This window comes from Penicillium arizonense (genome assembly GCF_001773325.1).
Source record: "Penicillium arizonense strain CBS 141311 chromosome Unknown PENARI_contig007, whole genome shotgun sequence".
Lineage (NCBI taxonomy): Eukaryota > Fungi > Ascomycota > Eurotiomycetes > Eurotiales > Aspergillaceae > Penicillium > Penicillium arizonense.
The window spans coordinates 1-449,856 of NW_019173284.1; the positions used below are offsets into that span (position 1 = coordinate 1).

Sequence of the window (449,856 nt, forward strand, 5' to 3'; positions counted from 1 at the left end):
CAGGTATATTGGACGGCTCGGTGGAGCTTCGGACGTGGTGTAAGCTTGCTGTCTCCATCTTTGAAGGAGGAGAACCGACGGAGGAGACATTCAAGATCCATTGCTTATCGACCTTGCGTCCCGTACCAAGTATGCTGCCATCTTTGCGCCTCAATAGCAGCTGGTTCGGACGGTAGATCGCCGTGACACCTTTCCTAGCAAGTCTTGCACCGCTAATGAGGTTGGCGCTAGCTGCTGGCGTCTAGAGAACGTCGGTGAGGAGGATGCTAGAATCGGGTCTTCTCCTAGATCCAGTGAGTTTCATGCAGATTTCTCCACGTAGACCTTCTTCAATTGTGATGCCGGAGACTGTCTGTATACGAATTGAGATTGGCTTTGCCGTACCAGGCATGAAATTGCTAGGTGAAGCCGTAAAATGGACGTCGGCACCTGTGTCGCAAATCCATCGATCAGAGGGCATATCGGAAGCTATGGAGAGGACATTGTGAGGTAGGTCAATTTCAATGGTATTTGCAGTATATGCCTCCATTTTTTCAGCAGGTTTTTCGGCCGAAAAACCATCTCCTTTCATCTCTTTTTCCGACTTCCTACCACGGCGGAGCTTCCAGCAATTCGACTTCACGTGGCCCTTCCTATTACAATGCTCGCAATAAGGTTTTGGACCTAAAGCTGCTGGTGCTGGTGTTGCTGAGCGTACGGCATACGTATTTCGGGTCTTGGTCTCACGATCTAGTGATCTCTCGAAGTCTTCAAGCTCGGCAATGAGCTCGTCGAACCGGTAGATCCTATCGGAGTCGGATGACCTGCTTACCCGCGACATAAGGCTGGTCTTCCACGCGTCCCATTTTGGACTGTCTAGCTTCTCGAGGAAGAAGAGACATTTGACGCGCTCGCTTTCAATACTTCCGGTAAACGTCTTCGTCCATGCGGTCTAAAAGCGGAATTTATACTGATCGAGAGACGTGCAGTTACTCTCGAGAATCTCATTGAGTTCGCTAACACCACTAGCTGCTATAGATGCATCGGTAGGCGCGTACGCACTCTCAATTACTTTCCACATTGCAGCCGGATCTCGAAGCTTTCTATCTTGCAAATACTGCTGAATTTGCTTCGACACATGGCTATTGATAGCTCTTCTCGCGAATGAGACGAATTGAGCTTGCGCCAGGAAATGGCGATGCTCACGGGGTAGGATCATGACTTCGCCGTATACAATGGGAGTGACGGCATTGTCATCGAACAATTGCTCCATGTTATCAGCCCAATGACGGTAATTGGACTTGCCCTTCAAGGCTTCGAATTTGGAGTCATCCCGAAGTTTTCTAACTGCTTCTTTGGCCCTTTTTAGGTGCGCAATAGCCTTTTCTTGCTCGGGGGATTCTCTCGGTCTGAATTGACGAGGAGGGTAGTTGCCGACGGTATTGGTAGCATCATACGGCATTTCACTCTCAGTGGTCTGGAGAGGCACAGAATCACGAATCGGCGACAGATTGAATACGTCGCTACGATTGCTCCTATCTATATTGAGGATAGGGCGTCGATTCGCATAAGGATTGTCAGCGCCAGTGACCTCTGGCGCCGGGAAATGCAGCGGATCTTCACGCTGACGAGGAGGAGGTACTTGACGAAGCGTACGGTCGACGTCTTGGAGGTTATCGTCGCTATAATGGACGGACTCGGCATCGCTGGGCGGCTCGCCTTGATCAGGGGCTTGCCGTCTCGGGCGGAGACGTCGAGAATCAGACATCGTTTCGGAGGAAAGGGCTCAGGGGAGGCAGGTTGCGAAGATGAAGCTATTCCCGGCTGTCGAGGCAAGCCGGGCTCATAACCTGTTGAAATTTGAATGGAGAATACGATGAATGATGCTAGGAAGCTATTGCCAAGAGCCAACGAGGTGGTTTAAGTCTGATCTCTCTCTCCATGAGAGAGAGATCCTATTTAATGAGAAGCATTTCTCCTGAACTATACTCTACATGGTAGGTCAATGCTGATCATGAGCTTCATGCTTGGCGAAGCAGGCATTTCATGCCTGGAGATGCCTGGAGAGGCCATGAATCTCAACAAAGTATAGTAGAACGGCTAATATCTATAGTCGTAAGAGTGAAATTAAGAAGAAAGTTATAGTTTATGTCTCTACCACCTATACACAAAGTTTTGTGTGATGCAAGCCCAGTATCGTGAAACCGAGGTAATATCCAAACAGATCGATTGATCATCGCTGCATGCAACAAACTTTTGTACAACGTGAGATTACTTATGTAGAGCAATTATATGAAAACCAATCTTGAATATCTCTTCCAACTTCAACTTCACTCTTAACACTATGCCTTCCGTGGCTCCATACACGATCGCCGTCCCAAACGAGCAACTTGAGCAGCTCAACCGGAAGCTGGAACACGCAACATTCCCCGATGAGCTCGATGCCTCGGGCTGGGATATGGGTGTTCCCCTCGATGAAATCAAGAGACTTGTCACCGTTTGGCGTGACAGCTTTGACTGGCGTGCGCAAGAACACAGATTGAACGAGCAATTCAAGCATGTCAGTATCAAAGTGGGTGTAGATGGGTTCGGTGAGCTGGATATACATGCCGTGCATCACCGCAGCGAGAACCCCAAAGCCATTCCACTGCTGTTTATCCATGGATGTATGAGCCTTATGACCTTTTCAACCCTTTCTCAGCATCGCATTTACTAATTTACTCCACTTATAATAGGGCCGGGCAGCTTCCTCGAGGCGACCAAGCTGATCCCACTGCTCGCGAAGGACGACGAGGATGGCCCAGTATTCGACATTGTGGTACCCTCGTTGCCCAATTTTGGATTCTCACAGGGTGTCAACAAGGTACATTACATGATGTAAATCTGTTTTCGTATCATAATACTGACCATCCGTCCAGAGAGGCTTCGGACTAGCTCAGTACGCCGAAACCCTCCACAAAGTAATGACAACCCTAGGCTACGAAGAATACGGCAAGCCCTAACCCCCATCCCCCAGAAAACTTCCCCCTCAACTAACCCCGACCCAGCAATCCAAGGCGGCGACTGGGGCAGCATGATCGCACGCAGCATATCACAATACTACCCAGAACACACGCAAGCCATTCACCTAAACTTCGTGCCCGTCATCCCGCCCTACCCATGGCGAAGCCCCTACCAATTCATAAAGTCTCTCCTATCAGTGCCCTTCTCAGCGAAAGACCGCGGCTTCATCGCCCGGTCATTGGGTTATTTCACCCGCGACAATGCATACATGAAAGTACAAGAGACTCGGCCCCAGACACTGGGTTATGGGCTTCATGATAGTCCTGTTGGATTGCTCGCTTGGATCTATGATAAGATGCATTCGTGGTCGGATGAGTATCCCTGGACTGATGAGGAAATTTTGACTTGGGTGAGTGTGTATTACTTTTCTACGGCTGGGCCGATGGCGTCGACGAGGATTTATTATGAGGCTTCGGCACCGAAGCGGTATGATGGTGAATGTAACAGTGAAGGTGAGAAGCTGCAAAAGGTGGATTCCAGGTATATTTCGCTTCAACAGGTTCTTGGGGCGAGGGCTCCGCAGAATGTGCGCTTTGCTGTGGCGCAGTTTGCGGAGGAACTTGTTATGTTTCCTATGGCTTGGTATCGGTCTATTGGAAATGTGGTTAGGGAAACGGAGTATGATCATGGTGGTCATTTTGCGGCTTGGGAGGTGCCGGAGTTGCTGGCGGCTGATTTGAAGGCGTTCCTGGGTAAAGATGGACCGGCCTACGGAGCTGTAGGTGACAGGGATGGATATTGATGGCGGAAATTCTGACTGATATCATGTTAAAATATTCAAACGATGACGCAGAATGGGACACTATCGTGACGTGACAACGGGGTTTTGAATTATCATGATAGGAGTATGAGAAACATGGAGTCGAAGAACATATGCGCCCTTCGGCTCAGATATCGACCGCTCTCACGTCGCTGTTGTGCTATCCCGTTCTTGATGACCGTACACGGCAAATATCATCCAGTGAAGACCGCAGACGCCGGGATTTGCCCTCGAACTAACGGAAAGCCCAAAATAACCACTTCCCCAAATCTAATCCTGTCGTCCCTTCAATAGCCGCTGGGTAACCTTGTCCTTCTCTATGATATAAACCTGAGCACCCCAACCGGAGAGAGCGTCTCGGTCGACGGCACTAAGCAGCGCTTGTGAGATTGTCTCGAAGAGGTCCTCGGGGGCCTAGAGTAATGCAGATTATATTAGCACCGGGCGATCAAACGCAAACAGCGACAGTACGCACCAGATCGGGCTCCCAAAGACCCTCGCAAGTACCGAACAGCTGATCGCTCGCCGTTCCGCTGACAATGAAGTCCTTGGCGAAATCGATACAGCCAATGCTGTCAAATCCACAGATGAATGGCTTCCCCGTTGTAGGGTTGATACCAGCCAGAACAGGGCTGACGAAGAAAGGACCGAAACGCTTCTCATAAAGCGATGAGCTCACTAGGTTGGCCAGGGTCTGCGGTGCGATATCGCGCTCCTCGCGCAGGCGGTACATGTTGACCTTGTAGCGGAAAAGATCGGAAACTGTGTTGACATCGGTGGCCAGACCAGTCAGACCAAGATAGGTGGACGGGGCGTAGTTGAAGATCTTGGGGAAGTTATTGGAGATAGTCAGGGATTGCATGCCCAGACGGAGGTCGCAGGCAATGGCGACGCAGTCCTTGCCCACCATGGCGACACAGGCACCGCCATCTGAAAAAGGGTTAGTATATTATCGACTTTCCACGGGATTCGAGGTTCCGACGTACTGATATCGAAGGGGTTGGACTGTGATGAGAGAAGTCGGTCAGCTGAAGTCCAGAAGTTCAATGGGAGAAAGGGCGCCTATCACTCACCATTATTGCGGTATTTCAAAGCAATCCAGAGAGACAGAGAGGTTCCAGAGCTAACTGACAAGATAAAGGGCAGAAAATGGGGTTGAGAAGGGGGCGAGATGGGGGAAGTGATGGGGGGAGTTGGTGACGGGGAAGCTCTGAGGTACGCGAGAGCTCGGATGACGCCCGCACCGCTGCCTGTTTCGTATGTGACCTTCGACTACTTTCTTCGCCCTCTTTCTCCCCGCATTTCGCTTTCTCACTCACTTTGTTTACTGTCAGCTTCCAGCTATTCCTCATACCGCATCTGCCTCTTTATCTCCACCGTATTCGGCATCTTCTATATACCGTCACGATGAGCGCCCACGTCGTGGTGATCGACGCGACGGCCAGGCGGGCAACGATTAAGACGACCCCTACCAAACCTATGACCGATGTTCTGCAAGAAGCTTGCTCGAAGCTTGGATACAATGCTAGCCAATACGGATTGAAGTGAGTATATGCTCATTACGTTCAAAAAGCGAGAGGCATTAACATAGTTCTGCGTCGCATCAGGCACAATCGCAAACAACTAGACCTCTCTCTCTCCTTCCGTCTTACTGGCCTCAGCTCTGGGGCGAAGCTTGAGCTTGTGCAGTTCTCTCGCTCTCCTTCCGTTGTTACTGTCGGCCTCCAACTCCCCGAATCCGAAGCTCGAGGTGCCCCAAATGGCCGTATACTTGACAAGTTCCCAAGCACAACCACACTTTGGCTAGTACTGCGCAAGTTTGAGGCTGGTGTTGCAGGAAGTGGCCCGGTACGGAATCTCACTTCCCGTGCAGTGCCCGCTACCGATGGCGGGGATGGTGCGGGACGTCTATACTATGAGATGCCCGTGCTTCAGATCTTGGAACGTGAAGTATCGACCTTTACAGATCTCCAGAAAACTCTGGCCCAGCTCGGATTCAACAGTGGAAATGTGCTCATGCGGCTCAGCTTCCGACGAACAGAAGAGCCGATTGAAGAAGCGATGGTGCAGATCGGCGAGTTCTTCAAATCATCAGAGGATGAGGCTCGTTCATCACAGGATAAAACGGTGGCCCCCGCAGCGGCTTCCATGGGAAGTATAAGCGAAGAACCTGCCCAGCAGCCATCCAGCTCATTGCAGTCTGAGACCTCCAGCGCACCCACTCCATCCAGACCGGATGCCAACCCTACAGCTACCTCCGAAGTAGCTACCTCAACGACCGACTCATCTGGCCGAACTATCACCGTCTTCTCTCCCCCCTCGGACAACACACCTTCATCGGCACAAATAGCGTATAACGAGAATGATTACATACCCTCTATCGAGCACGCAAAACTGCACCAGCGACTACTCAACCAGTCTTCTCGCAACCAACGCTTACCAACGGACGCCGAGATTGCCGCCAAAGCAGAAGCAGAAGAGGCGAGGCGAGCAGCAATCCGCGAGGTGGATGTGAAGGTCCGCTTCCCCGACCAGAGCCAAGTAGTCGCTAAGTTCGGACCGGAGGACACAGGATACTCGCTGTATGAATTTGTGCGCGGGTGTCTTGCTCCACCATTCACCAGCGAGAAGTTCCACCTCACAGTCCACGCCATCTCTCGATCCCACAATGCAACCACTATCCCCGAGTCAGATAAAACACAACTGATCAAGGGCCTCGGACTGGCTGGCCGGGTATTGGTCAATTTCTCCTGGGCTGATAATGTTGCTCAATCTGTCCACGAGCGCCGTGCGGAGGTCCTCCGCCCTGAGCTCCGAAGCCAGGCTCAGCAGCTTAAGGTAGAGCAACCACCGGAGCCCAAGGAAGAAGAGGAGCCATCAGCTCCCTCGAAAGCTGGTCCGAGCACTACGGGTGATAAGCCCAGCGGGCCACGAAAGAGTGGTGCTATGCCCAAGTGGTTGAAGCTACCAGGGAAGAAATAAAGGGCATAATGGATTGCATTTGCTTCATAGAAGCGAGATGTGCTACTCTTGTTTGATGTTGGTGACTGGGATATGTAGCGCGTCGTTTCGGAGGGGATATCAGACTAGCAAATAGACGCACCCTTCCAACAAACAATAAACAAGTGACTCTACAGCAATGAGATGTGGAAAAGTACCAGATAGACTATCAAGCTTCTAACCTCGCCCATTGGTCAATCCTACCAGTCAATTCTTCTACGCCGTATCCTCTCAAAAGATCAAAAAGTATGGTATCATAAAATGTTTGAAAATTTGTTTTCATTATGGTTTCACTTCCATACAACTAAGAAGGAATACCATGTTTGCCACCCCTTTCATGCACAACCAATAGTCAAAACCCCATCATTTCGATCCGCGAGCCGCTTTTTTTGCGTCGAGTCGTTATAACGAAAGAAAAACAGAAACGGGTCGAGCGATTTAGTGAGCAGCCTGGGTGCGGCGAGACTCAGCAATGACCTTCTGCATAGCCTCAACCTTAGCCTTGCCACGGCCGAAAGTACCGAGCTGGAAAAAAATAATGTTAGCGTGATGTTTCGTAGATATCGTGGCAACTTGTCTAGACTCAATTCGGGTGTTCGGATGATCTTGTAAGCAGCTTCGGCAACCGAGACAGAATGGTGATAGCATGGAGCGTTCGCAGGATTGGTTCCCACGATCCATGCTGTACCATTCTGGCCCAATGACCTCGACTTCAAACAAAACAAACAACCTCCACCACGAATGTAAAACTAGTGTAGACAAATCTGCGTAGGGATTTGGAGACATACGCGCTTCTTAGCGAGCTTGCGGGCACGCTTGTCCTGGGCGTTGCGCAGGAGTTCGATGATGCGGCGCTCGTAGGGAGCGAGGCCGACAACCTCCTGGGCGATCTCGCGGACGAAAGCGGTGCGGCGGGAAGACTTGCCAACGGAGCGGCTGATGCGAGTCTTGGGGGTGTTCAGGGCGGTGGTTTTCTATTGAGCATGAAGTCAGTATTATTGTTTCATGAAGGACGCATTGCAGCAGCTACAGGTCCAAATCTCTGTTCGTGTTTCGCGTCTGTCGGTCTTCAGTGCGTCATCCAGAGTCAGGCTTCGTTTGCGTTTGAGGTCGTGTGATTGTTGTGTCGAATTCGAGTCCCAGAAAAATTTCCGTCACATCTTCAATTTTTCTCCAGCGAGTCTGGCTTGTTTTCGATCCAGTGTTTGTTCATAATCGTTCATTGCGTGATGATTCCCAGTGTTTTCGTGATATACCCTGACCCGACTGGCTTCGAAGACTGACAGACCGAAGGAAAGAGATTTGGAGACCTTCAAATGACCGGGTAATATGGGAGAAAGAGATAGGATTAACGTACCCGACCGCTGTTGAGGCCGACCACAATTCCGGAGCGTTCTTGCACCATCTCGACGGTTGTTGACTGAAGGGTTTGGCGGGGGTTGTCGAAGAGGATGTGAGGAAGCCGTGTGAAAATCACCTGGTCTTTTGCCTGGAACCGCAAAATGGGGTCTTGGCGCTGGTTGGTGCGGTAGGCGAGTGCTTAGGGCTAGGGCTGTGAGCTAATTTGGACTAGCGTGTAATTGACCCCTAAGGCAGGAATTGTTGCTTGGTTCCATCACGTGATTTCTCTTGCCCTTCTTATTGATTTGTGAGACTGTTGTCTACAGATGGGCATTTGGCTGAAACTTGACGTCTGAAGTTATTCATTTGAATGTACTCTATGTTCATAATGGACACATAAGTCACATTTCACATCGCTTGATATGTAGTATCAAAGCTTGGCCGCCATCACTCCATCAAGTGCCTCTTCCCAGCTCTCCCTCAACTCTCCACAGAACACCTCTACTGCGGATGCGTCCATCATTCTGTTGAGAACATCCTGAAGGGGCTTCTCGTATTTATCATCTGCATCACCTTGCATAACAAGGTCGATGACTGTGCTGAGGTTGGCTGATTCGGAAAGGCCCCGTTTCAGAGCCCGGGTGTTTGAACGGACATCCTCGAAAACACCGCAAACAAGAGCAGTCACCCGCTTTAAATGGTCAGCTGGAAGCTTGGTGGTTTTCAGAGCCTTCCGAGAATCCAGGTCAATGATGTTCGACAAAGCCTTGAGGCTCTCCACAAGAGACCAGATGGCATGGAAGTATCTCCAAGTCGGGGCAGCAGGAGTTCCGTCAAATTCAACAGTCGTGTTCTCGATAAGAGGAGACTTCTTGTCGTCTTGGAGAACCAGATCCTGCTTCTTATCATTCAACCAGACCTCTACCTGACCAAGAGTCTTCGCAATTTGGTCCGAAGTATGAGTCTTAGATCCGGCCATGAAATTAGCCACCTTGAGCAATTCAAGGTTGATTTTGCTTGCATCCACTTCGGTGGGCGTTAGGTCACTCTCGGTCTCAGAAAGCGTCAAGTCGCTAATGTCAAGCAGCTCTTCTTTAATTGGGTTCGGCTTTTGCATAGCGATACCCTTGAGAACACTGAATAGTTGATCAGTGACTCGGGCGAAGGCCAGCCAGTTTACCTACATTGGCATTAGTTGTTATCACTACCTAATTAGTCAGATAAACTTACCTTAGGAACCGGGCCTGCGCGCAGTCGCGTCTCGAATGTCGGCTGGCTATGGTGTTCCAAGTTCATATACGCATCGTACGACCGTTGGTCATAAACCGGCGAAGTAGACTGGGCTGTAAGGTAATTAGTAACAAGTTGCTTCATACAGGCAGCGAGATGATGATGACTTACCAGTTTCCTCATGGAAGCTCAAGTGCTCCCCCTTTCTTAGTCTTTGCACCCGTCGGGTCTCCAGCGCCAAGATTCTCCGGCAAATACTGTCATTGAGGCGGTTCCGCAGCTCAATTGTTTCCTCTAGGTTTGCATAAGAACCTTCGCGAAGTCCATTCATTAAGGATCTCGATACGGTGAGGTTTGCAGAGCGGTAAAAGTCCAGGCCCTGAACAAAGGCAGCCTGTGGATCAAAGTCCTTATACTCTGCGCCTTCAAAGGGAGGCGCAGAGTAAGGGTGGATGGTGGCAAAACGGGTGAAGAGGTTATGGCCAACAGTTTCATACTGCACGTGTTTGAGCGATAGCTTACTGAACGCTTTCAAAGCGAGCGAACCAGCGCCGAGAAGGATGTAAATCCGAATCAAAATCAAAATTGCCTCATAGTTGTGAGGGGAATCAACGAGCAGGCGCTCTAGGATGCCAGCAGCACGAATCAAAGATTTGTCGCTGACTTGGTCAGATATCTTATTCAGCCGAAGAAGAGCCATGGCGGCAATAAGGCAGAAGTCATCTGTGGGCCGACTTTCCATTACGGAAGCTTCTTGGTTGTCCCTCTTGTTCTGGGTCTTTGCAAGAAGAGTAAAGCTCTCATAAAAGTCAAGACAATTGCGGACAAGATTCTCAATAGTGGACTTTGACGGGTCTCTGCCAGACAGTCGTGCATAATACTGCATCTTGTATGCATTGATCAATGGAATAGCATCATCCTTGAGAAATGGTTAGCTCGTACATATAGAGAACAAGCAATCGTTCACTTACAGCTTTGTCTTCAACGCTGTCCATGCAATATTCACACACTTGGCGGACCAAGCTATCTTCGCGAGTCTCCAGAATACCTCGGAAGTCGCCGAAGAGATAAAGTTTGTGCTTGTGCTGGTCCCAGTATTTTTGACAAGCAGAAACCAGATCATCCGATGTGTTCTGACCCCGTCTGATGCTGACCAGGGTCAAATCCAATCTAGCGAGATGTGCGTTGCGAGACTTGGGGCTGAATTCAATGAATTTTTCGATAATTTCCTGTGTTTCGGCGAGCAATCTATAGGAATCTTGTAAGTCCGGTTACTTTTAAAGATATTGAAAAACTTACCCTGGGGTTTCTTCCAAATGACGAGTGCTTGCAATGAGCATATTCCAGAACTTCCACTCGTCACGCTCCTTGAGGGCTTTGCGCCCTTCTTCGTCTTCGGGTACGGTCAGAAGGCTTTTCGCACATGCGTGTCCCTCTTCCCAGCGCTCAGTAATTCCCAAGCTGTGCAGTTTGTTCGTCACAAATATCCGGTCATTATTAACTATCCGAGAGTTGAGACCAGCACTCTCGCTGTCGAGAATCTTGAGGATCTCATCATGCTTATCTTGTTTTTCAAAGATTTTGATGAGCAACAAAAGTTCCTCGGCATTTTGAATAGCTCTTGGGGGGCTCAGTAGCTCGGTCTGTGGGTCATAATTTCATGCTCGGTCAGTCACTGGTCAATATTAAGGCACAGGCATCAGGTTCCTTTGGCCGAAGATTCCATAGTAGTGACCACATACCGGATTGGTGGGAACATCGGCTACCGCCTTCGAAATCATGCGATATGCCAACGTCCCAAACAACTTACGGTCCATGTCCGAGGAGGCCGAGTCAACTGAAACAATATGACAAAAGAAGATGGCCCAGAAATAGTACTTTCGCTCGCGGGGGAAGTTCTTTTGGAGACTCATGGCGGCCTGTTTGTGTCAGCTACCCATAGAAATGCGGTGTTTGTTTACCATGTTACCTTCTGTGCAGATTTCCAGTCACGGCCGTCAAATCCGTCCGTAAACCATCTCATCTGAAGGTCGTGATCCTGCGGTTTTGCCTTGGCTGCTCTTTCCCACAATGCGCTCCGAAGGTCGGTCTGGTCATCCATCTTTTGCAGGGTTCGGCGAAGTGTGTCCAGGGTATCCAGATCGGTGACCGGTGGCTCGGATTTACACAGCTCGAGGGTCTCGGCAATGCCTCGCTTCTTATGGGCTTCGTCCGTGTGGTTGAAGAGGACGTTCGCTTTCCAGGCCTGTTTCCGTCGAGTTCATGTGTTAATGGGACCAACAAGCTCGGCCGCGAGGTAGGATTCGGGAGCTGGTGAGGGTAGCCTTACCTTCAGAAAAGGCGTGTTCTCGCCTTTCTTCATGCGTTTTTCAATCAGCTGCAAGGCCTGCTTCATGTTCTGGCTGTCAATGGCATCTTGGATCTGGTTGTTGCGGCGCAAGAAGACCGCATCATTGCCGGAGCTCATTGTGAAGAATTGGCTCAATTTGAACTTTCAAACTCGAATCCAGGTAGGCCAACTTATTTTGATCCGCCGTGCCAGGCACAGCACGCGCCGAAGGTTTTCGAGGAGCTGGTTTGCAATAGGGACTGATCGAATGCCGCATTTTTATTTGGCGGGGAAGGATGTCAAGAGGAAGGCGGTATGTGCCTCCCCGCACTATACTGCCGGCAGTAAACCCAACTGCAAACGATGTCCCTTGGTGACGTATGAACCAAGTATAGTTGCCCGGCGCAAGCTTAATCAGTAATCGTAATTGTAACAACGCCAGCGATATGTACCTGAATTGGTGGCATGCAGGTATAAATTGCGTATACATGAAAGAAAAAAAAGCATGTCTTTCCTCGCGGGTATACACATATATTAGAGGCAACCGACAAGCCTCAGATATGATGAGGATAGATTTTGCAAACGAAGAGGCCTCATCACTCCAACACGATAGATAAGACCTCAAGACAAAGATGCTAATATACAAACTTAAACCAAAGGGCTGATACGCCAAGAAGAACATAATACAAAAAGCAGGAAACAAAAATGCGAAACATAAGACCCGTTAATCTTGCAAATCGCCAACTGGAGTTTCTTTACCTCTCGGAAGATTCTCAATTTTCGTCGGCGTTTCATGTCTTATTTGGACGAAAGTCCGGAAACCTTCTTCTGGGTTAACTATTTTGCCCCCATTAGCAATCGAAGACACAACGTGCCGAATCACGGCCAACGGGGCCCGGGGATCGCGGATACCACGCAAGACATGAGACTGAGACGATAAAAAGTATCTCTTCATTCGACTTACCCAGTTCTTTTTGCAATCGCGATATGCTCTAGGCAAGTAAAGCAGTTAGTATAAAGCCTTGGAGCTGGGATGTCTGACGACCATAGAGCACGAGTTAACCATGAGCAGGTCAATCCCCGGAAGCCGATTTGAGCATCATACACGAGCGACCAGATGCATTAAAGGGTCATGAACATACTGGAAGTAATCATGGCACATCTCGCGATCAAAGCCATTCCGCTTCATGCACTTAAGACTCCGATCCGCGAAGTCCTGGCATGGATCGTAATATTGGCTGGCATGTTTGCTATGACATGTTAGCTATCAGTTGTGTAAGTTTGTACATATGATCTCGATTGATATGCTTAGGCCAGACCGATGTTTCCGTGTAGGGTCCAAAGAGAGGCTCCTCACGGAACTCGCCTCCACGGATAACTATCGAAACGCGATCACATATCGCGAGAATCAAAGACCAGGGGATCGAGAAAATGAAGAAACATCAAAACATACTGTGCAAACTTCTTCTCAGCTTTCTCCCACGCCTTGTCGTGCGTGTCACCTTGTGTTGAGTCGGCCATGAGTACGGAGCTTTCGTATGTCTTTTGTATTGGTAATAGATGAGCAAGGCAATAGACCAAAATCAAGGGCAAATACCAAAGTGTTGGTTGGAACTGAGTTGGAGGTTAGCTTGATTGGAGGAGAAGTTAGCGCTGAGGGTAGGAAGAGTTGGGGATCCGCGGTCTTGGCGCGGGCATAGGCCGTAACGCGTTTGCGATCACTACTGATTCTTATGCTTCAATAAAATATTCTTTATTTATACTTGCATACTAATTATTAGTCAATTTGTTTGCCAGTAGGTCATAATTAAATTTCCAAATAATGGGGTAAAATGGTGTATCAAAACCTTCCGAAAATACAGTAGTGTCTCACAAGGACCTTATCTGCAGCAGTATGCATAAGTGCAGTTTGCACGACTCATGTAAGCACTCATGCAAGTACTCGAATTGATAGGCCTAATTGGAATCTCAAGCTGACAGAAAGAGAGGGTAGTGAACTTGAAACATCACGGATGTGAAGTGTAAATAATGCGGGGATATAAAGGATAAAAACGGGGGCGTCAACCAACGCTGTGAGCCTAGGATAGGATTAATTGAGAACCGGTATAGAACGGACAGTATGAGATTGAACATGTCCGCTTTTAGGTCAGTAGCGAGGCAGAGAAAGCAGAGAGAGATTAACTACAAAACCACGACAGCCATATCGTGATTACTACACTGGTGCTATCCCTTGGTGTGCCTTGCCATGATTTCCGACTATGCGGACAGAGTTGGGGGCGAGACTGCTCTCAGTAACGAGAATGGTGAGACTATAAAAGCCCGTGGACCGCAAATGGCGCCAACAGCATCTACAACATTCAAGACTTACAATTGCGTACAGGTATCAGTCGTGATTCTGCAGGGTCTGTACATCTAACACCAAGGTCTTCAGCTATTAAGGACAATAACATCACTACTCTGTGATTTGTATCATCAACTTGCCGAGTATCACTTCAAGTTGCTTCAGGACCAGTTCCGTGATGCAAACCGATTGATGTGGGACCAGAAGCAAGCAAGGCATCAGTTCGATAAGACTTGCCTCTAAGAATTTATTTGTTGAGCAGATTGAATCCTTGAAACATATGAACGAGGAGATTGCTGACGATGACAATGTCCAAAGGTGTCTTCGACGACAGTCATCTTTTCGTGACCAAGAGCAAGCTCGTACTTCTGGGGAGCATATCAGGGAGCAAAAGAATAAGGTGTTTAAATGCGATGAATGCTCACTTTGGATTTGAAGAGCGATCTGTTGGCTTGTAAGGAGACGGAGGCTAAGTGGAACCCATAGGATAGTAGGCTATACTTCGGCTTTGATACACAAAGACACACATAGAGCACCCAGAGTACGCCCCTTACTCGAGGAGTCAACAATCATACATAGCACAAAGAGGTGGTCAATGTGACGAGTCAAGCGAAGTTGTTTGCTCAAGGGCTCCTGATTATGTGATCGGTGCCTGAGGCCACGAACGAAGTGTCTACCCTGGCTTCCTCACTTCTGAATCAGAATCACATTGCCTTATTTTCTTTTCTTTTCTTTTCTCTTCTTTCGAAGCCCAGATCTCACTCTTAGCGCAATATTTATTTCTCTTTAGCCTCTGCGCAAGCTTCTGCACCTGCTTTGCCACACGAAACTTTTCCTCTCGACCCCACCGCATCGTGTCGGAAATCGCGCCGTCACTCCACCGACTCGCCGAACGCGCCTGTTGATGATAAAGCTGCTCTTGCAGTGATACCAGCTCCCGACAAGCTTCGGAAGGGAAAAAATGGCAACTAAATGCTGTTCTGCGGCCGAAACATCCGGAGTGAGTCGAGTGCCGTAATTACACAACGTGACTGAGACTGACGCGCGCTTTTTAGCTGGCCAATACTCTCCAAGGACATGTGGATGACATTCGCACTCTGATACAGTGCGGTATTTGCATTCGACCTCTCTACGAACCTTTCACTCTTGCGTGTGGACACACTTTCTGCTATTCCGTGAGTTGCTCGATATCAATTTGATCCCCGTTCCTCGATCTAACGCGGATCTTTACAGTGTCTATCGTCATGGTTCTCCGGAGGGAGATCAAAGCGAACATGTCCCGATTGTCGAGCACCCGTCAAATCCCAACCGGCACCAGCGTATCTGGTAAGTACAACACAAATCTTAATCAAGTTCATTACATCTAACAATTCTGGTGGTTTAAAGGTCCGGGCGGTCGTGCAGATGTTTACAGCTCGCGCTGAGCTTCTAGACAAGGGCGAAACGACCATGGAGCATACGAAAAATCGACAAGAGGAAGCTGGGAAACTTGACCAAGACAAGTCGAATAACCATCCAACACAAGGGGGTCTATTCGGCGGACTTTTCAGACCCAAAGCCCCCCCTCTAAAGCCCGTCATTGACATTGATGATGGGGTTATGCGATGTCCGTATTGTTCATGGGAACTCGAGGAAGGAGAGCATTGTGCTGGCTGTGGCTATCGATACCGCCCTGGGTCCGAAACAGACGAGACCGAATCAAGCGACGAGAGCGAAAGTGGTAGCGACCTCGATTCACTAGATGACATGGACGACGAGGAGCCCGAGGAGCCCGAAGACGATTTTGGAGACATTGATGATGGCGTGTGGGGCGAGTTCGCAAGTCGATATCCTACCAATGGTCCCACCTTTGGGATGCCCTCTTTGCCAGGCTTTATGGGTAGCTATCAGACAATGGCTCGCCTAGGGTATCATGGATCCGCAATGCCACCTGAACTCGTTTCACGATTCACGGGAAACTACGGCCAGGACGAGTTTGATTATGAAGAAGACATCGAGGATGAGAACGAGTACGATCATGAAGACTCCTTCATTAATGATGGAACCCAGCTTACGAATGACGACTACGAATCGGACTCGGATCATTCTACTGTTGTAAGCGGTTCTCAGCCTAATGGCCCTCCCAGACCGAATGTATCTCGTCATCAAATACCACCACGCATTGATACAGATACTGATGGTGAAGATGACGCCGAGGAAGATTCGGAGGAGGTAAGTGACTCAGACTCATCCGATGAAGATGATATCCGGGCTGCGCCTCCTCGACAGCCGTTTGGCAACGCACCTCGGCCTGTCTGGCGAGAGCCCGGCACCTCTCCATGGGCGCAAAGGATAGAAGACCATCCTACTTCTTCTGCTGAGACTGTTGAATCGAGCGAGAGATCCGAAGATTCGGAAGCTGCGAGCTCATCGCCTCCTCGTCCTCCAGCAACCACAAGACCTAATACGGGTCGTGGGCTCTCCCCTCGCAATGCGATTACCCTTGATGATTCCGACGACGATCAACCTGTTGGCCCAGTGAGAAGAAATACTCACAGACGGCGCAACAGATACTCCCCATACTAAGACAATTTTTGAACACAACATCTACCATCCCCCTATGCCGCCTACTTGTTCTTCAGCATGGCGTTTAGGGAATAGGTAGAAAGCATGCTTGGCGCTTTGTTTGCATTTTTTCTATACCTTGATATCCAAAAGGGGTTCTGTCATCTTTGGTGGTTTCAGCGACTAGGTGTTAGATCTTCATGTCCCCTCTCTCATCCTTCTTACCTCGGTCCTATCCCTCTTTAACGTATGCCCCAGTTGTTTCTTTCTCGGCTCGAATGACCCTTTGTCGCCTCATACCACCAAGAATAGACACCAAACCTAATATTTGATAAACAGCTGTTGAACCTGCAAAGGATGCTACTTCATAATATCAAATCCGAATATTTCTTACAGCAGCTCTTTTCAACAAGAGAGACTGGTTTAGCTTGTCATGGAGTCTTCAGTATTGTAGAGTGCCATGGAGCCGGTGGCGTCCAACCAAACGTAGTTTGATCAACCAGCCCTAACTAAATGTGCCTGTATTACAATAATGGCGTTGTCTCACAACAATGAGATCAATTTCTTACCAGGCCGTCTTTGCCATAAATTATAGTATCCTTTGTCCATATCTAGCAGTTCCTGATGAGTTCCCCTCTCGACTATTGTTCCCTTATGTAGCACCAGAGTCTGGTTCGCTCTAACAACCGTGGACAATCGATGAGCGATAATGGCCAGGGACCCTCGGGGACCAAAACAGGTTAAAGTATGCTTGAGAGTAAACACAATAATATACGTGATCTCCCTCATCTGCTGTATAACAAGGGTCATCACTGTCTATACCCATGAAGTATTCGTACGGCCTCTACACAGTTGAGCTGCGGTCATTCCGACGTCTTTTCATGAGCGTTTATTTGAATTTCGAAAGAATGCTATGGCACCTACGCATATACTGATGGCTTATGACAGGTCCTTGTTTTACACCGAATGTGCTTGCAATAGGGATATGATTGAATACTCAATGCACCAAAAAAATCCGGTACATATGCAAAAATGGTAGAAATACATACACAGATCTGACTCCAAAGACACCGGACCCCAAGCAACGCTCCCCATTTTATCCTCGACTGGTGAGCAAGGCCGAGACAGAACAATTATGAACAAGATTTATACATCAGCCCTCACGGTTTCATTAGTGGTAAGCGGAACCTCGAACACGACAGCTCCGTTACGGCCCTCGGCAGTAGTGCCTTCGTAGTAGTTGTTGGCAAAGCATTTCCAGCGAGCCAAGCGGTGCTCCTTGCCGACAGCAGCAACGATTGATACACCGCGAGGTTCGTTTTGGGTCTCCGACTTGGATTTTGATTCACCAGGAAGATCGGATTCGGGACGGCGTTCAAAGACAGCAATGTCGTTGATGACACCCTTGATCATAGGCTCCGGTTCTTGGGTTTCGGGTTGAGGCTTCTCATCTTCAACCATGCGGTCTGGGGTAGCGTCGAAAGCAAGGGTCTGGTTGAGTTGTTGCGAAGGTGTGTCGGGCGTCGCGCTGCCAAGGGAGCCCTGGCCGATGGGGCCTAGAGGAATAATAGTCCTTTTATCATCCGAGATGCGCCATGCCCGAATCCAACCGTCCCAGCTGCCGCTGAGTACAATGTCGGTACCAGGGAGGGTGGCTAGAGCGGTAATCCAGCGAGGCATGGGGCGCATGTGCCGCATGTTGTGGGCGGCAGTCTCTTCGTTGACTTCGGGTGATAATTCTTCCAGAGGTGGGATTGGATCCAGGCCATGGGCAAGACGGATGGTGAAGAGCGGCTTCTTCTTGTGTACGGACCAGAGACAGAGAGAGCCAGAGTCTGAGCCGGTGACAAAGTGGGTTGGTGGTAGAGGAGCAATACAGTCAATGTTGCTCTCGTGGTAAGGGGCACTTTTCGCGGCACCACCACGGAACACCAGCTGCGTTTCGTCGACAACCTTCCACAAACGGGCTGTGCGGTCACGAGCACCAACACTAACACATTCGTCGATGGTCATGGCGGCAACTCCAGTAACATGGTCCTGGTGACCGAAGAGTGTTTCGACATAGGCGTGGCCAGCTCCACTAATGGACCATGTCTTAATAGTACGATCGTAAGAACCCGAGAACAGCTGCTCTCCGGAACTCATCGTTGAGATATGGCGCGCAAAGGACAATGAGCAAACAGAGTCTCTGTGTTGTAAGAACGTCTTGGTGGGCGTCAAAGTCTCCGCATCCCAGATGATCAGTTTGTTGTCCGCTCCACCAGTGGCCACGAACCGTCCAGAGGGGGACACGGCAACGGATAAGATGTTTCCTGTATGACCATGCTCCTCGCCGGTTTCAGGGTTCTTGCGCATACCCCGAGCATATCTGACACGCTTAGGCTTCTTGCGCTGGGGACGTGGAGGCCGTTTGGAAATATCAGCATCACCGTTCGATGCGGTAGAGGCGGGTACACTCGGTGTAACCAACTCCCACTTGGTCAAAGTCTTATCCTTTGAAACAGCGTAGACATATGGCGGGTGAACAGCAATAGCAGTTGTCGACTGGGTATCTGAGCGGAAAAACGAATGGGGTGCGTTAGGGAAGGAGAGTTTCGCAGCGATTTGACGGAACGTCCGTCCTTTGAATTCATCAACGTCCTTCTTCAATCGTTCCGCGATCAAGTCTCGATCAATGTCTGCCGCATCGAATCCGGCTTCGTCAACCTCGTCTTTAATGTTTTCCAGGTAGCGTTCAGCGAGTTTCAATCTTCGATCTCCCGCCGTTTCGCCGTCTTCCGAATCTGATCCGCTCTCGTCGCCTGATTCCGATGCAATTTCGTCCTCGTCGATATCACTACCAGAGATCGATTCTTCTCTCTCTCTGGCCTGACGACCGGCGCCGTCGGTTTTGGCATCTCCGCCTCGCTTCTTTGATCCTGGGGCTGAGGCGCGGTCGTCTCTCTTCCGCTTGCGCTGGGCAGCAGGGACAGTGAAAAAGGAAGACATAACGACCTTGTGTCAAGCCAGGTTGTCACTTCCTAATTTCCGTAGAAAACAAAAAGAATTGAAGGAATGGCGTTCTCGAAAGACTCGGGCTGCGGAGATCAAAACTTCAACTTTTTTTTGGCAGAAAAAAAAGCGCTAAGCGGCGGCTGAGTCAGCAGTAGCTGACGCCGGGAGCTCCAGGCGTCAAGCTCACCGCGCGGTCCTCCTCACTTGACCACTTCTCCCCATCGTCTTCAATCATCTACTTGCTTGTTTCTTTTTTGATTCTCACTCACCGCAAACATGTGAGATTATTGCTAATTACTCCTGTTATTTTACAAATGGTTACTGACCGCTGCTAGGGAGGTTCTCTTGGGTATCGCCGGCAAGGACTTCGTCATTCTTGCAGCATCCAAGGCCGCAATGAGAGGCCCGACAGTTCTCAAGGCCGAAGATGATAAGACACGACAGCTGAACAAGAACACACTCATGGCTTTCTCTGGAGAGTCCGGAGATACTGGTATGCCAACTCCTACGACGCCCCCAATACGACGAACATGCTAACGAGATGGGTCGTTATAGTTCAATTTGCCGAATATATCCAAGCCAATGCTGCGCTCTACAGCATGCGTAACGACACCGAACTCAGCCCCTCCGCCGTTGCCAATTTCGTTCGAGGAGAATTGGCGCGCAGTCTGCGGTCACGGAGTCCTTACACCGTCAACCTGCTGCTCGGTGGCATAGATCCGGTCACTGAGGCGCCCCATCTCTACTGGATTGACTACCTTGCGTCATTGGCACCCCTACCATATGCTGCCCACGGCTATGCCCAGTATGTTGAAACCGAGCTTTGGGACGATGTGTCAATGCTAACTTGAATAGATACTACTGCCTATCCATCCTTGACAAACACCACAATCCTAACATCAATCTTGATGAGGGACTCAAGCTCCTCACTTTGTGCACAGATGAGCTGAAGCGCAGACTACCTATTGACTACAAGGGAGTAAGTAAAATGCCACCTTTTCCGCATACCAACATACTGACTCTCTCTACAGGTCTTGGTGAAAGTGGTGACGAAGGATGGTGTGAGGGAAATAGAGGTTGATAACGATAAGGTGGTCAAGAGTGCTTAAAGGTCGACATGAGGCGTTTGTTGAATCACATCCTATGACGTTTTCTTTGGTTACGGCTTCATCTTGAGATGATATGACTTAGGCTGTAAGAAATAAGTGGATTTCTAAATGGTCTTGACACTATAAAAGACCAGTTTAACAAAGATCGCGTCTTTTGAAAGAGTACAATAAACAGTGGCTGGTGTAGTGTATACTTGTGGAGCTTTATTTGATCTTGGTTGTTTGACTTGTTTGCATCGAAATCGCATTCCGTCCGTCAGAACTGCGCGATCAACCTTCACTACAACCATATCGCAATGTCGAAAAGGCACGCAGAGCTCCCTTTGGAACAAGACTTCTCGGGCTCGCCCGCCTCGAAAAAAGCCCGTGTCGAGGACCAGTCCGGGGGTGATTCTCCGAATGGCGCAGGACTTTCAAGCGGCAAGCTGGAACAGGGTGGTCGCAATGGAGCGGATATCGAAGGTGCAGCCGAAATAGAGAGAGAGGAGCTGGAGGAAGGTGAAAAGGATCCTTCAGGTCTCTCGGATATCGACGAAGATGCGCCTGCGCTTAGTGCTCCAAAGCGACAAAGCGCTCCCATGGAAGGCTACGGCGACCTCTACCTGGACACGATCAACCGGGAGATTCTCGATTTCGATTTTGAGAAGCTGTGCTCCGTCAGTCTGTCGAATATCAATGTGTACGCCTGTCTCGTCTGCGGCAAATACTTCCAAGGTCGCGGTCCCAAATCACACGCATATTTCCATGCACTCGAAGTCGGACACCACGTCTTCATCAATATCGGTACAAGGAAGGTCTACGTTCTGCCAGAGGGATATGAGGTCAAAAACAAGAGTTTGGACGACATCAAATACGTGGTGGATCCCCACTATACAAAGAACGAGGTGGTCAAGCTCGACAGAGAAGTCCATGATGCCTGGGACCTCTCTGGAGCTCGATACAGACCAGGTAAGTGCGTCAAATACACCGGGAACTGGATACTTGGGACTGACTGTCTGTCTTACAGGATTCGTCGGCATGAACAACATCAAAGCCAATGACTACGTCAATGTAGTAGCTCAACTGATGGCGCACGTTCTACCAATCCGCAATTTCTTCCTCCTCCACGATTTCCCCACGCCTGGCACACCGGAGATGGTCCTTCGGTTCAGAACCCTTGTGCGCAAGCTATGGAATCCAAAAGCGTTCCGGTCACATGTATCGCCGCACGAGTTGCTACAGGAGATTGCCCTGCGATCCTCAAAACGTTTCACACTCACAAACCAGTCAGACCCGGTGGAATTCCTGTCCTGGTTCCTAAACGCCCTTCACCTATCTCTGGGCGGATCCAAAAAGCCATCACCAACACCTACGAGTGTCATCCACGCAGCGTTCCAGGGCCATCTCCGAATTGAAAGCCAAGCTATTACCGCCCACTCTGATACCCAGAATGCCCGCCTGGTATTCACCGAGTCTGGCACCATCAATAGCCAGGTCACACCTTTCCTCATCTTGACATTGGATCTGCCTCCTACACCTCTTTTCCAATCGGCCAACCGGGAGTCCATCATCCCCCAGATTCCCCTGACCACCCTCCTGAACAAATATAACGGCTACACGGCGTCAGAGAAGCTGGCCCACCGTGTCCGACACCGTCTTCTTCACCCTCTCCCACCATATCTTTTCTTCCACATCAAACGTTTCAGCAAGAACCGGTTCGTCTCCGAGCGCAACCCAACCATCGTGACCTTCCCCTCTCCCCGTTCTCTGGACATGTCACCATACGTTGAGCCTAACCCCGACATCTGGCCACCTGGCGAGCCAATCCTCTACGACCTCGTAGCAAACATCATCCTCGACCCAACCGTAGCCGCACCAGGTGCAACCGATGACGCCGTCGACAAGGGCGTCAATGCTGCATCGGGTGCCGGTGGTTCTTCCAGCGGTGCCGGCGGCGGCAGCGAGAAAGTCTCGTGGATGGTCCAGCTCCACGACAAGGCCATGTCGGCCGAGAACGCGCGCACCCAAAACGGCGGTGCCACGGAGCAACAGCAGCGTGGACCGGAATGGCTCGAGATCCAGGACCTGTTTGTTAAGCGTGCAGAGACCGAGACGCTGTTTACACGAGAGGGTTACCTGATGGTCTGGGAGCGACGCAAGGTCCCTGGGAAGAAGGGAAAGGGCCGAGCATAATCTGAACCTGAAAGAGTAAAGACTTAGGGTGTTGATTGGGATGTCTGTATTGCCTTTTCTTCATACATGCTATGCTTTCCAGTTTCTCGTTGCTTCCTCGAGAGCAAGCCTGGTGTATTATTGAATAATGACAAACTTATGTACCTTGGAGTTACTTTTTTGGTGTCCTATTTCGGTATTTGAGAAGCAGTATGAGAGGAGTTAAAACCGTGCAACTGCTGCACTGATTAGTGTAAGGTGACTCGTAAAACATAGCCTAGGTGTTGACAACGCCAACAGAAATAGCACATCATAAGCTCCCCCAACCACAAAACTTCCTACCAATCCTCATCGTCGAACCGACCATGAATCCCCATATCCCGGCTCTCATTGCAATATGCATTCCCCTCATGAGTACCAATCGGCACGTATACTCGCCGATATCTGGCCAGGTTCTTCCGCCAAACCACAGACCCAAAGGATGGACATCCGAAAGTCGGCCAACAGACGAAGGATGTGTGGTCAGCCATGACTGGGCTAATGAGCGGAAGAAGAGTGCTTCAAGGGGCGCAAGAATAATGCCGCTGATTGCAGCTGCGAGATTGGATGCAAGTGAGTCGACCGGGTATGCCGAGAGAAGGGTCACGCGGTGAACACCTGATGAACGGTCGGTAATATGTCCAGGAATGCGAGAGGTGGGTGGAAGTGGCTGGTGAAGGGTATCGTACTGCGTGTCTACGTTGTGGTCTGCGACAGCGACGGGGATTGGCTGGTTGGTGGGTTCTTCGTCGATTGGTTCTTCCACGCCGTCCGGAAGGATGTTTGGAACGCTGGGCTCTGGTGCTTCCTCGATGGATTCTAGCGCCGGAGGCTCACCCTCGGGCTCATTAGCTTGGGTCCGACGCTGGGTTTCCGGCTGCGGGACGCCTAGATCTTGATGGGTTATGATGGGTTGACCAGCGGTGACACTGGAGAGGCCGTCGGTATCTCCTTGCGCTGGTGGATGCAATCCCTGGCGCTGGGCCTGGCTTAAAATTAGAGCCTCGAGGAATTCAGCTATTGATCGTCTATCCATGGCGTCTGCATGTCTATTAAGACCTGAGACATCATTGCCTGCGAGGGCATTTAGGTTGGCAAGATTTGAAGCTTGGTTCTGCGGGTTCCGATTCCGGTTGCCCAATAGTTCAAGCTGCATTGTGATAATGTCAGAGCTCTGATGGATCAAGGATGCTCTGACACGAGGTGATGTAGGAGGAGACGTCTCTGGTGAAGACGGACGAGAGAAAAGCGTATTTGATCGTGAGCTATTTCGGTCCATTGTTGAGCTCTCGCCATTTTGTGAACCGCCTGGTTGGTCTTGCTGGTTTGAAGTGGTCGACGGACCACTTGTTCGCCCAACTGTGGCTATCTCGGAGAAATAATCGTTGCTCATTTCACCGGGCGACTGAGACATGCGGTTTTCATTTGTGAGCACCTGGTGCAAGCCCATAGCCGAATCTAATTGACTCAAATGTGTAGACGCGGTTGTATCTTGTAGTGGAGGCGGTGCAGCGGCGGCAATCTGGGCATCGGGTGTGATTCCCGGGGGTCTGCGTAGCGGGTCACTTGATTCATTCTCATTAGAAGAGTTGAGCTGTGTTCCTTCGAGTTCATTTTGTAACATCTCAATCGAATTTCTGAGAGATTCAATCCTCTCGTCTCTGAAGGACGCGAAAGCTTGCTGGTCTAATGACTTGCTCGATCGCAGTCCAAAGAACGAAAATACCCATTTTCGCAAAGCACCTAGCTCGTACTTGATATCTTCAAACAGCGTGAGATTGCCGCGGTACATTTCTTCGTCTGATTTGCGTCCCAGGGTCGGCACCACCCACTCAATCAGATTTTCTTCAAACGCCACTCGAACTGAGAGCTCATCTGCAATAGTTGCTTTCGGCAGACGCCGACGAATCAACCTATAGATACGCTCTTCAAGATCCGGACGCAAATAATAGCCATAGACGAAGGCTAAGACGCCGGGATGGGTCAATAGACCCACTAGTGAAATGCCCAGGGAGCCAGGGGAGAGATCAGTAGGAAGTGCCGGCAGCTGCAGTAAGGACCCCTTGCCAAACGGAATGAGAAGTTGAGCGCTGGGAATTGAGTAGGGCGACACAAGAGAGAGGGTTTGGAGTATGGAATACATGTAGAACTCCACAGAGAGCATGAGCACCGAGTTCTTCGCCCTGGATTCATCATCAGTCTCAGTCTTGCTCACTGTCGTGGTGGATAAAGGATCTACTTACACTGTGTAGATGAGTCCAAAAAGAGATCGAACACCAAGGGACTCGCCTGTAAGAGACTGGGCATACTCCCGTAGAGAGGCAAAAATGCGTTTGAGCGGATTCTCGCGAGCAATGGCCAATCCACTTGACATTGCCCATGCAGGAATTCCTGCAAAATAGAACCCGAGGATCCCTGTTGATCCTCGCTCGGATTTAATGACATCAAACAAGGCAGCGTGGGCATAATGTTTGTAAGTCTGGATAATAACAGCCAGGTGTTAGTCTAACCCCTAAAGCGATGGGAGTGCATTCACCTGTACTCGACCAGTAAATGAAGAGGTCCACCAGGTACCGAAAAAGACGAATAATTGGTCAAGGGTCGTTATAACAAGTCCAAAATCATTTTCACTCGCAATTTGGTTGATCTTCTGTTGTTCGTTTGGAATACTCGTGTTTCGGTCTTCTCCGCTGACAACAATTCCCATTGTTGAAAGGATATCATTCTTTGCCCTTCGAAACTCCCGCCCAAGAGACCTGGATTCGGGATTTACAGGGTGGCCACGAGCATCATACTGTTGCATGTAGCTATCAGCGTGGACACTCGAAACCCGTCGGACAGGATTAGAAGGGTCAACCGCCGCATTGTCCGGTGCTTCATATGGTGACCGGCCCTTGAGAATAGTCAGTATGATTGGTCTGCCGAGCTGTAGTTTGTTTTAAGCGAGGACATCATAACAAGATGATATGTTGTGCTCGCGGAGCAATAAGATGGCTTAACATGGTATATTCAGAAGATCTCGCTTCCAGAAAGCAAGCCGGGATCATCTTGCCATAGACCACATATATATTATTGCATCTGAAGCAAAGAGAGGATATTCGCAAGTCAAGAGAGGGCGCTTACCAAAGCGAGCCGGTTCAAGTAGGCCTGTCGACCCATATCGTGAAATTTAGCTGGGCCAGTATCGCAGCTACATCGCCTTCTAGTGCAAGCAAGCGAGATGTATCCCGATTATATAGACGCGCATTTAAAGAAAGATGCGAAGGAAGCGCAGTCGAAGGTGGAAGTGACGCGGGTTGGGCGCCTGAGGCACCAGCCATATCTTATCACAGAGCAAACAGAGCAAACAAAAAAAGTTGCCCGCTCGAGCTGCCGTTTTTTGCGACTGAACTTCTCTCCATGGCTGAATTCTGATTTAATATCCTACAGTCATGTCGAAAGCTATTGTCAAAACTACTTTCGAGGCGTCTCGCACGCTCCGCCCTATTTACACTGGCGGTAGCACGGCGCTGGACGCCAGTGGGCGCATCTTGCTGAGCTGCGTCGGCGAGGATGCTTTGATCGTCGATCTGGAGACCGGTAATCAGCTTGCCAGTCTTGAAGGAGTAGGTTTTGTCGCTTTTGTTCTTTTGGTGTCAATTGCAAAGTGCTAACCGCAAGCCACGCAGGATGGAGAGATTGTTACCGGTTTGGCCAGTAAGTAACAATTGCTCTCGTTGAGATTCAAGCCTAACATATTTTCTAGTCACGCCATCTGCTTCACACGCCATTGTCTGCTCGCGCTCAATGTCCATGCGCATATACTCCCTCTCACCTTTCGACGAGTCTTCTCAAACCATTGAAACAGAACTTCTCCGAACCCTTAAGCCCCACACTGCGCCAGTCGTGACTATTGCTGTTGATCCTACTGGTACTTTGCTTTCCACTGGTGGCGCCGACGGCTCGATCAAGGTCTGGGATATTAGAGGTGGCTTCGTCACGCACACTTTCCACGGCCATGGTGGTGTTATTTCTGCGCTTTGCTTCTTCGAGGTTCCTACTGCCGACGAGAAATCTTCCAAAAAGAACAAGCGCAAGTCTACGGATGACGATGAAGATATGGACGAGGGTGCTGTTTCTGCAGGCTCTACTGCAGGGTTCCGCCTAGCTTCCGGCAGCGAAGACGGCAAATTGCGCGTGTGGGATCTGCACAAGAGAAAGTCCATTGCGTCCCTCGAGTCGCATGTCTCTCTTGTTCGCAGCTTGTCGTTCTCTCCTTCAGAAAACGCTTTGATCTCAGCCAGCCGAGACAAGACGGTCATCGTTTGGGATGCGCGCACTTGGAAGACCCGTAGAATCATCCCTGTTTTGGAGAGTGTGGAAGCCGCTGCTTTCATTGCTGATAGTGGGCTCTGTGTTATTGGCGGAGAGAATGGCAAATTGCGTGTTTGGGACTGCAATCGTGGCAGCGAGGTCACAGAGGAACAAGAGGCCGGAGAGGAGTTCGAGAGCGTTGTCGCTATCCAGTATTCGGCTGGTTTGCCTTTTGTCTTGACTGTTCACGCAGACCAGACACTTCGCCTCCACTCGCTCGAGTCCCTGTCTGATTACAAGCCCGGGTCAACGTTGGAGCCCTTGAAAATCATCCGTCGCATCTCTGGAAACGACGATGAGATTATTGATTTGGCCTATGTTGGACCTGACCGATCAATGCTTGCATTGGCCACCAACACTGAGAGTATCCGTGTCGTGTCGGTTGCCCCGTCGGAAGACCGACCCTCGGACAAGGGAGTGGAGGAGTACTTCGGTGCTGATGTCACACACCTTGAAGGTCACGACGATATCATTATTTGCATTGATGTGGACTGGTCAGGACACTGGCTAGCAACCGGCGCTAAGGATAACACAGCACGTCTTTGGCGTATTGACCCAAAAACATCCTCTTATACCTGCTTTGCTATTTTCACTGGTCACGCCGAGTCTTTGGGAGCCATCGCCCTTCCACGGGTACCACCGCCAGTTGGCAGTGCCGCATACAATGACCCCGTCAACCACCCGCCATCATTTCTGATTACTGGTTCGCAAGATCGCACAATCAAGCGGTGGGACACAAGCAAGCTCGCCCCTCTGAAGGAAGACAAGCCGCACTCCCCCAAGGCTATCTATACCCGCAAGGCTCACGAGAAGGATATCAACGCAATTGATATCGATTCCACATCTGAGTTGTTTGCTTCGGCGTCACAAGATCGCACGGTGAAGATCTGGGCCGCCGAGGAAGGTTCCCCAGTTGGTGTCCTTCGCGGCCACAAGAGAGGTGTTTGGTCTGTGCGATTCGCCCCCCAAGGCACACCAATTATCAATACCGATGCACGTACCAGCACAAGTCGAGGACTGGCCGTCACAGGCTCCGGTGACAAGACCGTCAAGCTCTGGAGTCTGTCTGACTACAGCTGTCTCCTGACCTTCGAGGGCCACACCAACAGTGTCCTCAAGGTTCTCTGGCTTCCACCTCCCCAGGTCTCCAACGAGCACGGCGACGACGAAGATGAAGAATCCGCAGCAGCACGCCATAACGCCATCCAGGCCCGTCCCCTTGTCGCCTCCGCCGCTGCAGACGGTCTGGTCAAGATCTGGTCCCCTTACACAGGCGAGCTCGAAACAACCCTGGACAACCACGAAGACCGAGTCTGGGCCCTCGCCAGCCCGACCCCATCCGGCTCCCGTTCAGACGTGAAGCAAATCTCCTCCAAACTCAACTCCACCCCCTACGCCATCGCCTCCGGCTCCGCAGACGCAACAGTCACCTTCTGGACAGACACCACCTCGGCCACATACACCGCCGCTGTGCACGCCAATTCCGAACGCATTGAGCAGGACCAGGAGTTGCAGAACCACATCCGGGCCGGTAACTACCGCGAAGCCATCGTTTTGGCCTTGCAACTCAACCACCCGGGTAGACTTCTATCCCTCTTTACAGCCGCCATCAACGCCGCAGATGACCCAACCCTCCCAGCCGAGGAACGCAAGCGTGCCGCAGCCAGTCTGACCGGTAACCCCTCCATCGACGAGGTTCTGCAGTCTCTGGATCCTGCCAACCTGCGCACTCTCCTCCTCCGTCTCCGTGACTGGAACACCAATGCCCGCACCGCGCGCGTTTCACAGCGTATCCTCTACGCCCTGTTCCGCTCGTACCCTGCATCCACATTCGTGGAGCTTGCGACCCAGTCCGTCCGCGGAAAGAACGGCCGCGCTGCTGCTGGCCTGAAGGATATCCTGCAGGCCCTGTCTGCGTATACGGAGAGACACTACCGCCGGGTTGAGGAGCTGGTTGATGACAGCTACCTGGTTGAGTGGGTGCTTGGTGAGATGGATGGTGGTGTTGGACTTGGTGGTCTCAGTGCTTTGACTGTGGACGATGCCAATGGGAACGGGGATGAGCATGAGAAGGATGTTGTTATGTTGGAAGCATAACTGGCTTGATCTTCTGCCATGTTTGTACATTGAATTTGGCGCTTTCTTTCTTGGAGTACCACGGGTGGGAAGGATAAAAGCCATCTACTTTTATAGAATTGAACAGTGTTTTACGGCTCTTCGACCTCGGTCTCTAGAAAAAATGATTACATACAAAGTACATGTAGCTGGCCATCTTCACGTCGACATAGGATTTCTTGTCTATAAGATTTCTTGTCGCTACTTTGTCACTCTTCACTTTTATTGTCCAGGGTATCTCTATTTTTGTAACACTTTTTAATGGCCGAATGGTGATCAGGCGCATCTCGTGTAATGCAAGTTCTGATATACAACATCCTCCCAATTTCCCGTTCAAGTAATTGATATTTTTAATCGTCGCGACGGCTGCGCCGAGAGTCACGATCGCGGTCTCGGTCTCGATCATGTCGAGATGAGTGGGACGAGCGTGAACTGCTGTACTTATCGTCTCTGTGCCGATCACTACGGTCTCTGTCATGATCTCGATCGCGGTCTCTCCGTCGGTCTTTATCATCATGGCGGTCGCGGCGACGATCCCGGTCATAATCACGATCGCGATGGGAACGATCGTCCCGTCTGCTTCTGTCGTCGTCATCATACCGGGATCGCCTGGAGGATTGGCGGCCACTGGATAGACTGCGATCACGGCGTGAAGACCCATTTCTCCGGTGGGAGCGACCCTCGTCATCATAATCACGCTTGCGATATTCTCGGTCCTTGTCCCGTCCGCTCTTTTCGAGGTTGTGGTCTCGTCTCTCACGCCAGTCGTCCTCCTTGGGGGCAGCTTTTGCCTCTTTTTTCAGGGCCTCGAGCTCTTCTTCGGTAAGGTGCTCACCCGTCTTCTTGTTGCGCATCGTGACGGGCATATATACACCCACTGCCTTTCCGTTCTCTTCGCCTGCCTTCCTGGACGCCTTGCGCATGGCTGATTTACCCCAAGCGCCAAGCTCCGCTTCGGCACCTTTGCCGCCAGATGCATCCTTTGCGCCAATACCGAGGAATCCAGGTCGTCGTTCGGGGACACGGGCATTCTTCGCCTTCTCAGCAGCCGCGGCGCCACCATAATTGCCCTTTCCGATAGATTGGCCGTCCTTCCAGCCCATTCCTCGTAGCAACGCAGCACCAAACTCCTCTACCGGAATGGCGTTGTAGGCATCCAAAGTAGCAGGATCTGGTCGCGAAGCCACATCTGTCCGGAAAGAGCTGGTCTCGCTGTAGTGAACCGGGGCTTCATCTTCGTCCTTTGTAGTTGACTCAATCACAAGATCAGTTCTCCGCTCTACGTCGCCCTTGGTCTCGCGAATGAGCGCCTGCATGGCAATTTCGTCGTCGGTAAGAGGCTTGGTCGCAACAGGATTCGCATCGGGCATGGCTCGATCTTCGTTCGCTGCACCCTTGTCTTCCTGGGCTTCGGACTGCTGTGCAAAACTCAGACCGTATGCCATGCTCGGCGCATCTGTCTGGACCGTGGGATCTCCACCGGGTGCTTGTCCATTCTTTTCCGCCTCTTGCATAGCTTGCACTTCACGGGGAAGCAGATTCTTGCCCTTCTTCACATTGACACCTGCTCGGTCGCGCCAGTTGTTCTTGCTTGTAACTGGAATTACCAGTGGCTGGTTTTTATCGTGGACCGCTTGTCCGTCAACGGTAATCGCGCCACCAGTATGCGTGTCGAAGCCTGAGACTTCTTCGTGAACCGGGGCAGCTTCTTCTTCGTCAGAATCATCGCCGTGCGCTAGTTGGTGAGGCCGCCGAGGGAGAGACCGGCCTTTGGCTGCTGGGGAGTCGGTGGCACGGCCGCGATTCGAGGATTGGAGGTTGAAACCGGTCTTTTTCGAGGGAGCATTTGAGCCGGAAAGAGAGAGGGAGATGGGCTTGGACGAGGGTTGCCCGTCTCCATTGGGGTCGCGTGAAGACATCACGACGGTCCCAAGTGTTTTTCAAGAAACTAAGAATGCTTGAAAAGAGATACCAGAGGAAGGCAGAGCTGATAATCTCAAGAGCTTAAACCGGGCGGTGGCAAAAACGGTTGCGCCTAACACCGAAGTATAACTTCCAAGTTCACAACTGATGATCCGAAGAATTTCTAGCTGACTTCAATGTTTGACCTATTGCTATACGTATTGTACAAGCTGCTCCATCTTCCAGCATATACAAAATTAAACCCGACACAGCAGACCACTGTTCAGATCATGGGTCCACTCATCACATCCAACTCCGCTCCAGACAAACAGACTCCCAGTGGGGTCATACTTGTGTTTAATCTCCAGAAGACGGCCATAGTTCTCTCCATAGAAGCCATGTTTCCAGTTACTGGCAAAAGGATTGCCTTCATTCATATAAGAGCCGCTCTCAGGTGCCCATTCCTTCCAGAAGCGAGATAATAGGAAGATGAAGGAACCGCAGCATGTCGAATGTACAATGCTTCAGTATCAAACAAGTAATACATAATTAATAGATTAATAGTTCTTGCACCCAAAAAGAAGAGTGCAAAAGCCGACAACAAAACGAATACGATGATCTTTTGGTCTCCACTAAAAATGTACCAGAGACAGATTTGAATGCTGAAGATCTTCAGCAGGCAACAAGCAATTGTTTAGGTTAGGTTGAAGATAAGTCGGGGGGACGACGGTGGGTGCCATACTAGAAATAGGGCAATGTTAAAAGGATCCCCCTCTTGTTGATATTCGGACCCCCTCTCCACCTGTCTAAGCGTAATTAGGGAAGGCTTAGTATGTGTATTTCATAGTGTATTTTCTTAGTAAAAATGAACAAAATGGCGTAGAGGAAGACAATAGGCCTCGTAGGGTGTGTGAAGACTTGCACCTAGGTCAATACATGTATACCAACTAGGCCAAAAAGACCACTATGTCAGCCTGACGGCTAACATGCCTAGGACCGATACATATACTACTCAGTACGCACAGTTGTACGCGTGCGCACCCCAGACGCCACGCCGTGACAGTTGAATCTTATCTTCCATAAAAAGCACTCACTAAAGCAAAAACGTTTAGTAAGTAAGATAATATAGACTTGCTCTTCGGTTTACAATAGGGGTCTAAAAAACGGTCTAAAAAACGGTCTGTCCAATAGTGTTAAAATATTTGCTATGTCACTGAAAAGACACCGTGAAATACACATACTACGCCTTCCCTAATTAGACTTAGACAGGTCGAGAGGGGGTCCGAATATCAACAAGACGGGGTCCTTTTAACATTGCCCTAGAAATAAACTTAGATGTCTGAAACTGAGATCGGAGCCTAATCGGGAAGTTTTTGCGTATTCGCATCTAGATTTCCGTTTCTGTCCGCCAGCCCTAACCTCATCGTCAACATGTTCGAGAAGATATCTGGAATATTGTGTCCTAGGATGTTATATGCTACATGTAGTCAATTATGCCAGACTATACCACACATTCTAGAGCGACCGACAGGAAAACAAGCTCAGCAACTACTCCACGCTCTACGCTTGCCGACGAGCCATATTGACCCAAGACCCGCACCACCGCGCCATTTTTTTCTGCTTAAAAGCTTTATTTGCTCCTACCAAGTTATAAAATTGCTAGCCTGCCCCGTCCATATGGCGGCGTTTCCAAAAATACATCGAGGATGAACCTCTACGCGGCAAAAAAGAAGCATAAACCGCAAAGTCTGATCCAAGTGGACCACGATGCCCCACATCCGGGCGTATTCGTTCGCAAATTGCCCGATTGGGAATTTAGAAATAGCTTATGCTGTTTGACCTAAAGACCCTTCAATCTATAAAGATAGGCCACTCCTCAGTAGTAAAACTGAAGGATATACACCATACTCTTTCTCCAAGATCCCAACATGGATATCGTTTACCACCCCGGCGTAAATGGATCCGATCCCTGGGTCGAGTTCTATCCCTATACACCGTCTGCCTCAGCCGGCTATGCCTTCGTGGCAATCTTCGGAATCTCAACCATCGTCCATTTAGTGCTGATGTTCCCCTTCCGTGCTGCATATTTTATACCCCTAATGCTGGGTGGAATATGTATGAACACCACTCAATCCCCTTGAGAAGAAAAGAAGCTTTAGGGCTAACCAACACACCAGGTGAGGCATTCGGTTACTACGGCAGAGCATGGTCACACGAATCTCGAACGGAAATCAAGTCATGGGCATTACAGGAAATGCTCATCATGTGCTCTCCGCCACTCATCGCCGCTACAGTCTACATGGTCCTCGGTCGTGTAATCCGCTCCTTCGACGCCGAACATCTGTCAAGCATGCGAGTCAAATGGCTCACGTTTGTCTTTGTCATGAACGATGTTCTCACATTCTGTACACAACTTGGCGGTGCTGGTGTCCAAGTCACCGGGGATGCCAAGGTCATGGATATCGGCAAAAAGGTTGTTCTGGCCGGACTGATCTTCTCTCTGGTCGTGTTCGCCCTCTTCATCTACATCACGGCGAAGTTCCATCGACGACTCCAGCAAATGCCTACGCCTCTGATTAATCATAACCCTGGTCTTCATTGGCAGCGGTATATGGTGGCGATCTATGTCTCTTGTTTTGCGTTGATGCTTCGAAACTTGGTGCGGACTATACAGTTTGGTGCTGGTCGAACGGCTGATGTCAATACTAAGGAGGCTTATATCTATGTCTTTGATGCCTTTTTGATGTTTTTGACTATGCTTGTGCTGATGGTTTATCATCCTGGTCGACTTATTAAGAAGGCTCGCTACCTCACCAAGATGGGTATGTTCGATGAGCGTATGGGGGAGCGCAATTCTGCTCATATACTGTTGGCGGACACTGAAATGGGTCAGCGCTGAAGCTTCGGTATTGGTATCGTTTTATTTCTTTCTTCGCTGTTTTTATTCTACATTGCAAATAGATTTCATGATTTTAAGAGCAGGACACCTTCCAACAAAGCCTAACGTCGGGGTTCGTACGCCTTTGATCATATCACGACACATCTATCGTACATCGGGTTCCACAGTGACCAAGGGGGTTACTTACTCGTACTTCATACCCGTAGAGACAAATACAAAACCTTACAGAGGAAAAGGCAAGTTCAAAACTAATCATACAATTCATTTCAATTCCAAGAATCCGTCCATCCCAGAGGTTTCGCCTAATCCTATCAATAATACAAGCCCAGACCCAGAAAAACAAAGAGAAGCACTGGTAAGAAAAAAGGAGCCAGTGCATATCGAGTCCGCTATATTGAGGGAACATCGAGGTTTTCGAACGGTAAAGAAATAAGAGCACGCAAACGGGAGTCAAAGGGGGGAGGGATAGGATAGATAAAGGGTAGCGCGAGGTGTAGTGCGATAATCCGAATCAACGGAGGTAGGAGAAAGAAAGGATAGAGGACAAAGAGGGGGTAATAAATCAAAGTAAGATGTGGTGTAAGTATGTACAGTTGAAGGTATAATAGGAGGGAGGAGGTTGTGACAGATGCGTCAGTGCGCCACGAAGACTGCTTTAGCTGGTCCTTCAACTGGTTGCTGTCTGGGCTGCTGGGGCGTGCGGGCTCTTGCTGGAGCCTTGAACACCGGCTTGAGCACTGCCACTGCGTTGGGTTTGAGGGGTGGCGCTACGGCTAGGCTGGGCGACAGCTCCGTTCATGGCGGGCGAGCTAGTTGGGCCAGCGCGGTTCTGTTGGCCAGGCTGAGGAACCCGCATCATCGGGGAAAATCCCTGATTTTGAGGGACCTGCATCCCGGAATTACCGTTCGCCATGTTGGGCGCCGAAGGAGACTGGAAATTGCCATCGTGGGGAACTTGGAAATTAGCCTGCACAGAATTCGCGTTCATGGCATTCGCATTGATGCTACCCGCAGCAGCATTGATCGCGGCCTGTTGGGACAAGCGCTGCTGTTGCGACTGTTGGTACTGATTGAGTCGATCAGTAGCCAACTTAGTTATCTGCTCAGGGGGCATATTCGGGTTGCTGCGCTGGATCTGGCTTTGGATCGTACTGATTTGTGGCACCATGCCGCTCGAAAGAGGATTCGGCTGACCCATACGAGGCGACGGGGTTGATACGCCTTGAGGCGTGCCACCGTGGAACGATGGGCTCTGCATTCCTCCTTGGGCCTGCATGGCAGCGATCATGGCAGGATTGTTGGGGGTGCCATTTGACATGTTCAGATTCGGCGATCCCTGCGATGAAAATTGCTGGTTGTGGAATTGCTGCTGACCTTGCGGTTGTTGCCGAGATTGGAGAAGGCGCTGCTGCTCCTGCAATCGATTCGCTTCTCGAATGACGCGAGTGTTATCGGGGGATGTTTGCATCGCCATACCAGGTCTCGCGCCTGTTCCTTGCATTTGATTGGGCATCATCTTCATAGCCATACCGTTGGGAATCTGGCCGTTTGACTGTGCGCCCGCCGGCATGTTTTGCATTGGCAGAGGGCGGCCTTGATTGACACCGGCACTAGGCTGCATGCCATTAGGCACTCCATTCGGAGTACCACCTGGCAGGCTGGGGTTGGAGGTGGAAGGCATGTTCGTGTTGCTGCGCCCTGGGGCATTTGCCGCTGGCTGGTTAGGCGCTTGACCGGAACGCTGAGCTGCAAGACTAGCCTATATGAGAGATTAGTAAAAGAAAAAGTTCTCTTGTGGAAATCAAGGGTTACTCACTCTCTGTTGCGCAATCATTTGCTGCCGGTATTGCTCTTGCCTTTCCTGCAACTTCATCTCTCTGTCGTACTTCAGCCGACTGAATTCAGCTGGCGATGAGATCGGGGGCTTGGGTTGATTAGCCTCATTGGCCTTGCGTAATGAAGCGAGATGAGAAGCTAGATAGAATGTCAGTGTTGGTGTGTTTGAAAATCTCAGCTAAAACTGACCATGCTGCTGCTTTTGAAGCATAGTCTCCCTCTTCTTAGCCAGCTTACGCATGGCATCAAGCAAAGCAAGATGCTTCGATGACCGCCTCCTGTCAACACGAATAGGCTGTGTGGACCTCCGGCGGATAGGTGGCTGAGGCGGACCGCTGTTGCCCTGTTGCTGTTGCTGTTGTTGCTGCTGTTGTTGAGCAGCCGCCTGCTGAGCAAGCACGGTACGTTGAGCGGTTTCAAGCCTCTGGTGGTAGGCCCGGAAGTATTGTGTCTTGGACATATCAGCCGGAAGACCTTCCAGTCCCACCCATCGCTCGAAACATTCCCAGGGAGTCCGTCTCTCAGCGCCAGAAGTAAAAATAGACGATGGAGTCAGGCAGCTGGAAATTAGAGACCAGTTGTAGGAATACTCCTTAACCAAGCGTCGGAGTTCATCATCCTCAGCAAAAGTCCACTGTGATGACTGACGTGATTCAAAGAACCCAACAGATGGCATTGGGTGTTCGGTTGGAGGCCGGAATGAATGCCCGGGATGAATGCGATCCCGGATGGGTTTGTTCTCGGGGCGGAAAAGGGCGACATTAGTTTGCTCCGGAGGAAGATCAGTAATGCGATGCTCTGAATCATTGTTATACTGGGAGAAGTCATATCTGCTCCGCTTGCGAGGACGTTCGTCATCATGGAAGGTGATCTTGGTCGACGCGAATTTGGAGACAGGCAGAAGCTCTGTCTTCCAGACTGAATCAGGGGGTGCTTTGAAGTCCAGTACATTCGTCCCAGGGGTCATTTGCAATGGCCCATATATCGGCAATTCGTCTAGCAGCTTCTCAGCAGCAGGCGTCATGTTAATTGAGAAGTTGAACTCATCCGAGCCTAGGGAGAAGATAGCGGCGGGAGTCACAGTGTCTTGGAGGTCGTGTCTGGGCTCATCGTTGAATCCATCACTGACGGACTCCTCCTCGGCAGATGGAATAAGGTCCGGAGTGGGATGAGAGCCACCAAATGCTTCATCGCCAGTATCCTCAGAAGGCGGACTGGGACCGGCCTTTGGTGCATCCTTCTCGGCCAAGGTTGGCGAAGGAATCTTCGTTTGAACACGCAGTAGAGCCCGGTGTTCCTCGTCGCTGTTGACATATTCGGCACACCAATCGGCACAGCTCTTTGCGGCAGCAAGCTTCCACTTGCGCTCCTCTCGGAAGTCAGTTCGCATCCACTTCATGTGATCCAGCACTACATCCCAATGTGATCCTTGGCGGGGAGGTTCGACAGAACGCTTCATTTGCCGCAAGGGCCACCGGTTGGCGTTTTGAAGTGCGTAAATGCGCCGTAAAGTACGACAATCCATGGACTCTTGGTATTCAAGCAAATGGTTGTTGGTACTCAATGTCTTGTGTGCGGACGCCAATAGAGTATTGAGGTTCGTTCCTCGTGGGGGAGCGTAGGCTCGGTTCAAGAATAGTGTGAACAGATAGTCTTGTTCCTCGTTCAACTTGGCAACAGCATCCATGTCTCTGTGCAGCAAGTCTGTAGACTCAGGCTGAGAGGGCTGCTGCTTAGGGAAAACCACTGTTGAAAGTCGACTTCTCTCCTTCTCTCGGTCTTTTCGGTCCTTGAAGCGCATTCTGGCAACAGAATCGGGGGAGCCTTGCTCAGAGGGTGTGAGTGGGACTCTCTCATGGTGACTCCTCGGAGTCTCTCCGAGAATCTCAGAAACAGACTTATGGCGGATAGCTCCGGACGAAACTCGGGTAGTCATGCGCTCTGGTTGTGACGATCCAGGCTGAGAAGGAGGGATAGACAATGACGGTTTCTTGACAGGTGTAACAGAATCAGCAGTAACGTCCATTGTGGATGGCGACACAGATTTTGATGCTGATAGCTTCACTTCAGACTCGGGAGCGGGTCGGTCGATATCCATTTCATCTTGCGCGTCTTCAGCTCCTGCGCTCTCCTTGATTACCTCGTTCGAGGAAGGCTGACCGGCATTCACATCTGCGGGCCTCTCTTGTATCGAGCTGGCTTGTTCGAGGCGCAATTGCTCATCGGGGGTTGACGGGACCAAGCTTAATCGTGATCGGTCATGTTTGTGTGGACGACTGATTGTTTCGGCATCCTCGGCCACTTCTTCTGCGGGGCTTGTGTCGGGTGATGCGGCGGCGGGTACGGGTGTATTATTAGAGTAAGGGTCGATAGAGGAGGCGGGTGAAAGAGGTTGTTCGGTATTAGAGGGCCCTAGAGTCAGAGACGGCCGTGCCTCTTTCCTTCGGTGGGTGTCGGAGGGGATCTCCAGTGAGGGAGCACTTGTCGCTGCAATCTTTGTGCGAGAAACCTTGGCTTCGTTTCCATCTTGATTAGCATCGAAGACTGGTGCGCTGCCTTTCTGATCGCGCGAGAATTGGGGGACTGGCGCAGCCGTCGGTAGCAGCTCGAGATCCTTTGGCGGTTTGGAGATGGTTGGCACAGATGGCCGACGTGCTCCATCTGGAGTAGGCGCGACATTGGGAACTGCAGTTCCAGGTTGCGCCGGTGCGGGTGTTTCGCTTTGGATCGGTTCGGTCACCTGCGGAACACCGCCATCGAAGGTTGATGCGGGGGTAATGTCGGTAATAGGTTTGGCCTTGGTACCAGAAGCTGCTGTCGGGGAGACTGAGCTTCTGGTTGGAGAACGCGCACGCGCATGGGCAGGCAGTGGAAGCGTAGCTTCATCGAAGTATCGACCTCTGTATAGGGTATCAGCATTGCGGCATTAAATCATCAAATTAAATAATTGCAATTGGGAATAGAGGAGTAGAGTAATGCAGACAAGGTACTCACTTGGAGAGGTCGTTGGCGTCGAGAAATGCTCGTTCCTTTTGCTGGTAATGCGAGTCCTCGGTCGCGCCAAACCCGACCGTGGCTAGATACAATGCGCTGAGCTTGCGCTTTCGGCGCGACAAACAGTTTCTAGCCACCAAGTCAGTAAAAAGTTCATTTTCCAGCCTTCACAACATCAAAAATACGCGACAGATAATTAATACTTACGCGATCTCATCGTTTTTAGACCGAAGGAGCTCGTCGCGGAGCATGGAGTCTAGCTTGGGAACACAGCATCCGATTAACGCGGGAACAAGGGAAACGGATTGAGCGAGGTCATCCAGATGGAAAAAATCGCTCGAACAAGATAAAAATGATGGAGAAAGGGAGTGAAGTGATGGGGAGCAAAGTCTTCTTTTGAAGGGGGTGAAAATGAGGTTACGGTATGGAAAAAATGTTTGGGAAAAAGGACGGGTGGGTGGTTTGGGTACAGTACTCGCTCCCTCACAAAAATTACACGGGTCTGCCAAGTACCTGGTACTTCGTCCCTTAGGTCTAAGGAAGTCAATAAGGGCGACTACCACTAGAAATGTAATATTCGATGAGCTATCAGATGTTTATGGGAGTTGGAACTGGCTTCTCTCACCAAGTAACATCGCATGTAATGCGTAATCGTCTCATTCCTCCGTTTGCGGTAACTTTGACACCTGAGGCAGTATATTACTGGCCTGGTGTATCGGGCAGTAAAAGACACCTCATACATATGGCATTAAGGCTCCAAGGCTGCAAGGCTCCAAGGCTTCACATGTTATCGGGCGGCGATAAACCACCGGCAGAAAAGCAAAAGAAAAAAAGTTATCCACCCCAAGCTTCGACATCAAACAAGCATTGCTATACAGTCATGGTTAAACGCAAGAGAACCGATGCCCCCAAGGAGGACAAGCCTGCTGTTCCTTCGCCCAAGACTACCAAATCCGCCCCAACGCCATCAGAGTCCCCCGATGCGGCTCTCACTGTTCAAGTCATTACTGGCTCCTACGAGCGGGTCCTGCATGGCTTCACAGCAGGAATCCCAGCTGCCAGCCTGAAAGCCAAGACTGAGGCTGACTCTCCCAAGTTCCAATGCGTGGACACCTTCTTGTTCGAGGCCCATGGATCTGCAATCCGTTGTCTTGCATTGTCACCACTGCCCAAGGTCACCGACTCTGCCGAGTCTCAGAAAGTGATGCTAGCTAGCGGTAGTACCGATGAACGTATCAACTTGTACTCCATCTCCGCTGCTCCTCCTGCTGTGAATGACGACTATCCCTCCGTGCCCACCCTCGCCGGAAACAAAATCCTCGAAAATCCCCGGAATCGCGAACTAGGGTCCTTGCTGCATCACACTGCCAGCCTAACTTCCTTGAGTTTCCCTTCGCGAAGCAAACTACTTGCTGCTGGTGAAGACAACACTATCTCTATCTCCAGGACCCGTGATTGGTCCGTCGTTTCAACTATTAAAGCGCCAAACCCCAAAGTTCAAGGACGGCCAAGTGGTGATACCGCACCACTCGGCGGTGCTCCGTCTGGAGTGAACCACTTTGCAGTGCACCCCAGTATGAAGCTCATGCTGACTCTTGGCAAGGGTGAGAGGTGTATGAGATTGTGGAACCTGGTGACCGGCAGAAAGGCCGGAGTGTTGAACTTTACCAGGGAGGTGCTGATGGGTGTTAACGAGTCGAGATTTAGCAGCGGCGAAGGCCGCCGCATTGTTTGGGACTCACCAGGAGAGGAGTTTGCTGTTGCATTTGAATGGGGTGCAGTAGTTTTTGGAATTGTAAGTTTCTTGCTTAGTATTTTGTCGAATCAGCTTCTGACTATTAGCCACAGGACTCAACTCCCAAGTGCAGAGTTGTCCCGGGACCTCGGAGCAAACTTCATCAGATGAAATATGTCTCTCTGCCCGTGGAGGGTGATGAGAAGAAGGACTTCCTGGTCGTTTCCACGGAAGATGGCCGGGTGATTTTCTACTCAACCAAGGATCTGAAAGAAGCAGAGAATGATCCCGACTGCTCAATCCCCCATGCCACCCCCGTTGCTCAGCTTGGTGGAAAGCAGGCTGGCTATGCTGGCCGCATCAAGGATTTCGAGATCCTCAGCTTGGAAGAGCAAGCAAAGGAATACCGCAATGACTTCCTGCTTGTGACCGGCGGCAGCGATGGAGTGGTCCGTGTATGGAAGGCCGCCGGAAAGGACCTTGCAAAGGCAAAGGATACGACTGCTCAGATTGGAAGGGTTTTGACTACCTATGAGACTGGTAACCGCATCACCTGCTTAGCATCTTTTGTCATGTTGCCTGCAGAGGACCCATCTACACTGTTTGACTCTGAGGAGGAGAGTTCGGAGAACGAGGAGGAGGACTCTAGTGACAGCGACGACGAGTAATACGTGGCTCTCACCTGTTATACCCTTTGTACCATTGATAAAACAACGGCAATGTATTCATGAGCAAAAGTTTTGACGCATTAGAAACATAGAAATAAGTTCTCTACTGTAACCTTTCCCTGCACCACCTTATTTTGGAATTTCTCCAAGTCCACAATTAATTTAGCAAACTACAAACTACATACCATATAAAATAAAAACAGAAATACAATCAAACATTGATGCTATACAAGTGTAGAATATCTTGCCATCTAGACACCGCCCGAGTGGCTCTCCACTACACACAATCCCCCCCACCTACATTCTTTCATCAGTATCGGAAGCAATTTTCACCCGACCACCTTCCACCCTCCACCTTTTCCTCTCCCTTTCGCGAATCGATTTTTTTCTCTTTCGCAATCATGGCTACCAACGGCGATTTCTCCGACGAGGGGTCCCAGCCCGGCTCGCCTTTGCTCGACGCCCACAACGCCCGCGGCGAGGTCGAGGACCAAGAACCTCTTGAGGAGAAGCCCGTCAAGTCCGCGATGAAGAAGCCCTCTGCTCCTGCTCCCCAGCATGTGCGCCCAGAACTCCCCGAGCAGCCCGAGCCCTCGACCCTCGATCTGTCCAAGTTGACTCCTTTGTCGCCTGAGATCATTTGCAGACAAGCCACTCAGAACATCGGTATGTGATCGCTGGATTGTGACTGCGTTTCGACCTTCTTTGTTGGAAGGCATTTTTGCGGGCAACGGATGACTCCCAGCGGAACTGGTTCTGCGCTCCAAAATGCATACTCTGTGAATTTGTTTTTTTCCGGGCACCAGATTGACTAACCGGATTTTTATAGGTACTATCGGTCACGTCGCTCAGTTAGATCCCTTCTTCCGACCTTTTCTTCCTCCGAGTTACTAATATTTTTCTAGCGGTAAATCGACTGTCGTCAAGGCTATTTCGGAGGTGCAAACTGTTCGTTTCAAGAACGAGCTTGAGCGCAATATTACGATTAAGCTCGGTTACGCCAACGCGAAGATTTACAAGTGTGACAGCCCCGAATGCCCCCGGCCGACATGCTACAAGAGTTTCAAGAGTGAGAAGGAGGTCGATCCTCCTTGTGAGCGCGATGGATGTACAGGTCGTTATCGTTTGTTGGTACGTTTCTCGTCCCTTTGCCCGATTTCAGGGCTTTCTCTGCTGATAGCAAGCTAACATTCGATATAGCGTCATCTCAGGTACATTGAACTCCCGATCCGCCCATCAGGCTCGATTTAGGGTCCTTCTGCGTCGAACATAAGCTAACATTTGGTTCCCCATAGTTTCGTGGATTGCCCCGGTCACGATATTCTCGTTAGTCTCCACCTTTTATGGATTCCCTGTTCTTTGAGATTTGAGTCTAACCCAATCTTTGCAGATGAGCACTATGCTTTCCGGTGCCGCCGTTATGGACGCCGCTCTCCTCCTGATCGCCGGAAACGAAACTTGCCCTCAACCCCAGACTTCGGAGCACTTGGCTGCTATTGAGATCATGAAACTCAGCCACATCGTTATTCTCCAGAACAAGGGTATCTATCCCATCTCAATCTCGATTTATGCCTCTATTCATTTTCTAACGCATTCTTCTAGTCGATCTTATGCGCGAAGAAGGTGCGCTCGAGCACTACCAGTCGATCCTCAAGTTCATTCGTGGTACCGTCGCCGATGGCTCCCCCATTATTCCCATCTCCGCTCAGTTGAAGTACAACATCGATGCCGTCAACGAGGCCCTTGTCAACACCATCCCCATTCCTCCCCGTAACTTCGAGGCTTCTCCCCACATGATGATCATTCGTTCCTTCGATGTCAACAAGCCCGGTGCCGAGATCGACGAGCTGAAGGGTGGTGTTGCTGGTGGTTCCATCCTGACCGGTGTCGTAAAGCTGAACGACGAGATTGAGATCCGTCCCGGTCTTGTCACCAAGGACGAGCAGGGCAAGATCCAGTGCCGTCCCATCTTCTCCCGCATTGTCTCCCTCTTCGCCGAGCACAACGACCTCAAGTTCGCCGTTCCCGGTGGTCTTATCGGTGTCGGTACCCGTGTCGACCCCACGCTTTGCCGTGCCGATCGTCTCGTCGGTTTCGTTTTGGGTCACCGTGGCCGTCTCCCTGCTATCTACACTGAGATCGAGGTCAACTACTTCCTGCTCCGCCGCCTTCTCGGTGTCAAGACTGCCGACGGCAAGCAGGCCAAGGTTGCCAAGCTCGCCAAGAACGAGGTTCTCATGGTCAACATTGGCTCTACTGCCACCGGTGCTAAGGTGCTCGGTGTCAAGGCTGATGCCGCTAAGCTCAGCTTGACCAGCCCCGCTTGCACGGAAGTTGGCGAGAAGATCGCCATCTCTCGCAGAATTGAGAAGCACTGGCGTCTCATTGGATGGGCCAACATTGTTGCGTAAGTTCTACAGGCCTGATAATACTTGGATGACATATGCTGACTATCTATTTCTCTGCAGTGGTAACACCCTTGAGCCCGTTCAGCAGTAAAGCAATTCTTTGAATGATGTCCCAGTTCGAAATGGGGAGGTTCAGGGAAAGAGGTCTGTTACGTCGAGGAAAATACGCAAATCAAAATCCTGCTACATCTTCGACCGACGGTCTCTCCGCCCGCCAACCCTCGAACACGAGTCTTGCGATTTACGATCATAGATCGCAGAAAATTTTACGGTCATGACGAATCGGAAAAAGTAAACACATGATATACCTGATTCCCCTGGCAGATAGAGAGAGGACGGGAGAGGAGACATGCATCCCTGCATTGTCGCCACCTTATCAGATTGCCTGCTTCACGCATGTCTGCTGCCATGTTTAAATGACGACAGCATGACAGAGGGCTGGTCTGCAGGATGGAAGACTACCAGGATGCAGGTGAAGTCAGCGAATGAGAGATGTGTTTTGTTTTGTTTTCGAGGGAGTTGTTTTCAAGAGGTTTCCTGTTCATTGCTCTTTTTGTGGCTGCATCGTCGGATCTTGTGTAGATAAGGACCTATATAGGTCTGTGATCAAAAATGTAGGAGGAAGTCATGATTATGACAATTAAGGAGCTTTGCATGTTCAATGTGTTCTTGTTCTCCTGTTCGAGATATAAAAGTAGGGCTAGGTCTTGATCGATGTGGTGTAGATTGAAAGCGGGCTGTATATATATAATTGCGTCCAACAAGCCACCAACGTTCATGACCAATAAGTCGATTTTGAAATACAATCTAAACAAATTGGAACAAAGGCACATAGCAATAGTCTCAGAGTTATGCAAGAACGAAATGAGAAGCATAAAAGCGAGAGCATTCGGATATACATATAGTGAACAAGAGCAAACACCTGTCTACTTGGAGATAGTATATTTCACTTGAAACAAAAAGCCCTTGTAAGATATCACATAATTACTCTTTACAAGACACTCGAATAGTCTACCCAACTAGTTAGTATACGTGGTAGGACTCTCCAGGGCCGGGGGCCTGCAGGACGAGATCTGACTAAGGCCCGCAACAACAAAGTAACTTCTGTCCTTTTAAGACAAAGCAACTTCCTCTTTTCGCCTTGCGCGACTTCAATCATGTATATTCTCGAGGTGAGTTGACTACAGAATGTCATATATCTCCTGACATTGCCCTTCATCGCGTGAAATGTTCTTCAATATGTTTCTCGAACTACTTTCGTAGTGCACTATGACCTTGCTAATCACTTGCTTCCAGCAACTGGCGCGCCTTCTCGATCGCCCGCTCTTTCCATGGAAGAACGTGCTTGTGGGCTTCTCCCTAGGCCAGTTCGTCCTGGAGGGCCTTCTTTCGCTCCGTCAATACAAGATTCTGCAACGAACTAAGCCTCCCCAGGTTCTCGCAGGGGAGGTCACCCAAAAGGTCTATGACCAAAGTCAGGTATGAATGTGACAACCACTGATTATAGACAAAAGCTCATTGGAATATCAAAATAGGCATACGGTCGCGCAAAGGCCAAGTTCGGTCTATTCTCCGGTCTCTACGGTCAAATCCAAAACCTCGCATTCATCTACGGCGATGTCCTCCCCAAGCTCTGGGGCGTTAGCGGCCTGCTGCTGGCGCGGTACCTCCCCGATCGGTTTCAAGGCGAAATCTGTCAAACTCTGGTCTTCTTCTTCGGTTTCAACATTCTAAGCACTGTCCTCTCGCTGCCCGTCTCGTACTACAACACCTTTGTGCTCGAGGAGAAGTTCGGCTTCAACAAGCAGACACTCAAGCTTTGGATCACGGATATGCTTAAGGGTCAGATGCTCGGAGTTGTTCTTGGAGCTCCCATCATCACCGGTGTGCTCAAGATCGTCCAGAAATTCGATACCTCGTTCTACTACTACCTCTGGCTGTTTGGAGTCTTCCTCCAGGTGTTCGCCATTACCATCTACCCGATTGCAATTTTGCCTCTGTTTAACAAGCTCTCGCCTCTTCAGCCTGGTGAACTCAAGACTGGTGTCGAGAAGCTGGCTGAGAAGCTCAACTTCCCTCTTTCCGAGCTCCATGTTATTGACGGTAGCAAGCGCAGTGCCCACAGCAACGCCTACTTCTACGGTCTGCCATGGAAGAAGCACATTGTCATCTACGATACCCTGATTGAGAAGACTGAGGCCGAGGAAGTCGTTGCTGTTCTCGGCCACGAGCTTGGTCACTGGAGTCTGAGCCACACTACTAAGCTCTTCGGTATTGCCCAGTTCCACATGTTCTACATCTTCGCTCTGTTCTCCGTCTTTGTCAACAACAAGTCACTCTACCAGTCCTTTGGGTTTGTCAACCAGCAGCCCATCATGATTGGCTTCCTGCTGTTCTCCGATGCCCTGGCCCCCATGGACGCCGTCGTCAAGCTCCTTATGAACATTCTCAGCCGGAAGTTCGAGTTCGAAGCCGATGAGTTTGCTCAGAAGCTTGGATACTCTGACAAGCTCGCTTCTTCGCTTCTCAAGCTCCAGATCCAGAATCTGAGCACCATGGACGCTGACCCGCTCTATGCCAGCTACCACTACTCGCACCCCATCCTCACTGAGCGGCTCGCTGCGCTTGGCTGGAAGGGCGGCAAGGTCACTAGCAGCAAGGAGGAGGACAGTGAGACGCCCGTCAAGGCAGCTGACCGCGAGCTGTAAAGCAGGCGTGTGAGATCTCTATTTCTTTTCTTCCGGTCTACAGTGTCAGTTGAAGCAGTTATTTCTAGTCTCAACAAGTCAAAATCGAGGCTTGGAATATCCCATCTATTGAATTGAAGCAATCCCTCTAAACTCTCCATAAAATTTTGTCCAGACATGAGATGCAAGATACTTTTGTACTTTTAAATCCAAGCCCAGCCCAGAATGATAAATATAACAAAAAAAAAAAAAGAAAAGTACTCCGACCCAATGCATCAACGCCCACAACCAAACAGGTATATACCCACTCACTCAGAATCCTCCTCGACCTCAACCTCAACATTAGCCTTAGCCTTAGCCTTATTCTTCTTCTCAGCCATCCGTCTCTCCTTCTTCTTCCTCTTGCGCTCCTCCTTATCAATCCCAGCCTCCTGTTCCGCAAATGCCTCAGCCTCAGTTTCAAACTGGGCATCGTTCATCTCAAGATCATTGCCCTCATCCTGCTCCTGCTCCTGCTTGTTCGGCACAACACCAGCCGCAACATCCAGATATTCCTCGCCGGGGTTCTGCTTGGCAACAGTCAAATCGCGACCCAGGTGTTCGCCAGATAGACCTGCTTGCACGCGCTTCAGGTTGTGCAGGATCAGGTTTGGTGCTGCAGCTGTCGTGCGCGAGACGGGGCCGTGCTCGCTGATGCTAGCGTTCGGTTGCAGTGATGGGTCTGTGGCTGCGCGGTCCAGGTAAGCCGCTAGGAAATCATGCGCGGCTGACTGGCTGATTGTTGTGGTGCTTTGCACTGTTGTTGGGGGGAGGGTGGAGGGGCCGTTGGTTGCCATTACGGAGTGGTTTGTTCGCCGACAGGTGGGTTGGTGGCGGTTATAGAGGGGGTTTGCCCAGCGGTTGTTTGGAGGGAGCTGGAAGTCGGTGTTTCTGCCGAGTTGAGGGTGGTTTGCTCGCAGCGCAGGGAGTGGAATGGGCGACGGCGAGCAGTTCGCATCTTGAGATCAAAAAGTTTCGGAGAACGCTAGGCCCGATTAGGTAAGTATTCTTAAAGGGCATGCGATGCTTCAATTGCTTCAGTTCTTTGTGAAATTGCGTAGAAGAAAAAATTTAGCAAAAGAATACAATCAAATTTATAACTAAAATAACCCCCATATCAATATCGAGCCCAATAGCCCGGTACTGCAGACATACATCTCCAGGCGGGTCCGTGCCTCGGCGGCTCCGCGCTTAATTTTCTGTCCAACTTCCGACACCGCGTCTTGAAGGCCTCACATCCCCCAGCTCAAGCCCTCCCAACCCGCCTCAACCGCCTACCCCAAATCGGGCATTCAAATGTTCAGCCTCCGCACCGGGGCCCTGCCCCAGGCCATCCGGGCCTCCACGTCGACCATGCGAGCCCCAATGACCAGGTACGCAAAAGCAAACCCCAAACCGAACCATATAAACCCTCAATCATCCCAGACCAAGAAACCAAGAGACCGCATATAACTAACCCTCTCTTTCCCCCTCGGACACAGGTTCTCCCAAATCCCACAACAACCAACCACATCCGCCATCCTCACCTCCAGACCCTTCTCCCTCCTCTCAACCCCAACCCGCTTCCAACCATCAACACTCGGCTCCCGCCTTCCCTCGACACTCACAACATCCTTCTCGCCAATGTCATCACTCCGCGCTGGGACTGGCCAGGTCCCACAGCAGACTCGGTCGTTCTCGGCTAGTGCGTCGCTGGGCGTGCGCCGTGTTACTTTCCGGCCGTCGCGGCGGGTGCAGAAGCGTCGCCATGGGTATCTGGCGCGGAAGAAGGATCGGAATGGAAGGAAGACTCTTACGAGGAGGCTTATGAAGGGGCGGAAGGAGTTGAGTTGGTAATTTGGTAGTTTGTTTGGGTGGGGAAGGTTTATACCAATGTGTGCTGTGACGGATAGATTGGGATTCATTGTATCATTGTGTTAAGTTATTGGCCCGGGTTCATGGCCACGATGGAAGGGACATATAGAGGATTTACTGAATCCGGATTCTCGGGACTAATGGTTTTCATTGATGTCTTTTGAGATGGGGTTGGGGTTCAGACAGGACGACGTCGCGGGTCTTGTCTGGCGTGTACCATATTACCTCTGCAATATGAGTGTGAAACTTCCATATAGTTTGAATTTTCAGCTTTGTCTTTGTTTTGTTTTGCTTCTGGAGGTTACATGTACTTGGAAATGGGTCATGTTCTTGAGTATGAGAGTAGATTCGTCATGCCTTGTTTATCTAGAGTCTCTCGACACTCTGGTATATACGTGATCTACCCTCTAACTTTACCTGTAATGCATGGAATTCATGATGCATATCACTCCTCATCCTCACTGCCTTCCTCGCTGTCTTCATCATCTTCGTCATCTTCGTCTTCCTCTTCCTCATCGCCAGCCTTCAGACCATAGTCATCCTCGAATTCCTTCAGAGGTTGAACAGTAGGAGTGAAGCCTGAGGTTTCGAAGCCCTGCTTGATAGTCTAAGAATATATGTTAGCATATATAAGGCACAAATATAGAAGATATTACTCACCTCTTCCAAGACAGTCGCGCAGGTGACAACCAAGTTGGCCGTCTTAGGAGCAAACAGTGGCAGAATGATCTCACGAAGAGCACCCTTGATCTCATCGAGGGTGATACCGCGCACATTCTTAAGCATCTTCTCCTTGTAGTCACTAGGCAAGTTACGCACGACCTGGCGAATGAAACTGCCCTGAGCAGCACTAGCAGCAGTCATCTGCTCATTGGCAAAGTTAACCACAATGCTGCTAATGGCACCCTCGAGCATAAGCGGATCGAAAGGCGTAGCACCAGAAAGATGGTCTTCGACAATCTGCTTGCTGGACTCGAAGGCCTTGTGGGCATTGGGAGACCGGTACACATCAAAGTTGACAAAGCCAGTATCGATGTTGTAGCTGAAGTTGGTGCCGTATGCCAGACCAGTGCCACGAACTGCAACCCACAGGGGACCTTCGACGGCGTTCATGTACGAGATTGCAACCAACAGGGCGGGCAGCTTCGGGTGGTCGTACGAGTCCAGACCACGGCCGGTGGCGTAGGCAAAGGACGAGTCGACCGTTGGCATGGGGACGATGTAGGACTTGCCACCGATGTTCTTGCCTGCGTCGCTCAACCGCTCGCGTCGGACGGTGATGGGTCGCAGGTCAGTGCTGGTGCCCAGGGTTTCGGCAAAGGACTTCCAGGCCGAAACGGGGTTCTTGAGCTTCTCGAGGTCGGCAATGACAATGACACGGACGTTGTCGGGCTGGAAGAGAGAAGTGCGGATCTCCTCCATGCGGGCTACGACCTCTTCGGGATTTTCAGCGAGCAGGCGCTTGATGCGCTTGAGGTAGCGAGCCTTGACGAGAGTGGAACGAGCGCGGACAATTGATTCCTGGGCGTAGTGAACCATCACATGGGCTGCGGCGAGCATGTCATCGCCGCTGCGCTTGGAGTCGGGCACGTCGGCCAACAGGCGGGTGTTGATGGCACGAAGTCTCTCCACGTCGAAGATAGACTTCCAGGACAGCTCCTTCAGCCAGGCAATGGCGTTCTCGTACTTCTCCAGCTCGACTTGGAAGGACACGCGGAGCATCTCTGAGTTTCCAAGACCGCGGGCATTTTCCATCGAGTATCCAACAGTGTCTCTCTCCAGCTGGACCACGACTTGCTCAAAGTCGATTGTCTTGCCATCACGCTGGACGGGAACGTTGAAGAACGCTTCGGTGTAGATGGATAGCAAGGGACGCAGTTGAACGGGCACGGAGTCAGCAGAGATAAGGACCGCCAGCTGAACGAAGCTGCTGGGGGTGTGCTCGAAGTGGATGAAGAGGGATTGGTCAGACTTGTCGGCATCGACGACCTGTTGGATCTTGTTGTCAGGACGTCCAGCCTTCAAGGCAGCACCCGAGCGAGCTGTTGTCGTATCCATGAAGTGGATAGACTCAGTTCCAGGGATAGCAAACTTCTCCAAGAGCTCCTGAGGAATCTCCTTGTCGTTCTCTGCCTTGGCCTTTTCGAGCTTATCAGCAAGCTCCTTGAGGCCCTTCTCGCCAAGACGCTCCTTCTGCGCTGCGACTCGGGCCTCCTCGTCCTTCTTCAATGTCTCGGACATCTTGTGGGACGGCACACCTAAGATGGTAACATGGGCCGCATCGGAGATCCATTTCTTGATGAAATCACGCCACTGGTCCTGAGACCAGGTCTCCAGAGTGTCATACTCCTTGAGGGATGCAACATCCATCATGGTCGAGCCATCTCGCTTTCCAAACAGGAAGTCAGAGATGACGTACTCTGCGAACGAGGAGGCAGAGGTCTCTGTTGAGAACTTCCAGGTCCGGCGCTGACGATCAATGCACTCTTTGAGATATTTCATATCCAAATCTTTGCTCATGGCATCTTGGAGAATCTCAAAGAATCTCTTCTCAACCTTTTCTAGTTTTGCTGTCTCGACACTGGTCAGAGTGAAACGAATCTCCATGCTGGGATGGTCCTCAGTCGCATAGTACACGGCACTAGCGAGCTGCTCTTTCTCAACAATGATGTTCTCCAAAAGAGCAGCGGATGAGCCGGCGAGATACAAGAGAGATACATTGAGAGCTCCGGCTGTGCATTGTTAGTTTTGTCCAAGGGAAGCCATAAGGTAGAGCTTTGAAAAACATACATTGAATAGGGTCGGTGCAATCAGGTCCCATGAATCGGATCTCGATTTCACCAAAGTCTTCATCCTCCTCGGGGAATTCAACTTTCTTGATAACTGACTTCTCCAGATAAGGAGCCTGTACGGAGTCCACCCAAGGTCTCTTGAAAGGCGCCTCTGGGCTAGGAATAACATCCAAGATTGTGTCTTCGAATTTGTCCAGAATATCGAGCATGTTCTTCTGATCGACTTCTCCGGTAATGATCAGGCATAGGTTCTTGGGCTGATACATCTCGCGATGGAACTCGCGAATCCGCTCCGCAGACAAGACACGCAGCTGTTCCATCATGCCTCCAGTCTCGTAACGGAAGCCATTACCCTCCGGATAAGTCAACCGCCGGGCCGCCAGGTCAATTAATTCAGCTGCATTGTTCTGCACGCCCTGCATCTCGGAGTACACAACACCGGCATCATTTCCAGTGCCATCGACATGGAAAACTTCGGTATAGCAACCTTCGTCGGTCAAAGTGGGAGCAATGACATGCTCAAGGTAGACTGGCAGGATACGCGCAAAGCCTTCCCAGCCTGCGGTATCCAGCGTATAGGCCGTGTGATCCGTAGCTGTCCAGGCGTTGGTACTGGAGTATACACGGGTAGCCAACTTGTCCAGGAATCCCTTGTAGCGGTAGTTACGGGATCCCATGAAGCACAGGTGCTCCAGGGTGTGAGGGGCACCGGAGTCATCGTGGATCTCAGTGGCAAGCACAAAGTAGCCATTCACCTTAGGACCGGGCTGGTCGATGACGACCACCCTCATGCCGGTGCGCTGTGATTCATACTGGGTGAACTCGCTCGGCGAGTAGTCTGGTTTGAACTGCTGGAGCAGTTTGAAGTGACTGTTTTGCACCGACGGCGACATATTGATCAATGGGGCAGGCCCAGTGAAGATATTTCGCCGGAAGCTTGACAGTCTAAAGGATTTCGTCAGCAAGTTTCATCTCAAGGAGGATTGGGTCTCATCGCCAGCGCATCCACAGCGAGGAACATTCTGATACCGAGCCCGAAACTCAAAGGCCAGAAAGGGTTTGAGCAGATTGAGATGATGAGAACGAAAGTAACCGTATACATCCTCTTCATAGCAACCTCTTATACCGTGAAAGGTCATGCCCACCTGGTCAGGGTTTCTACTATCACATCCCGCCGAGGAGAGACATAAAATGGAGGGGCAGATAGAAAATTGGGGTATCAGATGGCCCCTCCATGAACAACAAAGAGACAGCAAAGACTAAGACTCACAGAAACCAAGTATTTGCCCGACGCAGGCGTAAAAATCGAGACACGATGAGTGTGTTCAGAATGTGTGCTGGACCCAGGCGGAGTTTGCGTCCCGTTCCTTACAAAGCGAGCTCGGTGTTGGAGATTTATGGAACAGTCACTCGGAGTATCAAAATTAGGAATTATATGTCATATCCAGATAGTATCTTGAATCTCTTCTCTTCTTTCCGAACGCGAATATACAGAATGTAATCAAACGTGGGGCGGTGACGCCCAAGGTCACGGGTTGTTGACAGCTAAGCTCTTTGCCTCTACACTTCATTCCAACCAGCACCTTTTCCTCGATTCGCTCGTATCCAAACTCAAACCATTGGCGCCATGACCGGGAATGCCGGAGATGAGGAGATGTGCCAGGCGGTGCTGGGCTTCGTCGCCGAGGGCACGTACCCCGAGGAGAAGGTGGTTGCTGGCAAGTTCCCGGCAGCTGCCCTCGCCAGAGAGCTGGAGCTTATATCCAAGGCTCGTGAGCAGGTAGAAGTACGAAGCTCCAGTTATTCTTTTGCTGATCACGGTTACTGACCTGCTCTGTTGTACCCGGTTAGAACGAGATCAGCTCCCTGAGTCGCGAGAACACCTTTGACGCCGACGACTGGATTATCCAAGCGAAACAACTTCATGCAGACATAGAACGATCCAGATTAACTGCGCGCGAGATTGTCGCCCAGCATGAGCATACCAATCCCCTACAAGCCAAGGTTGAAGACGCAAAGGCGAAGGTCGCATTGGTAGAGACGGAGATAGCCTTCAACGAGGCCGTCGCAGGCACTCTGGAGGAGGTACAGCGGCTGTGTCAGCGGTTGGAAAGTGGCCGTGCTGCCCTCGGAAATGGCCAGATCACGACCGCCATTGAGCAACTGGAGTCTACCGACGCGGCTGTTGGGAATGATTCTTTCTTTACCAATACAAATGTGATGGGCATACTCACCGGAGAGATGGCACAGCTGCGATCCGAGATTATCGAAGCGCTTTATATGCGCTGGGCAGACCAGCTGAAAATCGACCGACAGAACCGCGAATTCCAGGTCTCCAAGGCGGATGCAACTGCTCTTGAGGACACTATCGCGTCACTTGCCCGGATGGATATCCTTACATCTGCCAACCAGAAGTTCCAGAAGGACTTTTTCTCTGCAATTCTCAATCCAATCTTGCTGCCTCGCCCTGATGGTACCAGCCATGGAGTTATGGTGACGGAGACTAGCATTCGCATTGATCCCAAGGCCGCAAAAGCAACCGTGTCAGAGACGTTGGATCGTCTTTCCAGCGTTTTGGGTCATTTGCGACAGAACCTACCTACTGTGGTATCTGCGGCTCTCCCGGAGTCTTTTATTCCAAGCATCGCTTCAAAGGCGATCTCGGAGTGGCTATCTTCTGCCATCCCCACCGAACTAGGTGGTCTTGCAGATTTCGAGAAACTTCTGGACGATGTCCTGCAATTCACCCAGACCATTGAGTCTTGGGGTTGGACTGGCCAGGAAGAACTGGTCTCATGGGTTAACCAGGCCCCACGCTTGTGGTTGACTCGGCGTCGGGTCGACTCACTCGATAGTGTCCGGAAAGTCCTCGCTGCTAGCCAGGGCACAACCAAACAGGTCGAACGTGTCGAAAAAGAAAAAGTTTCTCAGACTGATGGGGCCCTCCTGGAAAATGCCGTCAATGATGACTGGGATGCGGACTGGGATGATGATAAAGATGACACCTCTGTGAAAGCAGATGCATCAAAATCCCAAGAAGTAGAGGAAGACGTTAGTGCGTGGGGCCTTGATGATGACGAGACTCAAGATGAGCCCAACCCAGAGGCAGCTGTATCCACAGAAGATGATGACGCGGATGATGCCTGGGGCTGGGCTGATGAGGATGAAGATGCCCAGAAAGCTGACACTGAGCCTTCTAAACCACATAATACCTCCGCAACGAAAGAAGCAGACGCAAGGAACATAGCCGGGTCTTCGTCGCCTAAGGAAGTTACCCTGAAGGAAGTGTTTACCATTACCGATATTCCAGAGTCGGTTCTCAGGGTGGTTCAGCAGCAAATCACTGATTCAAAGGATATCTCGCAGCCCGCGTAAGTCATGCCTGAAAATTACTACACCTCCGCCTAAGCTAATGGGATATCAGACATGCCAATTCCCGCGTTGCCTCTTCTGGGAATGGTCTCTTGGCTCTTCCGACCCTCATCCTCGCCATGTTCAAAGCTACATCATCGACATTCTACTCGATGAAACTTAGTTCAGGACAGATGTATCTTTACAACGACAGTCTGTACCTTGCAGATGCGATCCGGAGGTTGGTCGAGGAGCATGATCTCTCCAGGCTTCAGTCCGATGTTGAGGCTTTGGAGAAATTCGGAAAGCTTGCTTATAGCAAAGAGATGCAGACCCAGCGCACGATTGTTACCGATCTGCTGGATGGAGCTCAAGGATTTGGACAATGCTCCGAACAACCATTCCAGTCAAACTGTGAGAACTCTGTTAGTGCTACCGTTGACCGAATTCGCGATGTCTATAAGGAATGGCAGCCCATTCTGTCACACTCTGCTCTGCTCCAGTCTGTTGGATCACTCTTGTCTACAGTGATAAACAAGGTTGTCATAGATATCGAGGATCTGGGCGATATCTCAGAGGATCAGTCTCGGCAACTGGTCTCTTTCTGCAACCAAATCTCGAAGCTTGAAGACTTGTTTAGGCCCGAGACTGGTGATGCTGAGGCTTTGCCTGTCACAGCAATCTACGTCCCAAGCTGGCTTCGCTTCCAATATCTGGTCAACATCCTGGAGAGCTCGCTTGCCGACATCAAGTTCCTCTGGATTGAAGGAGAGCTGGGCCTGGAATTCTCCGCCGAGGAGGTGATTGACCTGATTGAGGCATTGTTTGCTGAATCTGACTACCGGCGACGAGCTATCGCGGAGATTCGAAGAGCTCCCAGAGGATAGATGTCAAATGTATAGACAAGCAATTTATTCTTTAGAATCTATCTATATGAATTTATTCACAGAAACTATGTTAGTACTGTATTGCATCTAGTAAACGAGGCCTATCTCCGCGCTCTGCGCAAGTGTGCCGCACGGGTCACCGTATTTTTTCTTCGCCCGTCGAAAATGCGACTGCCACCAGAAAAGATTCCATCTCCAACAACAGCACCAATTAGGACTCGATTTCACCATGAGTGAAGATCAAATCATGTCAGGAGCCTCTGAGGCTGCGCAAAGACAAGTTCGAGTGCAGCTCACCAGTCAGCAGGAGGATATTGCTCTGCCTGAGAGCACCGGCCCAATTCTCGTTCCTACAGGTAAGTTGATGTCGACCAAAAAGTAACAGCCACAGTACTGACTTTCCTTCTGTACAGGTCTTCGCCGTTATGCGCTGTCGACATTGGTAAACAACCTTCTCTCGAGCGAGAAGCCGATCCCATTTGAGTTTTTGATCAACGGAACTTTTCTGCGGACCTCGATTGACGAATATCTGGTCGACAATGGTATCTCTGCTGAGACAACCCTCGAGATTGAATACGTTAGGGCTTTGATCCCTCCCCTGCACATCGCCTCTTTCCAGCACGACGACTGGGTCAGCTCCACTGACGTCCTTTCCACCACTTCACCTGCTGCATCATGGGCATCAGGCGCAACGGTCAAGAAGGGCCAAGAGAGAATTCTTTCCGGAAGTTACGACGGTCTCCTTCGCATCTGGAACATGTCATCCGAGACCATTGCGACATCCCCTGCTGCCACCGAGGGCGGCCACACTGCCTCCATCAAAGCCGCCAAGTTCGTTTCCCCGAACCAGATTGCTTCGGCAGGTCTTGATCGCACGGTCCGATTGTGGAAGTATACCGAGGATGAGGGTGGCTTCGCTGGAAAGATCGCTCCCCAGCTGGAGCTGTACGGTCACAAGTCTGGGATCGAGTCACTAGCTGTACATGCGCAGTCCAACCGCCTGTTGACGGGCTCGTCAGACCACACTGTCGGATTCTGGTCAACCAAGAAGGCCGACGCACCTGCCGCACCAGAGAACTTGCTTCCCTCTAACGCTCGCAACTCGAAGCGCCGCAAGCTGAACTCGTCTGTTAGCACCGCCCAGCGCGGCCCTCTGAATCTGTTGTCGGGACACACAGCACCCGTCTCTGCCGCCATATTTGACGCAAAGGATGCCACAGTTGGTTACTCTGCCTCCTGGGACCACTCTCTGCGCACCTGGGATTTGGTCACTGGCGGTCTAGTTGACACCCGTACCACTTCACACTCGCTTCTCTCGCTCGAGCACCTCCCCGAACTCAACCTCCTGGCTGCAGGTACTGCCGCCCGTCATATTACCCTGATTGATCCTCGCGCATCTGCCACAACTGTGGCAGCTATGACTCTCCGTGGCCACACCAACGCCGTTGTGAGCTTGGCTCGTGACCCCCACAGCACATATGGTCTCATTAGTGGCAGCCACGACGGCACATGTCGCATCTGGGATATCAGGTCTACCAAGACTGACAAGGAAGGTGTTGTTGGTGAGAGTGTCTACTCTATTACGCGGAAGAGCCTCGAGGAGGAGGGCAAGGCCGACAGCAAGCGTGTTGGTGGTGAAGGTGTCAAGGTGTTCAGCGTGTGCTGGGACAAGACGATTGGAATTGTCAGCGCTGGTGAGGACAAGCGGATCCAGATCAACCGCGGAGAGGGTGTCTTGTCTTCAAAGGCATGAAGTTGCACATATGGGCCTGGCGTTTAACACTTGGTTGAGGGCAAAAGTTGAGAATCTACCTAGATACATATTACTTTTTTTACTGTTCCGTCTTCACGTTGATTCTAGCTCGAAACCGGATGTATATCTACTTGCAAAAATACAGTTTCTACGATCCTAAGTATTGTCGAGCATTTCTTTTGTTCACACTAGGTTCATTTCTAGCCTATAATACATCCAGAGAGGTGTGCCATTCACATACAATTCAACCTGGCAAAAACCAAGTGCCAGGTATCAAGAAAACGCCAGTTCCATGCCCCTCACACAAAAGAGCGTGAGACTATTCTAAAAGCACACAAGTGAACGAGCTACCGTCCAATTTATAGCCTCCGCTCCATGCGGTTCAACCGGACAGGAGTTTTGATCTGTTAAAAATCCATTAGCCACAATCCACCTTCAAAGCAAGCCAATAGACAATGCAACGAGAGATAACTCACTTGAGTCCGTGTCCGCTGTCCCCTCACAGGCAAGCCCAGTGCGTGACGTCGGCCGCGGTATGTTCCAGTCTCTTTCAGACGCTTAATATCATTGAGGACCTCTCTGCGCAAGTCATTCTCAATCTTCATTTCCGATAGCACGGCGGTCAAATCAAGGACCTGCTTGTTGGCCAGCTCGCCGACGCGGCAGGTTGGGTGGATGTTGAAGCGGGACAGGAGGCGGGAGGAGCTGTTGTTGCCGATTCCGAAGAATGTCTCGAGGGATTTCTGTTTTGTGCAAGCATTGAATGTTAGTCGAGGCTCCATTGGGTCGAGATCGTGGTGACGCTGCGGGCGCATGAGGGTTGTCTTGCCTTGAGGAGGTTCCGCTCGGGGAAGTTAACGCCCAGGATGAAGACCTGGAGAGATTGTTAGTGAGACATCCATGTGTGCTGTCGATGTCCCCGACTTACCATCTTGACGTATTTTGGCTGGCTGCTGTCTTGACTTTGGGATGGAGTCCGTTTGCTCGTTGCTCTCGAACTTCCGGGAGAAATCATCCGGCATCAATGTTTTTCCGGGGACAATTCGCAAGTCAGGCTGTGTATTTGCATTGCATAATTCTGTATTTAATGTAATAAACTCTATCCCACCAGCTATTTATTAACGGCTGAATTGAAAATTACATGTTTGGAAGTGGAGTTCTCCGCACGCCATTGCAAGCTGGCCTCCTCTACTTCTCCCTTCTTCAGTCCCCCAAAGCAGTGACAATTAGCAATCATGTATTTCCGGAACTTATTCCTGTCTCTTTTTGTCGTCTTCGCTGTCGGCTTCGCGCTGGTCCAGGCTGAGGAGTCCAAGGAGCCCCGTGGCCCCAAGGTCACTAGCAAGGTGATTACTTTACCCTTATGCATTTGACCGGCTCGATGAAACAATCTGACTGGTGGTTTAGGTCTACTTTGACATCCAGCATGGAGAGGAGCCTCTTGGCCGCATTGTGTTCGGCTTGTACGGCAAGACCGTCCCCGAGGTTCGTTAAGCTACATCCCATGAAACTGGCAATTGAGGATTTATCGCTGACGTCGTTCTTGATATAGACCGCTGAGAACTTCCGGTATGGATTGCTGGTTGCGCCAACGCTTTCAATGTTCCTGTTTAAGCTGACCACGCTTTTAGCGCTCTGGCTACCGGCGAGAAGGGCTTTGGTTACCAGGATTCTACCTTCCACCGTGTTATCAAGGACTTCATGATTCAGGGTGGTGACTTCACCAAGGGCGATGGTATGTTATCTCTAACCTGGGCTGAGGCGCATGATGCTAAGTGCATACAGGCACTGGTGGCAAGTCGATCTACGGCAACAAGTTCAAGGATGAGAACTTCAAACTCCGCCACACCAAGAAAGGTCTCCTGAGTAAGCATTATATTCAATCATTTCATCAATCAGTGAATGTTTCGGATATCTGACCGTTCCTAGGCATGGCCAACGCCGGCAAGGACACCAATGGCTCCCAGTTCTTCATCACCACCGCCATCACCTCGTTCGTATCCCGTTATTACTACCCATTATGTGATCCGTGGCTGACAAGTTACTAGTTGGCTCGATGGACGTCACGTCGTCTTCGGAGAGGTCCTTGAGGGCTACGAGATCGTTGACAAGATCCAGAACGTTCCCAAGCTCCCCGGTGACAAGCCCAAGGAAGCTGTCAAGATCGTCAAGAGCGGTGAGCTCCCCGTGGAGCAAGAGACTGAGGACAAAGGTAGCCGTGATGAGCTGTAGATAGGTGACTGTCTGCGCTGTTTCCTCCGCTGCTGGTTGGTGGCTGATGATGCTGGATTTTAAGAAATCGACCAAGAGCCGGTCACCGAGCCGGTCACCGAGGCTCCCGAGATCGTCAAGACATCTTATTCACTTCAGCCGCTGGTGATTTTCTTCGTTCTGGTTGCTATTGTGGGTGTCTGGATTGCCCGCCGGCGCAGCCAGCAGCAACAGCAGGAGAAAGAGCACTATGATGCGTAAGAGTTGAATGTATACTTTCCCCAAATGGGCTGTTGAGTATCTCATGTTACATCTTTCATTAAGTTACAAAAATAACCAGAAGTAGAGGAACTAGAGTTGTTATACTTCTTGCACTCTTAAATGACCAGTCAGCTCCGTTTTCTTAGTCAGACACGCCCGGACCCAACCAACTGGCAAGTAAAAAATAAGAAATTTTTTTCGTGGCGGTCAGTACTTGGTCAGTACCTGGGCGGTACAGCGGTTGTCAGCCAAAACTGAGGTTCCTCATGGGTACCAACGCCTCCCGTTTCGTCTCATTACCTCACAGTACGGTACTGCGACACTCTCCAACTGACGATTTGCCTCCTTCCCACACACTTCAGTTCTCTCTATCCCTTTTTTTCCACTCTCCTCTCTTTTCTTCTAGAGTTCTTTAGATTTGGGAGATTTGCATTTATCAGTTTCTTGATTCCTTGTTTGCCCACTCCATCTTTTTTTTTAGGTGGAACACGCAAACCCCGATCTTTTCACCGTCCTTCTCGCAGTGAAGGTATCTTTGAACGTGATCCTTTTTTTCTGCAAGTATCTTTCTGAGATTGCTTGCGTCCTGTCATCTTCTCGGTGAACCAGAAAAAAAAACTGTTCGCATCTCTTCTTCCCTCTTTGCACTCCACCTTCTGACCTGAGTCCTTGCCACAGACATTTTCAACCGCAAAAATGGCCGACGGTCTGCAGATGGGAAACCTTTCCCTCAACGAGTCCCAGCACGCCCCCGCCGGTAACGCTCCTGGCGCTGGCCGTGCCGCCTACATTCCTCCACACCTCCGCCAGCGTGGTCCCGGTCCTGCTCCTGCCAACGTGGATCCCGCTGCTGCTCCCGCCGGCGGCTTTGGTGGCCCTCGGTACAGTCTCCCAAATCAAACCCCCATGAATTGTCGCTAATATGAGTGGCTTCTCTAGTGGTCCCCCCGGTGGAAAATGGGCTAATGCTAACGCCCCCGACTTCAGCCCTCGCGGTCCCGCTAATGGTAAATCACCCAACATGCCGAACCCAATCGGTCAACTTCAACCCTTCGATCCCCAAGCTTACGGACATCCAGGATCCTCTTATGGTGGCGGCAACTACAGTGGTGGTGGTGCTCCGCAAGTCCGTGGCTCTGGCGATGGCCAGTGGCGCGACGGCAAGCACATTCCCGGTCCCGCCAACGCCCGCGTGGAGCGTGAGCTGTTCGGTGTTCCCAACGACCCCTCCAAGCAGCAGACTGGTATCAACTTTGCCAACTACGATGACATTCCCGTTGAGGCCTCCGGTAACGACGTCCCCGAGCCCGTTACTCAGTTCACCAACCCCCCTCTGGACGACCACCTGATCTCCAACATTAAGCTCGCCAGCTATGTTATCCCCACCCCTGTCCAGAAGTACTCTGTCCCCATTGTCATGGGTGGCCGTGATCTCATGGCTTGTGCCCAGACCGGTTCCGGAAAGACTGGTGGTTTCCTTTTCCCTATCCTCTCTCAGGCTTTCAAGAACGGTCCCTCCGCTACCCCTACTTCTGCGGGTGGTCAGTACAGCTACGGCCGTCAGCGCAAGGCTTACCCTACTTCCCTCATTCTTGCTCCTACTCGTGAGCTTGTCTCCCAGATCTTCGATGAGGCCCGCAAGTTTGCTTACCGCTCTTGGGTCCGCCCCTGTGTCGTGTACGGTGGTGCCGACATCGGTTCCCAGCTTCGCCAGATTGAGCGTGGCTGCGATCTTCTCGTTGCTACTCCCGGTCGTCTCGTCGATTTGATTGAGCGTGGCCGTATCTCCCTCGCTAACATCAAGTACCTTGTTCTTGACGAGGCTGACCGTATGTTGGACATGGGTTTCGAGCCCCAGATTCGCCGTATCGTTGAGGGTGAGGATATGCCTCTGGTCCAGGACCGCCAGACTCTCATGTTCTCGGCCACCTTCCCCCGCGACATCCAGATGCTTGCTCGCGACTTCCTCAAGGACTACATTTTCTTGTCCGTCGGTCGTGTCGGATCTACCTCTGAGAACATTACCCAGAAGGTCGAGTACGTCGAGGACGCTGACAAGCGCTCCGTCCTCCTGGACATCCTCCACACTCACGGCAGCACTGGTCTGACCCTCATCTTCGTGGAGACTAAGCGTATGGCCGACTCCCTCTCCGACTTCCTCATCAACCAGCGTTTCCCCGCTACCGCCATTCACGGCGACCGCACCCAGCGCGAGCGTGAGCGTGCTCTGGAGCTCTTCCGTAACGGCCGTTGCCCCATCCTGGTTGCCACTGCTGTTGCTGCCCGTGGTCTCGATATCCCCAACGTGACCCACGTCATCAACTACGATCTGCCCACCGACATTGATGACTACGTCCACCGTATCGGTCGTACCGGTCGTGCTGGTAACACCGGTATCGCCACTGCCTTCTTCAACCGTGGCAACCGCGGTGTTGTCCGTGACCTACTCGAGCTCCTCAAGGAGGCCCATCAGGAGGTTCCCTCTTTCCTGGAGAGCATTGCTCGCGAGGGCAGCGGCTTCAGTGGCCGTGGTGGACGCGGTGGTGGCCGTGGCCGTGGCTCCAACGCCACTCGTGACGTGCGTCGCGTTCCCGGTGGTATGGGTATGGGCGGTGGCTTCGGCGGCGGCTCTGGTTACGGCGGTGCTGCCGGTGGTTCTACTCCCTCCTACGGTGGTAGCTATGGCGGTGCTGCTCCCTCCTACGGCGGCGGCGGCGGCTACGGCGGTGGTGGTAGCTACGGCAACCCCTCCGGCTCCTCCGGCCCCTCTTCCTGGTGGTAAATCGGTCGTGGTCTTTTGACGAGGCCGCCGGGTCTGATTGGCTCCATTGCTTTATTTTCTTTTGTCTCTCGTTGACGGATACGATCAGAACGAGTCCCTGAGTATCTCTTTTTTCCTCTCTTGCTATCTCTCAGGGACGGCTTTGTCATGACCGCTACGACTTTCCTATGCTTGTTTTAGAGTCATTTTCTCCATGTTTGCGCATGTTTCTTTAATCCTGTTACCTCTGTTGTGTTCCTTATGCCCATCTTACTTGTTCTATACCAGGCTATAAAAAAGCCTGGTCTAGAGGTGGGGCATTGGCGCAGTCGGATTGCCTGTTGCTTTCGAGCAAACCGTGATCGGCACTGCATGAACATCATAGATCGCGTTGTCTCTTTATCTTTTCCCATGTCCGCTCTCGTCAGATACCCCTTATGTTCGAGCGTTCCCAGCAGGGGACACGTTCGAGTGACGCGCGTGCGCCGAGCGGAGAATGCCGGCTTTTCACCCTCTCGAAAAGTTCTCTCTTTCTCTTTGCATCCTTCTCGGTGTTTGTTATGGCTGCATTATGTGCAGCATAGACTTTTTACAGCGTCGGTATCTCATGGCGGACATTTCTTTCCAGTTGCTGCCTTCGTGCGTTCTGCGGTTTCCTTTTTCCAAAAAAATATGTTCTTTCTCCGGGCTTCTGCTGGTGGGCGAAACAAAAAAATGGTTTTACTATGCATTCTGTATGGCGTTGGCTTGACCTGCATCCACAATATCCTCTGCTTTCTGGTCCTGGAGGCTGATTGTTTCCGAGTGGGAACACATCACATTATTTCCTTGTCTGTTCTGATCATTTTCTCGGACCTTGGGAGGATGGGACGCTGTCGCCGCCGCTGGATGAATGTGCAGGTTCGGAGGAACCTGAGGCCCTGGGCCATGAGAAGGAATTCTCCAATGCAATTTTGAAAAGTGTTTCCAAATCTGTATGACGTAGCCTAGTGAATTGCAGCCCGTGAAGATCAATTGTGTGTGTAAAGTGTAGATGTAGATGTAGATATATAGAGCTTTGACAGTGCGTGGCAGTACTGCCCAATACGGGTAGATATCACAGCTATACCTTCATGGGCACTCGGCACTGCTTTCTTCCTCGATTTTCCGGAACTTTGACCTCATTTTTCATTTTCCCTTAACCTCACTCTTTTCCACTTCCCCCCTTCTAACCTTTTTTATCCTCACATTGTTGTTTTTGCTGGTACTTCTGCCTTTTTCATCGGCCGCCCTACTAGGGGGCATCTCCACTGCCCCAACCCGCGATTTCTCCGGTTTTCAGTCTGTCGCAAACGTGTCCACCTTTCCCCCATACCCACCGTCCAATATGGCCGACATGGACCAAAGCATGATGGACGAGTCCTTTGCGATGTCCGAGGCTGCGGATGACCAGAGCAACGGCGGCTTAACCGCCAGCGCGACGGTCGGTACAAGACGACAAGCGAATGGCACCATTGGCTCTGTCTACTCGGGCAACAAGATTCGGCACCTCAAGAAAGAAGACGGTATCCCTCTGTGGCGCAAAGATATCCAATACCAGTTTTTGAAACTGGTGTTTGAAGACAAAACACCAGTCTTTACGCGGTACCCCGACGGACAAAAGGGAATGGACTTCGCGGATGTCTACATCGATGCGATGGCCCGGAGCAGCAAGACTAGCAAAATCCTCAAGGATAAGTTGCAGAATGACAAGCCGGCAGCTATCAGTATGGCCATGGTCTGTCTGCTGGTCAACTTCGGTCGCATGAATACCACTCTGAACTGTACGTGGAAGCTCATACATTCTCTGTCTACAATGCTAACAACAATTGCTTTTGTTTTCTAGTCTTCCCCGAAATGCGTGCTCAACTCCGAACCTACCACTCGATTCCTTCATTACAAGCGCACCAGGACTCCAATGCCTACAAGCAGCTGCAAGATGCCCCGCGTCTCAAATCTATCCTCAAGGGCGCCTCTGAGGACGCTGAGCAACCGAACACACTGGATAAGATCAAGCGGCTAAATGTGCCTCGGACAAACCCGGTGAATCTGATATTCGTTCTGGCGCAGTACGCCCCCAAAGTGTCGGAAACACACTTCTTCCCTCCACGAGACTTCTTCGATTTGGTCATGAGGTCTACGCTTAGTAGTCAAAGTCGCGCCAGAGCGTTCCTGTGGTTGATGTGGTGGTATCTGGAGAGTGACTTTAGCCGTGAAGCGGCCCTAAACAATCCGTTTGGTGCTGGTATGGAAGGCGAGGGCTCTGAGGGACTACCTCTCAAGGTGCCAGCCTTTGATATCTTGACCGAGGAGCAGTCGAATGAGGAGAATGTAGATACACCCGAAGAGCAGGAATATGGAGAGTCGAAGAGACTGGAACGCAAGCGTACGTGTGCTTGCCATTGAAACTCGGAGTTGTTGACTGACTCGGTGCAGGCATTCTAGAGGAAGAAGAACCATTACCACGCGTCCCCAAGCGACCCAAGAAAGGTAAGCTCAATCTGAGATAACTGAGACATCTTTCTGGTCTAACTTCCATCCACAGAATTCGGGTTTGACGAAGAATCATTTGCTGGAGACTACTCTGGCTTCGGAGGTCGCGGCTCTGCCATGTCCACCCCTCTCCACCCCTCTGCTAAACGAAGCTTGGACGACGAGGAAGATGATATGACTCCTGGTTACTCTCGTCCGCGCCCCAAACAAGCCAAGCGGGAATCATCACTCAACCGAGCTATGGGCCAGCAGAGGCTCGTTTTGAAGACGAGGATGGATCACACTCCGGATGTTTCTCCTGCGCCTCCGGGCTCCAATCATCCAGTTCTCAACCGTTTCATCGCCGAGCCTTCATTGTCTACAGCGCCTGGACGCCGACCACGCCCATTAACACAACACCAGATTGCTGTGGAACAAAATCGTCGCCAAAGGATCGACTATCTCCTTGCCAAGCGCAGGTCTAATGCATACCGTGTCCTTCGTGCCAAGCGGGAGAGTGAGATTCCTTTCGGCCGCTACGGTCGCTTGCTCCAGAGTCTTCCCGAAGGCTACAATACAGACGATGAAGAAAACTCATGGGGCAAGGGTGGCCTTTTCCCAAACCCAGACGAAGAAGACGACTTTGGAGAATGTGCCAGTGTCTTCCTGTCCGTAGTACGGAAAGCCGCGCGACGACTGGACCGCTGGGATTGCGACGAAGCCAACGGGCCCAAGAAAGATCGCAAGCAGGAACGCGAGGAGAGATACAAGGCCCGAGCAGCCCTGGAGGCTGACGTGCGCAACTCCAACAATCGCTCGCGCCCGCGTGCCTCGCGCCCTAGTGCTGCCGCCAAGCGCAAGTCGGGTGTAACAGCTACCCCTGGCACAGCAAAGAAAGCCCAAGCGTCTCGTGCCAAGGGCCACCCTGGCTACCCCGACGGTCCGGGCGTTGCCTCATCAGCCATGGGCACTCCCAACTGGGACCCGGAACATGGACACGACGACTACATGGAAGGGGAGCTGGACGATCTCGATCGCGAACTGCTCGGTGAAGGATCCGATGGCGATTCAACGGATGACCAGGACGATGATGACGATGACGAGAATTCATCTACGTACGATGGTGCCAACGGCTATGCACGACATGAGGCCTCATCCCCGCCCCCGGGGGGTCTTGGTGATCACCGCGAAGGTGATGGCGACGAAGTGATGGAAGACTAGGTAATTGGGATGGCGTTTGAACTCTGTGTATCATGATCTACATTTTGTGCTTTTCGGCTTAAGGGTCTTGTTTAGGCGTGAATTGACTGTTTCGAATCACTCTGTGTAGGCTAAGCTCGTACTGATATGGCTATAAGACTTTACACAATCTACATTATTAACCCTTATGTGTAGATGCATTCGAAAATGGGCAAACAAAGAGGCTGAAGAGAGCCCAAAGTAGGGCGAAAATAATGTACGGAGCCGTGTACTCGCTTTGAGGCTTTTGTGTAGAGACAGTCCAATACTTCATGGCACTGTATACACATTGATGGGGCCCCCCAGTTGTAAGTGGCGAAATCTCCGAGGCTTCATGCAGTGCATAAGCATCGTGGAGACTTGACATCAGTGGACAACATGTGATATTCCCCTCTTTCTCTATGCCTCTGCAATGTCAGACTCATTATCTTCTCTTCTATACTTCTCCTGCTCATTCTACGCTCGAAGATCAATAGATCAGACCATCGTCATACTGTAGAGCGGGACAGACGTTGTGGATGCTGCAGCAACCAACAGCACAGAGTGGATTCCTAAACAACTATTGAGACCTATCTGTTTCTGTCGCCCCCTGCATCTTCACAATTGACACATTTTTGTTGGGTAGCGTCATCTTCCGCATCCGACCAAACCCCAAATTTGACATCGGACACTTCATTCCCTTCACAACTCCCCGGAGAATCGTCTGACGCCCTCGTACGATTTGCAACGCGTGATACGGAACGGGACTCGGTCGAATTTCGCCGTGCCGACCACTGGAGACACATTTCCACAAGCTCAGCTTTCTTCAACCTCAACAACCCCCCGAACCTAGCCACCATGACAGAACAACCACGCATCCTGCGCCCACGCCCAAGACGGCCCTTCGACCTAGCACCAGCATCAGCCGAATCCTCCGGGCCTCCAACCCCTGCCGAATCGACCAGCACGGAGTACCTAAACCCCAGCAAGGAGTACCTAAACCCCAGCGCAGCGCCAGGGACAGGGCCCAACTCAACAAGCGTCAGCCGCACCGGCTCAATCATGAACCTAACCTCCTCAACCCTGTACGGTATCTACTCGCCCACAGCATTCGACAGCCTGCGCGACGAATCCAGCCCCTGGGGCACGGAAGCCAATTCCCCGGCGTCAGAGTACCCGCCTGAGCCGTCGCAGCTTGCAGCAGAGAAGTCGGCCATTGAACCGCGGCGGCTGGCGCTGCGGCGCACACGCTCGCGGTTGAGTCAGGGGCTGTTCCGGGGCGTGATCTTGCCGCAGGTTTTGAGCAGCGCGCTGCTATTTGGGTTCGGTATTGTTTACGGGGTGATTACGGTGCATCTTCATGAGAATCATTGGATTACCCCTGTGAAGCTGGAGAATGTTCATTACTACGATTCATGGCAGTACCTCGGGATTTGGGGGTTGGCTGGAATTGCGCTGGGCAATTTGCTTCCTTGTTTGGATGGCTGGCGTGAGGGTGAGCTTGAGAAGGCTGATTCCAAGCACGCGAGTAATGAGGAAGAGCGCGACGACCGGACTCCGTCTTGGGTTACTGTTGCTCGGAGTGTTGGTGCTTTTGTTGGGATTGCTTTTGCTATGGTGTGTGCTTATTTTTTTTCCCCCTCTGTTCTTTTCCGTGTGGGACAAAGCTGACATGGCGATTTTTTTTTTCTGCAGCGGAGACTCCCTTGGCAATCCACCACGCAAGCCTCTCTTACTCTCGCCCTCGCCAATCCCGTTCTCTGGTACCTCATTGACCGTACCACGACCGGCTTCGTTCTCTCGACTGCCGTTGGCCTGGCCGGCATGGGAGTGGTTCTCGGCCTCAAGCCAGAGCTGGTACCTGCGTCTACTGGCCCTTCATTAGGTGCTAGCATCCTGAATGGTACTGGGCTGGAGAACGCGCTTGGAGCAGGCATTACGCAGGAGAGCCTTGCGGTCCGCACTTGGGTCGCGAGTGTCATTTTCTGCGCGTGCGTGTGCTTTGGAAACGTCGGCCGTCAGCTGGCCATCGGAGCTGGCAGCAGAGATACCCTGAAGCCATGATAGGCTCAAAAGTACCTGAGTGTACTTCAGCTTGATAACTTGAAGGATTCGCGTCAACGCTATATGAGGGCGTGAAGACTGATACAGAAATAATTTATGCGATAGATATATGTACGTTGTAATAGAAACTGGCTCTGCTCCAACCTGTCTACTCTTAAGACTGTGTATACGTGTAGCATCATAGATGAAAACATAAATAATATAATATTGATATTGAGATTCGCGATGTGGAATCAATCATTGCAATCCCCACTACATGACACAAGGTCAAGCAGGCACTGCACCCAAGATCGACACCTTTAGCCATTTGGCACTCGGTCTCCATTCTCTTTACGATTTCCGTACTTCATCAGACAAGTCCTCGTAGGAACGCTTTTTGGAATGTTATTTTTTGCGTTGTTCATGAAGAAAAAAGAAGAAAAGAGGAAATGCGCCCAGTGGAAAAAAGCTTTTGAATGTTCGAGTCACGTGTCACGCTAGGGAGTTCTGCCGAGAGAGATTGCTGACTGGCTGATATCGAAGGCGGAGGTAGTAATGGCCAATGGTATCTATGGTAATATAACCCGCCCAATACAGCCCCTCCGATTACGGTGTGACCCCGCGGGTCATTTCTCTTTTTTTCCTCTTGTTCGTCATTGCTATATACCCTGTTGTCATTTGGATTCAGGTATGCTCGTTGCTTTTTGGTGCAGATCAATTGCATAATGCAATTGAAATTTGATTGACTGTGCTAACAGATCTAGGTTCGACTCCATCATGTCTCAACAGAAGTCTGGTATGTGACTCTTGGCTTCATAGATCGGGCATTACCCAGACTATGAATTGCTTCCTCCGAACTGGTCAAAGCCAATGCTAACCTCTTCTTTGTTTCGAATAGCTATCATCTCCGTCTATGACAAGACTGGTCTCCTTGACCTGGCCAAGGGCCTCGTCAAGCAGGATGTCCGTCTTCTCGCGTCTGGCGGTACTGCTAAGATGATCCGTGAGGCTGGTTTCCCCGTCGAGTAAGTTGCCTCGTGCAAGTATACTGGAAGCTTAGGGTTATATACAGCTCAGGCGCTGATAAAATGGCAGGGATGTCTCCGCCATCACCCGCGCCCCTGAGATGCTCGGTGGCCGTGTCAAGACCCTCCACCCCGCCGTCCACGGTGGTATCCTCGCCCGTGACATCGAGTCCGACGAGAAGGACCTTGCCGAGCAGAATATTGCCAAGGTTGACTACGTCGTCTGCAACCTGTACCCCTTCAAGGAGACCGTCGCCAAGGTCAACGTCACCATCGACGAGGCCGTCGAGGAGGTCGATATCGGTGGTGTGACTCTGCTCCGCGCTGCGGCCAAGAACCACAAGCGTGTTACCATCCTGTCCGACCCCGCTGACTACCCCGAGTTCCTCAAGGAGCTCGAGGCTGGTGAGATCACCGATGCCAGCCGCAAGCAGTACGCCCTCAAGGCCTTCGAGCAGACTGCCGACTACGACTCCGCCATCTCTGGCTTCTTCCGCAAGGAGTACGCTGGCAACGGCGTGAAGCAGCTCTCTCTGCGTTACGGTACCAACCCCCACCAGAAGCCTGCCTCCGCCTACTCTGTCCAGGGTAACTTGCCCTTCAAGGTCCTCAACGGATCCCCTGGCTACGTTAACCTGCTCGATGCCCTGAACGCCTGGCCTCTGGTCAAGGAGCTCAAGCAGGCTCTCGGCTTCCCCGCCGCTGCTAGCTTCAAGCACGTTTCTCCCGCTGGTGCCGCCATCGGTGTGCCCCTCAACGAGAAGGAGCGCAAGGTGTACATGGTCGACGACATCAAGGGCATCGAATCCTCCGGTCTCGCTCAGGCCTACGCTCGTGCCCGTGGTGCCGACCGCATGTCCAGCTTCGGTGACATCCTCGCCCTCAGCGACATTGTCGACGTGCCCACCGCCAAGATCATCTCCCGCGAGGTTTCCGATGGTGTCATCGCCGCCGGCTACCAACCCGAGGCTTTGGAGATCCTCTCCAAGAAGAAGGGCGGCAAGTACCTCGTCCTCCAGATGGACGAGGACTACACCCCCGCCCCCGAGGAGACCCGCACCCTCTACGGCGTGCAGCTGACCCAGCATCGCAACGACGTCGTCATCTCCCCCAGCAAGACCTTCAACACCGTCATCACCCCCAAGAACAGCGCCGCCCTCCCCGAGGCTGCTCTCCGTGACTTGACCGTCGCCACCATCGCCCTCAAGTACACCCAGTCTAACTCGGTCTGCTACGCCCTGAACGGCCAGGTCATCGGCCTCGGCGCCGGCCAGCAGAGCCGTATCCACTGCACCCGTCTGGCCGGTGACAAGGCTGACAACTGGTGGATGCGCTTCCACGAGCGTGTTATCAACATCAAGTGGAAGCAGGGCACCAAGCGTGCCGACAAGTCCAACGCCATTGACCTGCTCTGCTCAGGCCAGACTCCCCGCAACGACGCTGAGACCGCCGAGTACGTCCGCGTCTTCGAGGAGGTCCCCGCTCCTTTCACCGCTGAGGAGCGTGAGGCCTGGCTCGAGAAGCTCAGCGAGGTTGCCGTCTCGTCCGATGCCTTCGTAAGTTCCTTCACAATTTACCATCATCATGTTTAATCAATACTAACATCAAATTAGTTCCCCTTCATCGACAACGTCTTCCGCGCCGCCCGCTCAGGCGTCAAGTACATTGCCGCCCCTACTGGCAGCCAGAACGACACTCCTGTCTTCGAGACCGCCGAGAAGCTGGGTATCACCTTTGTCGAGCAGGGTATCCGTCTTTTCCACCACTAGTTTGAGTTTCTTCTGCTAGTAGCCATCTTTCGGTCTCTTTCTCTTTCTTCTATTTCTCTTTCTCTCCCTTTTTCTCTCGTCTCCTTTAACACACCTATTTTCTCCCTTCTCGTAAAAAAGTACCACCCTAGTGTGGTTTCCACTGTGATGGATATTCGATATGATGATGATGTCAGCTTTTCCTTGTTTGTGATTTAGAAATATAACATATTTTCTTCGTGTTATTTGTCTGAGGTAATAGTCTCTCTTGAAGGTAAGTTATATAGAACAGGAACATTTTCTTAACCCATGTTTCCTATTCTATTCGCCTTTAGAACTAAGTCTCTGCCCTATAACGTTTATAAAAGCCTTAAACCCTAAGCCCTGATCGTAATTCTGATTCTCACTTCAAGCTGGTTGGACACTGTACTGTCGAATGAAGGTGCTGTCGCAAACATCGCGGATTCGATCTTGCCGTGGAGGAAAAGAAGAAATACAAACTGAAGCTGTTTGGAATAACACCTCAGGGCAGATCCTTTAATCCCGATTAGAGTCGAATCTATCTGGCTGCTATATGGGGGTTCTGCGTCGGTCCTGATCACAGCCCTTTTGACATGATTCGGCCAAGAAAAGAACATAATTGAAGCCAAATGATACGCTGTTAAACACTGACAATGAAAGCGACCCAGCGTTTACGGAGGACATAGGGAAGATCCTATTGTGAGCTTCATTTGCCTGCTAGCTTCGTGCCATCGTGGGAGACACAGCTTCCGTCACAGGACTTGTCGCACATTGATCCCTGGAATATACACCTAATCTGAGCATAAAACAGCTAATATGGAAACTTCTAGAGGAAATGCAGTTGAGCTATCTGATTCCGAGGAACAGATCATGGCCTCATGCTCTTGAAGCTCAACATCCCCTGACTTGACAGCTTACGTCGGGCGCACTGTGTGACGATCAATTTGATCCTCACATATCGCCTTCAACTTTCCATCTCCAGTAGCTGACCAAACTTAGTTGCTGCTCCCCGCACTCTAACTCGATATTGTCACATCGTGCAATTTGCAAAAGAGTCTTCCGTCGGAACTCCGCAGCCAACGGGCGGCCTAATCGGAGCACCGGACCTGAGATAACCAACCCGCTAAGGCAAATCCCGCAGAAATGCCAGAGAACAATATTGAAAAGACAAGATAAGGACATAATAACCGTGCGGAAATTGCCCTCATATCTGCAAGATTCAATTGATCAGGATCTGTTGAGAAATGCCGAGATTAGCCTTTCCAAGGATGCTTAGCCCTAAAGCCGTGCGTTGGCTTGCAGCTTGTCTCGGGCATCGTGCATATTAGCCCGCAGAACACCCAATCAGACTCATCGTGGTGAATTGGTACCTGTCGCTATCTCAGATGGGGAAAGCAGGGTTGCAATCACAACAAGCCCGTTGTTAGTCCCTAGTATTTTAAGGGGCCCATCTCCTCTCCCCTGATGTTGTCGTATATACCCCTTTCTCTTTTTCTCCGAGATGTTGGTACGTCAAGTGTGTCTCGCATTGGCGATTGCTGCCCTTTCGGGTGCTGTTCCTGCGCCAATTAAGCATGTCTTGCATGAAAAGCGAGGCCAGCATGCCGACTGGGTGAAGGGTGATCGCATCAAACGTGACTCTGTTTTGCCTGTGCGAATTGGTCTGACCCAGAATAATTTGGACAAGGGTGATGCCTTACTCATGGCGGTGTAAGTCGTCGGACTTTGTAACTGTCTGCATTCCAATCACTAAGACCTGCATAGCTCCGACCCTACCTCGGCCAAATATGGAAAGTACTGGACCGCAGAGGAGGTGCATGATATGTTTGCCCCTTCCAAGGAAGCTGTCGAATCAGTCCGGAGATGGCTCCAGGCTTCGGGGATTGACGAGTCCCGGGTCGTACACTCGGACAATAAAGGATGGCTGGCTTTCGATGCCCATGCCCACGAAGTGGAAAAGCTGTTCCTGGCTGAATTCTATGAGCATGAGCACGCTGGTACCAATAGTATCAAGATTGGTTGCGATGAGTAAGGCATTATACATTCACTTGACTTTTGGATCTGAATGATTGACGAAAATTAGATACCATGTCCCAGAGCACATTCAAAAGCACATTGACTACATTACCCCTGGAGTCAAGCTCAGCCCGGTCGTCAAGAAGAGCTCAAAGGTGAAGCGTATGTCACACTTGGCTCACTCCAAGGGCAGCGTGGAAGTCAGCGACTCCAAAGGAGCGGCATCGGTCCCTGCCAAGGCGTTGTCACTTGCGAAGAACCTCCAGACTTGCGGATCAGAAATGACTCCTGACTGCATCAGGGCTTTATACCATATTCCAGTGGCCAAGAAGGCAGCCGCGGGCAACTCGCTTGGTCTGTACGAGCAGGGTGACTACTTTGCCAAGTCTGACCTTGATCTGTTCTACAAGGAGTACTCTCCAAATGTGCCACAGGGTACCTATCCTATTCCGGCTTTGATTGATGGGGCGAACTACTCTGTACCTGCATCTAGCTCGCTGAATGGTGGCGAGTCTGACATCGACATTGACATGGCGTAAGTACAGCACACTCGGTTTGATTAATTCTGGTATATTGCTAACCATTCCTAAGATATGCTCTCATCTACCCTCAGACCGTCACCCTCTATCAGGTTGACGACCAGCTCTACGAGCCAGAGGAGGTTGCAACCACTAACCTGTTCAACACTTTCCTCGATGCACTCGACGGCGTATGTGCTGCCCTCCTGCTGAGATGGTTTTTTGCTAACATGACCAGTCATACTGCACATACAGTGCCTACGGCGAGACGGGTAACAACCCAAAAATTGACCCGATCTATCCCAACCCCCGCCCTGGTGGTTACAAAGGTACCTCCCACCGTCCACTTAGCATCTCAAGTACTCACATATCCATTAGGCCAACTCCAATGTGGCGTCTACAAGCCCACAAACGTAATCAGCGCCTCCTACGGCCAAGCCGAAGCCGATCTCCCGATGCCCTACACAAAGCGCCAATGCAACGAGTTCCTGAAGCTCGGCCTACAAGGCCACTCAATTCTCTTTGCGTCTGGCGACTACGGCGTAGCCTCATTCCCTGGCGATGGCTCCACCAACGGCTGCCTGGGCCCCGACTCAAAGATCTTCAACCCGCAATACCCATCCAACTGCCCATACGTCACATCCGTCGGCGGCACAATGCTCTACGCCGACCAAACTTACAAGGACGACGAGAGCGTCATGCACGCCAATCTGGGCGGAAAAGCAGCGAACTTTAGCAGCTCGGGTGGTTTCTCGAATTACTTCCCTCAACCTGATTACCAGAAGGCTACTATCAAGAAATACTTTGAGAAGGCTGGGCTGAAGTACCCCTATTACTCGGAGATGAATGTTGATCTTAATAAGACAACTGGTCTTTATAACCGGATTGGTCGTGCTTATCCTGATGTTGCGGCTAATGGAGCTCTGTTCCCTGCTTATGCTGGTGGCACGAAGCATCATTTCTATGGTGCTAGTTTGTCGTCGCCGTTGTTTGCTTCTGTGTTGAGCTTGGTAAGTCGAGTCTGGAAATTCTCTTTTGTGATGAAGCTAAAGTTTCTTGTTTCTTAGATCAACGAGGAGCGTATTCACAACGGCAAGAGTCCTGTTGGTTTCGTGAACCCCGTGCTTTATGCTCACCCACATGTTCTCAATGATATTACTAACGGTACCAATGTTGGTTGCGGCTCAGATGGCTTCAGTGCTATCGAAGGGTATGTCTATTTCTCTGGTATATGTTTGTGGATGTTGCTGACAGATTGTGTAGATGGGATCCGGCTACTGGGCTGGGTACACCCAACTTCCCCGAGTTAAAGAAGCTGTTCCTCTCTCTGCCTTAGGAAATATAAGTAGCATTTGGTATAAATTTTTGGAGATACGAAGCCATGAGTAGCCGCCAGCTTGGGGGCTCGTTTTACGTCATGACCATCTTACAGCATTGCCTGTTACGATCCCTGTTTATAGTCTTGATAAAAATCAATATTTCTATTCGAGCTTCTGCACATATTATTCTAGAGTAATCCATGTTCCGCATTGTCTAAATGCCAGTTTCATGCCCTAAGTCATAATGTACAGAGTAGGATGAATTAAGCTTTTAAGCTCTGAGCTTAATGCACGCGGTACATGAATTCAGGGCATGCTTGTTGGGACTCTTGCTTTGTGCAGCAGCAGGCTGTATATCATTAATCTGAACCCAGAATAGACACATACAGATACAGCCGCGTTAGAATGGCCTCGGTTAATCAAGAACAATCGCCCATGGAGGGTCATTGAACAGCCTTACCACCCACCCACAACGAAACTACCGCAATAGAAAGCCAACTCAAGGCCATCTAACAAAAGTAATCTGAGAACGCCCATCTTACAACTCCAACTCCAACTCCCACTCCCTCTCCCACTCCCACTCCAACCCAGGCGATGCATCAAGCAAGGCATCCTCCCCCAGAGCACTAACAGCCAGCCATGGGCTACTCAGTAAGAGTCTCCCATCCAGCATCCAAGCAACCCACCAGTCCCATAACCCAATTTAAAGACCACGAGCCTAACCAAAACTAGGCCAACCCCCCACCAAACCCCCCAACCCTAACACCAGACCATCAAGTCTTCATCTCAATCCACCACCGCGGCGAGCTCTCCCTCGACGAAAGCAGGCGCGACCTCGGGTATAGTGCCTACCACTGGGGCGTACTCCTCGCGCCCCGAAGCCCCAAAGGTGCCTGCTGCCACGCCTTTGACGTGACCGATGGCTCATCGCCAGATCGACTGCTGCGAATGGACCATAACCCCAACTTTGAATGGCTGTTTCGTGTGCGCTACTATGTCAACCCGGATCATAGTGGGTCGTTGTTGCTGAGGATCAAGGTTGGGAAGGTCAGAATTGGCAATGGGAATGGGAATGGAAATGGAAATGGGTACGGATCTGGCCATGCATTCGAGAACATTCATGCGATTTTGCGGTCCATTCCGTTGCCGGTTAAGGGTGCTGGGCCGAGTCAGAATTGTGTGGGGTGGATTCGGGCTGCTATTCGGAAATTGCAGGCCAATGGTCTTGCGGAGGACTTTGATGTTGATGCTTTCATGGCTAATGCGCTGACTTTTGTTGATCGGCGCTTGGCTGATGTTGATCGTGTTCCTGATGTTATCAGTCACTTGGGGAAGAGGATTTGATGGAGTAGTTATTGGAGTTGATAGGGTGGCTGTTTTTGTTTTCGTTGGCTTTGATTGATTGAGACTTGTGGATTTTGTTGCAAGATACCCATTGATTTGAACGTTGATAACTTGGGCCTGTGGGAGATGATATCCTCCTTTGTCTCTGTGTTTGTGGTCCTCTGCATAGGGATGCTGATGCTCATACTGTGGAGGTTGGAGTTGAGTCTTGAGCTTGGTATGGAACTTTACATAGAAATGCAACGGCTGAAGTTGTGCCTACGTGTGTGAGAAGACATGGACGTTATTGGTAGTTTTAATGCTTGAGCATAGGCTTGGTCATCATAACTATATTGAACCTGATGTGGTGAACTAAAACCTCGCTGTCACTTCAATATGGAACATTGAAAGTTTTCAAAGCTTCCTTAGCTTTATTCAAGTGCACAACATCCATCAGGGGGCATTCATCAACATGGAGAGATCAAGGCAGGGTGACCCACGGCAGAGGAGCGCCAGGATAACCAGCTCCACGACCACTGGCCAGTCTGTTAATGAGTAGGCCGAACATATTCCAACTCCCGACAGCATGTACACCCCTTTCCGTGCTCCGTGCCTGGACAGAAATGTGGAAAATACAGGCAAAATTGAGCCGGTGCTGTAACATCCCGGACCCAATGGAGACTATACTCTAGACATTTGTCTTGGTTGGAATACCACCATTGCTTTGGCACTCAAGGAAACCAGTTACGGTTCTTGGAGTAATCCCATTTGCATCATGGATCTGTCGGTCTTCTCTGAGGCGGCGCCGCTTGTCCATTCGATTCTTTTGTAGAGAACTTCACTCTCATGTTGTATGATCAGATGCTCATATCACCACCAGCATATCGTCAATTGAATCCCTTCAATGGTCCGTGTTCTCAGTGCCATGGCGTGGACCGCCTGTAGTGTCACATTGACAAGCCAACAGCCTCGATCTGAGTCCGTCATGGCTGTGGATCACTCTTGTGAACATTCTTTGCGGTCAGTTGTCCTCACTGGTTCAATATCATGGGTTTGTGAGGACATGGGGCCACACGCTCGCGGTTCCAGAATGATGTATGCCGAAAACTCAAATAGCAATGACTTGACACGAACCGAGAACGATCATTGTTTTCATTCTACGTGAACGCCACGCAAAAGCGATGTTCAAATCAGATCGAGTATTGACGAACGAGGGGACATTTGCTTGGGTTTCCTGTAGAGAGCATGGTAGAGACACTGAGGCATTTGGGTCTTGGACCAAGGACAAGCTTTGGTTCTTGCGATCTCCATTTCGGCAATAACCTTGTTACCCTGTTTTAGTCCATTCCAAATACTGTCCGGTTTGGGAATGACAAGATCGATAAGAAGAAAATCAGAACGAGATATGACTTCGATTCCCCAAAAGGCGGGGAGATCGACACTTCTTCGTATAGCCAACAGGTTGTGCACCGCCAATTTCGTTCAGTCAAAGAGTACTCCCAAAAGGCTGATATTGAGGCACATTCGTACGTCGATATAGATTTCACTGTCGAGTCATTCGATCACTTTTGGCCTTCATCCCACACACTTGATGCAAGGCTCGATGCTGGCCATACAGGAGTGGATATGAATCACAGACTGTGTCATATAATCCAGTTTATTTTCAGGTGTGACCCCAGGGTGCTATCCCCTGCGCCGATTGCCAAGTAAAGCCTGTCTGGACAGCTTCCAGATCTTCGGCTTCCCAGCCGGGTTTCTTCGGGCAAAGCCAACAGCAAGTGGACGCCAATATGAAATGGGCATGGCACTATGGCAGTCTAGCATAGCGGACGGGTCGATATCAATGGAGAGAGAATACAACCAACCACTCCCACGCATCGGTTCGGACGTAGAGAGCGGTTTCTGTAGGTGGTGGTCGTACTGGATTTGATACTATATCATGAATGAAGAACCTGGTGAAAACCTGTAGTTATATTGGGATGATGATGAATGATCCTCATCTCTCTTGAGAGAAGACTGCATATCTCCTAAGGCATTCGTGACACCTTAGGCCACTAATGTGCTACTGTCACTTTCCACCACTACATACTACCCCCTGATGAATCAGCCGTCCCTTGATTGATCAGTGGCGGGTCTATGTCTCATTCTTAGTCTCATCCTCTTCCTCGTTATCATTGGCCTGGCTAGGGCGGTAGGTCCAGGCGGAGATATCGAAGTGGTCGAAGTGGTCGCAGTGGTCGCAGGTTCCGAAACGGGTAGTGGGGCAGCATTCTATACTAGTTAGACAGTAGTAGAAGTAGTATAGTAGACTTACCTTTAGTCATACCAGCGTCACGGCATGGGACACAAGGAACTGCCTTTCCTAGCTCCTGACGTAGCTGGCGGATCATTTCGGTCACAGCAATCTATCTCGATATGTTAGCTCACTAGTATAGCACTGCTATAGTAATAGTACTCACACCACCATCACGGCTATCTAATAGGATATCTCGAATACATGACCGTCCAACACTCCTCCCAAGTATCATGACTCGCCGGCGCTAGCATTCAGCGAAGGCGGGTCGGTGGGGGGGCCTAGTTCCTTGCGCCTGAAGAAGGAATCCTTACCGAAAGCCCGTTTCTCCACTTCTATCATCTCACAGAAAAGACGAGCATAGGTTTGCTAGGCCTTAGCTCTCCATGGTATGATGTAGTCAGTGGCGGCATGCTCATCTTCTCCGAACAAGGTGTCCAATTCTGTAGAAACAGAAGGTTCTGTCCAACGAGCACGACCAACTAAGCAATCAGAGATCAAACCCTCTCCTTGGAATCGCAGCGCTGCAGGAAAAGCGTATGGCAGACGACCGTACTTGCTGCTAGTGAACCCTGAAGGTGTTCTAGCTGCCTGCACGAGATCTATATGGGCCGCTAAGACTTCTTCCCAAATGCCAGCTTCTGTGGCGTCTAGGGCAGAAGCGGCGGCACCTGAGAAGATGCAAGTCGTGCAACTGCCTTTGGCAATAACCTGTGGATTGTCGTTAACATGCACGGTCATTCGGTGCTGATGAGTTTTCACAAATGAAAACAAGTGAGTGCATTTCAGAGCTCCGAAGCGAAAACCTTGATCAATGGGTTTTTTCGAGGTCAGCTCGACAATGCCTTGCCGTCGTTCATCTCTGGATCTTGGCTTTCTTCTTAACCCTTTAGTCCAGGCCGACCACGGGAAATGTGCTCAGCTTTTCCCTTTCCAAAATATGTGCTCCTTTAGTATGTTTTCTTCGAAGCAGAAAAAGGTAGTCTGTGTCGTGTCCTTCTTTTCGTGGGTAGCCAGATTAACCACTCATCACCCACGCAACATGATCGGAGAATTCATCTCGCGTAATTTTAAACTGCAGCCTATGGCCACTCGTTGAGCCAGTAAACAGGGAATTCCGGATCAGCGGAATCTGGTCATCTCACTCCCAGTGTGTGCCATCGACGCTAGCTCTAGGCAACCAGCAAATGCAGCCGCCTTGCAGGACCCCAAGCGAAGCAACCCATAAAGAATTTCCACCCCAGGACAGATGATATTGGTGGCCGATTGCCGGAATGCGGGGCTAGGTCCGTGGTTGCGGCTCTGTCACAGGTTTTGATGAGAACTGGTCAATATGTAGCCTTTCGTGACTATCTGCACATCTAGAGTTCTTTCGGAAACAAAGCAACCTCCCAGGCCATGTGTTGTCATGTCGGTGATGGCCCCTTTCTGCGAACACTCATAGCCATGATGTTTGGTTGTTTTCAGAATTGATTCCGTGCTCATCACTCTAGTGTGGTATGTGGTATCACAAGCTATATAGTTTCCATGTCAAACAGCGTTGCGGTGGTGTTGAATGGAACAGCGCTTACTTGGTCACGTTTCTCCCGCCGGCCCGGACGAATAAAAGCGGTCGGGAATAGAAACGGATGGAGGGTATTGATCAATTCCAGCGACCCTCAGAGTCTCAGATTGTGTTCCCTTTGTTTCAGGTGGAAGAGCGTAGGAATTTCTGCTCCTCTTATTGCCACGGATAGATAGTTCCGGGACATTTCCATCTTGGTATCGACGTGAGTTAGCTAATGAAATCTGTTGATTGACTAGACTCATGCTCACTGGTGGTCAATCAAGAACCTCAATTCTGTTCGAAGAGACTGGTGGAGGCATTGCTCAAGAGAAGATGAGTAAGGTGAGATATATTTTGATGAGAGATGGGAGATGAAAGAAAGTAAACATAGAATATATATGTATTTGTGATGTGAGGGTAAGGAGGAGAGAGAGGTGTCGTAAGGAGAGAGATATATATATGAAGAATATGAAGAAGAAGAGGAAAAAGAGAAAGAAATATGACACATAAGAAAAAGAATTAACGTTATACAAGAACAAAGAGAAGTATACTGAGAGAAAGAAAGTGACAGAAGTTGCAAAATACAGAATTTGCAAAAGCACCAAATAACATCGAAGCTCAACCCGTTCAACTTCAGATATACTTCACTTCATTCCTAGGCCATCACTTCCCCCAGAACTACATACCACATTCGACTATCATGTGAAGTCACATGACAGGACCACCCCCAGCCCCCAGGTACAAATCTCAAACCTGAGCATCAGCTGCAAGACCAGATACCAAGCATCCGCACCAACCCGTGGAATACCGGCATCAACCTATCGACATGAGCGATGAGCATTGAGGTATGCGCTAGGACCAGCTAGGAGGTCGGAGGCTCAAACGTGAGTCACAAGGACAATAGTGGAGATAACGGACAAGTCCATCCGCACGGATGCCGCAATACCCAGAGAGCGATTAACGGTGATTAAAATTCCCGAGAGCGAGTCACAAGGCGCGTGTCGATCATCCGGACGCAAGTGGACATAGAAGGACATAAGGACATAGCATAAACGAACCCTGTGGAGTTCATAAGCTTGGGAAGTTGTGCGAGCGGAACTCGGAGATGCGAAGTCCGTGTCCGAGTTGATTTTTCATCCGCGGCTCGGGGTTTATGAGTAAGCGGATAGTTGAATTCCATGGGATTATGCAGACTGGCAGAATTAGGATAATGGTTGTTTATTGATGATTAGCAAGATTGGCGAATTCGTCATGACTTCATATAGTAAGGTATTACTCATGTCAACTATAACCAAACACCGAACACCATCCCCAAATCACATCACCAATATACACAAGTTAACTCATGAACTACTAGACCCACTAAAGCTAGTCAATTCTAGGAAAATGCCAATCTCACAACACAAATCCAAACCGCCGACCCATCCCGGCGAACGGTACCAAATAGCCGAACCGCAGAGGCCACATCTTGATGTCATCGATCTGTCAAACTCGGATCTTTCGGCCTCTGGCGGTGATCCACCGATCTCTGCCATGGGGCGCCATTGGGCGTTCATTAATCTAAAGCAGCTCAAGCCATGGCTTTGTGCCCAAGAGATTGTGTTTTCACTATCTCCGTGAATTGAATTGTTCTAGGCTACGGCCTGATCTCGACTTGCCTATTGACCTCATCTATAGTCGATAGTTCTCGTACTGGGCTTTTGTTGATGTTGGTGTCATTAAATACAGGGTCCATGGATTATATTGGGTCGAATAAGATTTCAATGGAACGGTGTGGAATGCTCGAGCCGTTTCTTGCAACAGCATCGTACTCGTTTATGGTAGGGCTGGCATAGGTGGGGATGCACTGAAAAGGGAAAACTCAGCGAGTCCACTCTCCACCTTGGGCCTTGGGCTGCCTGGCTTGGCTCGGTGATATCCGCCTACACGCCGAGCGCCAGGTATGGATGTATTTACACTCTTAGCTAATCCCTGACTTCATCCACCTGGGCATGTATACCGCCAAGATATGGACTGAAAAGCAGGGCAATGTACAGTGACAATTTGTGACATACGCCAAACACGCTATCGCTTAGGTAGCCTCTTCTTTTTCGCATGGTACGTACATATATGCCGGGCGCAAGGGAGATGAAGACGCATTTACATGGACATGGACATTACATTCCACAAGTGAAACATGGGGCCTAACTACTATTGGTCCCCACAGTTGCAAAGACGAAAAGAGTGCCCGAAACACAGGCAAGGAGTGAGGCGGTCATACATGTACATGTACTTGTACAGACGGTAATCTCGATTCCCCAGGCAACGCTTTAACACGTATACGTATAACTCATGATAAGGATATCCTTGTAGTTATAGGCCGACGTATTTCAATTGGGTTGCCTTGAGGCTGCCAATTCTTGGTAGTAGGGATTCTCCACCAGCTGCACAGCCTGCACATAATTCATTCATCTGGGGAATGCTAAATCCTTTGCCAAGACTCGTACTCGTTACAGTATGCGGATAGATTGTGCCGTGCTACCAAGGTCTTGAGCCTCTTTGCTGACATGCCAGGTCATACATGTGCTTTAATCTGCAAGGCGTGTATTTGAAATGCAATATGGTATAGAGTTAAAAAAACACGGGGATTGGAAATCAATGATTGGAAATCGCGACAAGAAAGTCTGTTGGTTTATATCCGTGGTGTATCCGTGGACTTATCGATGGATTACTCAGGTTTGTAAGGGAAATGTTGAATAATCGGGAGAAGGTGCGACCGATGGTCCGTCCCGGGCTACGGCACGGATTGGTCATCCGAGTCCCGGTGACTCACTATGAGAGAACTTGCACACACAGTTACTATGAATTAGAGTATTATCACTGTAGATTGTAGAGTACAGTACATGTGTAGTATGTGCAGTATGTGTAGTATGTATTTTGTCAATGATCTAGACCCTTGCATGTAGCGGTGAGGCTACCAGGTGTGTATCAAAAGCTCGGAATTACATGGAAATACCAGATCGGGAACCTAATTTTTATTTTTTAATTCCGGTGGGTCAGTCATCCGTAAACTCCGTCCAGGTCGGACAAAAAAAATAAGAAAGCCCGATGCCTCAGATATTAAATAAACCTGGATCGCCAGGGTTCTTCTATTTTAATTTATACCTTATAACATTGACTTATAACGTTAACACTGACATCTCTTTTACACACCAACACTAACGTGTATCGGAACATCAAACTTGATCTGTCTCATCCCTAGCTCACACCGCCCCCACTGTGACTGGATGACGCCTAATTGAGTCAAACAAGAGTCATACTGGAAAACATTCAAAACGCAGCCGTGCCCACCATGGCTACTACTTCTTCTACTCTCGCCTCCGCCAGCCCCTACTTTGACTCCCTCGCCAAACGCCGCCAACAAAAGAAGATGAGCATCACACAAACATACTACCTCGCTCATACTGCCCGGAAGAAGCTCACCCGTGAAGCTTCTCGGGCAGACCACGATCTCCGCCTGCTAGTCGGCCACGCCAACCTCCTCGACTCCCTTATGTTCGACCTAGCCGATGCAGAGCGCGAACAAGAACGCTGGTTCAACCAAACCGTCAGCGGCGCCACCAAGGCCTCCTCCAACGACCGTCACATCCAATGGGCCTCGGCCTCAACGGTAGCGGAAGAGCCCGAAGATTGGGAAGAGGACACCTCCGACCTCGACTCAGACGTCAGCGACAGTGACGACTCAGACTACGATGAATCAGACTTCGTCATCAACACCCCTGTCCGCCGCCGGGCTCCTTCACCCGTGGCTCCCTTCCACGAGGACCTTCTGGAAGAGGACGACGCCGACGACACAGACTCAGACTTTGAATACGACGACGCAGAGGACCTGGACGAGCTCAGCTTGACCCGGTCGCCGTCTCGCCAGTCTCCACCCGAGCTCCTCGCTGACTCGGATGGTGAGTCCGAGGACGAGGCTACACCGCCATCCCCGCCTCAGCCTGCGCTTGAATCCTTCAATGAGAAGGAACCCGCTACCACGGCCATTGCGCTGGCGGGTTCCGAGCAGGCTCATCTTTTTGAACAAGGGTATTTCGGTGCACAAGAGCAGAGTACCATTATCGAGGCTTACTAGACACTTGATTTGTCTATTTGCCTTCTTTTTGATAACTCCATTTTACGATTCTTGCTCTTGTGTACTATACAGCGATGATACCCGATCTTCTTATTTATTATTCCACCTCTCACATCTTCATTTTCAACGGCGTTTTTTGGTCGGTCGCTTGGAGCGCACCTGTTGCACAATTTGAACTACTGCATACCCCTCTCATCTCTGCGCTATCTGTGATAGCGGCCCAACAGCTCTCCCTGCGTGGTCGAGACTGCATTGGAACATTCAATTTTGATCCCAACCGGGACTGGAATGTATATACAGACAAGACACATGTCTTCTAACGAAACAAAATATATAATAAAAATATTAAACAAACCAAACCATCTTCTCCAGTAACAGTAAGAGTAACAATACCTTGTCAATTTCTATCTACATCTACAGCACGTCACATCTCATCTCATCTCCCCTATCAATCCCGGCAGATTAACCCATGTGACCCGTCGATCCTTGTAAGTCAGCGCCCCGAGCGCGGATAACGACCAAGTAGATCACCGCCAACCCAGCACGCCATACGCCGTCCTTCACCGCTGGTGGATACGTCAGAGAGATCAGAGAGATTTGCGCGACTAGGTTAGCATGCTAAACAGGTAGTGTTAAGACTAATTTATAACTAGCTATATTGTAGTAGTGATAGTGGCTATAGTGTCGTGAAGGGTTTTACTAGTGTCGTTGTATTATTAGCTTTTAGCGTTCTTGGTGGGTTTTCAGCAGGCTTGATGGGTTTGATAGGGGTTTTCGGACGCTCCGTTGTGGATTGTGGGCCAGTTTGCAAGGCTTTAAGTTGTAGCTGGTTTGGGACTACGGACAATGAGGCGCTAACTCATTATATGGTACCTAGTCGAGGCTTGACCGCTGAAAAAGAAAAAAGGCGCCATGCTCACTGCGCGAATTCTTCGAGTTGATACCTCACAGTAGCTTCCAAAATCGAAGATCCCGTTGGAAACTCACGCCTTACTTCTCGGGGTGTAAAAATCTCTTCTCTAACCAACGTAGTTCTATCGGACAATCAATAATGAATCAACGGGTAATCTGCTAACTGCGAAGGGCACCCCCTTTACGTTTCCTCCAGGCCAGCTAGTTTGACCTGGTGATTGGAAGGACCACTGCCAAGGATCAGCGACCATTGAGCCAGTTTAGGTCGTTGATGCCTGCTAAGCTCGGATCCTCCTATCGCCGCCGATCTCGGTGGTTCATATCCGGAAACCGCATTTATTGCTTTGACGCAAACGAGATGTCAATACAGCCTGGCTGCGAGTCCAGTTTACATATCACATGATCCAGGGTTCCAGCTCAGCGGGACCCTTGAAAAGTTCAACGGGACCCTTGACAATGATGACTAATGATGGGTCCCGCTCAGCTTTTATGTCCCAATTTTATCTATTTATGTTGATTTTTATACAATATTCTAAAGGTTTCGACCCACTTAATTCTATACCCTACTAAAACGTACTATCTCCTAATATATCTCTCTATATATATTGTATATTTGTTGCTTTTGTATCTACTTATAAAGAGGGTGTAAAAGGATTCGATCAAAATAGCCTTCTATATTATAAATTATAAATAAACGAGTAATATTAGGTGATCGAAGGGTGTCGAGATCACATAACCTGGGTGGTCATGTGACCCTGGATGGTCCTGAGAGTAGTTAAATAGTTCTTCCAGGGTCGGAGCTTCTCTCCTTCCCCGTCAGTCTCTCTCAACTAATAAACTACCGTTATTGCTTGATTCTTTTCCCCTGTCAAGAAAGGGTTATACGGATCAACAAAGAAAGTGAGAGATATATAATTTATTAATAATAACAAACCACCACTTCTCTCCTTCTTCACCACCCAAATTTCTTTCCTAGGTATAAACATCTGTTTACAATCCTCTCTAACGCTTTTTTATAGATATTAACTGTATCTAGGACACTAGTATAGCGAACCTAGCACTCCAGCCCGGCCTAGGTCTAACCTAGGACGATTTTACTAACGAGACGGTTTTGACCGCTACCAACCCGGACGGTTTCGCGGGTTACGCACACAGTATGTGGACACAGGACGCGTTGTTTATATATACTAAACATATCTAGGCCCAATCCCAGACAACAACCTAGGTTAGAAGCCCATTGCATACCACACAGCGATTGCAGGTGGTGCACGCAAGTACGATATCAAGGCGGCTGATATCGCGCGGAACCCTCCCCCAAACCCGGCCCTTATCCTCAACAAGGAGAACATTGGCGTGTATATTGATTATACAAGGCAGGATTTGGGACCCGGTGAGGTGCTGGAGCTGAACGAGACCCATCATTAGTCACTATTTTCATGGGTCCCGTTGAACTTTTCAAGGGTCCAGCTGAGCTGGGTGTCCTTCCCTAACTGCGGACGGTTAGGCATATCCAGAAACCGCACTTAGTTAACTGCGGGCAGACCGCGATTTAGCAAACAGGCCAAATAGCTGAGCCCATGATTTACATCTTTTATGCAGACTTTGACACTTGGATAGTAGAGAAGCTGATAAATACGCAATCATAGATCTAAATCCTACATAATACAATCAAGTTATAAGTTCTAATATTTCCTTAACCTGATATATGAAATCTCGCCAGGAACTGCCATGCTAGATTTTGCAATCCAGTGTTTGAATTGATATCAGTCAGCACTTTTATGCGTCTCAGCATAGCCTAATTAGGTTAGTTATTTATTTGCGGTTTCTCTGCGGTTGACTGCGAGCGGCAACCCCTCATCTGGAACGTACTTGCTCGAAATCAAGTCTCCCCCCGCATTGCCAGGATTTCCCTTTGTAATTGGCACGATGAACGTCGATGTTCGGAGAAAGTATGGATGGGGAGATGTCTGACTCAGTCATGAGAGTGCAAGAAGCTGTTACATCTACGCGCTCTCTACAATAAGTGTGTTCGTGAGAATTACGTATAGTCGCTTAGATTGGGATCCGCATGCATCCTGCTACGTTGTCAGTACCCCCAATAACAAGGTTGGTAAACTGTAGGCATACAAGATTGTACGGTGAAATTTGTGTAGTAACGAAAAGCCTTGGGACAATTTCAATGACCCCCTGAAATGTACACCATTTGTTACCGAGTCCTATTCAATCTTCCAATGCCCACACGAGGTGAGAGGTGATTCAAGAACTCTGTTTAGTGTCTTTACAGGTCCGCTCGGAATCAGTTTCACCACTTTATTCTCTTCGGTTCTTCTTAGACCTTGACTAGATCCACTTCAGTCTACATCTGGTCTAGATCATCTCGCTCTGTCGAATAGAAAATGGACGTGAGCAAGTGTCTCTCATAGACTGACCACATTAGGCCTGGCGTCGCTAAAAATAGACATTCGAGAAACGTTCAAAGAGAACAAAATGGTGAAGCTGATTTTGATCCGCCCTGTACATCGTGCTGATGATTATAATCTATTCGCTTTCGCCCATTTGATATACTGCTAAGTTGGATGGAACCTAAATGGATATTGCATGTTGTGAACCTGGGTCCTGGAGGGACTGTCAAGAAGCCATAAGGGAGAAAATTTAGATTGCTAGACAAGAAATTGCTAGGATAAAGAAGAGCAAGCAGAGAACAAATAGAGAAATAGAGAGAGAGAAAGAGAAAAAAGAACGATCTAAGTCCTATGTAATGGAGAGGTTACCTGTCTCTCTGATCGGAAATGGTGATCTCGACGATGATTGTCGAGTCATCTGAGCTCCAGCATGCACAGTGATGAGATAAATTAACTCGGGCAATGTATCTGTATTGACCCATCAGAAACAGCTGAGGAGCACGCCAAGTCAATAGATGCAGCCCACCAAATGCAAGGGCTGGGTTTGACTTTGCCTTCCAACCCTGAATAGAAGAGGGGCAGGGATTTGAACTGATGCAATGTGATACCGATTTACTAGTGTGTCAGGGAGAAGTACACGTGTAGGCAAGGTTTTATACCTACAAGACCTGCGTGATTCAAAACCTCCCCTCTCCCCTCGAACTCGTACTTATATATCAAATAAGCGATGTCTTCATCTCTACGCCAGAACGTCATCATTGTCGGAGCTGCTGGCAACCTGGGTCCCCATCTGGTCTCAATTTTTGACGCCGACCCTCAATTTCATGTTTCTATCCTGAGTCGCACTTCATCCGACTGCAGTCAATTCCCACCACACATTCCAGTCCACCGCGTCGACGACTACAACACAAACGAATCTAAGCTTGTTGAAATACTCAGGGGCCAGGATGTAATCATCAGTGCTATCGCTGCCCAAGCCGTGCTGCATCAGAAAGCGATCATCGACGCCGCCCTCAAGGCCGGCGTGAAACATTTCGTCCCATCGGAGTATGGTCATGATACACGCAATGAGCAGGCCGCGAGATTGCTTCCACCTTTTTTCGTCACACATAAACGACTGGTTGTGGAGTATCTACAAAGCAAGGAGGCTGAAGGATTAAAGTGGACGGCCTTTGTGACTGGGCCTTTTTTCGAGATGCAAGTAATATTCCGGAAACATTGTAATAAGGGATGAAGAGCTTACACCGCACGCTTTCAGCGCACTTCCCCATATCCTGGGATTCAATTTTCAGGAAAGGCGTGCCATGATCTTGAAAGATTATGGTGATCACCATTGGTCCACGACAACTTTCAACACCGTTGCTTTGGCTGTCAAGAATGCTATCTTAGCCACCGAAAAGACTGCCAACAAGTACCTCTTTATCGAGTCTTTCAACGTGTCGCAGAAGGGAATCTTGTCCACACTCGAAACTCTGACAATGACCAAGTGGAATGTCAGTTATCATGATGCCGAAGAGGAGAAAGCACTGGCGTTAGGGAAACTGTCTCAGGGGAACTACAGTGCGCTGCCGACGCTCATGTGGTACGTTACGTGTGTCGAAGGGTATGGCGGGGATTATATGAAACACGAAGAGAGAGCGAATGACTTGCTATCACTGCCAGAGGAAAGTTTGGAAATTGCTTTGGCGAAAATAGTAGTATAGGTCTGAAAGAAAGACAGTCCGAAAGCCGCCAATCACAATTGTGTCGAAATATGGTCGACTGAGCAAATCTATACTTGGACAAGCGCCAGTACAACTCCCACTAACACGTAGAGAAGGCTGCCCAATAGCCAAACAATCCCAGCTCCTATTCCACTCATCTTCAGACCCACGTTGAAGGCATTCGTGAAACAGAGGCTTCCCAATATACTCCCCGCTGTCTGCATCAATTCAATCCCGGAGTATAATCTCGCAGTCTGTTCTCGTTTGACCAGAGCAGTGACAAGAGATCGTGCGACTATAGAAAACCCTGCTCCAGTAGCGTGGAGGCATATGCTTGGAATCAGCAATATGGTCGAGGTAGAGAGGCCAATGCCCAGTGATCCCAAGATGAGAGCAATATCACTCAAGCGTGCGACTTGAAGGTCTCTCCTTGGTAGGGACAGTGAATACAGAACTTTTTTCGAAAGGTATGGCAGTAGAAAAAGGAACACGGGGATCGTTATAGCCATGTGAAGGGAAGTAAGTAGATGAGCTCGTGCTAGAGTCCAAGCGAAGCGTGTCGAGATGTACTGGGTGAGGAATGAGGAGGAGCCCTGCGCCAGCTGCACCGTAGAGAAGGAGAATAGAAGTAGAAGTAGACGGCGATTGAAAAGAAAGAGGTAAGGCTCAATAAAAATTGTAATCCTCTCCAATAGTAAACGATGTATAGGCCCTGGTTTCGAAGATGTTTCGCAAATTGATGATGACTCGTCCGAGCATGGTGGTGCTGATTCCGACGACTTTGGTACCATGTTCATTGTCTCAGGGAGGGAAAGTGCACAGCCTAGCCCAATCATAACAGTCCCACAGCCGAGTAGCAGTGGTATCCAAGGGTTCAGAGTCATCAACCCGGAGCTGATGGCACTTGCAAGAAAGCTCCCAACCTGACTGGCGAGTCCGACTCGGAAGAACAATGTTGCTCGTTGCGCATCTGTTGAGAGATCAGCCAGCATGGACCAGATCACGATCAGTGCTACCATTGGTCCTCCACCTACGATCCAACTGAAAGAGGCAAGCCAGATAGCCCGGAGAGGCAGCGCATCAGAGAACCACAAGACGGAGTTGGTGATTAGTGCGTTGAGTACAAATCCAGGAATAGTGAGGCGGATAGCTCGCCGGCGACCATATCTATCTGCCAGGATTCCATATGGGATGGAGCAGATAGCACCTGTGAGTAATGTTAGCACGAACGGTTTCAAAGGTTGTCTTTACTCCGAAGTTGACGAACATAATAAGCCCTCGAACAGGTCGGAATATCCTTTGACAGTGGCAACTTCTGTCTGCACTGCTGTTATTTTACACAAGTGTTCAGGAAGATGACCTGTCAATGGCAGCCGAGCTGGGTTGTGGCGACGCCAGTATTTATCGCAAGCGATGGTCTCGATCACCCGCACCATAGGACCGGGAATCATCTGGCCACCAATCTCAAAAGATAACAATATCACGATCAATGTGATCAACAGCCGAAGACGAGTGCCTTTCGACCATTCCGAGTCTGAACCTTCGCTATACTCGGATTGATCCGGTGCGAGCGGGTCACTTGTCTGCGTTGGGAGGAACGGGGCATTCTCGCCATCGCGGTGATGACCGAGATCCGGCGACGAGCTAGACATGCTCATGGAGGATCATACGAAGGGATGGGCCGATGAGAATGGAAATTCTTGAAGTGACGAGCTTCCCAGGATGCAAAGCTAGTGTGGGGTTGTCATACACAAAGGGTTCAGATCGGCCTTTGAGTTTGACGATCACAGAAGCCGGAATGGCGGTGATTGTCGTGCATATTCAAATGTGACGGACGAATCATGTCGGCGACGAGACCTCCTTGCTCCCTGCATTAGATATGTGGCGTGGAGCGTTGCTGATTTTCTGCCCGGGTCGATCCGTTCCGAGGCCGTATTTGAGAAGGCAAGATCTACACGTGCACGCTCAGAAGGCACGGATATCAAAAATACGAGAGATGTGAAGGGAGCCATCTCCTGAGATATCTGGAGATGGCTCCGATGACGGTTGAACCAACCAGAAGACCTGACACAAGTCATGAATTGTACTAGGTAGCACTCCCCGGGGCCAGGGCTCTTAGTTAGGTGAACGTTTTCTTTGAAAAGAAACAGCACTGATTCATTGATTTTATTTACTTTGCTCTAGTGTGTTCATACAAGAACGGCCGTCTATCGAATCCCGAGGACCGGACTGAGCTTGGCTGAAGCCTCAGTGTCTAAGATTGTTATCCATTATATTAGAAACCCGAGATAGATAAGGCTGCCTGAACTGAGTTCAATTTGATTACGACCCGAAAGTAAAGCAATATTGGAAATCAAAGTGGGCTAGAGACTGCACAAATTATAGAATGCACACCGATGAACAGGAAAACTAACACTAGCCACAAATCGTACTCAATTCGGGAACTCGTGCAAGATCATCACACACTCTCTGAACGAACAAAAGCAAGGCGCTTAACTCTCTCTCGCAAGGAGCGTGTAGGTTGTTTGATGTTCGCAAAGGCTTCGTGAACGATCCCATCACTATGGCCGTCGATGACAAGGCCATTAGACGCTGGTGGTGGCTTCCTCGTCACGCTTCTCTGGTGCCACGTAATGGGTATAGTAGAAACGCTTCTCAAGGGCCTCGCCAGAATGCTCGGAAGCCTCGTCACGCTTCTCGGGTGCCACGTAATTGGTGTAGTAGAAACGCTTCTCAAGGGCCTCGCCAGACTGCTCGGAAGCCTCGTCACGCTTCTCGGGTGCCACGTAATTGGTGTAGTAGAAACGCTTCTCAAGGGCCTCGCCAGACTGCTCGGAAGCCCCATCGCGCTTCTCGGGTGCCACGTAATGGGTATAGTAGAAACGCTTCTCAAGGGCCTCGCCAGACTGCTCGGAAGCCTCATCGCGCTTCTCGGGTGCTTCGTAATTGGTATAGTAGAAACGCTTCTCAAGGGCCTCGCCAGACTGCTCGGAAGCCTCATCGCGCTTCTCGGGTGCTTCGTAATTGGTATAGTAGAAACGCTTCTCAAGGGCCTCGCCAGACTGCTCGGAAGCCTCATCGCGCTTCTCGGGTGCCACGTAATGGGTATAGTAGAAACGCTTCTCAAGGGCCTGAGAAGCGGACTCTAGCTGGTCATTGTTGGAGACAGGAAGTCCTAGGGTGGGCCCTATGGCTCCGAGGAAAGCAACAAGATAAGAGACGTGCATCTTGAGTCGAAAGAGATTCTTGAAAGAGTAGAAAATTGTTGACGAGGTGATTCCAAAAGATGAGAGTTGTATTCCTCAGTAGAGCTAGGGCATTTTATAAGTAATCAACTGTCCGCAATCCCATCATCTGTTCGTCTCCTAGACATCCAAAACCACCACGGTCTCTGCTACTGTAGATCATGCTAATAGCGGTCATATACTCAAGCCTGTATTACATAGTTCATGCACCTAGGTTGGCCATTATCCTGGCTACGTTTGAGCATTCCAGTGGCGCCCAGCTGCTTGAGGATGTGGCCGACTCATCACATGAAATGAGTGTCCTGGCTGGCAGATATCATGCTAGTGGTGGTCAGCTGCTTGACACTATACCCAATGGTTACTTGTGAATTATCTCTATCACACTATCTTCCTTCAGGTGGCAAGCTGGACACCCCGCTTTGTTGATACTACAAGACGCAAGTACCGCATATGCACGATCATATCGCATATGCATGCTCATGCATCTTCATTCTTCGATTATGGCGAATGTGATCAGGCTGTATGCCCCTGATATCGTATTTGAATGTCGTGATCGAGTGAATAGGTGTCCATCTGACGAAACGCTACGAGCCAATGGATTTATATTTGGTTCTACCGTTTGGCCTCTAAGTGACAAACTCTTCTTCAGGCGTTTTCTGTTATAATGTTGACAACTATGTAATGGAAACTCTGAAGTCGCTCCAAAAGCCTATTGTAGTATTCAAACTGGTTATGCACGCAACAGTAGCAAAGGTCTTGAGTAAAACATATATCCAAAGATTTTACTCAGGAAATTGAGACTAGAATGGTCGGTTTTACCCGCATGCACGCTCAATGTAATGCTAGAACTAGCTATGAGGGTATAATTACCCGTCTACGGTCAAGCCAATAGATTCCAGCTTTTGATCAAACATCTCCGTCAGTTCCCTCACTGGATTTTGGGCAAAACAGGGTCAATGCCAAGAAGTACTTCCCAGTGATCAGCGCTTATCATGAGGTCAACCCACCAATCTGCTCTCAAGAGTAAGCTCACTGGACTTTTCATGTAGGTTTTGAATAGTTTATGCACCAGAGTAGGTTCTCTGCACCTGTTTCAATCAGTTCAGCTCAGCCTATGGCCCCTGCAAGGGGCTCAGAACGCCACAGATCATTTCCGAAATAGTGCTAGGGCTGTTCCTCCTACTATACATTGAAAGCATCTGAATCCAAATCTATAGTAATTCATACGGTACCTTGTACCAGCTTCAGTGGATAGCTGCTTGCCTTAGATCTGATTTAATCTTCCTTTCCACGTCTAACCTTTCACAACACCCCTGTCAAACACAATGGGGTTCTCACAACTTTGGAAACTTTTCCACCGAGAGCCCAAGTTTCATTCACTCAAAACGGAGGCTGAGTATGAAGAAGAGGGTGACATTGAGTCCGAAGAGCTTCTTAGAAAGAGGAGCCTTGCACAAAAGCCGGCTCATTCAACCGCCTGGATCTTCTTGACGATTGCAAACATGGTCATAATGAGCATTACCATCGCTGTGGTGTTCAGTGGTAAGAGAGTTTTCGAGAAGAATGCTAGTCTCAGACCAGTGTCATGGTGGTGTAAGTCTCCATGCATTAATCAAACTACTCCATGATTTTGACAACGGTGATTCACACTGTAGCACCCATCCTCGATGATATACAGATTCCACAATATGAAACAATGCTGAACGGAACACTTTTCCCTTTGCAAGAGGTATCAATTGCCCGTGAGGAACCCAGTGCCGCGAACGACCAAGCTTGGCATCAATATGAGAAGGTCTTGACCCATGTCGTCACCCGCGATCAGATCATAAAGCTAGGCAAAGATCCCGAGACAGTCGCTCGCTTTGATGATGAATACTGGGGCATGGGAGATGATGCCTACATGGTCCAGCTCGATGTGATGCATGTAAGATGTTTCTCGCCCCTCACGCAATTGAGATAGGAACAGGAGTAAACATGATAGTGACTGACACGAGAGATCCACAGCAAATCCATTGCCTGAACATGCTCCGCAAAGCCGCTTTTGAAGACTATCCGGGCTATGAACCAGACTTGGACGCCAAAGACAAGATGTGGTGGATTCATCTTGGCCATTGCACCGATATATTACTCCAGAACCTCCAATGCAATGCAAATACGGAGGTCTTAACCCTGGATTGGGTGGAAGATCGCCAGGCACCTTGGCCAGACTTCAGTGTGAACCGAAAATGTCGCGACTTTGATGCGCTAGTTGACTGGCAACACAACAATGCTGTTGACGCCGACAAGTTCGATGCAATGTCGGCCCCTAAAAATGCTTTCGTGTGGCCGGCTCCATGGAAGAAGCAGGACTACGAACTTGGTATCAAGTTGGGCGACCATCATCTGCAGGAAGGGGAAGCTCTCAGTGATCCCCACGAACATCACACTCATCCGGCCGCAGGACATTAGTTTTCTAAGTGAAAATGTGATTTGGGTAGAATACTTTTGGTTAGTCTACGATAAGCAAGGGAATGTTCCTATAGGAATGTAGTTTTCAAGCCCGTAAATAATTACTGTCGGTAACCTGAGGCATTGCCTGTGTGTAGATCCTTCTTTGTCTTGCAGATCTAGTTTTCTCCCTCGGCCTCTCTCTCAATGTCAGGCCACGATCAAAATGATGGGTCGTTGCTCTCATTCAATTGGGAAGGAACGTTGGGCACAAACGCCTATAAGGCTACAGAGATTGAGCGAGTAATACGCCCATTGACTTTGTATTTTATATTGGTAACCTTTATCATGTAAAATAATGCAATATAGTCATGCACGAAATAAGGTGAGCTTACAAAATAGACTAAAATGCCTAACGTATAGGAGTTGATGGATCTTTTCCAACTCTCAAGAGAGCGGAGAGCCCAACAATGCACTATTTGGTGATACAAGGATTGTCATTGTCATGCGTGTGTCGTACAACTACAGATACCACTCTAAAGGAACTTGCCGGGCGTTGTACAGAAATATTGTGTGATCGCCGTTGCATGCAGTAGACTCCACTTATTATTGGCTTGGCGAGCAGCTCAGCTACATGCACGTACATGTAGGTTCATGTTGTGTTAAGTTACCCTCAAGGCATGTACGATGCAGGACAAGCTCCAGCGTCAATGTTCTTCGCGTAGGATGAAGTAGTCGAACAAATCAACACTCACCGCTCCGTAATGATAAGAGGTCAGGAGAAAACAAAGTCAATCTATCGTATTGACGAGACTAGAAATCACCTGGGAAAAGAAAAGAGGAACAGAGAAAGTGTATACTATACGGAGTAGCTGAGTCCTGGACAAACAAGGGGGTCACCTGACCCTCCAACACGTAGCACTCTCACATGTTGCCTTGTACTGTTTACTTCCCAGCAAGTGTCTAATCAGCGCAAGAGACCGAGTTATTGGTCTGGACCGCTTGTTTGGCGATGATTGAACATTTCAGCAAATCCAAATGTCTACCGGATAGCGACAAGATATTCGGTCCACGTGTGGCTATTGATTGTCGAGACTTTGACTTCACATTCTTGTTTGAAGATGCAATTCTGATACTTCTACCTGCTTTGATATTCTTACTGCTCATCCCGGTTCGGATTCGACAAGTTATCCAACACCCGGTCCAGCGGCTCTTCCATAGGTTGGGAGTCTGCAAGATTGTGAGCATCAACCACAAGGCAGCATTCCAATTGCTGATACCCCGTCGCTAGGTGTTTTTGGTTACCTTGTGCATTTTACAAATCGTGTATACTATTTTCGGAAATCGGAATGAACTGTTGCACACCTCAATATCCACCGCTGCAGGAGTCACCAGTACAATCGCCATAGCTGGAGCTGCGCTGGTGTCGTTTCTAGACGCGCAACGCTCCATCAAACCTTCTTCGCTTCTTGAACTTTACTATGCCGCTCTTGTGATTACCTATCTTCCGCGATTACGTTCACTCTGGCTTAGTCCCAGTCCTGACTTTGACTTTCTACGAAATCTGTGGACAGCAAGCTACATTCTGACTGTCTTGCTTGCCATTCTGGAATCATGTGGAGGGCAAATTCACTTCTCTGGGTCGCTAGAGTCAAAAGGCCCCAGGGAAGAAATCCTTGGATTCTGGGCCCGAAGTCTCTTTGTCTGGATCTTGCCTACTTTGAGACGGGGTTACTCCAACACACTTGACGTTCCAGGTCTCCCCCAACTAGACCCTTCTCTCGGAGGCGAAAAAGCTCACATTCACCTTCAAAAGGCTTGGAGTGATTGCAGACTCCGCTATCGACTTTTGAAAGCCATATTCGTTGCCTATGCTCGGGATATCCTCATATGTATCCCGCCACGTTTAGTTCTCGGTGGCTTTACATTCTGCCAACCGTTTCTCATACAGGCCGCTATTAAATTGTCAGAGCAACGGGCTTCGCCACCCATCAAGGATTATGGCAGAGCGCTTGTGGGAGCGTTCGTGTTGGTATATCTCGGGATGGCTGCAAGTTCTGCCAAAATCCGATTGCCAAAAGATCTGGGCTTTTGCTAATCTGTTGAAATTAGGTATCAAAGGCAGTATACGCACGATTGGTCAATCGTGTCATGGGTATGACACGAGCTGGCCTCATGTCCATGATTTACCATTGCACTTTAAAACTGAACAAGAACAAGCTTGGTGACTCGCAGGCCGTCACGCTGATCGGAACCGATGTGGAGCGCATATGTAACAGCTTACAAGCCTTCCATGAATGCTGGGTCTCTGTCATCGAAGTTACCTTGGCTGTTTATCTTTTGGAGCGACAGGTTGGCCTGACTTGTGTGGTGCCCACAGTTGTCTCTCTAAGTTCGTGCACGATATTAAAACGAGTCGTCACAAATTGCACGCTAACCGGTTTCACAAAATAAATAGTTTGCGTGCTGGGTACTATGCCTATTTCTAAACACATCGTTCCCGCACAGAAGCAATGGGTCGTTCGAGTCCAACGGCGAATAACGACCACTCTAACGATGCTCGCCAACATGAAGTCGATTAAAATGCTTGGACTGACAGGGACTCTCGATACGATAGTTTCCCATCTTCGAGAAGTGGAGTTGAAGACATCGGAGGTCTTCCGAAAGCTGCTGATATGCACTGTCACACTTTGTAAGTCCACACCACCGAGCAAGATATAAGACGATTTTAACAGTTGGGGGAGTATAGCAAACCTGCCGGCAGATTTTGCTCCATACGCGACATTCCTGGTATACACAATTGTCTCCGTCAAAACGCATGACAGCTCGCTACTCGTTGCCCGAGCTTTCACATCATTATCTTTAATATCTATCCTGACCAGCCATCTACTTACGTTCATCCAATCTTTGCCCCAGTTTGCGCAATGCTTGGGATGTCTGAGCAGAATTGAAACCTACCTTTGCCAAGTCGATCGAAACCCAGAAGCAGACAATGAGACAACCGAGAAAATTATGAGCCATTTACACCAAGTGGTTTCGCCGAAAGCATTCGATCCTTCAGTTGCACCAGAAGAAACCCAATCTGACAACAGCGTTCTCCTGTCAATGGAAAACGTCGACATTGCTTGGTCGCTGGAGTCTGACTCCATCTTACGGGACCTCAACCTGACCATTACCAAGGGAATCACGGTTATAGTTGGCCCGTCCGGCTCTGGCAAGTCCGCACTTATTGAAAGCATCATGGGTGGCACTGCGGTTCTGAAGGGTGTCATCAACATGCCACTTTGCGCTGTGGGATACTGTGCAGAAACGCCCTGGATCCTTAACGACACTATCAGGCACAATATCATCGGCGTAAAAGGCCAAATTGACCAGAAATGGTATACAAGATGTCTTGAAATGGCTGCGCTCACGCACGATCTCGAAGCATTGCCTGCAGGCGATTTGCACCTGGCGGGTAGCAACGGTAATTCCCTAAGTGGTGGGCAGAAAAAGCGAGTGGTAAGCAGATTGATAGAGAGCTCAAGAGTGAAGTCATCTAACTGTTCTCCGTCACCTAGGCCCTTGCTCGAGCTCTTTATTCCTGGTCACCGCTGCTAATCCTAGATGATGCCTGGAGTGGCTTGGATTCGAAGAATGCAAGACTTGTTGAAGACAGCCTGTTTGGAGTGAATGGCTATTGTCGACAAGCAGGCGTTTCTGTCATACTGACTGCTCATACTGGTATGATTCTCTTTTCTCGAATGGGAGCGTTTCCTCCGTGCAGCCCATGTTAATAATGTTCAGTGCCTCCATTTGCCGAACAGGTGATTGTTCTCCAAGGAGGGACAGTTTTCGACTCGGGATTCTACACGGATGTGATATCGCAAGCCCCGGAACTTGCTAGCAGGCTGCCTTCAGACATGGCTGAGGGCATGGAGCTTATAAGAGATGGCGGTGGGGCGGCGATGAAAAATATACCGCTAACAGCTGACGCTAAGCCCAACCAGCCTGCGTTGGCATGCCGAGCGGTTGACCGAGAAGATATTTCCTGGCGCAGTGGTACCTGGAGCACGCATCGGTACTATATCAGCCGAGCAGGCCGATGGAAAATCGCTTTTTTTCTGTTTTCCTGTCTAGCCAGCGCTCTCTTCGCTAACATTGTTAGTAAGTCAAGTGTTTTTCCTCTGCTGAAGTTGAAGTGAGCTTACATCCTTTAGTGCTTTGGATCCAGTGGTGGTCTGAAGCGAATGCCAAGAGCCCGAATTCAAGACCAGGGTATTATCTAGGAGTTTACACTGTTTTCGTTCTTTTGAACATAGGATTCTACATCGCCAGTTGCCAGTAGGTATTGCCGTTGAACGACTGGATGTCTAACACTGATACCAAACAGTTTACTCATCATCGGGATCATAAACAATACGGCCTCCGCATTGCACTCGGACCTTTTAAACACCACCCTGAACGCCCCATACGGCTTCTTTTCGATGACGGAAAGTGGCACAATAGTCAATCGATTCAGTCAGGACATGGATCTCATTGATATGAAACTCCCAATGTGTGCAATTGGTTTCACTGGAGGTATGTGACCTATTGAATCCCTTCGTCGTCAGCACTGCCTTCCTCTTAACTGCGATCTAACTCCTTATTAGCGGCCTCGCTCTGCCTAATCAAAGCGATACTCCTGTGTGTGGTTGGCAAATACTTTGCTGCCACAATACCTTTCCTCTTACTCGCCATTTGGCTCATCCAGCGGTACTACCTAAGAACATCAAGGCAGGTACGGCTTCTTGATATAGAAGCAAAATCACCCCTCTACACGCATTTCTCCGAAACGATCGCAGGGATCTCTACGATCAAGGCATATCGTTGGCAAAACCGGTTCCAGCAAACATGCGACGAACATATCAACAACGCCCAACGACCGTATTACACGCTCTTGTCAATTCAAGAGTGGCTGGCATGCATTCTCGATCTGGTGGTCGCTGTCATGGCCGTGATTCTAGTATCCATCACCACATTCTTCAGTGAAAAATTTACTCCCGCAGAGATCGGCGTCGGTTTGAATCTGGTTCTCACTTTCAATAGCGCGTTAGCACAGGCCATAACCTCATGGACACAACTCGAGACCTCCATGGGCGCAGTCGACCGCGTGCAGCAATTTCGGGACACAACTCCATCTGAGCACCGTCCATGGGGGAGACCAGCACCTCCACATGACTGGCCGAATCAGGGAGTCATTTTTTTTGATCGAGTCACTGCTTGTCACGGGTTCGCAAGCCTCTTTCCAGCCTCTTTCCAATCCAGGCACGGCGTCTTTTTGGTTGGCAGTACTGACCACATCACCTACAGTTCGAACATGCCCGCCGCCCTAAAAAATGTCAACCTTACGATCAAGTCGAATGAAAAGTTTGCGATCTGCGGTCCATCGGGGAGCGGCAAGACATCCCTGATTCTGACACTGCTTCAAATGATAGATGTCCAATCAGGGAGTATCTCTATCGATGGAATTGACCTGCTGAGCTTACAGCCCGGTGATGTGCGCTCGAGGATCAATGTCATTCCACAAGATCCGTTCTTCTTCCCAGGCACCGTAAGACATAACCTGAGTCCCACCGCAACCACCCCAGATACGATGATCGAGTCCGCCCTGCAAAGAGTCGGCCTCTGGGAGAAAATTTCCCATAATGGCGGCTTGGGAGCAAATCTCCAGCCCACGAGTTGGTCAGCTGGAGAAAAGCAGTTATTGGCACTGGCACGATCGTTGGCATCAGACAGTCAGATTGTCGTTCTGGATGAAGCGACAAGTTCGTAAGTTCTCTCCTTTCCATATTTTCTTATTCGGTGCGTTTGGCTTTGGCCTACTGTAGCTAATAGTTGGGCATATTCAGTGTCGATGCAGCCACCGAAAAGGCGATGCAGGAAGTAATAGATCAGGAGCTTTCCAATCGGACTATCATCACTATTGTACATCGGTTCGGCTATGTCCATCGTTTTGACCGCGTCGCTGTGCTCCAGGGGGGCGAGCTTGTTGAATGCGATACTCCAAAAGCTCTACTTTCCAAGGATTCAATATTCAGAGGTCTCTATACTGCCTCGCTGGAGCAGCCTCCATAATGGGCACCTTCTGTTTAAGTATGAGCATCTCTTTGAGTGTCAAGAAAATCTTCAGGATAATTTACCATCGACGTCGGGAATCTCAGTTTGTCGTGTGACCGTCCCGAGGAGAGCGGCAAGCGGGTGGGCCCGGGGCTCTTATAGCTGCATTGACGAATAACAAGAGGGGGAAAGAAAAACAGTACCAAGAATAACAATTTACAGCATGTTTCTTACATTGCAACTACACGCCTAGAAGTTTGGCGGTGCTAGACGGTTCACCGTTTTCCCGTTCATGATAACCAGACCCTATCTTGGCACTTCGTTGCTTGCGGCTGAGATATACCTTGTCACACGTATGGATTCGTATGACATTTAACTTAATTGTTGTTTCGAATAAAGACTATAGGTTATATTTTCCCCCCTGTCATTATCAGTAGCTTTAATCTGACATCCAGTTTCTCGGAATAGAACGCCTTATCTGTAAGTTGGTGTCAATTGCTAACCTAATAGACATTCAAAAATGTCCGAAGCTCCCTACTTCTCAAAGCCCCCCGTCTAACCATTGTGTCAAGGACATGGCAAATAGAGATGAATTGTCTTTATCTCCGAGCCTGGCGTCGACTTTAAAGGTCCACATACCGCTCTTCAAAAACATTGAAGGAATCTGGAAATCTAGCAATATATCCCCGCGGCCGCTACTAGGTAGGTAGTCAACCTGAGCGCCCGTGGAATCGCGAATGATAAAATGGGCTAACTCATTAATGAGAACAGTTTTTAACGGCATTGTAAGGGACTCTGGTTCTACGTAGCTACCGTCTCGGTAGACAGCAGAGCTGCTCACAGAGAGGGTTGCATCAATAAGGCCCTTATCAGAGTCCTAGTCCCTTCGTTTTGGATTCATATAGATGGCCACGTAGGTAGACAAAAAAGACACGGTCGCTTTAGGATGTCAGGACGTTTAAGGGGGCATATTAAGGAGGGGATCTTACGCAAGAATAGGCGTCGGGGCAATCTCAAGGAACTCGATGTTAAATAGCTGGTCTTCTTTTGGCACGGTATCATATATAGCATCGTTGTGGCCGAAGACCTTGTCTTCTTTGACCATGACGTTCACGCCGATGGGAGGCTTTTGCTGTACGGGTTTGGCGATGCTAAGAACAGCTAGGTGTGGCAACACAAAGAGACAGCTAGCGTGAGATATTCCACTTTCATCATCTATCGGTGTTGTGGATGGGATTGAAGATGAATTTGTGTGAGAGTGGGAAAGTAATCAGGCAGGTGCTGGCGTTATGTCAAGTGACTGCTTACGATGCTCCCAAGGTTGTCAACAATTGAACCATTGGAGGCATCCATACTATAATCACGTGACATCTCGTGATCTAATGGCTTGTATAATAAGCCATTACCTCAGCTAACTAGTTAACTAAGCTTATTGCCTATCGATAAGCGGTCACCGCCCTGACCCCTCGCTGCATCGGGATGCGTCACTGCTACCTCGTGACCAATACCCTATATACCATTCCCCAACCAAAACATGACCGGGCGACCTGTGGAATCTTGAACTACATGCCCGAGATGCTTCGCTAAACCCTACACTCCCACCCTCACCACCCACGGGAGAACAACCAACACACCCTCTCCGGATCATTCGCAGTTACCTCAATCAACATGTCTGCACCAGCTTCCCCCGAACTCTCCTTCGACTCTGATGACCGCCCAGAATCCAGGGATCATACGACAAAAACCACATCTTCCGGCCACACCCGCAATGCCAGTGACAAATCCCGAGACTACAGTCCCCGGCGACGATCGATCCAGTTTAGCGTCGGAGCCGCGGAAGCTCAGCTGCCGGCTCGGAAGTCGAGTTTAAGGGAAAAGCGACTGTCTTATGGTGATACCCCGACTAGGGAGAGGGAGTTGGAAGAGAAGGACAGGGAATGCAAGGCCGCTCTTGCAAATCGCGGGCCGTCCCCGCCTCCGCCAAAGTATGTGTTTTCCAACCACATTCTCTAAATTACGCATACTGATCCACGGCAGGACATACGAGCGAGGCGTTTCGTTTGATACTTTTGATAATTTCGACGCGACCGACTTCTCCCTTACCTTGAACTACAAACACAAAGGCTACCAGAGCACGCGACGCAGCAGGACGTTTTTGTGTGGAACGGACCAGAATGATTACTCAGAGTTTGCGCTCGAATGGCTTATCGACGAGCTAGTGGATGATGGAGATGAGATTGTTTGTCTCCGGGCCGTGGAGAAAGATTCGCGCATAGCCAGTGACGTCGGCATCGAAGAGGGCAAATACCGACAGGAAGCAGAGAAGCTGTTTGAGCAGGTTATCCAGAAGAACAGCCAGGATGAGAAGGCCATCAGTCTGGTGCTGGAGCTTGCAGTCGGCAAGGTCGAAAGCATAATTCAGCGCATGGTAAGCTCCCCGAGAAGCTTGTTGAAACCTCAATCTGACGTGCTCTTTCCTAGATTCGCATATATGAACCTGCAATGCTCGTTGTTGGCACGCGCGGCCGCAATTTGAAAGGAGTGCACAGTCTCCTACCCGGTTCAGTCTCAAAATACTGTCTTCAACAATCGCCCATCCCCGTTATCGTCGTGCGTCCATCTCCGAAGCGCCAAAAGAAGAAACTCAAGCGCCGGGCAGACCCGACTCGCCGGAGTTATAACCATATCCTTGAATTGAGCGAGCAGCGCGGCAGTCGCATTTTTGACGCTAGCTCTAGCACCGAAAGCAGTACCTCGAAATTACCAGGCGAGGAGGCTGCCGTCGCCGAGGCTCTGGGTCTCCCCGCCTCTTACTCAAATGCGAATTCGCGGAGCTCACTGTCAGTCTCAGACCAGAGTAGTCTCAGCGTTGATGACTCGGACTCAGCTTATCCGGCACGAAATTCACTGGATGCCGTTGTCATGGGGAGTCCGGCAGAGAGCTCCCAGGAGAGCGTTGTTGCTGGTGATGAAGGCGGACAGAGCAACTCTTCTCCAGATGGAGCTGCGGATTTTTCTTTGCCTGTCGAGCAAGACGATTCAAATGATGATTCCTCGGCGGCCGAGACTGCAAAACCCAACGAGGTAGACGAGACCTCTGAGAGCAAGAACCCAGTATCCATTCCTGTCATTGAAGTGTCAAATGACAACGACAGAGACGCCGCGAAGGAATCTTGAAAACATGCATAGCCTGGCCTTTCCTTTATTATCCTTGTCCCCGTTCTGCTTATGCACCGGGAACCCTTTCATATATCACGATGCATACGAAACCCTACACGATAACTTTATGTAGTCTAGGTCTAGGTTTAGGTCTAGTCTATGGTCTGTGGTGGGAGAGATTGCTCTGGCTCTACTCTACTCTACCACCAATACAATGCACTCATTCTTAATGGCTGCCATGGCTGCACACTTTCTGTAATCTACAACTTCACTTACCTCTTTTGTCTCTATCTTCTATCTTTACCTGTCTCCCACGGAGAAAGTAACACAGTAGACATTACGGACGCAAAGAAACATTGTAGAACTGATAAAGGCCGAAGCATCCATTCAATCGCATCGTAGCTTTAGCTTAAGGCTCCGGGTATTGAGAAAGACAAGAGAAGAAAAGGAGAAGAAGAGGGTATGCAAAGAAAGGAGAGGGAAAAAAGAGACAAGGAAGTTCAAATATTGGCAATTCCTTCTCGTCTGATCATCACCACCACCACCACCACCACACCATCATCACATCTCCTATCTGTCCATCCTCACCAAGATATTTCATTTCTCCCCTCCTCAAGCAAAGCAAAGCACCCCCGAGACAATCGACAACCCCATTCAACCGGTCATGGCCATAGAACATGGAAAATCAACAGATATCAATCGACACGGTATAGATATAGAACGTTGTGTGTGCCCATTTGTGCCTACTTTTCAACATTCGACGTTCAGCATCAACATTCGTATTTCATCTTTCCCTCTCCTCTAACCTCCACTCCAGTCTTTTTATCTCGGGCCACTCTGTAAAGCGAAGCGAAGGAGAACAATAGAATAAAAGAGGAGACAAGAAACGAAGAAGGAAAAAAGAAGAGAACAGAGAAGGATAATAAAAAAGATGTCAAGATTGTACACTATGAAGAGGATTCGAATTGGGGGGAAACAGTCATAAGAAGGGGTTTAGTAAAAGAGAAACGATTCCCCGTTCGAAACCGACCAGTCGGGGAAAATGCAAATGGGGGCGACACTGTGTGTGGGAAGAGAGCACAGATTAAAACACAAAGAAGCGCAAGGGTGGATTTGGAAGCAAGATGGAATCACAAGAAAATGAGGAAATCTTTTGAGAAGAACCAAAATAATGGAAACGTTGATCATTACTCCTAAGGAAAACTTTCTATGCTGCGGACTCGCCATCCTTTGACGGGGTTTTTGAGGGGCGACGCTCAGCGGCCGCGGGCTGCGACTTGGTGAGCATGGGAGAGGTGGGGTTTGACGGCGGCGAGGTCGCCATGTTATCCCGGTCTTCGAGAGCGGCGAGAGCGCTAAGAGCTGGATATTAGCATGGGGTTGTTCCATAGGAGTTTGAGGGAAGGGGATAAGTTGCGTACCTGAAAGCGTTCATAGACGCGGTGTCCTTGTCTTCCTTCTTGCCGGCAGGAGGAGTGCCAGTGCGGCTGCTGGCGGCGCTGTCGTCGCTGCCGCGAACCAGATTGCCTCCGGGACCCAGGTTCTTGCGGCCGCTGTTGGTGCGCGAGCCTCCTGCTAGCAGGCTAGACGGACCGAATGACATTGGCTGGTTGGTGTTGCGAGTCGCGCGCAGACGGCGGAGATCATCGCTGCCGACCTTGCTGGAAGCGTAGTCGGGGGGAGGGGCTTGGTTGTTGTAGCTGAAGCCGCGGGCATCACCACGGCCCATTTGCATGCGGCCACCACCTCCACGGTTGCTGTTCTGGCGCTGGCGCTCAGCTTCGGCGGCTTGAGCGGCACGGGCAGCCTGTTTTGGTTAGATGTGGATACTATGGAAATGAAGTAGCGGATACTTACAGCCTCGCGAATCTCTTGAATGGTCTGGGGACCCTTGTCAGCCTCCTTGGAGTTCCAGCGCGCAGCACGGAGATCAATGATATCCTAGAAAGTGAATTAGTTTCTGAACGACACCATAGCTGGGAAGATACTTACCAGTAGCATGAATCTGAGACGGCTGGGCAGGTTAGGAGTCTCAACCATGAGGTTGATGCGAGCAAAGTAAGCATCCATCATGGCTGGGCCCTTCTCGGAAGCATCGAGACTGGCACCAATGGTGCGGAGCAGACTGGTCAAACTCTCAACCTCCGCCTCATCGGGAATACCTTCGTAGTCGACAAGCTTCTTAACACACTCGTGCATAATACGCTCTGTCAACATGCCGAGCTTGTAAAGCTCACCAATGAACTTGACGAGACCAAGACCACGACGCTTGGCGGCAGCGGCCACGTAGTACTCGTCAGACATCATAGCAATCTCCTCAGTAACACCCTCGGGCTTGGGGGGCAGGTTGATCTTCCAACCACGCTCGAACTCCTCTTGACAACGGTTGAGCAGGTACTTGCGGAAGAGACTGCCACCAGCAACGACGTTGCCGGCCTTGTCGCGAATGTTCTCATCCTTGATCTCGGCGCTCATACTCTCGAGCATGCTCTTACAGAACTTGGCGTACATCGGGGCCCAGTGGGCCTCGTCAGTAGCCTTCTCGAAGGTGAGCTGAATGACCTGGCGCAAAGTGCGGCCATCAGACTCGTCCTTGGACTGTGAAACAATTTCGAGGATCTGGCCGGCGATACGATCGAACTTCTCGGGGGTCATCTTGTTGAGAGCAGCCTTGACCTTACGCTGCACAACGTCGGGAGCCAAGTAGCCCTCGCCACCAGGGGCAGGACCAGCAGCAGACTGTCCGACACTGCGAGGCTTCCAACCGGACGCGGAAGTAGTGATGGCCTTGAGGTCCATACCAGCGGTAAGAGGCATGGTCTTGTTCTGTTCGTGTTCACTCTTGCCACCGTGCTTGGGGCCGGCCTTGCTGCCTTGGCGAGGACCCTTGCTGTTGTTGCTACCACGAGGAGGCACACCACTGCCAGTGCGAATGCTTCCGGGGCCGTTGAGGCCAGGACGAGAGCCAGGGAAGGGACCGAAGTTTGATGATCCGCGGCCACCCATTCCGGAGCCGCCCATGGGGGGCATACCACCAGGTCTGGGGACAGTTCCGAAGGTACCCATAGGGAAGTTACCAAGGCCGCCGCGCGAGTTAGCACGGCTACCGCCCATGCTGGGAGTGCGAGCGGACTGAGGCCGGGAAGAGGCATCATTGTCACCGACTGTTTCACGAATGCGCAAGTCCCAGTCGACGGAGATCTTGTCCTTGAAGATAGCCTGGAACTGAATCAAGAAGTCCCGGTCGTAGTGGAAGCGACGGCCAGCGGGAGAAGCAGCATTCAGAGCAGGGTTTGGAGGAGTAATGGATGGAGGGTAGGTAACCTTGCTGAGGTCATCCAGGAACTTGGCGTTCTGCAGAGACTTCATACCAGGGGTGGGCTGCAGGGGCTCAGTGGGCTTTGGGGTATCAAGCTTGAGACCAGCAGGCTTCTTAGCACCGGTAGGCTTAGCCGGGGGACCCATGTCAGAGACAGGGGTGACAGCACCGCTGTCGGCAGGAGTGGATGACTCGGTAGCACCATATCCACCCTTCTTGAGCGATGCGAACGCGTCCTTGTCACCAGATTCGCTTTCTCCCTGGGCGCGAGCGTTTTCACGGGCAATCTCACGAGCCTCGGCCTCAGCCTCAGCCTTCTTCATGTTAGCCTCGTAGTTCTCACGCTCTTCACGCTCCTTGCGCTCAGCTTCGTCCTTCTTGGCCTGCTTGGCACGGTAGTATTCTTCCTCAGCAGCACGCTCCTTGGCCTCGATTTCAGCCATCTCGCGCTCAATAGCATCGAAGTCGATTTCGTCGTCATCGGCGGGAGCGGGAACAGGGGCAGGGGCAGAGGTAGGAGCGGGGGTCTCCTTGGGCTCTTCAGGAGCAGCCTTGTCCTTGATGCTGAGGTCCTCGACGGCGGCGCGAACAGCCTCGGTCTCGTCCTCCTTCTTGGGCTTGGACTCGGCTTCGGTGGTCTTGCGGGCAGCCTCGTCGGCCAGACGCTTCTGATCAGCCTCATCCTGCTGGATCTTCAGACGAACGGCATTCTTCAACTCCTGCTTCTTCTCCTCATCGGTCTTGGCGGCGTTGGCCTTGCTGTCGGAACGGTTGTGCTCAGTGGCGCTGGCAGTTCGCGGGGGAGGAGTAGCTGTGGGAGGGGGAGTGAATTTCACAGGAGAAGGAGTGGCACGTGCGGGGGATGCAGGGTTCTTTTCGAAGGTCTTGACAACACCACTGCCAGGGTCTTTAATGACAATGGGGCTCTTCTTGGCGGGAATAATGAAGTGAGGCTTGGGAGCGGGGCTGTTCGAGGTACGGCTGGCGTTATGGGAGTGGCCAGAAGCAGCGGGACCGGTGGGTGCCGAGTTGTGGCCGCTGAGACTCGATCCTGGACGGTCAGTAGACATAGATGGCTCACGCGAGAGAGCAGGCGCCTGGGGACCCCCAGGGAATTGGGAGCCCATCGGGTTCGGGAACTGTGCTTGAGGGTTGAAGGGCATGCCGGGACGAGGTTGCGGCGATGGGGGCATGTAGAATCCCTGGCTATAGTAAAAGTTGGGGTCGTACGAGCCTGGGTAAGTCTTCATCATTGTTAGAATCTGTTCAAACTGGCCGCTTTCTGGTGCAAGATCCACGGGGAAATCCGGGGTGAAGGGTTTGTTTTGTTTCTTTTTTTGGTGATTGCCACGCCGGGCGGGAGGTTGGGAGGAATTGAAAGCAGAATAAGAAGGGGGTCTCACAGCTTGAGGGCCAATGTGTTGGCCGTAACCGTAGGCGCCGGGAGGCATCTGGCCATGGGCCATGGGGACCTGGTTCATTTGGGGAGTGGTAGGGTTGACGTTGGCCAGGGCAGGGCTGCGGTTGGCTTGGTGCGGTGAGTTGGGATAACCCATAGGGCGACCTTGGTTGGGGCCATGGAACTGAGGGCCCATGTTAGGACCGCCGCGAGGCTGATTGGGAGTCTGGCGGAAACCGGGGTTAGGCGAGTAGGGAATCTGTGGTCCCTGGTAGCCAGACTGGGAGTATCCACGACCGCGGCCGCCTTGGTGGGGATAGCCAGAGCGTCCAGGGGCGTTGCCCATGTTGCTCATATCGCTGTGGGTGGATTGAGACGACTCGCGACGCAGGTGTTGGGGACCGTGAGCGAGGGATGTCTGTCAAAATTGGAAATGTGAGCAAACGGATCGGACCTTAGGTTTAGAAAAGTGGCGCACGTATAATACGCCACATATCATGTGCGAGGTCAGAAAAAAAAATACAGCAATACTTACGTTGGCATCGCCCGATTCTCCAAAGCTACCGAAATTAGGTACGTTTCCTTGCGCCTGGTATGTCGATGGGGGAGGACGGCCTCCGCTGGATGCAGGCTGGGGAATGGGAGATGGCGAAGTCTGAGGAGAGGTCACACGAGGGTTCGCAGAGGGAGCACTCAGGCCAGCCTGGGCCGGGTTGGATGCAGGCACGGCGGGAGCGCCCATGTTGGGGGAGCTCTGCTGGTTTGCGAATCCGAACTGAAGGCTGTTGGGACGACTAGCGGCGCCGTTGGGCATGTATCCGGAGGTACCGGCGGATGAGATGGTCACAGAGGGCTTGCGAGAGTGATCGCCCTGGGAAGCCGGAGCAGTCGGGGCGCCATTGACAATGGTCACGCCCGAAGCCTGTTGGTTTTGCATGGGTTTGCCGTTCACAGGAGAGACGGAAGTCGACTTCCCATGTTGCGCGGAACCGCCCACGGTGGCTGGAGCGGCGGATGAATCCGTCGCGGACTTCTTCGTTGCGTTGGCGTAGGACTTGGGCGCCTGGGTGGACGCAGGGGTTGCGGGCTGGGTCGAAGCGGAGGTCGCGGTGCTCTGTGCTTGTCCCGACTGAGGAGGGTTCGAGGTCATTAGACAGGTGGTGTCCTTAACGCGCGAAGGGAGCGAGGTATTTTCGAGGGAGGAGACGAGGTGATGTCAAGGCGCGGAACGTGACAAGGCCACATCCAAACCTGGAATGTCTGCACACACAGTCAAAGGGATGAAATCGTAAAAAAAATAGGGATGAAAGATCCCAGATGCAATGAAGACCAGGTACGCAGCAAATGAAGCAGCGTTTTGGTCGACAAGGCGGGTAGTTGATGATTTGATTTTTCTCAAATGGGTGGGTGAAGGGAAAAAGTCGTTTCGGTGGAAAAAAAAATTCGGGGTTTGTGGAGGAAAACGAAAGGGTAGAGATCGCGTCTACGAACGAGTCAGGCTCAACTCACCTCAAAGTAACGTTCTTAATCTATGATTCTCGAGAGAATCAATACGTAGTATTGTAGTTAAAAAGTATTGTTGAATTCAGAGAGTCGAGGGGAGGATTCTGGGTATCTAGTTCCGCCACCATGACATCGCCTATACAAAGAGATCAAGTCGCGAGGAAATGACGGAACAATATGACTCAGGGGGAACCTGAATGTGCAGAGCAATACTAGTCTCGAATGTTCAAGGTTCTATTGTACTATTTTGTTCAATACACATACTTAAGACTCCTTTATACGTTCACATTGGTACTTTTGTCCTTATGGTTTCTATTGTGGGATGTGCTTTCAATAGCATTTCGTAACCTCACTTCCATAACATCTTTATAGACTGTTCTATACTCGAATCCCACGGGAGTATTCATACTCATTTAGCGGAGCAGTGAATGGCCAGAACCTGCCACATTTTAAGCATCACGCCCAACCATGTCTTGGCGGCACGTGATCCATACATCTCGACCTCTTTAAGTTGATGCGAGGGACGTGACTCACTGCGTTAATTAGTGCTTATTCTCCGATGAGATCATGAGGCTCATCCTGGCAGCATCATCCAGTGGGCACTGATGATCAGTGTGGTACAGTATCTCTCTACTCTTCATATAGTGCCACATGAGGATATCCATCAAGAATGGAACCATGGTAATAAACAGCTGAAGTATGTCACGGTGGCACTATTCTCTTGTTCATATAATGATAGTTTCAAAACAGACGGCCTGGAGACATATGAATGGTCATTAGCTAGCAACGCTTATTACTCATACGGAAAAGTAGCTCTTGGTAGTAGTATCGAAACAGTCACAGCTCTCTGCGTTTAAAAATACCCCTGGAACTTGTCATCCCCTTCGCATTGCCTCCGTGGCAGAGGCAAGGATAACTAGTATCATGTGACGATCGGTTGATACTAGAGACCAGAAACTTGCAGTCCTCGTTGGGACTAAATTAGGAGGTCTCTGGTTATCTTAGAGAGCAGAAAGTGGAAACCACATTTTGGGCCCGAATATGACGCAGGGGCACAGCAAAATGAATTCAGGCCCGAGAAACCTGGCAATGACATCGATAGGTTAGTCCAGTACAGTAGGACTAAAATGCATGGCGAGTGCAGCTGTCTCATACATTGGAGTACTCTTGAAAAACTCTACAGAAGAGCTATAGCTCAGATGTGTAGGACAACATGGAATCCGGATTCAGATCAAGTTCGATTCAATAACCGATATAGCAAGGTAAGCCATACAGGTCCTCCATTTTCCAGCTCAGCAAAAGCAAAATTTCAGGTTCTATTTTTGGTTTGCGGGGATCTACTCTATCCCTTAGAAAGGGCGAAACATCCCCAGAAGGCACATCAGGATCGATCATAGCCCGTTGCGCGCGAGCGAGCAATCTCGTCGATAGCCCGCGCGGCGAAATCACTACCGGAGGAGCCAGCGGAGTCCTGCTCGTTGCCGAACCAGCCCGATGTCCATCCGCCGCTGGTCTTTCGGGCCGTGCGACTACCCAGGTCCTCGTTTTCGACCACCTCGAAGGAGTTGTCGCTGCGGTTCTTACGTAGCGGCACGCCGTAGGCAAGGTCATCTGTCTCGGGAACATCCAGGTTGATGCTCTGCTCCTCACGGGTCAGGGTTGACCGGAGGTGATCCAACAGCTCGCGCTGCGAGGAAATGAAGTGCGCCTTCTCGGCTCCAGACATGGAAGACATCTGTCGCTGAAGCAGATTGCCGCTGGCGGACAGCTCCTCTTCCCGCGCTTCGCGAGTCTTGCCGGATGTTACCGAGCCCACGGCGGAGCTGAGAACTGAGTACCAGTCATTGTTGGCGGAAGCTCCGGCAGTGGGGATGTTGAAGCGCGACAAGAGGGACTGCGCGTAGGAAGCAGCATTTGGCTGGGGCGGTGTGGATGGACGCTGCGGGGGAAGACCGAGGACCTTCTCTCGGATCACATCGATCGCTTGGTAGAAGTACTGGAGTCCCAGGGCCTTGGCGCGCTCATGGGTGCGGCCGATGATGTCTTCGATCTCCCGCTCGTGGTGTGTCAAGAAGGGGTCCACGTAATCCTGGTATAGCAAGCGAGCCCCTTGCGTCTGGGGGAGAACGAGATAAGACAGGAAACATAGGCGAATCCAACTATAGAATGGGAACCTGGGGGTTATCCATAATCAGCTTGCGATCTCGGGATGGCTTGAAGTGGGGAATGTACCATCCGATGATAAATACTGTCCAGGATTCTGCTAGAAGAATGACGGAGAGCACCACCCAGTACATCAGCCATGGTGCGAGTTGTGAGGGGTCTGAGGTTCGGAGGGCTTTGTAGGAAGCAAAGACGGGGAAGAGGATCGTGATGACCGAGCTAGACGATAGATCTGCGTTAGCTTGCTGTCGGACCCATGTTTTTCGATGTGGACTTTTGAGGCATGCACTCACGACATCAAGTCCGCGAAAATTCCAAACATGGTGGGCGATGTATGAGGAACTGATGTGAGAGAAACTCCAGGAGAGAAATCACAGCTTTAATGGAGAAGCTGCACTATCGTTTTCAGCTCCACTGTCTCAGAGAACAGAGGACACAATAAAAACCGGGACTAGGAGAACAGGCAACAACAAAGACAGCGGCCGGCCGCTGAAAGATGGTGAGAGCCAAGGTGAAAAGCGCAAGAAGTGCAGGTGGAAACATTAAATGGATCACACTATGACGACTGCATGTCAGCTGGATAGACCCGGCACCACACATACATATTCGGCATTTCTTCTAGATCGGTATTTGCATTTGTCCTCCTATCCATGATTTATAAGTTCAACAATCTTTCATATCTATACTTTAATCCCAAAGGCCATCTCGAACTGTTGTGGTCCTAGTCCCCGTTCCCCGCTCTCCAGTCTCATTCTCTCCTCGCATTTGCAACAATGTGCATCGCATTAATCTCAACGGCGCATCCTGCATACTCATTGATTGTGATCAATAACAGAGATGTAATATCCCTTGCTAGAAACCTCGAGCCAAGCTGACTGATCTAGGAATTCCTGCATCGCCCTACGTCATCTCCGGACTGGTGGCCGGAACCCTCCTCGCATGTCCTCGGCTCACGCGACCTAGCCAGATCTACAAATGGAACCTGGATGGGCGTCACAAAGTATGGCAAAATTGCTATACTCACCAACTACCGCGAAGACAAGGCTAGCGAAGCCATCGGAGTCTACAGCCGTGGATTGATCGTCAACAGCTGGCTGACCGGACCAATACACAAGCAAGAAGCCACTCGGGAATTTGTTCGAGCCATCGCCGCCAGCTCCGAAGCCAAGCAAGTGGGTGGATTCAGCCTTGTATGTGGACACATTAACGAGCCGTTGGCTATCGTCTCCAACCGTTCGTCCGGCATGGATCATATCACATGGGTTGCCACAGAGAAGGACCAAACTCGTGGGCTCAGCAATACCAGTGTTGATGATAGGACCTGGCCAAAGATTCTAGATGGAGAGAGACTCATGGAGGCTGCAATTCAGGACCATGTGTCAAATCAAACAGAGGACGAGGATGCTTTGATTGAGCAATTACTACAGGTTCTCAGCACCGATACGTTGCCACGACTTTCACAGGGCGCAACTCTCGATACATATATTCAGCATCTGCGTGAGAGCATCTTCATCCCCGTCATCGGAGACACAAACCAGCGTGAGCAAGCTGCAGACACTCCAGCCAACGGATCTCTGGACCAGAATTATACGTCTGGGATATATGGAACACAGAAGCAGACTGTCCTCCTGGCACGACCAGACGGGCGAGTGCGATACTTTGAAAGGACGCTGTATGACAACGACGCTAAGGCTGTACCACTCGGACAAGGCGATAATTCATTTGAATTTATCATTCAGTAGCACTTAGAACTCAATATGATACCAGAAATGCACTTGGCAATATCCTGCCCCTTCACTTTTCAACTGAGAGCCAATCCTCTGTATAACACAAACACACGTGACATATGTTGCCCGTGACCTGGGTCATCACGTGTGCTGACAAAAAGAGCAAAACGCCCGTACGGCGGTCTGATTCAGTGAAGGCGGTCTAATACTGCCAGAAAAGGGGGGATATAATCCCGTTAAGAGATACTCTTTTCGCCCTACGGGGCATTTGGTCAAATGAAAATATACAGAGAAGATTAGCATGGCCCCTGCACTAAGGATGACACGCTCAATCAAAGAGAAGCTACCAATTTTTTTTTTTCCTTACGAAAGCTTTTTCGAGGTTATACACAACACGATACAGGAAGGCCGCCAGTGTCGAGGGCGCGGCCCGTGTTCGAATTCGACCGTGGCCAATTATTTTGCATATGCTTGCAGCTTTTATGGACTGCTAATCATTTTATGGACGGCTAATCATTTAAAACCGATGGATGGATGCTGGAATAATTGCTACAAACACAACTTTCTTTTTCTTTAATAGACAAGAAAATAAATATCTACCAAGAAGTGTGGTGGCTGTGGGGGTGACCTGCCTGCCTAGCCCTGGAGGTGCTTGTTTATCATCTCGTCCAACTTCGACCTCTCTCTTCCTCTCCGACAAGTCTCACTAGGCTGATGCGTTAATGTTAATGTATCTCAATTTGCCTCTCTTACCTGTTCGAAGAGGAACCTCCGAGTCTCTTTGGGCAAATTATGCCGGAGATCGCAACGGCCATATTAACCGCCCCGTCGTGTTTCACCTTGAGCAATCGCTCATTTACCCAGCGCCTCGATCTCGGCTGTCACCCCAAATCGGTATAGCCGATTCTAGAATGTATCAGATTAATATCGGTTTGATTACTTTTCTTTGACGGTGAGAGTGGTGCAAATTAACGTTCTGGAAACTAACCCTGACTGACTGCAGCCATTCATCTCCACCCCCGTTCCCATCATCGTATTAACGGCCAAGTCAGCATGCCAATTTCCGTTATACTGGATCTATCCTGAGCTAGATTGACCTATGCACTAGTCTAAACCGCTTCTGGCCGTTCGTGCTGGGACCTATGACCCCTGGGTAATGTGAACCATCGTCTTGTTTCTCCGGTGGCGGAGAAACCCTTCCTCATTCGGGTTATTCAGTATGGAGCTCAAGATTAGCCTCGACCGGGATACCGGTCATCACCAAGTCGAGGACCATCTGAGTGGCTGCATTGGAGGCCACAAACGGTGAGCCCACATTCATGCGTGAGATCCTATTAGTCTGCGCTAAGCGCAGTTTGACAACGCCGAGTACACATATGGGACCACAGGGCTATATAACAGACGGCCTCCGGGTTCTTGTCTGATGTTCATCCAAATTCCTCAAGACTGGTTTCTTGACATTCATTCTTTATTTCGCAATTTTACATTCTTTTTCGTCAAACTCGACAGTCATTCCCTTTTACATTCAAAATGAAGTTCACCAACCTTGTTCTGGCTGCCAGCGCCGCAAGTCTGGCCGCTGCCTATCCCCGTGCACGGGATGTTGTTCCTGCAAAGCAAAGTATCAAGAAGCGCAGCTCCGGCTTCACCTGGGTCGGTGTGAGCGAGTCTGGTGCTGAGTTCGGCCAGGGTAATGTCCCCGGTACCCTTGGCTCAGACTATACCTGGCCCGAGACCTCTCAGATCAAGATCCTGAGAGATGCCGGCATGAACATCTTCCGTGTCCCTTTCTTGATGGAGCGTCTTATCCCCTCCAGCATGACCAGCACTCCCGATTCGACTTACCTGGCTGCCTTGAAGACTGTAAGTTATACACGTTTGACGGGTCCGTTTGGTAAAGAGACAAGAGGAAACTCTAACAACTACGATCTATAGACTGTCAAGTTCATCACTGACAGCGGTGCCTATGCGGTCCTTGACCCCCACAACTACGGAAGATAGTGAGTTGCATCAGACTTGAAAGATGCTATATACTGACATTCAATTTCCAGCTCTGGCAGTGTCATTTCATCTACCGACAACTTCAAGGCTTTCTGGAAGACCGTCGCTACCGAGTTCGCTGACAACGAGAAGGTCATCTTCGACACCAGTAAGGAAATTAACTCTTTACAGACTTAGTGAATATACTAACGATCTTCTCGTATAGACAATGAGTACCACGACATGGACCAGACCCTCGTTCTGAACCTGAACCAGGCTGCCATCAACGGTATCCGTGCTGCCGGTGCCACCACACAGTACATCTTCGTCGAGGGTAACGCCTGGACTGGCGCCTGGTCGTGGACCAACAACAACGACAATCTGAGCGGCCTCACCGACCCTCAAGACAAGATCGTTTACGAGATGCACCAGTACCTTGACTCCGATAGCTCCGGTACCTCCGAGACCTGCGTCAGCAGCACTATCGGAAAGGAGCGCATCCAGGCTGCCACCGAGTGGCTGCAGACCAACAAGAAGAAGGGCTTCATCGGTGAGTTCGCCGGTGGCGTGAACAAGGACTGTGAGGCCGCTGTCGAGGGCATGCTCTCCTACATGTCCGAGAACAGCGACGTCTGGATGGGCGCCGAGTGGTGGTCTGCTGGTCCCTGGTGGCACAGCTACATGTACAGCTTGGAGCCTTCTGATGGCCCTGCTTACTCGACCTACCTGCCCATCCTCGAGAAGTACTTCGTATCCTCCGACTCTGGTTCTACCGCTTCTTCTTCTTCTTCTTCTTCTTCTTCTTCCTCCACCAAGACCGCCGCCCAGACCTCCACCACTACCGCCGCTGCCATCGAGGTCACCAACACCCCCAACGGCCAGGTCCAGGTCATCTCCAGCTCTGCTACCCCAGTCGAGTCCGTCTCCGCTCCCCCTACCACCGCTCCCGCTCCCACCACGATCACTTCCATCACCGTTGACCTTCCCGTACCCACCTCCGCCCCTACCACTCTTGTCAGCGTTACCTCCGCCGCCCAGACCACCTCTAGCGCCGCCTCATCCGCTTCTTCCTCTACCAGCGGAGGTGTCGTCAAGCAATACTACCAGTGCGGTGGCATCAACTACAGTGGCGCCACTACCTGCGAGAGCGGCTTCACCTGCGTCAAGCAGAACCCTTACTACCACCAGTGCGTTTAACGGGGATGACTCTTATATGAGCGTATAAGCGTACAGTCTAAAATCGGGGATGGCTTTTCGAATGGCGGCTTGGCAGATCTTCTTCTGGGTTGATCTTTATTTACTTTTATACTTTCTCTTCACTTCTTTTCTTCGATTCTACTATATAAATTCATTTGGACATTCACTTTATATATCATATCTTTAGTTCCCTGTATTCAGACGAACTTATTTAGCCAAGACGCCTCATGGGAACCCGGCGGGTATCTGGTGGGAGGTTGTTTGGGAAATTTGGGGTATAACGTTAGTTAGTGATAGGAAGTAAAACGCAGAGGCTGGAAGCCAAGATGTACCTCGGCCCATTGTGGGTGGGCAATCGCTAGGTGTCTATACTCGGCCATGATCAGGGGGTCATATAATCTGCGTTTAGAAGTTGAGGGAGTAAAGAGATGCAAGGATGCAAGGTTGATTTAAGAGTTCGGGAATGACAACCAGATCTAATCAGATGAAGATTGCGAGGTCGGCATAGCACCACTTTCCTAATCGGGACCACGGGGCGCCAAGAATTCCGTACATGAAACATAGCAAAGACGCGAGTTCAACCAGAGGCAGGGAGGGTCCTTGGCGAACCTGCCGAATTGATATAATGATCCACGGTGCCCTGGTAGGAGGACTGAAGAAGAAAGGACCGATCGCGACTATTCAACCAATGTGGAAAGAGCCAAATAACCACAGGCATTTGCAGTAAACAGCAATTTTGAGTAGAGATCTGACACATGTATACCTCGATAAATACTATGGCAACAAAGAAAAGTCATGGTCATGCGCACCCTGCAAATAATCGTAATCATCATCAACCCACTGCACGGCAGGCACCACACGCCCCCAATCAACCTTCCCCTCCAAACTCCGCGGCAATACAAACTTAAGCTCACTCCGATACCAGCTCGCAAACTGAATAGAAACAAGCATAACTCTCGGATCATCGGTCCGATTGGGCATCCCAGCATGCCACAACCTGAAATCCCGAATCATCAATGAACCCTTCGGCAACCCAGGCTGAATACCAGGACTAGTCCGCCTCCTCTCCTCTAACAAATTGGCCTTGATCTGCTTATGCTCAGTGGTTTGATCCAGCACAGATTGATCTGTGTCAGTATGACTACCCAGCCACACCTCGGTCGCTCCATTCTCAGGCGAGGTCTCGACAAGATTAACATTGACACAGTAGGCGAATGGCATACGCGGCATGTCAAAGTCAATATCGATATGTACTGGCTGTCTCTCTGTTGCTTTGAATGCCGTGTTGGCGCTGTAGAAGCGCATTGTTGGGTGTGGGCCGATCATGCTTTCGATTACGGATGTTGCGAAGGGGTTTGCGATTATATCCTCGAAGACGTAGTCTGGTGAGCAGACGGGCTCCTGTTGAATGTTGCCTGTTCCTTTGCCGAAATTTCTATGGGTCTCTGTGCGTGCGTAGAGGGTTTTTGCTTCGTCGACCATTCGCTCATTGAGCTTGTCTAGATGGGATGGGTTGATTGCGTTCTTGAGGACGACTATTCCATCGCGGTGGAGGGCTTCCAGGCATTTCTGCAGGTTGTGTGATCCGATCTTTCGAGTTACAAGCTCTTCGTCGGTTAACTCGATGAGCTTGATCTGGGGTTCTTGGGAAGCCATGACCTGAGGCTGATGAATCGATAGATAATGTATCTTCCTTCATAATATATGGACACATTTTTATATATATCCAAGCCCCTCTGGTGGTAGGAATGCAACGTTGCTTTCGGGACGACGTAGCACGTTTCCCCTCATCCAGTTACGACCCGACTGTTGAAGTTGCCTGTTTGGGTTAGTGTGGGGGGCATGGCCCAGACGATACAGGAGATCTTGGATATTTTGAGCATCTAGGTACCTTTCATATATGAAATCGCAATTTTTACCAGTATTAGCTGTGTCTTGTGTTACGATACTAGTTAGGCTCCAACAGGCTAATAGAACTTTGATTGATTGATTGATTGATTGATTGATTGATTGATAATGTGAAGGTGTTGTAGCAGACTGCGATGAGTTAGATGATGATTTTTATTTTGATAATATATCATTCGACTCACCATATGAGAAAGCAATGTTGCAAGTTGCCATAAACCCAGTCACGAGGTTGGTCTCAACAAATGGCTTGACAGGGACACCGTTGTCTTGTATGCCGAGGGCGATCATAGTTACCATAACAGCGGAGAGTATACTGATAAGGCTAGTAACCATTAGCTTGGGCAAGCACAAAAATGAAAAACTAACTCTTATATAATAGAGAGTAACTTATAACTTAGGGAGATTTGGTAATCATATACACTAGCAACAGAAATGTCCTACTAAACTAGTAAACATAAACTATAGAAAGGTGGTAGACGAAAGACCTCAAAAATGGCAATCACATTCTCCCCTTATATAAAACTTGAAACCCTGATTCTTTATTGCTAGCTATGAAGCATTGATGCATGCTACATATAGGAATCAAATTGACTGGAGTAAACCGAGTCATGAAACTTCAGGTATGATTCTTGACATCCACTTAAAGGCACGAGTCGGACTTGTTGTCACCACCGTCATGACATCCCTTAGAACATGTGTCTTTCACGTGAATAGACCCGTTGCTGCCGCCGTCGCAGTGGTAGAGGAAGTAATCATAGTTAACCGTCTTAGGATCGGTACCATATTCGTCGATAGCCTTCAGAATCTGCTGGTGGTAGTCGCCTATCTTAGGTTAACATGATTCAAGTAGAATGATTAAGGCATTAAATTTCACCTTTACCCATGAGGGTGAAAGAACAGTAGTCAAGGCCCTCTTGACAATTCTTTGCAACGGCCAGAGAGGCGAAAATGGTAAGGGCTGGGAGAATGAACTTCATATTGAAATTGCTGGTTTGGGTAAAAAACTGGATCTTTCGGGTAATTTGGATGATGAGGAGGCTGCTAGATGATAGAGAATAGCGAAGGGATTACTGCCCTCTTTATACCTTTTTCCGATGCTCTGGCGCAAAGTAGTGATGCGTCTTTTGATAGCTTCGGCACTCGTAATGACAACTATTTTCAGGCCCCCGGTCTGAAGTATGCGAAACCAATGGCAAATGTTTGGGTCTGTGAATTCTGGCCCACATTGATGCCGGATAGCATCATACAACTTGGGGGTTTTGCACTAAACTTGCCTGCGCCCCAATCCAACTAACCCCCTTTGACATCATGTTACTATGTTTGATACCGATGTTGGGTCTAAGAATCCTTATTGATCTGCAAATTGGAGATACAAAATGATCGTCGAAGTGGCGGAGACCCTAGAGCTCCACCAACGACCCAACAAGCTAGGCAGAATTCTTCGCCCCCGGACTTCACAGCCCCTAGGAATGGGTGGATCGATATGAAACCCCGAGCAGAAAGTACGTACGCTCTATGAAAAAAGCAAGATTTGATAAACAGACCCTGGTCGACCCATCCATCAGGCGGGCCGTAAAGGAACGGGTCCGACCGGCCCCCACGACCCTTACACGTAGGGGGCCGCGAAGGAATGCATTGCCCAAAGAAAGACACGAGGGATTCAAGGAAAGAAAGCCGAAGAGAAACTGACGGTCGTCATTTAAGCAGCCCTTCAAGTAAGACCCGTGTATGAATCGATACACACTGGTCGTCCACCTGGTGATATGGATTCCAGTTCAAATCCCATATCGCCTTGATCTTTATATAAACATTCCGAGTCAATGATTCTATTAGGATGGACTCCCTTTTTGTATCCTACATATTACGAGTAAAATACCTTGCGTTAGGACAACACCAGTCGCGCTACAATCGAGATGTTGCGGTCGAGAATCCGCAGAGTACGATATTATAGAAACTCACAGACAAGTGAGAGCCAAGACATCTTCTCAAGAGTTCGAGGCAGAGATAGAATCAAAGACAGAATCAGCCCAACAACATCAAAAACAATCGAGCAAGTAGCATGTCCAGTGATAGTATTGAGAGCCCCAGTAAATGCCAAGATGTGACTTGCCATAAGAAAAATGAGGAAGAGCAGCTGGCCTGTTCAGAACGACTCACGACAAAAATGCCAAGGTGGAGAGTGTTGATATGAACCAATTGGTTCTTTCTATAATTTGTAAACTAAATGCAGGATATGCAGATAATGGACGAATTTCTGTTGCTTTTATGGGGAGACGCAAACCCTATTTTTATAGCTTGATATATTGAATCTTTATGTTATCTATTTAGTATTAATTTACTAGTAAGGAATGAGCCAATTCAATGCTTGTTCTATCATTTCCCAGGCCGATGACCGATATGTTGGGCACACTCTGAGATCACAATTATAGGCGAGGCCGGGCGGAAACTATGAAGATTGGCACCTGTAAATGCCAATGCCAATCTAGTACATGAATGTAGGACTATCTCGAGGATTGAGGCGTAAAGGTTGTACGATATATACATGCTTGACTGCATTGAAACTGTCTCTATTAACACCGGTACATGGCCTCATTCTATCGTGCTATCCACATAATAAATCACATCAGTTTCATAATCTCGTACCCATGTTCACATGAACAGCCTTGACCTGGCTATAAGCCTCAAGACCAGCCTCGCCCAACTCTCGTCCAATACCACTCTGCTTCACACCACCGAATGGAATACGCGGGTCACAGTCCTGGCTACTGTTAATCCACACCATCCCAGACTCAATCTCTGCAGCGACGCGGTGAGCTCGCTCCAGATCGCGGGTGAAGACAGATGCGCCGAGGCCATAGGTGGTATCGTTAGCGCGGCGAATGACTTCTTCCTCGTCATCGAAGGGGAAGATAACCACAACAGGGCCGAAGACTTCTTCTTGGGCAATGCGCATCGAATCAGTGGCATTGACGACAACGGTGGGCTGGACGAAGTATCCATTCGCATTCTTTGCATCTGTAGGCTTATAGGAGGCACCGCCGGTGAGAATTGTGGCGCCCTCGCTCTTGGCAATTTCGAAGTAGGAGAGAATGCGGTCATACTGAGCACGTGTGACTTGGGGGCCTTGGAAGACGGACTCGTCCCACTGGTCACCGATCTTGACACTTCCAACTGCAGCTTTGTAGGCAGCAGTGAAGGTATCGAGGATATCACGGTGAACGAAGATGCGCGATGTGGCTGTGCAAATCTCACCCTTGTTGGACATGATACCGGCGTGCGACCACTTGACTGCTTGGTCCATGTCTGCGTCGGGGAAAACGAGCAGAGGGGACTTGCCACCGGTCTCGAGGGTGATGTTCTTAAGAGTGCCAGCAGCCATCTTCATAATTTCCCGAGCAGTCCCAGTTGATCCTGTGAATGCAACCTTGTCGACCAGTGGGTGCGATGCCAATGATGCGCCGGCTTCACGGCCGTATCCGTTGACGATGTTTACCACACCTGGAGGGAACCCAGCCTTCTTGATTAAGGTACCGAGAATCAGGGCGCTTAGGGGGGTTTGCTCGGCAGGTTTAAGAACAACTGTGTTTCCGCAAGCCAAAGCAGGGCCTAGCTTCCAGGTTGCCATCGACAAGGGGTAGTTCCAGGGGATGATTTGGCCGACAACGCCAATGGGCTGGCGGATTGTATAGGCGAACTTTTGTGGAGTTGTGTTGATGGTTTGGCCAAAAGTCTTATCGGCCCAGCCACTGTAGTAGCGGATTGTGGTAATTGCCTCTGTGAGGTCTTCATCGACAGCGACATGGTATGGTTTTCCTGAGTGGGAGTTAGCAAATTGCCAGGCTTATTCATATAATGCATACCATTATCCCATGCGTCAATAGAAGCCAACAATTCACGGTTTTCCTCCATAAGATCGGCCAATCGGCCCATGAGCTGACCCCGTTCTGTAGCGGGGAGCTGTTTCCACGAGGGGTGAACTAGGGCCGCTTTGGCTGCTTCCACGGCGCGGTTAACATCTGCGGCACTGGCAGCTTGGACAGTAGCAATAGGCTTGTCGGTGCTGGCGAGTCGATTAGTAAGGGGTTACCGTTGATGCATGGTATGACATACGCGGGATCAAGAGAGGTGATGGTTTGTCCTCCCGTTGCAGGGACAATTTCGTTGTTAATGAAGAGTCCAGTGGGCTGCTTGTAGCTGTGCCCATTGGGGGTGACAATATCGACAAAGAGATCCATTTTTACTCAAGGAACTGATCTCAAGGCGCGAAGTGTTTGATATAAGATCATTTGGGTCAGGCTATACCCGTTCTGGCATGTCCTTCCGACAGATCTCCGACTAATTAGGCAAGTGTTTCCTTATATAATCATTTTTATGCACTGACTTAGTTAACCAAGATGGTAGTAACGACAAGGTTGGAAAGGCTATAAAGAACCCTTGACAGTTTCACATTGTTGTTGCCAAATCGAAGGGAGCTTCCAACGTTGCAATAAACGAGAAATTGCCGAGATGTCATCTATGAAATTCTACCTGGGTTGGAAAGCTATATTCTCCTAGTTGACAGATGCGCTACCTGGCCAACGGAATGACTTCTAGTCCTATATCATGTATTAAGATCACAGTTCAATTCATTTGTTTTTGCTGTCTTGAGTAAATAAACGCTTAGTATAGTTCAAAGCGCAGTGATTGGCTCTTCATGATAACAGGCAGTAAGCTATTGATAGCAATTGTTTTGCCTGCCATTGCATACAGACTGATGGATGCTAACAACGGTCATGTGATGACAGGTGACTTACAATGCTCTATAAGGAGAGCCATCAAACAAAGAGATACTAACCTAGGAGGATATCTATAGAGGTTTCCTCGGAGTGGGGCTGTGGGCCCACAGCCGTCGCTTTAGGACCATTTGGTCGCGTCAATCGCGGGTTGTATGGAATTTATCCCAAATTATTGAAATGAGAGTAGGAAATATAGTGTGTGGTGTTCAATCAAGGCAAGTATTGAAGAAGATTACATTGCCAACACGAAAAAGAAGGTGGGATGAAATTGATAATGGTGGGTAACCCAAAAGGAAAGTGATTCCGACCGCCAAACCCTAATATCCGAGTATACATCCAAGGTAGATGGAAAGAGATTCCAACATCCCAACTATATCTAGATCACTACGTCTTCATCTAAACTCCTCTATCAAAATACCCCTCCCACCTCCAGACAAATAACCTTCCCCATTCCTGAACACCCCCTCTACACAACCTTCAAAATGGCATCCCTCGGCGGCATCATGGTGGCCCTTATCACCCCCTTCACAGACGATCGTACCAAAATCGACGAAGCCCGCCTCCAAACCCACATTGAGCACCTCGTCAACGCAGGTTGCCACGGCCTCGTACCAGGCGGCAGCACAGGCGAATTCACAACCCTAAGCCTAGCCGAGCGCAAGCAGTTAACAGAGCTGTGCGTAAAGTTCGCCGCAGGCCGCGTTCCTGTCATTGCCGGCACTGGTAGCACCTCGACTGATGAAGCCGTCGAGCTCTCCGTACACGCCGCCAAAGCCGGTGCCGCTGCTACAATGGTCGTCCCTCCCTTCTATGACCCCGTCAACCTGGAGCAGTTGCACGAGATGCTCAATGAGATCTACACTTCCTCCGGGCTGCCAATTGTCTTCTATAATATTCCCTCCGCCAGTGGCTTGACGCTTTCGCCTGCTGAGATCGCGGGGCTTTCTAAGGTTGGCGTGAAGTATCTGAAGGATACCTCTGGTAATGCGCCTGCGCTTACGGAGCTTATCTTTGGTCTTTCAGATCAGATTACTGCGTTCAACGGTTGGGATACATTGACATTCTATGGCCTTGCTGCTGGTGCGCCTGGTGGTGTTTGGGGTGCTGCGAACATTATTCCTGAGTTAGCGGTTGAGCTTTGGGATGCTGTTTCTGTTAAGGGGGATCTCAAGCGTGGACGCGAGATTTGGGCCAAGGCTTGGCCTATTTGCAAATTCTTGGAGTCGCATAACTATGCTGCTGCTGTTAAGACTGGTTGTGAGTTGATTGGGCAGCCTACTGGTGGTTTGCGCAAGCCTTTTTCTTTGCTTAGCCCTGATTTGACGGCTGAGCTTAAGCAATTGTTGCAAAATGCTGGTGTTAAGACTATTTAGGTTGGATTTGATGTTTAACTGTTTGGACGTTTAGATACGAATAACTTATGTGGCTTTCAGTGAACATTCGAGATCATCAATTCATGAATCCATAGTAATGTGATTTATTGAACAATTTCCAATTCCTATCTACTTGATCTATGCTCGTCATTCTAATTTCCGTTACCGTTGACATGCAGAGATGGAGCGTGCACACCAGGCCCAAACAAACCATTCCACTTCCTTGTACGGGTAACCTTGAAGGTCCCCGAGAGTGAGTTCAGATCGCCAGTCCCAACAACAATTACTGTATACGTTCCAGCTTCGCTAAGCCATGCAGAGTGACTCTCATCCCAGAAACTCGTGGCAAGAGCAAGTGGGATTGAGATTAAGATCTCTTGTTTCTCCCCATTTTCCAGTCTAATCTTCTTGAACCCTTTGAGCTCTCTGATTGGGCGTGCAACGCTGCTGTTGGAGGGAGGTGAGATATAGACCAGGGCAGTTTCCGCGCCACCGCATGCTCCAGTATTTTCTACTGAAACGGAAACTTCCAGCACTTCCTCCTTAACCTTGTTCAGGCTTTCCAGGGGTTGCGAGATGGAAATATCCGACAGACGGAAATTCGTGTACGAAAGACCGTACCCGAAGGGGAATAGGGGCTTCACTTTGGTCTTTTCGTAATACCGATAACCGACGTAGATATCCTCGCCGTACAATACTCGTCCTCTCTCTGAGCGGTAGGACAAGTAGCTTGGGTTCTGCTCGATAAACTCTGGGAAGGTGAGAGGTAACTTTCCAGACTGCAAGATGAAGTCAGTAAGTAGGAGCTTAAGACCCCAAGGCTTTGAATACTGACCGGGTTCACATCTCCAAAGATAACGTCCGCAATACCATTGCCTGTTTCATTTCCGCCATACCAAGCATGAAGTAATGCCTTGGTATCCCGAGCCCAGGGCATGCTTACAGGCGTACCGCTTTGCACGACTACCACAGCATTTGGCTGGACAGCGAGGACCTTTTCGACCAGCTCATCGGACAGTGGTGGAAGTCCCATGTGTGGACGGTCGAACCCTTCGCTTTCCCATTCCCCACTCAGTCCAACAAAGACTATGACCTGCTCAGCCGTCTTTGCCAGACTGACAGCCTCTTGGATAGAACGCTCTGCATCAATGCGTCGACATCCTCCAACTCTCACTCCTCCAGGTCCAAACGAGACGACTCCGTGCAATTTCAGATTAGAAGTTGGGGCAGTACCATAGTCGACAAGAATCTTGTATTGATGGTTTGCTTCAAGATATTTGGAGCCGCGCTCCTCTGGAGTGCCGATACCAAAGAATGACGTTCCCTGGCGCTGGGTGGTCTTGTTGTCAACTACCAACTCTCCGTCGATAAAGAGCTCTCCGGTGCCGGCGACCGTAAGACCGAAGTCATACATTCCACTTTCAGACGGTTCGAAGATACCTTCCATTGTAACGTAATAAAGATCCGAGTGGATCTCTGGGTGCTTGTAATCCATCAAAAATGCAGAACTGCTGGTCATGTGCAACTTGTCGACCGGATTTCTATCCTTTTTGGTGGAGGGATCAGTAAACACGCTGAATGTATACCCGGTGCGACCGTCTTCGGTCTTCAACTGAGAGCCAAGGAGGGGCAATTCCTTGTGACCGTAGACTCCCTGTGTGAAAGTAACACCTCCGGTGCAGCTGCTAGATATTCCTTCCAAGGGAGTGACTGCATAGTACCCTGGCAAGGCGGCAGAGCCCCCACCACAGTATGCCGCAATATTGGCATTTGGTCCGATCACAAGAGTCTTTTTAGCTGGGTCAAGAGGAAGGATGTGACCATCGTTCTTGAGCAAGACAATGGATTCGGAAGCTGCTCGGCGAAGCAGTGCTTGATCTTCAGGCAAATTACGTTGGACTTCGAGTGCGTTCTCGGGAATTCTTGAGCTAGCAGTTAGCTTTATCATCTCCAGCATCGAGCGGACCCGGTCATTGATAGTCCTCTCGGACACTTTATTTGATGTGATAGCATGGACTAAGCCCGGCCCCCGGAATCGAGTTGGGCCAGGCATCTCAAGATCCAGTCCGGCATTGACGGCTTCGGACACGCTGTAGGTTCCAAACCTGTTTCGGTCAGCGTTGAAAGCAATATAAAGTCTGGACGATGACACACCAATCGCTCATGATGAGACCTTTATAGTTCCATTCCTTTCGAACAACATTTTGCAGCAAATCCGGGCTTTCACTCGCATGGCATCCGTTGACCTTATTGTATGAAGTCATCAAAGCACCAGGATTGGCACCGATAATCGCTAGTTGGAAAGGGAGCAGATAGATCTCCCTCAATGCTCGCTCGGTCACGAGCGCGCTAACCGCAACTCGTTCGTGCTCCTGGTCATTGCAGACGAGGTGCTTTGGTGTCGGAATAATATTCTCAGTCTGGACTCCCAAGCAGTAACTGGCCGCCAAGGAGCCAGAAAGGACAGGATCCTCCGAGAAAGACTCAAAACCACGTCCCCCTAGTGGCCCTCGTTGGATATTTATAGTCGGACCCAAAAGGACGTGTGCCCCCTTCGCCTTGCATTCGGCACCAAGAAGCTTTCCAAGAGAAAATATAAGGTCTGTGTCAAATGAAGCACCTAGCGCGGTGGCACAAGGAAGACAAGCCGCTGGAACACCATTAAAAAAGCGAGTCCCTCGAACACCGTTTGGTCCATCTGACATTCGAATTTGAGGGATCCCCAGTCGCGGGATTGCTGCTGTGTGCCAGCCATCGACCCCTGCTCTTGAGGTTAGCAGTGCAATGCTCTCGAAGTGAAAGTCACAAACCTGATAGAAGGGAGACTTTTTCGTTTAGGGAAAGCTCCTCGAGCGCATATTCAATGTCAATGTCTGACATCTTGGCGAAAGTGATAAATTGTATAGAGATATTTCGAACACGAAAGCAATTGGACTTTTTTGCGAGCGGAACTCATTCTTATGTTAAAAAGGAATGTCAGTTCAAGCAGAGATCGTATGTAGGATTCGATAAATTTGTAATCGGATAATCTCCGGAACACAAGTAAGCCGCCAAGGTCGTCCACGGGTGCATCGCGGAGTATCGGGCTTGGACACTTGAGTGGAGACTCCATCGGGCTAATTGGTTTTGCTTGCCACTCACGAGACATTTGAGTGCCGACGTGAGACACCTCTGCGCTTTAATGATTGTACAGATCAGCCTAAAGCTATGAGCTCTGTTAGGCCGCGCGTTTTGTGGAACTGCTCCGTACGCTTTGAGCAGGCTACTGGTTCAAATAGAGTTATGAAGACTTTATACCACAATTAGCTGGTTTAGTAGCACTACGAGGCTCTAGCATTCATGAGCGTTTGCAAAATGTCCAACATCTCATGTACGTCACTCGACTCGTCCTTCCAAAACTTCAGCATCTTAGCCACATCAAAAATTGTCTCTTCCCAGCCTAGAGGCAACAGATGCACAAGATTTGTACACCGCTCAGCAGCAAGGAGAACTAGTGCGCTTCGTGTACACGACCGGAGCATAAGCCATGTTCCATGGTGACGGTGATAAAAGCCTGACTGATTCTGCTGGATTCTGTCCACGCAGACCTTCAGCCCCTTTCGAAGAAAAACATCACTGCTTGCATGAACACGGCCATAGATTGCCTCCACTAGGAAGTGCCAGTACATTGTCTCTTGACAGTCCAGGAAGTGTCCACGGAGGATAAATCGAAAAGGCTCGTATTGGTCTGTGTTTGGAGTTTCAACATCGAGAGCTAAGGCTTCAGGCAGAGAGCGGAACCTGGAAGTTCGAAGGCATTAGTAAATCTTGACATTTTCTTTCTTGTCGAGGATTTGTGCGTACCATGCATCTTTCTGCTCCTCAAAATCAAGGATTGCATATACCATGGTCGATTCTGAGATTGCCGTGTCGGGTCGATAGAGGTATCCCAAGATGCGATTTTCCAATCTGCGCAAGGCAATCTCAGCCAGGTAGAAGTACCATGCTGCCTCGTCTTTAGTTTTCAGTCCGTCTGGTGGCGAAGGAAAGAATGTTGGGTAGCTGAGATCCAAGACGTTCTTTTGAAGGTTTAGCTCTAGTCGAAGTTCTCTATTGGAAAAGTCAAAAGGTCAGATCAACCGGTCTGCAGCGAGGTAACTTACAACTCAGACTTGAAGCAAGTCCAGTAAATTCTCTGCTTAGTGTTCCATTCATCTTCGTAGCGGCTGTCGTTTGTGCTTTGGGTGGAAAACCCCTGGCAGCAGGCTAATGCCTGTACAAACATCCTCCAGGCACCGACCGGTCGCAATGTCGCCATTAGATAGACACCGGCCAAGAAAAAGCACTGTGCTTCTATCGCGCCATTTCTGCAAAGGAGCATGCCCATTCGCTTTTGTGCAGCGAGGAAGTACGCCTCAGCCTGTAGGAACCCCTTCGACTGACGAAAAGAACTGGAGGACACACCCGGCTCAGTTTTGACAAATGGACTTACAATCGAGCCATGGGCATATAAAAGAAGCTTTTGTTCAGTAAGCTAAATGTGGGACCGAACTTTTGAGAGGCCGAAGGGAACTTACTAGTAGACAAGATGTGGCATCCCAGCCGATACCATTGAACCTAACCATCTTGACGTATTCTCTTACATCTTCCTCTTTTAGAGTTGGATTGAAGATGTGCACATCGTCGAAGAATCTTCGAAGAAGGCTATCAGCCGCTTGAAGATCGAGATCAACAGATATTGGTAGTTCCGGCTGAGCTTTGTCTTCGTCAGGCCGAGATAGCAAACAAATTCGCTGGTCAATTTGATTGTCGAACACAGGCCATTTCAAAACCTCCTCTATATTAATAAAGGATGGTTTCCACTCAGTTTGCTGGTCAATGACAGACGATCCGATGCTGAAAGAGATAGGCGACGTGGAAGAAATGCTGTTAGACGGAGCCACCGGTGGTTCATTGGATTTGGATTGGATCAGAGATTCTAGATCATCTATGCGCTTCAAAATCGCTAGACTCGCGGAATCAAATCTGTGGCCTCGGTCAGGTCCGAATCTCTGCCAGCTTTTTCGAGACACTCACGTCGAAGGATCTATCTGCTGATAGCTACATTCCGCCCCAAGACGGACACACGATGCGCACGCGGGTCGGGTATTGTCGCATTTAGTCCGTCGAAGGCGACATGTATGACATGCCTGTGTAGCTCGTTTTCGCGGATATGTCCCGGCAGCACGAGGATGTTTTCTCTTTTGACTCGCCTTGCCAGGAGGGGATTCTCCTTCGGAAGGGGACTCCGATTGGTTCTTGGACAGATAAACCGTCCCCATCAGGTTGAAGAGCAGTCTCTTGACTGGCAGATTGAGGCCTAGAGAAGAGACGAGCTGAATTAAGTATTGCGCGGAGTTTCGGAAACCCAGGGGTTTTTCTACGCTGGTTCGGTTGTAGTGCGCAACTGAGTTTTCCGCTCTCCAAAGCCCCAGTCAACATGGGGACATTCGATTCGCCATGGTGCGCTTTGTCCCTTCCCCGGACTACAGACTCTGGGGATACCACTGCGGGGGTTTCTCTCGCTTGGGGGATGAGGCTAAGCCTGACATGTTCGATCCGAAGCGGTTAGCCGGTCTGTGCAATAACGCCACACTGCGTGAGATTTGGGTTGCCCCCCCCCCTTAGGCAGTGGAAAATGAAGGACTATTCGGGCTGGAGCTTCCTCGCCTCGTCAAGTCTTTATTGCGGAATCACGGAGGTCTCTGATGGAAAAAAAATAATATATCAGGGACTTGACCACGACAATTCCAGACCTCTGCGGCATTCAAATCAGCTTTCTGTCTGACGCATCTGACAACCAACATAGCCATCAGAATAGGAACGAGTCAGGATGAGCGACAAAGACAACAAGACAACCGCCGAGGTTCATGATGTTCACAACAACCCTGGAGAGTGGAGCCTTGCAAGCGTTCTACCCGATACCGGCACGCCCTGGTATAAGCAGCGTCATCTTCTGCTTCTCAATCTCGGGATGATTATTCCCTACCTATCCTCGACCACCAACGGCTATGATGGATCCATGCTCAATGGCCTTCAGTCAATGAGTCAGTGGCAGCACTTCTTCGGCTCGCCGACCGGAACCCGTTTGGGCTCACTTTCCAATGGTGTCATCTTTGGTCAGATTCTCGCTTTCCCCGTTGCTCCTTGGTTATGTGACCACACAGGTCGCCGCTTCCCGATTTTCATCGGATCGGCTCTCCTGGTCGTTGGTGCTGTTCTTCAGTGTGCCGCCCAGAACTATGCCATGTTCTTGGCCTCCCGCATGGTTATTGGCTTCGGAGGCCTGATTGCAGTTGAAGCATCCCCGATGTTGGTCAGCGAACTGGCATATCCGACCCACCGGTCTGTTCTAGTTGGGTATTATAACAACTTGTGGTACCTCGGGGCCTTGCTTGCTGCATGGGTCACATATGGAACCTATTTCATGGGACCCGATGCTTCCTGGGCCTGGCGCATTCCCTCGCTGCTGCAAGGACTTTTTCCTTTGGTGCAAGTGATTTTCATCTATCTGCTTCCAGAATCGCCGCGGTATCTTGTGCAGAAAGACCGATATGATGAAGCCCGAAAGGTACTCACTAAGTACCACGCCGGCGGAGATGAGAACTCTTCGCTTGTCGACTTCGAGATGAAGGAAATCATCTTGCAGATCCAGACCGCCAAAAGTGTGTCGTCAACCGGATATCGCGAGTTCCTTAGCACTCGAGGTAACATGCACCGCCTGTTTATCATCATCGCAGTACCGTGCATGATGCAGCTTTCCGGTAATGGCCTCATCGCCTACTACCTTCATCTCATTTTGAACTCGATCGGCTTCACCTCGGACCCACAGCAGCTCCGTATCAATGGTGGCCTGACAGTTTTCAACTTGGGAGTTTCCGTCATCCTAGCTTCATTTATGGAAATTGTTGGTCGGCGACGCCTGTTCCTATTCTCGACAGTAGGCATGTTATGCTGTTATGTGATCTGGACAATCCTCTCTGCAGTAAACGAACAGAGGGGCTTCCACGATACCTCCCTTGGTACCGGAGTCATCGTTATGATTTTCATGTATCAGCTGTTCTACAACGCCGGTCTCAATGGGCCACCATGGGTCTATGTTACCGAAGTCCTTCCCACCCACCTCCGTGCCAAGGGCACGAACATCATGCAGATTGCATCGACGTGTGTTATTCTGTTCAATGGATACGCCAACCCCGTGGCTATGGATGCAATCAGCTGGAAATACTACATCGTTTACTGCTGTGTGATTGCTGTTGAAATTGCTCTCGTCTACTTTGGATTCCCCGAAACCAAGGGGCACAGTTTGGAAGAAGTTGCGTTGATCTTTGATGGAGAAGAAGCATTCGGTGAGGTCTCTGAGAAACAGACCCCAGCTGAAGTTTAGGCTGCGTGATAGTACCTGAGATGGCAGTCTGCTTATTGCAAATCAGTGGTTACGGATGTGGACCTTGATCACAACTTGATACTCCGGACCTCCAAATTAGGTTGACTCTACCAATATCCAATCAGAGTTGTATAATCTTTCCACAACATTGCTTAGCGATGTAGAGCTGTGACCGACAACTGCAAAGGTCTGTACCTAGAAGACATAGGATGGAATTCTGCTAGTGCGTGCATAGTCTCTCCCTTTATGAAGGTACTCCACTTATGTACTAATTAAGAAAGCAGGGTAAATGTAATGATTGTTAGAGCCGGATTCGGGAAATATAAAGCGAGCATAAGAGCGGAATTCGGCCCCGATTTTGATTATTTCCCGGGGCTAGTGGGCAAGCCCATCCTTGAAACAGAAAATAAACCACTCTACCTGAAAATGGGTCTAGGAGCTTAAGCCTTTGAGAAAATCAACCAAAAAGCATAAATTCCGCGACACTGACTACATCTGGCTACTATTCTTCCCCTATATACCCCTCTCCTGGAAATAACCACATATGCAGCCCCCTAGTGAGGAACCACGGGGTATTGCAAATTCTGACAGTTGCCCGTGCATTGCTGGTAAAGTCCGATGAAGCCATAACCCCCGCAGTTTTGACTAGGGTTGCCGCTGCAGGGATAAAGACAATTTCCCATAGGCGTAACAGAAGGCTTCTTGGCAGGGTCAATGCTATTGCCACAGTAGCACTCCCGAGAGTTCTCAAGGCCGGCAATTGTATACCCTGCAACTTTGCAATTCGAAATGCACTTTTCGACCGTCATGTCGGCGCCCGCCGAGCTGGAGCCACTAAGGATCCTTACGCCCCCTGCATTGTCGACCGCGCAGCCAATCCATTCCCAGCCCAGCTCACCGGTAACATCGGTATAGTAATGCTGCGGCGACCCAATTTGTGTGGGTGCTCCACAGCCAGTCCTGACTGTCGCGTCATTGGGACCTGGTTGGATAGGATTGCAGCCCGGTAGAGCAGTCAGCCATCCACCAACTTGTTCATCGATCGATGGTTCCAACAGGCATCCATCCGCGACAGTGTCCGGATAGAGATGGATTGGCGAGCATTCAGTGATATCTCCACCGCCATCGTTGCATGTGTCAATAGCTTCTTGGAGGACTGAAATATCCCACCCGTTGACAAAGTCGCCATGGAGCCCGTATCCGGTGGGGTCACCGAAAGAAAAGACGAACGGTTGGCTGTTGCCATACCACATGTCTGCAAAGTGCTCGGTATGCCATGTAATTTCGTAGAAAATAGAGACAATACGCACTGGGTGCGACGCCGGACATGGGCCATTGTCATATGTTTGATTAGGATAAGCCACATGGGACTTGTGGTCCGGGCTGTCCAAATTCACTCCATCCCAGCAGGATGGGAAGTAGACCTGGGCGCGAAGGCCGTTGGGGCAGTTAGTCTTTGGAAATCCGTTTGTTTGGGGGGTCGCTGGACCGTCATAATTGAGACAGGCGAAACTTCTCGCGTCGGCTTCGATGGTGTCCTTGTACTGGCGGTCGAATGGGCTGCCTGCAATCATGCGAAACCCGGCTGGCGGTGCCACAATTTTCCCGTCCGTAGTTGGATCAGGGCGTTGCCTAAATTTGCAAGTGTGAGTGGCTATGGCTGTTGACTAACGATGACCTAGAAACCCTTACTCGTAGTATATTAAAGCTCCACCGTTCTGCGGGACTTGGATGAAGCTTCCATTCTGAGCATGGTAGTAGAGGGCAGCGACCCAGTAGTTGGATTTGTCCTCAATTGCAGAGCAAGAGTTGCACTGCGATTTCTGGGTCATTTCGTAGTTCATGGTAAACCCAAAGCCAGATCCACCCATGATGGTATGAACATGATTGGAGGCTACCCCAGGTGAGATGAGTGGATCTGCTCTCTCAATTACCAGAGGTGTACTGCATGGCACCTTGAAGAATGCAAGTGTGGGACTGAGATATATCAGCAAGGATGGGATATAACTCGTATAAGCTCGCATTTTCATCATTGCTCTGGTGGCTCTCTTTCCTTAACATAAACTTCGGACAGTCTTCTCTCATCGTGGCAGCTTGAACTCCTTTTATTCCCAATATTCTTGGCTGTGAGTTGTTCGTTCCGTTAGCACAAATCTAGGTCAGGGTCTCTCTACGCTTCGGCATACAAGAACGTATGCACGGTGAAGCGAGACCTAGTTACTATCTCCGAGACTCCGCATAATACATAGAATTCAGGGGGCAAGTTTCAAAAGATTGCTCAGTTGACAGGCTCGGGCATTAGTTGAGATTCCTGCCTTGTTACATTGCGTAGCACACGGTGCGAGAACCCTTGCCAAGACTAGTATAGTGCTGAAGAACCCCGCATAAATACGGCAGTAGATTGAATAGTTATATTAAACATGCATACTTTGCGGGGTCAGCCTGCAGTATTTTCGCTAAGATTAAAGGGTCTATAGTAGAAGGGAGGGGTCCGTTGCCACAATTGTCGGGCCACATACGGTTCTCAGAGAAGAATCTAGGACTGTGGGCTACATTTTAATGACAGCATGAAACGAAAAAACAGGATACCTCAAAGTATTAGCGTAGTTACTGGATAATGACATTGGTATATTCCAGCTGGTTTCAGCTGACTATTGTAAAGACTTGGTCAAAGTCAACGCTGAGCTGCCCATACTGAATGTAGTTCAATTCAATCTGACACACCCTAGTAGATATGTCTACTTTGCCTCCTAGTCATATGTAACATGATAGAAGACTCAGATACTTGCGTAGCTGCTTCCCAAATCTGACAGTGCAGTTCCATCCGCATTGATGAGATATTGAGGGAAGGCACCGAAATAAGCATACCTCTCCACGTAGCCCTGCGAGTCCAGCCAAGGAAGAGCCTGCTCCAAAAATGCGATCTGCTGCTGCTCGCTTCCATAGCACTCAAACTCCGTAATCCAGATCGGGAGACCCAAAACATCATGCGCGTTTGTCACATTACCTTCGAACCAGACAGCACCGTTCTGGCCATCAGGAGTAACACAATCCTGGTAATAATGAATAGCTGCAAAGTCCAAGTGACAACCGGTGCAATTTCCCAAGAAGTATTCAGTCCATGTAGCGGTATTATAAGAGCCGCCAGACGATGAGCCAACGTTATTCCACAGCACACTGGGAGATCCGATTCGCACGGTGCCAGCAAAGGGCTGCATGTACGTGAGATACCCAGCAGCGGCCTTCTCGGGAATGATATTGGATGAAGCATCATAAGTCAAATCAGGCTCGTTGAATCCAAGGATGTTGACTGTTCCAGGAGTTTGCACAGCAGCCGTCCAGTCTGGATCGGCACCGCTGGGCAATCCCCATAACATAGGAACACTGATGAATGGGTCAATAAAACATAGCTTTTAACTTGATGGGTTCGACTCACAACTCGAATGATGAGTCCAGGTTCCAGGATGGATATCCCCAGTCATAGGCCCATGATACCTTCGTGTGTCCCTTAAAAAGGTTGGCATACACGGCGTTTCCAGAAGGGTTATTGTTGTTGTACGCAATGCCTCTCTTTGCAGCAAGACCGTTTGCTTCAGGGAGAAGGAAAATAGCCAGGAGAAGATAGGTATAAGTCATTGCTATTAATTGAGGCGGAGATTATCGTGGTAGGACTTGCGACCTGTCCTGAACATAGGCAATGCAATATTTTGGCAATTGCATGTAAGGACAGAGGAGAGTCCCCCTAGGTCATATAGAGGTCTTTGTTTGTCTACAATACGCTCTACTACGAGCCTCGCAATCTTTCCTTGTGCTACCCAATTATTGCCAATAGCCGTAATCATGCTCCGGCTATTTGATTGCTTTTCACCGATGGTTTCATTTACATTAGTTCCCCTTGTACGACTGAAATTAGGCATGATACTACGCTATAATCCCAGTTCAAAGGAGACGTCAGGGTATAAGACGCGGAATTTCGGATTTTATTCGAAGCTCAATTAAGACCAAATCCCAAATTTCTCCAAACATCTGCTTGTTTGAACTCGATGAGCTGACTTCCGGGAGAACGAGGTTTACAATTGGATAAACTTCCTTCACGGATCACTTGCATTAGCTTCACGTCTTGCCCGGCTGTCAGAATCGATCCTGCGGAATCTCGGGCCCAGCTTGCCATGTATATTTGCTCGGATGGATTTTGCACCGGCTTAACGTAGCGCCACATGCAGCTAATTTTGAGGGGAAGCTGGGTTCCAAGTTTTTCTTGCCTAGTCTAGGCCAAAAATCAATTCTACGGTGATGATGGTGTTCAAGATACTTTTGATACTAGTTCCTAACAGAAATTTATATCTTTCCCATGATATATCCACGCATATAAATAGGATTGAGCGCCGTGGTCTCTCAGATCCAGTCTTCACTTCAACCAACTCACCAAAGCAAAAATGGTTCGCTTCAATATATTGGCTATCTTGCCATTGGTACTTAATGCAAGTGCCGCCCAGATAGATATTCCGTCCGTCGATGCCGCTGTCTCTGCGGCGCTCAAAGATTATGGGAACTATGGAGCATACACCGGCCCTCAAAAGAAGCCCCCGGCTAAGGCAAAAATCGCGCAAGAAAACGCATTGCTCGCCGATGGTTCAAAGTTTTGGTTGGAATCAATAGGCCATCAAGGTGTGTCTGCCTTTGGAGCTTCTGGATATCAAGTCTTTCGCAACGTCAAAGACTTTGGGGCGAAAGGTAACGTGCTTTCTTGATCGAAAAATAGTGGGATCAATATATTGACATGAATCCTAGGTGACGGCGTTACCGATGATACTGCAGCAATCAACGCAGCAATTAGCAGCGGCAGCCGATGTGGGCAGGGCTGTGCGTCAGATACAACAACTCCAGCACTGGTTTACTTCCCTGCCGGTACCTATATGATTTCGTATCCGATCTTCGACTACTATTACACGCAAATTATTGGAGATCCCAAAAACATGCCAGTAATCAAAGCAACATCAGGATTCCAGGGAGGATACCTCATCGACGCCGACCCTTATTTCACTTCGGAACTTAATTGGGGATCTACCGTCGTATTCTTCCGGCAAATCAGGAATCTTGTTCTGGATCTCCGCAATATTCCCACAGGTAACACCGTAAGTGGCATCCACTGGCCAACCGCACAGGCAACCAGTCTTCAGAACATGGTATTTCAAATGAGCTCAGCCTCTGGCACGAAACACCAGGGTGTCTTCTGTGAAAGCGGTCAGTTGCGATCCCTCTGATAGTAAACCGTGATCTGAGACTAATACTTCAAAGGCTCTGCTGGATATATGGGTGATCTTGTTTTCAATGGCGGAAACATCGGTGCAGCACTAGGCAACCAGCAATTCACCATGAGGAATTTGACGTTCAACAATGCAATCACCGCTATCAGCCACTACTGGGACTGGGGATGGACTTATAAAAACATCAATATCAACAACTGTCAGGTCGGCATCGATATTACCTCTGGAGGCCATGACCAGCAGAGTGTCAGCTCCCTTACCTTGTTGGACAGCTTCATCACTAATACCCCAGTGGGTATCCGTACTGCCCGAGACTCCACCTCTAAGCCTCCAACGGCTGGTAGTGTTGTTCTTGAGAACGTCTCCGTTCAAAATGTCCCTGTAATTGTTCAAGGCCCCAGCCAGACAACTGTTCTCGCTGGTGGAAACGTCCATATCGATGCTTGGGGACAAGGTCACAGCTACACCCCCAATGGCCCTCAGACCTTCCAGGGTACCTTCGCGCCAAACTCTCGCCCGGCATCCCTCCTTCAGGGACAGCAGTTCTATGAACGCTCCAAGCCTCAATACAGCACCGTGAGCGCATCCTCTTTCAGCAGCACTCGAAGTGGTGGTGCAAAGGGTGATGGAAAGACAGACGACACAGCCGCTTTACAAAAGGTTATCAATGATGCTGCATCCTCTGGCAAGATTGTATACTTCGATGCTGGTACGTACCTTGTAACCAGCACTCTCAAGATTCCGGCAGGCTCCAAAATCGTTGGCGAAGCCTACCCCGTGATTATGTCTAGTGGCAGTTTCTTCAACAATATGGGTAGTCCCCAGCCTGTTGTTCGAGTTGGGGCTTCCGGTGACAGTGGTCAGGTTGAATGGTCGGACATGATTGTTAGCACAAAAGGTGCACAGGCGGGGGCTGTTCTCATTGAGTGGAATCTTGCTTCTCCCTCTGGTAGCCCCTCTGGGATGTGGGATGTACACGTGAGGGTTGGAGGTTTCGCAGGTTCCCAGCTCCAGGCTGCACAGTGTATTGCGACGCCAGGCACAGCTACTTCGACGCCGAACGCAAACTGCATTGCTGCCTTCATGCTCATGCACATCACATCATCTGCAACTGGTCTGTATATGGAAAACAATTGGCTCTGGGTTGCGGATCAGTATGTTTTCCTTTATTTCCCCTCTTAGGACTCCTGCTAACCTACGTGTATTAGTGACCTTGACGGAAATGGTCAGCTCACCATCTATAGCGGTCGTGGCATGAACATTGAGAGTACCCAGGGAAATATTTGGCTGTAAGTCGCGCGTTGAGGTCCGAAGAAAATATCAAGATGAACTAACTGAACATCCAGCTCGGGCACCTCGGTGGAACACAACGTGTTGTACCAATATCAGCTCGCTTCGACCAAGAACATTTACATGGGGCAGATACAAACAGAGTCAGCGTGAGTATTGCATTTCCGTCACATAACCGGAGTCCTTTTACTAATATTCCCAGATACTACCAACCAAACCCTCTCGCCACAACTCCATTCCCGGTCGTCTCATCTATCCATGATCCCAACTTTACAACCTCCTGCGCTGGCAAAGGCAAGTACTGCGCTGAGGGCTGGGGTCTGCGTGTCTTAGATTCAACAGGTATCTTCGTCTATGGGGCGGGATTGTACTCTTTCTTCGATAACAATGATGCCTGTAAGCAAATCAGTCTGATACCATCCTACCTATGTCGAAACTGACATTTTCTAGCATGCTCGGCTCAAGACTCGGGAAGAAGCTGCCAGAACTCAATCTTTAGTCTTGAGGGGTCATCGTCGGTCTCCATCTATAATCTCAATACGGTAGGATCGGCCAGTATGGTTGATATTGACGGCACTAGCGTTGCCAACCAGGCTGATAACTTGAATGTGTTCAATGAGAATATCGCACTGTTCAGAAAGTGATTTGGGCGACTTGGTTGGTCGGGATGTTTGGTTGTCGAATATTTAAATTGAGAAGTATTCTTAGTACAGCGAGGTCCTAGCTAACTTGTTAACAATTCCGTTAATAAGAATCCTACCTTCCTATGCGGCGTAACCTAGTCCATATTGAAAACGTAAGAGGACTTCTAAATTGCCTTTTCCAGTTATTTTCGCCTGTTTGGATTTAGATCGCACTACCCTAGCGCCCGCCGCAGAGAAACTGATTCGAGCAAGTTGCATTAGTACGAGTCCAGTCCATATCAAATCATGGATCCACCTAAAAATGACAGTGAATACCAACGACTTTCTATCGTCTCAAGTTCAATTGCAACAATTGGACCATTTCCGACATCACGGGGCTCGTGTACCTCCCTTGTACTGTCCAAGGAGATAAAGAGTGTCAAGGGCTACCTGGTCCCCTCAAAGACGGTGACTTATCGAAGCAAAATCCTCAAGAAACGACGTCTTCTGCGCACCAAAGTGAACCACCCGCTCATTCAGAGATAAAAGCAGCACCGGTTATACTTCTTCATAGCACGGAGACCGCGGAGTGCTTTATGTCATTTCAGACATGCTCGCGTGGTCATTGGGACTCACGAATAGCTAATCGGTTTTGAAGCGTTATAGCGTTGGGCCTACAGTAACACAATATATATATACAATAGTTACCAAAATCGCTTGACACTCTGCTAGCTCTACTTATTATGTTCCCACAGTTGGGGCTTAATCATTTACTAGAGGAGTTGCATCAAATAGAAGTGATAAAAGAGTCAATCTGGTGTCTATACTAACGCTTTCTTACGCCTTCCTACACGTTTAAGCTACGGCCTATGTAGCTTGGTCGACGGGCGAGACATTCCTTACATACTTAACCCATCGGTCAATATCTCTCACGAAATGGCGTGCGATACCTACCATAATCCCTTTGTCGATAAAGAATGACGGATCTTGGTCCTCATAGATCAGTTTTAGGTCTAAACCATTGGCTAACGCCATATTGTATGTCTGCCGGAATTGAGGTTTTAAGTGATTTCTGACATTCGCTTATGCTATACGCTATAACTTCTAACAGCTTCATCGCTTCATCTCATAGTCTAGGAATATTCGATGCAAGCGCGGAAGTGGCTTTGTAGCCCTTGATGATCTAAGAGTTTCCAACTCCCCAAATGAACGGGCTCGATGTAGATGCAGGACGAGTGATTCTGAGTGATCATTAGAAGACACCTAACTACGCAGTTGGATTTGTTAAATATTCAAGTAGCCAATGGAGGAGGCTTGTAGCAACTATAATTGCGGTGGGGCGCTGCTGCGGACCAATGATGCGCCTTGAGCCATCATGGCACCGCACACTCGATTCACTTGCGCTAAGCCCAAAACGGTTCGGCTCTGTTTGGGGAGGGATCAATTTTATGGTCCACTCAGTATATACTGGTGACGCGCGCTGCCGCACGCTGACGCCTCTGGAACGAAGTGAAGAAAGCGGAACTAGCGGCAAAATATGCACATGGAAGTGATAGTAGACGAGATGGCGAGGTAAAGATATAAAAGTTTGAAGAGCTATTTTCTGATCGGCCGTAGATGTGCAGGAAATGTACCCGAGATAGTTTATATGTATAGCACGATACGAAATGGGTATTTTCGATTATGTGAAATTCAGTGTGGAATACGAGTATTATTAGTAGCACTATAGGCAACATGGCGTACTAGTCCTAAGAGACCCGACAGCCGTAGAGCTGAAAGTACCTTCTGGGTTATAACGTTATAATCAAAAATTTCATCACGAGTTAAATCCCAGCCGAGGTTCAACTTCAATCTCGCTTCTACCTAGGTATGATGCGTACTATTCTTACTTAATAATGAGACTATCTATGGATCGGTCCAAGCATTGATTAAGTTACATAATCTTCCATTGAGTAATCTGTCTGCCGAATAAATCAAATAATATAGCACGTTGTAATATATCGCATTTACTATGGTACGTTGGGGTGCGCAGCTAGGTTTCATGCGCAGCTCATTTACCGATGTTAACTAGTCAACTGACTAGTGTTATACACCTTCACAGTCGGTTGTAGAATACGAAAGAACCTAACTCCGGGCCCGTCTACAGAAACCTCTACTCCGTTTCACTCACAGAGACCTCGCAAGCTCATGGTTATTGATCAAGCTGCGGAATAAACACCCTTCCTTACCGTTGGTTAAATGCAGAAATTCCAGAGGCTACTTCAATTGTGGTTACTAACCCGGGCACGGTACAATAGTTGCGCCGCTTGCTCCACAATAACTGCTTACGAGATGCGTATGATATCTAGAACTCTCGATATACGAGGCATAATTGACGCATTGGAAATCTACCGATAGGTTTCCAATGCGGCAGCGCTTCGCGTGATCTTCTCGCTGAAATCAGTCGAGATTAGATGGCTTGACATTACCAAGACGCAAGAAATGATGTAGAGCATCAGTCTAATTTGCAGGTCCAGTCTCTCTTGGCGGTTCGTCAATCAATCATGCCAATTGGTTCCCTCAGTGCTAGTCTATACAGGCATCCCACGGTCTGATTCTTCACTTCTGAAGCCTCAACTTTATGTGTTGTATTTCAGAGGAAGATTGCGTGATTCCATCAAGTTTGGTAAGTATACGTCGTGACGGTAATTATGAAGCCCGAAAATCGATCAGTGTCCCTATGCTTTTGGTAATTGACCTAATTGACCCACGCACAGTCAAGCTTTCTTATAGTTGTGGTACTAAGTCTCTCTGACTCGATTTTGATTCATCTCACTTTGTATATAATACAACGCTAGACTAAGCTGGAAAAGCTACTACTAACTTGCCCCCGGCTACAGCGCCTGCACGTAGTTTGTTCAATCCATCGAAAATACCCTCAAACCCTTCCTTTTGCTTGACAGTAGGGATCGGTTTCAAGACATGTGTGATTGTTGGAAGGACCTTGTAAAAGCGGACAAGAGCTTCGCGGTCTGCTGGCCTGGTCTCGAACTTTGGGCCAACTGGTGGTAGCCACTGAAAAGGGCGACCAAACACCGTATATGCCACTACCATGTCGTACGTCACGCCCGGAACGCTTGACTTGCCATTGGGCAATAGCGTTATCACCGTACCACCATTATTTCTTAGTACTTCTGCACATACAGAAGTAGATTTCCCTTCGGAGAAACAATCGACGGCCTTCGAAATCTTAGGATATGCCTTGATGACATCTGCTGCGACGGTTGCTGATTTGTAGTTAAACACTGCAGAGGCGCCGTACGCCTTGACAAGGTCGAATGAACGCGGCGAGGCCGTCGTAACAACTCTATACCCTGCTGCCTTTGCAAGCTGGATGTGAAACAGTCCAGCGCTAGTGGCTCCGGCATAGATGAAGATCGCCTCATCTCCAAGGGCCGCATCATCACCTTGGACGAAGGGGAGGCCATGACGGACATTGAGGGTCAACATGGCAGTCACGGCTGAGACGCCGTAAGTGGTGGCGTCCGTGTCGCTCATTTCATCAGGAATCCTCCAAGCCAAATCCGAGTCAACAACCAAGTACTCGGCAAAAGCGCCCTTGTTGGGAAAAAGGCCGCCGTGCACGGCGCCCGCCACGCGATCGCCGGGTTTCCATCCTGACTTGACGGCGCTGCCGACCTGTTCGACCACGCCGGCATAGTCGCAGCCTATTATGGAGTGAGGAGGAGAAATGGCATCTAGGTGCTTGAAATCCGTCGGATTCAACGCGACCGCCTTGACTTTGACCAGAATATCGTCTGGCGAGATTGTAGGAATGGGAACATCCTTGACATGTCCTCCCTGGCCACCGACTGATTTGCTACAGACGAGGTTGACAAGCCTGGTGACAATGCTGCGATTAGAAACAAGAGCCTTCATGATGTGCCGATGTGCAACGGACGAATAAAAGGATATGGTGAAGAGTACTTATAGAAGGGGTCAACTATCAACGTGACATGCTTCCGATTGCGTTAGGGGCGGAAAACTTTAAGTATGCCGCCACTGTAATCTGCGGTGTGAATGGGGCAACTATCTTGCCGACTTATAAAGTTAATTCGAGTCGCTACGGAATGGTTAATAATCCACCCGAATATGACGGACGCAGAGGAGTGCGGAGTTGAGACAAATCGGCTGGGTCACTGATAGTAAGGTACTGTTGCTGGGTAATGTGTTTAATAATCAGTCCGTCATTTGTTCCTATATCTAGATTATACCTTGAGGTCCCCCTCGTGCTTGATACTAGTCAAAACATATAAGCAGGCGGTGCTGTGCGGTGAATATATCCTTCATAATTGGCCTCATTTCACCTCAATATGTCAGACTCAAAGCAAAGGTCAATCCTGATCACCGGGTGCGCTGAGAACGTCCACTCCCTCCATACTCCCTGACCTAACCGTCCACTCACTAGATGTTCCCAAGGGGGTGCCGGTAACGCCCTAGCCCTACAGTTTGCCTCTAAGGGCTTCCGTGTCTTTGCGACCGCCAGGTCGCTGAAGACTTTGGCCAGCCTACAGGAAAAAAATATCGAGACTCTTACTCTCGATGTCACGGACGCGAGAAGTATCGAGACTCTAGCGACAGAAATTTCTCGTCGTACAGGAGGTTCCTTGGACATACTTTTCAACAATGCGGGCACTCGTAGGTTATCTCCAGATTAATCGACTACAGGTTTTCGCACGGGAATTAACGCTGCTCGCACCCTAGTTTACGAAGCTCCCGCCGTCGAGGCAGATCCCGCCCGCGTGCGTGCGCTCTTCAACACGAATGTTTTTGGCCTCATGGAAGTTACTACTGCCTTCACCCCTCTCCTGCTCGCCGGAGTGACTGCAGACTTTTCGCCGATAATAGTTAATGTCGCCTCTGTCCTAGCACGCGTCCCGAATCCATTCGCTTCCGCTTACAACGCTAGCAAAGCGGCTGTAGCTTCCTACTCGGACACTCTTCGACTCGAGCTGCAGCCGCTTGGCCTCAAAGTCAAAACCTTGTATATGGGAGAGGTATCTACTCCATTGATGGCGGCGGACAATATCAATTTTGGACCCGAGAGTATTTACCGCGTGGTGGAGGATTCTGTAAAGGCACGAACAGCTACTCACCTTGCAAAGACGATGGGCCCGGCCCAGTTCGCCCGGGAAGTTGTAGACGAAGTTATCAGTGGAAAGAGTGCCTCGATTTGGAAAGGTACTAATGCCTTTACGGTTTGGTTTTTGAACGCTGTGGGACCAAGGAATGTATTCGATAGTACCTTGTTGAAGGGGGCTGGACTAGACAAGGAAGAGGCCAGGTCGAGTATTTTCAAGCTTGGCCAAGCAAAGGCCAAGAAGAACGTTTGAGGAAAGGGTTAAAGTAGCCAGATATAACTAGGTAGGCTCACAAGCCTTAGTGCTATTGACGTATTCGGCATCCATATAGTAATAGAAATGCTTGGTGTTTGCCTTTCCCACCTTGACCATGTACTAATACCAATTCTAATAAAAGGTAAACTGAGCATAATTTGGTAAATAATTACGTAGATGTTCGAATATTTATCCCGGTGTAGGTTATATAATCCTTATAAAGGTAGGCCCACGGGTGCTAACTAAAAATATATGCCAGCCTCCCTTAAATCGTATATATTCCGGGTATGCATCTTTAACTAGTCACCACCTACCTTTCACGGATTATATAACCAACAAGATGAGGATAAAATGTCAATAAAGAGGGGCCCTTACATTACTAGCTTGCCGAGTTTTACAGCACTCATTTGCTACGTTATAGATGGCTTCTTGCCAAGCCTTTTACGCTTGGTCAGCACGCATTTGGGTCAAATATTCGCTGCGCAAAGTTAGTCCTAGGTATTACACTTATTCTATGCTATAAGGCCGATATTGGTCTATTGTAGAACTAGCGCGTACCGTTTCTCTTGCAATCGACATAAAATTCTCAGTGCAGGCTCCGCCGAGGCGAGGAGCGTGGTTTCCGCGGAGCACATTCCAGACTTCTGAGATGCATATACAACTACGCGATCACCAGGACTTTCTACGTGATTAGATGTTCCTGTTTACAGATAGAATGTGGAAAAAGACATCTGAAATTTGCTCGAGAATGACTCGACTCCTGATCCCACCTGGGTAGGGATTAAGAGATAGGGGTTCCTTGGCAGTAGCAAACAATGCAAGCGCGGAAGTGGCTTTGTAGCCCTTGATGATCTAACCGTTTCTAACTCCTCAAATGAACAAAGTCGATGTAGATGTAGGATGAGTGATTATGAGTGATCATTAGTAGACACTTACTACGCAGTCGTATCTATTAAATCTTCAAGTAGCCACTGAAGGAGGCTTGTAGCAACTATGATTGCGGTGGGGCGCTGCTGCGGACCAATGATGCGCCTTGAGCCATCATGACTCACCTTGATTCACTTGCGCTAAGCCTAGAACGGTTTGGCTTTGTTTGGAGTGGGTGGTCAACTATATGGTTCACTCAGTATATAATGTTGTCGTCTCCATTTGTTGATGTCTTCCAATTCAACCATATAGCCATCTTAAAAATCAGACTAAATGGCTGAGAAAGATCCCATCGAGGGTCTACGCCTCCCCGAGGAGAACAGCCTGTCGACCGGCAACAGCGACTCTGGCGCAGACGATGCGAGCGCCTACGAGCTGACCGGAATTCCACTATTTCTGGTCATCACTGGACTTGGTCTTTCTATTTTCCTCATGTCACTGGATTCTTCAATTATCGCCACTGCTATACCTCGGATCACGTCACAATTCAACAGCACCGGCGATATTGGCTGGTATGGAAGTGCATACTCCTTTGCGATGTGTGCTTTGCAGCCTATCGCGGGTAAACTGTTTGCGAACTTTGCGATGAAGGTGAGATAATCCCAATCCTCTAATTGTAGATAAAAAGCTCATTAACAATATTAGGGCATGTTTCTCGGATGTCTTGCCGTTTTCGAGCTCGGCTCATTGCTCTGTGCCCTTGCTGTCAATAGTCCTATGCTCATCATCGGGCGTGCTATAGCCGGAATTGGAGCAGCAGGTTGCTTTACAGGAGCCTTCTGTATTGTCGCGGTTTCCATCCCGCTGGTCAAGCGACCCTTCTATATCGGAATCCTTCAGTCAACCTTCGGCATCGCTACCATAATTGGACCCGTGTTAGGTGGTGCATTCACAGAGCATGTGACGTGGCGGTGGTGCTTCTGGATCAATCTCCCCATCGGTGCTGTCACTATCTTATCACTGGTTTTCTTTTTCAAACCACCTCCGCGCAACTCAACGAAAGCTCCGTCGGCTCTTAGTAGACTGGAAAACTTGGACTTTCTCGGCGCTTTCCTTTTCGCTCCCGCCATCATCATGATCTTTTTGGCTCTTCAATGGGGAGGAACCGAACACGCTTGGAAGAGCGCCACCATCATTGGCCTCTTCATTGGAGGCGCGGGTCTCGGCGTTGTCTTTGCTTTCTGGCAAATACGACGGGGTGACAATGCCATGATTCCACCGCGTCTGATCACTGAGCGTACGATGTTCTTCTCCTGTTTCAGCGAGTTCTTCGCTATGGGTGCTGTTTACATTTCGATCTATTACCTTCCAGAATGGTTCCAGGTCATCAAAGGCGCCTCGCCCACGAAATCCGGAGTCATGTACCTCCCTTTAGCACTGTCAGATGTCCTCTCTGCAACCCTGACAGGTGCCTCGCTCAAGTATCTTGGATACCCAAATCCCTACATGTTCCTTGGAACGGGCCTGATGAGCATAGCAACGGGACTCTTCTCAACCTTCTCCCAAAGCACTCCCCACCAGCAGTGGATCCCATTCCAAGTCCTCCAAGGTCTTGGTGTGGGGATGACTCTCTCAATGCCTTATGTTGCGACACAAACAGTCCTCAAGCCAGAAGATATTCCTGTCGGTACCTCATTACTGCAATGCTTCCAATTCTTTGGCGCTTCCGTGAACCTCGCCATTGCTGAGGCTATCTTTGAGAACAAACTTGTCTCGCGACTGGACAGTTGGGGATTTGAGGGCCATGAGATAGAGAAAATTCTCAGTGCAGGCTCCGCCGAAGCGAGGGGCGTGGTTTCCGCAGAGCACATTCCAGGCGTCTTAGATGCATATAACTACGCAATAACCAGGACGTTCTACGTCGCAACCAGTGTTGCGGCCGTTGCATTCCTCCTCTCTCTCGGGATTCGCTGGAGGAGTATCAAGCCGAAACCCCAGCCTGCTGTCTCTGATGAGGAGGCTAGGTCTTCAAGTCAATAGGCTCCAGTGGCACTGATAAGTCAAAGCAAACATGGAAAACGGAGGATTATTGAATGTGAGCCCCGAGCGTATCACAAACCATCACGACTTGCTTCGGGATTTGCTATATATATACTTTTAGAATAATGATGCATAGCCAGCGATTTTTCAAAACGTGAATGAAAGCGTTCTTCATTGCATACTCTCTGTCTTTCTATATGAATAAATATTTGTCAAACATTGTTTTGTTGCCGTAAATCATTATCAAATGTAACGTTAGAGATATATACATAGTCAAGAAAAATATAAATCGCTAGTAAAATTAACAAAATAAGGGCCATATCTGTCCTTCCTTCACAGTATCAACCCACGATGGCATTATATCACCTCGGTTGGCAGTAAGATGCTCATCTTGCCTGCGCCATAATTCAGAAATGATGTTTCTAGCGCTGGAAAAGGCAGCAAATCCGCAAACAGAACTTGCCCTGTCCAACAAGCTTGTTATAGCATCTCGTCTTGACGAAGACATGGCCTCGCATCCTGCAATAAACAGTGGCCAAGCCGTCCCCGGACCAGTGGGATCATCTGGTGCAAGGGCCGCACTGCATGACTCCAGCGCAGCAATGACGTTGTCAACATGACCTTGAAGAGCAGCTGGATGGGTTTGTCTGATCCTTCGGTAGAAGAAGATCACCAGGGCTGCATTCAATGCTTCCACCATATGACTGTGCGGCTTGGAGTCGGCATGAAGTTCCAAGACTCCACCCCTCGTGCGACCCAGACTGAAAGAGCAGATCATGTTTTCCAAGCGCATGCTGCGTCGCTGTAGAGCGTCCCATGTTTCGAAGTTGAAATCCTTGCCTGACTCACGTGCTGTACGGAATGTCTCTAACACATTCGCGAGTCTGGTAGTCTGTGATACCAGGCTAAGCCATGTTTCCGGAATACCATAGATCTGTTTGTATAATGTCTCAGGGTAGCTTCGTGAATCTTGGAGATGAATGTCGTGAAGTCCAGAGGTTTGATCTTTCGGTTCATCGATGTTAAGATCATTATCTGAGTTTTGTGTTTCAAGTCGAAGAAAGTCATCGAGGCGAGGGGTTGGTTCCTTGGTAATCGTTGTATCGGAGGGCCGTGTAGCGCTTGACCGATATGATTTAAATCGAGAGCCAAGAGCTTCGAGGGAGGAGGAGGATATATTGTAGTCGTGTAGAACGAAGGTGCTTTCGCCGACGATTCGTAGCCATGTATAGACATGATGTAGAAGTCGGGCCTTCTTTGATATTCGCGTCTTTGATAGCCCCCGAAGCCGTAATAACCGCTCTGCATCAATCATGAAACATCGAGCATGCTGTTGCTGACCGGACATTATCTAAACAAGTTAGTGCTATTCAGAGAGTCTCGAAAAGGTCACTCACTGTGAACTGAATAAGAATACAGGCAGCCATTAGCTGATCTTTGTATTTTGCCTTTTTTAGACCGTGGGTTTCAGATTGTAGCGAAATTTGCATATGGTCCTTGGCTTGTTGGTACGCCTGATTGGCAACCAGCCACCAATACTCGGGTGGTTTGGTTGATATTGTCGAGGGATTGAGAACAACATGAATGGCCGAGCATGCAAGCAAGCCATACAAGTTCGCAAGCCTAGCATGGCTAATCTTCTCCGTCCCGAGGAAGGTTGAGTCACCATAAGTGACGACAGCCGCTGGAACATTCAGAATCTTCCAAGGTGATTTCTGCAGACATGGGATTGCCATTATCTGTGGGATGACGATATCTTGGAAGTGTTTTAAAAGACACGGGGTATCATTCAAAGCATCAATCTCCATCGGTATAGGATCTGCCGGTGTCTGCTGGGGTGTGAACATCCGGAGCAGCTCGTCATTCATGGTCGAGTCCGCCGGGAGCAATCCCATTTCTTGGCTCATATCGAAAGTTAGATCATTTGATATAGTCGATGCACCATTCATAGCGATTCCGTTCTGATCTGGACTGAAGCTCAATAGATCGGACCAGTGGAGGAAGTCATCGATATAGGATAGGGAATCTAGGATTGAGGAAGGACTGGGACCTTGTACGTCTTCTGACACCACGGTCTCAACTTGTTCAGGTACAATTCCAGGTGATACTTCGGACTCAACCTGGTTAGGTTCGACTTCATGTAATTCTTGCAGTGGCTGTGGTTTTCCTGGCGCAGTAGAGAAGTCGAGGACTGCAAAAGGTCCGATCACAATATCCCCATCAAGTGAACGTTCCGGGTCTCTGAGTCTCGAGTCGACCTCGGCCAAAGATGCATCAATAGATCCATATAGTAGATCAGCTCCGAGAGCAGCGCTCATAGACAGTCTGGATTGTTCTATAGCATGATTTAATATCAGAAGAAAATCCTTGATCGGATAATTTACCTGTGTATAGATGCCGCCTAGTACCCCGACGAGGTCCCTCAGCCCCCTCGCTACTATCAGTGCGCATCCAAAGCACTTGATCGGAGAATCCCTCGCATGTCACTCCGAGGGCCCGACAAGTCCGACAAACGGGCCGTTTCTGGTCACATTTGACATGCCGGCGCCTGCACGTGCTGCAACCTCCGAGCACATGCGACCGACGAGGACGTTGTCTCTTTGTTACCATGACTAGAATAGATATATTGCAATAGATGTTATTTCCGCATATTGATAGAAAACATGGCGATGGGCCAACCCCGCAAAGCTCGGAAATGCCTTCCTAACCTGTGAATTGTTATCTTATCTACCGCCAAGGAACCGATTGCCTCATCCTTTAGTGTGTCGGAATCTCCTCCTGCAATGAGAGACCGCCGGGTGTCCGTCCAAGTACTTGTGAGGCACGTTGTGAGTGTTGCAGTGCATTGGTACCCCACAACACGTTCGCGTGACCGATAATTCATTGCCCTCGTTCGGGCTCGGGCTTTGAACGATCGTGGAATCTATCAGCGGAAGCCTGTATGCGATATCCGCGATGATATGCGAGATTTTGCTGAAATTCTGTTCATTTTAGCATTAATTTTGCTATGTAAACCAAAGGTGTTGAATGAAGACATATCAGTCTGCCACTTCCGACAAAATACAGACTCTCCTTGTTCCACATCTTGCCGTTGCCATTTTCGCCCTTGACAGCGTTCTCGATTAGTTATAAGAGAATTTGAACATTGCGTTGCTTGAGGGGTACCTCTTCCTTGACCGTAGATGATAGGTGGGAATATTAGCGCGGTCTTCGGCCCCGGTCAAGTTGGGAATGAAGTCGTCAACAACCCGCCTGGATGAGTTTTGGTGGATGATCTCGCGGACCTCATCGGCGCCATCGACATCACTAAACGCCTGGTCAGATACCTCGCCGAAGCGACCGTTGACGATGTCTGAAATTGACATTACGCTCGCTCCAGATATCTGGATCCAGTATCCTACTAGTTGTCAGTGGCCATCATCTACCAGGTTCTCTGTTGGCTTAATCTCACTAGGCTTCGACCCTGCTCGCTTAGCTAGGCCACTTGCGATAGCCTCGACGCTCCTGATATGACTTGAACTTGCAGCGTCTTTGTATATTAGTAACGCTCGATGTTGTTACTGGGGATGGCTTAAGAATAACTATATCCGTCTGGCTAACCTCCTCGAGAGACCAGGAGCCAAGACGCCCGACACGATGCGGACTTCTGGATAAGCCCGTGTAAGGGTAGTGACTTTGGCCGCATCTCGCATCAAAACCCGACACTCATATTTGGGGTGTGTCATCCTAAGAAGATGCAAGACATCACCACCAATGTAGCCCGAGGCGCCAGTACTATAAAAACAATTAGCAGGGCGACTCAAACAAATATCGGGCCACCTACAGAAAAATGCCCGCCATATCATATGATTTCAAACCGAGGTTCCTTTCGGACAAGTGCTTTCTAAAAGTCGTGTGCCACTAGAAAATCTTCAAAGAGTTTCACTCTGTCGACCAGGCAGGCGGTTCCGACGATCGGCCGTGGGGGAATACAAAATAGGAAAACGACATCCAATCTATAGCAAAAGGGCAAGGTAATGGTGCGTAGCTGTATTTGGTAAAAATAAAAGGTGTCTCGCCTTGAGGCTAGCTTGGGTTGCTGCGAATCTTATTTGAGTCGTGCTGCCGTCATCTTTCTAGCTCCAAGTTCATTTCATCCACACCCTACACCCTGCGCAACAATGGCGCACCGCGGAGAGTCTTTTCACAAAGATGTTTGCTGCATTGCTGACCTGAAGAGATTAGGGAGTAGTCGGCTGGCTCCGATGGTTAGAGGTGAGTGACTACGACGATTGTGATTGCTATGGACAACGCTGACTCCGATAGACTATTACAATGAAGGATCTATGGATTTGATCACGTATGGAAACTTACAAGAGAATCACCAGTATCAATTCCTAACATTTCTTCCCATATAGTCTCAACGAGAATGAAACCGCCTATGATCGATACAAGATCCGCCCCCGAATCCTAAAAAATGTCGACAAAATCGACACCAGCACAGAGATTCTCGGTAGCAAGGTACGTCCACTTTCCTCACGAATTAACAATGCAATCCAACCTCGATCACGATCACATCTGACAATCCATTCACCAGGTCTCCCTCCCATTCGGCTTCAGTCCCGCCGCATCAATGAAACTAGCCCACTCAGACGGCGAACTCGCAACCTCACGCGCAGCTGCAAAATACGGCCTCGTCATGGGTCTATCCTCGTACTCAAATTATCCTCTCGAAGATGTTGCCGCGCAGGGAACGGGGAATCCATATGTGATGCAGATGTGCGTGCTCCGGGATCGGTCACTTACGATTCAGCTTTTGGAGCGGGCTGAGAGTATGTTTTTCTGTTGAGGCTGACCTTTAACGGTCAACCTCAATCATGCGTCGTTGTATACTGGACTGACATGATTTGGTATTGCAGAGGCTGGATACAAGGCACTCTTTCTGTCAGTTGATGTACCCGTTTTGGGAAAACGGTTGAATGAATACCGCCATGAGTATCGCATTCCGGAAGATATGTCTTGGCCGAATATTCTGAGTCACGGCGGCGATACTTCTGACCGCACTGATTATGGTATGTTTGATTGCGACGGATGAAGAGGTGTATGTGTCATATTTGCAGGACAGATGGCTGACGTTTAGTAGATCCCAGTCTGGACTGGGAAAGCACGATTCCTTGGTTGAGACAGCATACTCCTCTGAAGATCTGGCTCAAGGGTGGTATGTTCTATCTTTCTTCTCCTTTCTCTGTGGTCAGATGGATGATCCACTAACGCTTTGCTATGACAGTAACCTCCCCCGAAGATGTAGAGCTAGCTATCAAATATGGTGTCGACGGAATTGTCGTCTCAAACCACGGAGGCCGCCAGCTAGATGGCATGCCTTCGACATTGGATGCCCTCCGTGCCTGCGCGCCGGTAGCCAAAGACCGGATCCCTATTGCAGTTGATGGTGGAATCCGTCGAGGTTCAGATATCTTCAAAGCTCTAGCTCTGGGAGCGGACTTCTGTTTTATAGGAAGGATCCCCTCCTGGGGTTTGGCTGTACGGTTTTCCCCTGTTTTGGTGGTATTGATCATAACTAACTTTGACAGTATAACGGACAAGAAGGAGTTGAACTTGCGATCCGAATTCTGCGCCAGGAGTTGCGTATCACTATGGCACTGGCCGGGTAAGTGGAATGCTCGTATGATGATCATTGAATTTTTCTTTACTGATCGGAAGCAGGTGCCGAACGATCGGCGAGATTCAGAAACGTTATCTTTCGGTTTTGCAGCCAGATGGCGTCCTCTCGAAGCTGTAGGAAGATAAGGAGAAGCAACACATATTTTCTTTCTCTACGTACATATGCACAACCAAACAGCCTTGGTATTAATGCATACAATCTTTTATGCCAACCTTTGAACTACTGTGATCTCCCTCGTTACATCGTCGATACAAGTGTTTTGCCAAGTCTCTTGGCAGCCCCGCCCTCGCGCGGCAGGGCTGAAGAACTTAGGGCTGGGCTATTTTCATGATGCTTGACTATGGATGGACTAGTGTACGTGAAAGAGGCTGTGCGTTCTGCTTCTGTATGCAAAAAGTCCTGGTTTAATAAATATAGAACATCAACAAGTCTAAAGTGGACTACGTATGTGTGCAAAGCCTCACTGCGTGGTCCATAGCTCAGCCGCAGTCAGCAGGCAGCATCATTCTGATTAGTGCACTGAAATTAGTGTACGAGCATAGCGCATACGTACAGCGCTGGTGTGTAGGAATGTGTGACAAAGTCCCATGCACACGGGTCCCGAATGAGTGTCGGGCGCTAATTGTAAAATAGTTGTTTCATTGTATTTTAGGAGCTGATCCTCCACATTTTTAGGGAGGGGAAAAAAAAGTACATATAGTCTCCCTCTCTCCTGTTTTTGACTTTTCCTGGCTCATATTATCTGTCGCATACACTCATCTCAAATTATACTACAACTCTACAACACTCTCTGTCACCATGTTCAACTTCAACTTCTTCAAGTCTACCCCGGTCAACGATCAGACCCCTACTGAGGGTACCTGGAACCCCAACACCGTCACCATGCAGCCCATCAGCCCCGCTGCCCCTTCAAGCAACCAGGCCGTTGTTTCTGAGCAGCCCGTATGTGCAATATCTTTTCTGATACAGCCCCAAGAACCAAAATTAACATTTGTCGCATCTAGACTAGCCAAGAGCAAATGCAGCTGCGCGGAGGTGGCGCCGGTGGTTGTTGCTGCGGAATGTAAGATATTTATCACACCCGGTTATACCGTATAACGAAGTCGCATTTCGGGTTTGCGCAAACAGAGAAAAAAAAATAAGAAACTAACTCGTTAAATAGTTGCGCCGGTCTTGCCTGCTGCGAGTGCATGGAGATTTGCTGTTAAACAGTTCACGACTTGACGGCTTCTATCTGATTTGATCTACTATACGTGACCACCGATACCGACGTGCGCATACTGAGAATATGATGAGGTTGCTGGGATCATGATCAGATGCAATGTGACTGTCGGGCTTCTTTATGCATTTTTTTTGTTGCCTTTTTACACCGCTTTTCCGGATTTACACTATACCCAGAACAATGCCAGTTATGGAGTTCAACTTTCTAATTTATTCTTGGCATTCAAAAATGCTTTGATCAATGCTGCGGCGTGATATAGTTGCAGGTTATACGCTGTTCTCCATACGCCTTTGCTAGCTGAAGGGGCGTCGGTATATGGCGGCTCGCAATGCAGCGTCAACATCCCATACTCGGAAGCCTGGAGCGCGACCAAGGATTCGTAGGTTGGCCAGGAGGACTGCTGATGTGTGAGTATATGTTGACGAAAGGAAAAGAATATAGACGGTGACTCACGATCAAAGAAACACTCCATGTCCAGCATGTAAGGAGACGGGCTTGACACTGATGTGGCCCGGTCAACTGGAACCTCTTCGGGAGAAGTGTATAAACTCGACACAGACCGATCTGGCGAGAACCCATGCAAATGCCCAACCAGAGCAGCGGGTACTTCTAACCTCAGCGCTGATCCATCAAGCGCAACACCCCGGTGCTCCAGATAACCCTGTATATCATGACAATCAAACCACTCACCATCCAGATCCAACGAACGGATCCTCTCTTCCCGATCCATCTCCACCTTCCCGTGGCCCAGTCCTGCAACCCCGGGCTCCCGGTCCCCACTCCAATCCTCATCCCAATCCTGAATCCCACCACGCTGCAGAATCCTCACCATCCTCCGCAGAATCTTGCCAGGTCTTCGACTATTCTCCGGGTAAATTGGCATTCCATTCCTCCCCTTCCGGGGGAAATGCTTTCCTGCTCCGCCGAGCGTGTAGAAAGGGAGCTTGTTAGACTCCAGCGTACTTCCAATCTCGGACTGCAGCATACGCCGGAAACTGCGTCTTATGCCCGGCATGTCTTGGATGCAAGGTACCAGTCCGAAGACGCGACCCAATAGTACTGGGTCGGTGCGAGCATCTGTAAGCCAGCGGTAGATATGCTCGAGACAGAACCTGTGCAGGCGTCGCGAGAGGTTGGATTCTTGGTTGCTGTATGTGTATATTGTTGTTATCGGGAGGATACGGTTAATCAGTGGAGAGGGAGATCTGGCGCGGTTGGAGTATGAAGGGTAGTCCTTCTTTTGAAGATGTGCCTCCGTGTTGTTCGACGCATATGAGACTTGGTATCCGAAGATATCACTCGAAGATTTCCGTGTTTGCTGAATCTTTTCATCTTCATCTGGGGTAGAAGGGGCGTTTTGGATTTCTGCTAGAACCAACTCCCGTGCGCGAGCCAGATAGTCGATACCCGCCTGTGTTGTGAGTGCGCCGTCCTGGTGACTAGCTGCATCTTGATGGGCCGCGCTGAGTAGATCAGACACATTCTCCAAGGTCCGTTCTAGTCCATCGACGCGAGATTTGAGAGACTGGATAGTTGACTCCTTTTTTAGTCGGTAAGTGCGCTGGGCACGCCGGATCTGTAGACGACGTTCCTGCTGGAGTCAGCGAGGTGGACCTTTAAAGAGATTATATCGCAACCTACTTCAATGGCAGCCGCATCCTTGACCGTCTCCAGTCTTGGCCGACCTCGTTTCCGAGCGGGACGGTCCGGAGCTGCGGACTCCCTGTTGATGGCTAGTTGATCGGCCATCTCCGGTGCTTTAGGGGCTCGCTTGTTCCGCGGCCTTAGAATGCGCTCGGGTTCATGTTTAATTTCGGGGCCTAGTTCCCGTCTGGGGAGATCCTGTGGCCGCTCAGGGGACAAGTCCAGGTAGGATCTCGATGAGAGCATGTCTGATAGCATGTCCGAGGAATTCTCATGTTTCTGCATCGGATTGAGCTGAGATGGTCAGAGTTAGAAAGTTGACAAGTAATCAAAGAACTCCTCATCTTGTGATTTTTTTGATCACTCATCACCTCGGCAGTGGCCAAGCCGCAACTACACTAATGCAAACATCGACAGGGGTGGCCTGCATGACATATCAACGCCCATGACTTCATCTATACTTCTTTGCAGAGTAACTGTAAAGTTATCCTGATTTGTGCACAATGTACGGAGTACATGCAGTTTGTGAATTCCGAATCCCGCTTCGTGTTCTTACACCACACAGACCTCCCCTTGAGTGCGACCGAGGCCAAAGGGCGTAAACCCATTGACTGTGGCACGAACATCAAGATTATTTTGTGGGTACGAACTACAGATCTTTGTGGATACAAAGACTTGCAACCTGGCGGTGTCTCCGAAGGTGAAACCTGTGGATTCCGAGATCTTTTCTGTCTTAGACTCACCAAGTAAGGGGTCCGAGATCTATCGATCGGCCCAGTGACAGAAATCAGTGCGAACTCCGACCGCTCATCGACTATGACCTCCGTTGTGCATTTCATTGGCTCCCGACATTGACGATCTTGACTGAATCTTACTGTGTTCCGGATGTGTCCCCACTCTGCCTGTAATGCTGCATTCATCCATATAACCCACCTCTTGCCCTCGCAAAACCTCGGGTCTCTCCTTGAACAAAATCACACACCAATATGGCCCTGACGTTCATCGTGGGTTTTGCGGCCGCGGCCATCGTGCTGCAGGTTATCCGCATGGTGATCAACTCATGGCAACACTCGCGCAATGCCAAAAAGCTGGGCTGTGGCAGTCTGCCCGTGTATCCTTGCAAGGATCCTATTGGAATCGACACTCTGAAACAGTCTCTGGCAGCAGCTAAGGAAAACACCGTGCCAGATTTGGCTGAGAAGCGCTTTGAAGTTATGGCCGAGCAGGAGAACCGCTTCGTCACTACCTTTATGCTCCGCAATCTCGGTCGTGATGGCATTTTAACTATCGACCCGAAAAATATTCAGGCCGTGCTAGCAACACAATTCAAGGAGTTCGAACTCGGTGATTCTCGTCGGAGAGCCTTGCACCCTTTGCTCGGCACTGGTATTGTAAGTCACATGATAACTTTCTCCCGCTCGGTGTGGGTACTAACCGAATGTAGTTCACTGCCGATGGTGAGGATTGGTCTCGGTCCCGAGGTCTGCTACGACCTCAGTTCACCCGGGAGCAAATCAGTCAGTTGGATTTGGAGGAAGAACATGTGCAAAAGGCCATGCAGGCGCTGCCTGTCGCAGCCAACGGCTGGACCGCTCCCACCGACATTCAGACTATCTTCTTCCGCCTCACTATCGATTCTGCCACAGAGTTCCTGTTCGGTGAAAGTGTAGAGAGCCAACTTGGTGCCCTGAACGGTTTGAACAGACCCGAGGATTCTTTCGCTGGCCACTTTGACTACTCGCAATTCATCTGCGCGCAGCGCGGCCGCTTTGAGAAACTTCCCTTCCTCGCTGAGACCAAACAAAGCAAGATTTCAGACAAGCAAGTCCAAGCCTTTGTTGACAAGGTTGTTGCAACCGCGCTGCAAGCTGCCGACAATGAAAAGAAGGACACCGAAAAGGGAAAGACCCCCTATGTGTTCCTCGACGCCCTTCTGGAAGTAACCCGGGACCCAATCGAGCTGCGCTCCCAACTTCTGAACATCCTCCTGGCTGGCCGCGATACTACTGCCTCCCTCCTCAGCTGGACCACCCTCCTACTTGCCCGCAACCCCGAAGTTTTCACCAAGCTTCGCGAAACCATCATCTCTACGTTCGGCACCTACTCTAACCCGCAAAACGTTACATTTGCAGCCCTCAAGTCTTGCCAGTACCTGCAGTATGTCATGAACGAGGTCCTCCGTCTCTACCCTGTCGTTCCATTCAACCGCCGCAGTGCCACCCGCGATACTACCATCCCTCGCGGTGGTGGTCCTGACGGTCAAGACCCCGTCTACGTTCGCAAGGGCCAGTCCGTTATCTACACCACCCATGTCATGCAACGCCGTAAGGATCTTTGGGGCCCCGATGCCCGCGAATTCAAGCCTGATCGCTGGGCCAACCGCAAGGCCGGCTGGGAATACATCCCCTTCAACGGGGGTCCTCGTATCTGCATTGGTCAACAATTTGCTCTCACCGAAGCTGGCTATGTCATTGTTCGACTTTTGCAGCGCTTCGATAAGATCGAGGATGTGAACCCTGACCAGCAGATTCGTTACGGCTTGACTTTGACCAGCTCGCCTGCTGACCTGGTCACTGTCCGCATGCACGAGGCGGCTGAATAAATGCTCCGGCAATGCCGTTTTCCTTTTCTTTTTGTTTGATGGAAACCATTTGAGTCGTTTATATCCCCTTCCTCCTATGGTCCCTAGCCAACTTGACTGGGTCACTTGGACGTGCGCAGTATATGTATCCAGCGTATTTATTTGCATCGGTCTGTTTTAGACCATAACTTACGGCTTGGGGCACGTTGCCCATTATGATAACAAGAATGATACATTTGTTATGGAATCAGACACATGTACTTTGCTTCCATGCCACCATATCGTCCGGCTAATTGGAAATCTCATCTATCTAAAAGAAACAACAACTGCCGTCGATTTATTAGCATAATAGCACATCGACGTAAACTCAATTATAATGCTACAAAAGGGGTCGTAAATGTGTATACAGTACCATAAAGTAATGGACAGTCCCGACACGATAGCCTCGAAGCAAGTGTACTGTTTCGGTGTTCCCCTGGGGGCTTTGGCCTCCCATTTTTCACAACTTTTTACCCATTTTAGAGAGCGTCGGGTTGTAGTAATTTGAAATGGTAGGTTGGTCATGTCGACTACATAAAGGTAGAGGTGTGAAAGGACTTACGGCCCATGACTGTTGACGACAGAGATTTGTGTAAAGACATTTATGCGTGTAGTAACAGTACAGTATAAGGCCCTAAAGCATTGTAGAAAAGTACATGAATACCGACAGTCACCTCGATCAACACCTCCTTTAGTGCTACACTCCCAATTTTTGAAGCTGTGTGCACGAACCATACTCGTAAAGCATCTGCCCAACCACAACGAAATGACCGATTGCCGGAGTGGTTATCACGCACAAAAGTAGAATCAGAAGGAAAAAGAGACCAAAATCCAAATAGAAATACTTCTCTTCTCGCGGGTCGGCCAAGTTCAGTCCACGAAGTTTTGCCAGAGCAGGATTATCGATGGTGGTGTGAATGATCCAGTCCGCGAACATTGGGTTGGTGACATTAACCATTCTCAAGACGATGGATCCCAAGATCCAAATCCTTTGGGCCACAGTGCTTGAGCCAGCCTTAAAATGCGAGAGTACACCGATAGCTATCAGGGGCAAAGATGAAATGAACATGGCCGCAGGAGAGATCATGGGTGGAAGCGATCTTGTGAAGCTGACTTTGAAGTTGTAACAGGTTGGACAGACGATGATGAGTCGAGATTTGGCTTCTTCATCCTTCGATGAAAGTGATTCGTTCGATGATGGGGCGACAGCGTCAGAAATACCATTGTCGGTTGCGCGTATTGGATAGGAAAAATTCCTAGGTCTCCCTTCCATTGGACCGTCCGGTTCGATTTCGCCAGGGCGATACAACTTTCCCACTTCAAACTCCCACAGGTACCCTTGGCGACGTTGGCATAAGCCCGAGAAAACGAACTTGTTGTTTACTGAAAGTGGCTCGCTTTTGAGGGTTGCAACAGCGCCAGCGAAAATACCTCCGCGGTGACTTGCTTCATCCATCAGTTCGGTATGAACAAGGTAGATTGATGGGTAACTGTGAGTGACCATATTGCCGAGCAGGTTGACGGTTGACATGATTAAATACGGTATAACAGTAAATCCAAATGCAGCGTACCCATATGTGTCCACTTGATTACCACGAGACTGGTATATAGTGACCGAGGCATAAACTATTTGAATTAGTGCAATCAACGGCGGCCCAAAGCTATATATCGACGATAGATTTTGTGGATCTTGGCCATTGAAGCGAAGTCGTTCTGCGATTGAGAGAGGCTCTACGACGGCGGTCGATGGAACATAAGCCAATTCGTAACCAGGAGGAAGGTCACAAGTTCCGGAGATTGTGTAGCGTGGGGGCACGACATGGAATGGGGTACCTTCCTGTACAAGCCAGGGAGGGATGCAGACATTGAATTCAAACAAGCCGGTATATGCCTCCCTGGAAGACCAATGTGAGCAGAAATACTAGTTTAAAATGACTGCTTCAGCTCACAGCTTCCTGATATCTTCCTCAAAGTTGTCTTTATTCCGGGCTATTCAATCTTAGCAGGAAACTCTCGTGAATAAAATGACCAAAACATACCAATTTTCGCATATGGGAATGGGTCGAGTTCGTTCACATTGGATGACATAGGCATTATCGATAATGAGCGCACAGACTGCGAAGGTATTGGATTCCATTCTCGAGATCGCACCACCATGCATAATGCTCTAGATTGAAGCGCCCGCTTGAGTGGATCTTTGTGTAGAGCTCCCCTCCGAATGATGGCCAGCACTCCCCGACTAGCGCCCATGCACGGGAAAAGAATGGCTAAGATCATGTTCACTGTGGTGATGACCGCTGGCTCTCCAGGAAAATTGATGACTGTCGCCGCGTGGGCTACGTAGTTGCCCAGGAAAAAGGACACGATATCAGTCCATGAGGTTGGTGTACAAATAACGTTATTGGAATAAGTTACACCATCTGGGACAATGATGGTATTGTTCCGTTTTGGAAGAACTGCCGCTAATGATTCACTGACTAGGGCGAAAGAAAAAGGTGACATGAGCCCAATTTGAGTCATGATGGTCATCACAGATGTCGAAGCCACTTCCGGTGATCCTCAATTAAACCCAAATTTGTTGTTTTTGCAACCTTTTGACAAGAAGATGCATAATAATATGACGTGGGCTGCTTTGAAGAGGGCAAGAGGAATATTAGAGTGTTATTTGGCTAGATGCTTTGGGAGCCTGACGATTGGAACTAATAACAGTGAGCTGTAAGCCCTAATTATTCGATACTTGCGCGTTCTATTTTAAGTATCCTACTTATGTACCTGGGCAAAAGAGGCACGCGATTTGGTCGAGACTAAGCGCCGCTAAACCGCAGGGGTTCTTGCGCATAGCCCAACGACGATCCCTTCAAATATATATCAATCATTTCTAGTCCCCCACAGCTTAGACAGCTTCTTTTACTGAAAGTATCCTACAATCAATACCGTCATCCACCATCCCACATCGTACATCAAAGGAGTTATTTTCAATCGGACGATACGAAAGAGGCAGTCGGATACCCTTATTTCAATGCAAGCCTTCTGAGATTGCAGTCCGCGTAAGCCTCCATCTTGCGGATCTGAGCCTCGAATTTGATGTGCTTCCAATAAGTCTCTTTTTGAAACGTGCCCTTCCTGCATACTAGAAAACTGCGAGTTACGCGCCCGGGGTCGGCACTACCTATGCACGTGTGGGGCAACTGAAGTAGCGGGCCAATGGCAAGTCTTATATTGCCCAATTGTATGAGGTTGGGGGCCATGATCTTTTTGTGTCGTCATTTGTGAGTACATATGTCAGGACAATCTACCTACGGGCTCAGGAATCAGGTCCTTGTATCTCATACTTGGTTCTCCGTGTAGAGAATCCCCTATCATCTCTCGCTCTGATCTCGTCCTATCAGCGTCGCTTTGACAGCGGCATTGCTAGCACTTATACTTATGGCGCCCCATGCGGAGCCATCTCCACCTTCCTTTTCCCTCTGATATCTGCGCCCTTCTCCTGAAGTAGCGAGACGACGGCCTACTGTTCCTGAGGGTTAACCCACGATGGCACCTCCTCTGTAGCCAAAAGATGGCGGCATGCGGCCATGATCATCTTTCGATTCGAAATCAGCATTCTTCTCAAGAAGTAGCCGAACGACAGCCTTGTGTCCATATGCTGCAGCCCACGATAGCGGCGTACGGCTATCCTTATCGCTTGACTCGATATAAGCGCTTTTCTCAAGAAGTAACGTCTGTTCGATAGGGTTTCCCTTTACTTCGTCGCCCAGGCGAATATCATACTTCTGACTTGGTGCATCACCGCCGATGCCAACCATGAGGCCTATTGTCACATTGGGAAAGCTACTCAGAATGTTTGTTGGTACGTTTGCGGCGGAAGCTGTCCCATATTCACCATCAGGCAAGACGGCGACAACAACATTATGCTCCCCAATTCTGCCTGGTGCATAGTCGTTGGTATCCTGCTGGGATACAAAACCTGCGGATCATGCTCTTCATCGAGGAATTCTTGTGCGGCAACATATTCCACACGTAACGAGCAGATCCATTTTACGGTACAGTTCGAAGGGTCTGACATGCTGATTTGAAGAGGATCGAGAAAAAGGAACAGAAAGCCAACAGGGAACTCACGTATCAGTTTGCAGGGGCTGCCATCTATAGTATTAGGAATATACACGTGTCTATGGGTTATTTGAACCATTTTGTGCGTTTTCCATAAGCGCTCAGCCTCGCATGCTCTTACATGTTATTGGATGGTCATTTTCTGGAACATACGTATGTCTTTGTAACGCGCAAATGGTAAAAATATTTGGGGACAGACGTATGAAGTGTGTGTAGACAGTACAAAACCGGGCAATTATTCGTTTCTGTTCTTGGACTAGCTTAGGTGTGCCATCAGCTTGACTTCGCATAATTTTACCCCAAATCCGCGGACGATCAAGTATTCTTTGCTTTTTCTCTCTAGGGGAGAGGGGCATCAAATCACGTTGACTCAAGTAACTGACACATTATGGCAAGTATAAGGTATCTTTTTTCTGAAGATGCAGTGAAAAGTTGAAAAGACAGAATATCTGCTATAGTGGAGTGGCGAGTTGAGTGAAATGTCGGGGGCTTGGATGTAGGGGCAAATCTTTTGTGTTTCGCACTCTAATTTTCAATGGAACTCTAATGTTCTATCTCTTGTCTACTTTTTGCCTCTTCGCAGTATGCTGGTGGCACCACTACTGCTAAGAGTGCAGACAGTGCAGGTATCCAGGAACTTGCTGTAGCCGCACTTCCGTGTGGATCCACTGTAGCTTTCTGAGATTTGTTATAATCAATCATCAATTTATTTAGTGATCGGGATTCAAGATCCAATCTTATGAAGTTCAGGCCCTCAAACTATTGAATGCCGAGCTGTCAATAACACAGTTGACATGACCGTGAGACTCATCAAAATTATACGTTAAGCCCCATTGGACTAGATAAAACAGTTGAGCCTAGGTGCATGTTTATCTGCAGATTTTTTCAGGCTGGAGAGCCCCTGATTCCCCCTTACTGGGGCGTCTCCAGGATCGATCTATCAGGTTATAGTTCCAACATAGTGCCCCACCGATCTACCGCATGCGTGACGTTCATGAACTACAGTATAACCCTAGCGATCATTATGGAGAATTGTGGGTTTTTATTTGGTTGTTTTTGACAGGTTTATTTTTGGGAATATTCCATGCAGATCCTGTCTTTTACCTGTGTGTCTCAGCCGAACTGATTACTACATATAGCTAAGATGAACGTTCGAGTTGTCAGGATCAAGCATTGGAGCTCCTTCTATTCTGAAATATTATTCTCTGTAATATACGGGCCTTGACGGCCTAAGAGAGAATGGTCGGATCGCTATAATCTGACAAAAGGGGTTATCAGTCCCACATGACTACTCCGGGTGGGTCCGAAGCATTTCAATAGACAAGCTGGAGCATACAAAACATGTCCACACCCGCGTAGCTTTCTAGCTTTCACTCATTAAATTTTTTGTTTCTATACCAGCACCATGCAAGTTGACCTGTCACCCCAAAATCATCATCAAGAGCAAGGCTTGTATCCAAGCGTTTTCCCTCCGCTGCCGAATGAACCTTACGATGCGTGCAGAACCGAAAAGCACAGTTCAGTGATCCGAATCAAAACAGCAGAAGAGACTGCAAACATATCTTCTATTCTGCAGCTTGCTTGGGCAATTGTAATTGCGGCTTACACAGACTCGAACGATGTCGTCTTCGGTTTCTGTGGCGGGAAACCAACAGGCTCGTCCAACCCGGTCTCTGCTGCTCACCTGAATATCCAACCAGAGCAGACAGTAGGAAAAGTACTGAAATCACTGAATACACAAGACGATGCTATGTCTCCACTTTCTGGATCAGATCTGCCAGCATCTTCTGTGTTTCCAAATATCTTGGTCGTAAAGAATGACATTGAAGATTGGACAAGCACCAGCCCACCGATGGTATTAACCGGTGGTCATTTCGATACTTGTCCTTTTTTGTTGACGGGTGTGGACCAACAGACAGAGGTTCATGTGCATTTCCACTTTGACCCAGAGATCCTTTCATCAACACTGTCGCAGATAGTGATGGATCAATTGGTCCATGTTGTGAATTGCATCCAGACCAATCCGGAGGTGCAACTAAAAGATCTTCTTGATATGTCTCCCGATGGACTGCAGCAAACCCAAACTTGGAACTCTCGTCTCCAGCTGCGCAGACAGGAACTGGGCGTACATAATGTGATTACAAACAGCGAGGAAAACACAAACACCCAGCCTGTATGCGATTGGGACGGAAAGTCAGACCAGTCGCAACTATCGGCAGCAGCATGGACAGAACGCAATGAAGAGAACGCTTCAAAAGGGGAGGGCACTCCTCTTACAAGTCGAAGTTCATCAATTTCTCCTTCTGAGACGAACTTCAAGCAAGACTTCGCCGTGCTAGCTCCCGAGACCATGTCAGAGACTTTTCCATGCACCCAGACACAACAATGGTTACTCAACAACCACGAAGGAGGTTGCTTCGTGCTCAGCTTCTCGGGGCTCTTGGACCATTTCAAGCTCGAATCTGCCTGTCGACTTCTCATGGAATCTCACACTGCACTCCGGTCTGTTTTTACACGTGTCGACGGAGCATTGGTACAAACTGTACTGAAACAAGTCGATCTCCCCTTCACCGTACACTCCGATGCGTCTCAAGATCCGATATCAATTGCACGAAATTTGTGCGCAGTCAATCCCGAGAACACCTTCCCTTTGGCTACTCTTCCTCTGTGCTTCACTCTCATCACTAAATCTAGAGATCAGCATGCTCTGATGATTCAACTGTCACACGCCCAATATGACAGCGTCTGTCAAGAGACTCTCGTTTCCGATCTGTGCCAGTTCTACCGAGACCCAACAACCCCTATCAACGCAACGAACTATGCTCTATTCGCGCACGAAGTCAGCAAGCAACAAACTCCAGAGGCATTTGATTTCTGGAGCAATCTTCTTTTAGGCTCAAGCATCACCGAGATACCGAACACCGCGCCGCAGATGCAGTCGAAGAACACCATCTTGCGATGCTCGACTAAGGTCACAATTCAATCCTTGCCCAGTGGTATCACCATGGCGAGCATGGTCAAAGCCGCCTGGTCAAATGTTCTCCGGCAAGAGACAGGGGACGATGATATTGTCTTCGCCCAGCTTGTCAATCTGCGCAGTATGGACGTGCCAGATGTACATCGTACTGTTGGTCTGTGCTCTAACCGAGTGCCTGTTCGAGTGCAGTATGGGCGATGCAAAACAGCGCTAGACCTCCTCCACGCTGTTGAGGATCAACACACGCAGACCATTCCCTTCAAAGCTGCCGAATGGGAGAACATTGTAACCTACAGTACTGACTGGGCCGCCGGATCTAAACCCCAGAGTCTAGTCATACATCAGGACCTTCTTCCTAAGACTGATGTACAGATGGAAGATAATCTGCGCTGTCAATTCGCTGATTGTATCCATATTGAACCCACGGATGATTTTTTGAAGCTTTATTCGGAGGAACTGCGGGGCGGGATGCTTAAGTTGACATTAGCATATTCCAGCCATTTTGTGCCGAAAAGTGGGATCAACGGCTTGTTGGGGAAGCTTCGCAACACTTTGATGCATTTCACTGATGCCCCAGAAAGTGTGTTGGATTTATGAGCCAACAACCCTTCTTTCTTTCCTTTACTTGTACGGGTTCGCCTACCTGAGCGTCAATTTCTGTAAATATATCCAACAAGACATCCTGAGCTGTCCTTCGCAGGGATCTTCGGCTCGGCCTCTACAAATAATAATACAGTCATAGGTCACGAGTCTTCACAGCCCCCACCTTTATATTTCAACGGCATCATGCTGTGCATTATTCAAGTTTAAGACAAACTAAATTCTGTTCTGTTTTACAGAGCGTTTCCTTATCACTAAACACGTCGAATGAGCGAAATTTGGCCTTGAAATCTGAAGATTAAATTGCCCAGTGTAAACTCCCCTAACTTAGATAGCTGGTTGTTTGAGGTCATTCCTCGTGGCTACAGAGTTGGTTGGTAAAGGTGTTTGAGATTATTTCCGATTATTCATTCTGATGTTTGCAGGCATATTGAATATAATCACAACTTTTCCGATCGTATACGCTAATAGCACTGTATATAAAGTGCTATCCAAATCACCCATCACAATTCGGTTAAAGCGGGGGCTTCTTTTGCTGCAGGGCCAGAGTATTTGGTCTGCACGAAGACCTTTTGAATCCCACCCTCTCGCTTGTCGAACATTTCATATACATTCGCCATATCCTCAAGACGGAACCTATGGGACACCATAACGAGCGGATTAATCTCGTTCGTCTGTATAAGATGCATGAGGTGTTTCCAGTACTTCTGTACGGGTGCCTGGCCGTTGCCCATAAGATGAACACCAGTCTGCATCAAAGCGCCAATATTGAAATGATTAGTCTGCCAATTATACCTGTTAGTTCTGCTAAGCACCTAATCAAGCACAACTCACGTATCCAGCATAGACCCCCGTCACGCCCACCCGTCCAAATGGGCGAACAGCAGTAATCATCTCGTTCAGCAGCTCGGAAGTGTCTGTCTCCATTCCAAGCATCTGCTCGAAGTAATGCACCCATCCTTTCGCATACTCTCCCGCAGCACACTCAAGAGCGACATCAGGGCCTCCGGTGACCATCTTCTTCAGCTGCGACGTTACCGACTCGCCCCTGGGTAGATCGGTAAAGTTGATTGTCTCGAGCTTCGGCAATTTTTGCTTGACAAAATCCAACCGCCATGCAGCATTACCTCCATCAATCAGAATGACACGGCTGGCTCCATGATAGAAGCTGAAATGCGCACACATCTGTCCGATTGGCCCACCGCCCCAGATAGCAACAACATCACCCTTTTCGACTCCAGTATCGACCACACAGTGCCAAGATGTTGCTATGACATCCGACACATAGAGCGCTTTCTCATCTGGAACATCGTCCGGGATAGGAAGCAAATTGACATCCCCATATGGAACTCGAAGGTACTCAGCCTGGCCACCAGCAAAGCCACCGGTGAAATGAGAATATCCAAATATGCCTGTCTTTGATTTAGTACCAGTATCAGTCCGTGGTATTAGTCGTTTTAGTCTGCTTACCAGCAGTTCGCTTGCCATACATGGCATTCGTGAGGGTGTTCTGATTAGTCTCGCTGCACTGGGAGAAGAACTCCCTCTGGCAGTTCCTGCACTTTCCGCAGGCAATAGGAAAGGAAACGACCACCCGTTGCCCTTGTTTGATCTTTTTGGGCCCTGGGCCTACACTTTCCACCACTCCACAGCATTCATGACCGAGCACATCGCCCTTCTGAAGTTGCGGGATGACGCCTAAAAGCAATGCAATTTAGCACAGTGACTCACTGGTGGGAAGTTTACCATACCATGATATAGGTGGAGGTCGCTTCCGCAGATAGTGCTTCCTGTCACCCGGACAATCACATCATCCTGGTCGATGACTCTTGGCTTGGGCATTTCCACTGGGTTTGTTAGTAGAACAGAATGTCTTCAAGATCAATGTATCACTAACCAACTTTCACTTGGTTCTTGCCTTGCCAGGTACTTGCCTGGATCCTCTCACCACTCTCCTCTCCAAACTCGTTGTCATATTTGCTCACATCAGTGGTTATGTTCGCATCATCTCCATGACCGACAATCTTTTCCACGATATTCGCTCCTTGAGATACAGCCATTACGGATCGCTTGGGGGCACAGTTTTATTTGTGAGCGACGATGTATGTGTCTCAATTCAACGGGATTCGAAGAATATAACTATCATGATCAATTACCTCATTGCTTGGTTTCTAATCATGCTTCTCTTCGCGCTGACATCATAATGAGCAACGGGGCGAGTAACCCCCAAGCAGGGTATGAGAGAATACGTGAAAGGACGGGGAATTAGTCATGACGTTGCATTCGGCATAATTTAATTTTGAGCTTATGTTCGTTTATTGGATCTTGGCTACGGCTACCTCCTTCATGTTATGGCTCTGTCTGTTTACTTAATTGAACTATAGCTCGAGCTTTAACATGATTAATGAGTAAGGTTTTCGTTGCACATTTATTTTAAAACCATGCTCAGACTATTGACTCCATAGCTATCACTGTCTAGGCTGAGGTCGGAGAGTTATATTTCGCACGGTCCGGATGTCTTCTTTGCCACGCAAACCACAACAAATTACCTAAAAAGATATCCCATCAATTGCCAAAAAAAATTATCTGAAAATATGGCAAAACAATCAATCAAATTGGGACGAGCCGGAGTCGAACCGGCGATCTCGCCGTGAGGAGTACCTAGCAAGAATTGTTGGGGCTACTACATACGAGCGGCGCGCCTTAACCACTTGGCCACCGTCCCAGGGAATAGCACAAACATTCTCACCTGAATCGCGATCAGGCAGCAGAGCTTCATCGAGCATGATAATCGAAACAAATCAATTGCATAATGTACAAGGTAGCCTGGGACTACATGGTGATGCCATCTACTGATCCAAACAGACATCTAGATCTATCTACTTACGCTACCCGTCTCCTTCCACGGATAGCTCACGCCGTCATCCTTGCGTGTCCAGATCTTCGTCTTTCTCTTGTTAACGACATGCTCGACGAATACCTCACGCGTATACTGCGCCTTGAACTTGCGGATCCAGCGCGGGTCCCAGAGTTCGCTTGCAATACCGAGGTCCTTGCAGCAGCGCACGAGTGCGTTAGAGCGGCAGCCTTCTGTTGCGGTTGGGATGCCGTCGGGGGAAAAGTAGTCTTGTTCGCCGCGGGCGACGGATACCAGGCTGGAAAACATGGTCAGCTCTGTATTCGAATGTAGCCACGCATCGGAGCAATGCATGGTTGATTGGACGTGGGAATGGGGAAACAAGAAGAAATTCTTACCGTCCGTTACAAACGAGAGCATACTCCCTCGTCACAGTCTTAGGCGTAACGATACTCTCACTGCGGGGCACAAGACCCCAGCCACCTGGGCCAAAAGCGCGGTTCAAGATCCGACGGTACTTGATCTCGGGCAGATACAGAATACCATCGGGCTTGATCTCGACCTCTTGGGGGTCGGTCTCGGCCAACAGGATATCGGCTGCTTCCTTGGGGAACGGAGCAGCAGAGAGACCGTGGAAAGATCGTGTCCAATCAATCTTCTCTTCGGGGGCAGTCTCCAGCAGGAGGGGTTTGTCGGCTAGGCCGCTTTGGGAGATGTTTTCTGTTGTTGGGCGGTTTGGGGTTGGGGCCGATACGCGGGTCGTGGAGCTTGTTGGTGCGGGATAGGAGGGCTTCTGGGCTGGGGTCGTGGTAGATGGCTTGGAGGAGGGGACAGTGGGCTTTTCGTTCTGTTTTTGGGAGTTGCTGTAGCTGATTGCTCTTTTGGTCATTGGGTTGGAGAGCTGTCTGAGTCGGAGGTGGGTGACTCCTCGAGAGCCGGAGACTGGTATGGCATTTTGAAGGGACTCGATTGCCCGCCAGGTGCGGATGCGCAAAGCTGAAGACATGGTGGGTTGATTTGTTGAAGCTGGAGAGATGAGCTGAGAGGTCAGCCTTGAGAACGATCACGTGATATCAGTTTAAATCGGACATTTCCTAAAGCTTGAATTTCGAGGCATAAAGGTAATTATGTCAGTGGAGTTAATTGGAGAGACTAGTTGAACAAGTTTTAATGGCTGTATAAAGTACATCATGCATTAAGCATCTTTGGTCTGTGTTCGCTGGTCATTGCCCTGACGTTTCCAGCATTCACGGAACGCTTCCATCTGTATATTGCAGTCAATATATGTCCAAGAGAATTGGATTATGGCCGTGCTTGGGGTCATCGAAGCTGGGTTGCTTGTTGAGAGCATTGAAGGGTGTAGATAGCTTCCAATAACTTCCAGCATGATATCAGACCATAAGGGTTCACCTCACCTCGTTTTTACATTCGCGCCAGTCCTTCTTGGCAAAGTAGCAGTCATTCATCTTGTCTTGCTCGGCTGCTTTGCGTCAGAATTGCATTCCAATGGACATCGAGTTAACTCACTGTGGCAGCCAGTGCTGAAGATGCGCTTATCCCTGTGCCCATAGTTAGCGCTCCGAACAAAGACAATTACAGACCAGCTAACCAATCATCCGGCTCATCATCATCCTCCGGGACAACAGTAGTCTTTTCCGCGTTGTTCGACATGACCGTGGTTAGGAAAACGGCGAGATCAGGCGGTTGGCATCGGAACTACGGAGGGCGATCTTATCGATGACTGATTTCCTCCCCAACAACAATGTCCACGCCAACAGGCAACAATGCCAATTTCACTGGCAAAAGACTCAATGTGCTAGTCTACTCCGGTTCGCTCACCTACTCCGCATGGCAACTCAGCCGTTTTCTGACCGACGACTTTTCGACAGGAAACGGAACCACTGTTGACTCAGTCCGCCATTGCCTCTACACCCTCCGCCGCCTCCTCGCTCCCCACTATGCCGTGATCCCCGTGACGGCGGACATGCTCCTGAAAGAGCCATGGATGGCCACCTGTGCGCTGCTGGTATTCCCCGGCGGTGCGGATCTGGGATACTGTCGCACGTTCAATGGCGCGGGGAACCGGCGCATTGCGCAATTCGTCCGCAACGGCGGCAGATACTTGGGTCTGTGTGCTGGGGGCTATTATGGATGCAAGAGCTGTGAGTTCGAGGTTGGTGATAAGACTATGGAGGTTATTGGGGACCGCGAATTGGCTTTCTTCCCTGGTATCTGTCGAGGCGGGGCGTTCCCGGGCTTCGTTTATCACAGCGAAGAGGGTGCGCGTGCTGCGGAAATTACAGTGTCCAAGGATGCTTTGAGCATTGGTACTGTGCCGGAGCATTTCAAGTCTTACTATAATGGTGGCGGAGTGTTTGTTGACGCGCCATTGTATGCGGACAAGGAGGTTGAGGTTCTTGCAAGCTATACCGAGAAACTTAATGTCGATGCAGGGGAGGATGCAGCTGCTGTTGTCTACTGTAAAGTCGGCGAAGGAGCTGCGGTTTTGACAGGACCTCATCCTGAGTACGTTTGGACTTCAATTGGGAAGATCAGTCGCTGACCTCGACTAGATTCGCGGCTGTTAATCTCGACCCAAAGGCCGGCGGGCCTGAATACGCGGAGATGGTTGCTGCTCTCGCTGCAGATGACAAGGCACGGACAGACTTCCTGAAGGCCTGTCTGTCTAAACTTGGACTTGAGGTTACGCAGGAGACAACGGCAGTGCCTTCACTGTCGTCCTTGCATATGTCTGGTATCGATGCTGATGGGCCTATGGATATCCTGTCATGCCTTGGCAAGGATTTTATCAACGAGGGTCAAACCGAGTACCTCAAGGACGAACACGATAAGTTCCGTATTGAGCGGCCTGGAACGTGGAATTTCGGTGATCTCGAGGAATCGCTTCCTACCGAGTCCTCCACGCCCACTGATGGTATCATCGATTACCAGGCAATCGTCAAGCGTCTGGTCTTCCATGATGATATCCCATCTTCAAAGCTTACGCCATACTTCAACCACCATGCATTCTATTCCAACCTCCGTCAATACCAGTCCGAGTCCAAAGGAGACGCCTCGTGCTTCGGCTCCAACCTTCTATACGGCGAAGTCGTGACCAGCACAAACACAATTCTTGAAAAGTGAGCATTGCCTTTACAATCCCAGGTCAATCCCATCTAACAAGCAACAGAAACACAGCGCTGCTCCGCCAGCTACCCCAGGGCTTCACAGCAACAGCCACAAACCAAATCGCCGGCCGTGGCCGCGGCTCAAACGTCTGGGTCTCACCAGCAGGCTCACTAATCTTCTCAACGGTCGTCCGCCACCCAATGGACAAGATGCAATCGGCACCAGTAGTATTTCTACAATACCTCTCAGCAATGGCCGTAGTACGAGGCATCAAAAGCTACGCCAAGGGCTACGAGAACATCCCCGTGAAACTAAAATGGCCAAACGACGTCTGTACGTATACCCAAACACCACCCAAACACCACCCCTCCAACCGCAACCCCAACCATATATAACAACCAAACTAACCACCTCCTTAGACGCCCTCGACCCAGAAGACCCAACCCAAAAACGCTACACAAAAATCTGCGGCATCCTAATAAACAGCCACTTCATGTCAAACGAGTACATCTCAGTCGTAGGAATAGGCCTAAACGCCACAAATGCCTCGCCAACAACAGCCCTAACAACCCTGGCCCACAAATACGCAACGCCAGGAAGCGCACTAGCCAACCCGGTAACGCTGGAAAAGCTCCTCGCGCGCATCCTAACCACCTTCGAGTGCCTATATACGCGGTTCCTGCGCACGGGCTTTGATCGCGGGTTCGAGGCGCTTTATTATGAAGATTGGTTGCATATGCATCAGATCGTTACGCTTGAAGAGGAGGGCGGGGCGAAGGCGCGTATTCAAGGAATTACCCGGGATTATGGATTGCTACTTGCTGAGGAATTGGGGTGGGGGGACCGGCCTACTGGGAGGGTTTGGCAGTTGCAGAGTGATTCTAATAGTTTTGATTTCTTTAGGGGGTTGGTTCGGAGGAAGGTGTGATTTGGTTGGGTTTGGATTTGTTTGTGGGAGCTGTTGTATAACGTTAGGATATATATCTATATATCTCTGGGGACTTAGTTAGGAGCAGATCTCCTAGCTATACGTTTGAAGATGATGAAGGTGATGAAAATATTGTATATTGTATCGGCATAGACCAGAGGCAAACATATCTCATACTCGTACAGCACGAAACAACCAAGGAAAGTTTTTATGCAACGGCTCCAAACCCAAAAAAAAGGAAAAAAAGGGAATATCTACCCACATGGCACACATGAAAGTATTAACAACCCAATAAGTTGAACAGAAATGAGAGAAAAAAGATTTTTTTTTAGAAAAAGGAGAGTATGCAAAGAAGATCAAAAGAAAAATCAAGCATCATGCTCAGCATAAGGCGACTTATCCTTCCTCCTCAAAGCCTTATCCAGGAACGAAGGCCGTCTACCCTGGGCATCTGAATCCCCCGATGCACCGGGGTAACCCTGAGGCGGGGAGTAAATAGACGGCGGCGAGACAGGATCATAACGGTCCGTAAGCTCGTAATTGCTGCTAGCCGTCACGCCGGAGATGGGGTCATTGCGGTGGGAAGCGTTCTCAGCGCTGAAGTTGCGAACGGGGACCTGGCTGTATCCCGTGTCGTGGGAGTAGTGGCCCTGGAAAGCGTTGGGGTCAGGCGAGCCGACGGTCTGGACGGTGAACATCTGGCTGTGACCCTGGCCCCGGTTCTGGTTCTGGTTCTCGGTTTGGGTTTGGGTTTGGGAGGCGTGGCCGGAGGAGTGAGGGCGGGGCTCGTAGCGAGCGCTGCCGCGGGAGCCTGGCTTGGGTGTTTCCAGGATGGGCACTTGGCTTGAGGAGGGGGTTAGGCCTGCTGGTACTGGGGAGAGCGGTGCGTGGGGGACGGCGGGGATTTCTCGGTTGTTGTAGGAGACGTGGTCGCCTGCTTTTCTGTGGCCGGTTGAGAGGCCGCGGGAGATGCCTGCGCCGTTGTTCACGCTGAGGGTATTGGAGGCGTTGGTTGCTGTGCGGTGGAGGGCGTGGCTGTCGTCTGCGTCAAGACCCGGGTTGATGGCTGATGGGGAGCGGGCGTTGAGCATTTCGACGATGGCGGCTTCACGCTCGGCGTTGGTTTGGGTTGAGCCGCGGTGAGTGATGGTTCCTGATCGGCCTTGGTCGAAGCCTGTCGATTGGGCTGAGTTTTCGTAGTTCAGGATACCTCCGGCGGCGGCTGCTACACCGGCGTCGGGCTTGTCGGTGCCACCACCTTGGTGAGAGCTGCGCTTGCCGGTGTCGGCATCATCACCGTTGTCGTCGCCCTCTGAGGCCTCGGGCTCAGGAGGGGCGACACCTGGGGCGCGGACTTGTACCTTGCGGATGGCCAGGACGAGGGCGCAGAGGAATTTGGATCGGCGGGCGGCGCGGATAGTCTCGTTGGACCAGTTGGATTTGTGGCGGATATCAACACAGAGCTGGAGCTTGTCCATGTCGCCGACGCCACCGAGCTCAATGTCAACGTCAGGCTGGAAGTCACGGCAGTTCTCCTTGTCGCGGACGAAGTTCTCCATCTCCTGGCGGAGAAGCTGGACCTCGGCGAAGGAAGTGTCGAATGCAACGGGGACGGTGAGCTGTTCGTGCATAGCATTGGCGCGAGTGAAGTTGTCAACCCAGAGACTGTTCAGGATGTTGTTGGGCACCTGAGTGATGCGGTGGTCGGTTACGTTGCGGAATACAGTGAAGAGCAGCGAGATACGCTCAACCACAAATGGCTTGTCGCTGACCTCGACACGGTCACCAATATCGAAGGGATGCTTGACGAAGAGGAAGATACAAGAACCGAGAACTTCCTGAGCGGTAACGGAGAAGACGAAACTGAGGGAGAGCAGAGACGTGGCACCAGCAGCGATGACGGTACCGAATCCAGTGGTAACAAAAGAAATGAAGACCAAAACACCGACAAGACCAGCAACACACATGAGCAAGTTGTCAAGCACACGGATAGCCTGGTCGACATCGTGCATGCTGTTGTTGAGAGACTTGCGAAGGCGACCGAACTCGGTGATGGTGAGAACCATCTCGTCAAGACTAATATCACCGTTGCCATCCTTGTCCAGGGCATGGAAGCACTCCTCGGCCTCGGCTTCGTGTTCGGCACCAAGCACCTCGACAATATCATCCATGTAAAGAGACTCGCGGCCCTCAACAACGAAAGACATCCAAATACGGCGGGCCAGAGCAGCAGCGCAACGCTTACGCTCAAGGGCTTGAATGACCATGGTGTGGGTGGCAGTTGGGTTGAACACTTGCTTTCCAGTAAGCTCGGAAGCAACGTTTCCGAAAGCAGCAGTGACCTTGTCACCGACACGACCGACATTCTTGCCGACCTGACGGAGCATGCGAAGAGGCATGGCGGAGGAACGTTTGCCATTCTTGTTGCCAGCCTGGGCCAGAATGGAGTCGAAAATGAGAGAATCCTCCTCCTTGAACTCCTGGCAGTACACGGGGAACATGTTGCGGGAGGCCTCGAAGAGCAGACCGACCAAGTACACATTGCGCTTGGAGACCCTGATCTTAGCATCGAACTGCTTGCGGTGGTAACTGATGGAGATAAGCTGAACTAGCGCCTTCTCGGAGAGGTAGATGAGAGTGCAAATAAGCACAGCAAAGAGAATATTCTTGACACTCTTCTCCCAAGCGTTCGGAGACGTATCACCAGTATCCTGCTTACCAGGAGTCAAAGTCATAACAGGGAGGAAAGTAACGAGAGAAATGACAGCCCAAAGGACAAGCGCAATAGGCGTCTCAAGCGCACGCAGAATAAGCGCATACTTGCGAGTTCCAGAGCTAACAATGCCACAAAGGAACTGGAAAACGTAAGGAATGTACCGAGCAAAGATCTTCGACGTCCACAGACTAAACCAGACAATCTCAATCCAAGTAAAGAACCAGTAAAGGTGAACACCACCAATCTTCGCATAGGGCGCAACAGTAGCACCAACAATGATAGGAATGGCAATCAAAATCGCAATGGGCAGAACATAAATCAAGTAACGAGTGATAAGCGAGTAATTCAAAACAGCCTGGTAGACGCGGCCCATGCGGTTCAGCGTGCCATCCTCTGGCGACTCAGCTGCCTTCCCAGTCAATTCATTGATATCCGTATCGGTGCGACGCCTACGACCAGGACCGCGGTGTGTAGCAATAGGCTCCTTTTCCGTAGCCGTGGCCTCGCTGACCTCTGGCGAGGTATTGGAGGTCCATTTGCGCGCACCGGTCTGACCGCGACTCGCGGTCGCGGTCAGTGGGATGTCAATGGTCACGTCGTGGGGATTCCCCAGGCTGTATTCGGGCATATCTGGTAGCTGCTCGAATCGATGTGCGGTCAATCGCTTTTGCGAGAGGCTCGGTCTTCCCATCGCAGAGGGTTAACAGGGCCCTTTTATCGGCTTGGTGTAGATCGTCCCTGGAGTTCGGAGACTTCAATTGGGCTGGGTTTTGTGGGGACCGAGGAAAAAACCCAACGGTTCGGGTGCTATTTTTCGCCTCCCCCTCTTGGACCGGTTATTTCGCTTGCTTGATAGTTGCGAGCTAGCTTGCTGGCTACTGCTCTCGGGCCAGTCTGTATGTAAGTGGGAGTCGATCGTTCGAGCTCAATGGCTGTACGAGGTGGAGATGTGGATCGGCGTGTAGACTTTCCGTGTCTAAGAAATCCAGCAAACGAGTGACAGGAGCTCAAGGAGCGAGGAGCGAGGAGTAGGAGTAGGAGGAGGAAGAGAAGATCGAAGCAAAGTCAGAATTCCAGAAATCCAAACCACACGTCCATTCAGCCACTTGTTTCATCAGTTCCCGTTGAGGGGGGAGCAACAAAAATGTGAGACCGCCATTTTTGGCAATGTGGAATGCGCAGGTTTGTCTCTGATTGATTGGATATGGGTCCATCGGAGCTGAGATCGACTCTACAATCTCGACCCTCTATCTTGCCACTATACGCGGCGATGACCGTGAAATATCGAGACACATGGATGCAGGACCACTACCTCCCCACATCGCGATGTGTCTGATCGCCCAATTATATTAGCAGAAAAGCGGGTGGCTTACGATCCAGGGGCACAAGGCACAATTCCGGAAAAGAGAACATTTGCATATGTTAGACGCATCAGATGCACACGTCTCGCTTTTTGGCATTTGCGCCTAAGTGTCCTGTTGAAATGACCTCTGTACGAGTAACAGTAGGCCTGTCGATCACTCTGGCTGTTATGCCTGTTGTACGGTAAAGAGGAGAAACCCACAATGCATATCACGTGAGTCTCGGTCCGGAATCGGTTTATCGATACTCCGTACATCTATATATAGCGTTACTCGCAGCTGGGTGGCTCTGGCTACATTATTATAGTCTTAGCTACTTGCCTAAGTACTTGGAAGGGATTGATACAGACGCCACCGTTTGGATGCTAACACCACCCCCTGCCTGAAAAGCCAACCATGACATTACCCAATGTATATAGTTGCATATAATATACATGGAAACACAAACTAAGCCCTCGAATCAACCCTCATCCCCTCCAAGACCCCAACAACCCTCCCACGATCCCACCCCTCAACCAACCCCCTCACAATCACATCCTGCTCACTCTCCGGCGCCATCCCCCCAGGCTGCGGCGGCCTCCGATCCAAATTAGTAGGGAAAGGATACCCCTCGGCAACAGCCTGCACAAGCGCCCTCACCCCCCTCTGCTCAACCGACCAAGCACCAGGATCAAGCTCACTGCCCGCAATAACCTCCCCAGCAGCCTTATACCTCTCTTTTAACTCATCCCAAACAGCGCGCACAACAACCAAAGAATCCACACTCTCCATGGGTTTCCCGAACGCAGAACTAACCTGCAGTAGATTCGCCACGCGTCTGAATCCAGTTTCAGGATTCATAATATTAGAACCAGCAGCATGAAACAGCGCCGGGTTAAAGAAGACTCCATCGCCAACCTCCAACGGCGCGGATACATATTTCTCCTGGAAAAAGGCCCTGAATTCATCGCGCCGCCATGCCATGAATCCGGGTTTGAATGTCTGACTATACGGCAAGAACCGAGTCGGCCCACTTTCAATTGGCATATCAGAATGCGCAACTGCACCCTGCAACGTAAGGAACTGACTCGCAACCTGCATAACAGCCGGGTAGCGCGCCGTGGCGTCCACTTCCTGGAATCCGAGGTGGTAATCGCGGTGGGAGTCCTGTGCTGCGCCGCCTGGGTGGACGGCGTTTAGTTGGGCTGTTATGCGGTAGGACGGGCCAAGCCAGGATTCGGATACGTGGGCTAGCCAGGGGTTTGAGTAGTAGTCCGTGAAGGAAGTGGGATCCGTGACGGCGTGTTTTTGGAAGGAGTTCCAGATTCGGTCGTTTGTGCCGCCTGCGGCGAAGTGGTCACCTTTTGCCATCGAGGTGTTTACTTTTTCCGTTGCAATTATTTGGTTGAAGGCGTTGTTTGTGGCGTTTATTGTTTCGGCGTATTTTTCGGTCGGGTACATTGCTTTCAGGATGTACACGCCTGGTCCGGTGTGTAGGCATTTGTGCCATTCATCTTGGAGGGCGGTTATTAGGGTTGAAGTTAGGCCGTTGGATTCTAGGGCGGCCAGGTCGTAGATTGGGATGTTGGAGGTGATTTTGCTGGCCAGTGGGTAGGTTGCTGGGTTTGTGGTTTGGGAGCAGATTTCTTTGAATTCGGTGAGGTTGGGGGTGGAGGGGGTGTAGAGACGAGAGGACACGGTTTGTTCGGCCATGACAGCTATATTTGCTATATTTTGCTATAGACTCAGAATCGAAGCATCTTATGTATTTTTCCGGCGGAAACCAATGTCCTTCGGCTCCCCGCATTTTCGGTGCAGACCCGCTTTGACAATACTTAGTGGGATACTTCGTGGCTACGGAATCGGGTTTCCGAAGGCAGTACTGCAGAAGGTCGCAGAATCAAATTATGTAGACCTGGATGGGTATCACAGCTATCAAGCAGCATAAGTACAGGTCTACCGCAGTTGAAGCTTAAACATAAATAACCAGGTCTGTAAAGCAAAGCGCTAGAAAACGCCACTGGTCTGGATAAAATGCATAAATATGAACGATGCGCTAAGAAAATCCAATATCCCCACGCAAATCTATGCTCGGTCAAGTCAACCGTCTTTTAGAACAAAAAGTAGAACGTAATGAAAGAATGATTTCGTAACGGTGCGTGACTGGGCACTGGGCGCCCGTAATTTATGCATTCATCATGACCGCTCCGAGGTCCGTCATAACCGGTTCGGAGGGCGTGCGTTGGTCCGTGGACTCGTTGAGGACAAGTTGGTGCTCGGACATCGTCTCGACCAGTGCGCTGGGTCGGCCCGTAACGGTAAATAGGACTTTCAATAGGAGGGTTGGACCTCCGTTGAGACCGCCTTGGGGCTGGCGACGGGTGTGTGTAAGTAATACGCGGACGAGGTCGCGGATGGCGCCGTCAGTGGCCGCATCATGGATAGCGTCCAGGCCATCGATGATAAAGACGAGGAGTGGTGGGGCGGATTGGAGGAGGGTGTCGACTAGCGACAGAGCTGCTTTCCAGCTGGTGAGGGTTCCGTCTAACTGGCGGAACCGCTCTGCACTGAGATCGAGCACGGCATCGCTATCTACCACTGGGGGAAGCCAGTCGATCAACTGCCGGATCAAGCTGTAGGTGAGGGCCACCAGCCCCTGCTCCTGGAGACTAAGTCCTTTAACCTCTTGGGTGGGCAAAGCACAGAAGTGAGAGACCACCGGTAATCGAGCTTGACGGGCGAACGAGGCATAGCAGGCCGAAATCAGAGCGACCGGGTTGTCGGACGAGGGAGGCTGGGTTCCACCCACTGCCAGAGCTTGAGACCGTGGACTAGTAGCCCATTGCTGAAGAGAAGCAACGACACTTCCCTCGGCGACTACTTTAACATCCGGCTCATAGTCGCAAATCTGATCATCGCTGTCGAAGAAATCCTGGAGGTGCTTGGAGGAACTTTGAATCTCGAGGCGTGCTAGACGACGCTTGGATCCTCTGGACCATTCAAAGGATGAGGTATCTGGATATGTCAGCATAGATCGGCCCATAGAGTGCATAATTCCTACCAATATTAGGCGCAGGGGGTGTGGTCATGCAGACAATCCCAGTGCTCTGCTCGCTAACGGGCTCCAGTTGCTCGCGCACCGAGCTCAGCGTCTCTGCCAATAACCGATCCCGACCCTCCCGATACCGGGCACGCTCCTCTGCATCTTGTTGGATTTCCCAGAGGAGTCGACGGGTGATGGTGTTCTGGGCAGCAATCCGACGCTCCGTTCCTCGGCGCCCGACTTGGCTCAGTCGGGCTTCCTCCCACAGCGCCCGGGCACTATATGGATCCGAATCCTCCTCTTCCATATTGGTGTCCTCGTGTTGCCAGGGAAGGCTCTGGGCCTGGCGTTGTGTGAAGATGACCAAGTGGTGGAACTCGGAGTAGACATCTTGGCTATGGATGTTCAGCAGTTGGCACGTAGACCGCCGGACATACCAGTCCATGAACTCGGTCAGGAAAAAAAATATTAGCGCGTAGGTTTTCGCAATCGGTTGAACGGCATTCTGAAGGGAGTTGGGGTCGGGTTGGCCCATTGCGTCGTGGATGTTCAGCAGGGCGGTGGCTAGGCCCTCCATCACTCGGGGGTAGTGTGACGAGGCCTAGCTGGATGTTAGCCATGCGACGGTCTCTGGGAAGCGCTATCTACGCACCTTGATCGCTGACTGGAGCACGCCATATAACAGGGGGGTATAGTAGGACTGGGAGTCGGGGAGGCTGGCAAGGAGGGTCGCGTGGGTGTCTATGGTCGGCAGGAGTCGATCGCACAAGTCCATGGAGTCGCAGAAGACTCTATTTCGTGGTCGCGACCTCCAGAAAGCCTTGATATTTCCAAGTAGAGTCTGCACATCGTGTCCGGTCTGTGGTCGCTCCTCGAACTCGACTTGATCCTGCGGGACGAGTAGGCTGATGAAGCGTTTCCAGGTATGAGCTAACTCGTTCCTTTCAATATCTAGTTCTGCGATCGCAGGAATCCTGGAGAGTCAGCAAAGTACAGGGGGGGAGGAATAGGGGGTCTTACGAAGAGACAGATTTCGCATCATAACGCTGGGGCCAGTTCATGGCGGACATTTCAACATGAAAGGAGTGGAGAGAGGAAGAAGGGGAAGCTAGAAAGAATCTATTAATACCGTGGAGTTACACTGTTTGGTCCGGTTTTTTTTCCTCTCTTTTTCTGAAGGCCGAGGCCTGGCCTTTTGGCACCTATTTAGGAATATGACCTGGTATAACAGTGTATATATAGTATAGTATTATATAAGTTAGTGGAATAAGACATAACTTAGTATAAGTTCCCTTAGTAGATAGTTAGCATAGACAAGATCTGGGGGCGGGTCACAGGTGTTCGTTTCCTAGTCTAATTAAGTTTTAGTTCTGTTCCTTTGCAGTTCCTTTGCATCTATTTATTTATTTATTTCTTCTTCTTTTCATTTTTCCGTTTCTCTTTCTTTCTTTCTGAGGGGGTTATGAAGTGTCAGATTAAATGTCTCGGGGGAACAGATTAGCGGCTAAACGGGCAAATCTCGCGGAGAATACGAGAGCGACGTACCAGATGTCATTAACCCCAGGTCGATCACATCGGGATCATTGCTCCTTAGGACCATTTTTGAGGGACATGGACGGTTTGGCGACGATCGTGATTACATATGCCTGATCGACAAATTCTACAGTACTGGAGTACATGTACAGAGTATCCAAAAGAAGTAAATGATGGGAGATCAACTAAATTAGCTCCGTATAGAAATCAACTTAGTTTGTAAGTTCGTAAAGAAAAGACTCTTATCGTCATCTCCACCGATCGGCCCTAGTCCCCTCATTTTCCGGTTTTCCTTTATGCACCTTGGAGGCCTCCACTCTTCTCTTCCTTAAACCCCCACACATTACAATGGGGCTGGTTTTCCTCTTTCTCCTGTTCATCTCCGTGCAGGCCGATGTTGTGGTTCTACCTTCCAACATCACTGATTTGAGCCCTACTCACTCTAGCGGATTTCGCATTCAGGGTTCCAATCTCACCGGTCAAAGAGTTGCCCCGTTAACCGAGGCCCTCTCTGGAGCGACCAGCGCCCACCTCCAGGTCGGTCCAATGGGCTCCAAGGCTATCTTTGCAATGCTGACATATTCCAGTCCTTCAATCAGTCTGGCACTGCCACGCAAGTCAAACCGGGCAATTCCATCTCGCTGACTGATTCGGATATCGCCTGTATCTCTTGTGATCCGGACGACTACCCCGGCTTTTACACCTTGGACGAGACAGTTCAGACTGTCCTCTCTGCTTCTGCCCTTCCTGCAGCCGTGCTGTTGTACACTCGATATTCATCGCATTGTAACTTTACAGCCGATGACCAGACTACCGCCCGGTACAATAACATCTTTACCCTTACAGGCCCAGGTGCCTGGTCGGCGCTGCAGCGTACTTTCACAGAAGCCTCTCCTACCATTGCCGTCGTCTCAATGTCGTTGATGACCAATGTCCCGACCGATACCGGGGATTCCGGGGGGTCCGGCAACAGTCCTAACACTGGTATGTGCGAGACGATGGAGCGTTGATGGAGCGATCAATTGTTAACATGTTTCAGCTATGATCATCCTGTACAGCATTACTGGTATCATCACGGCACTGTTCCTGGGAATTATCATCACTGGTGCCGTCCGGGCCCATCGGCATCCAGAACGCTATGGACCTCGTCGTATCGCCGGACGAGTACGGCAAAGTCGAGCTCGAGGTATAGCCCGAGCCATGTTGGACACTATCCCAGTGGTCAAGTTCGACGAGAACAATGACGAAATCGATGCCGCTAAGCGGGACGTTGAGATGTCCGCCGGTCCCGATGATCCCGCCCGCGAGCACTCCCCATCGCGCGACGGTGTCACTGGACACTCGACGCCGACCGAGTCCGAACTTCCCACTCCTGTCGAGGACACACCAATTGCTGCCCCAGAGAAGACCGAGACACCTGAAACCGGCAACTTTTCGTGCCCGATCTGCACGGACGACTTCGTCAAGGGCCAAGATCTACGTGTCTTACCCTGCAACCACCAATTCCACATGGAATGCATTGACCCCTGGCTGATGAATGTCTCCGGCACCTGTCCCCTCTGGTAAGCCATACATCCATACATCCCTTTCATTTCACAGTATAAACTGACCAACCCAGCCGTATCGATCTCAACCCGCCACAGGAAGAGACCGAACAAACCGAAACAACAGGTGAACACCAAGAACCAGCAACCCCCGCCAACCAAGAAACTCAAGCGTCCCGCCACACACACCGTCGCCTCACCAACTACCTGCACGGCCCCCTCAACGCCCGACGCATGCGCGACGCCACGGTGGAAGAGCGCCTCGCCGCTCTCCGCCGCGTCCGCGAAGCAAACCAAGGCCAAGACCAAGCTGAACCCACCCCAGAAGGCACCCGCCGCCGCCTCACCACCCGCCTGCGCGATCGCTTCCGCATCCGCACGCGCGCCCACGGCGTCGAGCCTGAAGCCGAGACTCATACCCCGGCCAGCGAGGCTGAGGCTGAGAGTGGGCCTTCTTCGATGCCTGCAGCCCCTGCGCCTGCTCATACGACATCTTGATCTGTTCTGATTTGATTTGATTTCTTACATATCACTCCTTTACGTTTGCACATATTTATGTTATGATGAGGACCTCGGTTTGGAGGCTACATGGCGTTTTTTCATGTTCATGTTTATGTTTATTTTCAAGTTTGAGGAATCTGCGCGGCGTTCTTGAGGAAAAGAGGATCTTGTGATTTATTTTGTCTTCTCTTTCTCTGCATATACATGCATGTTTGGTATATTTGGGATTTAGCTGTAGATCACATATATTTCAATTTGACACGTGGATATACGGCTACAAAGTCAATGTGTATCGATCAGAAGTCATTAGGTTTAGTCTAGACAGAGCAGGCATCATCGATCACGGGCCATTTCCATTCACATGTACATTTATCATTTACCGTTTATCCTGTACACGCGTTATCCAGCACTATAGAGATGGGCTGTGCAAGGTCAGCAGACTGACACGAACTAGAACCATGGACCTGATATAGATGAACAATAGACTGTACCAGACCATGGAGAGTGAAAGAGAACAGAAGGATCGTTAATATGACTGAAATACGAACAGAGATATTACTAACAAAAACCCAAACGATTAAATCATCGACTATACGACATGGTAAGATCGCCAGGAACTCCGAGTTCGGTTGGGGTAATCCTCTCGACACTCGGACATCTGCCAATTGCCCGATTGCATCAGCGGCTGTCACCGTGATACGCATGTATTGTGTATTATGTATTATGCAGTCCCGGTCTGATTTGGATAGCCCTAAGTATGAGGGATATATGCACTTCCGATGTGGTTTCAAATATCCTTGCTTCACTTGACATAGGTGTATTAGATAGGATGTTTGTGATTAACGTTATATGTAGTTATGGGTTATGTATTATGGTAGTTGCTCATATTATTCCCAGTAACATCATAATAGCCTCTATCGTCCCATATACCATACATCATACCATATACCTTAAAAAGTTACTGGCCATCTCCAACATCCGGAAAATCCCTCCCGGTGTGGGGAACGGTTGGAGACGGACTCCAGTCCGCCTTAATCGTTACTCCGTTTCCCTTCTCCGTTTTCCTTCTCCGGTCTGAATTCTCAAGGTCCCGGTCTTGGTCTTGGTCTCGTCTTGGTTACTCCTCACAAAGTGTGGGGTTCTTAAAAATTACTATTCGGGAGATAAGTAGGGTGGTCACTCCGCATGTAACATTACTAACAACTAACTTGACATTAGTACTTAACTTACTATCTAAGTGACTTAAAATACTATGTAAGTTAACTTATGATGGAATCGAGAAGAAAATATACGTAAACATGTATAGGATAACCCCTGACCCGGAGACCAAAGACTCATGCGATGTGTTCCTGGTCTCCACAGTGCGTTCTTTTTCGGCGTATGACACAACGGTCGGCGTGTGTGGCCTGTCGCAGAGTTTTTATCACGTACATGTAGACAATTCTATTCAATGTACAGTGTGTGTACAGTATGGGTGTGTATGTATATGGGTAAGGCTTTATACTTGACGGCTACACTTGCTTAGCATGTGAACTCGGGACGAGGATATTGCGGGTTCCTCGGTATGTTGAGACCGAGGATAGAGAGAGATATAGAGTATATAAGAGAGATCTTGTATATTCACGTACTTAGTATATTTTTGAACTTGATGACAATCACTTTGAACCTGATTCCCCACCCCCTCATTCGGTGACCGCAAACAGGCAAATTCCGTTTCGGTGTCAGATTCCGGGGAAATTACAGTATTGACCCTCTTATATAACTGAAAACACTCGCAACATGTCTTCTTCTTCCCCTCACGACCGTCTTTCCTCCATCACATCACACATCATGGGCTCTTCCAATCCTTCAGTATTCACCGCAGCCACTGTGGCTGCTGCGCCCGAAGATCCTCTGTTTGGTCTGATGAAGGCCTATCGTGAGGACCCCTCTGATAAGAAGGTCGATCTGGGTATTGGTGCCTACCGCGACAATAACGCAAAGCCCTGGATTCTCCCTGTTGTGAAGAAGGCCGACAACGCCATCCACAATGATCCCAATCTCAACCACGAATACCTCTCCATCGGCGGCCTGGCTGATTTCACCTCCGCCGCCCAGAAACTCATTGTAGGCGCCGACAGCGCCGCAATCAAAGACAAGCGAGTATGTACCTATAACCCCTCCAACCAAACCAAACCCTCGAAGACACCCAAACTAACTAACACCCCCAGATCTGCTCCCTCCAAACAATCTCCGGAACAGGCGCCGTCCACCTAGGAGGCCTCTTCCTCTCGAAATTCCACCCCCAAAAACCAACAATCTACCTCTCAAACCCAACATGGGCAAACCACAACCAAATCTTCACCAACGTCAACCTCCCAATCGCAAAATACCCCTACTTCCACGCTAGCACCAAGGGCCTCGACTTCGAAGGCATGATGCAAACCCTCACGACTGCCCCCGAGGGCTCAATCATCCTCCTCCACGCCTGCGCCCACAACCCAACAGGCGTCGACCCAACCCAGGACCAATGGAAACAAATCGCAGCCGTCATGCGCGCACGCTCCCACTTCCCCTTCTTCGACACCGCCTACCAAGGCTTCGCATCAGGCGATCTTGCCCGCGACGCCTGGGCAATCCGCTACTTCGTCGAGCAAGGCTTCGAACTGTGCGTCGCGCAGTCCTTCGCCAAGAACTTCGGCCTGTACGGCGAGCGCACGGGCGCCTTCCATTTCGTTTCCGCGCCGGGTCCCGATGCTGCTGCTTCCTCGGCGAATATCGCTTCGCAGTTGGCTATCCTGCAGCGGTCGGAGATCTCGAACCCGCCTGCGTATGGTGCGCGCATTGCCAGTCGCGTGCTTAATGATCCCGTTCTGTTTGCGGAGTGGGAGGATGACCTGCGCACTATGAGTGGGCGGATTCTGGAGATGAGGGCTGGTCTGCGGGAGCGCCTTGAGAAGAGGGGCACGCCTGGTGATTGGAGTCATATTACTTCGCAGATTGGCATGTTTAGTTTTACGGGGCTTACTGAGGCGCAGGTCTTGACGCTGCGCGAGAAGTGGCATGTCTATATGACGAAGAATGGGCGCATTTCGATGGCTGGTCTCAATACTCATAATATCGATTACTTTGCCGAGGCTGTCGATAGTGTTGTGAGGGGTTCGGCTTAGATGATATTCATATTGATACTGGTACTGATACTGATACCTTTTTGGCTGGGTTCAATGGTTAGACCGCGAGCTTGGTTTGGCGTTTACTTTTTATTACTTGCTTTTGCTGCTATTGACGTCTTTTGATTCTTGATTATGGATCTGTGGGTCCGGTTATGTATCGTATAAGTTATGGCATGCATGTGTCACATGTTAAGTTAAGATAGATATTGAGACATGATTGCAGACTATTTCTTCCAGTGTAGTCAATTGGCATACTGTAGTCAGTAAAGTAGATCAAGATCCTGATCTTGGCCAAGAAATATGTACTCCATAATTGACATGATATGCCTCCAATGCTATTGCTATGCTATTGCTTTTGCTGTATTGCTCAATGGTATCAAAACTAATCAGATCGAGATCAAAAAACCAAATCCCAAACAACAAGCCAAGTACACAACCCAACAGTCCCCCAAAACACAGCCTGCGCCGTACTCCGCCGCTCAGTAGCCCGCTTCAGCTCACGATTGCCCTGGCCCACATTCGTCTGCGTCGTATCAACATCCGAAACAAGCTGTGTAATGTATTCCTCCTGCGTAGCAAGATGCGTAACGAGCGTCTCTTGCAGAGATGAGATTTCGAGGAGTGATTTCTCCGCATTTCTATGCAGAACAACGTTAGCACCGAAAACACCAGAAGAAGAGAAATGGGAAAATAGGAAAGTGGTAAAAAACATACTGCACCTTCCCCAACGTATCCTCATAATGCCTCAACATAGTATCATTCTCCTCAGCAAAAAGCTGCAACTGCTCCGGCGAAAGCTGGGCCTCGATGCGCGCCGTATCCGCTTCACTGAGTGTACTCGCATCAGGCGCCGAGAAAGAAGGATCAAACGATGTCCCAGAGCCATATCCGCCCGTCTTCTCACTCCCCCTCCTCCCGGCATCTCTCCCACCGGCATTGGCACTCCCACCAACATCCCTCCCAGCAGCAACCTTGTAAAGAACACTCTTCTCCTTCTCCCTAACCCTTTCAATCCTCTTCTCAACAAGACCTCTCTGGACACCAACAACACCCTCCAATCCACGTCTCAAAAACCAAAGCACGCCCTCGCGCACCGTCTTCAGCGCGCGCGCTCTCTCCTCGGCCGTCACCTGTTCCACGGATTTACCCTCGTTCCCCGTTTCATCGGTGACGCCTTTTCCGCCCGCCCAGCGGAAGAGGAGCGCGCTGGCCGCGCTGTGTCCGTATTTCTTGCGGAGGAGGGTTTGTTCTGTTTCTTGGCGCAGGGTTTCGGCGCTTGAAAGGTTTGTTAGGGATGTTGCTAGGTCGCGGAGGAGGAGGGAGGTTTGTGTGTCTATTGTGTCGCGTTCTGGGTCTGTGAGGGTTTGAGATGTTGGTGGGAGGGTTGGGTTGGTTGGTTGTGATGTGGGTGCGTTGGCATTGCGGCGTTGGGGTGTTGTTGAGAGGTATGCATGTCGGATTGTTTGGAGGTAGTGGAGGAGGGAGGTTATGTGGTAGTTCTGAATGGTTTTGTTAGGGTATATGTTTCGTGGACTGGGGGTTCTGGCTTCGGCGTTGCGCTGACTTACGATTCGGTATGCCTCTTTTAGGAATTCATCTGCTGTTTTGGTAGTGGGCCTTGCGCAGGTGGAGGTGCCATGCTTGGATAGGAGGCTGTTTAGGGTGGGCGTTAGGTCGGTCATTGTTGGTGATGTGGTCTGTAGGTGAAGCTCGTCAACATTCAACGTCACTGTGCGTGGTTGGTCCGTGCCGCGTCCTGCATTTTATAGAGGGCATGTTTGCATATCTCTATTGATCTTTGAACTGCTACTCGAATAGGTTTCTTTTTATTTCGCTGCTTTGAATTCTTTTTTCTTTTTAACTATTATCATAAATTCCTCGAATATGGCTATAAAATCCCACTCACTACGAGTCTTCTCCGCAGGTCCAAACGGCGGCAATCCCCTTCGAGTCATACTAGATGCCCAAGTCATGACCGACAATGACATGCAAGTACTAGCCAAAAGCCACGGCCACGAGTGCTGTTTCATATTCCCTGCGCCATTGGACTCAAAATACGACTACGAGTTCCGCTTCTGGGTCCCAGATCATGAAATGGAGATGTGTGGCCACGCAACCGTGGGAGCTGTTTGGTTACTGTCGAAGCTTGGAATGTTAGCGAAAGACAACCTCCGGATTGCAACTAAGAGTGGTATCGTCGAGGCCACAATCTCAGTGACATCTGGAGATGAAGATGGATGTGACGGCGAAGAGGAAGGGATATGGGTTGAAGTATCCCAACCACCAGCGAAGATGTTGGAAAACGTGCAACGACAAGACCATATCGATGAGATACTGTCCGTCTTGCGAATCTTGAAGGATGACCTTGTTCCGGGTTTATCGATTCAAAATGCAGCAACGAGTAGAGTGAAGACGCTCATTCCGATCAAGTCTGTTGCGGCATTGAACGGTCTTTCACCGCAATTTGATCGTCTTCCATCCCTCTGTGACGTAATTGGCAGCACAGGTCTCTATCCATATGCAGTGTCCGACCTAGCAAATCAGGTATTCGAGGCGAGGCAGTTCCCTAGGGGAGCTGGGTATGAAGAGGATGCAGCGACGGGGATTGCGGCGTCGGCTTTGGCTTTTGGGTTGTTGGAAAATGGGCTGGTGTTTGACTCCGAAGAGAGTGTTGAGGTGAAGCAGGGGTTCGCCATGGGATGTCCTTCTAAGATTAGCGTTCGGTTTAGGGAAACTGGTGGTGATGTTGTTGGTTGTTGGATTGGAGGTTCTGCTGGTTGGGATTTCTGAGATGACGTATAGACAGGCTGGTTTGTAATATGGCGCTGATTCAATCTTCTCTCATTCTGAACAGCTTTTGCACATTTAATCAGTCTTTTCATCGATTCAGAGGTACTTCTGTGATATTCCATGGCCATGACAAGCAATGTCCATTGAAATGATGTATAAATGAGACTCAGGCCATAGCAAAAAATGACTTAAGACATGAGACGGATAATGACATCAAAGGCTTATCCAGTATTGCCTTGGATTCTAGATGTACCTTCAGCTATACTTATAGCTGAGATAGTTCATATCCCTGTAATGTGGCGGTTTACTTGCCACCCTGATGGATCACAAGGTGGATCACCTCACCCTTGAAAGTATCAACTCTAGATAACAAGTAACGTCAGCTTCCAATTGGCAGTTACCCAAAATATAAACCTTTATCCATGACAGGACTAGGGTTCCAGCCAAGTCCCAATAACTGCAAGTATTGGGTCGCGCACACGTCACATCGATGACATGGCCAAGCCTACCCCTTATATCGGACAATATCTAACCACAGTTCTTATAAAAGAGACAATCAATTCTCCCTGGAGTCAACATCAATCCAGAATCCATCACACATTCATACAACCATGGCTCATCAATCTCGAACTATGCACCCCGCAGCATCGTCTAACAGCGTGCCTACTATAAACTCCACCCGAGACATGAAGCGATCAATCACTTCATACTCCACGCGAGACGATCCCACAGGCACGAATCCAAATACCCCAAGCCACACCTCAGTCACACTTCTGAGTGACCGGCAGCAAGTCAAAGCAACCCTCACAAACATCCTCAATGATGATCGCGTTAAGCACAATCCAAACGGCAGTCGCTGTGTCCAAAATATACTCCTAGAAAACGAGCACGACATGAGAAAACAACGGAAACGATCGCTCGGCGCGTATGATGCCAAATGAACAATTCGATTCAACTGTACAATAGTTATACAAAATTGCCATCCAACTTTAGCTTTATACTGCGTCCCTTTCTATTTTTACAAGATGCTCCCATCACTCTTCAGTCTCTCGAACAGATCTCTCCAGATCTCCAATCCTCCTCTTTCCAAGACCTAGCTTCTTCCGCAGATTCAATGATCTAGCGCGAACGGCGCGCTTGCGTCGCCGTGGTGGGTAGTTGACGGGACTTTCACCACCTGTGAAGATAGCAATGTCGTAGATTAATGCTCCGAATAATGCACCACTGATATCGGCACACCATGGTCCCCATACCCACCAAGCATGGTATTCACGGAAGAGATGGCCACCCCATCCAGCCATAAGAGCAACGAGTCTAGGGCCGAAATCGCGCGCACAGTTAAAGCACCTACCAAGCAGAAACAGTTAGCCAACACATCCCATCTAAGATAACTATAGCCATAATGATAACCAAAAACTGGAAATACATACCCGCCAGTATTATACCCCAACGCAAGAATAATAACCGTAATCAAAATCCCCAGAACAAATGCCTGCATACCAGCCCCAGGCGGCGCATTAGTATCATCACCCAGCGCCAAGATAGCACCAATAAGAATAGCACTCCCAACAAACTCGGTAAAAAACGCCGTAGCCGGATGCACAAAGGACTTCGGCATAGTAATAAGCGCAGACATCGCCGCACTAGCATTCTGCGGGACCTTCGATGCGGCAGCAATCTCCACAATCGCATCATGGTACAGCGCATACGCGAACCCGCCAGCGGTAATAGCACCAAGAAGCTGTGCCGCGATGTAGATGAGGCATTTTCGCGCGGGGAATCCTCTGAATACGGATAGCGAGATTGATATGGCTGGGTTCATGTGGCCTCCGGATATACCACCTGTTGTATAGATCGCGACCATGAAACCAAAGCCCCAGGCTGCGCTTTGGGCCGGGTAGGAGCCCGCTTGGCCGTTTGAGGTGAAGTTTGAGAGAGTTGCGCAGAGGCCGATTGTCATTGCTACTGTTGTCTGAGAGAATCGTTAGCAAGGTTTCTTTTTGCTAAATGGAAATGCCATCATTTGCCCATATATCTGTTGAATACTATACTTACTCCGAGCCATTCAGCCATCGGCTCCCTCAAATAATGCCGAATCTTAGTCCAAGTATTAAAAAAGCCCTCCTGATCTGTATCCTTGTTCTGCTTAACGCGCGTATCAGCCACCTGCTGTTTCTGCGCAGCGCTTTTCTGACTTGGGTCTTCGCTCCGTCGTTTCAGATCTTCTGCGTTCTCTTTTCGGTCTTCTGGTAACGCGCCGTGGCGCATACCTGGTCGCACGATGTGAGGGAGTGGCTGCGCCAGACTCCATGTTGGACCGTCGTTCCCTTGTCCGTATTGCGGGTTGTAGTCTTGGTATTCATCGTCCAGGTATGTGTCGTTTTGGTTTTTGTTGGGGTTGCCGTTTTGTGCGCTGGAGTTTGCCAGGCTGAATGATAGGTTGTTTCCTAGGCCTTCATTTCTGCTGCCTGCTTCTTCGGTGCCGTTTGGGGCTTCTTTTTCGGGTATTTGGACTGTGTCTGGTAAGTTGTTAGTTGTCGGGTTTCTTTCTCTTACGTGGGTGGTTTGACATGATCGCACTTGGGTATCTATAGGATACATGTACTTACCTTTGACACCACGATTTCCATTCTGCTGGCCCTCCGAGAACGCCATTTCTGCAGATCAATGCCAGATATAAACCGATATAAACCCGAAAGAGAAAGAAAGCCAAACAAAGACAACGCCGCATTTCAGAAATGTCGAGCTGTCAAAGCTTGTCGTAAATCTTGGAAAGGAAGCTCCACTCTTTCGTCACCGTCGATCTTGAAAATCCTTTCAGGGTTCTTGTGTCAGTGCGAATTCTGGAGTTTGACAGGGTACTTGATTGGCGGCAGCTCATCCGGGAAGCCAAGAATTGTGGAATATGCCAGGGTGTCGATCTATGATGTCGAACACAACGTTATTCTGGCGCGGTTATACCCGTGATGGTGAAACCCAGTTCTCTAAATGTAAATAATTTGGGACCATGCTCTGTTTCAGACTATGTATCTACAATTATACTCGTATTTAGCGTGCTAATCTAGTGTATTAAATGGACTAATCTGCTAGCATTCCAGCTATTCGAGCTAAGGGGCTTGTCTTCCTTTTTACTGCTCTCGTTGCATTTTGACACAAACTAGCTTCTGAATTGTAATTTTCTATCCACCAAAAGTACGGCCAATCCATTTAGCAGTCTGCAAGTGCAGGAAAATCTCCTCGCAATATATCAGAAGACGATATCGATTTCGTCATACACATACCGGCCATATGATTGGTCAAGCCTATCTACTGACCCACTCCCATCTATGAACTCATGAATGTCACCAAGCCTGAACGCCAAAGGTCCTCTTTAATCTATACGACCTGGCTTGTTATGGTAGTTTGAATCTACAGCATACTTACAATACCAAGTTTAAGTCTAGTATTCAAATATTTCTCATTCGTATCTCCATGCCAAACACGCAAAACAGGGTATAGACAAAATCAGTATGCTAATAAAAACAGCATCAAGAACCAATGGCCAGTCCCATTTCCAAAACCAATTCCAATCGCCATGCATCAAATCATCGAGCGCTCTTCAACCCAGATCTAAAAGAAAGTCAGTAACCCATACCTAAAAGACCAAACCAAACTAGGAAAAGCAAGAACGTACCTCCATCTTCCCCATCTCACTCCCCTCCCTCCTCGCAACCTCCCTCGCAGAAGTAAACAACAAATCCAAATCCTCCTGATCAACCATCGTAATCATATCCCCATCATCCTGCACCTTCATCTTAAGCGGACATTTAAAGCCAAACTTCTCCCGAATGCGATTCTCAAACTCCGCAAACTCAATCGACGGCCCAATCATGATGTACCGCGTATCATCAGGGGCATGGACCTTCGTGCGGAATTTCTGGATCTCCGGTCTGCGGGGATTGGCATGGCGAGAGAAGCGGGTTGGCGAGCGCGTGCGTCGTTGTTGGGATGAGCCGCCGGGGGCTGTGGCTGTGTTGACCAGCTCGAAGGATCCGTCATTAAGCGTGGCTGCGTCGCATGCGTCGCTGCCGTATTCTTCTTCTTCGTCAATGTATTGGGGTGGTTGGTGGCGGGAGCCGCGGCCCCAGCCTGTGTTTGCTAGGTTGCGTTGTTGGCTTGTGTAGGGGTCGTACGGGTCGTAGTGCCCGTATTCCTGGTCCGATGGGAGGGTTGTGCTTGTGTTTGTGTCGCTGAAGTTTCGTCTGTGGCTGGGTTGTTGAGTCCATTGGCGGCTGGGTTCTTGGCCGAAGCCGCGCATGTTGCTTTGCTTGGAGGAGGGCCCGCGAGGCTCGGATGCTGTGCGTGTTGTGCCTATTCGGGGTTTCTCGGTGGGCGGTTGCTCTTGGCGTCGGTCTAGGCTGGCACCTGTTCGGTCTAGGTCTAGGCGTGGTGGGCGCACGTTTCGGAGGGAAGATGATCGATGGTGGCCTGATACTGACTGGCTTCCTGAGCCCGAGGCCGTGCTGACGGATCGGTCATCTGGTGGTGGTGTTGGTGGGAATACGTTACGGTTTAGAGGGGGTTCGGAGTGCTGACGGGTGCGGCTGCTGAGGTTTTTGTGTACCAGGTTGGTTGCAGCGTAAGATACTCCTTCGCGATCTTGCAGTGCTGCTTTATCAATGACCATTGGCTTCCATTGGTGATCTGATGATTGGTTACGGTCAGACGCGGCGACCAGTCGAGCCTTGCCGAGGTAATCCTTTGTCTTGAGGTTCTTGACTTTTGCTGCATTAGGACGATAGAGAATCCCGACTGGGATTGAGAATACCGTGTAGCCCTGTATTTGGTTAGCTGCGTAGACAGGGGACAGGAGATTCACGTACATCTGCGTTCTCACGGATCGCATCGTCAATCACATCATGATCTGTCGTGACTTTCTCCTTCGACGCATATTCAAGATCTTGAATGCCTGGGTTCATCTGGCGGAGGTAGATATAGCAGAGCCCTCGATTGAACAAGACCTCGCACGAGAAGAGACGGAACTTCAAGCCCAACTGCTCATAGTCAATTGAAGTGTTCCCTCGCAGGTACAGCAGTGTATCATTGAAGTTGGCCAATGCTTCTTCAAAGTCCCCGAGCAAGAAGTTGGACACGCCTTGCTGGAAGTAAGCAATCGCTAGATACCGGTCTAAGCCGACAGCACGTTGATAGCATTCTACCTGCATCACCGATGTCAGTGTGATCTGGCCAGGCATCTCCTTGTGCACTTACCGCTTTATAGTGCTCGCCTAACGTCGCATAAATCACCCCGCAATTGAACAAGATCTTTGATGTATCGGCGATCTGGTCAAAGAACCGCAAGGACTCCTCAAATTCTTGGTTGTCGTAGGCATCTAGGGCCTGTACCCAAGTCTCGATTTCCTATTCCGACGTCAGCCCACATATTCCGACACATCAACAATATCCATACTTGTTTGAGCGACATCGTCTCGAGTTAAGAGCACATTTGCTTTTCCTCCCGTGCCTAGGTTGGTATAGACGGCGAGAAGACCTTGCACTTCTCATCCGACTCTCTAGGACACAAGGAGAATTGATCAGGTACCGAGCTGTTCCGGGGGTCACCGTCCGGAGGAAATCAGGAGAATCCCAGTATTATAACCGCTGGCACCAATGGCCAAGGGGTTAGTCAGTGTGACCAAAAACCTTCAAGATAAAGGGGCAAGCCAAGAACACTCTGAGCGGAAGAGAGGAGCTGCGGGGAGACGAGTTGGCGGGGTGCGGATTGGCCGTGATACGAGGCGATATCAGAGCGGGCCTCCGAGATTGCGAAGTGAAGCCTTGGATGTTGGAAAAAGGTATTAATAGAAGGCGAAATACCAAGCGAACAAGCGACTAGGGCGACCAGAGCGACCAGGGTGAGAGCGAGTGGCTGGTGTGATTAAAACCGCCAGTCTGGACAAGTTTGGATTAACCTCCGATCACGGTGTGGATGTGGAGGACCCAGCACATTGGATCCCAGAAGCGGATAGGCGGGTATGCAAATGAGAGAGAAATGAGAGAGCATCAGGGAAGCAAATCCCAAATCTCAGAGCCTGCAGAGAGGGGCTGGAGAGGCTAGCCAAACCGAGGGAAGAGCGACAAAAATAACCCGTTCACCTGCAGCATTTATGCACGATTGGAGCAATGAGAGTGCGGGACGAGGCATTTCTTGATACTGCACTGTGAGTGGAGGTTGACGTGCATATCCAGTGGACTGATCGGTGCTCTCAAGTTGAGCCATTGGATTGGGCTTTGACTCTCTCACAGTTGGACCCTGAAGCCAACAAAATAGTTGAAATAGAGTGCGGGGATACACAATCATGGAATCTGGTCTGTCGCATCCCGGGTGTTGTGATCATTGGTGCGTGGCCCATGTCACTTGGTCTTCATTCCCCGCCACGGCGCTTGTGGTGCTTTATTTAGAGACGGGGGTCCGAGGGTATCTCCCAACGTTTCGCTTGCGATGCCTGAAAAGGAAGATGTAAGTATCAAATGGTGGACAGTGGAGAGAGATGATGAGGGGAGGTTGGAACTGGAGACGATCCAGGTCCACAAGGCTACATATCTCCTGCTGGTAACAGTAGATGCATGCGCCTTTTTTCTAGTCTCGGGTTATTTTAGGATTCGATTTTGTTTTATCAATGATGAATGACGCAGACTGGGGTATATTAAAGACTCAGAGTATGTGTGAAGTGAGTATCGCTATTGATTCTCATGGTATACATGTAGTATGGGTGCAGGCTCAGTGGACGAGGAGAGCGAACTTGATGTGATGCACCATTTACATACGGGAAACAAAGCCATCAAAAACATGGACAGGAATCTATTTATATCGAGTAGCCCTTAGCTAAACTCGAAGGTGATCTTGATGTGAACATATGCTTGATAGTCCAAGCTTGGCCCACTCAGGCGCTTATACCCCTTGTCGGCCCACGTGTGCCAGAAATAGCAACGACATGCTTGACATGTTGACATGTCCCGCATGGCTTCTCGAAATAGTCGGAATGACAAAGCTACACGGTATTCAAGTCCAGTCCAAAAGTGAGCCGGGAAAACTGACCGGATTTGATTCAACGCTGAGAATGACTATGTAGATCAAAATACGGGGAATTCTTTATTTACAGCTTAGCAACCATCTTGTTACCCTTTTGGAGCAGAGCAGCGGCATCCGTGACGAGTTCATCGACGATGGCCTTGGCGGACTTCTTCTCGTTGACAACGGCAGCAACCTTGCCCATCAGGTAAGGGCGGGCGTTGTCAAGTGTGTCGTCGTCGACGTCATCGGGCAGGTTCTCCATGTCGTGCTCGACGGGGATAATACCCTTGGAAGTGAGCTCCTTGATCTCCTCGTGACGGTTCTCCTCCCAGTTGAGGATGTAAGGGTTCTTGCGAACACGGAGGGGACGACCCTATAATATCGGTTAGTGATCACCCAAATACACAGACAAACAAGGCAAACCTACAGTGAAGATGATAGTACGGATGTTGTCCTCGAAGCCAGAGGTGCGGACAGCCTCCTGGTGAGCCTTGGGGGCACCGGCCTCGTCAGACAGGATGAAGCGAGTACCGATCCAGACAGCAGAAGCACCCAGCATGAGAGCAGCAGCAACAGAGTTACCGTTGAACAGACCACCAGCCGCGATAACCTGCACGGGCTGGCCGGTCAGAGGGCTCTTCTTGCCCTGGACCAACTTGGCAACGGTGGGGATGAGGACGGTGGTCGGGACATCACCAGTGTGGCCACCACCTTCACCACCCTGAGCACAGATAATATCGACGCCAACATCCAAGCACTTGGCAACGTGCTTGGGGTGACCGATCATGTTCATGCAGAGGATACCGGCACTGTGGAGCTTCTCGACAACGGCCTTGGGGGGAACACCGACAGCAGAGACGAACAAGCTAGCCTTCTCGGCGATGATGATATCGACGAGCTCGCCGAGCTTGCCCTTGGTGTAGTCGTAGCTGTTAAAAAACATGTGGTTAGCCTTATGTTGATACCAAAGGGCCGTGGTAGCGCGATCGGGCAATCTTCTTACTTGGTCTTACGGGCACTGCCGCCGACTTGGGGAAGGAGGAGGTCGACACCGAAGGGAGCGTTCTTGTCGGTCAGGTAGCTCTTCAGCTCAGTGATCTGCTCGCGAAGCATGTCGGGGGTGTAGCCAACGCCACCGATCACACCTAAACCACCGGCGTTTGTGACCGCGGCGGCCAGCTTAGGCCCCGCTGCCACATTCATGCCTGCCAGCAGGATGGGGTGGTTGATCTTGAGAAGATCGGTGATCGGGGTACGGATTTGCTCTGTTTGGTAGACATGTTAGCACCTGTCAACAGTGTGGGCCGTAACAGCGGTAACATCGGTGATAAAAAGGTCACATGTGAGGATGCGATCAAGGTCAAGGTGATTCAAACGGTCACTTACGAGGAGAAGCCATGATGTCAAATGTGTCAAAGAGATAATGAAAAGATAAAATCTGGGGAAGAGGAGGAGCAGGCAGCCACCCTATAAACCAAAGCAGCCTCGGCGCTTCACAGACTCGCGATGAGCCTCGGTCCATGACTTGACCGAGATTAGTCACGATGCTACCCCGGCAGCGGGGTTGGGATCACGTGCATCTGTTTTATACTTGACATGTTCAAGCTGTGTTCTCTGCTAATTACATGGATATATGCTGAGAGGATAAATGTTCTCTCTTTACCCTTGATCTCATTTTCAGAACTTGAATTTACACCATCAAAATTTGTAGAGGGTATGTATGTACAACCAAGATCGTTTGCCGATTCGTATCGGACCGAAGAGTATTTCTAACATCCGTTACGAGATTTAAATAATTTAAGCTCTCAAGGGGCCTTGAAAGTTTTAACAATATTCCAGGATATAACAAGACGCCATCAGTCGTCACCCGATATACAGACTACAATCTACTTTCTAATCTATATCTCCAATGTTGGTCTGTCACGAGCATAGAATGCTTTAGGTTTTAGGGCTTTTGTCCGATTACCAACTAAATGTCAAGTTGGATAAAATTCATATTATCAAAAAAGGATATATTGACATTCTTCACAAAACTAGTCTATATCTATGTCTATATCCAAATGAAATGTAGCGAAACGCTGTTCAACACAATCAATTCATATATATTGTTCTGCAAGAAATAGAATACCCAAAATTTCCACCGGCCTGCCGTTGTTTAAAAGAACAAAAAGGACGAAATTTTTAGCCCAGAGTGAGAGTGAAGCCTGCATCAAGAGAGCAGGAGTTGGTGTTCACATCATCGGGCTTCTGGTAAGCCTCCTTGCAGTTTGCGTCGCCAGCGGCGCAGCTCACGGAGGTGCAGCTCGAATCACTGGGCTGCACGGTGAAGCCAGACTTGACAAAGTCAGAAGTGGAGTCGAGATCAATGGAGGACATATCCCAGTAGATAGTGCTGCCGTCCTGGGTGTACTCGAACTGGAGGACGCTGCTCTCGCTCTCGGTGGTGGACATCTTGATGGAGATACCGCCACCGTTGGAGTTGGTGTTCCACTTCTCGCTGTAGTCGCCGCCTCCAGAGCTGATGGTTTGCATGGAGCCGGGGCCGGAGTCGGTGCTCCACAGGTACACGTTGGTGTCCATGTTGTTGACGATCTGGACGCCGCCGCCGGAGCTGCGGGCCTCGACGTTGGATTCGGTATCACGGGTCCAGTGGGGCTGGGGAAGGGCGACGGCAGTAGCTGCCAGGAGGCCGGTCATGAAGACGTTGAAAGTCATATTGCAGGATTGCAAAAGTGAATGGAATTGGTGGAAAAGAATAGTGATTCTGATAGAAACAGTCGTCAGGAATGACAGTGATGAGGATCTACCTCGAAAGAGAATGGAATGACTTCAAGAAGAGAGTGACTTGAAGGATCAAAAGATTGTGCTGATGGAGAGAAAAGAAAAAGAGTACCTGAGCAGCGGACTCTGGCTCTTTTTATACTACATGGTGGAGAATGGAATCGAAAAAGTTTCCAACAACCAAGCCCAAACCCCAAAGTGAACCATAGCCAGCAAAGAATGGATAGACTACAATTATGGTACAATTAGAGATGCGGAGGCGCGCAATAAGGTTACGTTCCTTAGATCCACCACCAATGAACTGCGGCTAATGTTTCCACTCTGGTCTCGAACACCTCGTCATCGCCTTACGCAGCGGTTTTAACCTTCTAGAACATCCTTTCGAAAACTTCGATCCATTCGTCTACCCAACCTGGTCCTCAAATAAGACCGCTTTTCTCCTCGCTTGAGAAAATATTGAATTGGAGAGCCTTACATCAGTCCTTTGTGGCGTTTACTGAAACAGAATTTACGTCAGCCTAGAGTGGCAACTTGACGGCAGGCAGCCTCTAAGGTGCAATGGAAAAAGGAAGAAGCTGAGTAACCACATGGAAGAATGGATGGCATGATCGGGTTTGGCGTTGAGAAGCATGGTTACTACCGACCCTTGGTCCGCCATGTTCCGAGATGTCTTCAATTCTTTGTTCACCCGAGAATTGTCCTTTCAACATCCCGAATTTTGCCCATTGCCACTATAACCTGCCAAGTCCATTATTAAATTCTTGTCGTCTTCTCCAACTCAGATTCTTTCACCGTGGCAAGTGCAGACAGATCGGCTATTATCTGTATTCCCATAACCGACCATCCAGATATGTGTAATTGCTCTGAATATGCCTTGCCACACCCCAGAATGATCGACACTATGGCAGGATAAAAATAAAATATTTTCCCCCACCGTTAAAATTTCAGAGTCGTCAAATAAGGGCCAGGCATTAACAATATTGACTGAGGTTATCATGCCACCATCCGAATATATATACCTGGTAAACTGGGTCTTAATTATTGTTCGAATGGGTAGTAAGGGTCTGGCAACAGACATTTTCCAATTCTTCAGCAGAGATAACAACTGGGTCAGAAGAGACGGGGGAGAACAATCCCTCCACAGAAGAAATGGCATGATCGCACCCGGGTACTTGAATTTCCAAGGATGTCTTGTTAAAATTAAATTTACACATAGCGCTGTCAGGCCAAAAGTAATCTATTGTGATATTGAAGATGGCAGACCTCATTGTGTTCAATAGGACTGGAGACTTAAGTTCCATGCAAACCTGGCATCAGTGAAATGTCGAATAGGCTTCTAAGCAGAAGATAAGCGGTCCCAAATTCAAAAACCGAGCCAGTGATTTTTGTTTCGAGTGCACAATGTCATGGAGTGGGCGACCGGATCCGGCTTCTATTGCACCGAGTAACGAGGATGCTCGAAAAGTAGAAATTCACTGATACATACCCAATTGTAAAGGGCTGCAGATGTATCTTGGACTGCCAAGCTAGCCCCGAGCTGGAAGTAGGGGTTGGCGGCTGGAAACCGTATCAATTAGCAGGTCTCAGCGAACCTACTGACTCGCACCGTCGCCAAATCGCACACTGCATTAGTTAAACATCTAGTTGACGTCCAATGATGGACTGAACGGCATGATTACACATTTTCAATTTCATCAATTGCATGACGGAAGAGTAAATGAGACGTAAATAATCATTCGTAGTTCCATACACTCAACTCATACTTGAAACCAATCTCCATATCGTCTTCCACGAAGCGCCCACATACATCTTTTCAAGGAGAGAAATAGAAATGTAGGTATTTTGAGCAATTCAGTGAATGAGCTGGCACTGAGATAGGCATAATATCATTCTCATTGCAGGTTGGATCACACTGAGCAGCTTAGTGTCTCCCATGGCTTTACGAACCAAGACAATATCTTCTAGTTGTATGGTCGATATTATTCGAGATCAAGGTGAGCCCTTTAAGAAAAGGGGACAAGGTGTGGGAGTTACTGTACTCGAACAACACTTTCTATGGTGCTGTACTATACTGAAGTTCATTTATTAATAAAGCAATTCATAGAGACATAGTGCGGTGAATGCCGAGGCCCATGATTCTCACACCCGACCCAACCGCCGTCATTAATCCACGAATCTTTATGATCCTTCGAACTACAGCCTTTCAGATTGTATGTATAGCACCACCCATTCTTGATAACCCACGACTCAACTGCAGTGAAATTACCATTGTCGCAATTAGTCGAATGCAAACCTCCTTCGGTGTAGAACTTGCAGAATGTTTCGGTGCCCATGGAGTCACTGTTGAGGCCACCGTTGAGATTCAGACATCTTGTCGGGTTCATTTGTTCCCATTTTGAGTTGTATCCTTCTAGGAGATAGTAGTTTCCTACGCAGTCCTTCTGTTCGAAAAGTGTGACTGACCATGGCTCCTTGTATGTTGCAGTAGCAGCGGCGGCTTTTGTCGTCTTGTCTGCTTTTTTTGTTGTTGATGCTGTCTTTGTACTGGTTGATTTGGAAGTAGTGGTTGCCTTTATGGTGCTGGTCTTTTTCGTGGTGCTTGTAGATTTTCTCGTAGTGGCTTGTGTTATTTTAGCGGCTTGAGTAACTGTCTTGCCAGTTGCGTGACTCGGTGTGGATGTGGTGTGTGATGTATAGTCCGAGGGACTACAAAATTCCGGCGTAGTACCGCATATTCCCCATGGAGCACACTGTGATTGAGATTAGATGCATACTGAACATATTTCTTCATGAATTCACTTACACATTCCTTGTTCGGGCATGGATTAAGAGTGCCAACTAGATCAAAGTTGCTCGGGCGTGTTGTTCCAGGCACCTGGGGACCACAAGTGGCCTGTGGAAGTGCAACTGGCATCGGAGCAGCGCCAGCGCTGAGACAGATGAATGCACCTTGGTACAATGGCTTGTCGCAACCGAGCCATGCCCATGAGTTCTTGTTGAAGGCTTCGATGTCGGCCACAGAAATACTGTGTTGTTTGCCAATGGAGGTACACGTATCATGGCCTTGAACGATATATGTGTAACAAATTCCGTCAGTGCCTGGTAGTGGTGCAGGTGCAACGGCGCCTAATACCGTGCTGACGTGGATCAGTAGCAGCCCACATAGAGAAAAAAGGGTGAGGTTAAAAACATGCATGTTGTGTGAACGGCTTCGAGGGCAAGATCATCTTACAAGCAAAGGATATTAATACTTATATCATATCCATTCGTGAGTGTTTCGAGACCTTAAAAAGCCGGGAAGTCCAAGAACGTAAAGCAATAGAGCTACAATGGGCGACACTACATGAAACAAGAACAATACTATCTATCACATTGTACATTTAAGAGCGCTACCACTCTGCTAGGGTGATATTTATTTTTGGCAGCCCTAACTATTACTTCATCTAGTAAGTAAATGGCTTCTTGCAGTTTGAGAGCCAGCACAATGGATGCGCCGAGCATTGACAGCCTACAAGTTTCTTTGTCTTCTCCTACATTATCTGCATGACCACCCACCCTGATGTGTCAAGTCAAACATAGCCAAGCCTATGTTCAATGCAGTTTGCCTGGCGGTTTTTATAAAAAAGCATTTTCTTTCGTTGGGACAAGCCACCTGGGGCCCGAGTCTGAAGGTGCATACATAGGGTTGCATCGTACTTGTTGATCCTTGAGCATATCCACGCATGATTATTTTATCGGGAAAATTGGATAAGTAGAAGGGAGCTAGCTGGCAGTTAGTACATGTCATTCTGTGGCTGCTTCGTACCTGCTGAGGCATCAAACAGTAGCATCAACCAGGCAGCTGGCCCCTTCTGTATACCGGGGATTTCGGGCTGGGGTTGAAAGAAACCTAAACTCACCTCACTAAATTTCTGGAGACAACTCAATGTCATAGTAAGGCTAGACTATCGTCTACACCGAGAGTACATAATCTAAAGCCTTGATCCCGAAAAGATCCGAAATGGTTGCATCTTCCCTTTCTAAAAGAGAGGATCTACGCTTTGTAGGACATAAAAGACGGACATATGAAAAGTAAAGACCCGAGCACACCACAATGAGTAGAATAGGAAATCAATAGCCATGTTGTTCCTGTAGTTTGACGGCAGACACCTGAGGCACTAAACACTAATCTAACCGTGTCATCTCACGTGCCCGGGTCTATCATTTCATCCTCCGTGATCTTTTCCTTTGTACATTTGTCTGTCAATTCTGCCAGCATGAGTGTACAGATGAGTTGGAGAGCTCATGCATTGCCATACATTCGCGGAGGCTCTTTCTCTCGGCAATCTGCGAGGTCGCCGGGAACCCCTGTATTGCCGGGAACCCCGGGTTCACTGAGGCAGTATTATCGACCAGCGAGGTGAGAGTAAACAGATCTTAATCGATTGGACTGTCTCTAACAGATATAGACTGGGAATATCCTCAAGCTTGAGTATGCGCCACCTTATCGGCCTATCACCCCAAAAGGGAAAGATAACTGTCCCGCATTTTTTTTTTCTTTTCTTACATCCAACCTACATTTGATCCGCAAAACTAAAAGTTTTAGTAGGCCAACATTGCTCAACATCAACAGCGGCACCAGGTTTCTTGACTAGAAATGGCCGCTCGCAGCTCTTGATCAACTCGCCACATTTGACCCCGCCTGCGAGGAATTTCTCCAGTGGACCCGCCACCCGTTCAGACCCCAAGATGAACTTGAGATATCTGACCCCAGACGTGCACCGGGCTTTTATTGCCTTGGGGAGCAATGTTGGAGATCGTGTAGAGATGATCGAACAGGCTTGTCACGAAATGGATAAAGTCGGCATCAAAGTGAAACGGACAAGCTCACTGTTTGAGACTGCGCCAATGTATGTCCTTGACCAGGACACATTTATCAATGGTGTGTGCGAGGTATGTAGTTCAACGATACGACAAATCCCCATGCTTCAGTTCTAGAAGCTGACAACCCCAGGTTGAAACAACTCTTGAACCTCTGGAGCTTCTGGACGCCATCCAAGCCATTGAAGTCGCAATGGGCAGAAAGAAGTTGATCGACAAAGGCCCGCGGTCAATCGATTTGGACATTTTGCTCTATGATCAAAAAGTCGTGTCTCATGAGCGTCTCAACATCCCACACAATCTGATGCTAGAGCGAGACTTCGTTTTACGACCTCTCAGCCAGTACGCCCCCAACGCGTCCTATACCAACACCCAAGCAGACTAACCCTCCACCCCAGATTAATCCCCAACGAGTACCCACCACTCAATGGAAAAGAAACCAAAACATACAGCGCTCATCTAGCAGCCCTCACTCCACCAGACCCAACACCAGTATCAACAACCCCAATCTCACCAAACTTCCAATCCCTACACGCCACCGACCCAAAGCGCAGCACACACATAATGGCAATCCTAAACCTAACCCCGGACTCCTTCTCAGACGGCGGCAAACACTCCCCAACAGACCTCACCTACATAACAGAGACAGTGCATAAAATGATCGCCGCCGGCGCCACAATCATCGACATAGGTGGCGAAAGCACCCGCCCCGGCTCAACACCAGTAGGCGCAGACGAAGAAATCGCCCGCGTCGTCCCAGCAATCCAACACATCCGCACCAACATCCCGGAAGCAGCAAATATAGCCATAAGCATCGACACGTACCGCGCCCGCGTAGCGGAAGCAGCCTGCGCCGCCGGCGCGGACATCATCAACGATGTCTCCGCCGGCCTCCTGGATGCAGAGATGCTGCCCACAGTCGCGCGCATCGGCAAATCAATCATCCTTATGCACATGCGCGGCACGCCCCAGACAATGAACCAGCTACACGATTACCCGAACGGCGTGATCACTGAAGTAGCAGCCGAACTGCGTGGCCGTATCGCCGCTGCCGAGGAAGCGGGTATCCGGCGCTGGCGGATGATCCTCGATCCCGGGCTTGGCTTTGCGAAGGTCCAGCCTCAGGATCTGGAGATCTTGCGCGAGTTGCCGAAACTGCGTGGTATGCCTGGGCTTGAGTGCCTCCCATGGTTGATGGGACCCAGTCGGAAACGATTTATTGGGACTTTGACTGGGGTGACGACGCCCCGGGATCGGGTTTGGGGGACTGCGGCGACGGTCTCGGCTAGTGTTGCGGGTGGTGCGGATATTGTCCGTGTTCATGATGTTCATGAGATGTGGCAGGTTGCTAAGGTTGCTGATGCGATTTATCGTGTTGAATGAGAGTGCTTTTCTGTCGCTTGTCTGTTTATACCCATCGGCTGTACAGTGGCCGGTTTTTGTTTCAACATTGGGTTAGGTTTGTACTTTGATGTACTTGTACTGCGTTTTTCGCTCTTCATTCATCATGGGAGTTTTATAGAGCGGTATAGGACTTCAAAATTGGGAGTCGTTTTGTTCTTTTTACTGGTTGTCAATACTTTCATTTCTCTATGAATAATATCAAATAACGAATTTCTCGATTATCTTTAACCATACCAACGAAACGAAAAAAATAGAATAAAAGATTCCTTCGTGCATCCGGTGTTGCTGTGAAGGGATGCGAAGAAACACGAAGAAGCCAAGGTGCCACCATGAACACGCCAAATTGAATATCATAATAGAAAGATAAATTTTGAACGGCTTCTGATCGCGATGGTTTCAGGTGAAGAATATTTCAGAGGGTGGAGAGGGCAAAGGGAGACACAATATACGTCGCGGATCAGGTGAACAGGGGAACAATGAGGCTTGCTAAGAACTTGGAGCGATAGAAGGCGGGAGTATCTGATGAAAATGGGTATTGACTTAGTTGTTCAGATAGTTGCGAATAGCGCCTAGTCAAGCGTGATTAGCAAAATTTACATGATCATAGAGGGATATTTACATACCTTGTAGCTTGGTAGCGCCTTCGCCGACAATGTGCGACAGGTTCTCGATATCATCTCCAGCGGTGATACCGAAGCGGCGGATGAAATCCTTGGCAGCAACCTCGAGATCACCGTAGCCATCATCAATGGCAGGAATCTCATCCTCGGACCGGCCGAAGTAGTTGTTGCTGGAGATGGATGTAGCGCTGTCGAATTGGCGGAGGCGCTCCTTGGCCTCCGACTGAGCGGCCGGATCGAAGCGGTCCCGTCCGAAGAATTCATCGGAGGAGATACCCTTCTGGGTACCGAAACGGGTCCTGGTCTGAGCGAGTTCTTCGTCTATATATGAAGGTCAGCACATCGCTCAAGCGCAAATATCAATGGGAATATTACCATCAGCAGGGTTGGGCTTGGCAGGGCCAACGGAGCCAAAAGTAGGCTTCTTAGGGGCAACAGGCTTCGAGACCTGACCAAAGCCAAGTCTGCCCATACCCATGCCTAGCCGCTCGACATCGCTCGAGTTTCGCTCATGGGACTTGCCAGCAGGGCTGATTGGGGTTGGAGCAGGGAGCGGTGTAGCGGCAGCAGCAGTGGCAGCCTTCTTGGCCTCGGCTTCGGCCTGCTCAGCTTCGGCGTCGTAGCCAAGCTTTTCGATGCGCTCGGCTTCTTCCTTGGCCTTGCGCTCGGCCTCATCGAAATCGATAATATCAGCAGCGGCGACCTTCTTAGCTCCAAGCTTGGGCACCTTCTTGGCACCAAGGACACTGCCCTTCTTCGCGGTACTGGTTGTAGTGGTCTTGCGGGCAGCAGGGTTTGACCGAATGGCAGTCGGCGCGGGAGATGCGCTCTTCTCTTCGGAAGCAGACAGGGGGGACTTTGAGCGGGATCCGTTTGCATTCGCGCCGGCGTTCAGGAAAGGAGAACCGGTTCGGCTGACAACGGGTGGTGTGCCGGTGCGCGACGGGGGGTTGCTCGGACGCTTGATGGAGGGCTTGTCCCACGAGGAAAAGAAGTCGTCATCTGGATCACCAGCAGGAGTGTTCGATCCATCGGAGGGAGTGCCAGCGGGGAGATCTGTGATGATGACTTCCTCGGGATACCTAAACAAAATAACAACACTGGTCAGTACCTAGTCGTGGCAGTTCCACCAAAGAAATTGGGGCCCACTAACTGTTGCGCATCGAGCGCAGCGCGCTTCTTGAGTTCCTCCTTATACTTGACAGCTGCATTGCACGTGTACTTGACTTTGGTGTCCTTGCTTGCGAGCGCAGCGGAGCCTCCGTGCGATTGGAAGTACTTGGTCGCAGACTCGTTGCCACCAACCTTCATCACCCGCAGCTGTTCCCATTGCCACTCTGTACAGAAAAGAAAATCAGCGTTGGTCTACCGACAAGCATAGAGAACGGAGGAATTGTGTCGTAGGTACATACGGTCGAGGTTTGTTGATCGCACGAAGGAGATGTGCACACCGAGGTTACGGTGGTGTGCCGAACAATCAAGGCACAGGTAGATACCGAATGGCACGGAGGACCATGTCGGGTTTTTGGTACCGCAATCGAAGCATACCTAGCGAAGCAAGAGACATTAGAATCGAGTGCCACCATGCAGCGTACGGGGGTGGGGTTCTGCGCACCTTGTTCGCGGGCTTCAGCTTGATCTTCTCAAAGATCTTTTGAGACTGCGCCTTGGAGGCACTCATGTTGGCACAGAGGAGAGGTCAGGAAGAGAACACAAGGAAAAAGGGTGGTTGTGAAATGTGCCCTAGAGACAAAAAGCGTCGGAAACGGAGAGGTGGTCGGACTTGGACTGAGACCGTTCAAAGTTCCTGGTATTCTCGTTACGTCGCCCCCCGGTTTGCCGCCTGCAACGCCTCCACTCGCTGTATGTAATTACGTATTTTACTTCCCCATCGAGCCTCGTCGCACGTGATGCCGATGAAGATAGCGACGGCGATAACGCCAACCTTGCCTCAACTTCCATGGGCTGAGTCTTTCACAATGAATAACCTCCAGGTCCGCGCTCTTCCTCGAATCTCTCCTGCGTACTTCCTCCGCCAGTCTCCCCGCACACAGATCGCTCGGCACTATGCTACCCAGAGCGACCTAGGTCGCGGGCCTCGACCTACAGGAACATCAAGAAAGAAGAGTATTACAGTTTTGTCAGACGATGGACGGGTGCAGTGGGGTGATCTGAGCGGAGGAGAGAAGGTTGCGCGCGCAACACAACAGTCCTTCAACTTCGTCATTGTGCTGGCCGGAGCAGTCCTGACGGTATGAATCTCAACCAGTTGAGCGCCAAATTCCAGGTGCTGACTATATTACCAGGGTGGAGTGTTCACACTTCTCTATCTCGAACTATTCTCACCAAACAGCAAGACATGGCAGTTTGAGAAAGCAGTTGAACGCATCAAGGATGACCCCGAGTGTATAAAGCTGCTTGGTGATCGCAGAGAGATCAAAGCATATGGTGAAAACACCTGGAGTCGGTGGGCGCGGAACAGGCCTATTGCGTGAGTGTATGATTTGTGCAACTAGGCCGGAGGTATTAACGATGATTAGGACAACCGTCGAAAAAGATCGATTAGGCCGTGAGCATCTGCGGATGAATTTCCACGTATGACGCTCTCCCCGCAAATGAGAAAGACAAAAATTCTGACTATGAATTTAGGTCGAGGGCCCTCTTAACTCCGGTGTGGTGATCGTGCACATGATGAAACCTTTGGACAAGAGCAATCTCGAGTACCAGCTTCTCGCGCTCGATGTGAAGGGACACTCTCGTGTTGTCCTTGAAAAGGCCTCGGAGAAACCCAATGTGGCTAGTACCCTGAAGCTCTTTGGTATGCAGTGGCGCTGAACATCACCTTCACCTCCAAATTTGTCATCATACCCTCCTCCCACCGTCACCACAAGATCTATGGCCTCTCATTGATGAAATGTGACTTATGGTGAACTTCGAACTATATTCCTGGTTCCTATCCCAAGACTGATCTGCCCATACCAGTCTGGATAAGGTACCTTTTTGTAACTTCTAGGAATCGGCCGCTGGCCATGCACTCAGGCTCCGATGACCTGTGCGATGTATTATAGTCTTAACGGACCGCAGCAGCGATCCAAATATTTACAAGTCCGGCAGCCCGGCACAATGCATTTCAAAAAAATCACAATATGCAAGACAATTTTTATAAAATTATTAACAAGAAACCACATAACGACATCACAAAATGCACGCTGATTTATCACCAAATCTATACAACCCGAGGCCCATCAATAATCGCCTTAGCCTCCTCAGACCTCCACCAACTCTTCCCCTCCTGCCCAGGGAACTCAAAGGCATCCATACTATCAGCCTTCATCTCAACACTATACCCAGGCTCCATAGGAGTAACATAGTATCCATCCAGCACACTAGACGGGTGCACGAAGTGCTCATGCAAGTGATCAACATACTCAAGCACACTCTTCTTGCCCGTAACAACAACATAGTCGATCGTGCTCAAGTGCTGAGTGTACTCAGGCAGACCAACACCACCAGAGTGCGGCACAATAGGCACGCCGAACTTGCGCGCCAGCAGCAAGATGGCGAGCACCTCATTCACGCCGCCGACGCGGCAGGCATCTGGCTGCAGCACTGTCAAGGCGCCGGCTTGCAGAAGTTGCTTGAAGATCACGCGGTTCTGGCACATCTCGCCTGTGGCGACGCCGACGGGGCCGTGGGGGGTGTTGGAGAGGGCTTTGCGGATTGCGGCGTGGCCGAGGATGTCGTCGGGGGAGGTGGGCTCTTCGATGAACCAGGGTTTGAATTCGGCTAGTTCTTGCATCCAGGTGATTGCCTCGGGGACGGACCAGACCTGTTGGTTATATGTTAGCTCGGATGCAATGGACATGGAGGTGATGGGGATGGAATGGAATGAAAAGAACATACCTGGTTAGCATCAACCATAAGAATATTCCCCTTGTCATACCCAATAGCCTCACGGGCAATAGCCAAGCGCATCTTATCATCCTCCAAATCACCCCCAACCTTCAATTTGAAATGCTTGTACCCCTGCTCAACACTCTGATCCAACAACAACTTAAGCTTCTCCTTACTATACCCCAACCAACCCGCACTAGTAGTATAAGCCGGAACAGCCTTACTGGCCTCAGCCTCCTTAATGCGCTCCTGCTTACCAGGCTCGACCTCCTGCAGCAAACGGACAGCCTCCTCAGGCGTGATAGCATCAGTGATGTAGCGGAAGTCAATGCAGCGCACGAACTCTTCGGGCGTCATGTCCGCGACGATGCGCCACACGGGCTTGCCCAGGGTCTTGGCCCAGAGATCCCAGAGAGCGTTGACGACGGCGCCGAGCGCCAGGTGGATCACACCCTTTTCGGGTCCGATCCAGCGCAGTTGGCTGTCTGATACTAGGTACCGCCAGGTCTTGCCCCAGTCGGCTGTTAGGTCGTCTAGTTCTTTGCCGACGACCATTGGGGCGAGGAGGGAGATGGCTGCGCAGACGATTTCGTTGCCGCGGCCGATTGTGAAGGTCTGTTTTGGGGTTGGGGGTTAGCTCATTGTTGATTGAATTGGTACGTGGATGGTGGATGGGTTTAACGTACCATGCCGTGTCCGGAGTGCTCTGAATCTGTGGTGATGATGCAGTAGGCGGAGGAGTAGTCACCTGCTGCGTTCATGGCATCTGAGCCGGTCTTGTCGAGGGAGGTCTATTACTTTGTTAGGTTCCGCGCTGCGGTTGGTAATGGCATGGCAAGATGGACGTACCGGAAACCTCACGTCCCGCGTGCTGAAGCCGGTGATCTTGACCATTGTGAATAGTAGTGGAATGAGACGTTAACAATGAGGTCTAATTCTAGCAATGGCGACAAGAAATGCTGGCGCAATGTCAAATCCAGAGAGTCACGATGGTTAATCTAGAAATGCGGGGAGTATATGTCCGGGGTAGACTCGGAGGTTGAATCCTCACTTTCTGGTCAAAAAGCCCACGATTTGAAGAAATGAGGATAGAAGAGACGAGGAAGAAAAAGAATTGAGAGCTCCCAGAGAAAACAGGCCGTATATACAGCAAATATAATCCCCCGCGCCATCGCCAGTTTATCCCGCGCCCCTCAACCCATCTGGGGGGTTAACGCGACCTGATTGGTGGATAATTGCGGACGGCGGGAAAATGCGAAATCCCGCCTATCACAGGGAAGGAAGTATACTCGGAGCACCTCCGCGTTTTAATCCAAGCGTGGGGTCACATCTAAACAAGTACAGGTAAGGAAAGAAGGATTGTGACTTCATGTAAACTGCTAAACTCGTGTTTTGTATGTATCTGGGGATATATGACCATGACCGAGATGTCATCTACGCAGACAAACCGCGCTTTTCGCTCTCCGAGAAAAAGATAATCATCCGCCACAACTTGCGAACAAGAACTTCGGCCTCCTCGTCCAATGCCTGTGAATTGTGTGGTCAGTAACAGATTCAAGAATGAAAATGGATCAATACTCACTTCTGCCAGCTGCTCGACCAGTTCCTGAGGAGGCGCATGCTTGCGCACATGCTCCTCCACGACATCCACCAGCATCTGCTCCTGCACACCAAGGTACTCGACGATCTTCTTCTCCACAAATGGCTTGAGCTGGTCGCTGAGAATAGTCTCGTCCACAAACTCCCACTTGACCTCCCATTTCCAAAGACCCTCCTTGTCCGTCGGGATCTCTGCAGCGAGTTGGCGAGCTGCCTGGGCACGTTCTTCGTCGGTGAGACCAGCAGCCTCGGCGGCGGAGTCGAACTTGATCGGGACAAGTTGGCGGCGGGTGGTGGTGGCGGGCTCTTCCTCGTCTTCGAGTAGACCTTCGACCTCGGCCACCGTGCGGCGGCTGGTAGCAGCCTGGGCCTTCTGGGCGGCGGCTCCGAGGGACAGCTTGAAGCGCTGGGGTTCGCGGGGTGCCTCCTGGGTACGGGCCTCGAGCTCCTCAGCCTGGCGGGCGAGGAAGTCATCCGCCATCCCGCGAGCCTGCTCCTGTTGCTGGGCGGTGCGAACGCGTTCGCGGTCCTCGGCAGCGCGGTCGGCATCGTCGATGTTAATCTCGCGAGCGCGTTGCGCGGCGCGGCTGCGAAGCCATGCGCCACGGTCTGCGTAATAATCGGTTGTTTTGCGGCTGGCTTCGATATCATCATTCCAGGCCTTGAGGCGTGCTTCCATCTCGTCGTGCGCAGCTTGTAGCTTTCCGTCCTCTTCCTTCTCTCGCTTCTTCTCACGCTCGAGGGCGGCTGTTCGGCTGCGCTCACGGTTGAGCCAGCGGCGCTCTTGGTCTAAGAACTGCTTCTCTTGGTCATCGTTATACTTTGCCTGTCGGCGGCGTTCGATTTCCTCATCGCTAGCATCAGAATCCTCGGCGTCGCGGTCAATGGAGAAACCGTTGAGTGATCCGCCATTCACAAAGGCCACACCCTTCTGATAGTCCTTGGGGATTTGCACACCAAATGTCTTAGCGTTGGGTCCGCTGCGATCCCGAGGACCCAACGGAATATTGTTGGAACCACCAGCAGGGCCACTCGGAGCCGATGCCGGGGGTGAAGAAAGGCGGCTGATCCTCGAGCCAGAATTCCGGGCACGTTCCATAGACTCAATCTCCTCCTCACGCCTCAGACGCTCAATGTCTCGGCGATTGCTTCGTTCACGGAATGCTGCAATCTCTTTGGCAACATTTGCGCGCATCTCGGGTGGAATATCGGCCAACTCGTCTTCAATTGTAATCGGAATGGTAACGACCTCCCCATCCTTCGTAACGGTGTCCTTCATCTCAGTGTCTCCCTCACGATCAAGGGCCGACGCATCCTCCTTTTGTGTAGGGGTAGTAGGGTTGCAAAGGTCAGACAAAACACTGTTCAGGTTATTGCGGGCGGCGCTGAAGCGTGCCTGACGTTCCTCGGGGTCTTGTTCTGCCCGCGTAGCCTCAAACTGCTCGAGGTAGGTGAGCGTGCTCTCATCCACGACGACCTATCGCATGTGTTAGTAGTATTCCATTGCGATTAGACAACAATGCATACGCACCAGAAGTGTGCTCTTTTCGACCTCCTGTTCCTCAGCACCTTCAGCGCGAGGCGTCTGTCTCTTCACAGGCACTTGCACATCCTTGAGAATCTCCACCGCAATTTCCAGGCTCGCGGGATCCTCGAATTCGGCAAAGCCAAACCGGCAGGGCTTCTCATCGGCGTCCGTGGCGCGAATCCACCGTCGCAGACCACCCACAGACCCTAGGATACGCTCAATTCCATCATCACCTCCCGCACCCTCCGTAATTCCGCCAACGAAAAGCGTGCGCACGACCTCGTCGCGTGTAGGAGGCTGAAGTGGCATCATCGCATCACGGGGGTGGTGGCGCTGGGTATCCATGCCCCCAGCTCCGAGGCCAGCACGGCGGCCAGGACCATCCGATCCCCGCTCCCGGCCCATCTCTGGGGCTGCGCCTGCAGGCTTTGCGGGACCCGAGGTTCCCAGACGAATCACGGGCGCGGAAAAATTGATGTTGGGCATATTCGCGGGCGGTTGGAAGTTGGGCGGGAAGCCTCCTGGTCGGCCAGGCTGCTGGCTGTTTGCTTGCTGCAGACCCGGGGGAGCAGCAGTTCCTGGGGCGGCCATCCCTGGAGGAGGCGCTGGAGCTGGTTAGCCTATTTGAAAAAGAGGGTTCTGTCGGTGGCGATGAGACTCACCCATTCCTGGGGGCGCACCGTAGGCACCATAATCAGGAGCTTGGCCGTAGAGACCCGGTGCTGTATATTGATTAGCTTCTGTGTCGCGAAGTCTCGAGACATTTTCGAGGATCGGGGAGGACACCACTCACGTTGGTAAGGATTGTACATATTGAAGAGACTGGACCAGTGCACGATTCACTGTGCAATTTTGGTCAAGGCTCAGTTCCAAATTGTAATGAAATGGAAGTACACAGACGCAGGTGAAATGTCACGTTTGAAGCCAGCGAAAGAAGTGCAATTGATGTGGTCTGTGCACCACCGATCTTGGCAACGGCTCCAGTTCGACAGTTCTGTAGGTGATTTACCCGGGGCATTCTGCATAGGGTCAGTTCTTTATTTGTAGAATACTAACTTTCCCCAGAGTCTGCTCAAATTTAACCGAAGTTTTCCATTCTACAAAATATTCAGAAATCTCGTGGTAGCGTACTGTGCAAGCTATGTCATTTTTCTCGTCCCAATCATAATGGGCAACGAGGTGTTTAGACCGGACAATTGAAGGAGCACTATTCATGAAAGCTCCGGGAAGACAATACTCGTATATGCCGAAGCGATGGACATATGGCTTCGGGGGAAATTGCTATGTGGGCTGTTGATCTCATGGAACCAAGTCTTCACAGAGTAAGAAACCAGATTGTTCGAGCTCAGTATTACCAGATGGATGCTAACTTCTGTCGCAGGAGTCGGACTGTTGCCGCTGAGCAGCGGGCGAACGATGCGAGAGAGCGCGCAGAACGGCTTATCCAGTCAACGAAAGTAGAAGCTCAGAAAAGCATTGATGAATCTGAGGAGCGTGCACGGAAGCTTGTAGAAGATGCTGAACTGTGCAGCGATACCTGGAGAACACAAGTTGAGCGTTTAGTGCGCCTCAACCAAGCCAACAGCTCTATGAATGTTCATAACTGCGGAGGTGGACATGCAGAGCACCAACAGATCGATGAATCAGAGTCAGATTTGCATTTACTTACTGCGATCTTTGTTCTCCGGTGGGGTTTCCGGACACGGCAGATGTTTCCGAAACAGGGAGTATTTCTTGATCAGGTTGTTCATGAGTGAAACAGTGTTTTCGGCTGTGGATATGAGACTTCCGCTCTGCAACGCACAGATATACTGGGCCAGCTGCGATATCTTGATACTCGCACCTCATATGACAGCGGCCAACAAATGAGCGCACAAGATGAGCAACGACTCATTCCACTATTTTGTGCAGCTACCCGCAGAGCTACGCCGTATGATCTGGATGCACTGCCTACCGTATCGTATAGCAGAAGAAGACACCCCTGACGGCTTTTTCGATGGCTACGAATCCAAACATGTCTGCTGGAACCTACGCATGACACTCCAAAACGCTCAGATACCGGCCATTGCATACGTCAACAGTGAGTCTCGGCAAGTCGCACTGGAGCAAGGACGCCTATTGGAGCCGGCTGATGTGAGAACCATGGAGTCGCTATGGGTGCAGCCGCATCGAGATGTGCTGCATCTTAACTGGACGCGATTGCGCTATGCTTCCTGGGGAGTTGATTCAGACGCTCCAGGCTGGGTCGACGAGTTTCTATTGCAGGCGAAGGATCTTGGGATGCGGCCTTCTGTCGCGGCAGATCTTATTCACACTTTTAGCTTGAAGGCAGTGATGGATTGCGCTGGCGATGCTGATGCGCTTGGCAGCCATAACTCTTTTCATTTCGGCATATGGGATACACCGAAAGTTCGTTATCACTGCAGAGGAGGAGGAGCCGATGACGTGCGCGAGATTGTTGATATCCTACCTTGGGCGAAAGGTCAACGCAGCAGGCTAGACATAGCCATGGCGGGGGTTTCTCTGCATATCACCAGGGAAGTTGCTCTGAGGTCTGGTCTATTCGGATTGCTGGGCGATGCGCCTGTTCAGATGGTTGATGTTGACGATGAGGCTCGGTTAAGGGAATTCCAGGCACTATACCGGGAACACGCATTGGAAAAGGAACCGGTCGTGCAAACGCTTTTCGAAACATTTACCAGTTCTCTATTCAAAATGGCTGTGGAAACATGGAAAAGGAAAGCTGAATGGACTATCCTCGCGTACATGTGGCAGTCGGCTCGAGACAGAAATCTCGACATTCTTGGGACGAACCCGGGCTCCGCTTGGCTTCCTCACCTGTCGGAGCGAAAGTACATCTATATGGACCAGTATTTGCCCAATGAGCCGCACCCGTGGGTGAAGCATGCTAGGCAGATTGCGCCCAAGCTGCGACTGCGGGTCATGGTGCGATATTGTACTAATGAGTGTTATATAAAGGAGCGACTTCCTAAGGGCTTCGCGTTTGAATAAAGAATAGTAGATACCAATGCAGATTCTTTTTTTTTAAAAAAATAACACAACTGTGTATCATGCGTTGCAAGCCTTAGCAATATGTTATGTACATCGTCCGCCTTGTAAATAGCCTGGATATGGCTTGGTGATTGTTTCGCGATGAGCCAGCCAATGAAATCAACGCTGCTTGCATGCGTCGCCAAGTATTATGGTGCCCAGTATATCATTCATCGGCCTCATTCTCCACCGCGCACTGCACTACGGTGCTGGTGTCGGCCTAGGCGATCATGCCTCAATGGAGTCGTCTACTCGCTGCTGCTAAGGCCAGAACCGTTGCACTAGAACAGTGTGCAAGAACACAAATCTCCTCTACCGCCCCCACTGAGACCGTCGAAGGCGAGGGCCACGCTCCCGCCGAGACGCAGGTTGACGAAGTCTCACATGCTTATGGCAAGGAGAGCTTGGAAGCGAGTATACCATTTCATGCATTGTTTTTGCCCTACTTGGGCCTCTCTTTTACACCTCTTTTCTACCCGTTTCCGAGTGCCTCAAGTTGTAATTGTTTAAGAATGGTGACCCCCAGCCATATATCATATACTTCCACGGAGCCAGAAGAGTTTCCCGTTGCTTGTCAACCATTTTCGCATAGTGAGACGTAAGGTGTACAAGATGTAATTCGAGAACTGCCGGTTTGGAGCATCTAGGCACGTGACACGGTAATAGGTAGCTGGGAATATGATCAGCTTCCCCTTGTTACGCCGAGGCCAAGGATGAGCAGTCATATTGATGATACTAGTGTTATGGTTTTAGTATATCCTCTATGTTGAGAACGCGGCTGAGGTTGAAGAACAAAAGTTGACGTTATTGACGTTATTGCCGTTCAGTTGCCAATGCCCCGCTATAGACGTCAGACACATCAAGTACGGTTTGGTTTGCGGGTATTCTGGAACAGCCGAATTGGTAAGACTGGGCCTAGAAGAGTAAAATCATTAGCCTGAGTACGAATTGGTAAGTTCGGTCTACGGAGCAAGTTACTGCGGATAAATCGGAGAATTAATAGGGGAATAAATAGCAAAAACATGAATGCGGCAATGATGATGTTCGCCGGATGCCCCACGACCGGACCCCAACGCGCCGGACTCGTTTGACCTCATTTACTTTTCTTGTTCCTCTCCCACTTTTAGTTTCTTCCTCCATATACCCCCTTCAAAACTGTTAGGTGTGTACCTCTACTCTCTGCATACTCTTATACCTATCTCCATTGCTTGTGCTTGCCCCGCACTAACGCTCTGCCTATAGACCCATAATCGTCATCATGCCTGGTTTCTCACAAGCTTGCGACCTCCCCGCCTGGAAGGAGCTCCAGGACCACCACAATGCTCTTGGACGCAACATTGTCTTGAAGGAGTACTTCCAGAAGGACCCTAAGCGCTTCGAGAAGTTCAGCCACACCTTTACCAACACCGTTGACAACCAGGACATCCTCTTCGATTTCTCCAAGAACTTCCTCACCGAGGAGACCGTGTCTCTTCTGGTGAAGTTGGCCAAGGAGGCCAATGTTGAGGAGCTCCGTGATGCCATGTTCCGTGGCGAGCACATCAACTTCACCGAGGACCGTGCTGTCTACCACGCTGCTCTGCGCAATGTCTCTAAGGAGCCCATGCAAGTCGACGGCAAGAGTGTGGTTGAGGATGTCCACTCCGTGCTTGAGCACATGAAGGAGTTCTCCGAGCAGGTGCGCAGCGGCGAGTGGAAGGGTTACACTGGCAAGAAGATCAACACCATCGTCAACATTGGTATCGGTGGTTCCGATCTGTGAGCATTCCTTCCCGTGTGATCAATGACTGTTAGCTAATCCCTTAACAGCGGTCCTGTCATGGTCACCGAGGCCCTTAAGCCTTACGGCCACCCCGACATGACCCTCCACTTCGTCTCCAACATTGACGGTACTCACATTGCCGAGGCCCTTAAGCACTCTGACCCCGAGACCACCCTCTTCCTGATTGCCTCCAAGACCTTCACCACTGCCGAGACCACCACCAACGCCAACTCTGCCAAGTCATGGTTCCTCCAGTCCGCCAAGGATGAGGCTCACATTGCTAAGCACTTCGTGGCCCTTTCCACCAACGAGCCCGAGGTCACAAAGTTCGGTATTGACAGCAAGAACATGTTCGGTTTCGAGTCCTGGGTGGGTGGCCGCTACTCCGTGTGGAGTGCCATTGGCCTGTCTGTAGCTCTGTACATTGGTTACGACAACTTCCACCAGTTCCTGGCTGGTGCCCAGGCCATGGACAAGCACTTCCGCGAGACTCCCCTCGAGAAGAACATTCCCGCTCTTGGTGGTCTCCTGAGTGTCTGGTACAGCGACTTCTTCGGCGCCCAGACTCACCTGGTCGCTCCTTTCGACCAGTACCTCCACCGTTTCCCCGCTTACCTGCAGCAGCTGTCCATGGAGAGCAACGGCAAAGCCATTACCCGCTCTGGCGAGTACGTCAAGTACACCACCGGACCCATCCTGTTCGGTGAGCCTGCCACCAACGCCCAGCACAGTTTCTTCCAGCTGCTGCACCAGGGTACCAAGCTCATCCCGGCCGACTTCTTGATGGCCGCCGAGTCTCACAACCCCGTTGAGGGTGGCAAGCACCAGCGCATGCTGGCTTCCAACTTCCTCGCCCAGTCCGAGGCCCTGATGGTCGGCAAGACCCCCGACCAGGTCAAGGCCGAGGGTGCCCCCGAGGAGCTTGTTGCCCACAAGACCTTCCTAGGCAACCGCCCTACCACCTCCATCTTGGCCCAGAAGATCACCCCCGCCACCCTGGGTGCTCTGATCACCTACTACGAGCACCTCACCTTCACCGAAGGTGCCGTCTGGAACATCAATTCCTTTGACCAGTGGGGTGTCGAGCTGGGCAAGGTCCTCGCCAAGAACATCCAGAAGGAGCTGGAGACCGCCGGCGAGGGTGCCAACCATGACAGCTCGACCAGCGGTCTGCTGCTCGCCTTCAAGGCGAAGGCTAACCTGGCATAGATTTGAGTCTTTTGGAAATGCAGTGATGACGAGCAACGAATGATACTTTGTCACATATTTTTGGTTTGAAAAAGAAATGAGCAGCTATCGATATTCTTCAGTTTTGGACACGATTAGATGCAAGTATCCAATGTAGAGACGTTCCCGTTGGCGCAATCAAGGTAGTAACAGTAAGGGGAGGGTCGCTCTTGTTCGCCGCCACTCGTCTCCGCAACACGGCAGAACACTGTGTTGGTCCCCTGCGCCATCCTTCTACACAAACTCGCCGACGCGGGGCGAGTTCTTCACAGTCCTTACAATAACAATAATGTTTCCTACACTTCAATTGAGCCGATCCTCGGCAGCAGTGGCTCTGCTTTCTTTGAGCGCGTTGTGGCCATCCGGAGCATTTGCGGGGAGCAGCAGTGGCAACAACGACGGATACAAGCTGAGAGAAGACATTCCAGTATCATGTCTGAACCGCACAGTGTAAGTTCTCTTGACGCCGAGCATATAACCACATCCCTAACCAAGACTCGCCTTCTAGTGAAGGAGAACATGTAAGCGACAGCGCCCTTCCTGCCACCTCCTGACACGCATTCAACAACCCGCAAACGCAAACGCGAACCCAATGAATCAAACAGCTAACAAATCAGATCACCGACGACCTCGGCAAACTACAATATGTCCCCTTCGTAACCTGCAACGAAACCGCACGCCCTCTCTCCCTCCACTACGGCATCTCCGAAACAATAACCTGCACCATCGCCTCCCTCTCCGATGACATGTACCATCTCCTCGAGTTCTACGTGCACTCCGACGTCCCAATGACCTGCCGCGTACCAACAGCACCCCTAACCCAATCCACCAACAGCGCAGACCACACCGAGAAGAAAGACAAAAACGCCGAGACATCGTCCGGCGAGGTCGACTCGCTCTCCGCGCTGGCTGATAACGGGCCACCCTTTACACCCCTCACAATTGCTCTTCAGGGTACACTGCAACGCAGCCACCTGCATATCTGGACAGATATGAACGTCGTCATGCATAACATGGCCTCAGACGCCGCGGCCGAGCAGAAAACCATGAACGGCGCGCAATCCGGCCAGCCTGGGTTCGCTGTTGCTGGAACCGCGTACTCGACCCCCGAGTTTGATAATACTGGTAAGAACCCTCAGCTTGACGAGGACGAGGAGCCTGTTGCTCTTGCGCAGGCAGCGCGTGAGCCGTGGACGGCTGGGCATGGGACGAAGGTTGTGCGCGGCGAGCCGCTTACTTTCTCGTTCCATGTTGCTTGGCTGGAGGGTGGTGATAGTATTGGATGGCCAGTTCGTCCTAGTTCTGCGTCTTGGTTGTCTCTGGCGACTGGGTCTGGGAAGGGATCTGGGTCGTTCTTTTCGAAGCTGTTTTTCTTTGTGATGGCTGCTTCTGTTGGTGCGCTGGTTGCCATTTACTGGGAGAGGAATGGCGGCCGCGGTCGTCCTGCTTGGCATGGTGATGGGCTTTTGGGTGGTACTCCTGCTAGAGGCGCGAGGAGTCCTGGTGTTACTTTTGGGAATGGTGGGAGGATTAATGGGTATGGTGGTTATTCTAGTCCTGCTAATGGTAATGGGGCTGCTGGTGGTGGTGCGTATGGAATTCCTACTGGGAAGAGGGATTGATTTGATGTTTGAGGGGAGAGAGAGGTCTGTATAGTCTGGTATAGTGACGTTCTATGGGCGTGTACAGTGTACCCTATAAGATGGAGGAAAGATACAATTGACTGCGAGGACGAGAGCTGTGCTCTACATGACACGACCATAGTGGATAATTCAAGTGCAATGCATTCCATGTCTAATGCAAGAGCCAGATTCAAAACAAATCCAGGTACCAAGGTAATAATTGTACACAGATAACAAGTAAATCAAAAACACCCATTTTCAGGCCACTCCCACACATCAAAGCCTACTCAAATCACCCCCACACTGGGAGACAGCCTCTTCAGTATATACATACATACATCCAGAAAAGCAGACAAAACCAAGAACGAGAAAACAGAGGGGGAGATCAACAAATCACCAACCCTGAGTCTGCATCCGCTGAATCTTCTGCACAGTACTCTGGAACGAGACCTTAAACAGCCTCCTCCACCGCATCATCTTCTTCTGCTTAGCAACCATACCCTTCCGCGTATGGAAACGTTGCGCATTGAACGACTGACGAAGCTTATTCTGCGTAATGGTAGTGTTAAGCTTGCGCAGCGCAGTAGCAAGGTCCTGGCCACGCTCAGGCTCGACAAATGCCTGTCGACCAAGCGATGGGCCGAGCTTCAGGTCGATTGTGCGTTGGGGAGGTGGGCCGCCGGCGCGTCTCCCCCTGCCGATGGCGCCCTGGCCCACGGCGCGGGAGAGGCTGTCTGTGAAGATGCGGCGGCCGCGCTGGGGGGAGTCTTGTTTCAGGTCAAGTCTGTCCAGGATGTCGTCGAAGTCCGAGGGTTTCTTGCCTCGTGTGGCTGTTACTGTTTTGGTTGTGGGTTGTGTGGAGGACGCGGCTGGAGGGGGTGCTGGGGCGTCTGTTGGGGCGTCGGAGGAGGAGGAGTTGAAGCGAACTGAGGTGGCTAGGGTGGTTCGGGGTAGCGTTTGGGTTCGCTGTTGGAGGAATGGCGTCGGCCTGGCGCGGAGGCTGCGAGCCAGGAGGCGGACGTCCATCTTTGGAGGGACACGAGTATGTCGAATTATGCAAATGTAATTGGGGTTTCGGATCGTCTGCCAGGTCGTGGAATTGGAGCGTTGGTCTGGCGGAGTGCGCAGGGTCAATAGGTGCTTGAAGTTGCTCTGGTGGAAAATCAACCCCGATTGGAAATTGTAGGTCACGTGCGTGCTCCATGCGACGCTTTACAGATCAATAATATCACAGCTGCAAACTTTCTTGTATTTACAAATATCTTTCTTATTTCACTCAGAGGAGATCGTCTGATCTTGAGCTGCAAAAAGCCATGTCATCCATCTCAATCGCAACCCTCCCCCGCATGGGCCGCGATGCTCTTGCAGCCCTGCTCCTTTCAGCCAGCGAGCCAAGCAACCTCGCAATCATCGATGTCCGAGACTCAGGTACATGGATATGAACATCCTTCTGAATATATCAAACCTGCTAATAACCCAATTAGACCATGTCGGTGGCCACATCCACTCATCAACCTGGGTCCCCACCTCAACACTGGATGTCCGTATGCCAGAGCTGGTCCGCACTCTAAAGGACAAGAAAATGGTCATCTTCCACTGTGCGTTGAGCCAGCAGCGCGGTCCCTCTTCGGCTCTGCGGTATGCGCGCGAGCGCGAAAGTGCCCTTGGCGCGGAAGAGAGCCAGAAGCAACAGGTGTTTGTGCTAGAGGGTGGGTTTGTGGAATGGCAGCAGAAGTATGGCAAGGATGTTCGGTTAACTGATGCTTTTGCTGCGGATATCTGGGAGGAATATTGAGCTTTAAGTCCCTGAGGTGAAGCGGTCTTGACTACTTTGCACGTCTGCCCTTCTTTTAATGAGAAAATGAACGTGATCGAAGATACCACTTGGATAGATGCATTGATGTGTTTGATTATGAATTATTTTTTGGGTGAATTTCATGGTGAGGTGTGCCAGCCCTCCTAACGTCTTTTTTAACGTTCTTTAAAACGTCTTTCCTACCTGTCTTACATCGACATTCTAGAGGGTCTCAAGATGCCTGGGTCTCATCATATCCTTGTTGCCCGACAAGTCTAGAAGATATTGTTTATTGAAATGTATTTATATGCATCATATTACTTTACATAGAGGGACAGAACAAACTAGTTTACAGCAAGACATCAAGAACGTACTTGCGTGGTTTAAGACATTTCGATGCCACCTCCAAATCCAACAGGTCGTCTCCGTCCGCCGTTCTCAGGCACAATGGCCATGACCTTATAGATTTGACCCATTGATCCACCACTCTTCTCAACCAGCCTTGTCCAGCCAGTTTCGAGTGTCTTTCTCTTTTCCTCATCCTTCACACTACGAAGGAGCTGGCGCATACGCTCCTCGATACCCATAGCATTCAAGAAGTCACCCTGTTCAACAGGGCCATGGACCTCGACACCATCGCTACCTTCGATAGCTGCTTCAGCGAGCGAGGTGAAATCCACGTCCGCGCTGACATCGACGCGGCCAGGCTCAGAGAGAGGTGCCACCTTCTCGTGGCTTTTAATTCCGCGGAGCGAGTTGACAGGAATAGTTGACAGCGTTCCGTAGTCCATAATTAGAGCAGCGCCGGACGGAGTCTTCTTCTGGGCCGACGGAGTCGTGCTGGGAGCAGTGTTCTTCTTTATAGCAAGCGCAGAGGCAGCATCACCACCGATCCGACGTGCGAAGTCAGCAGCATAGATACGGCTCTCGGGGCTGATTTCAATAGTTGCTCCCGGCTGTGACTTGAGAGCACGGTAGCGTGCAGAAATCTCAGGGATCACCAGAGAGGAAGGTGTCGAAGCTTTTGCCTTGGTTAATTGGAACTCGGGTTCTCCCTCGATATTCTCTTCAACGGCCTTAGGGTTTAATGTCACCATTAGCTCGCGCCATTGCGGTGTGTTTACAGCCTTGGGCGGGTTGTGGAGTTCGGCTGGACCGGTTGGGGTCATGATCTTTCGTGGCTGGTCTGGTTGCTCGTTTTCGGGAGATGGCGGGACAGACTCAAAGGCGTGAATTGGGAGTGCGTCGAAGAATTCATGTGCGAAGATGAAAGGCGTCTTGCCTTCCTCTGCATATCACGGAGTACTTTGGTCAGTTTCGGCCAAATGGTGGGCAATTGTGCTCGTCACTTACCATGTGGCAGGAGGCGGATATCTTCCACCCAGACAACCGGTACATCGAAGTACTTGCATACACTCTTGTGTCCGATATCTGTCTCCTCCATTGTAGCCTCTTCGCCGCAAAGCAACCGCTTCTGCACCTCTCTAAGCGTTGCACTTGCTTCCACTAGATAAATAGCCTCCACACTTGAAGAGAACATCTTGAAGTTGCGGAAGGTCTGCCATATAAAGTCTCCGTCAATCCAATGATCTTCTTGGTTCTCACCGTAGAAAGCAATTACAAACACTTACCCGCAGCATATCATCCATCAAAGTACCCTTTCCTGGACCAACCTCCATCAATTGAACACCACTCTTCTTCCGCCCCTGAGCCATCCACTCCGCAATTGTCCATATACCAATCAACTCTCCAAACACCTGCGAGATCTCGGGCGAAGTAACGAAATCACCGTTCTTGCCGAAGACACCTCCGCCCTCTCCTCGTGTTGTATAATAGCCACCATCAGGGGAAGTCAAGACTTGGCGCATAAAGGCCGCAATTGGAACTGGACCGGTGACCTAAAGCCGCGAATCGTCAGTAAAAGTGCCATTGGACCGGAATACGGGATGAGGTACCTTCATCACATTGGCCAATGTCTGGGCTAGCGGCGTGGACCATTTTCTCTGCTCAAATGTGGAGGAGTTCCATCTTTTTGAGCATCTTGGAATCGCTGCATTGCGAGGTCTGCGGAGAATATGCGACGCTACGCGCCTCGCCGTTGGGTTCATCTTTGTTTGGTGTCGACTCGAGTCTCGGAAGTGGGAGAAACTGTGATCTCAAATTGGTTGGGTAAATGTACACATAAGCACAGGCCTGCATGTAACAGAAAAGGCTCCGACCTCAATCGACTGTCCAACACTCGAATCCAAATGTTTCTCTGAATCTCTCCGCAAAAGCTCCGCTGCACGTGACTTTATCCTTATCAGAATGTTATCGGGCGCTAGTCCCAAAGTGGTAAGTTGATGTCTCTTATGCCTGATGCCACCAACGATTACACCAATTTAAGTCATGTCTTGCATGCATTTGCCCTTCGATACAAATGATGGAACCAGATACCTAGGTATTGATGGCGTCCAAAGCCAATCACCTTTTCCATTCATATTCGCATACATATTTGGTCACCCAGGACCGGTTAACCTTCTTAGACAACCTGACAATTTGCGGAACTATGCCTAGTTGGGCATATTGCTACCTCGAAGCTGCTCGTACCCGACTTCCATTTGCTCCAGATAAAGAAGATCCCCGGGCCGCCATGGATTTGGGTGGCCCAACCTTCAACGCTGTACTGAATTTCGTGGCCTTGCATCCTGAAGAAATTGTTCTCGGCTTCTTGGATAACATGCAGCGCGATCGAGCCAATTTGACCAAGTATGCAAGTGTTCTATGCATGAAGTTCTTCCTCCTATTGGCTGCACCGCCGATGTCCTCAACAGTGTGACGGAAAATCTCGTCTTAACCGGATGTCTGGTCTCGGTGCCATGGGAGCTAACCTTGAGTTCCAGGATATCAATATTAAGCAGGTTCACATTCGAACCAAGCTGGGCATGCTGGCCAATGCGGGGATGAGTGGGGTTAGTAAGATCATGGTGATGTGCTTTAGGTTTCGTTGGCGAATATGTCCACGGTTTGTATTGAGAGGGCTAGCGAGGAGTGGAAACGATTGCGTCTTTGGCTTTCTGCGGAGGAGTCGTGGTATAGACCTGTGGGTGAGTTTGTTGAGTCTATTTGGTAGAGATTATGTTGGTTGTTGGGTCTGGTGTGCTTTGATCTGTTGGTAGTTCGTTTCTTGATAGCATGCGGGGTATATAGCACGTTGTTGGAGATAATGATTGCTTTCAAAATACGGAATTCTGACCTTTGGATGCTCCTCGTCCTCATCCGGGGATGTGCTTAGGGCTGGCTTATATCATGTGCTCATGGTCAGCCACAACGAACCGCTATGATGGGCTGAAGAACTCAGCCACTATACAGACCAAAGTCGAGAGTACACGGCTTAAAGCTCGTTATGGTTATTGATATGAATGAACTGCTTGTATCAGGTTTGCCGCTATTTGCAGCAGCAACTGTGCTCTGAATTGTGCAAAAAAGTGCATGAATCGACTACTGTTAACAATATCATACATTTCATCAGATTTCAGCGACAAACATAGCCCCATGACCACCCCGTGTGATGAAGCTCCTTGCGCCAGTAAGTATGGTCAAATCCAAGTGTTATTGTTGCAAATCAGTACTTAACGTCGTCCTTTCCGACGGTTCTGGTTCTGGCTGCCCTTGTTATTCTGCTGCGGTGTATCGACCATCATTTCATCGCTGTAGAGACCAGATCGCGAAGTCCCCTGCGGCGCTAGCAAATCGTTCTGGTGGCCGGTACCTCGGCGAGCGCGGAGTCGTTCTTGGTCAGCCTGTGCTCGAAGCGCAGTGAAGGGATCTTGAGCGTCGGATCCAGCATTGGCGGGTTTGAGGCTCATAGTGAGGAGTCTGCCATCGGCCTGTAAGACATGTTAGCATCGGCTTAGAGTCCAAGGGCGAAATGAGCGTTACCCTCTGGTTATGGAAGTTCGCAATCACCAGCTCAGCAGTCTGCTTCTCTGCAAATGCAAACTCCGCAACGACACTCGGGTGGCTGGCCACTATCCGGCAGCTGAGCATGGGTCCAGTTGTAGGTTCCAGAGCAGACTGAATGTCGGCAGCGGTTGTGCCAGGCGCAAAGTTCCTTCCTACCACAACAAATGGCCCCGAAGCGCCCTTAATGGATAGGTTCCCGGATGGCCGGCCCTGTTTAGCCGACCGCACATTCGCTTGGCCATTTCCTGCCCGGATGGCATTCCAGACCTGTTCTGAGTTTACGCGATCGTTTCTTCCTGTGTTTCCGCGTTGTCTGCCGGTGTTTGTGGCGGGGGCTGGTTTGTTCTTGTTGGGGTTCACGGTCGCGGACGCGGAGCGCTGAATGTTGAGCGATTGTCAGACCTTGTTTTTTCATTTCGGTGGCGTTATAGCGGCGGACTGGGGTCGCGCCTACCTTGGCTACTCCGATCCTGCTTGCTAAGCTTCCAGGCTTCGCATTCTGCGTTTTGTTCTGTCCTCTGTTGGCGCCAGAGCCAGAGCCAGATCCCGATGCGGGCGCGCTTCTCCGTCGGTTCTTTCCGAGTAGTTGGTTTGCGAGGTTCTCGTGTTTCTTCTTCTGGTTCTTCTCGCGATCTGGCGGAAAGGGTCAGAGTTCCGTGGGGATAAGCGGAAAGGTGCAGGAATTACCGGCCAGGATAATATCGTCAAAGGAGACAGGCTTTTTGTTTGCCATGTTGAATAATCCGGAGAATTAAAGGAATGAGAAGGGTTGCAGAGCTGAAGTGGAGGCAGGAGGAGAAAAGAAGCTTGGGGCCGATCACAAAAGCTATTTGGGGCCGAGCCGAACTATATCTCCACATCAAGTATTGTGAATTGCTATTGTGTCTTGTACAATATCATTAACATTGCTACCGAATCTGTAGTTAAATCAAGTTCTTTTTTAGAGAACCTTGGAACTATCCAATTTGGCGGCATTGGATGTTCCTTCCTCGTCGGCGCTTTCGACCCTCATGTCACCTCTTACATTATTCTTCCATGACTATTGTCTCAACTTTCTTCTTAGCTCATTCCTTCTACCTTTGCATAATATCTCAACATGGATATCAACATCCAGACAAATGCTGCACGCAGCCAGCGGTTCTCACTATCTTTGATGTTTCGATCAACGAGGAAGAGAGCCAGGTAGACACCAGTACCCACACAGCAAAGAACCTCTTGCTAACTGAAAAAGCTGCATCCCTGATCTAAAGGGAGAACCAACTTGCCAAGAGCGAGCCCTTTACCCTGTCTTCGATCCTCAGGATCCTCGTCACAATCCCCAAGCACATTCCTTCTCACTGCATCGCCAAAGATCACTGAATCCGTCGGAATCACGAAAGCACACCCAGTGGGCTCAGAGCATCCCGAGACGATCATATCACAGGGCAAGGTCCCATCTGTTGGCATTGAGATCGGGCATATTGCGCCGTTCCGCTGTTGAAGACGATCAGCTTGGAGCCGCTGCTGAGTTGCGAAGTTTTGTTAGTCCCGTTGCTCTTAGGCGCGAGCGAGAGCAGCAAGGTCTTCGGCCAGCAGCTTACAACTCGAGTACACAAGATGACTTGGGGTTCGGCACTGAGATATATCGAACTGGTACCCCATGGCCAACCCTCGAGACCGATGCTGTGGATGTTTACCAGGCACATGTTACATCGGACAGTCTGACTCCTGCACCTGGACCACTGACAAGCATTTATGATATTCCTCCAACTGCAATTCCTACGATTACAGTCCATCAAAGCCCAGATTTGATGCCTGTGGTGGGTACGCCTTTGACAGACCCGGCCGAGTCCACCTCCAGCCCCAACGACAGCGCTGATTATCAACTCCCCGGAGAGCTGATCCCAAGCACTGGAGATATGCCGGCTCATCTTGAAGAGCGGCTGGATGGTCATGCCAATAACACCAGTCCTTCACTTCATGACTTGACAGAATCACCATGGGGTATGGCAATCACGACCGACCAAGAACTCGATATGTCAACCCATGGGCTCGGTGATACTCAGTCTGCTTGGGCACAACAACTGATGGAAGGCAATGGAGCTCAGAGAGATCCAATGTTAAATGAGAGCGACGGAAACAGAGAATCAGAAAGCCGACAGTCTTCTAGATCTTCTAGGAGCACAGCCCCCAGCATTTTCCGTCATCTCAGCGCTCATACAACACGCTCAGGGGAGCACGTCAGACATTATCCGTCGCGAGTCACGGAAGAACAGTCAACGAGCACCGTGACAAATCATGCAACAGTTCCCATATCGAGACAATGCTCCGCCGAAGTAGAATTTGCGTTCCCCGGAATCTACCAAGAGATGCTTGAGCAGTGGATGAGAGAGCCTCGTGAAAGCCAAGTCGCCCTTGCCACTGAGCGAGAACGCACACCGTCCGCTTCTCAAACGCAAACCCGCACAGATTCAGCACAATGCATCGTACTCCAAGACGATGCATACCGTAATCCACCTTCATATTATGAATATGATCAAGATGCCCTCATTTTGGAGTCTCCACAAACACCCAGCGCCATAATCGATGCCTCAGACATGGAAGAGTTGCGGCCACTCAATCACTCAAGTCCATCCTTTGCTGAAGATCTGGATCGTCAACACTTTGACAATGGACCGCTAGAGCCCGCACATTCTTCCAATACCATTGACGAAGTTTTGTCTCATGAAATGCCCTCGACAAACGTGGCAAATGCGGGGAGGCGGCAATCATTTGGCCTTCATATGTCCCCGTCGTCTGTAAGTATCACTCAATAGACATCCAGACATGCTATTCCGACTGACTGGGGTAGGATATGGAGAGACGCAATCTGGACCTGTCAAGACGTACAAGCTACCGAGAGCCTGCATTCGATCACCAGAACCGATATTCTCTGGACTGGACCTCCGCTGCGGAGCAAGGGCGTGACGTATTCCAATCCCTATACGATAGTCATGAGTATCCGCGCCTCTACGCCGACGAGAGTACATCGCCAGAACATACATCGACCGAAGTCACATCGATGACATCGATGTCAAGTGATCAACGGTCGCCGATTGGCAGTGAAGTTCTCTTCCCGATCCCAGTAGGTGCAAACGAATACTACCTCGTCGACGGGAAAAGTAGTACTCACTACCATGATCGGGGCAACCAGCCACTCAAGTCTTCCCGCCAGGCAACCAGTGATGGCAATGCTCATAGTCGTTCAAGTTTGGACTTGAATTCTTCCATTCAAACTCGAGAGATGACTGAGGTTATGTGCCCATCAAACATGTCTGTGCAGCTCGCATCGCACGGTGCTCATGGAGCAGGCTTGGATTACAACGAAGATGAATCGGAGATGTATGATATTGAATATCGTGGACAGCCGAGTCACGCCCACTGGTAGAGCGAGAATGGTTGGTGCAAGTCGTTCGTTGATACGTTTCATCTGAGCTTTTGAAAGAGGACTGCCGATTCAATGTTGTTATTTATTACCCTCTATCCATTTCATGGTATACTGTATTCTTAAATATTTTGAAAGTCGACATGGAGTTTCGAGGCAGGAATTCATTCCTTTAATCCATGCAAGTTGCCCCTAGCCACCACGTATCGCGGTCAAATGATGGACAGTAGCCAAATGTTCGTTATTGTTTGTTCAACCCTTGGTCACTAGATAGCGAAATCAGACTATCCCAACCGAAGAGTAAATCCTGCACCTGCTTCACCTGTATCTCCACCAGGAGCACCACCAAACACACCCGCAAAGTCCAGCTCGGGTGCTTCCTGGCCCCGCTTCGGAGCTTCAGGCGTATGATGGCGCCTCCGTCTCTCCATACCAGCCTTCGAAGGGAAAGTAGGGAACATCTCCTTCGGCTTCGGCCGTGGATCTTCCCGGAAGTACGGATGCGCAAGACACTGCTGCGCGGTAGGACGCGAAGAAGGATTCAACGCCAACAGCCCGGACAAAAGACTCAACCCGGAATTCGTAAGATAAGGGAACCGAGACCGAGGCAACAGAGGCGGATTACCAGCAGAGGAGGTAGCCGACGTCGACGGCAGCCGCAGCGATTTAGCATTAGGCAATGAGCGGAAACCCGGCCACGTCTGCGAGTTCGGCGGGCCGGTCAGTGCGAAGATCTTGGATACCTGATCGACTTCGTTCTTGCCCTGCAAGAGAGGTTCCTTGGTGAGTAGCTCGCCGAAGATACAGCCAATGCTCCACATGTCGATCTCGGTGCCGTACTTGTCTGCGCCGAGGAGTAGCTCCGGTGCTCGGTACCAGAGTGTCACGACCAGCTGTGTCAGCTTAGGTGGTGGATCGCCATAGTAGCGGGCCATGCCAAAGTCTGCGATTTTGATTTCGCCACGGTTGTTCATTAATAGGTTGGAGGTTTTCAGGTCGCGGTGCATGATCCACTGTGAATGTAGGAATTCGAGGCCTCCTACGACCTGCAAGAGGACGGTTTTGATTTCCGATGGGAGGAATGGTTCGCGCATTTCGTCTAGGAGAGCTTTGAGGTCGTGTTCCAGGAAGTCCATTACCAGGAAGACACTGTTGAGAGTAATTGATTAGCCTGTTTTGTTTTTTGTCGCCGACGTAGATCTGTTACAGGAGAACTCACTCATCCAGCTTATTCCCCATCACCACCTCGCGCAGATAAACGACATTCGCATGTCGCGCCTCCATCAGCGTTTGAATCTCCCGCAGTCCTGTGACTGGGAACCCGTCCGGCGCGTTATCCAGTTTCAGTTTCTTCAGCGCAACGATTTCGCCCGTGGTGATATCCTTCGCGCGCGACACCCATCCATAAGAGCCCTCTTCGATATGGTTCAATCTCTCGAAGTTGTCCACATGTCTGCAGGGCCCCCATTCTCCAACCGGGAAACGCAACAGGCTCGACTGCTTCTGTTCCTTTTCGATCGTCGCTACCTCCGCATCGCTCGAAGCAGTGGCCTGGTCATTCGAAAGTCTCCGCCGTTTCATCGGAGGCCCGGACTCGCCATTGGGGCCTTGTGCGTTGTCAACATTCTGCCGAGCTTGTTGAGCTTTGCTGGCTTCGTCGAGCTTCCGCTGTTTCTCCGCCTTAGCGCGTCGCTTTTCTTCTTTTTCGCGTTTTTGTTGCGCGATAATTGCTTCGGTCTCAGGGTCGTCGTTTGCCCATCTCGATGTGGAGGCCATTTTCGCCGGCGCGACGGGGGGAGGTGCGGTAGGGGAAGATTCCGGAATGACGTTTGAGATCAGAAATGGGCCGAGTTCCTTCGCTTTGAAATCCGAATTGCGCCCCGCCTTGCGATTTAAGTGCAACATGCGGTAGCACTTTGCTGTGAATATATCTTCGGATCTCTCTTTTCTTCTTGTTACTGTGCTTTTTCAGCTGTGCACACCACCCCCAATACTTGCCACCGACGTCGGAAATCTACTCTCAGCTTCCCCGCCATGATCGAACCATTCCAGGTCTGTTTGTGCAGTGACTCAACAAATCTCATACTGATGCCGTGCTCAATTATAGACGACCTTTGCGGTCCCTATGACCTGCGAGGACTGCGTCAAGTCCATTTCCAGCTCCCTGTATAATCTGGAAGGTAGTCATCCCTGGAAACCGGCCCTAATCCGCCTTCCTCCGGTCTGACCTCTCGACAGGCATCAATAAGGTAGACGCAAATCTCAAGGACCAACTAGTCTTCATCGAAGGCACCGCCCCTCCCAGCTCCATCGTCTCCGCCATTGAAAGCACCGGCCGAGATGCTATCCTCCGCGGCAGCGGCACTACAAACAGTACGGACCCCCGTAGTTCGAGGCCATTGTCTATGTCAGATCTCTGAAACACGTTGGCTCACACATATACCTAAACAGGCTCCGCTGTCTGCATCCTCGAAACCCACTCCTCCAGCGTCTCGGACAAGATCCGCGGCCTGGCCCGTATGGTCCAGGTCTCCTCGAATATGACTCTCGTCGACTTAACAATTAACGGCCTCTCGCCAGGCAAATACGTTGCTACTATCCGCGAAGCAGGAGATATCTCACGGGGTGCCGAGTCAACCGGTGGTCTCTGGGAGGCTGTCAAAGCGAAGGTTCTTGGCTCTGAGACTGCTGCTCAACCGCCAAAAGAACCCCGCGGTATCTTCGGAAATGTGGATGTTGATGAGAAGGGACGCGGCAGTGTATTCTTGGACCGGCCTGTTGCTATTTGGGAATTGATTGGTAGGAGTATGGTTGTGTCCAAGAACGCCGAGGGTCCGTTCTCGCGCGAGGATGCGAATACCCTTGTTGGTGTTATTGCGCGCAGTGCTGGTGTCTGGGATAATGATAAGATGGTTTGCTCTTGCTCGGGTAAGAATGTTTGGCAAGAAAGACGGGAGCAGGTTGTTAAGGGTATGGCTTGAATGTGGGATTTTGGTAGAGTTCCATCAGCAAAATGGTGTGGTGTTTACTGGTGGTCTATGGTGACTGCTGATTGCTGAATTTTGGACATGTAGCGAGATATTTTCATACCCGGTGAGATGCACAGAGTTTCGGTATGGATGCCATAACACAGATATGATCTTGAATGGCAGAGTATGATTTATTCTTCAATCTCAATCTTCAATTTTGAATACAACAAGGAAAGCATTTCCCCAACCCAGGCGTCTTCACTAATTCTCCATCGAGAAGAATTCCAAAATCAACCGGAAGTTGTATTTCTTCTCTCCAAGTTGTTTTTCGATCTTCCCAAATCCGGTAATGACTTTGGCTCTGATGTCTTCCATGATTCCCCTACAATACTTGCGCTGCCCACGCTCGCCATCTCATCTCAGTCGTTTGTGTTCCATTGGCATCGTCCCTTGTCGCAACCTTTCAGTGAAGATGGCTTCCAGCAACTGACGTTTGGGAGACTGCGAGAACATATGAATGACTGGAAGAGAGAACTTCCCTTCATCCAGATCCTCGCCATTGGCAACTTTCTCGTAGATCTGGAATATTTGGTTGGTATGAAATGCCTCCTGTAACATGCCGTACAATTCAACGTTTATACTCACCATTGCAGTTGACGTGTCCACATAGTCATCTTGACTTTGCATGTACTGAGCAGCGGTAATCACCAATTCGATCAATTTATCGCGGTTGATGGCACTGTGAGATGTTTAGAGCTCTTGAACCTTTCTCATGATACAGGTCGACTAACCGGGAATGTGTGCTCTCTGCATAAATCACATGGATAAGCAAGCGGATATTTCCACCCGCCTCTGTTCGCATTCTCAGCAAGATGTTTATTTTGGCATGCATTGAAGGAGGGCAAACTTACTCAGACAGACCATGTGAAGATACTCTTCGGCAGTCGCCTAGATCACATATTTAACACCATACTGGACAGTGAACTAACGAGCAGTCCAAGAACGAACCAATAACCGTTGGCTTAAAGTTTGATTCTGAAGCTTGAAGGACTCTTCGAAAGCAAGGACAAATAGATAGCTGGCGGCGTTGCTCGCCTGTGAAATTCCAAATATTTCATGTGCAACTGGGAAGCCGTGGCGCATTGCGAGTGGCTTTGAATATCATCCAGCATCAAAAGAGCTGTCGAAGAGATGGCGCATGATCCTCGTGATTTGCATGATTGACGCTTCGGTTGCCTTGAGGCATGGCTTTAGTGCGTTGATGATAATAGCTGCGAGGTTTCTTGAAAGCATGGGTTGATAGTATTTTCGGATCCAATAGGAAGTAGCCATATAGAATTCCCGTTAACAAAATCATATGACTTGTGTTCAAAAAGGATGTAGCACAGACATTGGAATCAGGGCAATTGTCACTTTTCCCGCGCCCACGGCGCCACGACCAGCTGACTGAGGGACGGGCCGGGCCTTTGATAGGAGTGTAGCGCAGGGAGCTGTCGAATCTTCAAGACAAGCTCCAATGGAAGCATTGAGAGATAAGTTGGTAAATCGAGGGCAGGTAGCACCCCAATGCCAATTGCCAGAGTGCATGTACTGCAAATTTTGCAGGTATCGTCGCAAGTTCTTCGAAACTTGGTTTTCGAGTAAGTACTTCTGTGCTATACGTACTTGATTTCCTCTGCCGGGTAGGGCTTTCCTACCTTAGCTACCGCCGCTTTTATCTTAGACCATACCTAAAGAAGCACTTGCCCTATAATACTATTTACTCTGCGACTACTTTTTGATGGCCCTCAGTTTTCACCGTACTCCTCCTATTTCTGGAGGTGCATAATCTTTAGTCTCATTCCGCTCTCAAAACTAGAAGGCATAGGGTCTACCTATCATGGGAAGTGCCGGAGAACAGTCTTAGGTCATATTAGATTACTGCATTAGAATTAGCAAAGACCATGTGGAGCCGATTGTTGACACATTTTCTCGCCGCCCAAAGTTTCCTCAGCCTCAGCAAAAGACAACTCCTCTCTGCTATCTCGCTTGGAAGATCTCAGGTCAGCTTTAGAACATATCCGACAAATTCCAGGGATAGTAGGGATATCTATCGGCGTGCTGCATCATGGCCAGGTGGTGTATAAGAACAACCTTGGATACCGCGACGTAGCAATCAGAACTACTGCCGATTCACAGGCTTCGTATTATCACTTGGGCTCGCTTACCAAGTCCGTGACTTTATTTTAGTCGTTTTTATCTCCTGGAAAACGCCAGTTAGAGATATCCTACCTAATCTCGAGCACAAAGACCCTATATCATCAACAGGACAACAATCGTTGATCTACCGACCCATCGCACTGGCCTCGACACTGATGTCTTTTTCAAGTTGACTTAATAAATTCAAAATTTCGTTGATTGACGTAATTCAATACACAAGCAATTGCTGGCAAAATCAAAAATGTAACTATCATTCTATGGCGATTGGACTCTTTCTCCAGATGCTTTCAAGTTGCGAACTCCGCAACTTCCACCACAGCTGCCGCCGGGGCCTTGGCCACCTCGGTCTCGTGGTGCACTCCTTCTGCGGCTTCACCACTAAGGAGGGAAAGCAGGTCCTTCTTTGTGACATCAATCTTGTTGATTTCCGCCTTACGAAGGGTCAAATTTCCTCGCTCAAGGTTAGGTGCCATGCCATTGATGGAATCCAGCCTGTAATTGTCGATGTTCAATGAATCCTCAGCACGGATCATGCGGCGTCCGCGAATAGTGTTCATTATGTCCAACTCTTCGGGTGAGAGGGTATTCTTCAGTTCCTCAAGGGCTTCGCGGGTCTTGAGGTCTGTGGCGGTTGGGTCAGAAACACCATGGTTCTTCATTTTCTCAAGCAGAGCATCCTTCCGCTCAACGGGAACATGAGCGAAAGCTCGGAAGCAGAAGTCAATGGTCTTGGAGATCTCTTCAGTGCTCAATTTTTTCTCGGAGTCTGCATCCGCAGTACCCTGAATGACTGTTGATATCATTAGTCAAACCATTCGTTGTCAAGAAAGCGCGTGAAAGTCACTTACTAGGGCGGAAGTGATCAAAGGCGCGGTCAAAGCTCTTCTCATCCCAGTCACTCAAGACCGGCTCGTCACCACCCCGAATCTGCTTGAGGGAGCTGAGAACAACAAGAAGGAAGCGGGTGTATCCCTCGGCAACCTTGCTGGAGTGCCATTGTGCTGCCTCCTTCTCCGTGACGTCCCCACGGATAGCAGCAGAAATGGTCACTGCAGCAGTCAACCCACTGGACAGGGCAAGGTGAACCCCGGAAGAGAAGAAAGGGTCAATGAAGCATCCTGCATCTCCAGCAATACGAACATGGGGGAAGGCGTAGGATGATGCACTGTAAGACCAGTCGGATGCAGACTTGACCTCACTGACGATCTCACCCTTCTCAAGCAATGCCTGGATGCCTGGAACCAGGTTCAGATTTTCGAGATAGAATTCCTTGCTAGAAGGTGAATCCATAGCTTTCTTCCTTTCAGTTGCCTTGGCCTGGTTCATAACAATACCCACCGAGTGGGTACCATTGTGAAGCGGGATAAACCAAACCCAGCCGCTGGCATCTACACGTATGACATTAGTTAGCAAAATGTTGAGAAGTATTTGCGAGGGACTCCTTGCCTTTCAATGCCTCAAAGTACGGCGCGCCGACCTTGTGGGTTCCCACGCCGTAAGTACCACCGCCAGTCCAGTAGGCCCAGCTGGCGACATTCTTGAGGCCTTGGTTGTACCGACGGTTCTTCAGATACTTGGTGCTGACAAGACCAGCCCTACCGCTGGCATCAATGAGATAATCAAACTTCACCGTACCGGTGCTGCCATCCTTGCGGGACCAAGTTGCGGAAACTGGTTTTCCTGGGTTGGGGTTCGCGGGATCAACAACGTCCTCGGAGGATGCCTCGAATTCAATGCCGGTAACCTTTGTACCGTCGAAGATGCTAGCGCCACTCTCACCAGCATGACGGAAGAGAATTTCATCCGCTTCAGAACGGATTACGTTCCATGAGTATCCGCCAGGTCCACCGGCAGCAACGAAATCAGTATCTATGGTTGAGAAAGTTAGGTTTGAACGATGATGAAGAGATGCTCAGCTTGAATAGACTTACATGACTCAGGGCGGGACCAATTGAGACGGAAAGCACCACCGTTCTAGAACGAATAGATCAGCATTTTCATGATTTACATGTTGATTCCTTACGTCTCAGGACTGATAACTTACCTTGACACGGAATCCGTGCGCATCGAACTTCTCATAGCAGTCAATGAACTTCAAGAAGTGGCGCATAGAAGGGAGCATGCTCTCTCCGATGTGATATCTACAGTCAAGGTTAGCGACCGTTGCGAAAATCGTGAAACCAGGCAACTGAAGGCTGTTAAAGCACAAGGAGACTAACCGTGGGAAGTTGTCAGCCTCCAGCAAAACAACACTGATGCCCTCTCGGGCCAGAGCCGAAGAGGCGTAAGAGCCGGCTGGGCCACCTCCCACCACCAGTACGGTGCACTGCTCAGGAACAGTCTGTGTAGCGGCCATTTTATCGGATAGTCCACTGCAGTCTGAAAAACGAAAATGCTTCGATTGTATTGTGTCGTTACTGCGTGGTTGTGTTGGATGAAAGACTTGACCCTTTTGTCAACAACCTCAGACTTTATAATTGAGCCATCCATCGAAAGAAGACGGCATATAACTTCTCGGAGTTGAAAGTTGAACCTCGCGGAGCTAGAGTCCTGCCAATCGGGCTGTTCTTGATTCACTGGAGGCTGTTGGGGGCCATGGGACCGCCCGTGCGGGAACAGTGGATACCTCGGACTCCGACCTAAATGATTGCCCTGGAGCCTCAGATCCTCAGGTCCGAACAGGTAGGCAATAATGCCACGTTTCGGTTTGTCATCGAGATACCTAGGTACCGAGGTAGTTGTATCTCGATTCTTCAATATTACTGTCTCTGGGTGCTTTGCGATTCAGTACAGCTGTCAACACCATGTTCACTCCAAAAATATGGACCCAGTCGGAATGGCACGACTACCTAGCTATTCGAAACTCCAAACTACCAGCTCTGCCTGTAGTGACCGAGCTCAGTGCAGAGGTCGTGAGGATACTGGGCGGAAATCCTGGTGACATGCAACTACAAGGCACGAATACATATTTGGTCGGGAGCGGCCAGACAAGGATTTTGATAGATACAGGACAGGTCAGTGGGCTTGAACCTCAATTCTCAAACAGTTAGAATAAAAAACTGACTGGATCCAAAGGGTTGTCAACTTTGGATCGAGACATTGGTCAACTTCTTAAAACAACATCATCTCAGCATCTCACAAGTGCTCCTCACCCATTGGCATTCTGATCACACTGGAGGTCTGCGCGCACTGCTCTGTCATTATCCGCATCTTGAAGGAGCCATCTACAAAGCAGATCCTGACCGTGGCCAAAATCCAATACATGATGGCCAAATCTTTGCGACTGATGGGGCGACAATCCAAGCGTTCTTCACGCCTGGACACTCTACAGACCACATGTGTTTTATTTTGGAGGAAACCGGTGCTATATTTACAGGTGACAATATCCTGGGTCATGGAACCAGTGTTGTCGTGGAAAACTTAGGACTATATCTCAAGAGCATTCAGAAGATGAGGCAAAGAGTGCATAGCGAGAGTATAAGAGTTGGATACCCCGGGCATGGCGCCGTGATTGAAGATCCAACCGCCAAGCTCATGGTGTACGCTAGGCATTGGGAGGTACTTGAGAAGGCTGTTTATTCTACATTTATGACAGGTAGTTTGAAGGAGAAGGCATTGTTGACAGCTCGGGAAGTCACATCCCGTCTTTACGGAACGGCATTAGAAACGATGGTGGGGCCCTTCATAACACAAGTCCTGTATAAACTAGCTGAGCAGGGAGAACTTGGCTTCACGGTGGTAGGGGGGGCAGAGAAGAAGTGGTTTGTGCTTCGAACATAGATTGAAAGGCTCTGTCTGTATGGTCAATTTGGGCTGGCTAGACCTACACCCCTCGGACAAATATATCACAAGCATTTGCGGACAATTAAAGTCATTAAAAAAATGTGGAACCAGCTGCAACTAACACCAGAATAAGCCCTTCGTATTCAATCTAGGCTAGCGGCAGAGTCACTTCAGCTTACTGTCAGTTAGCTCCACTTAGGAAGAGAAGAGTTCAGCCACGATAAGCTATGATATTACCCCGACAACTTCGCAGGCCATGGACAAAATTCTCCGACTGTTATCGGCTCTAGAATCCCATGTTCATGATCGGACCCCGGGCTTAATGTAACATCAGAAGGGTGCCTGACTGTAGAGCCGTGAGGAGGGCGCAGGCTAGCGTGAGATCTCAGTGAGACACCACGTGCAATATGTTTGTCCACATAATATAGGGCTAAACATTTAAAATATACTACATCTCACTCTATTGATCGTTCCAGGTATTCTATCTCATGATTTTGAGAAAAATGGACACCCCATCTACATCTTCTGAAGAAGGGGTCTCATCTCGTTTTCTTTTGTTCAGCCATACTTTCCCTCATGACAGGCTTTCAGACCTTTTTGGCTCTTTGCAACGATGGAGTCGTGAAAGTAGGCTACCCTTGTTAACCACCTTTTTGAAGGAAGGTACCTTCGGATTGAAGGAAGAGATACTTGCTTTGCCTCGACACATGCAAGATGCCTTCCCTCCTCCCCAATCCATCATGGACTGGGTTGAAAACCTGGAAGATTTGCAAAAGTCCCCTGCCGGAGGAGCTCTCGAAGGAGCATTGCTTTGTGTGCTGGAGCTTGGAATGCTTATTGGGTATGTCACCATGAAACACATATGCTTTCTTTCGACGAAGACGAGTACTAACAACAACTCCTAGGCATTATGAGTCCCAAGGTATTCTCTATGACCTCCCTGTGTCCGATGGAATGGTCCTTGCAGGGATGAGCATAGGGCTGTTTTCAGCGGCAGCTGTAGCCACATCTTCATCCCTGTTTGAGCTTGCCCACACTGGTTCTACTAGTGTACGGGTGGCCTTCCGCTTTGGATTGCACGTCGGCCGGGTATCACATATGCTTGAGCCTCTGGGCGAGGTTCGCAAAAGCTGGGCATATGTGGTAGCTGGACTTGATGTGGCAGAGGTGCAAGATGCACTGGATGCGTATAATACGGACACAGTATGTGAAGAGGCCATCCTAAACTTTGGTTCGTCTGAGACTAACCTTTGGAAGAAAAACTCGGATATTTGTCGGGTATGCATCAGCCATGCAGACTCAATTTCGGTTGGAATTACGGGGCCTCCATCTCGTCTTGAAAGTCTCTTCCGCCATTCGCCCGTGCTGCGAAACGCGAAACGATCTCCACTCCCCATTTACGGGGGTCTCTGCCATGTCTCACATATTTACAGCCATGAAGATGTCCATGAAATTCTGAGAGGCTTTGGAACTGCGAAGGAAAACCGTCGTCCGGTGTATATCCCATTACTGTCTCCTAACTCGGGAAAGCCATTCATTGCCGATGATGCCGCACAGCTGTACGAGGCCATCTGCACGGAGGCATTGACTATGCCTCTGTTCCCTGACAAGCTCAGCTCGGGTATCACATTGAATCTTTCCAGCGTTGAGTCCAAAGAATGCGAGGTTTATCAGTTTCATCGCTCCGTGGCCTCGGACCAGATTCTCGCAAGCATTGGGGCTAGTCTTCCAAGCATCCAGCTGAAAACACAGAACTTGATGGACTGGATCCACAAAGAAACTAAACTTCCAAGTCCAAACCCTTCCCAAAAGCTTGCCATCGTGGGCATGTCCTGCCGTTTACCAGGAGGAGCAAACGACCCAGAGTTGTTTTGGAAGCTGTTGATGGAGGGCCGCAACACCTGCACTACCGTCCCACAGGACCGATTCGACTTGGAGACCCACTTCGACCCGACTGGAAAGACAATAAATGCGACAGAGTCTCCATTTGGAAATTTCATTGACCATCCGGGTCTATTCGACAGCGGATTCTTCAATATGTCCCCACGTGAAGTAGGTCGTCTTCTCCAATTATCTTGATCTCCCAGCGATACCTCATGCCAGCTTACTGACAACAGCCTAAATAGGCTGATCAAACCGATCCCATGCAGCGTCTTGCCCTAGTCACAGCATATGAGGCCCTGGAGATGTCTGGATACGCTCCAGATCGAACCGCGTCCACGTGCAGGAAGCGTGTTGGTACTTTCTATGGTCAGGCCAGCGATGACTATCGTGAAACAAACGCCGGGCAACAAATCGGCACGTACGGTATACCTGGAGGAGAACGTGCCTTTGGAAACGGCCGCATCAATTACTTTTTCAACTTCGGTGGTCCAAGCTTCAACATTGATACTGCTTGCTCAAGCGGTTTGGCGGCAGTCAACGCAGCCTGCTCCTCTCTATGGGCTGGTGAAACGGATATGGTGATTGCTGGAGGATTGAACGTCATTACCAACTCCGACATTTACTGCATGCTCTCCAAGGGCCACTTTCTGTCCAAGACAGGTCAATGCAAGGTCTGGGACAAGAGCGCGGATGGGTACTGTCGATCAGACGGGGTAGGCTCTGTAGTTATCAAGAAGCTGGAAGATGCACTGGCAGACAATGATCCCATCATTGCCACAATCGTGTCCGGTGCCACCAACCACTCGTGTGAAGCAGTATCCATTACTCATCCCCATGCCGGGGCTCAGAAAGACAACTATCGACAGGTAATGCACACTGCTGGAGTCAGTCCGTTGGATGTGAGCTATGTCGAGCTGCATGGAACTGGAACCCAAGCAGGGGACGGTGTCGAATCCGAGTCTGTCGCTAGTGTCTTCGCCCCCCTCACTCAGGCCCGACAGCAACGACTTCATCTGGGGGCCGTCAAGGCCAATATTGGCCACGGGGAGGCGGCAGCTGGGGTGACTTCTTTGATAAAAGTTCTCCTTGCCTTTGAAAATGAAGAAATACCCCGGCACATTGGTATCACGACAGAGATAAATCCAATCGTGATGCAAAATACGAAGAACCGCAACACTGGTCTTGTTATGGAGCATACCAAGTGGCCCAGGCCTGAAAAGCGAGGACGATATGCTATAGTCAACAGCTTTGGAGCCCATGGCGGAAACACTACGTTGCTCTTGGAAGATGCTCCGCGTAAGCCCAAGGTGACCCCAGAGTCGCGGGCTGCGTACCCAATCACCCTTTCTGCAAAAAGCAAGGCATCCCTGAAGGAGAACACCAAGGCTCTAATCCATTTCATTGATGCGAATCCCGACGTGACTCTCGGCGATCTTTCCTACACCACCTGTGCCCGACGGATGCACCATCATACACGCATTGCAACCTCTGCCACAAATAAAGCCCAACTCAGAAGTTTCCTTGAGTCTTCAATTGAAAAAGTTGGAAGCTTGCGACCAGTTCCAGCTACAGCCCCAGGCGTTGCGTTCGTTTTCACGGGACAGGGTGCTTTCTACCGTGGAGCAGCAGCACAGCTTCTGCGCAGTTTCCCCTTCTTCCGTGATCAGGTTGCCCAGTTGGATAAGGTGTCCCTGAATTTGGGATTTCCGTCTGTTTTTGCAACATTGGAAAGGACCGAAGAAGCCAACAACGTTTCACCGATCCTCTCACAGTTGGCAATTCTTATTCTTGAGATTGCACTTTTGAAATTGTGGGAGCTTCTGGGCATTCGACCCAGTTTTGTCATGGGCCACAGTCTTGGCGAGTATGCCGCCTTGGTAGCTGCTAAGGTTCTTGCGCCTGCGGATGCAATCTATCTCGTTGGCCGACGGGCAGAGCTTGTCATGGCTTCTTGTACCGCGGGCAGCCATGTCATGCTATCCGTGCGTGCGAGTGTTGAAGAAATTCGCAACATTTCCGAATCTCACGTCTACGAAATCTCATGTATGAACGATCTGAAGTCGACTGTGATTAGCGGAGTTCGTGAGGAGATCGAAGTTGTGCGCTCAACTCTGGAAGCACGTGGCATAAAGTGTATGGAGTTGGATCTCCCTTTTGCATTCCACACTGCTCAACTCGATCCTATTCTTGATGAATTCGAGCAAACTGCGAGACATATCACGTTCCACCCTCCTCAGATCCCCATCATATCTACTCTGCTTGGAAAATGCATCTTTGATGGCAATACCGTGGACGCGAAATACCTTCGCCGTGCGTCCAGAGAACCAGTCAACTTCCTCGGCGCGATGAACACCGCCAGGGGACTAGGGATCACGGAAGAAGCGGTCTGGCTCGAGGTCGGACATCATGCGCTTTGCTCTTCATTTGTTAAGAGTCACGTCTCTGACGCCCCTATCGTCCAATCCTTGCGGAAGGGCGAAGACAACCATGTTACCTTGACCAAAGCAATGGCAGCAATGCATTGTGAAGGGCTACCGGTATGCTGGAATGAATACTTCAAGCCAGAAGAACATTCATACAATGTTTTGAGGCTAGGCGCCTACCGGTGGAATAACAAAAACCACTGGATTCAGTATGAGGGCACATGGACTCTAGATAAGGGCAATGCACAAAGAGGAGGAAAACAGGCCATACCCTCTGGACAGTCTATCGACAGTACCTCTGTGCAACAAATTGTTTCCCAGAAAATAACCGACTCGACTGTAGAGGTCACTGCTGTGACCGATGTGAAACGGTCTGACTTCATGAATGCAGTTCTGGGGCATACTATTAACGGAATCGGCGTGGTGTCTGCTGTGAGTTCTCCACTCTCTTGTGTGTTTCTTGCCTGCTTACCCTTTAAAATTAGTCAATCTGGACAGATATGGCTCTCACTCTGGGCTCATATCTGTACAAGCTTATTGCCCCCTCTGATGAGCAACCTTCAATGAATCTTACCAATATGCTCGTCCAGAGTCCTCAAAAACTTGACCAGAGCAGTTCAGGGTCTCAGCTGCTCCAGATTGATGCAACACTCAATCAAGCCACATCCACTGCCAACATTACATGGTACACCCAATCAGTTAGTGGTCAGCGCTCGAAAGACTCCTTTGCTACAGCCACAATCACCTATGAAAACCCAACCGCATGGACAAAGGAATGGGGGCGACAAAGCCATCTGCTGAAGTCGCGCATCGACACGCTCATGGCAATGGCCTCTACAGGAGAAGCAAGTCGTCTTTCAAGGAGCATGGTGTACGAGCTCTTCCGAAACATCGTTGATTACAGTCCCATTTACCAAGGCATGCAATCAGTCGTGCTGAATCAATTCGAGGCCTGTGCGGAAATCTGCCTCCCAGTGGATAGACACGGGAAGTGGCACACCCCTCCTCACTGGACCGACAGTTTGTTTCAATTGGCTGGGTTTGTCATGAATGGAAGTGATGCGACGAACACGAAGCAGTTTGCTTATATCACGCCTGGATGGAAGGATCTGCGCTGCATAGAGAGTTTTGAGCCGGGCGTCAAGTATACGAGCTATGTGCACATGATTCCAGAAAAGGGCGACCCCAATACGTTCCTGGGCGATCTTTACGTGTTACGAGAGAATGAGATTGTGGGCTTGTTGGGCGACATCAAATTCCGACGTATACCGAGAGCTCTTCTGGGAGCCATGTTCGCGACCCCTGCAGCGGCTGTTGAAAAGACATCAGCAACACAGCCTACCCGGGCACTGTTGCCCAAGCCTCTTGTTCCCGCCGAAACAACTCTACCGTCAAGGCCACCCGTTGTCGAGTCTTCATCCCCTACCGTTGTTGCCAACGAACCTGCGGTGATCACCGACTGCCTTCGGTTGATTGGACAGGAAACTGGCTATCCGCCCTCGGACCTCGCTGATGAGGCCACCTTCCCCGAACTGGGTGTTGATTCTCTCATGTCTCTTGTGCTGGCTGAGAAATTCCGAAATGAGTTGAGATTGGAGGTTAGGAGTTCTTTGTTTTTAGAATGTCCTACCGTGAAGGAGTTCAAGGATTGGATCAAGCAGTATTGTTAGATGCAAAGACAGAATGAGAAAGATTGCATTGTCGTCAACTACACGAGGAACTTAATTCAAACTATGCTGAATAAATCTAAAAATATATAAACTCCAGGCTATCCTAGCCAATATGTTGCATCGTTTGTAATTTGCTGCAGCCTCTCCCGCATGAGGTTGCCCAAAGCCGGCAGAAAGTCGAATGGGATCTCGTGTTCTTCCGGAAGGGGCTGTTTACCCTCCACATCTCCACTGTACCGCTCGATGAATTGCAAAACTAACTTGGCCATCTTGGATAGCTCTCCTAATACCAGCATAGCCACGGCTTCGTTTTCCGGCGGCTCCTGCGTAGACGCTCCATGATCATCCCAAAGACCCGTCTGACCCAGCACCGGTGGCGGTGGGTTGTTGCGAACGGACTTGGTGATTGTCATGGCGTGCATATCGATGATGGTCATGCAGATGGCATATATCAACATGCCAACCTCAGCGCGCTCAGAGCAAGGACATATCAAAATGGTGAAGAGGCGGCGAAGTGCGGCGATGATGGTCTGCGCCGTCGAGTTCGCTAGGCAGGAATCTACCAATGATGAGCGCCTGAGCTGCTCGGTCTGAACTTCCAATTCGTAGAACAGGTCCATGACGACCAATACGCAATCTGGGTCGACCTTGTGCCTATGAATTTCAGCCACATTGCCTTTTGGTTGTTGCGTTTTGAAGGACGTTTTGAAGGATGGATCATTTTGACTGGGTCTGAGATTGACAATGGAGCTATTGCGGCCCGCATCCGCACGGGAAGACAACGTTTTGAACCGAGACGATGGTCTGTCTCCTTCATCTACAAATCGGCTCGTCCTTATGGCCTTGGTAGAATGTGGCCGTTCTGGTTCCTCGCCGTCTTTTTCTGCCGGTGAAGGCATTTTAGATCGGTATGGTCGTCCAACTCTCCGTGCAGGGCTATAGAAACATGTATATCCCGACTTTTCGCACCGTGCACACGACGGTTTTTCTTTCGTACAGCGCACTTTGGACGAGGAACAATTGTCACAAGAATCCTTAAGCTTTTGAGATTGTGAAGATGTGGGAGGTGGGGCGGCCGTAGTTGATGTTGGCGACTGAGTTTGTTTGGGTTCCATATTTTCTGTCGTATGCTCAAATGGAGGATGTTGCAAAGGTAAGCGGCTCCCTAGTATTTGAAGAACCGAGTCAGACGGCCACTCCATGGATACCACCTATGAACGGTTTGGTTTTGGCTAAGCCCACCGAAGAACTAGTCCAAAGCTTCATGCCCCTCTATTCATCCCCGAGGTACGGAGCACGAGTTGGCCCCGTTTGATACATTATTCATATTAGCGGGGCTTTCCTGCATACTAAAACTCGTAACTCTCAGCCTCGCGCCTGGTCTCGTATTGTGGGCTCCGCTGATTCATATTTATAGACGGCTAACCTGAGGGGCGTGGTAGAAGTTGAATGGTCTGTTGTCGCAAAGAACTGTGACAAAAGATTACGCTCTCATCCGCTCACTAGTAAGAAAGCGATCCAAACGCCGAGAGAAAGACCTCGAGGGGTCGAATCGAGCCATGTGGGGATCACAGCTGAGCGGCCCGTTTAGGCCCCCCTCGGTAATCTCCCGCAACCACTTTCCCTCCAATTTTCACCTGCAATCGCTAAAAATGGTCGATTCTCGGTTAGCTGACCTGGCTAGCTCGAGACCGACTTAGGGACAGCCTAAACGATGCAACATAAGCATTGAAATACGCCTTGTAACGAAACCGCCCCGACTGCGTAAACATCGGACAGTAAGTCTTCGCTAGAAAGGACTTTTTAAGAGAGAGTTGAACTCTTACGAAGAATTGATCTTCTTTATGGGTCTCTCGGAGGATCATACGACGATCTATAAACCTGGGAGCTGGTGTCGACGATCAGTACCTTTGAAAAGCTTAGCGTTTAGTCATATTTCACGCGGTGTAGAATAATACGGCTTTTCTTCACGATGGGGCCAAATACTAGTCTCCAGGGGTAAGCGGGAACAGCTGAGGTAAGAGCGCCAAAGAAAATTGCCCGTGCTGTACTAATGCGAGGCGCTATGCCCGATACTAGTTAGTGCCCACCCGGGCTGGGAATCGTAAATATCATCCATTTTGGATTTTTCTCATTGCAGGGGCTTGGACTTTGAGAGATGAAAGGATGGCGTCCTGTGGATGGAATGTTACAAGATTAGGTGGCCTCCATATTTGTCTAGGACTTAGCTGGTCCATTGCCCTCTTTCTCCCTTTCTTCTTTCTGTTCCCCAGCTTCTAGGGTGTTCAGTCCAGTCATCTTGATATTGCGAACTCTTGGCCTTTCACCAATATGTGCACCCTTGTCATTGACGATGGAGATATCTGCATGGACAGGTCACCGTGCACCTGTGCACGTCATCAGTGTCGCTCGGGGCACTCTATTAAACATTCGAGTCACGCCCAACTAAATGACCAACTTGATGGCCTATTCTGGCATCTAGGTCAAGTCACGCCGCCCACGGATAAGGCTCGCGATTTTGATCACACTTCTTTGGGACCGCTGGGTGCTTTTGATATACACTTCGGCAAGGATCCGGGGCCTTTTCCGGTGCTGCTTCCCAGCAGTGACGATGATCATGATCGGCTTTCAACAATATCCCAATGTACGGGACCTACCGATCCGCTAAACCTACCCGCGGGGTTCGCTGCAAACAACAGTCTATTCGGAGAGCCACCATTCGAGGCTCCTGATGTTCACTTGAACGTTGATCTTAGTTCTACTGCTTATCTGCATTCTCTCCTTGCAAGCCCGCCCCTCGAATCTAGTGCAGAATCTGGTCCCGATACGAACTCTGATATTTGCATGGACTATGCCCTTGGTTCTGATAATTCTGATGAGCTGACGTTGGATTACTCTACGCTTCCGAATCGTCTGCCCGCCCGCAACCATAGCCACTCTTCGTCTCTCTCTACGCTGCCTTTTGGCTCCGAGGGCTCACTAACAACCCCTGTTCTAACGCCACCACCCCCTACAACCATGACATCTTCTTGTCTCGCTGAATGCCGCCCTCCTTGCATTATTACTGCGACCCAAAGTCTCCGCTTACTCCACATTCGCGAGAACAGTTGCCTTTCTCTTAGAAATCGTCGCAGCAGCCAGGGTGCCAGTGGTCCCGAACCAGCACGCATGTCGGGGTCTGTCCTCAAAGACAACAAAGATGCCGGCATGTCAGTTTGCCGCATGCTACAATGCGGATGCGCTCTTCGTCCTCAGAATCAGGTTCTGTTAGCACTTCTCTGCTCTCGGCTCGCGGTGTGGTATCGAGCGACGATCCGCGCGTGCATTTCCCGACGGCCTAGCAGCTCCCCTGGCGGCGAGGATCACTTCGATGACCACAAATCTTCGCCAGAGAAAGTGATATATCAGGCTGTCACTATTGGAGATCACACAGTCGACAATTTTGCCTTGGATTGGGATATCCAGGCCCAAGTGATACTCAAGGAGCTCGGACACCTGCAGCGTCTGGTCAATACCCTTTCGGCTTGTATCAAGCGGACTAGTACGTCACATTCAATGGGGCCAGGTGCCAATGCCAATGCCCCCTATACTGGATTGCCAGCAATCGCACATGACCGACTAGTGGCACATCTGTCGAAGGAGGTCGAAGCGGCTCAGAATGATTTAACTACGGCTTGGCGTGAACACCAGAAACTTCAAAGATAAGAACATTTGACATAAAGATATAACCGATCTTTTACACGAAACACACAAACACATATTGACTCTCGTATTGTGGAAATGTTCTCAGCATTCCCCCAAACGCCAGAGCCGTCATGCCAGCACATCTCACCTTGTGAATCTCATCCATCTCTGGAAACATAGCATGCAGCCCAGAATCTGCCAATTCAACTACATGCCATGAATCTATCAGAACATGTCTCCTTCGAAATCAATTTCCTTCATATATCGCTTCCAAACCGGTCATTCAATATCATCCCTTCTTGTAAACTCTATAATATTCCCTTTTCGATAAGTAAGGATTATATTATACCTTTAGCCCTGACTTAATCAGATGTAAGTAGGTTCTTGTCCTGAACTTGGCTCATGTGCGATAAAGCGCGCCCATTCTTTTGTATTCACCGTAGAGCAATAAACTAGTTCAGAAGAACTACGCTGGGATTTTGTAACCACCAGGGACCTGTTTCTGAAACACGCCGTTGGGGTCGTATTTCTTGCTAGCAGCTCTGAGCTTAGCAATGTTATCCCCACCCCAGCTCTGGAGGACCTTCTGTGAGATGTCGGCGTAATTGAGGTAGATGAAGTCAATCAGATACCCATTCGACTTTAAGAGTGCGCGTTGCTTGTTCACAATGTCATTAATGACTCGCTGGACTAGCGCATCATCTGCTTTGTTTGCGTAGCCAGCAGTCATGTCGATCATAACGTCGTCTGTCCTTCCGGGCGTCAGGCCGAACATGTTGGTGCCGTTGGTAACGGGGTGAGGCTGAACCAAGAACTCGACGAATATGCTGTCTACTTTCGCGATTTTGCTCACGCCCTTCTCCCAGATCTTGAAAAGCTCCATGTAGACATTGGGATCCGGGTTATGGAACGAAAAGGTGAGTTGGAAGGCACTAGAGAAGTAGTTAGATTTGTGGAGCATGAAATGGTAGGGTGTTGATTATTGTTGCTAACCGTTGCTCGCTAGATGGGATGTTCTGTCCAAACAGTTTCACGACGTTGGCAGTAGTGTCGAGCTCGGCCACACCTCCCAAGTTTGGAATCTTGGTGAAGGCGTCGTAAACGGCGGGTTTCTCAACATCCTTTGTGTACCACATGGAATCAGAGAGAAGGAATTCACCGCCTGTATAGACCAGGAAGACTCCCATCATAGCTGCGCTGTCGAAATTCTTTGGCTTCATAAAGTCGCTGAAGGCTTTGGCGTGAGCCCGCAACGTGGCGTTTGTATAATTGTAACTCAGGAGGCTGTACCACATGTTGCCCTGAGCAATTGTAGCTACATCAAAGCGTGTGATAATGCCAAAGTTGTTGGAGCCGCCTTTCAAAGCAACCCAAAGGTCGGGATGAGAGCCTTCGTCGACATAAATGACTTCACCACTTCCGAGAACAACTTCGTAACCGTAGACATTGTCGCAGCTAAAACCGCGCTCGCGTGCGTGGAAGGTAATTCCACCTGATGACACATTAGCTATTGTTATTCAAAACGGCCTTCAATGCGAGTACTGACCTCCACTGGCGAAGCCACCAACTCCGATCCCGGGAATACGGCCTCCCATAACAGTCAAGTTATACGGCACGAGCTGCTCGTAAGCGAGGTCCCATACAGCGCCACCTCCAATGCGGGCAATTTTGCGATCCTCACTCAAGTCTACTTGGTTGATGAGGCGCATGTCGACGGTGATGCCAGAAGCAATGTTTGCCGCGCCAGTCCAGAGGGTGTGTCCACCACCCCGAACGGCGAAATTGGTCTTGTAATCGGCTGAAGTCACTAACTTGACGAACTGGGATACTTCAGAAGTATTGGTCGGCCTAAAGATACAACCGGGACTCAAGGCGCGCTCCTGGCCGCTATAGTAGGATGAGAGGGAGGCATCGTAGGTTGTTGTACCGGGGTATGAGACGCGGCCCGGGATCTTGGACTCGAGGGCCTTGCATGGATCATGTATAGCAGAAGCAGCGGCGAGCCCCGTCACTGCGAGGAGGTGCAAAGTAGACCAATGCATGATGGCGCTTAGCCAGATGTGCTTGAGGGAATCACTGCCGAATATTGTCGCCGGTTTACAACAGGCAAAAAAGAAAAAAGAAGAGAGAGAATATCAGACCTTTTATCTGATGATACTGGATCGACTGATAGAGATGGAAGCGGACAGGCTCTGGATAATTTGGCAATACACCTACGGTTGGCACACTAAATATAATAGTTTTTTTCTAGATATCCGTAGAAGCGCGGCTCTGCCTAGCAGCAACAGGGATTCTCGGGGTCCGACCTTTGCCGAATAGCGCAAGACGGCGCTAACAAGCTTCTCTCTATTCTCGGATTCCGACATTTGCGGGACTCCACGAGGCTGAATTGCCATTCCCGTAGGGGAACCGAAAGTGAGACGAGCTGCGACAATGGCTGGTTCCCGGGCAAACATACGATAAGTCACCACCACGATCATCATCCTCGCTTATGGACGTGGTTCATCGCTCCGCTGGCGCAGATTATGGACGTGGGTCGGTAAACCTCGACATATCGTTTTAGCGAAGGGCACATCCATCAGCTACAGCTGATATAAACAACGTATACCCTTGAGGTCGCCGCTGCAGTCGTCTTCACTCGGGGAGTGGTAAAACGCTTGTTCCTCTGAGTCTTGTTGTATTTTCATGTAGGACCATATCTAGCACATAGTCATGTATTTTGTATATTTTAAGAGCGTGGTCTGAACATAGAAAGATAACGCTCACCCGCGGTGGATGAGCCCGAGGCCTCGATGTGCGATAATGTAAAACAAGCTTCAGAAAGTTCCCCCCTTATTGTTGCAAGTTGATGAGGACTACTGTTTATTCTTCTTTGCCTTATTATTTGGAAGTAACTTTTAGTTCAGCAACATAATTGTAGATTCTTTTTTTATTGAGGTCTTCGTGCTAGCACTCTATGTGAATGGCTCATGCACTTGCTTAATCAACGCGCGCGTGTACACCGTCCAGCCTGGGATGGTGACTTCTCATACCGGACCGAACGTTTACTGGGTGCCTGGCAAAGCCTGGCCACCCATGAATCGTGGGAATCCTTGGTAGCCGAGCCAGAGCTCACCAGTTCCCGGCGGGCCACCGACAATCTCGTTCTTGCGAGCCTTGAGCTCATCAACGTCCCAAGCAGAGAAGACGATCTTGTTCTTAAGGAATTCAGCTTCGGGGGAGACAATCCAGACGAGGAAGTCGGCGGGAAGAGAGACTGGGAACGAGTAATCATTAGTTAATTGAACACAGAGACGGACTAGCCACAAAGAACAAGATCAGTTGATACTCACTTTCGTCAAAGGCAAATGGCAATTTAATCGACTCTGACAGCTTAGCAGACATAGCTGTTTCGAGGAAACCGGGATGCACATTGTGAAGACGCACTTGCGGGTTCTCGACGGCGAAGGACTGCAGGACCTTGACGGCGGCCATCTTACTACTGACATAGGCGCCCATGCCGGGGAATGGGGGGAAAATGATGCCGGCCGTGGTCAGATTGATGAATGTGATTGGCTTGTCCTCGTTGGGGCTGACTGTCTTGTTTGCCAGGACGACGGCCTGTGCCGTTACCAGCGAACCGACAACGGTAGTCTTGTAGCCGTCCAGGAAAGTAGCCGGATCGGCTTCCAGGAGCGGAACAACGGGGGCCAGGACGCCGGCACAGTGGATCAGGATGTCGATGCCGCCAAACTCAGCAGCCACCTTGTTCATGATGTCGCGGACGCTCGAAGCATCGCACAGCTCAGCCTCGTGAGTTTGGACCGTCACCTCTGGGTGGCTGCCGCGGACAATGGCGGCGGTTTCGGCCAGTGCCTCGGCGCGTCGACCGAGAAGGATGAGGGCTCGGGGGCCCGATGCAGCGAAAGATGAGGCTGTGGCCCGGCCGATGCCACCAGATGCGCCAGTGATCAACACAACCTTGCCCGCAGTGGAGAGGCCGGGCTGAGTTGGATTGATGCCAGCATATGTGGCAGTGTGAGTGACCTTGGTGTAGGAGGGCGCTGGTGGTGCCATTGTTGCTATGTGGGTTGGTGTAAGATGGGAAAGGCTGAGATACTGATAGGAAGCAGTAAATACGCAAGATCGGGAAAATACTGAGAACAGAGGTGGAGGCGAGGAGTCGACCCGGTTAAAATGTGGCGGGGGGAAGGATTAAATAGTGTTTCATCTGTTCATCCTGGTCATGTATTCTATGGACAATACCCTGCTAGTGTTTAGGCGGCAAGCCGGGAAGGCTCCGAAGTGGAACCGATAATCGACGAGGCTAAACGGGAGAGTTGTTCCCCGCGTGCTTCGGGGCTTTTGCTTAAGTCTTAACTTCAGGTACGGACTCCGAGGAGATGTGGCCCAGCCATATCGGGCACATGAAAACTAGGAAAACCCCCCGAAGAGACCAATGATAACGCCGCAACTGCTCTTAGCTCGGCCTGGGAAGATTCCCGGCCAATGGGACGCAAGTTCGCGTGGATACCCGCGCCGTATGGGGCCAAACATGAACAAAGAAGAAAGAAGAGGGCGCGTAAATCACTGATCACAAAATATGACTCATGAACGAACAAAGCAAGTCCGTCGGGTGGAAGCGGCTTGGATGCGAACCTCCAATAATGTAACGGTGGCGCGGGGGCTTATAAGATTCCATACACCGATGAAGCTTGAGCATAGGTGGCCGTTTCAGCTCAACTCATACTAGTGGATTCCCCAGATCGTCGTCGGGTAAATCATCCACCACTACATCATACTTTGATCGTAAACTGGCGATATTTTGGGTCGCCATAGATCTGGAGGTCTTTTGCCGTCTTGCGCTTTTCCAGTCTCCATGTTGACAATAATCTCACGAAATTTGAGGGAATTTAAAAGAAAAGGAAAGAGAAGGAATCTTGGTTTCTGATTATTCACAGCAAAGGCCTCCTCTAGACTGTTTGTTACCTTCGGAAATTGGGCAATCCGCAATCCATTGTCCTGATGGAAACATTTGCATCCCTACGAAGCTGTATCGCGCTCGGGGTTCTTCTCATCACGGAGCTATTGGAGCTATTGGAGCCTTGATGCCTGGCCCGACAATGACCGCTCTTTACACCGCTCTGTACAATGTATTGTAGACAGTTTGATAGATGGAAATGAAGGGCGAAAAGTCTGAATTACTCTAACAGCTAGAAGTCTGCCGTTTAGTATGGCAGGAAGACAATTGAAGAGCTAAGACTGCTCGCAAACGCAGAGGGGCAAGGTATAAGACTAAGTGCATGCCGACGGGAACTAGCCCTCGGCCAAACCTTCTCTCTTTTTCCCACTCCACTTTCCTAGCCCTCTGTTCTGGCCTCTACGGGGAGTATTTACTCAATCTTTCACTTCACTTGCCTGGCATTGGATATCTCTGTCCTAACGAAAGATCCCTTTATGCCGGCCTGTAAACCAGCAAGCTCACATATCAATCGGCCGGTCAATAGTAGCACTTACGAACTCACGGTCGCGCGTCCTTTATGAGAACGGCTGTGGTGCCGGCATGGCGGACGTATTGCCACTCAAGCTTCTGCTACGGTCTGCTATCGGTCTTCGTGCGGCTTGAGCTGTTGCCATAATGCAAGGAAAAGCCTGATCCGTTGGGCATGGTCAAGAGGAGGGTCCGTGATTATAGAGACTGCTGCGTAGATCCAATGTATTTGAAGCGTAGTCGATTCCTGGCGAGAAAGAAGAGAGAGAGAGGAACTACTAAAGGAACACTGTCTATCTAAGTAGTCACCTGGGACGGGGCTGATTCTATATGGCTCCAGATAGGGCGAGGTGGGAATATATAGAGGAAGATGAACAAATCTTTGAGGAAACGACGTAATCAGCAGCCTGGTAGGCTCATAATATCCCAGTAGATCGTCAATCCATCGATCGACAGCGTCAAAACACAACGGGCAATCATTGGAGCTAAAGATATGATGCTGATTGGTCACAGAAATGATTTCATGCCCGTTGAGCTAGGAGATCGATCGAGCCGCGACACGAGAGGTTGTGAAGTTTTGCAGGAAGAATACTCCGAGATATTACGCCATAGGTTAGCATACCTTTTCTTCCTCTCCGCCGCCAATTAAGGTTGATCCGGGTTTCCGCTTTTCAGCAAATTGGAAAGGTAATAATGGTACGAAGTACTTGTTATGCTCATTACCTATTGAGAGATGAAAGAAAATTGGATTGATGAACATGAAACTTCTAGTAAATGCTACTATTATTTCGGGACGGCCACAATAACCGAGTTCCGCATCACAGGACTGTAGGTCTTGATTTCCTTCACCTTCAAGCCCGCCTTGTCCAAAAGCGCATACCACTGGTCAACAGTTCTCTCCATCGCTCCATGCATGATATACATCTGCATATCGATACAGGTACTCCACCAGTGAACACCAGTGTTTGGAAGAGCCAGATCATCGATCAAGATCTGGGAGTCCTCCGACATGGCTGGAATAATCTGTTTCAGAATTTCCACTGACTTATCATCCTCCCAGTCATGGAGAATCGCGCGCAGGTAGTAAAATTTGGCACCTGAAGATGTTCAGCAAACGGTAATAAACTTTCATAAAAAGAGAAATGTAGGCTTTACCTTTCACTGGTTGCTTCGTAAAGAAGTCATGCACCATAAAATCTACACCATTAACCTCTGGTGCACGTCGAATGGTCTCCTCAAGATCCTGCAAGACGACTCGACCAGCCAAACTTGGGTGTTTAGCAAGTAGGCGCGCGCACTGGTGACCGATGTTGCCGCCGATATCAACAAACACTTTCCGGTCAGTGGCATCATTGGCCTCGTCCTCAAACGGCATGACGTCGAGCCAGCTGCCATCCCGAGGAATACTCATAAGCTGCTGGAAGTATTTTAGGATCTGGGGGTTTTGTTTTGCCCATGGGAAGAATTCCAGATCGGTATTAGCTGACTTGTGCCAGGCACATTGTCCTCCAGTGGTGTTCTGGTACTTGTTTTCCTGCAGATATTCTGGCAGGGCCTGATAAGCTGGGACACTGATGTGGAAACTGCCGCTCGGTCAAGTTTAAATATTTAGCTAAGCGGCCTCTTTGGAAGGTACATTTTATCATGAAATGAGGAGATCGGTGATGGTGACTTACGCGTGAAGTAACCCGCCCTGGATTCGAGGGTCTGAGAGTCCCTTGGTGGACTTATTCCCAGTAAACATATTCTTATCGGTTTCAGTGATGAAACGGTTGGCGGCAAGAAAACGTAGCACTCGGGACATAAGAAGGGGGTCAGCGCTTTTGCTTGACGCTAGCTCGTCCACTGAAAATGGCTCTGCACGGCTTGCGAGGGTTGTGAAGATCTCCAAATCGTATCCGATCTTAAGCATGGCCGTTTGCCTTCCCTGTTATCCGGAATTAGCTAAAATGCCTTCACTAAACAATCTCGACAATCTCGTGCAGGGTACAGAGTAACTAACCGCGTTCAGCAAGCGAACCATCATGTCATAAGGGGTCTCAAGAGCCTCGGCTGCTTCGTGCAAACCATCTTGAAGGCGGAGTCTGTTTGCCTCGTCAAGGTGGGAAAAGGCCCCCAAGGGAGCGATGAGATTGTCCATGATGTTTTTCGGAAGCTCAATGGTAGCTTGGGTTGTTGGGCAGAGAAAGAGAATTTTGCTGGCGCTGAATCAGAATAGCATTGTGCTCTTTTGTATCCTTCCGTAAAGAATTAATTATCCCGGCGATGGCTGTTATTGTTGCATTCCGTTAACATTCTTTGGCTCCCGTGTTCCCCGGGCTTACCACTAGGGCTTAATGCGCTTTTCGGGAGCTAGACCGGAGCCCGAGCTGACCCAGAAACTCCCCGAGTTTTACTTTCTTCTGATTTTGCTTCTAACGCTTCATTAGAAAAAATGCTTGTGGAAGAGAAAGCCAATACGCAAGTGAGCATAGTGGTATTTGAAGCCCATAATCATATGGACAGCAAAGCTGTGGAGCTGGTTTTGATTATGATAAGTTCAAGGGCAGAATACTTGATTCTGGATTCACTCCATGGCATCGCTGATACGTATGGCGGTTACACCGCGGAATATCACAACGCGCTCGGATTCTTTGTTTTAAGTAAGTAGCGTGTTTTGTTCGTGTCATACGTCCTTTCTCTGACATTTCTCTCTAGTATGGGCGGTTTTCAATCTCTTTTTCCTGCTGCCCAGCTGCGCTCTGTGGGTTCCTTCAATCTACACACTAATACGATAGCACCAAGCAGCATCAAAACCATGTTCTGGGTAAGTGAACTCAGATGGTTTTTTTTTTTTTTTCTTTCAAAATCACTGACCTGAAGAACAGAGTAAACGGTTTTTTTCAAAATATGCAAAACCAGCTGAATAAGCATCGCCCTAATGAGAGCCAACTGAACAATAACAACGCAACGGCGAATGATTCTACTGCCGCGAAAGAGTCGTCCAAAGGTGCGCCCGTGCGATCGGTAAAGGCAAATTGGGTTATGTATCAGGTATGACCACCGTTACCTTGCAGATGGCAGCAAAAGAAGAATGACAATCTGCTAGTTTGCCCATGGAGGCGCCGGGAGCGCCTCAGTTATCCATAACCTGAGCGAGGAAGACGGATCCAGTGTAGGATTAACAGCAGAGCAGTGGGAGACAGAGGCTCTATCAATCCGAACCAGCTTTGAGAAGACTGTGGGCGATAAAGGATCAAATTTCGCCAAGGGATATCAGCAACAAAAGCGCAGAGTCAAAACGAAAGATGCAATGGCCCAAATCACAGGCCAACTCCTGACCAGCATCATCGCAGCCCTCAAAAAAATGGCGGGCTTCGTCCTAGATGGAGGAGCCAAGCTTGCGACCAAATTCAAGGAAGTTATAAACAAAACTATTACAATTCCGGTGATTACTGCTGTTTATAAACAGTTTATCTCTGGAGGCCATGATCTCACCGTCCTCGACGCCATTTCCTTTCTGGTGGCCATTCCCACTACAATTATTTGGAAGCTGATCAAGAACAACGGGACATCCCCTCCAATGTTCAAACCCGGTGACTTTAAGAAGCTTCTAGGCGGGTTGAAGAAGCCAACCACTATGCAAGAGATGCCAGTGCAGGAGATGACAGACAAACCTAATCTGCTCCCTTATAACGAGTTCGCAAACATTGTCAACGTCGTGGCCGGGGCGTTCGGTATTTGCGCCGGGGCCATTTCAAGCCCTGTGTCACTCACTGAACCACCGGCTGTTTTTGCAGAATGGGACGGGGACGAATCATTTGCCCTTGTCCCCCCCCCCNCCCTTCTCCTCCCCCGATAAGCCGTTAATTGAGTTGGCCATGGCTGAAGGTGTCAAGGATGGGCCAGATGAGAATAGACTGGCTGGAATCTCATCGTTAAGCATTATTTTATGGCGGTTACGGTGTAATTTTGATTCCCTCCTCGGACTTGAGCTGTGTCTCATTCTCGATGCTGCATCAAGCTTTAGGTTGGGCGACGGGTTGGTTGAAACCAGTGCGAATCTTATCACCGCTGCTGGTGCATTCGGGTTCATTGCCAGCTTAGCTGGATACTATTCCGTCCTACAATCCCTCTGTGAAGACTCTCTACCATTTTCCGTTCCGATGGGTGACACTTCCAGAGCTTGGAAACGTTGGCGTAAAAAGACATCCCCCCAAAGCGTGAAGAGCGAAGAAGAAAGCAACTTTTCGTACTTCAAAAGTTCATGTGGATTATACTATTAAAAAAAACCTAAGCACTTTAGACCCTACAACCAGATTAGGTTTAAATATAAATCGGGTATCAAGAGACGTGTTCTCTTTAACTAGCAAAAATTTGTGATTTTTCTAGGTAGTATATCTATGAGCACTCTACCTCGAAACGGAATGGGCATCGCACCCCCGACCCACTTTTCTTCCCTATACTAAAGGAACCCCAAAGATGGGCATCGGTGTGCGATGCTTAAACCCCCCATGGGATAGGGAAACCCCTAACCTAGAGTCTGCCAGACTCCACGCACCCCTGTGGGATAGAGCATTCTAAGTGGTCTAAAGGATTTGAAGACCTATAGACACAAATTTGGTTTACTTAGGCGGCAACTGAAGTGATACAAAGTATCACATTGATAACGTCGAGCACGCCTGTGAACCCTTAAGCCGCAAGTGCAGCCACGACATCTTGGTTTCCCTTCTTTTTAGCAATATCCTGGACACTTTCGCCGTTGCAATCACGAATAGAAAAGTCCACCTTTTGGGTCTCGGTGAGCAGTTGTATGATACGCAAGTCTCCCCCCTGTGCGGCGTGAAAAACAGCGGTTCTACCTTCAGCATCCCACAAATTAAGATCAATGTCTTCAATTTTTAACAGTTCCTCCACAGTCTGCCAATCATTGACGGCAATAGCGTGCATGAGAGGGGTTCGTTTCTGGGCGTCCTGTGAGTTGACATTGACGCGCGAACTGCGCAGAAGAGCTTCCACAAGCTCAACATTACCAGTTGCCGCGGCCCAAGCCAGAGGGCTTTTCCCCCCTGTCCAAGCCAGAATGCCTTTTCCCGTTGTCATTTCCATTTGCTCGTTTCTTGCCATCATTAATCGCCTCTTGTTCTCTTGCGCCAGTAACATGAGTTGCATTTGATAGTCTGGGAGGGCATGGCTCTGCGGCGAACCGGGGTCGAGAGGCAATCTTAGGGAATTTCCCGTGGGTGGTCTGAAAGGGAATTTTCGTTTTTCACCCGTTGAGTTGCCGGACAAAGATGAAAGTTTATTAGCTTCTGCTGTGTCTGAGCTCCTTTCACGTGGAAATGGCTCGTCCGGGTCAATATTAGGACATGAAAGGAGGCTTTCAAATGCCGGAGTCTTCCATATCCCGGATCGAATGGCGCTCCACAGTGCTGCGTTAGCAAAGCCTTTGTCAGCCCACTCCCTTACGAGGGATTGATCTGTGGCCGCCTGAGAAAATCCCGCCAATGTTTCTTCCGCCACTTCCCTCGGTAGGATCTCGTTGAGAGGGTAGAAGAATTGCTTGGCAAAGCAAAAGTTGCGTGAATTGAGGCACACCAGTATCATCCGGTTCCAAATTGCCTTTTCTACCAGAAATACCGCCACTTGAATAAAAGTTTCCAGAGCCTCGGAGCTTGGATTACATTGGAAAAAGTTGCAAAGCAACACCCAAAGTATTGGTGGCGGTTTGGATGCATGCGCGATGTCATCATTCAAAATCCATCTCAGACCATTGGTCTCATTCGCTCTGATCAATAGCGGCAGAATGTAAATCCCTGCAGCACCGTGAACAAGGTCGATGACCTGCTTCATGAGAGCATCGTCGCCCAGCCGAAGGACATTTTTGAATACAGTTTCCAGACGAGCTTCCTTGCTATCAATCAGGAATGAACCGGGCTGACTCTCCTTGGACAATATCTGGGCTATGGCCCGGCCCTTTTCAGAGGCGAGGGACTCGGAACTCGCCAGCAGATGGAGAAAAGCAGGCCAGTTATATTTGCCACATATCGTCAAGCTTATATTAGGGTGCTCGATCAAAGTAGCCAGTATTTCCAAGTTGCCTTTCTCAGCCGCATTAGTCAAGGGCGTCTCAATTTCCTCGTCGATGTAGATCATGCAATTTGCGTCGGCCATAGGTTTCTCCCCCCCAAGCAATAAATTCACTAGTCGAAGTCCGGCATTGCGATCGGCCTTCGTTGCGAGAAGAAGTGCGTAGTCAAAAAAGATACGATGCAAATTGAGCTTCTCCGAGCGCCGAACAAAGATAAATCTCTCCCATTGCTGAAAAGCTGTAGTTTCCCGTCTTGAGAATCCGTCTTTTTTGAGCAGTTCTATATCACTGGCTTGGGATTGCTGATACTCGAATATTTGGGTTCCGACCAAGAAATCTGCGATTCCATGAAACCCGAGTGAGATAGCGGTTTCTAAGCAGCGATGTTGTCTTTCCACTTTGCAGTGGCGACACAGCAGTTCGACAATCTCGGTGTGCTCTCCTTGAACTGCGAGCTCGAGAATGCTAGGTCCTTGCCCTTCCACGCAAGCTCCTCGGGCAAGCAGAATCCTGCATGCATCAGAATGGCCGTTCTGTACGGCAAACCAGAGAGGGGGTTTCCCATATTTGTCCAGGGCATTGACATCGCACCCTTTCTCAACCGCAGACTCTATACCGTCAATGTTGCCTTGCTTCGCAGCTTCATAAACATCCATCGTTCGAGGTTTGCTTATTATGTTTTAGTTTAATTTGGCTGAGTGAGCAGGAGATTCCCAGGTTGCATCCGTTTTTAGAGATTTTTCTTCCACTAAAACCAATGAAGTCAGGAGTCGTAGCACTTAAAGGATGTGACACGTACGTTCGGACTAAATTAGGAACTTAATCCTGGCGCGTAGAGAGACGACATGGTTGGGCTAACGAAAAGGAGGCCCCACTACGGGGACCGGGCCGAACTGGCCATCGGGCGAAAGGTTAATGGGGGTGGGGGAAGTATTGTAAAAATGATAATCATGCGAACTGCTTTTCTCGACGTTCTCTGCGAGAACCCTATAGTGCCTTTGGGTAGATCTGTAGTGAGTAGTGAATGGGAAAGTAAAGGCTACCCGTTGAAGTAAGGGTCGACGAGTCCAAACACGACACATTGCTATCCAGCACATTGGCTAATTAGCAAGGAGCAGGGCTCTAAGTGATCGAGTGTCAAGGAACTGCAATTTTTTTACGATTGCATTAGTCAACACGAATGTCTCTACATTTAGGGATGATTGCATGTCAGCCGAAAGACATTGCACGATTACTGGAATAAGCCGAGGTGCCCGTGCATGCTTTGATAATGCGGTGTGAGAATGATTTGGTGTCTGGTCTTCGTAGGCCGAACGCAATGGGCACAGCGGTCCAGACAACCCAAACACCTCCAGCCTAAACTTACAAACCTATGTACCATCTAGACTTCCACATAACCCATTTTGGGTCGAAGGTCTCGACCCAGAACCCAACTCAGCTTGGATCCGGGTCGAACTCCCCTAACCCGGGCCCAACCCAGAACCCATGCTGGGCGTTAATTGGGGCCCTAGTTAACCCATTTCAACCCAGTTTTGACATAAAAATTGGGCCATATTAGAAGGACCCCTATGGAAACGGTCCACGACAAACGGTAAACAAATAGTCAGCAATAGTGTCAACAAAGGGCCAATGAACGGTCAAGAAGTGGCAGCAGAAATCAAGTACATAGGCGGTTTCTCGAAAATCTCTTGCTCCAAGGGAAGAATCTTCTAACTGACCGGCAGTTCTTTGGCCCGTTGCACTGTGAGACTGAGCTCTTTCATCAAGTTCTACACACTGTTTTTCATATGACCGCTTTGATCCGCTGAATTGAACGTCCCGGTCTAAACTATACACATCATTGACCAAAGCACACGCTGTGACAATCGGCTGGGTGATTAATGATACCGATTTGAGTTCCGCGAGTGATAGATCGAGACCCAATGCAAAGACGATTGCCAGTATCCGAGGATGAAAAGAAGATGACGCTGCGATTCTTTTGGCTTCCAGTTGTGCACAACCCGAGACTTAGATTGATGGACCCGACAGTCTACCCATCAAATCTCAGCGGTGCCCCCAACAGAGCAAAATTGTGGAACTACGAAACAAACACAGAGGTTTGCTCGGGAGACATTATCACGGTTACTACACAGGACCCTAAGAACAATCCATTGCCATCCATGGCACTTCTCGAGCTGCAATGGTGTTTGACTCGGGTTCTGGCTCTAAGTGGCGCAGCGGAGTTCCCAAATTGGGAAGCCTTTGATGATACATCAGAAGAAGAGAAGGAACCTGAGGTGAAGCAGGAGAACCCATCGGACGTGGTTCGTGATAGCATCGAAGATGAGATGGACTCGAACGATCCGAACAATCAAAACTGGACCCCAGAGGATCTGCCGAGCCTGACCCCATCCTCAGCGGAGGGGGAACGAGGAAGAAAGAGAGCGCGGGATTCATGAGAAGGGACTGAGAGAACACTCGAAATACTCTTTGGGGGAGGATCGCGAGCTGACCTGTATTATTAGCCAAAGCAATTGAAACTCTTACCTAGAATGATTTCCAAACTTGTCCCGGTACAAATGTGCCCATATGTGAGTTGGAATTCCGTCGCTGATATACCTGGAAGAAACACCTCAGGTCATTTAACTTGAAAGGTAAAGACCCTAGGCATAGAGAAAATATGAATACTGTCACATGCCGTAAGTCCTTTCACACCCCCATTTTTAAATAACTACTCTTCGAGGCACTCAAGACGAAAAAGGGGTGTAAAAAGAAAGCCCAATGTAGAGCGAGAACAATGCATGAAACAGTGCACACGCCTCGAGGCTGGATTTCGTGTGGAGTCAGTTTAATACTTTATCATTGGCACTGTAGACGCAAGTATGACCCTTGTTGTATAATTGTTATCGCAATATAAAGCTACACAGGCTATATATCGATGAATAACTAAATTTCCGTCCAAACCGGTTCCTAGTAAACATAGACAAAGTCCTCATTCTTCAGATCCGTCATATCATGAAGACCATTATCCTCTTCCACGGAGAGCTTCTGATCCCGAATATCCTCCACTTCGACCGCCTTGCTGTTTTTTAATTGATCTTTACCAAGCATAGACATGTCAGCTACAGGCCCTGTCTTCCCAAGTTCCAGACGACGCTTTTCATGCTTCTTGTTAAGGATCATAAGGTAGAACGGTGTGAGCCTATAAACAGAATCAGCAAACGGTATACTTGAATATGAATAGGGCCGTAATAATATACCCGCAGACAGCTCCTACTGTCACAAACATGGCGAGGTTGGCGATGAGACCTGTTCGGTATAATGGGGCATCTTCGGTAGAGTAGAGGAGCGGTCCGATCACATTTCCAGCACACATGGCGATGAATACCATGCCGGAAGTACATTTCTTTTTGGTTTCACCTGCGGTGTTCTGTGCTGACCATGCATATAGCAGTGGCGTGATAGAGGACATTGTGGAAACCTTTTTTAGTCTTGTTAGGGACAGGTCTTCATATGTTGGAGGCTGATGGGACCGATTAGGGCTTACCAGATAGTAACCAAATAGCAGGACGCCCTTCTGTTTCCGCGGGATTGTGAGCATCAAGATCGCTCCGATAGTGGGCAAGACGCTAACCCCCGCGATCACGAGGCCTTTGCGTTGAGTCAAGGTGGCTAGCCATCCGGTAATCAGGATAGCGAGAACCTGAATTACACCGAAAGGAATGTTGAATAATATGCTCTGGAAGCTGGTAAATCCGAACGACTTGACAATAAGGGAACCGAACGTCGAGATTCCACCACTTGCAATCGAGATAGCAATCGTAGCAATAAACCAGATCCAAGTCTTGAGATCAAGGGCCACCTCTCTCACATGGTCCCACCGCCATTCCTGAGTAGAAATACCCATCTGATTCGCGCGCAACCGTTCTGTAGCAATAACCCTCTCTCGGTCACTCAGGCACTTAGCTTCCATAGGCGAATCAGGCATAAGCCAGAAAACAAGGAACGAATAAACGACCGTCAACAATCCACAAAACATGAAGATAGTCTGGTATCGGTAAAGGGTATGACTATGGACATGTCCAAGGCCGTAAGTAACGAGACTGCCAATGACTGACGTGACGCCGTTCATGGCACTCCAGTAACTTGTGCGCAGTGTTTGTTCACTTCGACGCCACCACATCTGTGTTATAGCGACACAGCATGGGGCAATGAAGGATTCGAATGATCCGAGGACGAAGCGCAGTCCTAACAGAGATGGGAAGTTTGTGCAGGCCGCCATGATTGTCAGTGCTGAGCCCCAGAGGAAAATGGCGCTGGCGAGAACTTTTCCGCTTGGGAGTTTGACGAGAATCAGGGCCACGAGCGGTTGCATTACTAGCTGGGCGAGGTATAGGATTGATCCGAGCCAGGAGTATTGCTTGCCGACTAGGTGGGCATCCTCGGAGATGCCGAAGATAGAGACATAACTGGAGGTTTGAGCGTATAACGGTTAGCTATTGGTAGCTCACACAAATCATGAGTGGCTTTTCGATACCCCAGAGTGCTTTTGTCCAGTTGTTGAAAGAAATATGCCCATAGGAGGAGAAGCAGGACACGCTTATCAATGCGGCGGAGAACAGCCTTCTCCTCCTCATACGTAAAGGAAGTCTCCTCGTTAGCATGTTTTTCCAGAAACTCAACAGCCTTTGAGCGCGTTGCTCGTGTAGGGCGGTGGTTCTGCTCCTGATTCTGTACTGGGGAAATCTCGTCCTGTGTGGAAGTAGTCATGGTGGGCAGATTGCTACAGGGGTTGGGGAGCACGGGAAATACAAGCTATTTGAATAATGGATGGCCAAGGAAGCCTTGGCTACTTTGTATCTTCCGTTTTTCTTGGAACTTAGCTCTTCCCCCTTGCTACTGGGCTATTAGATTGAGGAATTGGGAAAGTGAGTTGTTAGATCGATGCACCACCGATGCCAAGCTAAAGACGTGGCGGTACAAGGTTAGCGTTTAATGCAGTTTTTGCACCTATCACCGGTGGGTCAAGGATGAGCTTGCCCGTATGTGATGGAGAAACAGCCATATCTTGGAAGCTGCTGGGGTTTATCATGCGGTGGAATGTTGTAAATGGCATGGATGGTCTGGCCATTGTGAGACGGGGCGAGCTCAGAATGTGAGACATTCTTTTCCATGCGATGGGAAGACTGTATCATCCCTTGCTATGTACTCAAGACTTGAGCTTGATACGTGAGTTCACAGTTCTTGGCACTTCCCCCGCAATTTCGTTGAGGCTGTTTTCAAGCGGGGAGAGGGTTTCCCCGTATTTTCCCCGTCTTTTCTCGCTTGGCTTTACCCCGATTTACCCGGATCAGTCGATCAACCCTGCATTGCGGGGTTGTGGAGGAACCTTGTAGATTGGTCTGCCAAAAAGTGAAACAATCGAGTGTGATAATGTACAGCTTTATTTGATATCTCAAACTTGGACGCTTCGTCATGTGGGATTTGTTCAATTTCAACTATTCTATGTGATCAATTTGGATATCCATCCATGTATCTATCCAAAAAAACCAACCTACCTATTTCAAGGCAGACTAAGAATATCACTAACAGTAACAACCTGTCCAGTTCGAATAGACCGATTAGCAGCAACACCCGTCAGAATAGAGGCAGCCCCATCAATATGGCTAGCAGCCCTCATATACTCATCAGGCTCAACATCCCCAAACAGATCACGCAGCAAAACATTATCACCACCACCATGGCCACCCGCCCCTTGCACAATCTCAACCTTCCGCGGTTCTTGGAACAGCGGCCGCAACAAGAGCGTGATGCTTTCAGCAGCACCTTCCTTAGCTTGTTCTCCGCCAGAGTTCACGTAACTGCTCTCAACAATCTCCGCCTCCAATCTACCACCTGTTCCATTGAAGCTCACGCGGAAGCCCTCCCACGGCGCATATGCCGTGAGTGAATACGTCAAGACGGCATTATTTTCATACCTAACAAGCACATTCATCGTATCTTCAATACTGATGCCATCACCAAAGACGCTCTGATCACGGAAATATCCATCTTCATGCTCGGCATCCAGGTAGAGAGCTTTAAGCTGCTGATTCTGGTCGAGATGGAGAGCAAATAGGTCATCCTTAGCCACATCACTGCCATGAGCCCTCGAGTAGAACTGTGTCACACCCCGATCCTCAGCATTCTTCTTGCCATAGAACTTGAGATCGCCTTGAGCATAGACAGTCTTCGGTCGAGACTGCAACCAGAAATTGATCAGATCGAAATGATGTGTCGACTTGTGAACAAGAAGACCCCCACTATTCCGAGCATCGCGATGCCAGCGCCGGAAATAGTCCGCGCCGTGGGATGTATTAAGCATCCATTCGAAGTGGATGCTTGTCACTGTTCCAATTGCTCCTGAGCGGATTATCTCGAAGATCTTCGTGTTGTGCGGTGCGTAGCGGTAGTTGAATGTTACTCTAACTCGCTGGTTGGTGCGGTCGACTGCGGAGAGAATTTCTTTGCATTGGGGGACATCGATTGTCATTGGTTTTTCGGTTATCACGTTGCAGCCGAGCTCCATCGCGCGGACGATGTAGGTGTGGTGGGTTCGGTCGATTGTTGTGACGATCACTTCGTCTGGCTTTGTTTCTTTGATCATTTTGTCGAAATCTGCGGCTAGGTAGGTTGGGACTGGCTCGTGGCCTAGGGCTTCGATTTTGGACTTTGCATAGTTTAATCGGGTTTGGTTGGTATCGCAAAGTGCTACTAGGACACTTGTCTTGCTATAGTCCTTCGCAATGGTCGTGTAGAAGAGCCCTGCTCTTCCTCCGGTGCCTACCAGGGCGTACCGCTTCTTTGTGGGTGATACGATGTCTCCCATGATGACAAAGTGCGTTGAAGATTTTTCTATATTGAGGTGCTTGGTTCTGGTTGTTGGCTCAATGTGTATCCTTGCGAACTTAGAAGTAAAGACGACCAGTTATAAGGCAAAACACAGCCCCGGTTCCCCATGTTAATTAAGATATAGCTTTCCCTTCAAAAGGAGGGGAAGCGGGGAAGGTACCTGGGGTTGTTCACATTTGTTCCAGCCTGAATGAGAATCATACCCATACTGGGACAGTCAGGCTTCTCTTCGACTCGGGATACTGTATAATTGGTGGGATAAATGTGTCCAGGGTATTCAGTCACAAGACATCCTTGTATCTGGGCTTGAAGCTTCTTCTGCCTCCCTCGGTCTGGTTTCTCCCGAAGTCTGTCTGCCAAGACCTTTCCGGGGTAATTTGTGTGACTGTTTGAGGAGGGAGGTTGTATAGAGAATGAACAGTATGCCTCAAGGGCGTTGATATCTTATCATGAGTAGCTCTCGCTCTCCAAAGCAAGTTATGGCCCCATGAGAGGTACCAGGGGTTCATCCTGTGCGGTTCCCAGGCGAACACGACAAGGAGAACCAAAATACATGGTTGGGATTGCTCGACCCTGGATTGTTGTCTCCACCGTTTACAAGCTCTTGGAAAGCACGCAGATTGTATTACGCCTGGCCGCGAAGATGCACCAAAGAGCCGAGTGTTGCCGCCGGATTTGCGTTGAAATTACTCTCCATATTCTGGTGAGGGCCTGACTTTGGCTTCGGTTCGATTGATGACAAGATTCCATTTTGACATTTAACCTGGACTTGTATACCGAGAGTGGTCTTTGTTAGTAATTGTTGTGAAAGTTCGGGTTGGTAGTATGTCTTCATGGGGTGTAAAGTGGGATATCCATGATGTTGGAGTGAAAGGAAATGAACAAGAGAGCAGGAATATCCAGTGGACTCCCCAGGCCCCTCACCACGTGGTATGTGGACCTCTACGCAGATGGAGAAGGCGGATAGCCCCAGGGCGTAGTCTATGATACCCTAAAGGGGTAAAGCAATGCATAACCTAAGCGCGCTTGCTGTTGGACCGAAAATATCCGAGAGATCCGACATCTGAGAGATCTTGAACTCAAATCCAGAGATAGCAATCCCCCGACATCTCGGAGGGTGCCGAGCCACTGTTCGACAAGAGTGGAGGCATATGCAAGAGAGAAGACAATGTCGTTTGGTGATGTTCGCTAGGGGGCGATCGAGCTGATGTAAGAGAGAACCAATAGACGGCTTACGATCTACGCAGAGGCAGCTGTATAGATGTAGATGTAGGGTCAAGCATAAACCTCCCACGATTGCGGGTCTGGGGTGATGTCGATCTACCAATAAGGTCAAGTACGGTGATCTCCGTCTCTCCATTTTTGAGGCAAAAGATATCTCCGAATCCTAAGTTGACGTACGACGTTCATGTAACAAGGATGAGTTATCACCAGTCATCCGCCTGAACCTTCTTCATCGGGAACACTTGGCTCTCTTCCCTACTCTAACTACCTCAGCAGCCGGCAATTTAGCCTTGCGATTGTGTTCAGAATGAACGATTCGGATGCATATGATGTCCCTTCTATCCTTTCCGGGGTAAGCGACCGCGTGGAGACTCCCCATGAATAGGGGGATGGCTTCAAAAGACGGCACGTGCCAAGGCGATACAAGCATTGCCAGCACTATCAAGCTTCGCGCAGTTCGGCGTACCCCGTCTGACACGCAGAACAAAAGCTTGATCTGGTCATGATTATGGTTGGATTAGACGGTCACACAGGGGTTTGTACGCCAATGACAGTCAGTGATAGTCCGGGTGGTCCCTGCACAAGATAAGCAGGATAGGTAGGACAGGCACTGCCTGCCTAGGTAGGTTAGAACCCGGGAATATGCACGGAGAGAGATACCCTGAATGGTTGAATGTGAAGCTAACAGTCATCGATAGCAGTCTGTTCTTATCATTCAGTGATGTTCCGACGGGGTCCGAACTGCATTGAAACTTCTCCACTTCGGCCAATCTGCGGCCAGTGTGAAAGCAAGCGAACGAAACCCTCGGGCAGCTGATAAGCTAGTGCCCCTGACGGAATTCTCATTGGCGAAAGACGCCCAGGAGAGGAGCCCCGAGGCTTGTCATTTGCTTGGTTCTGGAATTTATGGAATTTTTGCCCACGCGACAGGGCTATCTTTGCCACTGTGGGGCCCAACGCGCAACAGAATTCTCGCGACACTATATGTACTGCTTGTCCCTCGCGGTGGAGACAAAAAAGAAAATGAAAAAGATGTGACACTGTCTTTCTGTCTTTTCTTCATCCTGATTTCGGGTCTCGCTGAGCCTACCCGCTCTTCGGTCTATCCTCTTATCCCTTCCTACATTTCCCTTCTTCTCCTTTACTGGTGCGGAAACTCACAATGCTTCCCAAACTCTCAAAAGCGTTCCGCAGCTCCGACGAGGATCTCGAAAAGGCTCCTCAGGTCAACAATGCCTTTGAGACCAACAGCAACAATGACACGTTCGACAACTCCAGCGACGGCGCTGTGCCCGGTGAGAGCTTCGAATACGGTAACTCGACCTACGCCAAGATTCAGCGCATCGCCGGCAGGTTCAATATCGAGCAGCGTGGCGTGGAGCGAGTACCGGATAGCGAACGGAATGATACGTCGTATCTAAACATTGGCAGCATGGTGTGTTCCTGCGATTACCCGGCGTGATAGCCTTGGCCCACGGCCCCTCCCACTGACCAAAACTAGTGGTTGGCCGCAAACATGGTTGTCAGCTCCTTCGCCATTGGTGTGCTTGGACAGTCTATATTTGAGCTCGGCTTTGTCGACGCCATTCTGGTGTGCCTCTTCTTCAACCTCCTCGGTGTGATGACTGTGTGCTTCTTCTCATGCTTTGGCCCAGTCTTTGGACTGCGCCAGATGGTGCTCTCCAGATTCTGGTTTGGATGGTGGGCTGTGAAATTCAGTAAGTTGTCCGGATACGGAAAGAGCTTGGGAGAGGCGGTGCTGATTGCTATATTTTAGTTGCCATCCTCAACGTGATTGCCTGTATCGGATGGTCCGCTGCCAATGCCATCGTCGGTGCTCAGCTTCTCAACGCGGTCAACGCCGCCGTGCCTGGATACGCCGGTATTCTTATCATCACCTTCTGCACTCTTTTCATCACCTTTGCTGGGTACAAGATCGTTCACATCTATGAATACTGGAGCTGGATCCCAACCTGCATTGTGTTCTTCATTGTGCTCGGTTGTTTTGCTCATTCGGGTGACTTCGTCAACATCCCCATGGGCGTCGGAATCTCTGAAATGGGTTCCTGTCTGTCTTTTGGATCTACAGTCTACGGCTTCGCAACTGGCTGGACCAGTTACGCTGCCGACTACACCGTATACCAGCCTAAGACCCAGAGCCGCCGTCTGGTCTTTTTCTCTGCCTGGCTCGGTCTTATCGTCCCTCTGGTCTTCACCCAGTTCTTGGGTATTGCCGTGATGACTGCCACTAAAATCAACGGCGGGGACAACAAATATGCTGCGGGTTATACTGCTTCGGTCAACGGTGGTTTGCTCGCAGCTGTGCTAGAGCCCCTCGGTGGCTTCGGCAAGTTCTGTCTCGTCATCCTGGCCCTGTCCATCATCGCCAATAACTGTCCGAACATCTACTCTGTTTCCTTGACCCTCCAAGTCCTGCACAGGTACACCCAGCGCGTGCCCCGATTCATCTGGACTTTCCTGGCCTCGTGTGTCTCCCTCGCCATCGCCATCCCCGGATACTCCCACTTCGAGACCGTCCTTACAAACTTCATGAACCTAATCGCCTACTGGCTGGCCATCTACTCCGCCATTGCCATCGCCGACCACTTCATCTTCCGCCGTGGATTTGGCGGCTACCGCCCAGAGGATTACGACAAGCCTGACAAGCTGCCTCTCGGTATCGCAGCCTCTATCGCATTCTGCTGCGGTATCGCAGGTGTCGTCACTGGTATGAGCCAAACATGGTGGATTGGACCTATTGCCCACCACGCCGGTGACCCCGCATTCGGCGGTGATGTCGGTTTCGAGTTGGGCTTTGCTTTCGCTTTTGTGTCATATTGCATTCTGCGTCCGATTGAAATTCGTCGCAGTGGTCGGTAAATTTGTTTTTCTATGGTGTACATAATGGGTCGATTTGGGTTGGATTGTTGATTTCATAGCATTTGATTGTGAATCCGCTATTTATGCATGTCTATAGTTGCATATCAATTCAGCATTTGCATCAATCTTTTTAGTTTTGATCTTGTTCGACTCTGTAAATGTAACTTGTCAATTTCTGGAGTGGGCGTGACTCGCACAGCGACGCCACCGGTCTCAACCAGATACATGTTGGCCATGATTGTTCGGAGCCGGGGGAACTGAAACCAAATATTGGAGCCTGTGTTTCGGTAAGATATCGGACCGACTTAGCGAGGAAAGCATGGAAGCAGCTGAGGCGCAGAGCGCGGGCATATTGTTGGAGGGCTTGGAAACTACGAGCTCTTATTGGCCGATGCAGGCATGTGGAGACCAAGCCTTTCCTTACTTCCCAAGTGGCATTCGGTCAGACTCCAATTCCGGGCTTCACTCGTGTTTGGCAATAAATCAGGCGAGAATTCCGCATAGAATCTCATTTTGACACTCCTCTCAAGCGCAACTTTCAATCAAAACTCGTTCTACAAATTCCTTTGACCCATCTGCACCAGGAACCTCTATCGTAACTTAGCCCTAATTCATACCTCAACTATGCCATTCGATTACAACCCAGAAAAAGATGTCCCAGACCTAACTGGCAAATCAATATTCATAACAGGAGGTGAATCCCACTCTTCACATCCTCCCACCTCAATCCCAATCCTAACCCCAACACTACAGGAACAAAGGGCCTAGGCGCAAGCTCAGCAATCCACCTAGCAAAACACAACCCATCCCACATCTATATAAGCGGCCGCAACGAAACCCGAGCCTCAGAAACAATAAGCCAAATCCAATCCACAAACCCGCAAGTCCAAATATCATTTATAAAATGCGACCTTACCTCCCTCGCCTCAATAAATCAGTCTGCCGAAGCCTTCCTCTCGCAATCCCCACCCCCAAAACTAGACATCCTAATGTGCAACGCCGGCATAATGGCCGTCCCACCAGGTCAAACAACCGACGGCTACGAAATTCAATTCGGAACAAACCACCTCGGTCACGCGCTGCTTATCAAGAAACTCCTTCCACTCCTCCAGGCCACGTCTGATGATCCCCGGATCGTCATCCTCACCTCAGAAGGCTGGTTTTTCCACCCGCGCGGCGGGATCGTATTTGAGACGCTGGATACAGATCAGGATAAGTGTTTCCTTGGTCCATGGCACCGGTATGGGCAGAGTAAGCTTGCGAATATGCTATACGCGCGTGAACTGGCCAAGAGGGTATCTGGGGTTAAGTTTTTGGCTGTTCATCCTGGTATTGTGAACACGGGTTTGGTTGATGCGATGAGTTTAAAGAATCGGGCTGTTGTTTATGCTACTGCTTGGTGGAGGTTTGTGAAGCCTGAGGAGGGGGCGTATAATCAGGTTTGGGCTGCTACTGTTGATTTTGTAGAGTGGGAGAATGGAAAGAATGAAGAAAAGGGGGTTGTTAATGGGGGTTATTATGAGCCTGTTGGGAAGTTTATGGATGGGAGTTTAGATTCTGTTGCTGTGGATCGGGAGGGGGCGCTTGCGGGAAGGTTGTGGGAGTGGACTGAGGAGGCTTTGAAGGAGTTTTGAGATTGTGTCCTTTTCTTTTGTCAAGTCTTGTTATTTTTCGGTTTAATGTGGTGATTAGAATGTTCATGATTTGTGAAGGTCTGATATATTGCTTCCTTACATTGTGTTGGCCCTTTCCTCTTATTTGTCCTGGTTTGTCTTGGCTGCGTGTAATTCCACTACTTTTGTGCTTCGCTACTGCATCTGTTATGGTACCTATCCAAGGAGTAAGCTATATAATACGTCTATTTTCGAATTCATTGAACGCGAAGTTCTGCCAGCCAGCTTCAACAATCTGCCTGAGAATACCGTGGTTGGTAAATGCCTGGAGCTTCTATTCCCTGGACTCGTTCGTCATACACCAGAGGGAGAGGTGGTTGCCGTCAAAGAAGTGACATTCATGCATTTCTACCCCGTGCATGAATTAAAGCAAGATTTTGGAGGCTAATAGTATTGAATCCTTCGTCTTTAAAGCTACGCCCGAGTTTCTCTCTTACCATATACCCTTTCCTAGATGGTGTCTAGACCCAAATATGCTGCAATGGGTTTTGAACAACGTACAAGGGGTCTAAAAACTTGACTTCTTCTTCTTTTTCTTCTTCTTCTTCTTCTTCTTCTTGCATCCACTTCACACACTGATCAAACATTCTCATTCATTCTTCAGTCTCTTTGTTCAATCCCACTGACAAATCCCACGGGCATTAATCGCGTTTCTCGCGCATTAAAGCTTCAAGGCCAAGCTCCTACGCTTCTCAATTCTTACTCCCGTCTTAATTCCACGCTTCTATTCGCAAATCTCAATACCTCCAGTCTGGTGTTTCTATCTTATCTGCTTGTCACTAGGCAGCATCAGAACTTTAAGTACAAATTCTCACCCTTCGCTGACTGGCTTTGAACCACAAAATTAACCTTGGAACAGATCCGAAGAATCTGTATCCTTGTGATCAAAACGCTAAATTTGAGCATTACAGTTTTCTTTTCTTGAGAGAAGCCGAGTTCCACATTTACTGATCTTCTCTCATTCTTTAACTATTCCTTGATCATCCTTCAATCGAACTTCAACCATGACGCAGCCAAAGAAAGATATCGTTGTGGCCATAGACTTTGGTACAACGTTTTCCGGCATAGCATGGGCTCATACGGCCAACGTGGGTGAATGATAGGCTTGTTACTTCGAATGCGTGATATGCTAACCTGTTCAGCCTGAGGCCATACATATCATCCAACGATGGCCTTACAATATTGCTGGCGACCTCGGTGGTCAGACAGCCGACAAGACGCCCTCTGAACTGGCATACAACTACGACAATCGCAAAGTCTTGCCTGTCTGGGGAGCCCAAATTCCCAAGAACATGCCACGTCTTCAATCGTTCAAACTGGATCTCGTCCCTGAGGGAAGGAAGCATCGCAAGGCTACCCTTCTGCCCGATCACCATGATCCTCGACGTATGAATTACCCACATAGGGTGACAGCAAACAAAGTTTTGATCGATTATCTACATGCTTTGCAAGAGCATATTCCAAAGGTTCTCAAGGAACAGTTTGGCACCGCTCTTGATTCGATGTCGTTCAAATATGTGATCGCGGTTCCCGCTATGTGGCCAGAAAAGGCGAAAGCCCAGACACGTACTTGCGCCGAGAAAGCTGGCTTCGGACGAGCCTCGGATATTCAAATCATTTCGGAGCCCGAAGCCGCGGCAGTCCATGTTATGACAAAGGGTCATCTCTCCGCCCTTGAAGTCGATGACACTATTGTTATCTGCGACGCAGGAGGTGGAACTGTGGATTGCATCACCTTCACAATTCTTGCGCTTCAGCCCGTGCTTCGTCTGAAGGAGTCCGCTGCCGGCGACGGTAAACTTTGCGGGGGGATTTTCCTGAACAATCTTTTCGAACATTTTCTCTCTGGGCGACTGGGAAATTGCGAGGGTTGGGACGACGATACTCTGGGAGCTGCCATGCGTGAGTTTGAAATGGAGACGAAGAGAAGCTTTAGCGGTGATACGAAACAAGATTTTTTCGTCCCGGTACCAGGGCTCGCTGATAATGAATCACTTGGTATACATCGAACTTCTTACAAAGTGACAGGCCAGGAGCTGATGGATACATTACTCCCTGTTCTGACCGAAACCCTCGAGTTAGTCATGCGTCAAATTCGGCTTTCGAAAAACCGCCCCAAGTCCGTTTTCCTCGTCGGTGGGTTTGGACAAAGCCCGCTATTGTTTGAATATCTGCGCCGTTTCATTCCCCCCGAAATTAACATCATCGCCCCTGTTAATGGGTGGACCTCTGTCGCCAGAGGGGCTTGTGTAAAAGCGCTCGCTGACATGTCTGATCCTGCGCCCCAAATCCAGGTCGAGTCTCGGGTGTCTCGAAAGCATTACGGTGTTACGATAAATGTTCCGTTCGAGGATGGTCATGATCTACGGAAAAGGTGACTATTATGGTCCTAAATAACGACTCATGCTAACCTTAGACTGTACTAAAAGGTATTGGGATTTCTACCATGGGGCCTTTTACATCACTGTGATGAAATGGTTCATACACAAGGCCAGTATTCGCAGAAATATATCCGGATAAGTGAGGTTGAGGGCTAATGAAAATGATAGGGGGAGGATGTACAAGAGTCAGTGCCAATCACTACATCCTATGTCAGGCATCTTCTCAAAACACAAGGCGAGGTGAATTCTGTCCCGGTTCAAATTTATGAGTTGAATACACTCGAAGGGGAAGATGCGCCGTTGTACTTCAATCGAAGTAAGTGATCCTTTCGCTTGGCTACTTGTCATATCTGAAGATACTAAAGTATCGTTACATCTCGAAGCGATCAAGAAACACGCGATCCTTGAACCGCCACTTGACCGTATCTCCAAGGCGACTATCCCGGTTAAAGTCGGTGCAGATTGGAAGGAGTACTACAAGGTCGAGTACAAGATACAGGCCAGGTACTATTCCGCACACTGCGAGCATTCGTTGTGGTTTGGTGGTAAAGATCATGGTTCAGTCAAGGTTGACTACGTCTAAAACATGATTTCATGAACCGTATCAAGAAGACTATGTTCTATGAACATAGCGCTAAGAAGGTTTGTTGGTGGCAGGCGGTTTTCATACGCTATGGGGGATTGGTATGGCTGGTGGTTAGTGGGAGCATGATTTTAGCGCAATGGGGTTCGGTGTGGTTTTTCAATGGATGGTATCGGTGTACTTAGATATACCGTAGAGCAAAAAACGCAAGTTGCTCTTGCTCTTAGTTGTTTCTGCTTTTACCCGCACTATAAACAGGATGTCGAAAGGAGAAAGAGGACTGGGGGTATCACCGCCCCACGTGACTTCACCAGCCACAGCGCCACAGTAATTTATCAAATCCACAACGGATTCGCCTTTGAAAGAAATCCAGAAATTCAGCCGCAGTTCAATAACACCACTACACACACCATGTCTAAACTTGGGAAGTGAGTAAACCCCATCAAAACCCCTCAAATTCTTCTGTCTAACAAATTTTTCAATTTCCAGCCGCGCCGACTGGGCCGACGATGAGGAATTCGATGACCCCTCCGCGCTCCCCGCGCAACAAGTGATCGCGAACAAAGACGGCACCAAGACCGTCATCTCTTACCGCTTTAACGATGACAACAAGAAAGTGAAGGTCACCCGCCGGATTAAGACCACAGTGGTCCGTGAACACGTCAACCCTCAAGTCGCCGAACGCCGCAAATGGGAAAAGTTCGGAAACGAGAAGGGCCACGCCGCCGGTCCCTCCTTCGACACCACCTCCGTCGGCGAGAACATCGTCTTCCGCCCCAGTGTTAACTGGAAGGCACAGGCCAAGGAGGCCGAGAAGGACGGCGGCGAGAAGGGCAGCATGAAGGACCAGCTCAAGGACAAGAAGGTCAAGTGTCGTATTTGTTCCGGAGAGCATTTCACGGCCCGCTGTCCCTTCAAGGACACCATGGCCCCCGTCGAGGAGGGTACCGCTGGTGCTGGTGCTGCCGATGTGGAAGAGGATAAGGGTGGTCTCGGTGCTTCGGGCTCCAGCTACGTGCCTCCTCACATGCGGAAGGGTGGTGCTGGCGGTGGCGAGAAGATGGGTGGTCGCTTCGAGAAGGACGATTTGGCGACTCTGAGAGTTACAAACGTACGTACTGCTCTATCTGCCCTTTTACGAGGGCTGCGGTTGTTACATTGGTTCCGTGCTGATTTTTACTTCTTTCTTTCAAACAGGTCAGCGAGTTGGCAGAGGAACAGGAGTTGCGGGATCTCTTCGAACGGTTCGGTCGTGTTACCAGAGTCTTCCTTGCTCGGGATCGGGAAACCCAGAGGGCCAAGGGCTTCGCATTCATCAGCTATGCGGACCGTGGCGATGCGGCGCTTGCTTGCGAGAAGGTGGATGGCTGTATGTTTTTACCCTGTTTCAGCATTGACATTGGACAAGTCCCCAGAGCGCTAACACTTTCTTCTTCTAGTCGGTTACCGCCACCTCATTCTCCGCGTCGAGTTCGCCAAGCGGTCTACTTAAATTCGTTTCTCGGTTTTCTTTTACGACTTTCTGGTTGGATTGTTTCCTTCTTCTCAGGCGGGCCTGCCTTTCGGCCGATCCTCTCTTCCTTTGTACTGTATGATCTGATTGATAATGATGATTACCAAAAAGACATCCTTCATGTCATATACTTGCATTCGTCAGATACAAAAGCAATGGGTTAAGAGACATTTCATTCCAATTCTGCATGGTCTTGGTTTCTGTGGCCATTTATTGATCCTGGGTAGAATCGGCGCTTGTTTATAGAAGGTTTTATTCTATATTTGCTTCATGCCAACCACGGAACATTCCATGCTCCCATGGGACATGTGCCACGTGTATTGTTCCTGGATCGTCCACCCCGTAGACATCATCTATGTCAATATAGCACCCAATCCCTTGATAATCTAAGTTCTGGTTTAACATGGTCGTGAGGAATGTGGTTGGTACGGGGTCGATCTCAACATCGACCAAGCATGGTACATGTGCAAGATGTCAGTTATCCACCACGCTCATTTCACGACTCAACTTTCTCAAGCTATTCACATTGCATAGATGGACCTTCATTCTGCGGTCCTCGGGTATCCCTCAATTTGCAAAAGGAGTCAGCCTCAACCTCCCTCCACCTTTGACTTCAGTATACAAAACCAGTTATATCACCATGTCCATGAATATCATAGATCTGGTGCAATGCTCGGCTGACAAGAAATCCACCAAACCATAGACAGGGGTAAGCCGTCACCCTCAAAAGAAAGAAAAAAGGCGCAGGCCTCGACTGCTCCAATATCAGATACATCCCAGGGAATGTGGTGGTTCAAGCATTTGAGACATCAAATTCTGCATCTTCGGATGACAGTGGAGATGACACCGGAATGGATCCTTCTAGAGCTGGTAACTGTACCTGTCTCCGATGTACAGTACCCACAAGGCGAGGCACAGACACGCTTTACTTCGTACTATCTACGCCTCGGGTCCTAGATTCCCCGGTCTAATCACAAAAGTACCTATGTATAGATCGACAAGAGATCTCAAATGAACTCAAAACACCAAGCCTCGCCGGCAAAAATTGACTTGTTTAAATATCCCGGCAACGGGATGGATGCTATTGTATAACGTAGTATCGGTGTTTCTTTTAGGAAAGAGACTTGGATGGCGGCAGAAAGCTTACCTGCGCTCTGGCTTTTTTGGCCCCCGAGTGGGTTTGCGTGGACAGGGGTGGAGTGGAGCGTTGAGAGCTTTTTTACCCTGTTGTTTACTGCTTCCTTTGAACCGCTCTCCAGGCCACCGTGTTTTTTTTTGGCTTCCGCTGCGGCCATCTAGTACGATAGGCAGACACATGTGAAAGGTGTTCATGACTTTCCGAAGTCTCGGTGACATTGCAGGGAATTGAAGCGCCAGAACGAGGAGGATAGTGATGCTATTGGTTCGACTGATTCGACAAGAAGGGCAATTCTTCGTTGAGAAACCTCTCGGCTCCGTGCCGTTGAGCAGGTTTTTTTCTTGGCTGTTTCTCCGTGCTACGTCGGCGCATCTTAGGGTTGGCTGGGCGCTGTCAGAAATCGTTGACAAAGGCTAAGGTTGATTGCCACTGAGAGGCGAAAAACAAAAAATAACGGCTGACAGGTGGACTGTTTGGCTCTCGGCAATCTTCAACTGGTCTGCCATCGACGCCATCCAAAGCATGTTGCCCACCTGACAAGCTTCATGTCCAGAGTTTGAAGATGGCGAGCCAATGGGACCTCCTGGCTTCCGGCGAGTCCCTTGTTTGGCTGACACGTTGCCTTGCCATCTATGCCGGCAAGGTCAGGATCCTTCAGACTTTGATGGGGCCTTTTTGCCAGGAGCTTCTTGGTTGTGATACGATCGATGTTGCCGGACCGGAGATCCAGGCGATCAAGGTTTAGGATGACAGGATAGGGCTGCTTGCCAATGACATCCCAATATAGGGCAGTAAATTTGCCTGTACGGAGGACAAGGAAGTGAACCAGCACCGTCAGACAAATGAATGCCTTGTTAACTCTGCAGCTCGTCTCATCCATTGCAACGGGCTACCAGGAATCAGGTCAATTGTCGCATCAATTTCGGAAGAAGTGATACATAGGTAACCCATCACCGAACCTTGTGTCCGAGATATGTGGAGCAAGTCGAACCCGGTCTATGAATGAGGACAAGTATGGAGAGTGAAGTAAACTGAGGTCGATATGTCTCGGAATGACCGTTGAAACCTTATTCCGGGCCAGACATCAGGCAACAAAGAGTAAAACCTTTTAACTCCTTCCGCACTTGGTGCATAATCTGCCTCGAACCAACCAGGATGGACGGTCTGGATCCATTGGGTGTGTCGCATTGAAGATCCCAGAGCAACGCGCATATTGTAGGGGTCTAGAATGACACTTGCATCTGATCTGCAGAGCCAATGATCATTCGAAATTCAAAACATTCCAAATGTCTCAAAGTAGATCATCCCGACCCCGGCATGTTCTTGACTATTGCATAGACCTGTTGCCTACTGTACTATCCGGCCGAATGCTGTAAAACATCCATGGCATTGACCACGGGGCTTTCTCATCTTGCAGTAGATGGCCGTTGCACAGGAGTATTTTTCGCGTTGAGATGGCAATTCTTCACGGACTCGGGATATGCTATGGGCACTGAATATAGACAGGGTCTCAGCTTTTTGTCTTGCTTTTTATTTCATTTAATCTTTTTTATATAGCTGAGACAGGAGGATACTGCAACCTCGAATTTGCTTCAAGGTTTTGATCGATCTGCATATCCATGGTTAGATTGATGGGTTCATGCACATCCTAATTGCCCCGACAGGAAACTCAAATCATCAGGAATAGGCTTTGGTACAGTACCTGCAGTGTCCGGACAATTATGGTTATGTGTATATCTTGTAATATAAGTGATAGATCGGAAGTGGAGTGGACATATAATAACTTTTGCTTATTGCAAGTACGCCATATGGGGGCAGGCGACTATTATAGCCCTGGAGTTACGTAGATACTTGGATGTGTAGTTGTATCTGCAAGTCATCTGTACTTCGGCTCACTCATCTCCAATATGCAAGTCCATGTACTCGTTACTTACCTGGGTTCACCGCCCCTGCACGTGCCTCGGGAAGGGATAGCCAAAACCCGAGCAATGTCAACATCGTCATTTATCACATCACTCATCACCGTCTGATCGTTCTAGTCTCGATTCGAGTAAGAACCCTGCAAATAATTCCGATATTGGCAAAAGCACCATTACGTGGGGCAAAAAACCTGCACAACATACCCCCCTCCATTACCATTTACTGGGGCTCCGAGGAATTCGATCTAGGTCTTCTCCCGCCAATCATGGGCTCGCGGGTGCTTTTTCACCCTGCACATTTCCATCACGCCCAGCTAGCCTCCTGCAGGATGGCCGATCTTCCAGCCACTAATGCAATTCCGTCGACGCGATCAGGATGGGGGCCCATGGAGACTAGGATTGGATCTACCCCCCCAAGGCCGTGGTTAGATTGCGGTGGGCCTGAAAGCTCCATTCTGGAAAAGGCTACCGGGTACGGACCGCCCCCAGTGCATTTCCTTCCCCCGTTGCATCTACTTTAGCGCCCCTAGTGGAGATCCACGTCCTTCATTAAGTCTTACCTTTTCTACATTTTTTACATTTTTTTTTACATTTTTTTTACAGAAAGCCGGGTGTGCTAGGTCTCTTTCTTTTGGACTGGAATTTGTTAGCCATGTCAGCTCAAACGTGATGTGTTTATTCCCCTTCCTGGTTTGTCGGTGAGGACGTTGCCAACATGAACAATGCAGCTTGCTCAATGGAAACCGCCGATCGCATGATCTTCCTCTTTCTTCATGCAAGCACTGCTGCTGGGATCCTCGAGCCTCCTGGGTGACCCAAAAGTAATCAAATCAATAATGAATATGATGGGACTACTCCGACAGGCTTTTCACCGAAAATCACGGACCATGGTCAAGGATCTTCTCTTCCTTGTGAGGACAACCCATTCCCACCCCCCAAAATCCAACCTTATTGTTATTGGCTTCCAAGTCTGATACATCACCTCTGTCATGGGACTGGGGTCTGCACGGCTATCCCGGGGCGTTGATCATCTCCTCCATCCTTTCTAGTTTCATCTTATTTCGTTCTCCTGCAGTAACCCGTCTGTCGGTTTGTGCTGGGGCATCTGACTTCGGGAATTGGAAGGGAAAATACATCCTATCCCAGTCACGGTCCGTGCAGCAGGTGTCGGGTCCTAGGACATGCATGGAATTCCGACCAATGTCATGTTCCTTCGACAATCAGACTGTCTGGGGCCGGAGCCGATGATTCGATGCTACTCTAACTATGGAGACGCGCACCCACCGCATTCGCGCTTTACCGGAAGTAGGGGGAAATACAAATCATCAAAAAAGAAAAAAATCTATTGATTTTTCATGGAAATTCTTGGCCGATTCTGGTTGGACCCCTATGCAAAATGCTGCCATCCATTGTAGCCTTATCGAATACAACGTATTTCCACTGTCCCTGGCAGTTCCCAGGAACTCGTGGGAGTGGTCGCCTCTCGGCTAGATCGTTGAGTCTTTTTCAAACTGACCAGGGTAGAAGGGAGCAATCCCGAGAACGGCTTTGGAATGAGCTTCAAACAAATATCTCTTCTCTTCTTTTTTTTCCCATAAAGCTCAATTGCATACGCACCTTTCGATCTCAATCTTAGCACACACATCACCCTCCCATCTCTATATCTAGTAGGTAAGCCACAAATTCCACTTCTGCAACCTGTCAAAAGGAACATCCCTAGGATCTGCTCTGCATCCGCTCTGGCACTCTCTTAAAGTGAGGGTTGCGGGAGTTGGAGGTCGCATTCTTTTGCAGTACCTGCAAGATACTTGTTGATGCCGAGCTGTCTTTGATTTGTTCATACTGTCACACCGGATTACATCAGTGAATTTATCTTTTCCCCTTCTGGACTTTTCTTTTTGCCCCTCTGTGATTGCTATTGTTTCCATTTGGTCGTTTTTACAGACTTCTTTCCTTTCTTTCGATGGTCTCAGCGCTACTAGCCTGGTCCGATCTATACCTTCTTTGCGTGTGTGTACCCAGTACTCTGGTTTATGTGAGGGTCCCCAATTAGGAAGTCATGTCTATCAATCGGTGACGCACTCTTTGCCCGACATTCACCATTCACTTTTTCCTGTCACCTATAAGGCTTCACTCTCTTGAAGCATGTCATCGCCTTCTTCTCTTCAACTTTGAGGCCCTTCTTTCTTCACTCCGCTCTTTATTGCCAACTTTCATATACTCCACCATTCCCCTCCAGATTTCATATCTATCCCCCAGCCACGATCTCTGAGAGACATTCCGGCTTCTATCAAGAGACCGGCCGAAGTGGCCCTTTCTTTGCATTCGCCATTTCCAACCTATTCTTTTTCTCATAGACTCAGACACGCTATATCCGACAGGCCTGGATACTAGTGGCATCAAACGGGTATGAGGGAATTTGACAGAGCAAAATCCTCGGTCTGGTCACTAACCCTGGCTATTCTAGATATCAACTTCTTGCCACCCAAGAAGTCAAGGACCGAAAGCTTTGGCGTCTCGCTGGTGCTACCTCAGTTGCACCAAAGTTCAGGGTCTCGAAGCACCTGGAATCAGCACACTCAGGATGAATCCCGGTAAGCTTTTCTACCTCTCCTCTTTTTAAATATTTTCCTTTTTTAAATATTTTCCTTCCTCTCTATTCTTGTCATGCGGCTTGTTTCAACATTCCTAGCTCTCTATATTTCCCCAAATCTAACCTATGGAAACTTCAGCATCTCTGCTATCGGAGTCATTCTCACTGAATGATCCAGCAACTTCGGAGGGTAACTATATCAGCCCCCATGTGACAGGGTTTGCGATGGAAGAAGACGACAGCCGGCGAGTCGGAGGTCTCGCCTCCATGCCTGACACCAACGGCGTGAGGTACCATGCACAGCAGCCTGCGTTGCAGGATTTACAGTAAGTTATTTCTACCTTTCAATTTGGACTACCCTTGCGCTCGGCCAGCCTCTCGACCCTTGTCGCTGCGCTTCCTCCGGGTCCGGGCAGCTTGGACTTCAGTCCGGCCTGTTTCTGTACCTTCCATACCGATCTGCTGCCCGCATGTCTTTCTTCCGATGTGTCCTTTTTTATCGAGCTTGTGCCGTTGAGGTCTTTTGCCTCATTTCGCCCCCCTTTTGACTCGCTTCCTTGCGCATCATGGTTTCCTGCGCTTGGACTCTTCTGATATCTTCTGGCGCTGTTTTAATTCCAGGCGATCGCACGTGGATCTTGTTTTACTGAACTTTTTGCTTTAGATATTCCGGTTCAAGTGGTCTTACGATGACTCCTCCAGACTCGTGTCCTGGTAAGCCTTCCTTATACTTCTATTGAGACATGCTCTAACTGATTGTTGGTGCAAAGATTCGTTTTCGCCCTCCTCTGCCCCCATCTTCCCTCATCTCTCCCAGCTTCAACATTCCTTTGATAGAATGGACTTTCGGCGGGTGCCAGCTCTGTAAGCCTTCCTCTATCAATCGTGGATGAAGTTGTGGCTAATCTATACTCGATGCTATAGCCAACCTCCGGCTGTTATCCCATCTGCTACCCAAAGCTCAGGGTATGCTTTGAACCCCATTCCTGCCCTTATGGGGCGCAACAATGGCTATGGGGGATCATATGCCTTACACCGTGGAAGTGTTGGAGCTATGGGTTTACCTTTGGCTGGAATGAATGATGTTCCCACACGCCACCAGTATTCAGGCACTCCTCGAGCTTTAGAAAACCTGGAGCGGACCCAGAGTACCTTGTACCAGCAACCGATGGTGGATTCCGCACAACGCTCACAGCCACAGATTGAGGCACCGCCTTTCGATGATACAACTTTCCTTGAAACGATTGTTGCAGATTTTGGTGGTCAATACCAAGCTTTGAAGCCCGAGGTTCACGCAAAAATGGGCCGGGGCTTCTTCCCGTCCGACGGCAAATGGACCTGCTATCGACGAAACTATTTCTCCGTGACCTGCGGTTTTGGTCTTCATCCTTGGCCTCACACTGTTCCTCTTTATATCCGCTACCCTGATCAGACAGTTGAGCTGATTCGCGGGTTTTCAATGGCCATTTCTGCCATCGTGAACGGCCAATACGGAGGCGAAACTCGAGAACTTGTCCAACATACCCCAAAGCGCGACAAACAATCCGAACGCAAACCAGGTCGTGTCATTCTTCAGCCTTCTCCCCCAGCTTGTCACTCCACAACCTCAACCAGCAACGGAAATTTGTCAGGGTTCCCCCTCAGCTCCCAGGCCATGGACTACAACTCCTCCTTCACAGGAGCACCTCAACCATGTCAGCCCCCAACGTCTCACATGTTCGAACGAATTCAATTCCAAAAAGCGACCGCCAACAACGGCAAGCGTCGCGCCCAGCAGCAATATTACAATCTGGTCGTCGAGCTCTACGCCGAGATTGCTAGCTCAGTCCCCGGTGAAACGCAGTGGATTCAGATCGCCCGTCGCCACTCACACCCTATGGTAGTGCGTGGTCGTTCGCCCGGGCATTACAAGGATGGACGCCGCGGCAGCACAGCCAGCATGGGTCCCGACGGCGCAGGAGCCGACGGCAACTGCAAGAGCGGTTCCATTCCACACAGTCTGAGCCAAACAAGCCGCTCACACATGTATATGTATGACACATCTCATCGGAACAGCGTCGCCTATGGCAGATCCGATTTCCGGCAGATGCCCGGCACGGATCATTCCCCTCTCAGTGATAGCCCTCTCATCTCATCCTCATCCTCCTCTGGCTTTGAATACTCCATGATTGATACAATGGACCCCATGGATACTATCAAGGTAGATCCTTACCTCAAATCGGATCCATACCTGAAATCAGACCCCTATCAAGATCCATCCTACACAGGTGTTCCTAGCCACCAGCACCATCAGTCAACTACAGGTGGTTATGACCCGGTTTATTCTACGACTTACAGCCGTTACGATCCTATTCAGAGCTCGCATACTCTATGCACTTGAGTTCTTACTTTCTCGTTCCCTTTTTGGTTCTTTTGTGTTTTATATCTACTTTGCTTGATATGACCCTATGTAACGGATTTTATGCACTGGTGCAGAAAGGCGTGGGTGATATTGGTGAACTATTTTTATTCGTTGTTTTATTTTTAACGATTTCTTTGGTGAATTTGATCCTGATCTTATTTCTCTGTCATTCTATATTATTCCTTTATCTTGCTATGACCCTAGCTTTTCCCCCCTTTGTCTGTCATGTGTTTTGAAAAGAAACATACAGAATGCCCATTGAAGACTTTCTTCCGCAACAACCCGTGAAAATGTTCTATCTTTTCAGCCCAAAACTGTAAAATCTATCAGGGAATTGAGATCTAGACTTTGCTTTATCATAGTAAACTGAACGGAGTAGAAAGATCGAAAATACAGATGTGGATGATGCCTGAAGTTAACCATACCACACACGGGAAGCTACGATCTATACCAACCTACAAAACATACTCCCAAAGCTCCAGCCTCTAGTCCGATTCCCATAACTTGACCCCGATTGTCCCCAACATCGATCTGAGATTTAATTCCCCGATTTGCTCAGCCCGATGACCAGAACCGTTATTTCCTGCGGTCCTGGTCCTAGTCAGCATGTTATTGCAGGGCTCCCAGTTCCATTCTCAATGCCCGGGGGTTTACGCAGTTTTGCTATTTTACTTTTAATTTACTTTTTCTTATTCCCTGCCTGCCTGGCATTCTGTTTGTTTCTTCTTTCTTCTTGTCAGTGCTCTATCCAATCAAACGTGAGGCATGCAATGACCCAGGGTAATTTGCCTCCGTGGCTCTTTTCTCGTATTCGTATCTGTTGGCTAACTGTATGCTATTTTACCTTCATGGGTTGATGTCTGCCTTAATGTACTTGTAATGTAAATGGCATGGGTACAGGTGACCTAAGTAATAATTGGTTTGTGGTTATTGCAGGGTCATGCAAGATCAAAGGGCTTTTCGTATCGGGCAATCAGCAATTCGTGCTTACTTTGCTTTTGCCTTGAATTTTGATTTTTTTTTTTCTTTTTCTTATGGCTTTTCGCGGGGGCTCCGCGGTTAAACCCAAACGGAGCAGATTAGGTGCTGTGCATATCCAGAACCGGCTGGAAGGGTGGGAAGATGCACACTGGAACAAGTAACTAGAGCCAATTAGGGAGTTGAGCAGCATCCTGTTTGGGGTAAAGTTTCAAAAGGGCTGGGTTTAGGCCTTCTGGCTTGCGGTTCTTGTTGGTTTCTTGCTAGGCAGCAGAGATTAGGCTTACCGTTGGGGATTATTCTTATGTAAAGTACAGAGTAAGAAATGCAGATATATTTCTTTAGAGTATCGATTATCTGGTCAGTGGTGTACTGTACTTATGTTGTTATGTACCATGTATGTAATGAATCAAAAGGCGCAGATCGTGATCGACGGTACATGTGCAGCTGAGATTTTATTGCATCCCAGCTCAGCCTTGGTTTGGCTATTGCGGCAATGCAGAGTATAAGAGTATTTACAAATCCAGCATAGCCTCAGTGTATGAAATAACGAAGTGAAACATAAACAAATTTTTTGAATGCGGGTGTTTGATTCGATCTCTTATTCTTTCTTGTTTGGTTTGTGTCCACGAGGGTATAGAGCGACCCATGACTCAAATACATGTTCCCCCTCCATCATGTCTTTTTTCCAAAATGGAAATGATCCTCGTATCATCTCAGCCTCCCATGCAACTCGGCAGATTTCGATGTTTTAAACACTATAATCCTTGTCAACTTTGTCTGCTATAGACTGGGGTGGTAATATCCGTATGAGGCAAAAGGTTGAAGTATTGGCTGCGTATAGATCAGTTAGGGTTTGATTGTGGAGATCAGACTCTCTTTTACTTTGATCTGAAACACCTAGATCAGTTCATTTCAATAAAGTGTTATTACCGCATTTGTATACCTAGCTTGCCACCGGGGAGCTACATCGCATTCCGATGAGAAGAAAATGTGTTAATTAAGGGTGCTCAGATATTTTGTTAGGTAAAGATTTCCTTATTGGAGGTTAGGTTTTCTCACGGCCGAACGGAGAAGTACTTATGCACGTCGTACACGAGAGTGTCGGCCAAAAGAACAATCCTAGCCGCCTTTTGTTAATATGCCTACTGTAATATTCGAAATCAGCTTTACCTCCAATTTCTCTCTCACTGTTTCCCAGCTCCCCACTCAAAAAGTCCACTTTTCCAAATAAGGCTACCCTTCCGCCCGCCTTCTGTCGATCGTTGTACCTTAAAAAGTCATAGTACTGTAGATTACGAGTAACGAATGATACTCCTTAACTATTCTTTATCCTTTAAGTTGGCAATAGTATGTACAAGCATCACTATATTGACGGAGCATTGAGACTAGCTTCAAAAATCTTGTCGTACAATTTCTAAGTCGGGCAGAGTAAGAAAGCCTTGCCTAAGTCTATTTCTATCCATTCCCCTGCTAATACTCAATACTGGAGCATATCAAATCTATCTCGTGGATCATAAGCTTTATAAGTAATTAAGCGGAAGTTCCCTTTGTTGCACCACAAAGCTCAACTAAGTCCTTCAACCGCCCCTTAAAATGTACACTGAACATAACTTTGGCACTGATTGAGCGTCTGTACGAAAGAGTATGTCTTGTATTGAAATCTGTCACGAATTAGCTGCTAGCCGCTGGGTTGCGTCATGCCGCTCTTCCCAGGAAGCTTCTCAAGGGCACTTCTTGCTAGAGCATCTGAATAGTCCTACACCTTATATCTCTGTTTGACCGTGCCTACTGTATGACACGGGGCGTCCCTTTTTTGTTCAACACTTCTGACCCGGTTTTGCCACACTATTCTAAAAAGGGGTGTCACGGTGTCAGAGGCGTCCCTATCTTTTTGATGATTATATCAACGAACTCCACTTTATTCCGCTTGCGTTTAGTGTACTCGTCAATGGCCCTTCCCGATACTCTCTATGCAATTCAATTGGCTAGATGAAATTCAAGTGTCTGGTCTCCGATCTCTAATTATCCTTCCCGGCTTTCTATTCCAAAATACCGAGGAGTAATGGCGCTTACAAATCAAGCAATCATGGATACATCTTAAAAAAACGCGAACCTTCATTCCATTCTTAAACATCCACCTTTGTTATCTTCCACCCCAATCTATGCAACTATGAGCTTCCGTGTTGCAGTCGTTCTCATTGATCCACTTAATGACTTCCTCCACCCTGAGGGAAAGTTATATCCTCGTATGAAAGCCAGCTTAGACTCGTCTAACTCTCTTACACACATGAAAGAGCTGGTTACAGGCGCAAGACGAGCCCGCATTCCTATCTTCTATGGTCTGCATCAGATTACTAAAAATGGAACCTATTCTGGCTGGAACCACATGAATGCGTCGCAGATTCGGATTAGAGATAATGTGACATTTGACGAAGCGTTTGGTGGCCAAATTTTCAAAGATCTCGAACCTCAGTCTAGCAATGGTGATGTAGTTGTCTCTCGACACTGGAACAGCAGGTCAGAACCAGACATCAATCCCATTTGAGCCCCATTACAGCCTTATACGGGGATACTGACGCATATAATAATAGTTCCTTCTCGAACACCGATCTGGAGTATCAGCTCCGGCAGCGAGATATTAATCATATTGTCTTGGCAGGTTTGACCACCAACACGTGCGTTGAGACTACTGCACGCCATGCTCGTGAAATGTAGGTATCTCTCTCCTGCCGGGCGTTTTGACTGAAGAGCTTTACTGAAAGAACTTTGGACAGTGGATTCCATGTTACTTTGCTGTAAGTTACGAATTATTTTTCTAGGATGACGGATTAAAGATCTTGTTGAAGTGATTACTGACTTTTGAATCAGTACCGATGCAACTGCGGCCTTTTCAATTGAGTTAGAAAAGGCAGCAACAAACCTGGTCTGGCCTCTTATCGCAGATGAGCTCATGACGGTTAGCCAGTGGGTATCTTCTGAGTCCAAAAGGCGGCTTTGATCGTTGGAAGAGCAAACAAGAGTAGGATATAGCTATATAAAAGTTGTTTCGCTAATCTGATGCAATTGTAACTGGCTAGGTCGTTCCACGCGCTCCGTTGATAAGTAGCTGTCAGTTCTGCTGTCCTATTCCACCCTATCCTATATGTAGTCGATCTTCGTACGCCAGTCCTTTTAAGTCCTCCGACGAATCCACTCTGTTTTCTGGCATACGTTGCATTGTGCGCGTACATGCAGAAATTGGAGGTAAAGCTGATTTCGAATATTACAGTATTTACTATCTTACGCTTTTATTATTAGCTCTCTGTCCTAGCACATTTGGATAACTCTTATATACATTCCTTTGTATGTTATTGCCACTCCATGTCTCATGATCTTGCTACTGCTCGTGCACTTGAACTCTACTTCGCCTTTCTGGCCCGACTATTTTGTACTGTCTATTTATTCACGCCAATTCTCGGTTCTCTTGCTTAAATTCAGTGACGACTTTGAGAGAAGGTCACATTTCCTAAGTGTTAGATGGAGTACATAAGCTTTCTATTCCCACTACCTTAGTATATCATGTTGTTTATATCAATTTATCTGGTGGAAAAAGACCAAACAAATTCTTCCAAAGTATTTCATGTCATCAACTATGTTTGCCTAACCTGGGGCGCAATTCTTGACTATTGTGACACCCTAAGAGAGGGAGCAAAGGAGACAACATGCTGCTCATTGCGTTCGGACTCTTTAAAACCTAACGATAGTCCAAATTCAGGAGATCCTAGAGCTTTGTATAGTTGCCCAACTCCGATGCAGTGGCGATTTGGGCCCTCCGCATCCCGTGCTTTTTCCGCAGTAGTGAACGTCTGATACAGTTCATGGAGTAGACACCGAGTGGTTTCTTTTAGCGCTGTCTAGAAGATGGACGAAGCCTGAGCTGTGTGGAGGCCTGCGTTGGTCAACTCTACTAATCAATATAGCTTGCGGAAAGTCTGTGAGTAGCTGAATGCCTCCTTTCCTATCCCCAGCCTTTCGATACTTCGTCTCCGAGTTAAGTTACGGCTCAGATCCAGACCTGCCACACAGCATATCAGGCAAGAAGAACACAAGAGCATAAGACATCCAAGACAAGCTGACCAGGCTTGAATGAAACATGTCATATAGTGTCATCGTGTACATTGGAGCATGGATAGCAAGCATTCTATGAAATATAACATCAAGCCATTGACATACGATGTAAATACATGGACCCTGGGTTCTCGGTACGACGAGAATCAATTCTATACGTCATAAAATCAACGACAATCGCCAGGGCAAGACACCCCTGTGCTCCTTAGTCTTCGTGTCTAGCCCAGGTAGTGGACTATCATTCCCCGCTACCCAAAGAGCGAAGCTGACCCGATTACCCTGCACACGATCATGGTTTTATTACCTATTACCTATAAATCAAATAAATCAAACAATCCCTACCCATGTTGCGGCTACCGAAGACCGAGATCACTAGATTAGGTACTGGAACGCAGTGCATATTTAAAAAGTCAATTGACTATGCCTTGCCACGTCGGGGATATTATTTTAGATCGGTGTTTGCATTCATCTGTCCGATTCTCTACCCCTGGCTTTGCAGTGTTGCCATTGTCCACCACCAGGGAGATTGGTCTCTATCCCCGTGTTCCACTTCAACGTCCTCCGAGCATTGTGTTCTTTTGGCTGTCTCACCGTGAATAGAACCACATGACCTATTTTACAGATCTATATCAGGTTGAGGCCAACATATAGGAGCCCGATTATGGGCCTGTTGAGGGGATTGAAGTGGAATTCTTTTGGGGACTGGGAAGGAATCCTGTCTTCCGAAGCTTGACTTGCACAGAACCAGGTTCCCGTCAAGGATAGACATGTATATATTGTAAATCTTTGAATCCCTAGCTAGCACACGAATAACTACCCTCCGGGGTATCTCGTGGTTTATCTCCAAGTGGGAACTAGTTTATCCTAGCGCTATATGTACATGCAAAGTCATCCTGTCTAATACGGGGCAATGGTCTTACGTCTCCCCGGCCTTGAAACGAATATGATGTTTTCCGTTCTCCAAGTTTACAATAGAAGGAAAGAATCAAAGCATATAACCAGTCCTAGATCGACCTAGAGAAGTCCCCTTCCCCATTGGTTCCACATTGGGTATCTGATCTTGATCTTTTAGATACACAACATTGTCATTCAATGGTCAAGGGTCCCTTGTGACGCAGTCTAAATGATATAGATCAATTGTGTTCCGAAGATAGGTTGTGTTAGAGCTGCACGGTATGTGCAGTCATGAGGATAGTTCTTTGTGTCTATGCTTGATGTTGATATGCTATGGTTCGGTTCGAGGGTATAAGAGATTATTCAGAAAATAGAGTCCAGCAATTTCAATACTTTATGTTGGTTGTCCGGTCTGGCAAATGAGTCTATCAGCCGGTTACCTAGTGGCTTTGTCTCCAACGAACATAACTAGCCCTAATATCGAAATCAAATAGACCCAACATGTGATCAGATAACAAGTGCTATCCTAGACGCATATATCTCAACAAGACATATCAAATTGTCGCAAAAAAAAAGAAGAAACCACAAACATTCCAAATCACCTCAAAACAATCCCCACCAGACCACCTGCCCCTCGCATGTCTTTCCCAATCGGAGCAAAGAAAAGACTGGGAATTAAAATCCCCCGCTGATTGGCCTCTCAGCCCAAGAACCAGCGCGTCACGATCTGGACCAGGCTAAGCAATGATCCACCTCTCTCAGCCGCAGCAATTCTTCCGAGCCACAGGTGTACTAAGCTCAACAAAGAAAAGAAAAAACGTCCGGCGGGTGTACGGGGGTAAGCGGGCACAACCCAGTCCCCTTCCCTGCTTCTGCATCTGCGTCTGTCAACCACGCGCAGTGAACAGGGCGGTTGGGGTGTTTAAGCAGCCGCACGGACATGACATGGGACATGCGACATGTGTGGGGGAAAAGAGAGACAGGGAAAGGCAGAGAGATCAGGCCATATCCCGTTGCGTGCACGACAGAATACTGTCCCGTACTGTAGGTGGTGACCACTTTATCCATGGTTGGCTCCCACTACTTGTTTGTCTTTCTGGCTGGTGACCCGATACAAGACAAAAATCAAGAGACAAACAGGCACAGGCTCGCTATGACCGCCTCTTCCCGCGACGAACCGGGTCCCTTTTTGAATCCCGGGATGTCTGATCCGAAATAGAATCCTGGATATGTGGATGCTTAGTTTGGAGTCCGGATTCCGGTGTCTGGTGTCTGAATGGAGAGGGCACGGGCGCGCAGCATTGCAATGCAAGTACTGACAGTTCAATTTGTGGTGGACTTGATTGAGGCTCAGAGCCGGGACTCCCAGGTCAACCTGAGCAAACCTGCAACGGGCTGGCCTGACCTGGTTTCCTTTGGGCGCCCGCGCCCCATTCTTAGCCAGTCCCGTTCAACCCTAGGGTTCCGTGGCTGACTTTCTGACTCCGTAGATATTCACGACAGAGACACTCTCAGAGAGAAACATATGCAGTTATCGTCATGGGAGAATCAGCGATCACATGAGCATCGGGAAATGCGAGCCAGGACCTGTGCGCCATCATGTCTGTTTCCCTTCCCTCTGTGTCCCATCCATTCGAGCCCTTGTAGTTTTCCAATTGCTTCGCTTCTCTCCGATACCCCTAGTACAAAGCAGGAACTTATTTCGTCTGAAGCTGTGTCGACTCATCTCCACCAACGCGCGAAACGCGCACCGCCATCTGCCGATCCAGCGCTTCCTGCTCTTCCTTCGAGGGTTGCATACCCAGCGCGCTCTCGACCTTCGACTCGGTCCAGAGTCCGATACCTGCCCAGGCCATCACGCCGATTCCGAAGAGAGCCCTAGTCTTGGGGCTGAGGCCGCGGTAGGAGCTGTATTGGGAGGGGAGAGCCTTGTTAGTCTGGGGTTCAATGTGGGGATTGTTTTTCTTTTGATTGTCGTAGTCGTGTGATAGGTTTTGGGGGGTTATGTCACGTACCTCCAGAGAGACATTGGGCTAGATTGGAGTGAGGGAATTGTCGGGTTGGACAAGATACGGCGACCGTGTACTATGTACTGAAATTCCGTAGATTGAATTTGGTATTCCGTGCGTGGGCTGGCCGGGTCACGTGGTGATAGTGTCACGGGATTTTGACTGAGGCTAGTGACTATTTTATATACTTCGATTTAGATACTTTGATTGTACAAGTGTGACGGGTTCGAGGGTGTGGGTTTGTCTCTTCGTACCATGTTCTGTCAGGTACATGTACACCATTGGTACGGGGGATGGAGATGAGCTGGTGTAACTGTGGCTGATCGGTGAGGTACCCTGGTACTTTTGACAAATGGCATGCAGGTACCACCGTTGTATATGGCTAGTAGATTTAGCAGGTGATGAACACATATATCTACTAGAGAATTGGACTAATGTTCTGTTAAACATATAAGGCGGCACCCGGAAGGAGCCACCAGAATAGAGTTGGGGCACAAATGATGAGATAAACTAGATAGAATAAGATAGAAGCCAGATCCATTGCGACGTCGATCTGATCATGTCCGCATTCATCACTGTCTCGTCTACATCGCGGGAGAAGAGAGTACAGAGTCAAGCCATATCCCATCAAACAGGCATATCAACAGGAATCAAAAGCCGAAGGAAACGCAAAGTGAGCAAAACCAACAGAACAGAGAGGGTGTCAAAGCGGAATCAGATGAAAGCAAAGAAGAAAGACAAATAGCAGTGAAACTGGGAATTCAAAACGACGCAGCAGGCATTTCAATGCGCTCCTTTTTCAGTTCTTGCCGTACGCTTTGTTGATCTCCTTCTCGTAGTTGTTGAGAATCTTCTTGCGCTGGAGCTTCTGTGCAGCGGTCATGAAACCCTATTGGCACGTTAGCTTGATTTCGTTATTTTGTCTCCTTCGGTTGTCACTTACGTTTTGAGGGGTCCATTCCTCATCAGACAGCACGACACCGTTGATGATCTCGATACCACGGAGGCCACCGGCACGGCCGGCAGCCTGGAGCTGCTGTAGCACGATCTTGTTGAGCTTGTCGTTGTGAACAAGGGTCTCGAGAGTGTCACCCTCGATGCCGTTGCTGCTAGCAATCTTCTTGAGGGCCACCTCGACGGGAACAATGACAGCAATAGGCTTGTCCTGGTCCTCGGCGGCGTAGACACAGATGTTGCCAACAACGGGGGAAGAGCGGTAGACAGACTCGAGCTTCTCCAGAGCAATGTATTCACCGTTCAGGGTCTTGACCAAGTTCTTCTTGCGGTCAATGATGTTAAGGTTTCCGTTGCGGTCGAACTCGCCAATGTCACCGGTCATGAACCAACCATCCTCGGTGAGCGCAGCCTTGGTCTCCTCCTCGTTGTCATAGTAGCCTGAGGTCACACTGCCACCGCGGATGAAGATCTCACCCTGGGGAGGGTTGTTCTTGGTCAGGTATCCGGCATCGGGGAAGTCAACCAGCTTGATCTCGATCGAGGCAGGAATATCACCCAGCACATTAGGGTTCCAGGCCATGGGGTCACCCAGGGCACCCATGGCCGAGGTCTCGGTCAGACCGTAACCGCTGATCATGGGGGCGATGGCCATGGACAGGAACTTTTGAGTCTCCTTGGAGACAGGACCACCACCGTTCATCACGATGCGGAGGTTGCCACCAGTTGCCTCCTTCAGCTTCTTGAACACAATGGTGTCCAGGAACCACGCACCCATGCTGGAACCGGGGAAGCCGGTGGTCATCAGGAAGTTCTTGGCCGACATAGCACCCCAGAACATGCCCTTGACCAAGAAGCTGTTCTTGTTCAGGTTGTTCAAGACACCCTTCTTCACCGATTCCCATACGGCGGGGACACCGACCAGGATAGTAGGCTTGAACTCCTTGATATCACCCTGGCAGTTGCGCATTGAGGCGTCCGACAGAGTGCGGGGGTTACCATATCCCATGGTACCACCCCAGAACAAGCAAAGGTTCTCGAACATGAATTCGAGAATGTGCGATTGGGGCAGATATGTCAAAAGCGAGTCCTTGTGGTTGATATAAGGGCCAACGATTTCGTTGACACCGGCGGTGGCAGCAATAACGTTGGCATGAGTCAAAGGAACACCCTTTGGAGGGCCGGTCGAGCCAGAGGTGTACATAATACAGCAAAGGTCCTCGGGCTTGGGAGGAACTGGTTCCACGTTGTTCTCCTCACCCAGCTTGCGCAAGTCCTCAATGCTCTGCACATTGATGTGGATATATTCGCTGTGGAGCTGGTCAAGCAGCTTCTGGTCCACCTCTCCGTCAGTGTTATAGATAATGTGCTTGATCGAGGGGACGCTGCGGAGGATGTTGATGAGGGACTTGATCAGGCTGGGGTCGAGGAAGATGGCAGTGCTGCCGGTTTGGACCAGAGAGTGCTTCAGGCCCTCCTCGCCTAGGGTATCATATGCGGTCACAATGGTCACGGACTGAGAGGCAGCACCTATAGCAGCTGATTAGCGGAAGGTCACAAAAGAAGCAGGGAGTGAACGAACCGTGTGACATGGCGAGCCAGTTTGCGCTGTTAACAAATAAAATAAAGTCAGTTCTTTGCGTCCAATCCACATCACAGCGCATATGTTCTCACCTCGTAGCCCCGTAAAGGTGGATTCGGCTGTCCTTCTCGAGGCCAAGCTTGCGGAGACCGCAACCAAGCTGCAGACAGAGTTGCTCGTACTCGAGGAAGCTCTTGTAGGTGTACCCACTCATCTCAAAATAAGTCCACTGCTTCTCGACCTCCTGCTCGACACCATCGACGATCCTCTTGACCTTCTTGTTCTCGACATGTGTCTTGATCAACTTGCGACTGCCGACAGCCTTGGCATTGCCGAAGACGCGGGCGGATCGGCGGAAGTTGTCATAGGTGGTCGCAACATCTTCTGAGGGACGCAGGATGAGACCATCCTTGGCCGCGGGGTGCCGCCGAGGGATAGTCTCACCGGGGACAGGTTCATAACCGGCGGCTTCGACAGAGAAGGGCCCCTTCTTCGCCATGCGCGGTTGGAGATGGAGGTCGCGCTTCGACATGCTGGCGGTATAGCTTGTTCAAAGGGAGAGGAGAGGGGTGCCAGGGATCGACAGAGAATACTCGTCGGGCAGGCAGTTAGAAAAGTTCTGTCCGGGGGCGGAGGTTAGCTAGTGCGGAATGGGGGGACCCGTGAACAACACGAGCTGCGGAGTAGTCAACACCGAGCTTACCAGCGACCCGAAAGTGAGTAATTGGGAAAGAAAAAGATGAGCTTCACGGGAAAAAGAAAGAGGAGGTGCCTGAGCTGCAGGGCCTGAGGTCCGAGATGTGGCTGGGCTCCGGCAATATGACGCAGCTACGGTTCCTTGCTCGGGAGTCGAGGTACTCCGTACTACTCCGTAATTCTCCTTAATCCTTTCTAATATATTCGGGTTTTCACTAATTTGCATAAGTACGCCGCGGCACTAGGCCTGTGCTCATTTCAGTTGCAATAGCTAGTAGCTCAAGAGCTAGCAGGTTTAGTTAGTGTTGTCTTTGCCGGCTGATCAGTTCCCTTTTCTTTTTGTTGGGTCCCAACAAGTCAATACGAACTACTCGCATGTTTAAATCTTAAAAAGAATACGACTGTATAGTCGCTCGATTAGGTATACAGTGTACTGCAAAGTTACAAACCCCTAATCTATTGATATAATTTCCTCCGTAGAGCCTCTGGTCCCGTGATCGTAGATCTGAAAACCCGCACTCATCCAGATCGAATATCAAAAAGAACAACCAATGGACCAAATCAGCGAACTACTCGCCACAGGCGAAGAAATTCTCGATGTCGAAGAGGGTAAGCCAATGCAGCCAAGCCCAAAGCAAGCCAAAGTTAAACATACAACAGAGTCATTCCTCCTCTTCGCGCAAGACATCCCAACCAACAACCTGGGCATGATTGATTCCCGCGCACAATCAGTGGAAGTATCAATCCATGGCAGCGAATATACCATCCATCAATCCCCTGCACTCCTCTCTGGCCACAGAGCCGGGGGTACTACAGGCGCCGGTGAGTCCAGTACGAACATGTGTACATAGCTGCATAGCCGTTCGCCTGATCTGCACAGATTCATTCCCCCGGCCCCCCATTCCAGCACGGACTCCGGTTACTCTGCCCCGCACACTCTGTTTTCTGCTTTGATTTTTATTGAATGTCTTGCCCAGACCGGCCCACGGGCATGGGGCGTCCAATCGTCTCTCGCGTTTGAGCCGAGGTTGAGTGTCCTCCATTTGATTCCTAGGTTCGAGGTGCTCTCTTTTGGTTTGAACACGAGCTGCCTTCTGTCACCTGCGCTCTATCTCTTGGCTTTCTATATCTCCATACCTTGTGGCTTCTTTCTTTATCACTCATATCACTCATATCACTCATTGCTTCTATCACTGCTACTGCCACTGACAATCACTCCAACCGACTAACAGATACGAAATAACAAATAACTAACCAAACAATATAGTCTTGTGGAAAATCACCCCCCTCTTCGCAGAATGGATAACCTCCCCAACAAACCCCCTCTGGACAACAACGCTCCTAAACCAATCCTCAACAATAGTCGAACTAGGCACCGGCATCTCAGCCCTGGTAGCCCTAACCGTGGCCCCCTCAGTGCGCCACTACATCGCCACAGACCAAGAATATGTACAGCGGTTATTCCGCACGAATCTGGATGCCAATGCCTCAATCTCGTCCTCTGCCTCGGCGGGAACAACAGGCAATAGTAAAGGCAAGAGTGGCAAGGGGAAGGGAGGCAAGGCTTCCAAATCCAAGCAAGCCTCCACAAATTCAAATCCAAGCGCGAAGGCTGGCAATACTTCTAATATCAGCTTCACAACTCTAGACTGGGAAACCGATCAACCAGGTCAATTAAAGGAGGAATGTATACCATCCGAAGCAACCCAATCTGACGACAATGATGAAGAAGAAGAAACGGACCGCGGCTTCGACCTCCTGTTATCCTGTGATTGCATCTACAACGAAGCCCTCGTCTCACCATTCGTGCGCACATGCGCTGAAATCTGTCGGCTGCGTCCGCCGTATAACCCCTCCGAGGCTGAGCAAGGCTCACGATCACATCGTCGACCGACGATTTGTATTATTGCGCAGCAGCAGAGATCGCCGGATGTTTTTGAGACTTGGTTGAGGGAGACTATGCGTGAGTTTCGGGTTTGGAGGCTTGGGGATGATGTTCTTGGGGAGGGATTGAGAGGTGGGACTGGGTATTTGGTTCATTTGTTGTTGGTTAAATGAGATGATGTGGAAGATGAAGGGGGGTGGATTGGTTGCTAGAGTACATAGTGATGGTGGACATGCATATAGATTGAGCTGCACATATAGAGATACATAGAGAATGAGGTGCGTATCTACGATAGACACAGTTACGGACATGCACATGGACAGTGATAAGTAGGATATGATATGCTATGCAATATGCAGTGTACTATGGACAAGCCCTGCCACTCTAACAAGAATCAACAGCTGTAAGACGTGACATCAAAGAACAACAGACACCAGGAACACCCAGACACAAACAGAGGGTATTCAAAAAGATGCAACACACAGCATGATGGCAGACACAACATGCTAACAACCAGAACATAACAGAACAACAGATAAACAAAATGCAATTGATTATCGTATTTGAGAAACCCGACAATCCGTAGATCACCAGATTACCGAGTGAGACAATTATGTATGAGTAGCCAGCGGCAATAGACAACAATAAGGGGGAAAAAATGGTAATAGGTAAAAAACGAGCAAAGGATTATTACTCATGAACACCATCTTTAGGCTCCGTATTTTCCTTTTCAGGCTGCGAGTATTCAAACTTGCGCTTCAACGAACCAGAAACAGAAGACTCAGTCGGCGTAGGCGAAGGACCCTGTACAGCAGCCTCAGAAGGCGGCAGATGCGCCAGAGCCTCTCTGGGCTCTAAATCCGGCGTCCGGTCGATAATAGAGGAGATGGATTGTTTGGTTGAGCCGTTGCCATTCAGGAGGGCAGGCTTGGGGGGCGTAGCAGCGTTTGAATCAACTGGCGTACCCTCCGCGTCGGGCATATAGCGATCCCGCTCTGGGAGTTCTGTTTTGACGTGGTAGGAGGGTTCACGGTCAATGTCGGCGTCGGAGTCCGAGTCCATTTCGTCCGGGTCGCCTAGATCTTGGTCCATGTGTGCTGAATGTGGGCTTTCTTCTGTTGAGGCGCGGTGCGTGTTCATGACTGGTGGGAGGGGTGCGGATGGGTCGTAAACGACGCCGCAGACTTCTAGGGCGCGCGACTGGCTGCCCAGCGTGCGGTCTTTGTGTTTCTTTGTGAGGTGGCACATGAAGCCGTGGAGAGTGACAAAGTCAGATTTGTTGCAGCCGTGGATTGGGCATGTTAGGTAGACCAGGCTTCCATCCGAGGGTCTTTTCCAGAGAGCTCGGCCGGAGGGGTCGTGGGCTGCTGGTCGGCCGTGGCGTTCGCCCCATGCTTCTACGTTTTTGATGGTGTATTTTTGCTTGCGGCGGATGGATCCGGCGCCGTGTATTGAGTCGTGGGCAACAATTGGGTGTTGGGCATGGGGATGTTGCGATGGTGGGGGAGGTGGGGGAGCTGGGTGGTGGTGAGGTTGAGCGTGGATGTGTGGTGGTGGCATTGGGGGCGCCTGAGATGAAGGTGGGAGAGGCGTTTGGCGGGGCTCGGGAGGGCTCTGCTGCTTGAAGAAGGCCAGTGTTGTTGCCGCGCTAGTTTCTGATAGCCGGCGTGGAGGTGTAGGCCGGAGAGGCGGCGAGTCGGCGTTGGCATTGGGCCCCAGGCCCATGGATTCTCTCTTCAGCTTCTTGCGTTGTCTCCGGAGATCCTAGATTTGTTTAGCTTGGATTCTATTGATCTAGATTATTTGACTCACCTCTTCCTCCGCCTCGGCCCGTTCTGTCATTGATCGAAACTCTTCATCCTCGTGCTTGCGCATTGCCAGAATGCGGCTGCGAGCGGCCATACGAGCCATTTCCTCATGCTCCAGATGGCGGAGTCGAGCTTCAATATGTTCTAGTGAGGCTGGACTGTGTACTGGAGGTACGGCTGGCGGGTGATGCTCATGCATTGGCGCAAAATGCCGGAAATGGTGTGACTGCACCATCTGTTCCGGAGGCGGCATTGATGGATGTGGCGGTGGATTAGGATTCATAGCAATAGGATGATAACGAGGGAGATTCACGAGGTGACCAGGTATGCCACTGTCCGTAACAGGGTGGTGCACCGGTGGTGCAGCTGTCATGATGGCTAAGCAAAGAAAGCAAAGAGAGAGGAGGAAGAAAAAGAAAAAGGAAAATGAAGGGAAAATAGACCCATTCCCAATGTATGGGTCATTGACATTCTATTCTAAATATTCTAAAGTAAAGAAAATAAGAAATGACTTCCACTAGCGCGACCCTTCTGCACCCCCGTTATGAAATATCCCGTAACGGCGTAAGGGGATCTAAAGAATTAAATCGAGTCAATCTCGATTCCCACCCTGGTAGCCTCAAACTATCGTGTTTTTTAATTTCCGTAGTGGATATGTTCAAACCAGTTTACACATCTTTGGATCAGAATGGGTCCCAATGATCGCAATCTCCTACTAGTAGGTCACTTGACATCCTTCAGGGGGAAACTTGATCTGTCTAAAAATCTATCTGCAGGTCTCCCTTGACTGCGATTGGTTCCAGACTATAATTTCAAGGGGAAATTGGAATTTTCCTATGATCTGGAGAGCGACCGTCTTTCCCCGTCGATCGATCACTTCCTAGACAAGCTAAACACAAAAGTAGGCTAGATCCCCTAATACGAAAAGTCTTCTATAAACAACAGATCTGCCAAGATATTATGTAACCTGGTTCCTGAGCAGTTCCATGGTACAACAGAGAAACGGGAAGAATCGGTTCTATGATGATAATAGAGTCACTACATTTCTACTGTACATGTAAAATATACTCACATTATTGTCTACTGGCATAATCTATTCAATATTCCCCCTTCCATGCCAGCCCCCAATACAGTATCCCAGTGTTCCCTAAAATAGGATAGGGTTAAAACTCTGTCATTCTGTCATTCTGACAGCACTAACACCATCCCAGAGCCCCGGGATTACTGTAACAGGGTTAAAAATATCAGGGCACAAAACCTGGTTCCGAACTCCAGCCGGATTGTAGGGTACAAACGCCAGGGCTTAGCTTGGAAAGAAAAAGGAAGGGAAAAACATGTAGAGTGGAGAAATAATGAAGACTAGGGGCACGCTAAAGCAGATGGTCTCACTCCAGAAATGATCGACGAATGGGGTGGAAATGGTATGTATGAAAATTTTCGAGCATACTTTCTAACTGCACACTTTCCGTTTTCTATGATCTACACCTCCTTGTATACAAAGTAGCTCCTATAGCCGAAAGTCTATAGTCTATATAGATTGCCTTCTCTCACCCCATCATGCCCCCTATACGCTATCCTGGCCCCCTAGACCCCCCTAATCCTACATGTAACCCCCTCTCCACAATAATTGGAAATAATTCCTGTATGACGACTATTCACAAACACTGTCATTGCAAAAGACCCACTGTGGTAGCCTGACTGGTGTGTACAACGATGATTTGTTGCTCGACCGCGCGCGCTGCAGGGAAGTCTGCACGACTGCTTCGCTCTGTCACCGGCGGCTCGAGTCCGGATTGGTCTGATAACAATTGTTGTTCGTATCCTTGTTTGATGGTACATGTACTGTAGGGCCAGATTCTTGTTTTTCCCTCCCCCGTCCCCCGGTCCCCGGTCCCCTCGGCTCACATGTACGTGTGCATGTATACACGATGGAGTGCATTTAATGGGGAAAGTAAGATTAAATTAAGCATGTGTTGTACTGTACACGCGAGGCTAGGCCCAGCAATTGGATTTTCGAAGTGTCTAGATACTGTCCCATGTAATGTTCATGTACTCCAATTCCATGATTTATGATTTAGGATTTATTGATTTATTGATTTCTGTTTCTATTTGGTCGCTTCTACATCCTCTACTAAAAACAAACATTTCAAGGTTGAACAATAATCGCGGGTAATGCAAGGAAAAGACTACAGAGACGATTGGCCCAAAGACAAAAGTGGAGGCCCAAAATATAATTAATTGATTGGAGTCAAAAGGCGTCTCGACAGTTTCAGGTGACTGGCTCAATGTGTGGAGCTACGAGTAAGAAACCCGTGCGCCAAAAAGCATCCAGCCTATCATCGTTGTCAGCCAGATATTGCCTTTGGAGTTGATGTGTACATGTACATTGCAAGGTCTCCGTACATGTAATATAACTATAATTAATCATGAGCTTGGACTTTGTGTTCTCCCAGTAAGAGACTAGGGAGGTTGTACTGCGTACTCCGTACTATAGATGCTACTAGCATGTAGTATATGTGGAAACGGCCCACAGCCCACAGCCTACGCCTGCACCTACGCCTACGTCTGCAGAGTACACACATACAGTCAGATTCAATCTATTGTTTGTTTGAGGCTAGGAGTCTGGATTGGTCTGTATTAGGGTTGGGGAGGTGATAGGTCGGAAACAACTAGAGATGCAGCTGTGAAGCAGAGTGATGCAAAGTGAAGCAGCAAATGTTCCAACCCCCATGCCACGAAACCCTGCTCGATAACGGTTCTACAGATCAAAAGTGAGGAATGTTTGAGGAACGTTTGAAGCGAGAGGAGAATTGTCCGATTTCTATTGTCACATGCCCCAAATAACCAAAGCCTACCACATCCTTTTTTGTGGCCCCCTGCCGTAATGTCATTAGATACAGTTGTAGACAATCCCGGCATACCAGCTGACGGGCAATGGACCCGACCAGAGGCACGAGGGCAAAGAGAGAAGAATAGATGATCATACATGGTAGTCAAACACCGAGACACCGTAAAACGAAAAGGGGTAAAGAGGTAAAGAGGCCTTAAAGAGTATGTGTACAGGTAAATGCGAGAAAAAAAAAGGAGATGCAGAATCAGGGAGTCTCTAACACACAAAGGAAAGGGAAAGGAAAATAATAAAAAAAATACAGGAACCAGGCTCAACGTGGTTCAGGGGGAGCAGTCGGCTCGGGAGAATGCATTTACTGCTTGTTCTCACCCTGCTGCTCACCACCCTGCTGCTGCTGCTGCTGGGCCTCGTTGTTGGCCTTGTGCATCTTGTCGAACAGGGTCAAGCTGGCAGTCTGGAGCTCGTCGGTCTTCTCCTTGAGCTCCTCGGCGGTGGCGGTACCCTCACCAGACTGGTTCTTGACAACGAACTCACGGAGAGTGGCAATCTTCTCCTTGATGGTCTCAGCCTCGGTCTTGTCGAGACGGTCCTCGAAGTCCTTGAGGGCCTTCTCGGTATCGTTCAGGACAGAGTCGGCACGGTTGGCGGCCTCAATGGCGGCCTTGCGCTCCTTGTCAGCCTCAGCGTACTTCTCGGAGTCCTCAACCATGGACTGGATCTCGGCATCGGAGAGACCGGAGCCGGAGGCGATGGTGATGGACTGGTCCTTGTTGGTGGACTTGTCCTTCGCGTTGACGTGGACGATGGAGTCGGCGTCAATGTCGAAGGTGACCTCGATCTGGGGGACACCACGGTGGGCAGGGGGGATACCAACGAGCTGGAAGTTTCCAAGCATCTTGTTGTCCTTGACAAGCTCACGCTCACCCTGGTAGACCTTGATCTCGACAGCGGTCTGCATGTCGGCAGCGGTGGAGAAGGTCTGGGACTTCTTGGTGGGGATGGTGGTGTTACGGTTGATCAGACGGGTGAAGACACCGCCAAGGGTCTCGATACCGAGGGAGAGGGGAGTGACATCGAGCAGGAGAACGTCAGTGACCTCACCAGCAAGGACAGCACCCTGGATGGCGGCACCAATGGCGACAGCCTCATCGGGGTTGACGGACTTGGAGGGCTCACGGCCGAAGATGGACTTGACGGATTCGTTGACCTTGGGCATACGGGTCATACCACCGACCAGAATGATGTCCTGGATGTCACCAGACTGGAGACCGGCATCCTTAAGGGCCTTGCGGACGGGCTCAGTGGTGCGGGCAATGAGAGGGTCAACCAGGGCCTCGAGCTGAGCACGGGTCATCTTCAGGTTGATGTGCTTGGCGCCGGAGGCGTCAGCTGTGATGAAGGGCAGGTTGATCTCGGTCTGGAGGGAAGAGGACAGCTCGATCTTGGCCTTCTCAGCGGCCTCACGGATACGCTGGATGGCCATGCGGTCACCACTAAGGTCGAGACCAGACTCCTTCTTGAACTCGCCGACAATGTGACGGACGAGGTTGATGTCGAAGTCCTCACCACCGAGGTGAGTGTCACCGTTGGTGGACTTGACCTCGAAGACACCCTTCTGGATCTCAAGGACGGAGATATCGAAAGTACCACCACCAAGATCGTAGACGGCGACAACACGGTCGGTCTCCTTCTCCATACCGTAGGCAAGGGCGGCAGCGGTGGGCTCGTTGACGACACGGAGGACGTTCAGGCCGGCAATCTGACCAGCATCCTTGGTAGCCTGACGCTGAGAGTCGTTGAAGTACGCGGGAACAGTGACAACGGCGTTCTTAACGGGCTTGCTGAGGTAGGCCTCGGCGGTCTCCTTCATCTTGTTGAGGACGAAACCACCAACCTGGGAAGGAGAGTACTTCTGGCCACGGGCCTCAACCCAGGCGTCACCGTTGGAGTGCTGGACGATCTTGTAGGGGACCTCCTTAATGTCACGCTGAACCTCAGCGTCGGTGTACTTGCGACCAATCAGACGCTTAGTAGCGAACAGAGTGTTCTCGGGGTTGACAACAGCCTGGCGCTTGGCGGCAATACCGACGAGACGCTCGCCATCCTGGGCGAAACCAACGACGGAGGGAGTTGTGCGGGCACCTGTTGGGAGATCTAGTTAGCAACCCAGTTCTGAGATTTCGGCCCTCGGCAGAGCTCCCGAGGTTGAGCTCTGGCCACTTGACCGCGTGTAAAAGTTTTTTTTCCAACGTACCTTCGGCGTTCTCGATGATCTTAGGGGCCTTGCCTTCCATAACGGCAACAGCGGAGTTGGTGGTACCTGTAATTGACAATGTTAGGATGATGTTGATGAATGAATGTCGTGCGATCACTTACCAAGATCAATACCGATGACCTGGCCCTTCACCTTCTCCTCACCACCTTCCGTTGAGTTCCATCTCCGGATTGATGCGCCGGGGAATCTGGAGGCAGGGGTGCGAGCGAAAGCAGCGCGCGGGAGCTGGGAGAAATGTTAGTGTCAACGCGTCGAAATTTTTTCGGGTCAAGGGGAAGCTTACAGCGCGGGTGATTGTGCGAGGAAGCATTGTGAGGGATATTAATTAATACAATGAGAAAAAGAACTCAACGACTCAATCGCAGAGTATTAAAGGGAGGAAGAAAGGATGGGGAGGATGGAGAATGAGGATGGAAGCAGAAAGAAGGGGAGAAGGGAATAGAAATTGCACGGAGAGCTTCGGGCCGTCGAACTTGGTAGAATCACGGGACCTGGCCAATGAGCGCCACCGGGAGGCTGCCCGGTAACCGAGCTCACCGCCTTTCGTCATCAGGGAAGTATAGGGGGCGTCCGGAGTATAGAGAAGAGAGGTTATACTGTACTTGATAGAGTAAATTGGTATATTTCTTCGCTCTCAATAGCACATTTTACAGTACCAAGTCGCATTTTTATGTTAGATGCTTGCCAGTCTTCGTCCCGAGGTCCAGAGCTATGCTGTGAAGACACGAAGTTGTTACTGTACGAGCACTACAGTATAGAGATACGATAGCATATGCAACAGGACTATATCCGATTCCATAGACTCGGTCTGTTGCATTAAGCATTCCTCCTGTCTCTGTGGTAATTCCGGGGTGAACTAGTTATACTTCACGGTGTCGTGTGACGTGGTCGGCAAACTCCCTTATTTGGCTGAGCCTGAGACACAATTGGGAATAGAGCCAAGTCCGTCTGGATCTGGATACTCAATTACATTGTAGTGATGGAGTTGTGGACCTTGGGGACCCCAGATCATAGATAAGAGTATGCTGTAGAGTGATGGAGTGGTAGAGTGGCAATGTATATCCAAGAATCAAATAGAGCACGGATGACTTAACCACCAAACATCTGTGGGCACATTCTAGGCGAATGTATGTAGAGTCGACACTATTCGCTGGACTCGCAGTTCCCCGGGTTTTAGGCCCAGATGGACTGCGACACCGGAACCAGCCAAATTGGCCCATCTTACGTCATCATTTTCTGAAAGCGTTGGACTTTCAGCTGCTCAAAGCTTTGGTTTTTATTTTTCTTCTTATCAAAGGGGGAAAAGAAAAGAACACCGCTGTCGGTTCTCTATCAAACTTCAACTGGGGCTGTCACTTTTGTCCTCGCACTTCCCCGCTCGAACAATGTCACCTCTGGACTAGCTCACATCATGACCTCGGATTCTCTGCTGTGAGCCTCCGGATCATGTCCCACCTGTTAAGCTAATCTGACCGTCGTAGACATCGCCCGACCGAGGCACTCATTCTCCCAAACAAGCGGCGCTTCTTCCCGTTCAAGATCCCCAACTTGTTCGTTGAGCTGTCCCACTTCTCTTATCTGTGCGCAATCTAACCCAGAGCTTTGTCATAGCCATGTACAGCTTCGCAACTACATCAGCACCGCTGATCCCGATCGAATTTATGTGGTGGTCGAGAGAATCGTGTACTCAATCCACATCTCGGCGCAAAAGCGAGTGAGTGTAGCGGTTATTCCGTTTGAGCCGCGCTGTCTCGCCGCTGGACATGGCTGGATTGCCATCGGCGGTCCCGAAAATGGCGAATGCGCTTTCGTCCGGATTGGTGACCGAGACCTGCAAGTACATGGAGAATTGCCCTCGTTCTACACTTCCGACGTGGACACTCCGCTGCCACTCGATCTCGACTCCCCATCAAGACGGGCATCGCCGGGGACGCCCAATAACGCCAGTAGCGAATTTGCATCAGCTCGCCGTCCCCTCAGCCGACCATTGCGTGAAGTGGAGCTCCACAAGTTTGGCGGTAGCATAGTCAATTCGGTGGCTATTCATCGTTTCTATGGTGGCGGCGATGGTCTGGCGGATGAAGACGTGGTTGTTCTGAGGTTAGCGCCTGATCGCAAAATTGGCGCATACTGACGATGCTAACTATTGTGAATAGCAACAATGATCGAACGGTAACAGTGTACTCACTTACGCGCGCAAAAGTCCTCAAAGTTCTTCATCACCCGACATGCATGAACTATGCGACCATTTCCCCAGACTCCAAGCTGCTCACTGCTGTCGGGGATGAGAACCGCGCTTACTTCTATGAAATTGTCCGTGACTTGGAGTCAGTCGGTGTCACTGATACAAATCAGAAGGTCACAGGATGGGAATGGGAGCTTATCCAATGTCTGGAGTTGGATATTGGCCCGCGCGCGGATGATGCGTGTTGCTTTACCGTGGCTTTCTCGCCATCCAGCCGGTTGTGTGCCATAGGATCCCAATCTGGAATCATCACAGTCATCGATGTTCCCTCTATTTGGGGGACCTCTGGCGACTCCGAGGATGACACGCCAGTTATTTGTCAATTTTCAGCTTCAAGGTCATGCGCCGAGGGCGGCGCCGTGCGCTGCATGGCATTTTCACCGGAGCCTTGGGACCTTCTAGTATGGTTGGAGGGCCATGGCCGAGCCGGAGTTGCAGACGTTCGTCAGGGGTTTTTACGCAGGCAGATCCTCCACCTGGATGCCGACGAGCCGTCAATGGAAGAAGTGTACACAGATTATCTGACTGATGACCTCGAACGCCCGCGTCTCGGCGAAGAGCTATTCGACCAGCCAACACGTACGAGGATCGATGATGACGATCTTCAAATTGAGAGAAACACAGAGGATACAGAGCATTCTTCACTGCGCGAATCTGTGATGCACGATCTTACCGAGAGAGAAAGGTTGATTATGGAGTTTTTGAACACAGCACGCTGGACGTCACGACTTGAAGAGGGACTTACTGAGAGACCAGAACGATCGGCCGCCGTCTCCGGTCTTCACCCTCCTCATCCAGTGGCCCGGACGCGGCATCAGGGTTCCACAGATGGCGCCACTCGCACTCACCGTCCTACTTCACCTCTGCACCCCTATGATCACTCTGATGTCTCCCGTGATAGCCATTTGGGCCGTGCAGCATCCAATCCAAGACGTCAGGGCTCGGTAGTCCTGTCCCAGGGCAATCGGTCTTCGGAAACGGCGTCTGTACACCCGGACCGCCAGTCAAATATTTTGAACTATTCAACTTCCCCCTCTGAGCTTCCATCTCTCACGTCAGAGATTCTTTCTCGAGCGGGTGTTGACTCTGATCTCATTCACAATGAGATTGGCACACCGTCTGAAGCAAATGGCTCATCCAACCCAAGCCCCGATTTACACGGCCTGACTCGCCGGTCCCAGCGGTCAAGCTCTATTCCTCGACGAGTTGATCGACCACCAACTGGAGCGTCGGAACAGAGGAGATATGACACATCTCGCCTTACAACATATGAGATCCGCGCCAATGTTGCCGCCGAGCGGCTTAGGCGCCAGCGCCAGATTGCCAATGAGGTACACAACCGCTCCTTTGAAAGAGAACAGCGACATCGTCAGCAACTTCTCGGTTTTGAGCAGACGCACTCTCCTCATTGGATCAGAAACATTATCAATGAACTCCCCGATCGAAGCGGGCAAAATTCAGCCGATGAACCGGATTCCACTGCTGGTGTTGGCTGGGGCGCCGATGGACGGACCTTGTGGGTATCCCCCTAGCAGATATTGTGAAAGTATACTAACTTTTGCAGGTACATTGCGACATTGGAAGGTATCTACGAGTTTCATCTCAACATTCATGACCGAAAAACTTTCCCTAGCTTCTCTTGCCGTTGATTTCCACTCTTGCTGTTGATTTTATTTTGCATATGCCTTTGGCGCTTCGGGGCGTACATCTTTTATCTTTGCCATGTTTCAACTATGTCACTTTTACTATTTTCCTTTCTTCTTTGTATGGATTATTACAGTACAAAAAGTTAGGCTACATATGCTACCAAGCTAATATGATACCTTCTAAATTGAACAAGAATAAGCCAGACGATTAGTTTCTGTCACATAACATCCTCAATCCACTTCTAGTGCTAGTAAGCAGGCAAAGAAAGGGATAAAATCAATCCATTAAACAATGAATACTCTCCTTCATGGATGGAGTGGAAAAGCGTTCGGCCATAGCTCACACCGCCCCCCACACGACGTCATGAATACTGCCGGTATATAATGCCGGTTTGGTCGACACCGCCCCAGTTGTCTTCCACCCGCGAGGTCTGCGCAGCCAACAACAGGGCACCGTTTCACCTCAATTTTTCTCCAAAGGCAATCATCGTCCGAATTCACCCCGAGACACGCGATAACTGCACCCACAAGGCCATTTCTTCTTGTTGAAGGACAATTGCTGTCGGATCTCCGCACAGTGATTGAATTGCCTAACACAGACCGGTGTGGGGTGCGGCTTTTGCCGAGTCAAACATCAGCACAATTTCACCAGGCCAATTCTCCCTTCGATATCCAGTCTTGCTAGCATTATGGCAGACTCGATCGCCTCATCTATGGAGCGATTAAGCTTGACTGTCAAGAATGTCAGCCCCGCAGCTTTCGAAGCTCGCCTGGCAGATGAGCAGAGCGGCATGGTCGAGGACGTTCAACCTCGCAAGCAAGCTCACCAGACCTCAGAGGAATTGCTTGCTGAGCTTGAAAACGAATTTCTAACTCCATCGGATAAGTTCAACACCAAATGGCTGAACAATCTTCAGAAGTATGTTTGTCTTTTTTTACCTTTCTGCTGGTTGGCGGAAAAGCTGCGTTCATGGATGCTAACGGCTTGCACAGACGATGGGATGTCTCGACAAACCATACAGATCTTTTCGAACTTGCCCCCACCCAATCTCGAACCGTCACTCGCTTCACACGGGAAGGACTAGAGGGCCGGGTCACCGGTTACCATGAAGTCACCGTTCCTGCTGCAAGCGCCGCCACCGCTAAGAACTCCACATCACTGACTCGTCGACCTGCTGGTCGTGCCGACTTCGTTCGAGGAGCAGCTGGCTTCTTTCCCTTTTCTCCTGGTGGCCTGGAGGGCGTAGAAGCCATTGCTGCTATGGAGGATGACTCTGAAATCACGGAGCAATCTCGTAGTGGAAAACAGTCAGGACTTGACCGGATTATCAACTTCGGCACCGAGGGTGGTCTTTTGACAACGGCCCCTGGCTTCGATCGCGGTCTCAACTTCGACAAGGCCAAGTCGAAAGACGTTGAAGGTGATCAAGAAGTCGAGCATGCCCTTCTCCAAGAGGAAAGCAACCTTTCTGCCGACAAGCCCGACGAAAACCCCGACATTGAAGCTCCAGAAACTGAAGCTGGCGAAGATGTCTCCGACAATGACGAGGAAGAAGACATCGATGCTTTGCTGCCAGTCGAGTTCCCTGCACTGGAGCCGCGGAACCAGTTGCTTGCAGGAGCCAAGAAAGACAAGGGCAGAGAATGGGCTCACATCGTTGACATCAATAAAGATATTCCGAACTTTAATGAACTGGTTCCTGACATGGCCCGAGAATGGCCGTTCGAGCTGGACACTTTCCAGAAAGAGGCCGTCTACCACCTTGAGGGCGGCGATTCAGTGTTTGTTGCCGCCCATACGTCAGCCGGAAAAACAGTCGTGGCCGAGTATGCAATTGCTTTGGCTGCCAAGCACATGACGAAAGCGATTTACACGTCTCCCATCAAAGCATTGAGCAACCAGAAGTACCGTGACTTCAGAACTGAATTTGATGATGTCGGTATCCTGACCGGCGATGTTCAAATCAACCCCGAAGCCAGCTGTCTCATCATGACCACTGAGATCTTGCGAAGTATGCTGTATCGGGGTGCCGATCTTATCCGTGACGTTGAGTTCGTCATCTTCGATGAGGTGCATTATGTGAATGACACCGAGCGTGGCGTGGTCTGGGAAGAGGTCATCATCATGCTTCCGGAGCATGTCACGCTGATTCTTCTCTCCGCAACTGTCCCCAACACCTATGAGTTTGCCTCCTGGGTGGGCCGCACAAAGAAGAAGGACATCTATGTCATTTCGACCCACAAACGACCTGTCCCACTGGAGCACTATCTCTGGGCTGGAAAGGACAAGTACAAGATTGTTGACTCCAACAAGAGATTCCTCGAGGGCGGCTGGAAGAAAGCAAATGATATAATATCTGGCAAGGACAAGATCTATGCCAAGAAGGAGGCCGAGGCTCAGGCCCAGTCAGCCCTGGCTCGAGCTCAAGCTGAGGCTCAGACTCAGGCGCAACGTGGTAGTGGTCAGGGCAGGGGACGGGGCCAGCAAGGTGGCAGAGGTGGCCCGCCCCCACGCGGTCCGCGGGGCGGAGGTGCTCCCCAGCGTGGCCGAGGACAAGGCGGCGGCGGAAGAGGACAACCTTCCACCCGCGGTAGCGGAAACATTGCTCGAACTGGTCGTGGCGGTGGACGAACAAGTGCGGCGCAAGACAAGAACATATGGGTGCACCTTGTCTCCCATCTCCGCAAGGAGGATCTGTTGCCAGGATGTGTCTTCGTATTCTCAAAGAAACGATGCGAAGAGAACGCCGATTCACTATCAAACCAAGACTTTAGCAACGCCACTGAGAAGAGTCTTATTCACATGTTCATTGAGAAGTCACTCACCCGTCTGAAGCCGGAGGACCGTGACCTCCCTCAGATTCTTCGTCTTCGTGAGTTGCTCAGCAGAGGTGTCGCCGTTCACCACGGTGGTCTCTTGCCCATTATGAAGGAAGTTGTGGAGATCCTCTTTGCCAAGTCACTCGTGAAGATCTTGTTCGCAACGGAAACCTTTGCAATGGGTCTGAACCTACCCACTCGCACCGTTGTGTTCTCTGGTTTCCGAAAGCACGATGGCAAGGGTTTCCGTGACCTCCTTCCGGGTGAATATACCCAGATGGCCGGTCGTGCAGGTCGCCGAGGTCTTGACACAGTGGGTTATGTTATCGTCACGAACAGTGGAAAGGATGAGGCACCGCCCGCTGGGGCACTGAAGAAGATGATTCTCGGAGAGCCCACTAAGTTGAGATCGCAATTCCGTCTCACGTACAACATGATCTTGAACCTGTTGCGCGTGGAAGCACTTAAGATTGAAGAGATGATCAAGCGCAGTTTCAGTGAGAATGCCACGCAAGCTCTCTTGCCAGAGCACGAAAAGCAAGTGCAGTTGTCTGAGGACAGTCTTGCAAAGATCAAACGGGAGCCCTGTGAAATCTGCGACCTGGATCTGGTAGCTTGTCATGCTGCAGCGATGGAGTATCAGAAACTTACTGCTGAGCTGCATGCCGCGATGGCATCATCCCCTGTTGCGAAGCGTCTCATCGGGATGAAGACGTGGGTTGTTTACAAAAAGGTGAGTCTGCTTTCATAAATTTCGTCGTAACCTCATGTCCTGTCGTATTGTCGCGAGGGCATATTTCCATGATGTTGCGTGATGTACTAACCGTATTGTAGGACGGACTCCGTACTGCTGGTCTTGTCCTTCGTGAGGGAATCGCCGGTGGGGTAGGAGGAGCCGCCCCTTGTATTCACGTCCTTGAAGTCGGAACTATGGGCAGCAAACGCCATCCAGCTGATATCCTACCTTTCCTTCCCATGTTCCGTCCATTCTTCCCGCCGCTTCCCACTGCTGCCGCTCAAATGAGCTTGAAAACATGCAAAATCCCCCTTTCTGATGTCGAGTGCATCACCAACACTGTGATTCGGGGTGGTGGACCTGTTTGGTATCTCAACATCAAGAAAGGTACGACCACTTTCCATTGCTTATGGAATGAATGCTCATCTTGTATACAGAGGCCGCCAAATACGCTGACAGGGAATTGCACAAATACACCAAGTCATGGACCAGCTCAGTTTGGGATGAAATGGACTGGCAGCGCATCACAGAGCTGCAATTGCGTGAGCTCCTGGAAAAGCGACAGGCCCAAGCAAACATCGTTCAGTCATGCCGCTGCGTCCAATGCCCTCAGTTCTTGAAACACGTGAGTAACAAATTCTCTTGGGCTGAGCCTGTGCTAACATCCGATAGTTTGAAATGCAACACGACGAATGGCAAGTCAAGGAGAATATCACGCAGCTGAAGCAGCTGATGTCCGACCAAAACCTCCAACTGCTTCCAGACTACGAACAGCGCATCCAAGTACTGAAGGAGCTCGGCTTCGTCGATGACCAGTCCCGCGTGCAGCTCAAGGGCAAGGTAGCCTGCGAGATCCACTCCGCCGACGAGCTAGTCCTGACCGAACTGGTCCTCGAAAATGTCCTTGCCGAATACGAACCCGAGGAAATCGTCGCGCTCCTCTCTGCATTTGTCTTCCAGGAGAAGACAGACAGCAAGCCCACACTCACTCCGCGCTTGGACAAGGGAATGAAAGAGATTATCGCCATCGCCGAGAAGGTGAACGATTTCCAGATCCTACACCAAGTCATCCAGTCCAGCGAGGACTCTAATGATTTCGCCAGCAAGCCGCGCTTCGGTCTCGCCGAAGTTGTCTATGAATGGGCTAAGGGCATGTCCTTTAACCGTATTACTGACCTCACTGATGTTATGGAGGGAACTATTGTTCGCTGCATTACCCGCCTGGATGAGACTTGCCGTGAAGTGAAGAATGCGGCTAAATTGGTTGGTGACCCTAATCTTTACACTAAGATGCAACAGGCACAGGAGTTGATTAAGCGCGATGTTATCTTCGCTGCTTCTCTCTACATGTGAAGTGCTTAACATAGTAACTTAAGGGAATAATCGGTGCCTTTGTTCCAGGCGGTCACGCCTACTCTCCATCTATTTGAGGGATCCTAGCGTGTGGTTTTGTGCATAGCGGGATAAAGAGATGAATATGAAATTTTAACTTAAAAATTCTAGTTCACTGTAACATTTCATCTAGGAATTCTTGTATGTCGGTTTTATACTTCATACGTCAGCGAGCGATATGCCAGCCCTAGATATATATTGTTGCCCCCACGGCATAGAATTTTTTGTTGTATTCTTATTTATATTTATTGCGGTAATGGTAATTCTAATGTCAAATAATGAAAGGATATACTATCCATCTATCGTAAGTATAAAATAACCTCCTAGAAGGACAAAAATAAAGTACAAAAAAATATGGCAAAGGAGGGGTTCGAACCCTCGCCTCTTTCGAGACACGGAGACAAATGAAGAAACCTAAACCGTGCGCCTTAGACCACTCGGCCACTTTACCGGTCAGAGAAATAATCTGGGATTAGACGTACATCACGCCCAAGCTCGATGTTCGTTTTCAGTACAGCATCCAAGGTACCTACAGTACCGGCCTTTTCCAAGGCTCAAGGTTAGTTGTGTTGATCTGATAGAGAGATTGAGTTTGAAAAATACCCTTTATGGTTTTGGTTTTCTTATTTGTCGTTTTCTTCATGATCACCACCATGATTTCATAACATTATCATTGCCATATCGGTTCGCCTCCACACGCGGTTTCAGTGATTTACGAAACAATTCTATCAAGTGATATGTTCAATAGGGAATGAAAAAAGGGGCTTCATTGATCAACTATGAAACTGTAGTCCTGGCTTCTTTTGCCGCCCACTGAGAAATTCTCGACTTGAGGATAAGCTGTTTAAGGAATCGGCGTTATACAGACAAAATAGGAAAGGCTCTATTAAAGCATGCAAAAGAATTGGGGTGAGGGGGAGAAATGACGTACAAGAAGAAAGCAGAGAAAAAGAAAGATTAACCCAAGCCTCCTTAATTGGAACTTTTGCCCGCATCATGCAACATCACCTTTCTAAATCGAAATCCACCAAAGTTTGGATTAGGCCTTCTCAGAATCGACAACACTCGGCTCCGTAGACTGGACGGAAGCTGAAAGGACTCGCCAACGCATTGCGGCGACGAAGGCGACCAAAGCGACAAGCCACCAAGAGAACAAGATAGGCAGTGACCAATATAGAGTCGGGTTGCAGCTGTGAGTCCAGATATCGAGGAGGACTTGGTAGAGCTCATAGACCGGGAGGGCATATCCGATGCGGTACCACCCAGGAGACAACTCGAAAGGAGCGAGAGTGCTTGCGACATTCATTATGACCCAAGTTAGAATGAAAAATGGCATGAGACTTATCGGGGCAACTGCTGTTACGGAATCGATGATGAAGTAGTTAAGGTGCATGGCGAGCCATACCGCCATCCATGTCAATGCGAATTGGCCGGATGTGACTCCCCAATCTTCTCGGAAGGCCCAAATATAGCCTGTCATACAGAGTGATGCGATGATAGTGAAGCTGATAGACACACCCAGTCGAAAAGCGATGTTCTTTTTCAGGGACAGTAAGCCAAAGATGTTTGTTTGAGCTGAGATACCGTTTAGCGCCATAACGAAGAAGAATTGTGGCAAGATAACCATGACCATCGTGACAGTGTTGTAGTAGAAACGGACACCCTGGTTTATCGGACTAATATCAATGGATGAGGCGGCAATCGGGTCAAATAAGACCTGGGCGATATTCGCATTTGTCGTGTTGGCTGTAGCCATCGCTTCGATTCCCATCATAGCATTGTAGGCACCTCTAGTCCCCTGGACTAGGATCTGGAGACTCGAAGAGATGACTTGGCTGTAGGAGGGATATCTTCCGCCGTTCGAAATATAAGTCAACGCCCCAGAGTTTTGGTATGTTTGGGCAGCTTCGGGAGAGGCAAGTGCGGCAGACAACCGTGAAGATGCGTTAGGATTGGCGTAAATCGCACCCCAGTAGTGACCCTTGCAGACGGCTTCTCGAATGTTGTTTGCAGTGGGATAATCGGTCGATGAATGTTCAATGATAATTGGAAAGCTGGGGCTTGCTAGTTGGGAATAAGCAGCTTTGACTGACCGTCCAACGATGCCGTCGTCGTAGTCGACGAGAAGGATTTTCAAGGCCTTCATCCGATACGTGTCATTGAAGCCAGTGCCGTACCTCCAAACCTAGAAAGCACCGAAAGAAGAAACCCCGAAGTCGCACAAAGCTTCCCGAGAATTTCCTCTTCTTCTTTTCCATTATTTATCTTTATTTTTCAAATATTTTTACATCACTCTGAGCCCGCTTTTTAATTCAAAACCACTATCGATCAATCAAGACCTTCAAAAGCATCAAGCATGGATGACGTTGGATTTGAAACGTTGTAGTCCTTTTCGTTCTAACATTAGTTCCAAGTTGATGGATACAGCTTTTCAAACCGACTTTGACCTGCGTGATGAGAGAAAAGCTAACAGTATCTACTCCTTCGCCAGAGCTTGATTAACCATTTGCTCCAACTTATTCATCTCAGCACCAAGAGCAGCCCGAGACTTAGTAGGGTCAATACCATTGGCCTTGAACTCATTGTGAACCTGAGCAAATTGAGTCCCCACTAGCTTCCTGAAGCTGGGCACAGTACAACTTTCCAACTGAGTGCTCGTAAGCTCCGCAAGGATATACCATATCAAGAAGTGGAAGTTCAGTCGGAAATCCTGCACTTGGACAGGATCTTTAGGGTTAGGTGGGAACCCTTCCTGGGAGAGGAAAACAGTGAGTCTGACCAGACTCCATGCGTGAATGTGTCGGATCGGATGGGCCTTATCATAGACAACAGGGTCTATCTTAAGGTACCGAATGGCAGAGTGGATGAAAGCCCGGGTGAAGTTTCCAGCGGATAGGAGGGAGATGATGAGCTTGTCGCGGAGGGATGCATAGGGCTGGCGGGTGAGAGGCCAGTTGGCAGTTTTGTGAAGGGTGTGCATGGCAGCTTCCAATTGCTCGATTGTGACTTCGGCTTCTGTGCTGGATGCGGTGGCAGTTTGCATGAGCTGGAGGGCTTCTCGCTCGGCAGTCTCTAGTGGGGTCATGTCTTCCGGTGTGGAAATGAATCGGTCTTCGAGTGTGTCTGTGCCAAGGGCACATTTAGTGCATTGGCAATCGAAAAAGTATCGTTCTTTTAATTCGTTGCGGCGGATATCGTATGGTGTTGTGGTGTCAATGTATGAAATGAAGATTTGCTCGTCTTTCTCGATTGGCCGCATCGCTTTGACGTAGAGTTCTTCGCCGTCAAATCCAACCGTGGCGTTGTAATCACAGCTGTGGTTAATCAGGCCGGCATATGGATGCAAGTATAGACCGATACGGTCGTACATGGAGGTGGTGAGGTTGAAAGAATTGAGATCCAGCTGTAGAAATGGATCAGCATGGAATCAATGAGAAGGGCATGTTGGAATATATTACCTTGGCAGCATAGGTAGAAACAGTTGCTTCATCCACATCTGTCCCGGAGTAATTCTTCACAGCTCTCGCAGTCAAAGTGATTCTGTCCAGCTGACCCTGGCTCTCCTGGATCTCATTGATATGAGTCTCCAGATCATCAAAGACCTTGGTCTCCTCAGCACTGTACTTATTCTTTGAAGTACGCAGCACCATACGTAGCAGAGCACGAGCATTGTTGGGTAGAATCATGGGCTTGAGATTCTTGAAAATAGGACATTCAAGAGAATGAGCAAACTTCCAATCCTTGGATTGACAGGCCTGATCCAAATCCGTTAGCAAATTTAACGATATTTTATCCCAATCCAAACAAAAAGTTTAAACAGCAAAGAAACTGCAATATTCCAAATCCCGAATAACAACGAGGAACTCACCCTATCACAGTACTTAACTACCCGACACCCAGTACAAGCCTTCAATTCATTTCCAGTATCCATCTGTCTCTTTCCAAAGCAGCCCGCACATGTATCCTCCAGTCGTGGCGAATCAAGAATAGCTACAAATGGCGTTTTGATGTGTAAAACATCTTCACCGGGTTTGATGTCAGTTGTTGCAAACAGGCCGTTGCCCATGCCATTGGGGGCTGGGCGGGGAACGGTCCTAGTTTCCACCGAGGGTAAAGAAACGCCGGAAGCCATCTTTTGTGAATTCGATATGTGCCAGGGGAATAGTTTGAAGATATAAGAATCAGAGATCGACGTCTGGGGATGGTTATTAGTCATCTTGTACGGAGGCCGAATTGAACCACCGCAACAATCTAAGTTATTTACAGTAGTTCTAGAACATTGGGGAGGTTAGTAGCCTTAATAACCGCCTTGGTTGGCCATTTTCTGTAACGTGATATATCCTATTCGAACGTCTCGGTGATACAGATACGGTGCCGGATGAGAATAGAGCTCCATTCGTAAAGGTCAGCCTGCCTCCTGCCATGCCGGACCCTCCAGTCTAGCCAAAGTCGATAAAATCCCATGCATCCCTTCATTGTCGGGATACTTTCTATCGAGTTGCTCGTTAATATGGAGCTGGGTTCTGTCGGTTTTTGCAAACAGTATGTCCTCTGTCTCTTTGCTGGCCTTCCATGCTTCCGGTTTGTGTTTTCCATTTCTGTAGTTGGAGCTAGGTATATTAGCTGTGTTGTTGGGAGTTTTTGATGGTAATATAACGACAATGATGGCTCCAAGATGGGGTTTAGCAAGCTAGTCGATTGAATATATAATCGTGCTGTACGGTCTTGGCACTTATAGATGAGACCACAAATAAGAGGGGAGATTGTGTATAACTAGATAATACAAAAGAATGCTCACTCGAAAACCCGATAATCTTTTGACGCTCGAATACATATAACCAATTTGCTACATCATCAAAAGACCTCAAAAAGCATGAGCAGACCAAAATTCGTCTTTCAAAAAAAAAAGAAATCAGGACATAAGCGCTACGCCACAAGAGCCCCACCTCGCAGGAAATAAAAGAAACAGGAACAAATCAACAGGGCGGGAACAGACAACATTCCAATCCGAGGGAAAAGCAGGCCGAATTAAGGAAATGCACGCCGTCTATAAACAGGTTTCCCCTACCCACTACACGATACAGTAGAAAGTATATAGGTCATATATTGGAATCATGACGGGAGGACCGTGGTCATAGGGGATGTCGAGGGGTTTGAGAGATAGAAAGGGAGTTGGCTTTGGTATCTCTCTCTCTTTTGCTTCGACATGGTGGGCTTTTTTCGTTCAGTTTGTGCAGAAAATAGCCATTTACAGCTTCTTGCCGCCGACGAAGTTGGACCAGGTGCGAACCTCGGAGGGGATCTCGCCGGAGCGGGGCAGCTTCTCGCTCATACACTGAGCGAAGAGGGTCGCAGTCTAGAGAATCAGTTAGTTATTTGGATCGCTTCCTATGTGGTTACTGGTGGCTGTTTGACATACCTTGGGCTCCATGAAGAGGGGAACGCTGAAGTCGACAGCGTTACGGCGCATGACATAGTCCTCGTCAAGCTGGGTCTTGCCGCGGGTCTTGGCAAGGTTGAAGCAACCGCGGATGTCGTACTTCTGGAAGACCTCACGGAGAGCACGCTTGTCCTTCTTGGGGAACTCGATGACCTGCACGGAGACGTTGTCCTGGGCAGTGGACTCGATGTGAGCCTTGACGTCGGGGTTGGCAGCGAAGAACTTGTAGCCGAGAGGGTTGAGGTACTCGACGATCTTGGCGAGGTGAGGCTGGGTAACGTCACCACCGAGAAGGATACCTTCACCGGGCTCGGGCATGCGGAAGTTCATGGTGGACTGAAGAGACGCCCAGTAGGCCTCGACGAGGTCCTTACCGAAGCAGGCAATCTCACCAGTGGAGGACATCTCGACGCCAAGGAAGGGGTCCGCACCAGCCAGACGGGTCCAGGAGAATTGGGGAACCTTGGTTGCGAGGTAGTCACGCTTCTCCTTCATGAGGTCAACGGGCTCGGGGACATCACGGCCGACGAGAGCCTTGGTAGCGACGTCGATGAAGTTGGTACCCAGGACCTTGCTGACGAAGGGGAAGGAACGAGAGGCACGCAGGTTGCACTCAATGACCTTGAGCTGGGGTTCGGCGCCCTCGACATCGGCCTTGATGATCTGCATGTTGAAGGGACCGGTGATGTTCCAGGCCTTGGCGACCTTCTGGGCAATCTCCTTGACACGGGCCATGATGGGCTCCTCCAGGTTGGCGGGGGGAAGGACGAGGGTGGCGTCACCGGAGTGGACACCGGCGGGCTCAACGTGCTCAGAGACGGCGTGAACAAGAAGCTTACCGTTGGAAGCGACGGCATCAACGTCGATCTCCTCGGCACCCTCGATGAACTTGGTGATGACAACGGGGTGGTCGGGGGAAACGGCACTGGCGTTGAGGAGCTTCTCCTTGAGCTCATCGACGCTGTAGATGACGTTCATGGCGGCACCGGACAGGACGTAACTGGGACGAACCAGGACGGGGTAGCCGACAGACTCAGCGAAGTTCTCGGCCTCGGCAACGGAGGTAAGCTCCTTCCAGGCGGGCTGGTCGACACCAATGCTGTCCAAGATCTGGGAGAACTTGTGACGATCCTCAGCCTTGTCAATGTCCTCGGGGTTGGTACCGAGAATGTGGGCACCACCAGTCTCCTGGAGACGGAGGGCAATGTTCTGAGGTAGCTGACCACCGACAGAGACAACGACACCGCTAGCGGCCTCGAGCTCGTAGATATCCATGACACGCTCGTAGCTGAGCTCCTCGAAGTAGAGCTTGTCAGCGGTATCGAAGTCAGTGGAGTAGGTCTCCGGGTTATAGTTGATCATAACGGTCTTCTTGCCCATGTTGCGGAGGGAGAGAGTAGCGTTGACTGCGCACCAATCGAACTCGACGGAGCTACCAATACGGTACACACCGCTACCAAGGATGATAGTTCCGTGGTCATCGAAGGTGACATCGTGCGAGGTAGCATTGTAGGTGGTGTAGAGGTAGTTGGTGTCGGCAGGGAACTCGGCAGCCAGGGTATCGATCTTCTTAACCCAGGGGGTGATGCCGAAGGACTTACGGCGGGCACGAACATCGTCCTCAGTGGAACCAACCAGGAGAGAGATCTGCTTGTCAGAGAAACCGAGCTTCTTGGCCTTCATCATGATCTCCTGCTTGATGCCGAAGAGACTGCCGATCTCCTTGAGCTCGTTGTTGCAGTCAACGATGTTCTGGATCTTGTACAGGAACCACTTGTCGATCTTGGTCAGGTCGTGGACCTTGTCAACGGAGTAGCCCTCGTGGAGCATAGCCTGACCAACGGCCAACCAGCGGCGGTCGGTGGGGTTGCGGAGGGTCTCGTCGAGGTCCTCGAAGTGATCACCCTGGAGACCAATGTACTTGGGGTCGACCTGACGGATAGCCTTCTGGAGGGACTCCTCCCAGGTACGGCCGATGGCCATAACCTCACCAACTGACTTCATGGCAGAACCAATATCGCGGTTAACGTGCTGGAACTTGCTCAAATCCCACCGGGGAATCTTGGTGACAATGTAGTCCAGACTGGGCTCGAAGTTGGCAGTGGTGGTCTTGGTGACGGCGTTGGGGAGCTCGGGAAGAGAGTGTCCCAGTCCAATCTTAGCCGCAGTGTAAGCGAGAGGGTAACCGGTGGCCTTGGAAGCCAGAGCGGACGAGCGAGAGAGACGAGCGTTGACCTCAATGACACGGTAGTCGAGTCCATCGGGCTGCAGAGCGTACTGAACATTGCACTCGCCAACGACACCCAAGTGACGGACGATCTTGATGGCAGCAGTACGGAGCATGTGGTACTCCTCGTCCGACAGGGTCTGACTAGGGGCAACGACGATACTGTCACCGGTGTGAATTCCGAGAGGGTCGAAATTCTCCATGTTGCAAACAGTGATACAGTTGTTTTTAGCGTCACGGACGACCTCGTACTCAACCTCCTTCCAGCCCTTGAGGGACTTCTCAACTAGAATCTGGGGAGAGAGGGACAGAGAGCGCGAGGACAGGTCACGGAGTTCCTCGGGGTTGGCAGCAAAGCCAGAACCCAGACCACCAAGGGCATAGGCAGACCGGACGATGATGGGGTAACCAACCTCCTCGGCGGCCTTGAGGGCATCCTCGACAGTCTCGACGGCAGTCGACTCAGCAATGGGGATGTTGATCTCGTTCAGGGCCTGGGAGAAGAGATCACGGTCCTCACTGGTCTCCAGAGTCTTGATGCTGGTACCAAGGACCTTGACACCGTAGCGCTCGAAGGTACCCATGCGGTTCATCTGCACACCCAGGTTCAGAGCGGTCTGACCACCGAAGGTAAGGAAGATACCATCGGGACGCTCGCGCTCAATGACGTGAGTGACGTATTCGGGAGTGACGGGGAGGTAGTAGACTTCGTCGGCGAGCTTGTGGTCGGTCTGGATGGTCGCGATGTTGGGGTTGATCAAGACCGAGTGGACGCCGGCTTCTTTGAGAGCCTTCAGAGCCTGGGAGCCTATATCACCCGAGAGTCCAAGATTAGTTACTGCTATTGAAAGTTGTTTTGTTGGGGCCCCTCTCTAAGCTCTCTGTATTCTCCACAGAAAAGCTTCGTGAGCACACTCCCCGTCACCCCCATGGGGAATCTACACGGGAGCAAACGATCCAAGTGCAGCACAATTGTCACCAATTGATTCCAACGTACCAGAATAATCGAACTCTCCAGCCTGTCCAATGCTCAGACCACCACTACCAATGACGAGGACCTTCTTGACATCAACAAGGTCGCTACCGGTCTTCACCGCACCACTGGCGAGGTAAGACTCAGCAGTGGGAGGCTTCTCACTAGCCAGACGACGCAGGCTGCTGGAGAAAGAACGGAGCTGCTGAGAGCGAGCCGTGGGGATCTTCTGCAGACGCAGAGCGGAGGCCGTCGAGCGGACGGGAGTCTGGGAGGAGAATGCGCGCAGAGAGAGACCGGGACGGGCTTCAGCGAGGCAGCGCTGGCGCAGCAGGCCAGCCGCCTGGCCACATCGAGCAGCAAGAACCATTGCGCACTGCACCGCTCGAGCGAAGAAGAAGTTCAATTGCGAGGGTGATGTGTAGGAGGTGAGTCTACACTTTTCCAAGATTCTTTTTTTTCCCCTCTGGCTCGCTAATTGGCTCGTACCCTTACCGTATACGGCTCCACTTTACAAGATAGAGGCGCACGAAAGCTTCGATTGTGAGGGAAGAGAAGGAGAGGGAGTTGAATCTAGGGGATTGAATACAAGATTTAATATAAAAAGCGGTTGGGGAGCCAGTAGTAATTTTTTCTTTTCTTTTTTTTCGTCGGATGAGTCAATCTAGAGGTGGAGCCGGGGACGACTATAACGCTCGGGGAACATTCTGATCTCCTATGACGTTGCTCTAACTATTCTATAAATTGAACATAAGTAAATAGACATCCGAGTCTCAATTTGAAAGCCACAAAGCAATTGGGAAGTTTGAACAAAAAGCAAAGCTTGTGCGCGAGTATGATCTGCATGCCGATGCCGGACCTCAAACGCTGTCCAGAGGGTGGACCTCTGCCTTATCTCTCTCGACTTTAACGTCACAGAGATGGTGTAAATAGTAGGCTAAGGGCTAATGATGTGAAAACTCTGTCAATGTTCTAGACTATACAGAGAATAGAACGAAAAGTTTTCTTTTAGCTAATTTATATCGAGTGTAAGAACAGTCCAGTCCTAAATTAAACCCAGATAAAAACTCGTTTGCTTAACTGGACTACAAACCAAAATGACAAGCTTAATAGCCATTCTTCATGCACACAGACTGTTATTACACTATAATCAATCACTGGCATACGCAATTGAGTTTGATACTCGCTGCATGAAGATCCTCGTGATAATTTCTGCGCCGGCAAACTGCCGGTTGCCAAGACTTAACTATACGACCAAACATCACCGAGCAACACAATGAAACAGTAGAATAACAGAGTAACCAAAAGTCGAAATGGTATATGAATTGCACCACTAGAAACAAGGCCAAGCACATTATTCCACACCAACCCTTCCATTCAAGCCTGACCAAGGACCCTTCGGTCGCTTCTCGATGCGAGACCCACTAGCCTTCGGTAACCCTCTGGAGCGAGCTTCGGAGGTCCAGATATCTGACCCATCCCGCTCCCGTTCCTGGCCGTGCATGACCTCATCGAGGTCCTGATTGAGAATCCCATATACATCAGTCAGGGTCCTGCTCGCGTCTTGAGCAACTTCAGTACCCAGTGCAATTTTTTGCTGGACGAACTCTCGTTCGTTGGTGGCTGCAGCTTCAGAGGCAAATGCCCATGCTTCGGCGAGACTGAGGACTTCGTCGGTGGGTTGATCTGAAGGCTGCGTCTGGGTTCGAGAACTGAGAGCAGCTACCGCACGCTTGAAACGTGGCTGACGCGAAAGAACTGGATATTCAGGGAGCAAATGGGATTCGTCGCTGAGGCGATTGAGAGCTCGGAGAGTTGTGGACTTTTCCTTGGAGAGTAAGCCGGATAGGTAGGTTTTCTGGAGAGCCAGGGCCTTATGGCTTTTTGATAATGGCACCAGGTTTTCGCTTGCGTACGACAGCACATCGATTGGGTTTGGCGGAGGTACCTCCACTGTAGTGAGTTCGTTCTTGTATGTTGATCTGGATGGAGGTTTGGGCGGCACGGTGGGTGGTTGGCATGCCTTGGATGCGGCATCGAGAAGCTCTCGTCGCGCCTGTACATATGCAGCGTACTGATCTGCAATCTGCATCTTGCGCTCCTCAAGCTCCCGCTGGACCTGCTCAATTTCCTCCGCAGGCAGGTCCTGGAGTACACTTTCATCCGGATCTCCCTGACCAACTAGCCGTTCCTCAACCCATTGAACTAGCTCATCGCGGGTCTTTTGTAAAGCTTGAGCTTTGACCTCAGGCGAGACTTCAATCTGAGACTTCCCTTGAGATGCATTCCGTGCTTTGGCTTTCTCGAATAGTTGCTTTTCGCGATCTAATTGAGCCCTAGCATGAATGACAGCCCTCTCGAGATTGTGAACGAGTTCATCCAAGTCCGTTTCGGAGCCATTGCGACCCGCTTCAACCTCGGGCAATGGCGGTTGTTCCCCTCCGTTCTCAATATCCCCCAACTCAGCCGTATCTCTCGTTTTTAACTCCTCAAGGTAATGTTGAAACACTTGCAGCTTGGTATGTCGCCGGCGATCGCGTAGAAGGGTAAGGTATTCACGGAGTTCGGCACCCGGTTCTTGCTGATCTGCGTCATCAGCAGGGTGGGTTTGCTCGTTTCTCTGCCTTCTCAATGAGGAAACATTCTCAGAGGCCGCGGCAAAGTCCTTCCGAGCTGCAACATTTGCCGCCAACGCCTTCAAATAATCCCTTCGTAGTCCGTGTAGGTCGCTAGGGATGCGCTTCACCTCCGCGACGGCATCAGTTGGCGCACACAGGACGAGGTGGGATTGAGCGAGATGAGTCGATTGGTCTTCGTCGAATACGATAAATGATCGAAGATAAGACGTCAATGCCTGGCGGATCTGACGGGCCTCCTGGCGGGATTTGACGTAAGGAGCGAGCGGTTTCACAACGGGTGGAATGTGGATAAGGGCAGAGTCGTTGGGTTGGACCATGGCTTTCATTGGCCCAGGAGACTATGTACGCTTAGAGTAGAATCGGTATGAGAGACAAACTGAGACCCTGACCGGTCAGGCTTCACTGCCACAATATCGCGACAAAGGAAGTTGTTGTTTTGCTCCTTTCAGCAGGGGCTTACGTAAACTGTAGATCGTCGAGCTTATAGTTCGAATGTTTTGCTGCGAGGAAGCTGAACTTTCTCTATTGAATGACGTTAAATAGTCCCTGCAGGAGATGATCTTCTTCCGTTGGGCTCAAATTGCTCGATAGCTCCAAATGAGACATCCAATATGTCTTCATCGGGGTCCGAGCACTGCAATGTATACAACCTGTCTACAAACTCCGTCATATGATATAGATCGACAGCGATATTCAACTATTCACAAATAGTTTAATAAGTATCGGTCATCATGATATGATATGCTATTGATATGCAAATCCCTCATCCGGGATACGTCTTTACGGAGCTCCGGAATGTATGTACACAGGTACTTGCACCTGTACCTGTACAAGTAGATGCCGTCTATGCGCACGGCCCAATGAAGCCATAAACAAATGCTGAAGAGGCCTAACTTATGATTTCAGTCCGAAGTGATTCATCGCTTTTGATCACATCTCCTTCTCCCTTCCTCGCCTAACAACACAAAGTAACAACGACTTTGCGTCACCTGGGCTCGGGACCCCTCCATTACTGGTATGTTTCAGAGTCCTCCCTGGAATCCTCATCAAGGGGTATTTTGATTTATCACTGCCCCGATCTCTGACGTTGAGTTACGCATTGTTTATCGAAATGCTGAAATTGTTATAGTTCACTGGCGCCCGCTTCAGATGCCCCGGAACCCAATCCCCTTCAATCCGATATTCCCCGCCTAACGATGGCTCCCGATTTGAGCGCCGTGAATCCGTCTAGAACCAGACCCCGTGCCTCAACGACGCTCCCTCCCGTAATGGCATCACAATCGCCGACCCCACGGCAACCAGTACAAGGACCGCATACGACACTGACCTCTCTTCAGAATCCCGGGAGCCCACCGCTAGGCACGGGAGATTATGGGATCAAAAGTACAGCCCAGGGTAAGTCATTAGTGGGAGATACCGCTTATGCTCTTCTCCGGCTAACGGAATAAGGGCCATTGCGTCACCCCCAGCCGCTGACGCCTTCGGATCTCCATCTAGTGCTTGAAAAGGAACAGGAAGCAATGGTAAGTCGGGACCCGGAGGCCCGAACTATATAATATCAAAAGGCTGACATATGACTCTCAGGTGAACCGATTGACTCGCGAACTTTCTCTGCTCCGGCACCAGACAGCATCCGTATCGTCGACAGCTTCATCTACATCCACATTCAATGAACCAGATGCCCGCGCATCACCCACCTTGAGCAATTCAGGCCAATCCCACTCAACACGACGGCACCGGTCCAATTCAAGCCTCAGTTCGCATGCATCGGCGAGTCAGGTCCCTCAGGCAGCAAGTGTAACTGGCATTGCACCCTCCCGAGAGACTAGCCTGCCATCTCGAGCAGATCACTCCCGAACTGCTCGCAGCCGCGAACCCTCCCTTACATCTCGCCGACCATCAATCGGGTCCTTAACCTCGTTTTCCCACAGCAATAGCAGTGTATATCCCCACCGAAACTCGGTCTCGCAGACACAGCTGGGGTATTCGCCGGCAACCTCACTGTCACGCTTTGAAGAGGCAACACAACACCGATCGGAGCTGGAATCCATCAAACGGGAGAACGAGCAGCTCAGGAAGCGCGTGCGGGATCTGGAGCAAACACTGAAGAAGCAGAAAGAGGCAGTGCCGTCGGAGTCAACGAGTGATATCTCTGCGACACCCTCCTCTGACGGAATTGCAGAGTAATTCAACTCTCAATGTAACCTATCATTCTTACGCGTCCATGGGGGCGCTTATTTTCATTTCGGGCTGGGAGTTTGCAGGCAAACACAGAAGGATCGAGAAACAGCTTCAGGCAGCTCAGTAAATTAAGCCAAAGCAAGAAATGAGACAAGATTAACTATGTGGCGGTGTAAGCCCCGCTCTACGTCACCTGTGGCGCAGTAGCTTTGGTCACTATATGTACAGCCCCTCAGATGGTGAGATCTTCTGGATTTCTTCACTTCTACTTTCTTCCACCTTTTATCCTACCTGAAATCATGTCTGCTCCCGCTACCGTTCATGTCTCGGGCATCTCGCCCGCAACCTCCGAGAAGGAGGTTCGCGACTTCTTCAGCTTTTGGTATGACATAATGTCGCATAATTACAATCATTCACTGACTGTTCGAATTATAGTGGCAAGATTGTCTCTCTTTCCATCACTCCCGTTTCGTCTGAGGCCGATGCCCCCAAGTCCGCTTCCGTGACTTTTGAGAAGGAGGCGTAAGCTACCCCGCACCCTACTTCAAGCACATTGTCGCAACAGCCCGCCACCGAACCGACCCCCAAAAAGACATAAGAAGACACTGGAAAACGCAGTTCTAACCCAATTTACCAGAGCCGCTAAGACCGCCCTCCTTCTGGACCAAACCCAACTGGGCACCTCCCCTGTGCACGTCGAAGCTGCCCACAACATCGACGAGCTCGCCGGCCCCGACGCCACCACTGCCGACACCAAGGAAGACGAGAACCATATCGCACAGGAGGACAAGCCCCGCTCGCGCATCATCGCCGAGTACCTGGCCCACGGCTACGTAGTCAGCGACAACGCCATCACCAAGGCCATCGCCCTTGACCAGAAGCACGGCTTCTCCAACCGGTTCACCTCCGCCCTGAGCAACTTCGACAAGAAGTTCAACGCTACCGAGCGCGCCAAGGGTCTCGACGAGAGCTACCAGATCACCAACAAGGCCACCACCGGCTGGCACGGTCTGAGCTCGTACTTCGAAAAGGCGCTCGAGCACCCCACCGGCCAGAAGCTGCGCGACTTTTATGCTCGGACTGATAAGCAGGTGCGGGATATCCACAACGAGGCTCGTCGCTTGGCCGACCTGAAGCAGGGTAAGAGTGGTGAGGCTGAGGGCTCCGCTGCTGCTGAGGGTGCTTCTGAGTCTATTGCTGCTGTTCCTCCTCAGGAGCCTAAGGCTTAGATTTATTAAGAAGGTCGGGGTTAAAAATGAATACTTGCGCTGGGCTTGCTTCCTTCGTGTCTATTGCGTTTATCATTCCCCTTTTTATGATGCCATGCCATGACCATAATTGACTTTTTTCTTTCGCGTCTTCGATGATAACCATTTTCTGGACTTGTTTCGTGCGAGCGAGCTTTTAATTGTGTCGTGTTCGGCTTTAGTTGATTACCACTTGGGTATCTCAATGAAAGCAAACGAAAGGACAGAAAATTCACTTCATACTGGATGCCTACTTGTACGAGCGTAGCTGTTTATTAGAATAGACTATTGTTCACACTGGAGGTATAGATATGCTCAACAGATCAATTTATCCCATAAGCAGGAAATAGTCTCATGATATCATTATCCAGAATACAACACGCCCTTACAATAACATAGTTGTAATACAAAAAGCCTATTTAGTGATGTTTTCCCTTTTTCACGTACTTATCCGCCTCAATCTTTTCCAGCGGGTGCACCGGGTTACTCGTCAGACCGTGAGACTGGAACTCATCTGAGGCCTTCTTCGTCTCGTCGGATGATGGGTGGCTGCCCAGAGATGTCTTGCCAGTGCCAGGAGTGTCGTTCAGCTGGGCGCCGGATTGGCGCTCCGGGTCGGGAGATTGGCGGCCGGGATAGGGAGCAGACATATTTGTGGTGGTAGTATTGATGTAGGATGGACGTGCTAGGTCGGGGGAGCTGTGTTAGCTGGGTGTTCTCTTGGAGGTGATTTGGTAGTGTATAGGTAGACGGTTGGGTGGCGATGTATAGATCAACGGAACTCACATTCGACGGATATAGTGTATCAATTGAATTGAACTGAATTGAGGGACTGAGTATGTGTTTGTTCAGATAAGTAGATTGAGACTGATTCAAGCTGTGGACGCAGTGCTCAGTTTCTTATAAGATAGAGGAGCTCCATCTGACGTTACCAAACCGGTCTATCTTCATCATGATGACGTTACCGTGAAGCATCTCATTGGGTTGTGCTCCAATTGTATGAGCGCCTGCGAGTAAATAACCTTGGATGCCTTGTATTTTACTTGGTTACCTTAATCTGCTTTGGATTGTTGGGGTCTTGCCTGTAGAAGGAGTATCTATTCATTGTTGTGGTGATGTTGGCATTTATGATGGCGACGCCAATTGCGGCCATGACAACATATACATTAATGTGCTGTCCTCCTTCCTGAGAACTATATATCGTATTGGGGAAGGGCTAAATTACAAAAATAGTTTTAATTACGACCGAAATAGAGGGAAAATGCTACTACTAGACACGATCTTGGCAGATAAGTGTACCTATTTGCTACGGTGGCCGCAAACTTATGCGGTAGACATTGATCTAATCTACCACCCTTATAACTATAACGCTGAGATGTAACTCCTCTACACCGAAACACCCACGGGGAATGTGCATGTATTTCTACATTAGGAATGGTTGAACAAACGCAAGGATCTGACTGCTCGTATACCGCGTACATCACATCTGCCGGTGTTCGAAGATGTCCACCGTCCTCGGTGATACGTGAATCCAACTCCCTGTCTGATAGGCTTTCTACTTAACTACAATCCAGAGTCTAATAAATTGAATCCAACATTTGTAGCATGGATGATGTACTATATCATGGAGAATAATGAGGTCTTCTGGGGAATCTGTGCAGCGAAGAGGATTAGGACGGGGGAGAAGAAAAGGGGGATAAGATGTAGGACTTTTGTGTGAGTACATCAGCGGGAGCGTGACAGGGAACGGAAAGAGATAAAAAAAAAAGGCAAAAGAAAAACAGAGATGGCAGAGGACGATTGGGGGGGCATGATCTAAAGAAGCGGGAAAGACATGATATGGGCATATGGTCTCGTGAGGAAAATGCAGGGGAAACAGAAAACCAGAAACGAGACATTGACATGGGAAAATATTCACACCATCTCGGAAATAAATTCTCTTAGTTGCCGTTCTGTATGCCCGCTGCAGCGGCGGCCTCTGCGTTGGCAGCGGCGACCATGGCCTTGGCGTCGGCTTCGTGGAAGACACCTTGGATGATCTGTTGCTCCTCGGGGCCGAGGACCTTGGTCAGGCTCTCGTAGAGCTGGGGCTGCTCTTGTTGGAGGTCTAGACTTATGTTAGCAGGTTGAAAAGAGTGGTTGGTGTGGATCACATACTTAGCAAGACATGCTTGAACATGCCATATGGCTCAACCTTATCCAGAGGGGTCTCCAGCAAGCTTTCCTCGTCCATATCATCGTCGTCATCGTCGGCGAATGAGCCGAACTTCTGCGCCTCTTGGTTGAGGAAGTCGAGGTAGGCAGCGCTCTCGTCGGCGACATCATCGTCAAGGGCGGCTTCGACTTCATTTTCGTCCCACTCAACGTCACCATCCCAGTCGTTCTCCTCGTCATCGTCATCATCTTCGTCGTCGAGGGTGAAGTCGGATTCCTTGGTGGCATCCTCACGTTCTATGTTATTGATTAGCTTTGAAAGTCCTGGAGTCCACAATGTGAGAGGTTGAAAGACATACGCTTCAATGCAGCAGGCAAGGTCTGGAAAAGTCGTGTCACACCCTGCAACAGTCTCGGCCATCCTTGCTGGACGCTGACCGGGACGTCACCGGCCGGAAGAGTAAGAAGCGAGCTGATAGCAGCAATCGACAGCTTCTTGTCGTGCACACGGCGGAAGTTGTCGATGTTAGCGAACCAAGCACTGAAGAACTTGTTGGTCCAGCCCTTAGCCTCCAGAACCTGAAGACTGAGTGCGGAGTTATAGTAAATTGCGTTGATGACCATCTCCATAAGGTGGATGCGGTAAGACTTGGTGCGCGCCTCGCCGGCATCAATGACCCGCATAGCCATCTCAATGAAGAGCGGGATGTACTGGTCAATGTGTCCACGAAGGTTAAGCATCAGGGTTTCAGCAAGCTTGCAACCGCAGATGCGGTCAACACCACCGACCTTCTCGTCGGCGAAGATGTCTTGCACCATACCAACCACGGCATTGAGGTAGGCAGGGTTCTGGACCAGCATCTCGGAACCGTAAGCGACATAGTTGTCAAGGGCAGGGAGCATATCTTCGAGGTAGAGCTCGGCACCAGCCTTGAATGTCTTGTGAATCAGTTCGAACGCTTGCCACATGGAAGCAGAAATGGTCTTGGATGCAAATGTGCAGCTGTCAATAATCTCGAAAATCTCGTTGTAGAGATCATATAGCTTGTTCTCCAAAGTGATACTGATGACGGGCATCAGGATAGTCTCGAGGTGCAGGAGTACATCGGGGGTGCTCTCGAGAGTGAGGATGAGGGTTCCAATGGTCTGCAGAACACCCAATGCGGTGATGCTCTTGTCATCCAAGAAATCACCGTAGCCATCCTCATCACCGCCCTTGGAGGCATTGCGCTCCAGGAGCTCACCAACAATACGCATATAAGTATCGCGAAGCTGCTCGCTCAGCGCCACGGCGAAGGGAGTAAGCTCAGCGGAGAAGACCTCAACGAAGTCCTCCATGACGTTGGCCAGAGCATCCACGTCGACCTCGTTGGCGAGCTTGAGAAGCTGCTGCATGATCTGGGGGATGTTCTGCTGCATCGATGTGCGAATAACGTCGTGACGAATAAGGGGCTGCAGAGCAAGGGCGGCCTCAACACGCACGGGCAGTTCGGGATCGGTCATGGACTCGAGGATGTTCCGGTAGATGACCATCAGGTTGTTGGGATCCTTGAAGTCGAGCTGCTCGAATTTCTCCAGGGTATCGCAAGCACGAGCGCGGAGGAAGCCGTGGGGGCTGCGGAACTCGGGGAAAACGTGACGGACGAAGAAGTACTCGACCTGATCCGCAATGGGGCTCTTCTTGCCCAGAATGACCGAAGCCAACGAGCCAATCATTCTCAAAGCACCCTCCTTTTCACGAGGCTGCTTCTGGTCTTCCGGTGCGGCCTCGTACTTGCTGACAACACTGTTAACGAAAGTGAGAATGGAGAAGGTCTGCTTCTTGCGGTTCTTGGTCAGGGAAACCAGGAAGTTGGTGGCGGCCACATCAGGAGCGGAAACTTCCTCGTAGAAGTTCAGCTTGCGATGGAGGTATTCAGAAGGATCGTCCTCGAAAAGCTCAATATCCTCATCTGACTGGCACAAGATGGGGAAGACGAAATGGGCAATAAGGTTGTCCATGTGCGGCTTCAGGTGATCCCACATGGCCTTGGGCTTGACACACTCCTCCATAAAGACCAGCGTATATGAAAGTGCGGAGTTGCTGAGCCATTGCGACTTGGAAACCCACTTGTCGATCTCCGTCAAATATCCCTTAAGAATTTCGGGGGCGAATGTGCTGATAAAGGTCTTCGCGTACGGTGTGTAGTCGGGGGTGGAGGATTTTGTGATCGTAGTGGGGTTGCCGTATCTGAGTTCAAAAGTCAGTAAAAGCCGTTGCAGACCGGTTGAAAAATCCAAATGTATCTCACCTGATAAATAGACGGTTGAGGTTGGCGTATGACCACTTCTTGCACTTCCACCAGTGGTTCATTTCCCGTTCTTCCTTGGAATCTCCCATAGCGTTCGCGGGGGGCGTCTTCGAGACGATTCGCAGGAATAGTGTGCACCAGTCCACGGTGGCCTGATGGGTTTGTAAACAAGGAGAGAGCTCGAACTACATCCCAGTCAGTCAGTATGGTTGGCCAGGTTGCGTGCATGGGAACACCCACGTAGATTGCATGCTTGAAAGCCTTGACCACAATGCGGAGCATCTCCGCGGCCTCCAGACTCTCCTCATCCACGAGCTTCGATCCAATGCTGAGAAGCTGGGGAAACGAGTGCTCCACAATCTTGTCGAATTCCTCTCGCTTCTCGCCAGCCTTGAATCTATACACCCGGCAGACTGCCAATAGACACTGCAGACCCGCATACACCGTACTTGCGTCATTGGTGCCGAGGAGCTGAAGAGTAAGATCCAGGAACCCGGGCCACTGCTCGGGGAAGTCGTTTTGCAGGATCTTCTGCAAAAGGGGAACCAGCTGGTTGCGAACATTTGGGGGTGTTGATGCCAGGGCAGGGATAAGGCGTTCCCTGAATCCGGGCTTCTCAGCCTCGGGAATTGGCGTACGCTGCGGGCTATCTTCGACGGGGGCCCATCCGCGGGTGATGCGGTTCTTCAGGTAGACACCAGCTGTAAAGGAGAAAATGAGCGGGGTCGATCGAAAGATTGTGAACAGTTCCACGCGAGGGCGAAACGGTCAACGACGTACCAGAGAGCTGAACGGCATTGTTCTGCTCGCCTTGCAGGATATCCAGAAGTGCATTGATAAATCCTGGCTGCGTCTCGGCCTAGATATACCACGTGTGAGCCTAACGGTTGCCCCGCTAGTAATTTCCAGCACATACATATTTCAAATCCTGCTCCGCCTGTTGGCGAATGTCTGCATTCGCGTCTAGAGTAGACTGAATGCGGTCTCGAAGGGCTGTAACATCCATCGCGCAACAATCCCCAATACCAGAAAGTCAATAAATCTCCAAATAAACGAGGAACCCCGGGGGGAGCGCGGACCGGCGCCGTTGAGGGAAGGGAGGCCGGGAAAGAGTCAACGGATGAAAGGACGAGGGTGTCCTAGAGAGATCTTGTGGATCTTGAAGAGAGGAGGAAGAAAAGGTGAAGAGGGGGGAAAGAATTATCTTTTTTTCGATTTTCCCGACTCGGGGCGGTCGCCCCGCAGCTAATCAGAGGCCGCACACACGGATTTTTGTACGGCAGACAATAGGCTTCTTCTGATTGTATAGTTGTTGTTGTTGTAATTTCTTTTTAATATAGTTATAGAGGCATGGATAAAGAGCTGTTTTTTGTATTAATAAACTGGCTGGTAAATTCGTTCGACACTAATAGGCAAACGGCGCATGTAGCCAAGTATAAAAAGACGTTGAAAAAGTACACTAACAAATGTAGTGAAAACAAAATATTTTATAGTATCAAATGACAAAAACATGACCGAGATGTGCTTCCCTCCGAGACATGAGTACTGATATATATACAGTCCTGGAATGCGGGTGGAAACTTCCTCATGCCACCAAGTTAATACTTCGGGAAGTCGGGGGCAAATCCATATCTACTAAAGCCTCACCGTGATTGGATGTCTTGGCTGATGCAACAACACTACTGCCGAAAAATGATGTAGATACTATGATGTCCACTTGCCAACATTGATAAATACAGATATAGAAGGCAAGTAGCCAAATGAGCATATAAATGCTTATTTTACAATATACAAAACCCAAGCCATAGTGAAACATATCACATCAGACTCGTCCTGCCACCAATCTCATTGCCGGCTTCGCCGTTAGGCATCTCGCCATTCCGGCCAACAACAAACTCCCGGTAGATCCCGTTAAGACGTCTACGCTCTGCCGGACTGAGGGAACCGCGCGTGGTAGCCAAGGAACGCTCGACATGCTCCCAGCGGACTATGATATCCTCACGCAGCTCGTCTGCAGGTGCTTCAGTGCCATTAGCCACCGGCGCTGCGGCGTTATTCGCAGCACCAGGTCCTTGCTCGAGCTGACGTTGGCGACGACGCGAGTTCTTAATTGCCTCAAGCTTGGCTGAAATCACTGCTGGGGGTGGCATGGAGACCGATCCAGATGCCTCCTCTGAAGAGGAGTAGAGGAACTGGATGAATGATTTGCTAGAGGCACTGTTGGAGCTCTTGGCGGCATTTGACTTGGCACCAGGTTTGTCCCCATCACCAGAGTGGTCACCTAGAGCGTCGTGAACTGCCTCTAGATGCGCGTTGTACACAACAGCCTGCAGATCAGCTCCAGAGAATCCTTCAGTCGCGGCAGCAATTTCGTGAAGACGGGAAGCAACCTCATCGTTCATCTTAAGCTTCTCGCTCACTGAACGGATGATATCAACACGGTCTTCATGGGTTGGCATGCCACAAAGCAGTGACTTATCCAGACGACCAGGACGCAGAAGAGCAGGATCGATCAAATCCGGCCGCGACGTCGCCGCTAGCACATATACACCCGAAAGGCCCTCTGCACCATCCATCTGTGTCAACAATTGGTTGACAACACGGTCAGTTACACCGGTGGAATCATGGCCACGCTTAGGTGCAATACTGTCGAACTCATCGAAGAATAGAACACAGGGACGAGCCGCCTGGGCTCTTTCGAACAAATCACGAACACTCTTCTCACTGGCTCCGATATATTTGTTCAAGATCTCAGGACCCTTGACACTGATAAAGTTCAACCCGCACTCGCCAGCCACTGCACTAGCCAGCATTGTCTTGCCACAACCAGGGAATCCATAAAGAAGCAGACCAGACCGTAGCCGCAGCGGACACTGGGAGAAGATAGGTGCGTACTTTGTAGGATATTGCAGGGTTTCCAGCAAGGTCTTTCGGGTTTCAAACAGACCACCGACAGAAGCAAACGTTGTTGTAGAGGAGGTAAGAGTGACGTTGCGGAGAGATGCTGGAGTAAAGTCCTTCAGAGCACTCTCAAAGTCCTCCAATCCAAGAGTGATCATCTTCGATGTCGCTGTTAGATCTGAAACAGAGCGAATGAGGGCCTCATTGCGCGCACGTGAAACAAGTAGTACAAGATCGCCGGGCATATATCCATCAGTCTTGCCAGCCAACTCGAGATACTCGACATCCCTTCCAATAACGAAGCCATCGCCCCCAGAAGAGCTAGGGCGACTCCCGGGATTTGAAGGGTCCAGCCACGAATCCTGTGTCGAGGAGCTAGTGGCCCGGACATGTCCATTTATGTTCTCCGTAGGCCTGTCTTGGCAAGTAAGTTTCTCCAAAACCTTGCGGCGCCCTTCTTTATCAGGAGCACGTATGCTGATGATCTCACGAACGACATGGCCTCCGATGATAACATTATTCAGGGACTCCTTGGCCTGAGCAGTGGCCAGTAGCACAACAGAAGAGTTTAGCGAGCAATATTCCCGGACCATAGAGCAGATAACCTCGCTATTCTGGCGACTGCGGCCATTGTCTCCACCCACTTGCAATTCCGTCTCAACCGGGCAAAGCTTGTCTAAATCATCAAGAATCACGACTGACTGACCACCAAGGCGTGCGCACCATGAGGCGGACATAAACAGGCGATTCAAAGTTTCCTTGATATTGGAGATTCTCGTCTCATCGGTAACAAGTTTGCGGCAAGAGAAATACCTGACGTTGGAAAGATGGTCTTTCCTTAAACGATGGGCCAGGAGCTGAGCGAGAGTTGTCTTTCCAGCACCAAGACCGCCAGTGAGCAAGATGGACGAGGATTTTGTCAGGTTGTTCAAAGACTGAGAAATGATAGAATCAATTCCTACAAGTTCAGGGGCGGTCTCTGGTAGGGGATCTTCCATAGGTAGCGCAGATGAACTCGCGTCGAATGGCTTGGGAATTTCGGCCTGAACCTCTAGGTTCAATTTGGCTTCCGAGCCCAATAGCCATCCTAACATTGACTTTGCTTCATCTGGACCGCCTTTCAAGGGAGGATCAAAGCGGATGATAGCGCCATCAAATGAAGAGACTGAGGGATGATACTCAGATTTGGGTAGAATCATTCCATCGGTCAAAGGACCAGAGAAAAGCCCGAGGTCGGACCCTGTGCTCCCATAAATAACCTTCAGCCGCTCGACCAGGGCATCTCGAGAGGCCGCGGTGTCAGCACCGAATTTCAGCCCCTCTCTTTTTCTCGAGGGATCAGCGATGAATGGATAAACCTTCAATGTCTTGACAGCTGACCGATGCAGCTGTGGGGGCGCTGCCTCAACTCGAACAATTCCACCGACCATTTTCTCCGCGCCAAGGGCCGTGCACAGCAAAGTGGACATCGCCGCATGCCGATTGTCGGGGGCTTCTTCCCACGGAAGCAGCTTAGCCACAATCTTCGTTGAAGGGGCACCAGCATCATTCGATTTCTGCTGCTCAGCTTGGGCAAGTTGTTGTTGGGGATCAGGTGGGGGCTTGAGACCAGATGGCTGGACCACCGATACGCATGCCCAAGTCGCCCCGCGCAGCTCATGGCTTGCAAGCAGGTCCGGATCGACCCAAACACGTAGGCCTTCGTTTGCATCATCTTCAATTTCCGCATCGAAATATTGGCTGGTTGCTGAACGATCAACGCCTCTCAAATATAGAGAGCCTCGGGTGCTCGAGTCGGAACGGCCACTCTTGGGGCGTACAGTGCTTGAGCCACTCCTGCCCCCAGCACTTCTCCTGCTGCTACCAGCTGCACTCCGGCTGTCAGCGCGAGATCCTTTGCTTGTCTTCGACCGAACCTTCGGGGCGACAATAACTTCCGCATCCGGTGCAATCTTGGCGAAGGGAGACGTGTTTGAGGGAGCGGGTGTAAGTGATGTGACGACAATATTCGCGGTAGATGTGGGAGATAGATGCAATGCAAGCGGGTGCATATGCTGCTCTGATTGTGGGCAATTGTATGTAGGATTGGGTAAAGCGCGGATCTGTGAGAGGAGATTAAGCTCAAGGAATGTCGCGTGGAGTTCAATAACTATAATAATGCTTATTTAGCGTTGTTTGATATGACTTGTTCGTACTTGCGACTTACTCTCCCAGTCTTCCGGTGTCAATGGCTCAATGTTGATCGTATGCGCAATGGGTGGATCGAGATGGATGAACAGTCCGACCTGCAAGGCGTTAGTACCCCACGTGGATGGCGCACGGCCAGGGATACAAGTTTACCTTCTGCCCCTCGGTGAGACCCAGAAGGCGCCCGAAAGTAGTATCCAGCTCGACAATAGATAATTCCTGTTCTCTGGAATATCCACTGCTGATACCGTCTCTTCCAACGACTGGCGCAAGCCGACGCTTGCTTGGCATACCAGTCCACCCGAGGAAGCATGACTGCTGCGGGGGAGCTCCATTGGCCTTCCCGGAGTTCAACTTATATTGTAGCTCAATGATCACATTCTGGGCAGTCTAATGTAATCTTGAATTAGCCGAAAATCACGCATTGATACGACACAGCTGGCAGACTGACCGTGTTTGCATTGACCAGCAGAGCGACTAGCGACGATGGTAGATTGACGAGACAGTTTTTCAGAGGAACAAGGGCAACTTCGGCCGTAGCAGCAGGCTTCTTGGGCGCCATCTGTAAGCGCTGAACTGTCGTGTACACCGAAAGGACGAGGAGGAGAGGGGAACGTGAACTCGGAGAGACACGAACCCCGGACTCCACACTGCTTCTGTTTCGCCTCGGCCCGATTACCAACCACGTGACCACGCATCGTGATAGAGGAAGAACATATTGTCCGGTGCCATATACACTAGTCCCAAATAGGCTAGCAACATTCTGAACGCGTCGCTGTGTCGCGTTCGCGTTTTGCTAGTGATTTTGGTAGGGGCTCGGAAAGCCGCTAGACCCTCTCTCTATTTCTTCCGTCCCACCACCTCTTTGCGATTAACCCTCGTTTATGCACAATGTCGCTCCTTCAGTACCCCCCCCCGGTTGATTATGCCGCGCAATTGGATGGCTTCAAGGACTTCTTGAAAGGATTTAAGACCTTCCAATCTTCCTCGGAAGCTGCCGCGACCGAGGCTCTGGAGGACCTGAACATCGACGAAGGCCGGACCAGTGATGAATATGATTTCATGGATGATGCCGATGAGACGGGGGCCAACACTCGCGTAAGCAGGCGCCGGGAGCCGAAGCTCAAGTATATGCAAATTTTGCAAGACGTCGCAAACAGGGACAAGTCCAATATCCTGATCGAATTGGATGATCTCGCGGTGGTGAGTATCTGAACCGAGTAGCTCTTTCTCATTGAGCAATACCTTACAAATGGCTTCCTACAGTTCGAAAAATCCCTCCCCGATGAAGCCAACCTCAAATTGGTCGAGTCAATCGAAAAGAACACCAAGCGCTACATCGATGTTGTTTCTCAAGCGGTTGACAATATTATGCCAAAGGAGACAAAGGATGTCACGTAGGTCGAAGCCTTGGCCAGCACTATCTTCCAGACGGACTAACTCTCGTGCAGATTTAAGGATGATGTGCTTGATGTGATCATGTCCCAGCGCGAGAAGCGCAATGAAACAATGGAAATGGCCATGGAGGCCGACATGGAAGCTGCCGCTTCTGCCCCATCGATGTTCCCCCCGGAACTCACTCGCAGATACACCCTCAACTTCAAGCCCCTCACTCCTTCCGGCTCTAGCGTCGAATCTAAAGCCCTCGCCGTTCGCAGTGTGCGTGGTGAGCACCTGGGTAGCTTGATCACTGTGCGAGGTATTACCACCCGTGTCTCCGATGTCAAGCCCGCTGTTCAGATCAACGCCTACACTTGCGATCGCTGTGGCTGCGAAGTCTTCCAACCCGTCACCACCAAGCAGTTCCTTCCTTTGTCCGAGTGTCTGTCGGATGAATGCAAGAAGAACAACTCCAAGGGCCAGTTGTTCCTGTCCACCCGTGCTTCCAAATTCGTTCCCTTCCAGGAAGTTAAGGTCCAGGAGATGGCCGACCAAGTACCGGTGGGCCACATTCCTCGCACCCTGACAGTTCACTGCCATGGTGCTCTCACTCGTCAACTGAACCCCGGTGATGTTGTCGACATTGCTGGCATCTTCCTGCCCACTCCCTACACCGGTTTTAGAGCTATTCGCGCTGGCCTACTGACCGACACTTATCTGGAGGCTCAGCACATTACCCAGCACAAGAAGTCCTACAATGAGATGGGCATGGACAGCCGGACTCTTCGCAAGATCGAACAGCACCAGCGCTCTGGTAATATGTACGAGTACCTTTCCCGGTCGATTGCACCCGAAATCTACGGACACCTTGATGTCAAGAAGGCATTGCTCTTGCTGTTGATTGGAGGTGTCACGAAGGAGATGGGTGACGGCATGCACATTCGTGGTGACATTAACATTTGCCTGATGGGTGACCCTGGTGTGGCCAAATCCCAACTACTTCGATATATTACCAAGGTCGCTCCTCGTGGTGTGTACACCACCGGACGAGGAAGCAGTGGCGTCGGTCTTACTGCCGCCGTCATGAGAGATCCTGTTACCGACGAGATGGTATTAGAGGGAGGTGCTCTTGTCCTTGCTGACAACGGAATCTGCTGTATTGATGAGTTTGACAAAATGGAGGACTCAGACCGGACAGCTATTCACGAAGTGATGGAACAGCAAACCATCTCTATCTCCAAGGCCGGAATCAACACTACCCTTAATGCGCGCACTTCCATTCTGGCAGCAGCTAACCCGCTGTACGGCCGGTACAACCCTCGCTTGTCCCCCGTTGAGAACATCAACCTCCCCGCCGCTTTGCTATCTCGTTTCGATGTGATGTTCCTGCTACTTGATACCCCATCCCGCGAGGGTGACGAGGAACTCGCCAACCACGTCACCTACGTCCACATGCACAACAAGCACCCCGAGACCGAAGACTCTGGTGTGATGTTCACTCCCCACGAGGTTCGCCAGTACATCGCCAAGGCTCGATCATTCCGCCCTGTTGTGCCTTCCAACGTGTCCGACTACATGGTTGGTGCCTATGTGGCCATGCGCAAGCGTCAAAAGGTCGATGAGTCCAAGAAGAGACAGTTCTCTCACGTCACCCCTCGTACCCTGCTCGGTATTGTTCGTCTGTCACAGGCCCTTGCTCGTCTTCGCTTCAGTGAGGAGGTTGTTCGTGAAGATGTCGATGAGGCTCTGCGTCTCATTGAGATCTCTAAGGCTTCTCTGTACAACGACGGCGAGTCCGGCGCCGACAACACTCCTTCCAGCAAGATCTACAACTTGATCCGCAGCATGAAGGAGAGTGGTGCCGCTGCCGTTGGTGATGGCGAGGAGGGTGAGATGAGCATGAGACGTATCCGTGAGAGAGTGTTGGCCCGTGGCTTCACCGAGGATAACCTCACCATGACTATTGATGAATACGCCGCTATGGACGTAAGTTTTGAACTATCTCCCAGCTCATTTTGCGCATTTACTAACTCTATACCTTCCAGCTCTGGCAAGTCACTGGCAACGGCACACGTCTGCTCTTCACTGAAGTTGACGCTGATATGGGCATGTAATTGTGAAGCTTATTTATCTTGTTTTTTCCTTCTTGAATGTCGACCGGGCTTTTTGTGCCTGTTAAAGATGCATGTGAAACAGGCTGAGTTTAAGGCAACGGGTGTTTGGGTGTATTCTCGGGAATATGGAGCCGGTTCTTACGATTTTGTAGGGTCAATCAAAAGATCATCCAATTTACTTTTTAATTTTGGTACGGCGTCTCAGTTCCATGTATAAACCATATTCGATTAACTTTAAGGAGCGACATTGTGCTATAGAGCTAACCCCAGAATCTCTGGCGCCACCAAAACTAAACTCCCCAGGGCCCGTGAGTAACTTATCCTCGAATGTAGAAGTTGCCTTCATCTCCAACTTCCTCTCCAATTAAACCCACAGGCAAACCTAGGCCTGCACTACTTCGCTTTAAGCCGGGCACTGGTTGTAAAGTTTAACCTCATTACAGAGCTCCGACGGCATACCGAAGGGATTGTTGCAAAGAGTATTGCAAGCCGTATTCTCAGGAACGAAAACAAGGAACTCATAGTTCGGCATCGGCAGGCGGAACTGACGACTGACATCGTTGTTATTCTGTGACGCCTTATAGCCAGCACGGCAGGCGCAGTGGAAGGATGTGCCAGTGTTGATGCACGAGGTGGTCACATCACAGCGATTCTTGCCGGAGACAGGGTTGCAGGTACCGCATGGTGGAGGCGGCTTTACGTTCGCGGCGACCAGAGAAGCGGTGCCGATGATCAAAGCCAAGGTGAAGATGTGCATCTTGATCGGAGGTTGGGTTTGAGTATAGACTTGTAGTAGAACTTGAGGCGTGTGCTTTGTTATTGTCCGTGGATTGGTTTTTGATGGCGTTATCTTTTGCTGGGAGAGTCGTCATCTTTATAGACTTTGCTTCTAGGCTACATGATGCTCGTATGTCATGTCATTTCTGTTGTTTGGATTCTTTTGGTTTTCCGTGCGGATGCGCATCCGGCCTATTCCCTGCAGTTTGTCCATCAGCGTCACATCACGCGGGCATCTCCGGCTTTGGTCTCCAAGTATAGATGATGATCTCAGAGGGTGATCGTATCATATACGGGTTTCCATGGTTGCAATGTTGCTTCTCTTTCATCGGATAGGATGGGGGATCAGAGCCACCGGATCCGGGATTGGGTGAGTCTGAATACGAGATCTGGAACAAAGATTCGAGACATTGTCAGTGCTCATTGAACAAGGCAATGGCAATGGCGTGTCGGCTCAAATTTGCTTTGAGCAACCATGCTATGAATGGGGGACGTCAACTCTTGCATCTGAGGGGTTCAGCCCTGGGGCATGTCTCAGGCTATGCATTGCCCCAACCGCATCCCACGCTCGACTGCCAACCATTCTTCGATTCTATGTATAGAAATGCGGGGAAGAGCTTGAGTTGAGTTGTCTTTGCAGTTGTCTCACACCGCTTGAGTTTAATAGCTTTGTGTTCTCTGACCTGGATACGTCGCCATATGCAAATCCTACTTCTTTCGTCAGCGGGCTCTGGAACCTGGCGAAAGACGGATTTCAGCAAGCGAGAATAAGGCACTGGGCTAGGTTATTCAAGGTTGAAGCAAGGGCCGTGACACATTGTTTTCCATTCTTGTAAAATATCCCTGTCATCTAGGGCAATAATCTACAACAGGAATCATAAATGTGTACACTGTGCCATGAAGTATTGGACAGTTTCTACTCGAAAGCTTCGAAGCGAGTATATCGTTTTATGCATTCTTCTCGCCCTACTTTGGCCTCGTTTTGTTCACCTCTTTTGTGCTCAGTTTGAGTGACTCAGGTTAGTCATATAGAGTATATAAAGGCGGGGATGTGAAAGGACTTATGACCCCTGTAGTATATTCGTCCTGTATACAGATTGTACTGGGGGACTCGATCGAAACCAATAATTTCAGATTGCATATTCGTTTATTGCTCTCGGGGAAACTTAGATTAGTCTTTAATAACGTGGAAAGTCTCCTGGCTATTCGGAGCCAGTGCTATATAGGGACTTTTTGTTTCTGGATATAGCTACAATATTCTCATGCATTTTGTTTAAATGCTTTTCATTTCTCGCATTGAGCCTGGCCCCTTGCATTACCGTCTAGATTGAACTATATGGCCTATACATCATCAGTTATACTTAATGAACATGTTCACCCAGACAACCAACCCACATCCAAGCATGACGAGCTCCATCACCCTGCTTTCTCGGCCTGTTCCGAGCCCTGTAGCCAGCCTACTCACAATGTTCTTTGTAAATATTATGACGATTTGGATCTAACACAGGTCCAGCAAATCCGCTAATTATTTGGGCAGCTCGAAATAAGCGGCAGTTCTAATGAGCGTGACTCTCTAGAAGGCAGTGCTGTCTCACCTATGGTCCTCAAGTGCCCATGGCATATTCATCATGAGTGTCTATTTCATTTATGTTGGTATAGTTGACGTAAAATGATCCGTCAGTATGATTGCAGCCACTTGGAAATTCGCTTTCAAGGTCCTCTCGTACTGTGCACATGAATTGATCCGAGGGACAGATTGCACACTGTTGTGATAGTTTTCTTGTGGGAATCCCATGTATCTACATACGCCATCTGTGTTCCGTTCTAGTTTGTCAGACGTTAAATTGGAAGTGAGCCATTTCCGTCAGTCAATCTACCGCCAATTTAGATTACGGTTCTTTACTGTGCTTTTGACTTACCCTTCTAATAACCGGGATCTAATGATCCTTTATCAACCGACTAGGAATGGCCTTGTTTATTGATAGTCGAGGCCTTCAATACGATATACTTTATTTCCCCCCCACCTCCCCTCTTTCTCTTTTGGAGGAGATACATACAACACGAGAACCTCTGTGTTACCATATATGCACCTCGTACAAAGTAAGCGCAACTAAGGCTGGAATATTGAACTGGGACGCTTGGAAAATGGATGCAGGGATCTGGACCCTTTTTTTGTGTTAGCTGCACGTATGGGATACGAGAATCGTCACGAAGGTCGAAATGATATATTCATTGGCCTGTCTTATGTTCAGGTAGGATTCCTCGATCAGAGGACTGCGTAGGCATATCCACTAGCTAGACTGTCCTCCATACACATAGACTCGTACCCAATATCATCCAAAGCGGAAGCCTAAAGATGCGTCTGAGATCCCTCTGGCTCCCCAATCAGAACTAAAAATGCATGATGCACTTCGTCAGTCAGATCACTAGCCTGCATACTCCGCCCTTTGGCCTTGAACGCCCGCCGCGAGCATTCCCGCGTAATACTGCTTCCAGCCCAAGCCGCCAGAAGCAGCGTCGTTGCCGGAGACATGCGCATATTCTCAGACTCAAGTTCCGCCTGAACATCCTCTTTGTTCTGTGCCTCCTTCTCATTATCCTTCTCACCTGAGTCCCACAACTTATCATGATAAGCCATTCTCCAGGCAAGCAATGTCGCCAACGATCCTGTCAGGGTATCTCCCTGACCACCACTACGCTTCAAGCCACCCTTCGTATCAGCAATAATACTAGTAACCCCATTGGAAATCACATCATGAGGACCCTTCTGGACAATTGTCACACCACCGAGAGCTCGAGATAGCTGCTCACAGGCATCTGATTCCTTGCTGGTCACGTCGCTTCCCCCGCTCTTCGCTACCTCCGCCGGGCTGGCGACCTCGATACCCAGCGCTTTGGCAAGACGGCCGAATTCAACCACGTTGGGCGTGAGGATACAATCCTTGTATCCCTTGACCAGGTTCGGGTCTTCTGTTACAATCAGCAGCCCATCTGCGTCTAGCACAAATGGGATGGATCGTGACCGCGCTTCTCGGATCACTTCGGCAACTACCTTGAGAGTGACTCCGTCGCGGCCAAGACCTGGGCCGATGACGAGTGCGTGTAGTCGTGACAGCATGCCGATTATTGGGCCTGCTAGTGATGATACGTCGATTGAGTTGGGGTCTTCGACTGTGTCGATGCTTGGGAGTAATGGGTGTACCATCAGGTTTGGGGAGTAACCCTTGATGACCTGTGCGCGTGTTATTATGTAGATGCTATTACTGAGGGAACTTGAACTTACCGGTGCTGCGGTTGGCTCACAGAGGACGTGGCTCTGGTTGTCGTTAGTCGTGGGCGAGGGCCATATCTTGTTTTTCACCTACCATGTCACATCCTGTGATTATACGGTCAGTACCGGTGTAATTTTATGCATCGCCACGGGAGACTTACCAAGTCTTGCAGAGGCCATGGCGGAGAAGTATGGAGCGCCGGTATAACTTATCAGTTAGCGCGATGCCAATGCCATTGGGACCGAGTACCTACTCAGCGCACCCCCCAATGACGGCCACACGACCAAGCTGTCCTGGTCATGAAGTCAGCTTCTATACATATATGATGGTCTATCATCAAACTTGGGATCCTCTAATCGACCCGAGGGTGACACTGGCACAACAAACCTTTGTGGAACTTTTCTAGCATTGGGGGCACAATCTTGCGCACCTTACTGAAGAGGATCTTTGAAGAGACCGAGACATGATGAACAGACTCCATGATGGGAATGCAGGTATGCAAAACTGAAGTCAGGTCTAGAGAGATATTTGGAGGAGTAAAGGTGAAGCTCTCGGGTGATGTCACTCACTGCCAAGTGGGGCCATGACAAGCCTGTTACTACTGACTTCACTACAATTACGTATCCAGATGTACATATCAAGTCATAGGTGTAAAAAGCAAGTTGGTATTGGTAAGACGCCCGCTATGGATGGTGCTTCAAAGCAAAAAAAAAAAAAAAAGATAGAACACCCTCTATGGGTGCTCCACACGCTCATAATGCTGAGTACAAAAAAAAGCTCCCCCAAGAACAAAGGAAAAAGAGCCAGGATGAAAATGGGTCAGTTTCAGATAAATAGAACCGAAAGAGTAAAAATATAATTAACGCTTGCGGGAGGCAAGAGCAGCCAGCTTCCGCTGGCGTGCCAACTTCTCTTTCTTTGCTGCCATCTCCTGGCGGAGCTCTTCCTCATCTTCTCGTTTGGCAAACTTCAACGCGGCGGCCTCTTCACGATCCACATCGTCTAGTCCAGCCTCCATGTCGGACGATTCATCAGAGTAATAATCATCGTAACCACCATAACCACCGTAGTCACCCTCATCTTCCTCGTCAGTTCCAAGGTATTCATCTTGGCGTGATCGGCCATTGCGAGATTGGTGTCTGCGGTCACCTCCACCGCGACTAGATGGCAAGCCCGCGGTACCACGATAAGCAGGCGGCTCGGGGGTTTGTGTATGTTTGGCGGGTTTGGCGGTACCTTTGTAAGATGGGCCGTCGGAGCTTCGCTTTGTGAGGGCAATCCGGTCCTTGCCAGTAGCGCCAGGTGCAGGCTTCTTTCCTAAGCGGGCTTCTTTTTCTTTTGCCTGTGCTTCCATGGCCCGTCTCTTGCGTTCGACTTTGCTGAGTCTCTCCTTGGGAACCGGCTGGTGTCGTAGCGTACCGGCATTCGTTGGGGCCTTGTCTTGCAAGGCCTGTGCCTTTGCCATAATCTCCGCGAAAGATCCCTTTGGTGGGGGTTTGGAGGGGGTAACTGCAGCCGCTGGCTTAGTCGGCACCTTGGGTGCAGGTGCTGCTTTTGTGGCTGTGGATGTGCCGATTTTTGATACAGGCTTCACAGGAGCTGGCCTGGAGGTGATGGTCGAAGCGGGTTTGGGCAGAGCCTTGGGTGCCGCAGATGAGATAGGTGGCTTGGTAGCAGCGGGTTTCGTGATTGCGGGCTTGCTCCCCACCTTCGATTCAGGCTTCACTGGCCGAGCCAGCTGGTCCTCAGCCTTGCGCTTCAGACCTCCACTGACATTGCCACTTGGAGGGGGCGCCTGTCGCACAGCGGTTGGCTTCCGCTCGTCTTTTCTGGGGGCTGCAGATGGCGCTGGCACCGCTGGCGCTTGGGACGGCGGGAGGGGAGAGGGCTTGCCCGTCTGGAGAGACGAGAGAACCGAGTCAAGAAACTATTAGATGTTTAGAGATAGTGACGTCAAACAAAGGGGGAAAGGGCCATACACTCATGGTGGAGTTGTTTAAGAGAAGAGGTGAACAGTTGGGAGATGGTGTAGAAGTGGTACAGAGAAGAAGTCACGCTCACCGTCGATGGTTGGTACTAAGTAACTTCATGACTCCGAGCCCGATAGCTGGGAGGAGATGTCTGGTTGGCTCCTTCTGGCACGTTCTATTGATCTATTGCTCTCAATAGCACAACAGACACAATATGGTGCACTTCCGCCCTGACAGATTTGAATGGGAAGACTTTTATGAATGAAAAGAACAAGTGGGCGATTAACTACGTAAATGCCAACATTTAGAGAAGTGGTCACGTGGTAGCCAACCTGCCTGCGCCACATAACTCGCTTAGAAGTTTTGCCGGCACCAGCCACACCCGCTCGCACCACACTTTTTCTTAAGATTTTGGCGAGTCGGTTCATCCTTCGTCAACCAACCTCTTCAACCAGAACCTGACGTTGCAGTCTCCGCCCAACTTGCGGTTAAATCGATTGTTTCTCTTGTTCAGATAATAATCTACAACGGTACGTACGCCTTTTTTCTGATGCTAGCCAGCCAGACGTCTCCTGCGCATCGCAACCTGCAGTCGCATCCCTATCTTCAAATCCAGATTCTAACGAAGAAATTCGATCAGTCTATTCAAAATGAAGTACCTCGCTGCCTACCTTCTCCTCGCCCTTGCCGGCAACGAGACCCCCTCCGCTGCCGACATCAAGTCCGTCCTCTCCTCCGTCGGCATCGACGCTGAGGGTGACCGTCTTGACAAGGTCATCGCTGAGCTCGAGGGCAAGAACCTCCAGGAGGTTAGTCGAATTCACCACCAAGTGCACTGAATACAGTACTAATCAATCTCTACAGCTGATCTCCGAGGGCTCCACCAAGCTCGCCTCCGTTCCCTCCGGTGGTGGTGGTGCTGCTGCCCCCGCCGCCGCCGCCGCCGGTGGTGCCGCCGCTCCCGCTGAGGAGAAGAAGGAGGAGAAGGAGGAGGAGGAGTCCGACGAGGACATGGGATTCGGACTCTTCGACTAAGCGTCTCATCCTCCACGGCCTCAAAAATCATGACCTGGGAGAGCAGATGTCTGGCTGGTTCGTCAGTCCGGGCAAGCCTTTGCACCGGCTGGCTTCTCGGATGTGTATCGTTCAGACTGTTTTGATATGGTTGAAACTTTGTCATATGTGAGCTGGAAACAGCTCCTAGCCAATACAGATTATCTGGTCCTCATTACTTCCATTAAACGTACTCGTTGTTTTTGCGGCGATAGCAAGTAGGCGAATCGCGAATTGCGAATCTATTAGGGACTATGGTTCCGCATCTACGTCCGTAGATCTCATTGTTATCAAGTCCAGATACTGAGTGCCTCCATACGAACCATGCGTAATGATAATACTAAAAATTACCATCAAGGTACAAGAATTTGCGGACATCTACCAAGCAAGATCGAGTAAATAAGATTACAAAGCGTAATATTACCCGACCTAAACGTATGTTTCGAAATAAATTACAATTTTCCCAATCGGGTCTAGCGCATAGGGCTTGAACCTACCCGTCGCTTAACGAGCCCTGCCCACCTCCCAAACCCAGTGTGTTAGCAGCAGACCGCTCAGCGACACGACAATTTCCGACAACCCATTTTCCTTCGCTTTTCAGAAACGAAAAGCGACCCGAAGGAACTTCTGCAAAAATGGCTGACCACGAATACGTGAGTTTTTTTATTTCGTCTCTCAAAGCACCGTGCGATATGCTAATGAGTTTCCATTTAGAACGCCGAGGAGGCTGCCGGTACGTTATGATTAAACCTATTCGCAACCCATCGCCCAAGGACAGAAGAACCAAATGAAGAAGGAGAACGCACGCATGGTCAATAATGAGATGAGGATGAAATGGATTTCACGTTGGCGGGGGACGAATATGACCTGGGCACAGGGGATACGCACACACGACAACGAGATGGCAGAGGCTGACTGAATCTTCGCCGTACAGAGATCAAGAAGAGAAGACAGTTCCGCAAGTTTTCTTACCGCGGTATTGACCTCGACCAGTACGTTCCCACCAAATTTTCGAACCCTTGGAAGTCCATTCGCAGTCAGCCCCTCTTGCCACACCTGCCATTACACCATGGCTGCGCTTTTGATATTGTTACATATTTGATGCTGCGCTGCGAATGAAACCCAAGGCATCTCCCAAAGGACACGGTTCTAACCAAATCTTGCAGGCTCCTCGACCTCTCTTCCGAGCAGCTCCGTGATGTCGTTCACGCCCGTGCCCGCAGACGTTTCAACCGCGGTCTGAAGCGCAAGCCCATGGGTCTCATCAAGAAGCTTCGCAAGGCCAAGCAGGAGGCCAAGCCCAACGAGAAGCCCGACCTCGTCAAGACCCACCTCCGTGACATGATCGTCGTCCCCGAGATGATCGGCTCCGTCGTCGGTATCTACTCCGGTAAGGAGTTCAACCAGGTTGAGATCAAGCCCGAGATGGTTGGCCACTACCTGGCTGAGTTCTCTATCTCTTAGTATGTGTTCCCTGAGATATAACCTTCCGCCTTGAGCACAACGCTAACAGCCCCCCAGCAAGCCCGTCAAGCACGGTCGTCCCGGTATCGGTGCCACCCACTCTTCCCGTTTCATTCCCCTCAAGTAAACGATTTCAAACGATTCCCCTCGGAGTGGCGTGTGGAGGAAATGGTGCTGGGAAGGAAAAATGGAATTCAGCACAACTTTCAACTGGGCTCTTTTTTTCAGCATGTATTTCCAGTGCGGGTCAGCTGTTTCCAACTCAATTTAAGATCTTGTCGGCATGAAATCATTTTGGGATGTTGATTCGGTCCCTCGTCTAACCTGGCGAGGTAAAAAAGATGCTCTTTCCCCGGTCTCGTTTATTGTTGTTGGGGATGGAGTTTAATCTAACGACACTACAAATTTCATTATCGCACGTGTAGAATGTAACTGGCAGGTCTCGCCGACACGGTAGTGAACATTGTCGCCCAATATATAGTCTTGGATTTGACGCAGGGTCTGAACTCTCGGCGCATACACGTTTAGCTTGATGTATCTCCATTTCTAAATGAAGTTCACTACATAGAACTGTCAGTAGGGATGCGCTAATGGGATTCTATAGCCTGTCAAGTGTTTACCTGCACTCGGGCTGTTCCATAGTTGTCGAGAAGCCACTTCGCAACATAGTATATCAACCTATAAAGTTACCACACAATATGACTTACTTTACTCCGTACACTCCGTATACTCCGTGATGTTACAATATTAGTTGGCTTTGACCCCAGATTACATAATCCGCCGATACTGTCTAAGTTAATTAAAAACGGTCAAAAAACGCCGAAATCACCGAGATCCCAAGACTTCAACTATATGGGACCTCAACTGTATGGGAAGCGCGTTGGATCCAATTAGGTTTTGAATAAGGATTCAATATGTGCCGAAATCACTCTCACCGAGCCCAACTGGCTTTAGGCAGTACATAAAAAAAAGGTCCCCAAGCGACTCTTAACTCCGGTGCTAACTGAACCGGTCTTCGGGTATTGGTCAAGATTCTAAATCAAAGGAATGGACCGAGGCAGCCCGGCACTCGAGTACCGAGACTGCGGAGAAAGCTCAACTCTTAAGTAACTCGCTCTTGCTTTCACATTCCTCTTTTACATACATACCCCGGCTTGCCGACTCTCTCGAGCCTCCTTCACATTCCCCGGATCGGCCGTCTTTCCCCCGCAATATGCCAGTCTCTTCGAACTACCCCCCAGTCGACATCCCAGAGCTGGACCTCTGGACGTTCCTGTTCGAGCGCAAGGACAGGCCGTTTCCGGATGACAAGAGTACGTGAGATCCAATGGATAGCGTACACTCTAAACACTTAGCGCATATATATCTTCTTTTTCTGACGCTAACACCACGCTCCAGTTCTCTACCAAGATGCCGACACCCAGCGACACTACACGTACAAGTCTCTCAGAGACGCCTCTCTAGATTTCGGAAAGGGTCTGAAAGCCCTCTACGACTGGCGCAAAGGCGACGTGCTAGCCCTCTTCACACCAAACACCATCGACACGCCCGTGTTGATGTGGGGAACCCTCTGGGCAGGCGGAGTCATCTCGCCTGCGAACCCAGCCTACACCGTCGACGAGCTAGCCTTCCAGCTAAAGAACTCCGGCGCAAAGGCTGTTGCAACGCACGCGTCTGTGCTCGCTGTCGCGGCCGAGGCAGCGAAGAAGGTCGGCATTCCTGCGGATAATGTCTTCCTTGTGGGTGATGAGCGGGATCCGAGTGCCCGTGTTAAGCATTTCACTTCTGTTCGCAATATCTCCGGTGCTACGCGTTATCGGAAGCAGAAGATTGCACCGGAGAAGGATGTTGCGTTTTTGGTTTATTCTTCTGGGACGACAGGTGTGCCTAAGGGTGTTATGTTGTCGCATCGGAATATCGTGGCCAATATTATGCAGCAGGTTATTGGTGAGGGGGGGAAGTTGAGTTGGAATGGTGGGCATGATGGGAAGGGGGATCGTGTTTTGGCTTTTTTGCCTTTTTATCACATTTATGGTAAGATTGGGATTGGATTGGAGTATACAGAACGAGGTACTAACTACGTCTTCTTAGGATTGACCTGCTTGATCACTCAGGCCCTTTACAAGGGCTACCATCTGATAGTGATGCAAAAGTTCGACATCGAAAAGTGGTGCGCACATGTGCAGAACTACCGCTGCACATTCAGCTACATCGTCCCACCCGTAGTACTGCTACTGGGCAAGCACCCAGTAGTAGACAAGTACGACTTGTCAAGTCTGCGAATGATGAATTCCGGCGCTGCACCACTCACTCAAGAATTGGTCGAGGCCGTGTACTCGCGCATCAAAGTCGGCATCAAGCAAGGTTATGGACTCTCCGAGACCAGCCCGACCACCCACTCGCAGCGGTGGGAAGACTGGCGCGAAGCCATTGGCTCTGTTGGACGCCTTATGCCGAACATGAAAGCCAAGTACATGACCATGCCCGAGGACGGATCTGCACCTACTGAGGTTGCCGTCGGCGAGGTTGGTGAGCTGTATCTTAGTGGACCGAATGTCTTCTTGGGTTACCATCAGAACCCTGAGGCTACTAGGAACTGTCTTTCTGAGGATGGTTGGTTCCAGACTGGCGATGTTGGCTACCAGGATTCTAAGGGTCACTTTTATATCACCGATCGTGTTAAGGAGCTTATCAAGTACAAGGGCTTCCAGGTGCCTCCTGCTGAGTTGGAGGGTCTTTTGGTTGACAATGATGCCATTGATGATGTTGCTGTTATTGGTATCGAGAGTGATGCCCATGGCTCGGAGGTGCCTATGGCTTGTGTTGTGCGTAGCGCAAAGAGCAAGTCTTCTGGTAGGACTGAGCAGGAGGAAGCAGCAAACATCGCTAAGTGGTTGGATAGCAAGGTGGCGCATCATAAGAAGCTGCGCGGTGGTGTGCAATTCGTGGAAGAAATCCCCAAGAACCCCAGTGGGAAGATTCTCCGCCGTCTGCTGAAGCTGAGGTTCAAGGATCTGGCCAAGGCGCCAAAGGCGAAGCTGTGAATGTGGATACCCAAAGATTATCTTGCAGAGCAAAGCAATACACTAGACAAATTTACAATTATGATCATGTTCATTTTCACTTTAAACCATATAAAACCGAAAAAATGCCCGAAGTCTACATCCATCTCCAGCTCTAAGTATATAAATTAACCAAAGAACCGCTTAACCATCCCCTCAACATCCTCCCCAGCAACAGCATCGACCTTCTCCCTCGCAACCCTCTCAACAGCTTCACTAATCTCCTCCTCCCCATTAACAAGATCAAGCCACCCCTCAGTATCAGCCCGCGCAAGCAACTCATCCGCAACAATAGCAACATCCTCCCGGGTAACACTCCCCCTTCCATTAGCCGTAATCCCCAACTCAACCTTCCTTGTAGCAGGCTCCTCAGTCAAAATCCCAGGACGAAGGTTAATAGCCTGGAAGTGACCCGCAGAGGGATCACGCTTGCGCTGCGCTGCGAGCGCGGTCATGTACTCGTCGGCCTCTTGCTTGGCTTTTGCGTAGGTGGGCAGGATTTCGCTGTTCATGCGCACGATCCCCGCCCATTGGTCGTCTGGCATCCAGGTTGGTTGCGTTTTGCGGCTGCCCAGGTAGGAGACCATTAGGAATTTTGTTATGCCTTTTGTGGCGAAGGAGGCTGTTAGGAAGTGTTTGGCAGCTTCTTGGTCGATCGCTATTGTGCTGTTTGGGCCGCCTTTGCCGCCCGCGCCTGGGATTGGGGTTAGCTTTTTGTTGGGGATTTAAGGGGGTTTTATAATGGATTCAGGGAGGTATATATCTATTTCTGTAGTCTGGGTTTTATATGGTGCTGTGGTGCTGTGGTGCGTGTTGTGGAAGCTCAAAAGTCGAGATGGGTGTGGTGAGGGGTTGGGAATAAATCCTTACCAGCCGACCAGACCACATAGTCTGGGCTCACGGTGTCAATGATCTTCTGTGCATCGCCTGCGCTCTTCACGTCTTCCAGGCTGGAGATGAGTACGTTCACTTTGCCTTTGAGGCCCTTGCCCAAGGCTAGAATCTCACTTTCGTGGTCGGGGTTGCGCACCACGCTGGTTACGTTCCAAGCGCGCTTGAGGAGGAGTGGGGTTAGGTGGAGGGCAACTTTGCCATGGCCGCCGAGGAGAAGGACTTGCATTTTGAATTGAATTGGAGATGAAGGGAGGAGAGAAGGTTTAAGTAGGTATATAAGTCTCCGACGATCGGTTTGATTGTTAATCGCGTGCGGGGAGATGATCTCCATGATGTCGTCATCAGATCTGGAAAACCCAATCTGATTTAGGGTTCAACTAGGCTAACGTCATCACTCTACTTGTATTTACGGGATATTCTATACTTCTTATGCAAGTCAAAATATATTTATTAAGACTATTAAAGTCTGTATAATGTGCAACGGCACTCGAAAGTCCCCAAGTCTAGTCTACTGCACAATTGACTCGTTGCAGACGGATCCAGGGCCCAAACCAGCAAGACTGATTTAGCAAGAAGCACCGGAAGGCACATTCTTGCACTTGCTGCTAGTCTTACCACCGGAGAGGGTGTTGCCAGACCAGGTCCAGTCAGAGCAGCTACCATCACCGCACAGAATGTAGACATCGGTAGCAGAGCTCTTGACAGTGCCGGTGATCTTCTCGACAGTCAGGCCGGTGATGGGGACACCAGTGGTGGGCGTGCCAGTGGGGCTGCCGTTCTCGTAGTCCTGCTCAATGACGATACCGTACTTGGCAATGTTGGACAGCTCGATGTTGGAGAAGGTCACGTCGGAGACCTCACCGGTGGCCTTGTAGATGGTCTTAATGCGGACACCGTTGTCAGAGTTGGTCACAGTCGAGTCAGAGATGGTCACGTTCTTGACAGTGTTGTCATCGCGGCCGCCAACGGAGCCGATGGAAATACCGTGGCCACCGGAGCAGGTACCGCCAGTGAAGATGATGTTCTCGCCGGAGTTGACGGCCAGGCAGTCATCCTGGTTCTTGATGTTGGCGTTGCTGATGGTAATGTAAGTGGACTCGCCGACGTCGAAGGCATCGGTGTTGTGGCCGCCGTTGTCGTCACCATCGGAGTTATCGATGGTGATCTGGTCGAGGACGAGGTTGTCGGCCTGCACACTGAAGGCCTGGACGGGGGTGTTCTTGACGTTCAGGCCAGTGATGGTCGAATCATCGAGACCGTGGGCGTAGAAGAACTTGGGCTTCGTCTTGCCGCCGTTGGTTCCCTTGCTGTCCCACCACTTGGCTCCGTTACCGTTGATAACGTGGCCTTCCTCGCCGGAGACCTCGATGTTGGAGCCGGACATGCGGATGAGAGGGCCCTTCCACTCCTTGTATCCGAAGGTGGTCTCACCCTTGAAGATGACCTTTGTGCCCTCCTTCAGCTTGGAGAGATCCAGGGTCTCGCCGGCAGGAACCTCGATGTTATCCAGAACAATGGTGGAGCAGGACTTCTTGCCAGCCTTTGCGCTGGCAGCAGAAGTAAAGGTACAGCTCGAGGAGGACCGCTCAACCATCCCGGAAGCGGGCGAAGGAGCAGGGGCAGCGGACACAGCGGCAGCGCCGAGTGCCAGCATAGAAAGGAATGAAGTACGCATTTTGAATCAATGTCCGATCAACAGACAAGGTAAAGAGAGTGAAAGTGTTCGGGGCTAGCCCAGTTGAAAGCAATAAACAGGAAATAAGAAGAAAGAATGACTTGGATGGAAGAATACATTCGACTGCATTGGACTTGATATTTAAAGTCTCAATGCAGCCTCACTCCTGAACCCCTGCACTAATGATGAAACGCCTCCATTTGCGCCTACCGCAGTGGCGCGTTGGTTCATCTCCATAGTGTATCCATAGGGCTACGCCTATACAGCCAGTCTGGGAACCAGGGACCTAGCTTGTCCGTTGTATTAATCTAAATGTGCTACGGCTGTCTATAACGGGTAATACTCCGAAACACTCACACTCACATCCACACCCACAGGCTCTAGCCTGCAAAACGAACCAAATTGAATGGACTCAAATCTCGGAAGATATTCGGTTAAAATATGAAGCCGGGACCAGCTACGGTTTCATATTGGCACGAACTACTCGCTGTCCAATAGGGATTTGCGGTGATTGACAGTTGCAGGGCTGTTATCCACACGGTTGGAAGCCATGTGGAGCTGCCTCGAGCTTGTGTTTCATACTTATGCCCCCTTGGACCATTGGTTTTTACATGTCCCATGAATCTCTATCACTTAGGGCTCGGCTCAAGAAATTGCCGATCCCGAAGTATTTAGTGGCGCTGAAACCTCTCCACTCTTTTAATTCGTGAAGACTGTCATATGGCGTTTTTCATTAATTGATTCTCCACGATGCTTACTGTAGAGTACACAATTCCAATTATAAATCAAGTTTCTCGGATATGTCGGGATATTCCAAGGCCAAGGATCTTTCTTGTCTCTCGTTCTTTGTCATTCTTCAGGAGATATAGGGGTAGTCCAGGGCGAAGTCCTGCTCCAGATGGGCCCACTATATATAGTGGCTATATTCACAGATAGGAGCAAAGTACAGTACAGTATACTGTAGACATATATATTAAGGAGTCAGTCAAAAGAAGAACCACATTCACGCCACAAAACTCAGGGTTATGGTCCGCCTACGTACATGTAGTCGTCCGGGCGTCGTGGAAGGCTTGCTATTCTTGGTACAAAATAGCTTATTTTGAGGTGAAAGTACCAATTTGCCTATTTCTGCCTCAGGCCCTCATCATACAATCTAGCAAACACGGTTTCCATAACCTTCAAGATTATTACTCTACAGTACGGAGTAGAACAAATTACATGTAGTAACTCATCACATTTCACATTCCACTATGCGCGGCACAGAATTGCCGAGGTCCGCTTCTCCGCCCAGAACCCCTTCTCATCCCGGACTTCAGCTCCACTGACCTGGACAATACACCCAAGATGTCCGCAGACCCTCCACCTGGGGATGTGCTGGACCTCCCTCCACCAGCACTACGCGATATCCTCCGCGTGTGTCTCACCGCCAAAGAATATCGCTTCCTCCACGCAACAGCGACCAAGCGTATCCCAGCTCTTCAGAACAAGCTCACTGAGCCATCGAGATACGATGCGATCGCTCGTCCCAGGAATCGACACAGCGAAGCCGCTGTTCGCGCATCGCTGCGTGTCTTTGTTGGATCTGGAATCGCGTTGAAGCTGGGTGGGCTGCTTATCGGTCGTTTCACGGGCGCTCCACAGTATGATCCAACTATACCCCAAGCCCGTTTCTAGATACGTTATACTAATAAATTCATCTACAGGAAGAAGGACCGCACTCCGCTCCTTCGTTCGCCGAAGTTCCGTCTTTCGATCTCCCTATCCCTCCTCCTACTCCTCCATCGCCTCCTATACCGCTTCCTCGTTCGACTACGCGCCAACCTTCGCACAGACGATGCGCAGCCTTTCAGAGAGCGAAACCCGCGCATTTCGCGTGCCCTGACCTCGCGCTATGCACCGGCCATTGGCGCCAGTGTTGCAGGTTTCGCCTTGGGGATCTGCCCGCAGGACCAGCTGCGCCTGTCGGCCGCGATTTACTCTAGTACTCGCTGCTTGGAGTTCTTGTTTAATGCTTTGGATTCCAAGGGCTGGTTGGACAAGCGGCCGTGGTGGTTTGGTAGTTGGTTGTTGATGCCTGTCTCGTTTGCGCAGCTCTTCCATGCCTTCATCTTTGATCGGGAGACTACACCTAAGGTTCGTGGCCGGAGAATGCTGGACCGTGTTGTGATTGCTAATTTGGTTTCGTAGTGGTTTGGAAATGTTATTCTCAGGCTCTCGCCGAGCTACATTCAGGCCCGACCTGATGCGCTCCCGAGTGACGTCGCATGGCCTGAGAAGGAGGAGATTGTGAACTCCCTTGCATCTATCGCGGATCTCCGCTGGCCGTAAGTCTGTGTTGGTCCTGGGAGGGTATTGAAGTTGCTAATATGGCATAGGGCATTCGTTTCTCCAATCCTACACCCGGGTGACCCCAATACCCTGCCTTCGTCAGTGTCATCTATTTCCCCAATTACTGGTCCAGCACACCCTGCGATCTCGAATCTATCATGCGCTCTTTTACACCCGAACCTCCCGAACTGTGGCACGGCGTTCCTGCATCACATCCTACTCTCTGTGCCGCTGCTTGCCCGGTTCCTAACAACCATCACTCTGGCTCTTTCAATCCCCAAGCTCAAGGCCATCCTGTCCCAGCCTATGACTTCGCTAAACAGCATATCGAAGCGCATCATTAAGATGACAGCTATCCTCTCTGTTGCCATTGGATCAGCCTGGGGCAGTGTCTGTCTCCTGAACAGCAATCTCCCCCGCTCTACTCTCCCTACCAAGCGCTTCTTCCTCAGCGGAGCGCTGGGCGGTCTGCCATTCTTGTTCCTGGGCAACAGCCGCAGCACCTTCCTCTATTTCTTCAGGACCGCTATTGATTCGGCGTACAAGACCGGCGTCAAGCGCGGACTGTGGAAGGGCCGTAGAGGCGGTGAGCTGCTGCTCTTTGTCTTGTCTTGGGCAATGATGGGCTCCATTCTCGAGACCAACCCGGAGGCCGTGCAGGGCGGCGGTGTGCGCAAGGGTCTTTCCTGGATGAGAGGTGATGGGTACACCGATCCTGTTGATGTGGCAGCGAAACGTAAGGTACGCCGGGACTCTAAGAAACCCGAGTAATATTCATTTGGGCATATAATAGCTATTTCGCGAATGGGTTCAGGGCTGGAACTCACTTTCCGACCCCACATTTGCGGAGGAACATTCGGAGACTGACATCCGCTTTAAGTCTCCACCTTTCTCTTATAAGAGCTTGTTTATTTCTATTCATATTGGCAGTTGATTCTTTTTTTCTTCCATTCAATCCAATTCTACATAATGTCTGCTCAAAGATTGAAAATTGGCTGTGCCGGCCTTGGCCGTATGGGCAAGCGCCATGCCCTTAACTTCCTCGAACGTACTCCTCGAGCGGAACTGGTCGCTGCTAGCTCCCCTGACCCCGTCGAGCTCGAATGGGCTAAGACTCATCTTGAGCCCTTCGGCGTCCGGCTGTACCAGAACTACGACGACATGCTCAAACACGAGGGCCTGGTTGCCGTGGTTGTTGCCTCGGCCACTGCAGTGCACGCCGAACAGGCGCTCAAGGCGATTGCAGCGGACAAGCACGTCCTTTGCGAGAAGCCCATCTCCACCAGTGTGGAAGTTGTAAGTCAATTGCATCTCCATCTCCCTATGTACCCCCGACCCACCCGAATTATACATCGCCGCCCCAACCACTCCAACATCCAAAACAACGTAACTAACAAACCCTCGAAATAGTCCCAGTCGGTCATCGACGCCGCCGCCAAAAAGCCACACCTAAAAGTAATGTGCGGCTTCTCCCGGCGCTTCGACAAATCCTACCGAGACGCCTACGAAAAGATGCAAGCTGGAATGATCGGCACCCCCTCCGTCCTCCGCAGCCAGACCTGCGATAAACTCGACCCAAGCGGCTTCTTCGTAGCCTACGCCGAATTCTCCGGCGGGATCTTCGTCGACTGCTCAATTCACGACATAGACCTAGCCCTCTGGTTCTTCGGCAAAGAAAGCAAAATCAAATCCGTCTCCGCAGTCGGCATCACAGCCGTCGAGCCCGATCTGCGCAAACACAACGACCGTGACAATGCAGTCGGCCTGGTTGAGTTCCATGATGGTCGGATTGCGTTCTTCTATGCATCGCGCATGATGGCTGCGGGCCAGGAGGATGTTACGGAGATTATAGGCACCAAGGGGAAGTTGGCGGTTAATACTCAGCCTGCGCTTAATCATGTTAATATTTATGATGGGAGTGGGATTCGGAGGGAAATCCCTCAGACTTATTACGATCGCTTTGAGTATGCTTTTGTTACTGAGGCTCAGGAGTTTTCGGCGGCTTGTCTGGATGATTTGCCGTTGCCAGTTGAGTTGGCGTCTTCTGTTCTTGCTGTCCGTATTGGGGCTGCTTTGCAGGAGTCGCTTATTACTCAGAAGAAGATTTTCTTTGATGAGAATGGGGAGAGGTGTGAGCTTGCTCGTTTATGATTGTTGGGTACAGTTGTTTTCGAATTGGCTTGACAGGTACACTCTTCGTCACCTTCATTCCAGTCGGAGTCCCTTGCCCTGACATCCATCCTCTGCGGCTCCACTATCTCAGGAATTGTTAGAATTATACGCACAACATGGTACCGATACTACCTCCCTAAATAGTACCTTTATTAGTAAAATGGTAGAAAACCGATCACATATCACCTCTCAAAATACTGAGGAAATGGAGTTAACGGCAACTAGCCGCTCCATGCGGGGCAGTGTAAGCGGGTCCTGTGCAGGGAGTGACTACATGTTGTTCTAAGTGCATGTGTAATCTCCGTAATAGTGGCTATGGGCTGGCTGTTCAATCAACCTCGTTACAATCCAACTTTGAGCATTCGTACCACAGAGCCATTTTGCTTATTACTTTCCCCACAATGCCTACTTCCAGTACACTAAAAGTAGAGCCCTTGACCATTGAGGATACCTCCGACATTACGAACCTCTTCTTCGCAGCATTTACGGGCCCCCAGATACGAAGAGTCTTTCCCGATACCCCGAGTGTTCGCAAATGGCTGGAAGACGCTATAACCAACGACATCATCAACAAACCCTTCCAGCGATATTTGAAAGTTGTGGATACCGAATCAAAAGATGACCAGGGCCGACTGCGAATAGCCGCCTATGCGAAATGGGATTTATCGATGCCTGACGAACGCGGGCAGCGCTTCCCGCCTTGGCATGAAGACATGCCTAGACAGCTTTGCGAGGAATTCTTTGACAGAGAGGACAAGAATAGGAAGCGTGTGATGGGTGATAGAAAGCACTTTTGTATGTTTCCCATTCCTAGGTTGTTTCTACCCTAGAAAGGCTAACTGCTTCTTCCGGTGAAGATCTGGACACGCTTGCAACACATCCAGACTACCGATGTCGAGGAGCTGGCTCCATGCTTGTCAAATGGGGATGTGACCTAGCGGATGCTGAGAAAGTTGAAGCTTACGTGGATGCTAGTAAAGAGGGCGCACCCTTATACGCGAAATTTGGATTTGTGGATTACAGCAACCCTGGCGAAGATATCGCCTCTATGGCTCGGCGATAGCTATTTGAGGTTGTTTCTTGAAACATTCAAACTTGTCGGTTTATTTCAGTTCCTCTATGGAACAGCTCTTTCCCGACTTTATCGGGAACGTCCTGTTGCCTTTCCCAAACATTACTATTTTCGGAGGAGGAATTCAAAAATCCAAGGGTTGTCTGTGTAGTCAATAATGATTCTTCTCCATGACCTTCGCGTGTAAGGGGTAAACGTGGACGAGGGCCGGGGTTGTTTGTAGAGTAACCAGATATGGATTAGCGCTTTCTATGATACGGCTTGGGAAACAATCCGTAAGTGCAAGAAGGGGAATCTGTTTTCGAATATTGCTATAAAATGAGAGAAAATAGGATTTTATAGAACGCAGGTTGTGGAAATGAATCCAGACTTCAGTTAGGAGGGGCGGGGTTGAGAGGGACTCGGCAGCCCGCTCAATGACGGATCTGCGCTAAGGCCTTAGCGGTGGGGCTAGGGAACTGTGACGAAGAGTGTATCTGTTAAGCCGATTTCGATATTAAACTGTATAGCCTTTTTACAGATAGACTGTATCAATTGGAGGTTGCATCATTCCAGCAATTCGCAATTCATGGAATTCGACTGCTTACATTGGCTATGCCAATTCAAGCTCATTGTTTATTGGTATTTGGGACACTGGGATCCTGTACTTACCTTGACGTCATAAGATGAGATGTGATTCCCATAACTTGTCTCTGATCAAACGTCATTTTTTGAATCCTTGCTACCCATGGCTATATATTTCTTCTCCGTTTTTACTATCTCCTAAATGTTTCTACAATCTTCGGCTCCATTTGCCAAGCCTTCCAGAAAATGGCCAAGTCACTGTTGACTCTGTTCATTACAAACCCATTGCTTTATCTTTTCTCGACATTCTATGTTATCTTTCAAAATTTGATTGCGTGGGTCTTCGGTCCCTCAAGGTTCCCGAAGACTTTTGACAAAGGCCTGCCAAAGAAGAGGATCGCTATCATCGGTGCGGGCTTGACGGGTGTCTCATCAGCGGCGCATTGTGTTAGCCATGGCTTCGAGGTACAAATCTTCGAGGCACGCGGGAAAGAGAAAGGGTTAGGAGGTATTTGGAGTGTAAGTTAAGAAGACCTTCATATATGTCAATCTGTCGCTTATGGTCAAACAGCGCGTCAACTCTACATCCGCATTGCAGATCCACAGCATCATGTATCGGTTCCACCCAACCGTGCGATACAAACACGCATATCCCACTCAGCAAGAAATACGCGACCAGATTGTCGAGCTGTGGAAACGGTACAGCTTAGAGGAGCATACTGAATTTGGAACACCAGTCACGTCCATTAAAAAGGCAAAGTCGTCTGGCAAGTGGGTTATCAATGACCACCCTGAGAAATATGGGAGCTTTGACGGCGTTATCACAGCCGTTGGAGTTTGTGGGGATCCCAAGATACCCTCTCTGCCTGATCAAAATCAATTCAAAGGTACTATTTGCCACTCGTCCGATCTCGACGGTAAAGACATCAAAGGGAAGAGAGCTCTCATCATTGGAGGTGGTGCTAGCGCTATTGAAGCATTGGAATTCGCAGTCCACTCTGGAGCCTCCGAGATTGATGTTCTTTCGCGATCAGATAAATGGGTTATTCCACGGAATATCCTGGTACAGTCCTTGCTGGCCTGTAATATCTGGGGAGAAGAGACATCTCTTGCGTGGGTGCCCGAGTGGCTTCTCCACAAATTCTTCTATCGTGACCTAGAGGACATTGCACCTGAGAGCGGCCTCTTCACCACTACACCTATGGCGAATTCTGATCTCTTCAACCTCATTCGCGAGGGTAAAGCACGTTGGCTACGCGGGGATATCGTGTCAGTCAAAGAGGACGGTATTCTTTTCAACCACCGGTCAAAAGAGGTACCCAAGGGAGGATCTGGTCGCGAAAGAGTCGTTCCGGGCGATATCATTATTATGGCTACTGGCTTCAAACGACCATCACTCTCGTTCCTTCCCAACGATGCTTTTGAGGAGAACTACTCCCCTCCTGACTGGTATCTCCAAGTCTTCCCGCCTAAACACCTCAGCATCTGCGCCAACAACAGTACCTACGTCAACGCTATCGGAACAGTTGGAAATATCCATATCGGAGTTTATACGCGGTTCTTGCTCATGTTCTTGACTGATCCGCTCACACAGCCTACAGAGGGCCGGATGAAGACCTGGATCGACTTCACGCGCTGGATGAAGCAGGGAGCACCGCCAGGAGCTTTCGATTTCTTTACATACACGGAGTTGCTATACTGGTTTGTGTTCCTTGTTTTGGTCAATCCGTTCCGCTGGAAGTGGGCGCTTTTCATCCTATTTGGCGTGGGGCGAACGCTTCCATTGGAGGTTGTCAGAGAAGAAGCGGCTTTTCGCAAGAAGCTGGAGAAGCAACATCATTGAGAAATGACTTGGCGATATGTAATACACTCCCTGCGAATATATCTCACTAGTCTTAAGTGTGTATACGTGTACCTTTCCTCAACCTAGTTGCATGAAATTCGGGCCTTTTACCAGCCTGTAAGATAACTGCCTGGCGTGCCAGAGATAAAAGGAAGTCACTCCAAACAGGATGTATTATGTTTGGATTTGCCCCTCAAGGCTGACCTACTGTTATATAGGATGGCCTCCTTTCCTTCTGGTCTATAGTTCTCAGGTGTAAGCAATCTTGAACATCGTGCCAATAGCGTGGAAAATGCCTTTTAGCTCTGCTACATAAATTGACTACCGGTCTAAGAATGCCATTATTCACAACTTTCCCAATTCTATATTATCGGCTCGAGTAATGATATGTATGTCTATGTACATACAACCCTCATTTGCTATCTTCTTTTCCTTCCTCGGCAATCTTCTCTAGCTGTTCCTTTCGCTTCTTCAACACATCCTGAATTTCATCAACAGTCTGTTTGAGGACCTCTTCTGCCTCGCCACCTCTCTTTTGCGCAATGGACTGTAGTGACTGTAACTGAGGGATGACGCTAGATCCACCAGGTACCATCTTTTGCCAGTCCAGGTCGCCCAAGCTGCTTTTCTTCGCTTGACCAACCTTGTCCTTGATGTACTTCTCCACATCCTCCGTCTTCCCCGAAGAAGCGCTCTCCTTGACAAGGCCCCACAAATCTTGTAAATTGCCCTTCTTTAAAGTATCGGCATTGTCTTCAACCAATTGCTTGAGCTTGGGGCTCTTATCAAGGTATTGCCGAGTCTCCTCGAAACCCTTCTGCCATGCCTCATCCCCTAGCTTTTCGAGCTTGGTCTTCTTCTCTTGGATCAATTTCTTGATATCTTCAGCCGAATCGACACTCGCGCCGCGCTGAAGAATGCCGGAGATTTGTTGCCAGGTCTTGTTCACCTCCTCCTTCGCTTGGGGCCCATAAGCGTCACCCATCTCCTTGAGCTGATCAAAACTACCACCAACCTTCTCCTTAAGCTGAGGGTGGTTGTCGAGGACATTCTCCGCGGCGTCGCCAGCAAGATCGAATAACTGCTTTGCATGTTTCTGTATCACACCCAAAGCCCGCGACGCCGAGGCCATGTTCAAACTTCCCTCCTTCTTTGCGAGATCACTCAGCTCCGTATATGCATTTCTGACAATTTCGTCAAATTCCTTTCCGTGATCGTTTTTGATCTTCTCGAGGTCGTCGAATACGGTGTCGACATAGCCGCGCGCGCCAGGGATCAAGACTGCGTAGCTTTTGGCCGTGTCCCGCAACCAGCGGAATGCCTCATTGGGCTCGGGTGTGTTTTGAGAAATAGTTTGCTTGGCCTGGTCGAGGTATGCTTGAGTCTGCTTGCTGGTTTTCACGAGCGTCTTGGCTCCGGAGAAGTGGTACCAGGTGTATCCCGTAACGAAGGCGACGGCTCCACCGGCAACACCACCGATCAAAGCGGGATTACTACCAGTAGAAGCTGCAGTGGACGCGGTGGATTGGAAGCGAGAGTTGATGAAACGAGCTTTGGATTGGAGTTGCTGTCTGGCGGACCGTGCCGCAGGCCCTGAAGTTCGTCCAAGCATGTTGAGAATATTCGAAATACGAAATAAAAATGGGAAAGGTCTATCGTGGTGTGCAATAATCGTCGACAGGTCAAGTTAAAATGTAGGAATCACTTTGGGGCTGTGGCTCTTGAGCGGCAGGCGCATGACTTTAAATAGGAGGAACCTCGAGCTGTGTAAAACCAGTCCAGCTTATGACAGAAACAGTTCGTGAACTGGGACTGTGGGGTTCATTTGTTTCGGTGACGTGGTTTCCAAGTTATATGCTTCCCGGGTGACGCCGCCTAGATCGAACCGTTGACCGTGGCCATGGAATCAATTCATAATACTTGGACAGCTTTTAAGATATTGGACGTCATATAATTGATTCTTGTTTTTCTGCCATTCTTGTAAAGAGCAACCTGCGAAGTCCAATAATTCTAGTTTCGTGTGTCAAGCTCGAGATGGCCATCAAATGACGTCATCGAAATTAGAAGCTATGTCAGTGATTTACTGATGTGACCCTCAGCTTGGTAGTTGATTAGTCTAAAACAATAAGATGGATTGCGATAGATATTAAGAGGCTAATGAGATAATCATGATACGGATTTATGGGATCGATTTGTTATAACCAAAAAGAGAACCGAATGGAGTTGGTTGGATGAGTATGCACTTTGGATGAGATACTAAATTTACAAAGTCTGATCCTTTTATCGATGAAAATGTTGCCTGAAAAGAATGACAAAATATAATTCTAAAAACCAACGCTTGTTTCGTGTCATGATAGTGTATACCAAATGGTAAAAAGGGGAATCTCAGAAAACAAAAGGGGTAGAACAAATATGCATCAAGCCCTGGCCTCGGAATCTACCACTTGAGAACCTTGGTGGGGAAGTACTCATCAATGAGCTCCATATAGTAAGGCTTCAGCTCCTCAACACTGGGAATATCATCACTCTTGCTGTACAGGTCATAAGGGTTGAAAGCCTTAACAGCACGGAGCATATCACGGTCATGGTCATTCATCAGCTCGTGGTATGCGCCGGCGTTGTGCCAGGGGTAGAAAGAGTGATAACGGATCATAGCAAGCGCCTCGTCGGGGAGGGTAGACTGCTCCTTGGCGATGTGATAGAGGTACTCATCGTGACCCCAAGAGATCATGACCTTGTCCAGACCACAGCCGGGAGTGTAGATACCGAACTTGGTGTCGTAGATGGGGTGCTCGAAGTCCTCGTTTCCGCGGAACGACTCGCGGCCGTAGATGATCTTCTCGTCGAAGCCGCAGCCAACGGGGAAGGTGTCGCCGACGACATCCCACTGGCCGTCGGCATCGAAGAAGAAGAGGAGCTTGCCCAGGTCGTGGATCAGACCGGTCAGCTGCATCCAGCGTGGCTTGCCGTCGCGGCGGATGGCCTCGGCGGATTGGAGGAGATGCTCGATCTGGGAGAGGCTGGTGTCGGGGTCTGACTCGTCGATCAGGGTGTTGAGCTTCTCCATGGCTTCCCAGACGGTCATCTCTGCGCGGACTTTGCTATGGAAGGCGTGGCGGGCTCGCAGGTTGTAGGCCACTGTCTGCTTGGTGTGCTGCTCCAGGTAGAAGTTCTTGACGCGATCGCAGGCGTCCTCGTACTGGCGGAAGTTGGTCTTGTCCTTCTCCTTGTCGAACTCGGACTCTTCGTACAGGCCCTTCTCTTCGGCAATCTTCTTCTCGGCTTCGCGCTTCTTCATGTCCTTGAGGACGTTGACCTCGTCGATGGCGTCGGAGAGGTCCTCAAGGGCCTGGCCGTCCCGCTTGTTGAAGACGGGGGTGGCCTGAGGTGAAACGGCGACTGGTGCCATTGTGAAGGGTGTGTGAAGAAGCTGATATGCTTCTTTTGAACGATGTTGATGTAAAGTCTTTGTCAAATGAGATTGCAATGATTGTCAATCCAAATGTATTAACGAGTTGTGAAGTAGATAATTTACCCCCGGATGATAGGCGTATATATAGGAATCAAAGGGTATATACGGGGGAAAATGCCTTGTTAGGATATCGCGTCTAGATTTCCGATCTTCGACGTTGTGCGCCGAAAACCTTCCCCAGAAAAACCCATGATGTGCCCTAAACGAGTGTGCAGTGAAACATCACGGATTCTGGCTTCCGCGCCGATGAAGATCTGACTTGGGCTGTTCATCGCGTGTTCTTATTGGCCGCCACCAGCAAGTTGAGCCAAAAAAGTGGGTGCTGATGTCAAGCGGAGAAAAGTCGAGGAATTTGAGGCCATCGAGGAAGCCAGTTTCCGTGCTGAGTCATCTTGTCTGGGAGTATACTTCCTAAGGTTAAGTAAACATGATGGAAATTGGAGAGCCGAGTGGGTTACCGACATAGAAAACATCTTTACGTCTGTATGAGAACCCGAATTCCAGAGACTTCCAGAGAATTCACACTGAATCGCGGTGATTGATGGAAAAACCCGTGACGCGGGGCAGTTCACCCCGCGTGGGGGAACTCGGGGTGTCTTTGTAACGAGACCTTCATTTACTTTCTATCGGGACTTGTAATTCTTCTTCTGTAAATATTCTTCTTTCTCTACAAATCTTTCACAATGGCTGCCTGCGATACTCGTTTCAAGCTCAACACCGGCGCGGAGATCCCTGCCCTCGGCCTGGGAACATGGCAGTCCCAGCCCGGCGAAGTCGCACGCGCTGTCGCCCATGCTATTAAGGTCGGATACCGTCACATTGACGCTGCCCTTTGCTACGGCAATGAGAATGAGGTCGGCCAGGGAATCAAGGAAGCCATCGACTCCGGTATCGTCAAGCGCGAGGACCTGTTCGTTACTACCAAGCTGTGGTGCTCGTTCCACGCCCGCGTCGAGGAGGGTCTGCAGCAGAGTCTGACTGATCTCGGACTCGACTATGTCGACCTCTACCTGATGCACTGGCCCCTGGCCATGAACCCTAAGGGTGAGTTAAAACAAGACCTCCGAACGTACAGTATTGATCAAACGAACTAAACAAATCCCCGCACAGGCAACCACAACATCTTCCCCAAGCTTCCCGATGGATCGCGGGACATTGACCACTCCCACTCGCACGTCACCACCTGGAAGAGCATGGAGAAGCTCGTCGGCACCGGCAAGGTCAAGGCCATTGGTGTCTCCAACTACAGTGTCCAGTACCTGGAGGAGCTCCTGCCCCAGGCCACCATTATCCCCGCAGCCAACCAGATCGAGAACCACCCCTCGCTGCCTCAGCAGGAGATCGTGGACTTCTGCAAGCAGAAGGGTATCCACATCACTGCTTACAGCCCTCTCGGCAGCACTGGCAGCCCTCTGTTCACTGCCGAGCCCATTGTCTCCGTCGCCAACAAGCGTGGTGTTACCCCTGCTACTGTTCTCCTCAGCTGGCACAGTAAGTGATCAATCTATACCATTAGAAATCCTCAAGAATCAAAAACTTACAATGTTACAGTCGCCCGTGGTTCCTCCGTCCTGGCCAAGTCCGTCACCCCAGCCCGCATCGAGGCCAACCGCGCCGACCTGATCAAGCTGGACGCCGAGGATCTGGCTACTATCCAGAAGTACAGCGACCAGCTCAAGGCCGAGAACAAGTTCCAGCGTTTTGTCTTCCCTCCTTTCGGTGTTAACTTTGGTTTCCCCGATAAGCAGTAATTGGGCCTTTGTATAGACTGGTCGATAGAGCCTTCGGACATAGAGAGCGTGGATCAGTGTATTTGTTTTTGTTGCTATAGATACCAGGAAAATTTATGATTTCATGAATACCATGCTTGCTTTATGTATTAAATTGTAGATTTAGGTGTATCTTAGCATGTTGCTCTCTGGTTGACTTAAGGCTATATCCGATAGGTTGGAACAGATGCTGTGTCTGGAGCAAGGCAAAGCCTATGAGGAGAGAAACTTCGAGACAGGAATTCAATCCCGAAAAGACCTCAAAGCCAAGGAAGGAAAGAAATACGAAAATAGGAAAGGAAAGTATCGATCGTTCATGCGTAATAGAGTCTTGAGCTTGAGGCTAGCGAGCCAAGCAATCAATAATCAAGCAATCAAGTCCGAGTATTCGACTATGAACTTAAGATATTCCCAACATGCATGATCAATAAAGCCAGCCCCGTGTACCCCTGTGTAGTCCAATAAGGACAACGGTAATAGGAAGAACATCCGGGGTAATTACCCCGGGGGCCAGATCGGTATTGGTAGAAATACTCCCCGGGGCCGTGTTTAGCCGGAGCGGTGTGAACTCTTGGTGCGGGTGCTCCTTGGGTTTCGGGGCTATTCGGGGTTCGTTATTGTTGGGGTTCGGCGCCCTAATAATTTGCTGGTGCGGCGTAACGGAGGTACCTACAATCGACTTGGACGTCGTCTAAAAAATGTTATAACATCTTTTCTTTTAAGTGTGGGTTCTTGCAATTCGCGCACATAGTCGCTTGGTAACGGTTCGTCAACTATTTTCTACAGTATTACGCTGGTCAATCTATACATCTTCTTGTTACTAAAGCTTGCTTTCATGTGAGTCGGTTTGTTGTCATGTCGTTCAATTTTCTTCCATGTTGGAAAAGCCTTTCATACCAACCCCCGGCGTTTGGTTCAACTTTGGAGGTATGATCTCCTTTCTTGGTTATACAGACAAGCTTTTACAATGCGCCAGTATACAGCTTGGTATGTATTTATGCAGACTCACTCAAATAGCAGTTTACAGCTTTCTTTTGTCAGTTGGTTTGGTAAGTATTACCTCTTATTCAATGAGGCTTCTTCCCTTCAACTATACACTCATAATTGCTTAACTTCCCTACATTTAGGCTTTACATTGGACTCATTTTTTTGTAAATTTTCTTTTGATTTCTTTTTGGGTTTCTAATCATACATCAAGTCAGTCCCCAGTCACCTCGCCACTCAGATGGGAGTCAAGCGGGGGGTGACCGGGGACTGACAGCACACACAGACAAAAATAGTTCTGAATAAAGAAAAGAGGCCCCATCGGCCTCCACTCCCACCACCACAGCATCTCCCTACCACCACCTACCAGCTAATTTAGCCAGTAAGCGCCCTCGGACGCGAGGGGACAGTGTCACTGCCCGGGGACCCCTGACGGGGGACCCAGGGGCGAGTGAGCACCCCGTCAGGGTGCTCACTCAAGAGCTCGGCCGAGGCCGCTTCTGGGCCAAGGCAGTGACAGCAGTCTCCTGCGTGATGAAGGCAGCAACAGGATCTGTGTGGCGGACAACCGCACAGATCCCGTTGCCGGTGGTAGCAGCATGCACGGTAGAAACCGCACATGCTGAATCCCCGCGCGCGACACGAGCCTTCAGGCTCGGTCAGGCGCCCCTCCCGGGTGACCGCTCCCCCCGACGAGACAATCTGACACCCAGACCGGTGGTACTGGGCATCAGGCAGACGGCCGGCCGCGGTGTCCGGCCGGGCCCACGGGTTCATGAAGGGAGACCAGGGTGCGGTCTCACCTTCAATTTCCCGGGCGTCTGTCGTCTCGTCGAGGTTTGCGTCGCCAGACTCGACGGTGGACAAGGCCGCGAGCTGGGGGGGAGGAGTGGGGATTGGAGAAGTTGGAGGAGAAGGGGTCGGGTCCTCGGCGCCGGTCGTCTTTTCGATGTTGCCGGTGGAAATTGAGGACTCCGACGCGCGTTCGAGCTTGCCGTCTTTCTTCTTCTGGCTCTGCTTCGCGCGACGCACCTTCTCGTGCAACTTGCTATGGCGGTTCCTCTTCCGTTGGGTGGAGCAGCCAACGAAAGAGGGAGTGGAGGTGTCGATGGGGACCTCTTGGGAGAGGGTGACAGCAGCCGTGGATGGCTCAGATGAGCCTGGGGCCATGGCCCTGGTGTCGGAGCTAACAGGCGTAGCTAGCGCCTCCGCGTAGCTGATTGCAGGGACAGCAAACCCTAGATGTTGGTCATGGCGGACGCTGGTCTCGCCAGAAAGAGACAGAGGACCAGGGATCGCTCCCTGGGAATTGTCAGGCATCGGCATTGCGACGGGCCCCTCGAGGTCGGACTCGGAGATTGGTGTCTCTGGAATGGATGGCACACTCTCTTCTTCAATGACTTCGGCCATTGCGGCATCCGACGCTGCCTTGCCCAGATGCTCGGTGCCGGCAGCAATTGGATCAGTTTCCGGTTCAGATGAATGGAGAGCATCTGACCCTAGAGTAATGCGCCGGCCACCTTGCTTCTTAGCAGGCTTGGCCTTGCCCTGCTTGCCCCTCTTGTTGTACTTGCGAGTACGGACTCGCTTGGGTGCCGCAGGAGCTTCGTCAATCTCGGTGTCCTGCAGCGAAGGCTCCTGACAAATTGTCTCGGTCGAAGAACCCGAGTCCAGCAGGACCTGAGGTGTCTCAATGTTGTCCGTGCTTTGGGTAGTTTGCATCGAAGGCTCTTGAAAAGTTGCTTCGGTTGCCGCAGCTGTGCCTGGCTGCAATTGAGGTGATTCTTGAGCACCTGGGGGCAACAAATCATCCGTCTGGCCGTGTCTCTGGTGCTTCTTGCCGCCCTTCTTCTTCTTCTTCTTCTTCTTCGGGGCCTTCTCTTTGGGCTCCGCAGTCAAGAACGCATCGGGGGACTTCTCAGTAGCAAGGTCACAAGGAGAAGCTGCGTCAAGCTCTGACTGGGACTGCTGTTGAGTACCCAGAGTCGTAGTATCGTGCGGCTGCTCTTCCTTCTGAGGACCGTTGTCCTGGGATTCTATCGTCGAAGCAACATCCAAGGAGGTCTCTAGACCAGCGGTGTTTTGCTGGTTGCCCTTGTTCGCGCCCTTCCGCTTGCGAATACCCTTGTTTCGCTTCTTCTTCTTTTGGGGTAACTGCACAAGCTCGCTGCCTGGGAGATTTGCTGTGACCGCTTCGCCATTGTCATATTTGGCGAGGAGGCTTTCGATGATTTCGGAGCTGCAATCGGAGACAGCATCGTCGTTTGGCTTCTCAAGTTAGCAAAAAAGCCTTAAATAGGGCAAGGTAAATTATAACTTACATCGTCTCGTGCCTTCTTGAATTGTTCTGTCAAGTCGTCGCGTAAACCCTTTATCCTGAAATTCAAACCATCCTTGGCGTTCTTGAGCCAGAGACGGTATTTTTCCAGATGGTACAGAGTGTCCTCTGTGATTAAATCGGGGTGAGGGCCTTTATGGAAGTCGCAGGCAAAGGGAACATCGCAAATCATTGGCTCAGCCAACTGTTTGAGATAGAAATTGAGGCGGGTGAGCGCAGGCAATTTGGTCACAGAATGTTGATTTTCAGAGAAGGGGGTTGCTTCAGGTAAGCCAATCTCGATTTCGAGAGCGACGACTTGCTCGACTAAGGAGTAATACATGTCCAATTGTTCGGATTCGGAGTCAGGCATCATGATTGCGGACAGGTCGGCTGGCATAAAAGCAGTGTTCGTAATTGTCCTTATGAACCTCATATGCAGTGCTATCTGCAGTTTTGCAAGATTTGTAAGTCCGATTTTGGGGTCAACTGTGGTTCTGCTAGGAGGTTGATCGTCTTTGGCTGGAGTCAGATCAGGCACAGTAGAGGTTTCGGTTGATGAGACAAAACGGTAAGAGAAAGACAGTTCGGCAGGGGCCGAAGGATCAGAAACTGAGTATCCAGGTGGGGCAGTCAAAGGCTGCGAGGAAGAGCTTGCGGCGGGGTGGGATGAAAAGTCTCTCGCCAGCACAGGCAGTGGCTGAGATGGAGTCTCGACCGGTGCAGTCAAGGGGGAGCTGATCAGAGGCTGAGATGAGACTCCGATGGGACTCACAAGCGCCTGGATGGCAGACGTCTGGCTGTGGCTGACTCTGCTGATGTGATGCTCTGCGTTGCAGAAGATCTCATCGGGTTCTGAAGATGTGTTGTAAGGGGGCGGTTGAGTCTCAAGAGGCATAGGGGTCTCAACAGGCAGAGGGGTATCAACAGGCAGAGGGGTCTCAACAGGCCGAGATGTCTCAAGAGCCAGAGGAGTGTGGGTAGACAGAGGGTTGTGGGTAGGCAGTGGAGTGTGGGCGAGAAGAGGAGTGTCGATGGGGAGAGGAGTCCTAAGAGGCAGAGAGGTCTCAAGTGGCAAAAGGGTCTCAGAAGGCACAAGAGTCTCAAGAGGCAGAGGAGTGTGGGTAGACAAAGGGTAGTGGGTAGACAGCGGAGTGTGGACGAGAAGAGGAGCGTCAATGGAGAGAGGAGTCCTAAGAGGCAGAGGGGTCTCAAGTGGCAAAAGCGTCTCAGAAGGCAAAGGAGTCTCAAGAGGCAGAGGAGTCGCAAAAGACTGAGTGTGGGTGGGAAGAGGATGAATGTTGGTGGGTAGGGTTAAAGCGCGTCGACACCCGGGGCAAGTGCAAACATCGTCTTGCTGCGTCAGGTGGCACTCGCTGTTCCTGGCCGTGTCGATTATTGTGGTGAATTGGGGGAGCTGGCGGTGGCTGGCAGCAGCAGAGGTAACTTCTCGAGGAACAAGCTCAACAACGTTTGAGGCTGTGTCCGCATTGAGGACGTTGGGCATCTCATGGTCACCTTGCTCTTCCGCCGAAGATTGGCAAACATCCGCTGGAGACATCTCAAGTAACTTGTATGTACCAAAAGAGATTGGATGAAATGTATGTCTTAGGGTTTCGAGGTTGCGATTTCGGGGTTCGGGTTTCGCGCTTAATGGATGGGAACGAGATAAGCCTTGACCCTATGTCATAACGTCCCTAGACTGGAAGTTACTTACCTCAATAAATGGTCACGACCAACCCTGCCCTGAAGCCAATGTAGAAGAGGGTATGCACCTTTTTCTCTGATGGGCAAAGAAGGTGAGATGATTCGTGAATTCCCGATCTCGATCAGCTTGTTAGGCTCATGAGAAAGGGTCTTTCGAATGTTGTAGGCTGAACAATCCTCGTGCGATGGACAACGGGGGATGGCCAACGAGGAGTGATGGTACTTCACCTAGAGATGGGCCGCATCAATGTCAGTGTCTCTGGGCTGTATTTTCTTCGGATGAATGACGGAATACTCACGCAGAGGCAGACAATCAAAGAAATCAATGAGTAGAATCACCAGACGGACCTGATGGGTAGATGACGACCGGATACACAGATGGTGTGATGGATGAATGTAGAAACGGCGAGAGGTCGGAAGAAGAGGAGTTGGGAAGAAAAGGAGGGTCGGAATTGGTGGAGATTGGAGAGATCTTGGAGAAATTTTTCACTTGAAGCATAAGGACCTCGCCGGCGCTTACCTGGACGTGAATACTTGGGATGTGCTTCCTGCCTTGACTATCCTTCTATTTTCTATTTGCCGTAGAAAGCTCCTTAGAGGCCCGACTGAGTTTAAAAAAGCTACATTATATTCATTAAAAGCAGAATCAAACCTCATGTATTTTTAAGTGCTATAAACCTCATATAGCGGCCGTGGCGGGTGTGGAAACGGCTCATAATCGTTGACTTGGGGAGGTATTGTTTTCAGGGCTCGGTTGGCACGTGACTTGGCGTGTGGGTGAATGATCTAGGAAGCAAACATGACAGACTCTACGCCTTAAGCCTCAGGCTGCCAAATGCCCGATTCTGTAACGTTAGGAAAACCCTGGAGAACATTGCCCAGCTTCTACAAGGTTCGGATTGCTCCCACGTTCAGGAAATGATTAGCGGGACATACATAAGTGTAACTTTAAATACGCAAATCTTCCCTGAATTCCACGGCGATGATCGCAGAAGATGTTCCTCAAGGGGAATCACATCAGACGTGCATCAATATCTGCCCATCAATATCTGGCACCATATCTTAGATACCAATTTAATATAGTTAAACAAGGAACAAGGTTTGTCCATTCTGTTAAGCAGAAGCAGGCTCTTTAAAGAACCTGGCATATAGTCTATATTACGCAATAATCGAACCGGAAATATTCTCATTAATTAAGTAGATGAGACAATAAACCGGGAATTGTAGAAACAAACGGGCCGACAGTACCCCGTACATTAGTTTAAGCAATCCGAGACACGGAAATTGAAAGATACCGGATCAGATAATAGCGCCACGGTAGACAACCGTACTAGCCCAATCTAATCAGATGATCTAGCGAAATTGGCCAACACGATGCTATTCAAATCGTTTCCGGAGCAATTGTACTACTGACTACATGAACCCTTTTAGCAGGCATTTATCAATGCAAGTTCCCACGGAATGGATGAGACAGCTCGGCCGACCTTTCAATAGATGGTATGTTCCAAGGCGATCCGGTCAAAGCTGGCTGATATGCTTGGCCATTTACTAACAAAAATAAGCTGTGAATCAGCCCTGTCAACCACGCGTGGCAAGGCAGGCAGGCAGGCGGTTCGACCCGAAAGAAAGCCCGATTGTCTTGGATGCCAAGCAAACGAGAAGATGCGCAAACAGGAGGAAAAAAAGTTATCTGATCCTTTTGGTCCCTGGTTCCACTGTGTAGTGGAGTTGGTCGGAGGCCGGAGGCCGGAGTTCTGCTTACACATGGATTTAATTGAAAGACACCGGACTTTGTATCCTACAAAGGTAGGTATCTACTGAGGTCTATACTTGTCCCGTTTAGTGCGTGGAGACTGTATCTGGATCCTGTACATTACATACTAGTGGTATGTTTGTGTAACTTAATGGGAGGAGTATTGTAGTACCATTTCACAGTTTTGGGTGCCGATTGTTAATAATTATTCCTAGTGGGTTATAGGCCAGGGAAATTCCGGCGTGGGCTACGAATGCGAGTCTTGGCACATTACAGAGCGGAGGGCTGTCGCGTCTCGTAGGATTTAGGGACTTGGCATTATCAGGGCCGGACTGAGTTGGCGTGTCACACAGCATGTCCACGGAAGCTTTGAGTGCGGCTCAATAGTGGCTATTAGAATCGAGGAAGGAAGTCTTTTTTACCTTTTAAAATTTTTAGATGAAAGGGGAATTGAGTAGAGAAAGGTTATAACATTCTGCATTCAGATCGTTATACATATATAAAGCATTAAATAATATGATAAAAAGCACAACTGTATATTTGATAACGGCTTCCAGGCCGTTGATCAAATTTTAAACAACCACTAAAACAATTGGCGAGAAATGAGGAGAATATCAATCAACTTCCGTCTTATCAAAGGAGAATCCCTGAAGGCAAGTTCTAGCACCTTAGAACACAACACCCTTAGTCTGCTTGACCTTGTTCAGGTCAATGTTTCTGATCATCAGGGTCCAGAAAATGCAAAGACCCATCAACCCAGTTCCAGCTGCAAGCATTCTTGTCTGAGAATAACCATAGGCGGACTGAATTGCCAGTCTGGTTGGAGATCCGACGGGGTAGCTGAGTTGGGTTGGAAGGTCTTCGTAGATCAGATCGATGTTTTCCATGGCAGAATCCGGGAGCCTGGTTTGCAAAGCTTTGTAGAAGGTGTTGGTCCAGATGGCACCACAGATAGTGGAACCAGCGGCATCACCGACAGTCCCAACAACGTTCAACAGGGCAAGTACAGTAGCAACGTGCTGATGGTCAACCGCGGCCAAGATAGAGAGCTGCTCAACAATAATGAAGACGGATCCGCCAATAGAAATAAAGATCTGGCACATAACAAGATAACCGACTGACTGGTTGGGGCGGCGGAAATAGATCATGAGACCTTGAGCAAAGATGTAGAGAGGAACGGCAATGTAGAGAAGCCACTTGAAACGACCAGTCCTGCGAATGATGAAACCGACTCCGAGCAGAAGAAAACCGGAGACAACGTCAAAGGTGTTGCTGACGTATCCGGCCTCGGAGATAGAAAGATCATTCACTGCCTGCAAGAAGGAAGTATAATAATTGTTCCAGCAGTAGTAGGAGAGTTGGTATGTCGCGTCAAGCAAACATGCGCCAATGACAGTCCGATCTGTCAGTAGACTGAAGTCGAACATCGGAGTAGGTGCAAAAACGATCTCCCACACCAAGAAGACAATAAGCATAACAAATCCAACTACAATCATGGCAATAATATAGCCAGATCCCCAGCCATTGGGAGCGCTAGCAGCGATGGTAAATGGAAGGAGGAAGACCGTGAGGCCGACTGAGAAGACGATAACACCAAACGCTATTTGAAATTAGTTCTTTGTAACTTTTAAGGTTTGTATGAAGAAACTTACCATCGAACTCCTTGGTGTAATGCCAGATGCTCTGGAGCACGGTCCGGCCGGTAGGTTCATTGTGCAAGAGACCATCAATCTTGGCCTTGCGGAGGTTAACCTTTAAAATGAAGAAGAGAGGAGCAGCCACGATGGGAAAGATGATGGCAAAGCAACCAAAACCCCACCGCCAGCTGATCTTTTCATAGAAGCTTTCAGCTGCCTTCGGGCCGGCAAAGGCAGTGATAATGTATGGAGAGGAGGTGAAGGCGAATGCCAAAGCTCGGTTTTTCAACGTGGAGATATCAGCCGTGATCACATCAACACAGTATGTCATGCCTCCAAAACCGATGCTGTAGAAGACGTACGCGGCGCAGAACGTAGGAAGGTTGTGGCATGCAGCCATGATAATCAGACCGAGAGTCGCGAAAACGGTCATGCACAGATATCCTTCAGCACGGCCCCAGACGTCCATGACCTTGGCAGTGGGGATGTACACTGCGGCTGTCATGGCGTCTGCAACAATGTAAATGACGTTCAGCAGCGAGTGGCTTTCGAAGTCACTGGTGACGTAGGACATCAAGCTGTAATTAATCGAGGATTGCATTGCATTGACGAAGTAGAGGAACCAGATGCTATTAAAAAATCCTGTTAGTCCACTATCGGATTGCTGATGCCGTTCATTTCTCATAATCAAACTCACTTGACAAAGACCGCAATCAGCATGGTCTTCGACCAGCTCAAAGTGATGGCTTCGACATCGCGAACACCACGCTGGGTGTCTTCGGTGGGAGCCTCCGGGTTTTCATCACTGGCATTGGCTGGAACGACAGTATCGGTAGCAAGATCTCTCTTGGTTTCCTCGTCTGCGTTCACAGTCATTGGGGTGACAGTCTCCTGGGTCGAAGACCTCCGGAAGGTAGATCGGAACCTGGCGAAACCCATGTTGATATGGGTGAGGAAAAGCCTTGAAAGAACTCAAACAGCTCAAAAAAGCCAGGAATCCACTGCCCTTATAGAGATCCTGTTATTGTTAGCGCATTAGATCCGGCGCTTGATGTCCACCTCGTCGGCAACTTGGTGGAAAACTAATGCACGCCACACCGTGATATTTGAACCAAAATGTAAAGCCTTGGCAGTGTCTCAACGTGTCATTTGCTGGAGGGCGACGATATTAAAAAAAGTTCCGGGTCATTGCGCCAAGTCCTTGGTCAGCCCATAGAAGGCCTAGACAGCCACGTTCGGCCACATTCGGACAATCCGAGGGCAAAATCTAATCAGATGCAATGATTTCTAGGTTCCAACCAAGCGAAGGCAATGCTAGCCGGGGTTACGTCCACCGAGCTTCGCGATGCTCGTGGAGTCTTCCTGTTCAGGGAATTAAGCAGTGGACCGCCTTGGCAAGACTTGGCATATATTACCGAATGGGATTCTCTCTACCACCGCGTCAAGAGCCACGAATGACCAAACAAGCCCAGTGCTGAAATTGAACCACCATGTGTGGGACACGGAACCCGACGCTAGAGCCCTAACTCGCGATACGAACGAGTTCACCCGATACGAGTATCTAGTGTATCGATGTGCCATGGAGGAATTCAGGGACCTCCATAGGTATGCCCAAGTATGAGTGAGTCGGAGTGGAAGTCACGGTCAAAAAGTACAAGTCGATGTGCGGTAGTAATAATAGTGTGTCATAGCACATTTCAATAACTACACTACATAGCAAGTATCAAATACAACAGGTATCAGATACCAAATACCAAATACGCATGGATCAGATAAGTCGCCCCCACTCTTCAATCCTCCGATACTAGTCCACACTCGGTAATCTGATTAAATTAAAATATGTTTTCTTTTTCTTTTTCTTTTTTTACTCTCACAGCTTCGAGTTCCGCCAGCCCGGAGACCGTTTCTCCACAAATGCCTGGATCCCTTCGGCGAAGTTGGGACCACCTACCAGCCGAGGATACCACTCATCCGCCAGATTTGAGACAGTATCCTCCACACTGCCAGCTTCCCAGCTCATGCGAACACCCATGCGACCAACAATTAGCGCATCCGGGCTGTTTTTACACATGACCTCCGCAATGTCGAGCGCCGCATGGACAACATCCACAGGCGAGTCCACCACTCGACTGACAAGGCCCCATTCGTGGAGAGTGGTGGCGCTCACATTCCTGCCGGTAAGCACGAGGTCCATCGTGCGTTGAAGGCCGATGGTGCGGGCCAATCGCGGCAAGCAGCCGGCCACAGGCACAATACCTCGCTTGACCTCCGGAAGAGAGAAGATAGCGGAGGAGGCAGCCACAATGAGGTCGCAATTGGCTATCATCTCGAAGCCTCCGCCCATACAGATGCCATTCACTGCAGCGATGATCGGCTTCTTGCCACTCCTGCGAGGCAGCCCTGCAAGACCGGGTGCAGACATGTTATTTACCACTCCGGCCTTGTTCATTGCGTTCCATTCTGCTCGTATTGAGTTAGTTTTGTCAATTGGAGTGATAAGAGCAGAAAAAGGCGAACCCACCTCCTAGATCGGCTCCGGTACAGAAGGCTCTGCCATTGCCTGTGATGATAGCTACCCATAGAGTTTCATCTTTGTCAAATAGCTCCCAGATCTCTGCGATCGCCCGACTTGTAGCGTTATCGATGCAATTTAACTTGTCTGGTCGGTTGATTGTGACCTGGAGTACGCGTTCATGCGGGAATGAAACATCAAAATTCTTGTAGTTTGATGGCCTTGATCGTAAAGACATGATGAAAAATGTGGAGAGAATAGACCAATGCAACTAAGGCTACCCGATGTCTTTTATGCTTCGGACGTGACATTGGCTACTGTACTTAGCGCATTGGGTGGAAGCTTACAGCCCGGAACCTCGGAACCCGCGTACCACGACTGGTACAGATAAAAAAAAATTGAAACAAATTCCCATATATCATATATCGTGTTGCCTAGATCGTCCGAAACCAAATTACTTCTTTAGGATCTGACAAAAGAAAAACGCTCGGCTTCGGTTTCCATATCCTTTCTTGATCATCCTCGGTTGTTCAAGGTCCCTGCATACATATAATCTCATTGCTATCTAGCTCCCTTCCACATTTTTCTCACTCCCACTTGTCCAATTTCTGTCAAGCTCGGGATCAATTGCCCAAGGACTGCGACAATGGGCTCCAATTCTGCCGCTGTCCAGCAATACCCTTTGGTGAAGCTTCCACACCCATATTTGACCTCATATCGGGTGCAGTCGGCCGGATCGTCGCCGACTAAGCACTCCTTGACACTTGATGAGCAGCCCACCGCGGGACGATCGTTGCCAGAATCGTTACATTCAGATGAGCTCTCATGGCACGACTTGACATTCATTCCCAAGGCTGAACAGCCTCCAATTTCAGATAACACACCTTGGGGTCGCGCGCGACGCAGCCCGCAAACTGTTTTCCAATGGACGGGGAGCGCGCCTTCTCTCGCCCAGATCTGGAACGTTATTCACGCTATCTACCTCGCTCACTCGACAATCGAGTACTTCAGACTTGACTTGGCTGGCACAGGGCAGGACGTGATTTGCAATGAGCTTCTTTCCACTGGCCTGGCGATCCAACACCCCAAAAATCTTCGCGACAGAGAGAACAAGGCCCTCCAATTCGACCAACTGTTGGTTCTACGAAGCGCCTTCTGGCAAGGTGCTGCTTCACCAATGGGCCCTCGCCCCATCTGGGTGGTAGGAGATGGCACAGATGGACCTATGCGGAGCTCGCTTGATCAGTATCCAGTCATGCCGGAAAACTACCAAATAACAAATAAGTTCCCCGAGGAGCCGGTCTATACTCGTCACCCGACACGTCGTCCCAAGCCTCATCCGGGCTCAATTGCCTACAGTCGCTATATCCCAGAGATCAACGAGCACTTCTCGCTCGAGGTGGTCGATTGGCAAGATGCGCAGCATGTGAAGCTTTTCAACACATGGCAAAACGACCCACGCGTTGCAGCAGGCTGGAACGAGACCGGAACCATCGAACAGCATACCGAGTATCTGCGCAAACTGCACTTTGATCCCCATGTTTTGTGCTTATTTGGCCGTTTCAACGACTCCCGCTTCTCTTACTACGAGTTGTACTGGTCAAAGGTATATTAACATTCCAACCTGGTCGCGATCTCATTCAACATCTATGATGCTTACAATATACCCACAGGAGGACCACTACGGCGCCCACTACGACGCCGGAGACTATGATCGCGGACGTCACTCTCTCGTCGGCGATGCAAGCTTCCGAGGCGCCCATCGCGTGAATGCCTGGTACTCCAGCTGCATCCACTACTGCTTCCTGGACGACCCACGCACAGCCAATGTGGTCGGTGAGCCCAAGGCCACCGGTGCCATTATTCTGTCGTATGAGAATTCCCAGGGTCTCACCATCGGCAAGTACGTCGACCTCGGACATAAGAGATCGGTCCACTCGATTTGTAGCCGAGAGAAGTGGTTCCAGTTGTGTCCGCTGTTCTGGGATGGGCGTGAACGGCCTTTGGAGTCCGCTGATCGTGCCGCGTGGAATGCCAAGCTGTAATAATTCTTGACCTTCTTGTTTGATCTTTAATGTACAAAATTCACGGCCTTTTTCTTGAATTTTCTTTTTTTCTTTTCTTTTCTTTTCTTTTTTTTGCTTCTCCACGTCCAAGACAAGTGGGTAACACTGTAGCTCTTTGACCATCCGCAGCTTTCTTCCAGGGAGTTCTCTGCGGTAATTAGAGAATCCACTTTGGTTCTGTTGTTCCAATCTGATTGATCAGATAAGTTAAAAAGAATCTTTTTAGATTACACGGTAAATTTACGGAGCTCGAGGGCCCACTCACACGGGCGAGGTATGTGTAATGTATCTTCGACTTTTGTACGCAATATGTAGGGAAATAGCCATACAGGAGTGGAGGGTTTTACAGATTTGTGTGCTGGGAAACCCAGAATGAAAGATCTCTTCAATGATGACTTCTTGTCCACTTCGAGTAAAAAGGATTAGGACACGGTGGATCATTGGGTTCATTCAATTGGCACATTCTAAAACATCATACGACATAAATTGAGTATGTATGGGTACCTCGAAATAAACATACAATACGTCAGTACGCGTCCGTACGAACTGGTATGTACAGCCCGAGAGTGACCCATGGTACGACAGCCCCACGATCTGATAACTCCTGTAACATTGAATTTCTCGAATTTCTGCATTTCTTCAGAAGTGTTAAAACCGATATCGGCTGAAAGGGCAAAAAAAAACAAAACTCAGTAGCCGGATGTTAAACATCCGGACCCCCTTCGATTCTCGCCTTCACTTGGCGTATTTCTTTGGAGCTCGTGTGACCCAGATTGCTTTACTGGATGGAAAGACGCTAACGGGTGGATGCGACTTTTTCCAGACTCTGTCAAGCCAAGCAATAAATTAGTTGCTTCGGAGAACTTCGCTTCCCCAACACTCGAACCGACAGTTATACAGGTGTTGCAAGCCGGCACCCAAATCGAGTCACAATGAAGCTCTTCGGGCAACTCTCTGGTTACCCCAAGCTGCTCCTGGCTGGCAACCCCTCACGAGCCGAGCTGGGGACACTTTTGCTTGGTATATTGTCCGCGATTGCAGCAGGTGTTCCATTTCCAATTATTGGCATTGTCTTCGGTCAACTGCTCGACGATTTCAACGATGTTACGTGCAGTCAATCCGACGGAACCGCGTCCTCCAGCTCCGACTCCAGCTCTCAATCCGATATCAACAGTAAAATATTGTTGATCGTGTATCTCGCCATTGCGCAATTCGTTTTGATTTATATGCACCTGCTATGCTGGACCATGACTGGTGCGCGCCTTGCGCAGAGGCTGCGTGAAAGATATCTTCAGAACTTGCTCAGACAGGAACCGTCTTTCTTCGATAACTTGCCTGCTGGAGAGGTCGCTTCTCGTCTCAACACCGATATCCAGACGATCCGTTCCGGTACAGCCGAAAAAGTTGGAATCTGCCTTTCTAGTTTCTCCTTCTTCATCACGGCGTACATTGTCGCCTTCATCAAGGATTATATTCTGGCTGCGATGCTCATTTCCTTGGTTCCGGCTTATTTCCTGATGTCCTTTGTTGGAAGTCATTATATTGAGAAATACACCGGGCGCATGTCCGACTACGCTGCTTCCGCCGCATCGATTGCTTCCGAGGCGCTTTCCAATATTGTTGTGGTGCAGGCTTTCGGTGCCAACGGCCGTCTGGAGCAGAAGTTTTCCAAAGCTTTGAAGCAGTCAGAAACCGAGGGCTTAAAAAAGGCTGCTGCCACTGGTATTCAGGCTGGTTTCCTATACTTCATTGCCTATGGTGCGAACGGTCTGGCCTTCTGGCAGGGAAGTAAGCAGATTGCCGAGTCACTGGGCGCAGACTCAGCGGGTAAAACTGTTGGATCTATCTTCACTGTTATCTTTGTCTTAGTGGAAGGTTAGTTTGGCAGAAATCTTACAACGGAATTTATACTGACTAAACCCTCAGCTACTTTGCTCCTGAGTCAAGTTGCTCCATTCATTCATCTGTTCACTCAGGCTGTGGCATCGTACCAGAAGCTGCGTGGCGACATTGACCGCAAGCCTCTGATTGATGGATCTGGTGATGCTGGCATTCGCCTCTCGCACGCCGAGGGCGGATTCGAGTTCAAGGATGTTTCATTCATATATCCTTCTCGGCCAGAAATTACTGTTCTTAACAAGATCAGTCTCTCCATTGCTCCCAAGAAGCACACTGCCATTGTTGGTCTTTCCGGAAGTGGAAAGTCAACCATCGCTGGTCTGGTTAACCGGTTATACGACGTTACCGGGGGAGAGATCACTTTCGACGGTCATAACCTTCGCGATCTCAACACCCGTGATTTGAGAGGATTCCTCAGTCTGGTCCAGCAAGAGCCTTCCCTGCTCGATCGGTCCCTTTTGGAGAACATTGCCCACGGTTTGATGAACTCGAGCAACCCGGCCCACGCACACCTGAAGACTACCCTCCTCAGTACCGACCTTTCGGATGTCGCTAGCGAAATCAGAGAAGGCTCAGACCTGACCACAGCTGCTGAGAAGCGGGGTGCTGAAGTCGTCGAGATTGTTGCGTTGGTCCGAAAGGCTGCTCAGCTCGCAGATGCGGATGGCTTCATTGAGGCCCTGCAATACGGATATGGCACTCTTGTTGGCTCCAGCGGACGTCTGATCAGTGGTGGCCAGAAGCAGCGTGTCTCTCTTGCCAGAGCTCTTGTCAAGGATCCGGCAGTTCTCATACTGGACGAAGCCACTGCTGCTTTGGATTCTAGAAGCGAACAGCGCATCCAGCGGGCTATCAACAACATCTCGACTGGCCGAACGGTCATCACCATCGCTCACCGTTTGTCTACCATCACCGGTGCCGACAAGATTGTCTGCATGCACAAGGGAGATATTCTCGAGGAAGGAAGTCACTCTGAATTGATGGCCCAGAATGGTCCATACTCTGATCTCGTCAAGCTGCAGACTCTCGGGTCTGCCCCCAACAAGACCGAATCCACTGTCAGCGTTGAAACTGTCAGCAAATCTGATGATACCTCTATCACCGAGGTTGACAACGAGAAGGGTAGTGTTTCAAATGATACTGAACCCGCTAAGGATGTGCAAGTCTCTACCACTGAGCAGCCAGCCCCTGAATCAGCAGAGGATGAGGAGGAAGAGCCCGATACTCCCAAAAAGAGTCTGTGGGCTCTTTGCAAAGGATACGCACCCGCTGTGAGACCCCATCTCCTTGTCATCCTCGCCTCGCTTCTCGGTGCCACTATGGTCGGTGGAGCTTTCTCTGGTGAAGCTGTCATCTTCGGTAACACCGTTGGCAGTCTAAATCCTTGCAAGAGTGCGGCCAGTATCATGAACCGGGGTAACTTCTATGGTCTCATGTTTTTCGTTCTCGCTCTGATTGAGTTCTTCGCAAACGTCGTCAGTTGGGGAGGATTCGGTTTCGTTTCTGAGAAGATTGTCTACAAGGTCCGAGTCTTGTCTTTCCGGTCACTTTTCGAACAGGATCTCCAATGGCACCAGTCCAATGGCCGATCTCCTGCCCTCCTTCTTTCTTACATTACCAGAGATGGTAACGCCTTGGCTGGCCTGAGTGGCTCTGTCATCGGTACTCTATTCGCTATCACGGTCAATCTCATCGCTGCCATTATCCTCACCCACATCATCGCATGGAGAATTGCCTTGGTCTGTTTGGCCGTGGTTCCCCTTCTGCTTGGTGCTGGCATGATGGAGCTTATGGTCCTCGGCAAGTTCGAGGAACGTCACGAAAACGCCTACACTAAGTCAGTCGACATTGGTGTCGAAGCAGTCACCTCGATTAAGACAATCGCATCTCTCTCCCTCGAAGAAGACACTCTGCAGACTTACCGGCGATCCCTGAAAGGACCTCGCAAGGAGACACTCATGGTTACTATCCAAGCCAGTCTATGGCAGGCAATGACCTACTTCCTTGGTAACCTCGTAAACGCCCTCGCCTACTGGTGGGGTTCCAAGCAAATCATCAACGGAAACTACACCCAGACCCAGTTCCTGATCGTGGTCTTCTCCCTCCTCGTCAGCGCCCTGCTCTGGAGTCAGATGTTCGCACTGGCACCCGAGCTTTCCGCCGCACGGTCTGCCATGGCCAGAATCCTTGGCCTCATCGAGATCGGCAAGGACAAGATGAACGGAACCCTCAACGATGTTGAGTCCGTCGAAGAAAAGCCTACCTACGATACCGGCAACCCAGCCTCGAGTGTGCAGCTCCGCGACGTCCACTTCTCATACCCCGCTCGCCCAGATATGAAGGTGCTGAAGGGTCTGAACGTCGATATCCGCCCAGGCAAGTTCTGCGCTCTGGTCGGACCCAGTGGGGCCGGTAAATCCACCATCATTTCCCTAGTTGAGCGTCTCTACACGCCGGAATCCGGAGGCATCTTCATCGACGGCGTCGACGTGACAAAGACGACTGATGTCTCCTTCCGCGACTGGGTCTCCCTTGTCCCTCAGGATAGCGTCCTATTCGAGGGAAGCATCGAGTTCAACATCGGTCTCGGAGCACGACCTGGTCACGACGTGAGCCTTGAAGAAATCCAAGATGCTTGCAAGCTTGCCAACATCCACGATGTTATCATGTCTCTGCCGGAGGGATACCAGACTCTCTGTGGACCTAATGGTAACCAATTCTCCGGTGGTCAGAAGCAGAGACTGTCCATTGCTCGTGCGCTTGTTCGTAAGCCTAAGTTGTTGATTCTTGATGAGTCGACGAGTGCTTTGGATGCTGAGTCTGAGAAGCTTCTGCAGGATGGTCTTGAGAAGGCTGCGCGGGGTATCACTGTTATTGCCATTGCTCATCGCCTGCACACTATCCGAAAGGCAGATGTGATCTTCTTAATTGATGGCGGTGTTTGCACTGACTCTGGTTCGCATGACGAATTGTTGCAGAGGTCGGATAGTTACCGTGCCAACGTCATGCACCAGACGGTTGCTACTTAAAATTATAGATTTGCATATTTTTAGCTATTGTTTAATATTATATCCATTTGTTTCTTTCTCGGATTATGTTGCTGTGTTGAAGTAGTATTGTATGTCTTTAGCATGTGGACAATCCTTAGTTACACATTACACCTCGATTATCCAAGAAGAAACATGTTAATAAATCTGCAAAACAGCATGGACGTGAAGAATAGCTACTGCAGTAAAATAACCTATTTCAGGTGAAGTCTACCAGGAAGCAAGGGGTAAAAATAACAGATAAATTCTGAACCAATCCAAATTATCGCCTTCCAAAGTACTACCTACAGTATGTACTTGATTTCTTCTTGAGTACCTTTCGCTCGCCTGGGTCTACTGTCCAGCAGCATTTGGTTCAACGCGCCCACTGCTTCTGGCGTCGTGTTGCATCTGGTGACATTGTCGGATAGCGGCTTCGCTGCTTCAAGGAAGCGGTCGATGACAAAGTCAAAACTCTCCACTTCGCCCGCTTCAAAGAATGTCAAGACGAGAACAGGCTAGGAGAGAAGTCAATCGTAGCCCGTTTATAGTAATAATAGCCAGGTAACTTATATATCACGGGTGGCACCGAGCCTCACGGCAAAACTAAGGGACCCCGTGACTCCTACAAGTGACTTCAGAGCTATTGGCGCTCATCATAGTGACTAGCATTATTATTCATTGATATAATCATAATTTGCACGGCGCGGTATATCCTCACTATCTAGAAAGGAAAAAGCGAGAATGTTCCTCACTTGTGCATCAATTGCACCCTTAGGAAGCAAGATATCAAGGTCAAACCCGGTGTTTTAACCGAATATGCATGTTGTCTATCTCGGCGAACCATGATGATCGAACAGTCCAGGGATTTCTGTGGTTGAGTAGCTCTACGTCGTACCGAGCGACGAGCTGGGCGACAAATTTGTAAACCTCAAATGTCGCGAGGTTCCGACCAACACAGGTCCTAGAACCATAGCCAAACTATATCGGGTCATTGTCAGCACTGTGTGAGGAGGTCTAGGACGAGATTATGGAACGACGAACCGTAGCGTTCTGCTTATCCATCTCCTTGATCGTCTCGAGTGAATTTCCCTCGTTGGGAATCCACCGCTCCGGTCTCCACGCGTCGGCATCCTTCCCAAAGATTTCCTGGCATCGGTTCTGGGCAAGCGGGCTCATGGATATGGTGGCAGACGGAGGAATGTAATAGCCCTCAATGTTGAGCCCATCCGCCGGAGCGGCCCTCGGAAGCTGGTAGATAATGCTAGGGTGTAGCCGCTCTCCTTCCTTTATACACGCAGTGAGAAAGGGGAGATCCTTGAGTACGTTGAATGATAGACTCCTGCTGTCCACTGGGCTATTATTCGCTTTATACACCGCGTCTACCTCCCTCCTAAGACGCTCATATCGAGCAGGATCCTTTAGGAGCGGACCAAGCACTGCCTTGATGGCGACGGAAGTCGTGTCTGCGCCTGCAGCGAGAAGATTGCCAACCTCAGCAAGGATGTCGCCAATAGGAGCTGGCTCTCCGCGAGGCCCCTTCATTTCCAAAAAGTGATCGAGCATGTCCCTGTCACCGCTCTTATTCGAACCTGCCTTCATCCGCTGGATGATCTTGTCAATAGAGAAGGTCGTGAAGGCACGGGCATACTCAGCAAGACGCAGTCGGAGTAGTCGTGCAACCTTGTCTGTTATAGGGCTCAAGAGCCAAAGGCTCTGCAAGGGAAGATAACCGAGATTAGAAATCCAGTAGAAGGCTCCATGGATACCTGAGATGAAGCCTTTCTTGTCAGATCCATCGCGGATAAAACCAAGAGGTTCGCTGAGACAGAGATTGCCCACAACATCGTAGGTAAAATACGATGCCCATATGCTCAGGTTAATGGGCTGGTCGAGTTTAGCGAATCCATCGAATCGCTGCCAAATGGTGTCTAGGACGGGTTGGATTTTGCCCTCCATTGACACCACAGCCGACATACTATATGTCGCAGACACCCGTTTTCGAAGAAAGCCATGTTGTGCTGGATCTCTTGCTCCAAAAAACTAGCTCGTTGGTTAGTTTCCAGGAAAGTGAAAAGCAACAACAAAATCCCGACTGTGATGATCCGTACATACCGACGGAGAATCATTCGATTTCCCTCCTCCCAAGGTCAACCAAGTATCATACCACTTCGTCTAGAGCGCTTGTTAGATTTATCCATCTTACTTTCTTCAATAGGAGCTCGGCGTACCTTTACAGTTCCTTTGCTATGGCTATAGGCGGTCTTGACTAGGTCTGGGCTCACAATACTGACTTCGTTCGGGGAGATTCTGACAACCGGACCGTACTGCCGATGAAGCTGCAAAATATCTTCGTGCCACCTGCCTTGAAAATATTTCTTGGTCCGCCATAGCTCCGTAACCCTTGCCAGCGGCGGCCCTGGTACCTTTCGCAGCGGGTGCATGTAGGCTCGATAAAATAGCCCCAGAACAATAAACAGTACACCAGCCCCTGCCCACCATTCGATTGGCAGGCTCGCTAAGCGGGCCAGTGTCGACTTGAGTAGTCTGTCAGATTTGTTCATTATAGCAGTTGGATATCCTAGATTGAGCTAGCTTAGGTGGGTGGGCTTTTGCGAAAACGTTATCGAGAACGATGGTAATGACTTCATGTAGTATACAGTGACGTACTTGGAGTCCTTTTAGGGCAGCAAATAATGCCGCCAACTTCCTTGTGGTATCGAATACTGGAGACCCCATACTTTCGCTCTTTCGCTTCTTCCGCGGAACACTCCGCGGGGCTCAACTGCGGGTACTCAGCCGGAGGCCAGTTGTTTCGTCCGATCGTAATACAGCACACTCGTCAGTCTCTTCGATTCAACTGGCGGGAAGCGATACCTGGGCCGGGGGTGGATGCCTTTTCATTGGGAAATCTTCATTGGGAAATCTTCATGGGGAAATCTACACGGGGAAATCTACACGGGGAAATCTACACGGGGAAATCTACACGGGGGCCGATTCCTACCCCATAGGAGCTGACATACACAAGAATAGCTTCATAACACCAAATCTTGACAGAAGATATTATGATGTTATGATGTTGTAGATTCGCCTCTAAATTGCGCACTAAGCCTTGTAGTCCTCCGATAACTCATAGTGGCGTGTATTCTCAGGAACAAGCGTGGCTAGCGCTATCATCTCGATATGTCTTCCAATACACGCGCAGAACCCGGCACGAATACGAGGATCGACTGGTTCGATATCTTCAATTCTTCCTCCGATGCATCGAGTTATCGCTTTAGTTTAAATCGCTCGGGATTGGGGAAACTTCCGGATCATCCTGGGATAATGCCGACTACAATCTGTTTTGGAAGGAATTCCCCACAAGAAGAAGGCCAACAGAAGGGTGAATCCTTAAAGCCTCCTTGATCACGGCCTGTGTATGCTGCCAGCCACGGATCAGGTCTGTCTTCAACACCCCGGACGTACTTGTTTCGAAGTAAATGAATAACAACGAGGAGAGACCCGCGTAAGATGTCATGTTGGTGCTTATGGGGTGACCACGACTGTCGGGTAATTGCACTGAGCTCCTCCTCTCGCAAGCTCCTTCTTCTGGTCATTAACCAGGCAGCGTCTATAATCAAGTGTTTCTCCACGACAGCGGAGCCCGCTGTTCTTGGTTGATTCCGCGGAAGGCATCCGAATACACAATGGGCGCTACCAATAACTCCAATGACCGCAGCGGGGTTCTGCGGTTAGCCGGAACTCACCATACGGAAGTTGGGGAGGGAGTACTGACGACTACAAGTATATATTCTGGTAAAGTACGAAATAGTCGAGGTTATTTTCAGAGAACGAACACCTATCGAAATCTGTATCCAATATCTTAGCCAAGCCGAATCGATCCAGTCATGACCGGACCAAATCTTGAGTTTGACGGTCTGCCCATCCCATGGGTGCCTGCCGTCAAACCCGAAGATGAGACAAACATGTTTCCCTACAAGAAGCAGACTAGGAACACTAGAACGCTTCCTGTAGGCTGGAGATTCAAGGAAGGCAAGCGTCCGCTGCATCAAGAACTCATATTTGATGAACACATCGCAATCCCGCTCAGGGATGGAGTCAAGGTCAGTGAACCGCGAGGAACAAGCAAGAAGCGATACTCATCTGGTGGCTCAGATCTACTGTGACATATTCCGGCCTGTCACGGATACTAAGCTCCCGGCCTTACTGGCCGTAAGCCCCTATGGTAAAAATGGACATGGTATGTCACCCACATCTGCTCAATAGAACAAAGCTAATCCTGGTATTGCGGCAAGGATTTCGCATTTTTGATAATATCCCGTTCCGACTTGGACTACCAGAGAGCGCCACTTCGGGCTTGGAGAAATTCGAAGGGTAAGTATGATATGCCCTAATACATCAAGTAGGATATTCTAAGCAAATGATCTAGGCCCGATCCTGCTGAATGGTGCCCTCGGGGCTACGTGATCGTCAACGTAGACATTCGAGGTACATGGGATAGCGAGGGCGATCTTTATATCGAGGGCAGCCAGATGGGTAAGCGTGCTTCTTGATAATTAGAATGACAATGGTAGGGTATTTTTACTAACACTAGCAGGTGTGGATGGCTTCGATACGGTCGAATTCATCGCCGCCCAGTCATGGTGCAATGGTGCTGTTAGCATGTGTGGGAATTCGTGGCTAGCAACCGAGCAGTGGGCGACTGCGATTCAACAGCCACCTTCACTCAAGTGCATCGCACCCTGGGAAGCCTTCACAGACAAGTATCGTGACTTGATTTGCCGCGGTGGGGTTCCTAAGACCAACTTCGCTTCATTCATTTTCAACAAGACTATTCGCGGACGAAACAATCGGGAGGACATTGGAGGAGCGCTGGCTAAGTGGCCCCTCTTCAATGCATACTGGGCGGACAAGGTCTACAACACCAGTAATATCACGATTCCTATCTATGCACTTTCAAGCTATTCGTCTGGAAACCATGGATCTGGGACCTTGAGAGGCTGGAAGAGTGCGACCTCCAAGGAGAAATGGATACGATTCCATCCGACTCAGGAGTGGTTTGATCTCTATACCCCTAGGTACATCGACGATCTGCAACGGTTCTACGACCGATACCTAAAGGGGATTGAGAATGGCTGGGAAGAGACTCCGCGAGCTAGAGTCTCTATTCTTACATACGGTAATCGGTTCGAGCCGGTATGTTGCTATACGAGTATTCTATCGAACGACAACTGACAAATTGCAATAGGGCCCTAAATGGGACGTGCCATTTTCCGACTACCCTATTCCATCGACCAAGTATCAGTCACTCTACCTACAGGACTCTGGACAATTGGCGACCTCGCAACAAGCCAAGGAGGGCTCCGTTGCGCATAGAGCGGACAGCTACCAGGCAAAACCGTCCGAATTCATTTTAAAATTTGACAAAGCAACCGCCCTAGTTGGTTATTCCAAAGCCGAGCTCTGGATGTCCTGCAAGGACAAAGATGACCTAGATGTGTACGTGTCTATCCGCAAGCTGAGCAAGAGTGGCGAAGTACTTGAGCAGGTCAATGTTCCCTGGGAGGCTTTGCCTGAAGGGGTCAATACCCAACACGACGTTCCGACGGCGCAGGTAGTCAAGGTGGGTGCTCCAATCTAGGTACAGACACTGCAAGTAGGCTAACAACATTCCTTACACAGTACACTGGTCCAACCGGCATTCTTCGCGCTTCGCATCGCGCACAGGATCCAGAACGGAGCACCCCGATGATCCCGTACCACCCACACGATAAGGAAGAAAAGGTGGCTCCGGGGGAAGTCGTCAAGCTCGATATCTCTCTTTGGCCCATGGGTATCTATTTCGAACCTGGTGAGAGCCTTCTCTTCCGTGTCCAAGGCTTCGCGGATACCAGCACGGACTTCCCCAGCCATATCGACCAGAAGCTCGACAACCTAAACAAAGGTCAGCATATAATTCATTTCGGTGGCAAGTACGACTCGAAGATCATCGTCCCTGTTGTTGCCCTGCCAGAGCAGTAGCTTAAGAACATGATGCTGTTACCGGGAATCTAGAGAGCTTTCAGATCCTTTACTAGTCATTCCATGCACATTTTAAGTTCATTTCCAGTTCCTAGGGACTGTACTTTATGTAGACAACCCGAGAAGGCCTCATCTACAGATGTAGAGTCACGGTTAGATTACTTTGGAGTATTTAAATCAGCTATGCTCGATTCAATGCTACAAAATAAAAGGGAGCAAAAAGAAAAAGAAGGACGATGTTAAACTTTCAACTAGAGAGTAAAAACACCCTTTAGATACTCTACGATCTACGCGCCGGGACCCGCAATGAGCGTGGGCGCGCTATACGGCAGGGATGCGACTTGGGTGATCATCGTGTTGTTTGGACTGGATGATCAGTTGAAGTAATCCGGCACAGGAATACTAAGTAATGCCTGTTCATAGTCTATGCAAATTAATGCAGGTGGTTTCCGACAATTCCGCGGTTTGGTGGAGAAAGGAGTACATCGCGGAATTTCCGCGGGGTGGATGATTTCTCATTCCCTTCGGGGCCCAACATAACCATTCTTGGTAATAATGGGGTAAGTTATCCCCGGGGTGGACATGCCCTACCTTGGGCTGCCACGCATCAAATCTGACCTGTTGCTTCTCTTCGTCGCCCCGGCCATGTTTCATGAACAGCCCGTGAACTGAAATTGAATAGTAGACGATTAGGTTACATTGAACTGCACACATGTAGGGGATTCAGGCCGCTTTGGTCCTTTTGCAATTCACTTTGTTATCTACCGTACGATTCATCTTTGAAAAGCTTTGGACCACTCGGATGCATTCTTGTCTTGAATTGATCTAAACTAACAGTAAACTATCCTGGCCTACTCCACATAAAACTATCTCAACTAGGGAAGCCTATTCAACTGGGAGTACTTTGTGCTCGGAATGATATCTTGTGCAGGACCCGTAATCAACGGCAAAGGCGTTTCAGGATGAGGATTCTGCACCCAATTTCCATGGACCTGGTTGCGCGTCCGGAAAGGCAACTGCGCAATAGCGACTGGCTTTGAGAAATCATTGGTGTCGATGATAACCAGCTCACCCTTGGGCGACGAGTCTTTCTCATGATAGAATATAATCCAGCCATCGCCTTCCTCACAATCCGGTCCTCGAGGGATGTAGGCCGGCTCCGCGACCTCACCGTCTGCAGCGGCGTGAAAGATAGATTTCGCGCCAGTTTCCGTGTCCAATTTGACTACTGCATTGAACCGAGGGCGAGGGTTTCCATCCGGGTTCATCATGGCGCCTAGATACACGATCTTGGTCTTGCGGCCTGTCATTCGCTCGTCGAAAATGGGGAAGTCATAGATGCCCTCTAAGAGTGTCTCAGCTGGTGGCAAGGCCGTTTCATCCGGCTTAGAGAGGTCCACGGTCCAACGTAGCCAGTTGGCACTAGGCTTCTCCCCTTTAGGCTCCTCGTAGCCCGCCGAATTAAAGAAGTGGAACACGTTCCAGCTGATCAAATGGCCTTCTAGTTTCAAGATCCCGCCTTCCTCCACCCATGCGTTGCCCGTGTGGACGATTAGGCCCGGGGGCCCTGTATACTTGCGGAACTCGCCAGGCTTCCAGCCAGAGTGGCCAGGCACGTTTGCGTTGCGTGGAGTGACGAGGAACTCGGATGGCTGGCCTGGAACGAATCTCCAGTAGTCGCCCCCAGCCTTCATCTCCTCGTCGCTATTCACGCTGAATGGCATATTCGACAAAATAAGCCAGTTGTCCGTGATCCAGCCATCATGCGGCCAGCCCGGCTTATCCTGCTGGAACCAGTGTTCGTTGAAGATACGTCCACTAGGGTCGATTGAGTATGTGCAAATGTCCCGAGTGCTAAGGCCTTTGGCAGAGTAGCTCCAGGTGACAAGCTCATTCCTATGCGGGTCGACCTTCGGATGCGCAGCAAAGGTCTTTGCGATTGTCTGGCCGCCGTATGGATCGGGACCCCTTGTTTCGAGGGTGTCCGGATCCAAGGCATATGGTAATCCCCTCTCGGCCAACGCGAGGAGGTTGCCACCCCAGTAAATGATATTCGTATTTCCGGTGGTGTCGTTTGCAAGCTGTACACACGGGTGGTTATCGAAGGGGTTCCTATAGCGGCCGAAGAGGCGGCGACCAGCCTTGCGCTCCAGAAGCCATCTCTCTGTGTGTATGTATTTGATCTTCATAGAGACCTTGCCGTCTTGGATGCGAAAGGCGCACACGTGCCCATCCCCGTCAACGAAGGGAGTTCCAACTTGCGGGCAGAAGTGAGGGTCAATAAGCATTCGGTACCAGGTTCCGCTGATCTCTTTTGGTATCTCGCCAAAGACAACCAACTCGTCTAGGTCGCATTCGAATCGGCCTTCAGGCGCGGTATCAATCGGCCGGTAGTAGTGTTCCCATGGCGAGGTGAGCCCAAAGCGGTCCTCATGCGAACCCTTGTCGCTCGGTACATGGAGTGCATTCTGCAGAGGCTCGGAACCTAGCGTCGCCATTGCTGTCAAGTATGGCCTTTGCGTAGTATGATGTATAGACAAGTGTGCGAAGTGGTGTATATAGGCACGGAGTGGTGCTGTTAGGAGATATTTAATATGTGTCACTCTTAGTGCCAGCTTTGGTGTATACAATGAGGAGGTGATTGGAGTTTCATGCATTCCGCGGAACCTTCCCCATCCCATCAGTCAGTTTCCAGCCCTGGCCCACCACGTGAGCAGTTTGGAACGGAAAGTGAGGTTGTTTTTGGGTATAGACTTTTGCAGTGCACTTCGCGTCATGCCACTAGTCCAATGGGCGTTTTCCTTTTCTTTCCTTTTTTTTTTTTTTCTTTTTTGAGAATTCCGACCACAGGGCCCCGGTAAGGGCAGCATTGGGTGGATGCCAGATGCTCCGTGGAAGCTCCCTTCTTACCGCGGTGAGTATTCCGTTGGCTCTCCCCATGTATGGTCCTATAATCAGTCCAACTGGTAGGTAACCCCAATAGGACAGGAAGACTAGTTGTGCAAACTTTAATAACTGATAGTGACTGTTGACGCTCAAAAAAAGCTTGTCTAAGGAGAAATTTTTGCCGGGACCCTTTCGCACATTGCGAATAGGCGACAATCCACAGCGCACGGTAGCAGGCTATAGGCAGAATTGTGCAGAGTAGTAATGTTAATTAAATAAATCCAAGCATCTGCAACCTCACATAACTATCCGCATATCTTTCTTAAAATGCACCAGCCGAGCAACACTTGGAAACATCATGATAACGAGACTTTACAACCGAACGCTAGCAAATCAGAACAAAGTACCTCCACAATAACCATATATTTCAGGTATCTAGCAGAGTCGGGGCCTCAGATCATTTCTCGTCTCTGAATATACATGAATTCGGGGTTAAAATGTGAATCACCCGGCTCAAAAGCACTCTATGGGTCTCCGGTAAGCTGGCCACCCATCTAAACCTATCAATTTTAAATGCGTTTATCTCAACCAAATTGCCATTAAATTCAATAAGCTAAAAACGGATCATATTGGGACATATAGTCAATTTATGACCTTTACTTCCACATACGCTGCATTTCAGCAAGGCTCTCGCACGTGGGCCAGTCTTGCCTCATGGAACACCTGCGTTGAAATTGCCTACTCTGGCTGCATTGCTAACGCAGAGGCCTCTAAAACTGAGAGACCTTCTTCGGAAGGTATTTGCCTTGCAGATCTAGTCCTTTTTCGCTTCTTCTTCTCGTTTTTAGCGCGTAAATCGCTTACTTCTTCCTCGAATAAGACAGCGGATTGTATGGCGATCTAATAGGCTTTTAAACCCTAATTTATCGCGCAATTAAGCGGACTCGGAGGCATCGAGCACCAAAGGCTCAGGCCCACAACCAGACAATTCCTGAACAGCAGCAGCCAACTCATCAAGGGTAGCAGCGACAAACGCCGCATCCTTCTCACTACCAACAAAGCCAACATGCATCTTCCCACCCCGAGCAAACGATACCGCCTTCAGAGGGTAAGCAGCATCACCATGAGGGTTCGAGATATCAACCTTGCAAGAAGCCCCCGCAAAAGGCATATCATCAAAGTCAGCCCAGTCCTGGTGGTGCACAATGGAGTCGAACGTGCGTGCCTCCGGTGACCACTGGGTACATTGCTTGGAGATCTTCTCGAAGCCGAGGAAATCGTATGCCGAAGATTCGGCGGCTTGCTTCTGCACAAATTGCAGCAGGTCCATTGCTGTCCATTGGGGCTCGAACTTCACTCTGGTTGGAGTGAGTTGGTAGCAGGGACCGATGACGTTCTCTACATTCGCGAGGTCGAGCATTCGGCCCGAAGTTACTGTTCCGAATGTCACGTCTGGCTTGCCGAGACGGCGGGCTAGGACCAAAGCCCAGGCTGCGGTGAGGACGTTTGCAGCGGTGATTTCTTGCACGGGTGTGAAGTTCTCCACTGGTTTCTCGTGGAAGATCGCTTTGTCGGTGGGTTCGACAATTGGGCCATCCAGGACGGACAGTGTTGAGTCCTTGAGGAGGTTGTTCCAGTATTTGACTGCTTGGGTCTGGATACGGCCGTCGGAGATGTAGGCGATGTATGAAGCGAATGGCTCGAAGTCAATTACCTTTCCTCCTGTGTATAAGGTCTCCAGATCTTGGAGAATTCTAGGCAGTGAGACACCATCGTATTGGGCGTGCGAGAGGCCGAGAACGAGGCAGTGCTTGCCATCGGTGCCTTCGACGTGGAAGATCTTGAAGAATGGTGATCCCAGCTCGTAGGTTGTCTCGATGTCTGCTTTGCAGAGGTCAGCCACGTATTGCTCGAGATCCTTGTCGGTCTGGTGCATGGCCACGGGCATAGTTGCCTCTTCCAGGATAACCTGGAGGAAGCTAGATTCGTTCTCGATGAACACGGTGCGTAAAATGTCGTGGGCCTTGACCAGGTCACCGCATGCGCGAAGCAATTGTTCACTGTTGATGGTCTGGTCAAAATACAACATATTGTACTGGATGGATGTCCGTGGCGCCTGGATGGTCTGTTGGATATCCATTGCTTGGGACTTAGTGACGGGACAGACATCACTGACCGGCCAACCTGGGTTGGCAAGCTTGGGTCGCACGGTGGAAGCCAAGAACATCTTGACGTCCAAATTGCTAAGCGCCGAGAATGGCTTGTAAGGCTGGACACTGTCCATAGAAGCTTGATCAACCTTCAACACCTTGGCGGCATCGCCGAGGCGCATGTTCTGGAAGATATCGGCGACCGACAACGCATGACCTTGGGTGCGGAGACCGGAGACCAGTTTCATTGCCAAGACAGAGTCACCTCCGAGACGGAAGAAGTTATCGTCGACATCGATCTGTTCTGGGGTGAGGCGGAGGATCTTGGCCCAAGCAGCCTGTAGGATCTTCTCTTGGGGTGTCAGGTTGGTCTGCGCCAAACCCTTGGTCCATGCCTCCTTTGTCCCCTCACGGACTTGGGTGAGAACGCTTTGGGGAATCTCTGAAGCCAGCTGGTTGAGGATAGTGTGTTCGAGTTGCTCCAGTCCAGCGGGCAACTTGTCAACCACGACGTATGCAGAGGGAGCCATATAGGCCGGCAATGAGTCTCGAATATACTTGTCGAGCTTCTTCAGGGAAACAGCAAGGCTGACTGGAATCGCGTCACATAGAGTTGTCCCAAAGCCAGACTTACTGTTGGCAACATCGTGCTTCTCTGAGATAATCTGAATGCTGTCTTCATCAGAAGGCTGCTTCTCAACGAAGACAACGAGCTCTTGCTCCATCATCTTCTGGGTATCATCTGCTGAGGGCATGAAAACAGCCGCAGCAGCACGAGTTAATGGTGGGAGGTGGTCAACAAAATGCGACTCAAGGTCAGCAATATCAATTGCATGTCCTTGGAGCGCCACGACATTCTCCTTACGGCCGACAAACACCATGCTTCCATCCTCACGCAATTGCACCATATCACCAGTCGGCTGCAACTTTCCAGTCCGGCCAGCGGATCCAGAACTGCCAGCCACAAGCCAGGCTGGAGATTCAACAGTCTCACCGGAGAGACAATCTCCCTCGAGCCAGAGCTCACCAACACAGTTGATCGGCGACAAAAGTGCCGGGTTGCGTGCATCGCACACCCAGGGGACCACAGCACGGGGATAGACAGATCCTTGCTTCATAGTGGCCTGCGCGCGGAGCTTACCAGTAGACTCGTCCACAGAGAGGGGAGGAGTCTGGTTCCACTGCCAGATCTGACTCACCTCCGCTTCAGGAAGACAAGAGATCTCATTAAGTCTCCGATCAAGACCCTTCGATAGCTGGTTACAAGCAGTCTCCAGCTGGGCAAGGATTCGCTGCATTTGGGAGCCCTCAATCAGACTGGTGTCGAAGCTTGCGCAGACTCTGAGACCGCCCTTGCGGATTCCAAAGGCTATCATGACCGGGTACGGGTTGAAGTGGATTGCTTCGCGCACGACGTCTCCAAGCTCAAAGCCGAGTTCACTGCCCACGTATTCCGGGTCGGGCTGGATGACAATACCGGTGGGGGCTTCGCATGCGTACTGGGCATCCTGGCTGACCTTTCGGATGTTCTGCATTCCCATGTGTTGGTAGGGTGTGCGCGCCAAGACAGATTGCTGGATCGTCTGCAGATAAGTCTCAATGGAGCTTGAGCGGCGGACGTGAACACGGATGGGGATTGTTGCGATCAAGGGTCCGACGATACTTTCAACGCCGGGCAGAGCAATATCACGACCGGTGAGGGTCTCGCCGAAGACCACATCGTCGCTTCCGGTGTATTGGGATGATACCAGTGCCCAGGCACCGCGGACCAGTGTGGCCATTGTGAAAGGTGAGCCGGCGTTGGGCTCGAGGGAGATCTGATGCTCAATCAGGCCATTGGGAGTTGGCATGAAGTCTCGGGAGGGAAGACGAGGGAATTGAGGACCAACGGCACCCTTAAGTTCACGACGCCAGAATTCATGCATAGAGTTCTCGTCGGTGTCACGCACGTATTTGACGAAGTTCCGCATCTTTGTCTGGATCTCGACGGACTGGTTTTGCAGCGCATCGCTGACTTGCTTGAGGACAATCGGCTCTGACCATCCGTCATAGAGAACGTGATGAACGGTCCAGACCATGTATCGATTGTTGTCGGTTGCGACGATGGCATAGCGAGCCAGACTTTGTCCGAGGTTCATGCGCTCACTTCGGTCGTTCTCAAGGTACTGCTCCAGGTCGGTGGCATACCTCCAGGAAACGCCTTCCTTGACAACAATCTGCTGGAGACCAGGGTCTTGGAGAGGTGCCAGACGAGAGCGGAGGATAGGGCTTGCGGCGACAACATCCTCCCACGCCTTCTTCCAGGCATCAGTGGAAATATGCGATGGGATACTTGCGACTCTCTGGGCAATGTATGCCTTGGCAGATTTGAGTGAGAAAGTGAACAGTGACTCTTGGGTGGGTGTGCATAGATAGATATCCTCGATGGCCTCTTTGTCAACGCCACAGGCCTCTGCTGCTTCGAGACGGGCACTCTCGACAGGCTGGGAGATTAATGAGAATGCAGGAATTTCCGTCTCAGTCTCGGTGCTGCAGGGCTTAACGACGCTGGCCATTGCAGAGAGTGTCGGGTTGCCAAAGGTGTCAATGACAGAGAGATCGAGACCCTGTGCTCTGCACACGGACGAGAGTCTCATGGCTGCCAGAGAATCACCACCAAGGGCAAAGAAGTTGTCATCCGGTCGAATAGCTTCAGCACCAAGCTTGAGTGTCTCGCCCCAGGTCTTTCGCAGACGCTGCTCGAGCTCACTGAGCTCTCGAGATGCGGTGCTCGCTGCGCCTTGATCCAACTGACGCAGGTCAACCGTGGAACCGAATGCGCGGAGCTGCTTCCGATCAGTCTTGCCTGAAATCAACACTGGCATCATGTTGACCGGAATATAGATAGTCGGCACCATGTACCGTGGCAAGACCTTTGCAACATCCGCATTAGCCTTGGTGATGACCTCGTTCAGCTCGCTGGAAAGGGGCTCTAAGGCAAGATCAGTCGGTCCCTTTGTAGAACCGAATGTAACAAATGCGACTAGCATCGCCTGGCCTCCGTACTCCTTTGGAGTGATCACCTCGGCGATGATGTTGGCATCAGAAGGCAGAACAGCCTTAAGCTGGCTCTCGATCTCGCCAAGCTCGACACGCTGCCCACGAAGCTTGACTTGGGTATCCTTGCGGCCAACGAAGACAATACCCCCCAAGCCGTCCGGGTCATATTTACCAAGGTCACCAGTCTTGTACAGGCGGCCCTGACGACCGGGGTAGTCTTTGTGACCGGCAACCAACCAGGTAGGATCGTTGATGAAAACAGAGGCGGTCTTCTCGGGGTCATTGAGGTAACCCTGTCCAACAATAGGACCCTCGACAAGCAGCTCACCCACACCACCAACTGGAACAAGTTCGTTGTGGTCATTCGGGTTCACGATCCACATGGCAGCACCATTTCCAGGACCGATGGAAATGTAATCCCTGCCAGTGGCAGCGCTGCTGTTGATAGTACATCCAACTGTACATTCGCAGGGGCCATAACCGATAATGATACGGGTCTCTTTGCCCCAGTTATTGGCGTCTCTGGCCGAGACAGCCTCTCCACCAAGCCCAAGACCACTGAGAGATGCAATAACATCCGGTTCCAAGATTCGGCCCACTGAAGGGGTCAGGCCAGTGTAGTTGATTCGGAACTTCCGAATCACGTCATTGATATCGTTCAGTCGGTCCTCATCAGAGGGAATGCAAAGACAGCCGCCATTTCCGATGGTGACAAGCATGCTGTCAATGCTGACATCGAAAGCGTAGGACGCGAAATCCAAGACTCTGGACTGGGGAGTGTAGCCAACTGCCTCGCCTCGAGGAAGAGCGCTGCTTGTGTATGTTTCATGGGAAATCATCACTCCCTTGGGAGTACCAGTGCTGCCAGAGGTGAAGATAATGTATAGGAGGGCGGACGGAGGCACAACTGGTAGGGTAGTAATTGATGGAGAGTTCTCCAAATTTGTGAATGTCTCTTCGTCCACAACGAAGTGCTGACCACTGGGAAGAATTGTTTGGGCCAGTTCATATTGCTTGCGAGACGCAACCATCGATTTTGCGCCGACTTGCACACTCATGTTCTGGAGACGGGCCAATGGAAGGGTTGGATCCATGAGGGCGAGGGTACCTCCAGCCTTCATCACACCGAGCACGGCGACAATGGTCCATCTTGACTTTTCGAAGCATACTGGAAGGACGTCATGTACCTGGACGCCCATTTCGACGAGCGAGCATGCTACATAAGTAGAATACTGATCAACTTGACCGTAGGTCAAGCTGCCGTCCCAGGAATCAATCGCGACTTTGTCTGGGTGTTCTCGAGCTCTCTCGGCAATTCTGTCTTGCATACAGAAGCTGTGGGTAGGAGGCAGCTTGTGGTTCCACCCCCAGATGTCGTTCAGATCGCTTTCTGTCGGTTTCAGGCAGTCTTGGATGGTCGTATCGGAGCTTGAAAGGCACACTTTGATAGTATCAGCTAGCGCCTCGATATGGTGTTTCACTGCGTATGGCAGCATCTTCTCGATGTGCCACACAGGGCGGATTTCGAGGCGCGCATTATTGAAGCGAATTTCGAGATGAAGTACATCCTTGCGATTACGGTTAGCTATTACCTGGAAGCCAACTTTTATCACACACTCACTTCATCTTTTGTTTCGGCAGGCTCTCTTAAAAGGGAGCTCGTGCTCAGAACTAGGGATGCCGGATTTGAAGCGGCTTGTGAACCTGTCGCAATATTGCGCGCGATTGTCGCACCAACTTCTCCGACATTACTGTCTAATCCTCTCATTACTTCATTCATTGACAGCTTGTTGACTGGCTCCTGCGCCACATAATGCGCGTCATGTTTGTAAGTCCACTCGTAGGATATTTGGGCATCTTCGCGGCTTCGCAGAAGAACCATTAGCCATGAGAGCAACACGACCTCCTCTTTCATGCCGGTCGGGCTCGGGGTATCAGAGGCAAGGCCGGCGATATCGAAAGACACAAAGTCGTCGCCATTGGCCTGCGTTGTCGTCATTTTTTCGACACCGTTTGTTGGCGCACAGGGTAGGTTCGCCTGTTCGAGCGGGATGAAACCCATCTTAAGGGTAGACCAGCACAGCTGGTCCTAGATCCCTGATCTTTACGTGAAGAAGGAGTGGGAGCTCTTGAAATTGGAGCGGGTCGACTTGGCGGAAGTGGTATGGCTGACTCTTATACTAAGCCACGGTTCTGTCGCGTTGTGCTCCACCTAACTTCCGAAGCGTCAACTTTTCCATGCATGTATTGCGCATCTTGCCCGAGGTCGGCTATTGCGTGGTGGGTTCAACTCGAAAGAAGAAACGGGCCGGGGACTGCTTAGGTTTCATAGTGCCCGTTAAGATGGAATTCATACTGTACTGTAAGTAATGTAAATGACTGATCCACACGTGGGTAGTGCGTCATCAGAAAGAAACGTAAAAAGAAAAAAATACAAATTGGTGCCAAGGACACGGAATCGACCCAAGCCAGTTTTCCTATAGGGCTAGTGGTGGGTTTAATGTTAGACTAGGAAATATCGAGACATGAGGGGAGATGGTGGTTACATTTCGAACGCAGCGGCCCTACCCCTAACTGAAATGGAAATAAAACCGCTGGCCGTGCATGAAGACACTCTATTGTGAAGTTTTTCGGAAATGCCCGGTGCAATGCCCAATGAGAGCGAGGATCTTTGCGACATCTTGTCACTCCGAGACCCACTCAGATCACACGCGTCGCATTTCTCGTTCTTAATACTGATTTGTTACAATCAAAAATATATGCGCTTGGTCCGGTTGATACAAAAACATGGACGGAGAGAGAAAAAAAGCAAAAAGCGAAAAATGGCTCTGGTTAGCGTCTTACATGTACCTGCTCTTTTGAGTGATGTCTTGGCTCGCTTGTCGAAAGCCTTCTGAAGTCTCGCGAACGCCACAATATCCATGAGCCCCTCCTCGTCTATATTTTCACCATTGGTTGACGAAATTGCAAGTTGAACTTTGTGGTTCGACTTGGCTTTTGGCCAAGCATCTCAAAACGCACCTCCTTTGGCAGTGATCTTCTGCTAGAAGCTTGAGTCGGGTAGGGCTAGCTCTTGAGTGACCAAGCGTTCCTAAGCATTCAGGAGAAACTGGGCCTTCGAAGCTCATGTATAGCACAGGTATTGCTGAGATGCAGCGATGAAATTAACTCCGATCTTGCCCGGATAGAGTTTTCACCGAGGGGCAATCTAATCTGATTCGAACTGATTCGACCAATCAATCTAATCAGATCCGTTGGTCTTACCTATCTCCGACTAGCGCTGGTTGGTGCATATGTACCGTATTCCTAGCAGAAACGGGGGATGGTACTTGACCTCCATTGGGCTCGTATCAGAGCTTTTGTGGGCTCCTTGGCCCTGCTAGGCGAGACAGTCTCTACAGTAGCATGAACCCACTTAGTGCGATACCGTTGGTATTCATGCAATATTCCCGTATATTACGGTATTGGTATCCCTTCAGATGATACGCAACCTATACCTGGTATTACAGAAACCCAAACACAGCATTTCAACCGCGCAATCTCTGGTCTTGGCTGCCAAAAGTGAGACTTGTTACCTAATAGTCCCGGCTCGACACGGCGTAATCAGATTGATAAGATGCTCTGAAACATTTGACCGGTGGATCGCATTCGGTCTCCCTAACCGATGCAGAATCCCACAGACTGCGTCATGCGGAACCTCAAACCCCGAGCTCGGCAAATCGAACGATCCACCAATTTCCTCTCCTAGAAACATTCCTCAAGCTTGCCCATCATACTGTATCAGCATCTACGCGCCAACATGTCTAAATTCTGGCCCAAGGGAGGCCTTCCCGGCATCTTGCACCACTACGTGAGTTTCTGCTCCCCACGAAAGTCAATTAGACCCTGACGGGAGCTAACAAACAAACCAGACCGAAACCCTCGTCACATTCGAATATGCCTCCAGCACCGTCCGCCAACCACACAGTCTCCTCTTCGTCGGAGGACTAGGCGACGGCCTTGCAACAACATCATACATGGCCGATCTCGCGCGCGCATTACAGCAATCCGAATGGTCCCTCTTCACCTTGAACCTCACCTCCTCCTACCAATCCTGGGGCCTTGGCCATCTGGACCGTGACACGAGCGAGATCGCGCAGTGTTTGGAGTATATTAAAGAATACAAGAAAGACAAATTCGGCGGCGGCAAGATCGCCGTAATGGGCCATTCCACCGGCAGCCAATGCGTGCTGCACTATCTCTCCCAAGCAAACCCCCACACAAACGTCCCAGCCTTTGACCCAGATGTCGAGCACATTAAGCGGCCCGTGCTTGATGGCGCGATTATGCAAGCTCCCGTTTCGGATCGCGAGGCTATCTTTTGGGTTTTGAAATGGGGTATCGGTGATACGACGCCTGAGAAGGCTCGTGCTGTATACGATGAAATGGAGTTGCTGGCGCGCGAGGCTGTTGCTCGTGATTCCAAACATGATACTATACTGCCTTTGGAGTTGACTTCCATGATTTATCCTGCGAACACGCCTATTAGTTGCAGGCGGTTCTTGAGTCTTGTTAGTCCCGAGAGTCCGCAATCGCCTCAGGAGGATGATCTGTTCAGTTCTGATCTGAGTGACGCGCAATTTGGGAAGACTTTTGGTATGATTCATGAGCGCGGATTGCTCAATCATAAGTTGATGGTCTTGATTTCTGGGAAGGACCAGTCTATTCCTGATTGGGTTGACAAGAATAAGATGCTGGCTAGGTGGCAGAATGCTACCGACCACAATGGCAAATATCAGATCTGGGATGACCAGCATACGGGTGTTATCCCCAATGCTTCTCATGCTTTGAGCAATGATGATCAGGCGGAGCCGCGCAAGTTCCTTGTTGAGAGGGTGCTGGGATACTTGAAAACTGCGGCGAAAGCATAGGCTACGAATGTATACTAGGATTTCAGGCGTTTCTATAGACCATGCAACAAAATACCACCTCCAACAGTCAATGTATCTAAATAGTAAACCGCTTGGAGATTAAGCGAAGATCGAATGCGATGAGAAGCCATCCTGTGTGGAGCGTCAACAGAGGAAAGATTCCGATATCTTCACCTGTTCGATTGCAATTGACAGATTCGCAAAAATGCCATTCGGTTTCATAGATAAGACTATAGGAATCATTGGATGAGGTACCTACCAGACTCTTCCTTGTTCGCCAAAACGACCCCCACTAACAAGAGAAACAGAAAAAATGGGCACAAGAATCGTCTCCTGCTGCCTCAATTCAATCCGCCACGACGACAAAAGCAAATCACTATTTCACTCGTAGTCGGCACAGAAACTACCGTCTCGCATGATCGCTTGCTAGCTCAATTCCCAAAGTATACCGAAGATGGGTGGACTTCCGTGGCGGAGGTAGGCGCTGCAAAACACTCGATTCGGAAATAGTAACAACTTGACCATTATGGATGGCTGCGAAATCGTCGTCGTAGCACAAGCCGCACATGACCTGACAATTTTTGAGTCAGAGACTCGTGAAGAGAGCCCTAGCAGGAAAAATGGTGATCAGCATCCAGGAAGGTCTAACGACGCAAGAGACAAAGGGTTGGATCAAAGACGGTGATCAGGATTATTATCCTCCTCCTTGCTTTGTCAGGCAATTCCCAATATGGCGGCACAGATTGGCTGGTCAATGACTATCATTGAACGCAATGACATGCTACACCTAGCTCAACAGGAGGATCTTGTTTGGAAATTTAAGATGCTTGGGCAAGTCGAGATAATTGATGCTGGTGCGTTCGATGCCGCCTCTATGCTCGCCGGGTCATCAATGGCTTTCTGTCTGTTGCGTTGGATGACTTACTCGATGGCAGTGTCAAGGAGGGCATTAAAAGAGCTGATGCACTGGAGCTGGCTGCCCATGCGGTACTGGGGATGGCGGAAATGTTTCGCACTGGAGTGCCGCCTGTTAATTTCCGAGAGTGCTTCGTCGCGGGAGGTTCGACTGTCACGGGTTGATCACTATTGAGAGTGCTGTCATGAGGGGGAGCTTTTGCTCGGGGTGTGATTGATGGGACTAAGACGTTGCGGCAGTGACGGGGTCTGGTGCTCATACTTGCTGAGTGATCCGATATCACATTCTGATACTGGCGTTTTCGGTCTGCTAATTATGGGCGGAAGTTTCAAATATGTTTCCCTGGATCGAACATTAACTTTACGCTTCTCTTGACTACAATATTCATGATTCTGAATGATCTAGTGGATATTTATTGCTAGACGTTCTCAAGTCTGATGATCTGATACTACTGATTAGGTTCTGTTGTATTTGGTTCCGTGGATTGACATAGATTAGCCTTTCGCCTCTATTGACTACATATGATATTTTGATATCACCGATTAAGTTCCGTTATCTAACATATCACCGGGGGTCAACATAGGTTAACATTATGCTTTTCCTTTGACTAACTTTACAGGACTTCGAATGGTCTAGTAGTTATTCTTACCAAGTGTTATAAGGTTCCTATATTGCGCCTTATATCCGATATAAGCGTCCACTGTCCGCTATATGTAATTAATTGAAGCTTCATGTTATTTCCATGGACCAATATAGATTTACCTTACTCTTCTATTCACCACACTATACTGACGGCTTTTCCTGCTAGGCAGACACTAGCATTTAGAGTCTTCTTGTTAAATGACAGGTTAAGTCCTCCATAACTTGCCCATCTTTTACATAGACCAACCCTACAATCCTACACTTACACTTATCAGTTACGGTACAAGGCATGATTAAAACCGGATATGTATCCATTGAACAATACACTTGAAAAGATAGAGTACATACACAGAAAAACAATCCAGCACGGAAAGATGGAATATATAGAACCAAAAAGGAACCAAAAGAAAAGGGAAAAAGGAAAAGATTGGAAGACGAGACGCTTAGCTCAAATGCACCGAATGGTATCTAGTCGTCAAGATGAAAGTGAACAAAAGCACAAAACGAAAAGGAGATAAAAAAACATGAAACCCGGGAATTGGGAGTGAAAGTGATCAGATCAGTTCTAGACAGAGACAAGTATGGGGATGGTAAATAGACATGGATGGAATGGTATGGCAAGGAAAAGGAAAAGAGTCGAAGTCAAGGTCCGGTCCAAGGAAATATGTAAAGAACGGGAATCGTAAGAGATGATTAGGTCAGAACATGCCACCATCAACAGGGATGGCAGGAGGAGGGTATTGAGGGACAGCAGGCGGAGACCCGGACCGAGATTCCTGGCGCGCCCGCGCGTTCAGGTTACCACTCTCACTAGAAGTCTTGCGAAGACGATTGCGAGAGCGGGGACGGGATTCATCGTCCGGGAAGACGCTATGTTCCTCCATAGTGCTGGGAGCTGGCGATGCGACCCGCGACGATTCGTGCTTGTCGCTCTTGAAGGCACCCAGGATTGTTTGGGTTGCTGTGCCGCGGCGACGGCGGGGGTTCATTGGGGGTAGGGGTGGTGCGCCGCCGGATTGAGACTGGAGGCCGACGAGGGGAACGTTGGATGTTGAAGAGACGAATGTCGGCTCTGAGATTTGCTTCTTGTTCACCGGGCGCTTCAGGAGGGAGGTGTGTCCTGGGGCACGTTGGGGTGTTGCGTGGAAAGAGCTGGCTGCGGAAGCTAGAGACGGGGATGAGGCGTCGGCTGGGACCTCGTTCAGGGGAGGAGTTGCGTTCGCAGAGTAGGGGGGTGCAGCAGGTGAAGGCCGGGGCGAGGCTCCGATGACCGAGGGTGTGTTGGAGTTGGAGAACTGGAACGGACGCTCGTACTGGAAGCTCGGGGTGCCTGAGCGGCTGGTGCTGCGGTATCTGCCCGAGGCGGCAGAGGGAGCACGGTCAAAGTTCGATGGCTCCGTCATCTCAACGGATGGGCGGTTGGAAGCGGGGAGAGAAATGGGCATGGGAGGCTCGAAGCCTTCAGGGACAACGAAGTTATCATGCGCAATGACCGATCCCTCCTCCACGGTCTGGAGATCATCCCGCTCGCGGTATCTGGTCCGGCTCTTGGAGCGGCCAGATGCATCAGAGCCTGAACGGTCTCTCTGGGATCGGAAGCCCCCGTGCGGGGATGGCCCACGGCTGCGGCTGGACTCGCGTGATTCCTCGTGGCTGTTGTCGCGGCTGAGAGTTGGCATACGGGATCTGAATGAACGCTCTCCAACTTGGGGAGAGCTAGAGTTGGAGTGCTGGCCAAAACTGAAAGAGGGACGTTCCTCTCGCCACGAGTCATCTGAAGCAAGAGCGGGGGAGGACGAGTTGTTGTAGCCAAACAGCTTCTTCTGGTCTGGCTTGGGTGTGGCTTGCTTGGTGGCCTTGTGCTTCAAGAGAGCGAATGCGTTTCCGGTCCTGGTGAAGTCGGGGGTTGAACGGCCAGGAGTAGGGCTGCTGGATCTGCTCTCGCTCTCGGCAACACTTCGTAGCTTCTCCTGCACCTTTCTGCGTCGTTCGGCCAGTTCAATGGCGAACTCCTCGCGCTCCCTCTGGGTGTCTGTGCTTCCGTCACGGCGATGGGAGAATGATGCCATTTCCTCTTTCCATGATGGGATATTCGACGCGGAACCGCTGTCCCCAATAGTGCCAGGGGCAGAAGAGTCCTGGCTGTTGCGGGAACCAGTTCCCTCTGCGAAATGACTTGACGGAGCCTGCGAGCTTGATGAACTGGGACGTGCAGCTGATGACGGCCGAGAATCTTCACGGGATTGTTCCATAGAAGTGTGAATTGGCTGGTCGGTTTCCTTTGGCACAATCCCATCCGGCTGATGCTCAGGAAGACGAGGCGAGGGTAGAGGGAAGATAGAGGATCGATCACTTTGCTGGCGAAGGTGAGAGCGAACCATTCCACCCATCCCACCGAGACCTGCGTCTGCCTGGATAGTCGGGGAATCAGGTCTCGTCGGGACAGCCTCGTGCGAGGAAACGGCATCAAAAGTTTCATTCTCCTCAATGGGCTTGAGGTCGCCTAGATCCGAGTATCTCACTTCTGGAAGAGTTTCGAGGTGATCCTTGGCTTGGGTGGACGGGGCGTTGGATGCCACACTAGAACGCTGGATCGACTGGCCATACTCTGTTGCCAAAGATGTGGCCGATGAGAGGTCGTGCGAGCGGCGATCATCGCCTTCATCCCCCGATTCGCTGGCAGTCGAGTTGGCATAGAAAGTCTTCGCTCCAGGTATATAGGGGGAAGCCTCGGTGCTGGAGGCGCGAGAGTGATCAACACCACGGTGCGCCTCACTGCTGTAGTGGGAAGAAGCGGACTCGGCTCTGGAGCGATAGCTGGATTTGGACAGTCCTCGTGGGCGGTTGCTGACAGGCTCTGCGGGCAGAGGCCGGCGTGGGGGTGATGCCCGTCGCGGCGGCGGGGTATCTCGTCCTTGGTGCATCTGAAGCTGACGACGGGAGAATGCTTGCTCGTCGAATCCTGTGGCAGGGCGGTTGAACAAGCCCATGGCAGTGGCCTTGCCGTGGTCTTCGGGGTGAATTGAAGCAGCTAGCAGGGCGGAAACATCCTCAGCCTCGCTGGAAGGAGGGCTCAATGGAGGAACAGCTCCGAAAGTTGCTGCTGTTGGTGAGATGCGATCCTTCAGAGAAGACTCTCCGGAAATGCGAGGCTTGGGAGATGTCGCGGACGAAGGTGGGCTGGTAGGAGAAGTCGAAGCTGGCTCATTAACAGCAAGCTTCTGCAGGCGATCACGCAGGTTGCTCGCACTCCGAGAGTAGTTGCGGTTCAAAGAAGGAAGGTCAGGCGTTCCTGCACGCTGACGGCTCAGACTTTCCAGGCGATGCAGAGTGGAGGTCTGCTGGTTCTGGGCTGCCTGGGTCAATCCCTGGCCATAAAGTCGACGGGATCGAACCGAGCCAGTTTTGGGGTTAGACATGGCAGAGCCAGACCGATGAGGCTCAGTGAGGGTTTCTGGGAATGGATAACCAGCCGCTGGAGGCTGGGATGATGCGCTTAAAGGCGACTCGTCGACCGATGTCGCGGGAGTCAGTGAGTGAACGTTTGACAAAGGTCCGGAGGTAGTAGAGGAGTATGTCGTGCGGTCGTTCGAAGAGACAGTCGAAGGAGCGTATTCTGATTCCCGAGCAGCAGCCTCGCGCGGCTCCTCCGCGGTCCTCTCTTCCTTCTCCTTAAGACGCAGTCGCTGGAAAGCCGAAAGATTCATGTCGTGTTCATATACCGGCTTCCCCATTCCCCGACTACCGCTCTCTGGCGCACCGCCAGGTCCCCCCGGGCCTCGAACCGGGATCTTATACACCTTCTGGCGACCTCCAAACAGGTTATTGCCTTCCGCCCGACGTCCTCTGCTCATCATACTCCCGGCTTGTGATCGGTCATCGTCTGTGCCGTATCCATCTCCCCCAGAGGCGAATGAATCCGTGCGGCCGAGGGCCATGGAGGGTCTGCTCCCGTCGTTGGAGGAGCATTCATCGATATCCGCGAGCATATTAGGGTTGTGGCCGAAGAGATTCAATCTTGAGGCGCGTTTGGGGAACAACACGCTGTCGTCACTCGCCTTGCCGAGTAATGAGAGCGGGTCATCCTGTTCCTTCAGCATGCTAAACCGAGCCGACAGCTTCGGCATTAGCAGACTGGTGCGGAAGTCATCTGTTGATGGGAGGGCGGCTGAGAGGTCGAAGTCGGGTTTGGGTTCCTGCACATCTTTCTTCTTGGATCCTTTTAAGCCGAATGTTGGTGACTCCCCCTCGAGACCCCCTAAGGTGTCCTTCACCTTCTTATTCTTGCGGAACCGGTTCATCATTGGTAATGTGAGTTCGGGAAGCAGGCCGTAATCGGCGAGAAAGGAATGTACAGTATCGCGATGAGTGGGCAATGGATTGAACGAATGTCGGTTATGTGGAGTGTACTTTAAATGCCGATAAATCAGTATATGCCCCCTCAATTGGAAAGACTGACTCACTGGATGCTATCCAGAGGATGAAGAGAGCGGCATGACCTAAGTCAGAGAGAGAGAGAGAGGTTGAAAGTCCGAAATGCCAGAGATATCTGGAGTAGACAAATCACATAGGGAACGCGAAGAATGTCACGATTTGGAATGGATCCCTTAGCGTCGAAGTAAAATTAAAAAAATTAAAATGAACTTCGGGATCGTCGAGCCCACCGTTCACATCACAAAGATGAGATGTTTCGAATGAAAGTACAGTTTCTAGTCACTGAAATATACTATAGACTGGACTTGTTTGTTTACATTCATACTATATCCCCTGAAACCTGAAGTTCAAGGGGCTACCCGAGAGACATCCATGGAACTCGTGTATGGTATGGTCATAAGTCAGTGTTCAGATCCCCCCACACGCCAAATATACCCTAAATTACCGTCACACAATACATCCCCTTGCTTCATCCCTCTTAACTTACTATCTCGGTATATGTCTCTCTCCTCTCGGTGGAACCCGGGGCCGAACGCCACCTCTCTACGCCATGCGACACTGGCCAGACATGTACATACATGTGTCTACAGTGCATCCAAACAGTCTTGGGAACCGGCCAGTCAAAATCTTTTCCCGAGATCCGAGGGCCTGGACACGGGAAGCAAGATCGTCGCTTTATTACTTCATACCAGATCGGAGCTGAAATCAAATGGAGAAGGTGATCCAGTCCATCCGATGGAGTTATTATGAATCATAAACTGAGTATCAGACCCTGATATCAAATGGTCTTAAATAGACCACTCAACTCCTTGCATGGTAGACAGCCCGCAAGGGAATACCAACCCGGGGTAAACCAATCGCCCAGCATAAAAGGCAAATTGGCAGATTCGCCTCTGCAACACAGTGTACTGCCTACTGCATAGGGCATGTACACGAGATCACTATATTAAATATGGCTGACATGGCTGAGATTAGCGAAATGGACATGGCGTGCAGGACTCAGCCACAACATCAGACCAGTCCTGCAAGAGCCGGCCAAAGATAAATCTCCTTGCGGGCTACAGGCGACAGAATACAATGCATTTATTTTATTTTCCGCACTGCAGGACCTCCTGCATTGTGCAGGGCCGATGGGGGCTGTACTCCGTCAGCTACATGTATGCAGATTTTTGCTAGACGTGGATCCCACCCGAAACCAGAACCATGGGCTGAGATGGAGACCGGCATCTTCCAGCGCGTTCAGGGCTCCAGGTCTGGCATTAATAATACAGAGTTTATTACGGAGTTAGAAAGTTGAATCATAAGAAGGAAAGGTAAAAAAAAAAAGGGCGTGGAACCCATGAGATCACCAGGACCGAAGCCTAGAACGGTACATGTAACCGGCAAGCGGTGACAGCCGTTGGTAAAGCTTCCTGGAAATGAAAAGGAAGAGAGAAAAAAAGAGACTATTGGAAGTGTAAGGTATAGTGCCCCTGACTAGTCCCAATGGGGATGGTCACCGTGTTCCCCGGTCCACAGTTGTAGAGACACAAAACAAGAATATGGTAGATCGAGATTGATGTCATTAATCTATGATTTAGGGTTGTCGAATATACATGTAGTGTACAGTCCGTGTATACATCTCCGTACTCCGCAAAAAAAAAAAAACAAAACAAAACAAAAAAAACAAAAAACGAAGCAGTCCTCCGTAGTATGTCCTCGTGTGCACAAAATTCAGTTTAATCTCCGATAACGTTACTGGATCTATCACCTTTACATGTACTGTAAGTCCCAAATATAGTGCCGAATAGTACTCCCGTAGCTTACCTTGTCCACCGTAAGTGTGCATGTACCTTACATGGATCTATAGTCTCAACAATGCAATGTACAATGCAATGTACAATACTCCGTATTGCATGATACCAACCACCACAACTGATATTCACCGTGATCAGCACGGAAATCAACAACCGATCCGATCGCGAATATCCGGACGAGCGTGCCGGGTCTCGAACCAGTGATTGTCGATTGTCGATTGCCGCACGAACACGGCACACAGTAAAATTTCCTTCGCGAAAGCTACCAAAAAAAAGTCCCGGCCTCAAAGGTCGTAATTGGCGGGTGCCCCTCTCTCGCTCCCCATTGTGCCCCGTTTTGAGAGGGGGAGGGGGCCGGGGGGCCCCAGTCTCTGAGGCTGTAAGCTTGAAGCCGGCGTTTCAGGCGATGAAAATTGCCAGGTGTTGTGCGGAGCTAGGTTTGGGTTTGGGTTTTTTTTCCTCGGGTATCAGAGGGGTTATAGAGTTTGTGCCAAACGTTTTGTGCCAAACGTGCCTGTGTGGTGGGCTCTTTTTCTCTTCTTTCTGCTTGAGGCTTATGGTCAAACTGCTAACTGCTCCAACGGTCCAGGGGCGTTTTGGTGGGGTCGCCTTGAGGGTCTTGGCTCCGTTAATCAGAGAAGGTTTTTTCCTTAGTGCTTCGCTACGAGTTTTGGTGCTTGTTAATTTATTTCTGACTGCGTTCTAGACCACGGTTTGGCCTTTATTGGGATTCAAGGATATAACTTATTGTAGATTGCTCAAATGATGTAGGGCTTTATAAAAGGCCATGGTTAAGTAGTATATATACGCGACCTCACACAAGTACCAACACGCATATATATAGCCTGACCTTTGTAGCATAAGAAATAACAAGCAGATAGCTCAAGAGACCAAACTTATACCTACAATTTCTAATTGATGCCCGAAAAGCACCCCCATTTGGTCAGTACCCAGAAAATATTCAAAAAAACCAAAGGCAGAATGATGCAAAATGTAAGTTACCATTGACATAGAAAGTGAAAAAAGCTGCACGCTCGCTGAACTCTCCGTCAAACAGGAATCCACCCCCGACTTCACATTACCACAGGGGTCCAGATGATTCACGAGAGGAGGACAGAAGACAAGACAGGAGAGAAGAGAAGAGAGAAAGATATAGAGGAACAAGGAGAGAAAGGAAGCACCTTTTCATTCATACAGGATCCCACCCAATCTAGAAGGGAAACGGGGGAGAAAAAGGAGAGAAAAGGAAAGAGAGACACAAAGGAAAGGTCGTCTGCTCATAGCGCAATAACTGCTAAAAGGGTTGGCTCCGAGAACGATAAGTCCAGAATCCAATCCTAATTCAACTGCTTATTTGCCGGCTTCCCAGCCTACCCAGCTACGGGGCATCACACGCCAGACCTTGCACTCGCCACTGCGGAGATCGTTCAGCTTGAAGCTTTCCATCTTGACCTTCTTGCTCTCGCGGCCTTGTTCCCAGGCTCGGATCTTCTTCTTCGTGCCGTCCCAGTCAACGACGATACCTACGTGGTCGGGTTTGCCAACCTCGGCGCTGTACTTCTGGTGCATTGTGCCGCGGTGGCCTTGGAAGCGGGCGTTGCGGAAGCTGACAATGTCACCAGCGCGAATTTCGTCGTTCTGGGATACAGAAGCATTGGCCAGGTTTGAGTAGACCAAGGCACCGTATCCACGAGTGCCGACGGGGAGAAGAGCGTCAGATAGAGGGTTGAGCAGGTACTGCACCAGTCCAAATGGAGAGCCGTCTCCAACGGTGGAGTTCTGAATTGAGTTGACGGCTTCGGAAATCTTGGTTCCAAGATGGATATGGGCCTGCTCTAACTGATCCTGACGGGGCTGGAGAGGTGGGGACTCATGGCGCTGCTCTAGAGAAGCATCCGCGGGGTTCTTAGCGTCGAATTTGACATTCACGATCGTCTGGGAGTAATCGATGAACAGAATATAAACGTCCTTTGAGACCGATGTCTTTCCACCGCGCTTCGTAGAAGCAGACTCCTCGATCTCGAAAAGTAGATCCTTGCGGTTTTGGAAAACCGGAGGTGGAGTGTTGGGCTGGGCCCACCAGAGCGTAGTCTCAGAGAGATCAACATCGGCAGCAATGTAACCAAGATCAACCGACGGGCGAGAAACATCCATGGACCGACGAAGGTTAGGCTGATTTCTCAATAGATCCATCGATGCGCGCTGGCTTCGGGCTGCAGATGGAGATGGCATGCCTGGAGCCTGGCTTTGGGGAAGCGGAGGAACGAACGAGGACCGTTTCTGGTGCGAAGCAGTGGCACTTCCCTGTGATGGACTCTGCGGTTCTGGAGGGGCGTCATACAGATCATCATAGTCATCGTTCGCTTGCTGTGGCGGCGGAGGAGGTGGCGCCTCAGGGCGTCCCTGCGGAATACCGGGAGATTTGGGGAGGCCATGCTGAGGAGCGGCGTAGTTGAAAGGGTCATATTCATCATCGTCACCACCAACCGGCTCTCTGTTTGGTGGGGGTGGAGGAGGTCCCCTGGGTGTGTCGATAGACGGGCGAGCATTACGGGGCGGCTGGCTTGGGGGTGGAGGAGGAACGCCTCTAGGAGCCGTTGGCGGAAGAGGCGGGGGTTGCCGACCTTCCTGGGGGCTGCGTGGAGAATGAACAGAGATGTCATCCGTAATAGTACCCTCGTCAAAGCTGGAGTCACGCTCGTGAGACTTCAAGGCATCCTTGTGTTTAACTCCCGATGCAATATCAGTGTCGTAATCCCCATCGTATTCGGTCACCTCTCCTTCTGCCTCTTCTCCAGCCTGTCGAGGGCCAGACATCGCACTGGTGCGACTGTCAGCAGTAGATCGGCGACGAATTTGGCCGGGAGGAGGTGGAGGCGGGGCGCGTCCCTGCGATGGTGGCAAGGGTGGATTGGTTGGGATAGGAGGTGGTGGACGACTGGCTCTCTTTTCGGCCGCAGGGGTCAGGGCTGGAGAGGAAGCAGAGTCATACGTGGAAGAACGACGAGAATCCAACTGATCAGGCATCGCAGGAGCAGGCACAGCCGGTGGAGCAGCCGTGGGCTGACCCGTAGTATTCAACGACAGGTTGCTTGCATGGACCGACAATTCATCATCGGACTCTTCGCCCTTGTCAGCGGTGGTGGGTCTGGGTGGAACAGGCACAGGCCGGGCTGTTCATTACAGTCAGTATTGAGTTACAAGCATAAGAATAGGAAACTTGCAACATACCTCCAGGAACTGGTGGAGGGGAACCCGGTTGTTCAGCTGGTACAGGCGGAACAGGCCTTGATTCCCGAGGAGGCGGAGGAGGAGCCGAACGATCTACAGTATTTAGCAGTTGAAACCAATCATCATGTTGTTGGTGTATCTTACCTTGAGATGGAGGAGCAGGGGGAGGCCGGTCAATAGAACCACGAGGGACTGCGCCTTCATGGACGACCTCTTCAACGTCTGGCACCTCGCGTGCAGAGTGTTGTTCAGTGATGGGGGTCGCCAGGGTTTCTTCCTCCTCCTTCTCTACATCTGTAGAAGAGGGGACCGGCCTGGTATTCAAGTTCATTCCAGGAAGGGGGACCATAGGAACCGGGGGTGCAGCAGCAGGCGAGGTAGGCTCAGGTTCGGGCTCACCAATTCTCTTCTCAGACTCGCCAGGCGTCTTGGGCTTGCGAGCACCAGCACCAGGGGCAGCCATGCCTGGCATCGGCATGCCCCCACCAGGTGGTCCAAAGAGACCCATCATACCCATACCACCACTCATCTTTGCCATTCGCGCGCGCAGTTCCATTCTGCGCTTGGTTTCAGGGTCTAATTCCTCTTCTTCCTCTTCCTCTGCCTCGTCCTCTTCTTCCACATCGGCCTCCTCAGCAGTCTGCTCGACTGCTCGGGTCGATGGTTGACGCTTGGAAACTGGACGAGGCTGCTCCTCCTCGTCATCCTTGCTTGTAGATGTCTCTCCTGCGTCTTCGGAGTCTGCAGCAGCGGAGGCATCGGCGTCGTTGGTATCACTGGCAATTTCCTCGGTGGGTGAGAAGGGGACGGGTGGTGGTGCAGTGTGAGCTTGGGCTCTCACTGTATCAACACTGGGATCCCGGGCAGCCGGAGCTCCTTCAACAAAAGGAGTCTCTGGTTCCTCCTCGAGGGCTGCAGGTGTCACGGGAACTGCGGGAGCTGCAGGTTCCTCTGAGGACTTCTTGGGAGGGCGAGCGGGCTTCTCTTTCTTTTGAGCTGCTTCCGCGTGACGCTGAGCTTGCTCTAATTGTTGCTTCTGAAGTAAGGCAATTCGGTCTTTCAGACTGGTAGGTTTAGGTTGGTCCTCTGCACCCTCTTCACCACCTTCCATGGGAACAATGGGAGGAGGGCGGGTCTCGGAGACCGGAGGCTCGCGGGCAACCTGTTCCTTGACATCTGGGTCCTCCTCTCTCTTATAGACATGAGGTGCAGGCTCCCTGGGCGGAGCCTTATAAGCATCCCGACTGGGAGGTGGCGCGACGAAAGGCTTCTTGATAAAAGATGGCTGAGAACCACCAGGCTTGAACGGCGTAATTGGTGCTGCAGCAGGCTTATTGAAGGCAGCAATGCGATCTCTGAACGAGGATCCCGAAGGCTTCTCCGCGACAGCCGGGGGAGCAGGTTTGGAGGACGGTGCCTTGGCAGCGGGTTCAACTGGGGCTACCGGAGGAGCGGGGGCGGGCGCCTTTGCCGGCTGCGGGGGCGACGATGCAGCTTCTGCGACAGAAGTAGTCGCAGTCAGGGGAGGAGATTGGGGCACAGGCGGCTGTGGGGGTGCAATGTCCTGATCGTCCTCCGCGGGCTGTGCCTCTACCTCGGGCTCGGGCAGCGGGTGGCTTTCGATCACAGGTGACTGCACTGGCGCAGGTTCGGGCTCCTTCTTCGGCCTCGGACGGGATGGGCGCGGAGGAGCCGGAGGATCATACTTTTCGACGAAGTTTTTCGGGAATATGCCCTCCTGTTTAGCCCCCGAGGCATCTGAGTATTCACCGTAGTACCAATCGTCGTCCTCCAGAGCGGTGACGGTCACGATCTGACCGATCGGAAAGGGGAGGTCGTCATCATGGCCCGAAGCATACTCGAAGACCGCCCGGACCGTAAAGGGCGGGCTGGACATCTGGCAAGTCGAAACCGAGGTTCAGACTTGTGGGGAGGGAGGAATGCTGAAGTGTGAAACGGCAATGTCGCTAGGATATCTGTACAGGACGAATCGCCAGCTTCGATACCTTTAGCATGCAGTGATGTATGGAGAAATTAATCAATTCCTTGGTGGTACGAAGGTGTGTCAGCTAAGATGAAACAGACGTCAATGAGTGGTGCCTGCCAGGAGATGAGGGGGAGGGGGCAACTGCGGAAGCACTCACGGTGGAGAACCGAACACCCTCGTCAGGGCCAGTGAGGAAATGGATGCAAGATGAAACGGAAATACCGGAAGACGAGGAAGCAGATGAAGAGGGAGAAGGAGATGAGGTAGGTGTGTAGGTGTGGTCGTCACTTGGCGGGATGAGGGAAATGGGCTCCACTGACGATCGGCGGCTAACAGCAACCAGGGAACACGCACATGGGGAAATATTCAGGATATCAAATTTCAGAAGTAGGCTATGAGGGCAGAGATATGTCTGTTTTATGGATGAGAGCAAGTAATAGGAGTATTTCTGGTCAAGGGGTCAAGTATACGATACTACACAATATAGACCGTACACGGGGATAAGGCAACAATTTCTCTACAGTACTACAGTACAAGTAAGTACTTGCTGGTAGGCACTTAACAGCACTACTAAGTAAGTCTGTGCTATGAACACCTGACATATATTGCTTCTGCCCAAGCTACGTCAGCAATCCGGGGTTTGCCTCTTCCGCTTTACCTTCTCCCTAAATTTTCTTCCCCTCTTCATATACCCTATCTTACATCATGGCGCAACAATTAAAGACCTCTCTCCCTGAAACCTTTGCAGCTCTCAACGCCCAACGACCCTCGCCACCGTCATACCTATACCCCTCACAAGAAGAGCAAGACAAATACCTCCGAGACAGACCCGGGGCTACACAACAGCATCTAGAGATCGCCCTACAGCACGCACAGCAAATCCAAACCCAAAAGGACGCCGAAGATGTCATCCTAAATAGCATCCTGGACCTCCTCGACCTCCCCTCCAACCCAGCCGCCGACCCAGCCGCACCGTCCGACGAAGATGCACGGAAACTGAAAATCTCACTAGCCCCCTTCCGCCCAAGCGACTACGACAACCTAATTCTGGAGCGCAACTACGCCGAATTGTGCGGTTATAGTCTATGTCCGAAAAAGCATAGGAAAGAAAACAGAGGCAAGGGCGGCGGGTTTCGGTTCACTTATGGTGCGAAGGGGAGCGGGCCTGGAGGACGCGGACGCGCCGTGGATATTGTGCCCCAGGACAAGGTCGAGAAATGGTGCTCGGATGCGTGTGCTGAGCGTGCTCTTTGGCTCCGTGTGCAGCTGTCTGAAGTGCCCGTGTGGGAACGGCGGGCTGGTGATACGCGGGGTACGATGATTCTTTTGCTTGAGGAGGCACGCGCTAGACGTCAGAAGGCTCCTGCGGCTACGGGCACTGTTTCTTCCGTTGCGGACGGTTTGCAGAATCTGAAGCTTGGAGATAGGTCTCGTGAGCTTGCGATAGAACGCGGTGATACCAGTGCTGTTGTTCGGAATGGACGTGTGAACGTCCATATCAGGGAGAACGAGTGTGCTTCTCAGCGGGCTGTTAATGCTCCGCAGTTGCGCCCGGAGGATGCCATGGGTGGCTCCATTGAGGGGTACGTGCCTAGAGAGCAGCAAGACCGGCAGGCTCAGGATCAAGATGGAGACATAGATGTGCTCGATCAGATCTGAATGGCAGAGTTCGCCGTGGCATTTTAGGGGGGTTCGTCGCTTATTTTGTATATACCCAACTGTTTTTTATGTTGACTACGAGAAATGAACATTCTACAGAGACCATGCAGTGTGGAGCTGGCTTGCAAGACTCATCTAAGAATCGATGCAGAGCTCAGTCCAAAGGCCTCGAGCTACCCAATCCAAGATACAAGACCTTGAACGAGAACCCCTACGTGGTTCAGTCTGGAGGGTAACCCCTACCAGACAAACACGAGGAAAATTGGCAATCAAGCATCATCACCTTGCGGAGAATCAGCGACACCTTTCTCAAAGAGAATCATGTTTATTCATTCCTCATCCAGGAATAGCCTCCACTCTAAGCTAAACCAAAGCTAGCATGGGCGAAAGCCAGCCAGAACAAGCATCGTCGGGGAAACGCCGGGAGTCGACCGAAGACCAGACATGAAATTTTTCTTTTTTTCCGTATTCCGGGCCGCTAAATTTAGCGGGGACCGAAGCGACGGGGACGCTCAGCCTGCTGCTGCTGGCTGACGCTGACGACGTTGACCTTGAGGTTGTCGAAGCCGAGGGACTTGAGGAGGTCCTTGGTGTCGGCATCGACATCGAGCTGGCCGGACTCGGTCTGGGAGACGTCGAGAGCGGAAACCTCGGGGACGTACTGGTCCTTGCGCTCACGCTCCTCCTCCTGGAGCTTGAAGGAGATACCGCGGACGGGACCACGCTGAATACGCTTCATCAGGTGGGTGGTGTAACCAGCAATCTACGGGAATTTCGAATCAGTATTTTTGGTCGTGAGTGTGATGTTGTGGTTGTGGAATCTCACCTTGTTGCGAAGACGCTTGGAGGCAATGATGGCGATCTCATCGCAGATGCGCTTGTTGGTCTCGAAGTCGAGGGTCAACTTGGGGTAGTAACGCTCGATGATGACCTTAGCGGAGCGCTTGACTGTCTGTTCAAGGAGGAAAATTAGATCGGTGATTATCTTGCTGCTGTTGTCTTTGTATGCTCACCTTGGTACGGACGCGACCCATTTTGGCGGTTGTTGGCTGGCGGGATGGATGTTCGGAGATTCGAAGTGTACGGCCAATTTGGGTTGAGTTGATGAGCGGCTTTCGCTTAGCCCTGTGCGGGTCCTTGCCCTAAGCCCTAATCACGAAGATTATATAATCGATTTTAATCTTGCCGTTTTAGGAAGGCACTACGTCAACTGTGTTTGGCCTGGATCCCAACTCTGAAAAACAATCGCTCAGAAAATAATATATTGATGCATCCGATTTAAATAACTATGACACAGTCCAAAAGAAAATGAGAGTAGCTTTACAAGCACCAGTTCTATCATACATCCTTCCCACTCCCGACCAACTTCACTCTTTCTTATGATCGAGAGTTAAGGTTGTCGAGGAGGCTGCGAGCGACATCTTCTGTCCCCCGCATAGGCCTTCTCTGGGTGGGTCGGTCACCAGAAGACTGGAACCGAGGCTGCTGGTGCGGGAGTCTGTCCAGTCGGGGAACTGTCTGGTCGTCGCTGCTGGCGACATTCGAGACGCTCAAGCTGTTAGGCTTGGAGTGGTCTTCAAGTCCGTAAGGAGCCTTGGATGTTGCACTCGCGCGGTAAGAAGAAAGGCCAATGCGACCCTGGGAATCAATGGCAGCGCGGATAGGAGTAACCCAGTATTTACCTCCACCGGGAATGGAGGCATCGAAGTAGGTGAGGCCGGGAGGAGTACCTTGCTCAACAAAGGCCATGGCATTCAGGTCCTCAACGGCGATACCACCCACACCGGCAATAGCCCGGTTCATGCGGCCCTTGAAGCGGCCCTTGGGGCGCAAGATGCGGGCCTCGACAGGACGCTGGTGGGCCTGCGGGCCATATCGGGCGTGGTTTTGGATCAAGGCGTGCGAGCGTGTGTACGACAGACCGGCAGATGGGTGTGTCTTAGGGGGTCCAGTCATAGCATATTCGGCAGAGGACAAGCTGGTTGCAGGAGCTTGGTAGTAGCTGCGTCCAATGCGCTCGCTGGGGATGGCAGGGCCGGACGGCAGGTCGAGCAGATCGAAGACGGCAGGACCAAGGGCGCTGGGGTCACTGCGCAAAGTCTTGATATAGGTCTTGAATTCTGCGTCGGTAATGGTGACGGGTTGATCAATCAAGTCCTCCCCATTATCCTGGGCCTCTTTGCGGATCTCGGCAGACCGCTTAGCGATGAACTGCTCACGCAGCTTCTGCATAAGCTCGGGCTTCTTTCGGCTGACTTGTTTCACGTAGTCTGCAAATTCGGCCTCTGTCTGCCCAGCGAGCCAAGGACCGCTGTGTCTGAATTGTTTGAAGCTAGGGTCCTGGATACCCTGGCTGTTTTGGCTGTTCTGGGTGTTATCAAGGTGCGCCTCAAACGGACTCTGGTGCCTCGGGAGAACGCTTGTGGCGTAATTGACTTTAGAAGGTAGAGACATGGGCATGTGTAACTCCTGGAACTTCTCGAGGGTCATGGTGTGGTCCGCTGCGGATTCGAAGTCGGTGACATGTTCGTAGGTATCGAGGGCGTTAACCCGGACGACAGGTCTCGATGACTTTTCTGATGTCGCCTTAGCGGGTAGAGGTCGTTTCAGACCCCAATCGCCTCGGGCTAGCGATGATTGCGGCGTAACAATGGCGGCTCGAATAGGGTGAGGCAGAGTTGCGGTATCGGATTCGAACACCGCTCGTGATGTTGAGGGCTCTTGAGAGGTTTTGAGAGCTTGAGGAAGTGCGAATAAACGGGACTTTCGCAGAAGATTCGCCGTTGGCGACAGCCTGGCGGTGGCCATGTTGTTCAATGGGTTATTTGATCTTGGAGTTAACGCGAGAAAAGTTGGCCGGAGAACACGGGCCAAACGGGTAGGGTGCGACATAACGACCTAAACCGCAACTTTGTATCTATTTGATCTTGGATATCTGGTGAATTATGGTAAATACAGTTTATAGCTCGATTTCATCGATGGAACAAATTGAAATATATTATTTATCATTCCACTCTAAGTCTATGACTCAGCCAGGAAAATCCTAAGCACCAATAGCCAGAAGAGAATCGACAGTGTCCACGACTGTCTTCTTCAGCGGAACATACTTGATTCCGAGAACATTTTGCGATTTACTGTTATCGTACCCGTAAATATCTTTCGGGAGGTCGCTGGGAGAGTCCTTCGGGGGCAGCTTAGACTCCAGCTCGGGGTGGGTGTCGCGAATAACATCCGCAATGTCCTTGTTTGTGAAGATGCCAGCAGTGACAAAGAATCTCTCACCCCCAGCTTCAGGGACTTCAATGGCTCTGACATGTGCGAGGGCGACATCACGTACATCAACCCAGAGGAAGGTGCCCGATGGCGCTAATTTCTCCTTCATGTCGCCCCGGATGAGGTTTCTCATACGCTGGTTCGAGGTGTTGATGGCCTCAAGGGAGTTCAAGTAGTGAACAACCGGACCAAACACCAGTGGTGGGTTGATAGTTGCAATGTCGAAGTTTGGCTTCTCCTGCTCGACAAACTCCCATGCTGCTTTTTCTGCAAAGGTCTGATAGACCATCTCTATTAGCTCTTGCATTTCCTTCATGAAGTCCCAACGATGACTTACCTTGCTAGCCCTATAGACCTTCGAATGGTCCAATCCTTCTTCCCAGGTCACTGGATTCCATTCCTTCTCGCTATATACTTTGGGATGTTGATCGGGGTTCACGATAGCAGCGAAAGAGGATGTGATGACCACTCTCTTCACGGTAGGTGCATAGGCCTTGATGGCTTTCAAAATACCCGTAGTTCCTTTAATAGCAGGGTCAAGGAAGTCCTTTACGGGGTCTTGAACATTGAAGTGGAATGGAGATGCGGTATGAAGAACATAATCGAATGGAGGGCTAGACTTGACGGCCTGTTGCGTTTCAATTAGTCTTGAATATTCCATGAAAGCAATTTGATACTGACCTCATCAAACGCGCCATCCTTGGCCACATCTTGAACAATCACATAAGAGAGCTTCTCCTTTGATGCATCAGGGTGAGCCTTGAGAATCTGCTTGCCCTTCTCGTCCGATCGAACGGTCACGACAGTATCAAAGCTAAAGCACAGTTATTAACAGTCTGCAACCAGTCATAGGAGGGGGAAGAGGGGGGATCTTGGACATACCCATGTTGCAGTAGAATATCGACGATGTGGGCGGCAATGAAGCCACTGCCTCCTAAAGCAGAGTTAGACCAATTCGAGACCATGGATTTGGTGATACAGCGTACCAGTCAAGAGTACTTTAACCATTGTAATTATGTCTGAAAATGTTTGGGATTAAAGAGGACAGAAAGTAACTATAAAGGAGGACCTTGGCTTTAAGTATCCCCCGGGGGCCCCTCCATCCCGTCATCACTCCACCGATAAGGTTATATGAGGGGTTCAAGATTACAAATACTCACAGGTCAATTTGATGGATATAAAAAGGATATAGTTGTATCCGAGTAAATCCGTAAGTCCATTGGCTGGCCATGCCTGTCTCCTGTCAGCGCGGTACATAATTGCCGTCTTCCTTGGATACTAAACTTAACTCCGGGACCCGAGGCCCATGTCTGATAAATTCAGTCTTCGCCGCTTAAACATTCCGCCTGAACACATCCCAGACTAGGTATTTGACACAGTTTGACTGCTATATTTTTTTTTTTTTCGGACAAATTGTGAGGCCTTTCAAAGCTTCCGCGAGGACTAGAAGTTTGGAATATCAATATCCTTGAATAGCCCGCGCACATACGTCGAACTAACACCTAGCGAGTATCAGTTATTGATTGCAAATATTCGTTAACGTTAATGCATAGATAGTCTTCAAGTATGAAAAATGCAGTTCCGGCCTCTTCTTCCCAGCAATGGCTTGAACCCAGGCCCTCAGTACTAGAGCAACCAACAGGTAAGCACCGGCGATTTGATATTGGTAAGTCGGCCTCTTTTCTTAAGACTTCCTCGATAGCTAGACCTTGGCTCCAATTCATCGTTATACATCAATGGGACTAGGTCCTAGAGTTACTAAGCGCAATATGTACATTACTAGCAAAAGGCTGCTCTCCCTTAAAGCGCTTCGAATTCCCAACCCTCAGGGCGTTATTGCTGAAGAAAATCCAAGTTTTCTCACATGTATCCCTTGCACAACTCAAATCCACCCTTCGCTATTCATCATCGGTACGGCTCGTGCTGAACTACAGATGTGAAGCGTAAAACACCAGTCATGGTTGGAAATATTAGTCTTCTATTTGGGTTAGAGTGTGTTTACCTTTGTCTGACTAGAAACCTTGAAACAAACCAAGCTTTATAGACGTGGCGTACACCATATAACAGGGGTCAATACGCTATGCACCCTTCCGCCGCCAAAGCAATACTAAGATATCAGGCCCAGTTAGCAGCAAAGTGAATGTGAGATACAGACGTAAGGATACTTAGGCTGCTTCTTTCTGCGCTCTCTTTCTTCCTTTCGTTCTCCTCAGTCCTTCTTTATGGAAGCTTATATGCCCCTCTTGTTATATGACCCTTGTGCGCTGTCTAAATTATCTTGCTAGCTCACTTCACTTCGGAATTCCAGAAGAATTGTGCATATTTTAAGAAGGACTGACCATGTTAGTGTTACCAAAACATTCACATGATGGTGTAGCCGGTAGGGGGCGTCAAGACAAAGATCAATGTCAATGAATTCTTTTACCGTACTAGTATAAATAACACTCCTGATTTAAGATTAGAATCATACTGATATTGCGGTTATATGCAAACCAGAGCCATCTGTAGGCATGTTATACAATAGACGTTAGATAAGTGAGGGTCGCACGTCGGGAACTCCAAACTGGCCCGTGCGCCCCTCGACCTTCTCCAGGCCTCACACATGACCATCCCTCTACCAACTCTATGCACTTCGCGTCTTTCTCTTACCCCTAGAGGTTGACTTCCAATGTCCACCTTGGGGTGTGATTTGCAAATATGGCACAAGCAGGTGCAATGACGGACGTTACCCAAAGACTGTTCGTGGAGCTTAAGTCAAAGAATGAGGAGGCCAGAGCCAGAGCTGCTTATGAGCTCTACGACAATGTTGTGTCTGTCTCCAGAGGTACTACCACGATTTTGGACTTCAGTGTCTGTCTGACTTGACTAATGTATCCACTTCTACAGATTGGCCCTCCGAGAAGTTCGTCGAATTTTACAACGCGGTGAGCCAACGCATCGCCCAACTCGTGGTAACCGGCGGTGACGCAAACGAGAGAATCGGCGGCCTGCTGGCACTCGATCGACTCATTGACTTTGACGGTGTCGATGCAGCCCAGAAGACAACGAGATTTGCCAGCTACTTGCGCAGCGCTCTTCGCAGCAACGACAATGTGGTTTTGGTTTGCGCGGCCCGATCGCTGGGCCGCCTCGCGAAACCCGGCGGAGCTCTTACCGCAGAGCTGGTGGAAAGTGAAATACAATCTGCACTAGAATGGCTGCAGTCGGAGCGCCAGGAAAGTCGGCGTTTTGCCGCGGTGCTTGTGATTCGGGAACTTGCTAAGGGCTCGCCGACGCTTCTTTACGGGTTCGTCCCCCAGATCTTCGAGCTCGTCTGGGTTGCCCTCCGAGACCCCAAAGTTCTCATTCGGGAGACTGCCGCTGAAGCCGTGGGTGAATGCTTTGAGATCATCGTGGCCCGTGATACCCAAGTTCGACAGTCATGGTTTGCACGGATACATGATGAGGCCCTTCTCGGCTTGAAGTCCCACAATGTGGATTGGATTCATGGCTCCCTTCTGATTCTCAAAGAGCTGATCCTCAAGGGCACAATGTTCATGAAAGAGCACTACCGCAATGCTTGCGAAATCATTCTCCGCCTGAAGGACCACCGCGACCCCAAGATTCGCACCCAGGTCGTCCTCACTATTCCCATTCTCGCATCATACGCTCCTACCGATTTCATCGAGATCTACCTCCATCGGTTCATGATCTATCTCCAGGCACAGCTGAAGAGAGACAAAGAGCGGAATTCCGCCTTTATTGCCATCGGAAAGATTGCGAATGCAGTGGGCCCTGCCATCGGTCAATATCTCGATGGCATCATCATCTACATTCGCGAAGGCCTTGCAATGAAGGCTAGGAATCGAGCGGGCATCAACGAGGCACCGATGTTTGAGTGCATCAGCATGCTGTCCCTTGCAGTGGGACAGGCACTCAGCAAGTACATGGAGGCTCTTCTAGATCCCATCTTCGCCTGTGGACTCAGCAAGTCTTTAACACAGGCGCTCGTTGATATGGCTCATTACATCCCTCCCATCAAACCCATGATTCAAGAAAGGCTCCTCGACATGCTGAGTATCATCCTTTGCGGAACACCATTTAGGCCCCTCGGTTGCCCTGAAAACCGACTTCCTCCCATGCCATCTTTCGCAAAAGACTTTGCACCCCACGAGCTCCATGCTGATTCCGATATCGCATTGGCACTTCATACATTAGGAAGCTTTGACTTCTCCGGGCACATATTAAACGAATTCGTCCGTGATGTTGCCATCAACTACGTGGAAAATGATAATCCCGAGATTCGAAAGGCCTCGGCCTTGACGTGTTGTCAACTGTTCGTTCACGACCCGATCATCAACCAGACCAGTGGACATTCTATCCAGGTTGTGAGTGAGGTGATCGACAAGCTGTTGACTGTCGGTATCGGAGACCCAGACGCAGAAATTCGACGCACTGTTTTGTGGTCTTTGGATCGCAAATTTGACCGTCACTTGGCAAGGCCAGAGAATATCCGATGCTTGTTCCTGGCAGTCAATGATGAGGTTTTTGAGGTCAAAGAAGCTGCTATCTGTATCATTGGTCGGCTCTCCAGCGTCAACCCTGCTTATGTCTTCCCACCGCTTCGGAAGTTGCTGGTCAATCTTCTTACAGGTCTCGGGTTTGCAACCACGGCCAGACAAAAAGAAGAGACTGCTCTTCTCATCAGCTTGTTTGTTTCAAATGCGACCAAATTGATCAGGTCCTATGTGGACCCGATGGTGACTGCATTGATGCCAAAAGCAACAGATAGTAACCCCGGCGTCGCTGCCACCACCTTGAAGGCCGTTGGTGAGCTTGCCAATGTAGGTGGCAGTGAGATGAGAGGGTACCTTTCGCAGATCATGCCCATTATTCTAGATGCCCTACAAGACCTTTCGTCGCATACCAAGCGTGAAGCTGCACTTCGGACGCTGGGTCAATTGGCCAGCAACTCGGGTTACGTCATTGAACCCTACCTCGAATATCCTCATCTTCTCGCTGTGCTGATCAACATCATCAAAACGGAAATGACAGGCTCTCTGCGGAAGGAGACCATCAAGCTTCTCGGTGTCCTCGGTGCCCTTGACCCATACAAGTACCAGCAGATCAGCGAGCTTGAGCCCGACGTACACCACATCAACGAGATTAAGAATGTTTCTGAAGTTGCTTTGATTATGCAGGGTCTTACTCCATCCAATGAGGAGTACTATCCCACTGTGGTCATTCACACTCTGATGCAGAACATTCTGCGCGAGAACTCTCTGGCTCAATATCACTCGGCTGTGATTGATGCAATTGTCACAATCTTCAAGACTCTGGGATTGAAATGTGTACCATTCCTTGGACAAATCATTCCAGGGTTTATCTTGGTGATCAGAAGTTCTCCTTCTAGTCGCCTCGAATCATATTTCAATCAGATGGCAATCTTAGTCAACATCGTGCGGCAGCATATTCGTGCTTTCTTGCCAGAAATCATTGAAGTCATCAGGGAGTTCTGGGATTCTTCATATCAGATCCAAGGCACGATTTTGTCGTTGGTTGAGGCTATTGCCCGGTCACTAGAAGGTGAATTCAGGAAGTATCTTGCTGGCCTAATTCCTCTAATGCTAGACACACTTGAGAAGGACTCAACGCCTCGTCACCAGCCATCTGAAAAGATTCTTCATACTCTTTTGATCTTCGGTTCAAGTGGAGAAGAGTACATGCATCTCATCATTCCATCTATCGTGCGTCTATTTGATCGACCACAGAATCCAACAAGCATTCGGAAGTCAGCCATCGATAGCTTAACGAAGCTTTCGCGGCAAGTCAATGTTTCCGATTTTGCCTCCCTCATGATCCACTCTTTGTCAAGAGTTGTGGCCAGTGGTGACCGCGTACTGCGTCAGGCTGCCCTAGACTGCATTTGTGCTCTTATTTTCCAGCTTGGTCAGGACTTTACACACTACATCCACCTTCTCAACAAGGTCCTGAAGACCCATCAAATCACACACGTCAACTACCAGATCCTGGTAACGAAGCTTCAAAAGGGCGATCCCCTCCCACAGGATCTCAACCCTGAAGAAGTCTATGCTTTCCCAGCTGACGACACCAACTTCTCGGAGATCGGGCAAAAGAAGATCGTTGTGAACCAGCAACATCTTAAGAACGCGTGGGATGCTTCGCAAAAGTCCACGCGCGAGGACTGGCAAGAATGGATACGCCGCTTCAGTGTCGAGCTTCTGAAGGAATCTCCTTCTCCAGCGCTGCGTGCATGTGCTAGTTTGGCCGGTATCTATCAGCCGCTAGCTAGAGACTTGTTCAATGCTGCTTTTGTGTCATGCTGGACCGAGTTGTATGATCAATACCAGGAAGAGCTCGTCCGCTCCATTGAGAAAGCGCTCACTTCTCCAAATATTTCCCCGGAGATTTTGCAAATTCTCCTAAATCTGGCTGAATTCATGGAGCACGATGACAAGGCTCTTCCAATTGATATTCGCACCCTTGGAAAGTACGCTGCGAAATGCCATGCCTTTGCCAAGGCTCTTCACTATAAGGAACTCGAGTTTGAGCAAGATCAGAACTCTGGTGCCGTGGAAGCCCTGATTACCATCAACAATCAGCTCCAGCAATCAGATGCTGCCATCGGTATTCTCCGCAAAGCACAGGCGTACCGTGATGTGGAGCTCAAGGAAACATGGTTCGAAAAGCTTCAACGGTGGGACGAAGCTCTTGCTGCTTACAAGCGTCGTGAAAAAACAGACCCAGACTCCTTCGGCATTACGATGGGTAAAATGCGTTGTCTCCACGCTCTTGGAGAATGGAAGGTTCTCTCGGACCTTGCGCAGGAGAAATGGAACCAGGCATCAATAGAGCATCGCAGAGCCATTGCTCCTCTTGCCGCTGCTGCTGCCTGGGGCCGAGGCCAGTGGGAGTTGATGGACTCCTACCTCGGTGTGATGAAGGAGCAGTCTCCGGACCGTTCATTCTTCGGTGCCATCCTGGCTATTCACCGCAACCAATTCGAGGAGGCGAATATGTACATTGAGAAAGCACGCAATGGCCTCGATACGGAACTGTCTGCTCTTCTTGGAGAGTCATACAATCGTGCTTACAACGTTGTCGTCCGTGTTCAGATGTTGGCTGAATTGGAGGAGATCATCACATACAAGCAGAATGTCGGTGACCCAGAAAAACAAGAAGCCATGCGCGCAACGTGGAATCAACGATTGCTTGGATGTCAGCAAAACGTGGAAGTGTGGCAGCGTATGCTGAAGGTCAGGGCTCTTGTCACAGCTCCGCGCGAGAACCTTGATATGAGCATCAAGTTTGCCAACCTTTGTCGCAAATCCAACCGCATGGGGCTTGCAGAACGATCGTTAGCATCACTCGAGACGATAGTGGCCGATAGTAATGGTGTGCGCACCATCATTCCCCCAGAAGTCACATATGCTAGACTGAAATTCAGCTGGGCAAACGGACACCAACAAGATTCTCTCGATATGCTGAAGGAGTTCACCAGTGCATTGACCGATGATTTCCAGAAATTCAACACTCTCATGGTGTCACAGGGCGATCACCATGGAATGAACGGAGTCAATGGAGCTGCTGATCCGAATCACCCAGATCTTATCAGCCTGCGTGAACGGATTGGAGATGCCAACAAATTCCGAAAGCTCCTTTCAAAGAGTTATCTCAGACAGGGAGAATGGCAGACAACTCTCCAGAGAGGTGATTGGAGGCCAGAGCACGTTCGCGAGGTCCTCAACGCCTACTCTGCGGCCACCCAATACAATCGCGATTCGTACAAGGCATGGCACTCGTGGGCCCTCGCCAACTTCGAAGTCGTCACAACCATCGCCAGCCAAGCCAGCCGTGACGGTGCGCCAGCGCCAGTTCCTGCCCATATTGTTACAGAGCATGTCATCCCTGCTATCCGAGGTTTCCTGCGGTCCATCGCTTTGTCCCTGACATCTTCGTTGCAAGACACTTTGAGATTGCTTACTCTTTGGTTCAGTCATGGTGGTGATCATGAAGTCAACACCGTCGTCACGGAAGGCTTCACGGTTGTGAACATTGATACCTGGCTATCTGTGACTCCTCAGTTGATCGCTCGAATCAACCAACCTAACATCAGGGTCCGGAGTGCGGTCCACAGGCTGCTTGCTGAGGTGGGCAAGACGCATCCTCAGGCCTTGGTATATCCACTCACGGTCGCAATGAAATCTAACGTGACCCGACGCTCTCAATCCGCCAGCAACATTATGGAAAGTATGCGGCAACATAGCGCCAAACTTGTCGAGCAAGCGGATCTCGTGAGTCACGAGTTGATCCGTGTGGCAGTCCTGTGGCATGAACTCTGGCATGAGGGTCTGGAAGAGGCTTCTCGTCTCTATTTCGGTGATCACAACGTCGAAGGCATGTTCGCGACACTTGCTCCCCTGCACGACATGCTAGACAAGGGTGCTGAAACCCTGCGCGAGGTATCATTTGCGCAGGCCTTCGGGCGTGATCTGGCTGAGGCGAAGCATTACTGCATGCTGTACCGTGAATCGGAAGAAATTGGCGATTTGAACCAAGCTTGGGACTTGTACTACACGGTGTTCCGCAAGATCAACCGACAGCTCCCACAACTATCGACTCTTGATCTCAAATATGTGTCTCCTCGACTGAAGGATTGCTCAGACCTTGACCTTGCTGTGCCGGGAACATACCAGAGCGGAAAACCAATCATTCGGATCATCAGCTTCGATCCTATCTTGCATGTCTTGCAGACAAAGAAGCGGCCGCGTCGTATGACACTCAAGGGCAGCAACGGAAGTTCTTACATGTACGCTCTCAAGGGACACGAGGATATCCGACAAGATGAGCGAGTCATGCAGCTCTTCGGTCTGTGCAATACTCTGCTCGATAACGACAGCGAGAGTTTCAAGCGACACCTCTCAGTCCAGCGCTTCCCGGCCATCCCGCTGTCACAGAGCTCCGGTCTGTTGGGTTGGGTCTGCAACAGTGATACATTACACGCCTTGATCAAGGAGTATCGTGAAAGTCGCCGTATTCTCCTCAACATCGAGCACCGCATCATGCTACAAATGGCACCTGACTACGACAGCCTCACTCTCATGCAGAAGGTTGAGGTCTTTGGCTACGCCATGGATAACACCACCGGCAAAGACCTCTATCGGGTGCTATGGCTCAAGAGTAAAAGTTCAGAAGCATGGCTCGAGCGGCGTACCAACTACACCCGGTCCCTCGGTGTCATGTCCATGGTTGGCTATATTCTTGGTCTTGGCGACCGGCATCCGTCAAACTTGCTGCTTGATCGTGGCAATGGTCGGGTCGTTCACATTGATTTCGGTGACTGCTTCGAAATTGCAATGCATCGCGAGAAGTACCCAGAGCGAGTGCCGTTCCGACTCACTCGTATGTTGACATTCGCCATGGAAGTTAGCAACATTGAAGGTAGCTACCGCATTACTTGCGAGGCTGTCATGCGCGTCCTGCGGGACAACAAGGATTCCCTGATGGCAGTCTTGGAAGCCGTAAGTGACTACTCATCTATCATTCGCCACCATCCACTAACTCTTGTTCTTCTAGTTCATTCACGATCCACTAATCAACTGGCGTCTCGGTGCCCAAGAGTCTCCCGACCGCGTATCCCTCACGGCAGAACGCCGCCAATCCATCATTGAGGGTGTCAACTTTGAGCATGGCGTCCAACCAGGCAATTTCTCCCGTCGCCGCGGATCCATTCTCGAAGGCGGTATCCTCGACGGCCAAGAAAACGTTCCCCAGGAAGCCCGCGAGGCACAGAATGCCCGCGCTCTCCAGGTGCTTGCTCGTGTCAAGGAGAAGCTTACTGGGCGGGATTTCAAGCCCAGTGACGAGCTGAGTGTCAGCGACCAGGTTGACAAGCTCCTTGCGCAGGCAACCAATGTCGAGAACATCTGTCAGCACTGGATCGGATGGTGTAGTTTCTGGTAGTCTGGGTTGATCGTGGATTCTTTTGCTTTTGGTGTTCCATGGCGTGGATGATGAGATGATATGATGCGTGTCTTGTTTTATCTAGTCTTTTCACCTCGTATGTAAAGTTACCCCTGTTATTTTGCTCTTTTGATTTTTGATTTGCACATTTTCGAGCCTGTGCCTTCTGGTCAGTTTAAGCATTAATGTCAGTTGCGTTATGGCTTTGTGATTTCGCGGTCTGTGGTGGTTTCTTGTCTTCCTACTGCGATAGATTATCAAAGAGTTCGCTTGGCCAGCATAAGAAGCTTTAGAAACATCAATCTCATTCCTTCTTTCGGACTCTACACCAAGGTTTACTGGTCGATGTACATGTATGCACTTACCTAGGTAGTTTGAAAGGTCACGTTATATATATACAACAGAGGGTGATCTATGCCAGTTACACAAATATCATATAAAAATTTGGGCTTTAGCAGAGAGTGCCAGATCATATTTTTCTAACATATGTAGAAGATGCTTTACTAAATAGAGGTAAAAAATAAAGGAGAGGCCAAGTCCGCGGATGGTTGGGAGCGAAAAAACGCCCGAGGCGGTAGACCTCATCAGAGCGGATCTTGTGACATTTCCACCTTCCCTCGTCACAACCTCACAACACAACCAAAATGGGCGGTGATCTGAACTTAAAGAAGTAAGTTTCACTAAGAACCCTTGAGAAAATGTACTGGCCCAATACTGACCCGACAACAGATCATGGCACCCATCGCTGCTCAAGAACCAGGAGCGCGTATGGGCGCAAGAGAAGCGCGCGCTCGAGGAGCGCAAGCAGATCGACCAGCTAAGACGTGAGAGAGAAGAAGAGCGACAAATGCAAGAGCTCCAGCGCCTCCAAGAAGCCTCCGGAAAAGGGAAGCAACAGAGCCGCGTCGACTGGATGTACCAAGCCCCCTCCAGCGCCACCGGCCACTACTCGGAGGAGATGGAGGGATACCTACTAGGCAAGCGACGAATCGACGGAGTCATACTGAAAAACGACGCCGACACCAAGAAGCTGGAGAAAGGGTCGGAGGTGGTGGGCAATGATGCCGCGGCAGGTCCATCTGTTGGGTCGGCGCGCGACACCATGTTGAAGGTTATGGCGGACCCGCTGCTGGAGGTGAAGAAGAGGGAACAAGCGGCATATGAAGCGATGGTTAAGGAAACGATGCGACGCAAGGAACGAGAGGAGAAGCGCGCCCAGGGCGGAGATGGTGGTCGCGACCGCGGAAAGGACCGCGACCGTCGCCATCGGACCCATGACTCGAAGCGCAGACGGTACAGCGATGATGCGGGCGATGAGCGCCGCGACAGACACCATCGACGGTCATCTCCTCGTCGGCATCGATCCAGATCTCCTGCTTCGGGCGATCGACACCACAGGCACAGGAGTGAGCGTGAGCGTGAGCGCCATGACGATGAGCGCCGTGGTGACAACCGTGACAACCGTGACAGCCGTGATCGCCGGAGTGATGATACCAGATCTCGTCGGGATGACAGGGATCGTGGCCGAGACCGCCGCGACCATCAAGACAAGACAGACTCGTACTCTCGTCACCAGGACCGCGATGACAGACGTGATCGGGGCCGTGAAGGCCGTGAAGGTGACCGCTCGTCACGTCGATACTCTCGATCCCCTCGCCCGTCTGGAGACCGCAATGAACGTCCTCCTCCCACCGGGGACCGTCGCCGAGACTTCCCCCGCCGTGAGTTCAGTAACCGGCAGGACGCTGGCCGCGACAATGGTGCACCTTCTGCTCGTCCCCCAGCCAACAAGCCTGATCCCAAGGAGATCGAGGAAGAACGACGCCGTAAACTGGCAGAGATGCAATCCAATGCCACTGATATGGAGGTAGACCGCCGCCAGCGGATCACGGATATCACTGCGAAGGAGGAACAACAGCAGGAAGCTGATGATCGTCAGCGCTCAGATCGGGGCAGGTTCATGTCTGATATGCATAAGCGGGTGCAGGAGGATAGTCTGGATGAGCGCATCCGTCGTTCTCGTGGCGGACTTGAGCGGATGGATGAGGACTGAGAACGATATTCTGTATGAGATAGGTCTTCCTGTCTGTGTTTATTCTGTGTAGTCTCGATGCCTTGAATATGGGACTGGATTCATGATTCCCCTGGTTTATTTAGCGATTAGCACGAACGTCGATCATTGATGTTTATTATTCTGTGTTCATGTACACCGATGAGAGTAAAGAAAGACTTCTCTACCTCTAGATTGTGTCCGGTTTCTACGCTACATCGCACTCTGGCCATGTAGGGGAAGGATATCAAAGGGTATATTGACCTTACTGGTTAGAGGGGGCCGGGGAAGCGTAGTCTCAGAATTTTGGAGGAATTCAGAAGTTTGAAGGCGCGTTGAGATCTTGTCCAGATGAATGATTAGATCTTAAACTATTTGAGTTGTTTGCTACCCCGGATTTCCTATTTGGGCCGACGTCGCCATTTGGTGATGTTTTCCAACTTTTGGGAGGGAGGAAATGCAGTCGCTGATGTAAAAACACGTCCTGGTGGCTTGAAGACGCGTTGAGTAAACCTTAAATCATTTAAACTATTTGACTTGTTCACATGAAATGTGCAAATGGCCAGCTAACGCGAACATAACGTTATGATCCAGTTACCTCAATGCCTCACATCACTTGAGAGAGACTATCAAGCTCACACGATGCTGGACTGCCTACACTCGACAAAGAAAGATCATCTTGCAGGCCAAGGAGAAGGTATAGATCAACGTCTCTTCATATAGGATACCCCAGGAATACCCTATTCAGTCTGCTGGCCACAGCAGTACCTCCAAACTATACAGTTATGCTTCGCTAAAGAAGCGATTCTCCGGTCTGGGCAAACCAAAGTGTTCACGCAGCGTCGAGCCCGCATAATCCTTGCGGAACAGACCTCTTCGTTGCAGCTCTGGAATCAGCCTGTCCGTCACCTCTTCCAGACCCTGAGGCAAGAAAGGGAATGTGCAAGTGAAGCCATCTGAGGCTTCTTCCCGCAACCAGGTCTCCATCTCATCAGCAATATCACTCGGCGAGCCGAGGAAAGCCAACCCTGAATACCCGCCATACCGCTGCGCAAGTTGGCGAATGGTCAAGCCCTCCTTCTTAGCCAGCAGCTCAACACCCTCCCTGCTCGTCTTGCTCGCATTCGTCTCAGGCAGGTCCGCCGGCAAAGGACCATCGGGATCAAAAGCACTCACATCAACCCCAAGAGAAATCGACAAAGACGCAAGTGCACTATCATAATGCACCAAGCTATCCAACTGAAGCCTCTTCTCCTGTGCATCCTGCTTGCTATCCCCAACAATAATCAGCGCAGCAGGCAATATCTTCAATTGATCCCTTTCCCGCCCAGCCTTCACCACCCGCTGCTTAATATCAGCATAAAGCACCTTAGCCCCCTCAATATCCTTGGGACTACAGAAAACAACCTCAGCTGTCTCAGCAGCAAGCTGCCTCCCAGGCTCACTCTGCCCAGCCTGCACAATAACCGGCCAACCCTGCGGCGGCCGTGCAATATTCAACGGCCCACGCACCTTCAACTCCTCCCCAACATGATTCAAAACATGCATCTTCGCCGGATCGAAATACTGCCCGCTCCCAACATCCCGCGTAAACGCGTCATCAGCAAAACTATCCCAAAGCCCCGTAACTACATCGTAGAACTCGCGCGCACGCTTGTACCGATCACTATGTGTCATGTGCTCATCAAAACCAAAGTTATGGCTCGATTCCGGATTCCCGGTCGTGACAATATTCCACGCTGCCCGCCCATTACTCAGATGGTCCAGACTGGCGAAGCGCCGTGCAACATGGTACGGCGCATCGTACGTCGTGCTGGCTGTTGCCGCCAGGCCGATTTTCTCGGTTACGGCTGAAAGGGCTGAGAGCAAGGTGAAGGGCTCGAAGGATGTTACTGTGTGGCTGCGTTTGAGGGCCTCGACGGGCATGTTTAGGACGGCCAGGTGGTCTGCCATGAAGAAGGCGTCGAATTTGGCGGCTTCGAGCTTTTGCGCGAAGTGGATTATGTGTTTGAGGTTGAAGTTTGCGTCTGGGTAGGAGTTTGGGTAGCGCCAGGCTCCTGTGTGGAGGGAGACTGGGCGCATGAAGGCTGTTAGGTGTAGTTGGCGGGTTGGTTTGGAGTCTGTCATTTTGATGTTGGTTTGATACTCTGTATAGTGGTTGGATGTGAGATTAATGCGCTATAGACTTAGGTGGTGAGCATAGATGGCCTATATACCCCTCTATATACCCCTCTACATACAGACTTATCGAGATGTCATTTATCAGCCGATTTATAATCTTCGGCCATTGGAGAGATGGCGTGCTGGAGTAGGTTGCTTGCGCAAGCAGCTGGTGTAAATATCAGCTTACGGGAGTCTCACAGCAGTGGCTGTGAAACTAGAAGCTTTCATAGCCAAAAATTAGTAGATGCACACTTCCACAAGAACTAACGTCTGATATGAATTCGACAAATGTATAGATCCGTTGCCATTTTGGGAATAGCGTCCTTCCTGCCACATCATTAGGGCTGCCATCTTCCATATGAATGTCTAAGTACAGTGATATCTCATACTCGGACATACCCGGACAAAATGGTAGACAAAAATAATCTGTATTTACTAGGCGCAGACCACACAAGAAAACGTGTTCTATCTACATGTACAATTACACCCCTCCACAACCTCAACACGAATTATAACAATAAGAGCTCACCCGTAGCAGCGCCACCAGCTAAATGTGGCTGATAAACCTGCTGCTGGTTTTGAGTCACGACATACTGCGATTGAGGCGCACCTCCACCACCACCCAGATCCAGTGAAGCCATTTGCTGAGACCCTATACCACTGAAGTAGGCGTCTGCTGCATCGGCCGCCTCGTTCATGTTACTGGGACCTGCGGCTCCCACAGGGTTGGCGACGGGAAGAGGGAGGTTGGGAGGGGGAGGAGCATTGACTGGGGTGATGGGGTCACCGGTCGTAGTGATTGTGGCAAGGCCGCTGCTACTGGTTGATGCGGAGGCCATGTTTGCGGTGGGAGGGTTGTAGTCCAGCATATTGCCTGTGCCGTCCTCCGGGTGGGAACGCTGCAAGGCTGGGCTGGGCAGGAGGCGGCGAGGGCGGGCCGCGCGGAAGACTTGGTGGATGGGCTTGAGGTAGACGGTGGCGAGCGTGCCGACGTTCAGACAGAGTTCCTCCAGAGTGCGAGGATCCAACTTCTCACTCTCAGCTGTGATCGGGGGCTTTTGGCCCATGACGACCTGCTTGGCGGTCGCTGGGTCTGTGGATAGTAGCCGCCAGTACATGTAACCACGGTCACGGAGATCTGGGTCATCTGTTTCCTCAGTGCACCATTTTAGCACCTGCGGGACAAGCTGCTGGCCCTTGGTAGGCCGTTGGATAAATAGTTTGACGGTAGCCGTAAGCAGGGCCAGCTGCACTTCGACCGTTTCGTCGTGGAAGGTGGCCAGATAGTCCTGAAGGAGACCATCGGAATTATCAATGCGGTCTGCATATTGGCCAATAATCCAGATGACAGCTGCCTTTGCCTCGGGCTCGTCGAGGTCGTCGATGTTACGGAGGACGTGGCTGATTATGCTCTCGTACTGGTTGGGGTATTTGCGGAAGATGTTGCGAATGACCACAGTAGCCTCCTGGACAATGTATGGGATCTTGGCGTCGACCAGCTCCAATAGTGTGTCGATACACTGTTTCGCAGAAGACTCGATCTTAATCGCTAACTTGCCGATGGCCCGAACAGCCTTGCGCACAAAGTGTACGTCAATTTCAGTGGCATATCTGCAAAGATTATCAGCATATCACCCAATACAGAGGATTGGAATATACTTACTCGCGGAGCTCTGCTAAGACCACGCCGATGTTGTCTTTAGTGGTGAGCATGAACATCAATTCCAACTTGGTCACTTTGACGTAAATTGGGTCATTGTAGTTACAGAAGAACACGCGAATATCATTCCGCAATACTTCGGGTCTCTTCTGAAGAATTAGGATAGCATTTCGCAGGGCCAGATATTGAACCTCTGGCGGCTTTGAAAGCAATGTAACGAGAGGCGGGGATAGCTTCTTGCATAAGGAGGTGATATGCTTTTCACCAGAGATGTAGTTCATGAGGTAAAGAATGACTCGGCATGAGGTGAGAACGACGGCAGAATTTTGGTGTGAGAGACGTGGAGCGATTCGCTCCGCTAACAGAAGTGCCTCCGCGGCATCTTGGGGCACGTACGCCATTAATGCTTCAAGAATGTAAGTTTGACCCCATCTATTGCAACTGTTAGCACATCGGTCCCTGAATGTGGATGGAAAGTTCTTACTCGGAGCAGTCTGCCAAAATGGATACCAGTTTTGAGGCGCTGACATAGTCGATAGTGAGAGAGATCGACTCGCTCCGGCCCCAGATGTCCACCAGCGAAGCCAAAACGCTGGATACAACAGTCGGATTCTCATCCTTCAACATGCGATTGAGTCGATCGATCAGATCTGAATTCTCCACCATCTTCTTATCGTGTTCATAAAGCTTGGCGACACAGAAAGCGGCCGTCTTGCGGACATAAGGGTCGTTGTCTTGCATTAGGCGTTTGAGGGGCTGGAAGATTGCTTCAACGAACTCGCGAACATGTACATATGAAATGGTCCGTAATGCAAGCGCGCGCACAAGTGGGTTGTTATCGGCCATATCCTGCAGCGCAACCTGTCAGCTCAAGTCCACATTCTCTGTTCGATATCGGGGCCATACATCAACCAAAATTGGCAGTGCCTTCAATGCGACCTCCGGCTTCATCCTCGAATAGTTGACCAGGAACAAGAAGCACCTAAAGCAATATCAGCATCCAAGCCCGACCCAGTCGTGAACACCGAAAACGGCGTTCTTCTCCAAGACATACATCTTCTTGATCTCCAAGCTGGGCAGATTCATACAGCCGATAACGTCCGGGAACAAGGCCACCATATCGTTGTTGCTCATAGTCATGTTGGCGACAATCTTCTTGAGGGCGATCTTTTTGGCGGAGTAGTTTTTGTCCTTCTTGCCACCACTATTGAGCTCCAGCCGCAGCTCCGCGACCTTCCCCTGTCGATTCAACGAGCGTGAGCCATTTGTTGGAGTAAAAGGTGCAACAGCGAGAAACATGGGGACGGAATATGAAACAGTGCGAGTTCATGCAGTATATCGCAGGGGTATACCAAATGCAAGAGAAGCAAGCTGCAAGCAAATGTCCGACAGAGCCAAAGCGAGCGGATAGAAAGGAAAAGGGCGGGGAAAGGCAAAGGATCATGCGATCAGACAGGAGCTAACGTACCCTGGCGAACAACTTCGCGTCTCCCCCAGAACTCATGGCTGCGATATGGGCGAATAGCGTTTGGGGACTGCTAGGCGCGGGCTGTTGGTGCGGATTCGGCGGATTTAGGCTCTTGTCTAGTCACCGTGCGAACAATCACATGCGATATAAGGAGATCGTCAATAATACGGAACTCAAAGAGGCGCGAAACGGAAGGGTTCGAGGGGGGCGTATGGTGGAAGGGCCAGAAAAGGGTGAGACCGAATGCGTGTTCACTGCACCGCTGCGCGTTCGGGAAACTCGACAGACGGGATCATCGACTGGACATTACAGTAATGCAAGATGCAAAGAATTAGAAGAATCGCGAGAAGTCGAGAGTGGGAGAGAGAAAGGAGAATTGTCGGAAGGCGGAGTGGGCACTGCGGAGGAAAGACGTCCCTGGAACCTCCCGCTGCTCTCTTCCTCTCCCCACACCACATTTACAGTCTCGACCCTCAGCATGTCACAAACACCTCTGCCGCCACCTCCTCCTCCACAATGGGTTGTTGCGCTCAACTCCCCCATGCCGCGCCCCTCAAAGGCCGCATCTAGTATCCCGGATCCGCCAGGATTCTCGAGCAGCCGGGGAGGCAAGCAGGTGAGACCACCCCCTTTGGACATATGAAACGAAGCTATTAACACAAATATTCTCAGCGCCAACAGCAGCAACAACAAGCTACCGCCAAGAAACCCGAGGATACCGATGCGCTCAAGATGAAGAAGGCTTGGGAGATCGCCATCGCCCCGTCCAAGCAGATCCCCATGAACGCCATTATGATGTACATGTCCGGCAACAGTCTTCAGATTTTCAGCATTATGATGGTCATGATGCTCTTCAAAGGTCCTATCCAGGGCCTGATTAATACCAACGCGGCGTTCGCCAAGTACGATACCGAGTCGACACATTCGCGTCTGCTCGGAGTGAAGGTTGTCTACATGCTGATGCAGCTGCTATTATTGGCATTGGGAATTTGGAAGGTTAATGCGATGGGTCTATTGCCGTAAGTTTGCCTACTGCATTGTCATCTTTCATTGCTAACATATCTGGCTAGAACCACAAGATCGGATTGGCTAGCGTGGGAGTCGGAACGTCAACCCTTGGAGCATGCTCATTTTGCTTTCAGGTGATATGGTATAATATCGGAATATTGTTGGGGAGAGGCAGACTTAAATGCGTCCGTGGATGATAGTCCAAACGAGAAAAATTGCATGTCGGGACCTTTGCCTTGGATCACTGAAATGAGAGCTCTATAAGCATGCATCTTCTCTAGCACAGAGCTCTAATAAGCATCAACAGAAAGAGCCATAGCGGCATTACAAGCGTAATAGTCGGTGGACGGCGTCATCAAAACGGCCAACTTGTGACTATAGTTGGTTATACAGGCCTCCCTCGCCTCCCTCCGCTTCCCTGCCTGAATTCTTGCAGCTCTATGTTGCATTCTTCTAGACTTATTTTGCACTTTTACTCTGCATTCTAGTTTACATCGAAACACTCATTGACGATAATCGCTGCCCAAAATCGCTATCCAATACAGTAAAAGTCCAACTTTCCTCCTGTATCACAGATTGCCCTAAAAGAACGGTGGCTTACCAATAAGCGTAAATTTTGCTTTCGAACTTGTTAGATGAAGTTAACGAGGGTAGCCAGACTAAGTCCGTTGAAAGATGATGTCTAGATTACAGAGCAACTGCATAGGTGTGATGGTTGCACAGTACAAGTTTATCAAACACAGCGAATCTGAGCTTCTCAAGTGTTTATCCCCCAACTGTTCAGGTCTTGGCCAAGACTTAAGGTACTGTTTATAGGGCTACCTGTGTTACAAGGTTGAAACACTACTTCGGTCTTTTGTACGATTGTCCCTCACTAGCGAAATGCTCGCGAAAGAGATCGATACGGCCATCAAGCTTCTAACGGCATATGCTACCCCCACAAATGAAATTCTTGGGATCAAAAGGTTTGAAAAGAACCCTTCTTCGGCATGTACAGAACGAAAAGCTTCGTAACGATATCCAAACTACATGTGACGTGTTGGCACTAAAGTTGCAACAGAAGCGCTCTTAGCAAAACGAAAATAGGAGCTCCTAAAAGATATCGAAGAGCTTTTAGATCACAAAGCTAACCAAGGTTCACGCATTCAAAGGGGAAAGGTCTATCGTCGATATTTCAGGATAATGATAAGGTTAATATGTGGTATCATTTTGCATCTAATATGGAATGGTCTACGGACCTGAAGGATTTGATTCCCCAGAGAACCCTCTTGGAATCACTGGCGAAAGGCCACAAGTTTGTAGCCCGAATGGCTAGATGACGTTGTCAAAGAAGCGGATGCCAAAAGGACAGAACAGACTCGAGCGGTGAATGAGAAGATACAGCTTCTGAATCGTAATGGGAGGCATGCTTTGAAGATGGACGAGTTTAAAGATGAGATGGAGTGATACGGATAGGGGTCTCAATGTCCAGCTTTATGATTTACACAGTTTGTGTTGAGCTTTCTTTCCTTTGCGACATGGCGAACGAGACTTGGGTGGATTTGGATACGTGCCGGGAAACAAATTGTCATGATTCATGAGGAACATGTTCCAAACACTGCGAGATAGCAATTCGGGTTTATGGCATTGAGAAAATGAATTACCTCTTTTTACCCTAAGATAGAGTGGTTGCGGATGTCTTGTGTCACGTAACGAAGTGTTGGTCACTTCTCGCTTCTTAGGGCACCCTCGCCCCCAACCTTAGCCTCCTCCTTCAAACGACGCTCCTCGCGCCAATGAGGTCCTTTTCGAATGACAATCATAAGCAGCGGTGAAGTTGCCAACATTATAAGTGCAATGAAAGTAAAACACCATCCACGGCCCATAGCCGAAAGCATAGGATCAATGAGCGCCGTGGCACCAGCTCCCAGCAAACAACGCCCGAAATTGTTGGCAGCAGTGGCCTTGGCCGCTTGTGTTGGGTATAGATCAACCAGCAGTGTACTGATAGTATTGAATGCACCCGTCAAAGTCAATCCCATAAGGAAAAGAATACATGTTGGTGCAGCAAGATGGACCCCGTAGTTTAAGAACCATCCAAATACAAGGATGCTGAGACTACCTAAAGCGAGAAGAGGGAATGCAATCTGAAGGCGAGCTTTCTCGATGGGGAAGTTCCGCAGGTCGGTGTGCCGGTTCTTGGCCAAGGGGAAATTCAGCTTCTTTGCGAGTCGGCGGTAGTTGTAGTCCAGGAACTTGCCATTGCCAATTGAAGCGATAGTGGCACCGAGGCCAAATGGAATGTAGCAAAGACCGACTTGGAGATCGTCCAGACCATATAGCTCATTGTAGATGGAGGGAATAGTTGCGCTCACATCATAGAATCCCGCAAAAAGAACAGCATTACAGAAGAGAATTATGCCGACATCTTTCTGAAAGACAATGACGAGCGTCTGAAAAGGATTGGGGAACTTGAGTTTCTGCTTCGAGGCACTGGCAGGAGGAATAACGCCCTCTTCACGAGATTTTCTCGATTTAAGGTGGCTGATCAGGGACATATTCCATTTTTGAGGAGGCAGTGACCCATCACCGACAATACCACGAGCTGTTTCTGGGAAGAAGACTAGGAAAGGTATCATGAACGCTCCGGCAAAGATGGTCAAAAACCAGAAGATGGCGCGCCACCCCAGGTATTGAGATAATAGACCACCAACCACTGGTCCCACTGAAGGTCCCATTAGAGAGCCAGCAGTTACAAAGCCCATGTAGGAGCCTCGCTGGGATGCAGTGGCCACATCGGAGACCACGCCAGATGAGAGGGCGATGGTGGTGCTGCTTCCTGCACTCTGCAGACATCTGAGCACGAAAAGAGCTGCATAGTTGCTCTGCAGGGCAAGTCCGATATTGGCTGCAATATAGATTGTGAAGCAGACAATGTATGCTGGTCGTCGTCCAGCCTTGTCTGCAAAATCGCCAATGAACATGGGCGACAGTCCTTGGAAGATCTGCGCCCTGGTCAGTTATCGCGTAGTAGGAATCGGACTATAAGAGGACCCACCATATAACTTGTCAAAGTTAGATTGATCAAAGAGTTGGACACATGAAGATCCTTCGCTAAAGTGTTCAAAGCGGGAAAATAGATCTGGGATGAGACTGGCGAGAAAAACCCAGCCCATGATGCCATAAAGACAATATAACGCCGCTGGCTGTCTGTGAAGACCGAGTAGTCGACATCAGTGACATCCCCGCCTTGAGTTGCTGCTTTTGGCTGTGATTCTGGGTCGGGCACAGAGGTTTCTTGTATTTCCTTCTCCGTCATGGTAGGCGAGGAGGTTACAACCAACCACCAGGTGATATGCCCCAGAGAGCTATGGGCAAATAGAGTCAAGAGTCATATTGCTTTTTTCACTACCCCACGAGTTGAGGGCCACTCAATTTTGGAGATAACAAATGGGTGCCGAGAAGCCGAAGCTTCGCTTTTTGACGCTGATCGGCGGGTTGAGCCGATCAGCACATAAGGCGCTATTATAAGCAATGGAATACAATATAAGCAACAGAACAGGGTTATTGGCGTATTTGATTGTACAGTATTTCTATGTTCAATTTGAATAACGTTATTCAGAGTCATGCTACGTGTACCTGCACTATGAAAATCCTTCCTTTTCTCCGAAGAAATGCATCGGAGATTGGGCTTATGTCCGATGTATAGGTCGTAGAACTGAGACTAACCATTTAGCGGGCGTTGACTGCATCTTTGCACGCCTGCAAGAATATCTGAGAGAATTCCCACACTTCGGCGTAGGTGTTGTACAACGGCGCAGGGGCAACTCTCACAACATCTGGCTTCCTCTCGTCAATAACCACCCCGTTCTCCTCCAGCTGATGCAGGACATGATCTAACAATCCTGGCTGGAGACGCAGACTGAGCTGAGCGCCTCGCTCGGCTGGGTTTGAGGGTGTGATAAGGGTAAACGGCTTATCTTCGGGCGGTGCATCCAGAGGATACTTGAGTAACAGGTGTTCCAGATAGCCTGTCAGATTCAAGGACTTTTGCCGGATCTCTTTCATTGTTGCTCGATTGAAGATCTCGAGGGATGCGACGACAGCATTAATGTCCAGAACAGAGGGATTCGACAGCTGGAAACCAGCCGCTCCGGGTTGTGGTTGGAATTCTACATTCATTAGTCTTGCATCCCATATACCAACTCAACCAAATACATACTGTTTTCCATATTGAAGCGTGTTCTGATATCTCCACCCCACCAGCCGGAGAATCGAGGACGAAATGTCTCGTCACTGTCGGGCTGTTTCTCATCTACGCGGCCGTGGCGGTCATGGACAAATAGACCTGCTATTCCACCCGGTCCGCTGTTGAGATACTTGTAATTGCACCAGGCTGCAAAGTCCACGTTCCAATCGTGAAGACGAAGATCCACGTTGCCTGCGGCATGGGCACAGTCCCAGCCGATCATGATACCCTTCGAGTGGGCGTGCGCCGTGATCCGTTCGATGTCAAAGTACTGTCCTGTGTAGAACTGAATAGCCGAGAGGAGTACCAGTGCCGTACTGGAAGCATTGTCATCAATAACTTTGAGGATTTGTTCCGTACTCAATGTAGGCTTATCGAGATTCTCGGGCTCGATCAAAACCATGGCCTCCTTCGGGTCAAAGTTGTGATGACGGATTTGAGACTCGACTGCATACTATGTGTCCGTATCAGTACCCAGAAACATCCCGCAATTATCATGGGTTACTACCCGGCTGGCAACATACATGATCGCTGGGAAAGGCCTTGCCCTCCAGGATGATCTTGAACTTCTCTTTTGTTGGACGGTAGAAGCTTGCCATTAACAGATGTAAATTGACAGTCAAGGTGCCCATTACTGCCACCTCACTTTGAGAGGCACCTACAATAGGAGCCATAAGTTTGGAGGCTGCAGTGTCCACGTCAACAAAAGGAGGCAGTAATTGATCTTCATGCGGCACAAAGTGACCAGTCACGCCCTTGGTTGCCCAAGTTCGTAGATACTGCTCGATATATCTGCGAGTGCTGTAAGGTTGAACACCCAGTGAGTTACCGCAGAAATAGATGCATTTTGGGTCCAATGCTTCCTTGCCTACTGAGAAATAAGCAATTTGAATTCAGAACAGATGCTCGAAAGCCGAGGTCTAATACCTACCCTCATCAACCGCGAGTGTCTTTCTCGTCAGGTCCTTCTTAGATGGAATAATGAACTCATCCCGGAAAGACCGAAGCGGATCTTGTGCATCAAGAGCCTCAGCATACTCTTTCTTGTATGCTCTGATATCATCCGTGTAGTGGAGCGGGGGACCGCTTTTGATATCCCGGACGTGCTGTCTAGAACCCATGGCAGCCAATTCAGATCTGAATCATGAATCACGGGGTCAATCTGATATCGTGACTTTCACTTGCGAGCTGCAATTATTGAGGCTTGCAGATGTGCAATTACCTGCAGTCCCCCACCATTCGACGATCCCTTCCTGATCAAGACATATTCTGCCACCCTCCCCCGACTGGCTCTGACCAATGGTGTCACTGCCGAAATGACTAACCCGAAGTAATCGCCCGGGCGGAATGGGATGATTTGATATCTAAGCAAAACGACCTTTCTTCTTGAGCCTCTCTCTTTCACATATACCATATCATACCATATCACACAATGCCACGCTCTCTATTATCATCCACAGCTGCTCGGCGGCTATCACAAACCCCAGCTTGTCGCCTCTTCTCAACTTCCCGCTCGACTTGCCTCTCCGCATTCCCCGACGGTCAATTCATCTCTCGCCGGACAGCCACTGTCGCAACTCAACCACTTCTCCAAGGCTCAGTTGCACGCTCCCAGATCCCTCACTCCATTCGTCAGCGCTACGCCGGGTTTTCATCCTCGCCTGTTCGCCCGGCTACAAAGGTCATTCAAAATCCGAGAACCGGAGATGACGGAGAACCACTTGAGATTGCCATTTCGCCACGGGCTATGGAGGTACGTCGATAATGGTTCTCTTTGCAATTTCTTTGCCTTTGCTTTTCTGTTCTGCAACGTGTATGCTGGGTCGCATGGAAGCTGCCTGAGCTGCCCTGGGAAAGTGTTGGGTGTTCTGGTCGTTTACTTCATGTGAATATGGATGGCCAGATGCCCGCGCTATCGACCCTTCAGTTACTCTTCCAAGTACATGCGACCACAGGGTGTGGAGAACAGGGCTTCCCGTCCGCTCAGCCGTACTTAAGCCACACGCCGGTGAGTTAGTAGTTAGGTGGG

At 50.0% G+C, this 449,856-nt stretch overlaps 174 protein-coding genes across 174 annotated transcripts; 85 read left to right on the plus strand and 89 right to left on the minus strand.

Annotated features, from left to right (window-relative positions):
• Positions 1 to 16: 16 nt before the first annotated feature.
• On the minus strand, positions 17 to 1,747 carry PENARI_c007G07656 (uncharacterized protein; the record flags this gene model as incomplete). The annotated part of the gene is made up of 3 exons (XM_022631038.1): positions 17 to 241; positions 698 to 931; positions 1,001 to 1,747. Coding segments are annotated over 3 exons (1,206 nt in total), but the record flags the coding sequence as incomplete, so codon positions are not given.
• Positions 1,748 to 2,323: 576 nt separating this feature from the next.
• PENARI_c007G04542 (epoxide hydrolase) lies at positions 2,324 to 3,784 on the plus strand (the record flags this gene model as incomplete). Its single annotated transcript, XM_022630894.1, has 4 exons — positions 2,324 to 2,645; positions 2,715 to 2,842; positions 2,898 to 2,939; positions 2,996 to 3,784. 4 exons carry the CDS (start codon positions 2,324 to 2,326, stop codon positions 3,782 to 3,784), a joined length of 1,281 nt encoding a protein of 426 aa, XP_022489072.1.
• Positions 3,785 to 5,209: 1,425 nt separating this feature from the next.
• On the plus strand, positions 5,210 to 6,784 carry PENARI_c007G09906 (putative UBX domain protein; the record flags this gene model as incomplete). The annotated part of the gene is made up of 2 exons (XM_022631144.1): positions 5,210 to 5,346; positions 5,410 to 6,784. The coding sequence occupies 2 exons, from the start codon at positions 5,210 to 5,212 to the stop codon at positions 6,782 to 6,784; spliced, it is 1,512 nt and encodes a 503-aa protein (XP_022489270.1).
• A 456-nt stretch (positions 6,785 to 7,240) lies between these two features.
• Positions 7,241 to 8,207, minus strand: PENARI_c007G06651 (60S ribosomal protein eL36; the record flags this gene model as incomplete). Its single annotated transcript, XM_022630994.1, has 3 exons — positions 7,241 to 7,327; positions 7,591 to 7,776; positions 8,160 to 8,207. The coding sequence occupies 3 exons, from the start codon at positions 8,205 to 8,207 to the stop codon at positions 7,241 to 7,243; spliced, it is 321 nt and encodes a 106-aa protein (XP_022488946.1).
• A 366-nt stretch (positions 8,208 to 8,573) lies between these two features.
• On the minus strand, positions 8,574 to 11,840 carry PENARI_c007G05793 (MDM20/NAA25 family protein; the record flags this gene model as incomplete). The annotated part of the gene is made up of 8 exons (XM_022630951.1): positions 8,574 to 9,323; positions 9,374 to 9,486; positions 9,545 to 10,292; positions 10,345 to 10,621; positions 10,673 to 11,016; positions 11,116 to 11,292; positions 11,343 to 11,618; positions 11,703 to 11,840. 8 exons carry the CDS (start codon positions 11,838 to 11,840, stop codon positions 8,574 to 8,576), a joined length of 2,823 nt encoding a protein of 940 aa, XP_022489359.1.
• A 586-nt stretch (positions 11,841 to 12,426) lies between these two features.
• On the minus strand, positions 12,427 to 13,223 carry PENARI_c007G04136 (uncharacterized protein; the record flags this gene model as incomplete). Its single annotated transcript, XM_022630869.1, has 4 exons — positions 12,427 to 12,431; positions 12,667 to 12,694; positions 12,808 to 12,952; positions 13,156 to 13,223. 4 exons carry the CDS (start codon positions 13,221 to 13,223, stop codon positions 12,427 to 12,429), a joined length of 246 nt encoding a protein of 81 aa, XP_022489332.1.
• A 1,781-nt stretch (positions 13,224 to 15,004) lies between these two features.
• PENARI_c007G10140 (uncharacterized protein) lies at positions 15,005 to 16,608 on the plus strand (the record flags this gene model as incomplete). The annotated part of the gene is made up of 4 exons (XM_022631156.1): positions 15,005 to 15,043; positions 15,099 to 15,218; positions 15,277 to 15,369; positions 15,430 to 16,608. The coding sequence occupies 4 exons, from the start codon at positions 15,005 to 15,007 to the stop codon at positions 16,606 to 16,608; spliced, it is 1,431 nt and encodes a 476-aa protein (XP_022489387.1).
• A 1,125-nt stretch (positions 16,609 to 17,733) lies between these two features.
• On the minus strand, positions 17,734 to 19,575 carry PENARI_c007G09518 (ribosomal RNA-processing protein RRP9; the record flags this gene model as incomplete). Its single annotated transcript, XM_022631118.1, has 1 exon — positions 17,734 to 19,575. One exon carries the CDS (start codon positions 19,573 to 19,575, stop codon positions 17,734 to 17,736), a length of 1,842 nt encoding a protein of 613 aa, XP_022489323.1.
• A 66-nt stretch (positions 19,576 to 19,641) lies between these two features.
• Positions 19,642 to 20,690, plus strand: pre1 (proteasome core particle subunit beta 4; the record flags this gene model as incomplete). The annotated part of the gene is made up of 5 exons (XM_022630979.1): positions 19,642 to 19,646; positions 19,917 to 20,074; positions 20,137 to 20,386; positions 20,437 to 20,560; positions 20,613 to 20,690. 5 exons carry the CDS (start codon positions 19,642 to 19,644, stop codon positions 20,688 to 20,690), a joined length of 615 nt encoding a protein of 204 aa, XP_022489058.1.
• Positions 20,691 to 20,986: 296 nt separating this feature from the next.
• PENARI_c007G11127 (ubiquitin carboxyl-terminal hydrolase family protein) lies at positions 20,987 to 22,862 on the plus strand (the record flags this gene model as incomplete). Its single annotated transcript, XM_022631201.1, has 2 exons — positions 20,987 to 21,638; positions 21,697 to 22,862. The coding sequence occupies 2 exons, from the start codon at positions 20,987 to 20,989 to the stop codon at positions 22,860 to 22,862; spliced, it is 1,818 nt and encodes a 605-aa protein (XP_022489076.1).
• Positions 22,863 to 22,998: 136 nt separating this feature from the next.
• Positions 22,999 to 26,039, minus strand: PENARI_c007G09409 (uncharacterized protein; the record flags this gene model as incomplete). The annotated part of the gene is made up of 5 exons (XM_022631114.1): positions 22,999 to 23,006; positions 23,316 to 25,063; positions 25,124 to 25,359; positions 25,423 to 25,773; positions 26,004 to 26,039. 5 exons carry the CDS (start codon positions 26,037 to 26,039, stop codon positions 22,999 to 23,001), a joined length of 2,379 nt encoding a protein of 792 aa, XP_022489040.1.
• A 272-nt stretch (positions 26,040 to 26,311) lies between these two features.
• PENARI_c007G01564 (U3 snoRNA-associated protein UTP13) lies at positions 26,312 to 29,330 on the plus strand (the record flags this gene model as incomplete). The annotated part of the gene is made up of 3 exons (XM_022630745.1): positions 26,312 to 26,485; positions 26,549 to 26,576; positions 26,626 to 29,330. 3 exons carry the CDS (start codon positions 26,312 to 26,314, stop codon positions 29,328 to 29,330), a joined length of 2,907 nt encoding a protein of 968 aa, XP_022489070.1.
• A 368-nt stretch (positions 29,331 to 29,698) lies between these two features.
• On the minus strand, positions 29,699 to 31,267 carry spp2 (spliceosome ATPase-activating subunit SPP2; the record flags this gene model as incomplete). Its single annotated transcript, XM_022630782.1, has 1 exon — positions 29,699 to 31,267. The coding sequence occupies one exon, from the start codon at positions 31,265 to 31,267 to the stop codon at positions 29,699 to 29,701; it is 1,569 nt and encodes a 522-aa protein (XP_022489215.1).
• A 1,911-nt stretch (positions 31,268 to 33,178) lies between these two features.
• Positions 33,179 to 34,149, plus strand: PENARI_c007G02799 (RTA1 domain-containing protein; the record flags this gene model as incomplete). Its single annotated transcript, XM_022630813.1, has 2 exons — positions 33,179 to 33,365; positions 33,428 to 34,149. 2 exons carry the CDS (start codon positions 33,179 to 33,181, stop codon positions 34,147 to 34,149), a joined length of 909 nt encoding a protein of 302 aa, XP_022489111.1.
• Positions 34,150 to 34,816: 667 nt separating this feature from the next.
• eaf1 (MYB and HSA domain protein) lies at positions 34,817 to 39,230 on the minus strand (the record flags this gene model as incomplete). Its single annotated transcript, XM_022630756.1, has 5 exons — positions 34,817 to 35,908; positions 35,966 to 36,123; positions 36,175 to 38,885; positions 38,980 to 39,108; positions 39,187 to 39,230. 5 exons carry the CDS (start codon positions 39,228 to 39,230, stop codon positions 34,817 to 34,819), a joined length of 4,134 nt encoding a protein of 1,377 aa, XP_022488971.1.
• Positions 39,231 to 39,859: 629 nt separating this feature from the next.
• On the plus strand, positions 39,860 to 41,382 carry PENARI_c007G08150 (putative 60S ribosome biogenesis protein Mak11; the record flags this gene model as incomplete). The annotated part of the gene is made up of 2 exons (XM_022631055.1): positions 39,860 to 40,774; positions 40,828 to 41,382. 2 exons carry the CDS (start codon positions 39,860 to 39,862, stop codon positions 41,380 to 41,382), a joined length of 1,470 nt encoding a protein of 489 aa, XP_022489374.1.
• A 401-nt stretch (positions 41,383 to 41,783) lies between these two features.
• On the plus strand, positions 41,784 to 43,881 carry PENARI_c007G10045 (translation initiation factor eIF2 subunit gamma; the record flags this gene model as incomplete). The annotated part of the gene is made up of 8 exons (XM_022631149.1): positions 41,784 to 42,048; positions 42,212 to 42,233; positions 42,288 to 42,513; positions 42,583 to 42,593; positions 42,678 to 42,708; positions 42,773 to 42,923; positions 42,985 to 43,789; positions 43,851 to 43,881. 8 exons carry the CDS (start codon positions 41,784 to 41,786, stop codon positions 43,879 to 43,881), a joined length of 1,542 nt encoding a protein of 513 aa, XP_022489334.1.
• A 1,066-nt stretch (positions 43,882 to 44,947) lies between these two features.
• On the plus strand, positions 44,948 to 46,498 carry PENARI_c007G06086 (zinc metalloprotease; the record flags this gene model as incomplete). Its single annotated transcript, XM_022630963.1, has 3 exons — positions 44,948 to 44,962; positions 45,087 to 45,269; positions 45,326 to 46,498. The coding sequence occupies 3 exons, from the start codon at positions 44,948 to 44,950 to the stop codon at positions 46,496 to 46,498; spliced, it is 1,371 nt and encodes a 456-aa protein (XP_022488889.1).
• A 287-nt stretch (positions 46,499 to 46,785) lies between these two features.
• On the minus strand, positions 46,786 to 47,313 carry PENARI_c007G06039 (uncharacterized protein; the record flags this gene model as incomplete). Its single annotated transcript, XM_022630961.1, has 1 exon — positions 46,786 to 47,313. One exon carries the CDS (start codon positions 47,311 to 47,313, stop codon positions 46,786 to 46,788), a length of 528 nt encoding a protein of 175 aa, XP_022489194.1.
• A 499-nt stretch (positions 47,314 to 47,812) lies between these two features.
• On the plus strand, positions 47,813 to 48,352 carry PENARI_c007G04292 (mitochondrial 54S ribosomal protein bL34m; the record flags this gene model as incomplete). Its single annotated transcript, XM_022630881.1, has 2 exons — positions 47,813 to 47,889; positions 47,998 to 48,352. The coding sequence occupies 2 exons, from the start codon at positions 47,813 to 47,815 to the stop codon at positions 48,350 to 48,352; spliced, it is 432 nt and encodes a 143-aa protein (XP_022489115.1).
• Positions 48,353 to 48,815: 463 nt separating this feature from the next.
• PENARI_c007G00631 (putative zinc metalloprotease) lies at positions 48,816 to 52,055 on the minus strand (the record flags this gene model as incomplete). The annotated part of the gene is made up of 3 exons (XM_022630703.1): positions 48,816 to 48,977; positions 49,031 to 51,102; positions 51,161 to 52,055. The coding sequence occupies 3 exons, from the start codon at positions 52,053 to 52,055 to the stop codon at positions 48,816 to 48,818; spliced, it is 3,129 nt and encodes a 1,042-aa protein (XP_022488970.1).
• Positions 52,056 to 52,789: 734 nt separating this feature from the next.
• Positions 52,790 to 55,400, plus strand: PENARI_c007G01388 (uncharacterized protein; the record flags this gene model as incomplete). The annotated part of the gene is made up of 3 exons (XM_022630739.1): positions 52,790 to 52,948; positions 53,014 to 54,533; positions 54,587 to 55,400. 3 exons carry the CDS (start codon positions 52,790 to 52,792, stop codon positions 55,398 to 55,400), a joined length of 2,493 nt encoding a protein of 830 aa, XP_022489158.1.
• Positions 55,401 to 55,629: 229 nt separating this feature from the next.
• PENARI_c007G06745 (WD repeat WDR12/YTM1 family ribosome biogenesis protein) lies at positions 55,630 to 57,153 on the plus strand (the record flags this gene model as incomplete). The annotated part of the gene is made up of 2 exons (XM_022631000.1): positions 55,630 to 55,756; positions 55,814 to 57,153. 2 exons carry the CDS (start codon positions 55,630 to 55,632, stop codon positions 57,151 to 57,153), a joined length of 1,467 nt encoding a protein of 488 aa, XP_022489005.1.
• Positions 57,154 to 58,388: 1,235 nt separating this feature from the next.
• On the plus strand, positions 58,389 to 59,625 carry PENARI_c007G03150 (uncharacterized protein; the record flags this gene model as incomplete). Its single annotated transcript, XM_022630826.1, has 8 exons — positions 58,389 to 58,499; positions 58,561 to 58,638; positions 58,706 to 58,722; positions 58,785 to 58,888; positions 58,939 to 59,019; positions 59,083 to 59,146; positions 59,202 to 59,365; positions 59,450 to 59,625. The coding sequence occupies 8 exons, from the start codon at positions 58,389 to 58,391 to the stop codon at positions 59,623 to 59,625; spliced, it is 795 nt and encodes a 264-aa protein (XP_022489368.1).
• Positions 59,626 to 60,321: 696 nt separating this feature from the next.
• Positions 60,322 to 62,407, plus strand: PENARI_c007G07166 (DEAD/DEAH box helicase; the record flags this gene model as incomplete). Its single annotated transcript, XM_022631017.1, has 2 exons — positions 60,322 to 60,506; positions 60,565 to 62,407. The coding sequence occupies 2 exons, from the start codon at positions 60,322 to 60,324 to the stop codon at positions 62,405 to 62,407; spliced, it is 2,028 nt and encodes a 675-aa protein (XP_022489035.1).
• Positions 62,408 to 63,752: 1,345 nt separating this feature from the next.
• On the plus strand, positions 63,753 to 66,097 carry PENARI_c007G06680 (uncharacterized protein; the record flags this gene model as incomplete). The annotated part of the gene is made up of 4 exons (XM_022630998.1): positions 63,753 to 64,188; positions 64,251 to 64,790; positions 64,841 to 64,894; positions 64,950 to 66,097. 4 exons carry the CDS (start codon positions 63,753 to 63,755, stop codon positions 66,095 to 66,097), a joined length of 2,178 nt encoding a protein of 725 aa, XP_022489371.1.
• An 855-nt stretch (positions 66,098 to 66,952) lies between these two features.
• On the plus strand, positions 66,953 to 68,158 carry PENARI_c007G01077 (INSIG family protein; the record flags this gene model as incomplete). Its single annotated transcript, XM_022630728.1, has 2 exons — positions 66,953 to 67,711; positions 67,790 to 68,158. The coding sequence occupies 2 exons, from the start codon at positions 66,953 to 66,955 to the stop codon at positions 68,156 to 68,158; spliced, it is 1,128 nt and encodes a 375-aa protein (XP_022489154.1).
• Positions 68,159 to 68,914: 756 nt separating this feature from the next.
• PENARI_c007G08076 (phosphoribosylaminoimidazolecarboxamide formyltransferase/IMP cyclohydrolase) lies at positions 68,915 to 70,931 on the plus strand (the record flags this gene model as incomplete). The annotated part of the gene is made up of 4 exons (XM_022631052.1): positions 68,915 to 68,933; positions 69,036 to 69,162; positions 69,233 to 70,718; positions 70,776 to 70,931. The coding sequence occupies 4 exons, from the start codon at positions 68,915 to 68,917 to the stop codon at positions 70,929 to 70,931; spliced, it is 1,788 nt and encodes a 595-aa protein (XP_022489439.1).
• A 1,501-nt stretch (positions 70,932 to 72,432) lies between these two features.
• PENARI_c007G02431 (S53 family peptidase) lies at positions 72,433 to 74,801 on the plus strand (the record flags this gene model as incomplete). Its single annotated transcript, XM_022630789.1, has 8 exons — positions 72,433 to 72,641; positions 72,696 to 72,959; positions 73,015 to 73,482; positions 73,539 to 73,656; positions 73,704 to 73,794; positions 73,844 to 74,475; positions 74,533 to 74,675; positions 74,729 to 74,801. 8 exons carry the CDS (start codon positions 72,433 to 72,435, stop codon positions 74,799 to 74,801), a joined length of 1,998 nt encoding a protein of 665 aa, XP_022489018.1.
• Positions 74,802 to 75,423: 622 nt separating this feature from the next.
• Positions 75,424 to 76,128, plus strand: PENARI_c007G10258 (uncharacterized protein; the record flags this gene model as incomplete). Its single annotated transcript, XM_022631163.1, has 2 exons — positions 75,424 to 75,435; positions 75,517 to 76,128. 2 exons carry the CDS (start codon positions 75,424 to 75,426, stop codon positions 76,126 to 76,128), a joined length of 624 nt encoding a protein of 207 aa, XP_022488884.1.
• A 2,113-nt stretch (positions 76,129 to 78,241) lies between these two features.
• Positions 78,242 to 79,141, minus strand: PENARI_c007G06105 (uncharacterized protein; the record flags this gene model as incomplete). The annotated part of the gene is made up of 4 exons (XM_022630965.1): positions 78,242 to 78,378; positions 78,422 to 78,512; positions 78,567 to 78,583; positions 78,904 to 79,141. The coding sequence occupies 4 exons, from the start codon at positions 79,139 to 79,141 to the stop codon at positions 78,242 to 78,244; spliced, it is 483 nt and encodes a 160-aa protein (XP_022489263.1).
• Positions 79,142 to 83,277: 4,136 nt separating this feature from the next.
• Positions 83,278 to 84,060, plus strand: PENARI_c007G03581 (uncharacterized protein; the record flags this gene model as incomplete). Its single annotated transcript, XM_022630847.1, has 1 exon — positions 83,278 to 84,060. One exon carries the CDS (start codon positions 83,278 to 83,280, stop codon positions 84,058 to 84,060), a length of 783 nt encoding a protein of 260 aa, XP_022488912.1.
• Positions 84,061 to 88,101: 4,041 nt separating this feature from the next.
• PENARI_c007G04900 (isoflavone reductase family protein) lies at positions 88,102 to 90,004 on the plus strand (the record flags this gene model as incomplete). Its single annotated transcript, XM_022630915.1, has 3 exons — positions 88,102 to 88,575; positions 88,667 to 88,956; positions 89,773 to 90,004. The coding sequence occupies 3 exons, from the start codon at positions 88,102 to 88,104 to the stop codon at positions 90,002 to 90,004; spliced, it is 996 nt and encodes a 331-aa protein (XP_022488886.1).
• Positions 90,005 to 90,083: 79 nt separating this feature from the next.
• PENARI_c007G09891 (uncharacterized protein) lies at positions 90,084 to 90,735 on the minus strand (the record flags this gene model as incomplete). Its single annotated transcript, XM_022631143.1, has 3 exons — positions 90,084 to 90,089; positions 90,112 to 90,284; positions 90,345 to 90,735. 3 exons carry the CDS (start codon positions 90,733 to 90,735, stop codon positions 90,084 to 90,086), a joined length of 570 nt encoding a protein of 189 aa, XP_022489350.1.
• A 927-nt stretch (positions 90,736 to 91,662) lies between these two features.
• PENARI_c007G04722 (uncharacterized protein) lies at positions 91,663 to 92,304 on the minus strand (the record flags this gene model as incomplete). Its single annotated transcript, XM_022630909.1, has 1 exon — positions 91,663 to 92,304. The coding sequence occupies one exon, from the start codon at positions 92,302 to 92,304 to the stop codon at positions 91,663 to 91,665; it is 642 nt and encodes a 213-aa protein (XP_022489016.1).
• A 1,343-nt stretch (positions 92,305 to 93,647) lies between these two features.
• Positions 93,648 to 94,770, plus strand: PENARI_c007G01486 (oxidase ustYa family protein; the record flags this gene model as incomplete). The annotated part of the gene is made up of 3 exons (XM_022630743.1): positions 93,648 to 93,915; positions 93,978 to 94,246; positions 94,327 to 94,770. The coding sequence occupies 3 exons, from the start codon at positions 93,648 to 93,650 to the stop codon at positions 94,768 to 94,770; spliced, it is 981 nt and encodes a 326-aa protein (XP_022489001.1).
• Positions 94,771 to 95,761: 991 nt separating this feature from the next.
• PENARI_c007G07117 (uncharacterized protein) lies at positions 95,762 to 100,845 on the plus strand (the record flags this gene model as incomplete). The annotated part of the gene is made up of 12 exons (XM_022631014.1): positions 95,762 to 95,989; positions 96,041 to 96,781; positions 96,862 to 97,141; positions 97,208 to 97,441; positions 97,499 to 98,250; positions 98,310 to 98,472; positions 98,536 to 98,790; positions 98,869 to 98,895; positions 98,949 to 99,072; positions 99,122 to 99,309; positions 99,381 to 100,539; positions 100,620 to 100,845. 12 exons carry the CDS (start codon positions 95,762 to 95,764, stop codon positions 100,843 to 100,845), a joined length of 4,377 nt encoding a protein of 1,458 aa, XP_022489327.1.
• Positions 100,846 to 101,812: 967 nt separating this feature from the next.
• PENARI_c007G08469 (uncharacterized protein) lies at positions 101,813 to 102,167 on the minus strand (the record flags this gene model as incomplete). Its single annotated transcript, XM_022631069.1, has 2 exons — positions 101,813 to 101,978; positions 102,136 to 102,167. The coding sequence occupies 2 exons, from the start codon at positions 102,165 to 102,167 to the stop codon at positions 101,813 to 101,815; spliced, it is 198 nt and encodes a 65-aa protein (XP_022489286.1).
• A 328-nt stretch (positions 102,168 to 102,495) lies between these two features.
• On the plus strand, positions 102,496 to 104,004 carry PENARI_c007G11319 (universal stress protein; the record flags this gene model as incomplete). Its single annotated transcript, XM_022631211.1, has 3 exons — positions 102,496 to 102,812; positions 102,865 to 103,255; positions 103,309 to 104,004. 3 exons carry the CDS (start codon positions 102,496 to 102,498, stop codon positions 104,002 to 104,004), a joined length of 1,404 nt encoding a protein of 467 aa, XP_022489260.1.
• A 1,189-nt stretch (positions 104,005 to 105,193) lies between these two features.
• PENARI_c007G02675 (putative eukaryotic translation initiation factor subunit eIF-4F) lies at positions 105,194 to 109,854 on the minus strand (the record flags this gene model as incomplete). Its single annotated transcript, XM_022630803.1, has 5 exons — positions 105,194 to 105,341; positions 105,408 to 105,793; positions 105,844 to 105,927; positions 105,979 to 109,122; positions 109,240 to 109,854. 5 exons carry the CDS (start codon positions 109,852 to 109,854, stop codon positions 105,194 to 105,196), a joined length of 4,377 nt encoding a protein of 1,458 aa, XP_022489044.1.
• Positions 109,855 to 111,588: 1,734 nt separating this feature from the next.
• PENARI_c007G06690 (HVA22/TB2/DP1 family protein) lies at positions 111,589 to 112,692 on the minus strand (the record flags this gene model as incomplete). The annotated part of the gene is made up of 3 exons (XM_022630999.1): positions 111,589 to 112,381; positions 112,440 to 112,589; positions 112,664 to 112,692. The coding sequence occupies 3 exons, from the start codon at positions 112,690 to 112,692 to the stop codon at positions 111,589 to 111,591; spliced, it is 972 nt and encodes a 323-aa protein (XP_022489071.1).
• A 451-nt stretch (positions 112,693 to 113,143) lies between these two features.
• PENARI_c007G05934 (NRDE family protein) lies at positions 113,144 to 114,112 on the plus strand (the record flags this gene model as incomplete). The annotated part of the gene is made up of 2 exons (XM_022630954.1): positions 113,144 to 113,209; positions 113,255 to 114,112. The coding sequence occupies 2 exons, from the start codon at positions 113,144 to 113,146 to the stop codon at positions 114,110 to 114,112; spliced, it is 924 nt and encodes a 307-aa protein (XP_022489362.1).
• A 1,515-nt stretch (positions 114,113 to 115,627) lies between these two features.
• On the plus strand, positions 115,628 to 117,274 carry egl3 (putative extracellular endoglucanase/cellulase; the record flags this gene model as incomplete). Its single annotated transcript, XM_022630694.1, has 4 exons — positions 115,628 to 115,960; positions 116,033 to 116,097; positions 116,149 to 116,246; positions 116,304 to 117,274. 4 exons carry the CDS (start codon positions 115,628 to 115,630, stop codon positions 117,272 to 117,274), a joined length of 1,467 nt encoding a protein of 488 aa, XP_022489038.1.
• Positions 117,275 to 118,048: 774 nt separating this feature from the next.
• PENARI_c007G11222 (phytanoyl-CoA dioxygenase family protein) lies at positions 118,049 to 118,930 on the minus strand (the record flags this gene model as incomplete). The annotated part of the gene is made up of 1 exon (XM_022631206.1): positions 118,049 to 118,930. The coding sequence occupies one exon, from the start codon at positions 118,928 to 118,930 to the stop codon at positions 118,049 to 118,051; it is 882 nt and encodes a 293-aa protein (XP_022488968.1).
• Positions 118,931 to 119,157: 227 nt separating this feature from the next.
• PENARI_c007G04239 (uncharacterized protein) lies at positions 119,158 to 120,159 on the minus strand (the record flags this gene model as incomplete). The annotated part of the gene is made up of 4 exons (XM_022630876.1): positions 119,158 to 119,165; positions 119,365 to 119,504; positions 119,833 to 120,004; positions 120,057 to 120,159. 4 exons carry the CDS (start codon positions 120,157 to 120,159, stop codon positions 119,158 to 119,160), a joined length of 423 nt encoding a protein of 140 aa, XP_022489176.1.
• Positions 120,160 to 121,771: 1,612 nt separating this feature from the next.
• Positions 121,772 to 123,417, minus strand: PENARI_c007G09784 (aldehyde dehydrogenase ALDH; the record flags this gene model as incomplete). Its single annotated transcript, XM_022631133.1, has 4 exons — positions 121,772 to 121,776; positions 121,826 to 122,995; positions 123,043 to 123,242; positions 123,293 to 123,417. The coding sequence occupies 4 exons, from the start codon at positions 123,415 to 123,417 to the stop codon at positions 121,772 to 121,774; spliced, it is 1,500 nt and encodes a 499-aa protein (XP_022489394.1).
• A 1,022-nt stretch (positions 123,418 to 124,439) lies between these two features.
• PENARI_c007G07670 (dihydrodipicolinate synthase family protein) lies at positions 124,440 to 125,330 on the plus strand (the record flags this gene model as incomplete). The annotated part of the gene is made up of 1 exon (XM_022631039.1): positions 124,440 to 125,330. The coding sequence occupies one exon, from the start codon at positions 124,440 to 124,442 to the stop codon at positions 125,328 to 125,330; it is 891 nt and encodes a 296-aa protein (XP_022489209.1).
• A 152-nt stretch (positions 125,331 to 125,482) lies between these two features.
• On the minus strand, positions 125,483 to 128,210 carry PENARI_c007G01936 (beta-glucosidase; the record flags this gene model as incomplete). Its single annotated transcript, XM_022630761.1, has 4 exons — positions 125,483 to 126,109; positions 126,166 to 127,435; positions 127,485 to 128,091; positions 128,141 to 128,210. The coding sequence occupies 4 exons, from the start codon at positions 128,208 to 128,210 to the stop codon at positions 125,483 to 125,485; spliced, it is 2,574 nt and encodes an 857-aa protein (XP_022489100.1).
• Positions 128,211 to 128,529: 319 nt separating this feature from the next.
• PENARI_c007G08472 (transcription factor domain-containing protein) lies at positions 128,530 to 129,934 on the minus strand (the record flags this gene model as incomplete). Its single annotated transcript, XM_022631070.1, has 6 exons — positions 128,530 to 128,535; positions 128,705 to 129,110; positions 129,174 to 129,419; positions 129,473 to 129,747; positions 129,802 to 129,828; positions 129,887 to 129,934. 6 exons carry the CDS (start codon positions 129,932 to 129,934, stop codon positions 128,530 to 128,532), a joined length of 1,008 nt encoding a protein of 335 aa, XP_022489408.1.
• Positions 129,935 to 131,181: 1,247 nt separating this feature from the next.
• On the plus strand, positions 131,182 to 132,735 carry PENARI_c007G10770 (uncharacterized protein; the record flags this gene model as incomplete). Its single annotated transcript, XM_022631185.1, has 1 exon — positions 131,182 to 132,735. One exon carries the CDS (start codon positions 131,182 to 131,184, stop codon positions 132,733 to 132,735), a length of 1,554 nt encoding a protein of 517 aa, XP_022489227.1.
• Positions 132,736 to 133,289: 554 nt separating this feature from the next.
• Positions 133,290 to 134,606, minus strand: PENARI_c007G01480 (DUF1996 and WSC domain-containing protein; the record flags this gene model as incomplete). The annotated part of the gene is made up of 2 exons (XM_022630742.1): positions 133,290 to 134,367; positions 134,428 to 134,606. 2 exons carry the CDS (start codon positions 134,604 to 134,606, stop codon positions 133,290 to 133,292), a joined length of 1,257 nt encoding a protein of 418 aa, XP_022489000.1.
• A 906-nt stretch (positions 134,607 to 135,512) lies between these two features.
• Positions 135,513 to 136,371, minus strand: PENARI_c007G06898 (glycoside hydrolase family 128 protein; the record flags this gene model as incomplete). Its single annotated transcript, XM_022631005.1, has 2 exons — positions 135,513 to 136,119; positions 136,172 to 136,371. 2 exons carry the CDS (start codon positions 136,369 to 136,371, stop codon positions 135,513 to 135,515), a joined length of 807 nt encoding a protein of 268 aa, XP_022489372.1.
• An 800-nt stretch (positions 136,372 to 137,171) lies between these two features.
• PENARI_c007G02030 (glycoside hydrolase family 55 protein) lies at positions 137,172 to 139,936 on the plus strand (the record flags this gene model as incomplete). The annotated part of the gene is made up of 7 exons (XM_022630764.1): positions 137,172 to 137,469; positions 137,527 to 137,979; positions 138,034 to 139,156; positions 139,211 to 139,291; positions 139,349 to 139,441; positions 139,495 to 139,688; positions 139,743 to 139,936. The coding sequence occupies 7 exons, from the start codon at positions 137,172 to 137,174 to the stop codon at positions 139,934 to 139,936; spliced, it is 2,436 nt and encodes an 811-aa protein (XP_022489228.1).
• Positions 139,937 to 142,721: 2,785 nt separating this feature from the next.
• PENARI_c007G11737 (zinc-binding alcohol dehydrogenase family protein) lies at positions 142,722 to 143,833 on the minus strand (the record flags this gene model as incomplete). The annotated part of the gene is made up of 2 exons (XM_022631231.1): positions 142,722 to 142,725; positions 142,779 to 143,833. The coding sequence occupies 2 exons, from the start codon at positions 143,831 to 143,833 to the stop codon at positions 142,722 to 142,724; spliced, it is 1,059 nt and encodes a 352-aa protein (XP_022489212.1).
• A 434-nt stretch (positions 143,834 to 144,267) lies between these two features.
• On the plus strand, positions 144,268 to 145,287 carry PENARI_c007G09801 (uncharacterized protein; the record flags this gene model as incomplete). Its single annotated transcript, XM_022631138.1, has 3 exons — positions 144,268 to 144,305; positions 144,363 to 144,592; positions 144,659 to 145,287. The coding sequence occupies 3 exons, from the start codon at positions 144,268 to 144,270 to the stop codon at positions 145,285 to 145,287; spliced, it is 897 nt and encodes a 298-aa protein (XP_022489135.1).
• Positions 145,288 to 146,490: 1,203 nt separating this feature from the next.
• On the plus strand, positions 146,491 to 148,197 carry PENARI_c007G05943 (MDR family MFS transporter; the record flags this gene model as incomplete). The annotated part of the gene is made up of 2 exons (XM_022630956.1): positions 146,491 to 146,808; positions 146,863 to 148,197. The coding sequence occupies 2 exons, from the start codon at positions 146,491 to 146,493 to the stop codon at positions 148,195 to 148,197; spliced, it is 1,653 nt and encodes a 550-aa protein (XP_022489146.1).
• Positions 148,198 to 148,498: 301 nt separating this feature from the next.
• On the minus strand, positions 148,499 to 151,562 carry PENARI_c007G04736 (uncharacterized protein; the record flags this gene model as incomplete). Its single annotated transcript, XM_022630910.1, has 3 exons — positions 148,499 to 149,548; positions 149,595 to 150,522; positions 151,363 to 151,562. 3 exons carry the CDS (start codon positions 151,560 to 151,562, stop codon positions 148,499 to 148,501), a joined length of 2,178 nt encoding a protein of 725 aa, XP_022489315.1.
• Positions 151,563 to 152,357: 795 nt separating this feature from the next.
• Positions 152,358 to 153,976, plus strand: PENARI_c007G09527 (alpha-hydroxy acid oxidase; the record flags this gene model as incomplete). Its single annotated transcript, XM_022631119.1, has 9 exons — positions 152,358 to 152,451; positions 152,503 to 152,536; positions 152,595 to 152,697; positions 152,774 to 153,008; positions 153,096 to 153,248; positions 153,320 to 153,394; positions 153,464 to 153,717; positions 153,768 to 153,844; positions 153,901 to 153,976. The coding sequence occupies 9 exons, from the start codon at positions 152,358 to 152,360 to the stop codon at positions 153,974 to 153,976; spliced, it is 1,101 nt and encodes a 366-aa protein (XP_022489148.1).
• Positions 153,977 to 154,657: 681 nt separating this feature from the next.
• Positions 154,658 to 155,067, plus strand: PENARI_c007G04401 (uncharacterized protein; the record flags this gene model as incomplete). Its single annotated transcript, XM_022630888.1, has 3 exons — positions 154,658 to 154,801; positions 154,864 to 154,922; positions 155,022 to 155,067. 3 exons carry the CDS (start codon positions 154,658 to 154,660, stop codon positions 155,065 to 155,067), a joined length of 249 nt encoding a protein of 82 aa, XP_022489395.1.
• A 307-nt stretch (positions 155,068 to 155,374) lies between these two features.
• PENARI_c007G09551 (bZIP transcription factor) lies at positions 155,375 to 156,971 on the minus strand (the record flags this gene model as incomplete). Its single annotated transcript, XM_022631122.1, has 3 exons — positions 155,375 to 155,478; positions 155,535 to 156,672; positions 156,723 to 156,971. The coding sequence occupies 3 exons, from the start codon at positions 156,969 to 156,971 to the stop codon at positions 155,375 to 155,377; spliced, it is 1,491 nt and encodes a 496-aa protein (XP_022489183.1).
• A 740-nt stretch (positions 156,972 to 157,711) lies between these two features.
• Positions 157,712 to 159,327, plus strand: PENARI_c007G02178 (cytochrome P450; the record flags this gene model as incomplete). Its single annotated transcript, XM_022630777.1, has 2 exons — positions 157,712 to 158,116; positions 158,170 to 159,327. The coding sequence occupies 2 exons, from the start codon at positions 157,712 to 157,714 to the stop codon at positions 159,325 to 159,327; spliced, it is 1,563 nt and encodes a 520-aa protein (XP_022489112.1).
• A 697-nt stretch (positions 159,328 to 160,024) lies between these two features.
• On the minus strand, positions 160,025 to 161,439 carry PENARI_c007G10699 (uncharacterized protein; the record flags this gene model as incomplete). Its single annotated transcript, XM_022631181.1, has 4 exons — positions 160,025 to 160,031; positions 160,083 to 161,240; positions 161,295 to 161,334; positions 161,385 to 161,439. 4 exons carry the CDS (start codon positions 161,437 to 161,439, stop codon positions 160,025 to 160,027), a joined length of 1,260 nt encoding a protein of 419 aa, XP_022489039.1.
• Positions 161,440 to 162,869: 1,430 nt separating this feature from the next.
• Positions 162,870 to 163,411, minus strand: PENARI_c007G04303 (ankyrin repeat domain-containing protein; the record flags this gene model as incomplete). The annotated part of the gene is made up of 2 exons (XM_022630883.1): positions 162,870 to 163,312; positions 163,366 to 163,411. 2 exons carry the CDS (start codon positions 163,409 to 163,411, stop codon positions 162,870 to 162,872), a joined length of 489 nt encoding a protein of 162 aa, XP_022489449.1.
• Positions 163,412 to 164,860: 1,449 nt separating this feature from the next.
• On the plus strand, positions 164,861 to 167,029 carry PENARI_c007G08510 (uncharacterized protein; the record flags this gene model as incomplete). The annotated part of the gene is made up of 1 exon (XM_022631071.1): positions 164,861 to 167,029. The coding sequence occupies one exon, from the start codon at positions 164,861 to 164,863 to the stop codon at positions 167,027 to 167,029; it is 2,169 nt and encodes a 722-aa protein (XP_022489232.1).
• Positions 167,030 to 167,535: 506 nt separating this feature from the next.
• PENARI_c007G12427 (zinc-dependent alcohol dehydrogenase) lies at positions 167,536 to 169,092 on the minus strand (the record flags this gene model as incomplete). Its single annotated transcript, XM_022631258.1, has 5 exons — positions 167,536 to 167,814; positions 167,867 to 168,444; positions 168,503 to 168,730; positions 168,784 to 168,879; positions 168,930 to 169,092. The coding sequence occupies 5 exons, from the start codon at positions 169,090 to 169,092 to the stop codon at positions 167,536 to 167,538; spliced, it is 1,344 nt and encodes a 447-aa protein (XP_022489344.1).
• Positions 169,093 to 171,084: 1,992 nt separating this feature from the next.
• On the minus strand, positions 171,085 to 171,560 carry PENARI_c007G10193 (uncharacterized protein; the record flags this gene model as incomplete). The annotated part of the gene is made up of 4 exons (XM_022631159.1): positions 171,085 to 171,153; positions 171,305 to 171,369; positions 171,417 to 171,448; positions 171,499 to 171,560. 4 exons carry the CDS (start codon positions 171,558 to 171,560, stop codon positions 171,085 to 171,087), a joined length of 228 nt encoding a protein of 75 aa, XP_022489046.1.
• Positions 171,561 to 171,651: 91 nt separating this feature from the next.
• Positions 171,652 to 173,946, plus strand: PENARI_c007G02980 (biotin--[acetyl-CoA-carboxylase] ligase BPL1; the record flags this gene model as incomplete). The annotated part of the gene is made up of 4 exons (XM_022630821.1): positions 171,652 to 172,415; positions 172,463 to 173,029; positions 173,080 to 173,351; positions 173,438 to 173,946. The coding sequence occupies 4 exons, from the start codon at positions 171,652 to 171,654 to the stop codon at positions 173,944 to 173,946; spliced, it is 2,112 nt and encodes a 703-aa protein (XP_022488911.1).
• Positions 173,947 to 174,314: 368 nt separating this feature from the next.
• On the minus strand, positions 174,315 to 177,290 carry PENARI_c007G06114 (serine/threonine protein kinase; the record flags this gene model as incomplete). Its single annotated transcript, XM_022630967.1, has 1 exon — positions 174,315 to 177,290. One exon carries the CDS (start codon positions 177,288 to 177,290, stop codon positions 174,315 to 174,317), a length of 2,976 nt encoding a protein of 991 aa, XP_022488980.1.
• A 1,274-nt stretch (positions 177,291 to 178,564) lies between these two features.
• On the minus strand, positions 178,565 to 179,715 carry PENARI_c007G11197 (phytanoyl-CoA dioxygenase family protein; the record flags this gene model as incomplete). The annotated part of the gene is made up of 2 exons (XM_022631205.1): positions 178,565 to 178,600; positions 178,663 to 179,715. 2 exons carry the CDS (start codon positions 179,713 to 179,715, stop codon positions 178,565 to 178,567), a joined length of 1,089 nt encoding a protein of 362 aa, XP_022489441.1.
• Positions 179,716 to 180,187: 472 nt separating this feature from the next.
• On the minus strand, positions 180,188 to 182,115 carry PENARI_c007G07881 (uncharacterized protein; the record flags this gene model as incomplete). Its single annotated transcript, XM_022631046.1, has 4 exons — positions 180,188 to 181,017; positions 181,064 to 181,646; positions 181,698 to 182,019; positions 182,066 to 182,115. 4 exons carry the CDS (start codon positions 182,113 to 182,115, stop codon positions 180,188 to 180,190), a joined length of 1,785 nt encoding a protein of 594 aa, XP_022489420.1.
• Positions 182,116 to 182,926: 811 nt separating this feature from the next.
• On the plus strand, positions 182,927 to 184,620 carry PENARI_c007G07084 (RING-H2 finger protein; the record flags this gene model as incomplete). Its single annotated transcript, XM_022631012.1, has 4 exons — positions 182,927 to 183,115; positions 183,166 to 183,562; positions 183,618 to 184,140; positions 184,197 to 184,620. 4 exons carry the CDS (start codon positions 182,927 to 182,929, stop codon positions 184,618 to 184,620), a joined length of 1,533 nt encoding a protein of 510 aa, XP_022489416.1.
• A 1,782-nt stretch (positions 184,621 to 186,402) lies between these two features.
• Positions 186,403 to 187,772, plus strand: PENARI_c007G04858 (aspartate aminotransferase; the record flags this gene model as incomplete). The annotated part of the gene is made up of 2 exons (XM_022630914.1): positions 186,403 to 186,765; positions 186,834 to 187,772. 2 exons carry the CDS (start codon positions 186,403 to 186,405, stop codon positions 187,770 to 187,772), a joined length of 1,302 nt encoding a protein of 433 aa, XP_022489340.1.
• Positions 187,773 to 188,172: 400 nt separating this feature from the next.
• PENARI_c007G00910 (uncharacterized protein) lies at positions 188,173 to 189,457 on the minus strand (the record flags this gene model as incomplete). The annotated part of the gene is made up of 3 exons (XM_022630720.1): positions 188,173 to 188,413; positions 188,490 to 189,274; positions 189,344 to 189,457. The coding sequence occupies 3 exons, from the start codon at positions 189,455 to 189,457 to the stop codon at positions 188,173 to 188,175; spliced, it is 1,140 nt and encodes a 379-aa protein (XP_022488932.1).
• A 202-nt stretch (positions 189,458 to 189,659) lies between these two features.
• On the plus strand, positions 189,660 to 190,565 carry PENARI_c007G04109 (PhzF family phenazine biosynthesis protein; the record flags this gene model as incomplete). Its single annotated transcript, XM_022630867.1, has 1 exon — positions 189,660 to 190,565. The coding sequence occupies one exon, from the start codon at positions 189,660 to 189,662 to the stop codon at positions 190,563 to 190,565; it is 906 nt and encodes a 301-aa protein (XP_022489318.1).
• A 611-nt stretch (positions 190,566 to 191,176) lies between these two features.
• Positions 191,177 to 191,506, plus strand: PENARI_c007G10127 (uncharacterized protein; the record flags this gene model as incomplete). The annotated part of the gene is made up of 1 exon (XM_022631153.1): positions 191,177 to 191,506. The coding sequence occupies one exon, from the start codon at positions 191,177 to 191,179 to the stop codon at positions 191,504 to 191,506; it is 330 nt and encodes a 109-aa protein (XP_022489375.1).
• Positions 191,507 to 191,599: 93 nt separating this feature from the next.
• Positions 191,600 to 193,220, minus strand: PENARI_c007G06503 (MIP/aquaporin family protein; the record flags this gene model as incomplete). The annotated part of the gene is made up of 4 exons (XM_022630985.1): positions 191,600 to 191,912; positions 191,996 to 192,537; positions 192,621 to 193,084; positions 193,175 to 193,220. 4 exons carry the CDS (start codon positions 193,218 to 193,220, stop codon positions 191,600 to 191,602), a joined length of 1,365 nt encoding a protein of 454 aa, XP_022489213.1.
• Positions 193,221 to 194,144: 924 nt separating this feature from the next.
• PENARI_c007G00769 (putative PB1 domain protein) lies at positions 194,145 to 196,029 on the minus strand (the record flags this gene model as incomplete). Its single annotated transcript, XM_022630711.1, has 5 exons — positions 194,145 to 194,174; positions 194,239 to 195,381; positions 195,428 to 195,763; positions 195,816 to 195,965; positions 196,015 to 196,029. The coding sequence occupies 5 exons, from the start codon at positions 196,027 to 196,029 to the stop codon at positions 194,145 to 194,147; spliced, it is 1,674 nt and encodes a 557-aa protein (XP_022489211.1).
• Positions 196,030 to 197,701: 1,672 nt separating this feature from the next.
• PENARI_c007G04937 (nitronate monooxygenase) lies at positions 197,702 to 199,018 on the minus strand (the record flags this gene model as incomplete). Its single annotated transcript, XM_022630919.1, has 4 exons — positions 197,702 to 197,992; positions 198,047 to 198,548; positions 198,623 to 198,884; positions 199,006 to 199,018. The coding sequence occupies 4 exons, from the start codon at positions 199,016 to 199,018 to the stop codon at positions 197,702 to 197,704; spliced, it is 1,068 nt and encodes a 355-aa protein (XP_022489167.1).
• Positions 199,019 to 199,800: 782 nt separating this feature from the next.
• On the minus strand, positions 199,801 to 200,334 carry PENARI_c007G11894 (uncharacterized protein; the record flags this gene model as incomplete). The annotated part of the gene is made up of 1 exon (XM_022631235.1): positions 199,801 to 200,334. The coding sequence occupies one exon, from the start codon at positions 200,332 to 200,334 to the stop codon at positions 199,801 to 199,803; it is 534 nt and encodes a 177-aa protein (XP_022488975.1).
• Positions 200,335 to 202,578: 2,244 nt separating this feature from the next.
• Positions 202,579 to 203,596, minus strand: PENARI_c007G10835 (uncharacterized protein; the record flags this gene model as incomplete). The annotated part of the gene is made up of 3 exons (XM_022631187.1): positions 202,579 to 202,586; positions 202,667 to 203,150; positions 203,204 to 203,596. 3 exons carry the CDS (start codon positions 203,594 to 203,596, stop codon positions 202,579 to 202,581), a joined length of 885 nt encoding a protein of 294 aa, XP_022489149.1.
• Positions 203,597 to 204,493: 897 nt separating this feature from the next.
• PENARI_c007G08887 (folic acid synthesis protein) lies at positions 204,494 to 206,643 on the plus strand (the record flags this gene model as incomplete). Its single annotated transcript, XM_022631089.1, has 4 exons — positions 204,494 to 204,497; positions 204,989 to 205,332; positions 205,394 to 205,602; positions 205,659 to 206,643. The coding sequence occupies 4 exons, from the start codon at positions 204,494 to 204,496 to the stop codon at positions 206,641 to 206,643; spliced, it is 1,542 nt and encodes a 513-aa protein (XP_022489095.1).
• Positions 206,644 to 207,204: 561 nt separating this feature from the next.
• Positions 207,205 to 208,965, minus strand: PENARI_c007G02085 (ADP-ribosylation factor GTPase-activating protein; the record flags this gene model as incomplete). The annotated part of the gene is made up of 6 exons (XM_022630769.1): positions 207,205 to 207,233; positions 207,288 to 207,605; positions 207,660 to 208,366; positions 208,438 to 208,621; positions 208,697 to 208,832; positions 208,900 to 208,965. The coding sequence occupies 6 exons, from the start codon at positions 208,963 to 208,965 to the stop codon at positions 207,205 to 207,207; spliced, it is 1,440 nt and encodes a 479-aa protein (XP_022489053.1).
• A 298-nt stretch (positions 208,966 to 209,263) lies between these two features.
• On the plus strand, positions 209,264 to 210,119 carry tim21 (the record flags this gene model as incomplete). Its single annotated transcript, XM_022630750.1, has 4 exons — positions 209,264 to 209,536; positions 209,591 to 209,775; positions 209,825 to 209,879; positions 209,934 to 210,119. 4 exons carry the CDS (start codon positions 209,264 to 209,266, stop codon positions 210,117 to 210,119), a joined length of 699 nt encoding a protein of 232 aa, XP_022489134.1.
• A 391-nt stretch (positions 210,120 to 210,510) lies between these two features.
• PENARI_c007G09457 (L-fuconate dehydratase) lies at positions 210,511 to 212,072 on the minus strand (the record flags this gene model as incomplete). The annotated part of the gene is made up of 4 exons (XM_022631116.1): positions 210,511 to 211,113; positions 211,188 to 211,793; positions 211,865 to 211,969; positions 212,028 to 212,072. 4 exons carry the CDS (start codon positions 212,070 to 212,072, stop codon positions 210,511 to 210,513), a joined length of 1,359 nt encoding a protein of 452 aa, XP_022489184.1.
• A 540-nt stretch (positions 212,073 to 212,612) lies between these two features.
• PENARI_c007G04966 (uncharacterized protein) lies at positions 212,613 to 215,117 on the minus strand (the record flags this gene model as incomplete). Its single annotated transcript, XM_022630923.1, has 5 exons — positions 212,613 to 212,705; positions 212,761 to 214,254; positions 214,309 to 214,910; positions 214,968 to 215,027; positions 215,099 to 215,117. 5 exons carry the CDS (start codon positions 215,115 to 215,117, stop codon positions 212,613 to 212,615), a joined length of 2,268 nt encoding a protein of 755 aa, XP_022489412.1.
• Positions 215,118 to 216,183: 1,066 nt separating this feature from the next.
• Positions 216,184 to 217,317, plus strand: PENARI_c007G01158 (2EXR domain-containing protein; the record flags this gene model as incomplete). Its single annotated transcript, XM_022630733.1, has 1 exon — positions 216,184 to 217,317. The coding sequence occupies one exon, from the start codon at positions 216,184 to 216,186 to the stop codon at positions 217,315 to 217,317; it is 1,134 nt and encodes a 377-aa protein (XP_022489240.1).
• Positions 217,318 to 217,586: 269 nt separating this feature from the next.
• Positions 217,587 to 220,327, plus strand: PENARI_c007G06565 (glucose-6-phosphate isomerase; the record flags this gene model as incomplete). The annotated part of the gene is made up of 3 exons (XM_022630988.1): positions 217,587 to 217,789; positions 218,599 to 219,114; positions 219,166 to 220,327. The coding sequence occupies 3 exons, from the start codon at positions 217,587 to 217,589 to the stop codon at positions 220,325 to 220,327; spliced, it is 1,881 nt and encodes a 626-aa protein (XP_022489191.1).
• Positions 220,328 to 220,634: 307 nt separating this feature from the next.
• PENARI_c007G05194 (uncharacterized protein) lies at positions 220,635 to 221,967 on the plus strand (the record flags this gene model as incomplete). The annotated part of the gene is made up of 3 exons (XM_022630930.1): positions 220,635 to 220,795; positions 220,854 to 220,866; positions 220,963 to 221,967. The coding sequence occupies 3 exons, from the start codon at positions 220,635 to 220,637 to the stop codon at positions 221,965 to 221,967; spliced, it is 1,179 nt and encodes a 392-aa protein (XP_022489458.1).
• A 393-nt stretch (positions 221,968 to 222,360) lies between these two features.
• PENARI_c007G11534 (mitochondrial 37S ribosomal protein bS21m) lies at positions 222,361 to 222,993 on the minus strand (the record flags this gene model as incomplete). The annotated part of the gene is made up of 1 exon (XM_022631221.1): positions 222,361 to 222,993. The coding sequence occupies one exon, from the start codon at positions 222,991 to 222,993 to the stop codon at positions 222,361 to 222,363; it is 633 nt and encodes a 210-aa protein (XP_022489251.1).
• Positions 222,994 to 223,280: 287 nt separating this feature from the next.
• On the plus strand, positions 223,281 to 223,762 carry PENARI_c007G10987 (phosphatase YCH1; the record flags this gene model as incomplete). The annotated part of the gene is made up of 2 exons (XM_022631195.1): positions 223,281 to 223,395; positions 223,452 to 223,762. 2 exons carry the CDS (start codon positions 223,281 to 223,283, stop codon positions 223,760 to 223,762), a joined length of 426 nt encoding a protein of 141 aa, XP_022489347.1.
• Positions 223,763 to 224,145: 383 nt separating this feature from the next.
• On the minus strand, positions 224,146 to 225,870 carry PENARI_c007G05568 (uncharacterized protein; the record flags this gene model as incomplete). Its single annotated transcript, XM_022630945.1, has 4 exons — positions 224,146 to 225,050; positions 225,116 to 225,320; positions 225,394 to 225,660; positions 225,718 to 225,870. The coding sequence occupies 4 exons, from the start codon at positions 225,868 to 225,870 to the stop codon at positions 224,146 to 224,148; spliced, it is 1,530 nt and encodes a 509-aa protein (XP_022489407.1).
• Positions 225,871 to 226,310: 440 nt separating this feature from the next.
• Positions 226,311 to 226,874, plus strand: PENARI_c007G10128 (uncharacterized protein; the record flags this gene model as incomplete). Its single annotated transcript, XM_022631154.1, has 3 exons — positions 226,311 to 226,574; positions 226,645 to 226,713; positions 226,743 to 226,874. 3 exons carry the CDS (start codon positions 226,311 to 226,313, stop codon positions 226,872 to 226,874), a joined length of 465 nt encoding a protein of 154 aa, XP_022489276.1.
• A 499-nt stretch (positions 226,875 to 227,373) lies between these two features.
• Positions 227,374 to 228,440, minus strand: PENARI_c007G12471 (uncharacterized protein; the record flags this gene model as incomplete). Its single annotated transcript, XM_022631260.1, has 4 exons — positions 227,374 to 227,631; positions 227,684 to 228,085; positions 228,162 to 228,340; positions 228,395 to 228,440. 4 exons carry the CDS (start codon positions 228,438 to 228,440, stop codon positions 227,374 to 227,376), a joined length of 885 nt encoding a protein of 294 aa, XP_022489414.1.
• Positions 228,441 to 228,803: 363 nt separating this feature from the next.
• PENARI_c007G08842 (uncharacterized protein) lies at positions 228,804 to 231,113 on the plus strand (the record flags this gene model as incomplete). Its single annotated transcript, XM_022631084.1, has 3 exons — positions 228,804 to 228,889; positions 228,939 to 230,484; positions 230,538 to 231,113. 3 exons carry the CDS (start codon positions 228,804 to 228,806, stop codon positions 231,111 to 231,113), a joined length of 2,208 nt encoding a protein of 735 aa, XP_022489030.1.
• Positions 231,114 to 231,394: 281 nt separating this feature from the next.
• PENARI_c007G03762 (uncharacterized protein) lies at positions 231,395 to 232,886 on the minus strand (the record flags this gene model as incomplete). Its single annotated transcript, XM_022630853.1, has 2 exons — positions 231,395 to 232,259; positions 232,330 to 232,886. 2 exons carry the CDS (start codon positions 232,884 to 232,886, stop codon positions 231,395 to 231,397), a joined length of 1,422 nt encoding a protein of 473 aa, XP_022489255.1.
• A 258-nt stretch (positions 232,887 to 233,144) lies between these two features.
• Positions 233,145 to 234,091, plus strand: PENARI_c007G06677 (copper chaperone CCS1; the record flags this gene model as incomplete). The annotated part of the gene is made up of 4 exons (XM_022630997.1): positions 233,145 to 233,162; positions 233,218 to 233,290; positions 233,349 to 233,483; positions 233,562 to 234,091. 4 exons carry the CDS (start codon positions 233,145 to 233,147, stop codon positions 234,089 to 234,091), a joined length of 756 nt encoding a protein of 251 aa, XP_022488974.1.
• Positions 234,092 to 234,493: 402 nt separating this feature from the next.
• PENARI_c007G10729 (uncharacterized protein) lies at positions 234,494 to 235,222 on the minus strand (the record flags this gene model as incomplete). Its single annotated transcript, XM_022631183.1, has 5 exons — positions 234,494 to 234,658; positions 234,725 to 234,818; positions 234,871 to 234,931; positions 234,991 to 235,027; positions 235,088 to 235,222. The coding sequence occupies 5 exons, from the start codon at positions 235,220 to 235,222 to the stop codon at positions 234,494 to 234,496; spliced, it is 492 nt and encodes a 163-aa protein (XP_022489171.1).
• Positions 235,223 to 236,565: 1,343 nt separating this feature from the next.
• Positions 236,566 to 238,634, minus strand: PENARI_c007G03087 (NAD(P)/FAD-dependent oxidoreductase; the record flags this gene model as incomplete). The annotated part of the gene is made up of 6 exons (XM_022630823.1): positions 236,566 to 237,068; positions 237,127 to 237,659; positions 237,745 to 238,147; positions 238,210 to 238,252; positions 238,323 to 238,419; positions 238,498 to 238,634. 6 exons carry the CDS (start codon positions 238,632 to 238,634, stop codon positions 236,566 to 236,568), a joined length of 1,716 nt encoding a protein of 571 aa, XP_022489163.1.
• Positions 238,635 to 239,082: 448 nt separating this feature from the next.
• Positions 239,083 to 240,058, plus strand: PENARI_c007G12135 (uncharacterized protein; the record flags this gene model as incomplete). Its single annotated transcript, XM_022631250.1, has 2 exons — positions 239,083 to 239,292; positions 239,354 to 240,058. The coding sequence occupies 2 exons, from the start codon at positions 239,083 to 239,085 to the stop codon at positions 240,056 to 240,058; spliced, it is 915 nt and encodes a 304-aa protein (XP_022489317.1).
• A 743-nt stretch (positions 240,059 to 240,801) lies between these two features.
• Positions 240,802 to 246,038, plus strand: nscA (non-reducing polyketide synthase nscA; the record flags this gene model as incomplete). The annotated part of the gene is made up of 5 exons (XM_022631040.1): positions 240,802 to 240,902; positions 240,967 to 241,264; positions 241,319 to 242,113; positions 242,188 to 244,800; positions 244,854 to 246,038. 5 exons carry the CDS (start codon positions 240,802 to 240,804, stop codon positions 246,036 to 246,038), a joined length of 4,992 nt encoding a protein of 1,663 aa, XP_022489383.1.
• Positions 246,039 to 246,136: 98 nt separating this feature from the next.
• PENARI_c007G08687 (uncharacterized protein) lies at positions 246,137 to 246,937 on the minus strand (the record flags this gene model as incomplete). The annotated part of the gene is made up of 1 exon (XM_022631078.1): positions 246,137 to 246,937. One exon carries the CDS (start codon positions 246,935 to 246,937, stop codon positions 246,137 to 246,139), a length of 801 nt encoding a protein of 266 aa, XP_022489203.1.
• A 1,432-nt stretch (positions 246,938 to 248,369) lies between these two features.
• On the plus strand, positions 248,370 to 249,743 carry PENARI_c007G03243 (uncharacterized protein; the record flags this gene model as incomplete). The annotated part of the gene is made up of 1 exon (XM_022630833.1): positions 248,370 to 249,743. The coding sequence occupies one exon, from the start codon at positions 248,370 to 248,372 to the stop codon at positions 249,741 to 249,743; it is 1,374 nt and encodes a 457-aa protein (XP_022489015.1).
• Positions 249,744 to 250,188: 445 nt separating this feature from the next.
• On the minus strand, positions 250,189 to 251,764 carry PENARI_c007G00344 (FAD-binding oxidoreductase; the record flags this gene model as incomplete). The annotated part of the gene is made up of 3 exons (XM_022630688.1): positions 250,189 to 250,654; positions 250,716 to 251,214; positions 251,269 to 251,764. 3 exons carry the CDS (start codon positions 251,762 to 251,764, stop codon positions 250,189 to 250,191), a joined length of 1,461 nt encoding a protein of 486 aa, XP_022489066.1.
• A 1,002-nt stretch (positions 251,765 to 252,766) lies between these two features.
• PENARI_c007G07335 (SDR family NAD(P)-dependent oxidoreductase) lies at positions 252,767 to 253,778 on the minus strand (the record flags this gene model as incomplete). The annotated part of the gene is made up of 2 exons (XM_022631024.1): positions 252,767 to 252,978; positions 253,055 to 253,778. The coding sequence occupies 2 exons, from the start codon at positions 253,776 to 253,778 to the stop codon at positions 252,767 to 252,769; spliced, it is 936 nt and encodes a 311-aa protein (XP_022489042.1).
• Positions 253,779 to 255,975: 2,197 nt separating this feature from the next.
• Positions 255,976 to 257,332, minus strand: PENARI_c007G12052 (uncharacterized protein; the record flags this gene model as incomplete). Its single annotated transcript, XM_022631246.1, has 4 exons — positions 255,976 to 256,289; positions 256,348 to 256,775; positions 256,869 to 257,119; positions 257,195 to 257,332. 4 exons carry the CDS (start codon positions 257,330 to 257,332, stop codon positions 255,976 to 255,978), a joined length of 1,131 nt encoding a protein of 376 aa, XP_022489271.1.
• A 294-nt stretch (positions 257,333 to 257,626) lies between these two features.
• On the plus strand, positions 257,627 to 259,783 carry PENARI_c007G12113 (uncharacterized protein; the record flags this gene model as incomplete). Its single annotated transcript, XM_022631249.1, has 5 exons — positions 257,627 to 257,834; positions 257,970 to 257,998; positions 258,094 to 258,225; positions 258,281 to 258,908; positions 259,767 to 259,783. The coding sequence occupies 5 exons, from the start codon at positions 257,627 to 257,629 to the stop codon at positions 259,781 to 259,783; spliced, it is 1,014 nt and encodes a 337-aa protein (XP_022489335.1).
• An 80-nt stretch (positions 259,784 to 259,863) lies between these two features.
• On the minus strand, positions 259,864 to 261,918 carry PENARI_c007G03737 (uncharacterized protein; the record flags this gene model as incomplete). The annotated part of the gene is made up of 1 exon (XM_022630851.1): positions 259,864 to 261,918. The coding sequence occupies one exon, from the start codon at positions 261,916 to 261,918 to the stop codon at positions 259,864 to 259,866; it is 2,055 nt and encodes a 684-aa protein (XP_022488995.1).
• Positions 261,919 to 263,184: 1,266 nt separating this feature from the next.
• Positions 263,185 to 263,700, plus strand: PENARI_c007G02281 (uncharacterized protein; the record flags this gene model as incomplete). Its single annotated transcript, XM_022630783.1, has 1 exon — positions 263,185 to 263,700. One exon carries the CDS (start codon positions 263,185 to 263,187, stop codon positions 263,698 to 263,700), a length of 516 nt encoding a protein of 171 aa, XP_022489160.1.
• A 511-nt stretch (positions 263,701 to 264,211) lies between these two features.
• PENARI_c007G11329 (uncharacterized protein) lies at positions 264,212 to 266,011 on the minus strand (the record flags this gene model as incomplete). Its single annotated transcript, XM_022631212.1, has 3 exons — positions 264,212 to 264,443; positions 264,502 to 265,710; positions 265,779 to 266,011. The coding sequence occupies 3 exons, from the start codon at positions 266,009 to 266,011 to the stop codon at positions 264,212 to 264,214; spliced, it is 1,674 nt and encodes a 557-aa protein (XP_022489299.1).
• Positions 266,012 to 266,804: 793 nt separating this feature from the next.
• Positions 266,805 to 268,109, minus strand: PENARI_c007G07582 (Gfo/Idh/MocA family oxidoreductase; the record flags this gene model as incomplete). The annotated part of the gene is made up of 1 exon (XM_022631035.1): positions 266,805 to 268,109. One exon carries the CDS (start codon positions 268,107 to 268,109, stop codon positions 266,805 to 266,807), a length of 1,305 nt encoding a protein of 434 aa, XP_022488901.1.
• Positions 268,110 to 270,518: 2,409 nt separating this feature from the next.
• Positions 270,519 to 272,236, plus strand: PENARI_c007G10443 (cytosine permease; the record flags this gene model as incomplete). The annotated part of the gene is made up of 3 exons (XM_022631172.1): positions 270,519 to 270,791; positions 270,858 to 271,074; positions 271,134 to 272,236. The coding sequence occupies 3 exons, from the start codon at positions 270,519 to 270,521 to the stop codon at positions 272,234 to 272,236; spliced, it is 1,593 nt and encodes a 530-aa protein (XP_022488928.1).
• A 1,007-nt stretch (positions 272,237 to 273,243) lies between these two features.
• Positions 273,244 to 273,870, plus strand: PENARI_c007G09154 (oxidoreductase, short-chain dehydrogenase/reductase family; the record flags this gene model as incomplete). The annotated part of the gene is made up of 1 exon (XM_022631098.1): positions 273,244 to 273,870. One exon carries the CDS (start codon positions 273,244 to 273,246, stop codon positions 273,868 to 273,870), a length of 627 nt encoding a protein of 208 aa, XP_022488906.1.
• A 1,043-nt stretch (positions 273,871 to 274,913) lies between these two features.
• On the plus strand, positions 274,914 to 276,873 carry PENARI_c007G02252 (Hsp70 family protein; the record flags this gene model as incomplete). The annotated part of the gene is made up of 5 exons (XM_022630781.1): positions 274,914 to 274,997; positions 275,052 to 276,283; positions 276,339 to 276,375; positions 276,459 to 276,606; positions 276,674 to 276,873. 5 exons carry the CDS (start codon positions 274,914 to 274,916, stop codon positions 276,871 to 276,873), a joined length of 1,701 nt encoding a protein of 566 aa, XP_022488891.1.
• A 411-nt stretch (positions 276,874 to 277,284) lies between these two features.
• On the plus strand, positions 277,285 to 278,365 carry tif35 (translation initiation factor eIF3 core subunit g; the record flags this gene model as incomplete). Its single annotated transcript, XM_022630924.1, has 4 exons — positions 277,285 to 277,301; positions 277,363 to 277,984; positions 278,071 to 278,242; positions 278,313 to 278,365. 4 exons carry the CDS (start codon positions 277,285 to 277,287, stop codon positions 278,363 to 278,365), a joined length of 864 nt encoding a protein of 287 aa, XP_022489129.1.
• Positions 278,366 to 280,014: 1,649 nt separating this feature from the next.
• Positions 280,015 to 280,404, minus strand: PENARI_c007G00598 (uncharacterized protein; the record flags this gene model as incomplete). The annotated part of the gene is made up of 1 exon (XM_022630701.1): positions 280,015 to 280,404. One exon carries the CDS (start codon positions 280,402 to 280,404, stop codon positions 280,015 to 280,017), a length of 390 nt encoding a protein of 129 aa, XP_022489221.1.
• A 3,623-nt stretch (positions 280,405 to 284,027) lies between these two features.
• On the plus strand, positions 284,028 to 286,416 carry PENARI_c007G06107 (uncharacterized protein; the record flags this gene model as incomplete). Its single annotated transcript, XM_022630966.1, has 5 exons — positions 284,028 to 284,037; positions 284,176 to 284,362; positions 284,701 to 284,750; positions 284,807 to 284,900; positions 284,961 to 286,416. 5 exons carry the CDS (start codon positions 284,028 to 284,030, stop codon positions 286,414 to 286,416), a joined length of 1,797 nt encoding a protein of 598 aa, XP_022489380.1.
• Positions 286,417 to 289,588: 3,172 nt separating this feature from the next.
• On the plus strand, positions 289,589 to 290,416 carry PENARI_c007G03526 (cysteine hydrolase family protein; the record flags this gene model as incomplete). Its single annotated transcript, XM_022630845.1, has 4 exons — positions 289,589 to 289,935; positions 290,010 to 290,129; positions 290,193 to 290,213; positions 290,287 to 290,416. The coding sequence occupies 4 exons, from the start codon at positions 289,589 to 289,591 to the stop codon at positions 290,414 to 290,416; spliced, it is 618 nt and encodes a 205-aa protein (XP_022489017.1).
• Positions 290,417 to 294,116: 3,700 nt separating this feature from the next.
• On the minus strand, positions 294,117 to 294,448 carry PENARI_c007G02102 (uncharacterized protein; the record flags this gene model as incomplete). The annotated part of the gene is made up of 2 exons (XM_022630770.1): positions 294,117 to 294,327; positions 294,435 to 294,448. The coding sequence occupies 2 exons, from the start codon at positions 294,446 to 294,448 to the stop codon at positions 294,117 to 294,119; spliced, it is 225 nt and encodes a 74-aa protein (XP_022489418.1).
• A 779-nt stretch (positions 294,449 to 295,227) lies between these two features.
• Positions 295,228 to 297,496, minus strand: faa4 (long-chain fatty acid-CoA ligase FAA1; the record flags this gene model as incomplete). The annotated part of the gene is made up of 4 exons (XM_022630908.1): positions 295,228 to 295,317; positions 295,372 to 296,912; positions 296,965 to 296,990; positions 297,057 to 297,496. The coding sequence occupies 4 exons, from the start codon at positions 297,494 to 297,496 to the stop codon at positions 295,228 to 295,230; spliced, it is 2,097 nt and encodes a 698-aa protein (XP_022488996.1).
• A 715-nt stretch (positions 297,497 to 298,211) lies between these two features.
• Positions 298,212 to 299,718, plus strand: PENARI_c007G03518 (S-adenosylmethionine-dependent methyltransferase; the record flags this gene model as incomplete). The annotated part of the gene is made up of 3 exons (XM_022630844.1): positions 298,212 to 298,269; positions 298,321 to 298,482; positions 298,928 to 299,718. 3 exons carry the CDS (start codon positions 298,212 to 298,214, stop codon positions 299,716 to 299,718), a joined length of 1,011 nt encoding a protein of 336 aa, XP_022489283.1.
• A 517-nt stretch (positions 299,719 to 300,235) lies between these two features.
• Positions 300,236 to 301,726, minus strand: PENARI_c007G07604 (uncharacterized protein; the record flags this gene model as incomplete). The annotated part of the gene is made up of 2 exons (XM_022631036.1): positions 300,236 to 301,309; positions 301,358 to 301,726. 2 exons carry the CDS (start codon positions 301,724 to 301,726, stop codon positions 300,236 to 300,238), a joined length of 1,443 nt encoding a protein of 480 aa, XP_022489020.1.
• A 2,830-nt stretch (positions 301,727 to 304,556) lies between these two features.
• On the minus strand, positions 304,557 to 306,789 carry PENARI_c007G05073 (Hsp70 family protein; the record flags this gene model as incomplete). The annotated part of the gene is made up of 4 exons (XM_022630927.1): positions 304,557 to 306,346; positions 306,459 to 306,524; positions 306,581 to 306,704; positions 306,763 to 306,789. 4 exons carry the CDS (start codon positions 306,787 to 306,789, stop codon positions 304,557 to 304,559), a joined length of 2,007 nt encoding a protein of 668 aa, XP_022488907.1.
• A 1,101-nt stretch (positions 306,790 to 307,890) lies between these two features.
• On the plus strand, positions 307,891 to 310,373 carry PENARI_c007G09726 (uncharacterized protein; the record flags this gene model as incomplete). The annotated part of the gene is made up of 5 exons (XM_022631131.1): positions 307,891 to 307,910; positions 307,961 to 308,029; positions 308,091 to 308,579; positions 308,636 to 310,240; positions 310,289 to 310,373. 5 exons carry the CDS (start codon positions 307,891 to 307,893, stop codon positions 310,371 to 310,373), a joined length of 2,268 nt encoding a protein of 755 aa, XP_022489007.1.
• Positions 310,374 to 311,059: 686 nt separating this feature from the next.
• PENARI_c007G06098 (SKI complex RNA helicase subunit SKI2) lies at positions 311,060 to 315,279 on the plus strand (the record flags this gene model as incomplete). The annotated part of the gene is made up of 5 exons (XM_022630964.1): positions 311,060 to 311,289; positions 311,364 to 313,923; positions 314,025 to 314,313; positions 314,364 to 314,551; positions 314,599 to 315,279. 5 exons carry the CDS (start codon positions 311,060 to 311,062, stop codon positions 315,277 to 315,279), a joined length of 3,948 nt encoding a protein of 1,315 aa, XP_022489453.1.
• A 1,078-nt stretch (positions 315,280 to 316,357) lies between these two features.
• PENARI_c007G12036 (SNG1 family protein) lies at positions 316,358 to 317,464 on the minus strand (the record flags this gene model as incomplete). Its single annotated transcript, XM_022631244.1, has 1 exon — positions 316,358 to 317,464. The coding sequence occupies one exon, from the start codon at positions 317,462 to 317,464 to the stop codon at positions 316,358 to 316,360; it is 1,107 nt and encodes a 368-aa protein (XP_022489253.1).
• A 330-nt stretch (positions 317,465 to 317,794) lies between these two features.
• On the minus strand, positions 317,795 to 319,450 carry PENARI_c007G09554 (S-adenosylmethionine-dependent methyltransferase; the record flags this gene model as incomplete). The annotated part of the gene is made up of 3 exons (XM_022631123.1): positions 317,795 to 318,721; positions 318,777 to 319,073; positions 319,313 to 319,450. The coding sequence occupies 3 exons, from the start codon at positions 319,448 to 319,450 to the stop codon at positions 317,795 to 317,797; spliced, it is 1,362 nt and encodes a 453-aa protein (XP_022489451.1).
• A 1,116-nt stretch (positions 319,451 to 320,566) lies between these two features.
• PENARI_c007G03946 (carbamoyl-phosphate synthase (glutamine-hydrolyzing) CPA2) lies at positions 320,567 to 324,328 on the minus strand (the record flags this gene model as incomplete). Its single annotated transcript, XM_022630861.1, has 3 exons — positions 320,567 to 320,674; positions 320,738 to 323,793; positions 323,983 to 324,328. The coding sequence occupies 3 exons, from the start codon at positions 324,326 to 324,328 to the stop codon at positions 320,567 to 320,569; spliced, it is 3,510 nt and encodes a 1,169-aa protein (XP_022489361.1).
• Positions 324,329 to 325,312: 984 nt separating this feature from the next.
• On the minus strand, positions 325,313 to 326,914 carry PENARI_c007G10939 (uncharacterized protein; the record flags this gene model as incomplete). The annotated part of the gene is made up of 1 exon (XM_022631192.1): positions 325,313 to 326,914. One exon carries the CDS (start codon positions 326,912 to 326,914, stop codon positions 325,313 to 325,315), a length of 1,602 nt encoding a protein of 533 aa, XP_022488989.1.
• An 879-nt stretch (positions 326,915 to 327,793) lies between these two features.
• PENARI_c007G01152 (uncharacterized protein) lies at positions 327,794 to 328,784 on the plus strand (the record flags this gene model as incomplete). The annotated part of the gene is made up of 4 exons (XM_022630730.1): positions 327,794 to 327,862; positions 327,935 to 327,992; positions 328,047 to 328,120; positions 328,182 to 328,784. 4 exons carry the CDS (start codon positions 327,794 to 327,796, stop codon positions 328,782 to 328,784), a joined length of 804 nt encoding a protein of 267 aa, XP_022489243.1.
• A 293-nt stretch (positions 328,785 to 329,077) lies between these two features.
• On the plus strand, positions 329,078 to 330,007 carry vip1 (putative actin cytoskeleton protein (VIP1); the record flags this gene model as incomplete). The annotated part of the gene is made up of 3 exons (XM_022630989.1): positions 329,078 to 329,160; positions 329,214 to 329,300; positions 329,416 to 330,007. 3 exons carry the CDS (start codon positions 329,078 to 329,080, stop codon positions 330,005 to 330,007), a joined length of 762 nt encoding a protein of 253 aa, XP_022488909.1.
• A 204-nt stretch (positions 330,008 to 330,211) lies between these two features.
• PENARI_c007G08398 (uncharacterized protein) lies at positions 330,212 to 330,675 on the minus strand (the record flags this gene model as incomplete). Its single annotated transcript, XM_022631065.1, has 3 exons — positions 330,212 to 330,217; positions 330,269 to 330,293; positions 330,473 to 330,675. The coding sequence occupies 3 exons, from the start codon at positions 330,673 to 330,675 to the stop codon at positions 330,212 to 330,214; spliced, it is 234 nt and encodes a 77-aa protein (XP_022489164.1).
• Positions 330,676 to 331,965: 1,290 nt separating this feature from the next.
• PENARI_c007G09157 (putative nonsense-mediated mRNA decay protein (Nmd5)) lies at positions 331,966 to 335,476 on the minus strand (the record flags this gene model as incomplete). Its single annotated transcript, XM_022631099.1, has 7 exons — positions 331,966 to 332,132; positions 332,183 to 332,476; positions 332,539 to 334,409; positions 334,471 to 334,655; positions 334,711 to 335,171; positions 335,251 to 335,329; positions 335,387 to 335,476. The coding sequence occupies 7 exons, from the start codon at positions 335,474 to 335,476 to the stop codon at positions 331,966 to 331,968; spliced, it is 3,147 nt and encodes a 1,048-aa protein (XP_022488905.1).
• An 811-nt stretch (positions 335,477 to 336,287) lies between these two features.
• pex1 (AAA family ATPase peroxin 1) lies at positions 336,288 to 340,256 on the minus strand (the record flags this gene model as incomplete). The annotated part of the gene is made up of 5 exons (XM_022630687.1): positions 336,288 to 339,520; positions 339,578 to 339,656; positions 339,712 to 339,948; positions 340,010 to 340,134; positions 340,196 to 340,256. 5 exons carry the CDS (start codon positions 340,254 to 340,256, stop codon positions 336,288 to 336,290), a joined length of 3,735 nt encoding a protein of 1,244 aa, XP_022489177.1.
• A 193-nt stretch (positions 340,257 to 340,449) lies between these two features.
• PENARI_c007G07308 (DNA replication licensing factor MCM7) lies at positions 340,450 to 343,052 on the plus strand (the record flags this gene model as incomplete). Its single annotated transcript, XM_022631021.1, has 4 exons — positions 340,450 to 340,761; positions 340,825 to 340,955; positions 341,010 to 342,924; positions 342,984 to 343,052. 4 exons carry the CDS (start codon positions 340,450 to 340,452, stop codon positions 343,050 to 343,052), a joined length of 2,427 nt encoding a protein of 808 aa, XP_022489365.1.
• A 403-nt stretch (positions 343,053 to 343,455) lies between these two features.
• PENARI_c007G00584 (putative adhesin) lies at positions 343,456 to 343,809 on the minus strand (the record flags this gene model as incomplete). The annotated part of the gene is made up of 1 exon (XM_022630697.1): positions 343,456 to 343,809. One exon carries the CDS (start codon positions 343,807 to 343,809, stop codon positions 343,456 to 343,458), a length of 354 nt encoding a protein of 117 aa, XP_022488921.1.
• Positions 343,810 to 346,179: 2,370 nt separating this feature from the next.
• Positions 346,180 to 347,582, minus strand: PENARI_c007G09172 (ATP-dependent (S)-NAD(P)H-hydrate dehydratase; the record flags this gene model as incomplete). Its single annotated transcript, XM_022631101.1, has 6 exons — positions 346,180 to 347,061; positions 347,113 to 347,145; positions 347,195 to 347,205; positions 347,262 to 347,308; positions 347,364 to 347,394; positions 347,489 to 347,582. The coding sequence occupies 6 exons, from the start codon at positions 347,580 to 347,582 to the stop codon at positions 346,180 to 346,182; spliced, it is 1,098 nt and encodes a 365-aa protein (XP_022488914.1).
• A 378-nt stretch (positions 347,583 to 347,960) lies between these two features.
• Positions 347,961 to 349,086, minus strand: PENARI_c007G02234 (uncharacterized protein; the record flags this gene model as incomplete). Its single annotated transcript, XM_022630779.1, has 2 exons — positions 347,961 to 349,028; positions 349,081 to 349,086. The coding sequence occupies 2 exons, from the start codon at positions 349,084 to 349,086 to the stop codon at positions 347,961 to 347,963; spliced, it is 1,074 nt and encodes a 357-aa protein (XP_022488961.1).
• Positions 349,087 to 349,721: 635 nt separating this feature from the next.
• aspf8 (ribosomal protein P2) lies at positions 349,722 to 350,106 on the plus strand (the record flags this gene model as incomplete). The annotated part of the gene is made up of 2 exons (XM_022630709.1): positions 349,722 to 349,880; positions 349,936 to 350,106. 2 exons carry the CDS (start codon positions 349,722 to 349,724, stop codon positions 350,104 to 350,106), a joined length of 330 nt encoding a protein of 109 aa, XP_022489152.1.
• Positions 350,107 to 350,759: 653 nt separating this feature from the next.
• On the plus strand, positions 350,760 to 351,715 carry PENARI_c007G08909 (40S ribosomal protein uS19; the record flags this gene model as incomplete). Its single annotated transcript, XM_022631090.1, has 5 exons — positions 350,760 to 350,777; positions 350,839 to 350,857; positions 351,059 to 351,116; positions 351,291 to 351,587; positions 351,646 to 351,715. The coding sequence occupies 5 exons, from the start codon at positions 350,760 to 350,762 to the stop codon at positions 351,713 to 351,715; spliced, it is 462 nt and encodes a 153-aa protein (XP_022489459.1).
• Positions 351,716 to 352,801: 1,086 nt separating this feature from the next.
• PENARI_c007G01916 (acyl--CoA ligase) lies at positions 352,802 to 354,632 on the plus strand (the record flags this gene model as incomplete). Its single annotated transcript, XM_022630760.1, has 3 exons — positions 352,802 to 352,901; positions 352,987 to 353,535; positions 353,680 to 354,632. The coding sequence occupies 3 exons, from the start codon at positions 352,802 to 352,804 to the stop codon at positions 354,630 to 354,632; spliced, it is 1,602 nt and encodes a 533-aa protein (XP_022489117.1).
• Positions 354,633 to 354,778: 146 nt separating this feature from the next.
• On the minus strand, positions 354,779 to 355,770 carry PENARI_c007G10980 (uncharacterized protein; the record flags this gene model as incomplete). The annotated part of the gene is made up of 2 exons (XM_022631194.1): positions 354,779 to 355,344; positions 355,521 to 355,770. The coding sequence occupies 2 exons, from the start codon at positions 355,768 to 355,770 to the stop codon at positions 354,779 to 354,781; spliced, it is 816 nt and encodes a 271-aa protein (XP_022489348.1).
• A 339-nt stretch (positions 355,771 to 356,109) lies between these two features.
• Positions 356,110 to 357,219, minus strand: PENARI_c007G03832 (glycoside hydrolase family 28 protein; the record flags this gene model as incomplete). Its single annotated transcript, XM_022630858.1, has 1 exon — positions 356,110 to 357,219. The coding sequence occupies one exon, from the start codon at positions 357,217 to 357,219 to the stop codon at positions 356,110 to 356,112; it is 1,110 nt and encodes a 369-aa protein (XP_022489357.1).
• Positions 357,220 to 358,563: 1,344 nt separating this feature from the next.
• Positions 358,564 to 360,318, plus strand: PENARI_c007G02160 (uncharacterized protein; the record flags this gene model as incomplete). The annotated part of the gene is made up of 4 exons (XM_022630774.1): positions 358,564 to 358,859; positions 358,923 to 359,352; positions 359,407 to 359,543; positions 359,595 to 360,318. The coding sequence occupies 4 exons, from the start codon at positions 358,564 to 358,566 to the stop codon at positions 360,316 to 360,318; spliced, it is 1,587 nt and encodes a 528-aa protein (XP_022489393.1).
• Positions 360,319 to 360,516: 198 nt separating this feature from the next.
• Positions 360,517 to 361,698, plus strand: PENARI_c007G09113 (putative NAD binding Rossmann fold oxidoreductase; the record flags this gene model as incomplete). Its single annotated transcript, XM_022631095.1, has 2 exons — positions 360,517 to 360,843; positions 360,958 to 361,698. The coding sequence occupies 2 exons, from the start codon at positions 360,517 to 360,519 to the stop codon at positions 361,696 to 361,698; spliced, it is 1,068 nt and encodes a 355-aa protein (XP_022489291.1).
• Positions 361,699 to 362,120: 422 nt separating this feature from the next.
• On the plus strand, positions 362,121 to 362,782 carry PENARI_c007G00096 (GNAT family N-acetyltransferase; the record flags this gene model as incomplete). The annotated part of the gene is made up of 2 exons (XM_022630683.1): positions 362,121 to 362,514; positions 362,577 to 362,782. 2 exons carry the CDS (start codon positions 362,121 to 362,123, stop codon positions 362,780 to 362,782), a joined length of 600 nt encoding a protein of 199 aa, XP_022488966.1.
• An 819-nt stretch (positions 362,783 to 363,601) lies between these two features.
• On the plus strand, positions 363,602 to 365,198 carry PENARI_c007G07749 (flavin-containing monooxygenase; the record flags this gene model as incomplete). Its single annotated transcript, XM_022631042.1, has 2 exons — positions 363,602 to 363,874; positions 363,927 to 365,198. The coding sequence occupies 2 exons, from the start codon at positions 363,602 to 363,604 to the stop codon at positions 365,196 to 365,198; spliced, it is 1,545 nt and encodes a 514-aa protein (XP_022489028.1).
• Positions 365,199 to 365,610: 412 nt separating this feature from the next.
• PENARI_c007G12332 (uncharacterized protein) lies at positions 365,611 to 366,810 on the minus strand (the record flags this gene model as incomplete). The annotated part of the gene is made up of 1 exon (XM_022631255.1): positions 365,611 to 366,810. The coding sequence occupies one exon, from the start codon at positions 366,808 to 366,810 to the stop codon at positions 365,611 to 365,613; it is 1,200 nt and encodes a 399-aa protein (XP_022489298.1).
• An 825-nt stretch (positions 366,811 to 367,635) lies between these two features.
• On the minus strand, positions 367,636 to 368,607 carry PENARI_c007G05225 (inositol oxygenase; the record flags this gene model as incomplete). Its single annotated transcript, XM_022630932.1, has 1 exon — positions 367,636 to 368,607. One exon carries the CDS (start codon positions 368,605 to 368,607, stop codon positions 367,636 to 367,638), a length of 972 nt encoding a protein of 323 aa, XP_022489376.1.
• Positions 368,608 to 369,353: 746 nt separating this feature from the next.
• PENARI_c007G05028 (putative glycerol dehydrogenase) lies at positions 369,354 to 370,421 on the plus strand (the record flags this gene model as incomplete). The annotated part of the gene is made up of 3 exons (XM_022630926.1): positions 369,354 to 369,714; positions 369,781 to 370,161; positions 370,222 to 370,421. 3 exons carry the CDS (start codon positions 369,354 to 369,356, stop codon positions 370,419 to 370,421), a joined length of 942 nt encoding a protein of 313 aa, XP_022489153.1.
• Positions 370,422 to 371,899: 1,478 nt separating this feature from the next.
• PENARI_c007G00426 (uncharacterized protein) lies at positions 371,900 to 375,301 on the minus strand (the record flags this gene model as incomplete). Its single annotated transcript, XM_022630693.1, has 3 exons — positions 371,900 to 372,070; positions 372,123 to 373,691; positions 373,745 to 375,301. 3 exons carry the CDS (start codon positions 375,299 to 375,301, stop codon positions 371,900 to 371,902), a joined length of 3,297 nt encoding a protein of 1,098 aa, XP_022488999.1.
• Positions 375,302 to 377,868: 2,567 nt separating this feature from the next.
• PENARI_c007G08815 (uncharacterized protein) lies at positions 377,869 to 379,776 on the minus strand (the record flags this gene model as incomplete). The annotated part of the gene is made up of 3 exons (XM_022631081.1): positions 377,869 to 378,800; positions 378,853 to 379,466; positions 379,535 to 379,776. The coding sequence occupies 3 exons, from the start codon at positions 379,774 to 379,776 to the stop codon at positions 377,869 to 377,871; spliced, it is 1,788 nt and encodes a 595-aa protein (XP_022489294.1).
• Positions 379,777 to 380,707: 931 nt separating this feature from the next.
• sidH (enoyl-CoA hydratase/isomerase family protein) lies at positions 380,708 to 381,587 on the minus strand (the record flags this gene model as incomplete). Its single annotated transcript, XM_022630752.1, has 2 exons — positions 380,708 to 381,297; positions 381,359 to 381,587. The coding sequence occupies 2 exons, from the start codon at positions 381,585 to 381,587 to the stop codon at positions 380,708 to 380,710; spliced, it is 819 nt and encodes a 272-aa protein (XP_022489461.1).
• Positions 381,588 to 381,995: 408 nt separating this feature from the next.
• On the plus strand, positions 381,996 to 383,394 carry PENARI_c007G11972 (GNAT family N-acetyltransferase; the record flags this gene model as incomplete). The annotated part of the gene is made up of 2 exons (XM_022631241.1): positions 381,996 to 382,955; positions 383,023 to 383,394. 2 exons carry the CDS (start codon positions 381,996 to 381,998, stop codon positions 383,392 to 383,394), a joined length of 1,332 nt encoding a protein of 443 aa, XP_022489003.1.
• A 953-nt stretch (positions 383,395 to 384,347) lies between these two features.
• Positions 384,348 to 388,343, plus strand: PENARI_c007G00607 (ABC transporter ATP-binding protein; the record flags this gene model as incomplete). The annotated part of the gene is made up of 2 exons (XM_022630702.1): positions 384,348 to 385,290; positions 385,342 to 388,343. 2 exons carry the CDS (start codon positions 384,348 to 384,350, stop codon positions 388,341 to 388,343), a joined length of 3,945 nt encoding a protein of 1,314 aa, XP_022489289.1.
• An 827-nt stretch (positions 388,344 to 389,170) lies between these two features.
• Positions 389,171 to 390,784, minus strand: PENARI_c007G10733 (uncharacterized protein; the record flags this gene model as incomplete). Its single annotated transcript, XM_022631184.1, has 5 exons — positions 389,171 to 389,174; positions 389,239 to 389,321; positions 389,385 to 390,383; positions 390,456 to 390,515; positions 390,572 to 390,784. 5 exons carry the CDS (start codon positions 390,782 to 390,784, stop codon positions 389,171 to 389,173), a joined length of 1,359 nt encoding a protein of 452 aa, XP_022489235.1.
• Positions 390,785 to 392,029: 1,245 nt separating this feature from the next.
• PENARI_c007G03710 (CocE/NonD family hydrolase) lies at positions 392,030 to 394,364 on the plus strand (the record flags this gene model as incomplete). The annotated part of the gene is made up of 8 exons (XM_022630849.1): positions 392,030 to 392,143; positions 392,210 to 392,446; positions 392,499 to 392,583; positions 392,639 to 392,717; positions 392,773 to 392,879; positions 392,941 to 393,539; positions 393,592 to 393,966; positions 394,026 to 394,364. The coding sequence occupies 8 exons, from the start codon at positions 392,030 to 392,032 to the stop codon at positions 394,362 to 394,364; spliced, it is 1,935 nt and encodes a 644-aa protein (XP_022489014.1).
• Positions 394,365 to 395,239: 875 nt separating this feature from the next.
• On the minus strand, positions 395,240 to 396,862 carry PENARI_c007G06837 (carotenoid oxygenase family protein; the record flags this gene model as incomplete). The annotated part of the gene is made up of 1 exon (XM_022631004.1): positions 395,240 to 396,862. The coding sequence occupies one exon, from the start codon at positions 396,860 to 396,862 to the stop codon at positions 395,240 to 395,242; it is 1,623 nt and encodes a 540-aa protein (XP_022489237.1).
• Positions 396,863 to 398,184: 1,322 nt separating this feature from the next.
• Positions 398,185 to 404,438, minus strand: sidD (nonribosomal peptide synthase SidD; the record flags this gene model as incomplete). Its single annotated transcript, XM_022630746.1, has 2 exons — positions 398,185 to 404,007; positions 404,061 to 404,438. The coding sequence occupies 2 exons, from the start codon at positions 404,436 to 404,438 to the stop codon at positions 398,185 to 398,187; spliced, it is 6,201 nt and encodes a 2,066-aa protein (XP_022489069.1).
• Positions 404,439 to 406,238: 1,800 nt separating this feature from the next.
• Positions 406,239 to 407,349, plus strand: sidJ (putative siderophore biosynthesis lipase/esterase; the record flags this gene model as incomplete). Its single annotated transcript, XM_022631072.1, has 2 exons — positions 406,239 to 406,289; positions 406,351 to 407,349. The coding sequence occupies 2 exons, from the start codon at positions 406,239 to 406,241 to the stop codon at positions 407,347 to 407,349; spliced, it is 1,050 nt and encodes a 349-aa protein (XP_022488922.1).
• A 730-nt stretch (positions 407,350 to 408,079) lies between these two features.
• Positions 408,080 to 408,429, plus strand: PENARI_c007G02611 (uncharacterized protein; the record flags this gene model as incomplete). Its single annotated transcript, XM_022630797.1, has 2 exons — positions 408,080 to 408,234; positions 408,285 to 408,429. The coding sequence occupies 2 exons, from the start codon at positions 408,080 to 408,082 to the stop codon at positions 408,427 to 408,429; spliced, it is 300 nt and encodes a 99-aa protein (XP_022488982.1).
• A 1,176-nt stretch (positions 408,430 to 409,605) lies between these two features.
• On the minus strand, positions 409,606 to 413,208 carry PENARI_c007G03210 (uncharacterized protein; the record flags this gene model as incomplete). Its single annotated transcript, XM_022630830.1, has 1 exon — positions 409,606 to 413,208. One exon carries the CDS (start codon positions 413,206 to 413,208, stop codon positions 409,606 to 409,608), a length of 3,603 nt encoding a protein of 1,200 aa, XP_022488883.1.
• A 3,279-nt stretch (positions 413,209 to 416,487) lies between these two features.
• PENARI_c007G11767 (SH3 domain protein) lies at positions 416,488 to 420,265 on the minus strand (the record flags this gene model as incomplete). The annotated part of the gene is made up of 3 exons (XM_022631232.1): positions 416,488 to 418,310; positions 418,369 to 418,461; positions 418,513 to 420,265. 3 exons carry the CDS (start codon positions 420,263 to 420,265, stop codon positions 416,488 to 416,490), a joined length of 3,669 nt encoding a protein of 1,222 aa, XP_022488977.1.
• A 795-nt stretch (positions 420,266 to 421,060) lies between these two features.
• Positions 421,061 to 422,014, plus strand: PENARI_c007G09808 (Rtr1/RPAP2 family protein phosphatase; the record flags this gene model as incomplete). Its single annotated transcript, XM_022631139.1, has 1 exon — positions 421,061 to 422,014. One exon carries the CDS (start codon positions 421,061 to 421,063, stop codon positions 422,012 to 422,014), a length of 954 nt encoding a protein of 317 aa, XP_022489136.1.
• Positions 422,015 to 422,498: 484 nt separating this feature from the next.
• PENARI_c007G00093 (40S ribosomal protein eS17) lies at positions 422,499 to 423,048 on the minus strand (the record flags this gene model as incomplete). Its single annotated transcript, XM_022630682.1, has 3 exons — positions 422,499 to 422,777; positions 422,841 to 422,966; positions 423,028 to 423,048. The coding sequence occupies 3 exons, from the start codon at positions 423,046 to 423,048 to the stop codon at positions 422,499 to 422,501; spliced, it is 426 nt and encodes a 141-aa protein (XP_022488967.1).
• Positions 423,049 to 423,391: 343 nt separating this feature from the next.
• Positions 423,392 to 424,822, minus strand: PENARI_c007G08880 (mitochondrial 37S ribosomal protein bS1m; the record flags this gene model as incomplete). The annotated part of the gene is made up of 1 exon (XM_022631088.1): positions 423,392 to 424,822. The coding sequence occupies one exon, from the start codon at positions 424,820 to 424,822 to the stop codon at positions 423,392 to 423,394; it is 1,431 nt and encodes a 476-aa protein (XP_022489096.1).
• A 235-nt stretch (positions 424,823 to 425,057) lies between these two features.
• Positions 425,058 to 426,295, minus strand: PENARI_c007G01908 (SDR family oxidoreductase; the record flags this gene model as incomplete). Its single annotated transcript, XM_022630759.1, has 5 exons — positions 425,058 to 425,564; positions 425,625 to 425,915; positions 425,969 to 426,101; positions 426,170 to 426,221; positions 426,274 to 426,295. 5 exons carry the CDS (start codon positions 426,293 to 426,295, stop codon positions 425,058 to 425,060), a joined length of 1,005 nt encoding a protein of 334 aa, XP_022489424.1.
• A 1,689-nt stretch (positions 426,296 to 427,984) lies between these two features.
• On the plus strand, positions 427,985 to 435,250 carry tor (putative TOR pathway phosphatidylinositol 3-kinase TorA; the record flags this gene model as incomplete). Its single annotated transcript, XM_022630868.1, has 3 exons — positions 427,985 to 428,111; positions 428,174 to 434,808; positions 434,864 to 435,250. 3 exons carry the CDS (start codon positions 427,985 to 427,987, stop codon positions 435,248 to 435,250), a joined length of 7,149 nt encoding a protein of 2,382 aa, XP_022489355.1.
• Positions 435,251 to 435,894: 644 nt separating this feature from the next.
• Positions 435,895 to 437,303, plus strand: cwc25 (U2-type spliceosomal complex subunit CWC25; the record flags this gene model as incomplete). Its single annotated transcript, XM_022631188.1, has 2 exons — positions 435,895 to 435,920; positions 435,980 to 437,303. 2 exons carry the CDS (start codon positions 435,895 to 435,897, stop codon positions 437,301 to 437,303), a joined length of 1,350 nt encoding a protein of 449 aa, XP_022488888.1.
• Positions 437,304 to 438,083: 780 nt separating this feature from the next.
• Positions 438,084 to 439,427, minus strand: PENARI_c007G09237 (LLM class flavin-dependent oxidoreductase; the record flags this gene model as incomplete). Its single annotated transcript, XM_022631105.1, has 1 exon — positions 438,084 to 439,427. One exon carries the CDS (start codon positions 439,425 to 439,427, stop codon positions 438,084 to 438,086), a length of 1,344 nt encoding a protein of 447 aa, XP_022489088.1.
• Positions 439,428 to 439,972: 545 nt separating this feature from the next.
• On the minus strand, positions 439,973 to 442,422 carry PENARI_c007G09865 (putative AP-2 adaptor complex subunit beta; the record flags this gene model as incomplete). The annotated part of the gene is made up of 5 exons (XM_022631142.1): positions 439,973 to 441,074; positions 441,127 to 441,555; positions 441,608 to 441,972; positions 442,030 to 442,105; positions 442,178 to 442,422. 5 exons carry the CDS (start codon positions 442,420 to 442,422, stop codon positions 439,973 to 439,975), a joined length of 2,217 nt encoding a protein of 738 aa, XP_022489413.1.
• Positions 442,423 to 443,069: 647 nt separating this feature from the next.
• On the plus strand, positions 443,070 to 443,737 carry PENARI_c007G05881 (ER membrane protein complex subunit 4; the record flags this gene model as incomplete). Its single annotated transcript, XM_022630953.1, has 3 exons — positions 443,070 to 443,207; positions 443,264 to 443,610; positions 443,662 to 443,737. 3 exons carry the CDS (start codon positions 443,070 to 443,072, stop codon positions 443,735 to 443,737), a joined length of 561 nt encoding a protein of 186 aa, XP_022489048.1.
• A 1,565-nt stretch (positions 443,738 to 445,302) lies between these two features.
• On the minus strand, positions 445,303 to 446,897 carry PENARI_c007G04265 (MFS transporter; the record flags this gene model as incomplete). The annotated part of the gene is made up of 2 exons (XM_022630880.1): positions 445,303 to 446,583; positions 446,637 to 446,897. 2 exons carry the CDS (start codon positions 446,895 to 446,897, stop codon positions 445,303 to 445,305), a joined length of 1,542 nt encoding a protein of 513 aa, XP_022488940.1.
• Positions 446,898 to 447,310: 413 nt separating this feature from the next.
• bna5-1 (kynureninase) lies at positions 447,311 to 448,948 on the minus strand (the record flags this gene model as incomplete). Its single annotated transcript, XM_022631167.1, has 4 exons — positions 447,311 to 447,750; positions 447,801 to 448,281; positions 448,352 to 448,695; positions 448,759 to 448,948. The coding sequence occupies 4 exons, from the start codon at positions 448,946 to 448,948 to the stop codon at positions 447,311 to 447,313; spliced, it is 1,455 nt and encodes a 484-aa protein (XP_022489075.1).
• Positions 448,949 to 449,259: 311 nt separating this feature from the next.
• PENARI_c007G05250 (uncharacterized protein) lies at positions 449,260 to 449,580 on the plus strand (the record flags this gene model as incomplete). The annotated part of the gene is made up of 1 exon (XM_022630933.1): positions 449,260 to 449,580. A coding segment is annotated over one exon (321 nt), but the record flags the coding sequence as incomplete, so codon positions are not given.
• Positions 449,581 to 449,856: the final 276 nt, after the last annotated feature.